Genomic DNA, 545,425 nt, shown 5'->3' on the forward strand with positions numbered 1-545,425 from the left:
ATTTTTAGCTCAACATATATCAAAATGATATTCAACTCTTGTAAAGAGTTACCAGTATATGAGGCGTTATTAACGAAAATATTTCAAAGATATGCTGTTTCAAATCTTCCACTGTTTTCTGAATCTCGTTAGCAGAGAGTAACCCTAATCCCGTTTGAGTGTTGTAGAATCAGGAAACATTGTTTGCAGAGCTTCGATAGGCAAAGGTTGTTTTTCTTGGTCGTCAAATCACAAGTCCTTGTCTGCAGAGCTTTGATAAAGAGGAAACTTGCAAACCAGCTTCACGTCTCTCAACTTGTTGCCAAGTAGAAAATTATAGGAATAAAAAACAATTTATTCAATGAAAGTTCTTAGCAGATCGCAAATGTAACTTAGCACAACATGTAACACGAGTCGAATGTCTAGAAGACTGACTTTCCAGTTAAGACGCAGATTCAGATACAACAAAGTACAAATGAAATCTGTAGCTAGAAAGATGGTGTTTGGGAAGTCTTCACAAAGTATTCTCTTTTTTCCCATGAAACTACTGCACAATTTCTCCATTAGTCATCATCTTCATTGTCGTGAGCATCGCCATCGCCACCGTCACCACTATCCATGGTGTGCCATGGACAATATGTATGATGGTGAAGTAGTCTATAGTTTTGGTGAGCTCGTAGAGGGGGATGATTGGATCTTTGATGAATATGAAAGAGGGAAGGAAAAAAAATGTGTAGAATCAGGAAAAAGTACCTAGTACATCAATTTTCAAATTCAATATTTTAACTTCATTGCAATCAAAGAAATAGCCTATAATATGTAACTCAGTTTCACATATTGTCATTGATCTTATGAAATCTCCTATGTGACTTTACAGAAAATAATTTTTCAGGAAAAAGAAAAAAATTAATTAAAAATCAATATGCCTATATAAGAATATGAAGTAATTGGGTAGAAAATGTTGGTGAATATGATGAACATAAATGACATCACCAAGGAACAGGGTAGGCCTATTGATTTTTAATTAATTTTTCTTCATCTTGAAAAATTATTTTCTGTAAAGTCACAAAGGAGGTTACATGAAATCAACGATGATATGCTGTTGATTTTTTTAAATATGTACATCCAGAAAAAAATGATGACTACAGGTTTTCATGCAAGGAAGTTAGTATGTTGTGTACAAAATAACTTGACCTTCAATATTTAAACAATTTTATATCATTATGGTATGAAAAGATTATGGCTATCTCTGTACAGTATATTGAACAAGAATTACAGTCACTACATTAACATAAAATGTATAATATGTCAGCTTGTAATAGGACTTCGTATCAACACAGTAAATTGCTCAACATTTTTAACGTATTTATGTAAAAATCTAATCATTTTGCCCTTTTGTTTGAATAAAGTGTTTTCAAGATTAAAAATTATGATTATTCTTGCTATTAACATTAAACTTCTTAAAACTTTAACATCACTTCCTTACTAAAATTAGTCTTCTATTCTCATGTCAACAGTGCTTAAATATTTGCTCTGTATATGGAATATTCTGTATCAGGAACGTAACAGATACTCTGTGTACGCATAATCAATTTCTGTTACAGACTGTCTCATATTAATATATCTGTTCACTAATGAAAAAAAGGTGTACAAATAAAAAGCAGCAGTAGATACAATAATCAAAATAATTTTTATGCAATTTTTTTCTATATTATACACGAAATGAGTGTCAGAAACTGGAGGATAAAATATGGCTGTAATCCATTTGAACTGTTATATAAGAGAAATTACACATTTTGATTTCTATGCATGTTGGTTGTTACCAGAGATAATAGAAACCTCAAATATGGCACTAACTGCTTCAAGTAATTTTTCCTTCTTCCATCGGATTCATGATTACAATATGACATAATATTTGATTTTAATCTTGAATTATTGTTGCAATTGATCAGAAAAAAAACGCACGCATGCACACACACACACACACATCTACACAAAAGAGAAAGGAAGAAAAGTACATCAATTTCGCAGTTATTCTTCAAAATAAATTCAAATGATAATCTTTACTAAAGTACATTCATATTAATAAAACATTAACAAAAGACTGGTGAGATGTTTATTTAAAATTAAATTAACAGACATGTGTAACAATTTGGAAACTTGCAGCATTATATTTCTTTTCAATTCATTATTAATTTACCTATGTGTATGTATTGACATAATTGAAAAAAGAGGGGAATCTAATTATTCTTTTTAAGTAGTAATTAACTTATATTCTTACTTTTGTGTTCTTGAAAGCAGTCTACATAAATCTAATTAGAAATGATTAACCTATTACATTAGGGCTTGATTAAACAATAAAAATGAATGACACATTAATGCCATTTAAAAGTATTTATTTTTAGTCTCGTTTTTCTCATGTAACACAACAGTTACTATGATTGATCTCTTTTAAGTTAAAAAGTTTCACATTCATTTTTCGAGAAAATATACATGTCAGACTGGCAGTATAGCAAAAACCACTTAATATATGCTTAATATCTTAATAGTAATCTACTCTGTACACTACGTAAACTAAATCTGTTTATGTTCTAAATTAAACTCATATGACATGTAAACAAATTTAAGTGAAAAAATAAATTTTATTATAGTTTCATATAATTATGCGTCTGTAAATCACATCTGAAAAATATACAAGTATATTTTATTGACAAACTTCCGATCATAAAATACATTCAATAGGTATGTAAAAAAGGACACAGAATAATATATATTTTTCAACAAAGTTAAGAAATGTCAGAAGCTGGTATCTGACTCACATATAGGAACATAAGTAGGTAAAATTACTACATGAATTTCACGTCCTGGTGGACAAAGTCATCACACAATTTGTACTATGCATACTTGATATCACGCAGACTTTCCTCCTTCATATGCATGATGAGTCTGATGAGCTGAAATGAAAGAAGACATTGAGTGTAGTTAGAGAAAATTCTTAAATAATGTATTGTTAGCTGACCCGTGTCTAATCTGATATAGGCCTACAAAGAGATGGGCAAAGAGAAAATGCGGTATGGTACTGCACAGTTACCACATGACAAACAACCTCTCATTTCCATTGACAAGCCAGCTGTAATCGCTCAGTAGTCCTTGATTCTGTTGTGATAACATGTATTCTGTTGAACAGCATGTGTTAATATAATTTATTATAGTATATTTGTTAAACTTGAAAACTGGAGAAGATATTAAAGACACTTTTGTAGAAAATTTCCAAATTCTCTCATATGTAGTAGATCTATTATTTACAAATTAGTGACAAAACTTCATGCATTGGAATCATTACTGAATAGAAAGAAAACTAAACGTAGACATGTTCTTACTGAACACAAATTGGACGAGGTAAGTGCTGGCTTAGAAGCCAGTCTGAGAAAGTTCTTCGTAAATTAGCACTACAAAGAGGGGTATCAAGGGCTCCTACACATTTGGTAACGAAACTGTTAAAAGTGAGACTATACAAAACAACTGTGCTTCAGCATCTTCTGCCAGTAGATGTAGGAGCAACATTATATTATTGCACATGGCTCTAACAGCCTGTACATGGCGGGACTGTTTATCCAGAAATGGATTTTTACAGTCACAAAGCCTGATTTCATATTAGCAGGTATGTTAATAGCCAAAACAATAGATACTGGAATTCGAAAAATCCGCACATTCTGCATGAGGTTTCCTTACAAAACGTGAAAATCGGGATATGGTGTGCAATAAGTGTGTGTAGAATTATAGGAGCCAGTGTTTTTCGAGAATACCGTAAATTCTGAACGATATGTTAACATATCAATTCCATTCCTTCATGAATTGATAATAAACGAGAGAACTTATGCTTATTTTGTGCAGAATAATTCGACCAAGCATACTGATCTGAATGAATGAAATTAGGGCGATATTCAATGATCATGTTATTAGTCGAGGATTACGGCCAATCCATTCATCCAATTTAAATGCTTGTCATTTCTATTTATAGGGGACATCAAAAAAGAGTGTATGCCAACAAACCAGATGCTAAATTAATTGAAAGACAATATTCGTACAGAAATTACTACCATTACAGAACAAGAACTTCACTGTGTTTGCTACCACAACATTTTTAAATAATGTGAGGCATGCATCTCAGCAAAGGGATCCCATTTCGAGACTACATTAAATTAAGGCAAATGCAGATTTGTGTCCCCAAAAATGACAACTGCTTAACAGTGGAATGACACAATGTTTTCCATCAAAAAAACCGTAACAAAGTTAGCACTAAACCTCCTCGTAATTCAGATACCCATTATAATTTACACGAAACTTCTTAATGGTCTCATATGCTTGATTTACAATTTCAATACTCACTCGGAATTCAGAAATATTTAACATGGAATACCCAATAGATCAATTTTATATCTACTATTGTTTCTATTTATATTACTGATTTAGCCTCAACCCTAAATAATTCGTTTCAGGTAATCTTATTTGCAGGTGATATTATCTCGTAAACAACACGGCCATTTTATCAATATTTCTAAGACAGTTAAAATCTAATTAAATAATGCATGCATTGGAGAAATAAACTGGCAATTAATGATGGTAAAAGCATCAGTACACATAATTTTACTCAGTTTTTCTAAAATATGAGACTACATGGAACTGATCACAAAGAATCTATAAGCACAAAGTTCCCTGGTTTTAAATTGGTACTGGTAACCGAACGGCAATACATGTACAGAATATGCTGGGTGTCCGGACTAGAGGTATCCAAAAATATACACATGGCCTATATCTTAAAATTTCTAACATTTTTTAAATATCTTTTTTCTCTATTGTACACAGTAACTCAAAAATTTTTTATGTTCGTTAGTATACTTGAATGTGGGCATAAATTTTAGTCTAACAGATATCAAAATGATAAACACTTGCGAAGTGTTACCAGCATCTGAAGCATTATTAGCGAAAATACTTCAAAGATATGCTCTTTCAAATTGCGCAGTCTTTGCTGAACCTAATTAGCAGAGAGTAACCCTAACTCCCTGTGGGTGTCATCAGATCATGAGTCATTGCAGAGCTTCAATGAAGAGGACACTCCAAACCTGCTTCTCATCTCTCAATCTTTCTACTTGCTATCAAGTAAGCCTCATTTTGCTAGACTCATAATTCCCGTTTTCTCTCATTTTATTTTTCCTTCTATATATCTAACCCATTGATCTCCCTCCACCCCCCTCTAGCCCACCTCTACCTCCTTTATAGTTTTCCATCTCCCCACAGATACTCCCGTTTTCCCTTAATTCCTGTATCCCTAGTTCTGTCACAAATTACATCTTCACCTTAGTTCACATCGGAGTCACAGAACGAAAATTCAATATTAGAGTTTTTCACAATGACTCTTGTTTCTCCTGCTTGAGAAACAGAAGACAAAACTAATACATTTCTGTAAATCAATAGTTCTGTAACCATAGTCTTTCAATTTTACATTGGCACATTATCCCTCCACCTTTTTCAAAGTTTCGGCATAGATAAAGAAGTTTAAAATGATGCATCTCACTGAAGCTTTTCCCAGTCTGCATTTTCAAGCACTCTTTCTTCTTCCACAATGACACAGTAATATCTGACTCCTTCATACTGCCCCTTATTTTTTGCCATGAAATTTAATGAAGGGCACCTAACATATAGAACTACATATTTCTTCCATCTCTACCATACTCCTTGAGGGTTGAAAATTTTTCGAAAATTTGCCTTGAAGGGCTGAATAATACCAAAATCCAACAGCTGCAGTTTGCGTGTGCAGTGCTGGTAAAAATTCCATTAGCACATTCCTTAGACGCAAGGTCTGTGGATGAGCAGGACATTGGCCAACAATAAGAATAACCTTCACATTCTGTGGGAATCTGTACCTTACTGCTGCTCTCATACAGCAGTGTAAATGAAGAAAAACTTGAAATTACACTAACGTACATAAATGCACAGCATATATAATATTATGAACATATGAAAAATTGAAAAAAAAAAATAATAATAATAATAATAATAATAATGGAAATTGTGGGAAAACATAAATTACAGGGATGTAAAAGCATGGTTCTACTTTATACCTTATTCTGACTTGTAAACAATCTTATCCAATATTTCAGAAATGTTGGTTTTTTGGTCATTGAATCAGGAGTCATTGCTTGTAGAACTTCGATACCCTCAAACCCGCTTTCCATCTCTCAAATTTCCTACATGTTGCAATCACCCTCTGTCGAGCAAGCCACATTTCACTATTGTATAAGATTACCTGGGTTGAATTATTTACGGATGATTCTAATAAGCCAGAAACAATCTACAATAGATCCCTGGGACCCCATGTTTAATATTACAAAATTCTGAGTAACTATTTGACATATTTTATTTCTACATTTTTTTTTTTTTTTTTTTTTTTTGACAAGATGTAAATTAATCTAAGGTTTCACCTTTAATACCATAAAACTTCAATTTACCTACCAATATATTATAATTTACACAGCCAAATGTTTTTGTCAGATCACAAACTGTTTCTACAATATATAATTTCGAATTTAAGAACTTCTAACAGTACTTCGTTCATTAACCTAAATGCTGCATTCACTGTTTAAACAACAGTTTATATCATTGGAACATATGCTACTAATGAAAACGAAAAGAAAGGTTTTGTATTTACTAGAAAATAATATGTTTCTAACACTGACTTGCTACAAACCATTAATCAATATTTCACTATTACTTCATACTAATTTTCAATAGATAATCAAATTCTGATGAACACTAGAGTCCTGATATTTATGTGCTTAGATACACTTACCATAAAATAGTCCACTTCAAAAACACGTATCATTTTAAATTAAAGTTTTAATGGAATAATGTGTGTTTGTCATTTTGAATAATCAATGCTTCAGTTAGTAAACAGAATAGTTGTACTCGCCAAAAATTGCATATACTGACATGTTATTTGGATTATGTCTATAATTAAAGATGTTTTCTTTTCTCTTTAGTTGGTTATTTAACGACACTATATCAACTACTATGTAGGTTATTTAGCATCAATGGGATTGGTCATAGCGAGATCATACTTGGCAACATGAGGTCAAGGGTTCGACATAGATTACCTGATATTCGCCGTACAATTGGGGAAAACCTCGGAAAAACCCAACCAGGTAATCAGTCCAAGCAGGAATCGAACCCGCGCCCGAACGCAGCTCTGGATCGGCAGGCAAGTATCTTAACTGACAGAGCTACACTGGTAGCCCCAATTAAAGATGTTATTTGATGCCATTTTCACTGAAGTATACATTTAAATTACGGAAAATATGTGAATAAAAAAATTGGTATAGGATTTAATTACATTCACAACTGTGATTATAGGAAAATTTGACATGAGTAACAATTTAAAATCAAATGCGAAGTATGCTGAAGATGATACAAAGCATTGTGGAGCTTTAAGATTCCAGTGGAAAAATAATTTGAAAATCGGTCTTATCAATCACATCGCAGTTATGCGCAATATTGAAGATTTGAATGCATTATATCAGCTATTAAATATAACAATAGGAAATATAGTAAATTTTTCAGCTTAAGTTCACAATACCGCAGGGGGTGTATGGTAATTCCACAGAAGTCACCAGCTGTTCACATATTATGCTACTTTTGAACTATTCTTATATCTCGTAGGCATTACTATGAACCCTGATACTCGTATCTATGTTTGTTATGTATTATGTTGGCTTTTGACAGTTTAGGTGTAATAGAGAAGGGCTATAGCGAAGGTATATTGGGAGGAAGCAAGTGGTATGTCCACTGTTGTACCATATATGAAAGGGATATCATCTTTGCAAGTACAGGAAGCATTAACACACAAATATAAATATACACAATATCGTGACATTTTAGTACTCAACTTATATCTAATTCGTCTTCATTCATACTGTTGAATTGTCAATATGAAGTTTTGAAGTAATAAAACAGTAATAACATATACGGTTATCGTTCAAAAAATGTACATTGAAATCATTTCCGTATTACCGAAAGTTGAAATTGATCGAAATACATTATCGAAGGTATGCTTTGTAAAGAATTTTAACGTCCAATTTTTTAAAGATCTTGTCTAATGCAATGGTATTCAACCTCCTTTTCCCCGTAACCCCAGAGACACTTTTCCACTCAAACTTGTACACCCAAAGTTGTTATGCTTCATTCAAATTATACATAACTGGGCCTATACCCTATATATGAACTAAATTATACTCAACAGTTTATTAATTATTAAATCACTCAGTTTTAAACTATAAAAAAAATATACTATTAAATGAACAATGTTGCGGAAATCAGCATCATCATCAACAACACCTAATGAGCCTATCAGCCTATTCCGTCTCCAATTAGAACTGCTGCCTCCATTGAAGTCTCGGACGAATACATCTCTTCTTCTTTTTGGACAATTTTGGAAAGCTAACTTTGGGAAGCGCTCTTCCTCCATCCTATCTAGATTATGCATCCAATCCTTCACGAGTTGATTTAATTCTGCTATCTGAAGTTCATTTCTTATCTCTTCATTTCTCTCATTTCCAATAGTTTTGGCGTGTGCGCACGCACGCACGCACACACACACACACACAACCCCACGCATGCTGTCCATGGACAGGTCTTTCACTGCAAACCCAGCATTCTCCAATCTTTCCTATTTTCTGCCTTCCTCTTTGTCTCCGCATATGATCTACATATCTTAATGTCGTCCATTATCTGATATCTTCTTCTGCCCCACTGCATATGATCCACATATCTTAATGTCGTCTATCATCTGATATCTTCTTCTGCCCCAAACTTTTCTCCCGTTCACCATTCTTTCCAATGCATCTTTCAGTAGGCAGTTTCATCCCCTTTTTCTCTTTCTGATCAGTTTCAGCATCATTCTTTCTTAGCCCACTCTTTCCAACACAACTTCATTCCTTATTCTGTCTGTCCACTTCACACGTTCAGTCTTCACCATATCCACATTTCAAATGCTACTATTCGTTTCTCTTCACTTCGTTGCAATGTCCATGTTTCTGCCCCATACAATGCCACACTCCACACAAAGCCCTTCACATTGCCCAACACACTCCCTTCTTTATTTCACACTGAATAACTGTCTCACACTACATGCAAGTCAGCTGCCTGCCGGTCCAACCTCATGATAACATGGTGCTGATATACTGCTGTTTATTGTAGTTTTGATTACAGATTATGAAGGTTCAGTATGTTTACAATATTATGTTATCAACAAAATTCACTTTCATAAGGGTTACCAAAGTTAATTGTACCACTAGATTCGAGTTTCGGCCCATTGTGTATTGATTTAATTCCTAATACGCTCAGTCAATTTAAGAGAGCAGTGTATTATAGTGATATATTATTGAAAGAGTTTTAGTTTTGTCCTTTAAATATGCAGAAATGTGATCCAAACAAATGCAACATTGTAAAATTCCTTTGCAGAACAAAAAGTTACGTTGTTGTTGCACAATATTATATGCATATCTGTGTGTGTATGTTATGATAGAAGTGCAGTGAAGGTGGTAGAATGAGAGAAAAAAAGACAAAAATAAGAAAAAGATAAAGAGAAGAGTTTTTATTCCCCACCCCTCTATTCCAAAATTCCATAAGACACTTGCGAATTTAAAGTTTCCAAATCCTAATCGTGAACATAAAAATTTTCCGTTTTTTTATTGTATTACTTTTTCGAAATCATCTTAGAAACGATATGTTTGGTCGAAATAAATGTCACAAAATATATAACGTTATCACGAAATTGCAGTTATAACAAAATTATTACATTCTAAACTAGATCAGCGATGGCCAATTGGCAGTCCACGACCTAATTTATTTCAGGCGCGAGGAGTCTGAGGTTTTCTTTTCAAACTCACAAGTTTTACTACTGTACCGACATAAGGGTAGAATTCAGTTTTTATCTGGATGCTTCACAACTTTACAGTGTTTTTCAGTAGTCTGTATACATTCTCATAGTGTTAGATATTCTCTTTTAAAGCTTCAACTTGTTCTCTAATAATATTGGACTTGTCTTTGAAGTTTCAAGAAAGAGCAAAATAAGCCTTCTACAACTCTTTTATAAGGGTGATGAACTTATGAAACTAACACCATCAAAGTAAGCTGGCTTGCAGGTGATGGGTTTTTTTCCATTTCTTAACATCTTAACCTTTGTATAGGATTTTTTTGTTTTTAATAAAGACTACTAGATTAGATAGAGAAGCCCTAATTTGGAAACCAGAAGGAAGAGAGGTAGACCACAACCCACGGGCAGAGGAAATGAAGATTATGCAGAAAAGAAACCTGACAGATGAAAACTGGCTAGATCAAGAGAACTGGAGAAAGAAGATGTCTTTTGGTCGAGGAAGACCGTTTTATCACAGAATATATCTTCATATAAAAAATTAAAATAAAATAAAGACTACAAACCAGAGTGCTTAGTATGTCTTCAAATGCTAGCAGTTTTTTTAATTGTTTATTTAACGAGTGCTATTTAACATCAATGGAATTGGCAATAGCAACATTTTATTAGGCGAATTTTAAATTGAGAATTCGCCATAGATTACCTGACATTCACCATATTATCATGTATATTCGAGTGGCAAACTTCACAATTTGAAGTAGATTTTAAGTCATTAGTTTCCCATATTCAGAAACCTCATTAAACAGCTTGTGTTCAAAGATTTAGGTTCAGAAGTATTTCAAATGTTTAACGAAGGATCATAAAAACTATGTTCCATAATACTTTTGTGTCCATTTCTGCTCGAAGAGGAAGAATTTTTCTATAACTATCTTGTGGTGAGCAAAGACAAATTTCTAGGCTTCTGATTGTTGTTGATTAAAGTATGTGGGCTGGGCCACTGACTAAGAAGAAACTACCTACTGAAGGATGCACTGGAAGAAATGGTGAATGGAAGAAAATTTCGGGGCAGAAGAAGATATCAGACGATATACAACATTAAGATACATAGAGATTAAGAGGAAGGTGAAAAATAGGAAAAATTGGAGAATTCTGGGTTTGCAGTGAAAGACCTATCCTTAGCAGAATACTATGAATTAATTGATTGATTAATTAATTAATTATGACTTGTATTTTTCTTTCCGCATGGATAAAACTGAGCATAAGTCATAATCTGGCCCGAGATGAAGTTGCCCACATTAAATTTGGCCCCCAAGAGGTATTAAGTTGGCCAACCCTGTACTAGATATTTACTACATACTTCGAAGATTTTCACCTACATATTTTATAATGTAGCATTACATAAAAATTCGGGTTGTAATCGTCACAATCTGAATATATATTAAGACCTCGCAGTTATACTCTTTTGCGTGGACACAATATAGAAAATACCGGTACTCACGTTTATAAAATTCAGTGGGAAAATTAACATCTGGTAGCAGTCTGTGAATCTTGTGTAGGACTGTTGCTTCAGGTGCCAGTTCAGCAGACGTATTCCATACCTGCACCAGGTCATCTCGTTCCCGCACTGATACAGTCACTCCACACACTTCATCTCCTTCACAGATACTATCACTGAACTGCTCTCCAATTGCTGCCAGCAATAATTCCCTCCATACTCTCGTCTGTTCATCACCAAAGCAAAACAGTCATTAGAGGCAAGTTGTCGTAGAACATACATTACAATGTTAACATATCACAGTAAGCCTTAAATCTATCATGATTTTATTTAACATCAAGTCTTGGTTTTAGTACAGACTCAGAAACAAAACTTGGGCCACCTGAATTTTCCGAATTCCAGTTATAACATATGCGCATGCTCAGTATGTAGTAAATATCTAGTACAGTAAGCACTGAGCATGCACAGTATGTTATAACTGGAACTTGGAAAACTGAGGTGGTCCAAATTTTGTTTCTGGGTCTGTACAAGTATTCTAAATCAAATTCAATGAATGAATGAATGAATGAATGAAATGAATAAATTGAATAAAATGAATAAAATAAATAAATGAATTAAATGAATAAAATGAATTAAATGAATAAAATAAATAAATAAATGCAATTAAGAGCACCTGTTGAATATATATTAGCTCATGTCATTTTTAATTTTAACAAATTATTCCCTGTATGGAGCTTAAATCCATTGCAATCATAACTTTAACTTTAAAGCAGCACTTCACTGCCCACGGCTGTGTTACAAGTTTTCTATATGCGCCTTTCTTGTATATGTTGATTAAAACCAAGGTCTGAAATGACAATTAGATAAAACAGGACAAACACATGGCAACCAAACTCACCCACTCCATATGGAGGAAGTTAAGTCTTCTGCTGAATCTTGTAGTCTGTACAAACAAGCAGCCCCATATTTAGGTAGTGCTATGCCCATGGGCCCAAAAAAATTTTGCACCCCTCACTAAATTACGTATGCAAATTTTAGACATTTAGCAGTCAAACTGTAAAAAAAAAAGTAACATATAACAACAATCTAACACATATTACTGTCTAAAGCAGGCATCTGTGAAGTAGGAAAATATCGAAAAAATTGTTTCAGCTCGATTTTTCATTTTCTCAAATTTTGCTGCCCCTACAAATTTGTCGGCCTGTGCCTGGGCCCCTGTGGACCATGCGTAAATACAGGCCTGCAAACAAGAATTTCTCCTATGGTGATCATGCAATTGGAATGGATGATTCTCTGTTTACTGTATCATAAGCGATTATTTATGATTCTTATAGACTTTCGGGAATTCCATAATGTCCTAGAATTCACATTTTGACATTTCTTACTACAGATATATTATATCATCAGGACAAAAGGTATGACCAGAGAGGTCACCGAACCTATTGGACTTGTTATGTGTGACTACTCCAGGCTCTATCGCCAGTAGTCAGATGTAACAAGCCTAAGAGAGCAGACAACCCCTCTGGTCATACCTGTGTGTCCTAATGATGGAACCTTTATGTAGTTCCGAAATGTTACAAATGTTATGTTCCAGGACACAATGAATATCCAAAAGTCTGTTTCTGATCACTTTCTCCTTAAGCCTAAAACAGCATAGAAGTACAAAGAAAGTTTGCAAAGAATTTTTCATGTGTCAAAGTCCATAGTCATCCTACAATGCATGATCTTGTTAGAAAATTAAGGAAGACTGCAAGTGTACAAAGCAAAAATGTACGAGAAAACTTCATGTTTTGACCTAGAAAACTCTAGATGATTTATGTAACTTCATGTTAAATGTTTTTTATCCTATGTACAGTATTTTAATTTTATTTTTTATGTAATAATTCGTGGTAATGATAAGTGGTTGTCCAAAAGAATCTTTTCTGGCTATCTTGCGGGACGAATGACGAAAGTCAGTAGCACAACTGTGAGCAGTGAAGTGTCACTTGTAAGGTTCTAAATATGGTACACTATATATTTCAATTACCAACTTCCACCAATACTGGGATACAAAAATATTTACAGATATTATAATATCCTCCAATTAGCAGACATAATACCCCTGATAAGTTAAATTTTATCTCACAGACTCTATTGTACCACTGAGTAAAATTATTAATCATAACACACTGAGTAAAATTATTAATCATAACATCAGTAGTAAATGATGTTGTATCAACTACTGGGTTATTTAGCATCAATGTAATTGGTGACAGTGAGATGAGACTGAGAATTCGACATGTGTTACCAGGCAGCGCACTTGTGTTCCCAAAAGTACAGCAGATAGAGTAGTTTCTTCTGGTACATCTATTACATCACAGGGATGCATAAGCAGAGTAGAATTGTAAGCAGGTACGAACAGACTATGAATCATAATACAATACAGGTGCTTCATCGTCAATGTTGTTTATATAAAACACCAAGTTACGACTACATTGTGATCTGATTCTAATACTGAGTAAGTTGCATTTTCATTCAAACTTCTGTGTTAATATTATTTTAATTTAACAATCTATGTTATATTGTATTTCATTTTGATCTGTATTTTGTACTATATTGTATAATACGTAAATATTGTTAATTTGTCTATTGATTTTTTGTTACTGTAATTGTATCCCTGTAACGGCTTGGAACAAATGAACATTTTCTTAGATTAAACAAATTTTTACTGACAGTTATGAATTTCATAATCTCAAAATATATATTTTTGTTTACCGTAACAGAGCTGATTTCGTTAAATGAATTAATTGTATATATTGTATTTATAGAGAATATACAGTTAATGTGCATCAAGTTTACTATTATGTTCTATAATATATATTAGTTCAATATTATTCACTTTGATTACACAACTTTTAACACTGTATCACTTCGGAATGTGTATTTTATAACTTTCTCATGTTAAATTCTATCGTACCTAGTTAACATGTTTCGGCCTTGTATGGGCCTTCTTCAGAACTGGTTGTTGCTGGTCTTGGCGCCTTTTGTTTTGTTTCCTGTGAGGGTGTGTTTGTGTAGTGTAATGTGGAGTCAAAGCGTGTGTGTGTTCTGAAATTGAGTTGTGTGTTGGGAATTTCATTTGGATGTGTTTTTGTGTGTCTGTATATTTCGTATTTTTCTAGTGTGCTTAGTTTCTGGCTTTTTGGTTGAATGTGTAGAATTTCCACGTCTGTGTTGATGTCTTTGTAGGTGTGATTAGCATTTATGACGTGTTCTGGATGCGTTTTGTAATTTTGTTGTGGCTGTGATGTATTCCTTGTAACGTGTTTGAAATGATCTGCCTGTCTGTCCTTTGTAGAAGTTGTTTCCCTAATTTCAATTCTCCCTGGCATTTCATTCTTCTGTTTTCATTCTTTCGTAATCTCACTTACTTTAAACATCTTTAGTCACTAAAAATTAACCAAATTAAAACCTGAATTTGTACATTTTTTACGTAAAATTAAGTAAATGGTCCTGCACACTATTATCATACCGTATCCTTCTTAAAGCATTTGAGTCTCCAGGTGCCTCCTCTCTGATTGTAGGACTCCTCCCACAATGGTTTCCGCTCATCTCTCATCAAATGGTAACTATATCGAACTTGCAAATCTCCTGCGCTTGGGATATTGTTATACACACCCCAGAAACTTTGTACTGAGCTAACTGTATATATCTTCTTCAGTGTTGCTTGGTACTCGGCTGCTGTGGATCCAGGAATTGATCTGAAATATTAGGAACACAGAAACTTCTGCAAATTTACTTCCATATATATATATATATATATATTATACTAAATAAATTATTATAAGATTGTCAGATATGGTATCCTGGTTACAGTTTGGCCTAATTAAATTTATTAAGAGACCATAAAATTCATTACCTGAATCAAAATTACGAGATGTAAAATATGTTTAATAAAATAAAAATGAAATATCACTTATTATCTAAGTAACTAATTAAATCCTCGAAGGAAAAGATAAGAAAAGAAAATTTAAATTTTTCAAAGTTATTACTGTACACAAATGATAAATTTGAATTCTGGGTTTTGGAAGGTCGGGCTAAAAAGGAAAGGAATTCATGATTCTACACACAAAAAGAAACATAGATATTAGCATAAAGGAACATTTTAAAATCAAGAGACGAAAAAAATTCAAAATTTGGCAAGAGAAGCTAAATGAATTAGCTATGATCGTATTTAGATCCGCCCCCTTTATTTCGCATAAACAGGGTTCTACTGCATATATTTGATTTTTATTCTCTATGTATTAACCCATAGGTGTTGGCTATAAGTTGTTCCACATGTAGCAGACATGTAGCATGTATAAAAATTAGCGACATTTGAAAGAAGTTAAAATTCCCCACCTGATGGGGAATTGAACCCAGGCCCCCAAAGTCACAAGCTAGCATGTTAATGATTGCTCCACCAGGGTGAATGGTAGAGAGATGGCACGAAGAGAGGCTTACAGCCATCAGACTTGAACTCACAGGAGACAGCACACATACAAATTTACTGGTGTGAATCGCTCTTCAATACTTAAACTTTTTCACCATCAAGAGTCACGCCACAATTGTTTCTAAGACTGTACATGAGTATTTCAGCTTCCAACTGCTCAGCAGAAAGATAATTTTCTGTTCTATGGAGGATAAAGAACTATTTAAGAACATTACAATCGACAGATCACCTAAGTCACCTTGTTGTTCTTGCTGTTGAGTCTGACGTCACAGTGAAACTGGATTATAAAGAAATGATAAAGTTGCTTGCCAATGCAAGAGCAAAGAGAAAGCCACTTGTGATCTAAATTAGTATTCTGAGTTCTGAAGGAACCCATTTGTAAATTTAAGGGGTTAGAATATCAGTGAAGTAAGTAATGTTTTCTGAATAAATTTTGTTTTAACGGGACAACACCGCAATAAAACCAGGATTGTAATTGGTGTAGAGACTAAAAGAATTAAACAGAAATAATAAAGTACATTCAACTCATTTTTGTGAATAAGTGACTTAAGGCTCATTCAAAATTAAAATTAAACATAATGTAAGCGTTAACTTAAAAATATAAACGTTACGGTAAAATCAAGATCGTTCACGATGGGAACATAAACATAACAGCAAACATACTTGGTAACCATGGAAACATAACGACGCCATTTCCTCATATTCTGTCGTATACTTCAGCGCTCCACGATTGTGCTCTGTTTGCAAATCACGTAAGCATAAGCATGAAAGTTTGGAGTTTGCAAACTTTCATGTTAACGTCTTACGGTAATGTTTATGTCAATGTTTATGTGAATCATTGTGAATGATCCCATTTGGTAGCCTGGGAGCAAACGTCTGTGTTTATGTTACGGTTATGTTTAATTTTCATTGTGAATGGGCCTTTACTCCAGTGTCATTCTGACCTCTTCATCTGTGTTTATAATTTCAATTATGCAAAATATTACATTATTTTTAGGCAAGTTCAATAAGTCAAATTTGAAATAAATCCTTTCTATATTTTGTTTCGAGGGTGGCGACAACTATCTTTTTGCCCAGGGGCGTAAGAACTCTTAAATAGGTCCCTAATTTCTGCGAAAATAAAAGCGTCATGTTAAAATTAGTAACAGTGTCGATATGGCAAAATGTTTCACTTTATGTAGTACCGGTAATTTCGAAAATGCGTTAAGATTGAATGTTAACGTTAAAAAACCAGAATCTGTCCTAACAGAGTAACGCCCAAATCCACGCTACCGGTATCACATGATCAAGTTCAGATTTAAATATTTGTAATATTTTATACATTCATTCCATGTTGATAGGCCTGCTGCCCTCCTTTGTGTTTCATATTCCCAGTAAAATCGATGAAGCATGAGAAAATTTAGAGACAGATTAGAGGGAAAAAAATTGCAAATAAATGAATCTGCTTTGTTCTAACGAAGATATCGGGAATTCGGAAGGTCGAGCAAGTTATGCATGCAATTTAAACACGATTGTTTTGTATTACGTGTTACACGTAGTTATTCGTGTGCACTGACAAGGTCATGAATATTTGTAATTCCTACGGCTAATAAAATGTCTGATCTAAATTTTATTTCTGATATTTCTAAAAAAAAAAAAAAAAAAAAAGAAGAAGAAAAAGAAAAGGGTTCCTCGTGAAAAATATCTCACTGCCATGCGTACACAGCAAGGCAAATATACGGTAAGAACTTAATCAAGTCCTATTGATATGGTATGAATCTAAAACATAAATCAGTGTTCGAAGTGATGTAATACATAGAAATGACAATGGATTATTATGGAAGTGGAAAATGTAGGTATCGTCACTGGTGGGAAGGAGAGAATATTTTTTTAATTTGGTTATTTAACTACGCTGTAACAACTACGAGGTTATTTAGAGTCGATGGGATTGGTGATAACGAGCGAGATGAGGCCGAGGATTCGCCATAGAATACTTGACATTAGTCTTGACATTACGGTTGGAGAAAACCTAGAACAAAAAAAAAAACAACAACCAGGTAATCAACCCAAACGGGAATCGAACCCGCGCCCGAGCGCAATTCCAATCGATAAGCATGCGCCTTAGCCATCTGAGCTACGTCGGTGGCAGAAAGAATATTAAGTTATAAAAACTATGGTATCGGTATGGACATACGCCTATAAGAGAACATACAGAAACCGTTCCTAATGTGTTTTTACGCTAGTGTTTTGCAATGAAAGAGGCAACTAAGACAAAAATCTTCGTCTTATTTCATATGAAAAACTAATCGCAAGATATGTGTTAAAATTCTTAAGCGATTGAAACATGAGTGAAGGAAGACAGAGAAAATTAAAAAAACAAGGTGGAACATAAGCCTCCTCTGCAGAGTGAACATAGGCGAATATCGAACTTCGCCTGTAATGCACAATGCTAATTTACACAGTTTCATGGATACGGGAACGTTTAACGTTTTGGAGGCGATATGTTGTTCCGAAACGTTGGCTGTCTCTATACCTATGGCATTGTGCAAATACCATACCCAGAAACCTCGCATCACGTTAATCACCGTGAAAATATCAAATCATGTACAATTCTTACTGATTTCGAATTTATTCTAACTCGCATAAATTACAGATATCTTTTTTTTCTCTCTCTGAACTGTATCAATGTACATGAAATTAAGATTATGGTTAACACAAATAATTTCCGAAAAAAGGTGATACCAATTTAATATTTTTGTTTGTATGGAGATAAACATGCATGTACAGCCTTCAAATTCAAATTAATTGCATTCAATGTTGTTTAGATCATGATTTACAGTTACCACACGCGTTAATTTGAAAGGACAGCCAACATACCAACTGGCAAGGGTATTCGAACTTGACCTTCGTACCGTCATTGGGCGACAATATAAATGTTATCCAACAGAAGATACATCTCATTGCAAATAAATTTTCTTATAATAAAATATTCATACTTGTCCAACCAAAAAGTCCATGGAGTTTGAAGTGGCACACCTTTTGTTTCTTGACTACGAAGATTGTCAATTGCAGTATCAGAAAATACCGGCGATTTTGATAAATCGCAAGAACAATCACCTGACTCTGAACCAGAAGAAGCCATTTTCCTAACCAAATCAGCTGACATGCAAATGACATTTGACTCTCATTTGTTTACTTCTGTACCCAAGGTGTTTGTTAAATGAACATGTAAAAGAAGCATGACGTCATTTGATATATGCTGTATTTCAATTTTTCAAGAAAGTATATACAGGCCCAAACTTTTTCGCCAACAATTCACTTAAAAAAATATATTTATTTTATAAAATGTTTGCCCTTTTCGAACAAAGTTTCACGTTTTTCAAATTATTATTCACAATTTTCACATTCGTCACTAGATAAAAAACAGTGTTGTCGGGTGTATCAGTAGTACTATGTGTTATACTAATTGCTAAATATACTGCTTGTTATCACGCTATTTAATGATTTTAATGGATATTTCCAAAACAGTTATTTAAGACTTCATTATCTTTCTTGCATTTATTTTTTTTTTGTAAACGTGACAACACTGCAATCATATGACTGCAATGTTAATCATTTACGTCCATTCCAAGAGGTTTTGCTTGGCTGCTAAAATTCATTTTGCCAATTGTTTACAAATTAAGTTATACATGTGTTGACTTTAAATGACGACAATGTGGAGATATATCACAATATTTGTGTTTCTAATTTTCTGTCAGTCTGTCTACGCTTCACATGGTTTTGATTTTGGTGATGCTTTAGCACTAATGATTGGCATGGCAATTGGAATCGTTGGTATTTGTGCCTGCTTGGGTTGTTACGCAAGGAAAAGAGCTGGAGGACTAGATGCGTTATAGCACCTAAAAAATCGAAGAGAGAATACGTGTACGTTTTCGGAAAGATGCGCATTTAATGGATCAAGGTAAATTCTGTATTTAAGTTCAAAATAGAAACAGTTATATTATGTTGACATAACCTATAGGCTACTGTCATTAATATCAGTAATGTTTCCGCATCAAAATTCAAAGAATTGGAAGCAACCAGGACTTCACGATAAATCCCATTTTATGACAAATGGATACATTTTCGATGTATGACAACAGTCCTTTACTTTTATTACTAAGACAGAAATAGGCCTATATGATCAAGTTTTAACGAAACACACAATCTGTTCATATTCTGAGTGAGCATTCTACCTTTATGGTAGATATACCATTGTGCATAATTCTAAAATACAAACAAAAGGATAATAAGTCTGACATTTATTTGCACCGTTCTTACCGGAAAAAGTTGTGCTTCCTTCATTCCCTCCCTCCCACCTCCACCATACTGATAGTCACAAGTATCCTCACTGTCTGTGAAAAGGTTAGGTAGGGTTTGATGAGGAGATGGATTATGAAACAGTGTTATAAGTGTTCATTGGGATTTCTTGTTCCTCCACCTTCTGTTTTGCACATGCATTTTTTTAGTGCTCTGTTCTTTGCATTGTAAGAACTATTCTAATAGTGACCATCTCATCTTTCTTTATATTCTTTCCTTTTTTTTTTTTCAAGTAGAAGTAGATGATAGAATCAACGGGTAATTTTCATTTATATTGTCTTCATTAGTCGTTCCTTTTTTTCAGTCCCCTTTCTCATTTCCATGTTTTCAGTCTCCTGTTTTTCAAGTCTCCCATGTTTCCAGTCTCTGTTCCTTGCAAAGATTCTTGTGACTCATCATACTAAGGCTCAAATAAAACCCAGCAGCATCACAAAGTTGATTACCCACTCCTATGTCCTGGGTTGATTTCCAATTTATGGGGTGCCCAAATGCTTTAGTAGTAGTCTACATCCTTACATAGGAAGAAGAATAAGGCTCTTGTAAATTGTTCCGAGCTTTGAAATTGCCTTTACATGGCCATTTGTCATGTAGGGAATTAAAAATTGCATCTTCTGAAACTTTAATTATTTATATATAAAAAAAAGTAGGCTAATATGCCCCCCACCCCCCACACCCAGATATTTGGCATCAGGAGAGAGGTATGAAAACATCACTTATAGTTATAGGATGGGATCAAACTGTGTCAAATAGTGCAAATAAAGAATCCACTGCTATATGGCACAATATGCAACCATCTTATTTTACACAACTTACTACAGAAAAAAGGGAATCTATTGTGCTTCGCTCGTATGAACAAAAGTGGCAATTCTCACATTGTGTTGGAGCCCTTAGTGGCAAACACAGTGATTAAATGCCGAAAAGTGGATCTTCTATTTTAATTATAAGCTGAATTGCTCGGTGGTTTTAATGATGGTTGTTTATGCATAATACAAATGTATTACAGCTGGCATTAAGATCAATGGGAAGATTTAATAATGATAATTTTTTTTCCACTCGAATGCTGGCTGTGAAAATAAATAGTAGTAATAGAAGTAGCCTAACCACTAGGATCGCTACTCTCGCCCCATTACAGAAAATGCGAAATCGTACCGGCACAGTCTATTGTTCCTAGTACCCTCAACAACTCAAGCGTCGTGACTGTATATACTAGACCGTTGCTTACGAGATTATACAAGCTGGCGCATAGCGCTTGAAATGTGGGTCTGAAGTGGTTCCCTCGTAATGCCAATTCCGCCGTTCAGAGCACTGTTCTAGACTAAATATTCATAGCAGAACACTTAAATGACATTGACATTGGGACATTTAAAGGACTCACCATTGCTCATTAAATGCTTCGTACAATATTTTATGGACAATAGACGTAATTTCCAAACTTCTACGTCTCAATTATATTACAATAAAAGGCTGTCATTCTTGATATTAAAAGATATTACATATTATAAACTAAGGTACTACCTTTCTGTTGTTCAATTAATACACCGAAACTTTTCGGAAATAATGAAAGAAACTTAATATATTTTACATGAACACTCTAGTCTACCCTTTTCACGTATTCATTTATTATTATTATTATTATTATTATTATTATTATTATCATCATCATCATCATCATCATTATTCCAATGAATTAAGGTACTGTATTATCTTCCATTTCCCTGACTTCATAATTTAATCATTTGTAAGTAGGCCTAACTTATCCCTTTTTTTTTTTAAATGTATTGACGTTGAAGTGTTATGATTTTTACTAAAGCAGACAGCAGTCACAATACATGATTAGTACAAATGTGCGATTTTTCTTGCACACCTTGCAGTGGTGAAGTAAATATCTAATAGGCCTGCTGATTAACCTGTTACTTACAAATGGCTTTTAAGGACCCCGCAGGTTCATTGCCGCCCTCACATAAGCCCACCATCGGTCCCTATCCTGTGCAAGATTAGTCCAGTAGTGGGTAGTAATAGCAAATGCTATGATATTTTAGTGTGTGTAAACAGTTTTTAAATTAGGAGTTAGAATTAAATTAATTAGGAAATTAGACTGCAATATATGTGATTAGAAATGGTTTTCGAATTTGACCATTTCCCAAAACATAAACAAATATCTCAGGAATCTCAGGGACAATATTTTTTAGAATTTGCCGCCCATAGGCACTTGCGCATCTGCTCTTCCCGATCCCCATTTCATTTTTAGTAATATCTGAATCTCGCTTCCCTGAGCTGTATTCTCTCGTCACTCATGACATGTCAATTTAATGAAAACATAAAGAAAAATCTTCGGTACACCATATGGTGATAGTTGTACCTTATCACAACGAATAATTGTAGTAATTGTTATTTTTTGTTACTCGTAATATCGTAATAATATTTGATTTGGCTTGGAGGTTGAGGGGAGTATGTTACATTAAACTCGGCATGCTCAACGTTAAAATCTCATTGCTGTATGTTGTATCCTAAATAATGCAAATCGTATATGTGTCAATATTCAGCAGTAATAATTAACCATTGTCGTGGAATATTTCGCCACTATAAATGATGGTAAATCATACTATTTTCCTCGAATAACACTACTGATTTCTTAAGGCAAGACAAGCTAAGAACTATATTAGTTTGATTTTGATGATGATGATAATAATAATAATAATAATAATAATAATAATAATGTCTGAAAGTAGCAGAAACCAGTAGTTCACTTTCAGCAATTATAACAAATTAGAGGGAACGAAATCTGAAGGAAAAACACGGAACTGAAAACAATCAACTTTGCCAAAGTAAATGAACCATATGAACAATGTAGTTTGGAAGCAAAATTTTAATTCAACAAATTCAGACTTTCGGGAAACAAAATTGTGAATTTCATTAAATGACGCTGAAAATCTGCGTACTGATATTTAACAAGTCATCAATAAATCTCAAATAAGACTGTAATATGCTTGGCATATTTATAATTTTCGTACTCGATCAATAATGCACAATTAATCAAACTATTTTCACTATACACAATGCTTAGTAATGGAACTATTCATCATTTCTTAGTGCAGCGAGGCGAACCTAGCGGCAGAAATTGTCATAACTCTCAGAGACTTACTCTCGATCGTGCTATGCGCCAGCTTGTATAATCTCGTAAGCAACGTACTAGACTGTGGTATATACTATGATCTAACTATCATATACCACACGACTCCATCTTTCGATCATATTATCGATCACAATACCACATCTTATAACATAATAAATTGTCAGTAATGACGTCATAATTTCCATTGTATTTTTAAATTCGCCATTACTTCATATTATAGTACCTTGGACTGTTTTAGCATAGCTTAATATTAAAATTAGTAATAATGTGCAACATGTTGTGTTAGTCACATAAAAATAATGTATTTTTTTTTAATGTACAAGGTTAAAATTAGAAATACAACAACATATTTTTCCGGTGGAAATTAAACGCAGAATAAATATGGGAAATGCCTATTATTATTTGGTTGATAAGCTTTTGTCATGTAGTCTGCTGTCAAAAAGTCTGAAAGTTGGAATTTATAAAACAGTTATATTACCGGTTGTTCTGGATGGTTGCGAAATTTAGACACTTAATTTGAGAGAGGAACAGAGATTAAGGTTCTTAGGAAAATATTTAGGGCTAAGAGGGATGAAGTTACAGGAGAATGGACAGAGTTACACAACGCAGAATTGCACGCATTTTATTCTTCACCTGACATAATTAGTAAAATTAAATCCAGACGTTTGAGATAGGCAGGGCATATAGCACGTATGGATGAAACCAGAAATGTATAGAGAGTGTTAGTTGGGAGGCTGGAGGGGAAAAAGACCTTTGGGGAGCCCGAGACATAGATGGGAGAATAATGTAAAATGGATTTGAGGGAGGTGGGATATGATGATAGAGACTGGATTAATTTTGCACAGGATAGGGATCGATGGCAGGCTAATGTGAGAGTGGCAATGAACCTCCGGGTTCCTTAAAAGCTATAAGTAAGTATAACATATTTTTCTCCTATTATGCACTGGGCATAATTGTTGAACATAATCACTTTCATTTAATTTTGTCACTGAGAAAATTTGTATTATTAACTATTTTTGTAGTGAGTCACACTGCTGTAGCATGTCACACTCAGGAGTTTGAAAGGATTATATTTCATTTAAGAAAGAGGTATGATGTGAAAGATACTGTTTGTAGGGTATTTTTATGCAGTTCCACTTGTAGTTAATACACATAAACGTTTACAAAATTAATCAATAATGTTGTCAATAAAAATATCAATATTGATATACATGTAGATACATGAGTTTGTCATAAAACATATACATTTTACACATCATTAGTAGTTAATATTGGTCCTCTCACGTTTCTGTTTTTCATGTACTGGCCTTACAATTTCTTCACTATTAACATACATTATTCATCTCAACTAGTCCTTATGAGTTAAGTTTAAAAATTACACCTTTTAACTTACGTACAAAACTAATCATTTTCATGAATATGCTTACGACTAAGCTTTCTCCTCCCAATTCTTTTTTACTATATACAAAAATTTTCCTAATTTTGTCCACTTTCCTCCTTTTAGTGATATACATTATTTTTCTATAAGCTTATCTTAAATTTAATTTTAGTTTTATCTTCATTTCCTCTTTCCATATCATTCCCTTAATACCATTGATTTTTAATACTGATCTGTTATCCCCTACTATCTTCTACTAATTTAAATCCTAAGGGCCGTATTCATAGACATTTTTAGCACGGGCTTCCAGTGGATGATCAGCGTTTTTCGTATTCATAAACCAGTGTTAGAGATAGGATATGAGTTGAATTCTGTACTAGTAACCAGTGGATAGCTGGGACTAGCTTAGTACGCCTGTAGCGCGTGCTGCGAATTGTCTATGAATAGCACCCTAAATGTCTTAAGTCTAAATCAATCTTTAAATCCATATGATTACTGTCTTCATTTCTAAAATTGAAAATGTGATACCTTAAGTTGGGAGTAATTAGCATATTGTAGTCAATCACACTTTGACCAATTAGATTGGCAAAGGTAAATTATTGTTCTTCAGTATCTCCCCATACTTATTCTTAATCTGCATTTTTTGTTTATTTTCTTGGTGTAGTTCTATATGCTTTGTGTTGCATTCTATGCTCGTTTTCATGCCTACTATAGTTTGGTTGACATTTTGCAAATTTTCTTTAATTTCTTGCCTAATTATTCTGAAACTTTCCCTCATTTCTTCTCTAATTATTTTTTTTGGAGAGTTAGACCTGACTCATTTGCGGGTCCTGGATTCATTTCAATCATACCTATTACTAGTAATATTACTATAACTGCTCCTACTGCCCATCTTAACTCCTCAACACTGCAATCTTGTCTTCTTTCCATCTTTCATAAGTTTAATCCTCAGATTCTCGCTCTCTGAACATTAATATTATCACCTGTCTTACATTACTGTCACTCACTTCTTACTTTAGTATCTTCAATGCTTTTAACTTACACATAGAGCATTAACCTTTTATATTGTGCTTACTGCTTTTAGGGAACTGAGCAATAACACGTCTGTTCACCTTCGCTTGTGTTTGATAACGAAAATATCAATATATGATTTGGGTTATTAAGCTTCACTTTCTAAACAGAACTATGAATAATTTCTTTCAGTAATGGCAAAAACAACTTCCCAGTGTAAAAGAGAACAGAGGGCAAGAATGAAGGCACTAGGGAAGTATGACGAATTTCGAAAAAAGAAACAAAAAAACAAACTTAGTACTAAAAAGGAAGAAGGAAGCCATGAAAATTGAGCAAAAAGAAGATCTGTGATGAAAGAGGAGAGAAGAAATGAGGAGACGTCGAGAGAAAAATAAGCAAGTGCAAGTAAATACAGTCCCAAAATATCACTTTTTTGAAGTTTTCAAGTCACAAGTTCATATGGCAAAGCAATTACCAAAGTCAAGAAAATCTTCTTAAGAGCACTAACAAACGTAAAGCAGTTGTCTGCAAACTTCTTCATGAGTATGCATCATGTACAGAACTCAGTCCTCAGAAATTTGCTTCAAAGACCATATCAGCAATAGCACGAGTTACAATTTTATTATTGTGACCCGACATATTTGTCATTCAGAATGAAATGTAGTTTACAAATAATAAACAAGAATATGAAAGATTTTGTTCAATTTTATTCTTTGTCAAATCTAAGATATATTACTGTAAAGCCACCGGCGTGGCTCAGTTGGTTAAGGCGCTTGCCTGCCGGGAAGTTGCGTTCGGGCACGGGTTCAATCTCAGTTTGGGCTGATTACCTGGTTGGGTTTTTTCCGAGGTTTTCCCCACCGTAATGTGAATGCAACGTAATCTATACGAATCCTCGGCCTCATCTTGCCAAATATCATCTCGCTATCACCAATCTCATCAATGTTAAATAACCTAGTAGTTGATGCAGTGTCAAATAACCAACTAAAATAAAAATATTATTGTAATGAAAAAAAAATAAGATTAGAAAATATGTCCGAAAAAAATGTTTCTTTTCCCATGAAATGGAACTAAAATCCATTCACCAGTATATTGTGTGTTAGAGAGAGGGGGGAGGGGGAGAGAGGTTTTTTGTTTAATTTTATTCTTTGTCAAATCTAAGATATCTTACTGTAATGAAAGAACAAGAAGATTAAACAACATGTCCGAAAAAATGGGGAGAGGGAGGGGGAGGGGAGATCTAGTTGGAAGAAATACTAAGTTTTAAAAACCTCTTAAAATTCACCTCCTTTTGTGTAGAGTGAGCCACGTCTAAGTTTTAAGATACGTACTGCTAACATGGGAAAAAAAAATCACACGAGAATATAAAAAAATATCATGTAGTCATATGCAATCATCATATTGTTAACTTATTCCTACACTATTAAAATTACCTACACAAATGAAATAGTCTCGAAAGTAGTGAGAATCTTGCATGGAATTAACCACAAATAAAATTACTGATGAAATGCTTGCAAATCAGTTGGTCTCATTACAACGTAATAATAATAATAATAATAATAATAATAATAATAATAATAATAATAATACATGTGCATTGAGCAGGGTTTTGGTGCGAAAATTTTCACTTTTGTGTGTGTGTGTGTGTGTTTTTTTTAATACACAATTGTCTGGTTTGTAACAGCCTCAGTAAGTTCTTTCCTCTTTCATTGTAAAACAGTAAGGAAGCTGTATGCGAGCCAGTTCTGTCTTGTTGAGCTCTACAGTTCAACTAATGCGTGTATATTATAAATTACTGAACACAGAATCTGTGCTGCTCTATTCTACACTGTCTGTGTTGGCTTCATCTCAGTGTGTGCCTGGGCTGTTTTAATTTGTTGTAATTGCTAGGAGAAGAATATTTTCCTGCATTTTTCACAAACAGTACATTAAAGTATCTGTCATCTAGTGATTTTCTGAATTGTCTGACAAAAAAATTAATAAACAAGTATAATTATCTTCTACTTCACTCTTCTTCTGCCACTTGTTTGTACCCATCTATTCTTGAAATTTTTCTCTATTCATTGATCTTCATCATGTTAAGTCAAAAATTCTCTTTTCTACTGAAAAATGGAAGTAAACAGTTGCCAGTTCCCTGTTCTTGATGGTATAAATATTTTAACCAGAAGAAAATGACGGAGAAAGTGTTTTTTTTATGGTTGTTTCCTTTTGTAAAGCGGAAATTACATTTTCTTGGGAGCCACTGTAACAGCCATGTATGTGTTGAATTTGGCAATTTCTAAACTTTAGATAATTTTGTTCGTTTCTTTCTTTTCAGATGCACGATTTTCCAGCTGCCTTCTTTATAGTCCATTTGATCTGACATTCTGCATCTGACACCATTCTTACAACTTGATTCACATCAATAGAAATGAGATCTATTTTTTAAGCATTATGTGAATTGTTGTTAATGTAAAGACATGAAAAAAGATTGTAATTGTTGTCAATATCCTTGTGCCTAATATTTAAGCATGCAAGTGTTGTGAGACTTTATAAGTTATGTATCAGTAAATATGTGTGTTTTGTTACATGAATTTGTCTTTTGCTTTTGATCTCAGACAGTACATGATATACAGGGTAAAAGGGGTATAATTGCATTAATTTTGAGAAAAGAATCTTTGTTCTAAATAACTAAAAAGTCAAATATCATTTTGGTATTTGAATAATGCAGGGCTGGGTACAGGGAGTGAATCCAAACTCTAAATGGGGACACTCAATATGCATCTTTCACGGCATCAGCGTTGCACAGTGTTCAGCAGGGAAGAAAGGGGTTGAAGAGAAGTCATATGGCTCCCTGTGAGAGAGAGTAGAATTTGCTCTTGGTGTCCAGCCCCGGAATAATGGCTAGCCAAAAAAAAAAAATAAATAAATAACTTGTATGAGGTGTGAATCTCACTTATTCTAAAATTATTTTATATTGAGATGTATGAGTAGTAAGATATCAACGCGAAAATCAAGCTGAAAAAGACGGAACCTTCGGGAAATCTGGCATCACTGCACTCAAGGGTTTTGTGTTCTTATGTTATACCTCAGCAGTAGCAAGTCTTATGCCTGTCTGTTCATAGAATTCTGAAAGTGAAGGACAGTGCCAAAATTATCCTGAGTACCTAGATATGCTTTTAATTTATGGGGAATCAAGCATTATGCTGTTGCAATGTATCCACTTTCAATCTCTCAATATAAACTCGATTTTTTCATAACCATTAAAGACAGAGAAACAGTTATTCGAACTTGTCTGCTAGTTTTATTAATATCTCTTACTAGTTCAAATTAATGGAGTTATACCCCTTTGACCCCGTATACCATTTATCCATGACCAGCAGTTATTGTAAATTATATTGAAAAAGAAATTGAATAATTGCTCTACAAGTACCAAATAATAAAATTGACAGCAGATAATTATAATTTTCACTGTAACTACAGCTGTTTCTTTATTTATTTTCTTTTCATGTGACATTTGTTCAGGAACATTATGCAATGGAGATTCCGTTATTTGAGATTTAGTCATGGTAAATGTCGTATAGTTCGCATATATACAGAAGTATATGCTGGATGTTTCAGTGACCATCTTACAAACTTTAAAGTTTGGTAGAATTCATAAGTAATTTGGGGATAGGAAACTTCAAATGCGTGCATATATATTGAGATGTGTATCATAGGAAAACTTCCGGTAAAAACTTGCTGTGAGCTTGCTGTGCATCCCTCTGACATAGTCAAGGTGGTGAAGGGAAAATGGAATTGATCACGCACAAGAAGGCTTGGGATTTTGGTGTCGAGGAGGGGGAAGATTTGCATAGCCTTTCTTGATTTTAAATGGGGTTTATTGATACTTGGAAGGAGCTGTGAAGCAAACAGAGAACAGGGGCTACTTACTTTGTATGATACTACGTGGTTTGTTATAATAAATAACAGTTATCACTATTAACTTCATTCTGCGCTGTTTTCATCATCACAATCATCGTCTTCACTATCACTTCCATACACAATCATGTTCTGTTTCATCCAGCTCAATGGAGAGGCTACACTCATAGATGGGGATAGAACGATTTCCTTGGAGGGGCACAATAGGACGATAAAATAGGCTAATTCATAGATAGTTGCACATCATGGCCATACAAAAACGTGTCCACATGCATAAAAAAGTCAAATATTTCTTTTTTTACAGAAGAGCAATTCGAAAGCATGCAACGTAGCCTGAGACTTATTGTGCTTATAGCGCCTGTTTTGTGAATATTTATCACCAAATGGTCGCGCTCTTGTATAAAAACAGCACTTAATGAACTTAACCCAGGCTGTGGTAATGATAACAATGGCATTTGAATAAATGAGTTCGAGGTCCAATTCCGAAAGTTACTTAGCAATCCTACTTCAATTAGTTGAGGGAAAATCTCGGAAAAAAACCCAAATCAGGTAACTTGTTCCAACAGATATTTGAATCTGGGCCCTCTCATTTCACAGTGAAACATGCTATTACTCCACAGCAGTGGACAATACATACCTACACATACACAATGAAAAAATAAACATTATGTCGTCTATAACCTATACATTGCTTAGTAAAGTACAGCAACATGTCAAATCAAATAAATATTGTAGGTTTTCGTTAATAAGATCCTAAGATTCTTGTGTGAACTAAATAGCTGTGCCAGGACATTCTGTAGGATGTTTCATGTTTATCCACTTTGCAATTTGTTATCACTTGTATGGTCAATAATTGTAGGTTGAATGCTATTGCAAATACATAAACACTTATACTATTAGGCCTATCCAGAGTATTATCAGGTTCTTCATTATTAGGTCTATTAAGGTAGATTCACATTATACGTAACATCAGTATCATGTCACAGACCAGTAGCGTTACATCGGAATAATTTACAACGCATTTTGTATGGTAACGTTCACATATACAGACGTCACGGACCATCTGGGATTCTCAAAGAGAATGTTTTGACGTGACGTGGATGGTTTGTTCTACTTGCGTGAACTCCACAGCAGCATCACAGTCAGTCACATTCTTTTTATTTGCAACAACAATGGATGATGAAATGCTAATCGAAAAGGTGAGTGAGCATGAAGAACTCTATGACCTGGAGAACAGGAAATATAATGGTTATATTCACAAAGATGCAATATGGCAAACCATTTGGAAAGACTTACATAAAAGAGGTAAGAACATTTAATTATTACAATTTATTTACCCCTTTGTATTAGAGTATTAGGCCTACAATGTATATGCAGTAACAATGTTAACATACAGTTTCCAAAACAATCAAACTAGCTACTCCTGCGACCTAAAACTATGTGACAATTTCTTTTCAATATCCTCACTTAGAAAAAATATGTACGGTGAATTTTAAACTTAAAATCTAAGAAATCAAGAAAAATTAACAGCGGTAGATTAGTTATAAATTATTTCAAGTGTAATTACTTATTTCATCATACATAATTTCTAATTTATATTATATTGTTTCAATTATATTTATTGTTTTTTTTTCTTCTTTCTCCTATCAATATTTCAATATTGAACCTCCAAACACAAGTGTTACTTTTATGGAGGTGAATTTATTTAACTTCATTTTATGTCTTAATATTTACTATGTCCAGTATGTTTAATTTATATAAAAGTTTTATGGCCGGTTTGTCCAAGTATTGTTAGAACACTTAACGACAGTTAAACCTTCAACAGTTTGTTAAATACAGTTTTTCCATTTGTTCAACACCAGTTTGGCTTAACAGATTCTTAACCGTTTGTTAACTTTAAATGTAGGATTTCAGGCCATTAACTCATTTAACAAACAGTTAAACATGGCGGATAACACCACAGCTGTTCAGACAAAAGTTGTGAAAATAACATGTAATGTTTCTCTTTGAGGAATATTTAGAGTAAGGGCTGGTTTCACCAAGCTTCAGTAAATCAGTCCAAATGAAACATTAACTAGTACTGAACATTAAACATATTTTATTTACACGAGTACGTTTACATGTGCGCTGTCTCCGTAGACTTCAAGCCGTACAGCTATATGTGCCTTGTCGCGCTGGTTACGTCATGACTCCCCAATGGAGCAGTCAGTAGCGAGTTGGCTTGCCATCCCAGGGGCCCGTGTTCGATTCTCGGCGATAACTTTTTTTTTATTAACGTAACTAATTTTTATACGTGTTACCTTCATTTTTTAAATTTTGTGTAGTGGAACGAATTATTTCGCAACTCTGGCTCCACTAGGAGAATTTAAAAAAAAACTCTTGGGAGATCAATTTTCTTCCCGAAATAAAACAAAGACAAACAAATTAAAGAAAAATAATAAAAGAAATACACATGTGGATCTAATACATTGTCCACATGCCACCGGCGTCTTATCATTGCCTGGCATTTTCGGGGCATTTAGTCCACCAGATCGCGGAAATAGTTCTGGTCCTTAGCGAAATCTTCCCAGGTAGCCAGAACTGATCTGGATTTTGAGGTGGGATGTTTCGATAATTATCAATCCTCCTCTTTTTCATGCTTTTCCGTGAACCGTCTTTGAATGTTTATGGCGGTGTAAGCGGGGTGATTATCCTGCTGGAAAATTAAATTTCCATCGGAAAGAAAACGATTATAAATTCCAAGAATCCAGCTCTTTCGCTTCTGTTTTAAAGCCAGAGCAAACATATCTTATCGCTAGCTATAATATAATTCCAATAAATGAAAGTTAATATACCAATTAAGTTTCGTTATGTTTGAATGCACATTATGTATTAATTTACTAATATTTCTTAGGTACCGGTATGTAGTTATAATAATCACTTTCATGTCTTAAAATAAAACTCAGTTGTATGTTACCTACTTCGACTAGTTTCAGCTTTGCCTCAGCCGTTTTTATGATATTCTAACCTATGATCAGTTTCTTCTAAAATTTTGAGTACCGGTACCACGATCTTCGTGACGCGGTATCTTTTGTGAATTTTTGTGTCATTCAAATTTTCAAAATGATCGGTTTTTAAATGGTTAACATTATCTCCATTTGACTCTTAATTTTCGAGCAGTTCCAGATAGAACAATTCTGCATCGAAACGTTCTGCCATTTTATATTGCAACTAATGAATAATTAAAAATTTCTTTCTTTCTCTCAGTTTAACCTCTCCCTTCTAGGTACATTTACACGACCCACGCCACCCGGGCCTTATAGGGCCGCGACCTGTCGGGAGAGGAATTACTATGGATCACATACATACTTTTTTGACCACACAAGGACATGGAGGGCCTCCCCGGATGAGGGATCAGCTCAATGCCGGGGCCACCTCCAATACAACACAAACATTTAAGACATTACACATTATTCACTCACACATATGAAAGGATTAAGGGAAGGTTCGCCGTACATGGCCGGACTTTCAAGAGGTACAGTCCCAGCATTTGCCTGGAAATAACTGAGGAAACCATGGAAAACCTCAGTTAAGATTGCCTGGGTAATTAAAAATTTAAAGACGGATATTTCTATCACTAAATTTAATGATAGTTTTACTGGTTCGTTAGGCTAAAGATGCTTGGTGAGATAAAAAAAATGATTTTAATGAACCAGTAAATACATTAATGAATCATTAAAACCTTAATGAAGCTTTGTGAAACCGGCCATAAGACTGGTAATATATAATTTAAAAGATATTTTGGAATATTAATATAGGGAAGATAATCTTTATAAGTCAACTGATTATCATACTGACGCTTATTTCGATGCTGAGCTATTATCCATTTAATATTGAGGAAATGTGTGATCTCAACGTGGCAAGAAATTGAAGTCAGATTTGAATAGCCTACAAACAGAAATAGGCCACTTGTTCCAATTCACCAGCTACTATTATCTCTAGATTCTATGTTACTGGCTCTTTAACTATAGCCGATGTCAATAGTGCTTCAAAATATGCAGTGAGTAAATAATAAATTGTTTCAGCAGCAATTGCTTCTTTAGGACGAAATTACATATAATTTATACATGGACCTGAATTAGAGAATGTTATATGATACGGAATTCTCCTTGGGGTTTTGTGTACAGTTTACTACACACACATTCGTGTAATTATTGTCACCTGGTGATCATAATGCTGAGATTTTTCTAAATAGAAATTCATATTTAGCATTATAAAATATAACCAAACTTATAATAATTACTATTATTCAATAGTAGTCAATGCAACTTTCATTTATCAACTCTCTGTACTATATGAATCATGGCTACTGTAACAGGTTACGATTTTACACATGTTTCATGACTTACTCTACAGTACAGAATTTAAATAATATCAGCAAATAAGAAGTTGTCTTATATATGCATAATCATTACCAACTGCTGTTGAGTAGTTAGAATAGTATTAACGACAGTTAAAGTTAAGTGTTGGTTATTTTAAACAAAATTATGTTGAAAAAATAGAAAACATCTTAACAAAACGTTAAAAATAAACCAGCTGTTAATTTAACATTTGTTAAGCCAAATTAAACATTACTTGGAAAAACTGGCCATTAGCATACTGTAATATTCTTTTGCTTTTATGTACTACAAGGCAGAAAGTAGGAAAGATTGGAGAAAGCTGGGTTTGCAGTGAAAGGCCTGTCCTTGGGCAGAACACTAAATGAATGAATTTCAATCGTAAATTGTTCATACTTTTGTTATATGTTATAACTAGGCTTGGGATGTTTATGACAAAAAAAAAAAAAGCGAGAAATATGCATGCAAACATGAATTTCAAAAATAGCAAAATATGACCTCAAAATAAAATATGATCAAACATGAATATGCTGGCATTAAAAATGCTTAATTAAACATAGTTACTATATTCATTGTACTGGATTTCATTATTATTATTATTATTATTGATGATGATGATGATGATGATGATGTTTGTGTGTGTGTATTTCTGAATAGGAATGCTGCTGTATAAAATAACTTGAAATAAACATTCGAACCCTAGTTATAAAAATATCTGATTTACAAAATATAATGTAGCCAAAATTGGCAAAATATGTAGATGAATATGTTAGTAAATCTAACAAACAATACAAATTTTACATTACTGCCGAGGAAGAGATTCAGTTTGAGAAGAAAAGAACTGTATGCCAGCAAACTGACGGTCACTTGCCATTAAATGTGAATGTGTAGCCATTGGGTGTGACTGAGATGGTATTGGTCCGTGACATTGATATTCCGTATAATGTGAATCGACCTTTAATAGGTTTACTTCCATTCTGTTCTATATCTGTAATTTTAAGAAAGGAACCTGTATCTCGCGAACTTACTGTCACATGAAGTGAACTGAATAAACTCCCTCTAGAAAAATGTTTCAGACTTGTCCCAGTTCTTTCTTATGCATTCTATAAAAAGACAAGTAGCATAATGAATGCCTACAGGCAGTGCTTTTTTTTTTCTGGTTGAACAGGCAAAAACAACATTGTTCCGGCATCTTTTTGTTGTATTTTTCATGATGAGACCACAGAAATGTGTTAATAATTAATTTTACTTTGAACTCCGCTTAGACCTAGAAAGTCTTAAGTTGGACGAAAAGAAGATTAAAAACGACACTAGATATGAATCATCTCCCAGTCTGTTATAATATATCCTACACACAGTTCCACCACCTTCACCTTTTTCTCTAGAAGAAAAGCACTGCCTGTAGATCCATTTTTGAAACATAACTTTTACATAAACGTTGATTTGATTATTAATTTGCAGACTTATGCTTCCTTCATAAGTAATACTAGAGAAAGAAGTAGCCCATATCACTTTGCCTACACCTCCTCCTGTATCTCCGACTATAGCTAAATATCCGAATATTAATTGGGAAATTGTCTTTTCATAATGAGAATGCATTCTGTTATCTATAACCAATTATCTGCTCCAATATAGTCCCATGCAGCAAAATACATAGTAATCATATGGATGAGCTCTGACTGGTGACTTAAAAAATATCATTCTGGTTTCATTTCATATTCTAGTCATGAAATGTGACTGAAAGTTGTTCGAATTTCGTTTTTGTGATTTGTGCTTATTGTTCCATTCCATATTGTTTCAGTCATTTTGTAAAGAACTTTCAAATACACTTTAGATGAGGAAACAAAACCCAACCTCACATAGTCGAAAACCTTTACTGGCTTTCTAAGCATTAGGACAATGATCTAGATACAAATTTTGGATAAAAAAAACTCATGTGAGATCCTATACAAATGTGGGGATCTCCATTATTCTGATAGCCACTTTGCTAAGTGTGCCTTAACACGTTTGCTGCCGACTGTATTGTTGCAAAATCTATCCCCAGGAGCCGATTATTTTTTTTATGTTTATTTATCATGTAATAGTGTCTATGAATAATTTTTAGCCTCATATACAATTTTCGAGTGCAGACAGTATTTGAAATCTTGATGATGCGTCACCGGCACTGCATTAAGAATTCCATCACCAGTGCCATTTGACGCGTTTACGCATCACACACATTTTGTTTGTTTGTTACGTGACCGTATATTTAAATATTGTTAGGGAAAAACAAATTACGCCTACCTTACTTCATTTGTGATAGATTCTGAAGCAGGAATTGACACACAATCTAGGTTGACCAGGGCAATCATGACAGTAGAATGTTGATTCTTTTCTTCGTAACACACTTTGCAGCATTTCCTAATTATTTTGCCTTTCTCATTAGCGCGTTGTTTTGCAGGCAAGTGTTTCACAGCTGGTGGTATCCGTTTGGTTGTTGGTCTGCTGAATGTTGCATACAAGAGCAAATATCGTGTTACTGAATGTCTGAAATCATATAACGAAATTCTACTCCTTGTGGTGTACCGAGAATGCAAATTATGTGTGTTCAGTAACATTATTTGGAAGAGGTGAATGCCAATTTTTTATACCACTGAACTGTTTTTCTTTCACATGCGTAATACCAAAGCATTTGATCTTGCCGATCGACGCCTGACATGTGGTTATTAAACTTTTCAATTGCATGTGGCTTTTGTACTTTTTACCCTCTTTTATTCACTGTTTCAATAATATTGTCTTCAAATTCAGTCGAGATAAATAAGACGTCCCTCTTGTCTCTCCACTTCGTTACAGCTACACCATTAGCACACTGACACCTATGTTCTCCCTTCTGTAACTTATATTTCGTCACTTCATTTGGGTTATTCTTACGATTGGAGCGTAATGTTCCTGTACAGTACGTGTCAGCTTGGAGTAGCTGCAAAGCTAGGGCATAACCATTGTGAAAATTGTCCATGTATAGAGCATGACCCACATTCAGCTTGCCGTCCATCAGTTTTAGTACAACATTCGAGGCATGTCCTTTGCCACCCAAATTATCAATTAGTCCTGTGTATACTAAATAAAATTCGTAATACCATACCATTGTCTTCTGTGAGTATGTACAATTTTATTCCGTATTTGTGTCTTTTCGTAGAAATCGTCACATGCAAATAAATTTAAAAAATTCACTGGGTCATCTCAGCAAGTTCGACTTTTAGCCCAGGAACACCACTAAAGTTTATATTTTTCAAATTAGGTGGCCCATCTGACCAAAAAGAGTTCCAAATAACCACATTATGAACTGGAGTGGCAACTGGAATAGTACTTGAATTATTAGATGTATCAAAATCAGTTTCACTATCACTTTCACTTTCACTTTGGCTTTTATTTGGATTGAAATCACTGTCACTGTCCGAATCAGACATTGAAGTATTCAATAGACGTGCAATTTCGTCATCCTTGCAAGTTTCAACTGACGCCCTTGCACGATTTTTGCATTTGAAGAACCTGGAGGCATCTGAGAATTATCATCTAATTTATCATCCATGATTCATGTTCTTAAATGAGCGGGAGGTAATAACCAAGAATGATAATAAGTAACAGCACCCTTCCAGTAAGTAATACTACATAACCAGGGGCGGACGCAAGGGGGGGGGATTAAGGGGATATATCCCCTCCCGAAATTTTGAGAAAAATACGAAACAAGAAACAAAAATAATATTGATTTTAATTCGTGAATGTACATAGGAATTAGAGGGTTTTCCACGTAAATTCCCTTTGCTAAAATGTTAAATATATGTGTCTCTGCTTTGAAAGAAATCCCTATATCTGGGATTTTTCTTGCCTCTGCTTCGCGACTCTGATCCACTGCCCACTGGAGAGTAGAGTAGCACTGTCCTCTGGCACTTACTACAAGAGATCCAACGCAAGAGGACTAATAATATAACTCGTTATGAGTGACTAAGTGGCCAGGATCCGATGGAATAAGCACCATCTTAAGTCACAAAGTGATTATTTTTCGCATATCATGATATGCACCTCTGCACATGTATGGAATTGTGCCATTGTCATACATCTCTATGATGCAGTGCATGAGGGTAGGCCACTAGAGGGAAGCCAAGAAGTGGAACTTAAACTGAGATCCCGGCCAACTAGTCACTCATAACGAGTGCATCTCAGCACATGTGTGGACTTAAGTCCTACGTTCATAGACATCTATGATGTAGTGCAAAGGGCGGCCACTAGAGGGAACCCAAGAGTTGGAACTTAAACTGAGACGATTCTGTCCGACACCGGGATGGGTATCCAGTGTGGCTTAGTGGATAAAGCATGAGCAACTAGAGCTGAAAACCCATGTTCAAATCCTGGTGCCGGAGAGAATTTTTCTCCGTTCCATTACTCTTTCATTGTATGATGACGCAGAATATCTGCATGGAAATGTCATATGTACTTCGGTACATTAAAATAATATATATGATATGGTTTAAGACGACGCTTATTCTGTCGGATCCCGGCCAACTAGTCACTCATAATGAGTGCACCTCAGCACATGTGTGGACTTCAGTCCTACGTTCATAGACATCTATGACGTAGTGCAGAGGGCGGCCACTAGAGGGAACCCAAGAGTTGGAACTTAAACTGAGACGATTCTGTCCGACACCGGGATGGGTATCCGATGTGCCTTAGTGAATAAAGCATCAGCACGTAGAGCTGAAAACCTGGGTTCAAATCCCGGTGCCAGAGAGAATTTTTCTCCATTCCATTACTCTTTCATCGTTAAACTGAGACGATTCTGTCCGACACCGGGATGGGAATCCGGTGTGGCTTAGTGGATAAAGCATCAGCACATAGAGCTGGAAACCCAGGTTCAAATCCCGGTGCCGGAGAGAATTTTTCTCTGTTCCACTCTTCCATCATCATATAATGACGCAGAATTTCTGCACTGAAATATTATCATATGTACTTCGGTACATCGTAATATAAGCCATACAGAAACCAACATTTTTGGTGTCTATGATTGTAGCTAGCCATGTTTTTAGCCTGTCACATGGTTTAGCCAGTCTACTACAGTCAGAACAGATGGACCTTAAGACATGCATTGAACTATGTGAGAATCTAGGAAGAGAACTGGAAGATTTTCGTTTAAATTTTCAGCCAGTGAACCTAGAGGCAAAAAGTGTTGCTGAAGTTACTGGAATTACACTGGAAATTCCAAGAACTGCAGGGAGACAAACACAGCATTCTAACTTCAAGACAGAGAGTCCTGAAGAGTATTTTAGGCTTTCAATTCTCCTTCCCTTCTTAGATTATTTTATTAGTCAGCTCAAGGACAGGTTTTTAAATTATAAGGGAATCCTAAAGTCCATACAAACTTTGCTGCCTAAAAACATAGTGCGAGCATCAGATGAAGATTTAGAAACTGCTGTTGAGGCTATAGTGATCAGTGGCCCAATGATGTTGATGCATCACCAGAGTCTTTCTGCAATGAATTGAAGATGTGGAGAAGAAATTTCCTTGATCAGAAAAATCTTCACCTAATGCCTATATTTCTTACTGATTTTACATGATCTTAGAACAGGTGCAATGAAATTATTTTTCCCTGCACTCACAAGGCGCTAAAACTTTTCTGCACATTGCCTGTAACTACAGCAACACCAGAACGGTCGTTCTCAACATTGCGGTATTTGAAGACTTACCTGAGGAGCAGACAGATTAAATGGACTGGTCTTGATGATGATACATAAAAATGTAGAAATAATAGCTTATGAAGTACTGGATGAAATGTCTAAGAAGCCTCGTCACCTTCTTCTTTAAATATCACTGTCATTGTTTTTGTATTGCAGTCATTGTAAATACTAAAATTAAAAAATTGTGGTTTATTTAACAACGCTCGCAATTGCTGAGGTTACTGGTGTGCCAGAATTTTTTCCCGCAGGACTTCTTTTACATGCCAATAAATTTACCAATATAAGGCCTGTCACATTTAAGCACACTTAAATGCCATCGAACTGTGCTGGGATAGAACCCGCAACTTTGAGCAAAGAAGGCTATACCGACTATGCTACTCAGGCCAACTTGTAAATGTTTGTGACTCGGAAACAAATTGTGAGTATATAAAATTATTTCTCATTATTCCATTTTTACTATCTCCTCAAATCCCTCCCCGAAAAAAAATCCTGTGTCCGCCCCTGTACATAACAATACAGGATAACAAAATACTGAAGGAATAATGCGCAAGAAAACAACTATGAAGTGCATACGCGTCATTGGCATATGGGGCAAGGACCGTGTGAAGTCTATATGCATCAAGTGGCATTCAAAGTGTTAAATTAATTTAGGATCACCTCCAGTTTGGTTGATGAGTATAAGAGTATACTAACTGGAAAAGAATAAGATCATTTTTCATGGGTTCCTGGAGATGCTGGTGTTAATGCTAATGAAGAGGCTGATTTATTTATCATAATGGAAGCTTCATTTACTTTGTTATACCAGAATCCTTTATAGGTCTTCCTCATTGTTTGAATCCAGAGCACTGAAATAATATTTTAAGATATTCAGAGTGACTTGAAGTGAAGAATCATCTACATAAAGAGCTTAATTCCTCATTCAGAATTCATTTCCTGCATTTCTAAGTAAAAGGAATTTAAACACGCTGATAGTTACACAAACAAGTCACCACCTCTAAAGAGAGACCTACAAGGCATGGAAATTACAGACGATCACATGTGTAGGTTACATGGGTAGGAAAAATGAAAATTCCTTAATATGCCCTTCCTGCGACCTTCATTGGATCAGTCATCCTTAAATATATTGGAATTGTTATTTGGATCCTGAGCATTTAAGTGGAATTAAACCAATGTCAATTTTTACAGTTTTATACTGGTACTTGCTTCTGGCTTAACTTAATTAATCTCTGATCAACTAATTTTTAAGGTTATTTTAAGTTGTTCTAAACAAGAAGAAGAAAGCAGGACGAAATGAGGATAACATTCATATCCTTTGCAAAGTTACATAGTATGTCAATGGGAATTTTTTTTTTACAATGTCTCATGTTCATTAATTCATTTAACATCTCTTTGAAACTACAGACACTTTTCATAGTTGATGAGATGATCAAACAGTTGGACTGAATTCATAGTGGAATGAGAATGAAGCGAAAATAGAGGTTTTTGGAGAAAACCTGTTCCGCATCTCCTTTGTTCAAAAGAAGTTCACAATATCTCTCTGTCGATTTTTTTTTTATTTTATTGGGTTATTTTACGACGCTGTATCAACATCTAGGTTATTTAGCGTCTGAATGAGATGAAGGTGATAATGCCGGTGAAATGAGTCCGGGGTCCAGCACCGAAAGTTACCCAGCATTTGCTTGTATTGGGTTGAGGGAAAACCCCGGAAAAAAACCTCAACCAGGTAACTTGCCCCAACCGGGATTCGAATCCGGGCCACCTGGTTTCGCAGCCAGACGTGCTGACCGTTACTCCACAGGTGTGGACTCTCTATGTCTAACTTGACCAGTTGGTGGAAAAAGTGAACTGACTGACAGAATTACAGAAGCTGCAGCAGCAGCAGGTTTTTAACAGTGCTTTCAAATGCAAACATTATTCAGTGTCAACATTGAATATGGAGGAAAACTGGCGAAGGAATTTTCTCTGGTACCCTCTAACAGGAACAGGGTTCTTTTACATGCCATAAATCTACGAAATGGGAGCCACAACTTTATTCACTCTCGGACAGAACTAGGTCTGAGCTGATATTTCCTATGTACGTGTTTAATGACTTATCATTTTTTTTTCGTGAATGAAGATTTTTCTTAGTTAATGGTATCTCTTGAATTCATTCGTAGGTACCTACTTTATTATCCTGTATCTGATTGTCATTTCTGCAATAAGGATTCCAAGAACTGAAAATATGCGTATTTGAGGTCGTATCGCATATCATACCAATAATTAACTGCAATACAGGCATGTGACTGCTGAACATGATGGAACCACAATGATGGTAAGTACAGTGCATCTCCTGCTTCTACTCTCACTCTCACTGGCGTGGCATTTTTATACAGTGGATAAGAGATGAGATCTGGTGACAAGGGATCAATACAGATCCAGGGGACAATATTTTCACTATAACAGCTAGATGAAAGTTCACTAACACTGTCAACATCATCTTCGTCAGAATTTACTGGATTATGTCCTTCAAAATATTTGCTACAGATACAAAATTCCTCTTCACCACTTAGTCTTCGAGCATTATAATTTTTAATATATGCATCGTAAATATCATTCGCCTGAATTTTCAAATTATCATCCATTTTCAACTTGTTGAGGTAACTTAAAAATTGCCTATAGTTATTACAATTTATATCGTGATTCCTTTTTACTAACTTTGACTGTCTCTTTGATTTATTATCTGATGGGTCATAAAGACTGTCATTTTTTGTATTTATTCTCTCACTGCACCCTTCTAGTAAGGCTATACTAGAATGAGAGTGTTGATCAATTGCCTCTTCCTTGTTACTGTTATTGTTGTGTTTATAATTGCATATAGGTATAATTTCAAAAATGCCAGGAGAAGTTTCTAAGTATCTTGCTAATGGATACTTCTTGTAAGGAATCCAAGGTCTATCTGTAGGAGGATGAAGAGTGAAGTCCTTGTAACCAGAGACCACACAGTAGATATTTTCAAAAGGGTCTTTATGCACTGAAAAAAAAAAAAAAAAAAAAAAAAAAAAGGAGACATTTCATAAATATTTTCTCTTCATAATATAGAGATAATAATAAGAGTGGAATATTACTAACCTAATATTACACAATATTCTAAATCAGCTAAGACATACTGTATAAAAAAAAAGGCTATGGATCAGTGAAAAAAAGGAAAAAAATCATAAAAAAATGAAAAGTTTTTTTTTTTAACTCTAAAAATTAAAATAATGTTTCAGTTTTCTAAATATGTGTTTATTTTGACCCTATGATAATTTAAAGCCACTCAGGACGAATTTAAAGGGACCAGCACGTGCTAACATTCAGCTGTCATTCTGACAGATTTTGTTCTCCATTCTAACTAATTTTACTTTTCATTCAGTTCTCATTTCGCGCTGTTATGTAGAAAAAAATGTGTGTGATAGACGTGTATAGGAAGGAAGGATACCAATAGTATATATCATATACATGCTGTACTTTGATATTCGTTTTTCGATTTTCCAATTTTCAACATTTTGTAACATTCAAAAAGCTCTAATGAATGCAGTTTTCTCCAACCTCAGTGAAATTTTGCACACAAGTCCACAAAAGCATGTGAAGTAAACTGACACATATGTTTTCTTCTACTATTGAAAGTATTCAAATGACCATGTGTTGAGACTGTGATAAGTTTTAAAAAATTGAAAAATTGAGGATGTAAGTTTTAAAAAATTGAAAAAGTAACAACTAAAAGGGTAAATATTTTTTCCTCAAAAAGTAATTGAACAAATATGAAAATCATATGTCATAGTTTACATAGGTCTATCAGGAATAAATTAAATATAAATTTAAAGAAAAAATTATGTTAACTTTGAAAATTGGGGCAATTATAATTCAGTATTAAAAAAACAACAAAAACTAATTGGAATATCAAAGTGGAAATTTGTGTATTGCATGTCCACATAGTAAGAAATATGTGGTAAAAGTTTCAGATTAATTGGTGGAAAAATGTATAAGTTACAAATTTCACAGATCTATACCCTTAAACTAAAAACAGTAGACATACCATTAGCTCATATGAATATTTTTGTTTTCTTAGTTTAGCTCAGATATGATACAAAATTAAGTCAACTCTTGTGGCAATGGTTTGCAATGAAATTCTATTTTGTTAATAACATAGTGACGGAATTGCACTTCAAACAGATTTGCAAGCTTTAGAAAAAATGTAAATTTGTACCTAAAACTGATAGGTACCTTATTTCCGAAAAGTTCTTAAACCTGAAATTTCATGTACGAGAGCATTAACGCAGATGTAAAAAAATGCCATGTCAATTCACCCATTTCTGATTTTTTTTTGACACTAGGGGTGCTATGCATAGACATTTCGCTAGGCCCCGCTACGAGCGTGCTAAACTAGCCCTGGCTATCGACTGATTACTTGTACGGGATTTATATCATATCATATCGCTAACACTGGTTTATGAATACGAAAAACATTAGTTCGCTGATCATCCACCGGAAGCCCGTGCTAAAAATGTCTATGAATATGGCCCTAATATTCCAGGTTTCCTTAATTTTTTGGTATTTGGATGTACCCAGGGTGTTAACATATATTACAAATTTTAGAATTTTTTGACTGTATATATATTTTGTCACGAATCATCAAAGAATGAAAAATTACTGGATTTTCCCCACATCTGTAACTCCAAAACTATTACAGCTATAAAACTAATTCTGGTGTCATTTGAAATTGTAAAATGCTGATTGTAGATCTTCAAACTGAAGCTGTACCTGTTAAAGACATAACCTTAATCTCCTTTCAAGATGGCAGCAGGACTGATGAGGAAAATAGCGAATAGGCAGGACTAAACCTGAACCTCTCCTCTGCACACATGCTTATTACAATGGTGGAAGTAAATGTGACATCCTCAGTGGATCAAGACATTAGAATAAAATTCACTCAGAACTTCTAGCCAAGGCAAGAAAAGAAGAGAAATGACCACAAGTGCATCGCAGATAACATTTTCATTGCAGAAGATGAGGAAAATAGTGAAACAAATACCGGGAGTTACAAAGAGGAAATGGGCAGATGATGAACCCGTATTTACTCAACTCAGGAAGAAATGATGAAGTCTTCACCCAGTAATGAGTCTGATCCAGCTGCTCTTACAAAGTAATATGTATACTCTTGAGCAAAAAGAACAATGCAAACATTGTGATGATCTGATCCCGCAATGAAGAGTTCTCTTGCACAAAGAGCACGAGTTGATCACCACTGGTCTAATCTATCTCTTGTTCAATGCTTCAACTCTTATTCACAGATGATATTTTCGACATGATTGACGAGATGCCAAGTAATTTGTACTTCTTAGAACAAGATCACACATTGAACATGACTGCACAAGTGTTAAAAGTTTATTTAGTACTGATTGGTTAAAAAAAAAAAAACACACGCACACGCACACGCGCGCACACACACACACACACACACACACACACACACACACACACACACACACACAGAGTTGGTCACTAATACAAAAATAGTGGCTTCAAAACAGGCATCAGAATAATCAAAACCGATGTTATTAGACTGTTGACAAAGGCAGACACTATGCCGAAATGGGACGTACATGATTTGAAAATTAATAACCGAATCATCATTAGCACAACTGAATGAATCCAATCAGTTCATGTACAATGTATGTACTAAGACACATTAAGACATCTTAAATACTCACTAGATGTTACAGCACGTTTGTCTCCTATCCAAATATTAGCTGCTTCAGGTTCAGAACCAAATGCTTCAGTAGCCCATGGAATATCTCTTTCTACGTCATCAATCAACTCTGGATAATCTTCTGTAAGATTTGAGTTTTGGCGCTGGATATAAAATACTCCAGGATAATCATCACAATTTTCAAGGGCATTAAAAAACTCCGTCAGTGGCATAATCCTCTCTTCTGGAGTCACAAAATAGTCTTCCAAATGTTCTTCATTCTCTGGTCCCAACACAGTTCTTGTGGCAATAGCATCAGCATAACCATTTGGGGTTACAGCAACAGTAACCAATTTCTCACCGAGAGTATTCCTAATAAAAATAAATAATGTATTAATAATTTATAAGAGCAAAATAAGGCCCTGTCTGTGACACATCATTATACGAAACAGAGAAGGACTAAAAACACTTAGTGGCCCACAGTGAAAATGATACACTACGCATTTTAGTGCAAATATAACAAAATATCTCACATAAATAAATGTTTATCTAATTGTATGTTCTTTATGAATTCCATCCCATCATTCGTGTATATTATATACGAATCAGAAGTAAATGTTATACACAACATACTGTAAGTAATCCTGTTGCTCTCATAGAAACTCTGTATGGGAAAACTCATGCGACCATGCACGATTCTCAGTACTTGGGTGAATGGACTGACACTGTATTTAACACAGTCGAGGTATACTTTGAAAATATATGTATAGTGGGAAAGAGCCAGCAAGCTGTGTGCTGACATCTGCTCTTTATATACCTTTTTTTAGTTGGTTATTTAACGACGCTGTATCCACTACTAGGTTATTTAGCATCGATTGTATTAATGTTAGCAAGATGGTATTTGGTGAGATGAGGCCAAGGATTCGCCACAGATTTCCTGACATTTGCCTTATGGTTGGGGATATCGAGGGGAAAAAGAAAAACAACCACGTAACCAACTAAAGCGGGAATCGAACTCACTCCAAGTGTAACTCCACATAGGCAGGCCTTAGTCGACTGAGATATGCTGGTAGCTTTTTATGTATTTCTATGGTCAGTTTAACGAGTTTAAAATGTGATTCTCAGGGGGAATCTGGTGACTCATTTTCTAAAATGTTCCTATAGTTGTAGAAAGATTGTAGAAGTGTTCAACTGTTTGATCACATTGTTTTTCACACGATGTACGTGAGACCCTTGGGTGGTAATATGCCATTGTTCTCTATCAACATCTGTATAATCGCTCGTTCACTTAAGCGGCATATTTCTATAATTTTAGATGATGGTATGATAAGACTCCTATTATTCTCCCACTGAAAAAAAAAAAAAAAAAAAAGAGATTTTGTTCACTACTGGAGCCATAAGATGAGTCTTTAGATTTATTACACCATATTTTCTTAATGAATTAACAACAAAGTCAGCAATGCATACAATCACATTTTCAGAATATTCTGTCATTGAAAATGATGTAAGAATGAAGGGGCTGTAATGATTGTCTACAGTCGAAAGTTCTAGAGTCATATTGCCTCTGATTCTCAAAACACTGAGGATTATTATTACAGTGCATCAGGAGTTTGGAAAATACCATTGGGTATATAGGCATCTCCTTAGCAGACGTCCCTCTCTTTGTAATATAACTTAAATAAGTTATGTATTTTCCAACATAGATAAAATAACATAAGTAAAAATATTTCATGTATTCGGTCATTGGAAATAGAAATAAACTAATACATAGCCTAAGTCTGTTTATGAGCAATATAAAGCTTTTATATTTAAAGCAATGCTTAGTTACAGTATTTAGATTTACCTACTTCTGCTATTTTATATTGGGCCTATACGTTAGAAGATACATAAATAAGTTTAGTTATATAACAGTGAAGGGGGATGTCTGTTAAGGAGACGCCTATGTACCCAATGGTATTTTCTAAACTCCGAATGCTTCACAGAAACAATCATTTGTGCTCCCCAAACATGATGTCATGCGAACCTGCGCGAGAGTGTTCAAATTTGTACAGCACACCAGCGCCAATTGTGTGTCTAGATATATAGCTACAACGTTTTTGGTCCCGATCGCGATCAGGAGCTTAATTCTGTTTCCAGAACTAGATAATCACGCTGAGGCATGGCGCAGTGAACGAAAGTAATACTTTAGTAATCTTTGGTTTCGAATCACCTTGATTTATATTATTTAGGAAGTCGTGATAGCTTCTGCTGTGGAATTTTGTTACCTCTTCTATAGATAAACGCAAATAAATGGCTAGAAAATGACATTTGGCGACTATTAGACGTATTGGAGAAATTTAATGCAGATGTGAGAAAAATAAAAAGAAATATATTAACAAATGGCAGACGAATTATTCATATATAGAGGGCAATAGAAGGCTGCTGAAAGATGTTTCATTTAAATAAATAATGGATTACAAACTGGAACTAATTTCTTCTTTTAGATTTTTAATTTCATATATGAGAAAAAATTATGTTACAATTTCAGTCAACAACTTATCAGATTGGTACAAAAACAAGTTTTGTTACAATGATCACATTATAATTCTTGGTAGTATCCACGAATATTTTCGATTTTACAAGAAATCATCATCAGGTGAAAGCAATATGTTAGACAAGTTGAACACAAGTGAAACACAAAATATAAAATATGAAATGCATACATAATGAATAAAACAATATAGGAAACATTATCATTATTATTATTATTATGTCAAAACATTAAAAACAGCATATAAAAATTCAATAATGACATGTATTCAAGAAGTAAAGCATATGCATGTATGTCCTTCGGATTGTTAATCATAGGCGGAGTTATGGGGGGGGGGCTGCCCCCCAAACTTGTCTGAACTCTTTTTTTTTTTTTTTCTATTAACATTAGAAAATATTGAATGCAAAAGACTTTTCTTGCTTTTGCTTATGATTAAGTTTCTGTGCTTAAATTGACGAATTAATGTCTTCAGATCATGTGTCTAGACTATAATATTTATTTTAAATTTCTGAATGTATAAGAATTTCTATACCTCGTTTGAGGAATGGAAGCACTGTAATGTTTCTTTTGCAACAGCCTGTACTTCTGTGTTAGAAGTCTGCAGCGGCCATCTACGTAATTAGGTGTTAGTGAAAAAAAAACACTATAGTCCCATGTTAAAGGAGTGGAAATTTTCAGTAGTTTTCATAAAACAACCATAGTCCAAAGATTTTTTTGTGAAAACAGCCATTTTCCAGGAAGACGGTATGGTAGTAGCATTTACAAATAATATCCCATTCATAAACAAAAGCAAGAAAAGTCTTTTGAATTCAATATTTTGTAATGTTAATAGAAAAAAGCCCCCACCATAAGAGCAACACACTCCCACCCCTAAAATTGACAAATGCACATCGCAGAATTCAAGATCACCAGTAGTTCAGGAGACACTGATGAAGACATAACATCGCATCGAAACGGGCCGTCTGTCCAAGGTATATACCTTTTTCAAAAATTTTAACACTTTTTAACGTGTGACTAAACAATTTTATGTTTTTTTAGAAAAAAAAAAGAGTTCAGACAAATTGGGGGAGGGGGGTAGCGCTCCCACATACTCTTCCATAACTCTGCCTATGGTTATGCCCTACAGTAGTAGTAGACCTACAGTTGAAGCTCTATACAACTCGGTTCAAAACATCATTGTTATGGATGTAACACTGTAAGAAACATGTATACCTCAAAAATACTTTTATTAAATGATCATATTTCGATATACTGTACCACAGTCAAGCTATAATGGGGGAGGAAGTAAATGATATCCCCCGTAACCTCGTTATATCGGGAGTCTTTGGTTTTGCTTTGCATCCCCCAAGGAAATAGTTCTCTCTCTGTCTATGTTGTTAATAATTACTGGAGTGTAAACATAAAATATGTGTATGCTAGAAGTTAAAATTTGATGATGCCATATTTTATAGTAGCTGGTTACTGAAGTTCTATGAAATATTTTGTCACTCGAGTCAATGAGGTGATTAAGATATCTGAAATTAATGAAAAAGGGATTTTACGAACAATAGTTAGAAAAGAGAATTAATTGGGAAGCAACAATAGTCCTTTTCTGATAAGCTGTTGATTGAAATTGTAACATAATGTTTTCTTATTATACATTATTCAACTTATCTGAACTCTAACCTCAACATGACTTTTAAATTTTTAAATTTCAATCACCATTATGATGATATCATTGAGATTAGGGGGTTCATTTTAAAAATATGTTTTATTACAAAATAATATAAATCTTAGGCTTAATGATATAAATTATATAGGTAATAAAATCTCTTTCCAAAATAATATAAATATGACCCATTGTACAAAAAGGGACCTAAAGTCGTAAAAGGAAATTTTACAGGAGAACAAAATAATCAATAACATGTACTTAGAAATTATGCTATTAATTGTAGATTAATATTAAAATTCATTTTAAACTTTTATAAATACCTAAGTTCCCAAACCGTAATATATTCAGCCTAACTGCCAAATACTTATCTGCAAAAAAATTATGATATTACTCAGCTTCCGTTTTTCTTACACAATCATGGCAAATGCAGATGGAATATTTGCGACATACAAGCTTTTCTTTAAGTGTTACAAAATTTGTTAGTTTTATATTTTTCTGTAAAGACAGACTGTACAAAATGAAGGTGGCATGTCCTCATGATCTCTTCCTCGGTTCAATTTCTGTTACTCTCGACATGACATTACATGAAGACTGTGACAAGTTTGTACTGAGTTACTAAGACATGTAATTTTATTAGATTCAAGGCCAGTTCCTTCAAAGCACTTGCCTTGTCATGTTTTTTTTTTTAATTATTTGGCTACTGACTCTATCAATATTAAGTAGTAAACAAAATACTGTCATAATTCATATGCTATATGCAATGTAACCTTGACTTGTTTTTACAGTTAGTCCACATCTACTCCTCCATTAGTCAGTTGTAAACTGTTTCCTCCTGATTCTTTGATCGCTGATTAGCTAAGTGCTTATAAATAATAATCCAAAATTCTCCTGGTTGTGGAAATAGGTAAAATCTGAGAAAAGTTTGACTGATAAAGATGCATTACCAGAACTCAAATTAAGTCCTTTCCAAGCAGTCAATTTAACATCATTATATAGTTAAGACATACTATAATGATTGTGTCTCACATGTATGTTACTATGAATTATCAGAACTAATCTTAAAATATGTCAGAAATATTCAATGATAAAGTCTGGCAAAACAGCAGCCCGACATTCTATGTAAGTTTCTATGGCATATAAGCACTAAATATCACATTGTATTCTAATGATATTTCGAATTTTACTAATATAAATGTATTCTTTTTTTCAGATCATTCAGAATTAAATTATTTTTACTCTTGTGTTATCTTCCAGAAACTTAGAAGAAATGGAGAAATTCATACATTGATATTAATAATGATAAAGATGAGGATGATGATAATGACAACAAAGTCACAAACAAAAACAGCAATACAATGAAATATGGCAATGGTCATCTGAAGTGAAAAAACACCTTACTATATGGCTCTATGTACCTCTGATAGAGGTTCTGGCTGATATGTACATTTCTTATCAGGCAGTACATCTCACTTGACGATATGTCAGAGGAAGAACAATTGTTTGTACACATCTGAAGTCTATAGTGTAATATGTAGCTAATCGGTGATGTATGCAATGGAGAGGAAAAGGAACTGGCTACCCTACCCCATTATCTCCTGGCCTAGTTGCCTCGTAAGTGGTGTCATGTAGGTATCACTTGTGAGGTTCAAACCTGTCTTCGGACAGTTGACTAAACAACATGGTTATATGGCTCGCTAATGTCACTGAACATTTACCTATATTCAAAACAAATATCATTCGACATTTTTAATCACACCAACTTAAAAGTCTCTAACAAACGTACCTAAAATATTGAGTACTCCACTTCCCAATTGCTGGCCAGTGTTTCACAGCACCCTTCATCAGAACAGGAAGATTTGGTGCAACCCAATTACGGTAAAATTCCAATGGCGATAAGGGAGCATCTAATGTTGGAACATCTTGCGTGAGGTATAAATCTGGATGGAGAAAACAAATGTTTCACAATTATGCTTTACATTGATAACTGCAGGACTTCATACAAATATATCACATCTGAAGCATGTGAAATGACAGATTGATGACGCTTTCTAGAGTATGAAACAGAACACGAATATCATACTTATAAAGGACTGTCTCTTGCTATATTTTCATAATGGCTAGGGTTATAGTTACCATTACACACCAACTATTTTACATGGGCCCTCCCTATCCTTTACCACCATTTCAATTGATTGCATTGGTTAGAACATGAACCTGCAACCTTAGGCACGATATGCTAGACAGACATACCTTGTGTGCCTTAAACCACTCAGCTAACAAACCCAACACGATTTTACCCGCTAATGCAGGTATACAAACTCCTAGTTAACAGCTAAAAGATTTGCATGTAATAGTGGTGTAATTCTTCCAGCAATTAAAACAGTGATGTCAACAAAATAGCGAAGCAGTGACTTTCCATGCCCCCAAGCAGATCTGTCCTGGAGTAAGACTCTGTAAGACCAGGTCGTAACTCATAACTGGGATGATTTTTTTTATTGGGTTATTTTACGACGCTGTATCAACATCTAGGTTATTTAGCGTCTGAATGATATGAAGGTGATAATGCCGGTAAAATGAGTCCAGGGTCCAGCACCGAAAGCTACCCAGCATTTGCTCGTATTGAGTTGAGGGAAAACCCCGGAAAAAACCTCAACCACGTAACTTTCCTCGACCGGGATAACTGGGATGAACAGAATACAACCACATTTTCCATGTAATCCTTTCTTTTTTTGTTTTGTTCTGATATTTTCATCAAATAATAATGTGATACACATGTTTTAACACACATTTACATTATTTCATTTGTAGTAAACAATAGTCTCTATTTTACATTACAATACAAAGAACATAACAAAAACACACCAGTAATATGTCTTCTTATATTTTAATTTGGTATTTAAATGTATTAATTTCATATTAATTTATATTATAAAAGTAAATTATTTAACTGAACAGTTCCCATTTTGTATTACAATATGAAGAACATAACTAACATACACTTATTGTACATATCACCTCACACTGCAGCAGTAATATGTCACTTAAATGAAAATTCTATTTCTTCTATGTTAAACAATCTAGATCGCTGAATTTTCCCTGATTGTAATGTATTTTTGCAATTGATTTTTGACATCAACTTTGGCATGTTTGGTGATAAGGCATATACAACAGCAAATCTAAGCATAGCCTGCTAGTTATTGTCAGACAATCTGGATCTTAACCTAAGCTTGGTCAACTTCATTAGACAGAAAAATTGTTCACATAAGTATGTGCTGACGAAGACTGACATAATTTGTGCAACAAATTTACGAAACTATGAGCATTGAGCAGGATTTAAGACTTTGTAAGAGATAATGGTGTCCTCATCATTATACAGTATTTTCATTTTACAGCATTTATTAAATCAATTAGTTCTAACTGTAAGTCTGAAGGCAACTTCACCCGACTGTCCCTCTTAACATCTCTATACTTCCCCTTTTTGTGGTATCCCTCTTTCTAGCCTCCATTACGTCTCAATGTATGTAAGATACTACACATCCCTTGTTGACTGCCATCTCTGCTATAGAATGGAAGCTATGCTTTTCGTGTGCACAAATATGCCTGCACATCAATTGACATTACTGGTTTAAAGGTTAATTTTTATGAAAGAACTGTGAAATGCATTAAGTGACAGGTATGATTTTGCCAAAGACAGTTTTCACAACAAAATTTCTAAGTTGGACCTCACAAGAGCCATCACTTTTGAAGATTTCTGTGATGCTGTCAAGGCTTGTAACCTCCAAGATATTGATATGGATTAATTATATTAGGAATATTGAGTTGTGAAGACTATTATCAATGGGCCGGAGATGGTAGATATCTGTAGTGAAGACTACTACCTCAAGCTCTTCAATAATCCTGAGATCTCTTTCACTAGCCTCAAGAAAATTATTGCTTATATCTTCTCCAATCCATGCAGCAACGCATACACAAATTCCTTGATGATGATCTCAGCATGGAAAATTAAAGGAACCCTCTGTAAGTAGACACACTCAAAGCAGAGCTCCAAATCTCTATCAACATTTTTGGAATGCAAGTCCATGACAAAGACTTCCTGGCACAACAGAAAACTCCAGAAGTTGGGGGGGGGAGGGGGAAGGACTATGTCATGTGGTAAATAGATTACACACAAAATCAGTAAGAAATAATTGAATTTCATACATCATCTCTTTTTCAATGTAAGCCTAGTTTTAAAAGAATTTTATTTCCAATGTAGGTTCAAATTTTAAAATACTTTCTTAAGGTTTTAAAATTATAATAAATAAAATACTTAAAGCAGATGAACTACTATACATAAAGTGACATGGAATTCCTAAATTATTTCTACTGCACTAGTGATGAATTCAGATCAGTGTTCTCCTTCTTAGAATTTTGTAAATTGTCGCCCTAAACACAAGGTCACCAAGAAGACATCTTTAAGTCGGTTATTTTTATTTCCACAAGTGTACCCTGACATAAGTTGCAGATTTCTTATTAATATTCCATAAATTTACAGAATTAATCTTTTATTAATAAATACAGCTTAATAGAATTGAGTTCCAATGTATTTAATATCAAAATATTTCAAGGAAAAATATAAGACATAAACAGCGTGAAAAAAAAAGTTTTTAACTCTCCATTTACTATGTGTAACATTAAAAAATGTTCAACAAAAAAGTTTCCATTTATGGGGATGCAGACCAGAGTAGTGATAATTCTGTTAGAATATTTCACAACATGGCAGTGTTCATTCTTAAGTAAACACTGTGACTTATATGACACACAAAGTGGTTAAGAGTTAAGCTTTCTCTAAGTATTTTAGTTCAAGTACCATACCAGTACCATTATTCCATGAGTTATGTAAAAGAAAGTGATTTTTTTTTTTTTAATTTTCATAAACTATTAATTAAAAACCTACACTCAAAGCAAATGTGAACATATGAGTGTTTAGTAAATTCTCAAAGCCTCATATTACAGATAGTGTGATTACACTCATGTATCGTAGTACTCTGTTAATAATTATGTAAATATGGACAGAGAATTTCATATGTGTTTCAGTACAATAGGGAAACATATTATACAATCCAATTTAATTTACCTTTCGCATCTGTGGATAAACGCTTGAATGACTTCAAAACACTTCCTACTACTGCCATTCCTGCAGCTGAAAACAAATAAAAAGTAATGTTTAATGGTTCTGTATCAACTAAGTGGATATTTAGCTTTGGTAGAATTGGTCATAGCAAAATGGTTTTTGGCGAGTTGAGTTTGATGGAACACAATGGAATTATTTAACATTGGTGTTAAAATTGGGGGGAAAACCTTGAAAAAAAATCTAAGCAGGATTCGAAACCATGCTTAAGCATAGCCACAAAGCATTAACACCTAATACATGGCAATGTTCTCAATATATAATATAGTGGTATGAAATTGCAAAAATGCCATGACATGCTGCATTAACAATAACACTTCAATTGATGATTCTCTGAACTGCAGATGTCTCTAAGAATTTACACACATTTTGATTACACAACTTTTAATACTATATCACTTCGGAATATATAGGTTTATTGCATTAGCGTATTAAATATTGGGTTACAGTACCTTGTTGACTAGTTTCAGCCTGTTGTGGGCTATTTGTAGAAGATATTCCTATATATACACCTATATATTCCGAAAAGAATTTACAGTTCTGTATGAATTCATGTCAGATTTCTAATTTATTTTTAAATACCTATTTAAGAAAAACTTCAAATATAGCATTAATTACATAAGACACAATATAATTGAAAAGAGACTAACCTCACATTACCTAAACTCTATTATCAGAGGAGTCATTCACATGTTCGGTATCAATACTACTGTATTAAAAAATTTTGTCACATTGTCTTTTAGGGTTTTGGCAGAGTTACAGATTACCTTATTGTGGCATTTCTTTCTCTATCACCCAGTCACGCTTCCAACCTGTTCTGTTTCTTTTGAAAAAAAAATATTCCCTGGGGTATAGGCCTACACTAAAGACAGTTTTAACCATTGTGCTGTGAATAATCCACTGGTGTGCCATGAGAAAATGACAAAAGCAAGAAATAATAATGCAGACATATATTGCTAAAGAAAACACGTTGTATATCTTCGTCGTCATATTAGTCTCTGTTCCTCCATACAAAAAATATCCATGTGTTCTCTTTCAAATAGCCAATGTTGAATATGTTGATGTTTTGTCGTAGAACTGGCCTTTTTCCTCATTAGATATAGAGAAATAACTTGGGAATTGTCACATATAAAAGCAAACCTCCCTTTGTTTTCCTCGTATTCTCCTTGTTCTTGTATTTCCCACCTTCTCCTTATTTTCCCTTTGTTCTCCTTGCATTACCCTTGTTCTCCTTATATTCCCCTTCTTTTATCGTATTCCCGTTATGCTCTTAGTATTCCCTTGTTCTCCTTGTATTCTCCTATTGACTTAGAATTACGTCTTTCTCCTCACTTTGTCTGGGGGAAGGGTAACTTTGGAACTGTCATATAAAATGCAACACCACCTCCTCTTTTTCTTTGTCTTCTTTGTATTCCTCTTGCTATTGTCTTCCATTTGTTCTCCTTGATTTCTTCTTGTATTCTCCCTTTCTTTTAGTATTTCTACTGTTCTCATTGTATTGCCCTTCTTCTTTCTTTTATTATCCCTTCATTCCCCTTGTTCTCTTTGTCTTTCTTTCGTTTCTCTTTTATTCGCCTTCCCATGTTTTTTCTTTTATTATTCTTGCACTTCCCCTTTTCTCGTTGTCTTTCTTCCATTCTCTTTCTCTTCCATTCAACTTGTTCTCCATGCATTCCCTTATATTCCCCTTGTTCCTTTCATACTTGTCTTAGGTGTATGTTCTAATGCACTCCTGTAGTCCCCACAAATTGTTACTAATTACTAACATAACATGAGGGAGGTCCAGGATGAATTAATAGGGAAATAGTCAGTTTCACAATATTGCGTCCTGGACCTCTCGAGTACTATATTTGTAACACGTGGAAGGGACTACAACAGTGCATTAGAATATACAGGTAAAAAACGATTACCGGAATGTTGAAAGTGTTTGTGGCTGCAGATTAAAATCACATGTTTATCACTAAACATACTTCACAAAAGCTAATGAAGGAAAAGATGATTCTACCCTTTTCCGTGTAGCTTTTCTGGAGAATTAGCATAATTACGATAATTTTATGATCGTATGTTATAATTCGTGTTCAGGGTTATGGTAATATGGAAAGACCTGGAACAACTCCACTTTAACGTACGTAATCTAATTTTCTACTGTGGGACGTAAAAACACTCACTGTAATTTTAAATGGACAAATTGAGAAATAACGTTAATATTTCGCGAATAGTGACCATGAGTACTTTTTAATAGAAGAACATAGGAACGTGAATCGCTGCAGAAAATACCGGTAGTACGTTCTTTTATGCGTTTCGCTTTTGTTTAACGCACGGATTTAAAGTAGTTGCACCGAATGTAACCATGCGTTTTTTAAAGCGAAACGTTAAGCGTTTTTTAAGCGAAAAGTGAAGCGCTGCTGCAAATTCGTTTTTATATGTCTCGCTTTATTTAGCTTTACAAAACCGCTTTAAAAATGACACACACACAGCCAGTGTTGCCAACAGTTCGTATAATTCCGCTGGATGACTTTCGAAAAACCCGCGATTTTCTAGCAAATATCTCTAGATTTTAATGCATATTTATTAAATAATAATAATAATAATAATAATAATAATAATAATAATAATAATAATAATGAAGATTAGGGCATCCACCCGTCAATGTGACGACATCCGTCCGCCAATGTAACGAATATTCCATACTTTTTTCGTTCCCAATGTGGCGCTGTAAAGGAATTTTGAACACTTTTATCACAGACACAACATATTTAAATTCTTATTGCACTATATATGCTACCGTTAAAACCCAAAATTCGACAAAACCATTTTCAACCAGTAAAAAGTAATTTTAAAATGTAGATAGATAGAAAGCGAATTTTCGTAAGATCTAGAATCAATGACAGGTTAGGTTTGGTTTGTATAGGTTTTTTTTAGACTTTTACCAAACAAAAACCTAAACAAACCAAACCTAACCTGACATTGATTCTAGATTATACGAAAACTCACTTTCTATCTTTATTTGCTTAAACTAGTTTTTACTAGCTCAAGCTGGTTTTGACGGATTTCGGGTTTTAACGGTAACATATATAATATATATAATACGGAATTATCACTACATTAACACATCCATTATTTCACAGAACACACACTGAACGAATTAAACGTAATTATGAAAGCCGCTTATAAACCTAATATGAATTTCATTTCAGAAATTTTAAAGAATTAAACGTAATTATGAAAGCCGCTTATAAACCTAATATGAATTTCATTTCAGAAATTTTAAAGATTAAAAACCGCTAGTATTCCCGCTTAGCGGGATAATATAATTTTACCGGCAAGATGGTTATCCAAAAAAGCTAGATTTAGCGGGAAACCCACTGAATTGGCAACACTGTATACAGCATTAAAAAAGCACGGTTACAAACTACAGTCGCTAATCGCGATTATCTCCGACCGCAAAATGTGGTCCTGTCTGGTCAACAGCTGAATTATCATATAGGAAACAATTTTCTATATGTACAAACATCAAAGTCTAGTACACAGTCTACTATATATACAGTCGCGAAGCTCAATACGTAGTAGATATGCAAACATTAGATAGTTGCTCACCACTAGGATCGCTAATATCGCCTCATTACCGGACTCTGCTCATTACAGGCAATGCAAAATAGTACCGTCACAGTCTCTTGTGTCTAGCACCCTCAAAACTCAAGCTTCGTGACTGTATATAGTAGACTGTGGTCTAGTATATACAGTCACGAAGCTCAATACGTAGTAAATATGCATCTATAGATAGTTGCTAACCATTAGGATCGCTACTATTGCCTCATTAGACAATGCGAAATAGTACCTGCACAGTCTATTGTTCCTAGTACCCTCATGAACCCAAGCTTCGTGAGTGTATATACTCGACTGCTTACATGTTTGTTTCCCTCCTGGACCACAGGTTAAATTACTGTATTTAGCTTGCTGTATCCTGTAGTTGTTCAAGTGGAGCTTCTGTCACAGCTAAACAGCAAACAATTCCAACAAAATAGTCTGTTACACTTAACACTTTCAGTAAAGCAATCGCATCTTTCGTAATTGGTATTGTGAAAATGGCGAGTAATATTCTTTTGTTGCTGAATTAAATAATTATCACCAGACATAATCAAAGCTTTTTATTACACTTATATACACGTACACAATGTAACTACAAAGTACCGGTACAAACATACGCGAGAGAAGCAGTACGTTTTACAATCATTCGACTTCGCGCACACAGCCAGCCCAGACAGGTTACCGGCTGCTTGGGGTACATGCAACTACCACAGTTTCGTGAGGCGACCCTCATTGGTTAGAAGTTATGATGACGTGCTGACCTGCATTTTGCACCTCTGACAGCTCGGGACCGCAGTATGTGCATTGTATATGCCCCATCACGCGACTTACAATTAACAAAACGTATTCAGAAACGTTTCAGGACTTTATGATTAAATAAACAAAAAGCTTAATCATGGATTTACGTAGATATCGTGATTCTTATAATCAAGCAGTGCTGCCCAAGCCGTACTTGGGTTGCTTGGGTGGACTGCACGTCACTGCTTCTTATGTAGTAGCTCGGTAGCATAGTGAAATTGATAAAAATTTTTGCCGTGGAAGCCTATAAGATTGAACAAACTGTTATATGTGATCTGGGATTACATGTAGATCTAGGTTTCGTTCACTATTGCATGCATTGCTTGACTGCTGAAAAGTGAAAGAAAAGTTGAAACGTGTAGATACACCGATACACCTTAATATATACAGTCGCGCAACTCCAACACTTTTTTTTTTCGGAATATAATGTATATACATGATTTCATGTGTTAATTAACTACGTTACCTTGTTGATTAGTTTCAGCCTATGGGCTATCCTCAGAACTGGATGGTCTTCACGCTTTCTAATTGCGTTTCCTGCGTGTTTAAGATGTCAAAAATATTGTTTCGCTTTTATATATTCTTGGTTAAGTTGCCCCATGTTTTAACTCCTTTCAGAATTTATCTTTTTAAAGTATATATTTTCTTTCTTTTAATTTCGACCTATGGTTTCCTTTTAAGAATGGAATGTATAAAAAAAAGCGTTATAATAAACCTTTCAACAATTAATTTGGTAAGAATATATAATTTTTTATACGACAGACCTCTCACATCTAGGGTTACCAGACGTCCGGAAAATTCCTGACATGCTCTACATTTCAGCCTTCTGTTCGAGGTCCGGAGGGAAAGTCATTGGCATTCAAAGTTCTGGCGTTGGCGTTCTGATCATCAGCGAACTACCTATTCACGGGAAGTCATAACCAAAGATATATCAAATTGACAAACTTTGAAATAAATCCGCTAGTTCTCAATAGGTGGGCCCAAGGAGCACAGTACTTTTTTGGTGTGCCAAATACGCAAAAGTTTACCATTACAACATTATGTAGGATGTAACTACATTTAACACATAAAATCCATAAAAGATGACAAAATTCCAACAGAAACACATGTTTCTACAGTAGCGTGCAAATTAATCCGAACACGACATATTTTTACATTTTCTGTCATTGTTGGCCTCACAGCTGCTCATACCGCTTTAATTGACATCTGTAGTACGTGTAATTCCATTGTTGAAGATCTGTCGTTATTATTTTTTTTTTATAATATGTGACATTTTGCCTGTCGTTTTGTACTTATAAGCATTTCAGTTGTGTTGAAGACTTAATACTGCAATCCTGTGTACATTCTGTCGTCTTCACAAATGGATACAACTCCACGAAAACGGTCTAAAATTATAACATTAGCAGAGCATTCTTCTATGACACAGAGGCAAATTGCTGCAGAATGTCACATCGGTTTGGCTACTGTTAATTCGATCATAAAACGATACAGGGAGACTGGATCCATCACACCCCAGAAAAAAGGAAACTGTGGCCGGAAAAGGAAGACTTCACCTGCAGATGATCATTTAATTGTCAGGAAAAGTAAATTAAATCCTACACTAACTGCCGTAAAGTGGGGTGACTTTGAACGCTGAGGTGACTTTGAACAGTAATTTAGCGCCTTTCTAAATTAAATGCTGTACCCTATTGCGAAAGAACTGAACTAGTTTATTGACAACTTAAACAGTTATATCGCAATTGGGTACAGCATTTAATTTAGAAAGGTGCTAAATTACTGTTCAAAGTCACCCCGGCGTTCAAAGTCACCCCTCTTTACGGTGCTGTCGACTTAACCCGCGAGTTAATGGCTACCACTGGGGCGAATATTCACGTCACAACAGTGCGGCATAGGCTTTTGGAAGCTGGACGAAGGGCTCGTAAGCCTATTAAGAAGCAACTGCTAACCCCTGTTATCTGCAAAAAAACTCTTAATGTGGGCAAAATTACATCAACACTGGACAGTGAATGACTGGAAGAATGTACTTTTTTCTGATGAGTCTCATTTCGAGGTCCACGGCCACCGTGTTTCTTACGTACGGAAAGGATCCGAAAAAGTAACAGCAGCTCATCTCCAACAAGCACCCAAATACCCCCCTAAAGTAATGTTTTGGGGTTGTTTTACACATGAAGGGCCTGGAGCATTAATACCTATCAAGGGAATGATGAATTCTGACAAATATATTCACTTATTGGAAACCAGAATCGTACCCCAGCTGCAAAAATCATTTCCGGATGGCAGAGGTGTGTTCCAACAAGACCTGACACCATGCCATACGTCTCGAAAAACTACAGAATTCTTCAACAAAAAGAATATTCAGGTACTCCCCTGGCCAGGCAACTCACCCGACATCAACCCCATTGAGAACTTGTGGTCAATTTGCAAAAGAAGAATGCAAAAAATGGATTGTTCTACAAAGGAAAAGACGATTTCTGCCCTCATTGGTGTATGGTTTCGCGATGAAGAAATGAAGAATATTTGTGGGAAATTAGTGGAATCCATGCCAAATCGTCTCAGAGCTGTTATTAGGAACAAGGGAGGCCACATAGATTACTGAGGTATGTCTTAGATCCTTTTTTTTTTATCCCGTTTGAGTGTTTTTGCATAAGTAATTACGTTGTTCGGATTAATTTGCACGCTACTGTATTAGGATTAGAAACAATCTGTAATGGGATAAGATGGCGCGGAGTCACAGCAGCAAGCTTCAGTCATACCAGTAGGAAGATGGGAATAATGTCAATCTGTGATGTGATCGAGGCAAACACGAAAAAAAGCAAGAAACGTAATCTGAAGAAAAAAAAACAACTCACCGTGGGAGCCAGGTTTTAGTTGTATTCCACTTATGATTTAATTTCTTCTTAAAAATGTTGGCAACACGAGCACATATGGGGGCTTGAAGGCTTCTGCAATATAACATAATTAAATTTACGATTGGTTTTCATACTGTACCAAATTACTCGAGTTGAAGCGATAGTAGGCCTATAGTACGCTCGGTTATCGTTATATGCACCGTCTGAACCAGGCTTAACTCTTGATTGTTATAATTTTCGTATTTTATCCAACGAGTTAGTATCTAACTCGTTGATTTTATCACATCGCGAACCCATTCAACAATTTTCCCCATGTTGTACGTTTGGCGGTATATTTTAGTGCTGCATGGTGGGTAAAATCTGACGAACGTAAACGTCACATGACCTCGACATAAGGTTTCCGGTGTCAGTGATGAATTTAAGGATTTTATGTTCGATGATTTCTGTGATAGCATAATTTGGTACAAGATTAATATAGGCATGTAATCGCTGTTAATGAATTATTTAATATCATTTAACATACTGTACATAAGTTATTAAATACATACATTATTGCTAATGTGGACCCTGTCATGGCACTTAGAAAAGTCAAAGGAAACTTTGAACGTATGTTTGATAAAAATTTAACGGATTTAGTTCGTGGAATACGAAATAACAAAGACAATGAGGTTAGTATGCATTGATTTAAGTGGTGTTTAAATCTTACAGATTTAAGCTGTTGTTTTGAGATTGTAAGGAAAACTAAAACAGGTTAGGTTTTAAGATGGCATCATACTACTGAAGAACTTATATTTCAGGCAAAATACATTGCCCAGTGTATTGAAGAAATTAAGCAAGAATTGCGGCAGGACAACATTGCTGTTAAGGCAAATGCTGTCGCCAAACTCACATACGTAAGTATTAAGTTTGTTATACGGATGAAAATGAAATGTTGAAAATTAGCTCAACTTTGAAAACTTAGGAGAATGAAAGAAGTTCCGCGAGAAACAAAAGATTTATGATTATGAGAATTTGAGGTTGTTGTAAAAGAGTGTTAAATTGGTAGAAAAGGTAATTCGATGTAATGTCATTTTTCCTCTCTCTCTCTCTCTCTCTCTCTCTCTCTCTCTCTCTCTCTCTCTCTCTCTCTCTCTCTCTCTCTCTCTTAAAACTATATATTTTTATTATTTGCACTTTATTTCTCTCTCCCTTTTCTACTTCTATAATTTTTTTTTTTCGTATTGTCTTATCTATTTTGTTTTACTCCTTACTGTTTTTAAATCTTATTTAATCCAAGTAGATATCACTTTAAATTATCATATGTACAGCCACTAGAATTCGGTCCAACAACTTTTCGATTTGTAGTCAGACGCTTATCACTGAGTTATGAAACGATTTAGCAGACTCACTTCAAAATATTTCACTTAATATTAATTCTTGTTTATAAGTGTACATATCGACAGATGGCGCCAAACTATAAAATATGTACTTTATGGAAATTGTTCCTTGTGTCCTGCAATATTTGATTGAAATTGTATAGACGAGCCAAGTACAGCCATTCCACAGTAAAGGAAGTTACAGTTAAAGAGTTCTTTTCAATACAAAGTAGAAATTTTTGATATGTATTTAAAAACAAAATTGTTATAACTGTATACAATCTATTAGAAAGCCTGTTGCTTCAATCCTTTGAAAGTGGAAGTGGTACATATTATAGAACAAGGTGTAAATGGAGTATTTCATTCATGTAACATACGGACACAATGTAGATATCCACCTCATTATTACATATTTAAGATTAAATTTCTGTGATTTTATTTGAAGTTCGTCAATACAGTGTGAAGTATCTTGTTCTTTAGTCTTTTATGTAAATATACCTGAAACGTTAAATTAAAATAATATATATATATTTTTTTCAGAATTTATTACTCATGCATAAGTGAGAGAGAATGGAAAGGACATAACGGACAGGACAGTTTGGTTGCTGAAGGTCATGAATTAGAGAATACCAGATTGCTTAAACATTTATTATATATTTTCTGTATTGGAACTGTTTTCTTCAGCAGTATAACTTCTACTTAAAACCTTGTATTTTATTTATTAGGCCTAACGTTACAAATTTTATTATTCTCTAAATTGTATTACTGTTCCCACATTTTGTTGAAGGAAATTTAGGCCTATAAAAAATCCTTCTCACAAACTGAATAAGTTGAGGTTGAGGAAGACACGTTTACTAGAAAATATGATATGGAACTTTACGTTTTTTGGTAGATTGAGGGTTTTCGTAAGGTCGAGAATTAGTGACAGGTTAGGTTAGGTTTGTTGAGGCTTTTGGTATGCCGAGCATATACAGTTATCGTTGCCATCTTTAGGGCTGTATCATAGTCTTCAGTAATCCCTGGAAGGCTACCTAGAATGTGATTAAAATATACAAAAACACATAGTGCTTATTGATTTTGAACACTTTTCCACCAGAACTGTTAGCAGTAAACATAAGCATTAATTTCACATCTTTATCCTCTAAACTTTCTTGAGATATTCCAACATTTTGATCCTTTCTCTCGGTCTTTCTTCGACAAACTGGACCAATAAGTGTATTTTTCTTCTTTTATTTCACTTTTCTTATCTTTAATGGCATTTCCATTTCAGCATCACAATCACTGTTCACTACAGAATACTGAATATTTATCATCGGATAAATCATCGTTTACCATTGCATAGGCTATAGGCTAGTTACATCTTTTAGCCAAGCAACACACATGAAAATAGTCACTTTCTCATGGCTCCAGTGAGTGCTCTGAATTTCGTCGTGACTCACCGCAGAATAGTTTTCTGCATAGCCGAATTGAAGGAATAAAGGTTAATGCTCACTAGCACTGGAATGGAACAAAGAGGAAATATTCTGTGAGAGATGTATGCTTGTTTTTTAAATGGTACACGCTCACTTGTCCAAACGGAATCAATCGACTGCCAGTCCTGATGGACAGGAGTCTCGCGATGGAAATGGGGCAGATGCTGCTTAGTTTCCTTGGGATGAGTGCCCACCATTACCATCATATAAGGCAACAGAATATGACCACTTGGAACTGGGCTGGGACAAATGGTGCTTAGGATGGGCACTCCCCATTACCTTCATATAAGCCAACAGAACATGACTAACTGGAAAAGGGGAAGATGCTGCTTGGTTTCCTTAGGATGGGCACTCCCCATTACCATCGTATAAGCCAACAGAATATGACTACCTGGAATCGGGGCAAATTCTGCTTAGTTTCTTTGGAGTGGACACTCCCACTACCATCATGTTAGCCAGCCATGGGCATTATTTTCTGTTATATTAGGCACTGGATTTGAAATACTTGGTTTACTAGGTGGACAGAGTAGGATGGGAAATATAAACAGTGGCCTGTGTCACCTTATCATAATCGTTAATGCAGTTGCTGATGAATTATTAGGAACCATGGAAAACACAATGACAAAATGCACATGATGAAAATCGTCAACAGCTTTGATGACTAGTACAAATTAAATTATGGTTTATTTAACGATGCTCGCAACTGCAGAGGTTATATCAGCATCGCCGGTGTGCAGGAATTTTGTCCTGGAGGAGTTCTTTTACATGCCAGTAAATCTACTGACATGAGTCTTTCGCATTTAAATATACTTAAATGCCATCGACCTCAGCTGAGATCGGACCCACAACCTCGAGCACAGAAGGCCAGCACTATACCAACTATGCTACCGAGGGTGACTGATCAGTACAAGTAAACTCTTGGATCTGTATCAGCTTGACAAGTAATTAAGCAACACATGGAAACACTGAGCAGTGTTAGCATATCATTTCAAAGGATAGAAGAATTCATAGGTGATTATCATTCAGTTCTTGACCTGAACCTGGATCCTCTGAATCACTAATTACCTTGGAAACATAATTCTTCGCTACAACAATTTCTTCTTTTTGTAATATGTTTATATTAAGTTTTTTGAAGTAATTGCAATAAATTATTAAGGTCAGTGCTTAACATTTCTGCTGTTACATAAGGGCTGTTCTCTTGAAACCTGCTCAGTTCTTGCAATATGTTATTGATGGTTTCAACAAACATGCTCTTTATGTTTTGACTTTCGAGTACTGATGGCTCATTAATTCTTTCATAAGTGATGTAATATTCTAGTTTTTTTTTTTTTTTTGCTTACTTTCCAAATTCGTTTGTTCTGAGTTCTTTCTTGGTCTTCACTGAGCAAATGGAGGTTTTCTTCCATGCGCTTATGAACTTTTTCTTCTAGTATCTTTTAGTCTCATTATTTTATACACATTTGTCAGCAGGGTACAAAATTTCAAGCACCTCTTCATAAAAGTCAAAAGAAAACGGTGTTTTTTTGTTTACTGTTTCCAGATAACAAGGACATCATAATGACTGGGCCATCTTTGGCGTAAAACTGTACCAATGCCTTTCTTTCATACATCTCTCTCACTTTTCCTTTTTTCGAGAAATTTTAGAGCATTGCATATTGTTCAAAGAAATTGTGAATTTCTTTGGTATCAACAGCTGTTTCAACAAGAAGTAATCGATTATTAAAGCAATGAACATATGGAATTCTTTTGTTGAGATTTCCTTGTATGATGCTGTGCTTTCCACCTCTTTACCAGACATTACATTAACCTCAACATAACATTGACTAAGAATGTATTTTGAATTGGTTCCATATTTTTGTAATGTTCTGTGCACTAGCTAAGCTAAGGTCTGAGCATCAACTGTTTTGGTTATCTGTACAGATAATATTTTTTCATCGAAGCTTTAACATATTACACTCCAATAGCAATAATTTAGATTTTATGTGACAATATTATTATTTTTTTATGAAAATTTGTTTTAGTTTTGAAACTCTCTTCAATGTATAATTATAGAAATCTGTCAAGATTCCATATTCTATTTCATTTTTACTACTGTATGTTTCCTCAATGATACCAGTAGTTCATGTGTTACAGTTCAAATAAAGGTGACAGACAATGCCCATTTTCCATTAGTACTTTTTCATTCAGTAATGTTGAAACTGACAGTTCCTTCTGTTTTCGCATTATTTCCAATTACACATAGCCAATTGCGCTTTTGATTTTTCATGACCATAGAATCCCTTTCCCTTGTCCATTGCTCTCTCCAGTTATTGAAGCCCTTGATTGTAAGGTTAAATTTTGGTCTCATTTTGACCGAATGATTTACAAATATTGAAAAATGCATTGTCTAAGTGAAAGCTCAAACTTTAACCTCTTTTGTATCAATACCTGTTAAGGAATCTTATATAAAGTGAGTAACTGATCCACTGCTGTCTGCTGTGATGCACAAGATGTGACATTACTATCTACAGCACTTGGTGATTCATTTTCAAGTTTGTCCTCAGCCCCATCCACGTCAATGGTTTTGTTATTTGTTATGTTTTATAATATCTTAGTCCATTTTCACAGATAGAGTGGGACAACATTCTGACACACTGGCGACACTGATATAGCCTCTGCAGTTGCGAGCATCATTAAATAAACAATCATTTTCTTTTCTTTCACAGATAGACTGTATTGTAATGGTGGAAATTGTAGTGGTGGGGTGTGAAGTTGAAAACCTATGATTTTGTTGCTGTGATAGGTTTGTCACGGGTTCCGCGCACGCCTGGAGGGGGGGGGGTGTGCGTGCGTTATGATAAATCCATGATTTGAGTCATTTATACGAATATCTTTGTGTATGAGAATGAAATCTTATATTGACATTGGTTATTTTTGTGATTTTAGCTGCAAATGCTGGGATACGACATCAGTTGGGCGGGCTTCAATATCATTGAGGTCATGAGCTCAGCGAAATTTACATACAAGAGAATAGGCTACCTTTCGTCATCTCAGAGTTTTCATTCAGATACAGAAGTGAGTTCAGTGCTACTGCATATCAATGTGTGTGTTGTGTGTGAATGTATATGCTTGTATGTATGCAATTGAAAATATTTTCTTTTCTTAAAATATGCAGGAGCTTATATTTACTGGTTTCTTTATTCTCAGTATAGAATTAATTTCTTGACAGAGTACTGCACCACTAAACTTATCTATATTACAAAAATATGAGGGTGATTCGGGAAGTTAGTTCTGGTATTTTTTTTTTTTCAGGAAGCATTTCATTGAGGGAACTTATATTACATGCAAGTGAAAGTGCATCTTTCAATTACTTTTCATTTATATTCAGACATTTGTTGTACTGCTTCACAAGCTTCGAAATTCCCTCCACATAAAAATCAACCTAGCGTCTTATATAGCTTCTCTCCACTAAACTCCTATCATCTGCCTGCTCATGGCGGAACTGCTTGTACTAAAGATGAAGATGTGAATGGTGAGTCTCCAGCACCATAAACCTGGAAGCTCGGGGAGGTAGCCTCGCCTTGGTTGGCAACTACCTAGGAGAAGGACACTCCAAAATCAAACCCGATCCCCCAGAGAGGGAGTTGTGCATTGGGCTGGTTACCCGTTCACGTAAAAAACTTCTTACTCATAAAACTCAGATGATCTGATGTTAGGAAAGTTGAAACAAGTGAAATGAAATTTCTAAGAAGAGTAGCAGGCCTTACCTTACGTGACCAAGTGAGCAACAATGAAATAAGACAAACATTAGGAATATATGATTTAAAGGAGAAAATATATACAAATAAAATTAATTGGTATAATCATATACAAAGAATGGACCATAATTCTGTAACAAAAGAGGTTTTAAATTGTAATCCAAAAGGTTATCGTGATGTAGGACGTCCGGTAACCAGATGGAGAGATTCTCTGAGTCAGAACAGGCCATGAGACAGCCTACCATGAAGATGATGATGATGATGATAAAAATAATCAACCTGCCTGTGATTGTGGCCACCCATTGATGCTCTCCTTGAGCTCCTCATTCATTTGAAATCGCTGGGATCCAATTCATTTCTTCATATTTGGGAACAGGTGGTAATTGCTCTGAGCCAAGTAAGAACTATATGGTGGATGATGAAACACCTGCCACTGGAACTGTTGTAGGATGCATGCAGCAATATGCATCCGAGCATTGTTGTGGAACAAAACAGCCTCAGAACTCAATATGCCACGTTTTTTGTTCCACATTGCTCTCCTCAGTTTGATTAGTGTCTGACAATAAACGCCAGAGCTTATTGTTGTGTCTCATTCCATAAAATCCACCAATATACCTTTCTTATCCCAAAAGACAGTTGTGAGCTTCTTGGTTGAAAATGTTTGGAGACATTTTTGTGGTTTCGTGAGGGAGTTGGTGTGACTCTACGTCATTGACTGTCATTTTGTTTCGACATTTACGTACCGTCTCATCTCCCGTGACAATCTGGTCGAAAAATCCGTCACCTTCACTCTCAAAGTACTGCAGGAATGCCAGTGCTGCTCTCATCCTTGTGTTTTTTGGCTTCAAACAGAGCTTTCGGTACCCACCAAGCACAAAACTGGCTATAGCTTAACCTTTTTATCAACACTTCGTACAGAACAGTCCGACTGATTTGTGGAAAATGCTCAGAGAGTTCCGAAATTGTGACACAATGAGTTTGTTTGACCACATCATCGAATTTTGCAACAAGTTCATCGTTCACAACAGACGGTCAGCCATTTCGTTCTTCATCATGGATATTAGTACATCCATCTTGGAATTCACGACACCAATACTGTCATTTGTAATGTCTGCACTCACTGCTATAATCTCATGATGAATTGCAGCTGCTATTAGTTTTGCCCACATCATATTACTGCATGTACACTTGGTGGGAGCTTCAGTACTGCACACATTTTAAATGCCTGTCTTGGTGAAGGAAACGGTGAAATGAAACTCACAAAGACACTGCTGGGAGCATACTGAACCAAGCTACATAGTGGAACAAAGATGATGCTGTTACCGCCACTCCTGCACATGACAGACGAGACCAGAACTAATTTTCCGAATCACCCTCATATACACAGTTCTTTACAGAATTACTGTCATTCTGTTCTTAAAATACGTTAAATTTGATGTTATAGTCACAATGCTTTTCGTCACTTATAGTTGTTAAAATTAAGAAATACCATATTTACTCGCGTAACTTCCTTCCCCCCCCCCCCTACTAAAAATTCGGAGGCGAAAAATAGAGGAGGTGAAATTACGCAAGGATTACAAAATATCGAGAATAATCTGGTCATGAATAACATCAAACAATTCATCTACTATTCAAATCAATGTTTAATAATAAATAGCTACAGTTTGGGTGATTGCAAACAATTTTGTGTCTTTTCTTTGTACTGCTGCATGTCAGTTCTAATATATGTAGCCTGCCTTGATTGATCTTAGATAATGGTGTTAAACTTCGCACATAAAATATTCGTATCAAAATTAATTAATTAATTAATTACGTAAAGAAAATAAACGTACAACTATTTTATAGTCCACTACTTTCAAGAATAAACAAATCCAGTTCTTCTTCCATGTAACGAAGGGAATCGTAGGTTCTTCATTATGGAAGATTTCTCGTACTTATTTTTTCGATGCTTTGAAACTTCACGAAAGACACCCTTGATGAGAAAAGGAGTGTCCAGTTTTTTTCAATAAAATGGTAGGGGAAATTACGCGAGGAAAATAAATTTTGAAAAACGTGTCCTAAATCTTAGGAGAGTAAATTACTCCAGGAGGGAATTATGCCAGTAAATGCGGTATTCTGTATACTTGCATGAAAAGCCATGAACTGATAATCACTAGTCGACAAATTTCAACTTTTGTCTGTAACATGGACAAAATCAGGTTATCTGTACTGAATCGACCCTTTTGAACACGAAAATGATAGTAAAAATGTCGTAAGATGTAACGTTTTTGTGTTCAGAGGTGCAGTAGGTTTGACCCAAAAGAACACAATTTTGTTTTATTTTACACGTAATACTGATATTAGGATTATTGTAATTGTTTTATTAAGATAGAAGTAAGAGAATACGGTACATGAATTCTACACAAAACATAACAAAGAGCTTTAAATGTATACTGATATCGAAAAATTGGCCATGAATTTCCGTTTTATATAATAAAAATCGCTACTATTTACATAATTTATTAAACCTTAATTGAATTCTATAAATTATTTTAAATTACGATTAAAAAGAAGGGTCTCCTCTAAAGAAACACCTTTGTAAGCTCGTTTGCTAGTAAATAGAAGTATGCAACCTGTATTATTTTTTATCTTTTATAAATTGGAACACTTATTTACTTAGTGTTGAATTGTCATTGAAACTTCATAATGCTTGTGTCTGTTTCATTTTTAACAGCCGTCATGTCTCCGAATATTTCTTGTAATTTTCTTGGTTTCATTTATGAGAGAGATGTTCAGTACATTCACTCTCTTTGCTGTATCAGATTCTAAATAATTCCATTCCTATTTACCTAGTTCCTCGTTTCACACTTTTAGCATTCCACCACAACCATGATACACGTTCACAGCATAACCTTATTCTATCAATACCATATCATCGAACATCTCTCTACTCTGCTTCCTTCACAATACACACAGCCCATTCCTGGAATTCCTTGTCACAGGAAATCAGAAGTAGTCTGAGTCTAAATCTTTCAAGTACAATCTACTTACAAATATGTTAATTGAACAGAACTAAACTCTTGCGGAAGTTTCTAAATGATTTGCTTTACATGACCAAGTGCTTTTTTTTTTTCTTCTTCTTTTTTTATTATCTTGATATTTTACTTAATCCTTTATATCTTTTTGATATATAGTATGTTTTCGCTATTCAACTTTTTATTCCTTGTAATTAGCTTATATTCTCGTATTAGTATATAGCTGTATATTCTATGTCAAGTGATTTCGTCATTATCTAATTTTTTTCTATTATGTATTCCATGCGTCTCGTATTGCTATAATATATGTAATCGTCGAGTTTATCTTGAGCAGTGTATATCTTATAAATTGTATAAGTTATATTTCCTTTATATTATGTAACTGAACTTGATTATATGTAATTTTCTACTTCATTTTATGTAATCTCTAAGGTATCTTCTTTTGTTGTTTTGTATTCTGGTTATGTATTTCATGTATATTATTATAACCTGGTTGAGTGGCAGAGAAGGTCTTATGGCCTTAACTCTACCAGGCAAAATAAAACTACTACTGGTACTACAGATGTGACTTAAAAATTATTAATTCCATTGTATTTCCAGTTGCTTATGCTCACCACCAATATGATACGAAAGGACCTGAACAGTCAGAACCAGTATGATGCTGGACTTGCTTTATCTGGGCTTTCATGTTTCATCAGTCCTGATCTTGCTAGAGATCTTGCCAATGACATCATGACTTTGGTGAGTAAATTTCTGTTATCTTTTCTTCATTGGTCAAGTAATATCTGAGTATGGCACACACAACCACTTGCACCCATATTGTACTCTGTCCTTTGTGTTATCTTAAAATTCTAACAAAATTAGTTGAATCACTGAAGGAGAGGTAAGTTACCTCACTCATATTGTAAGCTAAATATTTCCCATTAGCTGGTAAGAAAAATGTATGGAACCAGCAGGGATTGTAAGAACCACAAGTAGAGCGCTCTCATGGACTACTTGTACATCTTACATTTAGCTTCTTCATAAAGGGAACATCATCTAACATTTCGAACTACGTTAGTTACTCTATTCTACTGTCATTATGTCTGTATTTTCTCTTCAAATCTGCATTCCCTTGTATTGCCATACAAGTTCTGTCATTTGAATTTATGTGAGATCTCTAATGCTCGATGATATGTTTAATCTGAGATTTCTACGTGAAATTTCTGAAACGAGAATTTTTTAAGTTCTTTCTGGATTATTTATGTTATTTTGTGTTTAGAAGACGGTTTAAAGTCTAGTAAGAATTGTCATACATTAGCTACGAGAAGTAGATTTTGTCTCTCTTTTATGTATTTGTTTTCAACGGTAATGTATCTTTTCAGTTTTTCTCGATGTTTTGTGAGTGATTAATACAGACTTGAATTTCAATCCAAAGAATAAAACACCTCTGCTAGTTGTAAAAAAACATATTAATAGACATGAGTTAAATTCTACATTACTTTATTAATATGCTGAAGGAAAAATTTTACTGCTGTAAGTGCCTAACCATAATACTAATATCATTCAACAAGCTCCCTTATTTAATTGTAATGCATATAATATTAGTTTTCTTTACAAGTATGTGCTAAAATTGTAAATGTGTTTGCTTTATTGTTTTCTTTTGTGATCTCAGAAATGTTTATATTTTCGGCGTTTAGTTCACTATTAGAATTAATTTGCTCTTGACATGATAACGGTACAGCTGTTTGTCAGCTTCAAAGAGTTCACGTTATTAGAAGAGAAAAATTCTATCAAACTCATGTGTTTTCATTTTAAGAAATTCTCTGTTTTTGTTTGCACGAATGAAAAGAGTGGTCACATTGTCTTAACAAATTTATATCTTGATACACTCAGGTATAAACCAGGACAGGAACTTACATTTAATTTTTGGTTTACTAAACAATACTTTTATGAACTGCTTTAGACAGTTTATGCTTTTAAAATGACATTGTATTAAGTTAAAATAAGATACTATGTAATAATTATTGAGAGGGAGGAAGGAAGAAATATTCTGTAACAAAATACTGTACTGATATCTAGGAAATTCGTGCAAGCACAGTGATTGATGATAAGATGTCTCTTTCCCTTCTTTGCAGTCAGGTATTGTTAATATATGGCAACTGAAATGCTGAAAGTTTATCTTGTGGACTTGAGAGGTAAATAATATCAATTGCTCAGAAAATAAGTCTGTGGCAAATGGAGTAGAGCAGCATGTAATTTTGTGGTAGTTCCATTTTATTTATTTTTGTCTGTTATTTAATGATGCTGTAACAACTGCTAGGTTATTTAGCATTAGTGGAATTGGTGGTAGAGAAATGGTATTTTAGGAGTAAAGACTGAGAATTTGCAGTGGGATTACCTGACGTTCACCGTACAATTAGGGAAAATCTTTGAAAAAAAAATCAAGTAATCAGCCCAAGCGGGAAATAAACCCACACTTCAGTGCATATCTGTATCAGTATTCAAATGCACATAGTGTCTGAGCTACATCAGTGGCTTTGAGAGCTTTATGCACATAACACAGTAAACATACATAATTTGTTAATCACATCAAAATGGTTTGATAAATACAAGAATGGAAGGCAGAAGACTGTTCATTATGGGAATGGGAGGTAGTCTAAGGCAAGGAGAGAAGTGAGTAAAACTACAAAAATGTGTAAGACAGCTTTATGTCTAATACACAGCAGACATGAGGCTGTTTTGAGGTAAAAATATTCCGGAATATATACTGTATTTCTTTCACGCGTTAAAATTAGGTACCTTGTTGTAGGTTATCTTCAGAATTGGGTGCTCCTGCAACATTTTAAAGATGATGGGAGACAGATGTTTGTAATGGAAATACGAGGAAGTCTGTTAAAAAAAAAAAAAAAGAAAATAGTGAAAGAGCATGTAGAATATGCGAGATCTTTCTAAGAAACATGCAACAGATGTAATACTATTTATCCAATTGAAGAAGTTACCACAGGACAGACAGACAGAACCTTTAGTGTACATGTTTGTGTCAGGACATATGCATATATAACTTTCCTTTGCATATATAACTTTCCTTCCTCTCCTTATAAAGCCTGATGACGTAACTGCTCACAATGAACATTGTTCTGTACTAGTAGAATGAACATTCTGAAAATTTCCCGCCTCCTTTCCACTGACAAAAATGTATGCAGCATGATTGACCTTTGTATAAACTCTCTTAACTTCCTTACCCCAGTTTATAATAGAGAATTCGGAAAAATGCTAATTAAAATTGTTCTGGCAGATTGTCTTGTATGTACTTTTAATGCATGTAAATGGTTGATTTTTTTAAAAAAGGATTGTTGTTCTCTTTCGTGACTTTAGTCCACATCTTGACGTTTCACTTTCAGAAATTTAGGGCATTAAAATTGGCTGAAATTTAACCAGAGAGTAAGAGAGGAATGGGAAAAAAAGAGATGGAGGGATAGCATTTACCAAGACATTAAACTGCTTGTAGAGAGGACCTGGGAGGGTCGAGTTCTGAACACAGAAGAATGGGGAGCTTTTGAAGAAAACCAGGACCCATACTAGGGTGTGGGGCCGATGGTGATGATGATGGTTATGACAGCCGGGACTCATACTAGGGTGTGGGGCCGATGGTGATGACGATGATGATTATGATTATTATTATTATTATTATTATTATTATTATTATTATTATTATTATTTAACTGGCTGTTGCCTTTATGAGTACCCATTTGATTTTGTGTTCTCAATTATATTTATATATTTTTTTGAAATTAAATGGTGTAGATTTTGCTTAAAAATTTTACGTTCTAGAATACAGTTATAGCAATTGTAATGAATTTAATATATGGGAAGGGATTGTTGTTTTAGAAAATTGAGTGGTTTCTAGTTAGATATATTCTTGGTGGTTCTGTAAAGCTGGTACAAGAATCAGATTTGGAACTAGCAAGGACTACAAATAATGAGTAGAAGAATAATATTTGGACTGCTCATGTTCAGGATGTAACTAGGTAGTTGTAAACACAGCTCCTTGCCAGAAGTAGTGAACAGAAACCAATGGGAATTCAGCATAAACCTTAATTTTAGTAATTGCGTTGAAATTCGTGAATTGTTACTGTATTTATTAGCATTGTGTATTATCATAACTAGAGCTAATAATTTTAGTCGGTATAGTTTATAAACATGCAAGCCATGCCCCTTCCCCCACTCCTTATACTTGCCATTCTTGTCATTCAGTACTTCCATTAGTTAGTGGTAAGGGTCTTTAATCCGCTTAACCACCACTTACAAAACAGCGGGGGGTTTAAAAGCTGCATTGTCTAGTCCTTGTGACTTTTCTTGCATTTCGAGTCTTGTCAACCAGGCTTGAAACCTTCTTAACCGGCATCACATCGACTCAACTATACTCGGCGTCATTCTTAACTCTTACTACATATAAATCCTAGCTCTAATCATAACTTATTATAGGCAGTTGTTAAGATAAAGGCATTTCAACTGCATCATTGAACACTGACATTTAAAGTTGGAAATGTGGCACCTTGTAATTTAATTTGATATCCTCTTTATTGTTGTTATTTTTCAAGATACTTGAAGCTAATGTATCGTAGTGTTAACATTCAGAAACATCAGGGATTGAGAATATTATTTTATTTGAAGACATTTCAACTACAGAGGTTAAATTAGCATCAAAATTCGTTGTAGGTGAGAAATAGCCAACATTTTGACTGGAGCCCTTTGTCAGGATATGGTTCTCGAAGTGCTGTAAATCTATGAAACAGGTTTTCCAGCTTTACTTTTCTCCCAGAAGTAAGCCGTACTAAGATTTAATCCTTCGAAATCCATCACCGTTGGCTAGGTTTGTACTTGTGAACCTAAGATCCAGCAGCTAGTATAGTATATACTAGACCACCTAGGATACCTACAGAAATACTGTCTGCAGAGTTATGCGGTTCTACATCGTATATGTATGGTCTCTGAACTCATTCTTTCTTTCTTTTTTTTTTTTTTTTTTTTTTTTACATTCTTTTGTTGAAATGTCAGTGGTTAATGATGAGTCATAGTTCGTTTGATTTAATTTTAAGACATGAATCAACATTATCATAACTTATGCATTTATTTTATAGAAAGTATGAAATTATGTAAATCCTGCTGAAAGAATGTGTCATTTCCATCTTCGTGTGCTCTTTATAAGAAGGGTGTCAAATCAGATTCACATACATTACAGTAAAACACCGATTTTATGTAAGCTTGAATTAATGTAAATTTGGGTTTAATGTAAGAAATTTCATGTTAGAATAAAACCCGCATTTAATGTAAAAAGAAATTAGGAATTCCAAAATTTGTATTCCTCAGTTTATTATTTCCGAAGCATAAGAAATTATTAAAGATTGCTGTCATTTGATACCCGGAAGTTTCAGAACAGACAAACATGATTAGACCCAAAGTAAGATGATGTTTCAAATAGAATAATTCTTCTTGGGTTATCAACCAGGTGAGTTGGATAGTTGCTTCCAAGCTTTTGACGATTAGCGCTGCCATCTTCTTTCTTGAATCTCAGAAGAAGTTGACAGAGCTAGTCATCAAAACCTTTGAAACAACTATCCAACTCACCTGGTTGAGAACCGGAGAAGAATTATTCCATATCCAATGCCGGGAAAGCATCAAGTCCCACGATGTTCCAAATTGTTTGAATCTGAAGGACTTAGCCTTCCTGACTTTGTGACTGTGGCAGTTTCAAGTTTGTCTTTGCTTGTTTCGGCAAGATGATGCTTTATATGGCTGGTTATAGTAAGGAAGTAAATGAAGAGAAGGACTATTAATGAGTAGACTCCCGAGATTGGGTACATGTGATGTACCCATTGCATTTTATAAGTTTGTGGCTTGTGATGATAATGTAATCACTTTTTTTGTACGTAGTTATTTAACAATGCTGCATACTTGGTTATTTAGCATCGATGGAATTAGTGATAGCTAGATGGTGTTTGGCAAAATGTTGCCGAGGATTTGCCATAGGTCACCTGGCATTCACCTCACGTTGGGAAAAACCTCGGAAATATACCTCAAACCGGTAATCAGCCCAAGCAGGAATCGAACGCACACCCGAATGCAACTCTGGAACAGTAGAAAAATGCACTACCATCTGAACCATACCGGTGGCTTAATGTAATGACAATAGGTATCTGAACCACTGGCATAGCTCAGTCGGCTAAGGCTCTTGCCTGGTGATCAGGAGTTGTGCTTGGGTATGGGTTTGATTCCCGCTTGGACTGATTACCTGATTCGGTTTTTTCCGAGGTTTTCCCCAACTGTATAGGAAATGTCAGGTGATATATGGCGAGTCCTCGGCCTCATCTCACAAATGTCATCTTGCTATCACCAATTTCATCGACGCTAAATAACCTCGTAGTTGATACAGCATCATTAAATAATCAAGAAAAAGAGAACAGGTATTGTGATGTTCAGAAAATCTGTGAGGACCGAAGTGGGAAGAATGGTGATAATGATAAAGATGAAGAAGAGGATGCAGTTATTTCTACTCCAACATTCAGTGAAGCTGTTTCCAGTTTTGGCATTGTCAGAAACAGTGTAACATAATTTAAAATGGATGACTGTTGTAGCCAGGGTAAATCAATTGGAAAGAGACATTTTGAACTTGAAGCACAGTTGTGCTAAAAATTAAACAACACTTTTGGACTGTTTGAAAAATTGAGGTCTTTTAAGTACATATCTTCCATTGATTATCGAAATTAGCTAGGTGAGTACATTTTTGGGGCTGGTATATTGCAATTTTTCCAAATATTGAAGAGCTTAGCACAAGAAGGGCCTGTAGCACTTTTTTATATTTCTGAGAAAAAAGAGCCTTCTACCAAGAAGGGAAGCTCCTCTTCTTGACTAACAAGAATAATAATAGACATATTCCACAACAATAAACTCATGAACGTGTACACTAGATGGTGCCTACTATCATATTTTACAAGGAAAAACTAATTTTGATGAAAGAGTGGGATAAACCCTTTTTCCACCAAACCTTTCTATTGTCTGTGTTATATGGAGGGATTTATAGAAAATTTGTGTATTTTATTGACTCAAAATAACGAAATCTTAGTTTAGTGTTAACCTCATTTAAGGAAAAAAATATATTTTTGCCCTTAAAAACGTTAAATAGGAATAGGTGTTTTATTGTAATTGTTTCTTGAAAGAAAAAACAGCTCTTTCCCCAATCGTGGCCAGGGTTGTGCAATTACGCGTAAAAATTGTTTTCTGCATGAGAAGTAAATTATATGTAAAATGCGTGAAGTACCAAATGTAAAAAACTAGAAAAGTAAAAACGTTAAAAGAAAACATTTTTGCGATGGTTATTGTTATGTATGACAGAAAACATACTTGGAAACCGAGAACCTCGTGTTTTGTGGTGTCAGCAACATGGTGATCTTCTTTTATGCAATGTGTTCCTAACAGTCTGGGTTGATACAATCACATTTTCAATGTTCTGCAATTCATTTCTTAACATGTTAGCAGTTGAAGTCCTTTCTCTCAAGGCTCCAGTATTCGGAGCCCTCGATGCTTCAGCATGTTTTCCACCATTTTTCAGTTATACCAACCACCCTAAACATGTTATCGCGGCTTAAATGACGACATTGAGCATTCATTTTCACTATTTTTACATTTCTTTAATATTCTACACTGTTAAAGTTTCCAAACTCCTCCATTACCAATAAACTGATTATCCTCTCTGAGTCACTAAAATAAGAAATTCCAATGTAGTAATGTCATTAAACTAAAACACTGGTTACCATTGTCTGAAGTGGATAGACAAATGAATAACTCACTTATGTATACCCTATGATTGTTTTTTATTTGGGTAGGTATACAAAGAATTTTCTATAAAATTTTATCTGTTCCTTTGACAATTTTGTTTGATGTGTGTATTAATTTATGGGTTGTTTCATGAGCTGGACTTTCACATCATGAAATCATTCTGCAGATAGTCTTCGAACTTGGTAAGAGAGATAGAGTGTGTGCATATGTGCGTGCATGAGTGATTGTAAGAACTATATATGAGCAACCATTGTTCTACAGAAAACCTAAACTCGACTGTATTACACAAATTTTAAGAAATACTGCTGCACTCTTAATACACGCATGCTTTATTAGAAAGGTTAGACGACTCCGACTGACTGAGAACACGCCATTACATGCGTAATGTAGTCTGACCTCCACTTCTTAGGAACCCACCGGTTTTGAGAAGTTCTGTGAGCAGCCCATGTTAGTCTAGAAATCCAGTTTTAAGTTGTATTGCTTAATTGAGATTCCAATGTGTAATTTGTTTTTAAAGGCATAAATCTCTGTCTATGTGTGAAAAGGGGAAATTGATGTGAAAGTCAGACTTATAGTTATCTATAGGGATCAGAACTATAGAACACTGAAAATTTGAGCCATTATCCTGCTTGATTTTAATATCAGTTACCATAAGGACTGCCTCTTATAAATATGCAATACCATGGTAGAATTTGCTGCTACGTTATTTTAAGTGTTTTCGTTTTGTTGGATTAATTTCTTCTGTCACCTGACAGGTGTTGGATATCATATTCTTGGAGATAGTTGTTTTTTCCTCACTTTTTAGACATAAAATGTCATCTCACACTAAATGCAGAGAGAGATGGTGTATGATGCTTCATCTGAAGCCACTGAATCTGAGGTTCGTGGGTTCAAACTTAGCTAAGGGCAATGGATTTTGAAAGACGATGAAATCCTCAGCATAGTTTTTCTGAGCTGGAACTGAAACTGGGAAATTCGTGTCTTAAATGTGCTACATTGTAAAGAACCCTTTACCCTGATAGAGGGTGCCAGGCAAAATTTATTAATTTACAAAACATATTGGTCCGACAACTCAATACTAACAAATAAATGATGATAAAAAGAATCTTCATTTGACTGTCTATTTAATATGAATCATTCAGTAAGTGAATAACATATAAAAACAACAAAAACATTCATTATGTTTCACATGAACAGTGACTTACATTCTAATATTTAATGGTTTTGTATTCCTAATTAATTTTAACTTGTCTCACCTGTTATATCACGTTGTAAGTATACAGTTTTGTGTTTCATCATTTTTGCACACATTTATTAACACAGTGTTATTTATGCTCTTTTAATATGTTTTTATGATACTTCAAGATGATTATTTGGTGCACTTTCTATTTTTACGTTCATGTATATTAATTTCTTATGCTACCTGATGTTGCCGGATAAGATGAAAGTACTTGTAGCCACTACTTGTTTTTACATGTTATTCACTTATTGAATGACTTATAATAAATAGAAAGTCAAATGAAGGCTCTTTTTATCATCATTTATTTGAAAATTTGTAAAGTCATTTCTCACTAAGAGAATTTTGAAGTTGATTAAGCTGTGCAGTTCAAAGCATCATTAAATGACATACTACTTATTCTCTGGGCAGTGGGAATGTCAAATCATTGGGACGGTGTTTGTGTTTGTTATTAGAATGGTCATATTTGTAGGAAAACTAATCATTAGTTGTCATTCTTTATGCTAACACAAAACGAAACTGAATTCAAAATTAAAACTTCTGTCATGCAAAATCTTTTTCTGTATCTAGTGTAGTACTATTACTTTCTGAAATTGTAATATTTAAAAATATTAATGGAATATGCATTAATTGGAACTTACAGTTGACGTCTACTAAACCCTATCTTAGAAAGAAGGCTGTCTTGATGATGTACAAGGTATTCCTGAGGTTTCCTGAGGCTCTTCGACCAGCATTTCCGCGTCTCAAAGAGAAGCTGGAAGATCCTGATTCAGGTGAATATTGTTGCACATTTATTGTTAAATCTCTTTAAAGGGAGAAACTAGGCATCGAGGATTATGTGTAAAAAAACTACTAAAATCTTCTTCTTCTTCTCAAATGCATACAATACATACCGGTACATAATTAAATTATTTTTTAAATTAAAATTAATAGTTTTTCTTCTTAACGTAAGCAACTATAACATCAGCATGATTACCTTCAAGGATGAGTTAATTTTCAGAGATAAAACAAAAAGAATTAACACATTTTACTGTATATTCAATGTAAAACTGAAATGTGTTAAGTGGCATTCAATTTTCTTTTCGAGAAAAATTTTTATATGCTGTTTATACCGGGTGAATATTTTCATTCTACGGATTGAGAAGTTATGCAGTATCGGCATTTTACAGACTATACCGTAAACACAGCCCCATCCATCGTATAACTTTCGACCAAATTGACTGCTACATACTGCTCGGCATGATATGTCCTGGTGTTCCACTAGTGCAGGTATGTACGCTCTGGCCTTTAACAGTGAAGGTCTGACGTTCAATACTGACACCTGAAGGTAGTTTTTATTTATGGTAATTTAACGGATAATTTGGCATGGAATAGATTAATAATAGTTCTTATGTCATATGTTTTAACGTAATTAGTTTAACACAGGCCAACATCATAGTCTTATCAGACGGGCTGGTGAATGCGATGTGAGCACTTGCATTTCACATCGTCTATAAAATGCAGGTTTGCCTAGTTACCAATCCGCAGGATGAGAAGATTCACTCTGTATATGAATGCTCTTGTTTTATAAAAGTCTGACTCTTCATGCAGCGTTAAGGTACCAGTATGATCACACGCCACTTCTTTCACTACACAACTTTTCTACTGCAGCTTCAAAAGTTCTGTGTCTTGTTCACATGTAATCCTAAAGTAGCATGCTGCACGCTACTTTTTGTAGTGTGCAACCCTAGCACTGCAAAAATTGCAACTGGAGGTTCATATACAAAGTGCTATTTTGCAATCGCAGTATAGCTGTAGCTTTGCATCTCTGTGTTGATTCTTCAATGAGTTTTGTGGTTAATATTCGTGTTAGTGTTTCAAATTATTAAACTCAAGGTACACCTTACTTGTTGCTTGTTTTAAATATAAAATGGACAATAAAATATTAAACTACAATTTAAGTGGAAGGTGCTGGATCATTAAAGGAATAAGAATACAGAAAAATTTGAAGTTACTATCTCCGAGAATTATGATGGAATGGATGAATAATGTTACAAATATTTTTGTGAGTGCTAGAAAGATTATTTTTTAACTGTTCTTTGTTGTGTTGATCCCAAAGAGTGTGCAATTTATTTTGAATATCTTCTTCTAGCATTTGCATTGCACTAGCAATTTCTGTTAAAGCCGAATTCCTTTTATTTTTTGTTATGGAATTTTGCATTTGCAAAGTCCACAATCACTTTCTTGGTTCAAGTAGGTTTATTATCTATTTTTCTGCCCTAAATAGTTTTAAAAAATTGACATTACTTCTAATATAAAAAAAAGCTTGTATGTTTCAGTGATAAACAATAGCATTATCCTGGTAAAAATATTGGCAACCATCTTGTTTGAAACTATGCTAAGGATAATTAAAGAAATTAATTGTATCATCAGCACACATACTCCCTGCTTTGTGCACTTAGCACCTGTTAAAAATAATTAATTTTCATTTCATCACACACTAAAATATATGCAAACAATATAAAGTATTATTAACATATTTGGGTGACAACACTGTTTGCAACCCTGAGAAGCCTGTACGCACGTTGCTACTTTTAAGCTGCGTGCAAAATGAGAGAGTAGTGAGTAGCTGGTTCAGCAGCCACTACTTTCTGGGTTGCACTCTATTGTTCCAAATATGAAAGTATGAGAGTTGCACAGTAATTTATACTGCAGCACTCCAAAAGCAGTGATATGTGATTGTACCTTTGATGTTAAGAATTTGTATTTTTTGTCGAAAATCTGAATTTAAGATTGATACATCTTTTATCCTTGTTCAATAGAAGTTAGTAGGCTGTAGTAGTATAAAATATTCATATTTTGCTCTCCTTAAAATTCTGTTATTCACATATGTTGCAAATGATATTTACATATTGGTGATGAATTTTGTGCACCAGCATCACAAGTAGAGGGGACAGAATTTCTTCAGCAAGCACACAATGTATTTTTTTTAATTGTATGCACGTGTGTTATATTAGTATATTTTAAATATGGGGTGAAGAGTTAAGTGAATTTTTCCTTTCGTCTTCAGCAATATGCATGGTATTTGATTAAAGATAAGCATTTTAAAACTCGCCAAAATAAACTAATTGACAACTTAAATTTTCCAAATATTTTTGAAGCTATCAGTTGGAGTTCCCTTCAGTAACGGGGGTTCATGGATACATTTTTGGAAGCTATTTAATAAGCTAATGCTTGTTGCAGTGCCCTTTCCAGAACTGGAGTTCAGGGTTACTATTTTTCATTTGTTTCAGTGTTCGAGGATTTGATTTGTACTCTCTGTCTTTTATATTCTATAAAATTTGGAGATTTAGGAGGTCAAACAGTTGCAAATAATTATTATTGAGCACTTCACAAATTGCTTGCTTCAAAACATCGACCTCATGTGCTTGCGTGTACAAAATCATAAGAAATTCCCATTTCCCGCAAAATATACTGAAAAAAGTTCTAGATGTAGAGAATCTATCTAGGTCATGAATGGGCATTTACTGTTTTGCGAACAGGAAGTGCTTCGAAAATTCCCTCCAATTCTGAGAGATGGGGACTGTGATTTACATTGCCAGTCTCTTCCTATCACTCTCATTCTGTACCGTAAAAAAACAAAACAATTTAGGGAGTCAGAAGCAAAGGGGTATAAGAGCACTTTAGTTAATTTTGAGAGATTGTAATTGAAAATATTTAAGCTTTCGTAAATTCCGTGAAATTTTAATTTTAATTAAAAAAAAATATATTTTTTTTTGCACTGATATTAATTAATTCGAGCTGAAAACTAAGAACGAAATCACTTTCCAAGTTTTTTAAATAGATTCGGTCTGAAAGCTTGACACATCTGATAATACTATTCCTGGACTGTTTAATTCTTTTAAAATTATGTAGATAATCCGAACATTTTTCCAACTACTTTGACCACAGAAGATTCAATGAATTATTTTAGACATGGCCATGCATGCCATAACAAGAGGCTGAGCTATCTCAAAAGATAAAATGTACCGGTAACTTGTAAGGACTATTTACCGATATTTTGCTCTATCAGATTCTGTAGACGTTGTTTCTTCCAACTTACTTTTCAAATACATTAACTTTTCCGCGTTAACGACCACAGATAACACTAAAATAATTCAGAATTCTGTTTCTCATTGGGCTGGGTAGTGTAGTCTGTATAGCACTGGCCTTCTGTGCTCGAGGTTGCGGGTTTGATCTCTGCCTAGGTCGATGGAATTTAAGTGTGTTTAAATGCGACAGGCTCATGTCAGTAGATTTACTGGCATTTAAAATAACTCCTGCTGGACAAAATCCCGACACACCAGCAACGCTGATATAACCTCTGCACTTGTGAGTGTCATTAAATAAACCATTTTTTTTTTTCCAGTTTCTCCAATTCAAAAGAATGATATATAATTTCTTATAGGTTTTCACGAGCGACCATTTAAAGTTTGAACAACCCTGTAAAATCATAGTAATCACGTTTCATAACAGTGAGTTAAAGAGAAAAATAATAGAGACATACAGGCCACTTTTTTTTGTCACAATAAAGATACCATCAGAATGCATAACATATCGCAAAATCTCATTTTCGCCAACAATTTACATATCCTCTTTTGTCTTGGAACCACAGAATATTTTGCTTTAAAATTTATTTAAAGGACTCAAAATACTTATTCCACTCCTAATGTACCTGAAGATTAGCGAACTCATCTTCGAATTGCTTTGTGTACACTGATTAATATTTTTGAGCATAAAAGGCAAAGACCATTTTCTCCTTTGGAAACATAGAAAAACAGCTGTTCATCACAGTCATCATGAAATTTGCGTGTAAATGATTGTTTCATTGTCTTTGAAAGCGCCATGACAATAATTCAACTCGAATTGAGGGGGTCAGGTGCAAAGGGGCATAAGTAAAGTTGCTAAACAAAATAGGTAAATGCATCCAGAGTATGCTAAAGCATAAGCAGTTTAAGTGGCAAAGGGTCATATTTTTAAGGTATATCACACATTAAAATTAAAATAAAAACTTGACGGAATTTACGAAAGCTTAAACATTTTCAATCATATTTTCTCAAAACTAAAATGCTCTTATACCTTTTTGCTTCTGACCCTTTAAATTGTTTTGATTTGTAGAGTAAAGAATGAGGGATACGAAAAGACCGGCACTGTAAATCACAGCCCCATCTCTCAGCGATGGAGGAATGTTTCAAAGTATTTCAAGTTCGCAAATCAGTAAATGCCCATCCTTGCTCTAGGTAATAAGCAATATCATTGAAATACTTTAGTGAGGATTCTACAATGCCGTCTAGACTTCTTGTCTTCAACATTCTGTCTTACAAAATTTATTCATCAGTTTTATGAATAGCTATGTATGTTGAAACTTTATCATTGGGAACTCTTTCTTAAAATCATCATCAAACTTACAAGACGTACTTATTAGCAATATATAAATTATATGAGAAACTTTTTTTATGGAATGGAATACACTTAGATGTCCTGATCACCATTTGTTGTTACTGCAATAGCACAACACACAAAGAAGAACAGATGAGACATGGCCGTAGGTCAGTCACTTTGGTTCTAATACAGCAGTAGTTGCAAGAATTTACATAGAAGAAACAAATGCCACGTGGCAGAAGTCACCCAACTGTTCACTCTATATCCGGGAATTATTTTCATTTGTGCTTGCAGTGAGTTTTATAAACAGAAAAATAATGAATCTTTGTAATCTTGGAAGAAGCGAGATTCCAGTTTTTACTTTGAAGTTCTGCGTTTAAACACACAAAATCATGCATTTGAAAGTAAATTGATTTTATTAGAATATAACACAAAATTGTGTATTTTTAGTAATTGTTCCAAGGTCAGTTTCTGTAAAGTTTGTTACTGATTTTTAGTTCACTTTATTTCATGTAATGTAAAAATTTACTGTTAATATTTCAAATAACTTGTAATTGATTTATTCTAGACAGATTTTTAATATACGGTTGGAATTAGATTTTTAATTTTTAAGCCCAGGCTACACTGCAAATTGTCATCGGCATAACTCAGTTTGCTAAAGCACTTGCCTGCTGATCCAGAGTTGTGCTCGGGTGCAGGTTCAAATTCCCGCTTGGGCTGATTACCTGGTTGGGTTTTTTCCGATGTTTTCTCCAAACTGTAAGACGAATGTCTGTAATCTCTGGCGAATCCTTGGCCTCATCTTGCCAAATACATTTTGCTATCACCAGTCCATTAATGTTAAACAAACGAGTAGTTGATACAGCATTGTTAAATAACCAACTGAAAAAAATACACTGGAAATTAGGCATAGGCACTGTGCACAATTCAAAAATGTTTTGAGGACTAGACACACTATAAATCAACAAAACCTTTGTTTTATTGTGTAATTTCTAATTTTGCTGGTATGTTATGTCGTAATATTTACTTTACTTAAAATAGGTGTCCAGTCTGCAGCTGTGAATGTTGTGTGTGAACTAGCACGCAAGAATCCTAAAAACTACTTGAGCCTAGCACCTGTTTTCTTTAAGCTGATGACCACTTCTACTAATAATTGGATGCTCATCAAGATCATTAAGCTGGTGAGTAATATATTTTTAAATTATAACGATTTAGTAGTGAATTTGTAAAATATGTTACGCATATTAAAATACGGAGCTGTAGTTGCCGAAGGTCCAAAGTTCTCCCCTAGCTGATGACGGGATTTTTCTCGTCGTCATAACTTCCAGGATGGCTACAGGGTGCACTCAACCTGCTATAAAATTGAACACGGTTCTTCTGGGGTGAAAGACAGCTGGAGTGTGGTGCTGACTTCATTACCTCCTCGTGCCGAGGTCAAAAAACCATGTGAGCTCTATGTCCATGCCTCATACACTGTACTGTGTCATGGGATACCTGTACTTATATTAAAAAACAAGGTCATTGGGACTTTCTGTATATTGTGTTGAGTGGCTTTTCTTCAATAAGTGTGCATGATTGAGTTTATGGCTGTTTAAAATATATATGGAAAGAAATTGTTCAGAAACCAATGTTCCATTTACATACAAAATCAGTTTTATTCACTATTAGTATGCTTCAACAGTTTCCCACATATATATTTTTTTTATTTTAAATTTGTGTAATAAAACAATTTGTTGTAGATATCTTGCAGTGCTATAATATAAGTATTCAGTTAACTATAATTATTAAAAACTGTACATGGAGATATGGAAAGAAATGCAATGAAAATTGAGCTATACATGGTATATCACTACACATGATGATTCAGAAGAAAAGGGCTATGTTTTGAAGGGTGATAGTATGGGCGATTCTAAAGAAAAAACATTGTACAAACAAATGTCTCATTCTAAACAGTTTTGGAAAAAACCAAATGAAAGCACGAGGAACAGGAACAATGCAGGTGATTAAGAATTAAGAAACTATTATCTGTATGTTTTGTTTATTTATTATTATTTTCTTATATAACATGTTCAGAAATGTCACCTCAACCTTGATGCACTTTGTAGCTTGTGTAGCCAGAAGTCGTGTTGGTAATTTGAGCTGGTCCAGACATTTCTAAATGTGATCACAAGCATTTAAAACATGGCAAGCAGTTGCTCTCTTCTCGTTTTCACTTTGCACTTGTAGACTTCTTCGAAAGGAAGATATTGCGAAGGATTTTTGGACCTGTAAGGGATGGTGAAACTTGGAGAATAAGATATAATAACGAATTATACTAGCTTTATGAGTCTCCCGATATAATAACATCCATTAAGATTGCTCGTCTGAGATGGGCAGGGCTTGTTAAGAGAATGGATGAATGTGAAATACCTAGGAAGATTATGGAATATGGGATTGTTGGAGGAAGAAGAGTTGGAAGGTCAAAGCTACGATGGATGGACTGTGTTATGGACGACATTAAGAGGCTTGGAGTGAAGAACTGGTGGATGGTGGCTAAAGATTGAGACCGATGGAGAAGAATTCTTAAGGAAGCCGAGGCCCGATCTGGGCTGTAGCGCTATGGATGATGATGATGATGATGATGATGATGATGATGATGACTTGTAGACTTCACTCTCTAGCCAACTCCACAAACAGTAATTGAATGGTGTAAAGATGGATGACCTCTGTGGCCAAGAAATCACACCACTGCGACTGGTCCAATGCCCAGGATAAATTTCATTGAGGTATTGGATCACTGATCGGTTGGAATGTGCAGGTACCCATCTTGTTGAAAGTACATATCAGCCCATGTTGCCGAAAGAACATTCTCCAAGTATTCTGATGACACATTTTGCAGGAACTCAAGGTACCGTGCTCCATTAGGATGGTTGTCTAAAGTAAGTGGACCAATGAGATTGCCATCAGTAATACCACACCACACCACACATTTACCTTCAAAATGATGCTGAAAATTACTGTCCACAATAACGTAAGGATTTTCATCTGCCCAAAGGTGATAGTTGTGCATGTTGTTGTTTCCATTGTGGATAAATATTGATTCATTCATAAACAGAATGTGTGAAATCCATCAGTCATTAGCAGTGATCCATTGGCAGAATTCTAGCTGCTTGACATCATCATTTTCATGAAAGTGTTGCACATGTTCGTGAAATGATATGGATGTAGGCCTTGCTTGTGTATTGTGCACCACACTCGTGATTGTGGACTATCAAGTTGTGCAGCAATTCTTCTTGACCTAGTAGATGAGCTGTGTTCAGTTATTTGAAGAATGTTCTCCACTTCATTTATATCTTATTGGCCCTCTCGTCAGAGTAGAGTATCACTTGCACGCAATATGTCAAACACTCTCAGGTACCCTGTGGTCAGAAACTGTTTTGGTATTCTCGAACAGTAACTGTATGATTACCATTGCAAGAACCATAGACCTAGACCATATCGGCATGCTCTGCATTTGTAAAATCTCGTGGCATTTTAACTTCACTACACAGAATGTGCTCATATTTAGTAAATGGCTACAACTTTTCTGACACAGACTCAAAGTTGGCAAGCCAGAATTGTAAGATTCATATCTCCACCATTCCATGCACATGTAACATGCACATCGGGAAGTGTCCAACACGACAGAGGCAATAGTACAATCTAATGTCATTTTAGTTTAGTCTGCATAAATGTGAGCAATTATGCTGAGGAAAAAAGGGGGGGGACTCATGCTCGCTAGTTTCAAATAACTGTTTCACAGAAACCATTGAGAATAAGGAATATGTTAATTTTTTTTAATTTAGAATCGCCCATATTATCACCCTTTCCTTCTGAATCACCATGTATAATCATTTTAAAATCATCAAATATTAAAAATGAAAATAATTGTCGATTAGAATAGTCCATGGAATCGTTTTTAAAAGGCAGTTTTAGTAAAGACTGCATCAGTGAAATGAAATATGTTTGACTTTTATGTGAGGATATCACCCAATAATAAATACTTTTAAATTTACTTCAGTTTAAGAATCGTTCATGAGAACTGTTCATTGAAAGCTGTTAGGTAATTTACTGCAATGAATAGGGTTGAGTAATACCGTAGTAAATTGAGAACATTATAGTTTAATTGTTTGTTCATAAGTTGGTGTATCTTCTGTAAAACTTTACAATTTTGTTACAGTTTGGTGTTATGACACATTTAGAGCCAAAAATTGGACGTAAACTTACTCAACCACTAATAGATCTAATCTCAAGGTAATTTTGTGTATCCAAAAATTCGAAATGCTTCTACCAGAAAGCTGTAGATAAAGGCTATATAAACATAAATCAGCTTCATATAGCAGTGATTGGGACCTTTATTGAATGAATGTGATGGTAATAATTATAAGATAAATTAAAGTCTGTAGTGTACTTAGATCTCATACAGTAAAAATGGTTATAGTTATGGTAAGCAGTCTGTAGAACAGAAGGGGTCATAACACATGTCGCTGAAAATACACTTGTCTTGTGTATAGCATCATCTCATATATCCATATAGCACATCTGTCTCATTCCTTATCCATGTCTCTGTTTTTAAAATATAAGGCAGTTAACAAATTATCAAGTTTGTAGAGAAATGGTGCTGTTTGTATGAATTTATATATATATATTTTTTTATGCCATAATTTCTAAATTTTAGAGATTAGAATGATATTTCGTTTTTGTCTGTTTTTTTTTTTTTTGCGTAGAATTTTGAAATATTTTGCAGGAGTATTCTGATCTCATATAATAGCAGACTTTATATGAAAGTTACTAATTTGATGTTAATTTTGTTTCATATTCAGCACTAGTTTTGAAACTGCTTCAAAGAGTTTTTTCGGTTCTTTTTGTTATTTTCAGTTTGGTGCCCTGACCCCTTTGGAACCTCGGCTTGGTAAAAAGCTAATAGAACCACTCACCAACCTCATTCACAGGTAAACAATTTACCATTGTTCATTACCTTTTCCTTGTGTCATACCTCGCAGACCTTTAATTTTATTTTGTTTTACTAATGATCATGTGACTGAGTGTTTATTACAGTGCACGTGTATATCATAAGTCCCTTTTCCGAAAGCATACATGCAGTTTCAATGATGGTATGTATCTGATTGACTAACAGAGTATAATATGGAAATTGTGACGTGCATTTTGCTGTACGTATCTTGAAAGAAGTGTGTTTAATACAAAAAATTAAGAAGTGTTAATACAGTGCATTTTCACTGTTACAGTGAGTGCTTAAGGCAAAGTACATTTTTCAGAAATTTTTGTACAAGACCTCTTAGAGAAAATTGAGAAAGTCTTAAATCCATTTTGTTGTCCTTTCACATTAAATAAAATAAATTAATTAAAATTTCTTTTCCCTCTTCCTTATCCTCCCCCCCCCCCCCAATGAAAGTAGTAACATTGCTAGAGAGCAAACCTTATGTCAAAACAACTGCCTTCTGTTTTGTCTTTAGATTCATGTAGAATATCCGTATTTCATCAGTAATGTTGATTCATTGCTAGAAATATATAATTGATTTTTAATCGGGTTAACCTTTCTTTTGGCATCAATCTGAAACCTTGCTGCTTTAGAGTAATGCAAATTCCAGATTTTCTCCTGATTTATAGTTACTGGTACCTTTCTGTTTTCATCTATCGAAGTGCAACTGGATTTCTGCTGTTATTGCTGCTGCCACTGTTACTACTGCTGTGTGATTATTTCCTCGATGTTCTATTGCTATCAGCTCCTGTGAGACAGTAGGCTAAACCACACTTTTGAGATCACTGACCACATTGGCCGGGGAAATAGATTGGTTACAGAGTGCAATATTGAGTCCTGCATATAAATATTGCTGGAAATTATTTATATTTGCATGTATACATTTTGAATTTCTTTGTAAATATGGTATTGATGTTTTTTTAGCACCTCCAGAATGTGTAGGGATTGTTTTAGTAAACTTTGTCTTTCACGTTTCCCCATAAATATAAATTACAAGGAGTCAGATTTGGGGAGCACTGTGACTATAGGGAACACTAATAATCATATGTTCAGTATTTTTACATCTACTTCATTGAAGCCACAGCAGAATGATCTCCCCGATTAGAAAAATAAATAACAAGCGCAACATAGATCCTATTCAAAATTTTATTTTACCATCGTGCAGAAGAATGTTTGCCATTTTGACATCACTTTGTTTTAAAGATAATATCGTCCAAATGCTTGCCCTCACGAGCTATACACTCCTTTAACAGTGACTGTGCGTCCTTCTTCCTCAAAAATGTATGGTTCTATTATTCCAAATTGTGCAACAGCACACCAAACAGTAACATGCTCACTGTGGAGAGATCACTGATCCATTTCTCGAGAGTTTTTAGGGACTAATATGGAATGCTTTGTTTGTTGACGCAGCCTGGCAAATGAAAATGAACTTAGTCATTACTGAGCACAACAGCATCACCTGGAACATTTTCAAATATAGTCTCGCATGTATCTTGGCACTTGAGCCAGTGATGTTGCCAAAGTTCCAGAACCACCATAACTTTGTAGGGATGGAACTTGAGATCTAGGTGTAGAATTTTTCTGACACTCCGATCAGATATTCACAATACAAAAGCATGTTTAATGGCTGAACGTCATGAAGATGTGGTAACAGCATGCCTCACTGTTGCGATATTCTTGGGAGCCCAAATGTTTCGATATCTACTTGACGACTACTGTGTGAAAGTTGAACCTTTTGTCTGACATTTCTCACCCATATCAGTAGGGTTTTCTTATCAGGAATTCTTTTGTGTCGACCTACTGTAAAATAGGTACGAAATTGCCACAGCGTTGCAATCACAGTCTCCATTTTTTAAAAATGTTCAACAACAAACTGCACGATGTTCACCTGTCCATACCATGATGGTAACTGAAATGGCATGGCTTGTGCTGCTCAAAGATATATGCCACTCAAGCAAAACTATCAAGATACCTGTATGGTGGCCAATTCAATTCGGGGAGATCATTCTGCCGAACCCTGTAAAATAATAAGAGTTCTATCCTCTGATTGAGGTTCTGGCTGATTTGTATATCTATTATCAGGCAGTACATCTCACTTGACGATGTGTCAGAGGAAGAAAAATTGTTTGTATGCATCAGAAGTCTAACTAATATAATATGTAGCTAATCGGCGATGTATACAATGGTGCCTCATAAGTGGTGTTATGTTGGTGTCACTTGTGAGGTTCAAACCTGTCTTCGGACAGTTGACTAAACAACAACAACAAACAATAAAATTTCTGAAGAAGAACATTCATAACACACACAAATATCACAATTTTTATGTATATAAATAACGTAGCTATATTTGATATTAGAACTATCATTAACAATACATATAACATCTAGTGTAAATGACCTTTCAGTACACAATGAAAAAACTATGTTAGTATGGTTTAGGAACTACTTAATTTGCGTTATAAACTTATCAGCCATGGCATGACTAATATTCACTGTGTTCTAATAGTTGCTTTTGCATGTCAGGAATATGGCTGTCTGCCTTGACAGTAGGATATTAAAGAAATAACACTACCAGTATAACCAATTACTATACCAGTTCTTTCTTAAACTGAGTAATTGAAATGTAAGATATGCATGAAATTAACTATTGCTGGTAGGAAAAATAATGTACTCTATATGGTACAGGTTTTAGCACACCACTATACAGTAGTTTAACTCGAATTCACTTATATATTGTAGTGACATATATATTGTATGGCTAGCCCTGAAAAGGAACAGTAATTTTGATTACCAGAGAAAGCCACCTAGTAGCAAGCATTTTTAGGACCTATGCATGTATGAGTTACATTATTTCTATTGCCAATATTTTAAACGGTTTATATAAATTCATTTTATTGCTATTTGACTAACAAGTACCTTCCATTGTCCTTAAAATACCAACATTTCAATTGACATTTACATTGAGAATTAAAAATTGCATAATGTTATTTTATTTCATTTTTCTTGGATATCTTATGAATGAAGTCCGATAGGAAAAATCCAAAGCATTTTCGTAATCAATGCATGGATTTCCATAAGAAACAGCTATTTTCCCTCTGGAGGTATGACAAAAACGTTTTATTGTACCTTAGTGTAACAATAAATGTTATATCACGATTTGTCTTTATATCTGGAACTGAAACAATCTCTATATTCCTTCTACCAGAGATACTGTCAATCGACATTTTCAACAGTTCTCCAACCTGTCAAGGACTAAAAATATCCATCACAAGAAGAACCTGAAATAGGGCACATTTATGTTACTTACTATACATACACAACAATGCTAATCTTGTCCATTGCATGTATATTATCTTTTGCTTTCTCTAGAAATTGATTAACGTGCTCTGTTGTTAAAATTTTGTATTTTTTTGCTTTGAAACCATCTCATTGTACTTTCAGAAATGCTTTCATCTTTGGAAAATTGCGACAGAACGGCTATAATGATTATCAACCTGACAGTAACTGAAATCGTAAAGAACTTTCATTCATATATTATAGTCATACTCTCCCTCCAATATTCACATTTTATTTACACACAGTTTTTAAGCATCGAATGATACAACCACAATGATGAAACTTTACTTATCTTTTACTTTTCTGAAAGGTAAGTAATTATAGTTTCTTCATTAACGCCTTTCACATGCCTTTTATTTCTTCATTCACAAAATAGACAATAATCCTTTTTACGTAATGAAGTAGACTTCTTCGGAATTAAACATACCAACTTTAGCATCACCCAAAACATCATCAGTAATAATTACTTATGATTTAACTATTTCTGACATGTCGGCTTCTAGTTCATACTTTTCTACACAGATTGAAATGTGTATATTTACTTATCTCTCCGTGACAACCAACATATTACCAAAAATAAAATTCACACATTCATTTATCACTCCTTCACAACCAGCATATTACCAAGATTAGGCCTACAATTTATAATTAAAATAAAATAAAATAATTTATTTAATGGTATATATATCTTTTTTTTTTTATATACTTGTTTAGATATCAGTATTGTATAAAATATTGTATGCAATGCGAGAGTAAATCGATTTTATTCTCTTATGAAAATGATCACCATTGGCTATTATGCCTTCTGGAACTAAACTTTCTGTTCTTGAATAAAATCCTACTTTACTCTCTTGTACCATAAATTACTATTATGAAACTAATGATATCAGTATGGCACAGAAACGATGTTGAAATATACATAATTCAGAGACAATTATTACATCTCTTCATATTTTGCATATGAATTTCAATGTAGTTGTTAATATATCATAGTTTTTAATGCACTAAACTTGGTAGATAACAGCTTATTTGTACATAAAAATTTGTTGTTTTTATGTACATTAATTTGCTAATGTGCAACATTTTCCAAACATTGAAGTTTTATTGTGTAATAATGCTTGTTATCAAATGTAAGCTTGCAGATTTCAAGTATATTTTGTATTTTTTTAATTATTTTACTTTGCAGTTGTACCTCAGTGGAACCAGAATTTGTGTTACGTTGTGTGTTTTGAAATGGTCATATATCTGTTATTGACTTCGTTTGATCCCGTCACATATAGAACAAAAGTGCTAGTCAGCTGACTAAACATGTGCTTTTCATTAAATTAATACAAGTTATGAAGTTAAATCTCAATTTCTAGTTATAATTATTTTTTACTCATTCAGTACCCTTACTTCAGCGTAAATAGGTGATCATTTGCCTTTATGCTGTCTAGCTTTGAAATTTTTTTAATGCTGTAACCTTTTCTTTCACTTTATTAGAAGTTGGTTGATTTTTGTTAAGATTCGCAGGGCCAATAAGCTTATGTTTTGCATGATATTACTAATATGGCTGTCTTTGCAGCACATCAGCGATGTCCCTTTTGTATGAATGCATCAATACTGTAATTGCAGGTAAGATTGAATTTCAAATTATTTTATTCCATTTCTTTATTTATTTCAGTTTTAAAATATGTGAGCTAATAACATTAATAAAATTGTATTTATAAAATTAAAATCTATATTCATTTGAGTTTTAAGTCAGTTCAGCTGTGAAACAGTGTGATTCTTTACCTACAATTTTGAGCTCAGTAACTTAGTAATTGAGCAATTATTTCGAAAAGTAAAGGCAACACATCTTCCTCTTCATTAATCACTTATACTGCTAAGTGTCAGGGTGGCTCGTTCTATCATCTCTTCCATTCCTCTTGAACCTGGCTCATCCTCTTGATCTCCTTTCTTGTCTTCCCTCATTTCACTCAATTTTTTTCTCTTCTGTCATCTCATGTATTTCTAAGTCAGCCTCTCCCTACTCTTCTCTCAACCCCCAATTTCCATCATTTGTTTAAATTTCCTGTCTTCACTCATTCTATTCACATGTCTAAACAATTTCAAATGACGCTTTTCTACCACCTCGTTCACAGCCTCTTCTTGACTTAACCTCCTCTCAAAGTTTCTCCTTGCATGTCCTTTAGTTTACCAAATATTCCTTTGAAATACTTCATCTCTATAGCTCGAAACTTACTAAGGTGTTTATTCTTAAGTAGTAAACTCTATGCCCTACATCAGCAGTCATCAGCACAGTGCACCCTCGGGCTAGCATCTCTTAACAGCACCAGCGTGCATCGGTGGCTGCTGGCTGGGTATGCTTTCTACCTGTCCCTTTTGCTCGAGGTTGCATATTTCGTTGCACCACTTACCTGTTACCTATTTCAGCATAATGGGAACAATAATTTAATTTTAAAGTTGGAGTTTAGTTATTACGATAATCTCCTTTTTGCCCACAAATGTGCTGTTATACGGGATCATCTCAATGGCCCTGTGAAGAATGCAAAATGAATGTCTCAACTCTTACTCACTCCAAAGCTACTTGAAACCACAACTCTTTTTGCCAGCTTCCGAACTGATAATATTCATACAAATATTGACACACCATTATACCTGTATTATGGCCAGACAGGTTGGACCCGCACATAGAATGAATTTGTATCACATTCAATTCACGAATGATAAAATTTCATTGTACATCATATATACAATTAACAAAATTCAAGCTACATTTGTAGCTCAGTGTTAACATCACTGGTTCGATTCCTAGCTATGTTGTGATGGAATTTGTGGTGAACAAAGCTGACAGAGAACTTTTATGTTAGAACTTTTATGCTGACCTCCAGATGTGCTCATTTCCTACCCACACCACGTGATCAGTTGACTACACTAATATTCACAGAGTCCAGGTTTCGAGCAGGCAGTCTCACTTGTCCCTAGACCAACTTGCATTCGGGGAATGATATGGACTGGAGATAAGGCAGGATGATATTGATGCCTAGTGTGGGGAAACTGGATAACCTAAGAAAATCCCAACAACGAACTTGTTCACAAGTGTCGCTATGGATTTTTATACTGAAAACAGCATACACAAATTACTTCTTCCATAACAGGAATGCTAGAAATATGTAATTCTATGAAAATCTTTAAATATATATTTTGCAGCATCACATTATTATGATTTGTATGAAGGAAAATTCAAAATATCACTTGAAACTTTATCATTATCAATATTAAAGTTATATTGTCTGTTATTTCATGTATTTATTTATCCATGCTTATAATTCTTTTATTTATTTATTCTTTTGTAATATTTCGCGTGTGTTCGTGTTTAGTTTTCACACCTTTCTAATATAATTGCTTGGTTTGTCAACAGTACTGATCTCAATATCATCAGGAATGCCAAATCATAGTGCATCTATTCAGGTGAGTTATGAGATGAAAATTGTGCAAATTATTAGTTATTTAAGTGCTTGGAATGCTTACACAGATTTTTTGGATTAATTGTCACTATTTTGCAAGCTTCAGGTCGACGACCTTTAAATCTTCCCTTGGTCGCTACATTATAATGATAAGAATTGGTCGCAATGTATCATATTGATACACTTACTTATTAATTTCAATTCAGGGATCTGCCCCTGAGCACGAGTTCTCTTTCAGGGGCGGGCTAATGTTTTTCTGTATATATTATATTTTATGTTACAATTATTAGCAAAATAAATAAATAAAAATAAATAAATAAATTTAGCTTTTGGCCTAAAGTAATGGCTATAGAATTTATGATGTATATTGACATTTATTTTTATTATACACTTGAATATGTTTATTTTCACTTGATAATAAATATATTTATTAATTTATGTATTGTTATCATTTATTTCATATCTGAAAAGTTCACATCAAAATACATGAACGTGAGTAACAACATCGGTCGCAATGTATCAAAATGATACACGGATTCTGAGAAAATGTGTCATATACATATTTTAATGATTGCAATGTTCTTTTCATCATTGATTTTTTGTTTCAAAATATCAAGTATAACTGTAAATAAATTACACAAAAGATACTCACCACATAACTATCATTACTGGTACCAATTTTATTGTAAAATTTGAGGAAAATGTTAAGAAATAATAAAAAGAATACAAACTACTAAATAAAGAATGAACACAGAAGTAAAGTATAGCCTACTCAGAGAAACAAGAAATATGTCAGTTTTATGCTGTCCATTACATTGTCATTCATCACTGAAGCAGTCTTCTTTTTCTTGAAGTCGAGGATAACTTGCTCTACAGACTGTGACTGCATGATCACTACAGATACATAGTTTACAATTCTTGCAAATGGTCTTGGTTAGCCTTGTCTTCCGAGATGTGTAACACAGGATGCAGTGACGAAGTTTTGCAGATGGAGTGGAATTATTTTCTCTCATAGCTGGTCCGTCTTCCTCATCCAATTACTGTTCACATCAGGTACTTCAATTCCACTCACCTCAATCAGAATTACCCATCCTTTCTTCTGGCTCACCTTCTGCACCTTCTCCATATTGAAAATCTTCTTTTAGTGCGTGATTTTCGTCCTCTACCTTGTTATCATAGATTAAATTTTGGAAAACTTTTAAATTGCCTGAATCTTCTAAATTACACACTTGCCTCTCATTCAATTACACTGCATATTGCAATGTATCAATTTGATACAAGACACTTGCAGTCTTACACAGCCTAACATCTAAAGCAGTTGAGCGACACTGGCTTTTAGTAAGTATGAAGATAGGAAGGTATTGTAACGGTAAAGCCACAACTATGGAAATTTAAAAGTTGGTGGTAGAAAAAATTACGCTTGTATCAATCTGATACAGATGCAACCGATGGAAGGTTAAAATAGTCTTGCTTTATTAAATATAAATATTTAATTGGCGCTATGTAACTAGTGTAATTGATAGATTTGTTAATGAACAGATGGAGGAAGAGATAATACTTATATATTCACATCTGTAATATAATTGTGACGTCTGTTACAGTGCTGTTTTCTTTTTACAGCTTTGTGTTCAGAAGCTGAGAATACTTATTGAAGACTCAGATCAAAATTGTAAGTAATATGCATTTAATTTTCACAGTATTATGGCAATTAATTGTTGGAATGTACGGGTTCATTTGCGATGTGACTCTATCATTTGAGGAGTCTGTTTATGGGACCAGAATACATGGCGCTGGTACGCACGCCACACACACACACACACACACACACACTCTCTCTCTCTCTCTCTCTCTCTCTCTCTCTCTCTCTCTCTCTCTCTCTCTCTCTGTGAGAAAAAGGGAGATTTTTTCCCAGGAGAGCAAAATGTTGTTGGGTAACTTTTATTTTGCATTTGTGCCATTTCTTGGAAATTAAAAATAATACTCCTTTTATTTTATCTCTCAATAATAACAAATTATGGCAGTCTGCATCAAGCAAAGACATGCAAACATGATTGTTAGAAAAAAAATATATATAATCGAAAAGAACCAATCTGCAGCTCGGTTAAGAGTGCTTCAGAATTTTTTGTGTGAAACTAGGCACCATTATGCAACCTTTGCAAACCCTTAAATTTTTTATTTTGGAGAAAAATTGTTTTCTGTCTTTTTCGATACGCCCTTCTGTACAGTTTAATTAACCACATTATAGATAATGTAAAATGTAATTTTAATTGTACATTATTATTATATATGTGTTGAGAATAATGGTGAACTGTTTGTTGGATATGAGCTCAAGCTTTGAAAAGTTTGGTCAATGAATGTGGTGTTTTATTAGGATTATAATGAACTGATATTATAAACTGAATAATAAATACACTTATGAAGATGGAAATCTGTTAAAATAAATATTTTAAACTGAGGTTATTTAATTTTTTTAATGCTGCAGTCTACATACCCAGATTTCTTACATTAGAGTGATTTTTGCTAATTCTTTATGGAAATGCATTTAAAGTTACGTGCTAAAGTAAAGTATTTGCAATGTGGTAGAACTTGCACTATCAATTGGAGGACAGATTCCTCTGACATGCAACTTCATTAAGCAGAATACGTAAGAAACACAATTGTGTGGTTCAAAAACCATTTACATCTGTAAACTTGTGTTTCTAATATTAATATTCCACTAGAATAACATGGCTGTTCAGAATTACAGTTAATGTTGATATGTTTTTTTTGCAGTGAAATACCTGGGTCTTCTGGCCATGTCGAAGATACTCAAAACACATCCTAAATCTGTACAGGCTCACAAAGATCTTATTATGCAGTGTTTAGATGATAAAGATGAGTCAATTCGCCTTCGTGCCCTGGATCTATTATATGGGATGGTGAGTAGAACAGAATATTGAGTCAAAGATTCATATCATGCGGGTGTGAAGTATTAAAGGATAAACAGCAATAAATGTAATATTTATCTCTATATTAGAGCTTCGATTATTGTCGTCAGTGTAATCCTCAGTGGCTTTAAGGATAAACAGAAATACATGCAACATTTATCACTACACTAGAGCTTCGATTATTATCGTCAATGTAATCCTAAGTGATCTAGTGGGAGTTCGATCCAAGTTTCGTGAATTCAAACCAAGCCGAAGGTGATAGATTTCAAAGGATAATACAGGGTGTATCGAAAAAAGTGGGCAAAACTATGTGTGTGTTTGTGTGTCTAATCCCTACCCACTTCACTTACGTCATCCGGGTTCTGCACATTGCGGACGATGGCAGGACTGGAACCATTTTCAAGTTGCACTCCACTTTGGCAGACCATGTTATGCATGATGTGTATCTGTGAAGAGTTATGTCGTGTACTAGGGTGAGTGTAAGTGTTCGTGTAAGTGTAGTGTAAAGAATGAGTGAGGATGATGATGGTGAGAAAGGGAGAAGGAGAAACCTGGTGCCAGCACGTGTGGTATGGATTCCTCATATGTATAGAAGAAAAAATTTTTGTAGCAACATGGGTCTGGAAATCCTTGCTTTTTGAGTAAGGCCTGCAAGTAGTGCACTCCAGTACGTTTCCGGGAATTATTACGATGCGTTGTTTGCATTTCCTTAGATGAAACATTCAAAATGTCCAACTCTTATATGAATACAGCCTGCAGCTCATTTCTAATCGAGATGCAAAGATGCTTGGCTTCCACACTCATCAGGTCTCAACCCATTGCAGTTGTTTCTGTGAAGGCACTTAAAGTTCTTGAGTCCTGTGGATAATGATGGAACTTCCATCAAGGGATTCTGCAAGGCTGTTAGAAAATGAGATCTATGCTAGGCATTTGAAAGCATAGTCAGATCTCAAAACGATGAGCTGCGGGCTGTATTCAGGGAGGCAGTGGATATTTTGAACAGTTCATTTACGGAAATATAATCAGAATGCATCATAATTCCAGCAAACAAATGTACTGGAGTGCGCTATGATCATACATACAAGCTCTACTCAGGAACCAAGCATTTCCATATTCATGTTGATATAACCATTTTTTCTTCTATACATATGAGAAATCCATATCTGAAGTTTTGCCACTTTTTTCGATACACTCTATATAATTCTTAGCATGGCTTCCTCCGGGAGGGAAGTAAAGCTTTAGGTTACGTATTGTTAATTTACTATACATAAAAGAACCATGTTCTGCTAGAGGATTTCAGGCAAAATTTGTTGGCCATTCTCACACACGAGTAGAATTTTGGCACTGAATAACTAATGCAGTTGAAAATGTCGTTAAATGAAAGAGAACCACTAATACTTATTAATTTGCTCCATAAGTTGCGACAGTTATCGAAAGGACAATAATCTAGTAATTTAAATCCATGTTAAAGCAATATTTAGTCCGAAAATTAAAACCAGCCATCATATAAACGTCATCTTTCAGGTTACTGATTCGAACATAATTAAGCATTGTAGGAAATATTAGTCCTTAAAAGTATCATGTAGGTGGATATTTATTTAATTAAAAAAAATAAAATGCATTATATTTCTATTTAACAGAGAAGCTTAATAAATGCTGTAAATCTCAACCATTGTGTTAAGAAATTTAAATTTTGTAAAGTATTCTTTGTTATGGCAGAAAAAAAAATGTTCAGTTAATTCTAAATTTGTTTCAGTGTAATTTCATGTTTTTTTACAGACTTTGACAGTGAGATTAACTCCTGACATGATCTTAGACGCTTACCTCACAAGGACAGTGGGTGTTCAAACGCTACAGAATGCCGTGATCATGTATCGCAACAAAAGTCTCCTTAAAATTAAAAACATTAAGGTGACTGCAAGTAAATAGAAGAAGCATGCAACAAATATGATTCAAAATTGTCACATACCTGAAGATACGTAGTCGTTCTATTTTTAGTTGAAAAATGAAAGACCGTCAAGTAAATTTTAACTTTTAATTATGATTCTCTCTAGGAATGTATGTGTGCGTGTATGCACTTGTGCGTTTGTGTGTTTGCGCGCGTGTGTGTGTGTGTGTGTGTGCGCGTGCGTGCGTGCGCAAGTAGGTTCTCTTCTCTTTATTCATACTCGTGTTAGGCTTTCGGCATATTTTATGTGTGTATACCGCAAGTAGGTTCTCTTCTCTTTATTCATACTCGTGTTAGACTTTCGCCATATTTTGTGTACGCGCGCAAGTAGGTTCTCTTCTCTTTATTCATACTCGTGTTAGGCTTTCGGCATATTTTACGTGTGTACGTGCGCAAGTAGGTTCTCTTCTCTTTATTCATACTCGTGTTAGTCTTTCGGCATATTTTATGTGTGTACGTGCGCAAGTAGGTTCTCTTCTCTTTATTCGTACTCGTGTTAGGCTTTTGACATATTTTATGTGTGTACACGCGCAATTAGCTTCTTTTCTATTTATTCATACTCGTGTTAGGCTGTTGACATATTTTGTGTGTGTACGTGCACACCAGTAGGTTCTCTTCTCTTTATTCATACTCGTGTTAAGCTTTTGACAAAATATATGTGTATATGCGCGGACTAGTAGGTTCTCTTTATTCATACTCACTTGTGTTAGGCTTTTGACATAGTTTACAGGCTTCTGGCTGTAGAATATTCATCCATTTGAAGTGTGCTGCCAGGCAGTCATGTCCAGTATTTAGTCGAAACTATGCTACTGAATCCTTCCATGTTTTTGCTCCTGTACTCCTTCCCTGTGTTTCCCCAGGTACATTTCCTGGATTGTTTATCATTATGAATTTGGGTTGACCTTTTTATAACAATAGCTGCATATTTACAACTTGGATATTAAATATTTCATTATTGAGGTTTTTCACTTGTATTGTAATTGGAAATATAGTTACCATGACAATTTTTTTAAGAAATTGTAGTTACTATGTAGTACTTATCTCCTGCTTTTTTCTATTTTTTTCCCTTTGTTTCTTTTTATTTTGTGTAAAAGTACTCATGTTAACTTTTGTTGTTGAAACGGTAGAGAAAACAAATAGCTTTGGTAATAAAAATATTGATGTTTTACAGGTATCCAAGAAGAATCTTATGGAGATAGTGAAAAAGTTGATGGTGCATATGGATAAAGCAGAGGGTACTACATACAGAGACGAACTCTTATCTAAAATTATTCAAATATGCTCGCAAAATAACTATCAATATATTACCAACTTTGAATGGTGAGAATACATTAAAATCTCGTATCATATTTACATAATTTGATGTAATTTTACATTTTCGTAATTTTGGAACATGAACCTCAACTTCATGAAAGCATTCGCATTTTATTTTGTACAGTGATTTTCAGAATTCTGTATTCAGTTTCCCATTACTCTCTTTGATATATTTTCATTATTGTTTCTGGTTAAGTGCTGATTATCTATAATTGTTGAATGTGTTGTCTTATGTCTGGAAAGGAAAAACTCGTGATTAATTTATGTCTAAATAATAAATTCAAAGTACTGAGTATTGTATAGGTGTCAGGAGATAGTTAATGGACATTGATAAAAGGATTAAGGAACAATGTTACTGGAGAAGATCTTATTTTTTAATTGTTTCATGTGTGAAATGGGACAGGAAACAAGAAGCAGAAAGACAGCAAGTGTAAAGCAGTGCAGAGTAATGTATGTACAGTGAGTTTTAGAGAGATTAAGAACAGAATTTTGGGTACATTAGAAAGAGGCTGGAAGAGAATAGGGAAGTGTTCAGTGGGGAAGTAGGGGCAGGGTAAATAAGTGAAGATCATGGCAGGGGAGATGAACAGATTTAATCGAATGCAGGTAAGAAGGATAAGTTTGATTAAATGAAGACAAACCATGGCAAGTTGCAATTATTATGTGAACACTGAATATTTGTAGAAACAGAACTAGAAGTGAGTGTAGTTAATAGTGAAAATAAGTGAGTCTGTTACAGATATGAAACAAAGTGAGTGTTAAGTATATGAAAAGGCAAGTACACCCTTCGACACAGAAATTGGTTGCTGTTCAGAGACTAAATCCCTCTCAGAATAGCTCGGGAATCATTGTGTACTTTTGTTTACATGCGTGCGTTTTACATAGATTCTAAGCCCAGTCTTTCTAACGAGGAAAAAGAGCTCTATCACTAAGCCATAAAGGCTTTGTAGGGAATATATCATTTCATGACATACACATAAGTTGCTGCTATGACTTGATTTCATCCTTACAACTCAATGCTTAATATTTCCCGATGTGAGTCTCGCGTCAACCCAAACGACACTTAGACAAATTCACGCCACAGCAGAGCGAACATTTTCCGTGTCAAAGTGTGCACAGTCATTCAGGAATTGAACTAGTTGGATCATGGTTAATAACAAAACTGAAGTGAGTCTGTTTCAGATGTGTAGCAGTTGTCTGTTGGTAAGTATTAACTGCAGGAAAATAAGGAATGTTAGAAGTAGAGCAGCATCGAAAGTTGTGTAGAGAATTAATGAAATGAATAAATTAGAATAAGATAAATTAAAGCTACAGGGCTAATATGAAGGATGGTAATAGGGGAAAGGTATGCGAGGGAAAAATTAGAATAGGTATTTAATAGATAAAGTAGGATAGAAAGGATTAGAAGAGGTATAAAAGAAATAAAGTTATGACTATTTATATTATATTGTGAGAAAGATGAATGTAACTGATGTAATGGTGGCAGGTATACAAAAAAATGTGAGGGCCACCATTATATGAATTTCCTTATGACAATATGCAGGATGAACCATAAGTAATGTCATTAAATTCAGGGGATTATTCTTTGAAATATTTCAAACAAATTTTAATTCAATTTTGTTCGCTTTTTTTTTTTATTTCTTTTGGAATTAAAAATTGTTGTATATGAAACATTTCATAGCGTGTTTTGGGAAATCCATTGATTTAATTCCGAATATGCTCATTCAATTTAAGAGAGCAGTGTATTATGATAATAAATGACTGAAAGGATTTTACTTTTGCCCATTAAATGTGTTGAAATTTGACCTGAAGAAATGTAACTTTTCTTTCTGTAAAGGAATTTTACTATGTAACATATTTCATATCATAGTATATCATATATCATATCGAACATGTGTTATGTTAAAGGTATGTCAGTGTTCTTGTGGAATTGACTCGTATGGAAGGAAGTCAACATGGATCTCTAGTGGCAGCTCAGATGCTGGATGTTGCAACACGAGTACAAGCCATAAGACAGTTTGCAGTTCAGCAAATGGCTCTGTTGATAGATAATGCACATTTATTAACAGCTCAGAGCTCGACAATGTCACAGGTCCTGTATGCAGCAGCCTGGATAACAGGAGAATTTTGCCAGTAAGTTGTCACATTCTTTCTTTTCTTTTCACTTTTCATCATAAACTCTTGGTTTATAGCGCCACATTGGCAGTGATAAAAGTGTGAAATATTCGTTCAGTGGCCTGTGAATATTCTACCTTGTCTTTTATTTATTTATCTACCCTTTTGCCTCTGGTAAAAAAAAATGCATTTTAATTATTTTTAATTTCCATAGTCTTTGTACATAAGTACTTACGCAGTATTCTGAAGTATAGCAAATAGTTTTTGTAAGAGATTACTTTCTTATTTTTACTTGATCTAAAACTCGTGTCCTACTAAATCACTTTCGCTGCAATAATGTAGCATATATGTTAACTAACATATCCTGCAACGAAAATACTCGTCTTTCAAGAAAACACTTCCGAATTTTTAGTGCAGGAAAATATTTTTTTTTTTACGAAAGTATTTACATATTACTTTGTCTAAAACTCGTCTTTTACGAAATCACTTTCTCTTTAGTAATGTTATGTATAGTGCAAAGAAAATACTCGTCTTTTAAGAAAGCAATTCCGTATTTTTTGTGTAGGAAAATTCTCTTTTTTGTTTATGAAAATACTTTGGTAGTTGGAAATTCGTCTTTTACGAAAGCACTTTTGTATTTTTAGTGCAAACGTATGCAGAGGATATGCTTTTAGGCATTAGACAACTGTAGTGGATTTATGCAACAATACCCCCATCCATATACACGGATTATTATAGTTATGAGCAGTTTCGCTCTTCAAGCCTTTCATATGTTGCCATCACTGGTATGGTATCCTAGTGTATAATTTTGGAACTTGTGTGAAGATGACAATCGCTTACAATATCGTTGTCTGCAAATCTGATCCAATTACTCAACATTTATGTCTAATATACAAAATTTTTTTTGTTATGATTATTAGTCACAAAATTCATAGACATAATGGAAAAAATGTCTTCAACAATATAAGAGGTGTTACAAGTGCTTTGTGTGCTGTGAAGGTAATGTATAATGGTAGTCCTGGTGAATTTTCGAAGCAATTCGAAATGGCATGCCCAAGCTTGATAATTAATGAGAACACTTTCCATTATTTCTTTTTCTGATTGGATTGTTTTCAAATTTCTTTGTATGAGATGATTATGAGTGTTCCAATGTCATAATAAATGCCTGTTTTTCATCTTGTAAGACATTGTGAATGTATGTTTTGTTTTCTGTAGCATTGTGTTATAGGAATTCCATTCCTTTCTCATGGTAATGTGTTAAATGGAAAAGTGATTCCCATTATTTATTTTATTTATTTATTCAGGTGTAGTTAGGGCCATCAGACCTTCTATTCCACACCTCTAGAAATACAAATGCAATAATATAGAGATATTGAGATTATCTGTGAGTTGCTTGAGTCCTCAGTGAATGCCCACTTTTCTGCACAGAGTTGTTTGTGAATCATACTTTGAATTGTTCGCAGCTCATTTACATTATCAGTAAGTCTGATGCATCTGTCTTTCTGATTAGGTCTTCATTGCACCAGACATTGTTACCCACAGTAAATATTCATGAATAATTAAGTCACTGCTCATATTGAATATCTGTCCTGCTGTTATTGAAGTTATTTGTGACATGACTGGATCCATACAGCAATATGAGTGGCAGTGAATTTCATCTGGTGTTGTGTAATTTATGGTCAGAAATCAGTTCATACTTCACATATCATGCCATGTTCTTTTTTCTTTTTGCTAATGGCGGGTAATTGATTGTTCATCATTCATCCATATGAAGCCAGTTATGTAGATCAATTTACCAACAGAGTCGTTGCCCAGGGTGTGCCATAGGAAGCACCCGCGATGAGATGATGGTGGAGATGTGTTGGGATGTTACAGGAGAACCAGAGCTCCTGGAGAAAACCTCTGTGTTACCTGGACCATGGGATTGCTGAACACAAGTTATAAATGAGGTGTACACCAGGAATTGAACCAGGATCCATAGGATTATATGTCCAATTTTCTAGCCACTAGACCACCGTGGTAGCACAGGCCATGTTAATGTGTAACAGATTTCCATCTCACGATTTTATTACATTTCGTTCGTTATCTAACAGTATTTTGAACTTTTATATAGGTACCTTACAGATCCTCAGGCAACACTTGAGGCAATGCTACGTGGACGTGTATTTGCTCTCCCTGGACACATTCAAGCTGTTTATGTACAAAATATTCTGAAGCTTTTTGCAAACATTCTCACGAAAGCTGAAGAAGAACAAGATATCGAAAGGATCAATAAGGTAAGTTTACATGTAGAGATTTTTCAGGTTTAATTTATTTAATATGTTAGGAAACTCTCCTCAGCAATAACTAGAAATATTTGCTTGTTAAGGATTTCAACAAGATTGAAGAGTAACTTAGCACACACTATTGGAAGACAGAAAATAATTTTATTCTTCTGTCCTAAGATAAAGTGATTTCTTAATACATTGCATACATTTTATCTTCCCTCACTCGTGCACTGCCATACCCTCTCTACATCCACATCAATGAAGATAAAATGTATGCACTTTAGCTGTTACTTTTTAAGTGAAGATATATGCTCCTGTTAATTAATGAGTCAAATGAATAATGATTGAAGCACTGGTAGAATAATTCAATCTTATGAAGTCTATTATATATGCTAAATGAAGATGCTGTTTTACAGTTGTGTGAGGTGATTGCGGATAATTTGCCGCAGTTTGTGTCAAGTGCAGATCTGGAAGTTCAGGAACGAGCAAGTTCTGCTCTTCAATTAGTACGTTATCTCCAGAAGCAAGTAAATAAAGGTGAACTAGGATTGGCAAATGAGATGGCTGCACTCTTCATTGGAGAACTAAATCCAGTAGCTCCTAAAGCTCAAAAGAAAGTTCAAGTTCCTGAAGGGTGAGTTTTATTCTGATATTTATATTAATCATATGCCTTGCCTGATTTTAGGCATTGGACCCTATTTCTAGAATTTGCACTGGTGTTTTAGTGGAACATATATTTTATCTCAAGAATTAACGTTAATTAGGTACTTCCCCTGCAGGTGATATTTTATTATGTACAAATATATTAGCAAATGTCTTTGAAGCATTCCTTATATGCATCATCATCATCCACTGTCAAGTATTAGACCCTTGTGGAACCGTTGTGGCTTAAATTCATAATTATGCTTCTTATTATTATACTCGAATATTTGGCACTTTTTCTGTTAGCCAGTTCACTATAAAGGTGTTATAAAATACACATTCAATAAGAAGCAAGATTTTGGGAATTTTTCTTCTCTGTTATGAAATATGTTTTGTCCAGATACATAAAATTTATTTACAGCACTATTCTTTGTGATATCTCTGCTGAAGCCTCTCTTTTCAACCAGTATTTGACTTTCACACATTATTACCACATATATAATTTAGAATGAGAAGTATATCTTGAACATGTCAGCTGGGTTGGCTTTTGTATGTCCTTGTATATGTAATATTGTTAATACAGATTCATTTTCTCTACAAGATTTATTGAAATTTCAGAATCTTCACAATAATCCTAGGAATCGACTTGTCTTTCGGAGTATCAGAAACTGCTACAGCCCCACTTGTCATTGCAAGACAACTTTTCAAGGGCAGAACTATGTCGTTGCAGAAATTTGTTAAAATTTTACACCTGATCACATCACTTTATATCATATAATTGTTCTTTCATAACTTTCTGGTTTTGCTGTGATCTAGAAATTGTTTATAATTATTAATATCTACAAAATCACAATACTTGAGTTCCTCTGTTCTTACTGTATACAGGTAAGTCAGAACCTGTGTGACAAATTCTAAGGAATGATAGATCTTACAGTGAGGATAATTTTTTGAGAAACAACACATGTTCTCTGACATTTCGTTTAGGTGCTATGTGACATCGAAGGAAAGACATGTTTTAGTGTCATTTAAAACTATAAAATTAATTATTCATTTATTTTTTTCAAGTACACAAGTTACATAAGGTGTTCAGAGTGTCTACCCTGAACCTGATTACATTCATTATACCATTGTAGCAGTGATTGTTAGACTCTGCTGAATAGTTTAATTCTGTGTCGAATTTGATCGAAAGCAGAGAATATTCGCGCATCAGTTCCTCTCTGGTGTCAACAGGTGGGGTACATGATACTATTCACATGCCCCCAAAGAAAAAAAAAAATATGGCTATTAAGTCAGGTGATCATACTGGCCACGCAACAGGTTCCACTCTCCCTAGCCTTTTCTCCCCGTAGGTGTTGTTTAGATGGGCCTATACAACCAGGCTGAAGTACAGCAGGGTGCCATCATGCTGGATTCACATGTCCCTGCACATTGCGGGAGATACATTCTCCATGAGCATTAGAACATGTTCTGAAGGACCTCAAGGTAAGTTGCTCCATTCAAATGGGGCAACAAAATGACATCTCCAAGCTGATGATCACCAATAATTCCAGCCCAGATATTTATATTAAATCTTTGCTGGAGACAGACCTGAAATGTTCGATAGTGTCCAACAATAACTGCTATGACGGTGTAATGAATGCAATTAGGTTCAAGGTAGACATTTTGAACACCTTTTGTAACCTGTCTGCAGCAGTATTTGAAGTAATAAATAAATAATTAATTTCAATATTGTAAATGTCACTAAATTCTTCTCTTTTCTTTGATGTCGCATAGCTTCAAAATTACATATCAGAGAAAAATAATCTTCACTGTGAGAACTGTCATTCCTTGGAGTTTGTCACAGAGGTTCTGACACATTCAGCATGTAGAAAAGTGGTTGTAGAGCTTCAATGCACTTATAAATAGAAAATATAATATCCCGTGTTAAAAATAACAATAATATATCAATCGTAGTACTAATAAGCTTGGTGCAGTGTTTCTATTCCCATCCACTCCTGCATCCTGTGGAGTGCCATTGCACTGTGGTGACATTTTTCATTCACTGTATTCAGTAACTGTATATAGTCTTTGATGGTAGCCACGTTGCCATTGTGAGCTGTGGCTAATTTCATTCTTTCCTGAATTGCTAATCCATTTTACAACTACTCTAGTGAATGATCGTTTCTCAAAATATAGGACATTGAAGATTCTTCAGAAATCCTCCCCCCCTCCCCCCAGATGCCAGACAGTTAATATGTAAAACATGTCCGGGATTTTCCAGACATCTGGTAACCCTACTTACATGAATGTATGCTATGCACCATGCGATATTTTTTGATAGATGCGATACCCTTTTTTTTTTTTTTTTTTTTAAGTTGTTTGTGGATGTGAGTTGGGTAATGAATTTCCTCCTTTATAAACTCTTACATTTAAAAAAAATGACCTTAGGTACTGAAGGTCTAGTTTAGTCAAGGAAGACCTCATTGACTATCTGGAAGCCGGTGTGAAAAAAAAAAAAAACACACACAACTATTTTGTAGAACAGTGGTTCTCAACCTTTTGGCCCAAACGTGTGGAGTAACGGTTAGGGCGTCTGGCTGCGAAACCAGGTGGCCCAGATTCGATTCCCAGTCGGGAAAGTTACCTGGCTGAGGTTTTTTCTGGGGTTTTCCCTCAACCCAATATGAGCAAATGCTGGGTAACTTTCGGTGCTGGACCCCGGACTCATTTCACCGGCATTATCACCTTCATCTCATTCAGACACTAAATAACCTGAGATGTTGATAAAGGTCGTAAAATAACCTAATAAAATAAAAAAAAAGTAAACTCTTTTAAGATTGTGGGCACCGCTCATACATAATACTAATTGAGTGAGCACCATGAAATAAAATATGTTTTGATTAGGCCTATATGAAGACATAAATTAAATAAATACAATTTTAAAAACATTCTTACAGGGTACCGGTAGTGATATCTGTGAACTTGAATGTTAATATATATATATATATATATATTTTATATACGTGTAATATATTTAATGGTACATTTCTATTACAGTCTGGATCTTGACATGTGGATCAATGATCCTCCATCAGAAAGTTCTGAGGAGGAAGACATGCCATTAATTGGTGTTGGTGCCACTGACATATTTGTCAAGACAGATAGATTGACTGATGGAATGTACAGTACCAATAATCAAAATAAGCAGCCTGAATTAACAGAAGAAGAATTAGAAAAGGTAAACTATTTTATGAATTCTGTAATATAGTGAAACCCCATTACCGTGCAACCATGTACAGAGTGGGCGGTAACTTCTGCACCAAAATTTAAGAGGTGATTCTACATGTTAAATATAAGAAAAACTTTTATTACACTTTTCCTTCAATGAATCACCATTAAGCAGGAAGGAAATAGTCTTTGCCCAATGTTTGCTGTGCTCTATTGCAGTGATGGCCTGAGAGAAATGGCTGATTGCTATACAAGCAGATAGGTAAAAATAATCTGAACATTTACTGTTTTGAATCTTTTTTTTTTTTTTTCAAATTAAACCGTTTGGCCATGAATTTAAATTTAATAATAGCGAAAATAGGTGAAATAAATCTTGCAATGCAGCACATATCGCATGTTACTTGAGTACAGCAGAGGGGGAGGGGAAGGTAAGTATTGCAGACCACGCATGCTTATAATTATTGCACCAGCCATGTTGTTGCCAAATGCTTCATAGAAACATAATGATTTTCTGTAAAATGGTGAATGTTAGAGAAAAATCTTATTCTGAGTTTTCAAATCTCTCCTCATGATCTATTACCAGTTTCGTTTTTGTGCAGAGGTTACCATCCACCCTTTATACTGTGGGTGCAGTCATGTTCCCCCAATATTTAAGGTATGTATGTGCATTGTAATATAGAATATCGATATTTTCCTGCATTCACTCAGTCTAGTTTCGTTTTCCTACCTACCTACATTCTTACTGGTTGTGCATTTCAATGGTTCAAATAGAATGTATAAATAATGAACAGTTTTATGTCTCTCCTGAAAATTTTGGAAAAATCACATATGTGGTATTAGATCTAGTCCATCGATATGTGTACCTCAGAGGTATGCTAAATCCATTTTATCAACTTTAGGATACAGGCAAAAAAAAAAATGCTTTTTTTATACTTGAAGTTACTAACCTACTTCTTTGGTATGGTGGAACCATAGTATACGTTGTAAATTAAGACACACAAAATGTAAACAGAGTTACTTGGGTCTTATCATAGTATATCCCTAATATATTTTCATCTTCTTTTGAAAAAATACGTTAAATCCTAAATCAGTTGTCCTAGGATTTAACAGATTTAATGTATGATATACCTTCAGATAGATCTCACCTTCAGGAATTCAGTAGTGCTAATCTCAAAATTGACAAATTTGGACTTATCATATATTACCTCTGAGGTACCTATATAATATTTAATTTTAATACAATATCAATTACGTAATTAATTGTAATTGATTATAATAATTACCATTTTAATTAACAGCAAAATAACAAGCTCCGCGAAAATTAAGTCAGATGCCATATAGTGATCATTATCCCTCCCTCGACATCCACCCTTCTAAACCAAAAATAAGAAACGCCTTTTAAAACTTTAGAAAAAAGATTATATCTTTTCATTAATTCCCAAAACTAATATTTTAAATAAACTACTTTCTGATATTAAAAAATATTCTAATTATAATATTAACTACAAGAATACTTTTTACACAACATTGCATCTCTTGCTACCAATGTTATGCAAAGTTATCAGATGCATAGGTACAATGACGTGGGTATAAGGGGTTTTAATTTTGCTGCACAGTATCAATTAGTGGTTGAGCACAAAACTGTAGAAAATGGTGTAAGTGAAGTGATGACATGGAAGGAACATCAGTCAGATTGTGAACAGGTGCATCTATTTCATGTAGCTGCCACTAAGCGGTATGCCTTAAAGAAACGTTCACAACAGGTTCGACAGAAGAAATTCCGTAATTTTTTGTAAAGAAGATGTAAAATATAAGTATTATACCAGAGGAAGACAGCATTATGCTCTGTCTTGTTGGAGTACCTTGCATTCCTCCACACTGTATGCTGCATGAACGAGTTAAGAGTGTTGTAGGGGTAGAGGTTGAGGGAGGTGAAAGATAATGCATGGATATAAAGACTCACAAATGTTATGATAATGAGAATACGACTTGAGAAAATGGTGTCCAGAAGATTAAAATAATTTTAATTATTATAATTGAAACTGAAAAATGCATGCATTCAAGTTAACCCAGACAGAGCACAAATTAACTGTAAAGAAACTGTTTGAACTTGTACAAATGTAACTAATAAGTAGGATTAAATTATAATAATGCTCTTTTTAGAAAGGAACTGAGACAGTATTTTATTACAGTGGGCTAAATCTAACCATCTATTCCATATGTATGGTGCATGTTGTTGAGCGATACAACTGGGACTTCTCAGTTTGTTTCTATTATAGTCAGTGTATGTCTCATTTTTTTATTGGTTGTTACAGCGTCGGCAAGCCCGTAAAATGGAGCAAGCTAATAATCCACACTACCTGAAGACATCTAATGGTCACAAAACAAACAACAGGTTCAGTAGCACAGTGATAGATGACTTTGCAGATGTTCCAATTGCAGAGATCGACTTACCCGTCCCACTTAAAATTCCAGGTTAGTCAAAGACTCAATGCAATTTGACTGATTAAACACTTCCATTGTCATATCAAGGCAAAGATATCCCACTACAGGCACTGGAATGCTCCACCTCACGAGACAATGGACACTAACTAGAGGAGTGCACAGTTTTCTGGACAAATGCAAATGCTGGGTAACTTTCGGTGCTGGACCCTGGACTCATTTTGCTGGCATGTCATTCAGGCGCTAGATAACCACAGCAGTTGATAAAGCTTTGTAAAATAACCCAATAAAAAATATCCAGAAGGAAATAGCTGAACATTTTTAAGCTGAAAGTACAAATAAATCATGGTCAGTTCTCCTAAATCAGTGGTTCCCTAACCTATCATCTACACGTTGCCTCTCAGCACACATAAACTGCAAGTGTTTTTTTTTTTAAGATCACCATTTTCATCTGGCTTCAAAATTTTACAACAATGAATGGCTTCAGCAACTTACATACTTAACAGACGTTTTTTTTTTCAGAAATTAATAAACTCAATTTAGGCTTTCAGAACAGCTCAGTAACAATATTTAAATTATCAGACAAAATTGGGTCCACGATAAAAAGGAATTTGACTTTTGGAAAACGTGCATTGAAAATAATCAAGCTGAAATTTTCGAAACACCACAGTTTGTCTGACAAAAGCCTGGACCTGTCTCAAGAGCTAGAGATAACATAGTAACACACTTGAAAGGGCTCATGTTTTCTTTTAGGCAGTATTTCCCTAAACGTGAAAATGGAGACAACTGGATTGAAATTTCTACAGATTCTTTGTTAAAGTCGTATTTAAAAAAGAAATGCCTTGGAAATTTCTGGGCATGCATCAGTGACGAATATGGATAATTAATTAAAAAGACACTTCAAATTTTAGTACCATTTACTAATACTAAACTAGCGTACAGAGCTTTTTCCATGTTAATGAAATAACTATCAGAGTTAATAGTTTCTATTATACAGTAATATTACTTTCAGATAATTGTAAAATAAATATTGGTTTTGTCGTGTTTGTTTATACTATTTTAAACTCAAAAAAGTTAACCTAGATATACAAAATAGTTTTGTTATATCGTAAGTGATGTAGGCGGCCGGGTAGCTCAGTTGGTAGAGCAGCTGGCTACGGACTGGAAGGTCCGGGGTTCGATCCCAGGTGGTGACAGGATTTTTTCTCGTTGCCGAACTTTCAGAACGGCCCCGAGGTTCACTCAGCCTCCTATAAAATTGAGTACCGGGTCTTTCCCGGGGGTAAAAGGCGGTCAGAGCGTGGTGCTGACCACACCACCTCATTCTAGTGCCGAGGTCATGGAAAGCATGGGGCTCTACCTCCATGCCCCCCAAGTGCCTTCATGGCATTGTACGGGGATACCTTTACCTTTTTTATATCGTAAGTGATGTAGTTAAAAAATAGTGTGGGGGAAGTTAGGGGTACAGTTTCATTAAAAGCCTAGTTAAGAGGTACGAAAGACAAAAAAGGTTGAGAACTGCTATCCTAAATAAATCTGTAATATCAGAATCACATAGGTAGATATTATTCAGTAGCAAAGTTTCAGTTAATAACTGGTCATGACTGCTTTGCAGCACATTTATGCAGGATCTCCATTTTTGAATCACCAAAATGTGTTGACTCAGTGATGGACATGGATCATCTTCACAAATGCCCAAATCTGAGGTCATCGCATTCGGACTCAACGCCAAAATTATTCTGGGAAACAAGAAGGCAAATGGAAGTCATCCGAGAGCCTGCACAATACATTTCCATTAATTTATATTACGAGTTCTTGAAAATAGACGCAAAACATTTAATTCCTTTCCAATTTATCATTACGTATATTATAAGTATTTACCTTACTGTGAACCACTCTGGTGCTGAATAGAACATCAAATTACAGCTCTGTGCCTGTTAAGGCTGGTTCACAATAAACCGGAAACGAGAATCGGAACGAAAACGAAAATGGTAAAATTGTTAAAATGTGTACATTTAAATGTGAGCCTTCACAATTAACGAAAAGCTTGCTGGAGCCCGGGATCGGGAACGGAGAGTTGGTCAAATTTCAACTTTGGCGTTCACGTTTCCGATCACAGCCTACTAGATTCATTCTATTGCCATCTAAAAGCTATTTTGTCGTATATTTTGTAGCAAGAAGACCGTGACATAACCTGTGTATTATTTTGTTCTGTGCTGTGCATCATGGAGCAAGTTTTATTTGATGAGATTCTAATATTGAGTGTTGAGGAAAATCCTTACGTTTACGATAAGCGGCGCGCCTCGTATAAAGATGAGAAAGTGAAGGAGAATACGTGGCTTTCAATAGCTGCATCTTTGAACACAATCGTGAATCATATTTTATTACTGTATTGGTTGTATTACACACTACATATTCATGCTTCAATTCAATAACTACTGTTGTGTTCATTTTTATTCTATTGCAAATGTTTCTTCTCTAATTATTTTACGTTATGGTAGACTTAAAATAGGTTGTGATAATATAGATGCATGGGCATATTTATAGTCCCGTACCTAATGAAATGTTTCAGTTGAAATTTCGAAATTGGTTAACCTGTGTTTATGTTGGCTGCCTTGTACTCATGAGAGAACACATTGGTCAATTATACACAAATAACATCAGAATGCGTAATATCGACTTTACATATCGTTATTGACATACATATCGATATGCATAGTCATCTACGTTCTCGATTTATTGTGAATAAAAAATTTTCATATTCACGTCCTCTGCTTCTCGTTTTCATTCTGGTTCTCGTTCCCAGTTTATTGTGAACCAACCTTTACTGTTGAGTAATGAACGACCCATCACTCATATTGTTATTCATACTATCCATTATTAAAGAGGTTTTTCTCTTCATAGGTCTGGCGTCTTCTGATAACTACCTCAGTTTGGATCGGTCTACTGAGAAAAGGCACAAGAAGAAAAAAAGGAGGAAGGGAAAGAAAGGTAATTCAATGAGGTACTAGCTGTTATATTAGACGAATAGTATCACTGCTTTATTTTCAGTGACTTTACATTTGTTTTTAATATTATACCTCACTTGGTCTGTGATGCAGTTTCTGTAGAGATGGCACACCATCAGACTTACATATAGAGCAACAGCTTTCCATGTCGGAGAAAAGACAAATCTAAGGGGAATTTGTAGTGGATGGATTTAGTTTTTGGGAGAGGTTTTCATACAATACTTCTGTTTCCATTGCCAGCATTTCATATATCTCTATTCATTGAAGATTATGATGACTGAAAGCAATTCATACAAATTAAATCGTTAAAGTTGTCTTGAATATTTGTTTTTAAGTGGTGTAGAATACATGCTTAACATTTATGATGATTGATAAAATAAAAGTTTCATTAAAAGAAACTGACAATGTAGAACCCTAGATCATATATACTAACAGATAGCTCTTTTATATAGGCTTTAGGGTTTGCAGTCGAGGCCGGCTTGATGTAGTTCAATAATCGTCAACAGATGGCACAATGACCATCACGAGACACGAACTCTGAACCGGTCTGGTCGGTCTAAATCGATTATTTCTTGCTTACGAGATATTCTCGTAAGCAACGGTATGTACTGTCGACAATTGATGACCATGGATAAATATTATTGGCCTATATGACCTAGGCAAGTTCGGAACGAGGGAGTTCTAATTATAGTTGTCACGTGGGCGAAGCGGAGAGTTAAGATAAAGTACGCCTTTGTATTGAATAGAATACAATGCAGAGTCTCGCGCAAAGCCAATCTACCTAGAATTTTCAGACCATGTTATAAAGTTATCGGTGGGCTAAATTATGATTCGTTATCTCTTCTGTTTTTATATATTTGTCGTGAATATTATTTATATTATCAACTGAGTGTATAACATAATTTATCCGTTAATTGATATTTCACTAATGATAAATCCAAAGAACAATGGGAAATAAGGGACTAAACACTGAAAAATAAATAAAATAAGAGAATTTGACGTTCATAATTATAATGTTGTCGGAGTTTTGTTATACTTTACTTTGAATTATTTTAATTTGCACCACAAAAACTTATGAAAATTAATGTTAACATTACCTATTTAGTTATGATAGTAGTATATTGGAAAATTTGTGCATATAGCCTGATTACAATATATAAGTAATCCTATCCTAATCTAACCAATGGTAGTCTTGTTTATTTCAGACATGTTCGTATAATTATACAAAAACAAGAATTATCTAGTTTGCAGCCTGTGATATTGTCTCGTTTACAGTATTATATAATATACATATTACGATATTTACTAGGTACTTTAACAATATATAGTTAATAATATTATAAAATATACAGGCCTAATCCATTACCAAGAAATAGCCCTTCCCTCACATGTTCAATACTGTTTACCTCAAAAGGCCTTCAAACCTTAAAAACTATTAGAAACTGGATTAAAATAGTCATGTTGATGTAGGCCTACAACATTACATTTTTTGTCACTACTCCTGATCCCATTCTAACAGTTTCAGGTTTTGTAATTTGTAACAATACTAACAATACTGATGGGTCATTCCATAGTCACACACGTAACATTTTCGAAGTAACTATGATCTTCACAGGATACTTAATCAAATACTTAGGAGTTCATGAAAGACACATCATTGTTTTTTAACGTAAGCATTCCAAAATATAAACAGAAAATCACAATGAAAAGGAATAATTAATAATGTAAAAAATATTAAATATTATATGGTGTGACACATGAACATTTTCTTGCCACTTAATTTATTACCAAAATGGAAAATGTTCATATTATTGTGCCAAATGTCATAAATGCATTTAATTGTTTTTGAAACAATTAAGACATTTGTGAAGTACATGTAACTGCTAAATCGCATACTTTAATAAAAATAACAGTGCCATTAACAAATAAAATATTACAAATTATATTGTGACACACGAACATTTCTGTCAAGTTGATTACTAATCTTTTCAAATGCATATAGAGATTTACCGTATACACTGTGTCTACAGTTCTTATTATACAAAGCAACACTTGAGTACACTAAAGTGTCCACACCTGTGGAGTAACGGTCAGCGCGTCTGACTGCGAAACCAGGTGGCCCGGGTTCGAATCCCGGTCGGGGCAAGTTACCTGGTTGAGGTTTTTTCCGGGGTTTTCCCTCAACCCAATACGAGCAAATGCCGGGTAACTTTCGGTGCTGGACCCCGGACTCATTTCACCAGCATTATCACCTTCATATCATTCAGACGCTAAATAATTTAGATGTTGATACAGCGTCGTAAAATAACCCAATAAAAAAAAATTACACTAACGTACACTTTCAGATTTAAAATATCCACGGTTGTTTACAACTATATGTGGTGATATCTCCTGTGTAATGTCACATAACAAATACACCAATATAAGCTATCCACTTTTTCTGCCATTTGTAGTACTTCCCTTTTTTTAACAACACAGACGCTTTAAATTCTTCGCCACTACAAGCTTTTGTAACTTCCTCTGCTTATCTGACGTCTTTTTTTAAATTGATTATTTAACGATGTTGTATCAACTACTAGGTTATTTAGCCTCGATGGAATTGATGATAGTGAAATGATATTTGGCGAGATGAGGTTGAGGATTCGCCATAGATTACATGACATTCGCCTTACAATTGGGGAAAACCTCGGAAAAAACCTCAACCAGGTAACTTGCCCCAATCAGGATTTGAACCCGGGCCCACTCATTTCACGGTCAGATGTGCCTACCATTACTCCACAGCAGTGGACCGAACATGGGTTATGTACATTAATTCTTTTGACTTTCGGTTAGCTTTCTTAAGAATACGCATAAAGAAATGTAGTGTTTTGCAGGCTATCCTTGTAATATTAGTGACTTATTTCAACCAGTTTGTTACTAAAATATATACAGTACCTAAGTGTTTACTTGTGACACTGGTGATCCATTTAATTGGTATATGAGACGAATTTAATTTTGTGTTTTACAGAAGGATACATATTGATTTACTTTTGCTCACATTGATTTAAATTTTATTTGTTGTAGTCCAGTTTTCAATAATGTCAAGCTAGTTTTGCAAGGCGGTGATGTAAGATTTATCACTAATTTTTTTCTGTATATTATACAGTCATCCACGAATAACCTTGCCTGAGAAGTGACATTTCTAGTCAAATCCTACAATAATTTTCAGTAAATATTTTGCACCGAGAAGCTATTATACATTTAATTTTACTTCTGAGACCAGTGAAATATATGCCAATTTTATTAGAAAGGTGCATGTATAATTATCCAGTAGCATGATATTATCTGCAACAAAAACTAAAGGGCATGAAAGAAAAGAAGAAAACATTAATGCTGTGGTTCTTAGAGTTCCATTAGAGTTACACGTTCATTGTCCACTGAAAGTTGTATTTCTCTATTGAAGTGTAAAAGAGAAACTCTCATAAATTATGTCAGAAACAAAGAAAGGCACCACCCAAATATGTGGGATAATTAATTTAATAATGTTATTACCGGGACTTGAAAAAAGCAATCATATGTAATGGGTGGGGAAAAAAATACTTTTTAATCGTGCTTCTATAGTTCGACAATGCTGACTATTCAGAGTTTTGCCTGACAGGTGAGCTACCATAAATTCCTTGAAGTCCTAGTTATTACTGAAGCCAAATGTGTGTCTCTTGTCAAGAGTCCATTTTATTTATACTTGTTAAGACATCATTCATAGACTAGTTACCGCTTTCAGTTTTGATACTACATACACTGAAATTAATCTATTATTATTCGTCCTATTTATACATTTATATTGAATGATTCGGTCTACCTTCATAACACATCTCATCAACAATACTCGATAAGAGTTGAATTAGCTTCCATGCTGCGTTGTATTTATTTTGTCATGTTCCTATAGCAGGAATATTAAATAGGAATTCCTTAAAACAGATTTATATTCACTCCTATGCCTTTATATAGAATACCAGTACATATACTGTATTTCTTAAGATTTGGTTACTTTATAAACAGTATGTTAGTGCAAGAATTCTTTTTTTCATATTTAATAATTCTGGCATGTGTCAATAAATATGCTTGAGACCTCTGTCTCTCTGAATTACTCTTTACTAACTGGAAACATATTCCAAATTTATATTTTAAAAAAGTATTAAAATATCCTCACAATTTAGAGCATAACAATTCCCGAAATAATCATCCTACATTAAATTATTAAGATAAAAATAATTCAATCTATCGCTTGTAACAATACCTTTATGGTCCTAATAAATTAAGAAATAATTTACATCCAACAGATTTATTTTAAAATGGCCTGCAGTTATTATTTTGAATTTTATTGTACCTTAATAAATTGAGTTAAGGTACAATAAAATTTCATCAAGTTTCAAATAAAGTAATTCCATCTTTCCAACAGGGGGACAATAAATACTTAAAGTAATGCTAAACTCGAAAAACTTATTGATGCAACTTAATTTCATATTCTATACCACTAACACCAAAAAAAAGTGTCCTATTGTTCATACTGATTCAAGATGAATAGTTTCTTAGTGTTTGTCCATTCCACTTTTTTTATTGTCCTTCCCATTTCTATTTCTCTCATTTTTAGTAGGTACTTCACATATAGTATATGTTTTATTTTAATACATATAATGACCATGAAGATATTTGGATATGTCTTACAAAATTCTTGCTGAAGGCCATTGTGGTAATATTCTGCCGCATCTGTAGTTTGTACATTTCGAAATTTTCGTGCTTCAGCCCAGAATTCAGGTGGGGGGAGGGGAGGTTGATGTGCCAATGTAGTTTTCCAGAATATAATAATATTCAAAACATTCTCTAATAGGAGGGGCCTCTGATATTAGCTCTGCAAAAAATCTGATATCGGTACTTCTGTTGCTGGTAAATAAGAAAGAACGAAATATAAAAATTTTTAACCACTTTCGAATTTCAGGTGCTTTGTGTCTCAGCTGCTGGTTTGATATACTGTTTGTTTCCTTTAATTTTCCAGAGCAAAAACTGTCCTAAGCGAAATTTACACTCTGTAATTTTAACACTGGGAACATTTATTTTGGCAACATTGTGTGATGCTATTTCATAATATAACAAGAGCTTTGAAATGATTAACTGCTAACTACTTACCTGGGTGAAGCGGTTCCTGTGATTTCTGAAGTGAAAACCATTCAATTTATAAGGAATTTTTTTGTGGAGATGCATTTGATTGTATATGCAAGGTGTAAAAGTGCCTAAACTAACTGACCCCAGTGCTGTCATGGAGGCCACATGAGGCCATATATCGTATGGAACCTACAATTTTTTTTAATTAATCGTATGGGGAAATGAAAATTTTGTCTGTAAGGAGCCATACGGCATATGGGTGCCTAAGTTTTGTACGTGGAGATCTGTACAGATCTTAGATCATCTCTTCCTGTTCCTACTGTACCTACCGCCTATTTTGTTTGATGTTCATAAACAAAAATTATCCACCTCTTCAGCACTGGAATCCAGAATTATATAAAATAATGGTTGAAAAACAAGAAGTGCTGCAAATATACACTCCAAGATTCATCGAGACAAGTGTGCATCTATGGTGGTGCTACATGGTGTATTCTTTAAATCAAACTTGTACAATTAAATTGTAAAGCAAAACAATTTCTTTACTTCTTCTTTAATATTAAAAAAAATAATTAAATGACAATTGGAGAAATAGAGAGAGGAGAGTAAAATATATTTCAAGGGAGAAAACAAGGGGTGGGGTGTATGGCCAAGAAAAAAATTACCATGACAGCACTGACCAAACCTAACCTGTTACAGACTCATGTATGTAAGGTGAATAAGCTGAGTATGAAGGAAACTACCTCAGCGCTAATTTAACTCTTATAGATGAACTATATAAAGAACTTCAAGTGTCAATATTGTCTCAAAGGTTTCTGTGTAACAAACTTCATTTAGAAATGCCCATCTGCGATTATGTTAACTATAGAAGAAGGAAGAAATATTGTTGTCATATGAAGTTACTCAAATTTCCAATTAAGGACAAGGAAAGGCTACAAAAGTTATTTTTGATTTCACCCTTATAAATTGAACGATTTTCACTTCAGAAATCACCGTAACTACCTCAGCACTAGTTTCAGTAATTTAAGGACCAGTATAAAGTAAATTTGATTAAAGTGAGAAAGAAATTCGTAAGGGAGGCGGTCAGGAGGGATTGAGGTTGTCTACTAATTCGTTGCAAACAACTATTATAGGCTATTTCATTTGACTAACGATGATTTGTAGAGAGCAAAATACCTACAGTAGGGTAAAGAATCTAAATCAGTACGTTTGAGAACGGATATAAAAGTGTCAGGAAAATAACAGAATTACCGTATATTGCAATTAACTCTGCATTGGCAGAGAAACCGCACAGGGTATCGTAAATCTGCTGAAAATTAGAAAATTGTGTAAAAAAATGCATTCAGAGCGAATTTTCCAGCTTGATAATATCTCGCCCACGTTATGGACATAATTCAATACCGTAAGACTGATATAAAACGAATACTAGAACAATTTGTTAACCAAAGACGATGTTCAGTAGTTATTTAACAACATACAGAGCAAATAAAAACACAAAAACATATTCTAGCAATAGTTCAGATGAAAAGAAAATGACCGCTTATTCGTAAAAAGAACACTGCCAGCTGTGTAGCCTACATGAAGCAATATATCAGGTCTACGTTATGAACACGTTGAATTTAATGTGAACGAGAAACCTACAGTTATTATTTATCTGCTTCCATATCGCATCATATAATACACCTGTAAAATGAAAACATATAGGCCTAGAAAAGAGGAAACAAGTTTGGGTGGAGGGAGTTGTAATTCTTATCCCTTTCGGATAAATTTCAGAAGAGGGATACCTGCTTTTCCTTCATATTCAAAAATTGTAATCTTGTTCACACAAAATAAATTAGTGCCTTTTCGTGAGCATCATGATGTGCATTCAACAAACACAGACAAATCTGATCTTTTTAGTATTTTGTGATAATTGTTGCTAGGGAGGTATTGTATACTGAAAATTAAAAACAATTAGATTTCGTACATCAAATGATGACAGATTATATATTGAACGCAAACAACATTATATCAGCCATGTACCAAAATGTCATCTATGTGTGTTGATGAATTTGGGTAAAACAAGCTTCTGTATACTACAATTTAGCGACACATCAAAGTCTTATTGTAACATAACCTCACATTACAATGAGAAAGAAATTTGGAGGTGGCATGACGTAAAAAAGTCATCCCACAGTCGTATTACTCTATGTACTGTTCAGGTACTCTGCCATCTAGTGTTTGTTATTGCAAGCTCATTTCTCGACACTAGCGACGCATAGCGTCCGTTATTTTCCAGTTGCGTCTAAATTTAATATAAGCTTGGTCAATCTGTTTTATATATGATCTAGGGTAGAACGAAATCTTTCGAGATGAACTGATACGCCACCGACATGTTTCTGCTTTAGCAGTGGGTAATTGTGATGATCTCCCTCAATGCGTCTCCTACATTGCATGGAAGTCAAATTATGCAAAATTGAGTACTAGAATCTGTGTTGCAAATAGGAGAAATTATATATTTTCTTCATGCAGGAAAGATAGCCACAAGTGAAGAGGAAGAAGATGATGTTCCCCTTCATGTGGTCAACACTGATATTGGAGAAATGCCTGAAGGAGCTCAGGTCTCTGATGGAGAGGAACCTGATTCTCGACCAAATGATGACCCTCATAAGGCCCTCGATATTAATTTGGATGAGTATGTTTCATAGTATTTATCATGAATCTCTTTACTCCTGATGTCAAATATAATAGATAGTACTATATTTCATAATATGTATTAAATACTGACTTCATTGACTGCATAGGTACATACATTCTGACCTTACATTATTGCTCCAGTGGGTACAATTTATTATCCAGACATGTCATAATCTACTTTTAATTTTTACGGTGGGTCTGCTGTGGATAGGTTTTAAAATGATACTTTTTGAAATTAAAAAAAAATAGTGTGCATTAAAATTTAAACATTTAATTTACATCCCTATTATCTGTGTATCAGAGCAGTATTTATTTCCATTACCAAATTGTTAGTTTATTCTCTATAATATGCAACAATGCAGTAAACATTAACATGAATGTTTCTCCTTTGGCTTCTGTTAGAACTTTGCACAATATAAATTCAGTATCTCAAAGTGACCTGCATTCTAAGTATTTCAGAACATTTTTCATCCACTCAGTCTGAAGTGTATCCAAAGTGAAATATAAATTATTCTAAATTAAAACTACGATAAATATATTTGTATGCATTAGTCTTGTAATAGTAGTGCATTTTTTTTATTTCTGTGATTTTATTTAAATTATGAAATGCAGGTAACGAATTATGGATACATTTTTATTCACAATCTGCTATTTCGTGAACTATCTTGTACCTTACAGTTTCAGATATCACATTATTTCCCCTCCATTTATTAAGTGCACATTTGTTCTAAAAAGCAAAACATTTTCTTTCATATATTTTTCATGAAAATGAAATTTCTATTGCTTTGTTAAGTTAGGAGCTAAGTAAATTAAAATAAATATTACAGTTTAGTTGTATCATTAATATTTACATAATATTCAACTTACAATTTTACACGAAGAATTTCAACATTAAAGATGTAAGTCTAATATCAGTATAATAATAAGCCATTTAAGTATTTTTCATATTGTTCCCACACATTTTCATATTGTGCAATATTTTCCTCTCCTCACTGAATGTTCCATGTCGAGAAGAGTGGTTTATGACATTCTTACAACTTTCCTCCTCCCAATATTCAACCAAGAATGTGCTCTGAAGCAAATGTTTTCCTTTCAGCAGTAAAGTTTAGGGCTTGTTTATGACTGCTTTGGTGGAACTGTCCATTTAAAACTGAGTTTGACACCTAACAAAGCCCAGAGGAAGCTGCTAGAATAACTTTTGGTGAAAATGTGAAAATTATGAGTTGTGTTGGTTCAGTATTAAGTTTTTTTTTCTGTCCGTAGAATATTTCAGAGGTGCTGAGAACTTAGCACTTTTTCTAAAGGGACTGAAATAGACATCAGAGAAGAAATATGTCAGGGAATCTGGGTGTCTGTGATTGAAAGTTCGACGAGGTCGACATATGACTACTGTAGAAGCACAAAATCACCTTGAGAAAGTTGTGTGGGATTTTTGTCAGTGAGAGAACAATAAGACTTGAGGTAATACACCTCATCTCTAGTAGTCCAGCCAAGAATCCATTGCTGACAGAGAAACGATGATGAATGAAGCGAAGTCATGCTGCCCAATATTGATGTGTTAGCAAGAGATTTTTGTCTGGTCTTGCAGAGTTGAGATCTCCTTCTTCTACTGATATTCTTTGTGTCTTTCTCAGATTTAAGGCTCTAAGAGAGCTTATGATGAAAGCCATGTGTGAAAAATTGCGTCAAAAGATGCCTTAGTCCACACCTGTGGAGTAACGGTCAGCGCGTCTGGCTGCGAAACCAGGTGGCCCGGGTTCGAATCCCGGTCGGGGCAAGTTACCTGGTTGAGGTTTTTTCTGGGGTTTTCCCTCAACCCAATACGAGCAAATGCTGGGTAACTTTCGGTGCTGGACCCCGGACTCATTTCACCGGCATTATCACCTTCATATCATTCAGACGCTAAATAACCTAGATGTTGATACAACGTCGTAAAATAACCCAATAAAATAAAATAAAAAAGATGCCTTAACTCATAGTCTGATTCCATCCATTCCATTGATAACATTGCAGACCTTCCATTACTTTTTTAAGATGAATTCGCGATTGTGCAGCAGTCATGACGTTACAATGAAAACTTTCAGTTCCAGATAGTGATTTTCTGATGGCTAATTCTCTGGACAGTAAAATATTAAAACCAGTCACCCAGTCCGCATAGTGGATACTTTACCCATATCTCATCAAATATATTTTTTAGAAGCTTCCTCTGGACCTCAAAGCATGTTACATGACAAAATTCAGTTCTAAACTGACTGTAAAGCCAAAACTATTGCAATTCAACCAGAAATGGAATATGGCCAAAGTTGAGAATGAAATAATTATCAAGCCATAAATTTGCCATAAACTTAATTTCTAAAACATTTATTGAACAGGGCATTCTGGGATGAATAGTGGAGGGTAGGGGAGTCATAAATTAACCTGTGAAATGGAAAATCCTGGTAGAGGGAGATGAAAGTCCTACTCTCAACAGGAAAATACTTGGGAATATTTGGGGAAAATATTTAAATGATGCATTATATTGGTTATATAAATTTTGACGTACAGTCACTTTTTCTTTCCTTACTATTTTTTTATTTTATGCCAGTCATTCTTCATTACCTCTCTCCTAATCATTTGAGTTTTTGTGTAGGCCATTGAGAGATGAGGAAAAGCTTCCAGTTCTGACTCATCGTATTGTGGAGTCACCACCTGTACCCATGGAACAGTCCACTGGGAAAACAAAGAAACATCGTCACAAAGAGAAGAGTCGAAGCAAAGATAAGGATAAGAAACATAAGAGCAAGTCAAGAGATCATCAGAGTAGTAAAAAGGTAAGCACAGATATGACTCTTAATGTTATGTCTATTACCCTCATATAATTCAATGTTTTCTCTCAATTCTTCTGATCAGATTTCGTATGAACATTAGTTTACTCAATTACATCTGGATCACAAGCTGTGTATAGATTTGGTTTTCTACTGTTTTCACATATACTTCAGAAAATAAAATATTTCCTGTGTGTGCGTGCATGCGATTGTGTGTTTTTTAAATTAATTTTAAATGTACATTTTCCATAATGGACAAAATTCAAATTCAAGATTTATATATTTTTTTAATTATGGTTTATTTAACGACGCTCGCAACTGCCAAAAATTATATCAGCATCACTGGTGTGCTAGAAGTTTGTCCCGCAGGAGTTCTTTTGAATGAGAGTAAATGCACACAAATGTGCATAAAGTGAGTTAATTAGTCTGAGCAAAACTTATTAAGCGATGAACGTCTTTCAGCGCACTTTTCGACGTGGTATCTTTCACATGGGTTTTTGCACAATTCGCACATGCATTCTTGGTTCGGCTCGTGGAAACTCTTCGTGCTGCACACTATGTGATGAAAACTATGGATTGCGTATCGTGTTAGGATGTGCCTCATCTCGTAGTTGGGTCGTGCCCACTCTCTCGTACACATAGCCTCTGTTGTGTAGAATTCGCTGCGGATGTCTTTCCTCTTCTCCTGTAATCCTTGGAGCATAGTCTCATATGCGCTGGTGTTCGCTAGTAATAGCTGTCGTCTAATGTCTTCGATGAAGAAAGTCTCTCTCATTACGACATACGTCATTCTTGATGGTGCCATTTTTCCACTCCTAGCACTCTTTTCATGAAGCGTGCTTTCACTGTTTCTATTTGTGCCATGTCTCTGCTTGTAAGTTTTTTCCAAATTATGTTCATTCCATATGTTGCTATGGGGGTTATGACTGTCTTGAAAAGCGTCATTGCTGTTTCTTTTACATGCCAGCAAATCTACTGACATGAGCCTTTCGCATTTAAGCACACTTAAATGACATCGACCTGGGCCGAGATCAAACCTGCAACCTCAAGCTCAGAAGGACAGTGCCATACCGACTGCACTACCAAGGTTGACTACAAGAATTATATTCATATTTGTTAGAGAGTGAAATTGAAATTGAGAAACCTGACGTAAAAAGTAGTTGAAATTTTGGTCACTTGATGTGAATTGATTCTTAACCCCTGATAGGGATGTCAACTACATGGTTCGTCAGTGATACAGAAACTGTAGTATCAAAAAGTTAACTTAGGCACCTTAAAGCACCATTCAAATACTACAGTAGAGGCATATGGTCTATTTTACAAGTGCACTTGTTCTTTCAGAATAAAGTGGGAAAATTATTGGACTCCTCATTTAACAATGAGTGATGTAACTGCTCTTATACATTTAACTACTCTGATACTTTCAAAAGTTTCAGAGAGAAGTTAAATGTAAATTTATCAGAACTTGCAACCAACAGTTCAGATACCTTCATGTTAACTATCTCTTCTCCACTAATATTTTGTTAGTGATTTTTATATATGTATAGTTACTTTTATTTGCAGAAGTTTTCTGCAGTAACATTTCTGATACGTGCAAAGTTACTTATTTAATCAAATATCCTTGTGGTTTTGTACATGTACGCAGCATCTCATTCGTAATACAGTTAAAAGCTGAACTATTGTTGGTATTTGGTGTGATCATCTAGGTAAATAATACTACTGAAGAGAGGTCTAGATGTAACATCAATCACGGAAACTATAACCAGAATCAACTGGACAGTTGTGGCAGTCATATTGCTAAACATGTACTTTATATTCATCCATGTGAATGATTTCATTTAAGTGTTCAAAGAGATTTTACAGAACCCGAAACACTATTGGCATTGGTAGAGCGCCCAAAAGAATAAAATATTTCTCATCTGACGACATAGAAACTGTTAAGAGGAAGAGAAAGATGAAGATGATGATTCCAAATTGTCTTTACAAGTATCCTACCATGTCATAGAAACGAAGATTATTTACTGTAAATTACATAAACAAAACGTTAAAATATTGAAACTATAATTGAGTAAGTGAATTGTTTCTTGGTGTAATATTTATTACAAATTTACAAAAAAAAAAAAATAAATAAATAAATAAATAAATAATGCAATGGCAGTGCATATTGATATTTGTTCGAATCACTACTAACAATCAGGTAACTAAAGATCCAGGCACATTTACCAGTTCAAGCACAGATAAAAACTATAAAGATGACAATAAATATTGTTTCAGAAACTCATTTTAAACACATTAACATGTTAAATCATAGGTAACTGAGTTTGCACAGATAACTGTTATTCTATAAACTGGGCATATGACTGTTAAATTTGACTTTCAATGACTAAGACTTCAATTCACATTGGAACTTTTCTCAAGATTTCAACAGTAAATAAGCCACTGGCATGGTTTGGAGGTAATGAGCAAAACTTGTGACCCTTTGTTCGAGCATGAGTTAGAATACTGCTTAGTTCAATTACATACTTGGGGTTTTTCCGAGGTTTTCCCTAAGAGTAAGACAATGTGAGGTAATCCTGTGACGAATCCTTGGATTCATCTTCTTAGATACTTTGTTATCATCAATTCTACAAATTCTAAAGACTGCTTAGTTGATAATACTTCACTGAACAACCAATTACGATTGTACTGTAACTTTTGATTTCTCGTAGAAGAAGAAATTAAGTAGAACAGTATTAATTTATTCAAAAAGATATTACATAGTGCAGTTTGCTTACCGAAAATAAATAAATTATACTTTGGTTTGTATACACCAAAAGGTAATCAATGACTCTTTCTTAAATTACATTCTTGCAAAGATCATTACAAGCACTTATCAGTTTTATTCTCTTGTTTATAAGAGAAAGGGTAAATAAAATATAAGAAAAAAATTAGTAATAACAGAAGATGTTTATATTTTAGGCAGTACACATTTGTGATATATGTATTTAATTTTGCAGGTCGCAGAAAGTGTAGATTTGTGGCTTGGTGAGGACACTCCTGATTACTCGATTTTGAATCCAGACCGAAAAAAGAAAGAGACGTCTACTGAAAAGTCTGTAGATCACAAGACTGTCAGAGAAAAAAAGAAGAAAACCAAAGATGGTAAATTTAATATTTCTTCTGTGTTCATTTAAGGTTTATGACTACCAATTTGCAAGAGTAGTCAACTGTAACTATTAAGTTTATTACATTGTGTAAAATTTTTCTTGTATCTTCTAAAAAATATTGAATAAGGTAGCACTTCACTAAAATTATGGCACTGTTAGTTAAATTGTTAGTTTTTCGAATTGTACACTCCACAACGTCGTTGAAATTCTTGTGATCCAGACGTGAATTTGAAAGACAGTAAAGATATTTGTGGATCATGTTATTATGGGAGACCCTCTCCTCTCTGCCAGCTTCCATCTTATACTAAACCTAATAAATTGGGAGATGCTAAATCAACTACACAGTGGCACATTGTTACATTGATACATTTGAATATTTAGTAGAAACTGTGTTTATTTTAATAGTGTTATAAATACCTTACATGTTTATTTATTAGGTATTGAAAACTTTTATTATGACAGTACCTGTTCATTATCACCAATGTGTAGATTCACAGCTTCTTCAAATTGCACATGCATATTTATGATTATTCAGCAACACAACTTAATCAAATTTGTTACCAAAGTGAACTAGCTTGGCTTTCATTTCACTGAGTGTTTGAGATCTCAGTGGAAAAAAACTTCCTAAAATGACACACGAAAAGAAATCACAGATATTCGAATCTGAATTTACTATTAGCCAAAATTTTCTGCAATTGTGATGTTTTGGATAACAGTGAGATATCACGCAAGGGCCAAAAATGGTGTGCAGGAAATCCAAAATTATATGCAGTTTGTTGGATGACAATGTTGTGCATGAACCATTGAGTAGGAAGTTTAATTGCTAACAGTAAGTGGTAAATTCTCTGTGTTCCAATTTGCATGTTGGAAGGATATTTTGTGATTTCGCTAAAGCATTTGACTGTATAGATCACAATATATTGATAAAAAATTAAAGTTTGATGATATCAAAGATGTAACTATAGGGTGGTTTACTACGTCTTATCAAATAAAAACAAAATTAGAAATAAATATACCATAGAATTAGAAAGTTATTCACTCAGTATATAGGAATATGAAACATGGAGTTCACCAGGAATCAATTTTAGGTACACTTAGCAGTAAAAAGAATGGGCCAGGAGACAATTTCTAAGTTCCAGAGACATAACATTGCGCATGCTCATCTCCTCAAAGCCATAGTTCACCAGATAACACATATTTAAATCATTTAAATTTGCTGTATTTTGTTTAAGAGTCTAAAATATGTAATAAAATCGAATGGCGGGTTGATTCTAGATACATCACGGCCCTTGAAGAGTGAAATAATAATAAAATTGATAAATACAAAATCAACCAGAGCGAATATGAGCAGGAAAACCATGTATTATGCCGAAGTGATATTAACAGTCGCAGTAGCGTAAGTCGTTACGGCGTTGGCCTATTGACCAAGTTGATAGTAGTAGATCAAAGTTCGAATCTCCCCCAATCTTCTTTTTTTTATTACAAATTTGCCATCATATGTGTCTCGCAAAGCTATAATTATATGGCGATATCTCTTAGAATATGCCCAAACTCTAATAAATAATAAACCTCCCTCTCTCTTTCAAGCAATACTGCTATCTGTTAATACAACGTTCTGTCTCGTCATTACGCTTGAAGATGGCACAGAAACAATAACTCATTGCCCTGGTTCGCATAGTTATTCTGCAAATGCTACTCTCTGACAGGACTTCGATTGAAGAAATGTCATTTTCTCCGACGAGGTAATTGTCTCCAATAGCAACGATAGTACTGCCCTAGTTTATTGTACAAATGGCCACCGATACGATGAACGCTTCGTGAGACGAATTATTAACAAGTCGGGTTTAATGAGGGTCGCGTGTTGGGGGTGGATGTCATACGATGGGGCAGGACTTCTGGAACGAATCCACGGGCGGTTTACGGCAGAAGTCTACAAACACATTTTGGCAAATGTAATGATCCCTTCCGCCTGAAAACAATATCCAGAAGGAACACTTTTCTTCCAGCAGGATAATCATCTGATACACACTGCCAACTGGATTCAAAGATGGTTTACGAGGAGACGTGATGTCGACCCTGTCGACTGGCCTCCAAATTCACCAGATATGAATCCGATTCAAAATTTGTGGGCTGCAGTCAAAAGGATCCTACGCTCTAATTGGGCAGAACAACCACCCGTTCGGACATCTGAGGAATTGTGGGACAGAGTTCTAGATGCGTGGGAGGAGACGGCCTAGAATTTTGACCTGTTCCATAATCTTGTGGAATCCATGCCGCGCAGAATGAGGGCAGTTGTTGACACAGGTGGTTTGTGGACGAGATACTAGTCTCCACCATAGGCCTTGTTTTGTTAATTTAATTATTTATTTGTGTTTGATATGCGTCCTGTTTTTTAGGATGTGAAACAAGTATTTTTGTTTATACAGGCCAAGTCTCACCTATTAATAGCCCACAGGTGACGGGCAATAATATTTTTACAAGGCAGGCATAACGAAGTTTGTTAACAAATGCCATTTTTTAAAATACAAAATAATAATTTTACCTTACCGGGAGGTGAACTCACAACCTCTGATACGGATGTCAGACTTCTTACCACTGGGCCACACACTGCTCGTAAGATTTACTCTATTATAGACGGACGACTTTCAATGAATGGACACCACAGCAATGTCTTGCAGTGGGTTACGTATACACGAGTGAATCGCGCGACAGAACTTAGCATTTCTATCGACCAAGAGTCGGCCCATTCTCTTTGCCGATAAGTGTACATTATTGTTTCTACTAGTTTTATTAATGATTTAGCCTCAACTGCAAATTATTTATCCCAAGTAATCTTACTTGCAGATGTTACTGTACAAGTGTGATTATCTCAAGCAAACAGTATGATCACTTTATAAACACAATAATTCTATGTCAAATCTAATCAATAAATGGTTCAGTACAAATAAACTAGAACTCAATGTTGATAAAACAGTGTAATCAAATTTAATACATTTAAATATGCCGAGTTTTCCTGTAAACGTTAGGTTAAATGAAATTGATCTCAAAGAACCTGTAAGCACAAAGTTCCTTGGTTTGGAATTGGATGATCACTTGAATTGCAAAATACACGCGGAATATATTACCCCTGCTTTATGCATTAAGATTCTTATTTTCTTTTGGCAACATAAATACCCCTAAAATGTCATGCTTTGCTTATTTTCATTATATAATGAAATATGGATTACTCTTCTTAGGCATATCGTCTGGAGATAACTTATTTTTGTTTAAAAAAAAAATAAAGTCATGACAGGTGTGCATAAAAGGGCATTATTAGTAATTTAGTAATATTGACCTTACTTCATGATTACATTCTTTCCCTAATGATGTTTTATGTTTAAATATTTGATACATTTAGTAGTAAACAAAACGTTCATAAAATTAATACAGGACACAACTCAAGTCTTCATCTACCCTCAGTTAGTCTGAGCTGTTATAAAAAGGATTTCACTATTCATGCGTTAAAGTCTTCAACACACTGTGTAATTTCCTTAAAACTCTGAAGGGTCAAGAGAAGAAGCTTAGAACAGAATTAACAAAATTTCTCCATGCTCGTGTCTTCTACTCAAGTGCTGAATTATGCTTGTAACTTGAAATAATGTGCTTATTATGTATTATATATTTTTGTGCAACATTTGACTTGTTCCACTTCTCAAAACCACAATGCTTGCTGGTATAAGGTCTATGGAATACAATAAATGAAATAAAAAATGAAACTGACATAAATAATAATAATAATAATAATAATAATAATAGTAGTAATAATAATAATCAGCCATACAGGTTATAGTCTCAGAAGGACTGTTCCGGTTCACAGAAGTTTTCAGCCCATCTCTTCATTGAATGTCCAGTTGTTCTCCTGCCTCTAGAGTCGTATTGAGAATCTGTCTGGCTATATTTTTTGTAGACTTGCAAGCATATTAGGAATTTCCCTCCAACTGGTTGCTAACAAGGAGGAAGTAAGTCCAGTGGTGGGATTGCCACCTCATAGCTTGTGGACAAGCTAGTGTATACTGCATTTCCTCAGTATAAGGTGAAATGGTTATACCGTCACGACTTGGTCCCTGGACATCGTTTGTTAAAACAGGTTGCACTAGGGGAAGGTGAGGTTGGGATTTAAGTAGGAGAGGTTATGGAATGCACTTCACTACTTCTTACAACCATAATAATAATAATAATAATAATAATAATAATTTGGGTCTATGACTAGCAGTATTTGATTTACTTCTCTTTTTGTGACAACTAGGATAGTAACTCTCATGAAATAGTAATAGAATTATGACAGCAGAAATGAAAGAGCTTGGGTGGGGATAAATGTCTACACTCCCTGATCAGCAAACAAAATATTTTTCTAGATTTGTGCATTAAATATCTAAAAGTCGTACTCTACGAGATATTACAGTCACTCTGCACGGTTTAAAGTATTTCATTTCTTGAGGAACTGTATGAATTAGTTTCGATTAAAATGCATAACAGTAGGATCTTTTTTAATGCCTCTTGAAATTGACTTTTTCCATGCACTGTTAGCAATACACTAGAGCGTTTGATCTTTCCTTAGGAAAAAAAGAAAAGAAGAAGGGGCAGACAAAATATAAGGAAGGATATGAAGAAGCTGCTGGAATATCTACACCCTCTAAGGAAGTAGTTGAAGAAAATCTTCCAGGCAGTGTTGTATCTGACATTAGTCAGCCTGTGACGATGGTGCAACAGCCTCCTTTGTCAGCCCATGTTTGGTTGGCAGGGGACAAGAATCTCCAGTTGGTATGTGTATATGTTTATTGCTTTGTGTGTTTAAAATATTGAATTTACGGGTTTCTACAAATAAAAATTTATTCCTCTACCTCTCTTGCAGATGTACGAGACAAGACTTCTACCTCATGAGAGCAATGAGATTGTAGTTTCCATCTTGCTAACAAATCTGAGTTCTTCTCTCATCAAGGAGCTGGATTTCAGCATGTGTGATACACCAGCTGTCAGTTTGCTTAGAGCTGTACGTAACTTTCCTTTTGTATGGGCAAAATGACAAAATATTAAAAAAAGTTGCGAAGCAGTGTGGCACTGGAGGATCAAGTACCCTGGGTGTTGCTGAAAGAGTGAAGCAACATACAGTGGCCTATTTGGGGTATGCAATCATTAGGGCAATGTGGGTGCCAAGCTGAGTGTTTGTCCTGGGTCAAAGAAAGCTTTGCTTCACTTCTGATTTAAGGAATTAGTCATTTAGCAACAAGTTAGTTGTTCTTTGCTCTAATGAATTAATTTTGCTCTCCAAATCCATTTTTCATGTAAGTTTCCACAAGATATTTTGTTTCAAATTCAACTTATGCTTTTCTTACTGCTGCTGAAGCAAATGTCCAGATTAAATGTTGAAGAAAATGCTTTCGGTTAGTTATTGAGTGTCATGAACAAGTAAATATAACAGACTTGTAATTAGTAAGAAGCACTTACTTGTAATGCTGAGTGTTGTGTATATTAAAAATTACATTTTGTTAAGTTAAACTTATATACCATACTTTATTTTGCTTCTAGAATAGAGACAATCAATTTGGGATCAAGTTACAATTCCAGCTTCCAGCGAAAGGTTCAAGTGAGGCCCAATTTGCCTTCCATGTGACTGATGTGACATTCCCGCACAAAGTGAGGGGTACTGTCACATACATGGTCCAGGTAATCAAATGAAACTTCAGTTTCTTGCACGTAATTTGGATTGAAATATGAATCCGTCTTTGGTTGAGTGAAGTGATATTAGCTATGCACTGGACATCTTTTTTTATTTACTTTTCCTGCCACTGTCCCCATAGAGATTTCTTCAGTAACCTTTATATATTGATTACTACTAAGGATAGGAAAATGACTGTCATAACTTCCGAGCAAAATTAACTGAATCCTATTGGAAGACTATCTGCTGATTCCAAGAATAGTAAAAAAAAAGATATTCGTTTTATTTCGTTTAAAATAATTTTAAAAATTATAATCCACATAAAAAGACACTTCGTATGTAACATATTACAAAGGAATCTCGTTAGTATACGTTTCTTATTACCACGTTTTATTGTATAGGAAGTGTATTTATGGAGATCATAGTCCCAGGTCCACAAACTACATGCTAAAACCTTACTATGTTTGAGATAATTATAACGTAATGCTTTTCAGAAACAGCAGAAACTTCATATCCTGTAACTTCTTATCGTGATGTATTAACTCTCCCGCTACCATGGGGGTTAATAGAATTACCCCACTGATGATTTTTTAGTAGTGTTTCTATTTTACTTCATATTTATTTTTGAAATTCCATGTATTTGTCCGTTATATGTCTACTAATATTTTGAAATGAGAACAACACAAATAATTCATCTACTTTATGAAGTAATCCGCATTATTGAAGTGGGGTGATCCTGTTACCCCCTTGGTAGTCTGTGTCATGAAAATTCCAGGATATGAAATTCAATCTGTATCTTAATTTTCTTCATTTATAAGTTTGTCTGGTTCCAAATTATTTTATTTCGTGTTATTTATATCATTCATATTGTTATTTATACCATCATGACATTCGGTTCCCAATTTTCTTTGTATTTTTTATTCTTGTGTGTGACGTATTGTTATTCTAAAAGCGATTTTTTAGAAATAATTTTATTAGTGAAGCCTTTTTCGAGATGTCCATTGTAGTAGCTATAGATGGCGTGTCGAATATTTGAATTTCAACAAAATTAAACTTTGTTTTATTGGATTTATACAGTATTTTTATTGATTTATTTTTAAAACTTTTTATTGATTTTTAGAATATTATTTTATTATAAACAAATGTTTTGAAGATGTTCATTGTTACATCAATTGTATTTCAATACTTATATTTCAACAAACAACTGAAATGATTTCCAATTTATGTTATAGTACTGTGACATTCATAGCTTGTAGTGGTTTTTTCCACCATGTCAAAACTATGTAGCATTGAGAAGTTTACCTTGAAAAACATGGGAGGCACATTTAAATTTACTGTATATTGGTATGTTATCTTATAGTGTCACCAGTAACATATATATAGTTCTTTAATTTTGGTGTACGTTTTCACCAATATGGAACGGGACTTTTGAACTACCCTGTATTTTAAAAAAATAGGACGATTATTTTATATTTTTACATTTTCTGGAGGTCTACAGTCAATAATATATAAATTGTTAAATATTCCAAATCCTTAACAAATATTGGTATATGATTTTGATTGGGGTAATTGTATTAGCCTCCCCCCCCCCCTTGTAATAGTAAGTTATAATAAACCTTGGTAGCAGGAGAGTTAAATCTCTGTACTTGTTTATAAAGAAAAGTTCAGTTGACTCTTGTTAGTAGAATGATAGACAATGGTCTGTAAACCTGTGTTCGAGCTCGTCTTAACTTCCAGAATTACTTTGGGATTTACTCAGCCTCTTATAAAAATTCATTACAAAGCCGATTTCCCTGAATCTTGTTTTCATTGGCAAGTGTGGAAGGTTTGCTTAGTAGACACACAGTGAAAAGTCTTCTTTATGTCATTGTTAGAGCAGTATAGTTTATTTCGATTACAAAGTTAATGTTCACGAATCTAGGTTTACAATTGTTATACAATTAATAAATTATTTTCAGACTGCTGATGGATCATCAACACATGAGAAATTAGACTTCTGGTTGAATCTGCTATGTTCAACATTCATGATTGGCAGATTATCACATCGTGATACTGTGACTGATCTGCTTTCTAGTGGCCAACTCACAAAACGTAGATCTATGGTCCTCTCAGAAGTAGCAGATGACTTCTCCCAGGTTAGTTACTTTGCATCACTTGTTTTCCTGCAGTTTTCTGTTTAGTGTAAAATGTTTTCCAGCCCTACAAACATGTCATTCGAAAATTTTATTGAAGTCCAAGCCTATCAAGTCAGAACGAGATTTTAAACATGTTCTTTGCATATTTATCTTACTGTCTGTATACTAGTAGCGTACTGGTACAAGAATCTCTCTACGTCAGATATTCTCAACTTCCATATAGACTGTTTATACAGGGTGAAAGTGAAATAGCCTTGCAGATTTCCAGAGCAAATAGCTCATGTTGTATGTAACAAAAAACTATAATATATTGGTGGAAAGTTCATAGTTTTTTTTTTTTTTTTTCAGAAAAAAGTTTTGTTTAACAATATCTTATTCGATAACTATTGCGAGTAGGATCGTGATTTTTGTTCATATCGATAGGAAATCTAATAAAGAATAATTTATCCCTCTGGCATGCATGCACAGTTATCATTTAAATTTAATTTTAAAAACCTCTGAATTCAAGCCATTGCACAATGCAAGCAAGTGGCAATGACTCAACAGACAGCAGCTCACCTAACAAGACACACCAAGTTCGTTGACCTCTTACATCTGTATCACAAATAGTGTGTGTTAGCGACGATGTTGTCAGACTGCCGAAACTTCAAATTTAATTTTCTAATTAATGTATTTAATCATAAAAGGTAATATAGGTTTTCAATTCATTTACATGTACCCTATCATCCCTTTCAATCTGCAATATTGTTTCACTTCCACTCTGATACTACAACTTTTAAAATGTTTTAAAGGCATAATTTTGTTCTGTCTTTCCAATGCAGTATAAGGAGCTTAACATCATCCTTGCACAAACATTTATTTATTTAACCTAATGCTCAGACACTTTGAACCATTGGTTTTTTTAATTGGGTTACTTTACGATGCTGTATCAACATCTAGGTTATTTAGCGTCTGAATGATATGAAGGTGATAATGCCGGTGAAATGAGTCCGGGATCCAACACCGAAAGTTACCCAGCATTTGCTCGTATTGGGTTGAGGGAAAACGCCGGAAAAAACCTCAACCAGGTACTTGCCCCGACCAGGATTCGAACCTGGGCCACCTGGTTTCGCAGCCAGACGTGCTGACCGTTACTCCACAGGTGTGGACGAACCATTGTTACCAGTCTTCTAGCTTCCCAATACACACAGAGGAAGCTGGTCTAAGAACGAGTGGGGTTGCCTGTTCGAAACCTGGATATGCAGGGAACCTTACTGTGTTGTTCTTTTGTTCCACCTCGGTGATTCTGAAGCGTCTTACATTTCATGAGTTGGTCCTAATTCATTGTAACATCCATATTGCATAGCATGCTGTTTCGAGGTGTTATCACAGTCTACTATATACAGTCACGAAGCTTGAGTTTTGAGGGTGCTAGAAACAATAGACTGTGACGGTACTATTTTGCATTGCCTGTGATGAGGCGATATTAGCGATCCTAGTGGTGAGCAACTATCTAATGTTTGCATATTTACTACGTATTGAGCTTCACGACTGTATATACTAGACTGTGGTGTTATAATGTTGATGTGATGTAGATGTTTTGCCAAACGTTCATGACGTATTATTGCGTAGAATCCCGCCACAGTTTCACTTTCTGAAGATTCTGCTATCATATCTCTTATTATTTAGAGATGCCAGCCCATGGTGTGTCTTTGTTTGTCTCATGAAGGATTTCACATCTTTCGGAATTGGAACTGGATTTAATAAGTGTAATTTTAGCTGAATGGAAGGTGTATGTGTAATCAAATTATCTTTGTACAGGACCCTTCATAACTAAGGCCCGGTTGCAGAAACGCAAATCAAATCAGTCCCTGATCGCCAATCAGTTGATGTCTGATTTATTTGATTGTTCATTGCGTTGCACAAACGTGAATCTCCAATCAACTTGTCTCAATTTACTAATTGCTGATTTGAGAAAGAAATACATTTGACAACAGCGCTATTTAGCAACCAGAGCCAATTTGATGCTCCTTAAAAGTCGCGAAACGAATGCATCAAGTGGGCGGTGACTAGGAAAACAAGTGAATGTTCAAGTGAATGTTTTGCTGTTTTGTTGCTTTTTGTAGAAAGGAAACAGGCGGATTCTATTTGTATAGAGACTACAATATAGTGAAACAAAAATAAACGTGAGGTGGCTTCTGTTGTGGGATTTGCTAGGGGAGTCGATAAGAAATTGGAATATGCATAGCCTCCATAACCTTTTCTATTTCGATAAAGTTCGGCATCATTTCAACCAGGTGATCAGATGGGGATGTGAGCAGTCTATACAACCAATATTAGGCTACTCTTGGAAATCCTGACATGACTGGATTTCAAATCATTCCCTGTTTGAAGTTTGGGGATTTATGAGACCCTGTCATAACAAAGCAATTTCATACGTAACATTCCTAACTACTCGGCAAATAGTTGATTTGTGGACCCTAACAAGATAACCCAAGACCGCCTGAAAAATTCCAACAGCATAAAATCTCAGCATTATTAGAACTTGGTTCATAGGAGAAAGTGAAAGGTTTCGATTTGTCTGTCTGCATATATTTGTTTCAATCTCTGAAAGTAACAAAACACACGAATCCTTACTTAACCTAAATCTTTGCTCAAATTTTCTGTCATTATACATAAAAACAATTCATGTCTGTCACGGAAACGCCTTCTTCTTAATAATATTTTTTTCATTCTAAAATTTCATCAGAAGAATCCATTATGTCGAAAACAATATTATTGCGCTATAACTATTTACTATATAATTACAGTAACTGCATTATAAACAGAACAACATAAATAGCCTACTTAATCGATGATCAGTGACTTAACCAGCAAAAATCTGTTGATCAAATCTGATGGAAGACTGATCTCCGATCAAACACTGATTGTTCTTTCTGCAACAGAAATAGAACTGATGGCCAATCAAACCCTCCTTGATTGCCAATCATATTTTGATCGGTGTTTCTGCAACCGGGCCTAAGAAGTCAGCTTCTACATTACTTTTAATCCCAACATGGGAGGGAATCCGTTGGAATGCGATTTATTTTCATATGCCATTTAATTATTTAAGCAGTGTTCTGATTTCTAGCAGTTCTGAAGTCAGGAGCTACTCTATTGTAACTACGGATTGAATGGTTAAAATGGAGTTACAATATGTAGGCCTAATTAATTTCTGAAATTAATAGTCTGATACATGTTCGGATAGGGTGATGTACAATACTTCTAATTCCCCAAAGTTTGTTTTAAATTTCCTAACAGAAGCATAAAATGTATATAGTTTACTATTTACTTCAGCAGCAACACTTCATCAATTAATATCAGTGAACCATTAATGAAGATGTAGCCACTCCTTTTATGGGTTTGTGTTGGTTATTACTTTCAATGCTACGAGTTTTAAGGTTTTGTTTTTAGTTTCTCCTTTCGTTACTTTTTCGTTCTTATCTAATTTGTAACATATGTGTGTCTCCTGCTGGTTATTCTGGGTTCAGTAACTCTTGTTTTAGCTTTTAGAATGTAATTTATTTATAATTTTTGTATGTATTGTATAAATTGCTTTTGAGTTTTCAATTTCCTACGTTTTCTCTTGTAATAAACCCAAAATATTTTTGAGCATAGCCTAATTAATTATATGAGCCAGTTTCTTTATAGGAGATTACGAGTGACTTCTAACACTGTGATGGGAATAGCTTTACTGCTGCTGTGAATACCCTCATCTTCTTGTTTTGAACTAAGTGCAGCTCCTTTGTATGAGCAGTTATCAAAGACTTACCAGTACATGCTTATAAAATTACTGGTTAAATGTACCATTTATATGTATTATTGGGGACAAAGTGTGAACTTTCCATTTCTTCCCAGTAAGTCTCTTAAGTCCTTGCTGAGATAAATTCATTATAAACATCACAATTGTTAAAATACCGTACATATTTTCGTACATTATACATAGTTCCAGCAGTCAAATGTGAAAGTGAGACTAATGATTCTGCAGTGATTTTTAATAAAAAACTGCAAGATTATTTGATAAAGGATCTATTAAAAGAAAAAGAAAATATGCACACATGTATTCCCACAAGAACTTTACGGATCAATGTTTTAACAAATCTGTGGGTTTGTGCAGCTTCTCTGTCGTATAGAGTATTTGAAAGATAACTTCATAAGACATATTGTATAATTTTGCAACAACTCCCAAAGTTGTGCTGTTCATTTTCACGTATTTGGGTGGATTTATGTTTTTAATTTTGAGTTTGACTTAGCTAAATAATTTTACTTTGTTTTGTTTCCTTTGTATTTATTAATGAATAATTTTTGGTGACTGGTTCTTCATTACATGTGCATACATAAGTATATAGTATTTATTTCATAATTTTTATAGCATAAAACATTTCTCAAAAGGAATAGTATCATTCCTTTACTTCCCATTTAGGCAATCATCTGGCCCAATTTTATTGAATTTGCTTCTTCCCTTTCTTACTTTGTTTTGTTTCCTTTGTATTTATTAATGAATAATTTTTGGTGACTGGTTCTTCATTACATGTGCATACATAAGTATATAGTATTTATTTCATAATTTTTATAGCATAAAACATTTCTCAAAAGGAATAGTATCATTCCTTTACTTCCCATTTAGGCAATCATCTGGCCCAATTTTATTGAATTTGCTTCTTCCCTGTGATTACTACTTCCAAATTATAAGTAGGAAAGAATCTATATAGAGATTTGGCAGCCCTGTAAAAGCAGATTTTGGCGTGCCTTCTGTCTATCTGCCTGCCCATCCATCATTTTTAATCAATTTGTGAAGGGAAAGATATCTGTTGAACTGATGGAAGTTAAACACGTTTACATAAAATAACAGCAATATTGATTTTTTTATCATTCCAATTTTAATATAAGTACCATCAAAGCGAGTATGATGTATTGATTTCTGTTGGATATACAAAATTACATGGAAAAAATATGTATCACTATCTTTTATATGAATGTATGGACAGAGTTGTGACTTAGGTTCCCATATATGAATGGGTTATTTATGAAAGGGCTTAAGTCTTGAATACTAAATTGTTAGCAGTTAAAGAAAAACTGCTTATAAGCCGAAATTTTGAAATTAAGGCTGAAATAAAAATTGTATCATAAATTCTACAAAGCATTTAGAATGTGAAATTTAGTCTCTTCATATCTAAATCGATCTACACCCAAAGAGCAGTTATTACATTACAAACTTATTTTCACAAAAAAATGACTTGGGCCCTTTCATAAATAACCCATTCATATTTTGTGTTGTAGATCGTTATTAATTTGTTTCCTTTTTATTTCTTTCTAAGATACTGGCAAAAGTCTGTTTTCGCTGTCACTTTATGCTCGTGGAGCAAATTGACAAGACTGCATCCCTCTACAGTCGCTCTATTCAGGATCATCATGTATGTCTTCTGATTAAGGTAAGGTATAGTTAGTAGAGTTGAAATTTTCATGAAATATTTTGGAAAAATGGTGATATATTTGTATCTACTACATTTTGCTCAACATATGTCATGTAGCTTATGGGTCATTCTGTGTAAAAATATAGGTTTGAAAACCATGCCATCTCAAAATTATAAGATATTTTATTGCTATTTTCTATGTCCCCTCTATGAATCAGCCGCAATATTGAAGTGTCATTGACCATAGTTACATCATAAGGGATACCTAAAACATACACGTGCAGGGGGGGGGGGGTGGCGCGTTTTTTTTTTTTCCTCACCTATTATGTCCCTCATTTTACATTATGTGTTGCCATCCTTGATGATATAGCATTTGTGTTCACCATGATAGATATTTTCGTCCAAAAAATATGACTTCTTCAGGAGGGAAGTAAAGCTGAGATACATCGTCACGTTTGTGGTATATAAAAGCCTTATGACAATTGATTGCTTAATATTATATGCAAAATTATCATTGCTCTTTTTATTGTCAACGTACAGCTTTTGCATACAGGTGTGGATGGCTGTGTTGAGTAGACCTGGATTAACTTTTTGTTTAAGATTAGGAACTACATAAGTGCAAATTTTTGTTCTAGCCATCATCATCTATCGTCCTGTTATCAAGAGTAAGGAATATTTCGTCTTACAGATAGTCCCACTTAATGCTACTAGACTGTAGCAAATTCCAGGAAGGTCCACAACTGAAAAATTATCGAACCACATGTACAGCTTGTCCAAGTCAAGTCTGCGAGTGGGGATATCGGGATGGAATGTAGTGGCAAAACACAGTTGCCACATAGGTCACTTGATGCTCAGATTTCAACGTGTGCACATCGTTTAAAATACACTATGGAGCGCACGCATCTTTTGCCCTTGTCTTCAGATAAAGGCAACAGTTACGCTGTCTCCCAGCCTCCCCCCTCATGCAACTTTCTCTCCTATGCCCACGCTTGCCAATCAGAATGCCAAACCTCACTGTCAAGCAGAAGTAGAAGTGCAGTCTATTTCAAAGTGTCTTAAATTGTTATCGCTCTATGAACTGAAGTGCAGTAGGAAAACTTTGCTGTCATATGAGACTGTACTGGTCTCCTCTCGTTACCGCCTCCTTTCATTACAGAACTGCCTCCAACTTCCCCTCTTAGCTCACAGACTTAACTTGGTCGAGCTGTACAATGTTGTAATTGTATTTATTCTCACGCCCATTTATCACTTCCATTCTTACGTGTTTCTACCCATGATATCTGAAAAGAATACCCATAAAATGTTCTTTAACTGTGACTGTGTATTATTAAAATACATGTTAAAATTAAATACAGGTAAAGGCTTAGATGACATAAAGGTGCATGTGGGATTTGGAGGTACAGCTCTGTGCTTCGATGTCTTCCTCACTAGAATGAGATGGTGTTGACCACACGTACTGACTGCCTTTGTACCCCTGGGAAAGATGTGGTACTCTATTTGACAGTAGGCTTAGTGGACCTCAAAGCCATTCTGGGAGTTCAGCAAAGAGAAAAACTCTACCACCATCCAGATTTATTGAACCCAAGACCATCAGTCCATAGCTTTGATCCCTCAATTGAGCTACCTGGCCACCAGAATTAAATAAGAATTTATCTTGTAAAAAATATTTTTATTTGCTGTAACAGATCTATTTTATTACAGTCTGGAAATAATGGAAGTGATACCAAGATCTCCTTTGAGGGGAAGAGCAACTGCGAAGGACTTCTCACGAACATTCTCGTTGAAATTGAAACACTATTCCATCCCACAGAGCCACTAGATTCATCAACATAACTCCAAAGCATTGACCACATGCAAAACACCAACCCATTCCAGGATCAACTTTTTGAAAGTGGCTGCAGTCATTAAATGCTATTGTGTTTGTTAGATATCCACACATAGAAATTGTTTGTTTAATCTGTTCTTTTTGTGTTGCTAGTTTGAGTTGTATACAGTTGATTTGTAATTTATTTTTATGAATTTAAAGCAATGTATCTAAAATTGTGGCTGCTGTTTGAAGGATTACTGAGTGGGTTTGCATGGTCTGGATCTCGCATCATGCCCAAGACTGCATTGTTTCTAGTAACGTGGAAACTTACAAATATGCTTTATTGATGATCAAATAACATGACTGATAACTAAGTTACTGCCAGTGCGAAAATTTTCAGAATTATGTAACAAAGAAAATGGTGTTAGAAAATATCATTAAAACATTCCTATGTTAAAAAATAAAAAGGTATGAAACATACTGGAAATGTGATTGTATTTGCATTGTTGAATTTTTATTTTTACATTAAGGAAGTTTGGTTTTTATATTTATGGGTAAGTTAGAGAAGTGATAAAAGGGAATTTGTTCAAAGAATCTGAAAACAAAATGATTTGTATATTTACAAAAAAAAAAAAAAAGAAGAAGAATATTTTACAGAGAGGAAGTTTCTTGATACACAATATGAATAAGTTCAGTGAACTGCCTACCGCGTAAATGTAAATAAAAATTAATAATGAAAAATACTATTTGTTGTGAATAAAATTTCCTCTTTTTTTATTTATTTCATGAAAATTATTTATACGAGTTTTGTTACTGGTGAACAACTACTGCCCTGTGTGTGTCATATTCAAGTAGTTTTGCTCCTATTATATTGTAGGTGGACTAAGGTATGTATGCTACAGACTATAGTGTTGATTTTGTCTTGGAGTAATATAATGTGAAAGTCGTGCAACTAGTCACCCTTGTTGAACTTCTCGTTATTAATATTTTTAAATACCTTTAAAAATCTCATATTGACATGCAAATGCATAAATTCAAATTTACGTTGTTTATAAAAGAACAAAAAATGTATACTAGCATTTAGGAATACTAATTCGAAATGTTTCTGCTATCACTTAATGTGAAATATATTTGGTCATACAACCTGTTTCTCCTAAGAAACGAGTGTATTTTGTCCGTGTGCTATTCAGGAAATATTTTATTGTTTCTTAAAGGCAGTAGGTTTGTTATGTTAGAAAGAACTCGTAAGTAAATATAATTGATACATTGACAATTGACTAGTCGTAAGATAACATGCTGCTTTCTGTTCAAGTGTTCCACAGTTTGGTTTCTAATGTTGGTTACAGTTAAAAATATTTATTGATTTTCTCTATCATGCCAACTAGATTCCAGAACATTGCAGTAAATAGAGTACTCTTTTGTAAATTTCTTCCCATTTATCAGTCCGAAAATTTATGATTTGCAAGTGATAATTATCTGGTCAACAGCAAAATTGCGACATAAGTGGTATATACAATTTTTGATTAATTGGACCCCCTTATGACGAAACTGTTACTGAAAGTTGCCAGTTGCTTCGTATTTTTATAGTATGGCATATACTTATGACAGGAAGTTGTAACTAGATAACAATGTAGAGGAATATAGGGGATGAATAAACACACTTAGAAGGACGAGCTGGGTTTATCTTAGGTTTGTTATTGTGAGGAAGGGACTAAGATAAACATACAAAACAAGAATTCATTTACAGTAGATCTCCTCAGTGCCTGAGAAGTGTTTCGGTGTGCAGATGTGATTTACTAACAGATAAAACTCAAGTAAAAACTTCGTCTTAAAACGCTACAAAGAAATTTGTGACATAGTGTAAAATTAATTTATAATAGTAAATAATAAATAATAGTGATAAAATTTTACGTGTTGTTAACAATGCCATGTAAGTGCATAAATGATCCTAACAGTTTTTCTTACATTTGCGGGCGAAGTGGTGTTTGCTGTGCAGTGGAGAAATATCACTCCTGTTATAAAAACAGCTTACAATCTTTATATTGGTGAATTCTGCAAATTAGGAGACTAAAATAAGAGTTGGGCTCCACATATCTGTTGTAAGACTTGCTACACGAATCTTGGAGCCAAGAAATCACATTGACGACTGTCTATTTTGTATGGTACCACCACTCCGAGGAACGACGAATTATAAAAAGAAGACCATTATATACCCCAACATACATTCTGCTACTCGTCCTGTACCCCATAGTGATGAGCTACCTGTTCCTACACCCCCTGAATCATATTCCATAGATTCGGAAGAAGAGCCTTGTGATCCAGAACCATCCACATCTACAGATCCTGACTTTGCACCTGATGTTAAAGCTGAACATCACAAAATTAGCCAAAATGAACTAAACGATTTAGTGAGAGACCTGGAACTTTCTAAAGCCAAGGCAGAGCTGTTAGCCTCCAGATTCCAACAATGGAACTATCTTTCTGAAAATGTGAAAGTGACATTTTTTCGTGACCGTCGGAAACATCTTGAGAAATATTTTTTCTGTAGAAGGCGATTTAGTGTTTTGTAGTGATGTTAGTGACTTATTGAGTGCTCTGAACATTAATCACATTTCTGATCAGTGGCGGTTGTTTATAGATGCCTCAAAATTAAGTCTCAAAGCTGTATTACTCCATAATGGCAATCAGTTGCCGTCAATTCCTATTGGTTATTCAGTGCATATGAAGGAATCATATGACAGCCTGAAACTCCTTCTTGAATCAATTCATTATAACACTTATCAATGGAAAATATGTGCAGACTTCAGAGTAATTGCAATATTAACTGGACTCCAACTAGGCTACACTAAACACTGTTGTTTCATATGCGAATGGAACAGTAGAAATAGAGCTTCTCATTTCATTAAAAAGGAATGGCCTTTACGTCAAGCTATGGAAAATGGAAAAATGAATATTAAACATGAACCTCTGGTGGAATCTGAGAACAGTTTAATTCCTCCACTACATATAAAACTTGGTTTCATCAAAAACTTTGCTAAAAAGTTGGACCGAAATGGACCGGCATTCAAATACCTAGTTTCAAAATTTCCTAAAATGAGTGAGGCCAAGTTAAAGGAAGGAGTTTTTGTTGGCCCACAGATTCAACTTCACCAAGATGAGATATTTGAATACCTTTTAAATGATGTTGAGAAAGAGGCATGGATTTCTTTCAGAGAAGTCGTAAATAATTTTTTGGGAAACGAGCTGAAAACTATGAGGACCTTGTTACGAATTTGCTGTCTTCTTATCACAAAATGGGATGCAACATGTCCCTTAAATTACACTTTTTACACTCCCATCTGAATTGTTTTCCTGAAAGTTGTGGGGAAGTAAGCGATGAACATAGGGAATGTTTCCACCAACAAATATCATTAATGGAAAAACGTTACCAGGGAAAGTGGAGTGCAAGAATGCTTGCTGACTACTGCTGGACAGTCATCAGGGATGCTCCTCAACTCGACTACAAGAGGGAAACAAAGAGAAAGCACATTTAGAAAAGGTAAGCGATGTTTTACAAGACATCAGACAGATTTTCATAGAAGAAATGACTATCGAATTTTTCTTAATATTAATATGAAACCAGAACCAACCTAGCCTTTTTGTTGTCATATTCGTGTTCAGCATAATGTGATCCTTTAGAAAAGTGAGGTTTCATTCATGTCACAAACAAAAAGTCAAAATTTGTGCAACTATATTCGTGAAAAAAATATATAGGTATTTCAAATGTACTTTTATAACTTTTATTCTACAGGGCGAGTCAAAACTAAGGTATTGGCATTCCTTATTTCTCGTAGTGATACAGTCTGGCATTGAGATTGCCAGCTTTTGCAGATAACATTCTTGCTATTTCACAGCACTACAGTGTGGCAAGTGTTCTTTCACATAACTAGTGAATTATTTATTTTAAGAAAATGAATAGAATCTTACCTGAATTTCAGAGTAGTTGCTCAAAAGTCTTTCATTGTTTTGTACACTTGTTGCAGTGAGATATGAATATATGTGACAGTTGCTGGACCTCATCCACATTAATATTGCGTATTAGTCGTATTATTTCATCTTTGAGAGCCTCCAGAATGCGCTTTTTTAGGGTACTACTAGGTAAAAGACATATACCAAGAAGCCTGGAGACCAGGCAAGCCATAATCCACTGCTTATTATGCTGTCAAAATTTTACGAAGGGCTTTTATTGAATGTATTGTGTGTGCTGTTGCGACACCTTGCTGAAAACTGTGTAGTTCTCTTGTTACTCCATGGGAAGTGAAAACAGTCACAAATTATTTTTCGCATAATGCTCTGAACTGTTAGGTAAAAATATATGCACCCAACTATTCCTCACACATTAATCATATACCATAGTCTCAATTTTTTTAATCGTGGATTGAGGCTTCATAACAAAAATGGATTTCCAGTATCCCAATACTGAATATATAATTTCAGCATTCACATAGCCGTTCAGGTGAAATTAAGCTTTATAAGTGAAAAAAAATTAAGCATTGGGTCAATAATTCTGTCGTGGATTGATTCTAACATTCAAAGAGAGAATAATGGGCGTGCTATCAGATTATGTGTACTCAATTTATGAACAACTGATAACTTGTAGGGATGAAACTAAAGAAATTTCAAGCCTTCGACCACAGAACATTGCGATTTATTTAATTCTTGTGCTAGGTGATGGTACTTTAACCTAGGCTCAACTCCACACTGACATAACTTCGAGTGTTTGTTCTGTTAGAGCATGCTTTGAACGTTTCTTGTTGATAAAGGAACCTGTTTCTCGCTAATTACTAAGTAATTTAACGACACACTGTTTGAGTGATTGTGCAGCTCCTGAGGAACACTGCCAAAACGATCTGGAAAGATTTGTCTTTAGTACCGTGCATTTTACTGATGTAAATTTTATACCCATTACAATGACTTGAGGAAAGATATTGACTAGGCTTTGGATAGTGAAGAATATCACTTCGAAACTAGTCAGTCAGGTAATTTCCTCATATTAACACAGTAAAGATGATATAAAGTTAATTAGTAAAGATATTTGTTCTATTGGTATTAAAGTAGAATGAAGAGAAATTGCAAGGTGATGTTCGTTTTCTATATTGGAAGGTATAAATGCAGGGTATTAAAAGTAGGTACACAATTTTATGCCCAATTAATTTTTATTTTCAGTGATTCCTCCATGGTGAGCTGAACCAACTACAATTCGCGGATATAGTACTGTAACTATATAACTGCAAATCTAATGTTTTGAAATAATTAGGAAATAGTTTTTGTGCATCCAACCTATTGTCTCCATGTGTCGTAATGCTGTGTAGGATATTTTCTAAATAAATTATTAAGCTTAAAAAACTGTAATGAACCTCCAAGCTTACTAAAATAACCCACTGAAGTAGATAACTCTGAGCCAGGCACTACATCCCATAAGAAATATAATGGGATGCACGCACAATTTTCGTCTTCTCCCGTCCATTTCAGTATCTAAAAAGGTGCCAGGCACAGTTCACCACTTTCGTTTTTATATACAACCCCATTTACTATCTCATTTCCTTACCTCACACTCTTATCTGTTCTCCCGCTTTGTCAGAATAAGTTTCCTAGAGGGGAGGATGCAAAAATAAGATAAAATCTTTGCCAGTAATTTCTAACTGTAGTGCGAAACTGTAAACCTGTGAAATGTTATCGTGTTATGTAAGTTGTGAAGAAATTAATTCAGGTATCACTTTATTAAAATCTTTGCTTTCAATATTAATATATTATGAAAACTAAATTTCTGTTAAATAATTTATTTGCAAGGTGTTTAAATATTCACCAAAAACAGCAACGTGCTAAAGTTAACAGATCTGGAAAATTCAATTTGGATGTTTATTAGACCTAAAAAAATTGGTTGTGTGGATGAGATATGGAGAAGTGTTCTTCTGTTTCCCGTGTGTTCTTCTTCCTAGGTAAACATAACTAGTCAAAAGGGATAAACTAAGACACACAAAATCAAAGGTTCGTATGAATAACATCTTCAGTTTGTCTGTGCTGGTTAAAGAAAATATTGAAATTCACTTAAACTTACATTACAGACTCGTGATTGCAAAACATAACGAGCAACTAAGACACACAAAATCAAAGGTTCATATGAATAACGTCTTCAGTTTGTCTGTGCTGGTTAAAGAAAATATTGAAATTCAATTAAACTTACATTAGACTCGCGATTGCAAAACACAACGAGCAAGTTGAAAACAGATATGCCCTAAATTTAATAATAAATTGTATGAGATTTTAAACAGCGGTAGATTTAGTATTAACAAGGTATGATAAATCCGAGACTTAGAATACAGGGGCATGTTTCGTGAATTAGTTCACTTCAGTTCTGAGTTAGATAAAGACTTAAAAAGTTAAACGAGCACTTAACCAAGTCAACAGCATTTAAGGGTACGTCTAAAATCATTCAAAACGACTTGCTTGACTGCATGTTGAAAGTGTACCATGTTTCTATCATTGTTTATCATACGACTGATGTTTCAACTCCACCTACTATTACGTTATGAGTCACCGGCGTAGCTGTGTCGGCTAAGGCATTTGCCTGCCAATCCGGAGTTGCTTTCGGGCGCAGGTTCGATTCCCGCTTGGACTGAGAACCTGGTTGGGTTTATTCCGAGACTTTCTCCAATCATAAGGAAAATGTCAGGTAATCTATGGCGAATCCTCGGCCTCATCTCGCCAATTCCATCGACGCTAAATAACCTCGTAGTTGATACAGCGTCGTTAAATAACCAAGTAAATAAATTACGTTATATTATTGATGGAATGCCTGTCTGTTAACCGACAAGTGTGCGTTTTTCCTCTAATTTGTCTGGATTGTGTGTACAGTTGTATACATTTTAATGAGTTTAATAATAATAATAATAATAATAATAATAATAATAATGTCATTGTTACTGTTTATTTTTATTTTTCTCTCTGGCACTAGGCATTAAATGTTTATGAGCCGCCACTGATCTAAGCCATAAAAGTTTGCACGTTGGCTTTTTAGAAAGGTTCATTTTGCAAATCAGTCACTTCAACTTGTAAGTCCAGTTTGACATTCATAATACTTAAGAAGAAGAATTTTCAAAAAGCAGAAAATCATTTTTCTTAGCATGGAAGTTGGTAAATCTTACATCCTTAATTTAAAAATTTCTGTTTTCAAATATGATAGCATTATTATTATTATTATTATTATTATTATTATTATTATTATTATTTAACGATGCTGTATCAACTGTACCAAGTTATTTAACATTGATGGGATTGGTGATAGCGAGATGAGACCAAGGATTCGTCAAATTATTACCCGATATTTGCCTTATGGTTGGGGAAAACCTCAGAAAATACCCAACCAGGTAATAAAATTAATATTGGTTTTGTTTAAGCTCAACTATTCACAGGTCTAATTTTGGCATGAAAGATTTTAAATTGTCATACAGATGCATGTACAATGGTCTGGTATTTTCCTTGGAGATGAGTGTTAAGTTCATTAAGATGTCCTGTTAAATCTCAGAGGAAACCCTGTCTCGAACCCACATTGCATTCTGCAGCTTAGGTATTTTCAACCCTAAGAGAAATTAAAGACTAACTATAATACAAAATTGACGAAAGCAAAAATATTACAAGAAATAATATCGAGCCTAGCTGTTGTTTCATAAAGTCGTATACTCTGCTGCATAAGTCAGAAACCCTTTAAGAATTTTCCTCATCTCAGCCATCTGACGTCACAGTAATATGTGAAATTATCATTATCCTTATTTGAATCGTGCAAAAGCTGCCTGAATTGTATGTGACATAGGGATTTTAATTTAATATTGTTCATTGTTTGCACAACATGCATTAAATTGGTGTATGTGCATAATACCAGGTCTACCGGCAGCGACCTATACAGCTCTCCACTGTTGTGCGGGAATGTTATGCAGTAGGGTGTATTCTCTTGCCAGTGAAATTCATGATTGTTTCGCGTTATATTATCACTTACCTCAGTTTTCGAAATGCTGCCCTCCTGGCGCGAATTTTTGGTGGCAACTTCTCCAACACGAATATTTAACTAATGTATTGTTCATAAATACACTTTGTTCGATTATAAACAGCAGTTGAGGCAGATATTTATGGTCGGTGGTGGACAGGTGGTGAAAGAGAGCAATAAGACAGTGGATGAAGAAGATATTTATGGTCGGTGGTGGGCGGGCAGTAATTCACTGGCACGATATTTCCTTGACCCATACAGCTACGAAAAAGAACATGGTGTACAATGATATTCCTGATTGCTTTAGATGTGCTTTGAAACGCCTAACAAAATGTAGCTTCTCTCCACACATTGCTGGTGTACCATCAGTACAAACAGAAACCAGCTTTAGCAGTGACATTCCTTTGCTTTCCAGTATATTTAAAAATGCTTTGATATAAGCGGGACTAAATCCAACAAATATTCTTGAGGTGACAAACTATTATCCACACATTGAATGAATATTGCTAACTGGGATGTATTCGTTGTGTCAGTAGTTTCGTCCAAAGTCTGGTTGAAGTTTTTTTTTTTTTTCCTGGGTTTTCCTGGTAGCCCATTAAGAGCAAATGCTGAAAAACTTTCGACACTGGATCCTGGGATCATTTCAACGTCATTATCATCATCTATTCTGCCTACTTCATACTCATAATATGTCAGGCTATCATATGGGGCTAACAGAATCTGACCTAATAGACGCTCCAACCACAGAACAGGATTCTTCACATAATCGCTAAAAACGTTTGCAGAGGTGCAAATATCTGAACGTCAATATGTGTGGCATTAAAAAAATCTATTTACGATGGCTATTCATAAAGTAACTTCCGTTTTCATATAGCGTGCGTAACAACAGAGACAGTGGCGCTGCTCTTGCGGTGGAGTGTACCTTGAAGCAGTACGCGTCGAGCAGCGGTAAAGTCAAGGTCGTGTCTTTGTACCTCCCTGAGCCACATGCTGTCAAAATGTGTGCTGCAATCGCAAGTCCCGACAGGTGTGACGTACGTTCTATAATAAGATTTCTTGTGGTCAAAAACTGTAAAGCTAGTGAAATCCATAGCCAACTTTGTGAAGTTTATGGGCCAGTCGAAATGAGTGAAGGTGTAAGACAATGGTGCCTATGTTCAAAAATGGGCGAACCAATGTCCATGATGAAGAGAGAAGTGGTCGACCGAGTATTGTGATTGCAGATCTGATTCATTTGGTTGACAAAAGGGTTAGAGCAAACCGCAGGTTCACCATGTCGGAGCTTAGTGAGGATTTTCCACAGATTAGTCGTACTCTTCTGTACAAAGTGACTACCAGTACCGAAAATTTGGGCTACCGGAAACTTTCTGCCAGATGGGTGCCCAAACTCCTTTCTGAGGAACAAAAAGGCGCAGCGGATGGGAGCAGCTCTGTCTTTTCTTGAGCGTTACGAAAGAGAAGGTGATGCTTTTCTCGATCAGATTGTGACAGAAGATGAGACTTGGGTGCAGTATGTGAATGCAGAAACAAAGCTTCAATCAATGCAGTGGGGCCATACTCACTCCCTGAAAAAAACTCACAAAGCGTCGTCAAACACTTTCCACGAGGAAACTCATGGCAACTGTCTTCTGGGACAGAAAAGGAATTTTGCTAGTGGAGTTCTTGGAGAGGAATGCCACAATTAATGCTGAGCGTTACTGTAACACACTAGCAAACTTGAAAAGGGCCATTCAAAACAAACGTCGTGGAATGTTGAGCTCTGGGGTGATTTCCTGCATGACAACGCTTGGCCGCATACAGCACGTCGTACTGCGACCAAACTGCAAGTGTTCAACTGGGAAGTATTGGATCATCTTCCCTATAGCCCAGATTTGGCGCCTAGCGATTACCGTCTCTTCATGCACATGAAGACGTGGCTTGGCTCGAAGCACTTTAACAATGACGAAGAGTTGAAAACCAGCGTCGTAGGTTGACTTCAGTCACAAGCAGCCGAATTTTACAATTGCGAAATTTCAAAGCTCGTCAAATGCTACGACAAGTGCCTCAATGTGACTGGAAACTATGTGGAAAAATAAACTAGAGTGTATACTTTCAAACGTATTGTAACGCAATTCTGTAATGCCATTCACATTTTTGTAAAAAATAAACGGAAGTTACTTTATGAATAGCTCTCCTATTATAGCTTTGGTATATTCAGAAATTGTTTCAAAACACCTATCTATGGTATACCTAGACAGCTTAATATTCTCAAAATATTGTACTTTGGATATGTTATTCTAGCAACCACCACCAAATATGAATTCTCCGTCATTCAAGTGTAATGCCACTAGTTTTGCTCTGCACGTTGTATGCTTGAAATAAGACGAAAATTTCGCGTATGCAGCGGCATATCATGTCATAGCTCCTATGATAGTCAATCATTTGCACTCAATGTATGAGGAAAGCATAGAAAAAAGAACTCGAAATTAAAATAGTTTTTGAAGAGTGTGGGCAGGGGGAAATACTAATTTCGAAGTGATCTGTTCAAAATAGAGATTTATTCTTCAAAGGTGGTTAGTGGCAAACTTTTTATTTTTCACGTTAGATATGGGGAGGGTCAAAGTGAGAGAAATGTTGAGAAAGAATGAAAATTACTTTTTACTTTTAAAAGTTTCCACTATTCAAAATCTTTACAGGTTTTCCAGTTACGACGAGTTAAATGAGCGTTTTTGCTTGGTGGAGATCTCAAGACAAACATTTGTCCGTTAAAAGGGAAGAAAAGGTGGCTTCGTACAGAAATTTTTGTGCTGATTTCAAATCCGCTTACAAAATATTTACATCACATACATTTTTTTAGTTAATTATGAGTTTTGAGATGTAATAATACATTAAAATAAATGTAATCAAAATATTAAAATACATTTAATTAAATTATTAAAAGAAAGGAATCAAAATGGCAGACGATAATACCTAGTATTCTATACATTGTCAAAGAACTTATAGCTCTGGAGGAGAGGACAGGTAAAAAAAAAAAAGAAAAGTGTGAGTCAGAAAGTAGAGTCTGTGTAGAAAAAAAAAGTTAAAGGTATGTGCGAATTTACCTTTAAAACTAATATCCTGAAAATCTCTCATAATATGAATTACATCCCAGCATATAAATAATTGAAAATAGTGAAATGAAAATGAAAGATGATGATGATGATGATGATGATGATGATGATGATGATGATGATGATGATGATGATGGCGAAATGGGTCCAAGGTCCAACGCCGAAAGTTACCCGCAATTCTGCTTCATTTGGTTGAGGGAAAACCCCAACCAGGATTTGAACCCGGAGCCGCTCGTTTCACGGTCAGACGTGCTATTACTTCACAGAGGTGGATCCTTCGAGCATTAAAGTCTATTTTATGTTCGAAGGGTGGACCTATGTGATCAAGGGGTTACACGGTATCTCTCCCACGTGCCCACATACGTACGTAGTTGGTAAGTTGGTATTACTGATCACAACAGTAAAAATCTAAGTGTAAAATATGGAAATAGGGAACATGGCGGGAGGGCGGAAAGACGAAGTGGAACTAGGTTCAGTAATGTGAGATATTACACAATGTTATAAGTGAAAACGATATGTGATACTTCCCTTTGTTAAATGCATTTATCTGTGATACATAACACATTCAGTAATATATCTTTGAAGTAGTATTTTCGTAATTTTAAACCACCAGATACACAACACAAGAGACAATGAGGTTAGTTGTAAGTGTATCGGATTAATAGCATACCTTTGAACTTCATAACTTTCATATTATTAATATAAATATGCCTGATGATACAGTGGTGTTACAGAAATGAATACTAGAATATTTTGCTTATCTTCGTTACGGTAACAACAGTCTTGGCAGCTGCTTTAAGCGTGAATTACAAATGTACGAGATTATTTCTGTTTGAGATAACTTTGTGTTATTTTTGTGTTAATATGCGGCAAGAAATGTTATTTTGACTTTCTCCATACAACACTTCAGTTTCTTACCTCGGCATTATTAATTCATATTCACACGCTGCTGTGAAGTTAATGCCCAAGCTATGCTATTTGTGGATGGCAGGATGTAAGTTATTTCAGTTATGTGAGTTATTTGCACTTTTTCCTGTTGGAAGGACTAAACAATTCACAGAATTCAATGAGAGCATAGTTTTTATGACTAATGGTTGTAAAAATATTTGGAAATATTATGTAAATTATTTGGTAAAATATAAAGGTAATTATTGCTATTGGAGTGGTACTATGTCAGTGCTGTTTGTCTTAACTTGGTTATGAACAGATGTAATTTTATCGGAAATTGACATTTTTTAAACAATGATAACAGCTATTATAATGATGTTATTAGAAAAATAAGAACAGGAAGGAACTTGCTTGAGAAAGGTGGCCAAAATTCCTATCCTAGTTTCGCAAGGACATAGGCCTAACAGAAATAAAGACACTTATTAGGTTCACACGCAAGGTGCCATACAATGTTAACAGTGGTATGGAGAACATAATTTACCTCGGTTGTTTACTAGCGTTCCTTTATAACGTTTTTTTTTTATTTTCAGTCTATTCAGAATTTTTAATTTGTAATCACGGGGATGAAAACATGGTAATAGATAACATCTGGGATTAAGCATTACATTCCAATGATGTTAGCAGAACTATTCTAAAACACTTTCTGTTTGTTCAGTAGAAAATATCTATATTCCACAGAATTTGTGGAATTTCAGCTCTGATAGTAATAGCACAGTCTAGTACATACAGTCACGAAGCTTGAGGTGATTTTTTTCATTTCTCACGATACAGTGCTCCAAGCGGTTAGCAACTGAAAGTACTAGCCTAGATCATATATGTAACATAAATGATCTAGGGTACTAGAAACAATAGACTGTGCGATAGTAGCGATCCTAGTGGCTAGCAACTAAAGTTCAACCACAGTTTAGTATATACTAAACTGTGGTCATTGGATGCATATTCCCTACGTATTGAGCTCCGTGACTGTATGTAATAGACTGTGGTAATAGAAAACAAAATTGCAATTTGCACATTAACTTACCAGTATGACAGTCAACTGTTTTCTTATTTATTGTTAGGGAGTGGATGTTGATGAAAAGTCATCTTATTTTTCATATAATATAGAAATCTTTTCTACATTAATATCAACGAAAAAGTTAATTCCTTATATTGCATTTTTATTTTTTTTTGACGTTTTTGAACTAATAGGTCATTTTTACACTTTTTCGGCATTTTTTGGGTCATTTTTAATATTTTGAAGAACTTTTTGATCATTTTGAATGCATTTTACTTCCTTCTTTACATTAGGCCTGTTAAATCTTTTTCTAAGCAAACTGATCAGTAGTAGGCCCTACTAGTAATTACCTACTGTATAAGTGAATAACAGTGAAGTTTGAGTTTTATAGTTTGGAACAAACTCTAAAGTCCATCCCTCATTTCATTGAAGGCTTCATCTCGCACAACAGAAGTAATATAAAATGCTTGACAACAACTTAGTTTAAGTGAGGGCTTTGACCACTACTGTTCTTTTGTTGGTATGAGGGTGTTTTTAGAATTCGTGTGGGGAAGGGGGGGAAACTTTCACAGTTTCCTGGACAACAGGACGTTGTGTTCCCAATATGATTCGGAAGGGATGTACTACAGTAGACAATATTTATAATACAAAGATTGCAATAATGCATGCTGCACCCACAATTTTTGTTATTTACGCTCCCCAACTGGAAGGTCTGGTAACAAAAGTGAAGAGCAGAAGGAGGAGGAGACGGAGAATGCACTGATATGGACCATCCCTGATTGAAACACATTGTAAACCCTCATTAAAATTTATAATTTTCCCTTAAAACTTTAATTTTGTTGCATGCTCTTTTCCTTCATATCTGTCAAATTCTAGAAAGTTGCCTCCTCTCTCCGACATTTGCAGGGCAGTCATTGAAACAAGGTGACTTATTTTTAAGAAGTTGTGGTGCGAGTACGGTGAATAGTATTTAAATGTCATTTTCTTTTAATTTTATGTCATTTTTCCATTATTTTAATGGCATTTTAATGATCATTTTAAGTAGATTTTTAGGTCATCAACATCCGCCCCCTACTTATTATGTTTTTGAAGTTAATTTCATGTGAAATGATAACATTTGGATCACATGCTTTTAAAATTAATTTATTCTATATTTTTGTAATTGCGTTATATTACGGTACAAATGCATTTACGTACTTGGCTTCTAATAGTTATGTAACTCATTAGCCATCAGCGTAAGGTGGATGGATGAACTGTGTCTAATAGCTTTCCTGCGCATGCACTACATCCCTCCATAGTCCATGGTTCTCATTGTAATTGGGTAGTTTGTGTCGTGTACCATTGCAGTGATGTTGTTGACAGCAATAAGCTCCAGCTCACTTTGATGCAAATGTGCGACACCACCTGGATGCCATGTATCCAAGTCATGGATTGGTAGTGAGGGTCCTGTTCCATGGCCATCACAGTCACCAGATCTTGTACCTCTTGACTATTTTCTGTGGGATACTATGATGAGTATGATGTATGCTACTTCTGTAATATCAAAGGAGGACCATATTGCACGAATCCATTCAGTGACTCAAATAGTGAGCACACATCTGCACTTATGTGGCCATGTGCGTGAATTTCTGCACTGCCATTTTAGGCTCTGTAGTCAAGCAGGAGGTGAAAATTTTGAAATGTTTTTTTGTAATTTACTGCATAATGTGATGCTCTTCTTGGATTTCTTGAGGAAATGTAGAACACACACTCATCAACATATCCGAACCATTCTCAAACTTTGATGCCACACAGTGCCCACACCATGCATTTCTGGACATTGGTTCCCTCTTGAAAAATGATCAGTTTGCCATCCCGCACAACGTACTATGCTTTGCCGATGTTGTTTTGAATCACCCTATGTAAGTGAAATAATCCTGCATGTTTACAGAGCGAATAGCTTATGTTGTAACAAACAAATGTAATACCGTATTGGTAAAAAGTTTAAACTTTTCTCAGAATTTTTTTTTTCCCAAAATGTTTAACATCCTCTTATTTTGTAACTATTTAGAATAGGACCGTGATTTTTGTCCATATCAATAGAAAATCTAATAAGGAATCATTTTTTCCTTTTGTGTATTTCAATACCATGTAGGGTTTTCGTGTAAATTTCATTTAAAAACCACTAATTTCAACCCATTGAACAATCCGACCAGATTGCAATGTTGTAGCCAGAGAGGGAAATTGAAACTTCCAACTTAATTTCCTAATTAACCGTCTATTTAATCACAAAACATAATATAGGTTTCCTATTCATTTAAATGTACACTAACGCCCCTTTCAATCTGCAGGGTTATGTCACTTCCATCCTGTGTATATACATAGAGTTGACTCCTTGATAATTCGCAGTAATTAATGCACAAACTTTCGCGAAGTATCGAAAATCGCGAATTATTCACACATTTTTTATTATTATTTAAAGTCCAGTAAATGTTACTCTGGCAGGTTTAATTACTAAAATACACTTCAAAATTAAGTACAATATGTTAACAGTGGAAAATATTTTGAAGCATAAAATATTATTCAGTATTGCAGTGGGGTAGAATCTTAAAAGAAGAAACACAAATTTTTCAAAATATAAGAAATCTTAGTTCAATAAAAATAATAATGTTAATGTCGTCTTTTTTTTTTTTTTTTGTTTCTTTGAGAATTGTTCATTTTTTTCTGATTTTTACATAGCAAATTTCTTAAAAGAGGAGAGAGAATAAATCGAGTAAAAACTGAAATGATGTTACTTCACTCCTAATGAAAAAAGATTGTGAATTACCCACAGAGTGAATTAACCACACACATATTATCAGGAGTCGACTGTGTGTGTGCGCACACAGGTAGCCCATATGATTTTGAATATGACTATTTCTTTGTTTCAGATTACGTGTTGTATAAGCAATATAAGCTTATGCTTTGAACTTCCAAGCATCTTGTGTGTCAATGTTAAATCCATATTATTGTGCCTTAACATAATGAGTATGAAGAAGATACGTCGTCGATTGTCTCAGACATTTCGCTTCAGTATTGAGGGATCTCTGTCTGAACTAGCAGAACATTTAACCATTGAAGATGGCGGTACTGTTAAAGAAAATGGTGAGATGAGTGTATAATTATGTTACTTGGTAGTTCAAATTTTTTTCTATGATCTGTAGATCATTTTGCGTCAGAGTGATTTCTTTCTTTTCCTTCACCCGAAGATTTCATCTTCAAAGCTAATGTGAACTCAAATTAAAAACCTTTCTAATAAGCAGCACTCCTACCAGTCTTTAAATGCGCTACTGGCCTCAGTTATGCAGGTCGTAATATAGTCGCAAAAGAATCTCATTTATCATTACCGTTATGAATTTGAATTGCATTTTGGAAGGGGGTACTATGATCCAGCACTGCGCCCTTAGAAGATATATATTGCGCTAAACTTCGAGCAAAGCACATTCCCAATCCACATCATCTGACTACACTAAGGTTTGTTTCATACTAAGGTTTCGAGCAGTCTGAGATGAGACACCTCTATGCATAGCCAGCGTTTACGGAATGCTGAGGAAAGATGATGGAATGGAGATTGAATTGAATGGTGATGTCTAATAGGAGAAATGGGAAAACCCTGAGAAAAACCCCAATTACGACTTTTCCATGAAAAATCCGAGGCCAGGTCAGGACTCGAACTCAGACTGTCTTCATAACAGGCCGAAGGTCTGACCACCCAGTCACTGGTGTGGTAATCGTTAACACTAATATTTGTTATTTATTTACTTATTTATTTAGTTATTTATTTACTTATTTAGTTACGTATTTATTTACTTTTTCACTTATTTACTTGGTTGCAGTGTGTTACAATTTTCAATGACAGCATTAACCTCTGGTCATATAGCTATCATTCACATATCAACATAAATTTTTATATTTACAAGGTAGGCCTATTTACATTATATGCACACATATACATATTTAAACATTTATTTTATATTTTTTAGCTTATTTATTTCCTTCGTTCGCTTTTCTCATACTTTCCAAAAATATGTTCGTAAGGATTTTATTATCTGTTCTTTTGTAATTCTTGATATTTTGGCTAGTACAATTTCATTACAGTACTGAAAAATACCCATTCCTTTTTCGTAAAACTGTCTGAACACATGTTAACAATATAATATAAGTTTTAAATCTTCTATTCCGCCACATAATGTACATTTGGCATTTTCTTTATTACCCCTAAAATCTCTCAATTGCCACATTGCTAACCTAATCCATGCCAACCAATTCCTTATGTATGGTTCTTTACTTCATACAGTTTTAACTTTCGTGTAATTTTGTAGTGACGTTTTGTTATCTATGTAACTATACTCCTGTTTCTTTTCTGTATTGTTATTCCTTTGTATTATAATATTCAAAATATTATTTTCACTTTCATGATTTTCTCTCCACAGTTGTCCCAGTCCAATTTTATCCACTTCACTTTTTAAAGTCGTAGCCCAATTTATTTTATTGCCATTTGTTACCAAATATCTATAACAAATCTTAACAATCTGGTTATCTTCCATTTTTTTAAATTTTAAACCAAGTTTTGCTATTCTTACTTTAATTTCTTCTCTTCTGTTACATCTACCACATTCCAGCATTTCTGTTCCCCTCTGTGCCGAATTGGGGAGTTGTAAGACTTGTTCACGATATTTATCTTGTATTATATCAATTTTCTCTCAACTATTATAATGCCTCCAAATGGGATTACATGAACTGCTAACACCACCACTATGTATGAGTGTGTGTTCAATGTGCCTCCATTGACAAAAGCAAACTCTGTCTGGGCTTCAAAGCTTATACTGCCTCATACTATGGCAGAGACACTTCCAAATGGCATTCTTTCGAAAAAGATGCAAGGTGAATATTGCTCCTCATGCTTTCTCTAGGCTCTATCCCTACCAGCATGTAACTGGAGGCAAAATCATGACTCAGCCATGAACAGCACCATTGACCACTGGTCCACACTCCACACTCACCCACTGTGATGTTCCTCACTGCTTTGTGATGATTTCTACCTCTACTGTGATCTTGTAATACATGGAAAACCAAACCCTGTCTTCCTTGGCAGATGTAGATCTTCCACCGCCTGATCCCACTTGTTTTAGTAGGTACCGAGTTCACGGAATTGCTGTAGGGCACATTGGATGCTTCCAAATGACACATTGATGGCATTAGCCATAAAAAGAATGCTTCATTCAGCCTCAACCAACGTGATAATTCTCACCAATTCTTCTCAACTAAGAGGCGTCTTAACTTACCAAATTCGAAAGAGAAACTGAAGAATATCGACTTTTGAGAGAAAATGTCACACATTGGTAATTCAACAATAGTATGCACCGCACATTAGTAAAACTTAATAGGTTTTACTGCCTGTCGGTGTTTAAAGCCATAAAGTACACCACCTGGCACATAGGGATTGAAAATGGCTTATGCTGTAGCATTTTATGACCTCTTAATATCATATTCATTTTCTGTAGTCATGAAACCTCCATAATTGAATAATTCTCTCTCTAAATTTGTGGTTTATTGATGGTGATTAGCTATTTATGAAGTGATCTACTTTTTGCCAGTCAATGAGTTTCCCATTGTTGCCATACATTTTTCTGTCGAGAACAATATTTTTTTCTGAAAGAGTGGTTTGAGACCCTGTTACTTCCTTCCCCCCAGTGTGCATCTTGGACTGTTGTGTGAAATTTATGTTTTCCTTGCAGAAATAAAGCTTTCTGGTCAGTTAATGATTTCTTTGTTAACCCTATCCATACCTCGTGCACGATATTGTTTTATGGATCTGTATTTATATAAATTTTACTTAGTTTTAAAAACTGAAGTATGGTGTATAACATGTTTTTTTAAGTGCATAAGGCACTTAATTTGCTGAAATATGAGCGAAGTATGTGCTATGTTGGTTAAGTGCTTGGTATTATTTTAGTGTCTAGAGAATATTCTATAATGGAGGCAATGACGGAAGGGAGAAGAGGGAAAGGAAGACCAAGGACCATGTATATGGATAATATTGAGATGATGACAAGGAAAAGAGGAAAAAAAATTGGGGAATTGAGAAGATTGAGGAGATGGATCGAGGTAATCCCGATGCCGTGATGCAAAATGAAAAGATGAAGAAGAAGAATACTCTAAATGTACAGAAAACTTGATACTTCCTCTAGTAGGCTTGGAATAGGCATCAGAAGAGAAATATTCATTGCAGATGATCAGTGTGTGTGAATTCGACAGGATTGACATAAGACTGATGTAGAACGAAATCAATTCGAAAAGGTAATGAGCTACTGTGTCAGTGGGGGGCGAGAAATGGAGGAGGCAAATGTCAGCTCTGTAAGAACAGATAAGAATATCTTATTGAAGCGTCACAATTGAGCAGTGTGTCTTACATTTGTTTGTAAGCATCAGGTTAGAACAGAGTAGCATTGGTGCACTGTTAACTTACTACCCGAAATTGTCTAATATCGCCAGATAGAAATGAAAGAGTATAAATAAGAAATGGAGACAGGGATCCCCTTGTTTCAAGCAAACAGGTCACCAAAATTCCTCTGTTCAAACATGATAATAATGAGCGAGAATGAGTTGCCAATGTTGATTTGTTACCAGGAATCTTTCCCAGTTGTCTAGAGTTGAAGTCTGCCTCCTACAGCAGTTCCATTGCAATCAGTTCGACATTTCAGTCGCAGATAGTGATCTTCTGTGATGGATTTAACTCTTCTGATATCTGTTTCAAGGCTTCTGGGGAAATTAAGTACTCTGCACCTTTAGAATTTTTTACTGAACAGTTTATTATTGTTATCAAGCAGTTAGTCAGCATGGCATGTACTTTGCCAATATTTTATAAAAGAAAAAAATTGTCTTGCAATTATCTCTAGAGTTAAAATCATGATGTGGCAAAATAAAGTTTTAAACTGACTGCAAAGAGCCTAAGCAATTGCTATTCTCCATATACAATCTCAACATGAAGTGTGACAAGTGTTAACAGAGAAATTTTTAGCAAGCCACAAATATTACTGTTGGAAGGACGACGTTTATTACACAAAACAGTTTGGGATCTATACTAAGCTTAAGAGGAGATCATAAACCACCTCTTCGACATAAAATTTACTTAGTCATATGTTAAAAAGTGTTAAAATTGTTAAAAAAGGTATATACCTTCGACAGATGGCCCATTTCGACGCTATGTCACGTCATCCTAAGTGTCTCTTGAACCACTGGTGATCTTGACATAGGAAATTTTTCATGAAATAGAAAAAAAGACGGGTTTCTATTGATTTGTTATCATCATCATCATCATCAACATCAGGACTTAAGTCTATTGTTGGACTGTTTCTTCTTCAAGTGTTGCCTTAGTCTCTCCTTCTAGTCAATGGTCTGCCCTACATCGAAATCCTGTTGTTGGTTTGTAGTTGTAGAGTGTTTTAGGCATCCATTTATCTGGCATTCTTTTTAAGTGCTCGTGCCAATTTTCTTTCATTTTGTCTATCATTCCTATTAAAGTAAATATTTACAATTCATCTCTGATGGATGTGTTTCTTTTTCTGTCCAAAATTGTATAGCCAGCCAATGTTCTCAGAAATTTCGTCTCAGCAGCCTCTATTTTCCTCCTGTCTACTCCATTCAAGGTCAAATTTTCTCAACAGTAGGTAACCATAGGTACTGCCATGGCTTTATAAAATTTAAGTTGTGTATCTTGTCTTGTTTTCTGTCTTAAAATTCTTATTATAGTGCCATATCTCTTGCAATTTTAGGATCTTCGTGTTATTATCATTTTTCTGACAGTATGAAAGATTGAAGCTTAGATAATTAAAGCTGCTTACTTGTTCTATAATTTACTTATTTATGACTGTTTTACGCATGAGGTGATTTTTTCCCCGGAAAGTTAATGTTTTTTGTTTCTGAAGTTGAGACTATAAGTTATATTCTCGTCCAATTCTTGCAAGTTGGTGAGCAGCTATCTGGAGTTATCCTGAGGTGTTAGGTCTACCTGTTTGTCTTCAATAAAATGGTGTTTAAAAGCAGATCATCAATTATAAAATGCCCTGTTAGATTATCCTGTCTTTCTCTAATGGCATGGTCAATATAAATGTTAAAATGAGTAGGAGACTATGGGAATCCCTATTTCACCCCCTTGATTTGTATATTACAAATTTTATTTTCCGTTGTTTATTTGTCAATGCTCATATGAGTATTAAAATACAGGCTGTCAATAATTTTTATATGATCTGTATACTCTTTCACTTGCATTGTAATCCATAACTTATTTCACCAGATTTGGTCGAATTCTTTTACAAAGTTCACAAATATATATGTAGAGAGGTTTATTCACGCCTTTTTTTTCGATTAGTTGTTGAGTTATGAATGTGCAATCTGTACACGGACGAGCTCTTCTGAATTCATTTTCTATCATCAGAGAAGATTGTTACTTATGTTATTTAGTGATCATTTTTGCAAAAATCTTATAGGCTGTGTTTCGAAGACTGATTCCTCTATAGCTATTACAATCATGTCAATCTCTCTTCTTAAGAATTGCATGTATTAATGCTTTTCGTCATTCTTCTGGTATTCAGTGTGTATCGAGATGTCTTTCTTTAAATTCGATGTCTTAGTCTTCTTTTACTTCTGAACACACATGCATTTCGATTTAATACATCAAAAGTTATAAGCAGTACCTTATTCTTTTCTCACAGATCATGGGAACATCCAAATTGGATATATTACAACTAATGTATTGATTTATGAATCTGTAGATTTAAGGATGTGAAGAAGTAAATATTTAATGTAAAGCATTGTTCCTGATCCAGTCTCAGAAAGTGAAAAATTGATACCACAAATCCATAGGTAAAACCAAAAAAAGGGTAGAAGAATAAAATATGGGAATCAACTATTCACATGACGAAAAAGGTTCAAAGAAAGCAAAAAGACTCACTGCACAATTTAATTCAAGCAAAAAAAATTGACTGATTGTACATGCACCTACATAAAAAGTGCCATGAAAAGGTTCCTTCTTTCTCCAGAGAAGCAGTATTTTAAAAGTTTTAGGAGATTGGTTCATATGGTAGCCAGACACTTTTATTAGTGCTCATGATGAAGAGGTCATTATCAGTCGAAAGAGGAATAAAAATTCAGAGAAACGAATTTACTCAAGAACATACAATTTGGGAAAACAAGTGTGCTGGTTATGTTCGTTAAAACCTTAGGCATATCCACTAAATGAGTGAATACTGCTCTCAGTGAAGCACAATCAGTGTAATAAAATTGACAGCAGAGCTAGACATAGAAAAAGGGTGCCTTGTGTTGCAGATGGGGTTATTGAAAAGGTGAAGGACCACATTAAAAAATTTCCTTGCTACAAATCCCACTCTAGCCAAAATGAAAGTGGCAACGTGGAATTTCTTGCCACTCGAATGACAGAAAGGAAAATATATGAACTATATAGAGAGGAAAATAATAAAATGGATGGACAGGTGATAAATTTTATAAGCTATAGAGGTATCCTTCATAATTATTTTGACATTAGAAGAAAGAAAATTAAGAAGAATACACCAACTTCATGTTGGTTCCACTGAAGTATGTGAAGAATATAGAAAAGGCAGAAGGTTTATGTTTTGACTTTTAGCAGAATATACCAATCCATATCTAACTGTATGTGATGTTTTATACAAATGGCAGCTATGATTATACAACTTTGTTAACAAGTCTGAGGACTTAAAAAAATACAATGTTCATCTGGCCACAAACAGGCCAAGAAAACAGTTAACGAGGTTCTTTCAGCATTTACATTTCTAAATATCTTAGTAATGATGTAGAAGAGTTATTTGTTCTTTCTGATGGCTGTATAGGACAAAATGACAATTATGACTATGATGCAGTGTTTATTTACTCAAGTCAACATAGATATATATTGAAGAAAGTGGAGCAAATGTTCTCAGTTCAGCATTTTGCAGTCGTTAAAAAAATGAAAAGAAATGTTGAGTCCATATAAATGTATGTAAGGATGGATTCAGTTAGTTAAAAAGAAATTCCCTGTTTATACTGTAAATAGTTCTTGTTTAGTCAACTCTCCGAAGACAGGTCTGAACCTCACAAGTGATATCAAGAAGGCACCACTTATGAGGCAACTAGGCCAGGAGATAATGAGGTAGTGGCCAGTTCCTTTCCACCTTCATTGCATACATCGCTGACTAGCTACATATTACACTAGTGAGACTTCGGATGCATACAAACAATTGTTCTTTCTCTGACACATATTGTCAAGTGAGATGTACTGTCTGATAATAGATGGTAATGAAATAATTAACTTTAAGAATGGATTTAAAATATTTTTTAAGGTCAGTGTCATTAAAAATAAGAAAACGTTTAGTGTAACAAAATACAAGGGATTCAGGTTCAGTAGGGAACATTTTGATAAAGTTTATGTTGACATCACAGTGAGTAGTATCATGCCACAGTATTTCAGGGTATTGAAACCTAATGCAAAACCAGTCATTCCCTCCAAGAAAGCTTACAATGGACAGATTCCAGTAAACAGGAGAAAAAAAAAGGAAAAAATATATTAATGATGTGAAAACCTTGATGAAATTTTTACATAATGATGCCGTGAATTACATTGAGTCACTTGTTGGCAGTAGTGATAATTTCAGAAACATGTTTTCCGATAAGTCAAGTATATTATATTAATGGATAAAGGTAATCAGTCATGAACTTATCTTTTACTAATGAATGAGATATTATTATAAATGTAATGTAATTCAACTAATGCTTTCAACCACTAATGTCATCTTCAGGTGGTTGAAAATGTTACTTGAATTACATTAAATAATATCATAATATCTCATTCATTAATAAAAGATAAGGGGTGATGTGTGTAAATGTGAGATGCAATGAGTGAGATTGAAGTTCTGAGCTAGCAGAGATTCAAGTTGATTTCGAGACGCAACTTACAATGTACTTGTATAAAACAGCAATTCCGCGAATGAGATGCATCTTTATAGCTAGAGATGTAACTAAATCCAGCTCAGTCGAAACAACACGTGTTTTTAATACAACTCCATTGTTGTGTTGCATGACTGCCTGATCTGAAATAAAAGTAACTTCAACTCTGATGAAAATTCATTGTTGTATAAATTGTTCATTCTAGTTTAAAGATTAATTTTCTTGCATTTGTAAGACTACCATTATGGACGAAGACAGCACAGAATTAACTCTACCTTAATTGAAATGATTAAAGAAAAGTTATATTTTCAAAATCTCAGTTATCAGAGGTCAGGAAAAAGAAGGCTGCAACAATTTTGGAAATAAGGAATAACTCAAATGTAGGGATTGAATTGTTGGAAACATAAGTAACCATAAAAATCATACACATGAAAAGTGGAGTGAGCCACCGACGTAGCTCAGTCAGCTAAGGTGTTTGCCCGCCAGTCCAGAGTTACACTCGGGCGTGGGTTCGATTCCCATTTGGACTGATTACCTGGTTGGGTTTTATCCGAGGTTTTCTCCAACCATAAAGCAAATGTTGGCCTGGGTTCGATTCCCGGTTGGGGCAAGTTACCTGGTTGAGGTTTTTTCCTAGGTTTTCCCTCAACCCAATATGAGCAAATGCTGGGTAACTTTCGGTGCTGGACCCCGGAAGCATTTCACCGGCATTATCACCTTCATCTCATTCAGACGCTAAATAACCTAAGCTGTTGATAAAGCGTCGTAAAGTAACCTAGTAAAAAAAAATAAAGCAAATGTCAGGTAATCTATGGTGAATCCTTGGCCTCATCTGGCCAAGTACCGTCTTGCTATCATCAAACCCATTGACGCTAAATAATCTTGTAGTTGATACAGCATCCTTAAATAACCAGGTAAAAAAAAGCAAAGTGAAAAAATCAGATGTGACAAAATCGGGCTATAAGCCCATAAATCTTAGTTACTGAACATGATGGGTGCAGAATCAAATCCATCAGTAATCAGGATTACAGGTGAGATTAAATTATTAGATTCTTATAATCAGGCTTAGCATATTTGTCACAAGAGCTACATTGAATGGAGTAGTTTCTCCTGGTACATTAATGACGTCAGTCAAAGGCACAAGCAGGTTACTAGACCTCTGTGAGTTCTGACTTGTGTTATGTAGAAGCACACATTGTTACATATGTTTTCATGTCAATTCATTGTGATGCCATTCAGTCATAGAAGAGGTGCACCAGGAGACAAATGCTGCCACCAATAACTACACTGCAGTTGTTTATTTCGGAATTTGGAAAAGATTATTTTTGTGTAAGGAATGGTAACATTCTTAGAATGTATATTTTTTGTCATTTAATAGTAGTTATTTCAACAAACAGCTGTAAATTATTGTTTGTATATATGTATAAAACTTCTGTTGTATGTTCATTATCAGATTATTAATTTTGAAATTCAATTGTACTCAGTGGTGTGGCAAACATATTTGTTCAAAATGTTTCAATTGTGCAAACCATTAAAATTAAGTTTCAGTGTTGTCATAATATGCTCCATTATATTTTACATTCACCGTAGGCCTATTGTACCACCACTTATGCAGTGAGTGCCAGATATTTGAACTCCCTCCAAACAAGGCTATATTCCTCGTTAAATTCAGCATGACAAAAATGCGAAGCCTGCTTATATTTATATTTTAATTATTTAGAATGAAATTTTAGGATAGTTGAATAATAAATTGAATCGTGAATTGCAGAAACTGCACATGCCCATTTGAATAAATATTTCAGGAGAGACAAAAAACTGATTATTTTCAAAGTCATTAGGATTTAAGTGACTATTTTTTTTAATTAAATCATCTATCTCCTGGCTTAGTTGCCTCATGAGTGATGACCTGTTGGTGTCATTTATGAGGTTCCAACCTGTCTTCAGACAGTTGACTAATCAACAATAATAAATTCTAGTGTTTGACATACATGAACATTAATTTTTTCTGTACTGCTGTTGCCACTCTAACTTTGCATTTTCTAGTGCCTCGGTTGTAGATGGAAACTTAATCCAGTTTTCTGACTCCCTTGCAATACACTGGGCAACTTCCCAAAATGTATCAGACACCATACTCTGGTCCACACCAATATCTTCTGCCACGCCATGTGATAACCTGGGTCCCACGCATACCGTAAGAAAATGTTCATTTTTTGTTCTGCACTGAGAGCACCACCTCTCTTCTCATGAACTGCACCTAAAAAGTGTTCCAAGAGCCACTGCATGTTTTTCAAATCGATACAATTTTTTATAATTTTGAACATGAAAATCCATCCAAATTTGTACATTTTTCTTTTCCTCTCAACAAACATCACGAACTCTGCCATCCTACTTCCCAACCTCACTGTCAACTGTTGAGACACCTACTCAGGTAACTCAGAAATTTTTAGGATCAATCTCAATTATACTTCTCGATTGAGATTCATCTCATTAGCAGAATTCTATTGGACTTCCATCTCAATCACCACAGACAACAATTGAGACACATGATTTTTATCCACCTGACGGTGAGATTAATCTTGAAATTCTGAGATGCATCTTAAATCTCTTTTCCATTAATGTAATATAACCAGTGATAATGTTAATGAGAATGGGGATTATAATCATGAATAGGTCAGTTTATAAGTTTAATGTTTCTGTGTAATTTTCCGTCTTTAATATATAATTAACCTGTGTTCAATGTGTTCCCTTAATCATAAAAGTGAGTGATTTCAAATGTATCTCAAGTCCAGAACTTTCAAATATTGTTTAATAAGGCCTTAATGCACAAATTGATACAAAACTTATTTAGCAATTGATATATCATTCTAAAACATGGGAATCGAAAAATTAAGTTTGTTTTAAAAAACACAGATATATATAGTTTTTTCATCTCCTGAAAATTTTGCTTCTCTGGACTTGAGGAGGTTTTGAACTCTCTGTTTCAGTTATAGCTTTGGATTTTATTTCCCAATTCTGCTTTAACCTTAATGTTACTCCAGCAGCTGCTCTTTTTGTTTGTTGAAACTCGCTATAAAATAGTAAATAATTTCCTAAAGCAGGTGAACCTTTCAGTTTTTTCTTGGTTTCTCCAACTAGAGTGTATATGCATTAAATTTTTTCATTTAATTTGTTAATAATTGTGTTTTGTTAGATTATATTTCAGGTAGTAATCTTTATCTCTTCGTGACACCAAGTCTTTTTCCTTACTCATTGCATTTGTCATCTTAAATTGTTAGACCTTCACTTACCCTTCATAAGTCAGAAATTGTAATATTTAACCACAAATGTGTAATAACATTTCCTTAAATGGTCAATAATTATTCCTAATAGAGTGTAATAAAATTATTTTATAATTTTTGGAATCTAATTGTAATGAAAAAATATAATTTGCTCAGCTAAGATTTTGCACTTAGTGTTGGGTTTAGATGATGTAAAGTATTTGTAAAAATAAATTAATTTTGTGAGTTACTTTCAGGTGTTCATGTTATCCCAGGCTTCTCAGATATAACTCGGAAACTTTCATTATCACACTCACGCATCATGGGCTCAAGTCCAAGAGATGGTAAGTCAAAAATCATCAACCAGTATCATAGTATTATGACACAGTTTTAGCATCAAGAAATACATTATCTGAACAAAACTTCTTTAAAATTCTCTTAAGACTAGATTTCAGAATTTTCTTTCCAGTGTTCTTGGATAACTTGAACAGGTCAAATATAATGAATTCAGCTTTTTACAGTCAACAGAAGATTACATCACATCCTTTAAGAATTACTCTATTGTAAGAATACTGTCGTCCATGCAGAGTTGTGTTTAGTAATAGAGTTACACATTATTTTATAGCACTAAAGTTACATCACATTTTATAATCTCAACATAATATTCATATAAAATTCGAGTTTTGGCATTAATTAATTGAATAAGAAGGCTTCAAATAAGATGATTGCCTTAAAAAAAATTTAAGCCATAACATACTGTGTGCGTGTACAATCACAAACTATGATACCAGTAAATTAAATGCTTGTAATATTTCATATATAGGCCTAACTAGAGTTTTGTAACATTTCAACAGTGCTTCCAAAAATAAATTTTTGGTATATGATTCTGATGAATAAATCTTTAGTCTGTTATTCTGAAAAGTATGATATATTTTACAACATGATCACATTGCTTATATATTTTGAGCAAATAGAACATGTTCTTTTCTTGAATATTCATCATATCTTAAGAAAATAATAATTATATTCATAGTGCATGGAACTTCCATTACAGTAACTCTGTTCTGTCTAAACTGAACTGCATTTATGGAATGAATATGTACAAGAATCTACGTCCTATTTCACTCTTTAATGTTAATTAGAATGATTGATTGGTGGATTATAAATGTAAGCTATAAGAAATTAAGTCTTACACAAACTTTGCATTGAGATACGAGCACATCAATTTTTCTGTGTGAGCGGTTCGTGCATTTTTTGACCATACAAAAGCTCCAAAATGTAACCATTTCACTACATGCCATTATAGTACACACCAAGTGCTTATTCTTCCTGTAGAAATAGCGGAGAAAATTATCGCCACTTTGCAGATGTATATAATTATTTACTGGCTATCGAACACTTAACCAGTTTTGTTAAGAGACATCAGTCAATTGGAGAACAGAAATTCTAACTAGGAGCCTACTCCTCACATTAGTATATCCTTCAGTTTGTTTACCCACTTCGATTTGTTTCCCTTGGTAAATGTCTTGTGATGGTAGATAACACTACTGGGCATATTGCTTTCCAAACTGACAAACCTTAAGGATGCGCCGCAGACTCCTATCGTGTAATCCCTTCTATATTTCAGGGATCAAGAACTACCATACATGCTGCTTATATTAACACTATTTCAGACATTGCAATTTTTTCAGCATCAGACATGCAGCCATACAAATTAACAACATTAAATTACTGTATACTGCTTATAGGAATTGTTGTCATTTTATATTTTGTGCAGTACAATAAAAATCTGACATCAATTCTTTATCCTTTGTGCAATTGCAAATACAATTGGGCCAACAGCATTCATTGTAAGCTTCTTTCTCCCAACACTTTTAGAGTTGACAAAATAAAATGTGAAATATATTTATTTAATACATTAAATGAAGTTGTAATATATTATTTAATGATTTGTTCTATGAAAATGTGAAAATTAAGGAAGATTTTATTTATTTACTTCATTCATTCATTTACATGTTCTCATTCTGATACTTCATAAATTAAAATATTAAAGATTTGTAGAAGGTTAACATTATCACTGAATTTTCAGAGAATTTCTAAATATGAAGCCATATTATAAGCACTTCAGTCCTTAAAACTTCAGTTAAAATTCGGTAGTAATATCTAAAAGTAATTTAGGATGAAATTATGTGAGATTTCTGTCAATGCTACATGTGAATGCTGTGTGATTTCTATATGTGTTTTATATACAGCATGAGTATCATGTGTTCTGTTGTAGAACGTGATTAGTATTCCATAAGAACGTGGTGCATTGTTAAAAGGTTTAGTTGTGTAAAAGTACAGTTTTGTAAGTTTCATTATGGAGAATAGTTGTTAACCTAGAATATGTGCTGTGTGACGCATTGTGATTATTGTTATAGGTCGCATGAAAACTAGTGTTTTTTTTATATAGTGTATTTCTGTACAATTGCTCTGTGGAATTAGTGAGATGACTTGATTAATTGGCAACTAATAATATAAAGAAAAGTTTATTTTTCTTATTCTGTTTCCACATATAGTCCTTTATTTGGGGCTGGTTTCACGAACAGATGTTAAAACTTCACAAAACTTATACTGGTTTAACAATAAATTTAACACAAGAACTGTTTTATGAACAGTTGTTAATTTGTTAACTATTTGTTAAACTGTTTAAGTTAACATTAGAATGTCCTATGTAAAACCTTAACAAAATCGTTTTTTGTTTTTTTTTTAACTTGATTATTTAACGACATTGTATCAACTACGAGGTTATTTAGCGTCGATGAAATTGGTGGTAATGAGATGATATTTGGCGAGATGAGGCCGAGGATCCGCTATAGATTACCTTACATTTGCCTTACAGTTGGGGAAAGCCTCGGAAAAAACCCAACCAGGTAATCAGCCCAAGCGGGAATAGAACCCACACACGAGCGTAACTCGGCATTGGCAGGGAAGCACCTTAGCTGAATGAGCTATGCCAGTGGCTAACAAAATTGTTAAATTCTGAGTTATGGCTGGTGTAAATTATGTTGTAGATGCAGAATTGTTGTATTTAGAACTTTTATATGTACGTCGTCGAGAGAAAGGTGTAAGGATTAATGATTTCGAAAATCTAAATGAAGGTGAATTTTTACTGATATACAGGCTCTCTGAAACAGTTGTCAGCAAGGTGGTAGACGAAATTCCAGAAAGGTTAGCATGCATAGCAGAAAGCAGAGAGAAATACGCTATTCTCTCCCATGCTCCACCAATATGGTATTATAGCCAACTTTTTGTTAAATACAACTTGAGCTATTTGCTCTGAAATTCTGCAGGATTGTTTCACTTCCACCGTGCGAGCGTGCGCGGGGGGGGGGGGATATATATATATATATACACACACACGCAACTAACTTACCCAATCGGTACAGTAATAAATAATTACACTGATCAACATTCATTTTGCGTCAAGCCATAAAACTAACAAATTCTTACTAATTTCGACCTCCTGTATTAAAAAATAACATGCAAAATATTCCATCGGTTCGGATTTTCGAGATGCACAATATAATTAATTTTCTTTGCATTTTATTAAAAAATTACCGCATTTCCTGTGTAACTATTTTGTTATACAAATGTGACGATCAATTATGTGAAAACAATATTAGTATAAGTAGGCCATCATATTAGAACCACTTGTAGAAACTGAAATTCTTTTATTGCCCTTTTACAAGTCTATTTGGAGGTAGTGAAACAGATTCACGGTATGAATTCGCTTGAGTATGGCTGATTTTACTTGATGTATATATTTTTTTCACTGTGAGCTTTAATTACATTACTGTAATTTATATTTTGCAATAGACCACCCTGTTGAAACCAGTTCTAAAAGTGGAAATTGTTTTATTGCCATTTTCAGTTCCATTTGTAGAGGGAGAAACAGGTTTGCCATATGAAATCGCTTCAATTTACCAAGGGATTTCTGTGGTGTTATTATTCTGTGTAAGACGTGTATTTCTTTAAAGTGTGCTTTAATGATAATATTCAAAGTACGAATGGTTTATATGTGCGGATTTGAAGGTTGTAGCATTGCTTTTTGGAATGCAATTAGGCTACACAAAATTTTGTTGCTTTCTGTGTGAATGGGACAGTCGCGCTCGAGATAGGCACTGTAAACTAAATGACAATCACTAGAGCCAGGGAAGAAAAATATTATACATCAACCCCTTGTGCTGTTTACTTGGTGTATAAGAAGAAACTTCGTGGAATATTTCACTATCTATTAAAGTATTTGGAAAAAAAGAATTTCAATTGTTTTTTGATAATTGGTATGATATTTATCTATATTCAAACGAATAATGGAGAACGAAAAAATATGAATTGATATTGAAGAATACCATGTGTATATAATAAAAGCTTGGCATTATGCAAAGATGTAATTATGTTCAGAAAAAGCTTGAATTTATAAAATAAGTCAAAACAGGTAAATATCTTGCATAAAGGCATGAAATGTACTACATAATTCCTTGGTCAACCTAAAAAAAATTAAGTAAGTGTGAAAAGTCCAGAAACGTCTGGTGGTTTTTCAGTACAGTATTATTGACAAAAGTGGAGAATAATTTACTCACCATTTATCTGTAATTTTATTTCAGTTATAATGATATAGTTTGGTCTCCTGATCCAAGGTTTCTCTCGGGCATGAGTTCTAATGCTGTTTGGACTGATTTGAGTTATTTTCATGACATTTTCCCCAACTGTGCACCTAATATCAGGTAATCCACGACAAAGCCTTGGTCTCAACTCACTATCATCAATTCCACTGCAGTAAGATAATCTTACAGCTGATACAGCATCGTTAAGTAACTGATTCGGTTTTAGGAAATATAAATGAGTAACTTTATGTGGGGAAAAATTGTGAAAGAGAGAAAGTTTCACTAAATTATCAGGAACTGAATGGATGTTGTTTTTTTATCTGATACTTTGCGAGACTAATTGAAAATCTTCTTCTTCTTCTTCTTCTGACTTTCCGTTTTAGACACTTTTGTCTATTTCCGTTCACTATTCTAACCATCTTGTTTGTGGTCTTCCCTGATATCTTCATCCTAGTGATCTGTATGATAGACCTGCCTTTGAAAATATTAAGAGGCATAAATAGCCAGAACCTGTCAAATGAAAGTTAGGGATGTAGAAGTTAAGTTCTTTTTCGTCGTATGTTGTCATCAACTCAGCCTTTGCTTTCTCACAATCACCAAGCTATTTTGCCGAGATGCTGCCACCATAATTACAAGAGAAACGAATGTTTATTATCAAGAAAAATGCAATGCATATTTACCAACTTAAAGCTAAACATAACAGATAGGCTACCTTTTAAACTTATTTATTAAATTCATAAATTACTGTCATTGATACACTTAATTATCACATCGTTCCAATAAGAGGTTTGATCAAGGACATTACAGAGAAACTGAAATTACTGTGTTGAACTATATATAAATTACTGCTTTTCTAAACAGTTTCTGCGAATGTTCATGTATTTTTCTCAGATAGCATTTTGTGCCATTACATCTTTCGGAAACTGTCATACCCCAGGGAGTTTCTTCATTTGTTAAAAATCAGAAGGTGCAAACTTAAAGTCTGCAAAGTAGGGAAAGGTTCCACAATGCTGCATTCAAAAACTTACAGGAATTCCTGTGTTTGTCACGCAATGTGTGCTGTTACATAATTGTGAAGAAAACTCATACCTGTGGGGAGAGAAGACCAGACCCATGTTTTTCGACTTGCCTTCTTTGTTAGATCGCACAATAACTGTTTGCAGGTCTTATTCCATACTCCATAAATTCAGTGATGCTACAATAGACCGACCATAGGAGAGGAGAATAACTTCTACTGTTGACTCTCAGATATGAAGGGTACACGGAACTATGAATAATAATATGAATATCACAATTCTGATGAGGGTGATGTCATTATCTAATTCCATATATTACTACAAACTTTAGTGTTATTCTTATCAGAATTGATAAAGGAGAATTATCACCACGGATGCATTCATCCTTTCCTTCATTTTCAGTAGGAACAGCAATAAATTTTGCAAGAATATGATGAATTAGGTCATTATCTCACCCTGAACAGAAATGTGACATTGATAATTTTTCCCTTGTACCCTTCATATAGGCTTAGCCTGAGATAAACCAACTACCGGAGAGGTGGAATAATTTCTAACATTGATTCAAATGTAGAGGTTCAGCCTGAGATAGACTGATCACAGGAGAAGTGGAATAGCTTCTACTGTCAACAGAAAGGTTAGATGCTTAGTTTCAGATAGAATGATCACAGAAGAGGTGGAATAACTTATAAAACCCATTTAAAAGTAGAGGCTTAGCCTGAGATATACTGACCATAGGGAAATTGGAATAACCTCTGCTATTGACTGTAGAGCTGAGACTGTTCCTTCAGAAACTAAGAACCAAAGGAAATCCAGGATGAGTGTAGAGGAATTGAAGTAAGGAAGGTAGAGGTGATGTGTCGGAGCTAGAGAGCTTGTTGAGATTTCTGGTCTGAAGAATATCTACTAACAGTCTTGCAGCCTTCGGTTTTATATTGAGGGGGAAGTGACTGGAAAGGAAAAGGAGAGAAATACATTTTCTTTCTTTCTTGGCACGTGATACTTGTGTCGCAACCCAAACTCAAAGGAGGAGGCAACTTGTTCCTTTGGCAAAAGTAAGAGAGAGCGAGAGAGAGTTGCTAAGCTCTTCTGCTGCAGTTTCCCTGTAGCAAAAAATGTAGTTGGAGTTTAGTAATGTCCTGTGGCATCTAGGATGCTTATGCTACACGGAGGGATTTTTATCACCAGTTGACTACAAAACAATGATACAACAGGCACAAATACTGAGATTAGATCAATTTCTTCAATGACTTTTTTTGTTCATGACATTTGATATAGTTACGTGTCTGCTTCTATAGTGCTCATCACTAATAGCTTTTGTTCTTTCAGAAAACTACTTGCACTATTCACTCATAATTATGTTGCACACTTACTGCAATTTCACTGTACACTTCTAACAGTTGCCTAAGAACAAGTGTTTTGCCCATAAAAAGCACATCACAATTCGAATTTTTACATGGGAACACAAGTTCAATTTGCATTGGCATTAAACATTGACAAGCAACCACGTGTATCAGCAAATTTGCTTGTACTATCAGAATTCAATAAGTCATCAGCTGGGTATAGACATAGAAAAGTTTACTTTCACTAAACATGTGAGGAATTGTTTCACAGGGAACCTAAATTTTTTTAACAATCCTTGTTTATTCCACACTTGTATGTGTGTATATGTCTGCATGCTGATTTTATAACTGTATTTTTTTTTTCTTGTGAAATGTTAAGGAGTTTGTAAATATCATCCATCATGGTCCTACTTATGAGGGCGGTAGGCCTGCACTTTTCAGTTGTATGAATTAAGTGTACTTAAAGCATTCATAACTCAGTCAGTATATTTAATTCCTAGTGAAATTAAATCTGGCAAACTTGCCTTACATTCCTTCTGCTGTGGAAGGCTTCATTTCCTTATATTTTCTCAGCGTACATGATGGAAACATCATAAAGTGTGCTCGAAAAATGCTGGCCAAGAAGAGTACTGCAGAGTAGAGGAAATAATGTAATTACTTCAATTTAAGTATATACTCTATTCCAGATGTGTTGGGATGCGAGTAAACAAAGGCAGACAGAGACAAAAAATGCGGTTCACAAGTTGCCAAACTGACTTTGAGAAATTATTAATGAACATTGTCTGGAATTTTAATAGAGAGGCCAAGGTTCGAAACTCAACTGCAGTGCCATTAGATCGATGGAAAATAATATAATGTAATATTACAAGTACCTTTGTTATCGTTTCATGTTTATTCGCTCTCTGCAGTGCTGTCTTCTCTGATGTTGATGACCATTTCTTCAACCTCCTCCGCTATATTGTCCATGTCCCATAATCGAGGTTCTTCTGTCACTATCACATGGCGAACACAGTCTGCCCATTTTTCAGCTGTTACATGTTCGAAACTTTCATTAAGTAGCCTTCTTACGTTTTGTAATTTAAATGTTTTATTGCGCTCCACCACATAACCTTTCACTTGAGCCCATATTAACTCAATTGGATTGAGTTCACAGTGCTAGTCGTAATACTGTCATATTATGGTTTCTTGCCAGTTTGTCCACTACGTTTTTGTCATATGTACTTCTATACTGTGAGACAAGGAACAACAACTCTTTTTTAAACAACTGTTCACTGTCCAGCAGAATCTGTTTAGACTTAATATCCCTTCTCCAGGCTGTTGTGGGTAACTTCTCCTTCTTCACTGCATGGTATGGGGCGTTATCAAGTACAATAACACTTCCCGGTTCTAGTTTAGGCAGTATTTTCCCAAACCACTCATGGAATGCCTCCCCTGTCATTTCTCGTGGTACTCTTTCGTAGAATGCAACTCAAACACCCATAACGCATTATCTACGAACCCATTTTCATTTCCAATATGCACTATAATTAGCTGCTTTCCTTTTCCTGTTGGATTTCTCAAACCAACACTTAAACCTTTTGAAAAAGGATCTTTAGGACTACCGGTAACTATTTTCTTATTTTGCCACACCTTAGCCCTGGTAATTTCTTCATTGGGCCAAGTCTCATTCATATAATAAATAGTTTTGCCCTGTGCTCTATATCATCTAATATCTCTAAGATACCTTCAATGCCACATGACAATATTATTCTGGTCCAGTAAATACTGTTTCTCTTTCTTTTTTTGAATTTGAAACCTATATGCAAAAGGAGTCTGTAAAAAGTAGTTCTACTAAAATTATTTATGTCATTATCTTTGTTAACAGTTGAAAGAATTGTGTCCAGTGTTAGAATTTTATTGTGTAAGTAAAATGAATGTACTTTACTCCTTATCGCAGCATTTGTAAAATCATCAGTTGTATTTTATATATATATATATATATATTTTTGACTTGGCTCGTAGATCGATATTCATTTAATTTTCTTTACACACTGCTCTTCCTTACTCCCAAAGTTGAACACACTTTTGAATCTATGTCTGTAAGAGATATTTCAGGGTTATCTTTCATAAGTCATTGCATCCATATTCTTTATTTGTTATTGTACCCTTCTATAAACAGTGGGCTCTCTTTAATTCGAACTCTAAGAGAAATTTGAAACAATTCGAAATATCTAAAATTCGAATGAAAATCAATAAAAAAAAAAATTACACACTCGTATACAGTAATGATGAGTAAAAAATATGCACTGTACTTTAGTTTAATTGCTAACACGTTTTAACTATATTCACACATAAAATTAGTTTACCGATTGAAGAAAACAGTTAAACTTTCTTTGCTAACAGCTTGTGTATGCACGCTTAAACATTGTGAGTGCAAAAGAGTCATTAGCACACTAAATTTTGTTTCATGTCATTGACTAGTGGGTAAAGTGACACATACACCTATAAACAACAGTTTTTATCATCCCAACCATTTTTTTTACCTGCAGTCAGTCATTGCAGAATGTTAAGAAATTGGTTAACAGTAGCAATGACTTATTTCATTTCCACTACCTGTTGATCGCTATGAAGTTTGAAAATAGAATTTGAATTCTTGGAATCATTAATAACCGAGATTTCCACGAAAAGCTTTCACACTTTCTCTAGAATTCCAGATTGGACATGATTTGCGTTGGAATCAATGGAGTCCAGGCTTCGAAATATCCAGATGTAAGCATCGACTATTTGAATGAAATGTGAATTTTTAACATTGGTTTAAATAGGAATTTCGAGAGGAATAAGCATTTATTCGAATTTCCCAATAATTCGAATTATCAAAAGTCGAATTAACCAATTTTAGTATTTTTATTTTGACAACATTATATCGAGTATGCAGTTGTCTAGAATCAGTAACATTTTTTATAACGAAATGGTATTTTGGTGAGATGAGCCCTAGGATTTGCCATTGACTCTCTGATATTTATCTTATATTTGGAGAAAATCTCGGAAATCCCAAGAAAGTAATCAATCCTAAGTAGGGTTTCAGCACTGAGTCCATACTGATTGGCCATACTCTAGTGAAAAATGTACTATTTCCTTCGGCTGTGCTTGTTCTTACATTGTATTGCTGTGGCCATCAGATGCCTCCTTCATTTATGTAACTTCTGAATAATGACTTTCAACATCATAGATGTGATTACAGAATCATAGGGGATTTCGTTTGGAATTTTTAATGTAATATTTAGACCATAGTTTGATTAAGACCGCTAACCTGCAGTAATATAGTGTGCCACATACGCATTTGGAATAAAATTACAAAATAGGGAGTAACTTCCTATCCTCATTTTACATGTCTCCTTCTCCTTTATTATGCCTTGTGATTTTAGGACGGCATTTTCCCTTACATATTGTATATCACATATATATATATATATATATACTTGTTTAGGAAAAATATTTACTATGATTTTCTTTAATCATGAAACTTGATTTTATTTTTCTTGTAATGAATTCTAAAATTCTATATTCACTGTCTATTAAATTAAGGAATCTACGTTTTCACGAATGTTGGGAAATTATACAGTATGTAATTTGTATATCAATTGTGGAAGTGAAATAAATGCTCTAGCAGTATCTAAAATTGTTGCTCTTATTCATCTGTAGGTTGGCTGGGGGGCGCAGTTGGTAGAGTGCTGGCCTTCTGTGCCTGAGGTTGTGGGTTCGATCCCAGCCCAGGTCGATGGCATTGTCGGCCTTGGTAGCGCAGGTGGTATAGCTCTGGCCTTCTGTGCTCGAGGTTGTGGGTTCGATCCCGGCCCAGGTCGATGGCATTTAAGTGTGCTTGAATGCGATAGGCTCATGTCAGTAGATTTACTGGCATGTAAAAGAACTCCTGCGGAACAAAATTCTGGCACACTGGCGATGCTGATATAACCTCTGCAGTTGCGAGCGTTGTTAAATAAACTATAATTAATTAAAATCGATGGCTCATATCAGTAGATTTACTGGCATGTAAAAGAATTCCTGCGGGACAAAATTCCGGCACACCGGCAATGCTGATATGACCTCGGCAGTTGCAAGCGTCATTAAATAAAACATAATTTAATTTAATTTCATCCACGGGAAGTACACAAACAGGAACAATTTTATTTACTGTCAGTTTCGAGTCAGTCAGTCTTGGTGTTTCTAAGACTGAAAATGCTTTCCTTTTATTCTAGTCTTGTCTTGGTATATTGTTGCATTGCTTGCTTACTGGGTTACTTTGTGCTAACTTTAATTAATAAAAGTTTCTGAAACAAATATGTCTTCACAATTTAAGTAAGTTTAATGTGTAGTTATGAATATATAATATGTTTATTTCCGTCATTTTTATACATATATAATATATTTATTTGTGTGTGTTTTCTGTGCATGCATACATCTTTAATGGAAACAAACATATATTTTAATTACTTATTTATGTGGTTAATATCGGAGAATTGAGGTAAATGAACATATTTGAAGCTGATGAGTAACTATCGGATTATACAGTTGAAAAAGGTAAAACTCTTATTGAGGTTTATGTAGTATATCACAAAGTTTGTAAGTTTATAATTCCTCCTGTGAAAGATGAATCTTGAAAATAGAAGCGCTGGTTATATAGCCATTAATTAATTCTTTTTATGGATGTATTCATGTTATATTTGTTGTGTGTAGTTTTAGTTAATCATCATGTGTTAATATTGATGTTTTACTAATTGCAGTGTCCTGTGCAGTTCTGTGGGAACTTTGAATTAATATAATTATGAATATTTTGTAATTTAACAGGATTGTTCTCTATTAGCATTGTTTTCTTTTAAATAGTGATTTAGGTTTGTTCAGATTAAGATAATTATTTATTTTCATGAAATTACATTCACACTATATTTTGCTTAACATTTTATTTAAATAAATATACTGTGCAATGCACATGCAATGCAAGTTCTTGAAGTAGATATTCTTCATATATAAAGGAGAGAGGTTAACGTGATTTTCTGGATATAAAGTCTGTAGTAACATCTGTTCTTTTATTGAGAATGACAAAAGTAATTATAGATAGTTTATTGGAATTTGAGACTATCACTGTAGTTAGTTAGTGATTGAGATTTTTTCAGTATCGGTTGTGCTATAGAAGACACTGTCTCAGACATATTGGAACTATTATTGGATTCTGGATTTCATATTCAGTGATAGTTGGATGTGGTCTTTAAATTTAATCCTGAATAAACTATTTCCCTGACTTTCAAGTATCTGTGGTGTGACGCATTGCATGGTCATTAATCAGATATATTTAGTATTTCTCATAAATATCTCATAAAGAAGCTCAGGAAAAAATGACAATTTTTATTTATTTGGAATATGTATTATATGTCTTTCTCGTGTTAAATTTTACTGTACCTGGTTAACATATTTCAGCCTGTTATGGGTCATCTTCAGAACTGGTTGGTGTTGGTCTTGGCGCCATTTGTTTGTTTTTCCTGTTGGGGTGTGTTTGTGTAGTGTAATGTGGAGTCAAAGAGTGTGTGTGTTCTGAAACTGAGTTGTGTGTTGAGAATTTCATTTGGATGTGTTTTCAATTTCAGAACACACACAATCTTTGACTCCACATTACACTACACAAACACACTCTCACAGGAAACAAACAAAAGGCACCAAGACCAGCATAAACCAGTTCTGAAGAGGCCCATAACAGGCTGAATCATGTTAACCAGGTATGGTAAAATTTAACACGAGAAAGGCATATAATATACATATTCCATGTGATACAGTGTTAAAAGTTGTATAATTAAGATGTATATTTGATTTATTATTATTATTATTATTATTATTATTATTATTATTATTATTATTATTATTATTACTACTACTACTACTACTACTACTACTTTATTTTTATTTTATTTTATTTTATTTTTTTTTGCATTTGACACACATTTGTGAAAATGTATGCATCATGTCAATGTGATAGAATGTGTAGTTAATATAAAAATCGACTGCTAGTAATGTCCATGGAAGTTTTGCAAATATAAAATGTTAAAATGTTAGGAGATGTGGATATGAATTACATTTGTGTAAAACACTCTCTACTCTCCTTTTACCATGAACTAATAAAGTAACATCAGAGTGTCTCTCTAGTAAAGAATAAGTTTACATCTCGATTAAGTCAGTGATATTAACCACGTGTTAGGCCCCTGATGAAACATCAAGAATAGTGCCGAGTCTACTAAAATTTTAATGCTTGCTTAAGAGAAATGAAGCTCTTTTAAAATAATCTAAATACTGTTGAATGTCTAACATTAAAAGTTCAAGGGGGAGCTAAGCTCGAAGCTTGAAAGTAAAGGCCCTCTTTGTTTATGTATGGAATACAACTGCATGAGAAGAATCTGTGAAGTGAATATGAAAAAATGAAAACTTGCTCTGAACTTAGTGACATAAATCGTACATGAATTTTTAAATATTAAAAGTAAGAAAATTTACAGAGAGTTCCTTATATATATATATATATATATATATATATATATATATATACATACATACATACAGTGCGTCTGTAGCTCGGCCGGACCATTCCGCGGTGGCCTTGGACTGGGTGAAGATTGGCGCACCTGCCACCAGAGTAGCGCTGTAGCTATCGCTGACGTGCCAGTCAGTCGAGTTGAATCTGTCGTGAGGGAAAGACATTTGTGTGCGTGTTGTGAGTAAAATTGTGTTGTCTTGTGGTGATAAAGTGTGTACTAATAATGGTTGAGTACGCTTTAGTACAACATATTTTTCTCTATGATGCGTATGTTAAATACTCTTCTGCAAGAAGGTGTCGAAGAGAATTTGATCATCGGTTTGCAGGTGTTCGAATTCCTAGCAGGTCAACTATTTATGACCTTGTCAATAAGGTCAAATGTACAGGATCTTATTTGAACAAGAAACGTATTCAACAACGCCGTGTACTGACAGAAGAGAAGCTTGATGAAGTAGGGGCCCGGTTAGAGCACTCACCCCGCAAATCACTGTGATGTTTATCACAAGAGGTTAACATTTCCAAGATGTTAGCTTTTGTGGCAACGAAACTTCTGAAACTTAAGCCGTACAGGGTAACTGTAGTTCATGCTTTACAACCACAAGATCCTGTAATTATTGCAATTGGTTTGTGCAGTCCATTCATAATGGCGATGTGGACCCACTTTTAACATTCTTCACTTTCTACTGAGAACAATAGATACTGGGCTACCGAAAATCTCCATATTATTCATGAAGTTCCTCACCATGCTGTAAAGGTTGGGGTTTGGTGTGCAGTGAGTGCGAGTAGAATTATCGGTCCCATATTTTTCGACACAACAGTTGATTCGCACGTTTATGTAACTTCAATTTTGAATAATTTTTTTCCGCAACGAACAAGAAATGAAGGATTGAGTGGCTGGTTTCAGCAGGAATCAGCTACAGCACACACCGCTGCGAATTCTATGCATGAATTGCGAAGTGTGTTTGGTGACAGAATAATTAGTCCAGGATTGTGGCCACATTGTTCCCCTGATCTATCTCCATGCGATTTTTATTTATGGGGAACATTAAAGAATAAAGTGTACACATCAAATCCACACACATTACAAGAATTGAAGGACAACATTACGAGAGAAATGCAGGCAATCAGTCAACATGAACTTTTGCGAGTGAACCAGAATTGTTTTCGGAGATATAGGGAATGTGTTGGAGTTGAAGGTCATCACTTTCAACATCTGTTATGATGAAGGTAAGCCTAATGTTAGTAGAGTAGTTAGTGTTCCACACCCATGACTTGCTGTAACTCTGGCGGCAGGTGTGCCAATCTTCACCCAGTCTAAGGCTGCTTCGGAATGGTCCGGCCGAGCTACGAAAGCACTGTGTGTATATATATATATATATATATATATATATATAAACACACACACATGATTATAAAGATTTGTGACTGTTAATTTTGTAAAGTTACGTGTATTACACTCCTGGACAAAATTTTGCTAGTCTAAACAAGTACCATAAGTAAAGTTCATCACTGTTATTGTTCACAAAACCTTGTGTTTTGATTAAAATGTGTGTTAATTTAATCGTAAAATATAAGAAGTGTAAATATGTGTTCATATTTAAAGTATTCTATATGCTGTTTCATTTAATTTATTCTTAAAATTCACAGTTTTTTTTTTTTTTTACGGAATTCAAGACAGTGGTATAGAAAAAAAGTATCAGGGTTATTTAACAGAGTTGATTGTTTGGGTTGGTAGTACCAAGAAAACAGGTACATGAGCGAGAAAGTGGTGAAAAATATTGTATGTATGAAAATGTAATTGATTTAGCCAGCGAGAAAATTAATGCAATGAGTCTGTTACAGAGGAGAGTAGTGAAAGACCGAGAGTAAAATATGGTACTAACAGAAATTTCGAAAATGCATGTGTTTCCCTACTCCGGTTTTGAATATTCATTTTATTCAATTCATCTGTTACACCATCTAACCACCTCAATTTTGGTCGCCCAGGTTTTCTTTTGTTCCCTGTCTCACTGAACAAGAGTCACTTGTGAATATCTCTTTTGTTCATGGATGTTATAATATGGCAAATTTTTGTCCAGGTTGTACATATCCAACTTTTTTATCACGAAAAATTTTTTTAGATTTGCAATGTTGAGTACATTCTGATGTTACAGCCAGACAAGCTGTAATTGTAGCTGCTTTTCACTGATAAATGAAGCTGGAATTATATACTGTGTTAGTTGAAATTCAAGCGGCCAGACAGAGCAGTAAATGTGGCTTGTGAGGCACATTCCAATGTTGTGTCACAACTCGAATGCACCAGGGTTCATTTCTACTGCTACAAATACTACTGCTGGGTGGCTGAACATGACTACATTTGTAGCTTAGCTGAGAAAGAAACTTCATGTGTCAAGGTGTTATAATTATTTTCTCTGATTATGAGTGGTATGGAGGGTATTTTTGTTGACAGAAAACACTTCATTCTGGAGATGGATAAATTCTCTTGTTCATGCGATACAAAGACTGAAGGACTATAAAAATAAAAATTTAAAACTTGAAACTTTGATGGGGGTAATGTTTTTCAGCCTAACGCTTTCTAATTATAAATACACCATTTGGGAGCTCTTGTAGATTGAAAAGTATTATTATTATCATTATTATTATTATTATTATTATTATTATTATTATTATTATTATTATTCACATAACTTTTGCCATTATTGCATATGATGACATATAAATGTAGGTCTAATTAACATCTTGTTGATGCCAGCAATTTTATTATTTATCTTTGTTAAAAGGGTGAGAATTACACTAAATTATATAGCCAAATTCATAACATATGTTTAATTATATTCATACAATATTTAATTCAGTAAAAAATTAATTGGCATAATTGTTGAATTTAATGACAAGTGCACTATATTTCTATTTGTACTTCTTACTAATTTATGTTGTGCTTTTGGTTTGTTCCGTTAGCTTTGTTACTGAAAATGCAACTTTCTTGTCATTCACCTTTTGTAAATATATATATTTTTTTAATTTACTATATAGTTTATATTGTAATAAACTTACTTACAATACAACGGAATAAACTTCCTTCAATATACTCTCACATTGAAGTATCTTCATTCATCAGATTATCACTCACAACAGACAACAGATAGTTGAATGACTTCAAAGATATTCTACAGTGCATGGCATGTAGGCTTACCGGCATTATAACTGGTCGCAGCATGAGTGTTTAGTGGGGAGATCTGACTACTCTTTTCCATGGGAGGAAAACGAATCTGCAGTGAATGGCAGTGATTTGGCTTGTAGTCCCATATAAATAATGCACTGGTAAGAGGCAATAAGAAAACATGTTGAGCTTACGTTTTACCAAAGCATATGTTGAAAATGATGTCAGCCACTGGTGTAGTTCAGGCAGTAACACGTTTGCCTGCTGATCCAGAGTTGCGCTCGAGCATGGGTTCGATTCCCACTTGGACTCAATACCTGGTTGGGTTCTTTCCGAAGTTTTCCCCAACCATAAGACGAATGTTAGGTAATCTATGGCGAATCCTCGGCCTCATCTCGCCAAATACTATCTCACTATCACCAATTCCATCAATGCTAAATAACGCAGTAGTTGATACAGCGTCATTAAATAACGAAGTAAAAGAAATTATGTCCATCTTTCTAGATGCAAGAATCACATCGCAAAATCTTCCAGATATTTAGGCAAGACTGTAGCTAAGTCTAGGAAATTATCTTGCCAAATAGCACAAGAATGCAACATGTCACAAAGGTCAGCATTAATAGGATTGAAAATGCTGCACTTTCATTCTTTTAGAGTGACAGTAATTCATGATTGCACAAGGGGATCCAGCCACTCGCGTGAATTTTTGTGATGGCACTGTTGATCATCTCAATTCATAATGACGAACAAAAGTTGGTTCCATTTAAGCGAGTATATCGACTCTCAAAATACAAGACACTGGGACACTGAAAATCCTCATTCAGTACATGAAATTACTCTTCACGATCAGAAACTGGGTGTTTGGTGTGGCATTACTGCGAGCAGGGTAATTGGCCCCATTTTGTTATGCAGTGCAGTTAACTCACAGCATTATGTGCAAGACATAATGCAGCTTTTTTTTTTGCGGTATTGACTGAGGATGAAAAACACTATGCCTACTTCTAGCAGAATAACTCAGTGGCACATATGGCCACTATACCCACATCATTAGAAGCACTAGAAAAGCATTTGATGATCGCGTAATTAGTCACAGATGTTCGCCAGCTCATACCCCAAATTTAAATGTTTGCGTTTTTTTCTCTGGGGGAATTTAAAACAGTGAAATTTCAAATAGAGAGTTGCAGAAGGTGTTTTTATGAAGAATATTCTACACCAATTTTATTCTTGCTTCCAGAAATGTAGACATCATTTTCAACATAATGTTTTGATAAAAAGTAAGATCAATGTAACCTTTTCTTATTACCTCTTACCAGCATATTATTTATATTATTTGTACAGAACTATAGGCCTAAATTACCGCCATTCATGGTCAATTTGTTTTCCTCTCATGAGAGAGAGTGGTCGGATCTCTGCACTAAATGTGCGTTACAACCGGTTATAATGCCGGTAAGTTGTGTATGCCACACACTGTATAATATTTAAAGAATTTGTCTGAATAAAGTTTCAGTTGCTCATGAATAAGTACAAATTCTCTATGAACTGATTTTCACTAATGATAGTCTCAATCTACCATTATCTTTGTCTAAGGCTCCTACATCAAACTAGCAACAAATATAAGGCGACTTCAGCTTGATAATTCATATGATCCATCACGGAAGAAGATAATAAAAGAACTAGACTACATCTATCACTAGTGTTGCCCTGCGTAGCGCAGTCAGTATAGTGCTGGCCTTCTATACTCGAGGTTGCAGGTTCGATTCCGGCTCATGTCAGTTGATTTACTGGCATGTAAAAGAACTCCTTCAGGACAAAAATTCCTGCACACTGGCGATGCTGACATAACCTCAGCAGTTGCAAGCGTCGTTAAATAAACCATAACTTTTTAATTTCTATCGCTAGTGTGACACATCTTGTTTTCACATTTACCTACTTTTAACGCACAAACAGCAGTATCTATGGCCTGGTTTGGCCACGAATTTTGCAGCTTCATTTGTCGCTGAGAACCAGCTACAATTACAGCTTGTCTGGCCATAGTCTGCTACATAAATATTCTATCACTTTTTTTTTTTAAACCATGACCACTACATTTTATTGACACTTGTTCTAATATCTTTCGTCATTATCCTGAGCTTGGCCAATTAGTACTTCAGAATAATTATTCCTCACTTTCAGGCATCGAGTTTGGTGGTAGAGGGTAGCATGTGGTATAGAGTTTTTAATAATTGTCCATATCTGCAGTAATTAATTCTATGACATTAGACTTGAATAAAACAAATAAAATACCGTAGTGTGAAGCATGTTATATGTTATACTTAAAAAAATGTAACATAGATTTGTATTTTAATTTTTCATATTGTAACCTCCTTGTATCCCCAGGTCTTGCAATGGGTGTGCTGTTCACTTATGAAATGCTGACCTATAGTAAACTAAAAGAAAATGTAATAATTCATTAGTGCATTGGATACAGTAGAATTGAATCTCTATTGCACGTGACTTGAAGAGCAATATTGCTTGTGCTTTAATGTTGATATTAGTGGTTTAATGTTAACCTCACTTTTAGAAATAAAACATAATGCCTACTATTTGGATGTTTCTAATTTCTTCTGAAGAACACTACCATCTTACTGTAGACTGTGGAGCTTCGAAAGGTAAATAGACTTGAGTTCTTCCTTTTTTTTTTTTTTCCATTATTATTATTTCTATTCACTTCCATTTACCTTACTTTATTACGTAAAAAGTTGCATTGTCTTGTATCTTACGTATTACTAAATAACCTCCTTCATAATAGACATACTTTATAATATGTAATGAACGAATAAATTCATTACACCTATAGTTATTAACTTCGTTGTATCTTAGGGATGTATGTTCAAAGCCTTCATTTTAACTATTATAAAGTAAATTTAGTTCATTTGAAAATTGAAGATTCCTCATAGCCTAAAATATATACACTAACTTATTTCACTTGCAAATCTGTGACTTTTTTATGTAATGAAATTAATGTGATTCACGTTATTAGTACAGCAGTTTTCTTTGTGACAAGCTATCATAATATAATAGTGTACTGCCATGAGACATAACTCAATTGGTGCGGTTTTGAAGGCACACCTTTCACAACCAAGGCCTAAGCAGTAGTTGAATGTAGTGATCAAACACACAGTTCTACACTTACTATGTTCATGTGTTCATACTTACTCACTAAGCTTAAAATGGTATTCTGTTCTGTAAGAAATGCTTATGTGTTTCATATGATATGAGGGCCAGTGAATTTTGGGAAAAATTCCCTGATTTTGATGTACCAGGTTACAAAGTGATATATAATTGCTCAATAAATACAGGGTGGATGGTAACCTCTGAACCAAAATTTAAGAGGTGATTCTAAATTATTACACTTTTCCTTCAGTGACGCACCATTAAGCAGGAACAAAATAGTCTTTGCTCAATTTTTGCAATGCTCTATTGCGGTAATGGCCTGAGAGAAATGGCTTATTGCTATACAAGCAGATAGATAAAAATAATCTAAACAGTTAATGTCTTAATTTTTTTTTTTTTTTTTTGGCAAATTAAACCATGTAGCTATGTATTTAAATTGAATGATAACAAAAATTGTTGAAATAAATCTTGCAATGCAGCACACATCACATGTTACCAACTGAGTATGGCAGAGGAGGAGGGGAAGGTAAGGAATGCAGGCTGTGCTTGTTTGCAGTTATTGTAGCAGCCGTGATGTTGCCAAATGCTTCATAGAAACATAAGAGTTTCCTCTAAAATGGTGAATGTTAGAGCAAAAACTTATTTATATTTTTCAAATCACTCCTCATGATCTATTACCAGTTTCATTTTGGTGCAGATGTTACCATCCACCCTGTGTAATAAAATGAGAGATGTGGAATTTGCGAAGCATCAACAACAGCATGTGACACTATGGATAAAATTTGAATGATATTGCATATTGCTTGGAAAAATGCTCACAAAGATTGATTCACGATTTATTTTGCAGGAAATAATGTATGTCAAAGTTTTGCGTCAAATTTTCCAAAGCTATCGAAGTCAAAACCATATAAAATTACTGTTGTGCAAGAAGTATGACATAGCTAATGATCCTATATCAAGGTGGAATTTTGTGAGTGGGTTTTAAGCGAAATGCTTGGAGAAATTTTACATAATTTTCTGTTTTGACAAAGCTCGATTCCTTCCATGAATGTGTAAATCATCAAAATTAAAAATATTGGTGCCCTGAAAAATCTGATCTTCGTCAAGTGTTCCTTCAATAATGTGAGTGTAGGAGTATGGTGCTCCATTAGTGCATACAGCAAAATAGGACTAATTTCTTTCTATGAAGAATCCTGACAATTACATGACAGTAATTTTGCGAGCCTTTTAGGTAAGTTAACATGGAGGGAACATAATTTTGCCTTCTTGCAGTAATGTTCTATCATAGCACATACAGCCAACATATATATGCGAGAAATTTATTAAGTGCTTCAGGGTATAGAAGTATAGAACAGTTATTAGTAATACTCTATGATCTTGATCCCTTGTGACATCCCTTGGGAACTTTAAAAAGATAGTTTGCACAGAACAAATCCACATGCCTGGAAGAAATGAAAAATAACATCCATCAAAATATTACTTCCACTTCCGAAAAAGAATTACACCAGATTAGGTCTAATTTTGTAAGCAGATAAAAACGAAGTAAATTAATATAAGTAAAATTATCCCCATTACAGGCCATGGAGGCCCACAGGGTAGTGAGAGATTAGGCTCCACCTTTGCAGACAATAAGTAGTAGCAGCAGTAGGAATGTCAGTCCTGTGTGCTTGCTGTTTTTGCTCCCAGGGAAAACTCCCTGGTATGTAGTTGTGTTAGAGGCTGAGTCCACTTCAGGTCCATAATGCTGCCACAATGATTAGATAACATCGAAAAATCCATGATGCCGTCAAGATTCGAATCTATGACCTTCAGCTTTGTGAAAACAAAGGCAGGCAATTTAACACCTTGATACATAATTTGGATGACTAAATTTAACAATTGAAGAGTGTGATCCCAAGATGGGTTAAGTCCATTTTTATGAAAAGAACTGAGCTATTTTTTTTTATCCACCAGTCTATGGACTCAGCGAGTTTTGAAGTGACATGCAAAATAATACGAACTCTTAGACAAGGATTGGCGTTGTTTTGGAAGAAAACAAGTTTAAAATATAATGATAGAGATCTCAAACATAATCATATTTGTGTAAATCATAAAAATGGCCAGATGTACTGAGCGGGTGGTGGTGGTGGTGTTGGTGTTGTTGTTTATCTTTTGTCAGTTAATATATATCGTAATTTTTTTCGTAATAGGCATTCGATTTGCTCTCTAAATAGTTAAAAAATAATAGTAACTGAGAACTATCCCTTGTATTTAAGAATTATACAATCTTACTTTTAATTATCTATATATTAATCGTCATTGTATCACATTCTTCAGCACAATATTTTATAATATATCAAGTGTAAAATTGTTAATTTGTGTTTGGCTTTTAATACAGAAGTCCAACAGCTTTATTGAATCACACTTGGCTGAGATTACCTTGTTTAATGTTAATGAGATTACATTTCTGGAGGTTAATATACAAAACAATTTTTGATAAATTTTGAATCATCAAATCCATTAATATAGAAACTAAATCAAGATCCTTACTAATGAGGGTAAAATCATCTGCGAAGGCAAGAATTGAGACAGATCTAACAATAGGAGATATCTGGTAACCGTATTCTTGGGCTATTTCAGATTCAGTTAATTCTTTAAGAATATTATCAATAGCCAAATTAAACAGAACTGGGGATAAAAGAGAACCCTGAGCTACTCCTTTATAAAGGTATATTTCACCACTTTTATTTAACTACTATCTATGGCTCTTCAGCCCGTTTTCGGGCCATGGCCTCCCCAATTCTTCCTCTCCATTCTTCTCTATCCCTTGCTGCCACCTTCCAGTTCTGCAATCACAGCAAATATCTTCGTGAACCATATCCTCCTATCTATTCCGTGGTCTTCCAACAGGTCTTTTTCCTTCATATTCACTTTTATTTAAGTCTTTCTATTTTTGATAATATTATCTTCCATAAAACTATCAATTAAGTCTCAAAGATTGTTTGGCATATCTGTATGGTAGAGAGACCGTTTTAAATGCTGATGTCCTATATTATTGTAGGTTTACTTATATTGAGGCACTATCTAATTAATTTCTATATAATAATGAATATCAAAATAATTATAGGTTACAAACAATTCAGCAAACCTTTTTTTAACAATACAAGGCAAGTGGAAGGCTTTTTAATATTAGATAGTGGATTTTTTTTTTTGTACAAAGGTAGAGTACATCAACTCATCTTCTATGGGAAATTGAAAAAATGGACAAGTAATTTTTGAAAATAAATTTACCTCTTCCTCTCTCATCTCCATTCTTCTTTAATGCCACTTACAATTGTCCTAAAGTAATTAAGCACATTTTCCCCGTTGTTTTTTTCTTCTGTATATCCACACACTGCAAAGTCCAGAGGCAAGTATTAACTTGCATGGATTGATTGGTTTAATGTCCTTCAAATTCTCAAGAGGTCGAACATCTCTCAAGATAATTGCACAAAACCACCGCCGTGGCTCAGTCGGTTAAGGCACTTGCCTGCCTGTCTGAAGTTGCGCTTGGGCGTGGGTTCGATCCCCGCTTGTGCTGATTACCTGGTTGGGTTTTTTCCGAGGTTTTCCCCAACCGTAAGGTGAATGCCAGGTAATCTGTGGCGAATCCTCGGCCTCATCTCGCCAAATACCATTTCGCTATCACCAATCTCATCGACGCTAAATAACCTCGTAGTTATACAGTGTCGTTAAATAATCAACTAAAAAAAAATAATTGCACAAGGTACCATTGGAGCATGATACGTGAAGGAGTTCCTTTACTGTGTTGCCAAACCATGGGATCATTAGTGATAGACATGACATTTAATTGTATTGTAGAGATAGAGACCTCCTCACCATATTTGTACTGGTACCCCTATAGTTACTCGTAATAATGGAAGGAATTGACTGAAATCTGAATGTGGGTCAGAAATAACGAATTTGACTAGTCTCTTAGCTAATGCTACTTCTCAGACCCTTCAGAATTCCTTTTATTACTTCTGATTACAGAGTTTGAGAAAATTCCTGTGAAGTGCTCTTGTTGAACAAGGGAAATTGAAGCCCCCTTATAACAAAAACATCAAGCAATTCTACGTTCGTGAACTGACACAAGATGAATTGGACATTCCATTACTTTAAGATCGTTGAGTTTGTATTGGAAATGTTTTCGAATTTACTGGGTACTTTTAGAATATAAAATTTCCCCAACCCTAAAAAAAAAAAATATATTGTCATTGGTTACTGCTGATTTTTATGTTCAGGTTTCTTTTTACCTAACATTTCTTTCCCAATCATATAGCTGCCTACTTGTGGTGTTCTCTTTCCATAACAGATTAATATTTCTTCACTCTTTAAACTATTTTTTTACAGTTCAACTGTCTTGTGCGTTAACATTGCATGGAGGTCATGTAAATAGATTTGAACAGTGCTAGAGTACTTGACCTTTATTGATGTAATGACATGTGTTATCTTGGGTGGAGGTCTGGTGTGCTAACCACACTTCATGGGAGTCCCGCCATGTGTCCGTCAGGTTTAGACAGTTCTAAAAAGTGAGCTGAGTGTAAAATCCCAATAGTGTATGAAAGACTCTCCATGTATGTAAGCTTGTATAAACGCACACATAAACGTACGTACAGACATACAGAAATTCAGCTATCATCATCTCTCTAACTCCACATATGTTCTGGACCATTTCTTTTCTTGACCCAATTTTAGTTTTTTATTTCAGTCACTGACAAATTCTTATCATTTTGTCATCTTGCTGGTGCTTACAAAATCTTAAGTGGCAAGTTTCTTTTGTGAAGACAGTTGCATATCACAAACTGAATTACAGGTGATTTGGTTGCATGTATGGGTAGTTTTGTAGGGCAGAGTCTCTGAAGACTGACACAGAATTAATATTTGGTGATGAGCTTATAGTGTCTTCTTCTCAAATTAATTTTTTCCAAATTAAAAACATGTCTAAGGTCAAAGACCATGTGTGTCATCACACATTAAATATGGAAGAGGCCTGTTATTCACTTAAAAACTTCATAAAATAAACACTGTCAGCAGAATTGTAACAGCCTTGTAGAACCCACTTTGTGAAGAGGACCTAAACCAAAAGAATGGTGGTGGGGTGGTAGCAGTGGGAATAATGGTTGTGGTGGTGGTTGTGGTTGTAGTGGTGGCAGTGGTGGCGGCAGTGAGGGTGGCAGCAGTGGGAGTAGTAGTAGTAGTAGTAGTCGTAGTAATATTTAATGTTTAATGCTTCCAACCGCAGAAACATAATGTGGCTGAGAAATGGCGACAAATTTTGCCTGATATCCGCTATCAGTGACAAGGTTCTTCCGTGTGCTGAAACTCTACGACACAGAACCCACAGGTTTATATCCCTCCTTGAAGAGGGCATACAAATAATTTTTATCGCCATTTAAAATCCACCACTCTTGGCTGGGTTTGGACTCACGAACATTGGATTCAACAGCCAGCATGTAACCAAGGGACTGCTGAGAATGATCTGAAAGAAAGGACAAAATTTGAGAGGAAGATATAGAGTCAAGGTCCCCTCAAATTTTTACGTAGTCGGACTATCACTGCATTAATTCTGTCAGTGATTAATATGATCAAGAGACATTTCAGTCAAGTATGAACATTCTAAACATAATCCATATTATTGTTCTACCATATTCTATATAACTTCTATTATCCTGTTTCATTGTCAGGTCCACACCTGTGGAGTAACAGTTAGCGCGTCTAGCCGTGAAACCAGGTGGCCCGGATTCGATTCCCGGTTGGGGCAAGTTACCTGGTTGAGGTTTTTTTCGGTGTTTTCCCTCAACCCACTATGAGCAAATGCTAGGTAACTTTCGGTGTTGGACCCCAGACTCATTTCACTGGCATTATCACCTTCATCTCATTCAGACGTTAAATAACCTAAGCTGTTGATAAAGCATCGTAAAATAACCTACTAAAATAAATAAAAATAAATTCATTGTCAGTAACATGAGATGCTGGACTTTTAATTAATTTCACTCTTAGTCATCCATGGACAGTTCAAAAGGAAGTCAAACAACTCACACTTATTGATTAGGAAATGTTACATGAATAAAACCATTGAAAGCTGTCATGGTGCACTTAGTGTCAGGAAACTTCATATTGTGTATAGAATTATAAGAAATAGACTACACTCTTAATGGTAAATTTTAGCAACTGAATCTAGGTACAATAGATAATCCCACAGCCGGTTGCCTTTCTTTAGCACAAGTTGAATACAATTCCAGATACAAAATAGTCTTGGAAATATTATGCATGGAACTGCATGCAAGGGGGTTTGTTTGACCTTTTTGAGGGCGGCACTCTGTATGATGATTTTTCCGAGCCCAATAGTAGCTTGGGTAGCATTTGTGAATCCGATGCTGACAAGCAGACCATCCTGTCACCCCTGACAGTACCAGGTTCCATACCTGATAATCCTTAGGGCTGGAGCTCCAAATCCTTAATTCCTATATAATCATCAGATACTTGTACTATCCCTAAGACTTCATCCCAAACTATTTCTAATTATTGTATATCAAAAATGAAATGAAGGGAGATGGAGAGTGTTGGTGGAATGAAAGAGGGCAGTGGGTGTACTCCAAGAAAAAGCCTTTTGCAACGTCTGATTTATGCACCACAAATTTCATCACAACCAGGCTGGGGATCAAACCCGGCCACCTAGATGGAAGACTGGGGCACTAGCTGTGTCATAGATGCGGCACAGCAAGTTAGGCAAATTACAGAGAAAATTAAGGTACTCTTGTTATGTCTCACGAAAAATACAAGCCAGATCCCACTCATTAGTAAAATGAAAGGTAGTTTTCAATGTCCAACTCAAAAATCTTTATAGAGCTATGCAAACAAAACTACAAGTATGTTTAGATCTGCATTACAATTGAGAAGTCTTTTCAAAATGTAGGAAGTGATAGTATTTGTCTTAGTAAAATTACATAAGAGGTAACGTTGACATGACAGCCTGAGAAATAAATGTACTCATTTCAGCAATAGAAGAGAAATATGCAACTTGGAAATTTCATGGGTATGGAATAGCCATAAATAGAGTTACCGACCTACTATTACTTGGTACTAAATGCCTTTAATGAAAATAATATTGGTAAAACCACAGAGGAATTATTAATACTATATCACCTCTATCATTCCTACCATTCTTACTAACACCCTCACTCCTCTCTGCCAACACAACCACTATCACCTCCATTACTGCTACTGATACTACAACATAGTGTTCCTTTTATGGCATTTCATGAACTATCGTTTGCTACAGACATAATATATAAAGCAGACAACAATTGTGGCAGTACGTACCTTGAAACATGTCCAACATATCCCATCACAGCTTATGCTGGAAGTGGTTGCTTCCTTTCAATAGGCACAAAGCAACCCAGCATCCTATGTAAATTGGTGTAGCATGTTCAGTGTCGTCAATTGCAGCAATGATATTCTCATTAAATTCCAGGATTCTGCGTAGGTTATTGATATAGACCTTTCCTTTCAACATGCACCATAAGAAATCTGGCGGACTTTTGTCTGGAGACCTTGGTCGCCATTTGTTCACTGTTTTTTTCATAAAAAATGAGCTCTATGTTGCACGCGCATGACAAGGTTCCCCATACTCCAGTCCGGTTGCAGTATCTGATCCTTTTTGCAAAATCAAGTTCTAGCATTTCCTGCAGACGAACTTTTAGTGCTATTGTTGCAACAGCCATGTTCCATTTAAATCCTGTAGTTTTAATGGACTAATTTGTTTATATTATATTGTTTCGTGTGTCTCTAATGATTAACAGCTTTGGAGGTACTACGAGTGAAACACTGTACTACTACGACTACTACAATACTGCTGCAGCTACTACTATACTACTACTACAACTACTATGACTGTGACTGCTGCTACTACAATGAATGTAGTAGTAGAAATCTTTGATGTACAGGAACTTGAATGTATTGTTGCTTACTCTTACCACATTTTACGATTGTTTTCATTGTTAAAATTATCAATAACTTGACAGGAAAAGATATTGGATATGAAAGGGATTTTTATTATATGAATGAACTACCGCCAATTCATCTCTTGTCAGCATTAGTGATAAAGCAGAAGTCAAAGTGCACACGAGCAGTCTTATCACTTACTGTCTCCTCTTAGTCATGGTCTGACAGAACTATGGAAAATTTGTTAAGATTCGGTGTTTAGTGTCCTTATAGCACGCAATTTCAGACATTAGGAAGCCACAAGCTAGTGATCTTTCGTGTTGTTCTCGTTTTTTCTATGTGTATTTCCTTTGAAGGATCAGAAGGAAAATGATTCTCTTTCCCTTCGTAAATTCTGTCCTGTTACTAATTAGAAAAATACTGTCTTCATTGCTCAGAAACATAAAATCGTTTTCTAATGCTTATTCTCCTCATATGCCAAACTTAACGAGAATTCCTGCATGTAAGTTTACAAATTTTGTCCTCTCTACTTTGCATGTTTTTCTTGTTGGTTATTTAACGACATTGTATCAACTACTATGTCATTTAACATTGATGACATTGGTAATAGCGAGATGGTATTTGCCAAGATGAGGCCGAGGATTCGCCATAGATTACCTGACATTCGCCTTACAGTTGGGAAAGCCTCGGAAAAAGCCCAACCAGATAATCAACCCAAGCGGGAATCGAACCCACATCTGAGCACAACCCCGGACTGGCAGGCAAGCATCTTAGCCGACTGAACTATGCTGGTGACTTTGAACATATTGCTGGATTCATTTAAACGTGATAAATTTATACCTTAATTCATATCCAAAGTTTTGTCTCACATCTTCGTGTGTATAAACAGTAATCTTCAGGATATTGTTTTTCAATTTATAGTTATACACCACAAGATAAACGTGACAGTACCTTGCATTGGTTTGGAGGTGAATTCTTACAAAAAAAAAGTGAAATATCGTCAAAACATTACAGTATTACTTATGTGTACTGAGCTCATTTTCTAAATGAGTCTCTTGTATATTTAAATTAATCATATTTTCTTCAAGATGACATTTCTTTCAAACAGACAAGTGCTTCTGCGCCACGTGGTTTCAAGTTATTATGAAATTAAATCCATAGTGCATTGGCCCATGGAGGCCAAGGCTGATCAGCTCACTGTTGGCCTCACATTCACATACCTCAGCACAAGATCCTCTCAGCCATTATAGCTGGCTTATGAATCCGAATTTTGCCACTCACCATAGGCACCCAAATTCATCACAATGCTGGCTGAGCATTGGTCTCATACACTGGCTGAAATTTCATGAGAAAATTTCTGGGGCTGTGATTATTATATAGAACTTTATTTCTTTATTTAGCATAATACTGTGTATGGGTTCATATGTGTGTCCATTATTTTTTTAATATAGGTAGGTACTCTTTGGAACATTTTCACATGAGTAAGAATTTGGTCAGTTTGTCCTATATCCATCATTTTATGCATTTTAAATATATGGATCAAATCCTATGTTGTACAGGAAAGACCATTTCATTTACACAGGCTCTGTAATCCGAGAGAATAATGAAGGGTGAATGTACTTTTGGAGGTAAAGTGCAGCTATCACACAAATGGGATATGAGCAATAACTGAAAAAGCACGGGAATAGTTAGATAAACAGTTGCAAACTAGTAACTATACTTTTTCTAGTTATTGTGTAATGAGTGGATACTCTGTGAGAAATTATGTGGCATTTTTCAATGATCTTCTTTCTAACGAACTGACATTATTTCCTTTCCAATTCCACTGTTGTATTTTAAATTACTACCATTTGATTACAATTACATTCAGTAATAAACTAAACACATTTTTTTAGAAGTACTCTGTTGCAGCTCAATGGACAGCATTTTTTGCTGTTAGTGTAATGGATATAGGTTTAATCATGACAGAAATTTATATTTATCCTTCCTAGGACTAGATACACTTTTCTTGTCTTGTGTTTGTTCTTTGTTATCTTGATTGACAGCTAATTTTTGATAATTGGCATAGTCAGGTAGTTCTAATTATAATGTCTGCTGTAGATACACAAGTTGAACTCAAATCAGTATTGAATGTGAATGGTTCTGGTGGGCTTTATAGTATTGTACGAAATAGTCTTTGAGTTATACTTGGTGAATAGGTAGTAGAGATACTGTAATGCAGCAACTTGGCTTTCCAGTAATCCACTCACAGATGTGGTGATGCAAACAGATTGATACCAGTGATCTGCCATGCAGTATCAATAATTAAACACGTCACAAATTTTTAATGTAAAATATTACTAAATACAAGCAGGCAAAACATGATTTGCTCACTCAAATGAAGAAAGAGGGTCCTGAAACTGTCTGAATTCTTATTTCAAACATTTGTCGAATTTGCCCAAGAAGATAACACATCAGTCTCTGTAGTTCCCATTGAAAATGGAGGCAACGTTTCCCTGCATAGTAAGTGGACTAATTTTTACACTTTCTGTTTAGAGTTCCCTAGAGATAAAAGTCACAAGTTCAGTCAGGGAATCTTGGGGGTCATAATTTCCTACTGATAATTGTACCCTCAAATACACTAAGAAGTTAATTCTTAGTATAATGGGCTACATGTGCTGTCTCAGAATTTTGTGCGAAAAACACGATATCACGCTCCTACCTCAGTAGTCAGTGAAACCGGTTTAGTTGTTTTTAACACCAAAGTGTAGAATATCTTTCTCGTCCCAGTTCTCACCTCAAGACTAAGAGAGACAGTCTTCGAAAGGCTGTAAATTCCTTACTCGTTAACAGCAATGGAAAAAGTCCAATCTATAGGCTACTTCTTCTTAACCATGCAGCATTCTATTCGCACTCATTTTTTTTTTCATTTCTTTTCTTAATTTGTATGAGTAAATGATGTTTTCACGGCTTACGTTTATTAATAATAGTTTGTGGTTTGTCGTATGAAGTCTGTAACTGCTCACCTACTATATAGAGTGGCAACTTTTATTGTGATTATTTTAACAATATATCATAGCAAAGAAATATGATTTCATGACAGGGCTCATCAAATTAATTGAAAATATGCATAATTTTTTCTTCATATTTTAGTAATAGTGTTACATCAGTACTTCTTTAATATAATCTTCAGTATCTTTCATATTGTTATAGAAATCTCTGTTCAAAATAATTCATATATAATCAATCAGAAAAAAAAAATAGAAGTGAAATAGAGAAAAGATATAGAAAGATAAATGTGTCATGTCCACGCCAATGAAGTGCGCATTACGCAAAGATGTAGAACTCCCCTCCCTTCTTGAACTTGGTGGAAGGAGGAGGTGTTGTGGGAGAAAAAGTATTTGTATAAAATATAATCCATGCCTTTTGTCTGTGAATTGTGTTGAACATGTGTGAAACTTGGAATATGAATTGTGGACTATGATAGTACCAGTAGTTCTTGCATAATTATAGCAGCAGTCTAATTAAACATGGATATTTACCAGAAACAGCCCATTCAATAATCATTATATGAAATGAGTCAAAGTTAGGATAGGAGGAGAAATATCAGAGGAAATTGGAATAAGGAGAGGGGTACGACAGAAATACTCTTTATCACCTAACCTGTTCAACATCTACTTCGAGAATTTAGTGAAGAACTGTTTTCGGATCTTGAGAGGGTGATAGTAGGAGAAAGAAGAATAAAGTATAAGTCTCTCAAATCTTTTTGGCACGTGTGAGGAAAGAGAAAGTTAGCAAGCAAACCTTTATGATGGCGGTCGTGTGCAGGGTTGGCATAAGCAAAGGGACTGAGGTAGACAAGGGAGGAGCAATGACACTAAGGTAAAGTATGCTCAGTTGCTTAGAAGAAGTCGATCTGTAGGCGAGATGCCATGATACTTTTTAAAGTAAAATATAGCAGGCCCACTAAAAGGGAATGTACAAGAGAGCTAATTCTCACTGTATGCAATTTTATGACGAAATAAGCAGAGTAGTAAAACATCAGGTACAGAGATTAGCAGAGGTAAACAAAGTATCTCTTACAACTGTGAAAAGGATTTTGCCTGAACAAAAATAACATGGAGCTGAAGGAACATCAGTGAGTGCACCAGGGAAGAAACATCAATGGCAAAAGACCTATTGTACGCGAAATCATCCATCATTCAGTGGGGAGCACTAATTTGAGGTGTATTTTAAGAGGGTTAGGGTGCAAGTGTAAGAACACAGGTAAAAATAGAAATGTTCTGATCGAGAGGCAAAAAATATCATCTCTATTAGTCACAAAGTTCAGAGAAGAAGGCCAACCCATCATCTTCTAGTGGAAGATAACTGTATACATAGAAGCCACAATGATAGAGGATAGGATGGAGATCATAATAACAACAAATTACAATGAAAGCAGTAGTGAGAGAGTAGTGGCAACAATTTCTAACCATAATGATAAACACACAATCTGTAATGTTTTATTAGTTTTGGTGTTCGTGACTTATTGGCATTATAGGTCTATTTTCACAAGTTCTGAGTGTACTTCTACTGTCATGGCGATTGGCAGGCATGTATCATTTGGGGGCTGCAGCTGGTCGGGAGAAACATACAAGTTGGATAGTGACTCACTTCTTTGCTTAACATTTAAAATTTCAGACGCCAAAAAGATCTGCAATACTTATACATAAGATTTGCTGCTGATATGGTGTTAGCAGAAGAGATGATGCTAAAGAATATGCTACTGGAGCTAAATGATAGCTGTGAGCAGTATGGGATGAAGATAAATGCAAACAAGACGACAATAGCAAATGAAGTTTTTAATAGAAAAAGGAACATTTTCTATGAACCTCTGGAAAAAGAACTAAGGAAGAGACTAGTGAAGTGCTTTGTGTGGAATGTGGTACTGTATGGAGCAGAAACATGGACATTACGACAAAGTGAAGAAAAATTATTAGAAGAATTTGATATGGAGATGAATGGAGTGTGTGAAATGGACAGACAATAAAAAATGAAGCTGTGCTAGAAAGAGTGGGTGAAGAAAGCATAATGCTGAAACTGATCAGGAAGAGAAAAAGAAATTGGATGGATCATTGACTAAGAAGAAACAGACTACTGAAGAATGCACTGGAAGGAATGATCAACGGGTGGGAAAGTTCAGGGTAGAAGATGATGTCAGATGATGGACAGTATTAAGATATATTGATCGCATGTAGAGACTAAGAAGAAGGTGGAAAATAAGAAAGATTAGAGAATGCAGGGTTTTCAGTGAAAGACCTGCCCTTGAATTCCAGATCCCGTTATTCTACTTTAACACATTTGTTCCTATGACGAAATAATTCACTCGTTTCATCTTAGGTAGTATAACGGGAACTATAAATCAAAAGATATTACAAAAATAATAAATTATTTTAATGCTGGTTTAGTTGGGATCAAATTTGCACATACATTAAATTAGTAAGTTACAGAAGAGTTAATGTTGGAATAACTTTTTGTACCTTCATTTAATTGGTTCAGAGTGTTTGCATGTAGTTGATTTGCTGTTGCAGAAACACTACAGAACAAAGAATTAAATTTGTCAAGAGGAATATTGCATCAGTTCATGTCACTGTGAACCATGCAAATGTAAGAGCAGTTGGGTAGCATAGATCTTTAGTTAAATAATTATTGCATCAGCACATCAAAGACTTATTTCAGTTTATAGGAAAGAACTATTACCTTCTCATATGGGCATTCTGCCAACATTAGCATTACATGTTTATTGCAGTCGTAACTGTTTTGTCACGTGCCTAGAGGTGACATGAGAAATGTGCCTCGCCCATTGCATTATTTTTATAGTTGTTTGACTTCTTCATTTATTTTTGATTGGCTGAAATGGGAGGTCAGTATTTCTTATAACCCAATAGCGAGTTTGCATAATACAAAAACCAAGTGCTGCGCTATTTCACTGTAAATAATTTTAAATGTCTGTCATTTTCAACTTGTTCTGATAACCTTTGCTTCTGAGATAGGTACTTTCAGTGATAGCCTTTAGGTTCATTGATATAAGGGTATGGTTACATGCTATCTCATTTATCAGTGATACTTTTCCGTAATTGTTCAGGGCCAGACTATAAGAAAATTCAAGTTTCCAGTTTGTTTGTTTAATTTATTTTGAAACATTTTAGACCATGTGAAGGATTTATAATTTGGGATATATTTTAATACAAATAGTGATTTTTTCTCAATCACGTAATATGCTGATTGTGATACAAAGTGCTTGAAATTCTTTCTTTTTAGCTGTCGCCCTGCTGCTGATTTTATATATATATATATATATATATATATATATATATATATATATATAGGAAAATTGAAAGAGAAGAACAAAATAGTAGCAAATATGTCACACTTTACCTCTGACTGGCTGATACATGTGAATGGTGAATTTGCAAAACGACTTAAGTCCCTTGGAGTAGTTTTGAGAAAATTAAAGAAAACTGTTTTTAGCCTCACTGAATCATATATTGTTACAATGTAATTTTTTATATGTAAGAGAAATAGTTTTATTACAAAAATTCATACTTTTGTATTATTCTTCAGGTCGTAAAAAATTTAATTATCTTCAGGACTTAAGTTGTTCTGGAAATTAACTTCAATCCTACATCATAATTATTAGGTTACTGACACGTAAACATGTTTCACTAAATGTGTTTATACCAAAATCATAAAATAACCTTATTGCAATTGTTGAACAACATTATTTTGAACAATTTGTTAATCACAAGAACACAGACAACTCTTAGGAGTGTTATAACGAGACCACAGCTTACTTTCATCTTTCAATTCTTTGTTGTCTATCATGCTATAATGTTTTCGTAAAATGTAAGCATATCTTCATCACAAATGTACTTAAGGATTTTACGAATATCTTGAGTTTTGGTTTCATTGGTCGGGGATAAACCATTTTGTTGGAAAGTGTGGAGAAAGAATGATGCTGAAAGTGATCAAGAAGTAGAAAGGGAATTGGTTGTGTCACTGGCTGAATAGAACTGCCTACTGGAGAATGCACTGGAAGGAATGGTAAATGTAAGATAAGTTCGGAAAGAATTACCAATGACAACAGAAAAAAAAACAATTTGTCAGCTGAGTGTATGATTAAAATTAGATATTATGTAAGTTTCTTCAGCACTTGACAGGAAGAACGACTTAAGTCCAGGACTAAAGTCGTTTTACCCCTTAACCAAATATTCTGCTGCTAATAAAAACTATACAAAAGTCGTGGATTAAAGTCATTCTGCTATTAGACGATGCCCCTTGCTCACAGTAACATAACCATGCTTTCAACTCAAAACCCCCAAAATGTGGACTTAAGTCATTTTGCAAATTCACCATTCATGTATTATCAGGTAGGACATCTCACTTGACGATATGTGTCAGAGGAAGCACAATTGTGTCCACCGCTGTGGAGAAGTGGTTAGCATGCCTGACCGTGAAATGAGTGGGCCTGGGTTCAAATTCTGGTAAGGACAAGTTACCTGGTTGAAGTTTATCCAGGGTTTTCTCTCAACCCAAAAAGAACAAATGCTGGGTAACTTTCGATGTTGGACACTGGACTCATTTCACTGGCATTATCACCTTCATCTCATTCAGACGCTATATAACCATAGCAGTTGAAAAACCGCTGTAAAATAACCAATAAAATAAATAAAAAGAACAGTTGTATACATTTCAAGTCTGTTTAGAGAACTGTGTTATTAATTAGGGATGTATGCAATGAAGGGGTATTGGAACTGGGCACCTTATCCATTATCTTCTGGTTTAATTGCCTCATGACATCACTGGCGTAGCTCAGTCTGCTGAAGTGCTTGCCTGTTGATCTGGAGTTGTGCTAGGGTGTGGGTCTGATTCCCGCTTGGGCTAATTACCTGGTTGGAATTTTTGTGATGTTTTTTTTTAAATCATGTTTTATTTAATGCTTGCAACTGCCGAGGTTATATCAGAATCGCCAGTGTGCCGGAATTTTGTCCTGCAGGAGTTCTTTTACATGCCAGTAAATCTACTGACATGAGTCTATCGCATTTAATCACACTTAAATGCCATTGATCTGGGCTGGGATCGAATCCTCAACCTCGGGCACAGAAGGCCAGCACTATACCGACTGCGCCACCGAGGCCGACTCCGATGTTTTCTCCAACTGTAAGGCATATGTCAGGTAATCTATGGCGAATCCTCGGCCTCATCTCGTCAAATACCATCTCGCTCTATCACCAATTCTATCACCGCTAAATAACCTCGTAGTGATACAGAGTTATTAAATAACCAAGTAAAAAAAAATACCTCATGAGTGATGCCTTATTGGTTTCACTTATGAAGTTCCAACCAGTCTTCGAACTGCTAAGTAAACATACATGCCACACATCTGGTCTGCATAAGACTCCATGACAAGAAGAGTAATGCTAATCAGAACATTGAATGAATGAATGAATGAATGAATGAATGAATGAATGAATGAATTGAAATGAGTCAGGCCCTTTTGTTCCTGTGCACGTAGGCCACCTAAGTGAGCCCATTGTGCCCCAGATAACCGGATAGTTTACTCGAGTCCCAAAGCCTCCTTGAAGGCCAGAATTGCTCTCGTGTTTGCTTTCCTTATATCATCTGGTCCCAGCCTATCTGAGCCCAAGAGAGCATGTAAATCAGAACATTATCATCCCGAGGATATCCAGCTCACAATTAAACCACTTAAATTCGGATAGATCAATCCTAGAGTTGTATGAGAATATTTTCATTCTCATAAGTATAGCAAAACGAAGTACAGTGTGTCCCACCCGAAGGTAGCCCCATTAGTTTAAAGAAAGTACAAGTATAAAAATACCGTGAGATTGTCACAGTACGTGCTGAAAATTTCATCCCTGAGCATTAATACACAACTGAACACGACGTCGCATGTTTCTGAGCGTTGAAATCTTTGAAATATTTGTAACAGGAAATTAACGTTATCGGGGCTATCTTCAGGTGAGACACCAGTATGTAGTATAAGGTTTTTTGGGTCCCCAGTTATAAGGGCATTAAAGATAATGATGTTGAAAAATTGGTACAGTAGAGGAGGCAAGACCTGTCCTGTGACCTTATCATGTGCCATGGCTATATCACCAATGGGTATGAAGGGGGAAGATAGGTTTTAGTCTGAGATGAACTGCTGTGTCCGTAGATTCATATAATATTAACAGTCATGAAACAAACTCTCTTTCTGATAGCTCATTCTTTCCCGTCTCACACAGTTCACATGCCAGGTCTCATCTCCTCATCTATGGAAAAGAAGCTTACAGTCCTCATATACGATCAGAACGTGTCTGTGGTACTAACAAAAGTACTGCTAGAATTGCAATAAATGAATGGACTGGAAAGTAACACTTAAACTTCCCTGGGCAACAATCAGGCAAGTTTCTAATTAAAGAACTAAGCCTTTCTTTCACTAAACTCCTGGGTCTATTCAGATAGCAGGCAGATTTGAAAGGTTAGTGAAATAAATATTGAATAAAGATGATCCATATCTCGAAAGTATTGAGACTGCTAAATATTTGCTCATCACTCAGGAAATAAATGTTCTGATTTTGTAAGGGAAATTACGAACTGACAAGCTCTTGAAACTGGACTTAAATTTGAGCATATGCGTCTTTAAATAAATAATCAAATGAAATTACTTGGTACATTGCCATTTTGAACAAAATTGACATCGGTGAATGAATAAAAGAATTATTACTTCAATTCACAAAGTTAGGAAGAGTGGAACAACTTCATAAATGCTATATAAATAATTATGTAAATTATGTATATTGTATTATGTAAATTTATACTCTCGAATCATCAGCAGGGAAGTAGACATATTTTTATGTGTTTTCACAATAGTCTAAAGCATAATGCCTAGAACTCGGGTTATACAATGCATGCTGGTTCGAGTCCTCATGAGGGAAGAAATTTCTCATGAAATTTCGGTCAACGTATGCGACTGGTGTCCACCCAACATTGTTTAAATTTAAATTATGTTTAATTTAACGACACTCGCAACTGCAGAGGTTATATCAGCATTGCTGGTGTGCCAGAACTTCTTCTCGCGGAGTGCTTTTACATCCAGTAAATCTACTGACATAATGCCATCGATCTGGGCCGAGATCGAACCCGCAACCTCGGACACAGAAGACCAGCACTCTGCTGACCACCACCCAGGCCGACCCCACCATTGTAATGCATTTGGGGAGCTTTGATAGATAGCGAAATCTAGTTATGACAACCACCCAAAATGGCTGGGGATCATTATGTTAATCACATGATACTTCCATTTTGGTTGGATGATCGTTCACCTCCGCGAAAGCATGTGAACGTGAGTTCAACTGTTGGCTGGTCGGCCCTAGCTCTCAATGGGCTTATGTGCCACGAATTTGATTTGTTTTCACAATAGTTGTACAGGAGACCTGCAATCCTTATCTTGTGTAGAAGTACAAGACATTTAAATTGTAATTACTATGGCTTCATTCGGGCCACAGATAGAACACACTGTTGCTACTATTATTATTCATCACTGGTAGAGTATGTGTATCCAAATGTAACAGATTAAAATTTAATTCTTTTGCAATGGAAGTGAAAACGTATTTTTTCTGCATCAGACACTGTCTCATGTGTCTCATTTTACTTCTGTTGTCTGAACCAATGTCCTTGCACGTGACTAAGGTGTCTTGTTGTATGTGCTTGTAGTGTTTGTGAATAACATCTAAAAGAGCGGAAATGGAACGAACCTAAATATTCACAATCCTTAAAGAAAGATGATACATGAAAAATCAGTTACAGTTAGGGTTCCCAACTGTTCAGTATTCGGTAAGACTGACCAGGAATTTTTTACTTCACCAGGATGACAAAAATACCGGAATTAGAATAATGTGCAATTAGTAACATTATTTTAGCATTAGTGATGTGGAGAGAAAGAAGTCTGTGTCATCCAAGTGCATCTCTTCTTTTAGTGAAGCTTTACAATAGGCCTGTCTTTCAAACTGGTATAATTTTAATCGTCAGGTTTCTTTTTTTAAGCGTTTATTTTGTTTTTGAAAACTCTAACCACATGGAGTGCCTAGAAGTCTTGGTTAAAATTGTCTCCAGCTCACTAGATACTCTCAGTGGAGGTGATGCAGAAAAAAATGATTTATTATAACTTCATTATATAGCTGTTGTAATGAACATTTTAAACTAGTTTCTTTAGTTTTATGAGTGCCTGTTTTCAATGTTTAGGCTAATGTGATAGAGTTATTAGTTTTAGTTCACAGACACTATAAACAGAGTAGTGTTAAATAATGAGTTGAGGGCAGAAATCGAGGTGAAACTAAATTTCAACCTATGACGGAGTTCTATGACCATGTTAAGAATAGGCCAGATCTGTTAAAGGAAGCCAAATCTTAAGATAAATACATGTTTAAAAATTCAACTAAGGTATCTGCCAGCATTAGTGTCACTATTATCTAAAGGTTTTCAAAACAAAATGTTGATATTTATGTGTCAGTACCGATTCATCAACTCTTAATTTGATGTTTACTGTGATAAATAAGTGGATGAATTAGTTTGACTAAAAATAGGAAATATGGTTAGTAGCTACGTATGCTAAGATAACATTAAATTAAAATGGTCATATCAACTAATTGTGATGGGCTGAAGTCTACTGTATTAAAATAGATTATTGCCTCCGAAAGCTGTACAAATTGCTCTAAAATTGTTTTTTTTGGTGCAAGAACATCTTTTCCGTGTGCCTCGTATAAATTGCCCTGAAATGCACAGACCCGAAGTTGAGGATAGCTAGTTACAGTGAAGTAGTGTGATTATAAACGTTGCATTCATATGTGGAAGGAATTTTGTTCAGTATTTTGAAGCGTAATTAGCGAATATGTTTTATATATTCAAGTTAGTAGATATTAATACCGGTAATTCATGGCAGTATTAATATACATTTAAAGTAGAATTCTGTGGTGTTCGGGTAAAGGGGTATAAGTCATTTTTTGTCCAGGTGGAATTTTGTTCCCCAGATGAACACACAAGTTAAATTATACAAGTGGGTGTGCAAAAATCAAAGAATACAAGCAGTTGGTGTGTTTTATTTGTGTAGAAATGTATTTGTAATAAGGGTTCCAAGTTTAATTTTCATTTATCTCCGAACTCATTTTTATGACTTATCTCCCTTTACCCACACACCACAGAATTATGATCATACATTCCGCATTGAACATTGTACATCGTTATATTTCTTATGACTTTTGTTGCAAATACTGGAGTATGCACATAATTTCTGAGACTTCCACATTATTAAGTGTAAATGGCGTTAATGTCGATGAGAAAAGAGCAGAACCTAACCTTGGCCCAAGGAGCGGAGGATGTTAAAGGCCGAGCTACCGTGTTTGGTTATTTCGGATCTTCAGAAAGCAATGTATGAAGGTCAGCACGTTTACACGTGATATGAAACCGACCTAATGCCAAAATGAATTTGATGCCTCTTATGTTATTTTTTTTTTATTTATTTATGTATATATTTTTTTGGAAGGTGTCGATCAAGATTTTCAAACGCATCCAAATGCATGTAGCAGCGTTTTTGGTTTATGAACGTAACGCTGAGAAGCAAAGATTGGGGGAGGGGGAGGGAGAAAAAAAAAGACTGTTGTATACCGCAGCCATAAGAATTTGTTGTTGGTATTGAAGAATATTCACTTGCTTAATTATACATTTTGTGCTACTGTTTTGTAACACAAAGCAATGACGCAAGAAGACAGAGATATATTTTTCAAATGTCTAGTAGTAAGAGTTTTAAAAGTATTGTGTCAAGAGATGGCAGCATTCCAAATACAGCCTCATCTCTGCTAGAACAAGCTGCTGTAGATTATAGTGTCCGCTAAAGTCACTGAAATAAATACAGTGTGAAGTGCGTGTGTAAACAAGAAATTTGTTAAAACCAAGATTCCGTCAAAAAGTGAAGTATATTTGAGGTTATCAAGATGGATCTACCGTACGAAAATAAATTCCATTTCGTATCTGTGACTCAATAAGTTTAGGGAAAAGAGATATGAATGATTAACTCATTTCAAGTCTTTACTTTAAAAAGACATAGTAACATGGATATCAAAGTTTTACATAAAAGCAGTACATTTAGTTCTTTTACTAGTAGTGGCCACAAAATCGGCAATTGGTTTGCGACGTTCGGTGATCGGCGGAGAAAGAATTCCATGAAAGCATCAAAAAGCCTTACATTAGGTAAGGAAATGACAAGTTAGTTACTTTTGATAAGTTTCGCAAAATATATGTTTATATTGTGATGTTACGGGTTCCTAGTGTGTAACTGACATGTGAAAATGTAACTCGGTGTATACAAAAGTTTTTCTCACATGTCATATTTGTGAAACTAGTGCTGAGATAGTCCCGGTGATTTTGGAAGTGAAAATCGTTCAATTAATAAGGGATTTTCTTTTTGTGGAGATGCAGTTTATCATATATTACAAGACATAACAAAAGGCTAAACTAACCAAACCTAACCTGCTACAGATTCGGGTATATGCAAGGTGTATAAGCGAAATACGAAGGGAACTACCTCATCACTAGTTTAGCTGAAATGGTAGGCCAAATAGTATGGTTAAGTTATGTTATGTTAGGGTATTTTTTTTTTTTTGTAGCCTTCATGCCCCAGGTTCGCATGAGTGGCTTTAATCAATAGTAAGTGTGTAAAATAAGAGATGGATTTGTGTCAGGATCTATATAGTGAACTATGAATGTGAAATAACTTCGCAGCATGATAGGTCTAATATTATATAAATCAGTAAATACAGCCAAGAATTCTAGGCCCTTTTGTTTTCTTCTCTATGCTTGATCGTGGATATAATATTAAGTTGAATTGCTACTCTCTGACCTAAATACAAACTGCCAGTGTATAGCTCTGAACCTGTAAGAATGTTAGCTACTAGCTCTGATTTGATCCCCGCATTATAGACTAGATAAATGACTTAATAATTATGTTAACCATATTTCTAATAATTCCTGAACTATGGTAATGTTGGTGCATAAACTTCCTTTCGTTGGAAAGGAATTACCTCAAAATTCCAACTTTTTGCACACAAAATAAATTATTGGCACTGAAAAGTGTCATTTCGTAAGCATGGTGATGCACATTCGACAAACACACACAGATCTCTTCTTTTTAATATTTTAAGATAATTGTTGGCAGTGAGGTAACCGTATACTGAAGTTTATAATACAAAATCGAGAAATTTTTGCGATCCAGGAGAAAATTATATCATTTAATTTAGGAAGAAGGTATGTAGGCCTACTTAATCGGAAAATACTAACAACAGTGCTGAACTGATCAATGATGCCATTATTGTGTTGCCTTGTCGATGATGATGATGATGATGATGATGATGTACATACGTACGCGTTATACTGAAGATGAGATAGAAAATAGTGGAAAATATGAAACGGTAATCATATTTTTGTCTGCAGAAGCAGATATACTGGTAAGCCTCTCTAGCTAATATATCATAAAATATAGTTAACTTCCGAAGCTTTATGAAATTTCGTTATTGATGTCATGACTACAGTTCCTAGCTTTTTGTGCAAGATAGGTTAATAGTTATGCCTAATTCTTTAGAAAAGAGGAGAGAGAGAGATATGCTTATGTTCGGTGGGGTTTTATGTTGATATTTAAAGATAATATTGCAAAACAATCTCATGTACATTTTGGGCAGGAATTTTTCAGCATCGATTTAGCCCTGTCCAGTGGTTTTTTTTTTCTGGCTTAACGTGCAGGAATGACGTTCCGGAATCTTTGGCTGTATTTTTTCATCATGGAAGAGAGAAATGTGTTAATAATTATATTTTTAACATAATTTTTTCTTTGAATTTTGCTTAGGCCTTGAAAGTTTTATAGTTGAACGAAATAGGTGGTAACAACGACAAAATTCCCGTGCCCTGGACAGTAATAATCTCCTTGTCTGCTATGATATATTCTACACAGAATTTAACCACTTTTTTCTCCAGATGAAAAGCACTGAGCCTATCTAATTTCATGTTTTGTATGAAGCAACGGATCTAGAAAACTAGTTTTTGCACGTCATTTTAATATAAATGGGTTGGATTTGTGTGATTCAGCAAAAATATCTCATAGGCATTGGAAAAGGTAATAAATTTAATATGATTTAAGTTTGTTTTCTTTTCTTATATACATATTGTGGTGTTTTGTGTCGAGTTCAGACATTAAAGTCAGATCCTTTTACATGTGTAAGTGAAAGTGATGACCATTGGCATAAGGTCCTATGTATCTATGTATACAGTATGTGCAACATTTCTCCAGATAAATTAATTTCATCTTCATGAATATACAAAGCGTTCGAGCAAAGATATCCACTCACTACCGGTGGTCACACGACCTTTGCATGCTATATGTGTCGACCATCTCCCACGAAATGTTGACCATAATTTGCAGCAAAATAAAACTCATAATACTGAAATAAAAGGCTTATTGCTGGAAATGGTGACCTTCGGCATTTAAGCATGCTTCACATTGCTTCAGCACATTCCTGGACACTTTATGTAGTTCATTTTCACTTGTGATGCACTACACAAGTTTTGTACGATTTTAACTTCAACAATTTAGTAGTGTGTTAAACTGAGGTTTTTGACACCCTTACTTCCTGGGCTAATCTGCGTAAAGTTTTCTGAGGGCTTAGTTCTAATGAAAAACCTATTTCATCTAATGTTTTCTCAGTTAAGACCCATTTATTCATTCAACACTTCTTATTTTGAACCAAGCCTGTCTCAAATTTATTTATGATTCTGTATATTTTCTTATTTGGCGCAGGACCATTGCGAAACGACGTCTAAATTTACGGCAACTTATTCTCCACTTATATTTTACGAAAGTCTTGCATATAAAAATGCGTTGTTCTATACTGTATATCAGAACACAAATGCGCACAATAGAGACACATTGAATACTGACTTGAATCTATCATGCTAGTGGGCGGCTTAACGCCAGGACTCACATCATTTCTGGCTGCCAACCAGTTTTCATGGTAGTGGTGGATTTCTTGTCTCGAGATCTCTGTATTAGATTTCAGTGTGTAATGGGATAATTTATCACTTAGTGGAATTACCACTTAAAATTTTCCTGTAGTTTCATGTCTTTAAAGGATGCTGGTTAGGTATTTTGTTGTGACCATAAGCACATAGCAACTATGTGGCTTATTTCACATGAACTTCTATTTACAGGCTTCTTGACTGATTAATTGAAAGAAGATATCGTGTCATTTGAACAATATTGTGTAGTAGAGGCAGAAGGAGTAACCGTTTAATGCTACCCCACCTCTTAACACATCCTTTTTTTTCTCTCCTCAAAACCAGCATTTTGAACGAGCGAGATGGCTCTGTGGTAACACATTGGACTCGCATTTGGGATATTCTGGGTTCGATCCCAAGTAGCAACCAATCTAATAGAGATTTTTTGTAGCTTTTCTCGACAGAATACAACTAATTTCCAGGTAAATAAAGGTGAATGTTAGATTGGACCCCAATTACCACAAAATAATAGACACAGTACAACAGTAACAAGCATTCCCAACAATATACTACAGACAGTCGTGATATGACCTAGGAGTTAAAGGAACTATAAATAAATATAGCTTATATCATGGCGGAAACATAGTAAAGGTGTGGGATTGCGCATGCTGAGGCGTGTGACGTCATCTTCACTGCAGACAGCGATCACAGCTCATTGCGTTATGTACATTTTCTTTAATATAGGCTACCTAGCTAGACATTAATTACAATACATAATGAGTCATTGAGCAGTGTATGGTTGCAGTAATCATTATAGAAAAACCAGAGGCAGTAATATTAAATATTTTTCATTCCCTAAAGATAAACATCTTCGTGAATAATGGGAGAAATGTTGCAAACGCCAAGACCCTCTACCAAAATCAGATGCTGCACATTTATTGAAACTGCACAGGAATCACTTTCTAGATCATGGTTTCAACTTGAATGGATTGAACATTTCATCAGAACCCATTCATGAACTTTTACGTGCATCCTCGTCCTCTCATACAAAATTAGCTTACAAGTTGACTCCTTTACACTTAAGTGTCCATGGTACCCAAAGACAAAAAGTTCGTTTGGCAGCACAACTATTTTCGAACAGTGTAGCAAAGTCTTTGAAATGGTGTGGTGAAAGCGAGCTCTTGAAATTAAATGAATGGAAAGAAACTTCAAAGGCAATAAAATTAACTAATGATTGATTTGAATTATTTAATACCCTTTCTAAATTCGGTACCCACTGTGGGCTGCATAGTTACGGAATAAACCTTCAAGATCAGAATATTATACTCTCAGAAATGAATGACTCCATGACCACAGTTAAAGTAGGAGAAGCAAACAGGAAATTACCTTATCAGGAGGGGATTCTAATAAATAATAAATCATTAACACGGTTGTATGAGGCAATGAAGTGCAAGTACAAAATTGAATACATCATCACAAGAAAACTTAACCAAGATCTGGTAGAAAACTTTTTTTCGGAAATTAGAAGCATGGATAGAACAACAATCATCCCTCTGCTTTAGATTTTAAACACAGACTGAAGTGGTACATACTAAGTCGAAATCCATTATCTCAGGTTTGTGAGAACAAAAACACCTCCGATTTGCTTTCGGAAGAAGAGGCATTAATAGTGGGTCCTAGTACAAGCCAATCAGAAGTCAATGATAATCTGCAGAAAGAACTGTGTGCAATGGCAGAATTTCTTAAAGACATTCTGAAACAGGTTAAATTTACCAACGATGGAGATCCTGAAGAAAATATAGCCCTCCCACTAAAAAAAAATATGAAATCTCTGGAAGACAGCGGATATCCCAGGAAGGATTAAAATATATTGCAGGATATAATATCCAAATCTTGGAATTCCCACAAAATTGTCAAATTCTGCTAATCAAAAAGACTTAATTACTACAGTGTCGCGTGGAAACTTAATTCTCCCTTCTAAGGATCTACAATTGGTTGCCATGCTTGTTGACAGTATATTCTCAGATGTGCACAGAGATTCCATTTCTCATGAGAAATTTGTAATAAAAAAAAGACTGTAAATTTGGTTAATTCTGCCATGAAAAACGAAGCAGAAATCAGTTCTCCTCTTTCGCCAGAAGTAATTACGATATTGGTTAGAATAAGAACATTTTATTAGAATTAAAGAAATTAATAAAACAATAAAAATGTCTGGAATTTCAAAGAGAAATATTATAAAAAAAAATGAAAAAGATTGCATAAGAATAAGTATTTACTTAACAGAGTGGGATTTAGAATAGTGAAATTATATTATGTCGTGAGTGGGATAGTAAGGTAAATAATGTAGTTGACTATAATATATTATGTCTCCAATAGCCTAAATATATAAAAATATTTGTTTACTATATAATGACAAATTATTCCAAGAAATGCATATACATATACGTTAATGAAGGTTCAAAAGTATTTGAATTCATGTATAAAATAATGTATGTTATAAATAACTGTATAGATCTAAGTATGTATATATTTATTGCACAGTATATTGTAATTATTATAAAAGCATGCATATATTACAGAAGGCAATTATTAATGACACACTGCCATATCACATTGTTTCTTGAAACTTTGTTTAATACGTTATCGTTTCAAGGTAGTCCCTATTGTACTTGAATTCATGTGTAATATAATGTGTGTGTTATATGGGCCTAATTTTGTGCATATTTGTAGCATAATGTATTATAATTATTATAAAAGTACGTGTTTATTACAGAAGGCAATTATTAATGTTGCACTACCATATTACATTATTTCTTGACTCTTGAATTTAATTTATTGTTCACTATTTTATAATGTTATCACTTCAAGGTAGACCTATTATATATACTGTAAATATTTACTGAATACATAACCAATTATTTTTATTTATTCATGTAAATCTATGGACGCAGATCTAACCATGAACAATCTGTTTACTGTGTCATTCGAGTGCGGCCTGCAGTGAAGGTGACGTCATGCACAGACTGAACGAAAATGAGCACAGCTTGTCCCACACCTCTACTATGTTTCCACCATGGTTTAAATTCTCCACTTTGAAAACGCAGTGTGTCCACTCCTACAACCATTGTGGAGTCCATCCACATCCTGAAATGCGTCTTAATGAAGTGGAGTTGCAATATACAGACACTGCGAGATTTTTGGGCCTTATCTTTGATTATAAATCCACGTGGGAGGCTCATATACGTGATTTGAAAAGGCATTGTGAAAAGTTCTTAAATATTTTACGCCTTTTGTCAGGGGTTCGCTGGGGTGCAGACCACATAGTGCTTTTACGTCCTTATCGTGCTCTTATCTGATCAAAGCTGCATTATGATTTTTATGGCTCAGCAAATAAATCGAAATTACGTCTGTTAGATACCATCCATCATCACGGGATGCGACTCGCTACAGGGGCCTCCGAACGAGTCGGATAGTGAGCCTGTATTGTGAAGCGGGAGAACCATTCCTGTATCGGCGATGTAATGTCTTGTTGTGCTCATATGCTGCTAAGCTCCACTCGCATCCTGAGCACAATTCTTAATATTACCTTCACCATTCGTCTCTTTATGGTTTCGTGAACTGCTCTCTGAACTTGACATCCGTCAACAATCAGTTCGCACACTGGAGTATACCACCACTCCACTGTGGATTATGCGACGTCCCATGTTTGATGTAAATCTGAGTCAGAGTTTTAAGAATTTTACACCAGCTCTTGTTTATAGACTTCGTTTTAGTGAACTTTTATCACGAGTTTCAAATTATTCTTTAGTTTTTACTGACGGATCCAAGTAAATGATTGTTTCGGTTGTTCCTGTGTTGCTAATGGACAGATATTTAAATATAAATTGAGCCAATGTACCAGTGTTTTTACTTCAGAACTCTACACGTTTTACAGAGCTTTATTGTTTTTAATTAGACAACCCCGAGGCAGATTCCTTATCTGCTTCGACTCGTTAAGCTCCATTCAGTCCCTCCAGCCTTTGAATATTGACGATCCACTTGTGTTGAGAACCAGAAACTTTTTCACATATTCCTAAGCTCTAGTTCTGAAATCAGAGGTGTATTGGTGCGAGAGGTGGCAAGATATTCAAAGTCACTTCAGATATAGAATATGGTGGCAGTGGGAATGAGAATGGTCTGCACAAGAGGGAAACAAATTACGAAGTATAAAGAATACTGTTTGAGTTTGGGATTCGTCCACAAAAGCGTCACGACACGAAATTTTACTCACCTGGATTAGGATTGGCCACAGTCGTCTGACACATGGCTATCTCCTACATGGCGAGCCTCAGTCGGAATTTTATTGCATTGTAGGAAATATTACCATGTCTGTTGACAATATGCAATTCGGCCGACTCTACGTGATGCCCTTGGTAATGATTTTAATTGTGCGAATGCAGTTCTGAGATTTTTATCCAATATAGAACTTGATAGGGTGATTTGGTTTTTATTGACCCGTTTTACTTACCACCCAGACCCTTTACATCTGGAGGTTACATTATTTTGTTTTATATTTGATTTTATATAATTGAAATTTCGGACCTTCTACATCCGAATATTTTATAAAATTGTACTATTTTGAAATGCGCCGTATAATTTGTCTTTAGTGGTGTTCGTTTTATTAGTTTATCATCTCTTTTTAGACACTACCTAGGGTCTGAGAATTGCTCATTTTTATGATTTTTTTACGAATCACCTTGTTAATACTGCATTTGTGTACTTCATTTTTAATGTGACAGCGGTTTTTTTATTTCGTGTTAGCATTCAGCTTGTTGTATTGTTTGTTTTTTTTGAAGAATTTTAGATAAGGGCGCATATAGCCATAATAGCTGACGGGCCCTTTTTAAACCTCACTAACTAACTATTGAGAGATGATATGATTCCCTTGATATCCTATGAATACGTCCTTGCTCAAACAACACTAAATTCATCTTTGTTTTTAAACACTGTCTTAAAAAAATTGGAATATAGTATAGAATTAGCCAATCGTGTCACAGATAGGTACTTCACCAGTCTTGCCTACAATTTCACCAACTTTCACTTTCCTTTTTATCAGTATCTCTGCATTTTTTCGAACTCATATCGTACAGGGCAGGATGATTGGAAATACTATCACCATCATCGTCCTCCTCCTTCCAGGCTTGGTGACCTGTTACGGTCTAATGCCATCTTGAAGCACGGAAGGAGGATGACGATGATGATGTATCCAATCATCCTGCCCTGATTGGAAACATGATTAATTAAAGTTTCATAATTTATTTGTGAAAAATTGCTAAATACATAATGTTTTGCAACCAACTTGTGTTATCATTTGTTTGTTTTCTAAATGAACGGCGATCATCGCTTGCAATTTGAAACTAAGTCAATCCAGAGCGATGAACGTCAACGCAGATCGCTGCAATCCGCGCTGAATGTTGTAAAGGAACCAACTCTATGTACTTACACCTAGAGCTAATCGAGCAGCGTTGTTTGCTCAGCGATCACCATAGCGGAAACATAGCTTAATGCCACACTTCTTAAATAATTAATTTAACCACTATCTTTGTTTTCACGGCATTCCATGAAACTTTGACCCATTCATAAACGCAATATCTACGGACAGTGTGAGATACACCTTGTTTTTCAGACCTATTTTCAAAGAAAAAAAACTGCATCTTATATGTCCGAAAATATTTGTAATAGTGGTATAGACTAGTTCCTTATTTATAGCATTCAATATACACTTCCATTAACTGTTATTTCACTTTGAAATACTTATGAAATTGATCCATGTTGTCATGTATTTACAGAATTTTGAGAAACTACACTTAAGTTGCTCTACACGATTCAATTTTACTCTTTCTGTATCCGCAGTATGCGGAACCCGAATCACAGAAAGTGAAGTAGGTAGATATTAGACACACACACTTTACGCTTTCAAGCATTGCATGCAAGATTTGTATTTATTATTAATTAATACCTATAATATAATATACGTAGTGAAGTTGACGTTCAAAACGGCGCACCATGTAGAGACAAATGTTCATGCATCTTAATTGAATGCGCGTTTTGATCACGATTCTTTCAATATTCTTCTCAGATTGCACCTTAAAGCTACATCTACACGGTTTAAATTTTATTTAAACTTTTACGCATTCAAGCAATGCATGCAATAGTGAACGAAACGCATTCAATTGTGTGCTCTTTTCCACAAAAAATAGAGGGCATGCGGGAATTGAGACAATTCTCATCAAAATATGTGATTGGTTCTCAGCCAATAAATTGTTATTAAATTGTAACAAAACTAGCATAATCCAATTTAAATCCTTTTAAAATTCATCCTCGCAAATATCAAACCCAATAATTAATAACAGGTCCCTAATAGAAACAACAACCAAATTGTTTGACTTACAAATCGACAATGTGTTAAATTGGAAAAATCATACGATGAAAGAGTAATGGAACGGAGAAAAATTGTCTCCGGCGCAGGGATTTGAACCCGGGTTTTCAGCTCTACGTGCTGACACTTTATCCACTAAGCCACACCGGATTCCACCCCGGCGTCGGAAGAATCGTCTCAGTTTTAAGTTCCAACTCTTGGGGTCCCTCTAGTGGCCGCCCTCTGCACTACGTCATAGATATCTATGAACCTAGGACCGAAGTCCACACATGTGCTGAGGTGCACTCGTAATGAGTGACTAGTTGGCCGGGATCCGACGGAATAAGCGCCGTCTTAAATCACGAAGTGATTTACGCATATCATATATATTATTATAATGTACCGAAGTACATATGATATGACGTAGTGCAGAGGGCGGCCACTAGAGGGAACCCAAGAGTTGGAACTTAAAACTGAGACGATTCTTCCGACGCCGGTGTGGAATCCGGTGTGGCTTAGTGGATAAAGCGTCAGCACGTAGAGCTGAAAACCCGGGTTCAAATCCCTGCGCCGGAGACAATTTTTCTCCGTTCCATTACTCTTTCATCGTATGATGACGCAGAATATCTGCGTGGAAATATCATATGTACTTCGGTACATTATAATAATATATATGATATGCGTAAATCACTTCGTGATTTAAGACGGCGCTTATTCCGTCGGATCCCGGCCAACTGGTCACTCATTACGAGTGCACCTCAGCACATGTGTGGACTTCGGTCCTAGGTTCATAGATATCTATGATATGATATACATATGATATTTCCACGCAGATATTCTGCGTCATCATACGATGAAAGAGTAATGGAACGGAGAAAAATTGTCTCCGGCGCAGGGATTTGAACCCGGGTTTTCAGCTCTACGTGCTGACGCTTTATCCACTAAGCCACACCGGATTCCACACCGGCGTCGGAAGAATCGTCTCAGTTTTAAGTTCCAACTCTTGGGTTCCCTCTAGTGGCCGCCCTCTGCACTACGTCATATCATATGTACTTCGGTACATTATAATAATATATATGATATGCGTAAATCATTTCGTGATTTAAGACGGCGCTTATTCCGTCGGATCCCGGCCAACTAGTCACTCATTACGAGTGCACCTCAGCACATGTGTGGACTTCGGTCCTAGGTTCATAGATATCTATGACGTAGTGCAGAGGGCGGCCACTAGAGGGAACCCAAGAGTTGGAACTTAAAACTGAGACGATTCTTCCGACGCCGGGGTGGAATCCGGTGTGGCTTAGTGGATAAAGCGTCAGCACGTAGAGCTGAAAACCCGGGTTCAAATCCCGGCGCCGGAGACAATTTTTCTCTGTTCCATTACTCTTTCATCGTATGATGACGCAGAATATCTGCATGGAAATATCATATGTACTTCGGTACATTATAATAATATATATGGAAAAATCATGTTAAAGAAATTACCCCCAAACTAAATTCAGCATGTTTTGCTATTAGATCTATGCAAGAGATGGTAAATATCAATACATTAAAAATAAAATAAGCTTACTTTGCATAATTCCACTCGGCAATGAGTTTCGGAATATTCTGCGGAAATTCCACAGATAATAACAGTATATTCCTACTACAAAAAAGAGTAATTAGAATAATAGTAGGTGCCAAATCTAGAGAATCGTGTAGGACTATTTTCAAAAACCTACAAATAATGCCTATGGCTTGTCAGTATATTTTTTTCACTAATAATCTTCCTCGTATGTACTAATCGTGAAAACTTCGTAACTAATTCAACAGTTCATAGCATAAATACGTGTAAAAATGACTTTCATACTCCATCGGCAAGTCTATCGTGCTATCAAAAAGGAGTGCGTTATATGCCAGTAAAATTTTTAATAGCCTCCCTATGGATATAAAAAAATGAAGCTCAAAACATATTATTCAGGGCGAAGTTAAAGAAGAACCTAATTTCTCACGCCTTCTATTCTGTAGATGAATACATGACATTTAACAACGCTTCATGAATATTTCTGTGTTGTATTAAGTGTTGATAGTCGACTATATTGTAAAACTCTAATGTATATATATTTCAACTAGACTGTGACTATAATTAAGACTTTATATTACTATTAAGATTTTTTTTTTTCGTTGATATGTTCCATATTCTAGATGTGAAGCGATGTACGAATACCGTGGGATGTAAATAAATACAATACAATACCCATAGCTGGGTATCTTGTGCGTATTTCGTTCAACAGTAGCATGTAGCGAGCAGCTGATTGTTTTAGGTGGCCGTGAATAAACTGAAAATTCTTTTGTTTGGTAATTGTGAACTTTTTAATCTGAGAATGGCGGCAAGTACGATGAGCTTTATTGTAGATTATAGCAAATACGAGTGCCTATGGAGTGTTCACCCACAATTTTGCGAATCAAGTAGGCCTAAGTATTGGAGTGACATATATATATATATACACACACACACATAAATGCATAGTGAAGACGTTCAACACAGCGCACAGTGTAGACACAAAATCTGCATGCATCGTAATTGAACGTTCGTTTTCAACGTGATTCAGTCATTATTTTCCCCAGATTGCATACGTAAAGACATGGAAAATTGAACCGTGTAGATGCACCTTTACATGTTTTGGGGGTTTTACGTGATTATTTTACTTTTTAAATCATATTCTAACATTGCATCTCAATGTCAACTCAGAATGAATAAGTGTCCGATATTAACACATATAATATATTTTAATGTTCGTATCTTACATGTACACAGGTATGAAAGTACATTCCTCCCCTCTCCATTGTTTTCAGTCTACTGAAGTAATTCAATTATTGGGGTGACATGTCTAGCTTGAGAATTGGCTTTATTTCTGAGGCTTCTCTCTCTTGTCTTTGTGTATTACAGAGGAAGAGTTGAAATTTCGCCATGCAAACAGGTAAATTTGTTAATCTCAACTCGTCTGGTGTTCTTTAATTCATCTGTTAGCTTTAGGAGGAAGGCGGCCCTATTTAAAGAATGTCATTTGTCTAGAGATTGTCTCTAACCTATAAACTCAGTTGATTATCATTGAGAAGGTTTAATGTACTTGTGCATTATGCATGTTGTTCTCTTTTTACCAGTGTTATAATATTTACAAACAAATTTACGCGTCAGATAAGAACCATATGTTGTGAAAATTTACAAAACATAGAAATACTGTTTTTCGTTTCTCACGACTTTTTGCACAGGTTGAAACCCCTTCTTGGATTTGATTTTCGTTGTGAATGGGATAGCAGGATGTTTTAGAGATTGATTTTTAGGGGGTAAAGAAATTCTGAGTACAGTTTTAATGGGGTTATGACCCTATATACAGTGGAATCTCGTTGATACATTCCCGATTACCACGTTTTCCTGCACAGGATATTTGCTTATGAAAGTCGCAGTTTCAGTTCCACTAAATACATGCTAAAACTTCAGTACGTTTTCCTGTTTATGAAGTTTGAAGTTCTTTGGTGCCTAGAAATATATGTTAATGAAATTCCACTACAGTAGATTTACTGCACCTAAAATACACATTTGTTTATGAATAAAAATTAATAAAAACTTCAGAAACCAACAATTTTGTGTTTGTCATAAAACTGCTTGGTTTTCAGTGTTGGACACTTGACAGCAAAGTTAATGGCTCCTTTCAAATTGTCTTGCCTAATTTATATAAAGTTTCATTTTGTGCCCTCGTGCATTCATATTGGTCTGTGCAATTATACTTAGATTTCTATGGAACATGTTTCATTTTGAAGTCTGTTACCAAGAGTTGAAATGACAGTAATGATGAAGTGGAATGTAGAATTTCCCTCCATTGGTTTTCATCTGCAATAATTATACTAAATGATGCTGTCAGCTTTATTCTTCATAAATATTTCTCTGCCATGTTTGGAATCATGATACTTGGGTGATATTGGGTTCACACTCGAGAATAGTAGCCTAACCATTACACCACTGAGTGAAGTATTTTAGTCATAAGTTTGCATTAGACAATCAATTACTTGGTTAAAGACATTTACACTTTCGATGATAGGATATGACCAGTTTCTATTTTATAAATACAATAGAAACTCGTTAATCCCGGCCATTTTAGATGGTAAGTTGATGGAATTAACGAAAGTCCGGATTGACTGATATAACCTAAAAGAACGCTAGAAAGTGCATTAGAACTCCGTTTACAAAAACAAAATAAATCTATTATAAATTTAAAGGGCATAGAAATAATATACGTACTTGGACTCTCACTTTGAGGAACAGAGATTAAGGGTGTTCGAGAATAAGGTTCTTAGGAAAATATTTGGGGCTAAGAGGGATGAAGTTACAGGAGAATGGAGAAAGTTACACAACACAGAGCTACACGCATTGTATTCTTCACCTGACATAATTAGGAACATTAAATCCAGACGTTTGAGATGGGCAGGGCATGTAGCACGTATGGGCGAATCCAGAAATGCATATAGAGTGTTAGTTGGGAGGCTGGCGGGAAAAAGACCTTTGGGGAGGCCGAGACGTAGATGGGAAGATAATATTAAAATGGATTTGAGGGAGGTAGGATATGATGGTAGAGACTGGATTAATCTTGCTCAGGATAGGGATCAATGGCGGGCTTATGTGAGGGCGGCAATGAACCTCCGGGTTCCTTAAAAGCCAGTAAGTAAGTAAGAAATAGTATAAGTAAAATGTAAAGCATTGCAGAACAGTACATTTGTAGTAATTATGGTAATGTGGCTGATGGACCAGGCTCTTCATTACACAAGACACTTTCTGCAGAAATTCTGTGGTCTAATAGCAAGCATAGCCCGCAAAGTAATTAGGCAGCTTAGAACTATTCCAATTACCATATGATTGTGTTAATACCAGCCCCTATTGAAACATCGCATTCCTCATTTTTGGCTGTCTGTGTTATCGAGGTCTGAATTAATGAGGTTTTACTGTACCAGTATATTATGCAGAAATATGGTAACATCCAGCAATTGCATATTCTTTTGAATTACGAAAGAACAGTTAATTATTACAGCCTATATCTCTCTCAAACTGGAAATTCAAGGGAATGTTGGAGATTAAATTTATCTCTGCAATGCCGAATTTGCCTTTCAAATAGTATGTGTGAAATGACTTCATTTTTCTTACATTTTAACAATATGAAATTTAAAGTAAACAAAGATTGTAGTGATTATTATATTTCACCTTTTAAAATACAGTTGTAAAGTGATGTTAATAGGCATAAATTTCATTTCTAGTTAATCACATTTCATTAAAATGAATTAGAATCTGAATTGTAACAGTGCACTTCTGTAATTCACAAGGCTTTGGTGTACAAACAAACTGAACTATGCACGAATGTTTTGGGCAATTGAGTTTTTGATCACTGGTCGAATAATATGAATTAAATATAAACGTTGTTTGCATTGCCTTTCAGTTATTTTGAACTACAACTTTTTGTTTAGAAATATTTGTTCAAAAAGCCTTAGATTCAAAATTCTAATGCTTAATTTTTTGCTCAGACTTCATGACTCGAGATTGTGGCTAATTTAGAAAGGATGCACAGAATTTTCGAACTTAAATTCTCCAATTGAAAGGTTTTATATTATTAATATGAATTTTCAGGCGTGGTTCATGAAAACCCGAGAATTGGATCAGATGGAGAATCAGAGGAGGCATCTGGAGCATCTGATGAGGTAACGTCACCTGTTAAACTCCGGCCAAAGAATAGGAGACTGAGCGAGGTGAGATTTATCTGAATAATTGTTAAGCCAGATTGTAAATGTTACAGTTGGTGTCATGAAGTGAAGTTGTATTTTTGTATGATATTTAAAAAAATTTTATATATGTTTGTAGCAAGACATCAACAAACGCTTGTCACTGCCTGCTGATCTCCATCTTCCTGAATCATTTGTTGCAAAGCAGAATGCAAGTCCTACCATTGAGGGACCTTTGAGTCGATCCTCACGTCGTCAGTCACTATCAGAAATAGGATTTGGTCGCATGGAGACTTACACAAAGTTGGACAAACTTGGACAGGTATATAGACTTCGCTTCATTGTATAAATTGAACAGTGTGCATTGTATCCATTCTTTATAATGAAACATTTATATTACATTCTTATTATATGAAGTATTGTGATACTGTATAAAATCAGTATTAAAATTTTCTTGGAAACAAACCACATTTCCATCTCTGGTAACAGGAAGTGATTTTTGACAAGTTATCTACAGTATATTGATCTTTATTATATTTGTTCACATACACTAATTATTTTTTTCATTCGCAGTAAGTCAATTCATCCATGAAGTTTAGTTGAAGTCCTTTTTAAAAAAAATTACAGAATGGTAATTTGATTAACATCAAAGCTCATAATGTTCATTTTACTTAATTTAGAATAGTGTCACAAAATCACATAGTTCTTTGTCTTCAAGAATGTTTGGTTCAGAATTATAACTGCTGTCTAAACATTATGCAGTGGCTACTTGCTGGTTAGTGGACATGTACTTGGTGGGGCATAAAGTAGTTAGTTTCTGTTTTCAACATAATTTATTGGTAGAACAACATTTGTGAGAACATACCATTTCAATTATGAGCGGAAAATTACATCTGGCATGTGATGTTCGTCTCCATTGATGCATTGTTGAAGGCGCTGACGAAAATTGACCTCTACTCTTTCCGGAGATCTCTGTTGATTTGGGTGATGTGTTGACGTATCGCGTCATTTAATTCATCTGATGTTTAGAACTCACCCTATAGAAAAAAAATCACTTGTGGACAGGTCAGGGAACCGAGGGGGCCATAAAACATTACCAAATCTCGGAATGAGACGATTGGGAAACAGGGGACGAAGAACTGCCATTGATGTTCTAACAGTGTGCACTGTGGCCCCATCTTGCTGAAACCACAAATGTTGACGATGAATACCTCTTCTTTGTAACTCAGGGATGTGAAAGGTGTTAATAATCTCAATATAATACACAGAGTTTACACTAATGGTAACTCAATTTTCTTGAAAGAAGTAGGTGCCGATGACGCCAAACTGTCCCACCACACACCAAACTGTTACTTTAAGGCTATGCAGAGTTTTTTCGTGTAAGTGTCGCGAATTTTCAGCAGCCCAATACTGAAAATGTTGTCTGTTAACAGTCCCATTAAGGTGAAAATGGGCTTCATCACTCATTGCAACCATCATGTTTTCATTCTGCTCATAGAGTGCAAGCATTCCTGTGCAAAATTCAATCATTGGGGGTAATCCCTTACATCCAATTTCTGCACAATCACCATCTCGTATGGGTGTAAATGTAAACCATCATGCAAAATCCGTCTTATCATATGAGTGCTGATTCCAAGTGGAGTTGAGTGTCTTCGAGCATATTGGCCTGGCTGGACAATATCACTTGTCTGACCTTTCAACATTTTCTGGGGACCGGGCGGTTTATTTTTCAGCATTGTGCCTTTTGTTCGAAGATTGTGTCACGCATGGGAACAGAGTCATTGCGATTAATATTGAATCTGCGGCAAAACTCACGCCGTACCACAGTCACCGACTCACCATTCCTAACAAGACAATCATATGCAAATATGCGTCCATTGCTCCATGATGCTGACTGCAGGTTAAATGCTATGAGCCACGGAATAGAATATCACGTGTCGCACGCCCCTCCCTTTCATAACAACAGAATACAAGCCATTCCAAAAACACTTGGTTCCCATGTCCTACCTTGCATATTCAGATTTCTTGCTTTGTACGTGGTGGAGAGCTGCTATATTGATGTCTACTGTTGCATTCTTTTCTACTGCACATTTTCATCAAGTGCTGGAAACTAAACAGTGAGATTAGCATTATTCTTTCCTCTCTTTCGTATTTGCTCATTTAAAGACTTCAGATTCATTTTGATAAATGTTATCACTATGTAAGTAATACATGTAATTAAAGTAGGATCTTCCCCCTTCCCCTCTTCAAAGGAAAAACCATCTGTGGAACTACTTAGAGATTCCTTCATCAAGATCATGTCACGGAATACCTGAATGGTCGGGCACATACTGTGTGGTTCCATTACATCTGGCCAGCCAAAGTAACTAGCCAGACATAAAGGATCCAACAGATTAAGTGACTCTGAAATTTTGTTGGTAAAGTAATTAATCTCTGTTCATAGGGTACATATGCAACTGTGTTCAAAGGAAAATCACGCCTCACAGACAATTTGGTAGCTTTGAAAGAGATCCGATTGGAGCATGAGGAGGGAGCTCCTTGTACAGCTATTCGTGAGGTATCCTTGTTGAAAGAACTCAGGCATGCTAATATTGGTGAGTATAGCTTAACGTTATAATATCATCATAGATCTGCCATGCTTTTCATTGAATTGTTTCTTTTATACACTTCATACGAGTCATAGTCATCTGCCTATGAAGTAGGGCCACTTCCTACAGATAGATGTAACAGTGATGTGTCAGACTTGCTAGAAGAAATACATTTCCTAATTGGAACAAATAAAGGTGTATAATTTCATAATCACTAACTTTAATAGTAATGTTGATGTTAAGTTCAAATTTTATGAATTGTATCAGCTGGACAGACACACACACACACACACACACACACACACACACACACACACACACACACTTGGATGCACGAGCGGAAAAGGTCCAAATATTTTTTTTTTATATATTTAGCTTGTTTTTTTTTTTTTAACACATTTGTAGTGAAATGAAAATTACTACTGGAAATTTTTCTGTGTCATAATGTTTGATGCAAGGAAGGAAACTGGCACTTGATGTATATTTGTTATATGATCTTTTTAAAAGAATGGATTCTATCCAGATATTGAGATATAATTATAGGTGATAATTCGGTGATATTCTTCCCCTCGCTAACATTGTTCACCACAAATCTAGTAGAATTTGCTGGAAGTCAAACCATGGTCTCTGTGGTGAGGGATAACATGAGGTCTTTTTAGCGGACATGTCCTCTTTAAAATAATAGCTTTTGATTTCATGCTCTTCAGCTGCTTTTTTCGTTTGAAGGATGAAGGGAAATTATTAAGATGCTGCAAAAATTCGGTTTCATGGTTCTCCTGAAATGCATTTTTCAGCATTCATTTTTCTCATCTTCTGAAAAGTAGATTTTCCCATACCAACATTTCTCGGTCTGGATGTGTATGTACAAGGAAAACTAATATTTGACTGTAATTATCTCTGGAAGCGGAGGGGAATTATTTTTATTGGTGGTGGGTGGAGAAGAATTCGACCATGATCATGCTTGTTATCTTTGCTCATACTCAGGACATTTGTAACAACACTTTCGAATATTGATTTTTTCCTCTCTATAGGAAAGATTCTTCTGATGAGCAAAATTATACAGAAAAAATTTCATTGTTACATTACTGCTGTAATGGAATTCCTCTTTAAAACCCATTTAGGCTCGAATGTATAAACATTTGGTTATAGGTCAGAGATGAAATTTGTCTCCATTCAAGCTGAACTTCGAAATTTTTGTTGTATAAGAGCATTTTTTTCTTTCTTTCTTTTTTTCTTTCTTTCGGAAGAGGGCTCGTAGGCAAGCACAGCCTTAGGCTTATTGTGCATCCTCCTTGTATTGGAATGATTATTAAAGTCCTTAGGATTGCTCTTCAGGCATGTGATTCACTGCTTGGTGACATCTTATTGATTCGGCTGTGGCATCCAGTTCTGACAAGGTTTGCACACACATAGAAATGCCACTCTATCTCTCTGTTAATATGCTGCTTCCTCAAATCAATTGCATCTGTTTGCAGTTCATGTGCTTGCATTCTCCTGCGTCCTTTGATCCAAATATTGGAGCACCACAGATTTCGTGACTCACCAAGATAACATCTAACCGAGGGAGCTACACTCCCTGGTCTGCTGTAGTCCACTGTAGAATTCCCTATGGTTTCCTGGGATTTGTGCAGCTCCCCCAGACAGATGATACCTGTAGGTGAACCCCAGAACCACGTCTGTCACGATCTCCTGGTCGACCTGAAACTATTAAAGTTGATATATGTAGTTGAAGTTAATGAAGGTGTAATGAGTCCGAGGTCTAATGTTGAAGTTACTCAAATTTTGCTTCAAGTGGTTGAGGGAAAACCTCGGAAAAACCCTAACCAAGATTTGAACCCAGGCCCGCTTATTTCATGGTCAGGTAAGCTAGTCATTATTCCACAGCGATGGACTGTATAAGCATTAATCAAGGATCAGTTCACCTTGAACTGGGGTCAGCTTTGATGAAATTTCTCCAATCAATTTCTTTGGTTAGAGTCAACAATTAGTATTCTGTTTCAGACATAGGAACAGCAGGCTTAAATTTATATTTAAAAAAATCCTTCTCTTGAAGAAAAATGGTAAGTGAATAAATATTTAATTGTTAAAGTTCGAGATATTTATTACATAGGTTATTATAGTGCCTGATACAATTTCAGTGTAGTCCTGAGCTTAACATAACGTACCAATCTGTGAATTGTTTAAGCACGTATGGAATATTATAGACCTATTGTTCCTCTGTGTTAATTTTTTAAATTAAAGCCACACACAGTGACATGTAGTCATTTGCGCCTCTGCCTACTTTTTGACGATTATGATGAGGAATTCTGTTCTGTGTTTGGGGCACCCATTAAGTCGGATTCTGTTTGCCCGATGTGGTAGGATGACATATGAGTGTGAAAGTAAGCAGGACAGATGAAGATAAAGGTGATAATGACAACAAAATGAACCCAGGTCTGGTGCCGAAAGTTACCCAACATCTGCTTTTTAATGGGTTGAGGCAAAATACCAGGAAAAAACCTGTCAGCAACTTGTCTCAAACAGGATTCGATTTAGGACCCTCTAGATCTGCAGTCAGACACATTGACCAATATTCAAAATGGTGGACTGTGATAATTTTGTAGATGTGTTAATACTCTGTTGTATATACTGCCGATGAGAAAAATTAATTTCATCAGGCTCCCTTCATGTCCCATGGAAAAGTAAACCCTTTCAGAGAAATATCTGATAAACAGTTTAAATTAAGGTTTCGTTTAGAATAAAATACAGTACAACATACATAGATGTAACAATGGGCTACAGAGCTATTCAGAAAGTATTGAGTCGAATTAATATATTGAGACCTAAATTTATTAAAATGCTCAGCAAAAAAATTGAGGAAATCCATGCGAGACTTCTCTGATGTAATGCCACTTTCATCCAAGGTTGACACTACGAATTTTTCATTTCCTGTTTAATGCAATTCCACCTGACATATTGGACATTATTATTCTTTGCGATTAATACTTATAATTATGGAGTGATATCTTACCTAGCTGCTTCTGTGTTTCGAGATGTCACCACATTTGTTTTCTTGCTTTTTATTTATTTTTTTTTATATTTCCCCAAAAACGATTTCAATAAGTGCATCCTTTTCCTGTTTTGAAAAATTCAAGGTATTCTTTTTTTTATTTTGATCCATTTATAATGAATGAAACGCCAGTGTGACCATGAAACTGTAATTTCAACTAATTGGCGATGTTTCCAAATGAATTTCTTGTGAACTTACGTCATTGATCGAAAGTTAGCAAGTTGATCTCTAGTCAGCGAGTTTTATACAATCGAGCCTTCAACTTTATTATTTGGAAAACAGATTTATGGAAAGATCTTTTAAGCATTAACAGCTGGAGTACGGGATAGTTGTATTACTTTCCATGTATTTGTCCAATAGTGTTTCATTGCAGTTCTCTTTTTTAGAGTACTTCTCATCTTACTTTTCTTTTTTAATTATTTTAACTTTTAATTTATTGAAAAAGGTCATTAGAGGAAAACGATTAATTATTGTTAACGTATCTCGTCACTAGAACAGAGTGGCAAGCAGTGACCATTTATCTGAACGGTCTCAGAATTTGTGAGCATCTTGTATTGATTCTTAATGACTGAAAAATGGATTCTAAATATTTTAAAATGAGTTAATCCTTAAAAGAAGATAGCTGTTACCTATACATATATGAACCTAATAATACAGCTAGAAGGCAAATAAATAAATGAAGCCGAAATAGCCACCATTTATAATATATTGTTTACTAGAACTGGAATGAAATGCAGTATATATTCATAATCTGTGCTAGATGAAGACTTACAGTTTTGTGTTGTGCTTAGAACATCATATTAAATTGCATGATATTATGATTTAATAATAATTTAATTGCTTTGTTATTATAATTTTTGGAAAATAGACAGTAGCACGGGTTTTATTTTGATTGATTGATAACTGACTATGCTATTGTGAATTTTATATGTAATCTTTTTTAGTTTAATGTTTAACATTAATATTTGACTTTACAGTGACACTGCATGATATTGTTCACACCGAGAAATCCCTCACCCTCGTTTTCGAATACCTGGAAAAGGATTTAAAGCAATATATGGATGATTGTGGTGCCATTCTTAGCATGAACAATGTTAAGGTATGTTGACGAATTTCTGTATTATGTTTTGGTGTGTATCTTAACATCGAAAATTTAGACAATTATGAAATAAATAGTATGTGAAATGAAGAGAAGAATCATATTATGGATTGCAGCAATGTTAATAACATATAAAGTCTTTCAAATTAAAGTAACTTTATGTCATACAAATTTTCATTTTGTAGTCTTGTTATCAAGTATTCCATTGACAAGTATGATTTGAGAATTTAATTATATTCATTGGGTCCAGGAGAGTATAGAATCCAACAGGTTCTCCTTTTCCTAGCTTACCTAATGATGAAGCTGATACATAGATCTGAAACGTTGGGTGTTTTTGCATTTATGGTACCGTGCAAAAACTTTGAGATTTTAAAAGTTATAAAGACTGATTTTTTTTTTTGTTCAATCCAGAAAACAAACTTTCATCTTATTTAGATGCATGTCAAATAATTTCATTTATATCCTTTAAATAATAGTACTGTTGGTAGTATTATCATTCACAGTATAATAAAGGAACTGAATTGTTTTGAAATGCATCAGACATAGTATATAGTGAGGAAATATGTTTCATCTTCGTGAACATTATTTTTTAAGCTAGTTGAGAACTAGCAACTCCAGTGTATGTACAGCCGTTAAAATGAAATTGCATGTAATAATTTCCCTCCCAGTGAAAGAGTTGAGAATTATTTTAGTATCCATGTGCTCTGCAGGCAAGTATCGACAATGCTGCATCTCCCTAGCAGAAATATAATTCACAAACTAATTTTAATTGGACTGTATATAGTATTATAAAAGTGCAATTATTTCCTTCCCTTTATAGTCTTGGATGTCATTCACAAAAAAATATTATCTTCTGTAATTTTCAGAATTGTGCGTTTCTTCCAAACGTTTCATTTACTTTTTATTTCAGTTGTCACAAAATCACATTCCAATGTAATTGATAAAGTGATTGGTTTGATTACTGAATTGCAGTTGTTCCTGTTCCAACTGCTGCGAGGCCTTGCCTACTGCCATCGACGCAGAATATTACACAGGGATTTAAAGCCTCAAAATCTATTGATTAATGACAAAGGGGAATTAAAGGTTAGTGTGATATCAGGCTCAGGAAGAGAGTATTTATGGAAGTTTGGTAGTATATTTTATAATATAGATTTTCGGTTGTTCTTTACTATTCTTAATTTCGTAAATGTGATTAAATTACATTGGAATTTATTACATGAGCTTACAGAAATTAAAATTTATTTGTTTGAAAAATAACTGGGTGTATTTTACTTGATTCTGATAATCAGTAACCTCAACATTTTGAATTTTTCTTCACTAAAATGTTATCTAATTATTCCTAAGGAAAATAGTTTTTTTTTCATGTTAATATTTATTAAATTGGGGTTTAAGATCAATAATTGAATTTAACATTACTCATGTAGCTTGCAGATTTTGGACTTGCAAGAGCAAAGTCTGTTCCCACCAAAACGTATTCGAATGAAGTAGTAACACTTTGGTACCGGCCACCTGATGTTCTGTTGGGGTCAACAGAATATTCAACACAAATCGACATGTGGTGAGTTGAATGTGGTAAACAGCAACATTTTAAAAATCTTTGTAGTGTACTATTATGACTGAATCCAATTCAGAATTAACTTTATACTCATAATACCACAGTCTAGTATATACAGTCACGAAGCTCAATACGTAGGGAATATGCATGCAATGACAGTTGAACTTTAGTTGCTAGCCACTAGGATCGCTACTATCGCCTCATCACAGACAATGCAAAATAGTACTGGCACAGTCTATTGTTCCTAGTACTCTCACTTGCTAACCGCTTGGAGCATTATATTGTGAGAATCGCAAAAAAATCACCTCAAGCTTCGTGACTGTATATATTAGACTGTTTAGACTGTGATAATACTATGAGAATGTATGCAGGGTGATTCTGGTACCATAGACAAACTCTGTTTTGTGCAGCTAGCGAAAAATGGATGGAGGGGAAAGTTGTTGGAAATATGTAGTTTTCAATCAAATGTGCTTGAATTTTCAATGTAGAATGCACTTTTGAAACTTTACACTGATGTGAGCCGCAATGAGAATGGAAAATGTCCTGTTGCCTCATGCTGCTTCTTTCTAAAAATAGGCATTTACGTTATTGCAGTCACCGAAGTTACGAAATGATGATAATTAGCAGTGTTGTCAATATAAGTTCAGATAAAATCGCCAGGTAAGAATGAAATTACTTTAAATTTTTGTCCTATCCTGAAGAAATGTTTCTTTGTCACTGTTAGAAGTTCGAAAAACTGATAAACCCTGTATAATAAAAATACAAAATCTATCATTTTTCTCTGCCGAAGAATATGTAACTAAAATCTGCTAGATTCTAATGGAAAACCCACTTAATTGGAAACACTGAATTAACTAGACTCCTGGGATGGATGATGCATGCATGTGTGTGTCTGATTCAGTACCACATGGTGAAGAGCAGTTACTGTGGTATGTATTTCAGTTTGTCATTGTACATTTGGCAACAGGATATCTTCCATTCTCATTGAGGCTCATACCTGTGTGTAGTCTCAATTGTGCATTCTACATTGAAAATTCAAACAGATTAGATGGAAAACTACATATATCCAACAACTTTCCCCTCTTTCCACTTTGTGCTACATGCACTAATAAGACTTGTCTATGGCACCGTACTTTTGATTCTCTCTGTATGTTTATTTTTGTGCGTGCGTGTGCGCGTTTTTTTTTTTTTTTTGTTATATTTACTTTTCAAGTGTTTCCTAATCACTGATTAATAGCATACTTAACTTCATAAGATACATATTCACTTTTTTTGTTTTTCCAGGGGTGTAGGTTGCATATTTTACGAAATGGCTTGTGGACGTCCATTGTTTCCTGGGTCAACAGTAGAGGAGGAGCTACGGCTCATCTTCAGAGCACTCGGTTCACCACCAGAGGATGCATGGGGTGGATTAGCAGCACCATACTCATCTCCACGTTGCTCTCCAGAGCCTCTCCTAGCACGAGCACCTCGTCTGGATGCTGAAGCCATTGAATTGTTGTCAAAGTTCCTTTGTGTAAGTAAATTTAATTGAAATTCTATAGTGAGAATGGGATAGGGAAACACTATGCACATTGATTGTTGCTGTTATGTAGGTTCAAACACAGTGTGAAGTGCACATCTGTTGACTTCTTATTAAAAATGCTTGAAACACATTTTCTCGCACATTTTTTAAATGTGTGATGGAGAAAACAGTTTCAGAACATGTTTATTTGGAATGTTTCCTAGACCTGATTTCACTTTTTTATTTTCATATCCCACTGCTACTGAATAATGTTAGTATTTCAAGAATATTATTTAAAAGAGTAGTAAGTAAATGAACCGAGTATGGTGATGTCGTGTTTAGCGTCCTTGCCTTGTATATAGAAGGTTCGGGTTTGGTCCCAAGGACCAGCAATCCTGACTTGGATTTTTCATGATTTCTTAAGTCTCCTCAGAGCCATGACCCAATTCGTCCCCCATCTTATAACCCTTAGACCGTTCTCCCACTAGAGTTATGCTACTACAATGCTATCACTACACTATGTTGCTTTGAAGTTGCTGCAAGTGGTGTTAGGCATGTTACACACCGGATGACACAGATACATGAAGCAGTATGCATGAAATATGATGCATCCATCAAAGGCGAATAAACGAACACCTTTAGGTGCTGCTATTCAGACCAGATAATGCAAGACACAATCACCATCACACATAGCTAAGATAAAACATGCAGATTCTTTGTGTCGTGTTTCAACCTGGTCATTACAATCCACAATTCAGTTCAGTGTACACTTTCCGATTATGAGAGACGACCAGAAATTTAATGTTGAGTTTCTGGATGTGGTGGAGAAGTATTCAGTTATTTTGAAGGCTGTTTAAAGAAGAATGTCATAGATAAAGTTTGGCCAGAGATACACAGCTGCAGAAGAAAAAGAAAACATTCGGATAAGTACCTATTTAATTCTCGTATTTTATATTTATTTACTTAAAAATAAGACTACATGCTTAAATATTAATTTTCTAATCCATAACAGGTCTTATTATGTCACTGGGAATTGACACTCAAAACTAATACTTATTCTGAAAAGAAAGAGCTACACTGGACTTCAAGAAATAAGAAACTAGCCTATCCATCATAATACACCTTCATCTGTAGGTCGGCCATGATATGGAGTGCAGAAATGATTTCGAACTATTGTGGTATCAGCATCTGGAATATTTTCCATTGTAGATTGACATATTTTTCCTTCTTTTGTTTTCACAAAGTTGTGCAGAATACATACACAATTGATAATGTTATCTACAGTTTCCATTTTACGGTTAATTGCTGTGTCCAGTGCTTTGAATTTAGAACATAACATCCCAAATGTACAGTCTACGCTCTTTCTAGCTCTGGATTGTCTATAGTTAAAAACATGGCGCTCCTTTGTCAATATTCTCATGGGAAATGGCCGCATCATATGATTTGACAAGAGAAATGCCTCATCTGCAACGAAATAGAATGGAAAGTTCGGTTTATCTTCTTCTGTTGGTAATGGGCAAGGATGTGGGAAATTTGTCCCGTCGTTAACAACCTCTTACATGTCAGAATTTTTGAGCACAGCACTATCACTATTTCTACCCAAGTCTCCAACAGATATCCTGTAAAAAGCTGATCAACATATGCACATGCTAAAAAAACCATGCAGTTAGGAATATTCCACAGTTCTTCCCATATCTTAGAAATTTTCAGCCATTTATACTCCTTAGAGAATTTCATGTACTTATCTTTGAAGTGAATCCCAAATAGCATAGCCTTAATATTTTCTGAGACAGTTTCACTGAGAAACTGATACTGCAGTACAGTGAAAGAATGACCAGGTCCCAAATATCTGAGACCAGATGATGGTTCTCAACTATTGCATTTTATTACGTCGCTATTTACATAAATATCAATTTTTTTATTCTAGGAGATGACTGCAAAAACCGATGGAGAATGCTTAGGTCCTCTTGTGTATGGTCGAAAAACAGGAAAGTAAAGAGTGGCGGAGGAGTGAATGATCACAAAGAGTATTACCTCGGTCAGTGTATGCAATTTTTGTTGCCATTCACGAAGTCCAGGATGAGTAAATTATTGTACCACATCGTTTGACTTTGTCTCCATACGTGAATTGTTATATTTTTGTTTATTATTAATTTCGAATTCTAGCGACGTAAAAATTTTCGCCTTTGCATTGATTTTTGTGTACTATATTGAATAACGTTATCTTTCCTTAGGCAAAGTGGAAACATTCCACATGTCAACAATCCCGAACATACAGAAGATACTGTGATAATGACAGGTGAGGTCGAAGATGAAGATAGTAACCCAATTGCTTGAGCATAAATGAAATCAGATGACCATCCTGGCTGCTCACCCCCAACTCAGAAGATAGTCTGAACAAAAATGAAACACCAGGGAAGATAAATGGACGAGTTCAAAAGGAGTCGAAAGGAGAACTCTTGAATATTACGAAATCAAAAAAAGCAAATCAACCGAATCCCCTGATATGAATTTCTTCAGAGGTTTGCTTTCTTATACTGAAGAATTTACATCACAAGAAAAGCTTAAATTTAAAAAAAGTGTACTGGTTGCGATGTCCAATATTTTTGATCAGCGGTTACAACAATCATTTGATTAGGGAGTTGGCCTACAGAGATCAATCCATTGACCACAATAGAAATAATTCTCCAGCAGTCCATCAAACACAATTTAGTGGCTCTACTGAACAAAGTTCCTATTAAAGTTTATAATAATATACAGGGTGGGAGTGATATAACTGTGCTCATTGAAGGGTACAATAGAATACATTGAAATAAATATAAAATCTATTATGCATTTTGTAATTAAGTGAAAATTAGGCCAAAAATCTACGTAGTTTGGCAGCACTGCATCACTGGCTCACCTACGAGTACACAAACAAATTCAAGTCTGAATAGCAAAATTCCATCCCTTAGTCACTGCAGTTGGGTTGCCTGACTTCCTAAATGGCAGGAAATATCAATATATGTTAATCGTTTTATTTAATTTACAGGAAAACCGTCCATTTTATTGAAAAACTGCAAAGGCATCAATCATTCCTTATCCGTTTCTCTAATGATAAGAGTAAAAATCAGAATCATGCCGATAGCACTTATTGAATAAAAAATGTTAACATTTAGGGGAAATTATTTTTTTCCTGAGAAAAGTATTCACCTGGGACTACAATAATATATTATAACGTTTATTGTACAGTATGCAAAGAATGAGCTGTTAAAATCTGCCAAGTTATATTACTTGCACTCTGTATAGCCTAATTCAATGTACTTACTGTATAATAGATCAGTTCAAATATATGTTATAGTGAGGATCACGTAAGAGCAGTTCCTAAAAGGAATGTTGCCAACTAATACCAGATACCACCAAAGAGGGTAAAATCACAATGCCATGTACAATATTAATAATAATAATAATAATAATAATATACTATTAACAATAACGTGTCTTGCTTATTTAGTTATTTACTACATCTCAGCTTTATGTTGGGAGGTGTTTTCTAAATGGTTAAATAATTTGTGTGAGAGTAGGCCTATATTTTCCTCCTGGACTTCTCGCACATTATGTTGGAAGTTAGTAGATTAATATTATCTAATATTAAAATGTGTTTTGTCTGACAGCATGAAATTCATTGCTTTAACTTTCACGAGACCTAACATAAAAATGTATTTTGATCACGTGAAATGATTAGTACAAACCCTGAAAACCGAATGCCACTTTGAAATGTATGCTTAAGAATACTTAAGCATACTTACTCCTAATAATTTTGCTATTCTAGTTGCAATTGCTGTCTCCGTGTGCATTTTCTATCGATCACCCAAGTGCATGTATCACACCATATGTTATATTTATTTACACTTATCTGGCTATAATCTTGAATTGTATCCATTACGCAATGCAACACACAAAATAACTGTTATGTATTAATGTAATACTGATATTAATTAATTATTAGTATGTTCGAATTTCATTAGCTTCCAGTAAACAGCTCAGAAATCTAGAACAGTTTGAATTTTCAGAATTTGCACTACTGACAACAGCTGTTCCTGCTGCCAACATAACAGTTAAAAAATCATTACCAGTTGGAATATTTCACATTATCGAAATTCGAAACGAAGTTTGCAAAATAAAATTCAACCTTCAAACTAGAAAATCACCATAATCCACTAGCATATTTAGTAATGGGGCAAAAATAGTTAGGTTTCACCCTTACGGTATTAAGTAAGCTGATCCTGACTATACTACTTTCACACTAATCTAGGTATTTTATTGAATGGATATTTATGTTAACTAATGCTGTCCAAACATCTTATATATTGGGGCACATCTAATTGATGATTTTGGATGCATGAGCACTATGTGAAGATTGGAAAATAAATTAACAGTGATTATTATTATTATTATTATTATTATTATTATTATTATTATTATTATATTAAGGCATTACAATTCATAGTAAAAAATGTTAAAAAGTATACTGTATAATGATATTGTATCAGCAACACAGTTATCCAGCATCAGTGGAATTGGTGATAGTGAGATGGGATTTTGTAAATATGAGTCCAAGAATTCTCCATGGGCTGTTCTGATATTTGCCTGTCATTTTGGGAAAACCTGAGAGTAATTTCAGCCAGGCAATGAGCCCAAGCAGTGTTTGAACCCAACGTGAACACACATGAAGATCACTAGTCCTGTTCACTATCACTAGACTATGCAAGTGACTTAGTAAATATTCAGTTGCGTAGGAACTTCATTCCAAAAACATTTGAATATTATAACTTCTGTTGTCTTTATGACTGTGACTGCCACTATTATTGGTAAAAATAGCTGTTATACCCTTTTCTACAGGTCTCCATACATGTTTGCACGAGTAAATTCTCCAGTTTTGCCTCTTATGAATTACTTAGTAACATCTATTGTTAATTTTACTGTAGACAGGCCTTGTTGTTTCTAGTCTACTGGCCCTAAACTAAGTACGAACACATACGAATTCAGTGGGATTAAAGTGGTAATGTTACATCAATTATCTGATGAGCTTGTGTCTGTGTTTCTTTGCAGGTAATTTACAACAAAACTATCTTGATTGTCAGTATTTTTCGCCAAAAGTTCTGCTTTCATTTCATTACCTCTTGGTATCTGTTCATTTTTGTACCTTATCCATTGTCATTTCTTTCATGTCCGACCATTATAGAGATACTTCGTGAGATCTTGAAGTGGTGCATATTAATAGAGTGGTGCATATTATCTCCCATTAATTACTGATGATTTTGTCAACGTGGGGAGTATTGACTTCAGAAAGTACTTAAAGAATATTGCTAGTCTTGAGTCATCATGCATCTCAAGTTCTCAGAATATTGGGAACAAAACCTTGTGCAGTATCTGCATGAACAACATTGATCCTTCCTCGCCTGTGTTTCTCCTTAACTGAATCAATCAGCTATAAGAGCTGCAATTAATAATTTCATATATTGAGACATCAGCCTCACAATTTCTTTCAAGCTTTTGAGATTAGGCAGAAACTTCACAGTCATTTCATAATTTGTTTCCATTCCATCTAAAACTGTAACTCAGTTTTGCATACTCGAAGTCCCATGTATTTCGTACTGTCAGCAACTAAGATGGACTGTGATTAAAGATTTCTGTTTTTCATAGTGAAATATAGATCTCTTTTCCAGCTGTGTGCTTTTTTCTGTGGTAATATAAATGATTTTACTGAATTGTTAGTATACAAAACAAAATTCACTCAACTATGGACATACAGATTCGAAAGTTGGCCTGTAACCTCTAAGCCTTTTTACAAATTACAGGCAAAAAGATAAGATTTAAGAAAAACAGAAGGGGGAAAAGTAAAAGGGATAGGGTTGGAAACAAATCCATTAAGATGGTTTAGTCGTCATGAAGGAATGGGAAATGACAGATACTGGTATCTGAAAATGGCTGTCATGCAAAAATTCTGGGAAAGAAGGAGAAGGCCAAGATTAACATGAGAAGATAACATAAGAAATGTATTAAAAGATAGGGTAATTGAATAGGATGGGGTAAAGGAAATAAAAAAATGCGAAATTTATCGAGTTAAATAACTCATTTCTGTCTCCTCTTACAGCAATTCTTCTTCTTTAGGACTGACAAGGATTGAGCCCTCAAGGTCCATTCTGAGCCTCAAGAAAATTGATTGAACCATCTTCCCTGTGGTCTTCTTAAATCCTTTTGTCCAACTGGCCTATAACATAGTACAGTATGCTCTCATATTCCTCAGCTGTCATTTGACATATGTGCTTCTTGCAGTGTTCTTTATAGATATTTTATCTTACACTGGCTGGCTGTATTGCTGGCTCCTAAGAGTCTGGGATTTGATCTCGTCTTAGTAAAATTAGCCAATTGTCTAACAAATGTCGTCTCTTGATCTTTCAATCTCCTTCCATAATTCTTTTTGAGAGTCCAGGGTTCTGATTCAGACATCATTGTTATTTTTTTGGTTTTTTATGTAATAACATCTTGACTCGTTATATTTTTTCTTCTTCTGATTATTCCTTTTATTAATTATATTTTGAAATTTTATAGTAGAGATCCTCATTGCCATTATGTAATATTAGATATTTTCCAGTCTTTACATATTTGTTGATTGGACCATCGGTCACTGTTTTAACCCGTTGCAATTCCTTTCCTTGCATGGTCTTTTGTTAACTTTTGTCATGTCATACATTGAACATTTTTAAAAAGGCTGTGAGCCCCTTGTATTTTCTTTCTTGAAATCACTTACAATCACTTGGTTATCAGCATTAGTAGTGTTGATATTATAGTCCTCTGATTAAGAGACATTCTAGTTGGTTGTTTTCTTCTACTCAGCTATTTTATTGATGTATAGATTGAACAGTATAGGGGAAACTCGAAATCCTTGTTTCAGTTCTTCAGCACCTTTTAAATAATTTGTATTGCTATTCACTTCTAATGCATGTTACAGCCTCGTGTTTTAGTGATCAGCATTCATTCATTCATTGTTTTCTGCCCAAGAACAGGTCTTTCACTGCAAACCCGACATTCTCCAATCTTTCCTATTGTGATCAGCATCTTGCTTCTGAATTTGATCTTACTGAACATGAGAGCATGTACATCATGGAAGCTGTAGTGCAAATGAAGAGTGATTTCTTTGGTATGTATTTAATTAATTTTTTATCCTTACTGAAGCTCCATCTTTATTTCAGTATGAAGCCAAAAAGCGTGTTTCAGCAGCAGATGCTATGAAGCACCCGTATTTCCGATCACTTGGCCCTGCTGTCCATAAACTTCCTGATGGTAAGGGTCTTTGGACATCTGTGTATGAAGTTAATAAATACGTGAAACCAAAAGAACACTGATACTAATTTATTCTGTTGCAGTAATGTCAATATTCTCAATCCCTGGGATTCAACTGAGTAAGGATCCTGGTTACCGGTCCTCTAACTTTCCAAAATCCAGTGTAACAGGGCGTTCACGGCGCCAGAGTATGCTGTTATGAAACATGGAGTGGCCGAGCATTCAGCTCACCTCAATGGAGGTGGCTGTGGCTCGGTGAGATGACTCAGATTTCTGCTCCATCCAGCCCCACCACTGATTCCGCCCGCCAGCCATGTTTTCACATCATGCCACGAAAGATGGGCTGCTTATTTAAATATATAAAAATAGTTCAATGAAACAGAGGTGCTCTGTAGAAGAAAATGGAGATAGTCCAAACAAGAACTTTTATGGAAGTGTAATCATTATATTTTGAACGTGGGCTACCGCTGTAATTTGAGAGAGCTGTACCATCATCGCACTCTTAACATAGTGGAAATAATTGTACTATGGTTAATATGAATGTGTTAACATGATATAATCAGATTTAGAATATCATTTGTCTTCGAGATGACCACTAAACAGCTTTCTTAAATGCTAGCAAAATGGTTTATGAACATGCACTCTAAAAATGGTTGTTGCTAACATACCACGTTTCTTAGTTTAATTAAGATTAATTTTCCACTGAATAGTTAAGTTGTGTATTACTTACATCAGACAAATGATCTCTTCGTCAACTCTTTGTTAACGTCTAGTCAATAGACGAACTGGTAGCTTTATGCATTAAGCTGATTGTGGATGGCGGGCGGGTAACAGAACAAGACAAAATGATAGCGTTGAAGATTATGTGGAAACAAAACTTCATTAATAATGATATAGGGCTGTGCAAATATATATATATTATATATATTATTATTATTAATTATTATTATAATTTTTTTAATCTGAAAATGACTGTGATGCATCCAATAGGTTCTTGACATTTTGAGCTGACCTGATATCATAGCAGTTGGATTCAAATTCGAATTTAACGATTTGCAATTGTAGCATTATAACCCTTCTTGTGTACACACGAGTTACAATCGACTTCTGGTGATGTAAAGATGTCTCCTATAAGTGAATCGTTTTGAAATATTATCTGACCAGTCCTTATTTTTGAGGAGTGTCTTACAGGATTTCTTTATAAACATCTATAAACCCTTGAGTTTTAATTTAGACGCGAAACTGTCTTTCAGATTTGAAAGGATACCAGCATGCATGTACATTCCAATGCAGTTAGAAATTGCACTGTGTCATGCGTTTATAACATGGGTGCTAGAGCTTTATAGTTTCCATAGACTTACCACTGTATGAGATGGTGCCGAGAATGTGAATAGGCTTTAAATTCTCGCCACCAAATGTATGAGTGCAACATAACCTTTATTTATGTTTCGCCATTAAAGGAGAGCTAATAGCCGAAAGTTATGTGAGAGTTAAATGTGTATATGGTTTTATGTGTTCATACTGTTCTTATTTACCCAGTGCTTAATGAATTTGTTATGTAGTATATACAAGAGAGGAAACCCATCTTCATTATGCATATGTTTTATTTATAGATTCTATTACATTGTTTGCAGTTAGTTTATATTAACTGCAGTACTTTCAAATAAATTCTTACAGATTATATATGCACAAGAAATTTGAGGTAATTATGAGGCTTAGTACACAATTGATGGGAAATACTGTGTACAAATTGTAGACTAAAAAAATACATTAATCACAACATAGATTTCAATAACAGCCAGAAAACTTACCTGTTTATTGCAAATTATATTATGCAAACACATTTTGAAATATATGAACGTTTTCGCCCTTGTTACAGCATCTTCAGATAAACTTACTTAATAAAAATAATAATACAAGCAATATCCATTACATTTACAATTACACAATAAAAGGAGTTCTAATATTACACTAAATAATTCTCAAGTTAATTAAATTGAAATAAATTGTGACCATGAACAATCATTAGTTTCATTCATGCTTTTGAGTGTGATAAAATTACAAATAGATATACCTAGATGTTAAAATGTTAAAACATGAGTGAAACTATGTTACAATGTTGTATTATATATGTTGTTTGTACAATGAGTTTTGAACATAGTGTTATTGTATTTGGATCCCAAAAGAGGGTGAGATTAAATAGATACGTACTTATCTGCGTAATGGATGCAACCAAATTTTTTGCATTAAAATTTAAAAAAAAATCCCCATGTAATAAACGCATTTCATTTTAAACAAAGATTATTTTAATAATATCGAAAGTCGTAAGATTGGAGGTACTGCTTACATTTAAATTTAAGTTTTTAAACAACAATGCATGGTACCACTGCAATCGTGATTGGTTCTTTTTTTTTGTGAATGCAATATATATGTACTCTCCAATTAATAAAGCAGTATTCTTAGGACATCTGCAGTGATTCTGAATCTGATAGTGAATGAGGTAAGGCTAGTGTTAATAATAACAATAAAGTGTCTTGTCTTATTGTCACTGTATTCATTGTTACAAGTTATCATCTGTTTATACAGCTGCTGCTAAATATGGATTGTCTTAAGTGCGACTCAGTTGATATATAAATTAGTCGCGGTCCATATATCATTACATATTCCATCAATTATTTCAGCATTCGAGCTGGCACTCCTTCAATATTGTTCTTTTTTTTTCTTTTTTTTCATTAAGATCTTTTCCTCGCACAAAGGATGCATCCGAGTTTTTTTGTTATAAAAGTCTAAAAAAAGTGTGTGCCTATTAGCAGGTAAATATGATAATATGATTTATGTACTAGATCTAAGGTTAATTATATTAATACCATAGTGTCTTGTAATTTTTCGTTGATTGGAAGTACACTTTATGAGATGTTTGTGGACTGAGAATTATAGCATAGCACAGCTTACATCTATAATTGAATAGTTACCCTGAAAAGAGATCTAACCCACAAATGACAAATTATTGAGTACATGAAAAAAAACATTTTATTCTTATTTGGGGGTTAATATCTTAAGCAAAGCATACATACTTATAATAATAATAATAATAATAATAATAATAATAATAATAATAATAATGGCTTTATTTAACCTGGCAGAGTTAAGGCCGTAAGGCCTTCTCTTACACTCAACCAGGATTAAAACTTGCTTATACAGTTGAACATAAAACTAGATCAGAATTAAGTAATTACATACTGATACATAATGAGATCAAAAGAGGTAGTTACATAAAATTTACCTCATAAAATAAAAATAAACATAGTGAAATACATATTAATTTGTTAGAATCAAATACGAATCACATAAAAACAAAAGCCGATAATTCAATAAAAAAGAAAAATGAACACAGTAAAAATAAAAATAAACACATTAGTATACATATTAGTATTGGATTACAATTAAATAGGATTTACATAATTAAACCAGAAACCGACAATTGAATAAAATGTACACAAAAAATAGATTAATAATAAAGAACAACACAGTGGAATACATATTGGCATTAAGTGATAAATAAACATGATTTAGATAATAAAAATAAGAAACAAAAAATAAATACAGTGGAACACATTTGCAACACGTTAGGTCTGGCAACTCATCATAAGATATTTTTCTAATTTACATTTAAAGGAAATTAAAGTTCGGCAGCCCTTGACTTCAGGCGGCAGAGAATTCCAGTGACGAGAAGTAGCAACAGTGAAAGACTAAGAATAAAGAGATGGTGTGCAGTGGTATTTCTAGCGTGTTATCATATTGTGACCGAGTATTTAAGTTATGATACCGAGAAAGACTGTGGATTCGGACAGATAAGTAAGAGGGAGTAGAGGTATGCAAAATTCGGTATAAGAGAGAAAGGGAATGTAACTTTCTCCTCTCATTTAACCTGAGCCACAATAATTTATCGAAAAAAGGCGAAATGTGGTCGTAGTAGCGGACATTACAAATGAAACGAACACACACATTATGAACACGTTGCAGTTTCTGGGATAAATCCACCCTGAGATCACTGAATAAAGCGTTACAATAATCAAAATGAGGCATAATAAGAGTCTGTACAAGCGTCTGCTTTAATTTAGCTGGATAGTGGTACAATCTTTTTAATGAGTGAAGAGTGGAAAATACTTTCTTGCATGTGTGTTTGATATGCGTGTCCCAGGTAAGGTTAGATTCAAAATGAACTCCCAGGTTTTTTACAGTTGAACTGAATGGAATGATCTCTTCATTCAGAGTCACAGGAGGAATAATTACCTAGTGTACAAAAATCAACATATTGTACTGAATACAGCTTACATTTCAAATAAGTGTGAAAGCAAGGTGTTTTTGTGAAATTAATACTATTTTCTCCCTCCTAGTTTTGAATAACTTTACATATTGAAAATAATGTGTATGTTACGATGTTGCCTAAATATTTAATGAAATATTACCAATAAATCGGACTACAGATCTGAAAACTAAGAAAAAACAGCTTATAATAAAAATTGCAGTCACGTCAGTATTCCACTCACTGTTTCAGATACACATTTTCCCCTGCACAAAATGCCCTTTCCTACTCATATATGACTTCCCAGCACTCCTTAAGAATGTATTCTTATTATCTTTTCACTCATGTATGTTTACTTTGCATTTCTGGCCTTTATTTAATTGTTTTTCTGCACTATACTCACAGCTTGTTTCACTACTTCCGCCATTTTAGAACAGATAGATCACTATTCGCTTGAATGCCAATATTAAAACAAAAACCTTTGAAAGAGAAATTATGTTACTTTACGTCCACTAGGTGGTGACATTTCCACTGAAAACTCAAATTTCGATTTTTTTTTGGTTAGATCTCTTTTCAGAGTAACTATTCAATTCTCAATCCATAAACATATCATAAAGTGACAATAAACGAAAAATTACAAAACATTACTAATATTAATATAATATAATTAGCTCTAGTACACAAATTATATTATCAGTGGCGCAGTCAGAATTTGGTTCTGGGGGGGGGGGGTTGAATTAAAAAAATAACTATAATATATACGGTAACAAACTTTTAACATGCTATTACTTTATAATTACAGTTTCAATGAAACTGAAATTCTCATTGGACTAAATAGGACCCCAGCTAAAGCAAACAAATCCATTTGCTGCTGAGTTCACATGGCCACAAATGCAGCATATTATATGCTTACTCAGCAACAATGCAACTACACACATGCGGAATGTGTTATGATTTGCCAGTACCGTCAAAAAATATTTTTTGAATTTTCCTTTCACATCAAGTATCGCTGAGTGTGCTGATGTGTAAACAAATGTAAATTTTTCTTGCTGTAAATTTCGTGGCATTTTACCCTTAGGACATAGGTTTTATTTCATCATACTTCTTTTAATGTAGGCACATTCACAATTCAACATGCTCGGTGTGGCAGTGTGTACATTACTTTAGCCTATCCTCTAGGACAGGCAAAGAGTGCCTTTGCTTAGTCTTACTGTTAGTGGTAGTGTATTTGATTTTTTTATACAGTCATTAGGGAATTAACATGGCTTCAATATAGGCCCAAAGCATTTTAACGAATTTATTTTAAGCAAGTGCTTTCAGAAATTTAAATAAGTGTGTATTTTAACGTGTTCATGTTTTATAAACAAATGTCCTTTTAGAGTTTTACATAAGTGTGTGTATTTTAACATGTTAAGATTTTATAAACACGGACTTTGAAATGATCAAAAGTAACAGAGGACAAGGCATGAAAGTTTACAGTGAAAGAGATCATGAAAAATAGAAGCTTCTAAATGCTAATGGAACCATTTCATCATATCTAATTAAAAACCGAAAAAAATTCGTACAGCATTGAAAAGAAAGGCAACAGGTGATTTATATGTAAAACTCTTAAAGTTGATTAGGGACGAAATTGAAGAAAATAATCATTTTTAGATTTTTTTCCATTGAAATTGACCCATCCAAGCAGACAGTGACAGCACATTTGTTTTTACTCCCAACCATTTTTATCAAATGTACACAATACATTCGTGTGATAATACTTTCAATATTCCTGTGGTTATTTTTTCATTCTTTTTTGTCAAATACTAATGTCCAAATGTATAGCAACATGCGGTGCTTCCTGAAGAAAATTTGTCTCCAAATATTGGAAAGCAGTTAGGCCATAATCATTTCAGAGCTTTTGTTAAGATTATGAAATATCATCACACAATACTAACAAAATTAATTCTCCCAGTGTTAAAATTACAGATTGTAAATTTCACTTAGGACAGAGTTGGCTTCGAAAAATGAAAGGAAACGGTATATCAAACCAGGAGCTCTGAAGTAAAACATCTGAAATTTGAAAGTGGTTAAAAGTGTTTATTTTTTGGTCTTTCCTATTTACCAGCATCAGAAGTATCAGATGTTTTTGCAGAGCTATGTGAGAGGTCCCTCCTGTTAGTGACTGTTTTGAATTTGCTCATTATATTCTGGAAAACTATATTTAAACATCAACCTTCCCCCTCCGCCCTTGAATTATGAGCTGAAGCATCACAATTTAGAACTATACGAACTACAATCTTGGCAGAATGTTACCACAATGGACTGCAGTATGAATTTTGTAAGACATGAGCCCACCCAATAATTTATCGTGTTATCGTTATTATTATTATTTGTGAGATTTATTTATTTATGAGCCCAACTATTGCTTTTCAAAAGTTGTCGCCACTTGTCAGAAATATATTAAAATAAAAGCACAGACTACATATGAGGTACTAAAATGCGAGAAATAGAAATAAGGACAGTAAAAAAGAAAGGTAAATGGACAAGCAAGTAATGACCTATTCATATACAGTACTTTAGGACCAGGTGAACACAGATTTAAATTTTCATTACAGTGGTTGCCATGCAACAAAATGAAAAATATTTTTGCTGAAATAAAAAGAATTAAAGTGCAACAAAATGACTGACGGCCATTTTTCTTTTATTATACTTTTAAGCCAGATAAAATGTATTTCAACCTTCTGCATTTCTTAGCTAGTTCCTTGAGCACATCATTTTAATTCACAGAAACTTTCTCATGTCTGTATGTACAGTACATGACAGCCAGTCCATTAAGGCGCTCCTCCCCGGTGCAGTTCCTAAGGTGCCTATGATTTCTTAGTGATGAAAATGATATTTTAGGAGTATGAGTAGTTACAGGGAGAGTTGCCATTATTGTCAACTGGAACTACTGTAAGTGATTGTTATAATGTTGTAGAGCTTCAACAGTGTTTCGTTTTTCTTCTTGGGGCTTCTGGAAGAGTTTACCCCAACCCCCCTTGCTGTGTCAGTGATATTATCTGTTGAACCTCATCCTCTTTTGGGATCCACATAGAATACATGATGTTCAAAAAGCATTGTACAAACAACATGTATAATATAACATTGTAACATAGCTTCACTCATGTTTTAACATTTTAACTATTTTAACGTTTAGATATATCTAATTGTAATTTTATCAAACTCAAAAATATGAATGAAACCTTCTTACTCACAATTTTAATTCAGGTTAATTAACTTGAGGATTATTTAGTGTAATATTAGTACTCTTGTTATTTTTTTCTTATTTGGTTATTTTATGACTGTATCAACATCTCAGGAGTCCTGTTATTTTATAATTGTAAATGTAATGGCTATTGCTTGTATTATTATTTTTATTAAGTAAGTTTATCTGAAGATGCCGGAACAAGGTCAAAAACGTTAATATATATCAAAATATGTTTGCATAAAATACAGTAATTTGCAATAAATAGATAAGTTTTCTGACTGTTATTGAAATCTATGTTGTGATTAATCCTATAAAGCATATCGGTATTTCCAAATATGAATTTTAAAATAAAAAAAAATACAGTTTGTAAAAAAATTGAGAAATAATTCATATTTTGCTATATTCTTTGTTATTCATTGTTTATGAAAGATTGAGTATTGTTTCATTTAATTTATTGTGAAATTTTCACTATTCGTTGAATGAGATTCATTGGACATATAATAACATTCCTTATTAGTTGCGATAATTTTTTATGTTTGTCTTCAGTTATTCAGTAATTTTTCGACAACCATTACTATATTGAAAGTAATAAATATTCTACTTAAAATACATTCTTTTTTGTTATAGTCCACATCTATCATTTTGATTCAGTACAAAACTTTGATAATTGGTGGACCCAACCCAGTTTTATTTGTTCCTAATGTCAACCAATACATCTACAAGTGTCTAGTCTAGAGTTTTTTTTTTTATTTATTGGGGCAAAGGCTAATTGGGATTTCCTGGTTTCTGGTGGGGTCGAAAACCCTGATAGAACTGATATTTAATTCTTTTGGTGAAGTCCAGAGGGTCCAGTTAGTCAAATCCACTCTCCTCCCTCCTTGTTGGGGCCCCCTGGAATCTTTTAAGATGTGACAGAGAGAGTGGTGTGCAGAAGGCAATGGGAAGCTACCGCATTTATCCTTCCCAAGAAAAGCTGCAAACATGGATGTGGATCATTTGCGGAGACTAAAAGGAAGGCAGAAAATAGGAAAGATTGAAGAATGCTGGATTTGCAGTGAATGACCTGCACATGGGCAGAATACTTATGTATGTACATGTTTATAAGAATTCACTGCTCATTACCTTTGTTTCATATTAATATAATGCAAGCCAAAGATATTTGAAATTAAAAGTAATAAAAAGAGGACACTCTTTGGTTTTAATCATTGTTATAAAACTCATAAATGATTTTTGTCTGATCAGTAATACATACTGCTAACATTAACTCATTCATGCATTTATTTAATATTTTCCTTTGATTCGGTGCTTACAGTATTTTAATTTTAATGACTCGTAAGTCAATTGGAGGTTATGTACTGTATGCTGCTCTGGTGAATTTGAAATTACAAAAAGCTTGTCAGGGAATTAGACAGGATGAGTCATAAGTATGTTTGGAAAACGCATGAGTGTGCTCCTGGTTAAAACTCAAGAACAATTCCTTGTGAGGAAATTTTAATGGAAAATGCTTACAAGCAAACATTCTCATGTCCACACCTGTGGAGTAACGGTCAGCGCGTCTGGCCGCGAAACCAGGTGGCCCGGGTTCGATTCCCGGTCGGGGCAAGTTACCTGGTTGAGGTTTTTTCCGGGGTTTTCCCTCAACCCAGTATGAGCAAATGCTGGGTAACTTTCGGTGCTGGACCCCGGACTCATTTCACTGGCATTATCACTGTCATCTCATTCAGACGCTAAATAACCTTAGATGTTGATAAAGCGTCGTAAAATAACCTACTAAAAAAACATTCTCATGGAGGCAGATAAAAAAATAATTTTTTTTTCTTCCACCATATCCATAATGTCAAAAAAAAAAGTACTTATACAAATTTTGGCCACTCGAGCGCAATTACAAGGGCTGTAAAAAAATAAGATTCCCTGGGGTCGTTTACAGAAAGAAAACACAATTTAATGGAAAAATTTATTGCAACAGATACAGTAATTGTCGAGCTATTTTTCAACATATTTCCCACTGGAATTCAAACATTTGTCATACCGTAGAATCAATTTTGTATCCCTGTGTCGAAGTCTGGCACCTGGATTCGGAACCAGTGTGTGACAACCATCTGCACCTCTCTGTCAATCCCATGGTATAGCAAATGTCTCAGTTTCAGTGGGGAATATGTTGAAAAATAGCTCAATTGCTGAAACTGTTCCAATAAATTTTTCTAATGAAATTGTTTTTTCTTTCTGTAAATGGCCCCAAACGAACTTATTCTTTTACGGCTTTTGTAATTGCGCTCAAATGGTCAAAATTTGTATAAACACTTGTTTTGACATTATTAACATGGTGGAAGAAAAAAATTAACTTTTATCTGGCTCCTTGAGAATGTTTGCTTGTTAGTTTCTGGGCAAATGGACAAAATAGTTTTACATTCTGACTTTATTTCATAAATACCTGAACAGGGTGTTTCTGTTCTTTTTGTTTTGGTTCTGTCAAATGTACACATTTGGAAACTTGGTGAGTGTGTTCCTGTATCAAATAAAAATAATTAACACAAAACTCTGATTGAAAGGTATATGGCATCATCATTTAATGTTTACAAAAGATGTTCAATATGCCCCCCCCCCCCCAATGTTTACACATGCCTGAGCAAGATGTACACACGACTGGTGAATTCACTCAAATACCACGTCATCACGGATCAACTATCATGCATTTTGAACAGGTTGCAATAGCTCCTCTGCATGACAACAGTCTTCAAATTATTCCAAAGGTAAAAATGAGTGGGGTGAGGTCAGGTGATCTGGGTAGCCAAGGCACTGGGCCACCATGTCCAATCCATTTCTTTTGGAATTGTTCGTTGAGATGCTCAAGGACAACATGGGAGAGGTGCACTGGGGCGCCATTGTACCTAAGCCACATTTCCCTTCTTACATTTAGGGGTACGTCCTCGAGCAAAACTGGCAAGTCTGTTCTTAAAAATTGATGATAAGACAAGACGTACCCATAAGGCGATTTGGTAGCATATGCGGGCCAATATTCCTGTCGCCAACAATTCTGGCCCAGACATTAATGGAAAATCTATGATGAAAGTGAGATTCTCGAATAGCTTGAGGATTAATGGTAGCCCAGACATGCTTGTTATGAATATTAAATACACCTTCCCTTGTGAATCCTACCTCATCTGTAAATAACACTTTTGTAATAAATGCAGGATCAACGTCCAGTTGTTGTAAAAACCATCGACAGTTCCGTAAATGACCAGGACAGTCAAGTGGAATGAGTGATTGCACTGGCTAGAAAATAATTTTCGTGTCATAGAATTCGACTGACAGAACTCTGAGATGTGTTCACTGTAGCAGTAATGCTCCTGATGCTCTTACGTGAATTTTCTTCCATAGCTTCAAGGACTCCTTCCACATGTTGTAGTTTCCTTGGTCGACCAGCCACATATTGACGTCTGGACAGGAATCCTGTCTCGCAGAAACTTCGATCCACAGTGATCAGTGTAGGTGCAGATGGCAAATGTCTACTCGGAAACTTCTCCACATATCTACGATATGCAGCATTCACATTGCATAGCATTTCACCAAATGTTAGGTGAATCACTCAGTTCTTCTAAAGTAAACACCATTGTACACTAAACTGTACTGGCCAGTATTTGATAGAACTGCCTTCCTGAACTACTGCTATCGTACTTCTTAAACCTCTACTGGATTCAGAACTACAAGTTGTTTAACATCACAAAAGAAACTAGGCACATGTACAGTCTGCCATCAAAATAAACCTAGGAGTATGTTTACATACTCGAGAAGAGGTTCTATCTTGTCGCTGGGTTGTATGTTTGTAACCAAACACTGCTACAAAATCAAAACTAAAAAACAAAAATACTCTGTTCAGATACTTATGAAATAAAGTCAGTATTTAAAACTATTTGGTCCATTTTTCCAGAAACTAAGCATTTTCTGAAAAAAATTTTCATATAAGGAATTGTTCTTGTGCTTATCCAGGAGCATGTGCATGCATCTTCAAAACATTCTTATGACACTCTGTATACTGACCGGGGAAAACATAGTGGATCACTTTAATTTTTTTTTTTTTTTTTTGAGAAATACAGTATTTTTATAGCTCACAATTCATTTTGTCTATATTCTCGCAGGATACGCGTTGCCTCTATTCTACAATAAACCTTCATTCCCATCATCAAAGTACTTTTTGTTTGCAGTATATTTTCTTAGTTCTAAAATGTTGTAATTTAAGCAAAATTTCAAATGAAACATTTTATGGAGTTGTTGAGACAGTGGATTATGTTAACACAAGATTATCCCACTGTGTGCTTATCTTCTTCTAATATTGGCTGTTACCACCCCTGGGGTCAATGATGGCCTCCATTTTTGTTGTGGCATGCAGACCATCAGGTCCTGTAACATTTTCTGAGGGTTGAGGTTCCTCCTACAGTGCCTCCTGCATTTTGTTCAGGGTGTCACAGTTGCAACCAACGAGCACAGAATGCATAGAGTAGACATGAATAGCTTGGAGGTGAAGCCGCTTTTGTAGACCGTCGCCATTATGATGCTACCAAAACATTGGGCTCCCGGTTAGCACATGGGCAGTTGATTGTGATGTTGCATCGTTGTTTTAATTAATAAATGAAGTAATTTCAATATGCCTACATGTACTGCGTATGGCTGCACAAACAGGTTTTCAAAAAAATTCCTGGAATAACTTTTCACAGGTAAATATGCATGTGTGAAATGTACTTATTACCGGTAGATAAAGAATGATTTAGCCTAGGTTAGTTGGTTAGATTCGTATTGTTCACGTATTTGTTTGATTAAGAGAAAGGATTAGTGTATTGATATTATTGTAATTAATTTTTATAATCACTAAATCAGACACGCTTTGTAAACTTAGCATTTACGAGCGAAGCTAACCTAACAACCCATGTTGGAAGTTTGTGTTGAGTGCTATAGAAAACGGGCGTACCGAGGTTTCTCTTAAACCGAATGCACGTATTCGTTTGATGAAGGAAAAGAAATAGTGTATTAATATTATTGTAATTAATTTTTATAATCACGAAATCAGACTTATGCTTTGCAGACTTAGTAGCTTCATTAACTCGGTCGTGAACTGACTTGACCCACTTGGTAATAAAACTTCACTTTTGTTCGCCGTTATAATCTAATTATATACTATAAACGAAGAGCCTATCAAATATTATATGGTTAAGAGCATTCTATTTTTCTCTAAACAAAATCGGGACATCTATACGAAATACTGGCAAAAGGAAGAGAATGATAATTTGCGTTAAGAAGTTTCATTATTAAATCGAAGCAAATGGATCAACCTATAAAAGTAATTGTTATAGGGTAGCATTTTTATTGGACTAGTAGCAAAATAAGGTCAAACTGTTATCTTCCTTTTTATCATTATTGTTTGTTTAACCTCCCAGATTATCTATTAAATACCATACTGCAATTTGAAGAGCTGCCAATTTAAATAACCTGTATATATGTGATTTATCGATGACAGTTGCGTAATTTTTGCTAAAAAAATACGTGCATAGCGATTCTGTATTACGAAACAAACAAGAAAGTGTGAGTCCTACAAGAAATTAGGGACATATGGAATTCTTATTATCATAAGATCTTCTATAACGTAATAGCTATTTTGCAATGTTTTGGTAGCAACAAGATGGCGTCAGGTCCATAAAATCGGCTTCACTCCGTCCAATGGTATTAAGATGCTAGTGTCTACTCTATTGTATTCTGTGCTCGTTGGTTGCAACATCGTACACTTCGGTCGAGCTTACCTCACATATGTTCTATAGGATTTAAGCCTGGGCTGTATGCTGGCCAGTCCAGGGTTTACATCCAAATGTTGCAAAGCAACATGGGGTTGTGCGTTGTCTAGAGATGGGGTGTGACAGTGTTTTGCCATCACAACTCCAAACTGTGACATCTTTAGAAAAATCTCTGTGACAGATAATAACAATTTTGTCAGACTGTGCTTTTTGCCTTTGTATGATTCTTGGCAATTGTGATGTTTCTCATCACAAGCCGACTGATGTTTATGTTTCTTGGTCTTCTACGAATTGATATACAGGTGCAATGTCGTATCAAGAATACTAACTAGCGCAGTGAGTATAAACATACACGCTCTGCACTGTTTTATTGCATATACAGGGTCATTCATGCAGTTTTGCTCCCACTTAGGGAAGGCCTTCCTGAGTTCAAATGGGTCAAAAAATGTAAATAAAAAAATAGGGTGTGACTTATAGTTAAGTTGCTACAAGTTATTGAAAATTTGAAATTACAGGCAAAATTTAATAATATCACTACATAAAAATGGATACAGTTCCCACTGTTGTAACTACTTACTTGTTGTAGACTTCATTCTGCTCATCGACTCTCAATTTTACAATTTTTCAAACGAGTCTCCTCCTTCCTTCACACATTTGATCGTATGCTTTATGAATTATGTGTGTCACATTCCTTAACATAACAGGGCTGTTCCTGATGATTGCTGTGGCTTTCATAATGTTCACAATTAATTCTTTACATGTGTTTACCTTAATCTGGTATACAAGATCCTTTATCCACCCCATAAGAAATAATAATCAAGGAATGTCAAATGTGGGGACCTGGCTGGCCGGGAATGAGGACCTCTGTGACCAATCCAACAATGTGGGAAATACTGGTTTAGATGATCTCTCACGACAAGAGTAAAATGAGTAGGTGGACACCTACTCTCGTTTCGTTGCAAGAGGAACATTATCTAATAATTGCGGCAATTTGTTTTGTAGTAAGTGTAGGTATGTGTCACCATTTAAGTTTCTGAATGAAATGAATGGTCCTATGAGCTGATCATACAGAACACCATACCACACATTTACACTGAATCGATGTTGAAAATTGGTTTTTTTCTGATTCAGGTTTGCTCTTGGACTGATTACCTGGTTGGGTTTTTCCTAGGTTTGCCCAACTGTAAGGCGAATGTCAGGTAATATGTGGCGAATCCTTGGCTTCATCTCACTATCACCAAATCCATTGATGCTAAATCTAGTAGTTGATACAGTGTCATTAAATATAAATTAAAAGAAATTGGTTTTCTCAGTGGCTTTAGAGTTAATATCTGCCCATTCATATAAGTTATTAATGCCATCCCATATGAATTGTGACTCATCATTGAATATAGTACAGTGTTAGAATTCTCTACCATTTCTGTTTAACCAGGTGCAGAACTCGACATGGTGGACATTATCTTATGGCTTTAAATGTTGCACTTCTTGAAGATGGAGTGTGCTCCTTACCTTTGACTGAGTAACACAGAGTTACCGAGCTACTTGTCTTATTGAAGTTCGAGGACTGTGTTGTACAGCGTTGAGAATGTTTTCATCTTCTGCCACATCATGTTATTGACATCTTTCATACTGGCTGCTAATACTGGGGAGTGAACCAGTTTGCCTTAGTGTGCTAAATGTTTCACTAATAGTGATAGGACTTGGAATCCTACAATTAGAATAACAGTAGTGATATTCCACTGCAGCAGCTGTTGCATTTCCATCACACACACCATAAATAAATACCATATCGACATATTCCTTATTTGTAAATTAATACGTTATCTTGAGACAACTAACAAGCTGCTAACTCCACAATATACTGACCATCAACTGAACATGCGACAAATGACTCTAGATGCATTGCAAAGTAAGCACATGCACTGACATTTGAGAGTTTTAGTCACACCAACAAGTTAAAAAAATCAGTGATTATTCCTGAATTATGTGAGATAGGAAAAAAACTTTATTAGGAAAATATGTTCCAAACCACTTCAGGAAAGCCCTCCATTAGTGGTGGTAAAACTTCGTAAATCACCCTGTATTCACCCAAGATTGTTTACAAGTGATTGAGTGAATCATTCGTGAAAGAATATAGAGAGTATTAAAGTGTTGCACACATTAACCTTTGAGTGGGACGAAACTTTATTAGATTCCAGTTATGTTGTCCTTCAAGCTTAACTTCTGTCTTGCAGTTGTCTGGACCCTGGAGCTGTTGCATATATGTACATCAGGTGTCATCACTATGAATCACATATTGGTCAGAGATGGCGATTCCTTGGAGCTGTGATTTTGTGAGATAATCACAGTCAGAACTAGTGACAAAATCACAGGTCTTTAAATCACATCCCACTATCAGTGTTGTCATGTACAAGGTTGAAATTTTGGCTGATGAGAGGGGTGAAAGAGATTACATATTTTGCTAATAATTCCACTGTATATTGGTGTTCATTCAGAGCTCCTCCACCGATGAAAATAAGTTTCATCTGTGCCCCATACCATGACAGAGCCACCTCCAAATGGCATCTTCTCAGAGAAATTGAGGGTGAATATCTCCCCATGCCTTCTTCATACTCTCTACCATCAAATGACCTTAAGCAAACTTGTGACTCATACATGAACAGCACCATTGATGAGTGGTCCACAGTCTAATTCTGGTGCCTGGTGCTGGGTTATGATATGTTGAGCAATTGCAGGTCTTCTTGAGGTCAAATTGGGTTCTTGGAGTCTTTGTGTAACAGTTCTGTCATTCACAGTGACGTTTCTTACTGCTTCGAGATGATTTCTGGTCTGGACTGCGGTCATATGGCAATCTTGTGAGACGTGGGAGAACCAGAAACCTGTCTTCCTGGCAGATGTAGATCTCCTGTGGCCTGATCCCAGCTGTCTGTGATAGGCACAGAGTTCACAGAATCACTGTATTTGTGTTGGATGCTTCCAAATGATGCACTGATGACATTAGCTGCAAAACATGTTTCCTCCATTTTAACCAACATGGCAGCTCTTGCATGTCTTCTCAACTAAGAGGCCTCTCAGCTTATCAAATTGGAAAGAGAAACAGAAGAAAAATATTGGCTTGTAACAGAAGATACGCCACACATTGAATATTCATCAGTGTCAAAATTAGCCACAATAATTAATAAAGAAAACTTATCACAGTATCAATTTGTTTTAAATTTATTTTTTCCTAAATACAGAACATTATGGAAGTTTGTTTCATTGGACCTTTGTATTTCAAAAAAAGAAGTGCACTGTGTGTGTATATATATATATATTTCTTGACAGTGTTTGCATAGGAAGAGATTTTCTTTTCTCAAACAGCATAAGGTTCTTCAAAGTGTTCTGGGCAAGGATATTAACAGAGTCTTCACTGCTACAAATCAGGTCCCTTATTGTTCATTTTGCACATCATCAGGTGGCGAAAAAACTCCTATGTTACCTGCACCAGGGGCTTTTCCAGCACTGGTTATAAATTGGAGGTACTCCAGAGATCGAACCTGGGGCCACAGGATTATAAGTGCAGCACTGTAGGAACTAGACTACTATGGTGACTCTGCTACAAAATCTTGTCATCCGGAAACTAGTCTTGTTACAAACAAAAATTTGCTTTTTCTGTGGAAATTCTGTAGCACATATCTGAACTAGAATAACGTGACTTGTTATACCGTTGCCAACAACTGAATACTACACCATCTCCATGTCACATAATCTCTCACTTCTCTTCATGACTAAAAACATTAGTCTTCCGCATTTTCCTCTCTCAAAATTATTCTTTGGGAAATACTTCGTTACCAGTACATTAAGAATTCTGAAAATGATTGATGCAGTGAAATGGTATGAGGAACAATTACTGGAGAATAATTTAACATTGCGTATTTGGATCTCCTCCAAGACTACAAATTCAATCATATATTCCAGTAAGTGTAAAAAAAAAGAAACAATTCTTAAAGGTTTCATTATGTTACGATATAGTTCAGTCATATATTACAGTACTGTAAATAGTACAAATAGTATTGTCCACCACTGTGAAATAATGGTTAGCATGCCTGAACGTGAAACAAGCGGGCCTGGATTCAAATTCTGGTTGGGACAAGTTACCTGGTTGAGGATTTTTCCACGGTTTTCCCCTCAACCCATTAAGAGCAAATGCTAGGTAACTTTCGACTCCAGACCCTGGACTCATAGCAGCTGATAAAGCATCGTAAAATAACCAATTTTAAAATATTATTTCTTATATACTTGAGATTGAAAGTACCCTTTCTTTGTAGTCAAATTCATTTTATGACTTATTATAATAGTTTTAAGGGAGCTAATTTAAACTCATACAAATTGTATGTAAATTTATTCATTTGTGAGATGTATTGGTTGAATGTTCACTTAAAGTATTTAATATTTCTTGTCCTTAAGACCTATTGTGTCAGCCAAGACAGTGTTATTGCATCCTGCAACGATATTGACTAAACAAGGAGAGAAATTTGAGCACGTGTCAGCCAGAAAATCTATAAAATGTATCATAAAATACCTGTTGCCAGATAGATGTTAATATTTTGAACAACTACTTTTTTGAATAAGTTACGTTAAAGCTCAAATCTGTTATCAAATGCCGAATTGTATGTTTATAGTTAAACATTGGATTTGATGTTTTTAAAACTGATTTCTAATGCACTCTGCATTCCATCTATGGTAACTTCAAAGTTACGATTTTTTTTTTTTTTCACTTGTGTAGTGTTTAGAATCATTGTATTCTGGGATCTGTTTCTTTATAAGATTTGAATGTAATACAGTGTCCTGTAATTACCTTAATTTCTTTGCATACTAGATGAGCTCATTTCATTTGACCAATATGATGTGGTTCATTGAAATACTTATATTGGATAACAGTTAAGGATGTATAACTGTTCCATAGGGAATTGGAGATAAGGTATTCGTCATGATGCCTAGTTACCTTTTCATGAAATACAAGCCAGTTTATAATAAGGACTATGTATTTCAGTGTATAATATGTGATTATTGACTATTGTGGAAGTAAAATAGAATTGCATCCTATGATACAAAGCCATTATGCGACATGACTGTCTCCTGTTATCATTGGTCATGTTGTCATAAAAACAGCAGCAGTGCTCATTCCCACACCCCAAATATTTGTAGTTAGTTCAAATTTTGTGTCTTAGTATAAACTAGTCGAAAATATTTTCAGAAGTGAAAATACAGTAAAAATTTTGCTCAACTTTGCCACAAATTAAAATTATTAATGTTCAGTTATAACTAAAAATTTCCATCCGTATGAAATTGTAATATGGAAAATAAGTATTGCTTTAAAATGTTAATCTTCTTATTCTCCTGGATTATTTAGTGTCAAGTTTTTGAAATTAGACGTTATTGTGTTTCAGTTTGTTATTCTACGTATTTAAGTAATTTAATCATTTACCATATCTGAAATTTATGGAAACCACGTAGGTAAATATTGGTTTTATAATGGTCTAAACCAGGGGGATGCCTTAACTTTTCAGTTTTAAACCATCTCTTAGAGCATATTACCAGTAGGCATGACATGAAAATTAATTTAAATGTTTGTATAAATGCAGGAAAAGACTCACTGTATTATTAGCACGTAGCAGTACAAAAGTGGCTTTTTATAAATTTCGGTTTCTACTTAAAAATAAACAGTATAGTTCAGTTACTAGTTCTCATTAATAACATATACATTTATATTATATAATTAATTTATATATGAATAAACACAGAAATTTTGCTGTGATGTTCTTTTCAGAAGCATATGTATTACATTGCAAATTTATACCAAGTCGTCCTTAGGTTGGTTAAAAACTTAAGTTCATATAGAACCACTGCTTACATCCTAGGATGTCTCTGTTTAGTCCTTATTCTTGTAGAATAAAGCTTTTATGTTATCTTCCTTACAGAAATGTAATTATTACAATACATGCAGTAAATTAATTACAGTATATATTGTTTTGTATCAGTGTGAAATTTGATATTCCAACCTGAGTAATAATTTTAAAATGAGGAGCTACTTAATGCAAAGGCAGATACCAGAACATGAAAATATTAAACATATGTATATGATATTAATGGTTTATTCTTTTCAGCATCTGTTAAACCAGTTTTGTTACAGCAGTTTTCATTGATTAGGAGTGAGAAAGAATGTGGGGCTTTTCACTCATGTGTTGACATTACGATTCCATCTTGAGAGTCGTATCACTCAAGATCTGATCCTGAAACCTGAAAATGTATAACTAGCACTGAAATGTCAAAAGTATTAATTATGAACATGGTTGAAAAACTCAAATTTTTCTTGAGGCATATGGTTCAAATATTGACATGTTTTGCGATATTGGTATTAATCTGTCTAATGACAGTATTGTAATATAACAATAGTGATTGAACTTTAGGTTCAGTAAGAGCAGAAATTTCTTGATCTCATGAATGTTGCCTGTGTTCATGCATTCTATTTAATAATACAAATAAGCAATGGATAATGATAATGAAATATATGCTGGTGGATGAGTCTTACAGAATACAACTAGCACTGTCCGAGAGAATTTCTGTGAAAATCAGTACTGGGAATGGTATTTACAATTGATATATGTATACAGTCGATAGTCAGTGGTATAAATACCAGGAACATTGAAAATGCATTGGTACTCATAATTTGCCTTCTCTTATCTTTTTCTTACATTTCTCTCTCTCTCTTTTTGTAATCATTTGTGATTTTGATCTTCAGTTTCTTCTCACTGGTGTTACTTTTGTGCATGTAATTACAAGGATGTTTAAGTTTACATCTTAAAAGAACTGAACCTGACCTCCAAAGAGAATTTGTATATAACTAATTTGTGAGCATTAGAAAATTTACAAAATATTTAGTTTGGAATTTTTTCTTTTGTTTATAAGTTCTTCTTTCGCTGCATTACTTGTTATACCTGTTCCTCAGTGTATAGAAGATGTAAATGTGATTTATTACATTTTTTTATGTAAGTTGTGATGAACAAATAATGTCTTCATTTTCTAATGAAATATAGTTTTAGTGTTCTATAAGTCAAATTACTAGTATTTTATAATTCATATTTCCGAGAAGGTTGCATTTCACTGTAAAATGAGATTACACTTTTCTTTTTTTATTTGTCTGATGAAGTGATGGCTACATACAAAGTATAGAACTTTAGAGTTCGATATCATTATTGAATTTTGTTAAGTTCTGGTGTCATCCCACTTAATATAAATCTGTACATATTCAATCAATTTGAACAAGTCTGTATAGGTAAAGAAAACCATGAAATTGCTAGTGAGGAGAAAAGGAACCAGACATCAAAATGTATTACCTTATCTCAGTGTTTTCAGTTCATGTGTGTGACATCCACAACTAGAAGGAAATGCAGTCATTGCCTATTTCATTGTGTCGTATTTTCCTACACAGTTAAGTGCATTTTGAGTTTGTTCAGAAATGTAGAAATGTATTCTGCACTGCTGATTGAATTACATTGTACCCCAAAAATTACACTAAGGAACAAAAAAGAAACATAAATGATCATACTTCCTGAAAATTTGCTGATATCGATGGAAATGAACTTTATTTCAAATATGACAGAACTTTTATGTTGGGTCTAGTTCAAAAGATATTAAAAAATGAATATGTATAGAAAGTACTTTGGTACATCAAAATATATAGAAAGTCGGTTCTGCATGCAAAATTATATAAAACAGTAGCATAACAATATTTTAGTGAGAATAAAACATTACTGTAAATTTTTTTAAACACCACCAAAGTTAATACCTGTGACTCTCCACAGATACCTGCACTCAGGCGTGGGTTCGAATCCTGCTTGAGATAATTATCTCTTAATTCTTTCCGATGTTTTCCCAACTGTAAAGTGAATGTCTGGTAATTCTGTGGCAAAAAGTCGGCCGCATTTGGATAGTCAAAATACTACCTTCCTGTCACCAATACTATCGGTGCTAGTTAACTGCAAATTTGATATAGCGTTGTTAAATAACTGATTTCAAAATTTCACTCATATCACTTTGACATTGAATGACTTTGGAGAAACTGGTACACACAAGATTTCAGAATGACGAAATTTTTTTTCACTATTGGTTTTATGTTTGTTATTTAGCGACACTTTATCAACTGTGGGTTTTATATTCGTTATTTAGAGAGAGAGTCTATCAACTGTGAGGTTATCTACTGTCAGTGAAATTGGTGAGAGTGAGATGAGATCATTGCTTTGCTACGAGATTACTTCACAATTGGGGAAACACTCTGGAAAAGACTAAGCCACATAATCAGCACAAGCAGGATTCAAATCCACTTCCAAGTGTAGCTTTGTATGAAGAGTCCTGCTCGTTATCTCTGAGCTATGCCAGTGGCATTCACTGATTGCATACCAGGATATTTTTCACTGAGTTTAGTTTTGCTATTAAAAATGGGAGCCATTTACATAATTTGATGATCGTCAAACCTTGCTATACAAAAATTGGAGCCATTTACGTAATTTGATTATTGTCAAACCAGACAGATATAGCTTCCCATAAAATGATGTCTTCAGATAATCTGATTGTCAGGATTCATCTACGTGATTTGATGATCCTTGTCAGATTAGATAAATTTCCCACAGAAACTCATACTAATATTATTTGAATATGTTGTGTAACATATTTAGAGCCCATTTGCACTGTATATTGCTAATTATGCAGTTGAAACACAGAATATAAGCCATTATGTTAGCCCTGTGTATTTTTTTACTTTGGAGTTTAGTGTAATCAATCAAGATATGTATCAAATCATCTAAGAGATTGAAACACCATCACTGTCTATGATCGCCTTTGCTCATTAGGAGTCTATGATCATCTTTGCTCATTAAGAGTCTGAATCAGTATTTAACAAAATCCAGAACTTCCGAACACCACTGATTTAACACTGAGCAGTAACACTAAAAAATTTGCATTTCAATTCAGAGGACCATCAATAACTCTCCCTACCACAAAAAAAATTCTTAAAACACTCCAAGAATTTTCTATATATATATATATATATATATATATATATATATATATATATATATATATATATATATATATATATATTTTTTTTTTGTCACAATACGTATGTTATTTCTACTATGCTAATCCCAAATAGAGGCAGTATATTTTATTTGCATTTCTCGACCATACCATTCACCACGTAGTTCACTCACTCACTCAAAGTTTACTGCCCAATGGCAAGTGTTTTGCTGCAACTCCAGCAATTTCCAATCTTCTCTATTTTCTGCCTTCCTCTTAGTGTCTTCTATCATCTGATAACTTCTTCCACCCCAACATTATTTCCGTTCACCATTCCTTCCAATGCATCCTTTAGTAGGCAGTTTCTTGGCCAGGGACCCATCCAATTTCTTTTTTCTTCTTGATCAGTTTCAGTATTATTCTTTCTTCACCCACTCTATTTCTTATTCTCTCTGTCCATTTCAAATGCTTCACTCTTAACATTTCAAATACTTCTAATCGTTTTCTTCACTTCGTCGTAATGTCCATGTTTCTGCCACACTCCACACAAAGCACTGCTCCTTTTTCTATTAAAAGCTTCCTTTTCACTACCAAGTATGAAATTATATTTACAAAAATGTAAATAAACTATCTACCAAAAAGTAATTGGGCACTACCATAATTTGCCCCCTTTAGAACCTCGTGGTACCACCTTAGTTTGTGTAGGATATCCACTGGAATGCGTTGCCATTCCTCTTGCAACATGGCACTCAGTTGGACAATGGAAGTTGGCCCCATGTTTCGGCGGCTACTATGCAGTGGTATGCAGACAATAATGTTCACCGATTGGACTGGTCTGCACAGAGTCCTGATCTCAATCCCATTGAGCACCTTTGAGACAAATTGGACCGGCAATTGAGATCTCAGGAGATGCGGCCAACTTCCATTGTCCAACTGAGTGTCATGTTGCAAAGGAATGGCGACGCATTCCAGTTGATATCCTACACAAACTAGTGGAGACCATGCCTGACAGGATGGCTACTATTATAGCAACAAGAGGTGGTACCACTAGATTCTGAAGGGGCAAAAACAGTGCCTAATTACTTTTTAGTAGATAATGTATAAATATACTATCACATTACATTTAATAAATGTATGTATTTATTTACACTGCAAGTGGGCAAACACCCAGTGGCACTGGTAACTTAATTACACACAATAAGAATAATACACAATAATTATATTAATAATTTTACATAAAATAACCTAATTAATAAGTGAACCTAATTTTCTATTACAATCCATATATGTATAGGCCCTACATAAGTTTCACATCAATACTGATAACCTCTCATCTCACTCACTGCACTGGCACTATGACACATTTCACTGACACTATAGAACACACCATAAATTATCACTGATCAAAACTATTCACTGCCATTTTAAGCCATAACTTCACTGACTCATCACGCTACACTGATACAACAGTTCAAATAAGACAATTACACCCTTATTCATACTTATAAACAGAACTACATTAAACTGACCATTTGTAGTCTAAGACCCTCTTACAACTGTTTTAAAATAAGTTTCAATTCAAACCAAGGGAATAACTCGTCAGACTAAGTAAATACATGTCACCTTAAGTAATGTAACATCTCTTTTTTTTTTTTAAACTCATGACTGTTGCTACCATAGTATGTTGGCTTCTCTAACCAAGCCGTTATGTCTACCCATGCTTTTTGACATAGGTGTGCTCTGTACAATGATATTACTCTAGTTTTTCTACGTCTGTTTTCCAGTGATTCCATTTAATTTCTTTTATCATATTCCCGTCTCTTTTTTTACCTTTAACAAATTTAGCTACCCTATACTGGATTCTTTTTAAGGAATTTATCTGATATATTTTATAGAGATCCCAACATGTAGTTCCGTATACCATTAACGGTTGCACTAACGTTAGATATGCTATTTCCCTCGATTTGGGGCTAACCTTTTTCAAGATTCTCATAATAAATTGAAGTGTCCTCCATGCTTTACCCATAACATTATCAACCTGTTCTCCCCAAGAAAGTTTGGAGTTTAAATACACTCCTAGGTATTTACAACATTGTTCTTGCGGAATTACACCATCATTGAATTCGTAGTTTAAACTAGTTTCCTCTTGGATTTTACAAAATGCTATAGATTTACTTTTAGAACAATTTATTTTCACCCTGTGCATTAACACTCAGTTATAAATTTTATTCAAGTCCGTTTGAATACCATTCACATCTGAACTATTTCCAATATTTCTGTAGACAATGCAGTCGTCTGCAAATAGCCTCATATTTGATGTAATATTTTGGCATAAGTCATTTACGTATATTATAAAGAGTAATGGCCCCAGAACAATACCCTGTAGCACCCCTGAACTTACATTCCCAATTTCTGATATTTCGTGATCTACTCTAAGTCTATGAGTTCTACCTTTTAAGAATTCTTGGATCCATAGCACCACTCCTTTATCTATTCCTAGCCTACTTAACTTATCTATTAATATGTCATGTGGCACCAGATCAAATGCTTTCGAAAAATCTATTACAACTGCATCGATTCTTCTGCCTCTATCTATCTCTTCAGCTAGATCCTGAACCAGCAACATCATTTGACTATCACATGAGAAGCTTTCTCTAAAACCATGCTAGTGGTTGTAAAACCAGTCTTTCTAACTTAGAACACGACGAATATAATCCGACATCAAATGCTCCATGACTTTACATATCGATGGCCCAGAACCAGACTGTTCCAAGTCTTTTTTTTTTTTCTCTCTCTCTCTCCCAGGTAAGCTATTTTAAGCTCCTGACATTCAAAGCTTCATGAAACAATTTGGAATAGTTTTATAGCAACCTTATGGAGAGGAATATTTATAATTTTGTTCGATTCATATATGCAGACAAGAACTGGAACACAATGAAAGATAAATTTCTTTCTTATAAGAAATTGGACTTAGAATAGTCTGGTTCTCAGCCATCGATATGACAGATGTAAGGCTAATCAGTCTGTAGTTTGACATTACTTTATTTCCACCTTTATGTATGGGTACCGGGTACTACTATAGCTGATCTCCAGTCACATGGAATAGCTGCATTGTTAATGGAAACGTGAAATATACGCATTAAGTATTTAATTATGTCGTCGGAACCTAATTTAAGAATCTCTGTTGCAATACTATCTGGTACCTGAGACTTCCGATTTTTTAATTTTGTTATTTTCTCTTTGGAAGTTATTGTAAAAGTCAATTTTGCTTCATATTCACATGCTGTGACACAACCACCCCTACCACCGGCATTATTATTATTGGAAATTGAAATGAAATACAAATTTAATAAGTCTGCTTTTTCTTTGTCATCAGTTATACTTTCTCCATTTTGATTTTGTAAAAGCACTACCCCTTCATTTTTTTCCTTTTCTTGTGCATACATAATTATAAAACTACCCGTTGTTACTTTCATCTTCTTTTAAAACAATTTTTAGAAAATTTTCCTGAGCTATCGTTTCTTCACATTCAAGTTTCTTAATTAATTCGACATATTTACCCCAATGCTCATGGCTTCGCTTACATTTACTAAATGTGGGTCTTGCCTTTTTCTTTAGGTAGCGAATGTAATTAGTGTAATATTCTGGATCCGGATTTTTCTTCATTATTTTACATGGTACATATTTTACTAATGCCTCGAAAATTATACTCTTAAATGTATGCCACACATTCTGCATATTTCCTTCAGTTCTTAGAAAATCATCATGCTTCTGTCGTAGAAACGTTTGTAATTCATGGAAATCTGTTTTGTTGAAGTTCCAGACAGACACGACTTGACGTCAGATTTACTTGTTTTCCCAGAAGATTTCTAATAAGACGCTATTGTGACCACTTATTTTATGAAGACTTTAAGAGTTGGCAAAGAGAGAGACAGGTCTTAGTAGGTAAACATCTAAGAGAGCATTGTCACGCATCGGGCCATTTACTACCTGCGTGAAACCATTATGCCAGTTCAATTCATTAACAAGGGTCTGTGCATCTGAATTTGTACCTGAAACCCCTTTCCATTTAATTTGTGGAAGATTTACATCCCCAGCAATTACTACGTTTTGATCTTCTGATACTGTACTAAGGAATTCATTAAGTTTGTGCAAAGTTAAATTATTTAATTCACTGGGTGGTCTGTAACATGCTAATACAGCTGAAGTTTCCCGCCCATTTCTTACCTGAACATTTATTATTTCAACTTTCTCATGCATCCACAGAACATTGCTACTTATTTCTATCTTAGTACAAATGAAATCTCCTCCTCCCCTCTCACTTCTATCCTTTCTGAAGACCCTATAATCCGACCTAAAAATTTTCGAGTCATTTATTCTTCCCTAAGCCATGATTCCATCCCAGTTATTACATTTGGATTATAAACATCGACTAAGTTCCAAAACGGAATAAGTTTATTCCTAATACTCTGGCATTTAACCTGCAGTAGTATTAATAGGCCTGTCCTTACTTGAACAATCTGCATCGCAATGATACCTCGTCATCACTGCTGGTCTCTGCCACCCGCTGAATGGCATACAATGAAATGTTGTAACTTTAAGGCATCATTATATGTTGTTCCCCTTCCTGCGCAACTTCTTTACTTAGCTGTAAAATTTGCAAGTCGTGTTCACACACTAGTCAGAAGTAGCATGTAGTAATCTACTCTTCATGCTGCACAACCCAAGAGCTGCAAAAGTTTCAGGAGGAGGTTGTGTGTTCACGCACAAGGTACTAATTTTGGAGCCCCAGTTTAGCTGCAGCTTTGAATCTCTTTGTTGATTCTTCATTGTAAGCAATTGCTTGCTTATCAACTGCTTTATTTATAGGTACTGAGAACAAAACTTCGAACTACAAAAAGATAAAGGAAGTGAAAGAGTGAATAAAAATATAAAACGGTGTGAAGTTGCAATCTCTTTTGAGAACAATGACTATTGGGATGAATAAGTTTATAAGAACCTTAGGGCATTAGCAAGATTTTTAAAATTTTGAATGGCTCTTTTAGTGGACCGAGAGAGTACAACATTGTCTTCTGACATTTTCATTGCACTAGCAATATCAATTGTTTGTTGTGGAAATCAGCATTTAGAAATTCTGTAAGCACTCTCTTGATTCAAGTAGGTCTATCATTTATTTTTAAAGCCATCAGAAAAACGTCAATATACAGTAAAATTTCTTTTATACAGTTCTCACGCATTTTTCACACATATTGGTTTCTCCCCCCCCCCGCCCAAGGTTCTGTAGGAATTCCTATACTTTCCATGTTAATTTATTTCGGCTATACGTCTTTTCTTTTGTGCTTTTTACACTCATACGATTGTATTTTAAAGCCCAGGAGGTACAAAACGTCATTTATACGTTATAAATCAATTTTGCTGTGAAAATGTAAGAACGCGAAAATGCTTTGTAGTGGGGAGCATTTGCTGCTTCCCATGCAGTTGGTCGCATGTTCCATCTTGCTGCCATGCATTCCTTGGAATTGTTTTTCTCTTTCGTTTTGTTTCATTTAGTCTTTATCACACTACTTATTTACACTAAATTCTTTTCCTGCCACTTGTTCTACGGATGACATACAACGAAACAACGAATGTTATTACCTCAAATAGTGTTTCACTTGTGAACCTGGTCACTTGTCCTCTGGTCATGAGGCTCCTTTCTGGGACTTAGAAAATATCTGTGCGCCATCATTTGTTTCTAAGATTGTACATGTCTATTATCACTTTAATATTATTAAACTTAAGATTAGAAATCAAATGAGTGGCAAGAGAGGCCACCTGGAGCAAATAATTTTATACGACCTCCTGCGACCTCATGTCCATAGTGAGGGGTGGTAGCGTCATTTAGTACAATCACGTAAGTTACATTGGCTCACGGCCTAACTACTGATAACATTAGTTTTCGACTGTGGCTCATCCTTATTACAGTAAGCATTTGAAATTCTGTCAATTTTTGTTTCACCACAGATCCCAGAATGGGTGCCCATACTCAATGCGTGGAAATATATATTCTATATCAAAACAGCTGTCATTTTCCCAAAGGTAAAAATCTTGTTCCTTAGTGTTGTTATAATATCCTTAAAAATAACCCTAGCAACTGTTACAGCTTTCATTGAGCAAAATGTTTATATAAATTGAAATTGAATTAATTGTACGCTATTTGTCAGTACAGAATATGCAGTAGAGTACTATATTAATATGAGGCAATACTTCAAATTTCATAGAATGGCTTGTATTTTGGAAACAATTTTCGTAATATTAAATGCGGGTACATAGCTATTTGTTGATTGTTCTAGCTCTTCGCATGATGATAAAGATGTGAAATTATTCAGGGTTTACACCTCTTGTGAATATATTCTTGTGTACTGCATTCATGATAGATTGAAGATGACCTTCGTGGATTAAGCAGAGACCAGAACATAGATCTTTAATTGAGGTGGGGGTTTATTCTTGATTATGGTTATGTGGCTGTTAACTTCAGTGTGGAGTCACATATATTAAAATATAAACTTGAAATGGTTTAGTCCTTCAAATAAATTACTGTTAACTGTTAATATTCAATTAATTTACAAGTCTAAAATATTTATCTATCAAAGTTGTTCTGCCTATATAGCAGAAGGTAGGCGAGAATAACTATAAATTTCCTCTCATTTTATAGAATTGAGCAATATAATTTTACTAAGTATGGATGAATCAACTTTTATACCGTATATATCAATTTCATAACTTATTTCATTTGAGACTTGTGTTTCACTTGATGAAGACTTGACTGTACCACAGTTTGAAACTGTGTGGGCAAAGCACATTACGCTAATGCCTAATTTCGTTCTAAACTTTAGTTGAATAATGTTTTCTCTTAGACCACATATATTTGTAGGTATTCAGTCACTTCTCTTTCTTGCTCTCATGCTAGCAGTGTACATTACGTAGACTTGCCATTACGTGAATATAAATATGCAAAATTTCGACCACCTTCTAGTGAGAAGGAAACACCAAGTTTACACAATCAGCAAATTCTCTGATTTATTAGTGCTTACCCTTATTAATTGTGCTGGAATGTTTAGTATATGTACTGTATGTCTTAGACTTCATTACATTTTGCCTAGCATATGTAATTTGTGCATTCCTTTAACCCTGCAGGCAGTAGGCAAACAAACTAATTGAAAATTGAGAAACTAATGAATTGTTGCACATTTCAGAAGAATAATGCAGTTCAGTTATCCTAGTCATTTAGAAAAATTTTATACTACACATTAGAACAGATATTAAAGGGGCTTTGGAAGCCAATTGGTTTAGCATTTAAATATAATTGTAATGTTTTAAGTGATATTGTGGGCTCCATGTAAAACATTTCCAAAATAATATTTATACTATTACTAAGAATGATGATGTTTCCTCCTGATCTTCACATGTATGGAAATGTCCTATGTTCATTTCCATTGTAGTCGAGAATTGATGTTTGATCTATGCCATTTCTGCATAGACCGAACTTTTGAATCACAACTAATTATGGAGATGTAAAAGCCTCAACTTACATGCTCACTGCATTTATATTAGCAACCAGACCAACAGAACAATAATTAAGAGAACTGATACTGGATTGTCTATAGAGCTCTCATTTGAAATGTATCTTACCATTTTTAGTGATTAAATTGTGTAAATGATTTTAAACTTGTCACATACAATAAGATAAGTTGTAAGAGACCCGTTACCTCAAATTCCACTGCTGGTACAAAGCAAAGATGACTTGGGTTAAAATAAATGTTAACAGTACTAGTTTTAAAAACATGTTGTTATTTCCATAAAATAGTATACAATATAAAAAAAATTAGCATTGTCTCAAATCTATTAGTTTTGTAAGTTAATTCAATAAACTCTCAACTATCCAGGCTATTATGAAATAGGATTTTTTTAAAAAAAAAAGAGATTCAAATCTTCTACCATTATTTCCGAGTCTTATGAAATGACTTCTTATAAAATATTGTTAACTTCATTTTTTTTTCATCCCCTCTCCCCATTTAGACCTTTCAGCTGCAGAATTCTACAAGTATAGTTACATTTTCTTATACTGGCATCGTGCGCAAATATAATAAAATAGGATATTTTATACCAGAATAGGAGGCACTGATGCAGAAATTCAAAATATAAAATACATATCATGTTTGTTGCTATGCACTAATGGAAATTGCAGAGTATTTCACATCTAAATCCAATCTGTGGTGTGAACAGCCAGCTGCTGGTCTCACATCCACATGCCTCAGCATGATCATCCTCCCAGTCATTACAGCTGGTTTCTGAAACCAGAATTTTCTACATATTGTAGTTCCCCAAATTCATCACAATGCTGGGTGGGTACCAGTCCCATACTGTGGCTGAAATTTCATGTAAGAAATTTCCATCCCCATGAGGACTCGAACCAGCAAGCATTCTGTAACACGAGCCCTAGGTATGATTTTCATTTCGTAGTTTTCTGTCCAATCTTCCTTATTTTCCACCTTTTGTCTCTGCATACAACCCATATATCTTAATGTTGTTTAACATGATATCTTCTTCTGCCGCCAACTTTCTTCACATTCACCATTCCTTCCAGTGCATCCTTCACCAGGCAGTTTCTTCTTAGCCAGTGACCCAGCAATTTCTCTTCCTGATCAACTTCAGCATTATTCTTTCTTCACCCACTCTTTCTAGCTAAGTTCAATTTTTTTATTCTGTCTATTTCACACACTCCATTTTTCTCCATATCCACATTTCAAATTCTTCTAGTCATTTTATCGTCCATGTCTCTGCTCCAAAAATGCCACACTCCACACAAAGCACTTCACTAGTCTCTTCCTCAGGTCTATTAAAAGCTTCCTTTGCCATTGCTATCCATTTCACTTCCTTGCAGCAGCTCATGTCACTACTTATAGTACACCCAAAGTATTTGAAGCTATTCTACTGCCCCATTTCTAATTAGCACCTTTACCTTCTTTATTTCTGTCTTGTATACATTTATCATCCCATACTGCTCACATACTTAGTTCCAGTAGCATATCCCTTAGTATGATCTCTTTTGCTAACAATGCCATATCAGCAGCAAGTTTTACGCATTTTATTTTTCTTCTTTCTACTATCACCCCTCCCATGTTCTGAAAAAATCTTCATTATATCCGCCAAGTAGATGTTGAACAGGGTACGTAATAAGGGGCATACTTGTACACCTATCCCTATTCTATTCTGACCGACTCATTTTATATGAAGATTATTCAATAGCCTCCTAGCCACTGGCATAGCTTGCCTTCCGATCTTTTTTCCAACTGTAGGGCAAATTTCAGGTAATCTATGGCGAATCCTCGACCTCATCTCGCCAAGAACCATCTTATCACCACTAAATAACTTAGTAGTTGTAATAGAGCGTCATTAAATAACCAAGTTAAAAAGAATAGCATCCTCTCTTTCAAACCCACACAGACTTTCTTCAGGATCCCTCCAAGTAGATGTTGAACAGGGTACGTAATAAGGGGCATACTTGTACACCTATCCCTATTCTACTTCTGACCGACTCATTTTATATGAAGATTATTCAATAGCTTCCTAGCCACTGGCATAGCTTGCCTCCTGAGCTTTTTCCCAACTGTAGGGCAAATTTCAGGTAATCTATGGCGAATCCTTGACCTCATCTCACCAAGTACTATCTTATCACCACTAAATAACCTAGTAGTTGATGTGATACAGCGTCATTAAATAACCAAGTTAAAAAAAATAGCATCCTCTCTTTCAAACCCACACAGACTTTCTTCAGGATCCCTCCAAGTAGATGTTGAACAGGATACTTGTACACCTATCCCTATTCTACTTCTGACCAACTCATTTTATATGAAGATTATTCAATAGCTTCCTAGCCACTGGCATAGCTTGCCTCCCGATCTTTTTTCCAACTGTAGGGCAAATGTCAGGTAATCTATGGCGAATCCTCGACCTCATCTCGCCAAGTACCATCTTATCACCACTAAATAACTTAGTAGTTGTAATAGAGCGTCATTAAATAACCAAGTTAAAAAGAATAGCATCCTCTCTTTCAAACCCACACAGACTTTCTTCAGGATCCCTCAGGATCTTCAGGATCAGGATCCTTCAGGATGTTGAACAGGGTACGTAATAAGGGGCATACTTGTACACCTATCCCTATTCTACTTCTGACTGACTCATTTTATATGAAGATTATTCAATAGCCTCTTAGCCACTGGCATAGCTTGCCTCCCGATCTTTTTTCCAACTGTAGGGCAAATGTCAGGTAATCTATGGCGAATCCTCGACCTCATCTCACCAAGTACCATCTTATCACCACTAAATAACTTAGTAGTTGTAATAGAGCGTCATTAAATAACCAAGTTAAAAAGAATAGCATCCTCTTTTTCAAACCCACACAGACTTTCTTCAGGATCCCTCCAAGTAGATGTTGAACAGGGTACGTAATAAGGGGCATACTTGTACACCTATCCCTATTCTATTTCTGACTGACTCATTTTATATGAAGATTATTCAATAGCCTCCTAGCCACTGGCATAGCTTGCCTCCCGATCGTTTTCCAACTGTAGGGCAAATTTCAGGTAATCTATGGTGAATCCTCGACCTCATCTCGCCAAGTACTATCTTATCACCACTAAATAACCTAGTAGTTGATGTGATACAGCGTCATTAAATAACCAAGTTAAAAAAAAATAGCATCCTCTCTTTCAAAACCACACAGACTTTCTTCAGGATCCCTCCAAGTAGATGTTGAACAGGGTACGTAATAAGGGGCATACTTGTACACCTATCCCTATTCTATTCTGACCGACTCATTTTATATGAAGATTATTCAATAGCTTCCTAGCCACTGGCATAGCTTGCCTCCCGATCTTTTTTCCAACTGTAGGGCAAATGTCAGGTAATCTATGGCGAATCCTCGACCTCATCTCGCCAAGTACCATCTTATCACCACTAAATAACTTAGTAGTTGTAATAGAGCGTCATTAAATAACCAAGTTAAAAAGAATAGCATCCTCTCTTTCAAACCCACACAGACTTTCTTCAGGATCCCTAGAAGTTTATTCCAGGTATTATGTATGATGAATTAGACAAAGACTCACTGCTAAAGATAATATCATAAATGTAAATTTTTACTGCGTTTTCGATCATAGGTGATCACTTAGAATGATTACTCTTTTTTCCCCACTCTCATTTAAGCTTGTTTTGTTTTAGAACTTCCATATCAATGTTTGTAAGGGAGAGGACGATTCTATAGAAAAAAAAAAAACACACACACACGCGCGCGCGCGCGCGTGTGAAACTGACACGACACATATTTGAGCCTGGCCTCTGAAGAAACACACACAGGACAAAACATTAACTAAGGACCATCCATTCATGCCCAAGGCAGGATTCGAACCCACGAACCTTCAAACCATGCTGCCTAAGTGGAACATGTCTTGGACTGCGTAGCCACCCTACCTGGCCACTTGGAATTATATAAAATAATGAAATTTCTGTTGGTTCCATTCTCATTAAACTTCAATCCCGGTACTGTCTGCTTTATGCAGAATACTTCTTGGATATATTTCCATATTTCCACTAGAAATGTCTGCAGCTTATTTTGAAGGAATACCATTATATAATACTCATGTATTTATATTATATTTTATCAAACATAAATCACAGTAACTAAAAATTACAATTTGATCGCCTAAGAATGTCCACTGCTGTGGAATAATGATTAGGATGTCTCACTGTGAAATGAGCAAGCCCGGGTTCAAATTTTGGGTTGGGACAAGTTATCTGGTTGAGGTTCATCTGGGGTTTTCCCTCAACCCATTAAAAGCAAATGCTGGGCAACTTTTGGCTCTGGACTCATTTTGCTGGCATTATCAATTCATTTCATTCACACTAAATAACCATTGCAGTTGATAAAGCGTCTTAAAAGAAATCAATTAAAGTCACTTAAGATAAAGTTAAAAAGGGAACATATTCCATGCAATGTTTAGTTATGGTAAGTCAGCCATACTCTGTATGGATAAAACATCAAGATAGAGAGTGTAAAACTGCAGAAGTAGTTCAGTCCATTTTGAAAGATTCCAGTCCATGTTCACAAGTAAATTGATCACTGTGCGTCACTATATATTACTTCTGCTCAGATGTTGAAATATGGAAGTAAAATGCCAGATGGCATATCCTAATATATCCAGTTCACATTCAACATAAAAATTGGATAAATACGAGATTGTGGTCACTTCGTTGACACTACTATTTAGCTGCAATTCCCTCTGGGTATTTGAATTGAGATACAAACGTAATATTCTTTCCTATATACTCTGAATTATTTCTTGCTTTTCCCATATACCAAATCATGTGAACATTGAGATTTAAAAATCTTCACTGGACAGAAAATGCGATAATTTCTTATACTCCTTTCACAGTATTCCCTTCTGTCCATTATAAACTTTGTCAGACATGCAAACATAGTGGAAATCCCCTACTATGTGTTTGACAAAATGCCAGATCTACATATGGCATCACAACTGACAATGGGAAGCACTCGAACTCATTACTGTGTACACATCAGTTGTCAATTGACCAATGTTTATGTTTAGCTCGTGGTAGTGCTTCCACATATATAAACTTCTCAAATATATTAAATTTATTTATGTCTTCTTTAGCTAAGCTTTTCTCAGAAACTATTTCCTTCTTACCCTCCAAAGAACATTTTTAACGTGGTAAAGATGGACGGAATTCAATACACAACACGAACAGATCATCAGATCTCAACCATTGTGGCCATAGACTTTCTTCAAGAAGCCGTGTCACAAATTTTAAGCTATTTGCGTCTTACATTACGTGAACTTAAGTACCGGCTGCATGCAGTGTCCTTTAGAGATAATGTTGAACTACACCTTCAGCGATTTCAAACTTCTAATTCTAAAATAATAATGGAAAGTTTTGTTCTCAAAATATAGAATCAGAGTTTTAAAATTAATACTGCTTGTATTGACTTCGGAATTCGTAAATGGATAATTGAGAGTTTAGAATTCATACTGAAAAGCAGTCTATTCTTCCCTCAGAGATCATGGGAAGTTATTTACAAATGCAAGCACAGTTTAAAGCTGGCATCAGAAATAATGCTGTTTCTTAAACACAGAAGCAGCTGGCTGTGATGGCAATTGTTGGCTTGTAAAACCTGGAACAAAAGTACAACACTCAGTGAGTTTTGCATCAGTGCTCTCTGCATGTAGAACAATTTACACAATGTCAACACTGCATGTTTGAAAATACCACCAAGAATGTAGGAAGTGAGCAAAAAGGGGGTGTGGGGGGGGGGGGAAACATGTCGCACCAAGTCTTTTCAGATGATATGACTGCATCATCTGCAGTATCTCTAAAGGTGAACTTGGTAAGACTTCCTTTTTCCTTTTATTCAATAAGTCGGACAATCGGCAAAAGATACCTAGAGAAGAATAAATAAGTGTAAATAGTATTTGTGGATTTAGAAAAGGTGTTTGACAGAGTGGATTGGAACAAACTGATGGACATCCTGAAGAAAATAAGTGTGGACTGGAAAGACAGGAGGTTGTTCAGTAACCTATATATCAAACGAGTCAAAGTTAGGATAGGAGAAGAAATATCTGAAGGAAGTGAAATAGGGAGATGAAACAAGGATGCCCTTTAGCATCTACCCTAGTGTTCCACAAACAGTGAGTCTTCACAAGGTGAAAGGTGTGTCGCGAACTTTTACTTGTTATTTTAAGAAATTAATAAAATCAATTACAATTAATTAGAACTAAAATAAAATTGTTTTCATAAATATATTTTTGCATATATGCTATTCCGTATCTCATGAAAACTACCGGCATGTGAGATGGAAAAAGTGAATTGAGAATCTTCCCTCCCTAGTTAACACTTCGACTTGCAAGCTAGGTAGCTCACTTACTCCCACCATAAGGTTCTTACTATGAATTATGGCGCACGAATGCATTTGGTTTCACAAGATAACGACTGACCTTCCGTAAATGGAATTTTAAAAACACTGGAAAATAATTGTCGATTTTAAGTAAGATAGTACTTGTTTATTCATTATTATAAGGTAGCTGAAATTATTGAAAAGGCCAAAAAAAAATACATACAATAGCTGAAACGTTGTTAATGCATGCCTGTAAAGAAATGGTGAAAATAATCCTGGATCCAAAGGTGCTGATGAAATTTTAAAAATTCCTCTCTCTGCTGACACAATCAGCCACTGAGTTAGTGACATATCCAGTAACATCGAAGACATTATGAAGGAGAAAATAAAATGTAGTCAAAAGTTCTCACTTCAGATCGACGAGTCCACCGATATAAGTGGTCATTAGGGTGTATCAAAAAAATTTTTTTTTTTTTTTGAAAAATGAAGGTGGCTAGTGCGGAAAAGTTGCGACTTGTGGCAGAAAGACTGCAGGAAAAAGAAAATTAAATTTAATAAAATATCTTGTGTCTCTGCATTAATATTGAAGATTCGAATTTATAACACATTCTTATAAAAATTATTATAACGACAGTCTGCATACTTATACAGCTACCCCCCCCCCCCCCCCGTCAACCATATCTTTTAAAAGTTAGCAAAGATAGTACTAGAAGAGAAGTATCTGCCACCAGTATCTTCTTGTGGATTGAAAGAAGAGAGGGATGCTGGCAGTCAGAGGAGCATCTGCCCATCAGTCGTATTTGGTAGGCTATGCTGGCCAGGTTTGTATCGCTGTTGTTCCTGTGAAATCGTGTATCATATCAGTGGTTTAGTAGTACATGCAATAGTTCTTATGCATCGTGTTGTCATGAGTGGAAAAAATAATTCCGTACTCGCTGTACTGCTGAGTCCTTTGTTTGATATACCAGGACCTATAAGAGAGTTGCAACTTGCAACCTATAAAGATGTGATAACACATTTTTTTTTGGATCAGAAAGTTAAAGACAAACGAACTAGGTGAAAAACTACTTTCAGTAATAGACATCGCTCATGTTACTGCCGACAAACTTATCGAGGTTTGAAAAACAGCAAGCCTTTCTACCATCAGCAATCGTAGAGTAGTGGAAAAGATGAAATTGTATCATAGTAAATTTCAGAATATTCTGAAATCGCACTAACGAAGTGGGCTAACCTCAAGGTGCCTAAGTAGGTTTTTATTAATAAAGGTCGAAAATTGTTTGATATATGCACTTGTAAGTGCCCGGACCCGGAAAGTTTCTGTGAATGTGAGTTAAGTAGGAAAGTTCCATTGCTAGGAGTATCCTTTCAAATGGATCAGAAAAATTAACGAAATATTATTATTGATAATATCGACATTGTGACGACGAAGTCAATATTTAAGAGTGAAGAGAGAAAAGCAAAGAGGCCCACTCACCATCGATCTGAGAAAGTGCGACTTGAATTCCAGGAAGAGAAAAATACACATCAGTTACAAGCTCTGAGTCTTCGCCTTCGCACCACTAGGAACAGCAGTGAAGCAGTGAGGATTCTGACTTCGAATCGAAGCCTTCTGCTGCTCAGGCTTGCTTGCCTCTACCAAAATTATCTTCAGCAGCCTTCAGATAGGCACCTCGAGGAAAAATGTGGCTCTAATTGCGACAGCTATGCTACAAGCACGAGAATAATATCTACTAGGAATAAGGGTCTTATAATAGATGGTGACGAGAGAATTGAAGATTGTAGGTAAAATTCAGAAAGAAGAAACAATAATAAATTCGTTCGAACAGTATATTTTGATGGTCGAAAGGACAAGGCACTAACACAGGAGAAAAAGGACAACCGATTATATCGCTGAGAAAAAGAAGAGGGGCATAATTATAACTTTATTAGAAGAACCACATTCAAAGTATATTCGACATGTCTCCCCTTCCTCTGGACATGGACATCAGATTGGAAGAGCCGTGCTTCAATTTTTAAAGGCAAGTAAATTAGTGTATCGCCCCTAGCAGCACTTGGTTCTGATAGAGCCCCTACAAATACAGGAAGAAAGAATGGATCGATGATGTGCATCGGAAAGGAAGTCTGTAGGCCACTCCAACGAACAATTTGTCTTCTCAATGCAAATGAACTTCGAATCCGCTATCTCATGAAACATATTGCTGGTATCACTACAGGTCCAGAAACACGTTCTGGACATATCAGAGAAGAGTTCCTCCATTGTGAGACAAAATTATGGCGAATTTGAAAGTCATTGAAATACTCTAGATCAACAAAATTAACGTGGAATGGAACTCCGATCTCAGTAGGCCAACTGACCAGGAGTATCTTCTGGGGACCTACCAAGCCATTCATTCTGGCCATCGTCCGATAAAGCTTGAAAGAAAGAAACCAGGGCCAGTTGTTCAATCTCGATTACTTACAACTGCTTATAGGATTCTCCGCTTATATGTGAGCTATGGTAATCCTTCACATAATGTAGTGTGCATAGCTGAGAAATGCCATGCTTCGAAACGAAGTCTGAGTATGCAGCGTAAATCAACATTTGACACCGGAGTATACTACTAAGGGTGGGTGGAGGGATGGGGCTGGAAGTGCAACCACCTCCTTGTAGTGAGCCCTGGGTTAGTTTTGAGTGTAAATTTAAAGAAATAGGCGAAGAGTTGCACTAGGAACCAAAATTTTAACAGACGTAGGGCATTAAGCTCGCAAAACTTTAGCGCTGATGCGGAGACACAGGATATTGTCGAATTACAATTTTCTTTTTTTCTACGTTCTTTCTGCCACAAATAGCAACTTTTCCGCACTAGCCACCTTCATTTTTCAAGAAAAGTTTTTTTTTTATACACCCTAGTGGTCATGCACAGCTTCTTTCCTACATTCGTACATTGATGGGAATGTAATTGCAAGTAATTTATTTATTATTATTATTTTTTTTTTTGCTAAGAACTGTGCAAGCGAGCAACCGGTGAAGAAATATTTCGTACAACTAATGAATATGTGGTCCATAATGAATTAACACGGGAGGATTGCATTAGTGTTTGTACAGATGGGGCTGCTTCTATGACAGACCGAGTGAATGGATTTGTGGCTAAAGTATGTGAAGTTAATCCTAACTTATGGAGTGACCATTGTCTCACTGTGAAGCCATTGTTGCTAAGTCATTGCCATCTCCTCTGAAAATTGTGATGGATGAAGTACTAAAAGTCGTGAACTTCATCAAATTGCAGCCCCTAAACACATGGCTTTTTCCGTTTCATGTCAAGAAATGGGATCAGAGCACACTACACTCCTACTACAGATTATTGAAAATGGATCGTTTGAAATGTTCCCAACTGTATGGCCCCTTGCTGACAGTAATAAAAGTGTTGATGGACTTAATTAAAGAACATTTAGTAATCTTGCAGCAGAAGTTAAAGAATTATTTTGGAGAGAGTGCTCAAGATTTCGATTGAGTTCATTCATTCATTGTGGATTCAAAACACCTTCTGAATAATATACTAGTATAAGAGTAACTGGCAGATTTAAAAATCAGACAACACTGAAATTAAAACTTCTCGAAGTGCCTTTGGAAACATTTTTATTGTCAATAAGGAGTGAATACCCGGCTATCTCTGAGATGGCAGTTAATATGTTATTGCCATTTTCAACTAACTACGTAATGTGTGTGAACTGCGATTTCCGACATTAACTGAAATTAAAACATCAAAAAGGGAGAGACTCAAATCCATCGAAGTCCACTGAAGTCTACCCAAGAATACATACTTTAAGTCATAAGCACTAACTAGATAGAATGAAAATTATTGCTTTCCACTCAATTTTAGTAGTTTCTATGTATTCTCTGAGTCAAATCAAGTAGTTCTGAAAAAATTTTGACGAGAAAACTCGCTATCATGTTATGCAAGAAGAGTACATACAAAATGAGCGACAGCTGCCACTACAATTCAGGACTCAAAAACTCCATGCTTTTCATTCCCTCAAGATACGGAACAAAAGTTCATTCTGAGTTGTTTTCTTTGCCCCATATCAACTAGCTATCCAGTCACCCCTCATGGAGAGATGTTAGAATTTGGTGAACTGAATGGTTATATGATTTCTATATATAATGGCTAGGAACACCCGATTTTCGTGAATGGTTTTTTTACAAATTTCTAATTGAGTCAGAGAGTTAAAATTTTTATAGGTATTAACGAGACTTTTCTGTATACATACAGGTCAGTGGATTCCCAGCTTGCATTGTGATTAAGTAGGTAACTCTGTTAATTTTCAAGTGTATGGTTTCATTAATATGCCACCCCACAAGTTCAAACTAGCACACAGGATTTTTATGTATGACACTTATGTGAAAACAGTTGTGCAGATAAGTGTGCAGGCAGTTTTTTTAAATTCTCTCACATTCCAGTTTCAAATAAAGAAACAGTAAGACAACTTGTTCTATGAATGAGAGAAGTGGGATCATCAAACAGTAGAACTTGTGAGTGAAAACGAAGTGTTCTAACTGAAGAAAAACTCGATGAAATTAGAGCAATATTAAAACGTTTGCCAAAGAAACCTCTAGATCATATTTCACAGCAAACAGGTGTTTAAAAAATTCGTGCCCGTAAAGCTACAGAACTTTTAAAATTGAAACCTTACAAAGTGACAATACAGTCCATGAATTATGGCCAAGCCAAGTGAATTTCTGTAAAATTGTTTATTAGTAATTACATAATTACATTGTTCCATATCGTATCATACTTTAAATCCATATATTGAACAACAATGCCATTCTTATTTACTGTACATGGGTGCATTTGCAGGGTTGATGGCATCAAATCGTGTCTGATGGCAAACATTCACAGCTTCCACATGGAGTGACAGGATATGAATTAATATTTGCAGCACCTTCACTTCATAAACTTTTTTCTGACGGCATTTCACCTTGGAAAAATTGTTAAATTCAGAATGTTTGAAATGGCATTCTTTATGGCTTTCCTAAAATATGATCCTCTTTAATTGTGTGGTTTGAGATGGTAATCCTCATGAAATTGCTTTGCATGAATCAGAATCAATTATTATAAAAACTAGCAATCTGTAAAGACAATATTATTGTAAGTAGAACAGTCTTGCTAATTTATTGTAACTGACAGGAACCACAATAATGATCTGGTCACTGATGGTTTTCAGCTATACATGCTGTAAACAAATTGAAGCTTTACACTAACAAGGGAACCTTCTATCATGGTGAATTGAAAAGGCGGTAATGCCGTATATTTTTGGAAAGAGGAAGCAAAAGTAAGTCAGCAGGTGAAATTTTTCCACCTGAGCTCCATAGGGACAAACGTTATGGGACTTCAAATTTAACATGAGAGTCTGTGGGGAGTGACTCAATGTGCATACTTAAAGGTTAAAATAAAGTTGTTTTCGAAGTCACTGCATTGCAAACGAGATATTCAGCTGTTGTGCATCTTAATTGCAAACATTATGGATATCGATCTTCATACTGCCCCTGAGCACGAGTTCTCCTCTTTCAGGGGCGAGCTAAAGTTTTTTCTGCATATATTATATGTTATGTAATAATTATTAGCAAAATAATAAATAAATACAATGAAGAAAATTTGGGCGAAAATACTTGTGAAAGCATATCCATCACATCTGCCTTCCGCATACTCAATGAATCAGAAGCATATGATTTGATGTTATATGGGTCAGCAGGTTTATTTTTAGGGAAAAATTCTGTGAATCGGCTGACAGAAGATACATTGGGGAGGAGATTTGTCCATCCATGGAAATGACTGGTATAATCATGTAGGAATGCATCGTGGCAGCCTCTGATCCTACTGTGGCATAAAATTTCTTCCCTCCTTTGAAAAGCAGGGTTCGTCCAGAGTGAATATCTTTTTTCAAATCGACTTTGAACAGTGTTGAGGATCTAGCGAGAAGTGAAGCCACGATCGATGAAAAACTGCTTGATCTTCGACACGAAGCTGTCTGATTTCTGCTTCAGCTCTGTGTCTCTGATGCGAAGTTTCTACTCACTTTATGCGCCACAGAACGAGAAACGGTACGATTCCACTCCTTGAATCTCCATACCCAAGAGTCAGAAGCTCTGAAGTTAAGATGGTTATCAGGATCAATTTGAGCCTTCACCTGTATGCCCCAAAGCCTGATAGTTCTGTCATGAATGACAGCGTTCATATTTGACATTTCTTTGAAATATTGCAGAACCATGGCATTAATGTCAGCCATTCCAGGTTTCTTCTTCTTCTTGTTCTTCTTCATTTTTGCATCATAATCGTAAAGCATCTTCCATGTGATGAGAAGGAATCGATTTTTTTTACAGAAGTGAAGGATCCTCTCTTTCTGCTGACTGTATCGTTCGTGTAGTCGATTTCTGCTCGTAATCGTCATCGACTACGTTTTAATTCTTTTAGGAGAGGGACGTAAGAAGACGTGCTGATGTGCGATGACGTCTCCGTCTCCGTCTCTTCAGCGTCCTCCACTTTCTGGCCACCTTTTTGCGTCTTGTCATTAGTTCGTCTTCTATGTCACCATAAACTTGCTGCCCATCTTCCACGTCCAAATCTGTTGTTTCATCAATAAGAGCGATGTGTACGTTTCCACAGCCTCCTGTTCGTCCTTTATCTCATTCTTCAACCGATGAAACATCAGGATGAATACGACTGACGTTTTAGCATCACTGGTGCCAAGCTTGTGCACCAGCATCTGAACCACAACTTTCGGATCCATTTCGTATATGGCACAAATGAAACGTAAGAGTAGCTGTAACACTAGAATTAGCTCGAGAAAGACTTACCTTTCCGTAATAAAAGTAGGTGATCGCCTCCTAGCGATAATACGCAGTATTATTTAAAATGCACAATAGCTACAAATTCTCGTTTGCAATGCAGTGACTTAAAAAACAACTTCATTTAACCTTTAAGTGTGCAGATTGTGTCACTTCCCACAGACTCCTCATGTTAAATTTAAAGTCCCATAACTTTTGTCCCTTTGGAGCTCAGGTGGAAAAATTTCACCTGCTGACTTACTTTTGCCTCCTCTTTCCAAAAATATACGGCATTACTGCCTTTTCAATTCACCATGATAGAAGGTTCCCTTGTAAGTACAGTGCTATACTCCAACAATTCAGCTTATACAAATTAAGCTACAATAAGTATATGAATATTATAATTAAAATTAGTCTTAAGAAAAAAGTATTAACTATCTCACTGTATAGACTTCAATATGGCCGTACTAAGCTGTGCATACACAAGGTTTCTGAAGAAACCACATTCTCTTATATACTGTCCAAATTTCACGAGAGGATCTCTGTGAGAGGAGTATGGTCCTTGCAGGATAAGAGGAGAGGGTAAGCTAGTAACTCAACGTGTTTGAAGGAGTAGGTGGATGGGGATGGTGTTATTGGAACAAACAATGGTCAGTCAGTTCCGTGTCAGGGGTAGGTTATAAGAGTGGGGGAAAAACTCACATTCCTTGCTCAGATCTTCTCCAAAAATGTGAACAGCATTTACATACGTACGTGTGTGTATGTGTATGTATGTATGTATATATATATATATATATATATATATATATATATATATATATTAGTCCACACCTGTGGAGTAATGGTTAGCGCATCTAGCTGCAATACCAGGTGGCCCGGGTTCGATTCCCGGCCAGGGCAAGTTCCCTGATTGAGGTTTTTTCTGGGGGTTTCCCTCAACCCAATATGAGCAAATGCTGGGTAACTTTCAGTGTTGGACCTCAGACTCATTTCACCGGCATTATCGCCTTCATCTCATTCAGACACTAAATAATAATATATTTATTATTCTCTGGACAGATACCATTGCAATAGGAGAATGAACATACGAGTACTGACTGGTACATGAATAAAAACTAGAGTAGTGTTGGTGACGATCCACATTAGTAGTTTTGGGTTTGGAAGATATAGGTTAGATTTAGTTTGTTTAGGTTTCTTTAGTTTACTGTTGTGTAGATTTATTTATGTAAGAGTGGGTAGCTTAGTACCAGAGAATAGGTAGAGTAGCATAGGTTGATATCGTAACTTTGGTACTGCTATATTTGTGTCTCAAGACCAGCATGCTGGTCTTTCATACAGGCAGCCTGGGTCCAATGCCTGGCCCAGTCGTGATATTCTTTGTGGTGGACAAAGCAGAATTAGAAGTTTTCTCGGAGCACTCCTATTACCCTCTATTATTCCATCAACTCTTTCCATCTCTCCTCATTTCACCTATCTGCAATAGTTAAAATTGGCTGGCGTGAATTTTTGGATGTAGTATTGGTTTCCAATGCTGATACAAAAAGGGATATGGTCTGTGGGCTCTAGGACTTATCAGATACTCTCCTTAGGATGGGTGTTGGCTGTGTCAGGACCAAGGCAGAATGACCCACCTGTCAGCATCGCATTCACGAATGCCACCCAGGCCACCTGTCGGAGTTGGACAATCATCGCATATATATATGCATGGCAAAAAATGGGTCAAAGCAAGCTTAAGTGTAAGGAGCCGTCCTGGGTTCTGCCCTTGAAAAGTCAAGTAGCTTTGGTAGGTAACTTAGATTAGATAGGGTAGCGTAGGCAGTGCAGAATTTTTTAGTTCTGTATAGATAGAGAGCATAGATTGTTACCTAGGCCAACTTAGCATTGTTGTGCAGCGTAGATATGTATGGTTGCTTTTAAGTTATGTTGAAAATGTCTATGACTAAGCAGAATAATGTAATATGTCGCTGAGCATAGCTTACTACTGCTAATAAGAAACTGCATTCCCAAGGAAAGGTGGGTGAGATCATTGCTAGCAAGTGGGCAGCATCTCTCCAATACTTGAGCTTTTGTGTTGCCTTATTGGAGTCCATACAACTGTACAATTACCAAATTAACGGAAAAGAAAGCACTACAGGATTGCTTTGTGTACTCTCAATGAGGTAGATAATGCACATTGATATGTTCTATAGCATTGCGACAATGCAGAGGAGTAGAGGGGTAAAGGTTGTCAGTCACATGAACAAAACTCAGTAACAAGGTAGGAAGTCAATTTCTGGAAGCTTCTCTCCTGTACCTTTACAGGAGCTGTCAGAGCTGACCTAAGCATATGTTAGATTTAGTAATAAACCATAATACCAAGAGACATCATTGTCAAGACAATGTGTAGAAATGTACTGATTATTACTGAAAGTTAATGCAATCATTTGCATCTAAAGTTTTGGGAGACTATGACTTGATTAATCTCACCATTTGTCAAAGGAGATGAAGAGAATGATGAAGAAGATGACGATGATGACGATGTTCCAGCACTTTGCAAGTGAGATATTGGCTTTCGGATATGAAGACTTTCTATTGCTCTGGTGAATTTAGAATTCGTCTGCTGCTCTCCTGCAACAAATAAAAGACAGTTTTCAATATCCACACTAAAATTACTGATTACTTTTTTTCCGAAGATAATCTGGTATTATCATCGACCCAACTGCCCTCCTCTAGTACCGTAGTCATGCACTGAAGTTGTAGAACACTTTGCAATCTTAGACATGTCTATGGTGTGCAACATTTAAGGCGCATCATTGCATCAAGAATGAAGAAATACTGGAATGACAGGGAAACTGGGAGTACCCCAACACCATCTTCATCCATCACACATAACATTTGAACTTAATGTGAATTGAATCAGTCTCCAATGTGGAAAATCCACGCTCTTCTCATTCAAATAAAGGGGAATTAATGCAATTGGTTTTCACTGGCGAAATCTTCTCTTATCTGTTAGCAACATCAGCTAACAAGAATAATAAAGCAATTGGTACTCAATCTGAGCCTAGAACTACTTGGTTTTATTTGATGTTTATTTTCAGGCATATAAGCTGAATAAGTCTATCAAAATAGAGTTATATTAGCTGCTATTAATGTAAAGTGTTATAGTGTAACAAAGACATACCCAGAAAACCACAGGTATTTCAAGCAGTCGGAATGGCTATGCAAGTGACCATAGAGAGATGTAATCTACATGTGACTTTGTATCATGTATGTGCTTCCTGCAGCTCGTGAAGCACAGTTCAGTAGTTTCTATTCAGCAAGCCTTCACGCGACAATCTGGAAGCAATCACTCATTCAAACACAGCATTCAGAAGGGACGTAAGTTCCAGATGATGGGGTGCTCCATAAAGGAAAGAGTCGGGAATGTCTCCATGTGTCAGATGAGAGATTTGAGAGTACCAGAACATCTGTGCAATGTGCTACTCGTGAACTGGGAATACGGCAGATGAGAGATTGGAAGATGCTATGAAAGCAACTGCAAATGCAGTCATACCGTCTGCAACCATGTGACATGCACCAACTTCAGCACTGAAATGTGACAAGCAATGATGGATTACTTCCTTAGTCATTTTGTTCAGTTGCAAAGTGAACAGATACGATCAGGTATGCATACCACAGTTAGCTTCCAACATACCTGAATTGAGATAAGGGATTGTTGCAGCTGTTGAGTACATCACACCAAATATGCCCAGAAGAATGTGACAAGAAGATGCTCACATTCAGCACTTTTAATGTATTCTGTAGATACTCACAGACTTACTCTTTCGTCTCATGTATAGTGTTCTCTTCCATACTGCAGTTATGAGAAATTGAGCAACTCTCAAACCCCAACAATCTTCTGATTAAGTCCTGTGTACTGGTGACTGTTATATTAAAAAAAGAATTTTCTTGTGAATATATATATATATATATATATATATATATATATATATATCTGTCTCTCACTAATATCTTAAAAGATATCTTCAATAGGTGGATATTTAATAATGTTCTGTTTCTTTCATGAGGTTAAGCAGGAAAGTTCATCACTACATATCAACACTACCACATGTAATGCAGCTTTCTGAAATATGACAGATGTAACATACCTATATGATTTGTTAAACTGCAGAAAGAAGGTGATGCCACTGATTACAACCTAAATTTATTTTCCTTATTTAAATATCCTAAAGGAGAAACTGCTGATGTTTTTCATAAGATTAACTTTTTATCCTAAATTAGTATTGCATGTATTTTCTAAGAAATGCCTATTTTTTTTAGGAGGAACCTTGCTAATATTTCAAATAATTTTATTATCCCACTTCCCCCCAGTTGTTAGTAAATAATTTCGATAGTGATGGCGCCTTATGAATCCAGTCAAAATAATTAGGTAATCCGAATTCAATTTTCAAGACTCCATCATTTTGCCCACGAGGACTAAACACAAATTTTCCTCAACAGGCATTTACTTTTTCAAAACTTTCATAATTTTATCGCGATTCCTTCTTTGAATTCTTATACATTTGACCCTCACATAAAGTAACATTTTTTCATATGATACAACTTATTAACTTAGTTGAGTACCAATAGTGACATTTTGAAATGAACTATTAATTGCTGAAAACTGGTAAATATAGATTTTATTTTTAAACAAATGTACTGTATCATAATTAATCTACTTAAATAATTCCAGTATAGGCTAATTAAAATGTCTTCTGAAATGATGCAGCATTTGTGGCAATATAAATTTGTACTTCTGCACTAATATTCACAATTAATAATAAAGCTTTTAATTCTATTGCAAGTTTACTACGCCATATGAGCAGATAGAAGAACTGAAATTAATCTACAGGATGGTCCATTTTGGAAGATATAAAATAAAAACACACTAACATAAGAATGATTATTATTTATTTTTCAGTAAATACATTCCAGAAGGATGGAAGTTTTGACCACGTTAGACTTCAACGTGCTCACGATTTTGTACACAATAGAATTATCATGAGACTATAATCCCTAACATGTGTGAGCTTATATCTCAGATAATTTTTCGAAAGCTGAGAGAATTTTTGTTTGAGATCACTGATAATCTTGAATTGCTGTGCACAGACACCTTCTTTACAAAATATCAAACAAAGAAATCGGGTAGTGTCAGGTCTGAAGAATTTGGAGACCAAGTAATTGAAGGGTGGAAATGTCAAACAAAATTTTATATGACAGACATAAAACATTTCTGGATTGAAAGTTTTATAAGTATATTTTTGTCTGGAAAAAACTATTATCTGCTACACTGTGTCATACAATTAATGCAAAAGACAAAATAATTATTAATTACTTCATCGAAATTAAATAATGAAATATAATAGCAAAAACGTTCTAAGTGTCATTTATATTTTCTGCGAGTTCTAAGTGCTTATGAGTTACCATCTGTTACAAATGTCTTTGGAAAGATTTTAATGTAAAACCAAATAATCATACACAAATAAAAACTTAAAATAATTTCAATTTTACAAAAAGGAGTTGGAACACTTATTGTTTGAATAAAGATTGTCCACATAGAATTGACGGTAATCTGCAGGAAAAAAAGGCACCATCGCAAGGAAGCCTCTTTTCTATTAGCTAAGAGAAGAGGTCTATTTATTGGAAGTATTTCAGCATGTCTTAAATCTAATTGGGTCACATTGGTTTTCGTAACTTTACATGCTTTCGAGTCCTAAAATTCAGAAATGTATTCTTATAGAAAAGTTTCATGGGTGACTAAGAAATAACCTTTATCACGGAACATGTAGAAATTGGTAATTTTGTGGTGTTAAGCATATGATAAACCATTTTGAAACAATAGAAGTAATCTTCTTTCATAGGAATGGCATAGAAGTGGTTAATGAGCTTTGTCTCCTTTACTATTTGCTGTAGATGTGAGAGGACAAATTTTTTTATACTTTTCACCACTTCTATTATCATATGATAGTAAAGAATGGCCACTTACTAAGAATTTTTGTGTAACTTCTTTCAACCCCACTGCATAGGCGAGAAAAACAGGAAAAAACACGGTTTTGTTTCAATTCGGACCGATAGAGTTATCTGAACAGATAATCAGCATTTTGCTGATGACAGATATAAGGATACGAGGTCATTTTCGAACTTCCCCGGAGGGCGATAGTCTCATCCCATTACACATGTAGGCAGTATTATTGTTACTGAGATGCAGCCCGAAGTTGTAGCAACTGAGTTGTCTACTATACAACATGTTGGAATGCATTCGGTTTGATACAGGTGGCAATTGTATATTCATCGATATCACAGAAAAATCACTAGTCGGCAGTTTGAAATCTGCCATATCTGTAGCAATAATGTTCATTGTGCATTGACAGATTTCTTTTCTTTTTGTGATGAAGAACTAGGTCCACTCATGTTACTTCACTAGGCCCATCAATGCTGATATTTTTGGAACGAGTCCATCACACTTGTGGCAAGTGTCCACTCTAGGCCTATGTAAAGTTAGACAAAGTAAATCCTTTTGAAAAACAGACTTATAATATTTGCATGAAACTTCAGTTGATGGATGCAACTATTTGAACATATTGAATAACTTCCTATAATTCAGATCAAGACTGGGGTACTGTTTACATAAACATCCACGGTCATGGTGGCTTACATCTCTGGAAATAATGTTAGTACAGTCTATCACTAGTTAATGTTCATTAACAGAAATTTCCATATGTTGGACATTTCTGTGTCGACGACCCTTGTACACTGATGGTCCTTTCATTTTTGTAATGTTATAGAATCTGCAAAAATCTATGTTTAAGGCCAAAAATGTCTTAGAAAGTTGCTTTGCATACCTGCTTTACTTGGCTTGAATTACCCGAAACATTGTAGCAGATAATGCATTGTCAATGGCTCTGGACAGTATTATCATATGTACCATGATGCCGAAGATTTACTTTTGTAACCTGAATTATTCCCAAAATGTATATTTCTTGTTGATCATCACTTGGCAGATCATGATAATGGTTGGAAAGTTTCATTTTCCATTCCAGTAATATAGTTCAACACTCAAACTTACATTTGCAAGTAGCCTAACAAACAAAAAATATTACCCCCTGCTTAACATATTATGCAAAGACAGTATTATTGGAAAACATTAATAATGATTGAGATGTACGGATTGTATTTTTTTACAAACAAAGTTTCAATTGAATATCGTACTAAGTATTTGTGGGTGAGCTACTGCAGAAACTTTAATTTTGCTGCCCTTTCTCTGGTAAGATTCTCAACATAATATCACAGTCTAGTATATACAGTTGCGAAGCTCAATACGTAGTAAATATGCAAACATTAGATAGTTGCTCACCACTAGGATCGCTAATATCGTCTCATTACAGGCAATGCAAAATAGTACCGTCACAGTCTATTGTTTCTAGCACCCTCAAAACTCAAGCTTCGAGACTGTATATAGTAGACTGTGATAATATCTTCTCCTTTTGCTCATCTCTGACATTAATTTCCTTTCTTCCTCATTCCCACAGCTTCACTTTCCATATTGTGCACAAATCTGATTGACGCTTTATGCACAAAATACACCCTACATGCTTGCAGATGAGATGTGCAGCAATATAAAAATAATATACCATGCGTGCAAAACAAGGCACTCGAAAAATGTTGCAGGCAGAGGGAGTGGCACATAGAACTAGCAATGTTTATTATTAATAAGAAGCACTTCAGCAACCCACTAGCACAAACGTAAACTATGGGCAATAGCACATAGAACATGACACTATCAAAAAAACAAATTTCCCAAAAAATGGCACTTAGAACGTTGACATTTTCACCCTTCAATTGGCCCGCCACAATCGCACCAGATGATCACAAACGTTATTCAGAAAATCACGAACTTTTTTCCTCAATGTGATGGTGTGCCATCCTGCTGAAACACCATTCATGTGGTTTTCAGTGGTATGAAGTGTAAACGTAATCCATTTTTGCAGACTGCATAGTACCTAAACACATTTCATGTGGTACGGGTGAAATTTTCGATAAAGTTGGTAAGTTGTGTATGACACAGCCATCTTTGCAAACAGTTGTCTTAAGTTAGAGTGTAGGCTTTCACGGCCGGCGTCAATAGGAGAAAAGTTTTCCGGGCTATGAGGCCGTGGTCCGTTGGTTGTGTGACCAAACGTTTCGTTCACTGCTGCGGTGAACATCTTCAGTGGTGTATATTGCTGGTGCGGCTGGTTCTACGGCACATGCCGATTACAGTCTGCGCTGGCTGCATCGTTGTATATATAGTGTGTGGGGGGCGGGGCTTGCTGTTGTCGCCTCGGTCCGCACTCGAATGTGCTTCGCGGGCGGGTTTGTTGTTGCCTACGCGATCCGCGTCCGAGGTCGTGTTGTTTAATTGTGCTACGCAGGCGGGTTTGATGTTGGTTTTTCTTAATGCCGGATACCATGCCTTATTAACCTTGAGCCCTTCCTCTTTGTGATTGCAATTGTTCTGATGTTTATATATTTCAATCGCCTCTCGTTGTAGTCTCGCGTAGAAATGTGGTGTGTCGCTGAGTGTATCGGTGTCTTCGAACATAATTTTATGTTCCCCTTCCAGATAAGCATGTTTAGCTACAGCCACAGAAGGAACTGCAGCCTTGGCCATGTAGATAAGTCGGCCGTAGCTGAACATGCTTATCTGGAAGGGGAACATAAAATTATGTTCGAAGACACCGATACACTCAGCGACACACCACATTTCTACGCGAGACTACGAGAGGCGATTGAAATATACAAACATAAGAACAATTTCAATCGCAAAGAGGAAGGCCTCAAGGTTAATAAGGCCTGGTATCCGGCATTAAGAAAAACCAACATCAAACCCGCCCGTGTAGCACAATTAAACAACACAACCCCGGACGCGCATCGCGTAGGGAACAGCAAACCAGCCTACGAAGCACATTCGAGAGCGGACCGAGGTGACAACAGCAAGCCGCCCCCCCCCCCCCCCACACATTATATATACAACAATGCAGCCAGCGCGGACTGTAATCGGCACGCGCAGTAGAACCAGCCGCACCAGCAATATACACCACTGAAGATGTTCACCGCAGTAGTGAATGAAATGTTTGGTCACACAAACAACGGACCATGGGCTCATAGCCCGCAAAACTTTTCTCCAGTTGTCTTAAGACTCTTCTTGGGTCTTGCTGTCATAGCAGCACTCATAACAGCTTCAGTTTTGATGACATGCCTACATCCACCAATGTGTGGCATGTTAACAAACCCACTTTCTTTAAACGTGTGATACCGTAACACTTATCAACATGTAATTCAGAGCTCTCCGAACACCATACTCAAAGCGAAAACGAAGCTGAACTGATGTTACACTTTCAATTTCCATAAAATACAGCACGAATTTAGCCCAATGACTTATGGTAAACGGCATTTTGTTTAGTCAGTCATTCCAAAGAGATAATCCTATTTCTTTTCTTCATAAAAAAAAATGACACAAACTCCGGTATTTTAACATCATGTTGAAACTGAAATATCTTTAGTATCACTCCTGTTATAATTTTTATAGAGATGTTATGTCTTCTAAAACATCAGGCTATTGTGAAAATTTTCAGACTGAATTCTACTGGATAACAGTTTCCAATTACAAATTACTCTAATGTGTTTTTTGGAGTATCTTCAGTACAGTGAAAAATCACCCCAATGTGTGTATTTAAATAGCAGCTCGATATACTTACCATGATGTGGATTAATGCTGGCTGCAACAGTATCAACATCGACACCGGGTGCCTGCATCCAAGACCCACAAGATGATTCTGTTCCCTAAAGAAATGAAGGAAGCACTGTATTGCAACAGTAAATACTCTGCCAATCTGTCTCATTCAGTATGTTGCCATTAATTCTTACCTCTAGGTCATGATGATGCACATTAAGTGAATGTTCTCCATTGCCTGAAACAAAAGAATGACCTTCCAAGTGAAAACAGAAATTATTTTACTGCAGCCTATCCTCACACGCACATTTCTATAATTAATGTCTTATTTAAAAACGGAAGAGCACAGACACTAACAGGGATGGCAAACCTACATAAATCTAGAAAGTAGCAGTTGCAGCATTCAAATAAGAAATGAGATATATTGTTGCTGAAAGTAATTGACATGAAATTCTGAATTCAGCTAAATATACTGCCTATAAATAAACAAACAACTGTGGACAAAAATTACCTAACATCATGCAGAACTTTAACCAGAAATGGAAAAGATCAGAGATTTTCAGATCGAAATGTTGTAATGCATTTAGTTTAAAACCACAAGCCTGATACAAACAGAAAATAAACTATTTATTTTCAATTTTACTTAATGCCACTTCCGAAATGATGAGATTATTTAGTCACATCATATAAATTGCTCAGATCTAATTTAACCCATCCCCAAGCTATTGAACTACTCTAATGAAACAGCATCACAGTGGCTGTGAAACATATAGAACTCAGTCCAGGAAGAGAGGATAACAAAATCATAGCTCATATTAATCAACTTTGTCCAAAATGGCTGATTATATATATATATAATCTCATCATGTCAAGGGTATGCTTAGAACAAGGTTTCCTCGAGCAATCTTGAACTACAGACCAACAGGGAAAAGATCACTGGGTCGCCCTGTGAAGAAATGGCGGGAAAACTTTTGTAGACCAGAACAGTCCTCCTAGGACCATCACCTGTTAAGAAGAAGAAGAAAAGAAAAAGAAAAGAAGAAGAAGAAAAGGAGAAGAGAAGAAGAAGAAGATTTATTGCGCACCACATTTTGGGCTTTGTATGGAACAAATACTATCATCATACAAAAAGTGAATTTCTAGTAATATGAGATTCTGGAAAGATCTCTTGCACCTAAAATCAAACCAGACTGAATGGCTAAAATTCTCATAATGTCTGCACAGTTTGTAAGCTTTGCTTGTCAAGACCACAGTGGCAATGTGGCCATAGTCAACAAATTGTGTATCACTGTGGCCACTGAAAAAGGTGCAACTAGTTCATTGTATTCAATAAGCGACATTATGTGGCTATGGTATAATAATGAATTTTTTTTTTCCTTATGGAAATTTAAGTTTAGAAGAAAACTTGTGTTTAAAATTTCACAGTTCAAAATATATTGAGAAATTCGAAATACACATAATATGATGGTAAATAATCATTTGAATCCTATGGCTATTTGCCTCTCTTGTTCTCTGAATATTCAACCAGTAACTTTCACTGAAGTAATTCAAAATCTCAAGTGTGTAAACATAATGGTGAATTGTAGATTAACTTGAAAAGATAAAATAGACTGTGGAGTGAAGCCAAAAATGTGTATTTCAGTAGAAGTAAACAGTTTTCTTGTATGAGTGTCCCCCCCCCCCCCCACTGTCCTATTTCTGAGATAATTTTAACTGTTAGTAAGTTTTAGTTAATGAAAAGGTCAAATGGGATAACACTTAAAATAATTACCATATGCATTCTGACATTTGGCTATTTCATTCATTTTCATAATATTCAGTTAAAGAAGAAAGAAATAGAAAGAAAGACAGAGATAGAAATAAAGCAGAGATGAACAGTAAAGAAAGGTCAGAACCTGCGACAGCTGAGGATATAGCAATGGTATTAGATATGATTAAAAAATGTGGGGATGTGATCAAAAAGTGCTAGTAAAGGGAAATTGTAATTGTAAATGATAGAGAAGTATAGGGGAGAGAGAAAGTGTATAAGCTGATGTGTAGAGAGAAATATAAATATTTATAAGAAGTGAGAGTAGTGTGAAAGGATTAGGTGTAAGTGGAATAGTGAGAAAGTGAAAGTGAGCGCAAATAGGAATGAGTGAAAATAGTGAAAAAGGGTTAAGAGAAATGAACAAGTGACAGCATAAAATTAGTACTAACATTTGAACGTTGGAACAGTAAATGAATATAAGAGAAATATAGGAGAAGCGGTCAAAGAACAAATAAGGCAAATAATTCAATATGATAATTTGTAGAGAAGAAGTGAAATTGAAATCTTACTGAATAGTAGTTAGAGGAAAAAGGGGGGTTTGAAAGGCATATATAATTTTAGATATATTACGATTAATGATCAAATAGAGAATAGGAAACGAAATGTAGGAGAAATACTGAAAGGGAGATTGAACAAGTAATAAAAAAAGGTACATAGTTTAATTGGGAGAATTTGTGTAGAAGTGTACTGCAAATAATGTGTTACTGTAAGTGTTAATGGTGGCACTGGATACAGAAATGTGAGGTACACCATTATATGTAAAGAAGTGCTGTGACCAAATATATCATATCATAATATTCAGTAATGACAATTATACACAATAAGCAAAATAAGTTATATGAATTGTAACTTGCAAAATGGGGAAATAATACCTTGCTGGGGAGAGTTCCAGATTGTAAGCGACGGTTGGGCAATATTCGAATTCATTTGACCAACACCTCTTGCTGTTTCTGCAAGACTCCGGCGAAGAAGCACAACACTAGCATGACGACGAACACGAGAAGGAGCTGTTGGTCCCCCACCAGTGCCTCCAGATGGACTGGGACACAAGGCTAGATCATCCCGAGAGCCTCGACGTAGTTGTACACCTGCTACCAAACCTGATTAACATCAACGTCATTAACAGTGTTAAACTAAAAAAGTTTCCATTTTCTTTTTTCTTCCCCTCCCAATATGCACTTAGATTAAATACATAGATGTGATGGCTGCAAGAAAGTACTTTCTCATCAGAGTAGTATAATGAAATATCTACCTTAACATTATTTCAGTTCATAAATTACGACTTGGATTTCTTGGGAATTCAACCAAGATATCTGATGTACTACTCATTTGACTAAACTAAGACTGCACTTGCCCACCACTGTGGAGTAGCAGTTAGCATGTCTGGCCATAAAACGAGTGGACCTAGGTTCAAATCCTTGTTGGGACAAATTGCTTAGTTGGAGTTTTTCCGAGATTTTCCCCCTCAGCCAATTGAAGCAGAATTGCTGTGTAACTTTTGGCATTGGTCCTCAGACTCATTTCACCTTCACTATTCAATTTCATTTATCTTCTTTCAATAGTTTCAGGTCCATCTGAGGATGCAGCAGATGTAGTACTGTGATTTGCATACAGATGGCATCTATGTGATGAAGCTGCAGAACTCCCTGAGGGATGAAAAGGTCTTTGTAAGCAGACTTTGACTTGGGTGATGTGCAGATGAATTGATAAATTGCACGAATTAATGAATCACGATACCTAGAGTAATGTGATCTTCGGGTCAATACAGGATACAGCAGGAAGTAGTAATGTGATTTGCATGAAGATGACATCGATCTAAGGCTGCAGAACTTTCACGGGGACAGAGGAGCTTACATCATGGAATCAGTCATACCTGTGTATTGTGTAGCTTAATTGATAATCACGATATAGGAATGCTCTCCTGTGAAGGTAAGGTCAGAACAATAAGCCAGGCTGCATTGCAAGCCTTCGGGCCCACCTCAGTAAGAGAAGAAAAAAAATAACACTGTACTTAGCTCAAGAATATGACATTTCTACATGTATTGAAAAATATAAATTTAATTTCTCTGTATAAGAGAAAAATTACTGATGTATACTAGGAAATAAAATCTTCATTTCAAGTTTCTCACAAATTACATCTGTCATGTATACACAAACATATTTCCTGGTCACAAGGCCCAATGAAAACGAAGTTTCTGTATATATTAAATGTAGCTGTATGATTACCAGGAGAAAAATATATTCCAAATTACAGAAAGACATAAATAACGTGTTTGTAAAACTTGTATGGAACATATTTAAACAATACAAGGTGCAGCTGGGGCTAGTGTGAAAAAATTGGGTTATTTTCAAGATCTTACAAATTAACTCACATCCTCTTCAATGTATTCTCCTCCCTTATCTATAAACCGTTGTATACGAATTTTCAATTGTTCAAAGCAGTGCTACAGTTCATCAGCTAATACCTACTTCAGCAGGTCCGCCATTTTTTATTTCACCTCATTAACAGACTGAGAATGGGTTCTTTTCGAAGCACTTTTCACTTTGTGGAGCAGGTAAAAATAGTAGGGGCCAATCTGATGAATAGGAGGTGGGATGTTCAACCAGTGGACTGCATTGCTTCATGGTGAGGGAGTTATCTTGATGCAGAATCCATGATTTCTTCATTCCTCACTCATTCTCAGAGCTTGGTCGGAACCTCCAAGTAATACTTTCGATTAACAGTTCACCCTCAGGGATATACATTAAACTATGATTATGCCTCTATTGTTGAAAAAGAAAATCATCATTTCCCTTAACTTACGATTTCCTCACTCTTGTTTTTATTCATTCTCAGTAAAGAGTGGATATCTTTCAGTATATAGACTGCTTCATTCCCAGATTGTATTGAAAAATTCGATTTGTCACATGTGATGTCATTTTCAGGCACATCAGGGTGTTCTGTAATTCAATCCATGATGTCAGAGGAAATGTTTTTCTGCCTCTTTATTTTTTTTTCTGAGGGTTTTTTCAGGACCATCCTTGCACATACTTTTCTCATGTTTAATTGATGATGCAAGATTTGTCTTACTGTATCATTGTCTATACCAACCATCTCAGCAATAATTCGAATGCTCAAACGTCTTTTTTTTTTCAAACAATTTAATAGATGTTTTCAATGTTTTCTTGCATTTTTTATGTTAAAGTGCATCCTGGACACTTGTATTCACTTCCATACTTCCATGAAATGTTTGTGTCATTCAGAGAACTCACATGCATGACAAAACATCACCGTACACCTCCTCTAAAATTTGGAAAGATCCACAGTTTTTTTTTTATTTCAGATTGAGAGATTGCTCGATTTTCATCATAGTCACAAATCCAAACAACACGAGACATGATCACATTCAAACAATGCTCAGAGGCAAACCAACTGTCATGTAGAGATAAGTACGGCCTTACTCGGTAAGAAAAGCTTCAAGGTTGAGTACTGTCAACTCAATCCCTGCTCCAAACAGTTTCCCTAATAGTGTGTACAAAGTCCTGTTATTTATTAGCCGCACCTCATAAGTTTTATTACTTTGGCCATTTCGTAACACAGAATGAAATTTCACATCTCAGAAATGATTAAACATCATGACCAACAATGGCTTCATTCTGATATTACAGTTTCTCAAATTATCTTTTTTTTTATTAAGCCATATCCAAAATTATATGATTAAGCCACAGGAGGTTCACAAGAATTTTAGCTGTTCATTTGATGGTTTCTGGGGCTCGAATTTTCTAGAATACGAAATAGCAGTTGAGTATTTTTCTCCAAGTATTTTAGTTGCTCTTGCCAAGTGCATTGCACCATTATTGCTCCATCATACTACCTCACTATTGCTGAATCAGCTCTGCAGTTAAAAATCGTCCTTAACTGACCTTGTATCTACTTAGAAGTTCTGAGCTCCTTAACTGTTTTGGAAAATGATAACACATTAACATATTTGCAATTCAATGCCTATAGAAAAAGGTTATAGGAACAAATACCAAATAATTTTATTATTACCAGAAAAATAAAATAATATTTATCAAGAAAATATACGTACCATAACTGACTTCCTGTGCCCCATAATTTGTCTTGAGTTGGGAGAAGGGTGCAGACGTATGGTTGCTGTTGCTGGCATTGGCAAGTCTTGCAACAGGCTCACAAGTTGTTCGAGCTGGGATGGACTTGTATTGACTATGCGAAGCACTACATATTCTCGAATTTGACCCGTGCCCCAAGACAGATTCTGCAACATTCCTATGGCATGGAGTAAGTGGACTGCACTTATAGGGAACTTCTTTCATCACAGGTTTTCCTGGAACTACAGCCTTCCCAAACCAAGGACACGTCCGGGTTCCATGTTGGTCATTTACAGTATACAAACCACTCTCTTGTCTCTGAGGAGTCTTAGGATCTACACTTCTAAAATTTTGACTACTTTTTGGTTTCCTTGGCCACAGCACAGCAGAATTTGGCCCCTGGACTGATACTTCACACTTTGGTGATGAGTTAGAGAAATTAATATCACTTGACAAATTAAATGTAGCTGTAGTTGACTTTTTTGGAATAAATGCTGTCTCTGTTACCACTTGGTTGTGATGGACGCCTCTCCAATCTGGTGTCATTTTACTTGCAGCTATATGTTTTGGTTGGACACCTAATTTTCCCAGTCTCACATTCGAATTATCAACTTTAACATATGTATTCATACTATGCTCCAGTTCTTTTCCTTCTCTAGACAACCCTGAACCCTGACTTGATGTATTTTTCATTGCTCCACTGGAGGTGGAAAGTGGTTTTCTCTCTTCTAATCGTGACTGCGCTTCTTCTCTGGCATTCTGTTGATGTGTCTCAAACCAATTACTAGGCTTTAATTTTGTTTGTTGCATTACATTTGAAGCTGTAGAGGGACTGCTCTGCATACTGTCATCTACGTATGATCCTGAAGGTAAACTTTCTTTTCCTGGCACATCACTTCCATTTACAGAAACTGTGATGCTACCACTGGGCCAAATGGCTTCGTAGTCTCTAAATTTTCTACCGGATTTCACTTCTCCCTCTCGGCTAGTACCTACTGCCTGTCGAAAACTGTTTCTCCTTTCACGTACCCCCAATCCTGCTACAATAGTGTTCACTTTTCTTTGAGCTTCCAAAGCCAAATTATCAGTTGTCTCACTAGTCTGTGGTTTCTTTGCTACCTGGTCATGTGTTCTGTCATTCAGATTGCCCACAAGGTAATCCTTGCAGTCTTGGAACACTTTACGAGCATCCTCGTCCAGGAAATGCAACTCTTGCGATGCTCGAGAAACAAAATCACGACACTCAAGTCCACTCCCAGTAGGAACTGCATCTTCAAAGTTGACAGACTCCAAACTCCGTCGTCTTCTAGGAACCATATCACTGCTGTCATAATTCATCCAACTGAATGGCTTATGAGGCACAAATTTTTTAACTTCCTGCTTGGAGGACCTACAACTATCATTATCAGGTTCTTTAATATTCACTTCTCTACTTCTTGCTGCTACATACTTCTTTGGAGGGACAAATGGTTTTGCATGTGAAACACTTTCACTTCTAGGTGACTGACTGATATCTGCTGAGCTCAAGGAAATGGCACTTGCCTCTGAATGATCCACATCATCCGAGGTCTTCAGGGGCATAACAGGATTCACAGTAGCTGCTAACGAAAGTTTACAACGCTGATTGCTACCTAACACTTTCAATGACTTACTCCGTTTCACTGGAAGAGATGGTCTAACTGTCAGAGCAGAGCTCTGGGCTGTGGAGATCTGAGATATACGAAGAATTCCATGAGAAAGAACAGGACTCTTTATGCATCCTTCTCGTTGTACTTCTGGTTTAATGGGAGCTTGTTCTTCTCTATTCTCAGCCTTAACACGCATAGCACCAAGGGAGTGGCTTCGTGCAACTAACTGATAGCTACGCTGTTTTGACTGTGAACTCCTGCTTTCCCTTATTGCTGGACTACGTTCAAACAAAGCCTTCAGTTTGGCAATTCGAGGCTTATGAGGCATGCTGGCACCTGAATGTTCCACAATGGATCGTTGCTTTTCTGTCAAGTTTTCCACTTCTTTCTCCTGTTTCGAAGATGCGATATGACCTCTTCTCTTCTGAGGCAGTGGAGGAATATTTACTTCAATCTCTTTCTCTTTTCCATCTTGTTTTTCTGAAGGAGAAAAATATGAGGATTGTAATTAATTAAATGTGTCCAAATGTGAGCCTGGTCAAAGAACTGAATTAATTAGGTTACACAACAATCAGTATGGTAAAGTGATTATTTTGTGGTTTCCATATCTTACTCTAGTTAATGTTTTTAATGTGAAAAATTTTGTGATGTTAATTATGCTATGATGTCATCTAAAGTAGTACGTCAAAATTAGGAAAATAAGGTTAGAAATGGAATAAAATATAAACATTATATTATCGATTGTGGAAAAAAATTAAAGACTATGATTTTATACTAATGAGTAATGTATGACAATGATCAGCTAGATAAGTAACAACTACAATTGATGTGAAACAGTGAAATATGAACTTCTTACGTGTTCTTTAAATTAAAAATGACTTACTTTGAATAAATAGTTTTAAGATGATTTTAATTTGTCAGACTACACTACATATATAAAAATTAACATAAAAACTATATTTTCGCAAATCGTTAAGAGTACTAGGTTCTGCAAAGGTACGAGTTCAAAGATAACCTAACCTACATGCTCATCAATGTTACATTTCACTATGAGCGATCTTTTAGATAAGTGTTATATCTATATGTAATTGTGCCAGAAAATGTAAGATCACAAATTGCATAAGAAATATTAGTGAAATTAGGAACATGAAGAATTTTATATTCAAAACCACACAAAATAATCGTCATTAGCCACCAAATTAAAGTAATACATTCATATATTATCTAAGTAAACCGAAATAGAAATTGTAACAAACCTTCACAAGAATTTTCTACAGGAACAGTGACTGTTGCCGAGGCATACATAGGTTCTTGGTCCTCCTTCACTAGTGGCATTCCATTAGCATCAATGTTCTCATATGGATGTGAATCAATCATGCGTAACTGTTCATGGAACAGTTCCCTCACAGCTTGGTGAACCAGAACATACTGTTCTTTCGTTTGCACCATTGCAATTCGCTGCTTTCGCATATCCTGAACCAGTTTGTACAAGCTGAAATCCTTGCTGAGTTTCTACAAACAAAAATGTACATACATGTTAAATTATAAACTCAAATTATTTCAGACTTTCCAGTTTATACTGCGTGTTCACTATGTTACTCACTGTTATGAAGAGGCAGTGATATAAATTTTCTGTATGAAATGGTCTCAAAATGAAGAACAGAGAAATCGTGTATTTATATTCTAAAATATAACACTTTTGGAATCGTATTTACAGACTTCAATATATATAAAGTTTCATAAAACTGACTGAGACTGAGGTTCTGGCTGAGATGTACGTCTATTATCAGGCAATACATCTCACTTGATGATATATGTCAGAGGAAGAACAATTGTTTGTATACATCTGAAGTCTGATTAGTGTAATATATAGTTAATCAGCGATGTAAGCAATGGAGGGGAAAAGGGACTGACCAGTCTACCCCATATCTCCTAGTTGCCTCATAAGTGGTGCCTTCTTGGTATCACTTGTGAGGTTCAGACCTGTCTTCAGATAGCTGACTAAACAACATAACAATACAGAAAGAAATGCGGTAAAGTGAAACTATGAGAAAAAGTATATACAATGGAAGTAAAAATTAAACAATTACAGTATGCAAGTACCACTAAAATTCATTAAGCAATATAGATCTATGAATCTTGAATTCTAATGCAGAATTAAAACATGTTTGCCTGGAAAGCATAAATTACTTAAGAAGTAGGACACTATGACAGGATGTTATGCTTATTTCTCAACAGGGTGATGGGACAGATGATCGTATCAGGGAGAACTAGTTATAGCCAAGGTCCGAATTTTTATGAAAAATCAACTCCAGGAGAAAAGTAAAGCTGAGAATCTTATTTTGTATATTTATGGCATATTTTTGTATATTTTGCATTCCAGGCAAAATCTGCCGACCATTTCACGCCCATGTTATATTTCAATGTTCAATAACCTCTGTAGTTGAAAATGTTTTTAAATATAATACTACTACTGTTATTACTACTGAATCTGTTTTATACACTAGTTTCAGTGAGAAAAGTATAACACAGGATCACAAAAATAACTTCATTGAATAATTTGCTATGTGGAATTTGTTAAAATACTTCGATGGTAGCCTGAATTTCCTGACTGGATATAAATATGGTTGAGCACTTAACTTACAAATCATGCAATTGTAAAATGGTTAAATTACTCACTCCTGCTCTAAGAAGACCCCAGACATAATCAATTGCACAGATAGTACCAGTTCTGCCACAGCCAGCTGAACAATGTACGAGAACAGGTAGAGTCTCAGATGCTTGGGTGTCACGAACCAACCTCACCATGTCCAAAAGCGGTCGCACTAATGGTGGAACACCATGATCTGGCCATGCGGAGTAGTGAAATTGGCATACTGTTCGTTCTTCTGAAACTAAATGTTTTCATACATCATTAGCAGGCTCAAGTCATTACCAAAAAAGTTAATATAAATTAGATGCATCGAAAAGCAAGATTGTCTGTGATTATGATGTGATGTGATATTGATGGCTAAGACGTGATACATCGTATCTGTTAATTTTCAGGTGATTCAGAAAACTATTTTAAAAATTAAAATTTCTCAAAATAGACAAACTTTTTATACACGTTTCTGCTCTGCAAGAACTTCTACTAGAGAACAAAATATTAGCCAACTGTCCAATTTTGTGAACTTAATAATAACGTAGTTGATCTAAACTAAACTAGTTAAACTAAATGACTATTTTGTAGAAACGAAGCATCACTATTTAGCCATCGATATGTACTGTCTTCAGCTTCCAATGGTAGTGGTGGCCCTTCATAATTTGTATATGGTGCCACCACTCCCTTTGTTCACATTTACATCATCAAAGTTTCTTTGCCATAAGAGTTAAAAACAAACATGTTATGTTATACACCTCATGCCTTTTTTCTACTCTATCTTATTCCTCACCTACTCTCTTCCATTCCTTATTCACTCTTTCTGTTTCCTATCCTTCTTACTCCTATAATTTTGTGTAGTTACCTTTTCCTTTCCTACTCTTAGGTCTCCCATTATTTACTTCCTACCCTCGCCCTATCAACTAACCTTGCTAACTCCTACACCCTCCATCTATCCATTTCTCTAATAATTCTCCTCCTATTATATAAACCATATTAGATACTACAACTGAATTGGTATTTGTTAAAACAACGTCAGTCACCATTTTTGTGATGTTCAAGTTTGTCGTTATTTCGCAATGTTTATTGTTCAACATTTTATTTTGTGTTAAAATTACGTGATTTATGATTCATAATGAATTTACAGAGAACTAAAATACTTTTAATTTCTTTAAACAGTTTTTTTTTACGTTTCCTACAAGTCTGGATTTCATGACTAATGCTGTTTTAACAAATACCGATTCAATTCCATCTCTCTCTTATTCTTCACATTTCTAACCTTTAACAACTATTGCACCTCTATACATTCACCTTTTTCTTTAATATACTGGTCCACTTTCGTGACCAATTCATATTAAAAATTAATTCACTATTGTTCCCACAAAGTCTCCTTCCCTATTTCTCTCCTCTACATATGACACCTCATTCGGTACATTCAACTACGCACACTTTAACTTATTTTGTACCTCTAGGACACATTTCAACAGCAATAAAAAACACACACAAGCGTGCGCGCGATTTGGAAGCCAATAAATGAAGGAATGCTGCTGTGTGTAGTGGCCTCACTTTCGAATGGAACTTGAGACAAGATATTCATCAGAAACGTGCTCAATCATTTGTTGAGTAAGTTTACATTTCCAAGCATATGCACCAGTCTCCTGTGTCAACAGATCTCCTGTATCACAAAGACTTTTTGTTTGGTGCCGGTAACAAAGTGTTGAGAATTAATTCCTCTAATTCTTCATTGCTTGTAAGTTGTTCCGAAATATTCGAGATATGAAATCTCAGCAATATCACTGTGAAGCCTGAAATGTCAAATACCTTATACATACACTTTTACTTACTGTGTGGTGACTGACTGTTGGTATACTTCAGACGCATTGTGCGCACAAGGAAGTCAGGACATACAGTGCTGGCCTTCACCAAACGTATAGCAACCATTCCAAACTGCTTCTCTTCACCTTCCTTTTCCACCCAGTAGTTCTCACACTTATGCTAGAATCAGAAAGTAATATACATAGTACATTTCAATAAAACACACAAAAAATATCTGTGTAATACGTATATTGTTAATTATTAACGAGAATTTCCCGCCAATAGTATGACTTTCATAAAGAGAACCTAACTCGTTTCAAAAGAGTGGGAGAGTTATTGCCACCTGAATCCAAGGAGAAAGAGAGTATTTTGATAAAACTAAGTATAAAGTTTTGCATTATTCAAAATTAATATAATAACAATAAAATTACAATGTTAAGAGACCAGTGAAGCCATCTTATAGGAAATCTTCTGATCAATCTTGTATGTCCATCAGAATTGCTTTTACGTTTTAGGCAGTAAATGAATAACTATTGGAATGTTATAATAAAAATGCCATCGGACATAATACTATTCAATATTAATTTCGTAAAATATACCTACAGTCGACTCCCGATAATCAGTGTGTGGTTAAGTTTGCTTTGTGAGTAATTTGTAATACCTTCTTTTCCAGGGGGGAAAGGGCGAATTAATGTTATTTTCGTTTTTACTCGATTTATCCTCTCTCCCTCTCCACTGCAACATTTTCGACCAGCGTTGTCAACCGTAGCATAATTATGCTAAGCATATCAGAATTCAAGTCTCGTAGGATGTAGCATAACATCCATATTACTTTGCTAATATATAGCATCATTTCATTGCAGAATGTTAAACATACTAGAGTCAGTAACGTAGGAAATTTCGTCAATGTTTCAAAATGTTTTGCACTATTTCACATTTTGCACTTGATTTTGAAACACATTTTTGTAATTAAACCTGTCAGACTAACTTAAATAATAATACAAATTTTTACGGATAATTCGCGATTTTCGATATTTCGCGGAAGTTCGTGCATTAATTATCGGAAGTCGACTGTGTTATATTTCTCTAGTAGAAATTCTCTTAGGCCTACTGAAATGAAAGTCAAATGTGTTAAGAAATTATAATCATGGAAATCTGCATTTGGATTTATAATTACAGCAACACTGTAAATTCAGTTTTTGGCAGTTGAACTTCGACTTTTTCGTTATAAAGGTGTGGGGTGACACTGGTCTTCTTTATCATATTCAGCCACTTCCTGAGGAGCTGGACACGTGCTTTGTCCCACAGTGTGTGTACTGTGAGTGACAAAACATTATTTCATTTCAGAATTATTATATATTACAATAATTATGAACTAATGAATGTACATTATCATATTCAGTACTAAAAATAAACATTGTACATATTTCAAAACTTTATTTTTAAATATCTATATGAAAATTACTAAATTTCAACATGGAAAAAAATGTTTGTCCAGTACTTACAGTATGTCTGTACATAACTTATAAACGTATTTTCCAATTATCCGGCAAAATCAGTTATCTGACAAAACCAATTATATCAGAGGAATTGTATTATACCACCTAAATCTTATGCCAGGGAAAAAGAACACTATATATATATATATATATATATATATATATATATATATAAAAATTCTTTACATCTTCTTTTTAAGTGTGTGCGTGCTCGCGTTTTTTTTTAAGTCAGCACAACACAGACCAAAACTTATATTCAAATTTGTATAAGTTTTAATATGCAATTAAATATTTACTGCATAACAACCTTTCCAGCTTCCTCTTCATTGCAAGCCATGACAATGACTTGCACTTCACATTCCACCACCATTCTCCAGAAGTCATTGACTGTGTGGGGCAGTGGGCCCTGACATGCGATATATGCAGGAGACCCACTGGCTCCTTTAATGTAGTTTGCATTGATGTAGTCACTTCCTGGCACACCTGCATATTCACTCAAAATGACACGGCTATTGTCAACTGGAACAATGCACGAAAATGATTTCAGTATCTCAGAACACTTTCAGTACACTACTGACACAGTTTATGACACTATTATTTATCTCTTTATATCAGGTAAAAATTTTGGAATGAATGCACACTTACACTCTTTGTACTGTTATTGCAAGTTATCTTGAACTTCCTGAGCGGGGACAGAGGGAAGGAAGCGTGTAATGTGGGTGGAGCCAACCAAGTTGTTTGCACATGCTCCGCATCATAATCTCTTTTCAAGAAACATAGAACTATTTCTTTCACTGCTTACCAGTAGTGTTGTTAACATGCAGCAGCAACCACAGTGTAGTAATTATGGTGAAATCACACCACCTCGGAGAAAAAGTAACACTGTTATCCACAGCGGAGAAAGAGAAATTATCGCAAATATAATTAAGTGCGAGGAGGAAAAGTTAAACAAATGTTTGTTGGAACCTCTTGCTAAGGCATATGAGAGAGCGGCTAAATACTCTGGCAAAAGTATTAGTTCCATGACGAGAATTAAGAATATTCAATTACAACTGAATGAACCTCACACTACTCCGGGAAAAAATAGGTATGTAATGTTTAGAAATTATTGCTATAATAGTTATGTACAATAGTGTGTGTACTGTGAGTGACATAATGAATTACTGTTGTAAGTTATTATTTTGTTATAGTTCTGCAAAACATTATTTCATTTCAGAATTAGGACTTGTGGTAAAGTTGAAGTGGACTTCGATCAACATGTCATTCAGGATACAATCTAAGAATTCTATCTCGTTCAGAAAGTAGTGCCTACGATTAAGAAGATAATTCCGGTTTCGGAACAGGAAATTGGATGGCGGTGGAGTTATTCTTCACTCCGTAATGTCTTAAAAACAATGGGGTTTGTGTGGAATAAGTGCCAGAGCAAGAGAAAGTTCCTAATTGAAAGAGCAGACATTGTGGACCGGCACACAAGATACATTGTTGTCATGAAGCAATTTAGGCAGGAGAAGAAAATAATTTTACATGGACGAAACATGGATTGACAACAATATCACGTTTCGTAAATACTGGCAGATGAAAGATGAAATAGAAGGTGTAACAGTGTGGGAAAGTGCGTCGAAGAGACTCATTGTTGTACATATGCAGTCAGAAAATGATTTATACCAGGAGTCCAGTCAGTTTATAGAGCTGGCACATCAACAGGAGACTACCATGGGCAGATGAATTCGATTAATTTCGAAAAATGGATTCAGAATCAAGTTCTTCCCAATTTGCCTGAAGGATCTGTCATTGTAATGGACAACCCCCCATACCACTGCAAACAGATAGACAAACCACCCACCAACTATGCCATTAGGAGAGACATGCTTGTTTGGTTGCAAAGAAGAAGGGTGGATTGTAATGTCACTATGTGCAGGGCTGCCCTTCGGGAGTTCCTTCATAAACCCAAGATAAAAGAATACCGGGTAGACAAGCTTTTCGAAGCACATAGCCATAGATTCCTTTATTTACCTCCTTACAACTGCGACCTTAATGCGATTGAGTTTGCTTGGAGTAAGGTGAAACACTTCATTAGAGCACACAATATGAAAAGAGATATTAGCTTGTCTAATTTAGAAATACTGACAATGAAAGGACTTTCTGATGTGACAGCATAGGATTGCAGTGGATACTGCAGACACGTCACTGCACTAGAGAAACAATACCTACAGAAAGACCGGACGAATGGATGATGTCTTTGACGAAATAATAATTAATTTTTGACCAAGAGGTAAGACGATGATGATGATGAAGATGATGATGGCAGCAATGATAGCGATATGGATTGTATATAATTGTACATCAATGTAAATTCAAATAATAAGCCTGTAAAATATTGTTATAAGAATATGTACATATTAAGCAATAGGTGTAAGTCATGTAGGCCTATATAACGTATAGAAATAGCTGTAGTAACTCTGCCATTGCCAGTCCCCAGCCTGGATGAGAGAGAAGGAGGGTACACACTATTATATTTAAATACTTACTCGTTACAGATTAATTAAGACCTGCTACGAAACCATGTTCTCCTCTCAAAATCGGAGTGTCATGAGATGATGTTATCTGTATTGAACCAAGTTCTTTTACAGTAGAGAGCCGTAAAGTGAAAGAACCAACGTTTTCTGAAGAGAGTCACATTGCCGTGCCATTACGTTGATGAGTACATGCCCCACCAAGCAGTTCGAAAGACAGACTTAGGGGATGTAAGATTCAAGATAACTTGCAATAACAGTAGTACATATAAAAATTCTATAGTACCTTTGATGAATTAAAGTAAAATGCTTCTGGTTCCACAGTAGGTTTCTGCACTACTGGACCAAAATTCAATGTTTTATTGTAAAAAAAAAATGCAATTTTTCCTTGTAAAGATACATACATGGCAGGATATCTTTATAACGATTTTTCTTCCTATTTACTTCTTTTTCACCTTCCGAACAGGAATATTGTTTTGAGGTCTTCAAAATTTCACTGAAGAACTTTAATTCCTGTTGAAAATAAAAATGTATTATTAAAGTATCTTTTAAGATGCAAATTTGTATATTGAACAGTAAACATAAATTTATAATAATAATAATGTTTTTTTTACCACAAATATTGTTGTAATTTTCTGGAAAAAAAAAATTATTGCACAGTACACTGATATATTTATAACTTTCCATAGTATTTTTCATCAATCGTGTGATAATAAAATTAACACTAATCTAAGATGTATCATGGAAAAATACAGTGGAGGCGCAATGATGTTTGTACATTCATCAAACATAATTATTTTGTCATCAATTATTAAGCAATTAAGCATGTTTCTAACTTTCTTGGACCTTCAGTAGTTCTGTCAGCAGAGATGTGATTTTTAAATAATTTATGCAGTGTAATAATCACTCTCATTCTGAATTATACTGGTACATGAAATGAAGTTTAAAGAATCTAAGTAAAATTCTGAATTTTTCAAGCTTAGCACGGTGCATTCAGTGTATGCGTGTGTGTTTTTTTCTTGGGAAACGTAAATGCCTGCTGTGCCAGAATTAGTGAATATTTCTAGCCAATAGTTAAAGCTGAAATGAATCCATAATTGTGGTAATGATACAAAATGTTTCTTCTATTGGCTGTAATGAGTAAATATATCCTCTTACAAGGAAACCTTCCCAATTGGACCACAGCTATTTCAATGAAAAAATTATACAAGCTAATTTTTATATGATAAACAACGTGGTAATAGTCGCTTATGTTGCTTTTTTGTTATTAACGATATAAACAGTATAATCCTCTGATTGAGGTTCTGGCTGATATGTACATCTATTATCAGGCAGTACAATATGTGTCAGAGGAAGAACAATTGTTTGTATTGATCTGAAGTCTGAATAGTGTAACATTTAGCTAGTCGGCAATGTATCCAATGGAGGGGGAAAGGAACTAGCCATCCTACCCCTGGCCTAGCTGCCTCATAAGTGGTGCCTTCTTGGTATCACTTGTGAGATTCAGACCTGTCTTCGGACAGTTGGCTAAACAACAACATATAAAAACTTTAAACAAGGATGCAGATATGCTACTCTCTTGCTAAATGCAAGCAAAACAACAAGCGGCAAGTTCTAAATCTATACTCTTCATCCTTATTTCATTCAATATCTTCATACAAATGTAACATATGCAGAAATGCATATAGAGTGTTAGTTGGAAGGCCGGAGGGGAAAAGACCTTTGGGAAGACCTAGACGTAGACGGGAGGATAATATTAAAATGGATTTGAGGGAGGTGGGATATGATTGTAGAGACTGGATTAATCTTGCTCAGGATAGGGACTGATGGCGGGCTTATGTGAGGGTGGCAATGAACCTCCAGATTCCTTAAATGCCATAAGTAAGTAGGCCTATACAAATGTAACATATTACATTCTAAATATATCAATTTAAATTTTAAACTACTCTTACTTTATCAATGGTAGTGTGGATTCAAAATGAAGTGGTTCAGACAAAAGGCCATGGATTAGTACAGACATTTAACAAATACTGCTTCTTCACAACCTTCCATTTCACATTTGCTACTGTTAACTTGAAGTAGATTTTGAAGAATATTTCGAAAACCATTGTCCAGTTTGTTACATATCCCGATTTCTGCCATGCATATACCAGCATGTCTTGCAAGACAGGGGAACTGAACTGATGATAGATAACGGAATATAATTTTATTATAAAGAGTATCATGCAAATTTTCTGCTCTATTTTCACTCATAATTTTGTGTCTGAAATAGTCTTCTATTCTGCGAATTAAAATTTTATACTGCCAAAAAACCGTAAATGTCAAGTGGCTCACAAACCTTGTGATCTTGGGGGGAAGTATTTGCGTCTGAATTGTTCTATGATTAAAAGCATCTTTATTTCAGTGTCATTAATTTTTTTTTACCAGTTTGTCCACTCCATGAATCTAGTAGCTGTAATATATCATCCTTAACATTAGGAATGAACACACACATCAGCCATATTCATGGTTTTTCGTGAGTTTCCCTAAATAGCTAGCATCAACCACAATATTAAATGAAGTTTCCCTTTCAATAGTTTGTTTAACTTTGGGCCCAAACTCTCCTTTCAGTTCTTCGAAACAAAGGTAAAATCGAGTTCCTTAGGTGCCAGCCGATGAAATATGGACCTGTATAATGTAGGAATGTGTTATAGAAGATAACGATTGCACAACTGCATGGGTGTACTTTTTACCTGTCTGTGATAAAGTCCTACCAGGTATCATCTTATATTCAAATCGAGACTGGTTGGAACTGAATACACAGTCAGCATTGTATGGAGTCTCTGAAATAGTTTTGTTTATATCTGTCATGAAAAATTTTGCTGTTTCAATTAGTTTAGACTCATCCTGTACATCTTTTCTAGAAAATAATTGTTTTTCTTTTCTTTTTGATGACAATATAGCCCTATTTTTTTAAATTAAAATCGTGGACAGTTAGGTTCTGTTAGTGGGATACCTTGAACACCTGTAGCATTTCTTTTTTTGTAGTGTCCAGTATGCTTGACTTGGAAGATTTTTTTAAATAATCTATAGCCTCTTTTACATATTTCACTGAGCACTTAAATTTTTTGCTGTAGATATAATCAGATTCTAGTTGTTTCTATGGGCTTTTAGGCTCTCATAATGTTCCGTAATCTTTTTGTATCTGTCATGAACATTTACATTTTTTCGAATGTGGACCACTCGTTTTTTAGGACTTGAAGTTTTGTATTCACTAGTGGGAGATACTGGATCAGAAAATAAGTCATATATATGAACAATATATTCTTTTGCCCATTTACCAGTTTTTATATTTATAGAACATTATTTTTAATTTCGTTTGCATAATACACAGTATACATGCGGATTTAAATACATTCAATTTTTTTTAACTTTACAGACAAAATTCAAATGTGATGAAAAGAAGTTGCTACATGATAGTACTTTATGAAAGTGTACAATCTAATTCAATGTTTTCGAAATAAAGGACTTTACATGGTTTTAAATGTAATGCACTATTTCTGAGTTTCAGCATTACCATCTTAACCAAGTATTGTCTATGTTTGAGTTTCATTGTATTACTGTTGCTATAATTGAATAGTTATATCAACTTATAAAGTACCGGTAGGGCCAGTATTTTTTATCGCTAATTCAGCAAAACGAGAAATATCTCTGGTATAATATAGAAAATTCCAGGACCAGTCGTAACCCAATGCAACCCCTAATAAAATCAGAATGAATTTAATTTACATAAACAATTGCACCTGCTTCAATGGCGGTATCCATTTGTTTGCTAGCATTAAAAAAGTCTGTATGTTTAAAATGATGGTAATCTCATACTTTACAGATGTTTGTTATTGCTTCTACATAATTAGCTAAAGCGGGTAGCCTACCATGTAAATGAAGTACTGTAATATATCCAGAATTAATATTGTCATAATAAGCGCCCATACAGTATGGGATTGCCAAAATACTTAAAATCATTCTGAAACCAAAAGTCAAAGCTTAGTTATCTGGTCATTGCAGCAAAACTTAGTTGATTGGGCCTGCACATTTAGAATCAATTTTCTATACCCTTCAGTTTCATTCTCTAGAATTTATCCCTAGTTTTATCAGTTTCCCCCCCCCACTCCACACAGAAATTTGTACTATTGCATTGCATTAGTTTTAAAAAATGGTTATATATATATATATATATATATATATATATATAGTTAGGAATATATAAATACACCTTCTCCTTACGAACATTTTCCTTAATCAACACACTACAGAAAATTTATATTAGTACCACACAAACACTATACAATTTTCATTTTGTGTTTGCAAATATATCCGATTTATGTTTCAGAAAAAAATTACAGAGCGGTCTATGACATTCTCTATGGCACTCAGCAGAAAGCTGGCCCAGCATCAACACTTGTCATTCCTGGTGAATGGGGTCCGCTAGAGTTGGCTATTAAAATTACAGTATTCACATTGTTTACTAACCTTGACTACAGGTGTTGAAAATGATGTCCCTCTGCTACAACACATTCCTGACATCTCCGAAGGAAATTGGCATTTACACGTGCAAGTTCGTCTTCTGTAATTCTCCCGATTTCTCATACAATACTGTCTTTTAATTCACAGATTCTCTTTGTATACATTATTTTTTACATTTCCCCATACATAAAAATCGCAGACTGACAAATCGGGAGACCTAGATGGCCATAATCCTCTATTAATAATCCTGTTCTCGAATATTTTGCTTATCAAATTCAATGTTTCGGCTGCAGTATGGGCAGGTGCTGAATCCTGCTCGAAATAAGCATTCTGACACTCAATGTCGGTTAACTGTTCAAAAAATGGGTTGAGTATTTGTGTTCTGTATCTGTCACCATTGAGTGTATTGTCAAAAAGTATAGGGCCTATAATTCTATATGCAGTTATAGCACATCATATGCCAACTTTCTCATCATGTAAAGGAGTTTCATGAATGAGATTGTTTTGCGTTATAACATGGCCTTGTAAGTGAAACCATGCTTTTTTTTTTTTCTTTTCTAGTTGGCTATTTAACGACACTGTATCAACTACTAGGTTATTTAGCGTCGATGAGATTGGTGATAGCAAGATGGTATTTAGCAAGATGAGGCCGAGGATTCGCCATAGATTACCTGGCATTCACCTTACGGTTGGAAAAAACCTCGGAAAAAACAGGTAATCAGCCCAAGTGGGGATCGAACCAGCGCCCAAGCGCAACTTCAGACCAGCAGGCAAGCGCCTTAACCAACTGAGTCACGCCGTGGCTGAAACCATGCTTCATCTGTGAAAATAATTACTGCGAAAACAAGACGAAAATTTCGAATAAAGTTTCCAAACAGGCCTGTACCTTCTGCCAAAACAATTAGACGACTCGCTAAAAGATTTAACGAAACAGGCTCAGTGCAGAATCGAAAATGAAGCAGAAAATGTAGTGTGTAGTGTTCTTACCGAAGAAAATTTATATGAGATGGTGAAAGATTAGAACATATCCCTCAAAAATCTCTAAAATGTTTAGCACAGGAAACTGAAATATCTCAGTCCTCTGCAAGAAATGCAATAAAATTATTGAAACTGGGCTCCACGAAGCCCAGATCTAACACCCTGTGATTTTTATTTATGGGAAACACTAAAATGTAGGATTTATAGGAAAAATCCTTATTCTATAGATGAACTAAAAGGCCTATGTACGAGAAGAAATCGAGGCTATCAATGATGTGGAACTTCAGAATGTTGTTCACTCATTCATCAGAAGATGTCAGTTGTGTGTGGCAGCAAATGGGAGCCATTTTCAGCAAAGACTGTGAGCATGGTAATTCCAAATTATTGAACATTTATTGTTAGTACTGTTATATATTGGAGAAGCGCCGGAAAAATGGTTACACACTCAGCGGAAACCACGCAGGGAGTGGCTGACCGACTGGCCACTATTAATAATGGCTCTGTATATATCTCTACCTACCTACCTACCTACCTACCTACCTATCAAAAAGCGTATATGCAAGGCATAACAAAAGCCTGAACAAACCAAACCTAACCTGCCACTGATCGCTTATTTATCTTTCCAGATATTGGCAGTACTGCGACATCCATTTCAAAACCCCTCTGTTAAACAAACACTCACAATATATAACGGATTAACATAATGTATGTGCGAACTGTTTATTGAATGGAATTGTGTAAATTTAATGTATTAAACATGATATATTTATTTCATTTGTGTCTTGTGTATATTTGTGAAGTTATGTCAGTTTAATTTGAGGAGATATATATATATATATATAGATAGATATGGCGTGTAGTGAGATCGAAGAATCAATTTCATTTCTTTATTTACATTCAGTCACAGCCATCACCATTAACACATAACAGAAAATTAAATGTTGCTGGCAACAATGACAAAAACCTACGTCATGATGATTACTGATTTAATATTAGCGTATAATTCATATAATTTTAGTTATATTTCAATTCAAAAGTGCAATTTCATCCTTTTCAAATGTCGGGAATAATTTACAAACATTGAGGTCAAAATAATTTTATATTTTCCTTCAGTGTTCTGTAATCAAGAGAGACTAACCGAAAGCTAAGTTAGCCATGTGCTGGCATAGCTCAGATGATTGAGGTGCTGTAGCAATAAACCTAGCTTTGATGGTTCGAATTGCATTTCCAAAAAATGTTAAGTTATAAAATTAAATAAAATCAGATATAAATATAGTGTAGAAATTAGAACATAGTGGTGATTTTTTACTTGGATATTTAACGACGCTCTATCAACTACTACGTTACTTTGTTCGATGGAATTGGTGATAGCGAGGTGAGACCGAGGATTCGCCATATATTACCTGACATTCGACTTACAATTGAGGAAAATCTCGAAAAAAATCCAACCAGGTAATCAGTCCAAGCGGGAATCGAACCCGCGCCCGAGCGCAACTCCGGATCGGCAGATACGCACCTTATCCGACTGAGCTACGCTGGTGGTAGTGGTAGTAGCAGTGGTAGTAGTAGTAGTAGTAGTAGTAGTAGTAGTAGTAGTAGTAGTAGTAGTAGTAGTAGTAGTAGTAGTAAAGGATAGAAATATAGGATTGTAAAAATAGAAAGTAAGGTAAGAATAGTAATATTTTCTTGCTATAAGTTTAATGGAATAGTGGCATATGTGCGGTCCCTACACTTCAATTTCATTACCGTCGCGAGGGGTGACTCTGTGCCATTAGCGCATTTCATAAGAAAAACGTAAGGAAGTAGTCTTTAACACCTTGTGACGGTTTTAAATACTACTACTACTTTCTTACATTTTTCTTATGAAATGCGCGAATGGGACAGTCACCCCCTCGCGACGGTACTAATAATTATATTCCCAGTACCGACTACAAATTTAATTCATTTCACTTTAAGTTTTTCTTTCTAGATCAATTTAACAAGAAACTAGTGCACGGGAAATTCAGGTAATTTTGGAAATGAAAATAGTATTTTTGGTCCGAAGAAACGTTCGTCTTTAACGAAAATACTACGGTATGTCACTGCAGTATTATATCTTAACATTAAACTCCATAGTCACAAAAAAAAAATATATATATATATATATATATAATAGACAAATTTTCACTTCCAAAATCACCTGAACTTCCCGTGCGCTAGTTTTGTCAAATGGAAATTCACACTTTACAAAATAAATATATCTCTTCCTTACACATCTTCCAAGCTCACCACATATTCCATGGTATTAAGACTTGCGCCGTTGAATGACTGATTTTAAATAAACAAACTCGTATACATTTCATTTTGAAAAGTGTGTACAGAATTGTAGCACAGTGACTTAATTATCTACATACTCATATTCCGATAAATAAAAATAAAATCTGCTTCTTCATGTAAATATTATCCACACCTGAAATTCTTTCTCGTAACTATCTTCAATCCTCTGAATTTCTAAACTCTCAATATGGTTTAGAAAGTTTTGTAAAATCGTTCGCAATGGAGTTCTTTCCTGTTCTTCTTTCATTGCAACCCATGCCTCTATGTTCTAAATGCAGAACAAACTCCTGAGACGTGATGTTCTTTAAATACTATTTGATAAGATACACACTTCACTCCAAAAATCACTAGCTTCCCCTCAACCCAACCTTCGCTGCCTTGACCGCTTTCTCCCACCTTCAGCTACCACGGCCATCAGCTATCTCATGCACATTACATGCAGCCAGATTGCTCTGTACCTGTATAATATTACAGCGAGATAGTAGACACAGTCTAGTATATACAGTCACGAAGTTTGAGTTTATGAGGGTACTAGGAACAATAGACTGTGCATGTAGTATTTTGCACTGTCTGTAATGAGGCGATAGTAGCGATCCTAGTGGTTAGCAACTATCTATGGATGCATATTTACTACGTATTGAGCTTCGTGACTGTATATACTAGGCTGTGTTACACCCACAGTCTAGTATATACAGTCACGAAGCGCAATACGTAGTAAATATGCAAACATTAGATAGTTGCTCACCACTAGGATCGCTAACATCGTCTCATTACAGGCAATGCAAAATAGTACCGGCACAGTCTATTGTTTCTAGCCAAGCCCCTACAGTCTCGGCTGCGCGAAACTAGGAAACCGGGGCAAATTGAACGCTGCGCTTGCCGCCATATTGTTGGAGAGCAGAGAAATAATAGCAGTGCGTAAATCACGCAATTTAACGCTGTGATGATCTAAAATTGACATATTATGGCCATTTTCGACGTTTAACGTAAAATTAGGACGAAATAAATATATTCAAAGTTTCATTGATATGTGTTAGAACATTAAAGAAAAGAAAATACGTATGCAGCAATTTATAGAAAACATACTGATACATCTATAAATAGGCCTACACAATACACATTATAGATTGTATAATTTTACGATAATCAGCAAATTGTTAGGTTTCAGAGAATCTAAAATTATATTAACATATTAACTCTTAGATCACAAGACATAAATATATGCACCTTGATTACACAAGTTCTTGTTATAATCAAATTCCTAAGTGAAATAAATATGCGATAATCAGTATAGACTTGTTGTTAAGTTTTAGAGAATCAAAAATAAATTATATTACCGGTACTTTTAGACCACAGGACATAGGTAATCTTGCAAAATATAATATGCGAAGGTAGCCAAATTACATTGAATTCATTCTTCAATTAATAAAGGGAATGCTATCAATTATAAAAAGTATCGGTACCTAATACATTGCAAACAATAGGTAACGTGAAGACCTAAAAACTAAACAATCACTTTATGCAAGATAAAAAAAACCACATACTTTTTATGTGTGGATTTTTTACATATTATATTTTTATTTTAAATAAATAAAACAGATATATTATCATTGTTTGCGGAGTGATGGTACATAATTTTTATGCACATGTGCAATATCAATAAGATGCCATTTCTTGCTTTTGTTAATAAAATATATCCGGCAAAATGTAAAAGAGTTATTTATAGGTGAACTCTGAATCATAAATTCACAAAGGAGGCTTAGCTATTATAGCTATTTATTTATTTATTATCTGTATATTTATTTATCCATATATGGATCTTGAATGAAAGTTTATTATCTTGCAGATAAATTCATTTACATAATAAAAACAAAAAGTGATCTTTCCACTAATGTTTTAACATCTGATGTGTAAGTCTAAATAATTCACTCAGTGGGATTTCTCTACAGTCTGATATACCTGTACTAACAATTAAGTATTCTTTATTGTCGTAAACTACTGATTGATTTTTAATGATATTGATATTGTAACAACAGAGATAATATTATATCGTACCTTTTGCAAATAGCTTGGAAAATTAAACAGGGATGGTATTATCGCCGCGCTCTCATGGTTAACATTCGGCAGGTCTTTGAGCGGCCTCATGCGTTCGGCAGGTCTTTGAAATTTAATTGTATTATTGTTTTCAATTTCTTGTGTCGCCGCTCCAATCACTCGCCTCAATTTCAATAATGCAACCAATAAGCTGCTTCAATTATTATTAAATGACACTTACTTGTCTAATCCACGTAGACTAAACCCGAGGTTGCAATGTCTTGTGCTGAAGACGAACATTAAGGTATGTGATTATAAATTATTATTAAGAGTTAAGAAAGCCAACGTACTCGTATATGAAATAATAATAATAAATAATAATAATAATAATAATAATAATAATAATAATAGCCATTTAACAATATAACAAACTAGTGCTTATTCTTATCGAGAAAGTAGACGTGACAACGTGACGCTTAGAGTGAAACCTACAGAGCAACAATCGGTCGGCAAAATTATTTTTTTAAACCACACCGCACGTTATTGTATGATGCCGACATGTTAAGCATGATTCCGCGGCGATAATATATCATCTTTCAAAATTATATTGCCATTACTTTCACACTATTCACTAAAAACACCCGAGACAAAACAAAGGACAAGTATGACAATCGTGTTTACCGCTCTATTTCTACCAGTAGCATGGCGGCGTAAACATGCGCAGACTGGTTTCAATTTTGGACAGCACACCAGCGCTCTGTGTGAGTCTAGTATACTATTATAACGTCTTTGTTTCTAGCACCCTCAAAACTCAAGCTTCGTGACTGTATATAGTAGACTATGGTACACCTTTCTACCCGTGCCAAATGTCACCACATAACCCCAGTCTAGTATATTTATACAGTCACGAAGCTCAATGCGTAGTAAATATGCATCCATAGATAGTTGCTAACCACTAGGATCGCTAATAACGCCTCATTACAGACAATGCGAAATAATACCGGCACAGCCTATTGTTCCTAGCACCCTCACAACTCAAGCTTCGTGACAGTATATACTAGACTGTGACATAACCTCATACACGAACATAGCTTTTTCTTAGATATTAAATTGCTTCAAAGAATTTGTTTTGGATCGGCATACTCTTGATAGAGCTAACGAATACCAGATATCGTGTTTTCTTTGGAATAGGAAATTGTGTGCGATTTTCTCGCGGCTTACCCGTCAAATTGTAACGGACGTAATTACATAAGCATAGAATACTACACGCACTATTCGTGATTCCCTCGTCGGTTTTCCTTGCGTTATGAGCGAAATATTTACTTTCTACAGTGTAGAGTTGGATACAAGCCTCATATAGGTATATATTTTTATTTTATTCATTCAACGAACTACTCAACAATGGTACTATTAGTACAGCATTAAAATTACATGTTTGCGTTAAAATCATAGCATGCAATATAATACCAATTCAATAACCAAAGAACATTTTACACTAAATTATCAATACCGGTATTTGTAGGAAAACGTAAAACCCAGTTGGCGAAACTAGCGCACGGAAAGTTCAGGTGATAATGGAAGTAAATGTCTGTCGAATTTATGGGGCTGAAATTCAATATTTAATGCGTTATACTTCAATGATCTATGGTAGTTGTTTCATAAAATAAGAGTATTTCCCCTGGACCAAAAATAAGATTTTTGCTTCCAAAATCACCAGAACTTTCCGTGCGCTAGTTTCCCCGTCCAGTCTACTGTTCCGGGTATTTTTTAAATGACGGTGTATCAAGCTTCTTTGTCATACAACTATTAAAAAATTAGCTATAATTGTTTAGATAATGATTGGTATACGGTGCTCCTGTGTGAAATAGAGAGAGTCGTTATTATTTTAAGGATATGTTGACGTAACATATACTGACGTATACTTTCTAACAAAATTTCCCACAGCGGTAGGGGAAAGGGAAATAGACCTATCGAGATTCGAGCAAGAAAATGGAGACCTTCTCGAACGAACATTACCAAACTTCACACTAAATGTGTCCGAAATCTTCTAAAGACCTTAGTTCAACCAATCACAAATGGCGGTGTTGCGTGATCACAGCTTGGTAAAATATGGCGTCAGTGAAAGAGGGTTGTAATATCCATGCAAATATTACGGCAGCATTCTCGTCTCATAAAGGAAACCATCTATTTGCAGTATACAAGGTAAACAGAAATAAAATTGCCAATAATATATTGTCCCATTACTGATATTAAAGATTCTGTACGGTGCTTGAAATTTTCTTGTTAGAACAGTGTCTATCCGCCATGTTATATAGTATTTGACGGGTCGTATATATCAATTGTGTCCTGGTTTGATAGATGTCAGATGTGAATAGTTCATTATTTGTGAACACAAAATACTGAGAGTGTGATTATTACATTTAATAACTTCTCAGTAACGCAGGTACACCATTTTGCCAAAGTTTATGATGGTTACAACAATGCGAACAGTAGGCGTAACTGACGTAACCGATTAGTTGAAGATTCTGTTTTCTTCTCATTTTCTGCTCATTGTAAAGGTTAAAGCAATCATATTAAACGCTGCATCACTAGTAAGTAAAGCTACACCTATCATTTAACATGTTTACTTTCTAAGAATAATCACGATCAATTTACCTAATAGCGTGTTCATGATTTGTTTTCACTGTACTTATTTTAGTTAAAGATTTTGTAAATTATGTAGCTGTCAGTGAAAATTACTTCTTACGACAAATCGGCTACATTATTGATGAAATTATGTTTTCGTAGCTTATGTTGAAACGTTTACCTAAAAACTTGTATATTTACAAATGCGTTAATGGGTGGTTTGTATGAAACATTTACATTTTTTTAACTTCAATACATTTTATAATTCAGTAAAAGGAGGGATGCATGTTAAGTTACAAATTTACGTTTACACAATTAAAATTCTATACAATATAAAATATGGCCAAATTTGGCATTGACTTTATTTGGAATTTCTGACACAATGTGTTGTGGCAGCGATATGCCAGTTTCACAGTTCATGACACAGAAGTGTAGATTGTGATAGTATCATACGCCATTTCACGATAATTAGTTTATGGTTTAATTTATCTACATTGCATTTTTTTATTGCGACTATTTCCGTTTATTTCGTTTGTTCTAAAGTGGAGGCGTATCCTACTGGTATTTAATGTTGAGCCAGTTAGTAAACAAGATATTATAAAATTTTAAGTGAATACGAACATTCGCTAATGGCATTACGTACCGAAAAATTTGGATACATTTTCGCTTTATGGTAGTCTATCCCGTTTATTTTTGTTTTTCTCTCATTAATTAGTTACCTGGCGCATTGCTTACACAGTCCTATAAATATGTGCTAATGCATTATGCACGGTCTGTGCCTTCTGTTAATATATACGCGTTCATGGTTAAGGTGTAGCCCAAACAAAATTGTAACACACATGAGCATTTCATCTAAGCATTAATGTTTTGTTGTAATAACTAAATTCAAATTATACTGTCTGTAATATTAATTATTTTTGTCTTCGAAGTTATAAATACTAGAAATATCTTTGAAAGTTCAGTAGTTGTTGACAAGTTTAACATCCTACAAGGATTTGAAATTGTTTAAAAATAAAAACTCATATTGTATTAGTTGTTTAAGAAGATGGGGTTTGTTCCACTTTAGTGTGATACCCTTCGCTGTTTCTATTCGTTTATCAGTCTATTTTAAGGTCATACTTTTTGTTGTTGTAAGATTAAAATGGGAGAGTTGGAATTTCTGTTATTCGTGACTTTTCAAGTTCAGGTTTAGGATTATTTGTTAAGCTCACATTGATACTGCAACAGTGACATGATTCTAATTGATTTTCCATCCCACATCAGTGTGGACCAGCTTTGCCATATGTACGAGAATTCTCGTATGCATACAACATTTCTTACTTTTTGTGCGATGTACGAGGGAAACCCCTTCTCCCACGCAATAAAATCTACAGAGTTGTAATAGATCTATCCCTCTTTTTGATGTGTAAGATATAATATTTAAAAATATTGGTAGAAGTAATGCCAGAACTTCAATAATGGTTGCAAGATGTTTGTAAGATTCTGTAAACCATGATATTAAACGAAACTATTTACACAAAATTTAAAATATACTCGACAAGAACAATAGGTATTTATTTCAAATCACAGCAGTTTGATTTGTGACTGAATTTAAATTTACAATTAACCAATGAAAGCAAAATCTAAGTCGTAATCAACGAACACAGTTGCAGGTAAACAATTCGTTGTGCCAGTTGATGGAAGTGAAGACTGAGGTGTTAAATATTGATAGTTCACAAATGCTGTTTTTTTTAATTGAAGTTATACATAGACAGCAATAATTGTTGCTGACTTAATTTTACATAAACATGAGTGACAATGACAAGGAAAATGATTCTATTCCTAATTCTTCTACCTCTGAAAAAATACTAAAAAGAGGGAAATTCCAAAATAAAACAGGCGCATGCACAGATCCCTAATATTCAGAGATGGAGTTCAATGTCGCAATTTAGAAATTAGTTGATTCCTGATAAAAAAAAATCCTTACAAAGCCTGGTATAGACATAGCAATATTTCAGTAGTTGCAGAAAGATAAGATGGAGCTTCAATTATGCTGTTGAAATTTTGTGAGCCTAGTTTGAGCAAAGACTTTTGGTTTGAAGTTGGAGTACAAAACATAATTTAGTCATTAGCGGTAAAAGATACGATTATTAATTTTATGTTGTCAGTGCTTGTATACTAAGTTTTGCTAATTTCACCTACGATATTTTTTTTAAACTTGAATAGTGTTTTTAAGTACTGCACATACGAGAATTTTGCCTATATAGTACGAGAAGTCATGTTTCAAAATGCTGTAACACTGGTATGGATCCTTATAACGTAATAGAAGTCTGTTAAATCTTAGGAATATTACTTTTAGTTTAGTTTGAAGGAATTTATTATTTTCATTATTACTGCACAAAAAAGTTATAAAATACGCATTTCTAAAGGCATTACCATATTATAATTACTTTTCTTAATTTATTATACTATTCTGGGTTGGAGCATGGAGGAGATAAATTTAACATTAACAATTTTACTTACTGCCCTATTATTTTTAATGTGCTATATTATTTTTATGTTATTTACATACAGTTAGAGGCCTATTTCTCAATTTGTATCTGACTTAGAATGTTTAAGAAATATCACTAGAAGAAGTAAATCTTAGACGAACATAACTGCGAAGCTAGGATTAAACCTTTTTTCTTTAGCATTATTTAGTAGTCCATTTCGTTGTTTTCCAAATTTAGAAATTCGTTGTTTGTGAAATGACTATAAATAGTTTACATATTTTAAAACGAGGAAACAGGAAGTAGTACTATAGGTGAGGGGTAAGTGCGGGCTAGAGGGCTAGCTTGAACAACGTTGTCACATTTAGTGAGAACATAACTTTTCACTGGAGTTTACAATAGAAAAATTCGTCTGCTAGGGACAAACTGGCAATACAATGGCACCCGAGCGCAGTGCGATATTCTATTGTTCTCAGGGTCAATGTTGCCAAACTTATGGCACCAGGCCACGTGTTTTCGTGTAGTTTATTTCTTGTGCTGTATCATTGCTGCTGTTGTGAGTGCAAAAGTGATTTGAATTAAAATAAGCATGGAATCTCCTGAGTGCTACAACATGAAAAGGAATCAAAGAATATAAGACGGGAAAATAGAAATGATCTATGTAGTAACCGAACCTCTACTGACAGCTTGTTATACTAGTGACAGACTGATCGCGATTACCGTAAATGCGTGGACACTTTAGGCCCCATTTGGTCAACAGCTGAATTGCTATAGAGGAAACAATTTTCTCTATGTACATACCGTACTTTTATGTTTATTTCCGTTCTGGACATCTGAAGTTAATACTTTCTTTGGATGTTTGTTCATTGTTTTTCCTTTTCTTTATTGTTGTTTCTTGCAGCGTGATATGGGAATTTATTTGTTAAAATTTTTAGAGATTTTATAATCTAGACTGATAACCTACAATTTATAGCCTATCATTACTATTTATATTATTTTGGAAAGGGATTTTATAACCTATATAATTTATATCATTAGCCCTGCTATTTACATTATTTTGTAATAAAACATTTTTAAAATGAACCCTAACCTCAACGACATCGTCGTAATGAAGACTCAAATTAAAGATCTGCAAAAGAAATCAGTTAATCCCAAGATTTATTGAAATGAAAAATCTTTCAGTAGATTTCTGTTGCCCTCCATATATGAATAATTCGTCTGCCATTTGTTAATATGTTTATTTCTACTTTCCTCACATCTGCATTAAATTTCTCCAATACATTCGTTTTCTTTTCTTTTCCATATAATACAATGGAAGGGGTAACAAAATTCCACAGCAGCAGCTATCACGACTTCCTGAATAACAGAAAACTTCAAAATATCAAGGTGATTCGAAACCAACTCGTTGTTCTAAACCAATTACTACTGTAAAATGTTACTTTCGTTCACTGGGCCGTGCTTCAGCGCTATTATCTAGTTCTGATCGCGATTTGGACATTGACACATTACAACTACAGACCAATTATTTAATCCTGACAGTTCAGCGACGCGAAAGAGGGGAAGTAATAGGAGTAGTGGGGAGAGCTCTGGAGTAGAGGTAAGGGCGAGCGGTCGGTAAAGGAATGCAGTACAGCTTAATTGTACTAGAAGCTGTACCGCACGCATGATATCCGAGCACTCTGAAGGTAAGCGAGAGACTAACCCAAACACCCCTTGGCGAAACTAAATTGACTCGCCTGACAGTCCACGGAGATGTGCGCCTGGGTCAGGCAAGTCCATTTAGTTTCGCCAAGGGGTGTTTGGGTTAGTTCCTAGTAGTCCTGCCCGCGAGGGAACAAACATGATGTTTTCCCTTATGGGTAAAACGCTCATATGGGAAGCCAATTGCCAGCTTTGTTCTAGAGAAAAGACTGTAAATGTAGGTTTAACTGTTCCGGTAAATTCAAAGAGGAGCATTTCACAAGATACTAACACGATAATGGTTTAGAAGAACGGATATGCAAGATGTGTATTTACAAACAATTATTCAAACAAGGGATATAGTTCTTAGAAGAAAATCGAATGCAGATAGTGAAAATAAAATACTTTTGCAGAAACCAAACACCAATCTTACATTTACAATGTAAAAATGGAGAATGCAGATTATTTGTCTGCAAATGGCCTCTGTGACTTTGCATGGAATCTCTCGTAAAAGGATTGACAGACTTTGGAGTCTATGCTCTCAAGGTAAATCATCAAGAGACCTCTGAGGAAAGAAACGTAGTGCAAAGGTGATTCTAGGACCTGCATGTAAAAAAAAAAAAAAAAAAAAACACGATTTCTTGTTTGGCTTGAATGTTAAGGAGCCACATTATTATGCAGAACCTAAAACTTAGGCCAGTTGATGCTGTCAGAATTAGCTTTGATGCTAGGCTAAGCATAAAAATTCTGTACACAACATTTTTGTCTCAGAATTCAAGCATGGAAGTGTCCAATGATTTTTTTGAGTTAGGCTACATTACAACGATAATTTTGGTTATGTCTTTGGTGGATATGTAACTTGTGAAGGACTTGAACAGAAGCTAAGACTGGCAGCGTACTTCATTGGACATTCTGTTACGAATCATTTGATGTGACAGTTATTACAAGCATTCTTATGAGGCATGAATGCCCAATGCAGTGTGCTCCAGTCTCATAAGATTGCATGCGTTCACCATCACTTTTTATACAGTCCAAAATAAAACTGTTCTGTCTGAGACAGAATGTCTGATGCAATGTGCTGCTGGTCTAAGTAATTTCTTGAGTGACACAAGTGAATGAGGAGTTGCAGATGGGCTAATGGTACACAAGCAGTGAGTCAAAACAAAATTTATAACAAAATTAAAGAACTACAGGGAAAGTTGCATGGCAAGGATTCAAATTTTGCAGGTGAAAATATGGTATTGTCGGTAGATCACATGTAAAACTTGCTTTTACCAAACATTCCTGTGCAAGATGTATTCCTTGCACCAGCTCCGGGTTTATACATTTTGTGTTCAAAATTTGAACTTAGGTAAGGCAGAGTTGTACATTTACTATGTAGATGTTTGTAAGAAAATGCCAAACGATGTATGTATGTTTCTTTACATTATACTGAATAGCACAAAATGGATGTGATGAATTGAGTAATATTTAGTGACGGATGTGTGGATCAAAATAAAAACCATATATTGTTACGATTCCTAATGACCCTTACTGATCAAGATATATTAAAAACCATCACACACTATTTTCCTGTTTGTGAGCATTCATTTTTACCCTGCGATAGGGACTTTGGCCAAATAAAATGCCTTCTTAGTTGGTTATATGGTCGAACAATATGGAGAATTAATGCTAAAGCAATCAAATTCTGGCAGATTTGCTGTAACATGCGTGAAATCTGAAATGATCGTAACTTTAAGTGTTGGTGGAGAGCATACTGCAGAAGGAAATGTATTTCAGATGAGTCCTGTGAAAGATATGTTGCAAAAAGTGAAGACGTATCATTTCAAATAATAAATTTAAACATAGCTCTTTTGAAAACAATGCAAAGGGAAAGGTATCAGCAAAGCCTTTTATTGATGGACTGAAACAGCATACATTCATGCTCATAAGTACAGTTCTCAAGTCATCAGTCTTCCAACTGAACATGTGATAGAACGGGAAAATTCCTATTGATGAAAAAAAAAAAGTGATATGAATGTGTTAAAATATGTTCCTGATGGGTATGAACTTCACAGTTAGCTTTTGCAGTGGCTTGTAACATAGAGAGAGAGGGAGAGGAAGATTCTGACATAAGCAGCAATGAGTGAAAAGGAAGAAAGCACCACAAACATAGTAAGCAAATGTAAAGGGAAAACATAACTATACTGTATTGTGATTATGCAGTTAATAGAGAAATGGTACTCAATTATTTATAACAAAGATGTCTAACCAATCATCAGGAAGGTCACAATTTGCAAAAATGTGACATGTGAATCATAAACCTTATTTTTTATTTTCCAGTCCAAGAACACACAGATTTCAGATTTTGTAGAATAAGAATATGTAGACTGGCACATGCAACATAATTTATACAGCATCGTTTTGGAGGAATTACACAATTTTTGTCTCTTGTAAAATTTGCTTTTTGTCACGTCACCATTTTGAATCTTCCATTTCAATTATGGATTTATTGTTGCTACATTGTTTGAAATTTATTGTTCTGTTTGTTTGTGATTGAGATTTGTCTCGTAAAACATGATAAAATGCAAAATGGATGTACTGTGAAACTATCAAATTTCAGCAGAGGTTTAATTCAATAAATGTTTTTCTTACATAGATAAAAATGGAAATGTAATAGTTGTAAGAACTTAATTGAAAAGAATGGCTAATTGAGTACTTCCAAAGTGATGTAAAACTTGTTAGATGTTCGCAATATAATTTGAATTTCATTAAAATAATTCTTTATTATGTAGAAAATAGCATCAGCTACAGCCAAGAGCCTTATTCAGTGTTTATTTCTATGCTATTAACAGTTGTCCATAGGTGCAGTTGAACTATCTTTGCACAGTTTCATATTGATGTATAACACAGCTTTAATAAAATTTGAGGAATAAGTTACTCAGTACCACCCCTATTACGAAGTCTTTGTGGCAAAATAAAATTTACTTTGGTTCTGTTTCACATAAAGCATTTAGAATTATTTGTGTCCTGTAATAGGATTAACCAGGGGTGTATTTTGCGGGCTACCGGGGCTACCGGCGGTAGCCCAAGGAAATTACAAAAGAAAAAGTTTATAATATAACATAATGTAATAATTTTGTATTATTAGTTTTACCATAGTAATTAAAATTAAAGTAATTGTTAGATATATTTTGTGTAATAATAGGGTCAGCGGTAGCCCAAACCCTTTAACCAGTATACGCCACTGGGATTAACAACCTGCCTTTGTGCAAATTGTATATTTTTATGTATTTAAAAATCAATTATACGTTGATGTTTTAGTAATTAATACATTTGGGAAAGTGAATTGCATTTACACTTAGGTCACTCACAGTCTGTAGTATATTGGACAGTTATATTTTTATTATGCATTTAATGAAAGTTGGTTTACTTGAAACTGTGTTCCTTAACACGGAAAAAAAAAAAATAATAAAATTTCATTGATATTTTAAATTAATTAGTTTGTATGTATAAGTGAACTGTTGCAGTGAGTCTCTTAAGTTCGTGCAGTGACTTACACATGCTGCCTCGACCAAAGGAGGTGCTCTCCCTAGTACAATCAATCCTATAACCACAGTAAGAAGAAAGCACATTTACCTTATTTACTGGTTTTCGTTCATAAGATGCTGGAAATGTCCTCCATCTTGCGTCATGTACAATTAAGGACCTAACATTCTAAATGTGCTAAGTGCCAAAAACAACTTTCTCAGATATTGATGAAATACAACACCGTCTTTTGGTGCACAAATGAGTCACAGTTGAGCTATAACAAAGGCAATTTAATATGATATTCTCATATGGTTGTTCCTCCCTTAGATTTCATGAATTGAAATTTGAAAAATTGACACTTAGCACATTTAGAATGTTAGATATTCAATTGCAATTTCTGGAACAAATTTCCACTTATGTTTTGAAGATAGCTGTAATATTTCTAATTACTCTTCTTATGTTTTCTTGCAGATCAAATAATGTTCGTGGATTATCTGTATGGGTGTGATTTTATGATTATTAATTTAGCCTGATTTTGGTGATTAAAATGGTTTAATTTCGCATCCTAAAGAAACTTAAAAAAATAATGAAATAGAATTGTTTTAAACTGTAATTGAAACAGTCACTTTGAAACTAACAGAAAATTGTTTGGATCGTTAATTAAATTCTTATATAATTAAATTTCATTCGACTGTGAGAGGGTGACAGCAGTGCCTTCTTGATCTCATGAAGACAGATGTTGTGGGAAAGAGAAATAACCATTGTCTGCTTGCACTACTCCCAGGAAGTAAGATTGCTAAGATTTTATTTTAAACAATAAGTAGAGCCTCACCTTGTGTGTTTCTCCTTTCGTTGGATTCCTCCTTCCTTGATCTTGTAATTTATGAGACACTTTGTCCACGCAAGTAATATGTTCACAATTCACACTATCTACATTACATTACACTAACAATTTATTTGTACAAGAAATCCACTCGTCTTGTTTTCAGTTGCGCAAATCTATCAGAAGTTTTCTTGTTGAAATCTGGAAAAGACCGTATGAACACTGCTAGTGCATTTAGTCTTGCCTCACCCATGGTAAGCTTAGTACGCAAGAAGGATTTAATCTTAGACAATGTAGAGAAACACCTCTGGCTCAGCAGTTGTCATTGAAACAGTTGTCAGAATTTTCAGTAATTTCACTGTTTCTGAATAAATTACGGACAGATTTTTTTTTAGGAAAAATCGCAAAAGAATGTGCCTGTTTTTATCTAGCCCTACTTCTTGATTGTGAAGTGTTACAGATTGCTGATACACAGTGTCAAGTTAAATATCTATGTTGACGTTGCCAATAAGTGCCAAGTCAGTAGCATTATTTATATGCGGTTTTGAAGCCTCATGCTTAGATATCCTTTCTGATAAATGTTTCATGTCGGTTACTGTCACCTTTGTCCAACTACTTTTGCCTCCGAACAAGATGCATGGAAAACAAAATAATGCATCTTTTACTGGACATCCACATAACCAGGAACATTTGGTGTACCATTCCTTATTGAAATGCCAATTAGTGAGTTTACCCAATCCTTTATTCACTAACTGAGTTATATTTAAGTCTGGCATATCGGGTCCCAAACGTTTTATTTCTAATTTTTCTTCATACCGCTTTGAAGGAAATGGGACGTTCGTCAACTGATTTACACTGTTCATTGTTCACATTTGTAGCCTATTAAAATTACGCTCCGCACACTTTTATACACACACAAATCTTTCGTTCGCACTACAAGCACTAAAACCCGTGTGATTCGCTTGTCAGTTTAGCTAAACACACAATGAAACTGGAAATAGTTTGCGCTGCTGCAAGACAAGGCATCTGGATGTCGTTAAAGTACTGCTACATTGGGTGGACGGTCAGAAAATTGTCCCTTTTTCAAAATGACAGAGATGAAGAATAGGTTTCTTTCTCTGTTTAGACAGACTCGCATAATATAGTGGGGTCCTGTAGACAGTGCCCCAAAAACGTGTTATTTTAGCATATATCCTTTCACCCTGCCATCCACCTCTTCCATAACTGAGATCCCAATGCAGGACGCTTTCATCAAGACAGGTCAGCCTACATTCCAAGATGAACACAGGCTCCTCAACTTCTTGGAGTGCTGCTTAACTTCCAGGAATGAAGCAAAATATCCAATTATTCATATCACAATAGAAATGGGGAATAAATCAAAATAATATATCTTAATATTCTCTGATATTCAAATACAGAAATAATGTTAACATTAAATGCTTGATGGGGTACAAATATTAGGTGGGGCACTGCCCCAAGTGCCCTTATGGGCAGACCACCACTGGTAGTTCCTGAAACTTTGTGTACATCATTACCAGATGTCACATGTATGTAATGCTGAGCGATCAAATATGCAGAAATACTCATGTATATTTTATAACGAAAATTTTCATGTTTTATTTGGAAGAAAGGGTCATTTTTCATGCGAATTCTCCATAAAACCTGTTTTTTTTTAATATGATTATGAAGTAATTTCGTGGATTTCTATCAATTTCGCGAAAATTCGCGGATATATTGCACTTAATTTGGACTTTTATTAAGTGCATTTATTGTTAATATCAAAAGATCACACCCCTAATTATCTGTATACATTTTAGATTTAATGGATCTCCAAAGAAAATTATAGTAAGTAGGTGGTGAAATATAGTAAATTATCTAACCATTCATTGTTACTGATAATTATCTCCGTAATGACCCTTTACAATTCTGTTGGGGCAGTATGAGTAGATGCTGAGTTCTGCTGAAACCATGTAAACTTTTACCAATGATGTCTACATAAATCAAATTTTGTCTGAATTCATTCCACAACTGATGGAGGAAGAAGAGTCATAGTCTAAAGTGCATACAAATAATCCACGAATATTACTTTGATCTGCAGGAAAAAATTTGAATATAAATTAGGAATTTTACAGCTGATGTTTTTCAACATGTGAATGGAAATTTGTTCCGGAAATTATACTAACTATGCATTACATACGACAGAAGAAATTTCCAGCAACTTATGAATGAAAACCTGTAGACCTAAATAAGGTAAGTCTATTTTTCTTCTTGCTACTGTTAGGGGACCGATTTAACTGGGGAAAACACTCAATTTGGCCAAGGAAGTGTGCATTTTCTAGTCACTGTACGAGCTTAGAGAAACTGTGCAATTGTGGTAATATACATATTGCAGGTGTACTATTTTTATACAAGAAGTACTGATAAAATAGTCTTCAATGGTTTGTAAAAAGGGTTGTATGAATAGAAATGGACAATTGCAAATGAAGTTATTAAATTTACTTCTTATTGAACTGCTTATTTGAATAGTATTTGCTACTCAGTCATTTTTCTCAGCATTTTCATTAATATCTTTCAACAGATATTCAAAAGCTCCAGTTAATGACATATTGTAACATATCCTGTTTTGTTTTGTTGAACGATAACTATAAATTTAGTACTAGGTGCAATGAATTGGAAAGGTTACTTTGTTATTTCTCTTAAAATTGTTAGTAAGTCTATTTAATTTGCTTCATTGTTGAAAATGACCAAACTTACAGACTATTATTGTTACTGTAAATTAGAGCTTAAAATTTTTACATTGCAACAACAGAAAACAATTTATTTCATAATTCATATTTATATATGTAGAAAATGATTATATCATATTCATGTATAGAATAAAATAGTCAAGACATTTGAGAGCTTGTAGCCTACACTTTTGTACGCATGTATAGGATAATTGGAGATTTGGAAGTTTTCGTTATAACAAGCAAACTGAAATGTGTCTTGAAACTTTACATTTCATCAGTGAAGAAAAGTGATCTGGATTACATTTTGGTAGACACACTAGTAACTGTATTACAAAAAAGTATCCCCTGTGCACCATGTTCAAATTTAAATATCAGCTTACTTCACTAGTGTTAGATGTAAGATTTTATTCAGAATAGACTCGTGTATAACAATGTTAAAAAAGATGCTTAAAGGTTACAACCTTCCATTATCGCAAGATTATTGGAGAGCCTGGAAAACACTGTTCATGGAATTACTCGTACTCTTATTCTGATGTGAGTTGTTGAAAGGAAAAATCCATTCTAAAATGAGTGCTTTTGATTGTGATTTTGTTGTACTTTTGGTGTATCTTGGCTCTTGTTTTTTTATGAGAAAGAAGCTAATATTTTTCACTGTGTTCTGTAATAGGGCCTACAGAGCTATCATTTTACCCAGACTTTTTTTCAGTGGTGCTGTCGCCATAGGCACACACAGCTCACCTGCTGACACTCCATTTCCTGCTCAGTTGGTGGACTGACGTGCACACATTCTTATGCATAAGGATAAAATGGATGAACAGACAAGGCTAGCGTAGCATCAATTATTTTGCAAATTAAAATTGTGAACATGCCTAACATTACTTAACTTTTCAAAGAAGCTGTTGAAATTGTTCTCTTTGTGTTTCGAGACGGATGTTGTGTCATAACAAATCTTCATTCTCTGTCTTTGTCCCACAAACAAGGAAAAATCGCAGGGTGTTGGATCTGGGGATCAAGTGGGCCACAACTCTGCACTAACTACTCTTATCACTAAAGACATCAGCAACCAAAACCCGAGCTGTATGAACTGTTACCCCATGAATGTTTTAATGGAACACCAATGTCATCAAGCCTTTCCTTTGTTAAAACGTGATGTCTTTGATTTTTTTTCTTACCCAGTATCGTTCCTACATTTTTTAATTTGTTGACTAGTTTATGAACTGAATGTCTTAAGCAGATCGAGTCCAGGAAATCATTTCCGAAGTACTCAGACGGTGAGCAGGTGATTCGTTTTCTGTAAAGTTGCAATAAATGAAAACACTTTGTTCTGTACTAAATTTCTGTACCATGGTCATGCACACTTCTCGACTGCCACGTCTTGTATGTAGCTGACCTTGCATACTTTACTTAATCACTACTCATTTGTGGGTGGGTGCGTTCTGGTTGGTCACGGAACTGTGTTGCTGAAAGCGAGCCCAGATAAAATGATAGTTCTGTATTTGTAGGTGAATGATGGCATGTCTGCTTGCAAATAAGGCATTATTTTCTACCTTCTGTATCATTGCTGTACATGTTTATGGTTCACAGCACTTATTAACTAAAGTTGTATTGTTACAAAAGCTTGGCTTCAGTTTCTAGTTGTAGACATTAAATATATTTTCTTTTTTTTCATGTCTGCTAGATTTTATTACCTACAGTATTGCATGTTGACATATGTGTTCTCATTTTCCTTGGTACACTGTAACAACTTACGATAACACTGGTCAACAAATTTTCATTGAAAATGTGTAAATGGCACCAAATTAGGTTTTTCAGATTCATCTGAGCATAAGATGATAAAATGTCACGATCCACAAAAATACTTAGCTCTAGTTTTTTAGGCAAGTCATCTGCATCTTAGTATCAAAGTATTCACAAAATAAATATACTCTTATTCCAGAAACAAGTCAAACCAATAATTTTTAAGTAAATAATTACTTGAATGGTGTGATATGATAGGCATTGATAAATTTCAGTGCCATTCACAAATAAAAACTTAAAACATTAAGAGTAATATCAAAATAATACAACATAACATATATGAAGACACTATTGCCTTTGTTGAGATGAGCATGGAAGAAGGGAAATATACAACGACATATTGCAACTAAGTTTTTCATAGCACGACAACATTTCATCCATAGTCTCCTTGTAATTTATTGCTCTATTGGTGCCTAAGAACTGTGGACATGTGTGCTCCTTCTCTGGTAAATTGAAATATTTACATTTTATTACAATAATTTCCACTGATGTAATAGTGATGCTAAAATCTCAGCATTACTGTCAGAGAGACCCAAACATCTTGTGAGAACACTTAACTCATTTTGAGTAGGTCTCAGTGACTCATTAGACAGTATATTTGCAAGAAAATCGAGATCCTTGGATGTATGAAATTCAGGAGACCCAGTACCATTTATTTCATCCTCATCAGAAATAATGTTCAGAACATTATACCATACCATTAAACATGCATGATGGATTTAATAAGAAAGGTTGCAACTGTTCTCGCATCAAATTATATAAATTATTTTGTTGCATTTTATAAAAATTAAGCACAGATATGTATATATTTAAAATCTGAATAATAATAACAATAATAATAATAATAATAATAATATCTGACTTTGTTAGGCTTTCTCGCTTAGAAACCATAAACATTACCAGTACAAGTAAGAAATTAAATCAGTGTACCTCATTTCAGTTAGTTGTATGTAAATATCGTCTTTAATATTAGAGCAATGGAGGTTAATTAAATTTTAGCTTGATGTGATAAGTATTCAACCCAATACAGTGGACTTCAAGAAATTACAGTTGCTTCTGTAATCTCTATAGCCTAATTGGGTTAAATATTCTCCATGCCAGGATTAAAAACCCCTTGTTTAAAATCAACAAATCTAATTTTGTAACAATATCGTGTTTATTTATTATCAGCAAGAGTAGGATAGACACAAGGAGAGATTTTAACGCACCTCATGATGATGTTGCCACTCTGCCCTATGTGGCAGACATGCTTTAAAGAAGAAAAGAAAGCAGTTGAAAGAAATAATACTATGTGCAACAGTAATGGAAGTGGGCATATTTATTGTTAAAGTTCAACATTTCTTGCATTTTTTGAAGAGGTAAAAAAATGCTTCTTTATCTTAAGAATAAATTATTGAAGGCTACAGATTGTTACTGTACACAGGAGTTCTTTAAATGTGGTACAGAAAATTTTATTGTAATTCCTCGTAACCTCACTTCTAATTCACCATGATTTTTTATTTGAAAATTTTTATTTATTTATTTTTTTTTAATTTGCCGTTAGTCTTTCAACTTTAATCTCTAATCTAGGAATCTTATTTTACTGGGCAGAATTGCATTTACACTTACAGAGACTTAACTGCAGGTCAGTCAGATGATAGCTTCTATGTAGAGGGACAGGATCCAATCTGCTTTTGATCTTGAGTAAAATGGCAAGGGCACGTTCCCCCTCCCATTTATTGCTATACAGTAGAGTGCAAATTAATCCGAACACGACATATTTTTACATTTTCTGTCATTGTTGCCCTCACAGCTGCTCATACCGCTTTAATTGACATCTGTAGTACGTGTAATTCCATTGTTGAAGGTCTGTCATTATTTTTTTTATAATATGTGACATTTTGCCTGTCGTTTTGTACTTATAAGCATTTCAGTTGTGTTGAAGACTTAATACTGCAATCCTGTGTACATTCTGTCGTCTTCACAAATGGATACAACTCCACGAAAACGGTCTAAAATTGTAACATTAGCAGAGCATTCTTCTATGACACAGAGGCAAATTGCTGCAGAATGTCACATCGATTTGGCTACTGTTAATTCGATCATAAAATGATACAGGGAGACTGGATCCATCACACCCCAGAAAAAAGGAAACTGTGACTGGAAAAGGAAGACTTCACCTGCAGATGATCGTTTAATTGTCAGGAAAAGTAAATTAAATCCTAGACTAACCGCTGTCGACTTAACCCGCGAGTTAATGGCTACCACTGGGGTGAATATTCACGTCACAACAGTGCGGCGTAGGCTTTTGGAAGCTGGACGAAGGGTTCATAAGCCTATTAAGAAGCAACTGCTAACCTCTGTTATGTGCAAAAAACGCTTAATGTGGGCAAAATTACATCAACACTGGACAGTGAATGACTGGAAGAATGTACTTTTTTCCGACGAGTCTCATTTCTAGGTCCACGGCCACCGTGTTTCTTACGTACGGAAAGGATCCGAAAAAGTAACAGCAGCTCATCTCTAACAAGCACCCAAATACCCCCCTAAAGCAATGTTTTGGGGTTGTTTTACACATGAAGGGCCTGGAGCATTAATACCGCTCAAGGGAATGATGAATTCTCACAAATATATTGGAAACCAGAATCGTACCCCAGCTGCAAAAATCATTTCCGCATGGCAGAGGTGTGTTCCAACAAGACCTGGCACCATGCCATACGTCTCGAAAAACTACAGAATTCTTCAACAAGAAGAATATTCAGGTACTCCCCTGGCCAGGCAATTCACCCGACATCAACCCCATTGAGAACTTGTGGTCAATTTGCAATGTTCTACAAAGGAGAAGATGATTTCTGCCCTCATTGGTGTATGGTTTCGCGATGAAGAAATGAAAAATATTTGTGGGAAATTAGTGGAATCCATGCCAAATCGTCTCAGAGCTGTTATTAGGAACAAGGGAGGCCACATAGATTACTGAGGTATGTCTTAGATCCTTTTTTTAATCCCGTTTGAGTGTTTTTGCATAAGTAATTACGTTGTTCAGATTAATTTGCACGCTACTGTATCTCATCGTCCAAGTAGACTATAATATTAGTACAGGAAGATTACTGTACTGCAGGACTCCACTCCACGGCTCGTGCAGCATTCGCTGGTAGCTTATCAGCATCTGCCTTGCATTTCATACGTGCTCCGTTCCACAGTGTGATAACCTCCTGTTACTTAAGTCTGAATCATTTTGCTAATTTGAGTTGAAGATGCAGTTGCACCAGATACATACTTTTTTATTACCATGTGTCATTTTTGTGCATGCATGTCTGCACGGACCGCAGTTTAGAATGGATTCAATTTTTATTTATCATAACGGCCATTGGCGATATTGCAATGGAATTATAATTGGTACTGTAAAATAGAGTTACGCCTTTATATGTAGACACTATTGACTAGTTCTGCTCAAAACGAGGTTGCAAATATGCATTTACTGCATTTTGATACTGTACACAATTCTCGTTCAAAAGTACGTTTTCAAAATGTATTGTTGTTAGAATAACAGTTATTACATACAATATATAAACAAGTATGCTGCAAATGAGCTGAAACAAACACTTCACCTAGAATGCTCCAAATTACAACAGTTCACTAGAATAATATTTTCTGCATTGATGGTATGCTATTCTTCTCTTGTTGGATCTATGTCACAGTTATAACAGGTAATACCATATGAAGCTTTCAATTTATCCAAAGGAAATTAAGGCCTTGCATCATATTTAATAAGGTTATTTCGCAAATAGTATAATAATTAAATCAAGATAACACATGTCATTTACTTATATTGTATCATAATTGATTCTGATTCATCAAAGAATGAAACAATTTTTTACAAATACGATTTGAGCCATCTAGTGTTAACTACTCTAACCACAACAGAATAGTGGAAATATTTTTTGTTATAAACAAAATGCAATTTAAAAATATGGAGATGTAATTAAATGTACAATTATGGAAGTGACGTAAGTATAGGCTAAACTAATGCTGAGGTAGTCCCTTCGTACTCAATTATATACTTTGCATATACGATCAACTGCATCTCCGCAAAAACTCCCTTATAAATTCAGATGATTTTCATTTCCAAAACCGGAACTACCTCAGCGCTAGTTTCATCTAAGTATATTGTTTGGGTTCATTTAATGTTGATTTGACATCCATTGATTATTTCTGATTATGTTGATAATTAGGGTATGGTTTTCCTTATTGATTTGTGGACATGATTGCAAATCATCAGTGACAAGACAAAAGTTCCTTTATGAAATACGCATTTTTGCAATAAAGGTACATCTACACGGTTCAACTGTCTGTGAGTGTACGCTTGCAATCTGGAGAGGATATTGAAAATCGCAAGTTGAAAATGCATGCTCAGTGAAGACATGCAGATTTTATCTCTACATGGTGCACAGTGTTGAACGTCATCTTTAATACCTGTATATGTATATATATATATATATATATATATATATATATATATATATATAAATTAATAAATATTAAATATTAATCCAATACTGAGGCCTATTTGATTCCCAAAATTGTGGTTGAACATTTCATAGGCACTCATATTTGCGATAATCTTCAATAAAGCTAATTGTATTTGCCACCATTTTCAGCTTAATAAGTCCAACATGACCAAACAAAACAATTTTCAGTTCACTCATGGCCACCTAGAATAATCAACTGCTCGCTACATGCTACTGTTGAACTAAATATCACACAGGCGATGAGTAGTTTCAGTTGCTGCATGCACTATCATTTCTAGTGGAAAAGGCTTGCATAATTGAATGCGTTTTGTCCACTTTTGCATGAATTTCTTGAATTGTAAAATTGAAAGAAAAGTTGAAACGTGTAGATGCACCTTAATAGATGGCTCTGAATGATTGAAATTCATTGATTCTTACATTCAATTGGTATATGAGCGAAATAATCATAGGTAATATCACAAGAGGTTTTATTTTTAGCACTTGTGAAATCCTGCAAAGTAAATGAAAACTTCGTGTGGTAATACATAAACTTCCTCGAATAAATGAATGGCTAATAAAATGAAGATAACATGTAATATTTATTAGTCAGCAGAACTTCAAATAGGACAGACAAGCGGTGCTGTTGTACCAACCAAGACTAAACTACAATTAAAGAGTAATGGAACGGAGAAAAATTCTCTCCGGCGCCGGGATTTCAACCCGGGTTTTCAGCTCTACGTGCTGATGCTTTATCCACTAAGCCACACCGGATACCCACCCCGGCATCGGACAGAATCGTCTCAGTTTTAAGTTCCAACTCTTGGCTTCCCTCTGCACTACGTCATAGATGTCTATGAACGTAGGACTGAAGTCCACACATGTGCTGAGGGAACCCAAGAGGTGGAACTTAAAACAGAGACGATTCTGTCCGATGCCGGGGTGGGTATCCGATGTGGCTTAGTGGATAAAGCATCAGCACGTAGAGCTGAAAACCCGGGTTCAAATCCCGGCACCAGAGAGAATTTTTCTCCATTCCATTACTCTTTCATCGTGTGATGACGCAGAATATCTGCATGGAAATATCATATGTACTTCAGTATATGATATGCGTAAATCATTTCGTGATTTAAGACTGCGCTTATTCCATCGGATCCCAGCCAACTAGTCACTCATAACGAGTGCACCTCAGCACATGTGTGAACTTCAGTCCTATGTTCATAGACATCTATGACCTAGTGCAGAGGGCGGCCACTAGAGGGAACCCAAGAGTTAGAACTTAAAACTGAGACGATTCTGTCTGACGCCGGGGTGGTTATCCGGTGTGGCTTAGTGGATAAAGCATCAGCACATAGAGCTGAAAACCCGGGTTCAAATCCCGGCGCCAGAGAGAATTTTTCTCTGTTTCATTAATCTTTCATCGTATGACGCAGAATATCTGCATGGAAATATCATATGTACTTCGGTACATTAAGTGATATATAAGACTAAACTATGTTAGAAGTGTGTACTATTGGGTGACACATGAAAAAGTAGCCTGGGTCGGTAAAGCGTACATATACCTATTTTTTGTCATGTAGTGGCTGCTGATGCACAATGTTATGGTTCTCAGTTGCCCAGTGTTGACTTTTTCGAATTCTGAAATCCTATGGTGAATATCATCAATAACTTACAGCATGCAAACTGTAGAAGCTGTTTGTTTTTTGGCATTCTGCACAGATCTCGCAGTGTGCTACTTATTAACCGAAGTCTGTATAGCTGTCTTTGCTGGTTGGTTTCTACCGGGAAACTTGTCCCTGAAAATTTCACAGGTTTCCCTGAACAATTCCTTTCTCACATATGCTTCCAGAATTTGCACTCTTTCTTCTATCGAGTAAGTTACCTTGCAGAATGCTAACAGAAATGTGTGATTCGAGCAAGGTAATGAAGTAAACGGCTGATAGAAGACTGCCAACTATTGATTATTTCACAAAACTGACCATTGTTGCAGCTGTTTACACAGTACGATACGATAATGGCATTTTCGGCTGTCATTCAAACAAGAGGCGGGCTAGTAATAGGGCATGGAATGCCATGAATGGACGTCACACTGAGCACCTCTTATGAACAAGTGTTCAGATCTTAGAAAGTATGTGTTGTAGGACCTATGTTTATTAGACATTATTTTCTTGTTTTGATGCATACTAGCACCTCCTAAAATATTGAGTACTTTTTTTAACACAATGTATAAACAGCGGTTTATATGCTTTTGTTTCTTTCAAGTAATTTAGTTTCATTAGAGATAGCGGTTTTCTTGAATAGTTTAGGCTACCAGGTATCGAAATTTAATATTTCACCTTGGTTCACAACATGAACTTCAACTTACTCCTTGCTATTTGCTACAAGTTCTACATATTCTTGGGGTTTGTGCGCTCTGTCAAACTTGTTAAATTTTTTTTTTTTTTTAATCTCCGAAATTTCTGTCACATGTCAGTTAAGAATGCCCGTGTTCAGGAAATCTGTGTGTTATTGTATTAAATCTTCCTTTGACTGTTAAAGATATGCACATTCTTATCATGGTTCTTTTCCTTTATGGAGACATTTTTCACAAAATCAACACACAATATAACTAACAGAATAAGTATTGAAAATTAAAAAGAGTATGTTCATTGTTGAGTGAGATAATAAATTTATACGTGAAATCATAACAAGCACGAGTCATATTACCTCGGTGCTGCCACACATGTCCGGCACTGAATGGCATGTTGTCAGTGACATAACGTTTTTCTCCTTCGTATGCCCTGGTATGAATAGTGATTTCTAGCATAAGGAGAAGTCTGACAAAATTCTTTTCTCCACCATTTGATGCAGCTTACTTTTAAACCTCTAATTACATAAAACATAAACATGGGATTTTTTGACATTATGCCTTTTAGCTCTGACCAATTCAATTGTTGGTTCAATTCTTGACTAGCGCACTTAATTCCTTCTTACACATAAGGCCTAACATTTTTCTTCAACCATTTTCTTTGGTATAAAATTTGTTGATATAAAATGGCTGGCTTAATGCTATTGATGTGCTGTCTTGTTCTAATCAGGAAATGTTTTGAACTAACAAGAGCAATTGTTACATTATTTATGAGCAAATACTACTTATCACAGATATTCATGATCCATTGTTTATGATTACAAATTGGTACTTAAGTTTGGTTTGGTCAATTAGGGTGGAAACAGTTGCTGTTTAAAAAACTTGCACAGTCATATTATTTCCGTTCCAGACACAGGCTAATTCTATGCATGTATTTGAGCATGTTATACAAATTTTTAGGATCCTACATTGAATGGTGCTAGTGTTGCTTCTCCCCAAAAATGCTCATGGCCGTCATGTTGGAATCATCAAAGGTAGAGGTTAAGGAATAAATTATGCGTTGGGGGTACAATTATTCATGTCACTGATGCTTTATTTGTTCAATTCGGAGTATTTCGTTGGAAAGGAATATAGAAAATTTAACTAAAAATAAATCGCATATATTTCATTCTTAAAGTACTTCAGTAGAGCTTAACATTTTTCCATTACTTGAACTCGCTGTCAATGTGTGTAAATGTAAATAAATCTAAAATTGAAGTCTCTGAGGTATGTCAAAATTGATAATCAGGAAGCGTTAAAATATTTTGTAGCAAATTTCTAATTGCACTGTTAATTTAAAAGTAGCAGTACCTTTATTATCTTTGGTATTGTTACTTTCTTCACTCTTATAAGCCAAATTTTTGCAGCAAATTATATTGTGGACATTATAAATAATTTAACGCAATATAAGTATGTAAAGTACATGGCTAGGGTATAATAAACAGTTTAAACATAATGAAATGCGTATTGCAGCTGGATTGTGTATTCATGCCAAAATATTACCTTTTTGAGTAAAAATATTCCCATTAAATATGAAACGTTTATTTTGCAGAAAAATAATTTGTGCTTTTATTTGGATTGTTGATTATGCATATACTAATTTAATTTAACTTTCAAGCACAAGAAGTTCTGACTGATTCAGATTCGAGAACACACAACCTACGTGATTCTTGCAAGTTAGACGACTTCCAAAACTAATGTACCCGAATGGAAATATTCTTCAAACGCCTTATTATATTACTCTTGAACGATGAAAATTGTAGTTTTCAGTAATGGGACAAATAATTGTTTGGAAGAATATTACTTGTACTGAGCAGCATTAAAACTATTAAAATTGAACTAATGCTTTAGTGACCACTAGAGTTGTCTTTCATTTATTAAGATGTTTTAAACATTGCTGGTTCTATTAAAATGAAGGTAACAACATCTAAGAAATGTTGAGCACGAACATAAAAGTGTCTAGTTCATTTTTAAAATATGTTTTCTGTAATGTGTTGATATTAATTGTAAGATACTCCTCAAATTCCTAGTCCCACACCATGTCTGGTTTGAAGGCTATGTGAGAGATATCTGGTTTAGCATCTGTTCTAATGTGTGTTTGGCTAGTTCACCATTTTCATTTATTTCAGATAAGTAGTGGGATTTCATTTAAGTAGAACTTCACTCAATTTTTTTGTCATATACTGTCATGAGAATGTGCATTAGTACATATTTACTGGTCCAATGTGCAGTTACGGTCATAAAGAAATTCTTCAGGAAAGTTCTGTAAATAAATTTTGTGAATAATTTGTAAATATAAAATTGCCATCTTTCAAGGATTGGAACCTTTTCTCTATTATGCTCTTGTTAGGTTATTTAACAAGTACTATTCAGTCATTCATTCATTCATAGTGTTCTACTCAAGGGCAGGTTATACACTGCAAACCCAGCTTTCTTCAATTTTTCCTATTTACTGCCTTCTTCTGCTCCAAACTCTTCTCCCATTCACCATTCCTTCCAATGCATCCTTCACTAGGCAGTTTCTTCTCAGCCAGTGACCCAACTAATTCCTTTTTGTTCTTTCTGATCAGTTTCAGCATCATTCTTTCTTCACCCCCTCTTTCCAACACAACTTCATTTCTTATTCTGTCTGTGCAATTCACACATTCCATTCTTCTCCATATCCACATTTAAAATGCTTCTATCACTTCTGTTCACTTCATTATAATGCTCATGTTTCTGCCCCATATAATGCCACACTCCACACAAAGCACTTCATTAGTCTTTTCCAGAGGTCCGCAGAGGATGCTTGTTCTTCTTCTTTTTCTTCTTCTTCTATTATTAAAAGCTTTCTTTGCCATTTCTATCCTCCTCTTGATTTCCTGGCAGCAGCTCATATTACTAACCACTACTAGATGTATACAAATAGCGAGATTCCTTGATCATGTTGTAAGGCCACTGCTTAAAACAATAGTAGATGAACTCTAAACAAGGGACAAATGCCCATTACTTACAGCTGGGAGATAATCATCCACTTTAGTATATGCAGCCAAATCCAATACCTCTGAATCTGTAGCCATAAATACTACCAATATGTAAATTTGAAGACTTCGAAATAAAGATGTAGATGGTCTCAACTGTAACTTCAAAATATTACAAAGAACCCGTGTTTCCCTCTTCAAGCACACAATTTCAATGGACTTAATATTGCGTTTATCCTTTGTTTTTGAACAAACTGTGTCAATTGTGTTAACTGTTATCACAGTTCAAAATGGAACAAACAGCTGACATGAAGTTCTGTGTAAAAATCTGTAAAAGTGCGTGCGAGATATGGTATTTATGCAACAGCTCATGAGGATACATTTATGCCGTGTACAATTTCTCTTTATTGCTAATTTGCTTGTTGCAAGGAAGAACAAGAAGATCTGAAAGATTCAATATCATTGTCCAATTTGTCTGAAATGGAGAAAAGTGAGTTAAAGGGAGCCAAATGATGCATGAATTCAGAATGTTGGCAGAATTCAATGTGGATAAGAAAAAGACAGACAAGATTTAGTCCATGATTCAAGTTAAGGGAAAGTCTCTGCATGGTTTGTTCCTCACCACTTCATGGAAGATCAACAGCTAAACTGGAAAACATTAAAGAAAAACGTTAATGAAACTACTGAAAGGAAAGTAAATATGGAACCAATCATGACAGGCAGCTGTAACATGGTGCTGCTAGTTTGATCCTGAAATCAAGCTAATCTGTTGCTACATTAGTAGAAGTCCTGTCCATGAATTTTTCACATCTGTGTACTATGACGTACTATAGATTATTATCTGAGTGTTTTTCGAATTACTTTGGAAGTGAACTTGTAGTACTTTTAGTTTTTATCTACTCTTCATTTATTTATTTATTTGTTTAATCTGGTGGAGTTGAAGCTAGCAGCCTTTTTGTGTAAGACTTGAGTATTGCAAACCAAGCACATTGTTATTGGATTATTGCTTTACGTGAATGTGTTAGTTCACAAGGTACTTGCCCTACAGGATCTTCTGGCCTGGACAAAAATCTTGGGACTTAATTACTCACCATGTTCTCCACATTTACATCCTGCAGCTATTTCCTATTCTGGAATATAAATTTGCCACTGAAATGAAGATATTTTGATGACGTCATATCCATCCATTATACTGTAATATGTTTCCAGCAAGATCTTCCAAAACACGGCCTATGCAGTCTTTCCGGACCTTGAACAAAAAAGATTGTTATGAATAACTTACATTTAATTTTAACTTCATCTTTGACTGTAATTAATGTATTTATTTAAAAAGGATAAATTCTGAATATATTACAATATTTGCATGTAACTTTTTTTTTACCCTAATTCATTAATAAGTAAATGAATAAATACATTTTATAAATTTCTCTAAAATTTAGCCTACCATTAGAGAAATTAAGCTCACTGGCTATTTTGTTCTATATCTCTTCTTTCAGCCTATATCTCTTTTTTTAGCTTCAATCTCATATAATCTTCATGGGCGGTGTCATATAACACTGGGTTTTTCCTTACAACTTCTACTAATTGCTTCATACTTGTTTTCACACCAACTCTGCAGAGGAAACTGTGTCCCTAGCACAACTAGACTGAGGCCTCTGTCTGTCTCCCCCTCTTCTATACCTGCACTGGGTCCAACCTGTGGTGCCTCATTTTATCCTATTGTTCACAAATTTCTTGGTTAGACTACTCCCCTGCTGCACTGCACTGGACTGCCTTCAATATGCAGTCAGCATAACTTCTGAACATTTTTTTTTCTGAAAATTAGCATGCCGCCACTCCATGGGCCATCGTTTTGACTTTAGTTTATAGGGGAGAGGCATCACATCTCATCACTGGTAACGATAAAGCAAAGGAAACTGTTTACAGTCATCATTGTAATGGTTCAGCAGATTTTCACAAGCTTGCATTCAGTGGCCATTGTGTGAGCATTTATGGGACCCACAAATTTTGTGATCTCAGTGTTGCCAGTGTTGTTTCAAATATAATGAAGTCGACATTAAGCTCCATACACGGTTCCCATGTTGTAATCCGCGTATTTAGTGGGTGAGATGATCAAGGCACTCTCGATTTGTGCAGGGCTGTCTGGAAAATGGCTTTTCTCTCAAATCACTGCTGCCACATGCCACCCACCAACTTACTATACACACATTTACTGTTGGATCGTTCTAAATGTTCAGAAACATTTCTTGGAAACTAGAACATAATTAGTAAAATTTCGAAATAAATGGACAATGCAAATTATGCTTGTAAATTCTCTTTTATACTCTGGTTGAGGATTTTTTCTGGGGTTTGCCTGGAACCCATTAAGAGCAAATGCTGAGTAACTTTCTGCACTGGACCCTGGACTCATTTCGCTGGCATTATCACCATCTCATTCAGATGCTAGATAACCATAGCAACTGATAAAGCATGGTAAAGTAGCTAGTTAAAAAAATATATATTTTATTTAATTACTGCTAGACATGAAATTTTTCTTCTTGTTCGCTTCCCTAATAAAATTGTACATTACATTTCATGAATGACTCATATTCTTTATAGAACAAAATTATGTGGAATAGTTGTGTATACATAATTGTGTTATCTATGACCACTTTGAAAATATGATATTGATGACTTTGACGACAATGGAGAAATTATGGTTATGGAAACAAGCATACCTTTAGAAATCGTCACTGCTCATCTCAAGTTCTGTTTGAATGTGCTGAGGTTTGAAATTTGATTATTATAATCAGAAATGAAAATTAATTTCACACTATTACATAATGATCACTGTGTGCAATGTGTGTAGTTGCATAAAGTCTTCAATTTCATTATGACTACTTGTGTCACATTGGTTTTTATCACTCTTTTCATTGCTTGAAATAATGTTTCAGAATAGTCTTAACAAACTGATATACAATTTAGTGAAGAAGCTTAATTATTAAAAATTCTTCTGCTGATAGAATGTATCTTCGTTTTTTTTTTTTATTCGTGAATTCTGAAGTGGATGATTTACTCTCATCACAATTTTTACCGAGCTTTTCATTCAAGCATTATTTTCCTAGAAAGAAATTAATTCGAAATTTATGTTATTACTTCGTTATTTTACCCTTATAATGCATCATAGTCTTCATTTCGTGATTCTCTAATTTTTTTATTTTTTGGTACTTGCGAATAATATTATGATGAATTACATATTTTTGTTAATTGTTCTTTGAGCAGTAGTAAACCAAAACAAACCCTGTACTGGGTCAGACTACATATATCGTTATGTCTGCCTTCAATGTCATAGAATCGAAGCATACTGCACTCAAGTGATAGAAGAGTGAACTTTGTGAAGTTTGTTTACTTCCACCCATAATGTAACATACAGGTTACTTTGTCCTAAATTGATGTTTCAGCAGTTTGCAATACATAATTTTTTGAGGTGCTGTATGTACTATTGAATCAGGCCCAAGGTTTCTTTTTATAATAACTGATTGTATATTTTATATAGAGATGTTCTGAATTTGTGAAGGTAGTAACAAAGTGATGGATAAGAATCAGCTGTTGAAATATTGTTTTCCGAATTTTAATAACATAATTTGCAGCATTTTGTTTGGTAGAGTGCAGGAGGTATAACTGTCCAGTCAGATGTTACTCTAATCTGGATACAGTGTAGCAAACTAGAAGTGACGTAGAAATTATGTATAAATGTAGAGGTAATTAAAAAAATTGTCATAATTTAAAATACATTGCATCAGTACATGCTTGCTGCTACCAATGTAGCAATGTTAGTTGCACTTAGATTGTGCTTGTGGAAGCAAGATCTAAGAGATGATTTAATGAAGGTGGAGCTCTTGTTTCCTAACACCTGAGGAACAATGCAAGCAATGGAAAGAAAACAGACTTGGACGACTTTGGTTTGTTATTCCATATAGTTTGCACTAAGCTTACATTACTTTAGATTTATTAGAAATACTGGGAGTCAATTATGTAGATAATTTAATTCTTTAACACGAACTACTTGTGAGGCAAACAGCTATTTCATAAGTTTTCTGCTAGTGTTAAAGCTTGAAACTGCAATCTGTGGTGTAAACATGGCGATTAAGACTCAAGCACCAAGACTGCTTAGACACAGATTTGAATTTCACTCGAACTGGTTTTCTTTTTGTCCTCTCCCATATATACCATCTCGCTATCAACTAGATAACCACGCAGTTGATACAGTGTTGTTAATAACAGTGCACAGGAGTCCAGATGTTCATATGTGTAATTTTTTAATTCCCTTCAATTTTACATTTTATTGGATAGTTCGTGTCTTTTAGCATAGCTGTGTGTAAGCGGGAATGTTACATATCCCTATGTAATTCATAATTTAATAGAACCAGCAATAGTTGAACAACACTGATTTCGGTCTTCTCTGTATATTTTCGAAAGGACTATTAAATGATTACTTAAAACTCAAATATTCTGTTTGGAAATAATGGTCACTTCATAGATATGAGTATACTAGTTGAATTTTGATGATACATGTAATGCCGGTACTTGTTTATTCTGAACATTTTATGTTACGAATAACTTACTGGTGATTTTACAGTATAAATTCAATGTTTTCCGTACGTTTGAAACTGTTATGACCAAGTGTATTCACTATAGTATTATAGTATATATTATTAATATTGCTTTGCATGAATTTGTAACGTTATAAAACAGTATTGGGTCACCAAGTACAGTGTATGTAATTGTAAATATACAATAGTTTATGACAAATATTGAGAATTGTTTGTAAAAAATTAAATAGGTTCAGGTATGCAATTGAAAAATAATGAATTCGATAAAAGTTCGCTATTTGCTGCCTTAAATACTGGAACATAATACAAATGCAATATGTCCTATAATGCTTGGGAAACTGTTTTTTTTTTTGTCTTCAGATACTTAACTTTTCTTCATCTCTTCTTGCAAAAGAATTGAATGTAATTGATAGAACTCATATCAATCTATAACAATTTAAATATATACAGTAAACTTTGTTATTCAGCAAATATGTGGAATGACACATTCTTTATTTGAAACTTTAAATTGTCGTACAACAACAAATTTTAATGCGTCATTGTTACTCTTTCAGTATTCTACACAATATTGGGGATCTCTAGCTAAAGGCACGTAGAATGGCTTTATCACCTTTTATATCAGTTATACTTTAAATGATACTGTATGTTAATACAGTGAGTCCTAGCACTGGTCAGCTGACCAGTGGCAGGTTCCTCCCTCTATCTCTACTGCTTGCTTCTGTGAACTCACGGCACTGTGCTGGATTAAAACTTGCATACTATATTATATCGATAACATTCGTGTATTTAGCCATATAATTATTAGCAGGGTGTTATGGCCCTCTTGTTCCCCAGATCTAACACAATGTGACATTTATTTCTGGGTAACACTGTAAAATAAGTGTACACAACTAATCTTCATACTCTGGAGGTACTTAAAACATTGAAACAGAAATTCGTTCTCTTAGCACATAGAAATTGATGTATGTGATGAATAGTTCTTTTACGACAATGTGAATTACATATCATACAATTGGTAGCACTTTCAGCAGCTACTGTGAAGGGGGTACCTTGGTTGGCCTTTTGGGGGCTGGATAAGAGACAGGTTGGTGCACTTGGGCATGCTTTTACCCTTTGTGTACCCTATATGTGATGATTACTCAAGTCCAACAGATAGGCTATCCTGATAGAGCCAGGTTCTATCCACAGATGACTAGTCTGATAAACCCCAATTGAGATTGGTGAGTACCAAATGTTACTAGTACAATACATACAATAAGTAAGTTTTAATCTGGCAAAGCACAGAGTTTTGGATGCAAGCAGTGGCAGAATTGAGGATTACTTGCCACTGGTTGACTGACAGAAATATTAGGAATGCGTCCGCATCTGTGGAGTAACAGCTTGTCTGACCCGTTGGGGCAAGTTATCTGGTTGACGTTTTTTCCGATCATTTTCCTCAACCCAATATGAGTAACTATTGGTGCTGGACCCCAAACTCATTTCACCGGCATTTCATTCAGATACTAAATAACCTGAGATGTTGATACAGCGCCGTAAAAACACTAGGAATGATCTCTGGGACTCGCTCTATTTTAATATGGTAAAACACTGTACAATGTCAGTACAGCACAGCTTGAGTCTGAAATTTCCTAAAATCATTTTGTGTGTGGGAAGGTAGTTCTTAGTTCTTGCCTTCTGTGACTTGAGTAACAAATTTTTGGGTTCTGTTATCACTACTGAGTGGATTCTGACATTCTATGGAGTCAATAATGGGTGGCAGGCACTCAGTGTTAATCTTGTGTGAGATCTGTAACAAATTTTTCATGTGTCATTACCACACAGTTTCATTATACAGTATGCGCCAAAATATACAGTACTGGAACAATATGTTACTGTTATTTGTTGTTGTTAGTTATCGGGATGATAATATAAATGTTCAAAATGTGCTCCATTGCGCTGTAGACAGTGTTCATAACGATCACGCAGATTTTGAAACATATTCTGGAACATAGGTTGCTGCAGAGTCCTGGAAAAGGAGACAATCTTCTGACGTAATACAGGCACAGTTGTGGGTGGATCATTACAGTTGAAAATGTTCTCCTTTGTTTGGCGATTGATAAAATCGTCCAAGTGAATGTGACTTTCGTTGGAGAACCACACGTTGAGCAAGAAATCTGGATTCTCGTACACCATGGCCAAAAATCTTGCACAATATTCAATCCTGACACGACTATCTTTCTCCGTCAATCATTGTCCAACCTGTATTCGGTACAGAAATCCACCTAAGTCTTTAAACAATCGTCGAAGTGATGTATTGCTGATGTTTAATTTCAGGGATGTTCGTCGAAGACTTCGCTTTGGTGACTGCAACACCTGATTGAGGACACGTCCATGATTTATATTTGTGGACACAGTTACTGGCCTACCAGACCTTCCCTTCCGTTGACACAATACACTACGCGTACAACGAAATTTTGTAACGATAGCATAACTGTGTTGCTTGGTGCCGGCTGATTAAAGTGTTCATGATATTGTTGCGCCACTAACTTTAAACTTGGCCCACCTTGATAACCATTTCCGTACGAGCGAAAATAATACTCCACTATGAACACTTTTTCCTCTGTCGCGAGACCCATTGTCAGTTCCAACCACACAGCACAACGTTCGTTACACAACTAGCAATACATAATGGTGATGCAACAACACGCAGATGCACAGGCATGTGCATGCGGGCTGCGCGAAATCCAGTACTGTATATGTTGGCGCATACCGTATTTGGTGTGCATTCAGTGCATGTAGATTAATTGGGCAAATGTTTGATAGTGACTTCTAAAATATAGTTATAGGAGACATTTGTTACATGAATTAGCAGAGAGTACTAGAGTTGAAATACTGGTTGTTTCCATGGTAATGTTGCAAACTTTCAGCGATAATGGAGAGGCCAAAAGCATCAATCTGGGATGAGGAACCACCTGTTCAGAAACAAATAGACCAAAACCTTTGTTCGTAGGTTGCAGGTGGTGTAACGGAAGTAGAAAGGTTGGCAAATCTGGCAACATGTACAGTAGATATATGTCACAATGGGTTGAGAAAAGTAAACTCCATTAATGCACTGTAGATGGTGTGACTTGTGTTTCAACGTGGTTAGTCCTCAGGTATAAGTGTTTAGAATGCAGCTTGTGTTTACATGTTGAAGAATGCACTTATCTGAGTGTAATGGAGTATAGGGCTGCGGAACTTCAAGATATGGAGATATGTTTATGGAGAAGCAAATGAAAAGAGTAAGGAAGCAGAAAGGTTGTGTCGGGCCACATATCCACATAGGTGACATCCAGCTGCATTGAATTGAAAGAGAGGGGAAATGGAGGAGAAATTTTAGAAGGAACGCGAAAAGCGTCCTTGCAAAGGGATTTCGAGGCTGAAAGAAACTGAACATGTGAGCTCCAAGCCTGTTGACCAATTGTCTCACTCCAAGTTATGCTGCTCTAGAAAATTTTGAAAGGGAAAGCTGAAAGTGGGCGTAACCTCTTAGGTACCACATATGGAGGGAAGAGAGATGTGCTAAAAAGCACGACTGCAGGATGGAGAAAGAAATGGCAGTAGGTGTAGTCCTGCACATTGAAAGGAACTTTGTCCTTTCGCAGTGCAAGTGGAGTCGAGAAAACTCGCTTGTGTAACAGGTGTGATGTTCGAAGGCTAAGGCAAGGCCGCCGGAAGAAACTCCGTGAGTTCTGAGTCTGCATATTGAAAGGTACTCTGTCCTTTCGCAATGCGAGCAGAGACTAGTAACCTCGCTCATGTAATGGGTAGTAAGGGAAGTTGAGCCAGGGCATTTATGTCGAAAATTTAATTCACATTTGGGAACTTTATAAGGAAGGGCATGTAGGCACGTGGCCCATTTCTTTTAGGACTCATCCTGATATTTGTCTTAGGCCATAGGAAAACCATGGAAATACTTTAGACAGGATGAGTTGTCTCAATTTAAGAGATAACCATGTTTCCAATACTTATTGAACATTTAAGGGAAGTGAGGCAACTTCCACCACAATTCCATGACTGAGGAGAGAGATGAACTGCATGGAGTTCCAACTTTGAAGAAGCAGTGCTTGATTGCATGGCTGAGGAGAGTTCAGTAAGCAGTCAGCAGTAGCACGTGAAATGGGTATCACACACAATACTGTTTGGAAAGTATTGCAGGATCAGAAGCTGTACCTCTACCATCCACAGAAAGTTCGTGTCTTGACTCCTGATGACTTTGCACCTCGCATCATGTTCGGTCAATGTTTACTGCAATGCTGTGTGGTTACCATCACTTTTCTGTACATGTGCATTTCGCCAATGAAGCGTATTTCGTTACAGACTCTTTTAAATACATGTTATACAATTTTAGTGTCTCTGATATTTAAGAGGCCGGTCCCATTAAATTGATATTTTATGTGATTATAGACATGGATTTAGAAGAGGGAAGTAAACTCTTGTAATCTCTTCATATTGAGATAATCGATTGAGAGTATTTGCATAGATTATTTACAGATTATAAACAGGCATATGGTTCGGTAGGACATGTCTATTGCAAATCTTAAAAATTTGGAATCCCAGCCAAATGAATTTAGTTGAAATGACTCTTCATAACTCTAACTGCAAAGTTAAAATAAAATGAAATATATCTTATAATTTTGTTAGGTTGGAACTTAGACAAGGAAATGCCTTATCTATTTTATTTAGTTCATTTCTGAAAAGCAATAAGAAATATTGAGATAAACCCAAATGGAACCATTTTTAACAGAACAGTACAATATTTAGCGTTGAAAGGTGATGTTACACTTAGAACAATGAGTGAGAGAAGTGAAAAAGCATTAAGATATATTAATAAAACTGTTAGATAGTGAGTGATTTATATTGGCCTGTGAGTGATTAGTCAGCATTTAATATGAATAAATATTTTCTCCTCCTGGACATAAATCACTCCGTGACTCTTGAATACTTACATTCTATCACTTTGATATCAGTTGTGTAAGTTATGATTTAGTCCAGACTACCTTTTAAAGGGAAGGTCCTCACCATAGATTCGGTTTGTAAATGAACTTTTGTTTGGTTCATAGAGGAGGAAAGTGTGGAGTTTTGTTATTGAGAGCTCCTCCTCTTTTCTCATTTGAATCTTGTAAGAAATGCTGGCCTAGCCACTGTAAGTTTTCATACTTAAATCTGTACAAATCTCTATAATTATTTTCACAAGCCACTCTGCGAGGTTTAAACTTTTTTCTTCTGCATTGTACAACAGTCGCATACTCCACTGAATTTCACTGGTCCACTTTGAATCACCTACTGAGGTATAGCTAAGAAAGTGGGCAGTATAAATTCAATTATATGAGTGAGTGGTAACATTTATTAATATCAAATCGTGACCTGTTATCTGTTACGTGTTGTAGGGTAGTTACTCAAGGATCAAAGTTTGCTGCCAGACTGAGTGAGAGCTAAATATGTTTATTAATACTTATGAAACTTAGAACTAGGAATTCTCGAATGAAGAGTAGGAATTCAAATTATCACCACCCATTAACATAATTAAAACTTGGATCTCAGAAGACATGATTAGTTATAAATGAAAATAAAACAAAATTTATGAGAATTTCAAGATCCAAAACAAACATATTATCAAATACTTTCAGATGGACAAAGGTTTGAAGACGTTAAGAATTTTAAATAGGTTCTTTAATTACCTAAAATATTGACTTAAGTGAAGAGAGGACAAGAATTGTTATGGCAAATGTTTTTGTTCATAGAAACTTTTTATTTCTAGAACCATGAGTAGGATAGTTAAATTAACATACAAAAACAATATTGAAACCAATAATTATGTTCAGGAGTTAATTATGAACGTTGTAGGAGAGGAAAAAATGTGTTTTGAATGCTTGGCAGAGAAATATACTAAATATAAGGATTGGTAGAACAACAAGAAATATGGAAAATTAGAATTAGTAAGGAATTAACGATATTTTATAAGAATCCAGTCTTAGTATTGGGTGTCAGAAGAAAAAGAAGAAGATAGGAATGGGCAGGACATGCGTTAAGAATGACTCAGCAAACAATGGCACAAAACTTTTTGGAAGGGAAACCTGAAGGAAGGAGAAAGTTTGGAAGACAAAAATTAAAATGGTTATAGACAAGGTCGAAGAATATCTAAGACCAATGAATATTAAAAGATGACACAAGGCTTTGGATAGAACAGAATGGACAGTTGTATTAGAAGAGGTCTAAGTTCTTATAGGACCATAGAGCCAGTGAAGAAGGAAGGAAGGAAGGAAGCCTGTTTCACTAGAGTTGGAATGCTTGATAGTCAAAATAGTCATGAATGGGCCAATGTAAATCCCTGTGCTACAGTCGTGAGGAGCCATCAAGTGAGATTTGCAGTGTGTATGTGTGCGAACATACTCAGTGATCACATAATAGGCCCGTGTCTTCGATACTTGGATACACTTTTCTCGATTATATGGCTTTTATCATCCTTACGCACTTCATCCAGCACTGAGGAAAACGATAAGGAATGGCAGATTCCTGATGAGTTTGCTGTGCAACCATATGACTTCAGGAGATGAATGGGACATTGATGTTTGGATTCAAGAGAGAGAGAGAGAGAGAGAGAGACACACACACACACACACACACACACACACACCACGCACGCACGCACGCACGCACCCCCCCGCGCGTTAAACATTTCAACTGATCACAACTAACCACACACACGGACTGAGGCACTGGCATGTGCAAAATAACGATTGCAGGGATGCGACGGCTATAATTGAAAACGGAACTTACTTTAAGAACACGCCTCATACTTGAAATTGTTGTGCAGCAATTGTTAGATATAGTTATACTTAACATTATTGAAGGAATGTGTACACTCATTAATTTCTTCTGTACTGACGACGTAACCAGTTTTGCCCACTCGATTCTTAAAAACCCGATATGGTACTGTGCAGAAACCGCTAAATTGCTATACTGTCAATGTAAAGTGAAATTATTTCCCGTTGTGAGTGCTAAAAAAACCGCTAAATTCTTATATCAGCAATACAAATTTCATAAATTTTACCCGCTAAACTAACACAGAAAAACGCCAGAACTAGCGGAAAAACCGCTGAATTGGCAACACAGCACGTAACGAATGGATGCGATAAAACCCAACTCGAACTAGTGGAGGATATTTGAATCTTTACACGAATTGATGTGAACAACGAACAAATTTAAAATCAGCCAATCAGTAAGGCTTTATTGCCACTGGATTATAATGGGTTAAGACCAGATGCGTTAGAGCTTATTGCGACGTCATGCCTGCTGGATGTCAATTTGAACATCTGTTGTAAATGTAGTTTTTGTAGCTTGAAGGTAATGTAATTGTTAAATCAAAAAACGTCTTTAAGTTTTCTTATTCCACTTTAATAGAGATCCCAAAACTGTTTTGGTTTATAACTGTAGACTTCCTCGTTTTTTGACTAGGGTTCCTCATGTCAAATTGATGCTTTTGCTCCTTTCCATGATCCCTGAAAAATTTGGTACGTCATAGAAACATTCTGTATATCATGAAAAATAATTTCGTCATGTTATAGGGTACATCTTTAGAAGATGTGAGGCATGTATCCAAGAAGAGAGTTGCTACTGCCGAGATTCTACTGTAAACAAAATAAAGAGCGAGTTAAGGTACAATTTTTGCGTATTTTCTGCGAAGAATCGTCAATAATTGACTGAGTAATGAGGTCACTGTTACTTAGGTATTACCACAGTCTAGTATATACAGTCACGAAGCCTGGGATGATTTTTTGCATTTCTCGCGATAGTTGCTAGCTGCTTGGAGCGCTGTGAGTACTAGGAACAATAGACTATGCCACTGTTATCGTGATCTAATAGAGGCCGTAAGGCACAAGGTTTTTTAACTTTAATTTTCAGTTGCACCGTACGGATATTTAGATATGTTGAAATTATAGGTTATGTTTACTGTACCAGTTGCCCCTTTCTGTCTAATTTTAGTGGTCTCAAATGTCCTCTCATTCATATATAAATTATAGGTTATGTTTACTGTACCAGTACTTCAATATTCGCATTTATGCATTATAATTAAGCATAATGTCATGTATGATACCCCGCACATTCAATTTGTCTGTATTTGAATACTACAATTGAGTATTGAATTACTGTATTTATCTACTACCTAAGAGACTAAGTAACATAATCGTACGTACAGTAATTTCATAGGAGTGGTATGGTACATTTTATGTCTACAATTGAGGAAGGTACATATGCTAAATTAAAATGACAATATAAATTCTTTTTTATTAAACCTCAAAATAGCTTCCATTCTTAACTTAAAATATTGATGTGAACAGATTATGTTAACATGTAAAATTCTCTTCACATTAAAATAACACAGTTTTTTAATTATTTCTGCAACATATTATGCAACAAAAAGTAAACGGAACTTATGGACACACTACACTAAATAAAACTTAGCAATAATACGCAATAAAGTTATAATATTTCACTGAGCTCCATAGACTGAAATAGAGAACCCGAACATACATTACGATCTAGTCTAGATCGAAAAGGCATTGACTGCCGTATTTCGCATTTTTATGAAAAGTTGTGTAAACTGTGAAATGTTCGTTATCGGTTGTAATAACTGTAAATGGCTAAAATACAATAACCTGAATAATAATATGGGACAAGGAGACGTTTGTAGTACTATAAATTGTAAGAAAAAGAGGTCAGAGTTACAGTATCCTTCCGAAAGATCCAGGAGGATGAGTTTATAAAATATAATATAGGTTATACTTTATGAAAATAATAAATAAAACTTATGCAGTTCATGTTTCAATAGTGGAAGGAAGATGTTAATTTTTTCAAAAGAACACGATATCGTCTGCAAGGGAAAGGTTCTATGATGAGGCGATAGTAGCGATCCTGGTGGTTAGCAACTATCTATGGATGCATATTTATTAAGTATTGAGCTTCGTGACTATATACTAGACTGTGGTATTACTTAAAAATGTTGTAAAGTCAGGAAATAGTTTTGATGTTATCTGGATTTTCTGTATAATACTGTATACCGTAACACTTTCTAGAGTGTATTGGTTTAGGTGAGAGTGATTAATCTCCCATTGCTCATATACAGATTAACCCAGCTAGGACTATTATTTCCCAGCCCCTTGACCTTCGATTTTAGAAATCAATTTGTCAATGTGTATTATGTCTGTCTGATTTTATTGTTTTATCTCATTCTTTAGTTAATTTGTTAAGACTACATATTCTAAATCTTTGCACACCTGTTACGCATTTCTACAGTATAGCAAGAGCAATATTGTGTTTAAAGAGGATTCCTGTATTTTGAACTATATTTGAAATAAAAATTCGTGTATGTAGCATCTCCTATTTTTTCTCTTTTGTATAATACAGTATTATAATAAACTCCTGGGGAAATAATATGTCTTAAGCTGATACTATATATTACGTTACACAGTGCTGTAGTTGGGGAAAAAAAACTTTTAAGTGGAACTCACTTTTCAGTCTATTTCAGAGACCCCAGATTGCCTCATATACGTAACTTCTTTCAGTGGCTTTCGTTTTCTACATAATGTTTCATCTGCTATCTCGAAACCACGATTTTACACCGTTTGACACGAAAAATGATCGCTTTCTTGTAGTGTGAATTTGTCCTAGTGTCATTCGGGTTTACGCGCGATTCACATGGTCAAATATTACACATCGAAGATGAAGTCAAATCGTAGCAGTGACGTATGTGTATGTCACGAAATAACATATTCCCTACGAAGCCTTTATGGCTTAGAGATAGAGCTATTTCTTCTCGTTCCAAAGTCCGAGCTTCGAATCTCTCTATGTAAAACGCACGCGTGTAAACACGGCGTACACGATTATTCCTGAGCTACTCCGAGGTGGGACGTATCTCTGAATAGTGACCAATGTCAGTGTCAAAGTATGCACAGGCTTAGAAAAACGTTTTATCGCAGATACTTCATAAGTCCCAGAAAGGAGACAGTGCGCATGATCAGAGGACGTGCAACCTGGTTCACAAGAGAAGGCGTAGTTGATGTAATAAATTAGTTTTGTTTCGTTGTATATCTGATCATGCACACTGCCTCCTTTCGGGGACTTACAAAGTATCTGTGCAACGAAACTTTTTCTAAGACTCTACTCTACATACATAAGGGTGTGGATTGAACTCTTGAAGTGGAGGGCCAACACTGCTTATGAATATCAACCCATTTGTCCAGGAGAACATTTATATTCTTTGGTATTAACTTACTTCATTCATTGCGCTGAATGATCTTTTACACTCTGATGTTGAAATTGGCAGTGTGTCCGTTGTTTTAAAATTTTCAGTTACTATTAATGTGTTTCAGTTTGAGTCAATAACTCACAGAAAGCAGTTATGAGGAGTCGCTTTTCTAGCAAGCGAAAAATATCACAGTCTTCTCACACTTTTATCAAAACCAGTGATATCAATCTTAGGAGGCCAGTTCTTTGTGTTAACCAAATTCAGGTCATTTAAAAGTAAATTCATTTGTTCATCACTTAGCGAGAAAAAATTTCTATTGGTGACATTGAAAATAATTGATATTGCGTTTCTTGAGACTAACTTCAACTTGATACAACAGAGTGCATTCTCTCTCGCCTACATAGCATTATACTGCATAGAGAAAAAGAAGATGCACTGCTCACATCTCACTTCATCTTTTTGTAACATACTGTGTTTCTGTTCAATGGAAGCCTACAGTAAATTGAAATTTGCTCGAATACTGAACCCGATAAAAAAAGAACAATTGTTTTACTGATAAATATTAGCTAGAATTTAAATTGATGGTAGTCTGAAAAACTGACAGAACTAAAAAATCTTCGTTCTTCAAGCGAGCAAAAAGATTTTTTTTTTCTGTGTAAAAGTCTATTACAAGTTTTACTTTCAGTTTTCAATTATTGATTCTGGAAAATACATTGGACATTAAAGATCAGTAGGCCTATAACATTGTTTGTGTTTTTATTGTGTGCTATCAGTCACGTCTTCAGAGGGGTAGTTCTTGCCCTACTTTGACTTGACACTTTTCTTGAAAAAAATATAATAGTATTTAATTGTTGTGTAATATCTTCAAATATTTTAAATGCGTTGTGAGAGGTGTACAAAAGACGTAGTTACTGCTGCAAATGATACTTTATTTACTTATCCATAATTTGAATAACTGGTATGCAGAATGTCTTTAGTAGTGCATAATGCCACTGCAAGTTATTGTAAAAATAGCATTAAGATTCAGCAATTATGTTTTTAACTAATTTTTACCAAACTCGCCTTTTTACTGTATTCTTCAGTCTAGTAGAGTGCAAATGCTTCAACGTAACAATTTCGTACCAGAAGATCGACTTCCTCAGTACAATATACCTATTGGAATTCTTGTAGAAAATCCTGTAAATACTTTCTTTTCAAAATGTTGCATAGCTACTTCACTTAGCTTGACGTTATCATTATCAGAGTTTTTTAACATTATCTCTGTTTTAGTGGCCAGATCTTTCAAGTCGTGAAACATTCCATAGTTCATTTCCGTGACATTGTATGGTTTCCCTTTTTTCTTTGATGTATGTATTAATGTCACATACACGGAATGAAAATTTGACCAGACTTTAAGAATCTAGTTATTTTACATTCACTGGAACAAGAATTAAAATATGTTTTTATCGACAGTGTTTGCAACTCGATAATCAGCTGATGATTACCCATGAGCATTTGTAATATTGTGGAAATATAAACTTCTATTTTTACACTAGCATTACTTATTTCCGGATAAAATTATCTTCTTTTAGTTTGCATCGCAATAATATCAGTCTTGAAGATGGACATGCTCTGTTGAAGTTTCGATTCAAGCTCGTCTCTTATCAGCTGTGGACTGTACAATGACATCTGTTTTTCTGAAGCTCCATTGGAAATGTGACCATAACAAACACATAATAAATATAATATGACATCATTAAGTAATAAAATACGGTATTAGGGGAAGATTATTAAAAATGTATATACAAGACTTATGGTTGAATAGGAATTGATCTTACTGAAGTATTAATATGCGTATTTTATAATAGTCTAAGGTAAACTTTCAACATTTGATCTCAGCTGCTCCTTACTGACAATCTCTTTGGCATTTTCGAATGAACCTTTTATAAGTTTCATAATTAACCTGGAATGCGTCGTTATTTTCGGTTCCATTGTCGAGTTCTTAAGTCACCTAAAATAGAAAGATAAACTCAAGCGAAGATTTAAATCTAAAATGTGTTTAGAAATTATGAAAAAAAATAATCGCAACTAAGAAAAGTACCCAATGAAACTCATTACAACAATTCACCTTTTTGGCAATAACGACACAAATTAAAAATAGACACACTGCATGTCAGTATTAGCCTACACAAAAAAAAAAAAAATAAAAGTAACTTAAACCATTCATAATAATAAGAAAATACTAAAAATATTAATCTTGCCTGATAAACTATAATAGCACAACATTAAAAACAGCCATCGGTAAATTTGTACTCATGATGGCATCACTGGATGCAAGCTGCAATACATATGACATAATATCTGCAGTGCTCGGGAAAAGTGACATAAGTCAGTTTCCACAAACCTTTTTTGATAATTTATCGACAACTTAAGGAACATCTGCTCGCTTGGAAAAAAATACATAAGTATTTCTCCCATTACAATAATTCATACAGAAAAAAATCAAATCGACATAAACCAGTGTAAGTTGTCAATGAATTATCAAAAAAGGTTTTATGGAAACTGACATATCACTTTTCCCAAACACTGCAGATATCATTCAAGGTATATAGAGCACTCCATTTGGATCCCAGTGGTGGACTCTCAATGTGAACATCTGGCATAGACTACAGGTTAATGATTTATAGATGGACAATTTAAATTTTATTTGAACCTAATTTTTACTGTGCCACAACTAAGAAAATACGTAAAAAATTGTCATTCTTAATACAACTCGTAAATTTTCGTCTGTTAGTCACGATCTTTGTTTCGATTTTGCAAGTTTTCGTTCAGAAAGCAATTGTTCGGAAATATACTGAATGTAGAGCCAAACATGGCAGTTATGTATTTATTTATTTTTATTTATATATGGTATTTATGTATGGTAGTGGCAGGCAGTCTATGATAAAACTGTAGGTATTTTTCTATGGAGAGTATTTTAAATAAATCTAAGCCAGTCTGTTGTGTTATACAAAGAAAACATATTTTTATGTCATTTATTTTCAGCTCTCTTAACTATCACGTTAGTCCATCTAGTAGAATTTCCTTAAACCAGTCATATTTCGAGCCCCATCTGTTACTACAGATACAATTGCTTTATATTCAAATTCTGAATAACTCTTATCCAGTTGTATTTCCTTTAAGTGGAATGACATCGAGCAAATATTCTTCTTATATGGGGAGATCCTTCATAACTCTGCAGTTGAAAATTGCCAATTCTATTGTAGCAATATCTGTGTTTTCACCTAGTCCTAAAGCAAGAGAATAGATCACATGTTGATGCATTTTTTATTTTATTTATTCGTTCAGCTGGTGTTTCAGTGTGCATTACCCTCCTGTGTATTGTGTGTGTGGATTTCATACTATTAAACACACCAAATCATTCAGGACAAATAATGTCAGAAACTTTATTTAGACATGTTTTAATGAACTCTACTTCATTATTACACTTCAGTGATTTTGCTATTTCCAAACATAACTGGCATGGAGTTTTCTTTCACGCATATATTGTTTCATCATATTTTAGAACCGAAACTATTATTTGAATTTCGTTTTTTAAATGTTGTAATTGCTTTGCCTTGTCCAGCCCTACGAAAATAAAATTATTTTTATCCTTATTTTCTATTACACACATTTATGTTTAAAATTAGATTAGATATGTTCATGCTTAAGTTACACAACGCAGAGCTGCATGCATTGCATACTTCACTTGACATACTTAGGAACATAAAATCCAGACGTTTGAGATGGGCAGGAAATGTAGCATGTATGGACGAATCCAGAAATGCATATAGTTTGTTAGTTGGGAGGCCGGAGGGAAAAAGACCTTTGGGGAGGCCGAGACGTAGATGGGAAGATAATATTAAAATGGATTTGAGGGAGGTGGGCTATAATAATAATAATAATAATAATAATAATAATAATAATTTATTTATTTAATCTGGCAGAGCTAAGGCCAGTAGACCTTCTCTTCCGCCCAGCCAGACTCTAATTCTAATTAAATACATTTGCTTACATAGTTATTACATTAATATCTAGATCATGAAACAACATGAAAGTAAATAATGAAAATTGGATAACTATTGTTAGTGTGACAATAATAAACACTGGTAAGAAATAGTTATAATAATAATGATAATAATAATAATAATAATAATAATAGGGTAATAATAATAATAATAGTAATAATAAAAATAAGATAATTTAGATATTTATCTGTGATATATATAACTATTAAACATTGAGAAACCTGAAACAGCTATTATTGTTGACAATAATTGTTAGATAAATATCTCGTTAGCCTATTCTCAAATTGATTTGATGTCTGACAGTCCCTGACATTACTCGGTAGGGAATTCCAAAGCCGAGGAACAGCCACAGTGAAAGAAGATGAATATGAGGATGTTCGGTGGGAGGGAATGGATAATATTGAGGAGTGTTGTGATCGTGTGTCTAGGTTATGATGGGTGGATAAATTTTGAAAACGAGGAGCAAGATAGACAGGAGTGGAGAAATGCAATATGTGAAAGAGAAGGGAAAGACAGTGGATTTTCCTACGATCTTCTAGACAGAGCAAAGACAACATTTCGAGGGATGGTGTTACATGATCAGCCCGGCGAATGTTGCAGACGAAATGGACGCACATATTATGAACACGTTGTAGTCTCTGCGCCGAAGTAACGCTTAGGTCAGTAAGCAGAATATCACAGTAATCGAAGTGGGGCATTACGAGTGTTTGTACTAACATTTTTTTCATGGAAAAGGGTAGAAAATTCTTCAATCGTCTAAATGAGTGGATTAATGAGAATACCTTTTTGCAGGTTTCTGCAACTTGAATGTTCCAATTTAAACTTTTATCCATATAAATACCTAGATTCTTTACTGATTCACTGAACGGAATTTCGGTGCCGTGTATTTTAATCGGGGATAAATTTGGTATGGTAATAGTGCTTAACAAACGGATATGATGGTAGAGACTGGATTAATCTTGCTCAGGATAGGCGGGCTTATGTGAGGACGGCAGTGAACCTCCGGGTTCTTTAAAAGCCAGTAAGTAAGTATGTTCATGCTTACCTATGATTTCGTGATAATCATTATGCCATGTGTCATAATGTCGTCCAATGTTTGATAAGTGCTTATTAGAATTTTAGAACACACGAGGCATCTACATTATCACTATGTGCACAACAAATACTGTTCCTCCCATTCTTCCTCAAACACACATTTCTGAGAAAACGTAGGTTTTGAGAAAGAAGCATGTAAATCTAAGGAGGTAACCCGTCACCGACAGATGCTTGTGTACTGGAGTTGTTGGAAGGGTGTGGGTGAAACAAAGACAATTTACTGCGCTGTCCCTGAAATGTCACTGTTGCTAGTGATCACAATTACATTTTTGCCGATCCCTAATTAAAAGTGTCGTTTTTCTGTACACAGTTGTTTCAGCTGACCCGTCACTTCTTGAATTGTGACTATTTTGATGATAAACTGATTAAATATGCGGATCAACAAACAAGACGCAGCTAAATTGTGACATTTTTCCAGATGCATTGGATTAGTAAGGAGATTCACTTGGCGGTAAATCGACACAGCTACTCTCTCTCTTGGCTGTTTTTGTAAATCAAGTTATGGCTCTTTGCTAGATGAAAGATTCCATTGTTTTCTATTTAATTCCAGTAAAAATGAAAAAATGAAGATTTTTGAGTTGTGCCACTGTTCCAGAGTACCATCGAAACGTTATTGCACTGGAATGGTGAAGTCATATTACTTTTTAACTGGAACAATAAATTCCAACTAAAATTTTTACCAGAACTGCGTTCCAATCTGTTCCTGCCCAACTACAGCACTGATGTTATGTATAAAGTGTGTCTCATTCTAATGTGGCCCACCAACATGGCAACTTCTGTTTGTGTAGCAATGGCTCACCAGTTGGCCACGTGGCACATTGAGTTGATGCTAGTATTGTGTTATGTACTCATTCAATTTAACCCAGAACATGCTGAAACTGACCATTTTTTTTTTTTGGGCACCTGCTTAACATTTTCCATTACTCAAATTCCTGTTGAGAAACGAAACACTCTCCTGATGGATATGCTTGAGATCTTGTAAGATTTGTAGATGTGTGTTGTACACTTCAATCTTTCATTGAATCCCAAAGATAAAATCACAGGTGGGTCAGATATGGATGATTGTGTAGGCCACAGATTAACAATGATGAATATCTCCTGGAACAGTTGAGCTTTTTGGGGGAGGAAAAAATTCGTTGTAGGGGCAGTTGTGAAATCCTGTTGAAAAAATGCGTAATTTCGTTCCATCTTGAAAAAGGGGGTACAAAATCAGATTGACATACTTAATGACATTGGGCTAATTGTTCCTTGGGATAAAAAAGAATTGATTCAACCGTTTTTTTTTTTTTTTTCCCCCCACTCAGGGCAACACCATACACCTGTCTTTTCATGATGTAGGGCAGCATGATCGAACCCACTCCCCTCATACTGATTTTGCTGGCCCTCGACCCTTGTATACATTTTTAAATATATTATCATAATGTATAAACCAATAAGGGAAATTGTAAGTTAGATTTCAATGTGAAATTTTACATCCAAGTTTTGTAGTTTCTGTTTGATGGCATTTCATTCAATTTGAGTTTTACTGTACTGTACTGTACTGTAAGTACCAGGTCTATTTGGACCCTTGCCTTTTACAAAATCAGATTATACAAATTGAAATACAAGTAGACAATATTTAAACAAAATTGATTAATAAGATCGACAAAGACGGAGGTTTTTGCTTAAAGTTATGTTATTTCTAACATTCATTACTGGTATAGTTCAAAATGGTGGAACCAGAAAAACGTGTTGTAGAAGAAAAAGGACAATTTAAATCCAAGTGGCAAGATAGTCATTTATAATTGAATATGACGGTAAACACAATGTGTTGTCTGTTCCAAAGTCTTAAGTGTTACAAAGGAATGTGCTGTGAGCGAACACTATGCTAGCTTGCATAAAACAAAATACGACAAATTCCAAGGAACTGCAAGGAGTTGTGTTTAATTTTTTGAGCCAGAAGCTGACTAAACAGAAGAATATTTTTCTTCAACTTGCAGAGCAGACACCTCAGGAAGTGAATTGTATTTGCATATAATTCTAATGTATTTTTAACAATTTGTAAGATGTACAAATTTAGTATATTGAAGTTTCCAGGAATTACATTTTAGTGTAAATATAAAGTAAATGATAGGCACGTAAAACTTGAAATGTCTCCTGTAAAGTTACACTTACGTGACATACCTCTTTTTCCTTCCTGTATTAAATTGAAATGATGGCCCTCACCCGCCCATAAAATGTTTCAATTGGCCCAAAAGTAATGAAAAGTTGGACCACCCTGATGTAGGGGAACCTTATGCATTGTGGTTTTTCAGTGGACGAGTAATAATTTTGTGGATTTACGTAGCATTGAAGATGGAACCAAGCTTTATTGGAGCAGGAAAAAAAGATATGGTTACATTTTCCCATTATACATAACCCATTCACAAAATGTACGCCCTTTTCCTGGATCACACAATTGTAGCTCATGTTACATGCTAATTTTATATGGTTTGATTTTCAGTAACTTTGTATCTTTAGAGTTGGAATGGATTTTTTAGAGGAATTTTCCAAGTGGTGGACATTTTCATCCATTGTTTCTTCCATCAGAGCCCTTTCTCCCATCCCCCATTCTGCGCTTCTTTTCTGTACTAATTTAAGTTTTCCGAATAATTTACGAACCATTTCACAATCTGCAATCTTCATACCAGGAAGTTTTTTCTGCGAATAGGCCCTTATCTTCAGATTTGACGAACAGACTGTGTTCATATACGAATTTTGTAAGTTATGTGAACACACGATATTTTAAAGAAACCTAAACTTAGACATGTAACATACTTTTTAAAGAAACTGTCAACTGAACTGTGAATGCAAACATGCTTTGTTACAATGGTTGGCTGGCTGAGAGAGAACATATAATGCACATGTGTTACGTTTAATCTTCACGTGCTAAGAACTGACCCGTACTGAGGAATTTCATATGTGGTTCATCTTAGACTGAGACACCCAGTATTGCTTTATATTATATCACAATTTTTCAATTGTTTTATTTTTCGTGCAAGATTTCTTTGAAGAATTTCTTTCCTTCAATAATTCTGGTTTACCTTGGAATGCAAAAATTTATTTCGTTGATAGAGGTGGTATGTTGCATGCTATATATACTGGTTTAATTGGCGAAATATTTATACATACATTTAATCACGAAGTAATGTAGTATTTATGGTAATGGCACATGCACGAGGGAAGAGGACTTTTTTTTTTTCATAGTTTATTTATTTATTTATTTATTTATTTATTTATTTAGAAGCTGCTAAGACTATGGGTGAAATTAAGTGTGTTGTAATTTTAAATTTTGAAGTTATTTTTATTGGATTCATTACAGTGTTGGATAGCTGTAAGTTTACTGTATTGTATTTATGATTAAAAGTGCTGAATTCAAAATTAAGTAATATTTTTGCACATGTGTTTAAAATGAGTACCATCGGCATGGGTGGTGCAGTCAGTAGAGTGCTGGCCTTCTGTGCGGGTTCGATCCCAGCCCAGGTCGATGACATTTAAGTGTGCTTAATTGCGACATACTCATGTTAGTAGATTTACTGGCATGTGAAAAACTCTTGCGAGACAAAATTCCGACACATCAGTGATGCTGATATAACCTCAGCAGTTGCGAGCGTAGTTAAATAAACATAGTAATAATAAAATGAGTACCACATTATATTTTACTGATCTTAACATAAAGATTTAGCTGTTGGTTATGCTTTTTGAAAGAATTTCTAGTGCATGAATCATTCATCGCTCTGCTCAGTATTTGAAGAATTATTTAGAAAACAATATGATAAATAATGATGTTACGTGCCTTGTATGGTATGATAGGAGAACACGCATTGAATGTACCCTTATTTTATGCCACAAGACACTAAAATCCCATTCACAGTTTGAATATAACACAATGCTAAGGATGTATTGGTCCAGAGTTTGTACACAATTTCTGTTCCTGCAGTTAATGAACATGCTCTGTCAGTTGTTGCTTGATACTGGTATACCTCTGTTTCATTTATAGCCATCAGGTCTTGATTGCACTGTTGGAATGCTGCAAGGTGGATTAACCCAGGAGGGTTCCAGGTTCTTAAATGTGAGCCAAATCATTATCAGTTATGCATGGACAAATTTCCATAAAACTGATTATTTTCACCAACATACTATAGGGGCAGACATCAGTGCTCAATAATTAAAATTCAAAGCTTCCTTTCGAATACATAATACTCATAAGAGAGAATTTGATTTGGCATCAAAATATATTTGTGTATTTGGTGCAAGATTTTTGGATTTTTACATTGTGATATAGATGCTGAAACTTCCCAGTGTTTTGGGGAAGATTGGTTTGTAACTGATTTCAGTGGGAAGATTCCTCTTTTCTTGATTTCCTTGATGATGGTGCCAGTAACACAGCTTAAAGTATTTGGATGTTTCTGCATTTATGATGTGTAAACACCCAAAAATCTCGCACCATGCCTAACACCATGATAGTCTTAAAACTTTTGTGTATATGTCATCATTTTCATCGAACTTAAGTGGTTTGTATGGTTAATGTTACTCATAGTTATGGCGCGATAATCATGCTAAATTTGATAATTACCGAAAGGATAAATTAATTACTTTCCGTGTTAATATTATTTTTCTCCTGTTGTTAACCCAAATATAAATAAACAATTGTTTCCTTTTGGTATGGTTTATGAAATCAATTTATTGCTTATGCAGACTGCACTTAGTATTAGTGACAATGTGAACAATTTACTTCAGGAGGAATAAATTATCCTGTGTGTCCTTTGAGCGTATTTGGTATATGAATGTCTAATTTATTGCAATCATGAACATAGTGCAGAATATATCTTTATCATTGCATACTGCTGACTGAAACCAAATCCTAGGTCAGAGGAAACTTCCAAGGACTGGTTCTCTAGCACCAAAAACAGTAGTTATGTCCATACGCAAGAAATTCCTTTACTGAACTGTGTGTGGCCATTTGAAACATAAAAATTCTTGAGCACTATTGTTCTGCCACTAATGCATGAGGTACTGTCACTAGTTTCTGGCTGGAAGTTATCTCTGTCTGTGAAATCTTAATGGTTTCCAGAACTGTGGTAGTGAACACTACTTAAATTAGGGTAGTGGACACTACTTAGATTACTATATTGATGTGTACATGCATGCATTTGTTAAATTTGTATGTTATCGTGTATTTAAGTCTAAAATTTCGTAGTAATATTCTTCAAATGTTGAGCAGTATATATGTGTACTCTTGAATTATATGTAATAAAAATTGAACTAACATTACTTTTTTTTTAATATTTCTCATGTTATTAATGTATATTGTGACTTAATTTTCTTGTGCTTGCCCTCCAAATTGTCACAATTTCTCTTCTGGAATTCAGGAGCATGGGTCTAAGACCACAGATTGGTGTGACTTGTCAAGGAATTCATTAGTATCTGAATGAAAAGTGATCCGTACCTAACAAAGGGTTATTGACATTGCATTGCCTTAATGTCTAAGTCATGCATGCAGACTATATGAAGAAGGTAAGCATTTGTACATTATGTTGTGAATTATTTGTATGTCGTTATCAATGGTGTGAAAAATTGAAGTGATAAAATTTAATTATGTCGCATTGATTGCATCTTGAAATTTACTAGTGTGTACTTAAAATGTACAGTAATTTACTTCAATAAATTATTTATTATAATGCTTCTTTTAATAGAGACTGATCTGTTCACTATTTAAAAGTGTTGAACAAGAAAGCATGTATCTACTATTTGGGGTAATATGCACAACTCCAATTCTTTTTCTTTTTTCAGATTTCCTGTTACAGTTTAATTTTAATTTCATTCTTGTAAGGTATCTCAAAGTTATGTAAGCAGATAAAATCATTTTTCTTCTTTGTAGAGATTTGCTCCGATGTGCTTGGAATCAAGAATTTTGAATACATTTAAATAAAATTATATTCGACTTTCCTATTCATAATTAAAATGGGGAAAATAAGAGAGGAATTTAGTAAACCTTTCAAATATTCGTAATGCCGTTGAGTTTTCAAACAAACGGTGAGAATTTTGATTGAGAAATACAGACACAATGTCACCACTACATGTTCAAGATTACGACTACTTCCTCTGTTAGAGTTCTGTAATTTTATTTAACACTAAGGATCAGCAATTAAGACTTAATTATCAAACTCTGATTTAATTTTAATACTCAGTAAACTTATATGTATGAAATATATTGCTTATAATTGTATTTCTAAATGGATTTAATCAGGTAAGTTCTGCAGAAATGAATATTTGTAGGAAATCATATTCAAAGTCTTATTCTTCTTAGGCATTTTCCATTTACTAACACGCCCTTAAACATTTTCTAGCCTGAAATAGATTATCAGATCATTATTTTATATTAAGTGCAAAAACACTGGTCTACTGGTCTGTCCTTTGGCAAAGTTATTGCATAAATATTACATTTCACTTAGTTAAGTTCATTGAAATGTTAGGCAATTTAGTATGGCATTTTTATTTTAAGGTATAAAATGAAATGGAATGCAAATATTACGTCACTCTATAAGAGACCAAGATATAGTTGTTTTTTCTGTAATTGTAAGTGAAAATCCAGTGCAGTATTTTAAATTGAAAATAGGCTGCCGTTTCCCATGGAAACAATTGGCTTTTTCACTCAATGCTTGGTTTTACAGTACGTGATTTTAAAGTTTACCTTTTTATTTTCTCTGAAGTATTATCTAATTATATAAGGAAACTTGTAATGAATAGTTCTTATTGTTAAATGGCTACCATGCTTGCCATTATATCCAAGAGTTACTGTTTAAATACTCCCAATTGTAAAAATTATAATGTAATTTTTTCTGAACAGAAGTGAAGGTGGTCAAGTTCAGTAACTTATTTGAAATATATCTGCTTCTAAATAAATTATACACTTTCGAAATTATTGTTCATGCTTATGCTAGTCATCATCTTCATTCTGTTGCTGAACTGAATTGCATGCTGTGGGTGCAGCCACCAGAAAAATTAATCTTTTCTTACACTGTCAGACTAGCAGAGGCTAGAAGATCTTGTTGATCATATTTGGAGGTGTTAGAAACCAGCATTTTGTGATGGAGGTGCTCGATTACAAACAGTAATTATTGTATATTAATAATCCAGTTTAATATTAGCCCTCTTTTCAGCAAATAAAATTTAAGCTTATTGAAGCTTTCGCATAGAACATTAACTTCAGATACTTCAGCAAGTTGACCTGGTTGGCGAGTTGGTATAGCGCTGGTCTTCTATGCCCAAGGTTGCGGGTTCGATCCCGGACCAGGTTGATGGCATTTAAGTGTGCTTAAATGCGACAGGCTCATGTCAGTAGATTTACTGGCATGTGAAAGAACTCCTGCGGGACAAAATTCTGGCACATCCGGCGACGCTGATATAACCTCTGCAGTTGCGAGCGTCGTTAAATAAAACATGACATAACATACTTCAGCAAAGATATTTCAGTCATATTTTCTTACATATTAAAATACTGGTTTGTAATTGCCATTATTAATTTATTTTCATTCAGAGGAAAATGTGTAAAGTAATTTGTGAAAACTAATTCGATTTGTATCTACGAAACCAGCATATGTTACTATTAGATGACAATTTATTATGTGCATTTCATTAATTGCAGACTCTGAGTGATGGGGAAACTGTAATGGGAAGGGCATGTTAATAAATGTGCACTTGCGGGAACCGTACCTCAGAATATGATTGAAGTTAGGATCAGGAATGCTGAACTGGAGAAAAATTTAAGAGAAAATTATTCCATTTTTGCTGCTAAGCTCTGCTTACTCGAAAATAAGCTGAGCTAATAAGTAGGCACCAAGTAGTATAAAAATATCAAATTTCTCGCTTGTGACCAGCATCATATTATAGGTGCACAAAAAAACATTAAAGTTCAGTTCCACATATTTGAGCATTAGACAGAAAATATTAAAACATACTCTTGTTCTCTCACCTTTAATTATAAACAAGGATAAATTTTATAATTTTAACTTGTAAGAACAGGTACACCTAAATGTGAATTAGTAAAACCAATATTAACAGATATAATGTAGATAAGAAGTAATGAATGACAGTATGACAAAAATTGCTAATGAAGAAAGGTGGTGGTGATGGTGGTTGTGTTTAATTGTTTAATGATAGCTATGGTGGTGGTAAAACTACATATACAAGGTTATTCCGAAAGAAGTTCCCATTTTGAAATGGCCATATCATGTACTGTATACATATATTAACAGTTTGTTTCCATATAAATACTATTTTTTTTTTTCGATATATAATTTTTGTTACTATGGCAACTGCCCTCCTTGTATAAACTATTGTGGTTAAGAATACACACAGCAATAATTTGTACAATGATTTTACCTTTAAGAGTTCATATTGGCCTCATTGAGTGCTATTACAAATGCAAATAGACAATATCCTAATGCATTCAGAAGATTTCGAACGTTACATGGATTGAAAGATGGACCCTGCTCTGTAAAATAATTTTGTAAGCTGGTGAACAAATTTGAGGAAACTGATGCAGTTACCGAAAATTGATTGATTGGTTGGCCGTATGTAACTTTCCTTTTTTTTTTTTTTTTTTCTTTTCCTATTTCTTGTTATAATATCTTACCCCTATTGTCGTAAATCCCAAAAATTGAATTTTGAGTTACTGGCAGATTTGTAACCCTTATTTAATCCTCTATCAAACAGTAGAATTGTCATATCTCTAAGTTCAAAGGCAAAGTCTGCAGGATTCATACTGATAATTGATAATCCTGATTTTTCATACAAATTTTAAATGTTTATCTTGCATTTATTCAAAACTAACTTTTGTTAGTACCACAGTATTATTTTAAGGGTGCGATATACTCGCATTTCCTTACGAAATCTAGAATCTAAAAATTTACCAAAATTATGGCCATTTGAAGCTGGGAACTTTCTTTAGCAGAACCTACATTTAAAGGGATTGGTGACATGGTGGTGGTAAAACTACACTTACATTCAAAGGATATCTTTGTCACAAATACAGCCAGTCAAAATTTTCGGACACCATTGACAATTTTAATCAAAATAAAGTTTTACTTGTAATTATGATTTTTGCACACATTTTATTAAGTGAATACTTTGCGGGCGGAAAGGTTGTAATAAGCTTTTTTTTTAAGTAATTCTTCCTTTCAGAACAATTATGTGAGCAATGGAAGATGTTCTATTTTATTAATATTGGCAAACCTGATATTTCGTTGGTCACATTTCAGTTAATAGTTGTGCAGGAACAGAAAGTTTGTAATCAGGCTGTAGCTGAAAGTTTGTAACTTGCAATGTAAGCCACTGTTACAATCTTTTTGCATGGAAAAAGTTGTAATTTTGTTCATTTTAGAAAATTAAATTTTTCACTTTTTTTAGTTCAACATATTCTTACACATGCACTATGGAATGCAAAGTTAAAATACAAAACTTTTTCAAATAAAATTCTAGCAGGAATTTAATTTTTTCCTCTCCTGCTGTAAAATTTATAATTAGCATATTAAATCCTTTTGCTCTGTTTGTATGTCGGCTTACCTAACATTATTCTTAAGTTTATTTAGGTGGTTTTCATGCTTTCCCCTATCATCATCTAGAGATTTATCATATTTAATCTTTTCTTGGAGATTTTGCAGACGTGTGGGAATAAATTTATATAATTTGAAGTGACAGGCAGATTATATTTCGTTCAAAATGTCCTTGGATTTGCCTATATTTCTACAGTGTGGAAACTGTCAAAATGACTTACGGCCATGGCAGTCGGCAAATAAGGCCAAACTTACCCAAGGGAGATCGCACATGAAGTTTTATGAAAGCTTAAAAAGACATTAGGCACACAATAATAAAAGAAATGATTCATTTTTAGTTTTCACACGTAATTAATTTTGGTAATCGTAATATTTTGTATTGGTATTTTTGGATCACTATGCAGAAAGAGAAACTTCATGAAACAGTTGAAAGGTTTTAACTTACAATGAAAACAACTATTACAACATTTTTTTTGCATTGGAAAACACTTCTTTTTCTTGATCATTTTAGAAAATACACTTTTTTATGTGTTTTTTTTCAGTTCAACTTATTATACATGTACCATGAAATACAAAGAAGAAAATAGGAACATTTTCAAATAAAATTCTAGCAGAAAATCAATTTTTTCCTTCCTGTGAAATTTAATATTTGCGTGTTAAAACTTTTTTGCCCTCTGTTATTCAATTGATAGTGATTCCTATACATTATTTGTGAGATTTTGTATGAAACAAGTAATTTATTTCATGCAAGAAACTATTCCAGTACTTTTTTTATGGTATATAAGAATTTTTAAATATTGGAATTTTTATTCTTGCTAATTACCTGTAGATATATTCTCACATATGGTTAAATGAGTGAAAGAAGTAAAGTTTTGTATTTTTTCTGGGCTTCTGTATGTTGGTTGATAAAGTGATTTTAAAATGTGCAATGGAGAGTGACATATATTGGTTAAGAACAATATTTTCAGCAGTGACTGTTCACTAGCTTGTGCCAAGTAGAAGCAAATGCCACCATCATATCTGAAAGCTGAGTAACGAGTTGGAGCTAATGTCTTGCACTGTGCAGGCTTTTAAATTTGTTAAATTGCTCAGAAACTTAAATTGAAGTGCTCTACAGTTGATGAGAGCATAAAGAAACAGGATATAATATGGGCCGAAAGCTCAATGGAATGCTCACATCAACGTCATATAGTTAAGGACAGTCCCTAATATTGACCAGTAAATGCAATAGGAAACTATAAGCACCAGAGATACAATCGGAATTCAACAAATATGAACACTCACTCTCCATTAGTACAGTTTAATGAAATTTCAGGTCAGCAGGGATGTGGGAAAATTGCGAAAATTTCAGAAGAACTAATGCGTGTTAATGCGAATTTTCTTAAAAGTTATGAGAGATATTTGGCGGCACAAGAACATAATTTTCAACATCATCTATGACAAAGATAGATGGTTTTTGTAATATGCTTGAGCAGTCTTATGTGGCTAACTTAAGGGGCTGTGAATATTCGACTCTGCAGGCAAACACTGTGCTTCCAGCCACTATATGAGGCTGGACACTTATGGATGAACGTCTATTTGAAGGTTCTGTGTATCCATACAAGATGGAATTAGTATAACTATGCAGATTATAACAGCTTATTCCTTAGATAGAATGCAACAAAAAAGTGTTCAAATGCCATATTAGTCCCTAATGAATACTTTTCTCACAATCCGAAAAAAAAAATTTCCCCTAAAATGTCAACACTGTTTTACTCAATAAGTACTATCCATACAATTCTGATGTTTACTCATACCATTAGAGAAAATGATAAGGAGTGATTTTTCCCTTTACAATTAAAAAGATTGACGGTTTTCTTGCAAATTAAATGCAAAGATTAACACTTACCATTTCCTCCCATTTGAAGTCTGGCTACCCTACTGCAGTGAAGGGACGTAATGTGCTACTATTCAGATTGAGTACGTGTATGTATTCGTAGGTGAGGTGGCATTGCGCTGTTGCCAAACTATGCAGATTTTCAGCTTAATTTTCAATTAATCACATAAAAAAGGTAAAGGTATCCCCGTAACATGGCATGAAGGCACTTGGGGGGCATGGAGGTAGAGCCCCATGCTTTCCATGACCTCGGCACTAGAATGAGGTGGTGTGGTCGGCACCACGCTCTGACTGCCTTTTACCCCCGGGAAAGACCCGGTACTCAATTTTATAGAAGGCTGAGTGAACCTTGGGGCCGTTCTGAAAGTTTGGCAATCACATACTTAATCAAAAAGCGCAAAATAGTTTATTTTAATGTGTTCTGTTGTCTCTTCAACCTGCAGTTACAGTATATCACTTCCATCCGTTGTACACATATTTTCATATTGCTATCAAAAAACTCAGAACTTGACGAAAATGCTGAAGAAAAGTGTAACATGCATTTCTGTGAGAAAATGCGTATTATCAGAAGTTTTACGGGTGAGGAATGCCCTTTGCAGTGGGAATTGTTGAAACAGTCAATATTCAAAAGTGTAGAATAGCAGTAAGAGATAGTGCAGAACAATTCGCCATCATTACAAGATGGAATAGAATAATTGCAAATAAATATGCTAAGGATATTGTGATAATCCAAAATGTCTATAATCCTGTATGATGGTACAGCAGCTTACATCATCACCTTTGATGACTCGTCTTTATATTTACATTCATTTGGCATTACTTTGCGATTAGTGAATCTACCTGATACTTGGTGATTTAAAACAGCTTCTTTGGATTCATTTATCTCGAATTGAATGTAAAACTTTAGATTACCAAGCAGGGTAAGAAGACTGCAGAGCAATTTTTTTTTTATTATTTTCATGTGAAAACTGTTTCTTTGCATATTGATACTTCTTGTTATTGCCAGATTTGTTTATCATGTCATGTCTGTCGTGTTGGTTACCTAAGTGTTCCATCTCTGAGAGAATAATATTTATTTTTATTCAGTTGGGTCTCTGTTGCCCCTCTTGGTAATTGTACAAAACTTTTGTCACCAGTTTATTTTCTTTGCCCATTATTGTTGTTGGTAAGCCTTTCATGCATCTCAAATTGTTTGATCATTGTTGGGAATTTTTCTTTAATTTTAGTTCAGTAGATTATTGGTTCAGATTGAGTTGTACATGATTACTCTTCTTGATACATCAAAATGTCACAAAGGAAAATATATTGACATGCATAGTCAGGAACATGTTGAAGTGATTCTTATGATAGTGAGAGTGAAACTGAAGAAGTGGCTGATCTGTCAGAATTAGAAGAGGAAGAGGAGACTGTAATAGAAGAGACTGAAGAAGCAGATGAAATAGAAAATAGTGATACTGTTGGAGATGAAAATGATATGCAGATTAATGAAAATTATAAAAGTAAAAATGGAATGTCTTGGTCTAAAAATCTACAAAAGACATGCAACAAACAATTCACAATATTGTTGGAGTGTCTCTGGGGCTTACATGTACACTTAGCGGCAAAAAGAATGGGCCGACTCTTGGTCGATAGAAATGCTAAGTTCTCTCGTGTGGTTCACTCATGTAAACGTAACCCACTGCAAGGCATTGCTGTGGTGTGTCTTCATTAAAAGTCGTCCATCTATGTAGTAAACCTTATGGGCAGTGTGTGGTCTAGTGGTAAGAAGTCTGACATCCGTACCAGAGGTTGTGAGTTCGCCTCCCGGTACGGAAAAATTATTATTTTTTTATTTTCACTTTTACTTAATTTATTAGTTTAAACGCATATCAAACACAAATAAATAATTAAATTAACAAAAACAAACAATTTTTAATATATTAACAAAAGGCCTGTGGTGGGGACTAGTATCTCGTCCACAAACCACCTGCGTCAACAACGGTCCTCATTCTGCATGGCATGGAGTCCACAAGATTATGGAACAGGTCTAAATTCTTAGCCATCTCCTCCCACACATCTAGAACCCTGTCCTACAATTCCTCAGGTGTCTGAACGGGTGGTTGTTCTGCTCAATTAGAGAGCCCACAAATTTTTAATCGGATTCATATCTGGTGAATTTGGAGCCCAGTCGACTGGGTCGACATCATGCCTCCTCGTAAACCATCTGGTTGGCGGTGTGTCGGATGATTATCCTGCTGGAAGAAAAGTGTTCCTTTCTGATATCGTTTTCGGGCGGAAGGGATCATTACATTTGCCAAAATGTGTTCGTAGACTTCTGTCGTAAACTGCCCGTGGATGCGTTCCAGAAGTCCTGCCCCATCGTATGACATCCACCCCCGACACTCGACCCTCACACAACCCGACTTGTTAATAATTCGTCTCACGAAGCGTTCATCGTATCGGTGGCCATTCATACAATAAACTAGGGCAGTACTATCGTTGCTATTGGAGACAATTCCTCGTCGGAGAAAATGACATTTATTTTCTCCAATCAAAGTCCTGTCGGAGAGTAGCATACACAGAATAACCTATGCGAACCAGGGCAATGAGTTATTGTTTCTATGCCATCTTCAAGCGTAATGATGAGACAGAATGTTGTATTAACAGATAGCCATATTGCTTGAAAGAGAGAGGGAGATGTATTATTTGAGTTTGGGCATATTCTAATTATCGCCACATAATTATAGCTTTGCGAGACACATATGGTGGCAAATTTGTAATTAAAAAAAAAATATTGAGGGAGATTCGAACCTTGAGTTACTACTATCAACATGTTCAATAGACCAATGCTGTAACGACTTAATCTACTGTGACCGTTAATATCAGTTTGGCACAATACATGGTTTTCCTGTTCATATTCGCTCTGGTTGATTTTGTATTAATCAATTTTATTATTATTTCACTCTTCAAGGGCCCTGATGTATCTAGAATCAACCTGCCATTCGATTTTATTACATATTTTAGACTCTTAAACAAAATACAGCAAATTTAAATGGTTTAATTATGTGTTACCTAGTGAACTACGGCTTTGACGAGACGAGCATGCGCAATGTTATGTCTCTGGAACTTAGAAATTGTTGGCCGGCCCATTCTTTTTGCCACTAAGTGTACACCTCAGAGAATTCAGACAATAAATGATGGTTTCGAAGATATTTTTTGTGAATAATTTTGTTGTTATTGTCAAAAGTATATCTGGCCTAAAATAGTTTGAATTTCCAATTTGAACTCACGGAAGAAATTGTGGAAAACTGGAATACATGTATTCGAAATGTGAAAAAGTGTAATAGAGAAGGAAATTTCAATTAGGTTAGGGTAAAATTGGACTTGTATTGTTTCCGAACTCATAGATTAATTATGCTGTATTTTCAAAATGCAATATATGTATAATTTTCTTTATGTATTTTGTTACATATTGTTTTCATTGTTCTTTATGAACCAATAATTTCTCCTCGGGTTCTTGGTTGACTCCGCTTCGTAGTTGGTGTAGGTCTTAGAGTTTGGTAGTCTGAAGGTTAATTGTTTTGAGTTCGAAATTCTATATTTCTCTTCAAACTGTTTCGTAACAGAAGATTTCGAAGTTTGAACATGATACTGATAACAATGTATGCTACTAGGTGCTTCAGTTGCAATCTTGAGGTAGAAATAATCAATATTTGCCAATTTATTCCTTTCTGAACACCAAACTCCCTACTTCATGCGAGAATAATATATTGAGACTAATTGATGGCTATTTAGTTCTTCATAATCTTTGTGAGAGCGGATGCAACCTTAACAAGGCATCAAATAACATTTCTTTAATATTCTGTTACCCTGAACTGACGAATGTAAAGAAAATGATGCAGTTAACGATCTCTTAAATCATTGGCCCTCATGTTCGTGAAATTTAAGATACGGAGAGCATAAATATTTAAACCCAACGTATTGTTAGTTTTAATTTTAAATATTCAGCATCGTAACAATATTAATAATAATATAAAGTTACGTACACACACGTTAATTATCTGAGTGCTTTTCATCTGAGAGATTTCCTTTCCAATTCCATCAATATTATATGATAAAAATATTTCAGAATTGACTTATAGATTTAAGGGTGTAGCAGAAACTGACCCACGAGGTTCAGCGTAAATCACACACTTTAAGTCGGATATCTGAGTATCATCTTGCCAAGAAAACATTCTGCAATCCATTAAGTAATGAATTATACAACTCCATCTTGAAATCCAGGTCCAGGGAAATCTGAACCAATATTCGATGAAAGAGTAATGGAACAGAGAAAAATTCTCTCCGGCGCCGGGATTTGAACCCGGGTTTTCAGCTCTACGTGCTGATGCTTTATCCACTAAGCCACACCGGATACCACCCTGGCGTCGGACAGAATTGTCTCTGATTGAGTTCCAACTCTTGGGTTCCCTCTAGTGGCCGCCCTCTGCACTACGTCATAGATGTCTATGAACATAGGACCGAAGTCCACACATGTGCTGAGGTGCATTCGTTATGAGTGACTAGTTGGCCGGGATCCGACGGAATGAGTGCTGTCTTGAATCACGGAGTGATTTACGCATATCATATATATTATTTTAATGTACCGAAGTACATATGATATTTCCATGCAGATATTCTGCGTCATCATACGATGAAAGAGTAATGGAACGGAGAAAAATTCTCTCCGGCGTTGGGATTTGAACCCGGGTTTTCAGCTCTACGTGCTGATGCTTTATCCACTAAGCCACACTGGATACCACCCCGGTGTCGGACAGAATTGTCTCTGATTGAGTTCCAACTCTTGGGTTCCCTCTAGTGGCTGCCCTCTGCACTACGTCATAGATGTCTATGAATATAGGACTGAAATCCACACATGTGCTGAGGTGCACTCGTTATGAGTGACTAGTTGGCCGGGATCTGACGGAATGAGCGCCGTTTTGAATCACAGAGTGATTTACGCATATCATATATATTATACATATGTACTTCGGTACATTAAAATAATATATATGAACCAATATTACTTAATTTTTATTTGTCTAATGGTAAGAATTATTTTGTGTGGCAGCTGTGTCCCAACCATAGCCATAGCAAGAACATAATAAATTCAGCAGTGTTGTTTTGATGATGGAGGTATGTGTGTCTTTTCCCTCTGCAAGAATAGTCAATCCTGAAGCACTTTTAATCATACAGTAGATATTAATGACATTTGGTTGGCTATCAATAATTAATATTAATTCATATTAATAACTTTTTATTCTCAGGCAGCCACTGACGTAGCTCAGGTGGTAGGCGCGGTTGCCTGCTGATCCGGAGCTGTACTCGGGCATGGGTTCGATACCCGCTTGGACATTACCTGGTTGTGTTTTTCCTGGGTTTTCCCCAACTGTAATGTCAGGTAATCACATGGCGAATCCTTTGTCTCATCTCGTTGTCACCAATTCCAATGACGCAAAAGTATCTAGTAGGTGATAAAGTGTCGTTAAATAAACGAATAAAATATTTTTATGGAAACAAGTAAACACTTTTGATACATTATTTTCTAAAACGGTACTTTTCCAATAAAACTCGAAGTACATATATTTTCTTGGAGTTTTATTAGATATCCTCAGAGATCCTTCTCTCTAATTAAAAAAAAAATCTCATTTCCTCTCCTAGGGTTACTTCTTTAATGAAGAATACTTTTTTTTTTGTAGTGTCAAATTTGTAATGAGAATACAATTACATACATACATACATACATACATATGTACGTGTTCTGCCCATGGAAAGTTCTTTCACTGCAAACCCAGCATTCTCCAATCTTTCCTACTTTCTGCCTTTCTCTTAGTCTCCACATATGATCCACATATCTTAATGTCGTCTATCATCTGATTTCTTCTGCCCCGAATTCTTGTCCCTTTCACCATTTCTTCCAGTGTATTCTTTATTAGGCAGTTTCTTCTCAGTCAGTGACCTAACCAATTCCTTGTTCTCTTTCTGATTAGTTCCGGCATCATTTTTTCTTCACCCACTCTTTCCAACACAACTTCATTTCTTATTCTGTCTGTCCACTTCACATGCTCCATTCTTCTCCATATCTACATTTCAAATGCTTCTAAACATAAAATACAACAATAAATCTTCTTAATATGCGTATTGAAAGTAAAACTTCTTTATGAGTATATAGAAGAAGATACTTACCTGCATTATATTTGTGAAATCTACTGAAATGTAAGACTAACGAGACTGATACTTCGTAATAAGTTATACTACATACATTCACCTATAAATATCTAGTTTAATGTGCAATTTTTTTTATCTATAATACTCCAATAACTGGCATGAAACATAATCTTGACAAAGATCGGAATCATTCATGGAAAGTGACCACCCCACCATTCTTGTTAGCTCCAAGCTTTGAGTCTAAAGAATAGTTCACGCAATCGCAAGACAGAATTGGCGCAGTAATGAAAGATGGAGACTCGAATTGAACAAAATAAATCTATCAAGAATTTAACAGCAGTGCAAAACTGCTTTATATCATCTTAATTAAAGCCAAAACCCAATGCCTATGTAAACAAATCTTATTTCCTTGGCAATAACACACTCAAATTCATTCTGCAATCAATTTCCATTTTCTGGTGTTACTACTCGATAACCAATGGAATGGGCTACTTATGTATTATGCATTTCTGAATGCTCAGAATTTATATATTGGTTCAGTTTGTCAGAGTGCATACGTTTGCGTTTTAAAATCTTCATTGTGAATTCAGTTTAGAACCCTCGTCCTGTTGTACAGTAGCGTTAAAAGTATATTGTAGAAAGCATATGTCACAATTACATAAAGATAAGTATTGAACAGAAAAAAAATTCCAGTGGATAATTGAAAAGTATGTATTTCTAATCCATTTAGTACGAAAATACATTTAGTTTAAACAGAGTTGTCTTGTGTAAAAAAATAATTGAAAATTCTTCTGGATCGAAAGTAATTTGTAACTCTAAGTATGTAAAATGAAACAAAAATATTCTAGACTCAGAGAAAAAAAAATCAATATTTCGTTGCATACCCCCGAACTTTGATCACAGCAGCACGTCTGTTTGGCATTGAATCCACAAGATTTTGCAATCACTTGTGTGTAAGTTGTGACCATTCTTCCAATAAGGCAGTAAAGAACTGATCCTTTTTGAGTAACTTATATGACGAACACGTCGATCCAATTTATCCCAGAGATGTTCAATAAGATTAAGATCCAGACTCTGGCTTGACCAATCCAAAAGTTTCATTTTTTTAATCTGCAAAGAATTTTTTTAAATGGCTGGAAGTGTGTTTTGGATCATTGTCTTGATGAAAAATCCATTTATATGGCATATTCTTCCTCCCACGTGAACCATATTCTTTTCTAAAATGTCACTGTACAAGAAACGATCCATATTTCCTTCTATTTGGACTAGAGGACCAACTCCACTTATAGAAAAACATCCCCACACCATGATGCTACCACCACTGTGCTTAATAGTCTGTACCTGGTAATTTTTTTTTTGTTGTCTCTTTGGTTTTTTTTTGTCGATGTACATACTACACACCAACAGAAGAAAATAAATAATTAAATTTACTCTCATCACTCCATAACACCTTATACCAATCTGTAGTGTTCCATGTCTGATACATTTTTGCAAACTCTAACATGGCCTCCCTATTTTTTTTATGAGTGGTTTTCGTGATGGTTGTCTACCACTTAAATGACCAGCTAGTAGGCGACATTTCACAGTAGAGACATGTAGGTTCAGTCCATGGTGCTGCTCTAGATCATCCCTAATTTGTCGAGCAGATTTTCGTGAATCAACAACCGACTGCTTACAAATGATTTTGTCCTCCCTCACTGTGTTTTTCGAGGACGAAAGAAGATGGCTTATTATCTACTGACCCTTCTTGTTTTTGCCGTTGACTCCACACTCTTATGAGTTGTTTTCATATACCAAAATATTTAGCAATGCTAGACTGCAGTTTTCCCTTCTTCAAACCATTTAAAACAGCTTGTCTCACATCCACAGAGTATTCCTTTTGTTTTGGCATGTTTGCAATGGTCTGTACAAATACAAAAGCATTGTCTAAGTACCTAAACATCAATATTTAATATATACCATGCCACCAAATCAAACCACAAAATACGAGCTAATGGAATATACATTTATATTGTTATTTTATGAACTTGCCAGTTTCCTAGATACGTAACCACAGCAACATGACGCCACTCATAGAATGACACAGCTGTGTGTTTTGCGTTGTTGTAACTGCATGCAAACAGTACTGACAACATAAAACCTTAACTACGAAATACTTTTGAGCGCTACTGTATGTCTCCAACAATCTTATCCCTGATGTAAACAAGGGGGTGATGAAATTATCTAAAAATGCACCACACGATTGTTGGAATACTTAGTGTTATGTAAATCTGTTAAAATTGTGCTGACCTAGTAAGCATTACTATTTAAAAGAAAATACATATCGACATAATCACTGGACTACATATTTTTTACTGTATTCAAATTTGTGTAGTTTGATAACTAGTGAGGAATCTTCTTCGTCCTCTTCATCATTATTAGTTCCACTTTCACTATTTCAGCACTGTTCGCATGCATGTTCTTGAAATCACTTATAATAATTTCATATTTTCCGCATCACATATTCGAAATACGTTCTACTTTGACACTGCATTAACTAACATTATTAATTACGATTACACTGTTGGAGTTCAATTTGAAGAGGGTAGAAAAAACTTCGCCAGTCATTTCTTCTTTTTATTCAAACACTTGGCACACCATCATCCACAAAACTGACTTCATTCTCAGTATGTGCATTAATAAGCCTGTATCCAGTGAGCTAGAATAGAGTCTACAGGACAGCTCTTGCACCACCAAATTTGAAGCAAATTGAAAGTGCATCCACCATATTTTAAGGGACCAAAACAAAGCAGGCGTGGTAATGAGTGAAAGTCGTGGAGTAATTTGACTATAAAGTGCACATAAATCAGTTCAGATAAACTGGAAAAAACTTGATTCGTCTCTACAACCTTACAGGGAGGGGGGGGGGGAACTGTGCACTTAACGCAATGAAATTTACTTGGAATATGAAGAGTCCACTCCAAGAATGATGGATGTCACTTTCTTGTCGAAAATGAACCAAGACTGTCAATGCATAGCTTAAGACATATAGAATATACATAGAGAGTTATATGGCATTAACACTGATAGTCATTGTCCGGTAATGATCGGAAAATCACAGTTAAGCTTTGAGCACTAAGCATTTCAAACTTTCAATTGCTTCTCCTGCAAAATGTATTCCAAATGACATCCATCATTCTTGCAGTGGACTCTTCATATGATACATCCTTTGTGTTTGTTTTTTTTTCTGTTTGTACTGTTATATGCATAACATATAGGAGGTATATTTTATACCATTTATTCACTCTCTTACGTTCGCAAGTAACATACAGAAAGCAGACAAAATAATATATAAGATCTCTTAAAATATGGCTGCTGCTATTTCATCCTGACACCACCCAAAGTGCTGTGGAAACCAATCTAGTCTCCCTGTAGACTATTCTCGCTCGTCTGCAACCTTTCCAGTGGTTTCTTTAGGTATATGGAAAGACCTGAAGAAAGCATGCTTTTTAGTTATGATAGACTTATTACTCAAGCTGTTGAAGTAGCAGAACATTCTGCCATCTTCAGGGAACGAAGTGTCATGGGACCATATCTAGCTGGTATACATACGTCAGTAGGGCTTCCCGCTACTGGCCAATCAGGACCTAGTTTCTAGTCCCAACCACCTGCAGCATTCTGGTTGGTCGAAGTGGACAATCGGGAACTAGTTCCTGGTCCTGACTGCCTGCAGTGTGCTGGTGGTCGAAGCATGTTGATGGCAAATTTCCATGCTGTTTTCAGCTGTAGGCCCCTGGCTCTGTTGAAATTATTGCCATCTAGCTGGTTTCGAAGGCTTCCTTGATGACCAGGTCTCAATAACCTGATACCTTGTCCTAGATGGTGGTGGCTCCGAAATCTATCTTGTGGCCCATTTCTAGGCTGTGTTGCGCTACTGCAGACTTATCGGAGTAATAGTCTTATGCTGCATTGATGTTCCTTGCAGTGTTCCATAATGGTGCGTCCCATCTGCCTGATGTAGCATTTCCCACACTCACAAGTATTTTGTAGACACCAGGTGTCCTAAGACCAAGGTCGTCCTTAACTGGTTTCAGCAAGTTCTGAAACTTTATGAGTGGCTTATGATGGTCTTAATCCCGTGTTTTCTTAGCAGTCTGCTAATCTTTCCCGAGATGGGGCCATAGAACGGGATGTATGCCATGCCCTTCATCTCCTCTTGTTCCTCAGTGGGTGGTTTTTCCGAGAAGGCCCTTCCGAGGGCCAAACTGATTTTCCTGTTGCAGGAGTTCTGTTGGAACATCTTGCGTAGGCGACAGATCTCAGGAGGGAGACTCTCTTGGTCCGAAATCCCCCTCGCCCTGTGCAGAAGAGTCTACAGGACCGTTCATTTCTGTCCCAGGTGGTGGTGGCTGCGTCCATTAAGGTATAGGTCAGTATGTGTAGGTTTCCTATATACACTGTGACCCAGTGTGCTATCGAACTTCCTGAAGATGAGAGTGTTTAAGAAGAGGACACATCCGTCTTTTCCTACTTTCTTGAACTGGATGTTCGAGTGGATATTGTTCACATGTTCTTGGAATTCCTGAAGTTTTGCTTCTCCATGAGACCATGTGACCGAAGTGTCATCTACATAGTGGTAGAAGTGAGCTAGTTGAACAACGCGTTCTCCAGGCCTCTGTAGTCGAAGTCCTATGATTGGTGACAGGCGAGCCCATGGCTACGCCGTCAGATTGCTCATAGTACTGCCCTTTGTACATGAAGGAAGTGGAGCTGAGTGTATGGTTAAAAAGTCCAATGACAGGTGGAAAGTGAGGTCTCAATAACTCCGTTTCCTAGAGTGGGACCCTGGTGAAGAGTGATACAACATCAAAACTCACCAGAATATCGGATGGATTTGTTCTGATGCTCTGTAAAGTTTTGATGAACTCTGCTGAATTCTTGACACTGCTGCATTTTCTCACAAGAGGATTCAGAAGACTGGTAAAGTGTTTGGCCAGCCGGTAGATGGGAGAACCTATGGCGCTGACAATAGGCCTCAGTGGAACTTGTGGATTTTCGGCAACCCATAGAGTCTAGGTGGTCTCGTGGAATGTGACGTCAAGGACTTTGTCACTTCATTTGGCAGATTGGGCTTCTTTACTAAGGCTGTTGTGCGCCTTTCTATGTAGCTTACAAGCTAAGGTAGTGTCGACTCTTCTACACAGGGCAAGGGGGATTTCGGACCAAGAGAGTCTCCCTCCTGAGATCCGTCACCTATGCAAGACGTTCCAACAGAACAACTCCGGCAAAAAGGAAATAAATTTGGCCCTCGGAAGGTCCTTCTCGGACAAACCACTCACCGAGAAACAAGAGGCATGGCATACGTCCTGTTCTATGTATGGCCCCATCTCGAGCAAAGTTAGCAGACTTCTAAGAAAACATCCATAAGCCGCCCACAAAGAACTTGCTGAGACCAGTTAAGGACGACCGTGGTCTTAGGACACCTGGTGTCTACAAAATACCTTGTGAGTGTGGGAGATGCTACATTGGGCAGATGGGACTTACCATTATGGAACACTGCAAGGAACATCAATGCAGCATAAGACTATATTACCCCGATAAGTCTGCAGTAGCGCAACACAGCCTAGAAATGGGCCATAAGATAGATTTCGGCGCAACCACCATCTAGGACAAGATATCAGTTTGAGACCTGGTCATCAAGGAAGCCATCAAAATCCAGCTAGATGGCAATAATTTCAACAGAGACGGGGGGGGGGGCTACAACTGAGTACAACATGGACACGCTTCGACCACCAGCACATTGCAGGCAGTCGGGATCAGGAACTAGCTCCTGATTGTCCACTTCGAGCAACCAGAATGTGGCAGGCGGTCGGGACTAGGAATTAGGTCCTGATTGGCCCATAGCGGGAAGCCCTACTGACGTATGTATACCTGCTAGACATGGTCCCACGACACTTCATTCCCTGAAGAAGATGGCGGAGCTAGCCATGGAAAGCTTAGAAACAAATATCCAACTCACCTGGCTGAGAACCCGAGAAGAGTTATTCAAATCATAGCCATGTTGCTAGCAATCTCTAAAATTGTTACTGAGGTCGTATATGTGTAACTTAACTCAAAGAATCACGGCATAGTACAGGGTGACCATTGACTGCAGTAACTAAAAATCGTATTTGAGTACAGTGAGATGAAAAAAAAAAACAATTATTTTGGGTTCATAAAGTTTCACTTTAATCCTTTCAGGTGACGTTTAAAATATTTAGTGCTTCATGTTTCATTATTGTTGTATTGATGATAATTAGTAGGTAATATTAAATGAATAATTTTATACCTAATGTTTATTGAATTGTGTCAAATGTCAAAAAAAAAAAAAGTGAGTTAAAGACCTAGATCAGTTGCAATCCCTAGGGAGATTAGAGCAACCTCGAGTGCTCTCTGCTGGTTACGGCCTTTCTCTGTCTTGTGTCTTATATTAATTAGTCTTTGTAATGTCGATCTTTAATTTGACAATTCAGAATTGGAGTTTAATGGTATAGAACTTCATTGTAAATAGATATTTAGGAACACTCTAATGCTATTTTTTTAAATATATTTCCAAAGTTTTTTGGCATGTTATTTCTTACTCAGTGTTAATTACGACACCACGTTTTTCGACCTCCATGTTTACTACTACCACAGTCTACTATATACAGTCGCGAAGCTCAATATGTAGTAAAAATGCAAACATCGGTAGTTGCCCACCACTAGGATCGCTACTATCGCCTCATCATCGCAGATCTCTCTCCTAGCAGACGACAAAATATATTACACTTTCGTTGTGTTCTTTTGGAAAAATTAACACCTTCCTTCCATTATTGAAATATTAAATGCATAAAGTTAATTTATTATTTTAATGAAGTATATTAAATTCCACCATAAACTCGAAGATACCTGCAAGAAATAAATAATATAATTTTTGTTTGTTCAAAACGAACTGAAATTTACTATAATAGCTTCACTCATTCAAGATTATAGCGATAATTAACTATGAAACCAATAAATATTAATCTGCATTTCCCTTTACAACAATAATAATGGAAATATGAATTAATGGAGTAACTTACGCGTACCGGTACTTGTAGTGTAGGCTTACGTAGATAACAAAGTGGGATGAGGTTAAGCAATAATAATCACACCAAAATTGGAAATAAAACGTGATCAATAAATTTTATTGTAACAGACTTTTTCTACGTCACTAGTAAAGCAACAAATAAAAATAACAACAAAATTAACAGCTATAATTAAAAACATATCCTTTGAAAAAAATAAGCCCAAGCAATAATAATCCCACCAGAAATGAAAATAAAACGTGATCAATAAATTTCATTAAAACAAACTTAATTTTTCTACGTCTTTAGTAAAATAACACATAAAAATAATAACAAAATTAATAGCTACAATTAAAAATATATCCTCTGAAAAAAAAAAGTAGACCTAACCTTTATTTCTCTGGAAATTTAGCAGCCTAAGTGACAGAACTTTAACCGGTATCTAATGTCCTTTCGGTTAGACTGAAACATTTCATTGTGAAATTTAAGGATATAATGTATTCTAACAGTCACAAAGAATTTCAAAATTAAGAGTTTTGTTTCTGCACAGCATTCTTGTGGAAACCCAGGAACCTTTCTGAATCTTTCGGAAATCGGACAAAGAATAACTCTGGCCTCTTTCTCTTACTGTTGCTACAATTTATAGCACTACAAACGTCTCCTCCTTGTCCCATATTATTATTCCAATTATTATATTTTAGCCATTAACATTTTCATTACAACCAATAACTAACAATTCACAAGCATCATTGTGAAATACGCAACGAGCTAGCACTCGATAGAAATACGACACAGTCCAAAGTCGACCATGGACAACTATTGTTTCTAGTTGCTAACCGCTTGGAGCGCTTTATCACGAGATTTGCAAAAAACACCTCAAGCTTCGCGACTGTATATAGTAGACTGTGCTACTACTATAATATGCGGGCCACACCTAAGAGAACATACATGTTTCTTTCTCGAAGTCTTATATAGGCAACTCTGTAATCCTGTCACTTCTTGTCCGAGAACAGTGTAAGATAACTCATTTTTTCTCTACTTTTCAAAGGATTACTTCCATGCTTTGCCACATTAGAAGATGGTCTAGCTTTTCGTTCTATGGTGCAAAGCCAGAACACTGATTAAAATATACAAGGGAGAGTCATATTTAGAAACAAACTAATTGTATACTCATGGAAAGAAATAATGGTCGGCTTAGAAACGTCTTTATGACGGTCATGCAGCAAAGCTGTACCGAAATTATGCATCACACTATCCTGATTCCACTGTTTCCACTCCCATGCCTCAAGAATGAACCTGAGCCTGGTCTGCCTTTATTTGCTTCTAATTTCGATAATGGTACAACGCACGAAGCTTCCAAATGCACTAATTTAACAACGAAAAAAATTCCACGTATGTACATATCATTTTTTCACCTCGCATACATGTGGAAAGGACATTTGCAAAAGCTTGTTGTCGAAGTGTGTCCTAGATCACTGGTATAATGTTGGACTACCTACGAAACAGTTTACCGTGTTGAATTTCCGCTCATTGGGTTTTTTGAATAAGTTTATATTTTCACGTGATGTTAATTTTATTCCACAATTGCTGTCGTAATATTTCACCCATATTGTGTCTTATGAACATGGCAATTTACTAACATAACCAAAACAAAAACACAACTGGTGTGTTATAAAAATCTCGCATTTGTCCAACACTGCGTCATTGTGGTTCTGAGTGATCTGGTTTTTATGATGTATTTGTTATTAGCAATCAGTAGTTTCTTTTATTACCCGACCATTCTGTTTGTGGAACGGCAGTCGCATGTACTACACAGCGCGCCGCTGTTACGTCCCCTGTGCAGTACGATCGCGCTCGTATTCTAGTCATATGTGGAAAGAGAATGTCATACTGTACTAAAGAGCGCGTCATTGTTACGTCACCTGTTCAGTACGATCATTATCTTAAGCCCAGTTCCCACGATGCTTATTTTCTTGAGTGTTTCCTTGCTGGCTAGTAAGCTGGGTGCCGTGGTTGGTACGATGCTGGCTCCCGTGTTGGCTACGGTGATGGTGGTTGTTCTCACGGAGCTGGCTCTTTTCACAGTTCAAATTGGAAAATAATCTGTTGTTTTATCTGTTGCCAGCACTCATGGTCAAAAAGAAACTAAACCGTGAGTGGAAAACAACTAAAGTCCTACATTAACAATAGTACATGTCGTAATAATGTAATTAAGCCATAAGTGCAAAACAGCCAAAGTCCGATATTTAATTGTTTCTTAGAAACTAAAGAATATAGAAAAAAAACAGGGTTAGTTGGAAAACAACGAACATGGCGACATGGTTTCAGTGGTGATACTATATCATCGTTGGTTCCAGCCTGCAAACAAACACGAAACATAGCAATGAACCTACCTCCGAAATTCAGCAAGCTAGCCACCAAGGCAGCCACCAGAGCATATTATTTCCAGCAAGTGAGCACGCAGGATAGCCATCAGCGCATCCACCTTGGAATCCATCACAGAAACAAGCATCGTCTAAACCGGGCTTTATTCTAGCCATAGACAACGTCTTTCTCTCTCGCGCACAGTAACACCACAGTCTAGTACATAAGTTACGAAGCTGGAGGTGATTTTTCGCATTTCTCGCGATACAGTGCTCCAAGCGGTTAGCAACTGAGAGTACTATACCTGCTTTTTTTTTATTTTTTATTTTTTTATTGGGACATGACATAAGCGCTGCGATCGGAAAAACAACTGAATGTCGTATAGCGTGGTAGGCCTTTTGCCATGGTAACAATGGTTAAATTGCCAAAGTTAGTTACCACGTGGTGATTGTTCAATAGCTCTCTTGACGCCATTTATTGTGCACACAATGTTAAGCATTGATACATTTCGTCTTTCGTCTTTTGCCAATTTTTGTATTTTTTTTACTTTCGCGTAAATTATCAACGAATGTTTTAACCTCAGCCATCTAACGTTAATCCCATCAGCTAACAGCGTGGTAGTACATATTGGTAACATAGGGCTGTAGTTCCAAGCTCGGCCGCTTAACTGTTACGCCTCGTTAAAAAAAAAAGTATAGGAACAATAGACTGTGCGATAGTTGCGATTCTAGTGGCTAGCAACTAAAGTTCAACTGTCATTGAATGCGTATTCTCTACGTAATGAGGTTCGTGACTATATGTACCAGACTGTGGTGATACCATAAGATCGCAGCCCAGCTGTTTACGTTTCACATACAATATGGTCACCTAGTACTTTCGACTGGACAAGATTTTATCTGTGATAAAACGATTTGTGCTATGAAATTCCATCGTTGTAGAACAATACATCTTGATTACACAATTTTATCGCTTAAGATTTGTTATAGAAACAATTTCCCTGTGTTAACGGCAACAAAAATTTGTATCTGTAACAAATCGTAAATAATATCTACTTAAGTGATAATGATCAAATAAAGACGATACATTACTTTGAAGTGACAACACCAATTTTACTTCAGTAGTTTCGACAGGGGTTTCTTTATCGAATAATTCTGTCTTCCCATCTTGATGTATTGGCTAAGATACGAGTTTTAGAGATTCTTCCTTCGTGCATTTTCGATGTTCAAACCTCATGAGTAGACTCCGGATGTCTGTAGTGATTTCAGTGTAGTTGGCTTACCTTTGACTAGTGTGAATGAGTGTGGTTGAAGAGAAGACATCGGAAGAGGTAAACATTGGACTCAATGCTAGTCAAACATGTACAGTTCTGTAAAAAGGATGCGAACGCTGAATTCGGAAGTAGAATTCCCACTCTTACATTACTTCAAACCTCCCAGTTGCATCTGTTGCTTCGTCAATACTAACAAATATTTTGTTCTCACCCACATTTCCCTAATTTTGTTTAGGACGACTACATACAAAACAGGGAAGTAGTTTTTGCGAAGCGGTGCGTCGCTACTAATGTCTTTCCTAGTGTATTTTCGTATAAATTCCCGAAGATGTACAGTTGTCAAAAGAAAAAGTGGCCGCTCTTTAGAAGCAAAGTTCTCTACGGGTATCTTCCCTACAATTCGGAAGACAGGCGATGTTACATGTTGTTGGACCACGTTGCCTGATATCTGCAGTTATAATTAAAGTATTCTGTGTGTTACTTTATAGCGTAATGGTAGCGTTCCGCTCTGGTATTCGTGAGGTCCTGCGTTCGAACACAACCTAGTGCTTTTTATGTTCGTTTTTGTATTTTTTAAGAGAGAGAGGGAGGGAAAATATACACAATTGCTCCTGTTTCTTTTATGATTCTTTTAGTAATTAGCATCAGGTTCATGAATGTATTATGCCATGACTTTATCATTATTTATTATGACTGCAAATGGAAAGAAAAAAAGATTTCATTCTCGACAAAAATATCTCGTGGCATAAACAAAACAAACTTACTGGAGTCTGCCTTAGAACATTCAAACAATTAAGCTTTCAAAAAACAAAACAAAAAGCCACGATTCAATATTTAGTCTATCTTCCCCACATCTCGATCACATCTTGCAATCGAGTGGGCATGTAAACGACTATTTTTTTTTTCAAATGACGACTGTTCTCAGCCACGACATTCCAGGCGTCCTGGACATACATAAGTGTTCTGCCCATGGGCAGGTCTTTAACTGCAATCCCAACATTCTCCAATCGTTCCTATTTTCTGCCTTCCTCTTAGTCTCCGCATATGATCCACATATTTTAATGTCGTCTATTATTTGCTATCTTCTCCCCCGAACTCTTCCGTTCACCATTCCTTCCAGTGCATCCCTCAGTAGGCAGTTTCTTCAAAACCAGTGACCCAACCAATGCCTTTTCTCTTTCTAATCAGTTTCAGCATCATTCTTTTTTCACTCACTTTTTCCAACACAACTTCATTTCTTATTCTGCCTGTCCACTTCACACATCCACATTTAAAAAGCGCCTGTTCGTTTCTCTTCATTTCGTCGTAATGTCCATGTTGCTTCCCTATACAATGCCACACTCCACACAAAGCACTTCACTAGTCTCTTCCTTAGTTATTTTTCCAGAGGTCCGCAGAAGATGCTCCTTTTTGTATTAAAAGCTTCCTTTGCTCATGTTTGCAGTTTTTCTTGGGAAGGATAAATGCGGTAACTTCCTGTTGCTTTCCGAACACCACTGTCTCTTTCGCACCTTGCCACCGGCGTGGCTCAGTCGGTTAAGGCGCTTGTCTGCCGTTCTGAAGTTGCGCTCAGGCGCGGGTTCGATCCCCGCTTGGACTAATTACCTGGTTTGGTTTTTTCCGAGGTTTTCCCAACCGTAAGGTGAATGCCAGGTAATCTATGGCGATTCCTCGGCCTTATCTCGCCAAATACCACGTCGCTATCACCAATCTCATCGACCCTAAATAACCTCATAGTTCATACAGCGTCGATAAATAACCAACTAAAAAAAACTTTAGCATCTTAATAGATTCCAGGGACCCAAGCGTGGAGGTGAGGAGAGTGGATTTGACTAATTAGGCCCTCCGGACTTAGCGAAATTCACCGCAAGTATTAAATATTAGTTCTATCAGGATGTTTGACCCGATCAGACACTGGGAAATCCCAATTAGCCTTTGGCCCCCCGCATCCTGGACGAGCTTCTACAAATCAGAAAATCCTGGAGGGGGATTGAGCCAATTTTTCCACAATGTTTATATACTTGTGCCCTCGTAGCTCAGTCGGAAGAACGTCGTAATTTAGATGTAATCGTCTCAGGTTCAATTCCTCGTCACTCCTTTAATTTTATTGCGTTTCAAGATAGTATAATATAATATAAGAAGAAAAAACTAACACCAGTACTATGCAACTGTATTGTTTTATCCTTAATCATCTTCCAAAATGGCCATTCCTGAGTGCGGATTTCAGGAAAGGTATTAAAATCCTTCTTCTGCTTTTCACTTCGTAGCTCCAGTCGTCAACTCTAGTCATTGTGTTCCCTAACATTCTTCTATTCCTCGAGATCTTCTCTTTCGTAATCTTGCACTTGAATTTAATTAATAATGGCCAAACATGTTCAGAATTTTGGCTTTGCTTCTTTCCTTCTCTAAAACCTTCCAGTATTTGCCCGTCACTCATGTTCATACCAAAACACTCCCAAAATACTCCCATTATCTTCTCATATGTATTTATATTCTGCTCCCTCTCTTCTTCTCTTATCCCGAAAAATAACAGGTTTTGTCTCTTTTCCTTATCAAAATGTTCCCATTTACTTCTTAAAATTTCATTTTCGTGCTGTAATTCTTTCATCTTTGCCATACCCTCCTTCATCGCCATTATGTCTTGTCTCACTGTACTTTCTTCCATTTTACTATTACGAACTCTTATTCCCCAACTTAATCACAGGTCAATCAATGCCTCTGCTACACGTTACTTTGCCTGACTTGCACAAAACGAACCATCCTCCTCCGAGTCGACCTGGTTGGCAAGTTGGTATAGCACTGGCCTTCTATGCCCACGGTTGCGGGTTCGATCCCGGGCCAGGTCGATGGCATTTAAGTGTGCTTAAATGCGACAGGCTCATGTCAGTAGATTTACTGGCATGTAAAAGAACTCCTGCGGAACAAAATTCCGGCACATCCGGCGATGCTGATATAACCTCTGCAGTTGCGAGCGTCGTTAAATAAAACATAACATAACATTTAACATCCTCCTCCGCTACTTAAGACTGACTTATCCAATATGTTTAATATCTGTAAGTAATATCTATAGCTTCTCAAGTGTGATTTTTTTTTTTTTCCATTTTATCGTCATTCAGTGCTATCATATCATTACATAAGATAAAGGGAGGTATTTCTGTGATATACATAGTTAAGTTGGTGATATTTTTTTCAAACTGTTATAACCAGTGAGCTCTATACTAAACTGGAGGCACCACTGCAATGCTCTTTTCTGTCTGGTAAGGGTATTGATCTCTCTTTCTAACTAATGTGTTTGATTGAGTCTTTCGTGAAGTTGATGTTGTACATGCGCAGTAAGCAATAAAAATATACCGTTAGTGTAAGATAGCATTCACTGCAAGAGAGACAAGGACAACACTATGTTAGAAAGAGATAACAATACGCTCAGGCGCTCAGCATTCGCGTCACGCTTTTAAAGCATTGAGTTGTGCCTCCAGTTTAGTATAGAGCTCACTAGTTATAACGAACATAACAGTTGGTAGAGAATCTTTCACTTGTGCTAATAGTTTCCATGATTCTCGGTAGATGTCACAATCAACCATATTTTTCCACGAGATGGCGAAAGTTTTCTTTGAAGTGAAGTAATTTCTCATTGTGTTAAGAGATTTTTTATGGTGCGAGTGGTTTTTTGTCATTGATTTACTACATTTTCATGGGGTATTCAGATCGATTTGAATTCGTTTACCGTTCAAAACGATTTGAGTCTCAAGGTCGATACATCGAAAAAGTGGAATCGGATCGTATTCAATACGGATTGAATGCTATGAAAACGGGTATAATATTCAAAATTATCTCAATACCTGAGAAGATAAAAGGAGAGAAAGGAGCCTTCTAGGCAAATGTGCTTAAACTCTTAAAATCGGTGCGACGGATATGATGTCAAACTACACTTTCTATGCCCTATAATCCTCCGTGAAATACCGCCAATCCCCAAATATTCAATTGCTACTATCGGTTTCGGCCATACGTAAACGGCTTAGAATGGATCTGGAGGTAACAGGAGTATTAGCAGATTATTATATCAATGTACAGTTTCCCTGGAAAAGGATGAGACGATTGAATATTCCTAAGTCTCAGATGTAAGACACTGCGCATGATCGGAGACCAGAGCACTGATACACAAGATAACGAATATTGAGTTACTTAAATTCAGGCTATCTGGATTGTTACTAGCATCGTTCCGAAATTCACTTCAAAAACTGCAAAAATATAATAATATTACGTAAATAAAAGATAAATATATACATAAATCGTGTAGTTAAATCGACAATGGACCTTCATGACTAGATCGACACTCCGCACAGAAAGGAAAGCTTTCGTGTCGTCTCAATAGCTCAGATGGTAAGACTTCTGCATGTTGTGTAGAAGAGTGCGAGTTCGATTCTTAGTCTACACAACGATTTTTTTTTCCAAATAACGTTGAAATAGCTAAGTAACGTTGAAATTAAGTGAAATTGAAATTAAGTGTTAATGATCGCAGACCATACAAAATTACAAGTTATAATATTATAAACGTTAATCTAATGAATGCAATTATACACACATATATATAATGTAAATGTATATATATATAAAAAACTAACAATTAAAATGAAATTAAAAATATATATATAATAATAGACAAACTTTTACAAAGGTTTAGAATCCTTAGGCTATGTCATTTGTTGAGTAATTATTACAATATTTTATTAATAGCTTTCCCATATGTGTAAGAAATGCACTCGCACAAAATAATTTTTGTTAAAAGTATGGCTTTGGATTATTTCATTCTCACCCCTTCAGTTAATTTTAACTATTTTATCTACGTGTTTGCAATAGTGTTTAATTTAATGTGAATCAATTTTATTCATGTTATGATTGAATGAAAAAGCACTGTTGCAGTTATTGACTAATTACATTAATACTAATTATTAAATGCATCTGTTAAGTAACCAGTTGCAGTATCTTTTGCAAAATCTTGAATGTTTAAGTTGTCAATAATATTTATGTACTATATACTATAATACGTTAAAAGAATTTGCAATAGATTTGGGATCCTCTACTTTATAATCATTGGTTTTAATGAAAAAAATATTTTCTTTCTTAGGATATCTACAAGTTTAAATTTAATAGTATTCCGAATAGGTTTAATTGCATTATCTGAATTTTGTATTTTTCTATTCAAATGTATTCTATTTCCCTCTTTCATAATTTTTGATAAATTACACTGTACTTCTTGCAGTATTTAAGAACATGAGGATCATTACATTGCAACTCATTACATATAGATTCTTCATTTAATACATGAGATTTTGAAGTCCCTGCGTTATCTACATGTTTTTACTTTTGAATTTTTTCACAACATTGAGTGGAGAACATCAACTGAAGTGATTATGAAATTAAGTGAAAAATTCAATACATTTACTCTTAATATCACTAGTACAAGTATCATATATGTTTTTCCAAGATTCATTTTGTAGACATAAATGTAAAGAATCACTAGATACAGCATTTACGACCCTTTTTAGTTTTTAAATTAATATTTTGAAATTGTTCAGTGACATTGGAAACACTTAGGATTTGTTTATCATGTTCAGACAAGCCATTGATGATAGGTTCTGTCGACTAGGAATTCAGTCTAATTCTGTGTAGAAAACATTTATCAATGGCTGTGCTTCTTCAGCTTATATGCTGTGGGAAAATGACTCTGCGACTAAGGTTTCCAGTTTCAAGGAGTGAATTTAATTTACTTTTACGGAAAAGTTCCGAGAGATAATCTATGTTTATGTCACTACAGATCACAAATTCCATATGAGATTTCTAAAGTCTTTTCTTTACAAAGTCAATGTTGGCTATAAACATTAATAAATAATGTAAGAAATATGAATGATTGTAGCTATAAGTCTGATTTACATTATAAAAAGCAAGAAGTTGCATTCCTCGGCAAGATTCGAACTTTCGATTATGGTTTTGTCGTCCAACGCAAACTACGGACCTATTCAATGCTTATGTTAATAACCTACAATTTAGCTGTAGCAATGTGGTGTCATAACTTGGGGTTTGTTTACTTAATGTAATTAGATTTAATTTGATTAGTTTCACAACAATTGGACTTCCTGTTATTTAGATATTTAATTTAGGGTTGATTTATTAACTCTTACTATGCAAGATGCCTCTTATTTCAATAATTCTATATCACGTTAAATAGTCATTGTCTACACTAAAGCATTATCGTCATCCCTCATTTCTCATCGTAATGGCGAACCGACGTGACATAGGACAGCGAGTTATACAGTAGCTCTAGTTGAGGCTGGATATGGGGCTAGATCTGCTGGCCGTTTGGACGGTGTTCCTGGAAGTACAGCTGCGAGGTGGGTTCATCGTTACCAAAATTTAAAGGTCGAAAATCGCCCTATTCCTGGGCGTCCGCGGATTTCTTCATTGGAAGAGGATACTCTCTTATTCGAGACAGTTCGACAGGACCCCTTTCTGACTGCTAACGAAATAAGAGCAGCATCTAACTTTCCCGGCTCTTCACAGATTGTGATCAGCAGGTTAGAAACCGTGGTATTAGGAGCCGGAGGGCTGCGCAAATGGAAATATTGGGGGAAGCACAAGCTGTCGACCGTCTTGCCTTCACTACCAATGGAGTGGATTTCGATTGGAGAAATGTAATTTTCTCCGACGAAACAACCATTTCGAGTGATTACGAAGGTCCTGTCCGTGTCTATCGTGAGGATGGTCTCCGACAAGACCAGCGCTATGTGCACCGACGAGAAAGATGGGGGCGCTTTAGCATATCGTGTTGGGGGTGGATGTCTTACGATGGACCTGGCGTTATAGAACGCATCGATGGCCGGTTTAATGCGGGAACTTACGAGCACATTCTGGAAAATATATTCCTCCCCTCCGCCCGAGAACGTTTTCCCGAAGGAACATTGCTGTTCCGGCAGGATAACAATCCCGTGCACTATGCTGCAAGCATTCAAAGATGGTTTCAAAGGAGACCCGAGATCGAAATCATTAATTGGCCTCCGAAGTCACCTGATTTGAATGTCATCGAAAATTTATGGGCGGAATTGAAAAAGAGAAGGATAGTCACCTATGCCCACCGACACCCTCGAAATCGAGACGAATTGTGGGGTCAAGTTGTTGACACCTGGAAAGATCTCGCCGGGGATCAGAACTTATTCCACAATTTCGTGACATCCATGCCGGATCGACTTAGAGCTGTAATAGAAGCTGATGGGATGTGGACAAGATTTTAAGTTAGCAGGTCTCTTTTTGGTTCTTATGATTTTTGTTTGAGGAAGAATACTTTTAACTTCCAAGTAAGATTTATTTTTTTTTGACGAGGATCAGCCCACTTGTAAGACCCAGAAATTGGGCATAAATTATTCCATATTTTTCGACAAATTAGACAGTCGAGGAACTCTGAACAAATTAATTACACCTCAATAAAAAAAAGTTTTACCCGGGATCGAACACGAGACGTTTCGGTTATACAGTAGAACCGACACGCTACTATATGAGCTACTGAGACAAGACAGTGACAGCAGCAGTCCAGAATGTAGATCCCTTAGCAGGCATTTGCCATTCGGTACAGTGAAGCAATGATATTGTGTGATTCGAGCTATGTTGTGAAATCCTGGCCTTAAATAGCAGTCTTCTCCGTGATCCTTATTCTGGTCCTTGTCCTTGTTGTGGTCCTTGTAACAATTCTTGTACTATCTGTTATGGTATGTATTGTTACGTCGATATCGAGTGAACCGCGCTGTAGAACTTTAACTTCCGACTACCAAGAATCGTCTCATTCTTTTTCAGGGTAACTGTACATTTCACTGTATATTTATTAAAAGTGGAAGTGTTACGGTTGTGGCATGGATTGAACATTTCATTTCCACATTCTTTGTTTTATTAAGAAGGAGGTTGGCACTCCTTCGTATGTTAAAGCATTGGGGGTCATAACAACAGATATATTCTACAGTTGAGCCGAACAGAATATTAGCTTATTTATGAAAATAATATCTGCTGAACTTGATTACACTTTTGAAATATTCACAATGACACGAAACAATTTGTAATCGTAAGAATATGAACAAAACAGATAATAAACACACCGGAAAACGAGATGAACTATGGGTAATTTGACTTCCATACTAGTACACCTTTTTGGTTCCACCGTTTCAAGGTTATGGCCCAGGGTTGCTCAGTACGCTAAGCGCGTGAACGATCGTCATTTGTTTGATGTGTTTGCTGTTTTACCAAGAGCAAGCACAATTAATTATGTACGTTGGAAAGACTTATTATAATACGGTACGTAATTTTTCTATTTTCCTAAAAGTCATTATTACCATTTATTAACAGCAAGAATATCAAGTTTTCATGCGCCTCATTAAGAATATTCAACACTGTGCATCGCTAAGGCCTATAGAGTGACCAACATGCTAACCAACATAATTTCGAAACTTCAGATTTCGTATTCACATCGCTTTCAATACATATCGAAACTTGCATGAAAATAGGGATCAGAAGGATCGTATTCAGTTACGGTAAATGTATTCAGATCGATTTGAATACTCCATGAAATCGTAGTAATAGAACCAAGGATTTTTAAGGTAAGCATATCTTATGTATATATTAGATTGTAGCTATGATTCTACTTCATATATATGTATTATATTTAATAACGACTATACAGACGATGATCGTCATTTTAAACAAAAGTGTTGTTATAAAATTTACTACTGTATTCTGCTTTTGTATCACGAATTAACCTTACCCGAATTCTCTTATTTTTTTCAGTTGTAGATGGGAAAGAGACGGAAAAATATCGACAGTATGGTGTAAATCAAGTTTTGCCACTGCAAGAATGGTCATAGAACAAAATATTTCCATGTATCAAGTACCAAAGCAGCCAGTGTCTCTTGGAACACTTATAAAGGTTTTTTGAGCAGAAATTCGAACCGGCTACCCAAGTTGGGGAGACCTTTTGCTCTTACGGCATATCTTGAAGTTAAGTTACTTGATTACATGATAAGGATGCAAGAACTTGAATTTGGCCTTCGTGTTTCTGTGATCCGAAAAGTTGCTCATCAATTAGCAAAATGTTGATGTAGAGAAAACTTCATGAATTGAGAGTGCCAGTAAATGATGGAAAACTTATAAAGAAAGATATATTTTAACCTTAAGGATTCCGGAAACTCTAGCTTATGGGGCCAATCCAGAGATAATGAATGACTTCTTCAATAAGCTTGAAAACTTAAACTGGAAATTAAGGATCTGCCAGATCGTATATGGATCTGTGACAAGACAGGCATATCATACGTTGTTTGGTCTGGAAAATTAGTTACTGGCGTCGGGAAGAGGCATGTCTACAAGCAAACATAAGCAGAAAGATGAGAGACACATTATTGGGTTGTGTGTATGTGCAAATGACACATGGATATCACCCATGATCACATTCAAGTGTGTCGGGTGGAATGATTAATTGAAACGGGACTGCCTTCCAAACTTCCTGGTTAAGGGGGAATGGAATACCCTATCTCGATAATGTTAAACTAAAGGAAATATATGGTACATTTACTCATGAACTATTCGGAATAGGATTGTGAAATTTTTACAGCTAATACCTATATGCCATGGCTTACTGCTAAATTAATTGTTTTTAAAATAATCAGTTAATTGTATTAGATATATTTTTTGTAATGTTAAATTTTTTTTCTATATTTTACAGCACACACTTCTCAGTAACATGCTTAAAATTCTCACCAAATTAAGAAACAAGAGTTCTGGCATATTTAGAACACATGCATGAATGAATCCTAAAAATTTCAGCTCCCTACAATGAGTAGAAGCTGAGAAAATGTTCCCTTTGTAAAAAAAATTTCAACTTACGGAAAACGAGCTCTAAAGTTTTGTCATCAAAACAAGCCTACACCATAGCTAGGATCATCTTCATCCTCTTCATTTTCCATTGCTATCTTTCTTTTAGTACCTCTGTGCTGTTGGGCCTTTCTGAAGAAGTGAGACATCTTGGTTTCTGCATTTTGGATCCTTTTCTTGTCGATTTGCCACATTTCCGCGACAGTGTTTTCACCAACATCCAAACCTAATGACTGTAGCACTCGACACTTTGTATCATTTCCTGGTTGAATGTGGCTACAGCATCAAAGACTCCGAAATGGAGTGTGTTTATTCCTACAAAATCAGTTTTGGGGATGCGACTATTTACACATTCATTGGGATTCTGTGTCCGGCCATGCAGACATTTTTTCAGAAGATCAGGATGAGCTAAATCTCTGAAAATTGGCTTTATTTCGTCCATAATGGCACGAGGCAAACTGTGTGGATGATTGTAATTAACACAGTTCATGACTTGGTTCTTCATTTGTTGACATTGTATGAAAATATACTGCCCAAACAGCTTTTTTCATGTTTTCTACACTGTCAACATTCTGCCTTATTGCAAGGCCATAATAATTTTGTAGTCTGTCAGTTGCAGAATCTGTGAGTCTATTCTTGCCACTTATAGACTTACCGTTGCTCAAATTACTCCCCTTCAATGACGTCTTCAATCTTCTCAAACGGGACCCTATTCGCTTCTGCACGTGCCCCACACACTCTAATTTTGCAATGTTTACATTATTTCCATAAGGTTTCATTTTATTAACTTCATTGTATGCTTTGGAGTCACCATCCCCTAAGTCATTTGTGTACTGCACTTTGTACCACTCCTCGGAATGTTGAAAAATTTTTCTCACTCCGGCTACTTCCATTCCACCACTTGTTCCACTATAGTTTGCAGTGCACTTCTCTTCATGTATCATTTTCAATCTTTCTGGACACCTACAGAATTTTGACATGATTGCCACATCAACTACTTTCCCACTGTCCACACTAGTAGCTGTCACTACATCGTTGTTGGACGTATGGCCTCGCTTCTGCCATGTGCCATCCAAGGCTATACTAATGTCTCTAATATTATTATTTTCTGAAACTGCCTCCTTTACAGCTTCTCTCATACATTCAAGAGCTATATTTTGAGCTGCAGACCCCAATATATAATTATACTCGTCAAATTTTGAAGGCGGAGCAGGCAAATCATGATTCTACACGTCTCCACTCGCCTTTTCTCTGCCAATGGAACGCAGACCATAAACTAGCCTTATATTTGAACTGTACATCTTGTGAATTACTCATAGTTGAAGAAGAAAAACATACACTATGATTACAAGACTTACAGACTAATTTTAATTCTGCTGCAACACCCACATGTTTATTTACAATTAGTTCCATGCCACTTACTGCACAGCCTTTACACAACACATTATTTGAAAAAACCTCACACAGAATTGATAAATCTATCATTTCAAACTGTTCAGTACCCTTAGTAACTTCATCATACTTCTCCTTCACTGGGTTCAGTTTTTTCTGAGAAGAGGTTGGAGTTGCAGGAATGGTCTTTAGGTTAGATGGCCCAGGAGTCACAATAAGAGATAATACATCACTACTGGCTTCACTGCCATTCAGTTTAGACCTTTTCTTCCAAAAGACTCGCTTTTTATACACTCTGTTACTTGGTCGAGGCATTTTCACAGGAAATTATAACAATTATTTATGAAAAATACTTCAAACAAAACTCGTGTGTGCACAAACTAGAAAACAACACATAAACAAAGACAAAGCCACTGATATGATCGAGAAAATAGTGACCAAGCAAAGACTTGTTAGCCAACAGACAAAATACCCTCTCAAAACATAAAATATCTTGCCAGTGGGGGCACATTTGAAACAACATTGAAAGAGAGTCACTTATGTCAGCGTTTGATAGCTGGCACCGCAGCCATATTCACTGATAGCGGACGAATTTGTGTGCAAGCATTTATTTAAAACATAAAATAAAATAGATGCAGTAAAGATATCAACATAATTCAAACACCATTTTAAGCAGAAAATGCTGGAGATTCAAAAACAAATTAAAACAAAAAAATGAATTTTTGACCCCAAAATCCATTCCATTCCCCCTTAAGCTGTTTCTTAAGGGATGGATTAGTTCCGACTTGTTCCTTGTTCTTCATTCAGTCCATTCCTCCATCTCTGCTTGTGGTTCTTACGATGGACTCACATGCTTCACACGTAAATTCGGACGTCATGTCTTTGGCGAAAGAAAGTGGAATATATCTTATGACATTTCCTTCTTAGGGCACATTTTATAGCCCTTCAATGTGGACGCATACAAATCACTCAAAGCTAACTAGGAGAGTAATCTTAATGACTTCATGAAGAATAATCCTTCTGAAAAAGTCTAAGAGAACAAATTTTAACTTCTTTCTAAATCCTGTTTTCATCGAATCCTTTTATGTGGATATCACAAATCTTTCCGAAAATGTGGAATATGCCTCTTAGCGAAGCTCTTGCACCTTGCAAACTAAGTAACAGGCCTCCTCCTGATGTTCAGGATTCAAAGTCAAGTATCTCCAGTTGACACTATCCTATTGATATCCAAAGTATCAAACACGCCGAAGAGTCCCAGAAGGAAACCATGACACTCCACTCCAATTGATGTTACGACGTCTGAACCAAGTGCATCAATGAAAAGTAATCGTGAGGAAGAATCGCAAGAATAGCAGCAATGGTAATGACGATGATTGGAACTGTGGATTATATGGAAGAATATATTCAATATGCGAAAAATGAATGGTGGGAAATGGGTACAGTGTTCATTCTGTTTTGTGCCATACCATAATTCCTGTCAATCCAAAGATCCTGATGAAGTAGTAGTCAGGTATGATAGCTGTCAAGTGACGACAGTGATTCTGAACGAGTGTAATTTCTTCATCTGCAAGTAATTTTATAACCAAGAACATTCACAAAAATAGTTTCTTTTTTGCTTAACTTTATTATGTTTTGTAAGTAAAGTTATTGTTAAAAAATTGTCAACTTTTATTATTCACGAACTTACCTTCCCAGTTACACGAAATTACATACCCCTATTACGAAATTATCAAAATATTAATTTACTACTGATTAACGTTGTTCACTAGAAACTGTTATTAGAACTATTCATTAGAGAAAACAGGAGGTTTATTTTATCTTTTCAGTTTTTAGTATTATTTATGTGATTTGATTTTTTTTCCTTGATCATTTAACGAGTCTGTAACAACTGTTGGCTTATTTAGCATCTTTGGAATTGGTGATAGCGAGGTGGTATATGGCGAGATGAGGCAGAGGATTCGCCATACATTACCTGATATTCGTTTTACAGTTGGGGAAAACCTCGGAAAAAACCAACCAGGTAATTAGCTTAAGCGGGAATTAAACTCACACCTTAGCGCAACTCTGGATCTGAAAGCAAACGTGCTACCGTCTGAGCTACGCCAGTGGCCAGATTTACTTATTAATACGTTATTGCAGGTCATAATTAATTCTAGCCAATCAGTAGGTTCAAATATAGGGAAAAGTCACGATGAAATATAAACTACAAGAAATAATCCAATGTTTATTGAACATATTAGTATTTCTGAGAAAAAGGGAAAATGAACAAGATAGCTGATTCAAATATTATAGGCAACAAAAAATGCTACAGGATATAGCCTACACAAGAAATGAGGTGACAAATGAAGTTGACAAGACTGCAGCGAGGTTAGCCACGGAAAATCACTGTTTTAGTTATTGTCAGAAACGCCACTAGGATGCAGGAATTTTTTGTTTTACTTACTAGAATAGCTCAGAAAATAGGAACAAGTGTCGATGCAGTATAACCTGCCGTATTTTTCGGATCATAACATTCACGTTTTTCTCTGAAAATGATTACCTAAAATTTGACTGCGTCATATTGTCCGAAGATCGGTTATTAAGTCTGCTACCGATATCCGTTTGTTACACCCGCGTCATTATTTGACAATTACGGTACCTTAAATCTATAGTCCTTGACTTCTGAAACAATGCCCGGTAGGGTACTTACTATATAATGGTGAAATTTCAAAACCGTCCGGGTTAACTACGAGGGCTATTCATAAAGTAACTTCCGTTTATTTTTCACAAACCTGTGAATGACGTTACAGGATTGGGTTACAATACGTTTGAAAGTATACACTCTAATTTATTTTTTCACGTAGTTTCCAGTCACATTGAGACACTTGTCGTAGCGTTTGACGAGCTTTGAAATTTCGCAATCGTAGAATTCGGCCACCTGCGACTGAAGCCAACTTACGACGCTGGTTATCAACTCTTCGTCATCGTCAAAGCGCTTCGAGCCAAGCCACGTCTTCATGTGCATGAAGACATGGTAATAGCTAGGCGCAAAATCTGGGCTACAGGGAGGATGATCCAATACTTTCCAGTTGAACTCTTGCAGTTTGGTCGCAGTACGACGCGCTGTATGCGGCCGGGCGTTGTCATGCAGGAAAATCACCCCAGGGTTCAACATGTCACGACGTTTGTTTTGAATGGCCCTTTTTAAGTTTGTTAATATGTTACAGTAACGCTCAGCGTTAATTGTGGCATTCCTTTCCAAGAACTCCACTAGAAAAATTCCTTTTGTGTCCCAGAAGACAGTTGCCATGAGTTTCGTTGTGGAAAGTGTTTGGCGACACTTTGTGGTTTTTTTTCGGCGAGTGAGTATGGCCCCACTGCATTGATTGAAGCTTTGTTTCTGCATTCACATACCGCACCCAAGTCTCATCTCCTGTCACAATCTGATCGAGAAAAGCATCATATTTTGCGCCTAGCGATTACCATCTCTTCATGCACATGAAGACGTGGCTTGACTCGAAGCGCTTTGACGATGACGAAGAGTTGAAAACCAGAGTCGTAGGTTGGCTTCAGTCGCAGGCGGCCGAATTCTACGATTGCGGAATTTCAAAGCTCGTCAAACGCTACGACAAGTGTCTCAATGTGACTGGAAACTATGTGGAAAAATAAATTAAAGTGTATACTTTCAAACGTATTGTAACCCAATTCTGTAACGTCATTCACAAGTTTGTAAAAAATAAACGGAAGTTACTTTGTGAATAGCCCTCGTATAAACGGCTTTTAAGAAGTGAAGATAAGGTAAACTGCTCTTCCATTAGTTTTGTGAGGTTGTGAATAAGTTGTGAGCAGTCAGAATATTTAAAGTGCGGAACAGTCAATTCATAAGCAATGGCACCTATGCAGAAGATTTTTCCGTATCTTGCAGGCGCGTTTAAATTAAAAGTGTGCAGTATACGAAATAGCATGACAACAGGTCAGCAGAAAGACGTATTTTTAAACAACACCAACCGAGAAAATAATACGTTAATGTCAAAAACAAGGGGAACAGTTGCCCACACTAGACGAAGAGAGATATTTTTTCTATACAGTATACACATCCACCGGCGTAGCTCAGTCGGCAGAATCGCTTTCCTGCTGATCGAGCTGTGTTTGGTCGTGCGTTTGATTGCCGCTTGGGCTGGTAACCTGGTTGTTTCTTTCCGAGGTTTTACCCAACCTTACTGCGAAATTCGGGCAATCAATGACGAATTCTCGACCTCATTTTGTCAAATACCATCTTACTATCATCAATTCCACGGACGCTAAATAACCTAGTAGTTGACACAGAGTCGCTAAATTGCAAACTAAAAAAAAAAAATGCTACAAAATGACATCAGCTAGAATCAGAAGCGAAGAATAGGGTAGCAGATCACAGAAATGATATATTTTTGAACACCAAGATGAACATTTGTGAAGCAAGAAGATGGGTATTTGCACACAACATTCCAGATATTGCAGAACACCTGCGTGGTGTTCTGTTTCATGAAGGGCTTGGACTGATCATATGCAGTCGAACCAAGATTGCACAGAAGATTCCAACCGAATACGAGTCGAAAGAAATGTATTTTACAGGTTTATTATAAGAGTATGATACAGTACTGAGTTCGAACTCGGGTAAATTGGTAATATGGACGAAGTTCCTCTTTCATTGTGTTATCAAATAGAAAATGTCGCTAAGATGATAATCATTGACACATTCAAAATTAGAGAGACACACTACTAGGGGTTTTTAACCTATGGGTCGCTACCTAAACAAGAGTCGCTGTGGCTTTCGGGATGGGTTGCCGTAGCTTCCCGAAAAAATAAAATTAAACAAATGTTAATTGAAGTACTTGGGATTGTGATTATATTTTATAATTATTGCTTATTATGAAATATTACAACTCTGTATTAATAAATAATTGCTACACTTATTTACTTGTTTTTTATTTCAATAGCACTGTTTAACTTCAAAATAGGCCCATGGGTCGCGCAAGTTTATCGTCCAGTTAAATTTGGGTATTGCCCACAAAAGGTTAAGAACCCCTGCACTTCACTGTCGTTTCATCATGTTGCACAGATGTTACAGAACTACCTCCAACTGTTATATTCAAAATAAAAGCAACGTCTAATTACGCACAGTTGACTGTAATTACAGGAGGCCTCACAAGTCAGCTGCCGGCAATGCACAGTGAGACAGAATCAATATCTAGGTGGTAAAAAATATAGCATAGAAGAAGATATCAAATGATAGACGACATTAATATGTATGGATCTTTTGTGGAGACAAGGAGGAAGACGGAAAATAGGAAAGATTGGAGGATGTTGGATTTGCAGTGAAAGACCTGTTCTTGGGCAGAAAACTACGAATGAATTTTTCAGTGTCACTGAGGTTGACGTTTCTACTCTGTGAACATTAACCAGATGTCTGCACTTCAGAAATCCGGAACACAGAAAGGAATTTGGAAGAATAAGAACAGTATAAATACACAGCGGAAGTTGATAGTTTTATTGTTAAACACTCTGGCGGTCCGCACCGCAGTTGGTACTTGGAGTGGTGCAAGTGAAAATTGTTGTGGTTAAAGAAAATATTTTTTTAAATTTCACATGAAAATTCTGCCCAAAGGTATGTACTTCTGCTTTATGTAAAGTTTAACTAATTTATTCCATGTTAGCACTGTAGTAACGATGTTCGAAATTACTGAACTGAAAATTAAATTTTCGGCCATGAAATTAATTTTTATACTGAGGTTATAAAAAATCGGAATTTTTGTGACCAATACAAAACAATAATTGGGCTTTAGGTCTTTACTGCGGTGTAACTGCAGAGAGACGCGGTTTCTTTAATACAAGTTGGACCAAAAAACGGGCGACTTTAAACCTCTATTTCCGTTAAGCTGAGTTAGGTTAGGCTGCGAACATGTTTGTTGAGTTTAGGAATGTATACCATTTAATCCTTAACAAAGAATGTGGTCTGATTTAATGTTGACATAGCAACAATGTAACATAAAGAAACTTGCAGTAATTTAACATTTTTCAACCCTTTTTTAATCTGAATAAAGCAGAATGGAAAATTGGGACTGGTATGCAACGTGCGTTTGTCATAAAAGCTTATTACAAAAGTGGTAATAGTTCCGTTTCGACAGTATTACAATATCGGTCTTAATGATACAATACCACCTGCACATGCAATCAAAATTTGGCAGAAAAATTTCGAAGAGATGGGTTCTGCTCTAAAGAAGAAGGTTACAAGTTGAGTAAGACATGTGCGAACACCAGAGAACATCGCCACTGTAAGAATCGCATTTGAGCGAAGCTCTAAACGTTCTTCTCGACGTCACACTGTTTCTCTTCGGATTTCGCATTCTAATCTGTTCCGAATATTGCATAAAGATTTAAAGTTTCATCCATACAAAACAGTGGCGACTCGTGATATTTTTTGTATGTAGGATATGAGATTGATGATTGATGACCAAGACAGAAACTAATATTAATAAGAATATAATATTAGTACTAATAATAATAATAATAATAATAATAATAAGAATAGGCCTAATATAATAATAGAGCATGCAAAATCAATACAAGTAGGCCTAGGTTAGTCTTTGACTTCAGATATTCTTTCGGCTGCCCTGTCATCTGAAAGTCCTGTTAATTCTTGTATTTATTATAGCTTATTTTATTTATTTTTATGTAATTTTGTTTTTTATTCATTTTATTTTTTATATTACATCATTTTAAATTGTATATAGAGTGTTAGTTGGGAGGCCGGAGGGAAAAAGACCTTTGGGGAGGCCGAGACGTAGATGGGAGGATAATATTAAAATGGATTTGAGGGAGATGGAATATGATGATAGAGAGTGGATTAATCTTGCACAGGATAGGGACCGATGGCGGGCTTATGTGAGGGCGGCAATGAACCTTCGGGTTCCTTAAAAACCATTTGTAGGTAAGTAAGTATCATTTTTAATTATTTATTATTTCGTTTATTCTATTCTTTTAAAATGACCAATGAACTGCATTTAAGGAGACTATAAGCACAATCTACTATATACAGTCGCGAAGCTCAATATGTAGTAAAAATGCGAACATGGGTAGTTGCCCACCACTAGGATCGCTACTATCGCCTCATCATCACAGATCTCTCCTAGCAGATGACAAAATATGTTACACTTTCGTTGTCGGGTTCTTTTGGAAAAATTAACACCTTCCTTCCATTATTGAAATATTAAATGGATAAAGTTCATTTATTATTTTAATTAAGTATATTAAATTCCGCCATAAACTCGAAGATACCTGCAAGAAATAGGTTAATATTATTTTTGTTTGTGCAAAACGAACTGAAATTTACTATATTCGCTTCACTCATTCAAGATTATGGCTATAATGAACTATGAAACCAATAAATATTAATTTGCATTTCCCTTTACAATAATAATATAATAACAATAATAATGGAAATATGAATTAATGGGAGTAACTTACGTGTACCGGTACTTGTAGTATAGGCTTACGTAGTTAACAAAGTGGGATGAGGTTAAGCAATAATAATCACACCAGAATTGGAAATAAAACGTGATCAATAAATTTTATTGTAACAAACTTACTTTTTCTACGTCTCTAGTAAAGTAACAAATAAAAATAACAAAATTAACAGCTATAATTAAAAACATATCCTTTGAAAAAAAAAGTAAGCCTAAGTTGTCTGAAAATGTACAATTATTCAAGGAATCAGCTGATACAGACGTAGAATTAATGCAAAGCTTTTGTTTCTCAGCTGCAGGTAATAACAGAACAGGTTTATTTGAAACATCAAATAAAGTTGGAACAGCATTCCAGATTAATTTATTTTTGTTTTCATTCATAAATTGTGTGCTTTCGAAATGAAGAGAGCAAAACTTTATATTATTATAAAGATATGCTTCATTCTTTGTCATTAGATCTTTCCTCCTGCTGTTTATTTACCACTTTTTGCATCTAGAAGTAAAATAAGAAATAGATGTTAGGATTTTTCTTCACAAGCATCAATGCGAAATACGCAACGACCTAGCACTCGATGGAAATACGACACAGTCGACTCTAAATCCAAAGTCGACAGCACAGTCTAATTCTTACAGTCACGCAACTCATACGTATAAAATATGCCAACATTTGACAGCTGGCGCGACAGTAGCCCTCTAGCGGCAGGCAAGTTAACAGTGTGCACACGACATATGATAACACGTCAGAAAACGGGGTTTGCGTAATTTATTTTATATTTTTATGCTACACAGTAAGTGTATATGTTCTTATTAATTTTACTTTAGAATCCTAGAAGAATTTCACACGCAGTTAATCTACAAGTTTCAGAAGCTGGGAATAAACGTAATTCTTTCTGCTCCTTACAACTGAATCGTGGCCCTGATCACGTATCATGCTTTGAAATAATATAATTGTTCGTACGTGGACGGTTAATTCAATTCATTCCTAAATATATTTATGAATCATTGGAACTCTATATTTACTGTGAGAAGAGTCAAAATTAGTAGCTTCAAAATTGTAGGCCATATCTCGAGGGTACATCGCGTGGTGAACTCCTCTCCCTATTTCCTGAGAAATTAACTATTTTCCATACCACAAATTGGGGTAAACTCGGCCGCTGAGGTAAACTTGAAAATAAAAAAGGGGAAGATTTAAACCTTAATATGACATTGATTTATGAAGTTCGTTATTTTTCCATTTCTTAAGAACCGGTATTTCCTTTATTATTTTGAGTCACAAATAGTGCTGATATTATGGTGTAAATTTTTATGGCAAGTTTACCGCATTTTACATTACATTTCCAGTTTTCACACATAAGCTTAATTTTAACGTATCCTACCTATATAATACGTAATTTACATGCACTTACTGTTAATATGACGTAGGTGAGAACAAATAAATGAACACACAATTTTGTTGAAAGAATTGTAACTTCAATATTAACTCCGAAAATGTAGGCCTAATTTTATTTTCAGAGCAGAAATGGTGTAAGTAAAAAATGAGTAATGAGGGTTAAAGTAAACATTCTGTAAAATACAGCGCAAAGTAGCAGTTAATATTGAATTTATTTAAACTATTAGTAGTTAGTTAATAGCACGAAGGATATATTAATTGCTACTTTGCGCTGTATTTTACAGAATTTTTACTTTAACCCTCATTACCTAATTTTGACTTACACCACTTCTGCTCTGAACGGCTCAAATAATCACTGGGAATGTAAAATCAACACCAATAACAGTTAACAGTCATGCAAATTATTACAGAAAAGATTGCTTTTTATATTAAATTTAAAAAGGCTCTTTTATTTCTTGAGAACTTAATACGTCTGCCACATGAATCTACACCAACACATCAGAAATTTTATCGACACAGTCCGGATTTATTCAAGAAATGAATATTTCGCAAAAGGATTACAATATTCCATGAATTCTTGAAAAATTAACACCATGGTCCCTACTTGAATGCAATATAACATTCAACTTCTGAAAAATATAAAGAAATAAACACGAATACAAAAATTATGGAATTACTTGCATTAAAAGCTCTAGATACATTATCCAAAATCGGAATGGTTACACATTTACACATATGATCTCTGCAAAAAAATAATATACTGTAACAGGTATCTACTTTGACATAGAAATACGTAACTGATAACTAATAAATGTTTTATAGAACACAGTACGTAGGCTACCTACAACGTGGATTATTAGTTATGACTGATTTATGATTTTCTCTTGGTCTTTAGGGAATCTGAAGAACGACATATTCGGAGATTTAAACTTGTTGTTACTGCAATTTTCGTCATTGCACACATTGCCTTTGTTCCGACGCATGATTAAAACGTTTATAACATCTAGCATTCCTCTAAAGCACGTGCTGGCTGAACGAGATTGTATCAACCCTATTACCAGTGCCTTGCCTGCCGCTTGGGCGCTAGTGTCGCGAATGTTGGCAAATTAAAGTGTTGAAGTTGCGCGACTGTAAGTATTAGACTGTGGTCGACAGTGGACAGTCTATTGTTTCTAGTTGCTAACCGCTTGGAGCGCTTTATCGCGAGGTTTGCAAAAAATCACCTCAAGCTTCGCGACTGTATATAGTAGATTGTGCTATAAGGGTACTTGAAAATTCTTATTGTAGTCTCTGACAGGGTCTCCATCACCCAGAAAGAAGGGTCGTAGTATTAGGTAGGATACGTGGTCATATCCTCAGACGCAGTTAATTTCAATCCATACCCTGCCCTCCATACCCTCCCCTGTCCACTATATTCACTGTTAGAAATACCGTTTGCTGTAAGATATATGGGTTGTTCCTCGAAAATTATTTCTGAGCTGTGCAGTGGCGACAGCTCACGACGGAAAGTGGAAGCTTAAAGGAAATTAATATGTCGGGACGCATTGAAAATCAAAATCTGCAATTAAAATGTTTTCGCAGGAGTTAACATATATTTTCTATCCTCTGAAGCACGAAATTAAACTGTAGGATCATCCTCATATCCTTCATGGAGGAATCGCCACTATACAAAATCCAAATGTTCCAAGCATTACAAGAAGGTGACATAGTACGTCGTATGGACTTTTCTAGCGATTGCTCGCGTTATAAATGATAATGGGAACATCGTCCATAACCTGATAAAGAGCGATGAAGCAAGTTATTCAAATATCGGGATATGTTAACAAACAAAATTTTCGATACTGGGTTGGAAATAACCTCTGTGAATTATACCAGGTACTATTACACAGTGCCAAGGTCAAACTATGGTGCACCATGTCGTCGTTTGGAATTATTGGGCCTATCTTTCATGAGGATGACAATGGCAATTTTGTTACAGTAACTGCACAGTGTTATGCCGCAGTGATCGACAGCGTTATAACTCAAAGTCCACACCTGTGGAGTAACGGTGAGCGCGTCTGGCCGCGAAACCAGGTGGCCCGGGTTCGAATCCCGGTCGGGGCAAGTTACCTGGTTGAGGTTTTTTCCGGGGTTTTCCCTCAACCCAATACGAGCAAATCCTGGGTAACTTTCGGTGCTGGACCCTGGACTCATTTCACCGGCATTATCACCTTCATATCATTCAGACGCTAAATAACCTAGATGTTGATACAGCGTCGTAAAATAACCTAATAAAATAAAAAAAAAAAGATAACTCAAATTTCCGAACACCCAGAGATCAACAGGAACATATGGTTCCAGCAAGATGGAGCGACCAGCCATACCACTGGAGAATCAATGAGACGCCTCAGACACTTTTTTTCGAATCGCGTCATTTCAAGATACAGAGATATCCCATGGCCGGCAAGATCGCCAGGCCGTTGCAATTTCTTGTCGGGACATTTGAAAATGAAAGTATTCAGTCGCCCTCCACCACAAGATACTGAACAACTGAAAGAAAAAATTCCAAAGGAGTTTTCATTCATTTGCAGGCAATTTCTTCAGAACGAATATATTTTTAAAAAATAAATTTTAACAAAAATGCAATTTTTTTTCTTGTTTTTTTTATCGTGAAAATGAAGATTTTCGCAGAAAGTCAATTTTCGCGAAAATTAGCGACAAAATTACAGCCATAAATCAGTCACATTTGTAATAAATCGTGTATATACTTCGTGCTGCATCTCTCGTCTCTCGTTACACATCTCGTTTACAGCTAATAATAATAAAAAAAAAAAAAGATCCTGGGTATTAGTCTCACAAATCCTTTTGGCACTTGTGAGGAAAGGGAAAGTTAGGAAGCGAGCCTTTACGATTGTGGTCTTGTGCAGGAGTGGGTCATGCAAAGAGACTGTGGTAGAAAAGGGAGGAATAATGACACTAAAGAAAAGTATGCTCAGTTGCTTAGAAGAAGTCGATCTGTAGGAGAGGTGTCGCCAAAACATTTTAGACTAAAATATGTCAGGCCTACTAAAAGAGGATGAAGAAGAGAGATCATTCTGAATTTATTCAATTTTATGATGAAATGAGCAGAGTAATGAAATAAAGGTACAGAGATTAGCAGAGGCAAACAAGGTGTCTCGAACAATAGTGAAGAGGATTTTGCGTGAACAAAAATAACATGGAGCTGAAGAAACATCAATGAGTGCACCAGGGAAGAAACGTCAATGACAAAAAATTCTATTATGTGCGAAATCACCCATAATTCAGTGGGGAGCACTAGTTTAAGAAGTACTTTAAGAAAGTTAGAGTGCAAATATAAGATGAGGAAAAGTAGAAGTGTTCTGATCGACAGGCAAAGAATATCTCTACAGTCATAAAGTTCAGAGAGAAGACTGATTCACAGTGTTACTAGTGGGAAGATAACTATGTACAGTTCCCAAAAAAAGGAATGAAACGACTCTTGGTTTTGCAAACGTCTACGTTGTATAGCACTGTTCACTCGCTGTCCATGTAACTTTACAGGAAGACATCTGGCAGTGCGTGCGTATTTTCACCCTATTCTAAAGTACACACCAGTCAAAATATTATCATTTATCTGTCAATTTCTGGTACAGGTCTCTGATTACGTCCCCATGAAATTTGATCTTTTATTAAAGTATGGAAGGAACCGTGTGGCAAAAAGTCACTTAGCGTAAGAAAAAAAGAATATTATGAAGTGATAAATATAGAACAATGGCAAAGACCACAAGGACCACGATAGAGATCACGAAAAGAACCAGGACCTTGATATAGACTCTGAGAAAGACAAAGACCACGGCAAAGACAACAGCAACTATTTTAAGAACTATGACAAGAAGAAAGACGAAGGCATGGACCACGACAAGCATCACAATAAGAACCACGATAAGAAACAACATGAACTACAAGCATCACAATAAGGACCATGATATGGATCACAAGGGCCACAAAAGGGCCAAGATAAGAACCAAGACCACAATAAGGTCCGAGATCACGATAAGGATCATGATAAAGACAACAAATACCACGAAAAGGACCATTACAAAGACAAATACCATGATAAGGACCATAACAAACAGAAAACAAGGAACACTAAGAGAATAAGTGCCACGGAAAGGAGAAAGACAAGGACCACGATATGGACAATGACAAGCACCACGACAAGAATCACGATAATGACCACGTGGGCTACGATAAGAACCACAAAAGCACCATGATAAGGACCATAACAAAGACGAGGACACAAAACGGACCACAATATGCGCCAGATCACAGATATCACGATAAAGACCACAAGGACAATTGCATTGACCACGATAAGGATCACAGCAAGGACCACTACAAGGATAATGAAAATTACCACGAAATGTTCACGATAAGGAACATTGGAAGGACACTGACAGTGACCACGATAAGGATCACGAGAAGAACCCTACGAGGACAATGATGAACACGAAATGATCATGATAAGAATCACTACAAGGACAATGACGACCCCAATAAGGACCACTATAAGGGAAATGCCTGACCACGATAAGGATCATGATAAGGGCCACTACGAGGTCAATAATTAACCACGATAAGTATCGCAATAAGGAAAACTAACTACAAGGACAATGACCACGATAAGGGGCACTGCAAGGACACTGCCAATGACCACGAAAAGTATCACATGGACCACTACAATGACAGTGACCACAATAAGGATCACAATAAGGACCAATACAAGGACAGTGACAGTGACCACGATAAGGACCACTACAAGGACAATGACAATGACCACGATAAATATCACGACATGAACCACTACAAGGACAATGACAATGACCACAAGAAGGATCAAGATAAGAACCAGGACTACGATAAAGACTATGAGAAAGACAACAAGGACCAATATGATCACGGCAAAGACAACAACGACAATTATAAGGACCACGACAAGAGCGTCGTTAAATAAACCATAATTTAAAAATGTTTCATAAAGAAACTCGTGGGAATGGGGCTTGAACTTGCTCTCTTCCACATAACACGAAGGAGCTTTAGCCGACTGAGCTATTGAGTTCGAGATGGAAGACCCCTCTTCTGCGGAGCACATCGATCTCGCCATGAAGGCCCAAATTTTGTTGTTACTGCATGATTTTTATATATACTGTATTTATCTATTTTTACAACACATTTACAATTTTTTTTGCAGTTTTTCATTTAAGTTTCGGAAGTAGTTTCAACAACAAACCAAATAGTATTTAAATAATTGAATTATGTGTTATCTTGTGTATCTAGGTTCCGAGCTTCCGATCATGCACAGTGTCTTGTGTCTGGGACTTAGAATATTCCGTCGTCTCATTCCTGAGAAGCTATACATAATGATAAGAGGATAGGATAATAACAAATTACAATGAAAGCGTTAGTCATAATATAGTGGCAACAATTTCTGACAATAAGAATAAAGGCATAGTCTGTAACATTTTATTAGCTTCGGTGTTTGTGACTTATTGGCATTATAGGTTTATTTACACTATTTCTGAGTGAATTTTCAAGTCTTGAACTTGGCAGACAGGTATTGGTTATGCTGTAATACCGGTACTTAAAATCTATGACGAATTCTCTGTCTCATCTTGCCAAATACCATCTTGCTATCCCAATCCCATCGACGCTAAATACTCTAGTAGTTAATACAGCGTCGTTAAAAAAGTTCAGGTAAACTGGAAAAAAACTGGTGATTCGTCAAAAAGTGGACTTACGTGCTAGTAACAATAAAAAGTACAGAACTTATGTACTAGATTTAATCTAAGGCTAACACTAAATGTAAGCACTTGAGCTATTCCTAAAAGGAAAGCTTAAAAGAATTATCTAATACAGTGGTTCCCAAAGTGTGCTCCATGGATCCCTGGGGATCCGCCAACACATATAAGGGGATTCGCGGTTGATAATATGTATTTTGAAATAACATGCAAAATTACCGTTTTTCTCGATGCGATTGCACAGTAATGTATGCAACTGTACTTGTGAAAGTTAGTATGTGGGCAAGGGTAGATGACCATATCTCACCCTTGTGTGAACTGGCCTTGGAGCTGTTGTAAAAACACTACTTCCTTTTTTCAGTTAAGATAATCAATTCTATTGAACATTTCTGTCTGCTTGGCGAGGGTGGTGAGTTATTAGTTAGTTCTTATCTGCTTGGTGTGTGTGAATGTTTGCAGTTTTTTCTCTCGAGACCAACAGAGTAAAAATAAGTTTAAATGTGTTCGGAGACTTAATGTCTTAATTGTAAAATAAATTTGATTGTCAATGTTATGTAGTCAGCAGTAAATTTTGACACGTATTTTTAAAAAGAAACTAATTTCGTCCATTTTTGTGCATGCATTCTGCTTCTGTTACTTTAATTGTGAAGTCAGTTTTTATTCATTCAATACGGGCAGGCTTATGTGAGGTATTCATGTTAAACTGTGTTAATAACCACGTGTATTTGATTCTGAACATAATATTAATTTAATATTACGAATAATTTTAATTTTCTTATTATACAGTGTCATCTCATTGGATCAATGGCTAATAAAATACAATAAAAATTACAGTTCTACAAATTCAGAAACCAGTCGATCACCTTGTCATGTATCACACCCTAGTACTGGTAATTTAAAAACGGATGAATCAACCAAAAAATGAAAATATGATGACTCATATTTGGCTCTTGGATTTATGTATACAGGCAGTGAAATTGCTCCAGATGCCCTTTGTGTGCTATGTAACAAAGTCTTAAGTAACATATAAAAATTCCGTCATTGCCTGCTTGCCACATCAGATATGAGAATTCATCTTTCTTCAATTTCCCCTAACTTGAAAGAAATTTGTGAGACGAGGAAACAACACCATTCTTCATATTACCAATTTGAAATAATTTATTATAATTATGCATGCAATTACTGAAAAAAATACATTCAGTTTATAAATACTCCTGCATGTCATGATTATGCATGGTAATTAATGCAGTTGTAGACATATTGTCGATGTTAAATACGTACAGAGTATAAATATGAAGGCATATTAACTTTATGTCTATATTAATCTAGCGACTAAATTAAATCAATTTAATTTAATTTGAAGATCCTTGAATCTTTTTTCGAGTCGAAAGGGATCCGCAATAAGAAAAGTTTGGGAACCACTGATCTAATAAATAGTAAGTGAGATACATAGTTAACAGAAAACAAAGTTTAATTTTTTTAATGATGGTAGGTACTTTATTTTCGTCATTCACCCATGTGAAGACAGTTGTGTAGACTAATTTACAGACAGTGTATATATTATCCATGTGAAGTCAGTTGTGTAGACTAATTTACAGTGTATATATTAAAATTTTCATTTTCAGGATATTCATTCACCGAGTAGTATGCTTTATCCAACAGCCAATATTTTTAACATTTGATTTAAATTGTTTGTTGTTTAACTGTTTTGTTTCATCAGATAATTTACTGTATGTTTTTATTTTCATGTATTGTAGACACTTCCAGTAGAGCTACCTTGTGAAAGGATAATTTTAACATTTTTTAATGCTTAGTATTATAATTATGCGGCTGCTGGTTATTGTACTACGCGAAATTATTATGTAGAGTTCCAGAAAAAAGAAATTAATCTCCTAATTTTCTATGATCTATATATAACTTATTGCGCATGTGCAGTGGTCAAGAGCATTTGTATATATGCTACTTGTGGACAGTCTTGCGAAACTGTTGGCTACAAACAGGAGGACTGCTTCATTGCTCGTGTAAGATCTATGGAAAATAATAAATGAATGAGGACTCGGCCCATTACTTTTTTCTGGTACTATACATGCAACAAGAGCTCCTGCAAGTATACAGAGTGGGAGGCGTATACGTGCAAATATTTTGATATTTGTATAAGAAAAATGGATGTAAAAAAACGTCCTAGTTATTTTTCCATGCTCTAATATTTTTTTCTATATATCACATATTTTATGGTCTTTTGTTTTATGAATGATCGTATCATGAAACACCTGTCAGTTTAGACTATACGTAAATTTTTCGATCACATGTACTACAGAATAAACACACTTTCTAAGTCAGTTAAGGGTTATTAACCTTGCAGGAACCTCACTTAACTTAATGAAAGGATTTAATGATGGTGAATTATCCTATATTTATTTCACAGCAAGAGAATCCACAGTCATTGCAAGGAGATCTATTGGCTACGATTTCCAAATCTTGGGATTCCAAATACTGACTGATGTTCGTTGCTGTGTATCAAAGACTTGATCTCTTCGTCCTCAGATGGAGGATTGTGGACTACAATGTGGTGTTTCCTTCGTAATGTGACACAACATTTCTAAAAATATTTCTACATTAGTTTAGAATATATTAACGTCTGTTAACAATTGAGAGATCATTATTTTTTTTTAATTCTTTGGTGATAGTTTAGAAGTGAATGCCATATCATTTATCTTGATAATTTAGATAACATTAGTTTAAATTATTTTGTTTGATTGCAGTCTACCATACTTTGTGAGGAGAAAAATGTAGGCTGTGTTCGAAATTCAAACATATTACAGCACAAAATAAATAAATAATTTAATCACATCTTTTAATGTATAAAGGTGATTGTGTTTGGATACACAATAAATTATTTCATTACCTGTTAACACCATAAAGACCTTCATGGTAAACCTGCATGATAGACAACCCCTACAAGCTTAGACCTCCACGTAAATAGCTAGGTGTTTGTAGAGGAAACAAATCGCCTGGAGGTATTAACTAATCTAAAAACATGATGATTTTTAATGTTTAGAAATAACTTCGAAGATTGAGAAATTTTTTACTATGCCTGATTATCTCTAAAAATATTTGAACGTATGCCCCTCCCATCATGTATTGATGAAAATTGCAATATTCTTAAGTTTTTTAAATGCGACCTGCAAGACTGCCTGCAACATGAACGAGTGTGATTCAGATGATTTTTAAAATTGTTTATCAGTCTCTATAGTTCGCCGAACTATTATACTATAAGATATTATAGAATGGAACTAACTTATGTAATAAACAGTCTTTCTTATCTGTATGCTGTTAATTTGAGCAAGATATAACATATGAGGACCATTGTTTCAAAGTAAGTTTTCTCCATCTTAGTACTTGTTTCATGGAGTGAAAATGATGCTGTCTGCTCCGGCCAATGCTTTCTTTTTTAATATCATATTATTAAGATGGCAGAAAACTCATTTTGTTACGTTATCATTGCAAATTTGAATTCTGCTTTCATAGAATGTTGAAAAAGATGCTACACATTCAACTTTAAAAACAAAATGGAGAAAACATTATTATGATGCTCCTCATATTAAAACACGCTTTATCTATTTTTTTTTTCAGAATATACTATATAATATTTTTTTCCAGTTCAGAGTACTGTCAGCAACAATACCCAAGAGTTCTGCAGAATTTTGGATGCTGATGTTGAAATGTCATCCTAATGCATTACTGTCAGATATTAACTAAGTTTAAATGGGAATATAGGGTTTTTATCCCCATTTAGTTTTAAGTGAATTTCTGTGAACAATATATTTAGTTTACCGTTGCCTCCGAAATACTTTTTATAGGATATAGCTCATTCTCTTCTCTAAGCAGTAAGGACACAAGGAGCAGAAATAAAGAATATTACAGAATTTTGTTCATTAAAAAAGCACTCAGTAGTGAATATCTTTTTCAGAACTTACATAATATATTAAATATTATGGTTGGTTAGTTTCCAGTGGCCATATCTGGGCTCATCAAATGCCATAATCTCAAGAAGCTGTGCTCTGTAGGATACCATTTATCTTCTTTCATATTTATTACCCATTTTTTCACCAGTTCCATATTTTTCAAAGGAAACCTACAAGAAAGAAAAATACTACCGTACATCCTGTAGGCTATGTTGGTTTTTGTTGCAAGTTTACGCATCCAACAAATGCTTCTAATCAACAAAATTATGCACTTAACAAAATTTACCTGAAATATAATTACATTCTTTGTGTTCTTTATTCACTTTGTGCAGTTATATGCAGAACATCAGGAGACATTTTTATACCATTTATTCACTCTATTATGTTCGTAACACGTAGAATCAAATGGCATGATATACTAGAGATCCCTTAAAATATGGCTGCCTCTGTTTTGTCTTGACACCACCCAAAGTGCTGTACAAGCCACGCTAGCTACTCTATGGACTCTAGTCTAGTTCGTTAATTACTGCTGATCATTTGGTGCTATAGACATTATGCAAAGCTCTTTCATCTTGTGGACTGCCTTGGTGTTCGGTTTAATGAACATTCGATTTGTTTCATTCTCTTTGTGGGTGGACAGCTCTGGAGTGTAAAAGGCAGACCACATTGAGCCATCCATGTATTGCAGTTGTATATCATCAAGAGCAACATAATTCAGAGCAAAACTACATCCATCAGATACCTTAAAATACTTTTTAATTAAAAAATTGCATTATTTGTTAAAATTAACATTCTGTCTTCTCAAAAATGATTTCTTAATGAAATAATAATGCATTTACTTACAGTATTTAAAATTCATTATACATGATACTAAATTTTTTAGCTATACATTTTGGGTTTAAAGTACAATGGAATAAATAGAATGTGTATTCTTATTTGCTTTTTTTTTTATTGCAATTCAATTTTTGCCTTTCATTTCACATACATTATGCTCATTTCCTTTGCTATTACCTGTGTCCATTTGTTTATTTGTGTTATAGTTATGAAATTACGGCAAGCTCAAAATAATAAAAAGATAAATGTATTAAAATGCCCAACTATAGGCCCATTTCAAGTAAACATTTTTCTTTTATTAGACGAAGTAATTAATTTCCTTCAATTGTTTACTCTGAAAATGTCAGTGTTCATGTCTAATGAATTGCATTTGGTCTGCAAAACATTAGGGGTAACAGCTTGAAGGTGAAACATTCGACCTTGACGGATGTTCTCTTTCCTGTTGAATATAAACAGGTTCTAATCCTCATTCTGCAGCTCTCTCATCCAAACCCTCTCTCCACCCATCCACTTCTCTGCCCATTCGACCATTCCCATTCTTTCAACCATCCGACTCTATCTCTATCTCGCGCTCTCTCTCTCTCTACATCAGTACTTCCCTACATGCACCCATTTACCTCTACCTCCAAGCACCCATTCAATTTTCCCTCCTTGCATCCATCCACTCATATTTCCGTTCATCCACCAGTCTTTCCACCTATCTGTTCACATGCCCACCTACCTGCCCCGACGCACATCTGTTCATTAATCCTTCTTTTCAATCGCCCGCACGTCTATCAGTTCATTCCCCATCTCTCTTTCTTTTTCTCTCTCCCTCCCCTCCTTAAGTCTGTAATGCCCCTTCTTACCTACATTAGTTCCTGTCATAATGTAGGATGCATACATACAGTTGTACACAAATCTTAACATCCTCTTTTCGAAGATCAGACAAAACAGCACCTCACTTCCAACCATAAGGACAGTAATACTGACCCTTGCACGGACAATGGAAAAGTAGCGACTGAAGCCTCTATTGCAGAAAAGTGCAAATGTTTTGAAGTTTCTTAACTTGTGATTATGTCAGTACATGCTACACTTGAGAAGTGCAGTGAGCTTTGAAACTGTATAGTATTTATTTCGATCATTGTTAAGTGGTAAGAAAGTTCGCAAGTCAAGTGAGGAAGAGACGATTCGAATTCATATCCTTCGTCTTAAATGACCTCTATAAATAAAAGGGCCTTGTTATTGGAAGAAGACGAAATTGCAGAACCAGATAGTGAAGTTTGTGCAGAATGTTAAAATTTTTGTGCCTTGTGCTTGATAAAGGGAGATTTCTAACTACTAAAATATTATAAACAAAACTGAGAATTCTACAAATATAGGAATTACCAGGGTGAAAACAATTTTGTCCATTAATATCGACAGTTATCACATTCCGACCAAAGATATAGACAAAGTCACATTTTCTCTTAACTAAATTGACAAGTGTTTTCGTGTGCTATTGCATAGAGAAAATTACAAGTGTTACATAAAATGGCACATCACCCACAGCCATGAATTCACTTTTTTTCTGTTTCTTTACACTCATTCTTCTTAAGTTTTTTGTAAACACTTTTCTTATTTTATTTTACATTTTATTTTTTTTTTTATTTTATACCTCCTCATTGTGGGCGGCCGAGTAGCTCAGTTGGTAGAGCAGCTGGCTACGGACTGGAAGGTCCGGGGTTCGATCCCAGGTGGTGACAGGATTTTTTCTCGTTGCCAAACTTCAGAACGGCCCCGAGGTTCACTCAGCCTCCTATAAAATTGAGTACCGGGTCTTTCCCGGGGGTAAAAGGCGGTCAGAGCGTGGTGCCGACCACACCACCTCATTCTAGTGCCGAGGTCATGGAAAGCATGGGGCTCTACCTCTATGCCCCCCAAGTGCCTTCATGGCATGTTACGGGGATACCTTTACCTTTTTTTACCTCCTCATTGTGGTTCTAAACAACATGACTTAACAAGAAACATATTTTTGATTTTGAGACTGCCTTAAAGTGTTTTTCTTTAAGTTGTCAGAGACTGGAAGATGTTACTTTACAACTAATTGCAAATTTGTCATTTATATTCAACATATGAAATGAAATAATTTAACCTCATTTCCTTTGAATCAATGGAAGGTTTTGAGTGCTTCATACAAATGAGTCACAACTTAGGAACTCCAATGCACCTAGGTCATAAAATGAATCCATTGTGCCTCTTAATATAATTTTGAACATAGTGATGATGACAAAATGCATCTGAGAACAATTTCCAAGAAGGTTTCCAGCATTTTTATTTTGAATCAATTAAGGATAAATTCTGATATGAATCTCAACCAGGTAACATGTCCTAATTAATTATTGGCTGCTTGTTTCATGGTATGTGGACTACTGCACTGTAGCTGTGGAGCCCCCTTGCTTTTAAAACACAGTCTTTTTGTCTTGTGTAGGCACACTTCAATCTTAATTACTTTGAATGTTAGCTAGTATAGGAATCCCTTTTCGCATCTGATTTCTGAATAAGATTTACCATAGAGAGACAGAAGAAAGTTTTGAGGGAAGGAAATGAACGTGTTACAGAATTAGGAAGCAGTTAAATTAGGATTTCATTATGCTTTCAATTACTCTCACTATATTCCTATATTTCATCTGATTAATGTTTTAGTATTAACTGATATTAGCATTTCAGTCCAGGATTAATGTGATGAATTTTTTATTACGTTTCTCCTAATGAAAATCATGACACATTAAATTCAATGTGTTTTCATGCGAGATTTTTGTAAAAAGGTAGATATTTTGTGAAATCACACTTAGAGCTGTGTGATGGAACCTTTCACACATGAGCTAAGTATAGTAGTTTAAAAAATAAGTGAAGTTATAATAAAATTTAGAAGTAAAAAAATCTTAGATGAGAAATGTATGTTTTGAAAGCACAATAAAGAAATTTAAATCCTTCGTTATCCTCATTCATTCATAGCGTTCTGCCCAAGGGCACATCTTTCACTGCAAACCCAGCATTCTCAAGTTTTTCCTATTTTCTTTCTTTCTCTTTGTCTCATATGATCCATATATCTTAATGTCGTCTATCATCTGATATCTTCTTCTGCCCTGAACTCTTCTCCTGTTTATCATTTCCTTACAGTGCATCCTTCAGAAGGAGTTTCTTCTCAACCATGACCTAGCCAATTCCAGTTCCTCCTCCTGATCGGTTTCAGCATCAATTTTTCTTCATCCACTCTCTCCAACATAGCTTCGTTTCATATTCTGTCTGTCCACTTCATCGCCATTCTTCTCCATATACACATTTCAAATGCTTCTAGTCGCTTCTCTTCACTTCATCGTAATGTCCGTGTTTCTGCCCCATACAATGCCACACTCCACACAAAGTACTTCACTGGTCTATTTCTTAGTTTTTTTTTTTTTTTTTTTTTTTTTTCCAGAGGTCCGCAGAAGATGCTGCTTTTTCTATTAAAAGCTTCCTTTGCCATTGCTATACTCCTTTTGACTTCTTGGCAGTAGTTCATGTTACTGCTTATAGTACAGTCCAAGTATTTGAAGCTGTCCACTTGCTCTACTGCCTAATTTAGAATTCGCAAGTTTACCTTTACTTTCCATCCTATGACCATGGTCTTCGTCTTGTTTGCATTTATCTTCATTCCATACTGCTCACAGCTATCATTTAGTTCCAGTAGCATATCCCTTATCATCATCTCCTCTTCTGCTAACAATGCCATATCAGCAAATCTTATACACTTTATTCTTCTTCCTCCTACTATCACTCCTCCCATGTTCTGAAAACAGTTCTTCACTGAATTCTCCAAGTAGATGTTGAACAGGGTAGGTGATAAAGGGCATCCTTGTCATACTCCTCTATTTCACTTCCTTCTGACGTTTCTTCTCCTATCCTGACTTTGTCTCATTGTTTCACATAAAGGTTACTGAACAGCCTCCTCTCTTTCCGATCCACGCCAATTTTCTTTAGGATCCCCATCAGGTTATTCCAATCCACTCTATCAAATGCCTTTTCTAGGTCCACAGATTAATTAATACTCCTAATTAAATAGTATTACATTTTGTAATAGCAGCAATTGGGATTGCCAGATTCTCTCATCAGGAATCCAGGACAGGGGATGATACTGCATGCCTTAATGTGACTACACATTTGCATTAATTCAGTTTGCAGTACATCTGATTTTATCCATTTTATCTATTTCAGCTAATTATATAGAGTTTGAACTATTAATTTTGTTACATGTTTGCTAAATTATGAAATTTAATTTAAATTATTGATATGAAGTCTGGAAAAATAATATAATGTCATACTACAGCCTGATTTATACAGAGAAAACGATTCAGTGTTTAAATCCTATCAATGATAAATCAACTTTCAAAGAGAGTAAAGAATTAAGATACTGTATCATACCTAATACATACTATAATATTATTATTATTTTTATTCCAATATACAACCTGATAGGTCCACAGTTGTGGAGTAATGTTTAGCATGCCTGACCCTGAAACAAGCGGGCTTGGTTTAAATCCTGGTTGAGACAAATTGCCTGGTTGAGGTATTTTCCGAAGTTCTCCCTCAATCCATTAAGAGCAAATGCTGGGTAACATTTGGCCCTGGATCTTGGACTCACTTTGCTGACATTATCACTTTCACATCATTCAGATGCTAGATAACCATTGAAGTTGATAAAGCGTCGTAAAATAAACCACAACCTGATAGGAGGTGCCAGGCAGCATTAATGACGATGTTGAATATAGGTTGGACAGGGTCTTGTGAAAATGAATAAGGATTTTTAAAAATAATTTTGTAGAAATGAGCAAAAAACTGTATTTTTCCTATTTTTTTACATTCCCCGGACAAATATAACTCAATCCAGGACACAGGACACATTAGTAAAATCCAGAACAATCCTGGGGAATCCAGGATGTCTCGCAACCCTGGCAGCAATAATAGTAAGACTGATTATGATGATTATAACAACGACAGTTTCATCATGGAATAAATACAGGCCTAATAGAAATGTGAATTATTTTAGTAATTATCTGTAACTCTAAAGTGCTCTTTGATATGTTAGTAATTAGAAATAAATTATGAAATATATTTCGCATTTCCCCAGTTTTTACCTTACTGTCTGTCGTCATACAAAAAAGAAATGCATAAACCAAATATAATCAGATTCTTAAAACAACCTTCTTTGTTGTAGAATGCTACTCTCATTGCTGGTCACATTAGAAACTTAATTGTGGATGTGACATTTTATTTTTGATCTAATTTTCGTATTGTGAAAGTATTTTGCATGTATTTTAAAATTAGTTACTTTCTCCAGTTTATAGCTTCCTTCATGAACATTTTTTTCTTTTATTCTGGTTCATTCAGTAATGTGTATTTTTGAGGTGAGTGGTTTACTGCTCTCACAAGTGATTTTTTTTTTCTTTTTGTTGAAATTCTGTATGCAAAAATTTATGCTGCTGTTATGTCAATGAAAAATTTTTCTCTTGAAATGCCCAAACCAGTGAGGTGTACAGTCTATCCATTGAAGATGAAGTATGTAACACAATGTTTTGACAAGAAATGCAGATTACGTTATGCATTTCCTAACTGTGGTGTATCATAAATGACTGAGAACTTTATTTTATTAAATCCTTTAAAAAATTAGAACAATTACAAAAGGTTTCATATTTACAATTTTATGTTGCAGTAAATAAAATAGTAAAAGTAAGAAAGCAGTAGTAATAATGCTGAAGAACTAAGCAGTTGCTATGTGTTTCAAAACTGTGTCATTGGGTAAACTATTTGTTTTACGTGTTATAATAATCTTTGGTGGCCAGGTAGGTCAGTTGGTAGAGCAACTGGCCACGAACTGGAAGATTCCATGTGGTGACGATATTTTTCCTGTTGTCAAAAGTTCTGGAATAACCTCTGGGTCTGCTCAGCCTTCTGCAAAATTAAGTATTGGGTCCTTCCCAGAGTTAAAGGTGACCAAAACATATTGCTGACCACACCATCTCATTTTTGCCAAGGTCACAGAAGCATGGAGCTCTACCTCCATGCCCCCATGCACCTTCATGGCACGTAAAGTGGATACTTTTACCTTTCTAATACAATAATCTGGTATCGATTTCATATTTATGTATAATGTGTGCAAAATTTAAAGAAATATTTTGTTACAAAGGCATTTTGAACACTGCAAACTTCAAACGGACTTTAATTGTGGTATGTTTGATTGTATCTGAGAATAGGCTATATGTCAAAATGAGACTAATTTTTATTAATAAGAAAGTTTATATGTATTTTTTCATAAACATGTCAGCTTGTGAAATGTTAATGAAGAGGAAAGGTCGTGGATTTAGCTTCTTCCACCAGCAAGGTTTTTTTTTATCCACCACTTTCAATTTTTTCACCTGAATTATCAAATAAGTAAGAGAAGTTTCTCTAAATATGAAAAGATTAAAGTGTGATTTGAATTTTCAGTATAATGTTAAGACTGTAATGCGTGGAGCTTTACCTCTGCATCTCACTAATGTGATGCCTGATGATCATGAGAACAATGTCTCATTATAATTAATGATTTTATTATCAAAGGAAAAGGAGACATGTTTTCCGGAATTAAGACAGCTTGATTATCTAGCAAAGTGCTTTTTATTATTATTTCATTTTCTTACTTTTTAAATGTTGGATTGCTTCCATTGTGCCGTGTATGTGTCTTGTGCTATGTTGCATAATTGTCATTAACATTTCTTTTGTATTCTTTCAAAGGCTAAAGCACTTCCGAGTAAATTGAACATAGAAATGTTAGTGTGATTCCATGGAGTATGAATTTTAAAGTGCTCTGCAGCCCAATCGACTTAAGTTTTACAGATCTCACCTTCAGAACTTCTTGTGACGTGGATAATGTAGGAATTCCAAAACCTTCAATGTACTTGTAAATTGTAGGGCGAGGGCTACTTTGAAAGTCTGTTTCATTGCTATATTGTTTTAGGTTGTTTTTGTTGTGCTAATTGTATGATGAAAGTAGTTTTCAGTTGATTATGTATTATTTTTCCAGGGTCTTGAAGCTACATTAAATGACCCTAAAAAGAAATATCCAGATAAAGTAAATGCACTACTATCAGCATGGGAACATGTAACTGCATTCATAGCAACATCTGCTCATGAGGCTTCAGAAACTTTGATTGATTGGGTCCACCGGTGCGTATGCTATATTATGTACTTCTTTCCCCAAAGTGTAGGCCCTTGTCTTAGAATTGACATTTCTATGGCAGTTATTGCAAAGGTGTTGGAACAAGTAATTTGTGACACAATATTTCTTCTTTATGTTTGGTAATATGCTGTCTTTCAAATACTTAAATTCCAGTAATGGAAATAATATTTTGTGCTTGAGTAATGATAATAATATACTGTATGTTCTGAAATTTTTTATTGTGCTTGTAATTTCGTATATAAAATGGAAAGCACGTTATTATTAGTATATAATTTTGTTGAATATTTTGTATTTTTTCTGGTGTGAGTGAGCATTTCAAAACTGCAGAACTGATGAGGAGCACATTATAACATAAAATGAGTTCTCTAAATAGTGACAGTCCCAGATGTCATATTAATTGGTTGGGTGTATAATTTTTAGCATCAGTTATTTTGATTAAAGTAAGTAAAGTGTGTTAATTGTATTTGAATTAAACTAAATTAAAAATTTGGTTAGAGACTATGGTTGCCAGCATACTGCATCAGACATCCTGTCTTGGACCAAACAGTTTTGTCTCAGACTGTCTGATACCCGACAAGACTTTGTCTGTCTAGGACTGTCTCAGGGTATTGAACAGAATTTCACCATGTTGTATGTTGTTGGTTTTCCCATGCACTGCTACTCTCATTTTCAATGTGATGGAAACCGATGATGAAATCGTAGCAATGATCTATTTTTATGTGCTTAGAAGAAGAAACTCGCATAAATAGAAGTCCGATTCATCCTCTGAACCAAAAGTTAATGTACATGGTTTTATGAATGCATTAATTTCTTTCGCAACTTTCTCACACTCTTCTTCAATGTATAATCGAGAAGGGGGCCTTGTGTACATACAAATAACAAGTCTGTTTGCATGTACATCCATTTTAATTTCAGTAGGAAAATACTCGTAAATGCAATTAAGAATAAAATTATACCACTGAATATAACCCATACTGGACATAGAGCAAATCAGGTGAGTGAATGAGTGAGTGAGCAGGTAGCAGACTTCATACATTCACAGAATGAAGTGTCCAATCTTGTCCTCCAGCAGACGAAGTCTCAGGTGACATTACCATTTTGTTCCAGACTATCTGGAATGGTCCGTGGTTGACTGGGACGAATGCCCACTGCAGTATGCTGCAGCCTCATAACAGTGTGTATAATCACTGTCACATTAGATGGTCCGAGACAAAACCATTCTGTCTGAGACAGAATGTCCAATGTAGTATGCTGCCTGCATAAGAGGATTTCATTGTTAAGGCTAGAGAAAAGGGGAGAGGAAAAGAGTTGTAGTGTCCAAATTGTGTTACAGAAAGTGTCTCATATTGAAATTCTAAAATTATATGCTGTAAACAATTTATTTCTAAACAGAAATTGTCACTGCTTTAATGAACCTGAGACAAAAATATCCGTTTTCATATTACAGTACTGACATTTTTTTAACAAGAACAATTTATTTATTTACATAAAAAGATATATTAAGAAACTATTATATACATAAAACAGAAATAGAAATTAAGGAATACATTAGATAGTAACACATTGGAATCTGACATTCAGTCTAGTAATATAAAATCCATTATGTAGTGCAACCACATTTATGCTCTATTTTACTGAAAGTTATGCTTTTATGCTTTAATAATTATGCTTCATTATACTGTTAATTTTGTATTAAATTTATTTATTTATTATTTTATGATGTTTTGTATTACTTGTTTCGTGCATTACCACATAGTATACATCTTTGCCTTCTAAATTTGACGGAATATAATTTAAATTGTCTTCTTCACAAGTGACCAGATATTTTTTATAGTTGTTTTACATGGAGCAGATGTAACCGTAGTTTGCTATCCATTTTCGAAACATTTCGTTCCGAAAAACACTGCAAACCTGCAAACACTTCTATCATTGCCTTCATTCTTTTCTGAGAAGTCATGTCTTTTGGTGTTCGTGGGAGGATACTTCCTGATTTTCTTTCTTCAATAGTTCCTGGTATATTCTGGTTAGTTTTGTTGTATTCGTGTTTTCTGTGTAATGTAACTTTGAACATGTCTCTGCACTATAGACGAGTGAAAATTATCAGACTGTAGGCAGCAAAATAATTTTCCATTTTCGACTTTGAAGTGGCTGGGAGGAAACTCCCTAATTCTTTGGTTTGCGTGAACAGTTAATTTTGGCATGTTCAAATTAGAGGAGACAGGAGATGACCAAATAAACTGAGCATTACGAAGGATAACAGCAAATTGAGGTACACATTGTAGTCGGCAAAAGTTTCAATTATGCTACATAGTTGACATCACCCGGCTATTCTTTTAAAAATGTTTAATGTAATGACTCTGCAAACCTAAATTTAAATAGTAGCCAGCAACTGTTCATTTTATTCAGTTCTCAACTAAGTGCAAGAATGACTTTTTTAAGATTATGCTTTATGCTTACTTTCTGAAATTACGCATTATTACACTTTCAAATAAGCATTTTCAGGTCTGTGTTAGTCCACAATATTTTTAAGGATACCAACCATAGATCTAATATGACATTTTTTATACTTGATGGTTGCTCTAGCTATTAGCCTGAACAACATAGTTAAAGAAGGGAAATATCATGCCTCATTTTGTTCAAAAAGAGTTCTTAATTGATTATTTCACATCCAGAATGTTAAATATGTTTTGTCATAATTTTAGTTTTGATAGTTTTCTATCTAAAAACTATGATAACACACACAGTGTCGAAGTAAAAAAATGTTCTAATTTGAAGGGATTAATATATGAATATATCAATATAGGCTAGGCTGCTAGAGCTCATTTTATGTTGTTCTAAATGTATAAGAATTTCCATATTCAAAGAAATGAATTCTGCTTACTGTGATTGATTTACCACGAAACATGTTGTTCTCATCACATGTAGTACCTAGAAACATATGCATTGGTTTTGATGGTGTTTCATTCGTGTTAAGTAACCTTCTGAATTGCAGTAACGAAGTTGATAATGTAAGTCACTATGTTTAAAAGTTACAGCATTCTAAAGTATTTAACATAGTCACTGTTGAGATGAAGTATTTTCCAAATTGGGTCACTAGAATCATGTGATATATGTGTGTTTATATGAAAAATGTAGTTTGTAATATATGTATACTAATTACAAATAGAATGAGAGAGATGAAACGAAATGAATCTTACATAAAAATTTGTTCGTTAATAGACCTAAATATTGTATGCTGTGCCATTTTCTTTTAGCAGATAATGATCATATGCATATCATCATCATCATCATCATCATCATCATCATCATCATTATTATTAGTTAATCTTACACATAGAAATGAAGACTATTTTCCATTCCATACAAATTGCCCATAATTAGTCTTGTCTAATCACTTGGAATGGAAATTACGGAGGGGGATACTATGGCCCAGCACTGCAACCTGTTGAGATCTATTGCTCTAACTCTCTAGTGGCACATTCCCAAATCCACACCGACTGACCACACTAAGGTTCTCTGTGTACCCAGCTTTCGAGCAGGCAACCTCACTTGTCCCTAGGCCAGCACCCTCCATGCATCGCCAGCTGGCTTTCGGGGAATGCTTATTTGATCACTTTATTTTAGTGTCATTAAATGCCTAAAAATTATCTCATTTCTGTATTACAGGTTATTACATTTTTTCCCCAAATTTTTATTTTATTAGTGCTATAAAACCTAAAAGACTATGTGAATAGTCATATGTTGTTTACCATGGTTGTATGCCATGTAAGATTTGATTTTCATCAATCCATTAATTTTGTAGAACTTGTAAATGAAAGGAAATTATTTTCTTTTTACCTTGCAGTAATATCCTTTCACTGAAGTCAGATTTATTTTAAAATAATCACGATTTGTTTAAATGGTGGACATTTTCTGTCCGTTCCACATGAAAATTTTACTTTATACATTTTTGTAGTTATTTATTGCACTTGAAGTTTGGGAGATGTTCCATTTCATTTTTATTTTTTATTTATAATTTTTTGTCGGTAAATTCAAATCCGTATTACAGTACAGTTTAGACAGTGGTGTAAAGTCAGGGGATCCTCAGCCACTTCTTGCTCCTAAGAACAAGATAAAATCTAGAGATGATACAGTGCAATGTCTTCTTGTTGTTAACTGTAGGCTACAATGTAATATGTAGCGACTTATGAATAAATTATAAAATGATAAAGAATATCAAAGTATCCAGAAGAAAATCTGTCCTGACACTTTCTCCAAATGCAGTAGAACTTCCTCTATATGCTTCACAATTATGTGTTTTTCACACTTACTCGTTTTTTTTTCTGAAGTCCTGGCAAAATTTCTATATTTCCATGTTAATTTATTTCAGATATACCTTTTCGTTTATTGGTTGTTGACACTTGCTCAATCTTATTTTAGTTTAAACCTTGGGAGATATGAAATGTCAATTACCGTGTATGTTCTAAATCAATTTTCTCAAAATTTGTTTTGGCTCAGGTCATTAGTGGATTTTTTTCCGGTATCGTGAAGTTAGAGAATGTACACAAAATGAGTGGAAGATAGGGAAAGAATGTTAAAAGTTTTGCCGAGAAAATAAAAATGTTGAAGGTTTTAAAAGAAAGTGGCAATAAGAAACGAGTCACTGTTGCCAAAGAATTAGTGATAGATCCATTCACTTTAAATTCTATTGTGGTGTATGCACCAGAAATAGTAGAAGTGCAGATACATTTTAAAGATCCAGCAGCAAGTGAACACAAATTCAAACCTCATTATGCACTGAAATTGGACGCCCAGACCTTGCTTCATCTTCTATTGTTTTTACACCACTTTTAAATCGCTTATATCACCTGAATATTTGTGTACGAGATAAACAATATCCTCATACACTTGTCATATAAATTGCAAAGTCTCAGACGCACTTTTGCCGAGCATAAAACAGAATTTAATATTCGCTTCATGTTGCTAACATGACAACGGTCTCCTGATACCGACAAAAATGGCACCCTAGTTCCCGTCATGCTTAGTGTGAAGGAATACAATTTTGCCAGATTGTATACAAAGGTTGGATATTTCGATGGCATGCAATGTATTGTTGACGGCATTTCTCTTTTCCTTACAATAAAATCAGTCTCATTATTTAATTGCCAGATTGTATGTTATTGTTTAAATTTAAAATATTGAGTTTTTCTCTTATATTCTCACTTCTAATGTGATTTTTGAGTGTGGAACCAGCTACATACCATTAAAATGTCATTTTAGCTGTTTCAATTATTCTTTTGTCACTCCAATTCATTGCCCAGTTCTCTGATCCATACATTAAAATTGACACTGTCAGTCTTATAAAATTTTAAAATTGTGTCTTTTCTTGTTCTGTTCTTCAATGTATTTTTATGGTGCCATAAATATTCTGGAATTTATGGACTTTATGTTTCAAGTCATTATCTTATTCATAAATACATCACATCCTAGATAATAAAATGTCTAGTCTGTTCTATTACACTACTATTAATTAGAATTTTTTATTTATTATAATATTTTCTCAGAAATGCCATGAATTGATTTTTCAGTTGATATTTTTAAATTATAAGGAGCCATTATTTTATTAAACTGAAATGAGGCTAATTGAAGTCTATCTTCATTATCTGCAAATATCAGTTGATCGTCTGCAAATAGTATTGTTTTTAAAATGGTAGACCCAATTCTGAAGTCATTATTCAGCTGTTCCTGTTCTTGTCATTTGGCTACTGCTGCATCTAAATATATATTAACCGTTAACCCGAAAAACACACTAAAATCACACTTAACAGAAAGATCGGTCTAAGAGACTGGGCATATTTCTTTATTGTTCCCTTGAGGAATTTGTACATGTTTAATTCAAAATAATATATTTTTACAAATAAACACACATTTAGAATAAATGTAATTAAAAATACTTAATTCAAGATAATTTATTTTTACCAATTAACCGGAAGTAGGTTGCAGATGTCTATAGGAGCAGCTGTACTACTGAATTCTTTAGCAGGTGTGGTAATACCAGGTAAACCTCTAATAATATTTTGTGAAGGCTTTTTTTTTCTTCTGGTTTTTCGTTGGTGTTGGCTGTACCATACAAACTTGTCTTCTTCAAGATATACAGTAAAACCTCGATAAGACGCTTATTACGCTATCCTGTGTAATATGCTTTTTTGTCCGGTCCCTGCACATTTCATATATAACACCTTTATAAAATACCCCATTTGTTGCGCTCAAGCCCTGCATAATATGCCATTTTTGTGAAATATTTTCGATGTAATATGGGAAATGTGTCTTATTATTTGGTTGAGAAGCTTTTATCATCCAGTCTGCTCTCAAAAAAGCTGAATATTAGAATTTATAAAAGAGTTATATTACTGGTTCTTCTGTATGGTTGTGAAACTTGGACTCTCAAGTTAACAGAGGTTAAGGGTATTTGAGAATAAGGTGCTTAGGAAAATATTTGGGGCTAAGAGGGATGAAGTTCCAGGAGAATGGAGGAAGTTACATAATGCAGAACTGCATGCATTTTATTCTTCACCTGACATAATTAGGAACATTAAATACAGACGTTCGAGATGGGCAGGATATGTAGCATGTAGCAAATCCAGAAACGCATATAGAGTGTTAGTTGGGAGGCCGGAGGGAATAAGACCTTTGGTGAGGCGAAGACGTAGATGGGAGGATAATATTACAATGGATTTGAGGGAGGTGGGATATGATGGTAAAGACTGGATAAATCTTGCACAGGAGAGGGACCAATGCCAGGCTTATGTGAGGGCGGCAATGAACCTCCGGGTTCCTTAAAAGCCACAAGTAAGTATTTTCGATGTAATTTTCAGCAATGTAACAATAATGAAACATTGTTCATTGAACTCACTGGTGCCATTAACCTGAAATGTAATGGTATTCAACCCTTTACCAGCGCATTTAAACTGTCATAATATACAGTACTCCACCCTCTTATTACGCTCTCTTATTCGACTCTTTACCTGCGTGCTTAAAGCCTACATATAGTTACAATACCCCCACCCTCTTGCTAATCCTCTCTCTCAAACAACATTCCTCACTCGGCTGTAATAAAATTCTGGAAATTTTTGCTGGTCAGTTTGTTGTCCTTAGTGTATTGATGTGTCTGTGAGTGTGATTACAATGAGTGTTAAACGAAAAGCGCTTTCTGTGTCGAAAAAATTGGAAATCTTACGAAAGTACGATGAAAACAGTACTCTTAATCAGAAACAACTCTCTGATTGATTAGGAATCCCATCATCGACATTAAGGACGTTAATAAAAGAAAACCGCGACTCAATGACTGCAGCTGCAACGACAGGGGGATGTGAGCACAGGAAAGTGAAGTGTGGTAAACATGAGGACTTGGAGAACATTTTGGTCGACTGGTTTCATCAGTCTCGAAGTGCAACCATACCCATAAGTGGTCCTATCATTCAAGAGAAGGCGCGCGAAATCACATGCAAATTAAACTTTGACTTTTCTGCTTCCAATTGTTGGCTTGACAGAGAAGTGACGTTAGTGAGTGGAAAGGCAGAGTGCTGCCTAATCTGATTTCAAGATACGAACCCTGTGATGTTTTCAATGTGGGCAAATGTGGTTTATTCTTTAAGCTCATGCTCGACAAATCATAAGTTTTCAAAGGAGAAAAGTGTCATGGGGGGGAAAATTAAGTAAGGAGAGGGTAATAGTGCTCGTTGCTGCTAATTCTGATGGCTCTGAAAAGCTGCCTCTGGTCGTGGTGGGAAAATAAGCAAAACCGTGATACTTCAAATATGTTAAGAATCTGGCATGTATTTATAAGAACTAGACTCTGCATTGATGACCAGCGATTTGTTTGTCATGTGGTTAAAGGATTTTGACAACAAAATGGTGAAAGCAGGATGCAAAATTCTGTTGTTCATAGACAACTGCCCTGCCCATCCTAAAAATGTGGAAATGAAAAATGTGGAGCTTGCCTTTTTTGCCTCCAAGTACAAAAAGCATGCTTCCACCCATGGACCAAGGGATCATAAAAGTTCTCAAGCATTCTTATCACAAGAGAATCATCCTACGGTACCTATAAGACATTGACAGTGGGGAATCGAAACCTGTTACACTTCTGGATCCTGCTGTCAATTATATCAGCGCTGCACAGGAGGGAATCCAGTCCTGTACCATCACTGATTGCTTCAGAAAAGCTGGATTTAACAAGGTACGAAAATAATTTAATTACTGTAAATTTGTATTATAAGTTATACATTTCTGTTATCGCAGTTACTTACTGTACTGTTTTTTTTTAATTCATAGGGTTCCGATAATTCGTTGCCTAAAAGTAGTCCCCCATCTGATGTAACTTATGATGAAGATGACGATGAGGATTGGGTTGCTGTGCACGAAAAGCTAACTGATGTTCACATGGAGGATTTCATATAAGTAGATGATGATGTTGTGACCTCAGATATTCTTGATTTAAATGACAGAAAATCTTGCCACAGTTGAGGAAGAAGGGGTGAAGAAGAGGAATCAGTTCAATCTATTTCCACTCATCAGGAAGCCCTTGCAGCAATGATAGTGAAAAGACAATTTATCAGTGTTTGTTCTGATGATATCGACTGCTTAGAACCACGTTGTTCTAACTCCATTTTTTGTGAAAATTGAGATTTTTTTATCAGATAGTGTTCTAGAAGCTTATAGCTACAAGTAAAAGTATTGAAATTATTAATTTTGTCGCTAAAAAGTGCCTAAATCAACAATTTCATATTATTCTAACTCCATTACAGATAATTAATTTAGTTTCATACTGTTCAATCTCCTCACATCCAATAAGAACAGTTCCCACAACAGAACTGTGAGGCTGATCAATCACAGTCTCTCGCGCACTATGATGTTTGGTGCTTACATGAGCTGTTGATGTTGTCTGAAGAGAGTGTTGATATTGCCAAGGGACAAGGACATTGTATTCTTTGACATGGAGGCTTAAGTGGAAGACCTGGAAATTATAGGCTATCTCTTGTGCTGTCCTTATATTACTTAATTCGGTCGTAAAAGAAAATCCACAATTGCAGGAAATTATTCTTTGGTTCGATTCATGTGTACCACAAAACAAAAACTCAGTTATGTCCTCTGCACTTATGCACTTTTTGGAACAAGATGATCATAATGTTAAGATAGTTGAACATAAATACCAGGAACCAGTAAATAGTGTGATTCAGGAAGTGTTATTGATAGAAATATAAAAAATCTTGAATTACACAGTCCTTTGGCAATGTATGGTGCTATTATCAATGTGAGATCACAAAGTCCAGGAGATGATTAAAAATGATTTCCCTGACTACAAAACTGTTACAAAACTAACGAACTTAGGATCAATTCCTTATTATTCAGTAAAACAAAATGTGCATACAAGAGGAAGTGATCTCATCACATACAAGCATTTGATTGGTGATGAAGAATTTAAGACAACTCCATTCATAAAGACACTGTCAATCAGATCGAAGAAAACAATCAGCTACCAGAGCCCCAGGTTGTCAGTACTATACTTTGTTTCAGAATGTCTGACAGGGGAAGTAGACATTACCGGCAGAAAGAGTGAGAATGCTAATCAAAGCAGGAGTTCTCATTCCACACTTATCTTCAAGTTGAGTGTTCTACATCACCCAACTTCAAGACAAGCGTGGAACGAAATGTCTGCCATTGGTTGAATAGCAATTATACTTCTCACCTTCTCTGCCAGCAATATTTACATTGCCTGTCAGACATTATGGAATGAAGTATAGACCGACAATTGATAATGCTGAATATCACATGAAATCATTGTACAAATTTTTTCAGGCAGTAATAAGATTTTTAGGAATAATGTACTGAAGACTTAGATTTCAAAGTACATTATATAAAAGTTCACCAATAAAGAAAGATATCAATTTTGCAACCAAATGTCAAAATATTTGTACGAACTGAATGTTTTAATATTTTATAATTTCTATCTGTTCTCTTGTGATTTTCGTTACTATTCTATCTTTAGTTAATGCAGTACGTCATTTTAAGAAATACTACCAAAACATCTATACTCTGCGTTTACTTCCAAAGATGTATTTCTGCTTCTTGAAAAACATGACATTGGAAAATTAAACTACTAAGTATATACACTTTCTCTCTTCAAAGAAACATGTTAGCGACTTCTTTGGAGTTGGCTTTATCATAAAGACGAAAGTGGATGTACCATTATCTTCATAATAGTGATAACTAGAGACGAGCTTAAACGATATTTTCAAATATCTGCGACAACTGTGACTGTGACATTAAAATATGTGACTTTTATTGGTGATTTTGTCATACCGATACATATTATCATGAAATATTAACGAACAGTGAAATATAAATACAATTTCTATATACTGTACAAACCACAGATCGGTGATTTATATGGGAAAATCCATATGCACTATTAACAAATAAATGAAGGGTTCAGAGCCATAGTGGGCCAAGCGCCATTTATTAAAAACTGAGAAAGCAAGGGTTAAAGTTAAGTGAATACCATAGTTTAATGAAGAATGACATATCATTTAGTTTTAATTTGTATACTTTATATTACTTGCTATATGTTTCTATTGAATTATGGTAATAACTTCATTTTAACCCTTGTTTTCTATGGTTACAGTAAATGGCACTTGGCCCACTATGGTTCTGAATCCTTCAAATACCAATTGAACAATAAGGTGCCAAAAGTTAAGCTCGTGTACCAAGAGGTAATGTGGGGCACTGAATCAATTTATAAATGGAACACAGTTTAGCGAATGATTCCAATTTTAGAAGAATCTAAATTGCTACTAATACTGAAAAAGGGAGAGAATTTACAAACTCACTGAAAGAGGGTGCTTTTGACCTAAATTATTTGTCTGCAATTTCCTTGAACCCTTTATATTTCCTCTCTACTATTTTCAAAAATATCCAACATAATAAATCCATTTATGACATGCAGTGTATAGAGGGTTCTGGGTGAAGTGTTGTAAAAGTGAACTTTCGTCCAGGAAAAGGTCCTCTAACATCTTATTGTGAAAATCTTAACATTTTATTTCATTTTTCTGTTATTTAGTTTTTTTCTTTTTCTTCTTCAATCTTGATTCCTAAAGCTAAAATAAGGGACATAAAAATCGAGAAACTGAGGTGTCCAATCAAAGTCATTAAAACATGCGTTTAAAATGAATATAAAGTATATTATATGCATTATTAAGCTAAAAATTGCTTGAATATGCATTATACATGCTTTTATCCCCAAAAAAAAGGCGAAAACATGCAAATATGCACGCAAAAAGTACACATACTTGGAACCGGAAAGTAATGAAATGGATAAGTACTAAGTTTGACCTATGTCCTATGTTCCTATAAAAACATGCATTTGCATGGAATTCTCGTCTCTACTTATTAGTATTACCAACATGACATGCGAGAGATCCAGGATGAATTACTAGGGAAATGATCAGTTTTCCTGGTATTGCTCCCGGACCTCTTGAGTGTTATATTTGTAACAAGTAGGGGTAAGGGGGCTACAACAATCCACTAGAATATGCAGTTCAGTATCACACGATTTTTATGTTGAAAGTAATTGTGACTGCAAAGTAATACCAATGTGTGTAATAATGTGTACTCCATGTGTAAATTTACACATTCAGATAAGTTTATTTTTATACTCAATAAAAAATAAAGGCACCTAATTACTGTTGTCCTGATTAACCCATACCGGTATACGTTAATTAATCCTTAAGATCTCACGTAGAGTGTACAAAAACCCCACCTTTATTTAGAACACTACACGTCGGAAATTGTTTCGTTTAAAATGCTGTGATTTTCATTACCTTTCAGGAATGTCAGTCTAGGCTTTGTCTAGACAGAAATAGCCAGTTTTGTCCTATTCGGTTTTAATAAAATAGGTACTGTTGTCAGCTTCGAAAATTTGGAAGGTCATAACAGTGGCATAGAGTGAATTAACATGATTTATTTTTGATACCCCTTATTCTCATATGTAATTAATTATCCTGTTTAAGTGTAAGTGTAGGCCTATTTTAAAAGTGTGCAAGGGCAATGAGGACGATTTGATGAAGCAGTGTCTGGTAGATGTCAGATTTTTTGGGATTTATAAAATTGCCAATTTTAGCTAACTAATCCCATAACATATTTAAAACTTGGAAATTACTTGTAAGTTGATGTTTTTAACAATATCTAGACAAACAACACTAATTAATATTAAGTCTAAAACATTGATCAGGGCCCTGTTTCATAAAGTTGACAAGTCCTACAATCATGACAATTTTACAAATACTGTATGTCAGAATATTGTAGCATTTATTTTCTGCAATTCTTACCTGCTTTCACAAATACAATTGTGAATTGGCAAGAGCGTTTCATAAACATGATGACAGATAAAGTATCTGTAAACATGTAAGATCGATAGCAAATTATTTCGTCTTATTCATTTCATATTTGTATAAAAGTATTCGATATGAGACGAGTTGATCAGATGATCCATAATGCATGTCATTATTGAATTTGTTAGAATTAGTAACCACCATTAGAAAATCAATTATGAACAGCGAGAAAATTAAAATTCTAAATTTGATTATAGAAAGCAATGACATTCCTGTCAACAAATGCAGTCTCATTTTCAAAGGAAGCATCATTTTTTTTTTTTTATCAAGGGCCCATCGATAATTCCATCAACTCTTGGCAAATTGGCTGCTCTAATGAAGAGCTGTGGAATGATTTCAGTAAGCTATATGCATCAGCAGTTAAGTGATACTGAACTCCATTTCCCATCCAGTGTAAGAACACATAATTATTTTGAATCAAGTGTTTTATTTGTTATTGTTTGTACAGCAGACCTTCTGTATTGCTCATTATATTATCAGCGGGTGTTTTGCTAATACGAAATTTTTCCATGAACACAAACTCACTGAAAATGTAATTTAGATTTATCCTTTCTTTGAAACCCTTTGTAATACTTGATTTTTCCCCTAAAATCAACATCATTATTCAATAGCCCCAATTACATTATGGTCCAAACAGCAGGGGCCTATTTCTTAAAACTTGACAATTGTAAATATATGATGAAGGATGGATAGAACAGAGAAAAATTCTCTCTGGGACCATCCTTCATCATATGATATTGCAGAATTCTTGCACGGAAATATCATATGTACTTCAGTACATCATAATAATAATTGTAAATATGTCATTCTGACAAGTAACACATGACAACTCTACAAATAGTCAAATTTCTGCTTCATAAAACATTCTGCCTGTCAGGAAAAATCGTGACAATTCTACTTGTCACAACAATTTGTCAGATTCCTGTTTCATAAAAGTTTTACCATGACAGGCAAAATTTTACAATTTGTTAAGACTTTTCTGACATATTTCATTTTATGAAACAGAAAAGTGTCAATTCATTTGTTGACAATCCTACATATTTGTAGAATTGTCATGAAATTCTGACACCTCATGTTTCGTACGTCATAGGAACTTGACAATTTATTTTTGCAGTAATTGAGACTGTTGAATATTGGTTTGGATTTTAGGGAAAATAGTTTACTTTAAGTAAATCATGTTCAATACTAGCAGCAGTAGAGAAAGTAATGATTATAGGGAGAACCACACACGACAAAGGTTTTCAAAAAGAGGATAAATCTAAATTTTACATTTTCAGTGAGTTTGTATTCATGAATAAATTTCGTATTAGCAAAACGTCAGACGAAAATATAATGAGCAAAATATGAGAATTGCTGCACACAAAAAAATAAATAAAACACTTCTTCCAAAATAATTATTATGTGTTCTTACACTGGATGGGAAATGGAGCTCAGTATCACTTAACTGGTGATGCATATAGCTTATCGTCGAAATCATTCCATTTCTTCATGAGAGCAGCCGGTTTCCAAGAGTTGATGAAATTATCGACGGGATGCTTCCTTTGAAAATGAGCCTACATTTGTTGATAGAAATGTCTTCCTTTCTTAATCAAATTTGGAATTAATTGTAATTTTCTCACTGTTCATAATTGAATTTCCAACTGTGGTTACTAATTTCAACAAATTCAATAATAGCGTGCATTATAGATCATTCAATCAGCTTCTCTCATATCGATTACCTTTATAAAAAGTATGAAATTAATAAGAAATAATTTGCTATCGATCTTGCATGTTTACACATACTTCATCTGTCATTGTCATGTTTATGAAACACTGTTGACAATTCACAAATTGTATTTGTCAAAGAAGGTAAGAATTGTCAGGAAACAAATGCTACAATATTCTGACATATTTGTAGAATTGTCATGATTGTGGGACTTGTCAGCTTTATGAAACAGGACCCAGCAATAAATTGTCAACTTCGTATGACATACTTAACATGAGATGTCAGAATTTCATGACTATTGTACAAATATATAGAATTGTCATCAAATGAATCGACATGTTTCTGTTTCATAAAATGAAATATTTCAGAAAAGTCTTGACAAATTGTAAAATTTTGCCTGTCATGGTAAAACTTTTATGAAGCAGAAATCTGACGAATTATCATGACAATTCTACAAATTGTCACGATTTTTTCTGACAGGCGGAATATTTTATCAAACAGAAATTTGACAATTCGTAGAGTCGTCATTTGTTATTTGTCAAATGACATATTTACAATTGTCAAGTTTTATGAAATAGGCCCCAGGTGTACTAATTGGGGTGGAGTAACACCCCACATGTATACTAATGTTAGGAAGCACTGCGTGACTTCCCAAGGGTTAATAACCCACATAAACATAATGAACTTGCTACAAATAATTTTATTTAAAGTTTAATTATTTAAATTAATACTACTATGCATTGATATATTCGTGTTAATATTATACGAACTGGATCATACATAAATGAGAGAAGTAGATGTAATGAAGTTATTACAGATAATGTTGTAAACGCCTTATTTAATTAGTCAGTTTGCAATTAAAAATAAAACAGGACAAATATTGTTACTACGTAAAAATTAAGTGAAAAGTACATATAAGTTAATATAAATCCACAGTTATATGAAAATGTAAAGATCTCAGGGAATACATAAAGTATTTAGAAAAACATATATATAGACTGTAACTACAAAAACGAAATATCAGATTCATGATTATATTATTATAATGCAGTTAATAGCTTTGCAACAAATCATCACTGGCAGATTGCTGTTGCATATGTGCATGAGCAAACCCACTGCATAGAGGAGGAAGTTGTGAGAAGGCAGAGTCACTATCCTGAGAGATGAGAATACTGAATAATACTCTTCGATCACTAGTGATAGAAATATCAGTCGCAGATTACTGAATATTCAATACTCTTTCTATTACTGAGCAGATTTCGATAGCAATATTTTGTCACAAATATTTTACGTCATCAGTCAAGGTTTATAAATGACAACCACATATCTATGACAAAATATCGGTTTGTGAAATATCGGCCATCTCTAGTGACGACTGCTTATAGTACATTGGGAAAAGGAAAGACCAACCAGACTGCTCTTGAACTCGGGACTTGTCTATTAACAATCTAGCATTTAATCTCGCCTACAGGAGTTTCCATGTGTAAGTGGGAAGAGGCAGGTATAATTCAGCCGGTATGATGATTGACTAGCAGATGGCTTTGAGTTTATTGCAAAGAATGCTTTTAAGTTCTCCCATGCCAATCACATTGATTTCCAACAGTCAGAGTATAATGTATATTGTTGCTTTTCCCTCACGTTAATTTTAATTTATTTATACAGTACATTATACTGGTATCATGAAAGGAACTGGCTAACCTACCCCATTATCTCCTGGCCTAGTTGCCTCATAAATGGTGCTTTTTGGTATCACTTGTGAGGTTCAGACCTCTCTTCGGACAGTTTACTAAACAATATGGTATTTCTTGTATAGAGCAAATGCTGCAGCCACACTATTTCTATTTCATGCCAGCCATGCGGAAACAATGCTACAATTTCTTTTCATTTCAACTGTCGTCCGTCATACCGGCCCAATTATATATTAACTGGGATGGAGACAGACTACACTTTTGCTCCCCATAACTCGGCAGCCATTGAGTTTTGCATAATTTGACTTTGGTACATATAATTCTATATTATTTTAATCTAAACAGGATTAATAAAATTTCTAATTCAAAAAACTTGACCTGACCTTGTAAACAGTTTAGTACATTATTTTGACAATATATTCGTGGCCATATGAAGTGTAATTCTAGAATTCGAAAGCATAAGCATGACATTTTATTGTCAGATTCGCGTGTTCTAGCCACTGTGTATCCTGTGGCTGACTCATTTTCTTCACCTATTCCCTTAAATTGTCCGCACCATAGTTTTGTGGTCTAAAGCATCATGCCTAGGCCTTGCATTACGGAATGGACACTGGTTTAAGTTCAGATGAGGAAGGAATTTTCTCATGAAATTTCGGTCAGTGTATGGGACTGGTGCCTACCCAGCATCGTTTGGTGAGCTATGATAGGTAGTGGAATTCGGTTTTGTAATTCAGTTGTAATGGCTGGCGGAGATCACGGTGCTGACCACATGTTACCCCTGTTCTGGTTGGATGAGCGTTCACCTCTACTGAGGCATGTGAACGTAGGCCAGCAGTCATCTGGTCAGCCTGCTTATTATTATTATTATTATTATTATTATTATTATTATTATTATTATTATTATCATTATAATCATCATCTTAAATTTCTTGTCATCCTTCTGAAGAAAGTGTAACCAATATACATAATTTAGATGTGAATACAGAAGAGAATAAGAATGGTGCTTGTTACTGAAATCTTCCCCTCCCCATTCCCATTTTCTTGAAAATCTCACACACAAAGTCACATACAGAAGCAGAATTTCACAAACTTGTTTAAAAGCATCAACAGTACTTATTATAACTAATCCAAAGGAGACCACCAGCTCTTTTGTGTGTGTATCAAGTTGGACTTGTGCTCTAAGGCTGCAGTGGAGAATTGATTCGAATCCCACTTCAGCTGACTACCTTGTAGGCTTTTGTTCGACGTTTTCTCAAACTATAAGGTGATACCTGGAATAATCTTCATGATGAATCCTTAGATTCACTTCTCCAAAATACCACTTTTTACCAATTCTATAAATGCAAGATAACTGCATCATTAAATAACTGTGTAAAATAAAATCCACAGAAAATATATTCCTACTTTACCTAATTAGAGTTTGCTGTTGCCATTACTAGAATATTTTTTTTTATTCGAGTGATCATTCCATGTGACCAAATTTCACTTAGTTCAATTAACCTGATATTAAAAGCACATTCTTTGTCATCATAATTTTTAACATGAACTCTCCAAAGTTGGGGTGACAGTAGCAGAGATACATGCAGAGGAAGTTTTCTACCAAGCAACATTAGGCAGTTGCAGATTATACAGTCATCACTTTACCCAGCCTTGTTTCAGTGGTGCCATGGTCGCAGTCAAACACTGCTTACCTGCCAACACTTGAGTCCCCTCATGGTTGGCAGACCAACATAATGTACATACATTCTTCTTCTCTTCTCTTTCTTCTTCCTAAATAAGAGTGTAGACTGGTACCAAAGCATTTAGGCACAAATAGCCCAGTTTGCACCCCATAAACTGGAAATCAACTCAGAACACCACAGTGACACATGCTTATGCACCAAGATAAATTGGATGAACAGATAAGGCTAACTTAGTACCATTATTTTGCAAATTAAATTTGAACGTGCCAAACATTGCTTACATTTTCAAAGAAGCTGTTGAAATTGTTTTCCTTTTGCTTTGATACAGACATTGTAGCATTATGACAAATTTTGATTCACACATTGCAACTCCACTTTCAAAATGTTGGCTGTTTATTCTCGTATGTTATTTTGCAGTTCGTCTAATGTTCACTGATCTGAGTTATACACTCTCTTTTAAAGTGCCCATAAATAAAAACCGCAGGGCATTAGTTATGGGGATGAAGCGTGTCTTAATCTTACATTAATTACTTTGTCAACAAAGATGTCAGCAATCGCATGCAATAAAGTCGGAGCTGTATGAGCTGTAGTCCTGTCTTGCTGAAATGTACCATGGATTCATTCTTCAGTCAAATGAGGAAAAAACTGTTCCAAAATTACGGATATATAGCTACCGGGCAACATTAATTATTTTGTAAAAAAAATGTAGGATAAAGTCGAATAGTCAAAATGGTAGGTATACTGGTCAACATAATATTAAAGATTCATACACCAAAGTCCACTACATGATGGTAAAGTTGGAGGTGTGATATGCCATTAGTGTGACTAGAATATTTGGCCCCCTCACTTGATTGAAGAAGAACGAATGCATGGTTTGTTTCAGCATGATGGGGCTACAGCTCATATAGCTCGGAATTCATTGCATACTATTGCTGACGTCTTTGGTGCAATTAGTGCAGGATTGTGACCTGCTGGATCACCAGACCTAATGTCCTGAGAATTTTATTTGTGGGGCACTTTAGAAAACAGTTTATAAATAAAATCTGTGAAAATTAGATGAACTGCAAAATAACATAGGAGAAGAAATGGCCAACATCTCACAAGCAGAGCAACAACGTGTAACACTGTCAAAACACAAGGAGAACATTTTCAGCAGCTTCTTTGAAAAGGTAAACAATGTTATGCACATTCACAATTTTAATTTTCAAAATAATGGTACAAAGTTAGCCGTGTCTGTTCATTCAACTTATTTTGATGCAAAATAGGGGGGGGGGGGTGTTTGTACATGTGCATGTGTGCGCATGCATAAAATAACTCTGTAGGAATCGAAGTTTAATTTTGACCATTTTTAATCATGTGTCACCCTTACATCAGTCACTATTCTTACTTGTCAGCTAAGTTGTTTTTTAAGTGTGTACATTTCAATTAATAAAGCCTTGTTTCTATCTCAATTATGTAATGTTTCGAAATGGTTGATAAGTCATTTCAGTTTCTCAATCCTCGTCACCGAAACTGCACTGCAACTGTGCGTCTGTTGGGTTCCCCCCCCCCCCTTTTCTTTTTTCAAGACTAGCAGCAACTGATGTCCCTGAATTATCTTTTGCCATAATTTTACTGTTATTCCCGTTTTAAATGTACTATATTAGAGTCGTCTGTTCCATCACACATTGGCCATTATAATCAAAGCATATATCTTGCATAATCGTCATGCAAGACATTTACATATTAAAACAAGTCCATTTTAAGGTGTACATTTTATTGTTGATTCTACTTTCCACCAAATTTAATAAACATGTTGCTGAAACTTTCTGCAGCAAAAAAAAAAAATTGTATTTTTAATGCAATTCTTAGATACTATTCTCTAAACTGCTGTTCTGCATATTTCATCTTGTTAGTGTCACAAAATAGTTATTTTTCGCATCTTGTGTGAGGCATTGACTTTTTGCACTCGTGTAATTTCCGCACTAGCCAAAAGTTTCAATTTTTGCACATGTTACATATATAATTATTAGAGAGCAGCACAAGCGTGTTGCTACAATATGGCCTATTGTTCATTTGTAAGATATTCGTAAGTAAACAAAAAACCTTTTCGTTGTCAGTCTTCTGATATTTCTTGAAGAAATACGTCTTCTAAAAGTCACCATGTACACAAAAAGAAACATCAAAAATTTATGAAAGGTATTTTTATCAGTGAGTAAAGGTAGTATAATGCATAAGAAAATTTTCAATATGAGATCATTCTTCATTCAATCGTGTATAGGCCTAGCTAATCGTACATAAATATCATTTTGAAGTGGAAGAAATGCTTCCTTATGTGGGATTGTGTCATTAATGAACTTCTAAATAATGAAGTAGACTCTAATTTCAATTTGTGTGTGAGCAGATGAATTTAAAACATTTTGTGTGCTGAAATTTAACATTTATGTTATCAAAATAAAAGTTCCATCATTAGTAATACATGAAGACGTGAAGGGTCACCTACTTTATTGTGTGTTTTGCTACTCTGAAGAACTGTTCCAGAGGGGGATGTTATGTCTCAGCACACAGTGGAATACCTAAAAGTGTTTTTCTGAATATAATCACTGGTGAATGCCTAATTTCTCGAAATATAATTTTTATTTATCTTTTTATTTAATATGACAGCAAACATTTAAAATAGTTGAACAAAGCAGATTTTATTTAGGAAGTGGAGGGAGATAAATGAATCCTATCCAAAAATTTCTACTTAACTTGGAGAATTTTGACAGCAATCTTGAAAGTATGTTAACTATGTAGTGCTAATCTTAGAGACTGTTTATTGCATAATGTCTTTGGAAACTTTTCAGTATACTTTTTTAGATGATATGTTTGCTACCACAGACTATCTAGCTAATAAAGGAACTCTTTGAATTTCATTTTATTTGTAGTGTTATATTTATTTTAAGAACTGGTGGTACTCTGATTTACACTGTTTTAAATTCTTGAGCATAAATTCCTCTCTGTAGTCATTCTTACAATAATTAAATAGTTACAAGCTTGGAAATTTTTTGTGTGTGTGTGGGTGTGCGTGTGCATGTGCAATTAACATTTAAATTTGTAGTAAGACGTGTAATATAATTGGAGGGTATCCAGTCTTTGAGCTTGTTTTTGTGTGTTAAACAATTTTGGAAAAGGAGAGTTTCTTATTAAAGTTTTGATTATGATTCACATTCCTGCACATATACACTAGAAAAGTAGGAGTTGTTTGGTGTGAAAATAAATTGATAATTTTTTTGGTTTTGTTAGGCACACACTGTACCTAGTATTGCAAGGAGAATGGCCAAAGTTGTCACCAGCTACTAAGACGCATCTAAGTGTTACTCTTCAGCGTTGTGCTACATTGCTCTCCAACCACAGTGCAGCTCCAAGGTGCAGGACACTTATTGGGCTCGTTAAAGATCCTTGGGGACATCCAATTTTACGTCGAATTTTGAACGGTGCATCAGATGTTGAAGATTCTGAAGGTATGATATGTAGTGCCACACTGATTTTAGCAGTAGTTATATCTTGTTTGCCATATTGTAATATATTAAAAGTCATTTTCATGAACATTTGCCAGCAATATTAGAGTAATGGGCCATTTCAATAAATATCAGGTTAATGTAATCAGAAATGTTACAGAAATTTTATGTAATTGTAGATGTAGAACATGCTGTGGTTTCATTGAAATGTAATTTTTCAAGTTTGTTAGTTTTAGTCAGAGTTACGTAATGTAAGATGTACAGGAAAGTTCCTATGCAGACCTATTCCACTTCAACCTCTACCTAACAAAATCTGTTGTTGGTAGGCAGTGGGTGGTCTTAAACTGCCATATGGACAAGTCTGTACATGCTTCCTCATGACAGGTACTCTGCACTACTATCATTTATCCGACAGAACATTACACCCTGGGACCAATCTGCATAGAAACTCTCTGTATAATATAACTACAAAATGTTACAACCATTAGCTGCAGTTTTCGTTAATTTTTATTAATTTGATGATTACTACTATTGCTGCCACTGTCACTGCTCCTGCTGCTGGACTTTAAGCAATCTGGTGGTTCATTACCACCCTCACATAAGCTTGGCATTGGTCCCTATCCTAAGCAAGATTAATCCAGTCTCTACAATCATATCCCACTTCTCTCAAATCCATTTTAATATTATCCTCCCATCTATGTCTGGGCCTCCCCATAGGTCTTTTTCTTTCCGACCTCCTAACTAATACACTATATGCATTTCCAGTGGTGTAGTCCTAAAAAAAAAGTGCCAGGGCTATACCTGAACAAAAAAATTCACAACACGACATAAGACATTTTATTCGTATATTATTATTATTATTATTATTATTATTATTATTATTATTATTATTATTATTATTATTATTATTATTAAATATTACAGCATGATATTACTTAACTTTTTCACTGTATTTTCTCCCTTGCAGCCTGCACACATGGTCATTTAGGTGCTACAGCCTACATGTTAATTAACCCATGTCTAAAATTTATAAACGACAAACAATATATTAATATTATTAATATTTACTATTTACCTTGTCAAAATAACTTTTAAATTTCCCTACTCTCAGTGTCTTTGTTCTCTGATACATGTCGCCATTGTTCATCTTCAGCTGAGCGGTGGTGCACTAATCAGGACTTGACATAAGGTAGAGCATTCCATGTAGAAAGTGGTAGTCCATTAAGTTTGATGAACATTGCTGAAAAAAAAATATTTATTAAAAGTTTTGTACGTAACTTCATGGTTATAAGTTTGCACTGTAGCGGGAATGAAGAATTACTCTAACATTGAGTCCAATTTTCTTTTGCAGTTGAATTAAATGTTCATGGTCAGAGAATGGTCGATCTTTTTTAACTAAGTAATAAGCAGTGTTAAAATTTTTTTCTGTCTCATTAATATAATGCTCTTTTTGCTGCAATGTTAACCATTATCATCATTCCATATACAATTTTGCAAGCCCTGCTGTGAAGTTCAGTATTTCTGCCAGTAGCATTCAATGCAAGTCCGTTGATTTTGTTGCCAAGATTCCACTTCTTTTCTGTATCAATTCATGCTTTCGTCTGAGATTTTCCTGTACCTCTATCGGTCCTGGGAATTCCAGGCAGCTTTTCTTGTCCATTATCAATAATATTTGCAATATGTTCGACTTTTTCCATGGAGCTATCGATACTTGGTAACAATTTTCCATCCCAATGTAATGAAATCTCTTGCTTCTCCATCTCTGCAGTTTCCTTTCTTAATACTTCCCTGAAATGTCTCACTGAACCCATAGAGAGAGTCATTTCTGATATGTCTAAGGCTTTAGCAACTGATCCAGCAACAAACACAGCTGCACAATCTGGTAGACTGATTAGACCTAAAGCAGAAAACACTCGAGTTTTGAATGTATACTTAAGTGCCTTCATAGTTGCTGTAGATGTTGGTGAGTCAAGGTTGGTATTTCGATTTGCTTTCACTCTCTGTAGATGTTAACGATAAAGGGATAGGGGTTTCTTTAATATCGACGTATTTAGACAATCTTAGTTTATATATAGGTTTAACCTTCTTGCAATTTCTTTTTCCGCACATTATGTTTTTCTGTTCTTTTGTGCAGTTAGTTTTAAATCCACTTCGCCCATACTGAAAGAAAACATCTTGTTTTCTATGAATTCGCGGTCGTCATGATTCTTCATTAGAATCAATGCATCCTTTGTGGTTATTTCGAATAACTTATCTAAGTCACTTTTGAATATTTCTTCATTGTCCCTGTCAGATTTTCTTTCTCTGGTTCAGTGCTTTTTCAGAACTATATACTATTTGTACAGCTCCAAAAATTTTCTTACACATGAATCTACATTTAAGTAGGAACCCTAGCATGACTCCACAACGGTTTTCCTTCCAAATGGTGAAACTTGACAAGCTGGAATACATCCAGTCTGTGGTAGACTTGCTGTAGATAAATGTAATGTTGGTTTTCCTAGCAGCCAGGAAGAAGATGCAGACCTCACTGTAGAAAACATTTTGCTTGTAATGGATGAATAACTCTGTGCTTGCTATTGTTCACTACGGAGAAGTGATAAAACTACCGAAAGAAAATCACATGTTCCAGCCATAAACAGCACTCTAATGAGTAATTTTAAAATAAATTCTGCCCTCTGGGGCGACTTCTAAATATTATTATTATTATTTTTGTTTCTAAAATTGTGTATGTGCCCATTGTAGATATAAATAAATAAATAAAATTAGCTCTGTGGAGATATACATACATTTGCAACCTTCATTTTTTTTTTTTATCACACCATAGTGGATGTCTAGGTAATCTAGTCGGAATAAATTAATAATTGCTCTCCTATCTAACAGCTTTTCACAAAATGTTGTATGTTAGTTGCAGGTGCTATACTTGTTTTTTGTACGAAGTCTCAGTGCATTTGGATGAGACAAACTACACCTTTACAGGGGGTGAATGTATACAAAAATAATAACTTCTCTCATATCTAGCAGATTTTCACAAAATATAGTGTATTAATTATAAGTATCATACTTGTTCTGTGTACGAAGTCTGGTTACGTTTTGATAAGGGAAACTATTATTTTATAGGGGTGAATAATTGGTATGCTTTCTTTACTTTCGTTGCTCTTTGAGGAGTTGTGGCAGCCACCACTTTGAATATTCGAGCAACATCGTGCCTTTCCGAAGATCATGACCACTGTACTGTAAAAACTAATTTTTCTTCAGACATTTCGCCTACATTTTTTGCTCAATCTACGAAAAGTTTACAGTGTCTCCCACTGTAGATACCGGTATTTTAGCTGTTAACAGTACCGAAACTAAAGATGAAATATTATTATTTTCATGTAGCCACTCACCATATGGAATGGAATTTAACTGAGGGGGGGGGGCACAGACGGCCCAGCACTGCGACCTATTGAGATCTATTGCGCTAACCCTTGATACAGAATGAGTTGCATGCCACAGATCCCCTATGCGCACCGCCCTAACCACATGACTCCATTAATGACCGATCCCTACAGCCGACAGAATCCATATACCATTCCTGCTTTGGCAAATTCCCCAAGGTCCCCCTGTCGGTCCAAGGCAAAACTCCTGCCCCGAGTAGGTCTGCCTCGGGTGCCAATTGCAGAAGCCATCCAATATCGCTGAACTACATTCCACGGAGACCGGTCGAATCAGTCAGCAGCTTTGGGAGGCTGCCGGTAGAGTGATCTGAAAAACCAGAAATGCGATTATGAGGAAAGGAAGTGGGGAAGATAAGTGAAGTTCCAATCACCTGATAAAGTTACCTGATATTCATCCATAGGAGTGAGGGGAAAACCCCGAAAAAACCTCGCCCAGGCAGCTCATCCTGACCGGGAATCGAACCCGGGACCGCTGGGTTCGGAGTTAGACTCGCTAACCCCTCAGACACAACGGTGGACAGCCACTCACCATATACTTTGTACAAGAAAATCTATATTCCTCTTACTTTTTTTTCCAGAGCTTATGAAATTCGCGAATTAAATTTCCTACAATTATAGAGAGAGATCCTTCCACCTTGAGAACAAATTCTCCAAATTAAATTTTATAATAACAAAAGATAATAATGAGTCATTTGTTTTAATGTTACCACTTTACACTTCAAAGAGTTCTCGTAGCGTCAGAGAGTGGGTCTGGCAGGACACTGTAAAAATTAACTGAATTCTTCATTAGCACCTAATAACATGAACTAAATTTAAAGCCTAAACTTTTAATATATCCTTAAAATGTTGTCCTAAAAATTAGTACCCACTGAGGCTCCTCATTTTTAAAAGTTTAAACAAACATTTATTAAGTTCAAAATTTTAACAAAATGAATGTCTATAGATGTGACACAAATAAAAGGTTTGATCGCAATATATTTTTCAGTACTTGTACATGCGAAAGATAGTACACACCTTCAGCTTCAGTTTCCATTTCACAAGTCTACCTTCTCACAAACTAACAGTGTACAACCACATACTATTTCATTCTATCAACGACTGGACGAGATCTGTCACAGCCCTTTGGAGCTAGACTAAACATAAACAAGACCTTTCCAGAGGTATCAAACATACTGTGAGGTAACATAGGTATTCCTTAAGAGCTCTGATATCTGACATTTTTTAAATACTTGAAAAATATTAGACTAGAATTTTTAAATTTTTTTTCCAGCTAGATTTGCCATCCATCCCACTGTGCACCCTAACGGATGTACATGTTCAAAATATTGCTTTGAATGCTTTTCTTGTGCTGAGAGACATACTGTGTGCATCTTTGTGTGGGAATAAATGTTATGTTAGACCATTTCACCTTCTTGACTTTGTGAGCTATAACATATTTGTGATTGTGTTTACCAAATGTGTATTTACTATGTATCTAGATCGTCATACCAAATTTGCATATAACATTAAAATTGGCTACAGGAACATATTGAATTTCGAACCTTATCCCACATTTATATAATAACAGCTCTTAATATAGAATAACTCTTCTCGGGTTCTCAGCCAGGTGAGTTTGAGATTAGATTCCAAGCTTTCGACGGCTAGCTCTGCCATCTTCTTCAGGGATGAAGTGGCAGAGCTAGCCGTCGAAAGCTTGGAATCTAATCTCCAACTCACCTGGCTGAGAACCCGAGAAGAGGTATTCTATATCAAACGCCGGGAAAGCCTCAAGTCATACATAGCTCTTAATATTATTATTTTATTATATTATTATTTTATTATTATTATTATTATATTAAGGGAAAACTGAGAGGTAGAACTTAAACTGAGGGGATTCGATCCAGCATCGGAACTGGAATCCAGTGTGGCTTAGTGGATAAAGCATCAGCATGTAGAGCTGAAAACCCGTGTTCCAGTTCCAGTGCCAGAGAGAATTTTTCTCTGTTCTATCCATCCTTCATCACAGCTCTTAATGTTTTCTTTACTTCACAACATTCAAATATAGACTGTAATTCTATCAATGACACTGCATAACGTACATTGTGGACTCATTGACTCTACTTACAGTAGACAGCAGTACTGCAAGAATTTTAGTAATATAGTTAACAAAGCCGAACTTCGAGAATTTTTTCTAATAGCAAATTAAAGCTTTGGTAACAACTTGAATTTTAATTGCTTTTGTAAAGTCATTATGTACAATAATTATTTGATTATATTTTTCTGTTCTAGTTTTAGAATTGTGTCGAACTGAGAAAGGAATTCTGCTTTCAATGAGACTGGAAATGTTGTGTGAATCCAAGTGTGAGGATTTAGCACTGAAGCTAGCAGAAGCAATCCACAGATGTCTTCGGTCCAGAGATTCTTGTTTCCGGGAAGAGAATGCAGAGGAACAATTCTTTTATACAATTGACATGTACATTGCACTACTGTACAAATTCAAAAGGATACATGATATCATAAAAGAGGTGATGATCTGAAATTTTTAATCCTTGGGAAAAAAAAAAAGTTTTCTTTACTATGTTTAAATGCAACTACTGAAGATAGCATCAAGCATTTGTTGGGAAACTTCTAAGAGTTACATGGACCAGATGTATAGTAGCTCAATATGTTGAAACGTTCCTTCAGAGGAATAATGGTTCATAGCCCACCAACTCTTGTTAATTGTATACTGACATTGTAGCTGTGAATTTTTTGCTTACAATTTGTCTTTTCTTGCCACGGTGATAACCATTCATATTTTACTAGAACCACATCATCAGTGTTATTCAATATTACAGCGAAGTTAATTCTTCCAGGTCATTCATCTGAGTATAACGGAAAAGGATCTCATGTAGTGGGGAAATAGCCTCCCAAGTACAAGTTAGGCAGCATTAGAAACAAACATTCTCGAAAATATTTGTTCACAGTTAAGTACTGCGTCTATACCAGTGCTAGGTACTTTGGAATGAATAATCTTTACCTGTTAGTGAGATGACTCCCAGTTCAGAAGACGACCTAATACTACTCTTGAAACTTGCATGCTCTTATTGCTCACTTACGTTAAACATTTCTTTGTTATGAAATGAAGGGTTAATGCTGGTCCACAATAAACTGGGAATGGAAACGACGAGAATAGAAATTTTGTTAAAATAAATGTATTTAAATGTGAGCATTCACAATTAACAAGAAGCTTTCCGGGAACAGGAACATGAAGGTTGGCCAATTTGCTGTTCTCGATTCCGATCACAGCTTACTAGATTCATTCTGTTGCTATCAAAAAGCTATTTGGTCGTCATATATTTTGTAGCAAGGAGGTCGTGACATAGTTTCTTCAACCATCGTTTCTAACTAATCCAGAAATTCAACAGAATCACTTTCAATATGTGCTACATGTATATGTGACCAGACTACCACGTGAACTGAATTTTTAAATATTCCGTGCCATAAATTTTGAAGTTTGTTAACCTATGTTCATGTTGGCTGGCTTGTATTCATGAGAGAACTCTATTGGTAAATGATACACAAATAACATCTGAATGTGTAATGTCGACTTTACATATCGTTATTGACATACATATCAAATTGCGTAGCTGTTTCCATTCTTGGTTAATTGTGAATAAAGAAATCTTCACGTTCACGTCCTCCGCTTCCCATTCTCGTTCTGGTTCTTGTTTCCGGTTTATTGTGGACCAGTCTTATTAATGGGAACATTTTCAGCAGTCTGAGTAGTCCTATGTAACTTGTCTACATTGGAATGGTCGGTAAATTCACAAATGAGATAAAACGTGTTTCATAACATCAGCTCATTAAAATATTAAGTTGGCATGATTCTTTTTTTTGGACAAGTATGATCTTAAACAGCCCTGAAACGACTTACTATTTCACATTCAGTCTGTTGTCTTGCCACGAGATGGTAGAGAAATGTTCAAGGAAGGACAAGGTAGGAAGCCATGGCGCATGCACATAGTATTGTTCATAGAAGTATTCCAAGGCTTCCCCAGCCCCACTTAGAATATTTCTCTGCCACCTCGTGGCACAACAACAGTAGTTTCTCCACTTTTGCATTAACCTCCCCTCCGTCACACTTCATTGTGTAGCCTGAAATATTAAGTGTTATGCATAAAAAATACGATACATCTGAGATTGAAATTCTAATTGTTCCCAGTTCATTATGATAGTTTAAAAAAAGCCATTCTTTTGGTCAAGACATTCAAAAATTATATTTAGAAAGCTATATTTATGTAGTTGATATATACACTCTAGAATTGTTTTTCAAAACAGCAAGACAGGAAGAATGTCAGAATCATTTTGGACCACTCTTTCGTAAATTATAGCTATCTCTAGTAAACGATTCTAACAATTCGAAATTTCGGCTTTTGTAAAAAGGAAAATTACATTACTGTGTACAAATAACTATTTTATGTGAATTTTTGCAAAATTAATTACATTCATTAACTTTAACTATACAACTCATAATTCAAGTTAGATATTATAGGGCCACCTTTTGTAATTCTTAACAAAAAAAAAAAAAAAAAAAAAAAAAAAAACCTTTCGTGTAAAGTCTAGGAAGAAGCAAACGAAATTAGAAGTTTATGTGTGTAGTAAATGTTACATTAATGAATGTCGTTTGAGTAATAATTCAAGAGAGTGAACTATAAAAGAGAATGTCTTTGAAAACGTGATAAAATAACTTAATTGTTTTGAAGTTCTTCAAAGGTGTTGGGATAAAAAATGTATAATCTTCGTGACATAGCAGTTTCTTTATGCATGTGTTTGTGCATATACTTGTAAAGGAGAGAGAGAGGGAATAATAATAATTTAGATCTTGTGCTGAACACTGCCGTGCATGTACTTTCGCGAATATACGAGAGAAAGCTTCCTGTGCATTGCATCCACATTACTGGCAAAGTTATACGCACGCGTACACCCCCCCTTCCATACACACACACACACACACACACACACACACACACACACACACACACACACACACACAGATACTCTATTTACATGTTTCAATTTTTTCTGCTTTCAATACCTATGTTAACATACAATTTCAAACTGAAGAATATTACTACAATCTGAGGTAGTAAATAGAATTTCAAGAACAGATATTTGGAGTAACGAATGGAAGAAATTGCATGGATGTTTGATGAAACGGAGCAAAGTTCAATTTGGATGAATAAAATAATTTTGTTATTCAGAAATAAAAGTGAAAGAAAGAACTTGGAAGATGAAAGTCTGAGAACTGCTGAAGTGATGTTGACCAGAGAGTCATTTGGAACCCATCACTTTCTGTCTCAAGCTCAACAGTAATGATCCTGTATCTACAGCGAATAGGGATTATAAAGAATGGACACTTCGCGTCGGTACCTTTGATGTAGCCGGACCGATTTCAATGACCTTCAAGCCAGCTAGAGCGTCAGATTCTGCTTTCTCCCTAGAGTTGGCGCTGACATCACACCAGCTAGCAGTCGACACAGCGGAAATATAACACATACAATTAATACATCTAGGTACATTATGTACTCAAATAAAATAAATTGGATCCATAAAATAATAAATCCTTCATTAACTGTAATGTCTAGACTCTAGAGTTCCATTATAATGAGAGTTCAGACGTTGACCCCAACAACAATTAAAATATGTAATGATTTGATAGCGCTGAAAATGGAAAAACAAAACTCTTACGTGAAGTAAAACCATATACCTATATTATATTATATACAAATATTAAACGAATTCGATACTTAATTTTATAATGTATTATATTATTTTATAATATAATTTATGATATCTGAAATATAAAATATTATTATTACAACTAGTTTGTCACTGAGAAATAAGGAAAAGCTGTTAACTTGAATTTATTTGAAGCAAAGCGTTACTGGATTATGCAATAAGGTAGGCGATGTTTGGATCCTGTGCCATAATTCTATTCTCAATCATTATCTTAGTGTATGCTCGATTACACTACCTCTAGCGCTTGAAAGTGGAACTAGCCGCTGGCGCACAGAGAAACAAAACACAGGAAAATTCGCTCAGTGTCCATTCTTTATAATCCCTATTCGCTGGTATCTATAGGAAATTTAGTGTATAAATATAAAAAATAAGTTACATACCGTCTCCACAAATATTTTCATGATTATAAACAGGCATGGCATCACTGTCTGTGGTCACATGCTAATGAAATTGGTGTCACCAGAAAGAGCAACTAAAATGCATTTCATGCTTACCTCACACACACAAATGCGATAACTCCCATACACCCACTCACGCGACATGTGCTCCAGCATGTCTACTGGGATGGACTTGATTGCAGCAGCGATGCATAGTCGTAACTGTTACAATATCTGAGGCAGTGATTGTACAAAGATGGCATCTTTGATGTAAGCTTGTAAAATGAAGTAAAAAAACTGTCAGGTTGGATGACCTCTGTGGTCATATGCAAGACTTTGTCATTACCTCTTGTGCACCAGTCCACCTCCATGACAGTTGTGCAAACAGTCCATGTCCTGAATTTTGTGTGTAGATAACTCATTCTTTGGCTATGCCTTTAAAAATTGAGATCATTTGACTTTGTGGTGTAATGAAATAAATGACAATGCTTTTCAGAATCTGTTTCTGAGAGAGAGAGAGAGAGAGAGAGAGAGAGAGAGAGAGAGAGAGAGAGTACATAGTATGGGAGAGGATGTTAGGATTTTGTTAATGTGCTGCGTCTCCTTTTGCACGAACTTTAAATTTCTTCACAGTTGGCAAACGAAATAAGATTTTCTTCTAAATTTCCCACTGAAGTGTATAATTTCACCTCCCGCCAAATATCTGTTCAATTTTTTCCATTCTTTATTCAAAATACAAGATTAAAACTTATTGCTGACGATAGAGTAGCACAATTACTCATAGTATGTCTAACCAATAAATACAGTAATGTTGTCAGTTATATGCATTTGAGAGCTGAAGATCAAGGTTGACACACAAAAAATAATGAAGATATAGAAGGCATACGCAGTTTCATTTTATTTTAAATGGGATTTATTGCCCTATGTTACTTCACAATTTATTTAAATTGTATGTTACTCTTTCTGCTTTTAAAAATGGCTAATTTTGTATTCTTCTTTCTAGTTAAAACATTTTGACCTGAAAGATGGACTGCTCTTGGTACGAAGATATGCTTTAAAGGATGGCAAGCGTGCACGTGTGTGGAAATACAGTGCTAAAGTGGCAGAATTAGCAGCACAGTACTTCTTAACAGTGGCCATGGTGAAGCCAGTTAGTGAGACAGGAACACTGTTACAAGATCTCATGACAGAATGGGCCCTTCTTCACAGTGATTTGCCTTCTGTGTCACAAACTCTGCCAAATATGATCCGAAAATTAATTCAACCAGCTGAAAGTGCTGTACATATTTACCTTTTCTGTCAAGTGCTAGTAAATCAGGTGAGGTGCAATTATTATACAGGAGTGTTATTAAAGCCGTTTCTCTTTGAAGAAAAATCCTGAAATATATGTAGACGTAAGAAATAACTTAGTTTCAGCATTTAATTTCATCATTCATGGTTCTGTTAATGTCTAGACTTCCATTCATTTTCATCTATATTAAAAGTATCTATTTCAGAAGGTAATTGATATGATCTAATTTAATTTGAATAAAAAATAAAATGCTTTATTTCATATGAGGCATTCCATAAGAGAAGGGCGAGCCCACCAAGGGTCGAATTTTGTGTTTTTTACTCCTCCGAATATTTAAGACATATCTGTAACTTAAGCCTGGCAGACGTTGGTGGGCTCTCCCATACTACATCGAAGTTATCATTGTTTGTAAGGTTGGAGAAACTGCGTATTCTGTGACAGGTTCATAATATTCATATTACTCTGTATGAGAAGGGCGAATATGCCACTCCGCCTGAAGGCACATGCCATTCATTGTCTCAGTGTTGTTGTAACCACACGGACAAGTACAACTGTAGTGAGGAATTATGTGTATTTATGGACATTGTAATAGCTTAGTATGAGTAATAGTGACAGTGATATTCAACCAGGCATATCTGGTTATTGTAGGAAACGTCAGACACATATCGAAAAATGGATAAATGCACAAGCAAAGATTAAAAGGAACAAAGGTAAATCCTACATTAGTACGAAAACATCTCGACATGTGCAAGCTTGCGGTATAGGCCCACCATATACTTGCGGATGCTTCAACACATTAGGTATGGAGAAAATACAACCTGTATTTCGTAATTTATGGGAGCTGGGTGATTATGACCTCCAGAATGTGTATATTTCTAAGCTCATAACCAGTGTTGATATGAACAGATGTCGCATTAAGAACAGGCCGACCTCTCTCAGCTGGTTTTGCCAAAGAGGTATGTCACTCCAGTAAAGCTCACCTTTGATAAAGTAAAGGATCTGAAAGCTCTCCTTATCTATGTGCCACAGAACGTTTCTGGATGACGTGATCAGCAAACAAAACATGCAATTAGCAGTGACCGACTCAGAGGAAGAACATCTTCATGAAGATGATGTAATGGATTATTAGAACCTTTGTTCCCAGAACAAGTGAGACCACTTTTGATAGCAAGGGTAATAACATGACAGGAATCTACTTATTTTTGTTTATTAATAATTTCAGATACTTTGTAAATGTCACATCACAGTGCCATTAAGTATTTTTATTTATTATTATTATTATTATTATTATTATTATTATTATTATTATTATTATATTGTTATTAATGTCTCCCACTATTGAGTTCATTTTACGCCCTTTGCTTTTTCTAATACACTGTTTTCAAATTATTCCCATAATATTGATGAATTCATAATGTCATCTATGATCACTATTAAGTTGGAATATTAAATTGGACATTTAATTGCAATTTTCAATAAAGGTATTCGTTTTTCATTGTACAAAGTAATTATCATTATTTACAGATGTGTTCTTGGCGGCTTTGCCCTTGTCTCATTTACAGGTAAAATACTTTGAACATCTATTATCTCTACAGGTACATTTGGCGAGTTCGCCCTTCTCTTATGGAATGCCTCATATAGAGATGTTTTGTAATTTTCAAAGTGTAACTCTTCCTCTTCAGATTGCTCAGGAAGAAGCCCCTGAAGCAGTTTGAGTTTTTGAGATTCGAAATATAAATTTATTTGTTTACATGTTGGTGACACTAATACTAAACCCGAGAATGTTCATAACATCAACTTATTTTAAGGCAGATAAATTTTGACACAGTGATTTATTAATGGTCAATACTATACCAGTTTGATTCTTCACATAAATTTAACTAATATTAATTTTCTCATCTTCGGTGTTAGAGTAGTTACCATGCTTGTCATTAGATCTAGATCCAGTCCATTTGGTCACATCCAACCAAGAAAGATGTGTTTTTTAATTCTTATCATGACTTTCTTCATAGGGGTAGTAAAGCTACAGTCACATGTCATAAATTTACATTACATAAGAAAAATTTTCTTGAATGATATTGCTTCAAGCAAAAGACAACATCTGTTCCCTGCTTAGGTCAAAATTCAACTCTGCTAATGGTCACACTTATTTGTTTACCTCTCTTTGGGAATAATGAATTCTCACTTTAAGAAATGGAATTTTTAATTCTTCCATATTAACAATCTCAGGAGGTATTAGTTCACCGTATCTAGAGACATACAAAGCCATTCAGTTACTAATTGGCATGAAATATATTGACTACGTAGTTTTCCTTAGTTCGTTGTTAAGTCTTATGTATAACATTTGTCATACAACTTATATTCATTAGAAATACCTTGAATTGCTTCCATTTTTCCAGTTTTTGTCACAAATGAAAAATTAATTCTCTATCTTTTTCATATTCAGTACATTCATTGTAATCTTACTAGCCACCATTACACAATTACATATCCGTATTTTTAAGTTCGGGAAGAAGAAGAAGCTGACTGATATTGAATATTAACATGGGAAGTGTTTATCTTAATAATACAGTATTTTTACGCCAGAAAAATTATTTTTCGAAATTGAAATTTTGAGAGAAATTGGTTTGAACTTAGCTCTAAAATAATGTACAGTTCTCTCCTGAATCAATAGTTACATGTTTTGTGTTCGTAGATTTTTCAGAACTAACAAGTACTTCACAAGTTTACGAAGACAGTAAATTGACTTTATTTGAAAGTGGGTTAAATTCTAATTTTTTATGATTCTGGTAATATAATGGAAGTATTTAAGTAATAACTTTTAAGAGTGTGTGTGTATTCATTTAAATGAATTGCGAGCAAGTGAAATATTTTTTCCTTTCAGTTTGGTGATAAACTGAAGTCTCTGTGCATAGAATTGTATATAAGAGGACTTACCACAGACATGAATGAACTGGAGCAACAGAAAGTCAAGAACGATAAGGAAAAGGTTCGGGAGGCAGAAGTAAGATTATCTGATGGTTTCCTGAAGCTTGCTGACTTGGTGAAAGATAATGTAGGTGTTTGTCGCGAGTGTGTTCTTACTGCGTTTTCTTTGAACCCAACTCGAGTTTGTTATGAGCGAATAAAAGAAATGGCAGTAGCAAGTGGGAAGTGCATTTGTCTTCCTGCTGTGGACATTGGGGATAAAAGAAGGGGTAGTGATAGTAAATTCGAAAGTACTGTAACAGAAGATACGGACTTAAATTATAACAATAATTGTGTTGGTGTTGAGGGACAGAGTGATAAAATCAAGGTGGACACTGGACAAGTGTTGACAGTGCCAAGTGTACGATACAATCATCCAGTTCAGGATTTATCATCCCGTTGTATTGAAAATAAACAAAATATTGCCGATTTCAATATTCAGAGGAATAGATGTAATCTTCATCCTCCGTTTGACCCCAGCAGTGGTGGTGCTCTTGGTGAACTTTGTCCTGAGTGCGGAGAATTCACAGGTATAGAATCCCCTGCTTCAGATGCGACTAGTGTAGAGAAAAAGGAACGGACACTTGACGCATTAATCTCAATTAAAGGAAATACAGTTACAGAATCTCTTAACTATGATGTACTATCTGCACCAAACCAAGTTCTGGATGCTGAAACACTTGGGTTAACTCCACAACTTTGCGACGATTTGGCAGTTGTCCTTAGCAGTCCCCGGTACCAAATGCTGAGTTGGGTCTTGGATTGGGCTGAACTCAGTATCATGTGTGAAAAATATTTAGAAAATGGAGAAGAGATGAGAAATACCACCAAAGAGTTGAAATTCTTGAATATCGATTACAATCAGTTCAAGGATTGGCCAAGTGGTGATGATGAGAAAGATGAATATTATGGTATTGAGAAGGGGTATGAACGTTGGGTAGACATAAGTAGTGATACATCAGAAGAGTATTTCACACGTTCATACAAACGACGTGCAAGACGGATGCAGGTTGATTCTGATTCTGACTCCTCTCTTGCTCCTAGATCACGTACCAGAGGAAGGAAAGTTCACAGGTTGGATTCTTCTGATTCTGAATATGACTCAAGTCAAAGGAAAGAGAAGATAAAGCACAAGACCTATAGAGCACCATCTCTGTCAGTATCTGATTCTGATACAGGTACACAAGATAGTAGAACTGACAGTCTTGGAAGTGATGGCTTCAGGATTGAAAAACCAAGCAAGAAGGAAAAAAATGGCAGAAATGAAAAGGCATCTTCTGGAAAGAGAAATGAACAAAAGAAATTAAAAGATATTTCTCATTTCCGAATGGTTATGAATGATGATCTAAATCAGGGTGACTTGACAAGTGATCTCTCCAGTAGTGATGTGATGAATATATTTGCCCAAATTGGTGAGAATGGAAAGGAAGTTACAAATACTCAGTTTTCAACAATTCCGGAAATTAATTCCGTGTTAAATCCAGATAAACGTTCAAGTGATCCTTCTGTACTCAAAACTTTAAGAATGTTTCGACCCCATAATACAAAGAACAACTCACGTGACCATTTGTCACAGATTTTGCACAGTAGAAATAAAGATGCCCCTTCTTCAAGGAATGAAGATGTTACGTATGCTAAGTTTGCACCCATGTTAAGTACACTGAATTTGAATCCACGAATAGTTCTAACTAGGGCGGATGTTTCACACCAAGATCTCAAGTCAAGTAGAGTGTTAGCAGAGTCACATAATAGACCAGGAAACCCTCTTTCCCAAATTAGACCTGATATCCTTTCCAAGAAGTCGAATCAGAACAAAACTCTACCTTATGATGTAGATGGAAAAAATCAAATCCCAATTTCACATTCTTTAGTTGGAGATGTGAATAGACATGAATATATGAAAAGTGATCTTCTTGTGAAAAATGTCCCAGGATTGAATTCATTAGACATGATAGTGCCACCGCTTTCTGAAGCCACAGTACAGGTGGTACAGTTGCCTAGAAATACGCCCTCTACAAGCAACAATGGCCGAGGTAATTCTCATCATCCTCCAAAAGCAACACATTCACAGAATCTTCAGTCTTCGGGAAACTCGTCAGGTGGGACTTCGAGCCAGAATTTAGAGTCTAATTCTAATGTGAGTACCATATCAAATCAATCTCAGCCTTCACAATCAAGTTCAACCCCATTGGAAAATCTTCACAGTCCTATGCCTATAGCAACAACATCAGCACAAAGCTCCAGTAATAACATGTTGGGGCAAACAAAGTCAACGAAACTGAATGCTCAGTCAGAAGTAAAATATTTGACGACAACCAGTGAAGTGAATGAGATACTGAGGAGTACACTTGGAGAGGGCAGTATTCAAGTACATGCTTCACCACAACTATCGTCCAATTCTAACCTAACTAAACAGAAACTGACTTCAAGGCAAGATATGAAATATCTTACTTCATCAAGTGATGTTACAGATATTCTTAGAAACAATGTTGGAGAAAGTGCACAGCAAGTTCAAGCAGTCTCATCAGCTTCTTCTTCACACACTTCATCAGTAGATTTCGCTGCACAGAGTAAAGCAAAGTTAAACTCACGATCTGATGTTCGATACCTGACTTCAACCACTGAAGTAAACGAAATTTTAAGAAGTACTCCAGTTGTTCAGAAATCCGTACAGTCAGGCATTTCATTGGACTCAAATCTTTCTGCAGGTACTTCATTATCGAATACTTCTCATCAGCCTAATAACTCTCATCAGATCAATCCTGTGAGTCCATATCCAGTTGTGAAAGGAGTAGATTTAAACAATGTAATAGCAAGTATTATATCTTCCAAAAATTGTGCTAATTCAATTTCTACGTCACCAGATAATGCAGGAGCAGCAGAATCTCAGATGTTGCAATTAGTATGTAAAGGTCGTAAGTTACAATTGAAACCAATAATCTGTCAGGCAAGTACAAGAAATATTCTGACTGAGCACACTGACGCATCCACAAATGTTTCATCGTCATCTCTCTGCACTGATCCACATCAACAAAATCAGCAAATTTCACATCATACACCACAAACTAACCAGCAACAACCGCACCACAACAGTCAGCAGCAGCAACAGCAGCATGTGTCAACACATTCCATATATGAAGAGGACTTTTCAGGATTCTCTGCACCTGTAGGCTCACCTGGAAAAGACAAAAATTTGGCAAACAAGGGACAGAAACAAAATTTATCTCAGGTAGCTTCATTGCCCAAGTTCCAGCAAGCATTTGGAAAGACGATTTACAATAATCAGAGCAGTTCCAGTATGGATGGAGGATCTCGCAGTAGCACTGTTAGAACAAATGAAGAAGAGCCTGATTCTCCACATCCAACAGTTGCAACAGAAAGTGCTGAAGCAGCATCACAAGCATCAACTGCTTCGAGCACAGTATTGTCGAAAGCAGTTCAGACAACAAGCATGGGTAACATAACTTCACATCCTCCTCCCCCTCCTCCTCCTCCACCACCACCACCACCACCACCGCCACCACCACCACCACCACCTCCTCCACCTCCACCTCCTTCCACTGCCACAGGAAACCCTCAACCTGAACCTCCAAACAATGTGGATATTGGAATCCCTTCTCCATTACATCTCACCAACCCTGGATCTGTATTCAGCATTCTACAAGGTTCCCCTAGGATCTCGGTATCAGCAGCCCTTCGAGCTGTACAAGCTATACAGACTTCATCAGGAGTTATATACATGCATCCCGAAGCAACCACTCTTGTTAATTCTAGTGCTGGAGCTAGGAGAACTACTGGTGTCAAGACATCTCAGTCATCAGATGTCTCACAACAGACACAATTATCTGATGGGCTACAAAGTTCTGTTGCTGTTGCGATAACGACACCCCCTCTTCCTGTGTTGTCAAGAGATGCTGTAAAGAGAAATAGAATGCTGGCAGCAGCACTGCAGAGTCCTCATCGCTCTGCAGCATTGAGTGGAACAACAAATCAGGCAACAAATACGTCACAGTTACAGGAGCCAGAAGTATGTGTGGTGGAAAGTTCATCAGACGAGGAGGTGAATAGTTCAGCAACACAACCACAGACTCTTGTCGCTGCAGCTGCTGTACATAGGATAATGCCTGTTCAGAAAACAGTGGCCAGGCAAATTGTTCCAGCATCAAGAAATGTTCGTCCTGTGTTGCATATTCCTGGAGGAGGAAACCTTATCACAAGATCAGCTGCAACAAATGTCACTGCACCTTTGAGACAACAGACTGTACAGTCAGTTTTAGTGTCTCCAGTCTCATCTACATCCAGTTCTAACGTGAATGCACGCATGTCTCAAAATGTGGGAGCGTCAGAAACTCTTATATCACACGGTTCAATTGAGCCTACAGTTAGCTCCACAACATTAGAACAGTTGAGAGAATTTGAATCAGTTCTAGAACAAGTGACCAACACCTCACAGATGAAGGAAAGAAGCACAGTTCAGTCTCAGCCCCAACATACTATACTAACTCAACAACTTCTGTTGACACAAGCAGCAACTTCTACAACAAACACCAGTATGGAGTTCACATCTTGCACTGGAAGTCAGTCAACACCAAATTCTTACTCACAAGATCTCTTTCCTATAGCTTCAACAACAGTAGTAACATCTAGAGTTAATGTTACATACGTGACACAAGCTTCCACTGTACGTACCACAAGCATAGGTCCTGTATCCAGTGTTGGAGGAGGTAGTAATGTAACTGGCAACAAAATGACGTCACCAGTTGTTGTAGTGACAAGCTATTGTCAACCTGTAGCCTCTCCCGCACTGAGTGTGACTTCCCAAAGTTCTTCTAGTCCTTGTGTAACTCCAGCACCATCAGCAACTTCCACTTCTTCTGGGAAGTCACCTCCAAAGTCATCAAAGTCTTCGAAGTCCAAATCTGTGAAGTCTGGCACTGCAACAACTACGTCCAAAGCATCACCTGTACCAAAACCGCAGCAGAAACCACAAGAAGATGAACAGACAGCTCAGCGAATTTATGCTATTTTGGATGAATATGCTGAACAGTTGCGTAACTCCCCAGACCTTAATAACAAACCTGCTCCCCGACGGCGTTCTAACCCACCTACAAATGCAAATCAGTCTTCAAAACGGAAAAAGTCTGCACAAACAAAGGTAAAACTGTTAGGACAGCAGTCTTCCTCTACAACCCAAGAAATGAGCCCTGGAGCAGATGATCCGAGAACTATGGGCAGTGAAGACAGTTCAAGTGGAATTACTCAGCTTTCTCATATTCAAGACTCCCCCGCACCTTCTTCACAAAACCCAGATGAACCTCTCAGTTTGAGAGCTACTCCATCCATGGAAATAAGTACAGAGGCTGGTAATCTGAGAAGTGTGGTTTCAGATTCAGGTGATCTGCAGGACGTGACAAAGCAACAAGAGCAACAGTCACAGGAACAGAATTCGCATTCTCATGAACAAGAACAATCTGAGGGACAACAATCACCAATGCAGCTACACCAAACAACACAGCATGGACTTCTGTTCACAGATAGCAGCGGAATTCCAGGCAGCATTCAGGGAAGGGCAGTAATCGTACAAGACAGTGTACCAAGTTCAGTTGATGCATCTGTGTCTGGAAATGCAACAGTGGTTACAGGAAAACCTGTTATGGTGGGAAACTCCACTCTGTTTGCAGGTCTCCGTCAAGTGATTGCTGTGGCTCCTGGTTTAACTGCATCTGTTCAGGCACGACCTGTTGTAGTGTCATCGAAAGGTTCGAAAGTAATACGTGTGACAGTACCTGCTGCAGGGTCTTTAATGGCACCTGGAATGAGTGCCATGCCAGGGACTGCTCTAGTAGTGCGACAGATAAATAAACCTGCAATTGCAGCTCCTGTTTCAGTTCTAGGACAAACTACAACCGTGAAACAAGTTAAATTACCTGTTGGCAGTATATCTTCACAAGCATTAACTGGTGTCACTGCTCAGCCTCCAGTAGTACTGCCTCCAGGAAGTCATCACCTGGCTGGTCAGGTTGGTAGCGTAGTTACCTCAACAATAGCTCAAGCACTTTCCTTCCCAGAGTCAAGTATAGAGAATGTTCTACAAGAAGGTACAATAAGATCAGACTCTTCAAACATCATTAGCTCTGGTGATACATTACTTTTGAATGCTGGTGCTGGTTCACAGGCAATTGGCTTAATTCGAAGAGGAATACCTGCATCATTTCATGATAGAATTGCCACTTCCATTGGTAGTGTTATTTCAACCAATACACCAGTTACAGTTCCAACATCTGTGACAGTAGATAGGCTAACATATCCGAGTGTGAGACAGATCTCTTCAGTTAGTCTCGATTCAGACATTGTTGCCTTGAACTCTCCAAGTTCTAGCAACATCACACCTAATGTGTCAGAACATATAAACAGTAACAACGAATCCTCCCCAGGACGTGATCGTGAATTACCAGTGGGAACAGTAGGCGAGTGTAGGACAGATTCCAGTTCCACAACTCAGTCTCGTGCTACAAATATGCAGTGTCTTGGTGTCGATTTTACATTACAGAATCCACTAGGAAATGCGTTCCATAACAGACTGTTGAAAGATGCAGGAAATGATGTAACTTCCTCAGCGAAGTCTGGAGCAGATAATTGTACACGGCCCACAGATAGTTTAGACCGTAGAGAGGATCATTTGTCAGTTACGACTTGTGCCAAGACAGAATCCAGGGAAGCAGCTGGGAGTTCGGGAGGAAGATTGGAGATAGCACCAAAGAAAGGAGAATCATTGAAAACTTCTGATTCTGGCACAAGTTCTGCTGATCAACTTGCATGTTCCCAGCATTCAAATTCATCTTGCCAAACATCTCAGCCTCAGCAACTTAAAACAGCGAGTTCAACTAGCCAACAAGAAGAGGCAGCTTTATATCAAACTACAGGCACCAATACTGGATGTACAAGTAAGTACTACCTGACAAAATCCTGTAAATTTATAAAATATGATTGTTAGTTGCGTCCATAGTGTCAGTGCAATTGTTGTTCAGTCACATTGACTATGTTATTTATAACCTGTTTACTGTAGCCTTTTGTTTGATACTTATTTTCATGTTCGTGTAAATTTGATTATGTAGTTGAATATAATTGAATTCTGATGGCTTGTTAATCAAGAAATCAAATTTCATCCTTTTTAATTGATTCATACAACTGAAATTTTAACGACTTTAGTAAAAATATCTATTTCTGAGTCTTGCATCAAATTCTTGCATGTGGTTTAAAATGAGTATAAAAATACTGTTTTCACATTGGGGACAAGTCAATTTTATGTATTTTATTTAAAATTTTTTTTAATCGTATGATTCTTACAAGGAGGAAAGGAGAGTTAGCAAAGTTAAAGAGTACAACATTCAAAGGTTGCAAGTTTTTGACAGCATAAGTTGTGTGCAGCTTTTTTCAATTGACGTAACCACCTTTGTCCACTCTTCATCAGGTAGTTGTGGCAGCACAGTGTTCGAGTTTCACTGGTAATGGAGAGGAGAAGTTCTGAGTGGGAAACAATTTTCTTTTTGCCGTGTTTTCTGCATTTGTAATTATCACTGTAGTTTAATTTGGACATGCATCTCAAATGTTAAAATAATGTAAACTTTCTCTCTCAGTGCATTGATCTTTTCTCTTCCCTCTATTCTGAATGAACTACAACCTGAAATGTTATTATACTTGTCAGTGGAATTAGTGATAGTGACATGGTATTTCAAAGGACGAAGCTGATGATATGCTATGAGATTACCTGACATTCGTCTTACAGTGGAGAAAAGCTCGAAAATAAAAACCAAGTAATTATCCAAAGTCTGTTTCGAACCCACACCTGAGTGAAAACATTGATATCGAGTCCAGCTTGCAGCATCTGAGGGTACGCTGGTGGGTGAATGTAGTGTCTTACTGTGAGCATTACTACGGGTCCAGCAAAAGGATCTGATGTTCTTAAGTTGGCTAAAATTTTGGGTAGGAGAGTCATGTGCTGATGGATGGGGAGAGGATGAAATCAACTCTTGATGCCATTTTAGTTGTGATGGAGCCATGGAACACTTAGCACTGGGCATTTGCCTTGGAGATGTTTTTAAAATAGGTGAATCTGTAGTTATTATGGAGTGAAGGCTCAAACAAAATTTCAGTGTGGGTTGGCATGACAGAGTTTCCAAGCTGGAACATGATTTTATTGTGGGTGAAGAATTTTAGAACGATATTAGCATCAAAGCTTAAATCAGCAGGAAGGACAAGAACTTCCTTTATGCCAAAGAATATCGAGACAGTGAGGCATGCAATTCAGAACAGCCCTCAATGTTTAGCACTCCACACACCTCTGCTCTGTTTTTCTGATTTGTCAGTAAGGAGAATTTTGCATTGGGATTTAAATCTCCACCCCTACAAATTATGACTGTGCAGAAGTTGAATTGAAGACCTCCCTCGAAAAAGGATGTAACATCAAATTAATAAAATGTGTGGCTTCGGTGGAAAAAGTAATTTTGAAGCATTCATTTATACCAATAAATGAATGCATCCAATAGCTGAATAAACTTGTGTCCTTCATTAATCAAATGGTTCTGCTAGTAAGTAGCCTATAGGGCTAACGAAATATGTCCCTGAAATTATTTTTTTCTCCTGAAATGTGTATTTTATAACAATAAATGAATGCATCCAATAGCTGAATAAACTTGTATCCTTGATTAATCAAATGGTTCTGCTAGTAAATAGCCTATAGGGCTAACGAAACATGCCCCTAAAATTATTTTCTTTTCTCCTGAAACGTGTATTATAGATTTGTTGGTTACATCCTTATTCGAGGGAGCTCTTCATTTGTCGTTACTGGGTAAACTGAAGAGATTTCTCAGAAACCATGCTTGAAATCCTGAACGATTACATGATTATGATGAATGATGACTGATGAAGCACACATTCACCTCTCTGGTTATGTCAACAAACAAAACTTTCAACATTGGTCAGAGAGAAATCCATACATCCTGCATGAGTATTCCCTCCAAAGTGAATATGTAATGGTGTGGTGTGTGGTGGGTAGATTTGAGGTAATTGGCCTGTATTTTTTCAGGGAAAATATTTGTACATTTATGATTAATTCAGATCACAACATTTCGACGTTGTGCAACTTGTTACCAGAACTTTTCAGACAACTCATTGCTACTTGTCAACTTTGGTTCCAACAAGATGGTGCAACTGCACATTTATCTAGGTCTTCAATAGCAGTTGTAAACCAAATTTTACCTGGATATGTCATTTTCTGCCATGGAAATATAACTATGGCCTGCTCGTTCACATTGATCTCAGTGTTTGTAATTATTTTCTTTGGGATTACCTGAAAGGGAAAGTGTACATTGACAAACCCCACACAATTGAGGATCTAACATTTTAAATATGCTAAGTGCCAAAAACAAATTTCTGAGATAATGATGAAAAAACATTGCGCAATGCATGTTGAGATATCTACAATGCTATTTTTTGGCGCATAAATGAATCACTTACAGTTGAGCTATGGCAAAGACAATTTAATATGGTATTCTCATATGAATGTTCCTCCCTTAGGTTGAATAAAATTAAATTTGAAAAATTGGCACTTAGCACATTTAGAATGTTAGATATTCAATTAATGACCTGAAGGAAGCACTTTCTCGAGAGATTATGGTGATAATGCAAAATATGGTACAGTGTGCTATGCTGAATTTCAGAGTCAGTCTGCAGGAGTGCGTGAAATAAAATGGACACCATTTGGACGGTTTTATCTTCAGACTAATTTTTATTCAATTACATTTGTTCTTTTACATTATTAAGTGGCAACAACACCATTTTTCGTTGAACAAATAGAAAACAACTTACAAATAATGTCGATTATCTGAACATCAATTATCCAAAACATTAAATATCTGAACCCACATTTCCCTCATTTGAATTTTTAATTCATTATTTTCTAAATGTACAGTACAATATTTATTTTTCTCTAACTCTATACCAAATTGAGAAAGAACCTACCTGCTGTAGCTCCACCTCAGAAATTCTTAGTTCAGGTTGCTTGTTTTTTGCTGATATTCTGTAGTCTACAGCATTCTCTTGTGTTTATGGCGTGTGAATTAATTTATAATTGTTTGTATGGTTGCTTTGCAATTTGTAAGAATGACAGCTTTATTGAACTTGTTGGTTCTGAAAGTTTGTCAATGATCCATCTGTACAAATATGTAGCCATGATTCAGATGTGGATAATTAGTGCGTGTGGTTTCTACGCTCAGTTGTTTGAGAAAGATATTATTGTTTTCTGACTTTACTGCTGACTGTCGACCTGGTTGGCGAGTTGGTATAGCGCTGGCCTCCTATGCCGAAGGTTGCGGGTTCGATCCTGGGCCAGGTCAATGGCATTTAAGTGTGTTTAAATGCGACAGGCTCATGTCAGTAGATTTACTGGCATGTAAAAGAACTCCTGCAGGACAAAATTCCGACACATCCGGCGACGCTGATATAACCTCAGCAGTTGCGAGCATCGTTAAATAAAACATAACATTTAACATTTACTGCTGACTTGAATAAGTTATAATTCGAAATTTATGATATCTTCATGCAGAAGATTTTCTTCTAAAAGTATATATTCTCTTTTGTTTGGGGCTTCATAAATTTGTTGTAAATTTATCACACTTTCTGCAAATGTTTTTTGTGTAATTAATTTCCTTACTGAGATGGTTTTCAATTCCCATTTATTTACTGGAAGTCGCATGAGTGTGTCATATTGGATCAAAACTTGTTCCTGTAGTTTGAGTTATTGAACAATTTTGGTAAACATGCGCATTGCTTCTAATGGAGTTGATTTATCACCATCTATGATAATTTTCATTGCATTGTTTTGAATTTTGTCTCACTTTTCTAGATTTTGAAATGATGTAATGAGAACTGTGCCACAATATTGATGTACATGTGGTATGTAGTATTGAGGGGTGTTGAGCAACCCCATTTGGTACTACATAGTCATGTTTGTCTCAACATAACTTCGAAGCTGCTAACAACTCCATACATTTTTTTTACAAATATCTCAACAGATAAATGTATATACTTGTAATATAAAATATACATTTTTCTACTAGAAATTTTTCCCACAAAAAAAAAGCTATAAAATAGAGTTCACATATTAGTTTTCTTTTTTTGAAAATGGCAGTCAAAGTAAGAGGTGTTCATAATGTTGATATTGTGATGTCCCACAAACAATAGTTTAGTATTCTATTTCATTGCTCTATTATTTCGTTTGCTTCAAAAATGTAAACATAAACCATTTTAGTTTTATTAAAAATTTGGATTACAAGACAAAACACTCAGGTTTCATCCAATGCCATTGTTGTTACAAACTGTCATTAGAATCGTGCAGAGTTTAAAAGTAATCCATGCACAAAGAAATAAAAAAGACTGTCTTTCAGGTATTTAAAGTTACAGTACTGGGTAAAATAAAAGTCTTATTTTTATTTATTTACTAATAAAATTATTTATTCATTTACTTTACTTGTACAGTTTTTTTCATTGTATTGTCCATAATCAGAAGATAGTGCCAAATAATTTAAGATTTCTGGATGAAAAGTATCAAAAACATTTTATTCAAGATTTGAAATATGGGAATATAGAAGCCACTGGCGTAGCTGATTGGGATAGTGAACTGTAGTCATGCTCAGAGGCTGAGTTTGGGTGTAAGTTCGAATTTCTCTTGGGCTGATTAACTATTTTTTAAGAGACTTCTCCTCCCAAATTCTGAAGTGAATAACAAGTAATCCTATGGTAAATCCTTGGATTCATCTCTCGCAAAATGTCATTTTGCTATCATCAATTCCACTAAAAAAAAAAGTGCAGTTTACAAGGAGTTACTAAATAACCGATTAGAAATATTAATGTTGAAAACAAATTAAAAAAAGAAAAACATAAAATTTAAGGCTACTATTATTGTATTGAAATATATCTCGAAACTTGGTAATGAAATTCAGTGAAATAAACGCTAAAATGTTGGCACACTGTTAGCTGAATGGCTAGTGTTAAATTTCCATGTTGGTGAGTGGGCCAGCTTCGAATCCAAGCAGATCAAATTGGAATTTGTGGTGGACAAAGATGGTGGTAGGTTTTCGTGGGGTACTCTCATTTTGTCTAATTTTAACACATTATTATTAGTTGCTTTATATGAAGGAATGTAAATATAATTGTCAAAAACATAACTTCACGTTTTGTAATTAAATTTTAACTAATTACAGCAAAAAGAAGTCGCATGTAAAAAATGAGGGTTATGCCCTTTCACCTAAACACTGTTGATATGTAGTTCGCCTCCCATGATACACTGAGGGAGATGTCTATGGCAGCAAAGGAACTACAGCTTTAGTGCATCACTTGGATAAATTACGTAATTATTGGATAAATAAGTTGTATAATGTTGCTAGCTATGTTACATTACGTCTTCCAAGTCCAAAAACAAACGTCTAGATTCAATCATATCACAAAGCATCATTTATAATGTCAAAAGAAGAGGGTTTGAACATATTTTTTCCATATTAATACACCATTAATTTCTTATTGCCATTTGTGTGAGAGATACTAACCACACTATGCTGTCATATTCAGATATCCATTCTAATAGTAATAATAATATTGCCTCCTGACATAAAAAATTGAGGAGATTTATGGTTATATTAATAAAAAATTTACCCTGCTTAATTTCTTATTAATATACAAGGAAGTTATTTACAAATTTACATAAGAGTATGTATGTCGGGATACATTTTCACTGTGCTGAAATTGCATTAATATGAACACCAGTATGACTCCAAGTTATGTAGATGCTCGCATTAATCAAGATTACGTTATAAAAGTGAAATTTTGTTTTCAGAATTAATTTTAATTTGTAAGACATTCATCAAGTGGATAAAATGTTGGCTATTAAGTGCCGAAATGTCATGAGAACTCAGAGTGTGTAATATTTAATAAATTCTAATCATTCGCACTGTGATAATGGCATACAAACATGTTTAGTACATTAACTAATCATCTGAGTTGGTACAAAATGCATATAGAGAGCATTATATATTATGTAATTGAATTAAATTGCATTATTGTTGGTGTCTAATGGCAGGCTGCTTGGTTTATAACTTTGGTTTTCAGTACTTTATTCCATCCTCCATTTTTGTATAGAGAAGTAAATGCCTGCTTTGTTGCCAGTGACTCTAAACATACCGCATCATTATTTTTGCCATCTTATTTCTATTAATTTGCACTTCTATTTTGTGCTACATAGTTAATAGTTAAGTTATATAATGTTTTAATGTAATTGTATAATTTTCGAGAAGAGTTCCATTTCGTCATACTATTGTATAGTTATATTTTCTTAATTACCGGTATAGTTGCACTGTAAGTGAATGAATGCCAGTCAGATCTAGAACTTGTAGGGAGAGAAATAACAGGCACTATAATATTCTTAACTGTAAACTCTCTGCAGGTATTAAATAAGACTTCTAACGAATTTTTATATTTGCTTATACATTGTTGCCTTACAGATCTTTATCCACTTGCATTTCACTTGTTTCACAATTATTGTCTGTTACAGTGTCTTTTGTCTGTTTCAGCCTGCTTATTTAGACCTTCCAAAACATCATAGTGTGAAAGACTGTCTCTCGGTTCAAAATAAAATTTTGCTATAATTTAATCTTGCATAGGTATACTATAAAGGTTTGCGTATTAAGAACGATTTTAATAATGAAATCTTTCTTGTATATTTAAAAATTATGAAGTACTTGAATTTATTATAATGTTATTTCGTATATCACATGTAATATAAGTTTTGAATAATTCGCTTAGTTTAAGTACCGGTATTGTTTTCCCACTTACATGAGTAATATTTATTTGAATGCACATTCACACCATATTTGCTACAACTAGGAACAGTACTAAATGACATATTTAATTGAAAAGTGTATGTTGCTGAAAATTTATTTTGAAGTCATTAATTTCGTAAACTATACTTGTAATAATATGTTTTTATTTATTTTTATTTTTATTTTATTTTATTTTATTTTTTTTTAATTTTTATTATTCTTTCATATGTTGGAATTGTACGTAATATATTTTCTGATACCTTTCCTGTGGAGACATTTCATATTGGAAGCACAACGATTTCAGTGAGCAAAGCTGGCTCATGTTCCCTCACTTTATCGCCCATTTGTATTCAGATAGATGTAGGGACAGAATCTTGAAATAGTTTGGGTGCTCTCCCATTGAGATTTATTTCTGTTGTTATATGTTGAAATTTTTGTTAAAACGAAAATTAAAGAAGGACCTTGGGTTAATTTTACTTGTGAATTGTCTTTTCTACTTCAGCTTACAGACGCACTTTCACAGTCGCAAATTGCGTTAAAATTATGACTGCATGGTACACACATGAAGTTTTTATTATGGCTATGTATATCCTTAAAAATAAAAGTATTGATATCTTGCATATCTGTATAAAAAAATTTTGTGTTGAGTTTTACCTGTAATTGCAGGTAAAATGTGTCCCCTCCATTAAACATTGAGAAGAAAGCACTGACAATAATATTTGAAGAATATAGAAGATTGTATAAACAGCTGGTATAATTTACTTTTTTTCTTTTTACTGTTGAGAAATATTAAATTAAGAATTTAAAATGTAATGAAGTAGTTAAAAAAAATGAAACAAGTTCTGAATTTCATAAACAGGAATAGAATACGATAATGATTAGGAAATATTAAATTGTGTTTATGTATTACAGTTGTTAATGGTATGTACTGAAAATGCTAGTTACCAATTCAGAATAGGCTAATGATTAAATGGAGGGGACGTGATTTTATAAGTTAGTAGAATCTTATTTGTAGGAAGAAGGTTACATTTACTTGTAAGATTTCTTGTTCTATTATTTAAAAGTGAAAGTATATGTATCTGTTGGATTTATTTTGATTTTCTTCCGTTTTGATACCATAAGTTCACGAAGTACATACATTTTGACAAACCTTGTAGAAGTTGTCCAGTGTTCTTCAGGTTCATCTTTGAAACCGAATTGTAACAAAACTTATTTTGAAATTTTGAAGAAAATGCTATCTTTCATTTTGCTTCATACCGCAAAGATGTTACAAGTAAGCTTGCAAGGATCTGTGTTCATATTCCTATTTGGTTTCGAGATACGAGAGAAAATTTATTTTTAATGTAAATGATAAGTAAAAAAATACACTTATAATATTTTGTGTGACACGTTTATAGCGAGTTGTATTTCTTATAATAGTACAGTACATAAATTCTATGCCTGGATTATGTAACCAAAAATTAAGTTTGAGTGTTCATTTGTGATGCTCTGTGACTTTGCAAATACATACAGTTCATTGGGATAGTCATTCATCAAGATATGTCATCATTTACTTTAGGAGTTGTTAATGAAATTCCTTTACATTTCAAGTACTTCTGCTTTAACTGTACAATTCTTAATGATACATAAGTAATAGTAGTGTTGGATGCTTCAGATGCATTGAATGAAGGACTGTTTCTGCAAGATGGGACACCAGGATCTTCACGTGACATCGCAATGTGTATGGGACCGAGCAGTCAGGAAGGTGCTCCCCATCTGCACTTGGTGGAGAATGGTCTGCAGAAAGGAAAGCAGGGAGAGATACAGGAGAACACCGACAGCAGTAGCAGCAGCAGCAGTAGCAGCAGTAGTAGTGGTGGTGGCAGTTCCAGCAGCAGTAGTAGCAGCAGCAGTACCACCTCCAGTGGAAACAGTTGCAACAAGGTACCTGGCAACTGCAAGCGACAGGAGAGCAATCCAGTTTGTCAGACTTCCAGTGTTGAGGGTGCAGGTCAGATAATGTCAAAGGCAGGGTTAATATGCAGGACGAACACAACACAAACATCGGAATTTGCTACTGGAGCTGGGAGTGGATCAGAAGTGGGGACATACCATGTTCCATCTAAATCCTCCAATCGCTTGGATTACATTAATGATATGCAGTATTGTTTATCAGCAAAGATGAATTCAGAGACACAGGATTCACCTTGGCGTTATGTTGTGCCAGTGGTGAAGCGAGTTCGGGTTGCCATTCAACCGGCAATGGTGCAGAAAGTTGAGTCAGACATGGCTACTGAACAGGTAGGAAGTAGTCTACATCTGACAGACAGGGACGGCAATTCTGAAGTGGAGGAAGTTGCACAAGATAGGCGTTCCTTCTTATCAGATGCCAAGTTTGTCGCTGTAGGCAGGAAAACAGGAATAACTTCAAATTCTCTTCATGTTCATCCTAATACAATTCACACATATCGAAAATTGGAAAGTGATACAGAAGAAAAGCGCCGAATAGAGAAATTAGGACGAATAGAAATGCAACAAAAACTGGCAAGACAAGATAGAGAACTGAGGTTGCAGAAAAGCTTGTCTGAAGAATGTGAAGATTTGGGTGTGGATGAACCCAGTACAAGCGAACTTTTTCCTGAAGCTGATCTCTTACTTGACCCAAATTCATCTCCTAGCTTTGAACAGACGATGCAGGATGCCTCCTGTAGTCAAACTGCGGAAACTGGGGAATCCTACTCTGGTTCCAACTTTCGGCATGAATATTCCTCCAGCAGTCAAGAGGGATCCCATCATGGAAACCCATCTGTAGATAATCAGGCTAGCGAGGACTCTGAAAGGCGAGAAACTAGATCTTTCGGTTCAAAGAAGTCTTACAGTGATTGGAAGTATCGTTTGACAAGTAAAGAACGAAATAAATATAACACACCCATGAACCTTTTGCGAGGTGGAAAGTTAAGTTCCCAATCTGACGTGAAAATTAATTCTTCAGGCCAAGGTTGTTTACTAAATAGTGGATCCAAAAATGCATCGTCTCGGAGCTGCTCTTCTGTGGAAGAGTCTCTGAATGGAAGTTCTAAGTCCGATCCCAATGATGGTGTTTCTGCTAGTCTAGTCCTCGACTCGTCCAATGAACATGCTGTAGAGTCTGCATCTAATAAATCCGGTAGGAATGAAGGTTCATTAAATGGTGATCCAAAGACTACATTGCCAGAGAAAAGTATTTTAGCAAAATCCTTAAGTGTTACTTCAAGAACTGTGCTGTCACACTTAGATACAGTAATAGAAGAATCGCAGGATAGTGGCCCAAAACAAGTTCTACCTGCATCTGCATCGGTTCCAAGTGAATCAAACATTGGAACAAAAGTAGACTTGCCTGTTACCAGTTCATCAAGTGAAGATAGTGTGACGTTGGATTCCTTTGCAACCAGTGTAGTAGCTTCCACATTGGATGTAACAATTCCTTCTCCTGTCCCAACAACATTGTCATCCACAGCATCTACACATCTTCTTGAAACTTCCAACACAAGAGATCCGTTACCTTCACTGACTGCTGCCCAGAAGTTCACCTATACTTACGGGAAGAAAATATCTTCTAGTCGGCAGGACGTGGGCAGAGCTATTAAGAGAGCACGACAAAATAGGCCCAATCAGTATTTCAACGCCCATGTGGATTCTCAAGAAACGTGGGATTCTTCGAGTTCCCAGGATAAGACTGGTGCAGATGATGAAGATTCTGAGGAAATGAGTCCATCATCTCAGATGTCTTCACAGTTAGATGATGGAGCTAACACTGATGTGGATGTGGTGGAGATAAGTAATGATGAGTCGTCTTCTTCACTTGCACCTGTTCAGCCAACTTTTCCTTTGCTTCCCATCATTGGTAACAAAGTTGCAATTACTAATCCACAGAGTCATGATGGAACCTTAAAATTGTCTAGTACAAATGGCATGGATTCTCTTGATGGGAAGAGCTCAACAAATTCGGGAAAAAGACTTCCAAGTAAAAAGAACCGTCTTGGCAAGAGATTTTCCACTGATGATCTGATGGAAAAAGATTTTATGGGAACAAATGCAAAAAGTGGGAGGGTTAGAGATGAACACATGTATGATCAGGGTGGTTTGTTACGTGACAAAAGGTTTAAGAGTATCCATTCCCTCTCAAAAATTGTGCCAACCACAGAATCCTCAACAGTAATATCCCATCCCCATTCCATTGACAGTACATACAAAAAACAACAAGGGTTACGTGCAAAGCAACGTGTTGGAAGAGAGAGTTGTGACGATATCAGTGTGGATTCATTACCTCTACTGCTAATATCGGCTTCCATGACAGAAACAGACACATTACCTAGCCCAGATGGGGAAGAACTAATTTCAAAATCGCGTTTGGACGGTAAAGATGAGTGTTCCATTAGCGGTACTTGTGAAACACATGTGAAACCCATGAGGTCTTCTAGGAGAAGAGGTCATATCAAGAAGTGTCAGTGTTGCAATGGTTCACCAGAGAGACCAAAAAAGAAGAAACATATTGCTACAAAGGTAGAGAAACCCATCAAGAAAGGACAACCCCTTACGCAAATCAGAAAAACAAATGTAACGAAGAAAAGGTAGTGGTTTTCCATTTTTCTGTTTAAATATTAGATGCCAATGCATAAATTTCGTGTAAGGCTAAATGCACACGGTGCAGCAAGTGCTGCTTGAAAATTGCCAAAGTTATGACAGGTTCTTCAGGGTGGACAGGTAGTCTACCGTATGATTTTTGTGGTAATACCTCAGTCAGATCTAGTCAAAACAGTCAATTTCGACTGAGGTATATTTTCACTGCACTTTAGTACAAAATACCGGTATATATATGTATGGATATATATATATGTGTGTGTGTGTTTGTATATATGTATGTGTGTACATTCGTATATACACACATACATACATGTACATATACATGTGTATATAAATGTATACATATATGTATATATATGTATATAAAAATGAAATATAGTGTGGATCAGTCCCTGTAATAAAATTATTTCAGTCTTTCATAATGCATTTAACTGTGTAAAATAAATATTGGAACTGATTACTAGTCCAGTGGCTTAGTAAAAATTTTAAGAATTCATGTGGTAGTATGAAATCTGAAGAGCAGTGTCACTTCAAAGTAGCTTCCTCCTAATCTAAACATAAATAAAAATTCCAGAACTTGGCACCCAAGCTTTTTCAACAACACGAAAATGAAATATCACATGGCCTTCTTCGAAAATGAATAAATTAAAATACACCAATATTTTAGTCTTTGGTCTAGAAATATATAGTCGAACAGTTCGTTCTGGGTGCAGAAAAAAAAAATGTTGACCTCTGCCTCAAAGACAACAATGTGTATACAAACTGAGATAATACAAAACAAAATAACTAAGATAAATACGTACATTTGCAATATCAGACAGAAGTAAGCAGTCATAAAAATCTTCATATAAATATACAGTATCAGTACTGATGTAACTCATCAGGGAAAAAGGCATTAATTATTTGTTACACACTATAAATACTGCAGGTGAATTAATCCATACTATTTAATATTGATGGGATGTACTAAGGGGTTGAAGTACAAAGCATAAAATTTAAGTTTCCTGTCACTTCATAAACATGATATCCTTGAAATGGCAAAATGATACGTGTATTAAACAAATGCTTCAGTATTACGTTGCATGAGTAGACATTCAGTGATATTATTCAGGAAACATTTTGATCAACAATGGATTGTGAAAGGCCTGCAGATTTTTAAAACTTCTGTCAAGCAAGAGAAATAGTTATGACAAGGAAAAGAAATAGTTGTTACATTAAGAGTAATCTCTAAACATATAAGCTACTGGTCTGATCTGTCCGCACTGTGAAACAGGTGATGTTAAATTTGGAAAACTGATACTTATAAATGTTAGGAACCTTTCTAAACTATATTTCCAAATATAATAAAGTGATGATACTGAAGTTCTATTTTACTTTAGAGACAAATGCAAGTCAAGTTAAGACAGTCTAGGCATTTGACGTGTAAATATATAAATAGTCACATGCGTGTATATAAAATCAACTGTAAGAAAGGATATGAAGAGAAAAAAATTATTCAGTTACTTCTTTTATAATGTTAATATATGTGCATTGAAATGCAACCTGTCTTATCTTGATATTGTGTCTGCATAGGTTTGAGCTCTAGACCAACTTTACATCAGAAGTGGATATTTCCTTACAATGCCGTTGCCTGATCGCACAAAATTTGATACGTATTTTTTTTATTAATTTTATTTTATTTTTTGTAGTATATAATGAAATATTTCATTTTATGAATTTTACATTAATTGCATTTCCCATAAATGGAAATTTGTTCACTTTTGTGTAATTTTAATGACAGATACTAATGAATTTTAAAGTAAAAGTGCTGTATGATAGGAAAATTCGGATGTATAAAGTAGATTTTATTTGTGACAATTGTTTTATTCAGTTACATTATACCTATGAACTTATTGACACCTCTTTATCATAGATCAGTTGTGAGTGAGAAACTTGGGGTACTTAATGAGCATTTAATGTTGTGATGAACTTCTTGAAAAGCATAGAAATAGGTTTGTTTCACTTCATCTTACTCTGGGATGATCTACAATTTCATTTCCACACAGGATATCAGGTAGTTAATCTACAACTATCAATCAACACAATGTGCATTTGATTTCAATGTACTGTATTCAGTTGTAAGTAATGATATGGTAGATCTACAGTATGAGGAGGGATATTCTGTCATGCTTTTGGGAAGTATGCTGATTTTCGAGTGTTGATGTGATAGCAAATAAGTAAGTTTCTAATGGTGTTCAGTTTGATTTGTGATTTTAAAATGGTGATGCCGGTCTTTGTGCCAAAGGTATGTTCACTGTGAATAAGATGGCAGTATGCTTTTTATTAAGACACTCTATTGAGATTGAAAGCGAGTTATTATATCCAGATTAATTTATTTTTAAACATTTCAGTTACTAAAATTCATACATTCCCAATTACAGTTAAACAATATCGAAAGTTTGCCTTTACCCGTGAGAAAAATGATTGGTATATGCAAACAGCATGATTTATTATAATTTATCATTTCATATAATAATTTTGAACTTATTTAGTACTAAACATCAGTAATTCCCTATACTTTTATCTCCGATTGTCATTTATATTTGACACCATTCTCCCATTTAAATATTATGTATAAAAATCAACATATTTTCTTTGTTCTGTAAGTATTTGACTCTGAGGTCCTGGAATATTACATACATATTGTTGGCTTCTGTACTTCTTCTGTAGAAAAAGGTGAAAATTTTCAGTTTGTGTTACTGTAGTAATAAATATTTCACAAAATTTGGTTACAGAAAATTACATGTAATCATAAAATCCAGACAATAAATATCTAAATTATTAGTATTATAAGGCTTTTTAATTATAATTCTGACAGTGAGGTATTCATTGAGAAGAGAATAATGCTTCGAGATAAGTGAAATTGTCAGGATTTTCACTTGAAATAATACATGAACATTTGTCACTGGGGCCAAATCCACAAATTGGGAATTCTGACGTCACTATTATGTGCCCTATGCAATAATCAAGCAGATGAATGAAGACCACTTGAAGACCTGTGGTACTCTGCATGCAGAAAAAACTGTAACATAGAAGTATTGGAGAGCAAGAATGCTAGTGGCTTCATTGTCAGATGCAATGCATTAACCCTAGGCAGATAGTGGTCAATTGCATGTACACAAAAGGTAAACGGTCGTAATTTTTGCTACCATAAAATGGAGTGAATAAGGACGAATTTTTACTGTTTTTTATTTGTTTGTGTCAGAGAATAAATGTAATGATAAAGAGTGTTTATTTCTTCACACGTTATGAATAAAAACATAAACACTCTTATTATTATATTTAATCTTTGACACAAAGAAATAAAAAATAGTAAAAATTCGTTACTATTCACCCATGCATCCCTATTTATCCCATTTTACGGTATCTGTTTTCACATCCTAAACACTAGTCAATTCTGTTCACTGAACATTTATTTTATACTGAATTTGATGTTACATGGGTATACTACCAATATTGTCATATTTTGTCCTCCTTACAGTTGAGATGCAGTAAAGTCCTATGTTCTTTACAAAATGGTTTTCTGCAGTATTTGCAATAGGACTGAGTTGTTCTATTTTTCTTTGCAGGGCATATTATGCACAAAATACGTTTTTCGTATTTCTAATGTACTGGACACTGCTCCTCCTCCTCCAGTTCCAAAAATGTTCTTAAATTTTTTTTTTTTTTTTTTTTTTTTAATTAACGATTTAACCCTGGTAGTTTCTAACTTAATTCCAACCACGGTTTTACGAATTCCTCACATAGTTGGAAAAAAAAACAATTTTCTCGACAATACATTTTCATTTTTCATTGGGTTCTCAGCCAGGTGAGTTGGACTGTTGCTGCCAAGCTTTCGATGACTAGCTCTGAAATCTTCTTCAGGAATGGAATAATAATAATAATAATAATAATAATAATTCATGGCACGAACAGCCCATTAAGGGCCAAGGCCCACCAGCCGGCTGCATCAGGTCCACATGACTCAGTAGAGGTGAACAATCATCCAACCAGAACAGAGGTATGTGATCAGCATGATGATCATTCAAGACGTTATAGCTGATTTTCGCAACCGGATTTTGCTGTCTATCATAGCTCCCTAAATTTATCTCAATGCTGGATGGATGCCAGTCCCGTAAATTGGCCGAAATTTCATGAGAAAATACTTCCCTGTGAGAACTCGAACCAGCGCATACTCTGCAATGTGAGTCCTAGTTATGATGCCTTGGCTTGACTTTACGAGGGCTGTACCTGGTCCAGGTCCATACACTTAGGCACGCCTTTGCTCTTTGTGCACTTTATATATGCAATGATTTTCCAAATCTGACATGTGGCCTGGTATCATTCCTGAATCTGACGCTGACAGGTGGATCATCCTGCCTCAAACCCCCTGATAGAGCTAGGTCCCGTTTTGCAGATGAGTTGTCTGATAAATCCCAGGGGTCCAGAGCCCCAACTTCTTCCTGTCATCGTTAGCTGAAGATTGGCAATTCTGCTTCGGCCCCCGATAGAGCCATGCCCCATCTGCATATGGCTGACCTGATAAGCCTCAATCCTTTCCTGTATCATCATCGAAAACCCTCTGGAACGTCTCCTTTGTCCATCACAAATTCCATCACGATCTGGACGGGGATCGAACCCGGGTCACCTGGATGAAAGACCACTGCCCTAAAATTTGAACCACAGTCGTAGCTAGATATGATGTATTAGATCTTAGACCATGACTACAGTGCGGGACGAAATAAAGGCAAACCATGCCTTATTATAAAGTGCTGGTTTTCTCAACTAGAGTCTTACGAAAAGTAAACAATTGTAATTATTATGATGGGACCTCTGAGATTACAAGACGTGTAAGCTGAAAGCACATTATCACAACAAAAACATTTGTGATTGAACTCTTTATCATAGTACTTGTTACATTTATGTTCATTGATGTATGGAGGTGTTAAAATTCACAGACACGTACATGTTAATATTGTAAGTAACTGGAAAAGCAGGGGCGTATTTTGCGGACTACCGGTGCTACCTGCGGTAGCCCAAGGAAATTACAAAAGAAAAAGTTTATAATATAACATAATGTAATAATTTTGTATTACCGTATTAGTTTTACCACAGTAATTAAAATTAAAGTAATTGTTAGATTTACATGCGCTCTCTGCTCTCGAAAAGAAACAAGTTGTCAAGGCGGCATCACTGGAGAAACCGCTGCTACGAGGGGTAGCCTGTGACCGTTCCGCTCACGCTGTCCTGTCGCACAACTGCCCATCCCCCGCTCCCTTCTGTTTCCATCGTGCAGTGTAGGCCGGGTGAGTTGCCGCTCTCATGATCGGTTTCTTCGCAGGCGCGAAGCAACAATACGCTTAGTACGCTATCTCATGAATGTGATTGTGTTCTTGCAGTGCAGTATTTTAAATTTGTGATTTGTTCGAGTGTCTAAGAGTTATATTAATTGTGAATTATTAAGTTTTTAATTTCCCAATTAAGTGATATTGTGAAAAATATGGCAGAACAAGTTTCTGGAGGGGTTTGTGTTGAAAATGACTGTGTAATAGAAGGTTTATTAAAAGTGCCTTTTAACCGTCGTACATACAACGAGAAAGTTGAAATTGTGAAAATGGAAAGACCAACTCCTGAGTTAAATTTGTCCATGGACGTAAAAGAAAAACAGCGTGAGTACACACGCCATTTCACTTCAACATCATATGGTAAGTGGAATTGGTTGTGTGGTAGTTCTAAACTGTCTAAACTATTTTGCTGGCCATGTTTGTTATTTAGCCGCGAAACTAATGTGTGGTCAAAAGAGGGGTTTTCTAATATGAACTCCCTTCGAACGGCAGTCCTAAAACATGACAAATCAAAAGCTCATATTTATAGTAGCATGAACTTTGCAAACTTTGGAAAGACAAGAATTGATTTACAGCTAGATAAGCAAAAGCTCTACACATCAACCAACACAATGCTCTTGTGAAAAAAAAATCGGGAGATTTTACTGCGTCTTATTAACGCAGTCTGCTGTCTAGGAAAATAAGAATTGGCTTTTCGGGGTCATAATGAGAGTGTGGAATCAGACAATAGAGGAAATTATATTGAATATTTAAGTTCCTTAAGTGAATTTGACCATTTACTGGCCAATCATCTTGAGAGTTCAACAGTATTCCGTGGTACTTCTCCCGCAATTCAGAATGACAATATTTGCTATAAGTGGGGTTATGATAAAGAACATAAAATCTGAAATAGAAGAAGCATCTTTTGTGGCCATTGTTGTTGATGAAACAAATGACTGCTCTAATCAGAGTCAACTGTCCACTGTTTTAAGATACGTCAACAATACTGCCAATGTTCAAGAATGGTTTATAGGATTCACAAATGTCAGTTCGGGCAAAACTGCTGCTGCTTTGTTTCAGCATGTGGAAGGTGTTATAACAGTATATAATGTCGGCAATAAGTTAATTGCACAGACATACGATGGTGCTTCAGTTATGGCGGGAAATATTAATGGCTTAAAAACAAAAGTTCAAGAAAAGTATCCTCAAGCACTATTTGTCCATTGTTACAGCCATGTTCTCAATTTAGTTTTGCAATAAACTACTTCATCCATTCCAGAATGCCGCATTTTTTTAAAAACACTGTCGGGTTTAGCTGCATTTTTCTCATCATCTCCTAAAAGATCAGAAAAACTCAAGGAATTTATGAACAAGAAACTCCCAAAAGTAGCACCAACTAGATGGAATTTTACATCTCGGCTTGTAAATACAGTAAAGTAATACAGAGAACAACTGACTGCTTTCTTTGAAAATATCATTTGTAATGACTCTGAAGAAAACTGGGATGATGATGTAATTGTGCAGGCTCAAGGATATTTGTATTTTTTTCACACAGTTTCAGAATATATTTCTTCTTGAAGTCTATGCTAGAGTGTTCGCACATACAGATGTGCTCTACAATATTCTTCAGACAAAAAGTCTAGACATAGCATACTGCTTGCAAGAGGTATCAAAGTTTAAAAATACTATATCCGAGTTCAGACGTAGTGGGTTTCCGTCCATATGGAGTAATATGGAAAATGAAAATTCTTCAGACAATACAATGGAACCACCATTAAAGAGAAGAAAAGGAGATGATGAATTGAAATACAGGCAGCTGTACTACAGCATACTAGATCGTATGCACATGGAAATTACTGACAGATATTCTGATTATGGAAAGCTTCAGTTCACACATCTTCTAGATTCTCAAAAATTTTCTGCTTATAGAGAAAACTTCCCGAATGAGGCACTAAACAAATTATTTCAGTCCTATAACAGTCACTTTGATCAAGTGCGTTTGAAAAATGAATTAAGTGTAATATATTCAGCAGAAGTCTTTGATTTTTCGAACAAACCTATCCATGAAATATTATCTGCCATATATGAAAACCAGCTGAACCAAGTTATTCCTGAAGTCCTTAAATTGGCAACATTAATTGTGACAATACCAGCTACGTCAGCATCAGTAGAAAGAACATTTTCTGTGTTGAAGAGAATAAAATCCTACTGTAGTTCAACTCATACACAAGAACGTTTATCCGGCTTGGCACTGATGTCCATTGAAAAGTCATTTCTACAGAAACTTCGCAAGCGGCCCAACTGTAATTTCAATGACGAAGTCATCAAAGTATTTTCGTCCCAATCAAGACGTCTGGAATTCACATATAAATAGGTAAGGAATTTTATTATAGAGATTTTAAAATATATTTTGTGTAATAATAGGGTCAGTGGTAGCCCAGACCCTTAAACCAGTATACGCCACTGTGGAAAAGTAAATAATTATGATTTCTTTTAAGGATAAGAAAAATACGAGTATATACGGGTAGAGTTATAAATCACAATGGTGGCTCATACAGTGATGTGAGAGAGAAGAAAAAAGGATTGTTATGCTTTTGGCCTGCTGAAACCAATCTGGAAGAGAAAAATATCTGCTATTAATACAGAAACGAGGATTTTTAACACTAATGTTAAGTTTATGTTACTCTATGGTTGTGAAACTTGGAAAGTAACAAAAACCATTAAAAGTCAGTTGAAGTCTTTATTAACAGATATTGGCGTTATGAATATTCTGGCCAGACCAGATTATAAATGAAAATCTGTTGAGAGAAACTAAACAAAGACAAATAGAACTGGAAATTCGACAGAGAAAGTGGGGATGGCTGAGATATACACTTCGCCAACCTCCAAATGATATAGCTAGGAGAGCACTTGATTGGAACCCATAAGGAAGTCGAGGAATAGGTAGACCTGAGATAAGATGGAAATATACAATAGTAGCAGAAGTCAAAATCAGAGGCAAAACATGGGGAGAGATTAAGGAACTCACCAAAAATAGATTCAGATCGAGGAGTTTCTGAGAGCCCTATGTTCCACACATGATGGGAGTTTTGATTCTTTGGTTGATTGAAGTTATATAAGGAAAATTTCTGAAAATGTTGCCTTAACATTGAGAAGCTATAGATTTCGTTCATTTCACACTAAAGTTTTATTGCTTATGTGACGCATTGTTTGAACTTTATTTACTGAAATTTGTTACTTGGTTGGGCAGGATCGAGTTTTAAATTAACTTCCATAAATTTTGAAGATGGTATACGTGTTTTGTTGGTTTTACTAATTTTAAGGAAGTTAAATTATAATATAATAATAATAATAATAATAATAATAATAATAATCATAATAATAATCCGTGGCGCTACTGCCCGTGAAGGGCCTAGACCGACCAACTGGCTGCTGGCCTCATGCCCACATGCCGAAGCAGAGGTGGACGATCATCCAACCAGAATGGAGGTATCGTGTGGCTAGTCCCCAATGAGGACTTAAACCAGCACGCATTCCGTAATGCAAGTCCTAGGCAGGATGCCTTTGACCACAACGCCACGGCACGGGACAATAATAATAATAGTAATAGTCCACCGCTGTGGAGTAATGGTTAACATGTTTGGCACCCCAAATATAATGCGTTCTTATGGGCATATTTTTTTAAATGAACAATTAAAATATCGCTTTTTTTTATACAACTATATCAAATACTTTAATACCTATAACAGTGTTATAATTATTGTACAGTAATGGTAATATTTCAATATTGATCTATTCACGCCTAATCATAATTTGCTTAACATCCATTGTTATTATTTGTTACACAAATATGATCAGTTAGTGACTGTCACTACAATAAGAGTGTGGGGTGTTTGCGTCACCCCACACTACTTAAACTGTTATTATCTCAAGTATGTGAATTTCGATTTCAAATATGTTTATGGTTGTTGTTGCCTTACCAATTCTAAGAAAGGTACTGAAAGTTTCAGAAGTACAGGCTATTTTTTAATCATTCTTTTATATGGTACTGGATTCGATCAATGTAGAGGTGGATCATTTATGTTTGTGAACATCAAGAGATGATCTAAGATCAATAGAGATCTCCATGTACAAAATATAGATTTCCGTGTATGAAACTTAGACACCCATACATCATATGGCTCTGTATGGGCAAAATTTTAGATTCCCACATGCCATATGGCTCCCATGGTAGCACTGTCTATAAGCCATCTATGCATTTTTTCTTAAACTAGTTAAGAGGTAAATCAATTACAGTAGCAGTAAGTTTATTATATAGCTGTATACCTAGAAACCAGTAATGATTAATTGTTTCCTTAAGTCTGCATACTGGATTATCAGTGTGATAATTATTATGATTAAAATGTTGCATATATAATACAGTGCAACACAAGGCTCATTTTTTAATTACTGTTTCACAGTTCATACACACTGTTGGAAATATCTTTCTGCGTATTCTTTTCAACCTGGATTTTAATTATGTTGCTCCATTTTGCATTCAATATCAGTTAAGTAGAGCTTGTTTCTTTGAGGATTCTACTTTGTCTTGTAATGGACGCTTAAAATAGTTCGTGATCATGTGGCGAATTTTGAACATTATGCAACAATTCACAATGAAATGAGGAAAATATTGAAACTTCTTCCTCTTATGAAATCTCTTCCCTATCCCCCCCCCCTCAGAAAAAAACCGATAAATTATAAAAGGTACTTCTTTCCAGATAGTTATCCACTGTCATATCACATGAGCAGAAAAGAGGTGATACCTCTTGTTTCTATATGTGATCAGTAAACATACTGCTAACAAAATGCCCTGCAAAGAAAAAGGAAAGTTATAACTCATAATTACCATACTGAGAATTGAAACGTTTTTCAAATGTGGAATTAAACTGAACAGTAAATGTGGTTAATCCTACAGTATAACTTCATAGTAAATTTCGAAATATTCACGTCCATCAATGCAGCAATGGTTCATTTTGCCATGTTTGATGCAAGTACAGGTATATATAGAATTTTATTTTTCTTCAGTTTGTATTTATTATTTTGTACACACTTCTTCTCAAATAGTTCCGTAGATAAAAGTCTGGGGTTCATGCCATTTAAGAAATAGCACATTTAATGACATATTCACACAACATTAGTAATGTTGAATCTGCAGTGTCAGATGTAGCCTCATTCTCTTGCAGTCGTCAGTCCTGTTCATTAACTTTGGAAGATACAAATAGCAGAATAGTCTCGATTATGTTATGCAGTCACTACTTCCGTGCAAAATATTAGTTCTATGAAAGGAAGTCTCATAGTCCATTCCTATTTTCAAAGAATGTAAAGGCTCTTTGAGGAAAATCTGGAGGATTCGGGATTTTATACTCTATTACTTTGGCTGTCAACGTATCCAGTAGGATGGAACCAATGTTTCGTCTGTGGAAAGGGGGAGGGACATTTGCCATCTTGGTCTGTCGGTCTGCTGAAAAAGTATTCCTGTCCACATCTGTGGAGTAACGGTCAGTGCGTCTGGCCGCGAAACCAGGTGGCCCGGGTTCGAATCCCGATCGGGGCAAGTTACCTGGTTGAGGTTTTTTCCGGGGTTTTCCCTCAACCCAATACGAGCAAATGCTGGGTAACTTTCGGTGCTGGACCCCGGACTCATTTCACTGGCATTATCACCTTAATTCCATTCAGACGCTAAATAACCTAGATGTTGATACAGCGTCATAAAATAATCCAATTAAAAAAAAAAGTATTCCTAGAGACTTGCATGGAGAATGTAGTATGAGACGGATGTTGTTGAGATTGCCATTATTTAAAACTGGCTACCAACCAGAACATTTATAATTAGCTACAGTTCCTGCTTCACAAAAATGGTTAATGAAACAACAAATTGTTGACGGGCATTGCAAAACTAGTAAACCATTAAAAATTTCATCCTGATATTTTGCAAAGATTGAGCTATTAGTTAAAATTCTCCACAGTGAATACATATTTATGTTGTAAAAATAACAGATTTGTTCCAATAATGCACAGTAATCACAGAAGGCAAACTATTGACGCGATTTTAGTGGGCTGACTATCTGGACAGCTGTTGTAAAATATTCTTTGTCTGGTGTACTCCATAGAAAAATACATTACAGCTCCTAATAAATCTTAAATATGGTTTGCGCGAGTTACTGAACACACTAATACAGTCATGTTAGAAGTAGGAATAGTGTATGCCATCTCTATCGTTGTTGAGTTCGTTGCTTTATAAACTTATTCTGGCCAACTTGTATGATGTCTTGAAATTTCAGATGTTCTTCTTTCAACCTTCACAGAACAAAATTGAAAAAATTGTACCCATATCTCTTAGATGTATTTTATTTCATTAAATTACTTCATTAAAATGTTCTTAAATTTTATTCGTTAGTATGCATACAGTTATGTACAGTGTTGATAAATATGCTTCAGCACTCATTAAATGTATCAGGTAATTATTATGGCACTAGATTAATTTTGGGTACTTAAGAAGCATTTTATTTGTCCATTTCGTGTTCACTGAGCAATACTGCTCAGTATTTATTACCTACTCATGCTTTGAGACTAGCACCAAGTAACAAACTCAAGACTGATCTATGACTTGCAATAAGAAAAATAATTACCCAAATCGAAACCATTACAAGCGCTGTTATATATGTATATATATGTAAAATGATGCCTTTAATGTGAATGTGTTTTTTTTTTTCAACAAATTCAGTGATGGTATAATTACATTGTTTCTTAATTTATGTCCATATTCGGAATACTATACTCCTTCAATCAGAAGTGAAAGGTTTTTGTTTTGATTCTATTTATTTATTTATTTATTTTATTATTTGACATAATTGCACATTTTATACTATTGCATTCTGTTGGACCCTAAACACCTGCTGTACACTTATTACCAATTATTAGTTGAAAAATTTTAAAACAGAGGTGTTTATATTACCTTCTTTGAAGAGACATTCACAATGTTTGAATATTTTCACATCGTACCAAAGGTGAGTGAAGATTGACCTGTTCATTATTGGCAAGCATGAGAATGGATGGTGAAGCATGTTGCTTGTGTTATAGACTCAAATATTTTATAAAAGTTTATAATGCATCTTTTGTATTCACACAATACTTGAACTGACTTCTGTGGGTACAAAATACGTAAATAGGGTTTCGACAAATAGTAGTTACAAAAATATGTCAACTGATTTTGTTAAATATTTAACTAAACTAGATTTACTTCCTAAAATATACTCAGTACAGTAAATATATTTGCAAATAAAAGCAATTATTGTATTTGTTACTTATTTTGTTGTTGTTATTATTTTTATTATTTTTGTTACACTTTTTTTCTCTCTAGAATCATTGCTGGAATGCTTTAAGCACATGAAATGTAGTAATTTGTTTTACAGTGTAGTTTATTTATTCTTTGCTTCATGATTTGATACTGTAGTGGTGTACTGATATAAAATCTTTGTGGTTACAGATATACATTGCAAACAGTTGAGGTGGTTTCACGACACTGAGTTTTTGCTCTCAGTGTGCATGCTATCATCTTCCAAATATTGAGAGATATGTGATATAACATTGAGACTCTGAGAAATAGCTATGTACGGCAAATAACAGTTAACTTTTTGTTTGACTCACACCAATCATCTTTTTTTTTTAATTGGTTATTTTACGATGCTTTATCAACTCATATGGCTATCTAGAATCTGAGTGAGATAAGGTGGTAATGCCAGCAAAATGAGTCCAGGGCCCAACGCCGAAAGTTACCCAACATTTGCTCTTAATGGGTTGAGGGAAAACCCTGAAAAAAACCTCAGCTAACTTGTCCCAACTAGGATTTGAACCCAGGGCCACTCATTTCACGGTCAGACGTGCCAACTGTTACTCCACAGCGGTGAACCCAATCATCTTTCATCTTTCTGCCTAACATACAGAATTTAAGTCTTTGTCAAAAATGTATAGAAAAGGAAAGACAATTACAACACTTTAAGAGATTAAAACACTTTGTAACACTTTATTGCCATGACAGATGCCTAATGGTGTGCGGATAAAACAAGCTGATGTGCTGCTGCAGACCCAGACTACTGATCACATGGTATAAACAATTTCCTCAGCAAAACTGAGCTAGATGATTGCATGAACTAATAGTGTGTTGAACAATTTCAAGGGAAAAATTGTTCCTGGGCCGGGTATCGATCCCGGGACCTCTGGTTGAATGTATCAGCGCTCTCCCAACTGAGCTACCCGGGAACTCCACCCGACACCATCTCAACTTTTCCCCTTATATCCACACAACTCGCGTGGGCTGACGAAATGCCAGAGACCCACATCGAGTGCACACAAACTCTGTGTGACGTGGAATTGTGGTTTCCTGTTAACGTACACAGTGACGCTGGTACATTCAACCAGAGATCCTGGGATCGATACCCGGCCCCGGAACAATTTTTCCCTTGAAATTGTTCAAATCTGCTTTACAGGGAGCTTCACCTGAAAGAATAGATTTGCATAATATATACGTCACTGTGTATGTTAACAGAAAACCACAATTCCAAGTCACACAGAGTTTGTGTGCACTCGATGTGGGTCTCTGGCATTTCGTCAGCCCACTCAAGTTGTGTGGATATAAAGGGAAAAGTTGAGATGGTGTCGGGTGGAGTTCCCGGGTAGCTCAGTTGGGAGAGCGCTGGTGCGTTCAACCAGAGGTCCCGGGATCGATACCCAGCCCTGGAACAATTTTTCCCTTGAAATTGTTCAAATCTGCTTTACAGGGAGCTTCACTTGCAAGACTAGATTTGCATGATATATACGTCACTGTGTACGTTAACAGAAAATCACAATTCCAAGTCACACAGAGTTTGTGTGCACTCGATGTGGGTCTCTGGCATTTCGTCAGCCCACGCGAGTTGTGTGGATATAAAGGGAAAAGTTGAGGCGGTGTCGGGTGGAGTTCCCGTGTAGCTCAGTTGGGAGAGCACTGGTACGTTCAACCAGAGGTCCCGAGATCGATACCCGGCTCTGGAACAATTTTTCCCTTGAAATTGTTCAAATCTGCTTTACAGGGAGCTTCACCTGAAAGACTAGATTTGCATAATAGTGTGTTGGTGTGAGGGATACATCTATAAAGTTTTTTTAGCATGCACATAACTACATATTTGTAAGTTTCCCAATTTTAGTAGTGACAGGTTATTACATGTTTAAACAAATTATGAAGGCAGTTTCTGTGTGTTAAAAATTTTCATTAACAAGGGCGGTATTGTGATCATAATGCCAAATTTCTTTACTTGTTTTGCAAATGTAAGTTTCATTGAACTTTAAGTTCAGGCTGCTGTGTATGGACTAGAAGAATAGTCTTAGAAATGTACATCTTCCTCCAAAATAAGTGTAGGGAGTAAAGTCCTTTTTTATTTCTGTAAATGCTTGCCATATAAACTGTGAATTAAATTTCTGGCTCAGCAGTTACTGATGGTGAGTAAATACTCCAATATTCTTGAGCTTGCTCCACAGATATATTTTCATGTACCCAAATAATGCCAATGTAAAACAGATTGTGCATTACATAAAGAACCCCTGTAATTGTTCAAATTTCTGACCTCAGTTCTCATCTACTTTAGTTGCTCCTTCCTTTGAGTTTTAAAGTGCATTTTTTTTCTTGAATACACAATCATTTTGAATGGAAAAATGCGTACCAACAAGTTTATTTAATCAGGATATATGTGTTTCAGTTGAGCCTTTTATATATACAGGATGAACCATAAGTAATGTCATTAATTTTAAGGGGTTATTCTTTGAGATATTTCAAACAAAAAAGTTTAACACAATTTTACTTGTTTCCGCTTTCTTTCTGAGATGATAATTGTTTTATGTGAAACATTTTGTTTTGGGAAAACCATTGATTTAATTCCAATCATGCTCACTCAATTTAAGAGGGCAGTGTAGTATAATAATAAATGATTGGAAGAATTTTAGTTTTGTCCTTTAAATGTGCAGAAATTTGAAGGACAAGACTGAAATTCTTTCAATGATTTATTATTGTAATACACTGATCCATTAAATTGACTTAGCATATTGGGAATTAAATCAGTGGCTTTCCCAAAACATGCCATGAAATGTTTCATATAAACCATTTTTTATCTCGAAAGGAAGCAAAACAGATCAAATTTGTATTAAATTTTTTTGTTTGAAATATCTCAAAGAGTAACCCCTGAAATTAATTACATTACTTACAGATCACTCTGTATGTGTGTATGTATACATATACCCATTTTGAAACACTATTTCTCAGCAACGAGATGAGACAGAAATACGATTTTTGCTGTTTTGTATTCCTTAAGCCTGTACGTGTTCAAAATGGCCCTCTTCCCCCACAGTACACTCCCAACAACAATGTACAACAGAGCGACATATCAACTGAATTGTTGCTAATGGAATATCATTGCAGGCATGTTCAATCTGAACTCTCAGTTTCTCCAGTGTTTATGGTTTTGTGGCGTACACTGTGTTCTTTAGAGCTCCCCATAAGTAGAAGTCTGGAGGGGTTAAATCCGGAGATCAAGGTGGGAACTCCGCAGCACTTCCTCTTCGTCCTATCCATCTCTGATTGAATGTGCAATTGAGAAAATTCCTCACATTGACATGAAAGTGAGCTGGAGCCCAATCTTGTTGAAAGTAAAACTCATTTTCATTTTCAAAGCGGTCATTAAGACGTGGAATCGTGGTTTCCAACATTTGCAGGTATTTTTCAACTGTGACAGTCCCTTTGAAGAAGTACGACCCAATTATTCCTCTGGAAGACAGACCACACCACACCATACTGTTACTCCTGGAAGATTGACGGCCTTTTCTTGAAAGATGTATGGGTTTTTGTTAGCCCAGTACACACAATTGTGCTGGTTAATTGTGCCATTAAGTTTAAATGTGAGTTCATCTGACCAAACAATTAAGTCTTGAAAATCTTCCCTTTCATCATACATGTTCAAGAACCACTCACAAAATTCCAGTTGCCTATCTGGGTCATCATCATTTAGTGTGTCTAGTCTCTGAATGTAATGCTTCCATTTTTGAGCTCGCAAAATTCGATGAACACTGGATTTGCTGATACCAATCTCATGAGAACGTTGCCTCATTGACTTCTTTGGATATTGTGCAAAAGCCTGCATGACTGCATGAACACTCTCGTTATCGGTGGAACTTTTCTTTCTTCTGCACCACCCTTTCAACGCATCTTGCACCATTCCGTCGACTTCAAACTTGTCTCGGATTCTTGTGATAGTTAACCTTGTTGGTGGCTGTGTTCCAAATTCAACCCTCCAACATTGTTGAACCTCAACAACATTCTCCACTTTCCAATAACATTTCAGTATCCACTTACGTTCATCGAACGATAATTGCACCACCATGTTTGTTTATAAACAGATGAACATGTTTCCATGCTTTCCACTGCCTTCTGGATCATAAACCGCAAAAATCGTATTTCTATCATTTCTTTGCTGTGAAATAGTATTCCAAAGAGTGTATACATCAATTTGGGACACTCTGTGTATGTATATAATATAATATGGTGGAAGGGAACCTATTACATTAATTCACAGTGGTAAGTCAATGCAAACAAATTTTGTCAAATAAGTTTTTTGATACTTCAAATAGTTTTGAGAATACGAAATGTAACATGTTGCAATGCTCCTTGAGGTTATTGCTTCGCAGTGGGGGTGAACTGCAGTCATCCATTCTGCAATACCTGCGAGAGGAGAATGTAAATAAAAACGTCTCATCAGATATATTTCAATCACATTACTGTAGATGAAAATGATGAAATAATTATGCAAAGCGTTTGATTTTTTATTTTTAACATTATTATGCTATAACTTCTTTAACTCTAAATTTAATACCATGAAACTTATTTAAAATTCACAGTATCTGTTGATTTCTTTGCTTTTTACGTAATTATAGCATAGTAAAGAATGTACATTTCTATAAAACAAAACTATTTCCATTAAAGATTCCTTTACATTTTATGTAAACTCAAAATAACATTATTACGAATACACATTCTGTAACTCAGTCTCTGTTTAAATTATTATGTTTGAAGAAATTAAAAATAAATTAGTTTAGAAAAGAAATTAAGTTTGCAATAATATTAAGTAATGAATTAAGAGTTACGAATGTATAGTAATTTGATCGAAGCATATCTGAGTAGACATTTTTGTTTATATTCTCCTCTCACAAGTCTTGCGGAGTGGATGATTGTAGTTACACTCTCTCCCACTGTGGTAGTGACTTCAAGGAGCATTGCAACACGTTACATTTCGTATTCTCAAAACTATTGCAAGTATGAAAAAACTTACTACTTGACAAAACTTGTTCGCATTACCACTGTGAATTAATGTAATATGTTCCCTTCCATCTCTGTATATATTAAGGTTTGTCACCACTACCTTGCATGAAGTGATAGTGATGTTCTCTTAACATACAAATGATCACATCATACAAACTAGAATAATTACTCAAACATTTCATATCATTTTCCGACTGACAGTGAATGTCATTCTTTCCCTGATGTGATACACAGTTTCGAGCTCAGTAAATATTGGACAATGATACTAATTTCAGTTCGTGAATGTTATCTTTACATCAGCAAATGCATTTAGCATTTCTTTTTGTGTTAAAATAATAGCACATTTCTGTCCTGGAATAGTAACCTTCACCTCCCCTTTGCTCAACTGTTTTGTCACCTCCATACAATACTGTTGAACTGAATACATAAATATGCGCCATAACTGATGTGTGTTATATCTATGCTGGTACCTTGGTTAGTACTTTCTACAAAATATTCGTTGTGCATATATCTATGCCTGGTAACCTGTGTTGCGTATAATGAAGCAAATATATACAGTCTGCATTGTTTGCTTCCTAGTATTTTGAATCAGTTATATTATTTTTTCTTTAATGTTTGTTTGAGTACTTTGTGTCAAGTTTGGTTAAAACGTACTGGTATTTATCATTTTAATATTTTGTTGTATTAGATTATTTATATGAACTCATTAAATACCGGTATTTCAAACTGAGCATGTGCAAAATGCCTGTCTAAATACTAGCACATAACAAAATAGTAAAAGCAAAAATTCCTTAAATAACGTGTTACGAGTATGTGTGCCACTTCTCTGATTTTGTTTCAAGTCCTTCAGTACTATTTAGTAATTGTTAGTTACGTTCCATTATCTAGCATTATTCAGTCATACAGTAACTGAATTTCAGCGAGCAATGCAAATCATATATGTCATTTCAACCTTGCAACAAAGTTGGATTAAAGCAATCTTTTGCTACATTGCATGTAGTAATTAGTACTTTTATGGTACATTTACACCTTCCTTCTGATTATTCTCTAATTCATGATTTTGTATAATCTCGTTTTTTTCTATGTTTGTTCATAATGCATTCATTTGTTCGTGGCTTCAGCTTTCTTTTTTTATACCATTAAATATCTCGTAATACAAAATGGACAGGATTCTATTTTCGTAGTAGTTGATAAAGAAATATGAAAAATTTTCTTAAGCAACTGAAGAAATTGACCAGAACTACCACCTTTCCTTCTTTACATTCCAAATAGGTGTAAGGGATACTATATTTACTGAAATGTAGTAATTTCAACTTTTGGTTAGTGGCTGGTGTATTAGCTACCGGTACAACATTGTCAGATGTAAGAGAGAGTTGCTGAAGAGACAAATATAACCCTGAAATGTATCTGTGAGTGTGCAGCCTCGCATTGTCGCTGGAAGCATGCTATTTGCTAGCAGAGTCGGATATTCATAGCCCCTTAACTCAAGCACATAGATTGTTCATGAAAATTACAAACAACCTACCTTAGTGATGGAAAATTGGAAATATGCTCTTGTGCTGCCACATATCTCTAATCCATTTTAAGAAAATTTTCATTAACACATTAGCTCTTCTGAAATTGCTGCAGTTTCACGTCTCCATAAATAGAAATCGCATATGGTATTAAAAGAATATCCTCTGTAAGATCTCGAAATTAATATCTAATAAAAATAGTCATGTACCACTTTATTTGTTCTGGAATTGGTGTATGGTGTGCAGTTAATGCTTACAGAATTGCTTGTTATTTAGTCAACTGTTCGAAGACCAGTTTGAAGCTCATAACTGATACCAATAAGGCATCACTCATGAGGCAACTAAGCCAGAAGGTAATGGGATAGGGTAGCCAATTCCTTCCCCCCTCCATTGCCTGTATCACTGACTAGTTACATACACTAATCAGACTTCAGATGTAAACAAACATTTGTTCTTCCTCTGACCATACCATCAAGTGAAATGTACTGCCTGATAATAGATGTACATATCAGCCAGAACCTCAATCAGAGGCGTACAGAATTATAGGGCCTATATGCCTATATTTTTTTAATGCCATGAATGTGCAGAGGTACAGAGATAACATAATTACACCATTCCTAGATAAATTATCTGACAATGAATGTAAACTGACACTTTTTTTCAACAAGACTCCACTATAGTGCATAAAGCTGACCTCTCATTAGCATTAACTGCGAAAATGTTTTAAGATAGGGTCATTAGTAAGGGAATATGGCCAGCACAGTTCCGAGATCTTATTATATGCGATTTCTATTTATGGAGGAACCTAAAAACAAAGTGTATCAGAATAACCTGCATATGTTGGGAGAACTGAAAGATGATATGAGGTGCTCTGTGCACAAATGGCCCAACCCACAAAATTATATTTGCACTATACTTCTTTGTAACAGTGAGCGAAATGTGATACACAAACGAAACTTGTGTTGAAATCTCATGGAAAAACTGGGAATAATGATTAGGCCGATTTACACTTTGAAGAGAATAATGTCAGGGGCTCTTTAAAGCAATAAACTCAATATGCAAATTTCGTGGGTTGAGCTATTTGTATGCTGAGCATCTCATATAAGAAGAGATTGCAGTAATTTCAGAAGAACTAATATGTGTTAATGCAAATTTTCTTAAAAATGTGAGAAATGTGTGGCAGCATGACATCATTTCCAACATCATCTATGACTAAGATAGGTGGTTATTGTAATTGTAATTTTGATAAGCAATCTATACACTTGACTTAAGAGGCTCGGAATATCCGACTCTGCCAGCAAACAGCGTGCTTTCAGCTGCCATACACGGCTGCACACTCCTGGATGAATGTCTATTGAAGGTACTGTATATAGTATGGAATCAAAGCTAGAATTTCAAAGGATAATTTAATGTCTGTACAGACTATTATATTCGACATACTTTAGCATTTATATAATATACAGCAGTGTATTTCAAGTATCTGTGAATACAAAATATGCATACCAAACTCAAATGTCTGGAATTGAGTCTGTAAATACAAGTAGCAATATTGCAACCATACTCTTCATCTCATCAGATTTGTCTTTACATGATTATAATTGTAGAATACAATTGACTCTTTTATTATTTCTAATTAATATAATTTTGAGTATTTATTAGTGTTGTATATACATTTCTTTAAATTAATTAAACAACCACGTTATTTTTGGATTTGAAATTTTTTATAGAACTGTTAAAATTGGAATGTGAAAATACCACCCAGAAAAAAAAGTTGAAGTAATGTTGATACATGGAGTTGACACGTGCATTTCACGTCTTGTATAGAAACCGCAACACAAGTATTACTCGTCATCTTCTTTTCTTCTTGGCATATGTCTGATATTATCCAGAAAGGTCTTGTAAGTGATTAAGATAGGATTTCTTTACTCCCACTTCCTTTTATGATTCATACATCCATACTCTCATTTTCACTGTGGGATTAATGAATTTAATGGAACATTACTTTGTTGAAGAGAATGGGGATGATTGAATGTTATGTGCTGATAAATAAAGTGATACTTTTCTAGTATACATTTTCGTGATGTGTCACAATTGACAATAGGATATAATTTTAGTACCAGATATAATTGGTTTGTGCATATACTATATTTAGACACAAAAACTATATATTGCAAGTCAGACCTGAGGGACTGGCACTTTTGTGTCTGTTGGCACTACAGTCTGGCAAGTAAGCTCTCACACAGCCAAGAATTATTTATTTAAGGCGATGAGGAGAATGTTACGTGAATTTCAGAGCATTTGTTCAAATTATCCTCCAGCACATTCTATAAAAATGTTGTAGCAACATACAAAGTTTTGAAACACTCATTGGAACTGATCCGCACTAATATTGTGTATTAGTCCTGTTTCATTTGTGATAGCTTCCTAAGTACATGGGTTGTTTTTGTATGACCGACAAATCAGAAGACCAGGAATGCCATAGTCCGTTACATATTGTAGTGTCAAAAATTTAAGGGCTTGCATTGAATGCACTAATGTGTGGCTCTTGCAGAAAAATGCGTAATTATTTCCTTCTTCTTTGTAAAGTTGTGAAAATGATGGAAAACTGTTCACACAACACTCTGAATTAATTTTTTTTTTATGTATGGAACCAACTATTCGTGTACTAACTGCACACCATACACTGACTTTTTCTCATGTAATGGGACTTGATGAGAATAAGGTGGTTAGGAAAATATTTGAGACTAAGTGGGATGAGGTTACAGGAGAATGGAGAAAGTTACACAACATAGAACTGCACACTTTGTATTCTTCATTTGAATATTAAATACAGACATTTAAGATGGGCAGGGCATGTAACATGTATGGGCGAATCCAGAAATGCATATAGAGTGTTAGTTGGGAGACCAAAGGGAAAAAGACCTTTGGGGAAGCTGAGATGTAGATGGGAGGATAACATTAAAATGGATTTGAGGGAGTGGAATATGATGGTGGAGACTGGATTAATCTTGCTCAAGATAGAACCAATGGCGGGATAATGTGAGGGTGGCAATGAACCTCTGGGTTCCTTAAAAGCCATTTGTAAGTAAGTAAATGGGGCTTCATGAGAAAAATGTGTATATCAGTATTCCAATGCCGAGTATTCTGGATGTTTACTTAGCCACTCAGCTGAAAACTAGCTTTGGCACTAAAAAGAAGCCGTATTGGATCAACAATTTTTCCATTGTGAATTGATTCTAATATTCAATGAGAAAATAATGTACGTTCTACTGGATGACCTGGATCGAATTTCTGAATAACCCTACACCTTATAGGGAAGAAACTTAAATTTCAAACCTCTTACTTTCGAATGTTGTGATATGTTCATTTCTTGCAGTAGGTGATGGGTGCTTTGATGAAGATGAAATTTAAAAATGGTCTCTAAAAATTAATTTTCATATTTACATATTTCCAATTGATAAATGCAAAAGTAGAGTAATAAAAATATTCCCATGTATTACTGCTTGATGTATTTCTGACACCAACTGCATTTTTAAAATTATAAATATGTATATTCTCTGAATTTCTGATCATATGATGTCCAAAAACTTTATCATGGTAAATGCCTTTCGATAACATTGGGCAAAAAATTTTAACTTCTTTTTTGTGCCGGACAAGTGATACATGTTTTCTGTATAATTCAAACTTCTTGAACACGAATATGACTTCAAAAAATTAGTTACAGATTTCGAGAAAATTAAAGTTTTATGTTAATAAGTTGTACTACCCTACGTAATGGTAATAAATATAAATTACTCACCATTTAAAAGGTCAAATCTTTCGTCTTTTACTATTATTTTCGGAGAAAAATTCGTTGTGGCACTGGGGATCGAACCCAGGACCTCTCAGTTTGGCGCACTGAGTGCTCTTTACTGACTGAGTTATGCCAGGATCCGATCCACAGCATTGACCCAAACTCCCCTCCTTTAGTACCTCCTATGGTCTACTTCTGTGTTTAGACAGTATGTTATATTTACAGGAGTGCATATTTAAATGACTTTGTGGCCATTTCAACAAAGTTTGTTATACTGTTAACACACATGTGTATTCTTGTAATTGAATATTGTGTTTTACATGACTTTTATAATCGTCACATAATTATACAGGGTGATTTAAAAGGTAAGGTCAACCAGTGAGGAGATGATTCAGGGCGACATTTATAGCACGAAAGTCCTTTGTCAGTTTTTTTTTATTTGCAACAGTTTCAGAGTTACAACAGGTCAAACAGTTAATTCATATCTCATGGTACAATAAATACTAATTTACCATCAGTTGTTTTGAGCTAGGTCTGTTTACAAAGCATGATTTCCACCATTGATGGAATGACAATGGAACACGCCGTGAAATGTGATTATGTAATGGAAGAAAGAGGAGGCAACATTACCACCCCTAACATCTTAGAGTAGGACCTGTAGTTCAGTACCAACAGAGAAGCTACAGAGAATGCATGAAAATGTTTAGTAATGTGGAATATCGAGACATGCTTTATGTTTATTGGTTCTATGATGGTAATGCTGCAGATGCTACAAGGGAATACGCTATGCAATTTTCACAGCTATGACATCCTACACGACGTTTATTTGAAGCCGTACATCCAAGCTTGGGGGAGACTGGTGTACTACAACCGAGACATCCTGTTGGTTGTTCTAGGGGTAATGTGCTGTGGGAGAACGAACTTCTTGATATTTTACATGCAGAGCTTTCTGTTAGTACTCGATGACTTGCACATCGCACAGGGATGTCACAATCATCAGTGTGGCATACACTACGTGATCAAGACCTACATCCTTTCCACTTGCATCCTGTGCAAGAACTCAAACCAATGGACCTTGGACATCATTGGGTGTATTGTCGATGTCTCTTACAGACAGCTGATAGTGACCCAGACTTCCATAACCACATTTTATGAACTGATGAGGCAGGATTCACCCAAGATGGTGTTCTCAACTTACACAATTTGCGCAGATGAAAACTCTCAGGGTTACATGCTCTGCCTCATTTCAGCACCATTTTAGTGTAAACGTATGGGTTGGAATAGTTGGTGGTAGTTTGATTGGTCCATACCTGCTGCCAGTCAGAATGAGAGACGAAATTATCTCCATTTCCTTTGGGAAACACTGCACACATTGTTGGATGATGTGCCTTTCAATACGTGCCAGCACATGTATCAGCTCAATGGCGCCCCTTCACATTTCACACACCCTGTGAGTCAGTGGTTGGATGCAAATTATCCAGGTCGATAGATAGGGATGGGAGGTCCTGTTGCTTGGCCAGCACAGTCCCCTAACTTAACGCCTCTGGACTTTGTATGGGATTTTATGAAAGAAAAGGTATACACTATAGAGATTACAGACAGAGATCATCTGCTCCAGCGAATTAATGCAGCTGCAATAGACATCAGACTATGAAACGGGCTGTTAGATCTTGTGCACGGTGCAATAAGAGAACATGCCCAGGCATGTTTGCGTGCATATGGAGGACATTTTGAGCAGCTGCTCCAATGAAGTACTGTAAATTAGTAATTATTGTAAGTTAAATCACCTTAGTTGTGAAAGTCGTATAATACACAATATTCACTTATAAGAATACCTATATTTCGTTTTCTACTTTTTCTTTTGTATCCAGTGTCATGCACATCATAAGATATAGTCCAGTAGTAATCTGCTAACATATTGATACTGTGCTGTCCTTGGTACAGTATCTCTTTTCCATCACCGAAGTTTCTTGATGAAAGCGATAACCATGCTTGTCACTAACATCACAATTCTCGGGGAAAAAGTCAAGATGGGAATGAAGGAAGTGAATTTTCAGGGACATGTTACAACATTTTTATGTGCCCCCAGTAAATTTTGAACTGGTTCTTTATAATTCTCACTTCTGCCATTGTCAAGAAAATATAATACAACTTCCTTAAAAGCCAACCAGGTGACTCTGTCTTTTCCTTTTAACAAAGATGCGAAATGTTGGACCTTCATAATTTATCTAATTTGAGGTTCATTGAAAACTCCTTTTATTTTCACTGATATTTGGAAAATGTTTCCTGATATACTGAAATGCCTCACGTTTCATTTCATAGCTTTAACGAAATTTTCCAATAATCCCAACTTAATGTGCAAAGGGGGTAAAATTACTTTATTTTGAGGTACAATGGCTTTAGTGATTGTCATGTTGACCATATTTTTATTTTATAATGCTTATCTCTGGTACAACTGTCCAACTCGCAAAGAAAACAGCAATGTTTTGTGAAGCCCAATTCCATTCTAAGAGCAAAGATATTTGCTTTGCCTTTCTATTTAAATATTACATATCTATGCTGAGGAGAAATTAAAACTGCAACCTGTACTAACCACATAACAGATCTCGAAATATTTTCGCCCATTTATAAATAATGTCCTCCACTGTATATATTTTCTCTTGGAGTCTTGAATTTCCTTTCTGTTTCCTCAAAATACAGGTTGTTCTGCATAACATTAAATCATTAAGTGTACGGATCCATAGAAAAACTATTTTGTGGTCAGATTTCTATTATAGGTTGTGTTTCAGTTAGATTCCACTCTAATATAGAATAAGGGGGCTATGTTTCATTTGAACACTAAAGTATTAAAAGCCACTGAAACTGATGAAGTAACAATACAACAAAGTGTGACAAAGATTCAAGTTTGCATTGGGAAAGTTTGATATTTTAAAAGGATAGTGAAGTAAAGTTAGTGTCTGAATAGGAATGGTTCATTAGCAATGGGTATGTGAAGTATATGAGTATATTTCTGTAAATAACAGAAACTGTCTATAACAAAATAATTTATGATCCGACAGGATTCCATTACATACAGTTTTATAGTAATTCATATCCCAAAAATGCAAGTGATAGTTCCTGGTCACTGGAATCTTTAAAGACTGCCTCAAAAAATACTGTTTAGATAATTAATTTAGAAATATTTTGTCTAATATGTATTCTTTATGATGAATTGTAGACTTTAAAAGATGAAATCTATTTTTCTTTTATGAGAATTTAGGTACATTTTCGACCTTCATACACTCAAAAATATATTTGATGGTCTTAAATTACCAGTAGGCCTACTGTCTTTTCCTAGTGGCATTATGAAAAAGACATAGGTTTACACTACACGTACTAGTACTTATGTGTGTGCCCATTGATATTGAAAACAAATAATAATGCAAGATTATCATTAGGTTTCGTTGTTGTAGGGCCTATTTACTAGAAATGAGATAGGTTTGAATAAAAGAATACTATACTGTTTTACAAGCATGTATTAGAAAATGTTTGACTCATATGAAAAAAACATTACAAAGTAATCCTATTCGAAGATACATTATAGGACATTCGTTATCTTGTGAACCCAAATGAAAGTGTGTGCTGTAGTTTATAGTAAGAAACTTATGGTAGAGGTAGGAGTTAAGTGTAGTGAGGGAGAGAAGCGTCTCAGTTTACTTTCTGCTTCCCCTCAAGCGCAGGTAGATTTCACGAGATAACAAATGGCCTATATTACTATTACAACAACAATTGCAGCTACTGCTTCTGCTATGTACTGTATTTGAGATCCCTTTTCTGCTGCATTTATACCTAAAAATTTTGAATTGCTGTCAAATTATCTGTGGAAGAATAATGATCTAACATGATATTGAGATCCTGAACTTAGAGGAGTTCCATTCACAAAAAATATTACATTAACATATCGTAACAGCAGTCTCTCTATTGCTTGTTATAATGATGCGAGACTTAAACTGCGCAAAAAAAAAATCCATGTATAAAATATTAAATGTCAGCAGTAAGCAATGTATATTTCTTGCAGAATTCTTAATGTTGTGGGGTTTGCAATAATGAATTTATACACGTTTATTGACCTTATTTTAAAAATGAAGATAGATGGAAATACATTATCGTCATCTTTTGTGATTGTTGCTGAAGTAGAAAAACATAGACGGCACCTACTTTACATTTCTTTTTTTTTTATGTGATAGGGAAAAATGCTAAGGAGATATCACTTGTAAGATGTGAAGACATAGAGATTTAAATTTGTTTTAATATGTGTTATTTATATGATACACTCTCTTATTGAGCAGATCAAAATTTCAAATGAAATAAAATTTCGTTTAAGTACAGTTCATATTTTATCTGCGTTTTTAAATGACATTTACTTTCATTTATCCAAGAAGGAAAGAAGTTGGTATTGTAGTATAATCTGTTATTTATTAACATTTTTATTTATAAAATGTTGAAGTAGAAATTTGAAAAATGAGGTGCTTCCATATCTGATTAAAATGAGAAGATATAAAGGAAAAGAGAATACTCTGTTGGAGAAGTTACTGTATTTTTTTAGACTTTTTTAAAGTGTATTGTACGAAGGAATGACTTTATGTTCAAACTGTTGTAAACAGTTTTTTTTTACTTATTCTCAGCTTCTAAACATGTCCTTTGTAATCTTCTCTACATTCTTATGAAGATGATACTTAGAGAAATTATGGTTATTGCACAAAAAGTCAGATTTTTTTGTGGAGGTACATGTATTGAATATTCCTCATGCAACAAAATTTTCCTTGGCATGTACTGTTGTCCTAAATTATTAAATTTCGTTCGTATTAATTACTTATGTGTAAATTCATCCGAAGTATATATGTACATAAACTATCATCATTTTTATAACAAAGTAATGGTTCTTTAGTTGAAGTATCTCGGCAGGTGTAACAAAAAATTTTTAAGAGAACAATGCAAGCAGTATGTTTCTACACATTTTTAATTTAGAGTTTCAGTCACTTAAAATTTGGAAATATTGAGCATGTCATCAATATGAAAGAGTGTGACTATACAGGGTGAGTCAGGTCCTCAGTAACAAACTATGAGGAGGGATAGATTTCTCAATAACGATCATTTTTCCTGAAACAACCAATGTTCTCTGACACATTGTTTAGGAGCTATGCGACATCGAAGAAAATACAGGTTTTAGTGACATTTACAATTATAAAATTAATCGTTCATGTATTTCTTCAAGTACTGTTGTGAACAGGTTACAGAAGATATTCAAAGTGTCTACCCTGAACTTGATTACATTCAGTACTCCATCCTAGCAGTGATTGATCTGAGTGACAGGGAGAGAAATGGTGGATTGATATTTGGTGATGGAGTTGAGTGGAGATTTTTCATTGCTAGTGCTAATTAGGATACAGAATAAAGTGGGATAACATCTCAGTTCTACAAATTGAATGTTCTCTAGTTAACATGAAATATAAAGAACCTGCACACATGAGGTTTGTGGAAGAACTGAGTCTTGGTCTCTCTCATATTTGGCTACCCATAGTTGAACAAGAAATCTCTACCATTCGAGCAAAGAAAAATCGACTGATATTGAACTCTTCGGATTAGTCAGTTCACCATTAGATGGCAGCAATTGTCAATTGGGTTTAGTCACTGGTTGAGTTCAGTTTTCTCTTTTACTACTTTGATTCCATTGTGTGTACAGTAGTTTTAATAGGTTGTTTTGGTGTATATACAATTCTTCTGTGCCGCAAGTGATATAAGTTGTCTTCTGTTTTTATACTCTTTTTCCTGACAATCATTGATCAGTCATACGGACACCTGCATGTAACGATCCCGACGAGTAGGCTTCCTTCTCACCTGGTGATGAAGATAGAACCAATCTTCAAAACATCGTGAAATTGTTATCACTAGCAATGGAAAAAGTACACTCGACTCCATCATCAAATATCAATCCACCATTGCTCTTCCCATTATTCAGATCTATATCAGACAACTGGTATGGACCTGGCATATATGTAATGTTTCGAAAATTGGAAAAGTACACATTCTTCTAGCCAAAGTTTCGCGTCATAACCAATTTCTCATATAGTGCAGATCCAACAACTTCGTTCCTAAATTTCATCATCATCAGCTGTTCAAGTAGTAGGCCTAGTGGCCTGTTACGGTCTCCTAAAGGTTTACGAGTTAAAAATTCCTTACAGGTCACCACACATTGAATTATTCTAACCTGGCTCTTCTGAGGGACAGACACAATCTGCACAGATCTAAGAAAGCCTATTTCGTTTCGGAAAACATATGTCTGAGAAATTATTTTATTATCCACATCTCAGATGAATCTTCACGACAGTTAATAGTTCTTACCAGAAGATTCACAAGAAACGAGTACATTATCATTCTAATGAACTCAACAACTATTCCTTCCAAAATAACAAGAAACCAGAGCCGACCAATTATTCTTTGGTTAACCTCTCTGACCACACGCTATCAGAAGCAGAATCTGGTACTTTGAATAAAGGGCTGAACTTCGCATTATTCAAACTTGTCACCAACCTTAACTTTGCTTGTGCAAACGAGGCAGCTACTTGTAAACTTTCAAGTCCACTGGCTGCCGAGTGTAGATGGAAGATAAGATCGATGCTCGAGAAGTCTAAACCTCCAATTTGTCCTCTCCAGAACACAGAGCCCTACACATCTTGAAAATTAATCCTAATATCAAGTTCCTACCTGTGGACAAAGGGAACTGCACCATAGTTATTAATACTGCCAACTCTCAGAAGAAAGTTTTCAATTTCCTTCAGAGCAAGATTTACACAGTGGTACACAAAGATTCTACCATTGACGTGGAAAACAAAATCAGAAAGATCCTAAGCAAACGCATATCAGCTCTTCCTCCTAATATTCGCAAGAAGATAACCCCATCACAGCAAACTGCCACATCCATATGGTTTCTCTAAGGTCCATAAGAAGAATTGCCACTCAGGCTTATTAGTGAATTCCATAGGCTCTCCCTGCCATGTTCTAGCGATGTTTCTATGCAAGTCTTTAGTACTCTATCCTGGAACACCTCATTCTTTGTAAAAAAAAAAAAAAACTGCAAACACTTTGTTGAGACAATGAGGGATATTAATATAGGCAATCATGTCATCATAGTGAGTTTTGATGTAGTGACTTTATTCACAAATGTTCCAGTAGAAAAAGCACTTTCCATTTTAAGAAAGAAACTAGAATCAGACAATGGATTCACCACTACCTCCACAAAACTCTCCACAGAATCTATATTAGAACTGCTGGATATCTGCCTTAAGACAACCTATTTTCTCTTCAACAACAGTTTTTTCCAACAGAACTAGAGTATGGCCATGGGATCACTCCTTTCTCCCCTCGTCAGTAATATCTATCTCTATGAAACATTTCGAAGAAATGGCTTTATGAGCTGCTAGCCAGAAACATTCTCTGTGGCGTCAATATGTGGATGACACTTTCTTAATCTGGCTGCATAGTCCCCATCATATTCATGGATTCTTCAACCATCTAAACTCACTCTGGCCTTCTATACAAGTAGAACAGAACAACTGCATTTCGTTTCTAGACATGCTGGTTAACGAAAGTCCGAGGAAAACTGATTACCAAAGTTTATTGGAAATCCACACACACGGGAAGGTATCTCCATTTTGAGTCCAACCATTCTTCACATATAAAAACAAGAATCATATCCACTCTCTACAACAGAGGTTTCCATCTGCAGTAACAAGCCTTAATCTTCATGAGGAAATACAGTCCATCACTAATACATTCATATCCAATGGTTTCCCCTACAGGTTTATTGACAGGGCCATCAAAAGTGTCAAAAAAAAAAAAAAAAAACCAAGATTAATCCTCCTCCTCCCACTGAACCATTGAGTACCATTGTAATACCCTATGTCAAGGGCACATCAGGAAAATTAAAAAAGATTTCTAAGAAATACAATATCAGAGCAGTCTTCAAAACAAATAATACTCTTCACCAGATTCTTTCTATAACAAACTGAAGTCGAACCTCATGGACAACAGGGACTGTATTTATAACATTCCTTATGAATGTGGATGGTTATATATAGGAGAGACCAGCAGACCCCTATCAGTAAGAATTAAAGTACACAAATACAAATTCAAACATTACATTTTTTATAAATTCAGTATAGTGCAACTTAGTTTTGAGTCAAAACACAGAATAAACTGGGATAACACCTCAGTCCTACAAATTGAACGTTATCTAGTTCACAGGAAATACAAAGCTACACACATGAGGTTTGTGGAAGAACCCATCAGTCAACCCAGTCTTGTACTCTCTGATATTTGGCTACCCATAGTTGAACAAGAAATCTCAACCATTCGTGCAAAGAAAACTCAACTGATATCGAACTCTTCAGATTCGTCAGTTCATCACTAGATGGCAACAATTGTCTATTGGCTTTAGTCACTGATTGAGTCCAGTTTTTCTCTTTTACTAATTTGTTTCCATTGCGCATAGACTTTTTTTGGTTGGTTATTAAACGACGTTATATCAAATACTAGGTTATTTAGCGTCGATGAGATTGATGATTATGAGATGAGGTCGAGGATTCATCATTGGTTACATGACATTCGCCTTACAGTTGGGGAAAACCTCGGAAAAAACCAACCAGGTAATCAGCCCAAGTGGGAATTGAACCCACGCCCGAGCGCAATTACAGGTTGGCAGGCAAGTGCTTTAGCTGACTGAGATACACCAGTGGCTACAGTGTTTTCACTGGCTGTTTTTTAATGCTATGGTTTTTTACATATAATTATTTTAGGTTTTTGTTGTGGTATTAATTGTTCTGTACCACAAGTGATATAAGTTGTCTTCTGTTTCTGCAGTCTTCTTCTTCCTGACAATCGTTCACCAACCTGTAGTAGCAAGATATATTAATGCTAACTACCAAATCCTGCATGACAGTAACAGAAACCCCAAGGGAATCACCCTTCTCACTCTCTCGTACACACATGTCCTGCTCCCAGCACCACTGAGAACTCTGTATGGAAATCAAAACTTCTCAGCACCAGACTAGATTCTTCGTTTCCCCCTGCCTCCATAACCGCATTACTTAAGTACAAGTCCTGCCACCACTAAACACTGATCATTGAAACTTGCTTGACCTTCATTTCACCCCACCCAAACAAATGAAATCATATGTATAAGAGACTTAAAAAACGCAGACTGGACCAAATTCAAAACACATATGGCAACCACTCTCCATCACATCGAAATTAGAAATACAGACGATATCAATGATGCAGAAAACAAATTCGTATAGGTGTTGAATGATGCACTAGCAAATGCTGTACCAACGAAAGAATGACGAACAGACGCACACAGATGACTCCCACCTGATACAGTAGCCCACCAACTCTACATGGGAACACACAATGACATGATTATGCCACTCCCTACAAGAGAATATCCAAAATGCAATCAAATGATACAAAGTGCAATGATGGAAAAGACTAATAGACAAACTTGACAACAACAGAACATCAAACCCAAAGAGCTTCTGGGATACCATATCAATACTAACACAAACATAAAGAACCACATGTTGGTTCCACTCTGTATCGCTGACCCCGCCCATAAGAACGGAGGGAGAAGATGGTGACCTAGCTTCCTTACCAATACCGAAATCATAAATCAGCAGACAATTCACGGCACAAACACACCACCTAACCCCAGCACAGTACGAGCATCGTACAAGCATCTACCATTTCCAAAAAAATAAATGATTACAACACAACCTAATCTCAGCACTACAAATGGCAATTGGCAACACAAAAAAAAAGCCAGGTTAGCATTTCCTGCTAGTCATTTTCTGTCTTACATGTATGTAACTATGTACACATGACGGTTGAAGAGGGCAAACAGATAAGACCCTACAACAGTTGCTGGTTATATACTTTTTGTATTTACTACAGAAATAAAACTTTTGAATCCGAATTGAATCCTAACAATCGTTGATCAGTCATACAGACAGCTGTATGTAACGATTTCGATGAGTAGGCTTCCTTCTCACCTGTTGGCAGAGATAGAACCAATCTTCGAAAAATTGTGAAATTTTACTATATACTGTATTTTATCACTAGCAATGGAAAAAGTCCACTAAACTCCATCACCAACTAGCAGTGAATGTCGGACTCTCGTATATTTTAGATCTGTGTCGAATGTAATCAAAGGCAACGAATAATCGCACAATCAGTTTCTCTCTGGTGTCAATTGGTGTGGCATACACAATGCTCTTCACACATCTCAAAGAAAAAATTCTTAGGGGCATTAAGTTGGGTGAACATGCAGGCCATGCAACAGGTCTCGCTCTCCCTAGCCATTGCTTCCCATAGGTGTTGTCCACATGTGCTCATACAACCATGCTGAAGTACAGAAGGGCACCTTCAACCTGGAATCACATGCTGCAAGTGGTACATCCTCCACAAGCAGCAGAACACAGAAGTGTATTTCGAAGGACCCCAAATAAGTTACTCCATTCAAATGGAGTGGAAAAATGACAGATCCTAGCAAATGTTCACCTTCAATTCCAGCCTAGTTGTTTACATCAAACCTTTACTGGAGACAGTCTGACATCACTGCTACAATGGTGTAATGAATATAATCAGGTTGGGGATAGACACTCTGAACACATTCTGTAACCTGTCCACAAGGGCATTTGAAGAAATAAATTAATAATTCATTTCGTAATTGTAAATGTTACTTAAACGTGTCTTTTCTTTGATGATGTGTAACTCCTAAACACTCAGAGTTCGCCGCAGACAACCTGTCTCACACTGTTTTGAAGACAGCAGGTTGGGGAGGTGCCTGTGCTCCAAGAAATATGATGAAGTAACAGAGTATCTTCTGTGCTTTGAATTCTTTCAACTGCAGTGATTTATATACACTTAAAAGTGCACGTGGATTTGCAAACAAAAAGAGATGCATTAGAACGTGATTGCAGGGAATCAGGTACTATATTTGTAGAATTTATGTAAAATAGCAGTTTTTAATATTTACTATATGTAATGTTTGAGGAGTATGTTTCATTTACAAGATACCATTTATTTTACATTAAACTTTCATTTTATAGTACAGAGCAACTCAAACCTAAGGGATCAGCACTCCTGCCATTTATCGGCACTGAAATCTGGCAACCAGATCTCTGGCTTTCATGGCTAATGTTCTTGCCGTCTCATGGCACTACAGTCTAACAAGTAATCTTTTGTATAACTTGTGGTGTTTATTTAAGAAAATGGAGAGAATCTTATCTGAATTTCGGAACAATTGCTCAAAGTGCCCTCTGCATACAAGGTCGTGAAAACTCAGTGCACTAATTCCACACAGCAGTCTCGCAGCTCTGTAATAATGCCAGCAACATAGGTTTGCTCTAAAGTCTCCCAAGAACACAGTACGTGGTTTTCCTTATCAGTTGTTGCACCACACATGTGACATAATTCATGCTGCACCATGTATAAGGAATGTAATACTGTAGAGGACATTTTATGCAGCTGTTCTGAAATTCATGTAAGATTTTCTCCTCCATTTTATTAAATAAATAATAAACAGTAGTTACACGAGAGAACACTTGGCAAACTATGAAGACAGAAAGATGTTTTCTGTGAGAGCTGGTATCTCATTCAGCTGACTGAACTTATTGAAAAATACGTATTTTTAAACATGGTTAGGTATGCAGTACTGTTAACACATTTTCCTCGAAACAGCTACTGAAGATGGTCGTACACAAATTTCAGTGCTGCTTTTCAGAGACTATGTGACCATCGAAACGGTGTTTTGTTAAATTATTTTATAAGTGGTGAGAAAAACAGGTACCTTTCTCAATAAGAGAAATGTAATACACGACTAATACGCAATATTAGTGAGATTGAGCTCCAGCAATTTTCCTAGATTTGATACATTGCTGCACCATGTGTATGGAATGTAATACTGTAGAGGACATTTTATGCAGCTGTTCTGAAATTCATGTAAGATTTTCTCCTCCAGTTTCTTAAATAAATGATCAGTAGTTACACGAAAGACCACTTGGCAGACTATGAAGACAGAAAGATGTTTTCTGTAAGAGCTGGTATCTCCTTACTTCTATGTGATATATGATATTTTTATTTTTACAGAATTACCTGTTACTATTTTTTATTTTAGTTGGTTATGTAACGACGCTGTATCAACTACTAGGTTATTTAGCGTCGGTGAGATTTGTGATAGCGAGATGATATTTGGCAAGATGAGGCCGAGGATTCGCCATAGATTACCTTGCATTCACATTACGGTTGGGGAAAACCTCGGAAAAAACCCAACCAGGTAATCAGCCCAAGCGGGGATCGAACCCGTGCCCGAACGCAACTTCAGACCGGCAGGCAAGCGCCTTAACTGACTGAGCCACGCCGGTGGCTACCTGTTAAAATATCATACATTAGTTTAGGAGGAAAATTCGCTCTGGAATAAAAGTATCATATATCATATAGAAGTATTCAATTTTACAGCAGTATAAAGTGCTGACGGGACATAAATTTTGGAATATCCCAGCTGAAAAAGTAATTTAGAATATATAAGTGCTCCTGTGTGCTCATATCTAAAACGTATTAAGACAATGTCATAATATGGAATAAGGCCGGCCAAAGGGGGACAAAAGGAGGAGAGTTAGAGCCAGTGTTGTGGATAGATCCTGGCATAACTCAGTTGTTAATAGCATTCAGCATGTAGAGTTGAAGGTCCTGGGTTCGATACCCTGTGCCAGAGCGAATTTTTCTCCTAAAGTAACATATGCTATCTACTTGCCAGATTGTAGTGCTGAGAGAGAGAGAGAGTGAGTGTAGGAGTGCCAGACATTTAGGTTTAACTCTAACTGTATGAGATTGGGACAATACGTAAACATCTTACGGAATAAATTTCAAGTATGGCGAAAAAAGTTTTTGTTTTGGGAATATCTTGAATATTATTTCATCCAATTGATTCTTTGAAATTTCTTGCAACCATTCTAATTCTTGTGTATTAAATGATACAACAATCGTTCATGAAATAGTGATATTTATGTTTTCGGGTTTATTGATTGAATTAAACATCGCTTATACTTCAAAATAAGTCTAAAAATATGACCTGATTTAAAATTTTGACAAAATAATGTAGAATATAATAAATTCGAAATTCAAATCTAGTAAGTGTTACTTCAATTATTATAAAATGTATATTAAGAAACATTTTTGTTCATCTTCTGTGGAAGGAATTACATTACTGTATTACTGTCACAATACACACAATGCTCAAAAATCCTTAACTATGCCTGCTTCTGAAAAATGTTAAGTCTATAGTTTGAACGCTAATATATATGAGATGCCACTTATCCCTTTGTGTGTCACATAATTCTATTTTTTTTTGTCTCCCCTCTTTTTGCATTTTTGTTTTTTGTATTTTTAATTTTATTTCTATTTCTTATTTAATCCTCCTCTCTGCATTTATTTTTTGTCTATGCCTATTTGTATTCTGGTGATGTGGTAGAGAAGGCCTGATGGCCTTAACTCCACCAGATAAAATAAATAAATAATAATAATAATAATAATAATAATAATAATAATACAGACCACATATGTGGAGTAATGGTTAGCGCATCTGACCATGAAACCAGGTGGCCTGGGTTCGAATCCCAGTCGGGGCAAGTTACCTAGTTATGTTTTTTTCCGGGGTTATCCCTCACCCCATTACGAGCAAATGCTGGGTAACTTTCGGTGCTGGACCCCGGACTCATCTCATCAGCATTATCAACTTCATTTCATTCAGTTGCTAAATAACCTGAGATGTTGATACAACATCGTAAAATAACCCAATAAAAAATAATAATAATGAGTGTCCACAGGAAGCCTCCATGATTATAAATTCGGATATCATCTCTGTCGGTTGTATGTACACGAAAATGGTAACACTATAAAGAGCAACTCAAAAATTTTGTAGTGCGTAACTCTCAAATATTCAATGTGCACCCAGCATGTCACACAGTAGACATGAAGGCTATATTCATTCATGCCACATGTGCTCCAAAATATCTACTGAAATGAACTCAATCGCAGATATGATGTCGCAGCTCTTGCTGATTCTGAGGAGGTACAAGTACATAGATGGTGTAACCCCATAAGAAGAAGTTATGGACATTCAATTTGGGGACTTTCAACAAAAGACAATGTCTTGCTTTCCAGCATGCCAAATCTATCTTCCTGCCAGTTGTTTAAGATGGTTACGAACATTTGCTATAATGCAATAATGCAAAAATAACAAAAGACTGGCAAACCCGAATGAACGAAACCCATATTAACAGTTTCTATTCACTTCAGCTGCCATCTGTAGCTTTTGCCTACAATTAGACATACCGTAATATTCAAAACAGGAATTCTTTGAATCATCCTTTCTTATAATACTAGTATAAAGTTCGTAATGTACACTGTTATGAAGTTATACTCATTTGTAATCACTGAGGTGTTTCTGTGGACATATTGTACCTATATCACTATATTAACCTAGGTGGAATACGACTTCTGTGTTAAATGATATTTATTATACAATTATTAAATTAAATAATACATTATTAAACTGGTAGCCCTTCACGAAACATAATGAATTTCGAGACTCGAAATTTGTTTCACTAATCACAAATAGATTTTAGTCCTATTGAAAAAACTTAAAGAAATACAACTTATTATCAGGAAGGTTTCTTGAACTTCACTTAAATGTATAATTGACACTTTTTTAATGATAAAATACAGTATAATCAAGTTTTAATTTAATTTAATTTTTAAGATACATTGTTTTCATACATCATCAGTACCACCAGTTGACTTAAATTTCAGATTGTATTTCATGTAGTAGAAATGTGCATTGATTGTGCTCAGTGCTTACTTACTTTCAACTTAATGCAATTGTTAAAAAAAAATTGTGAAACCAGATTTTGTTTTTAAATTGTGTTGCGTTTAAAAAACAGTACGAATCTTCATGATTCATCTGCCTCTCACGAAATCCATTTAGGTAATGTGCTTTATTCAAATTATGTTAATACACTGACTTATCAAAAATACTCGTTGAAATTTCTCATTTTTGTTCTGATTTCACCCATATATTTCTTACAAACGTTTGGGAAGACGAAGTTAAATGATTAATAAGGAATTAATGAGTTCTATACCGAGAATGTATATATGTATATTTTGCAGGCTGATGATCGTCTCAGCTACCAAAATGGTGTGAGGCCTACTCACATAAAATGTTCAGTAATTTGACCTTGTGAAAGAAATATTAGAAAATCTGAACATTATTATTATTAGCAAATTGTTTAAGTTTCAAGCACAAACCTTAATAAAAATTTGGCTGACAAATAATTAACATAAAATAAAATAGTGGTATCTAAACACAAAGAAAATATAGTTTTGTCAATGTAACTGAAAGTAATGGGTTTTTGTAATAAAATGAAAATAATAAAAATTGTTAAATTTAAAAAATGGTACCTATGCAAAGAGAGAGTGAAAAATAGACTAACTCTGACAGAGTTTTAAATTGATTTGGAAACATCAAAATAGCAACTGACATAGAATTTTCTCCATTGATAACATAATAATTTAGCGACATTTTACTGCTGCTTAACGAATTTTCACAAACTTGGTTGGTAATGCAGCTGACGAGAAAATTCTAGAAGGTTTCACTCTCCAGATCACTATTTCAATTTTCTGGAATGATCTCAGGCTCGGGCGTTTTTATCTCTTTTACAAAATAACTGCTAATTAAAAGAATGATGATTGAAAGTTTTGAATAGTAATGTATAGGCAAATTCAACATAATTTAATATTTTACATAAATAAATCAACCGAAAAAGTAAATAGTCTAGAGATTGGGACTCAGGCACCCTTCTCCCTTCCCAATGGGCGCACATGTGAATTTGGATTATAAAGTATCTTTTCTTAGAGCTGTGTGTACTTCATAACCTTACAGACAGTATGGAATATATTATTCTGATATTTATTTTTCTTCTCTTGGCTTGGCTATTCTCATGCTCGATTTCATAAAATGCACTCAAAATATTTTCGCTTTACTCTAACAAGGGAATGTTTTGGACCTTCCGACGAGAATCATTACTACACCTTCTGGGGTGGACAAGCATGAGATCAAAGTAACTGGTGCGAAGCGTGGCATTTTGCAATCGCCAGTAACCCCTCTAAAATGGTTTATGAAAGTGGAACATACTCCTGTAAAGTTTGCAACATAGATTGTCAAACACACTGTACCTCAGGATCCTAGTGTCATTACGTGATACGACACAAGCCTAGCAAGTGTCCATTGTGTACATCAGTGACATGTAATTAAGTAGTATGATTGAGATCTGAGTGACCGGGACAGCAATTGTGGATTGATATTTGGTGATAGAGAAGAATGAACTTTTTCCATTGCTGGTGATAAAATATGAAATATAATTTTTCATTCATTCACTAGTATCTGTACTACAGAATGAGGGTTACAAGCCATTTTGCAAAGCACAGTATAGTCTACACATAGTCTGCATACAGTATTTGTTAGCGTAGGAACAGGCCTGTGCCGTGAATTATACTATTTGGTGGTGGAATGGAGTGGACTTTTTCCATTGTTTGTGATAAAATATAATTTTTCACGATGTTTCGAAGATAAGTTCTATCTCTGTCATCAGGTGAGAAAGAAGTCTACTCATCGGGATCATTACATACAGCTGTCTGTATGACTGATCCCGAAAATTCAAGATATCACAGGAAAAAGTGCGACAAATAATGATCACTCTAGAGAGAGGTGGTACAATAGAACACAGAACTACTGATCCCAGGAATGTAAATTTGCAGACAAAGATCAAACTACCATAAACCACGAAGTACTGCTATCTCTTGACTTCTGTTTCTTTCGCCAGTATAGACTTTTTGCACGACACATGGAAGAGTACATACGTTATGACGAGAATAATGCCGAAAACCTTCATGACAGAATCTTAAATTTAAAGTTGCATTCTCTTATATACAATCAGTTGAGTGCATCACAGTACCAACTTATGCTTCGCTATGCATGGAAGGTGTCTGGATATGTGTCGTGAGAAACACCTCCTATGTTCTGTAATGTGTTGGACATAAATTTATTTTTTTTATTTTAGTAGGTTATTTTACGACACTTTATCAACATCTCAGGTTATTTAGCGTCTGAATGAGATGAAGGTGATAATGCTGGTGAAATGAGTTCAGGGTCCAGCGCCGAAAGTTACCCACATTGGGTTGAGGGAAAACCCCTGATAAAACCTCAACCAGGTAACTTGCCCCAACCGGGAATCGAACCCAGGCCACCTGGTTTCGCGGCCAGACGCGCTAACCGTTACTCCACAGGTTTGGACTGTTGGACATAAATTTTGCTGTTTTTGACACATACATTACTCCTGACTCTTATTCCAGTTCCGCCAATAATTGTTCGTGGTGAGGGATTCAGCTTTGCTTAAAACACTGCCTTTTCAACCACATTACCATGATGTGGCATTAGTTATGTACGTGAAATTTGCAGTTTTATGAAATTGTACATAATCTCTCTCATCATTTAAGTCTCTTATCTCTCAAGTAAACTGTGTTAGACACTTTAAGGCAGCAAACATTTCAGGCATTCGCTCCACTTTCATAAGCCATGTTATAGGAGTTACTGGTGATTGCAAAATGCTGCACTTCACGCCAGTTACTTTGGTCTCATATTTGTCCAATCCAGAAAGTTTCGTGACAACTCTCGTCGGGAGGTCTAAAACTTTTCCTTGTAAGAGTAAATTTCTCCAGACCATGTACAGAAGATTGAAGTGAAATGTGCAGCATCTTATGTAGGATGCAAGATGAATTTTGATCACTTTCCATTGAGGTCTGAAAGGAAATAATTTTATTCACACACACACAGATATATATGGTGAACTCCGTAAGTAATGTCATTAATTTCAGGGGGTCATTCTTTGAAATATTCCAAAACTAAAAGGTTTTATACAATTTTGCTTGTTTTTTTGCTTCCCCCCCCCCCCCGAGATAAAAATTGTTTTATGAAACATTTCATAGTGTGTTTTGGGAAAGCCATTGATTTAATTTCCAATATGCTCAGTCAATTTAAGAAAGCAGTGTAGTATGATAATAAATGATTGGAAGAATTTTAGTTCTGTCTTTTAATGTGCAGAAATTCGATCCAAACAAATGTAATTTTCGTTCAGAAAAGGAATTTTAAAATCTCTCTCTCTCTCTCTCTCTCTGCGTGTGCGTGCATTAAACAATTTTAAGCATTATATATATTTTAGAACTGCACGCATTGTATTCTTCACCTAACATAATGAGGAACATCAAATCCAGACGTTTGAGATGGGCAGGGCGTGTAGCACATATGGGTTAATGTAGAAATGCATATAGTGTGTTAGTTGGAAGACATGAGGGGAAAAGACATTTGGGGAGACCAAGGTGTAGATGGAAGGATAATATTAAAATATTAAAATGGATTTGAGGGAGGTGGGATATGATAGTAGGGACTGGATTAATCTTGCTCAGGATAGGAACCGATGGCGGGCTTATGTGAGGGTGGCAATGAACCTCCGGGTTCTTTAAAAGCCATTTGTAATTTGTAAGTATATATTTTAGAATTTATATTGTAGAAGGTGTAAAAACTTATTTTTCCCAGAATTTATATACTGTGCGTTAGATTGCAATTTTAATTATATTTCTACATGTAATTTTGTAATTTTTGTTTGTGTTATTTTATATATCTACAATATTTATATTTTACATTATTCGTTACAATTAGTGGGTATCAATGTTTTAATTGTACTAGGAAATGTTTATTTGTATTATTTAATTACTTTTTGTTGCTAGTTTAAAGAATCACATATTGGTAGACATCAGGGTTACCAACATTTTATGGAGGAAATACGAGAGACTAAGTAATCGACAAAATTTCATATAGAAAATTGGCAAATTGGTCAGTTCAGTTACTAAAAAACGACTTTATTCTACACTTCGGCAGCTAGGGTTAAATTATGAGTATTTTGAAACAGATTTTGTCCTGGGTAATAGTTGAAGTCGACTGCACTTTGCAGCTCTGATTTCAGTAGAAGTGTCATACTCCTCTTTCGAACATCTGTCCAATTATTGTTCATGAGATAAATCACCCTCTTTGTATGAGCATTACTACTTGGTATGCTTAGAACAAACGGAAATTTTTCCAAATTTATAATATTGATATTGTTTGATTTTAAACAGATGAGCATTAAAACCTATTTCTGGCAAGTATTACCTTCTACAAAGACTGCATATTTTAATAAATCTCTTCAACAACAAAATTCATCATATAAACAATCATAATTCACGGCAAAATTAAATGTTTAGAATAGCGATTTTCACCTTATGCAAAAATAAGGGAGAAAAATGCTCGAAGAGAAGAAAAATACAGGAGCCGGGAGAATGTTAAAAATTAGGGGAAAATACGGGAGATCCCGAGAAATACGGGAGGGTTGGCAACCCTAGTAGACATGTGCGTTATTTTCATTTCAATTTCCATTTCAATTTCCATTATAAGCTTCGATTTACTTGATTTTGTCAACCTTGAGAGACCTAGTTCTGTACATGTAATTGGTAGCCTACATTGTTGTTTAGACAACTGTCCGAAGACAGGTCTGAACCTCACAAGTGATACCAAGAAGGCACCATTTATGAGGCATCTAGGCCAGGAGATAATGGAGTAGGGTGACCAGTTCCTTTCCCGATTCATTGCATACATTGCCGACTAGCTACATATTACACTAATCATATTTCAGATGCTTTCAAACAATGGTAAACTTATGTGAAAGTATTGTATTTATTTTGCTTGCTTTCTTTCTTGTAGTACATTTCTTAAAGATAAAATTCATGGACATGAATGTACACAGTACATGTGATGCCATAATACACAAAAAGAACACACATTAATTTATTGTGGTGTATATTCACATTTCTGACATATTTGCTGTTATCATAAGGCAACCAACTGGATTTAAAATATCTAAACACTTTCCTCTTCTACACTCCAGTCTCTCTCATGTGGAAATATGGAACATTTCATATCATTATATTTTGTTTCAAGTAATTCTTAAATTTTAAACTATGCATAAGTCATATTTCTTATTTTATTCATAAATCTTCCCTTTTTATTTAATAACATTTTTGAAAGTATAAAGGTAGTTCAGCAGAATAGTATTAAAATACAGTATATAAATATTCACATAAATTAATACTTTATGCTTAACATTCACTAAGGAGAGTTTCTCAATTTGCAGGGGAAAAATGTATTATAGCTACAATGCTACTGACAGTGAACGAACTGATAACTGTGTTGTTCACAATGCAGATCACTTTAATGGGAAAGATTTGTGAGAATAATACTGATGAAAATGTAAGCATACAAAATTCGCTTTACTGATAGTATATGCTAATGATTTCGTGGATACTTTCAGATGCTTAGGTAAACACAATGAACATGGATTTTAAACAGTACGAAATAATTATAAAAAGAAACTATAAGAATCCTTTACTTAGCTGAAGTGAAGGAGAATGATTTAATTTTATTGTCAAATTTATAAATTTATTCTGCAATGTGGTTCCGAAATATGGTATTATTCAAAAGTCAGATCACCTGAAACTGCTTAAAATGTAATTAAAATTAATGTTTACATGGCAATAAAAGCTTCATTTTATTTTTCAGCTATTAATACTTACTTGAATGAAGAATACAGGGTCCACACTTAAAAAATTTAAGATTGTACATCTTCTCAGAACTTTCATAAATTCTATATTACATTGTAATAATGTTGAATAAAACCATTTCGCGCCTGCAGAGACATCCATTTTTTTTTTTTTCGAGAAATAAATTTGCAGGAGGAAAATTCGAAACCACCTTACAGGAGAATAGACTGGAAAGCTTGACTTGTTATACATATTTCTAAAGTCAAAAGAAATGTTGCCAAAGCAAGCAAAATGAAACAATTCAAACCAATACCATGAGATAAAAACCACATTATTTTTTTTATTAAATAATATGTGTATTAAAATGAAAACATTTGAAATATGCGTCACAAAAATCATTTGTATATCTTCTCAGGACTTGGTAAATTCTCTGTTACATTGTAATAATGTTGATACTGTTAATTATGTGCCCGTATTCAGTGTTTATTTAAGCTAAGTGCTAAGATATTTTAAGGCATTGGAGGCTATAAGGTGTGTTTATGAACTGCATAATTACGGGTGTGATGAATTTTATCATGTGTAGTTAATCAACAATAACGTAGCAAAATTCCATGAGATTGTGCTCATTATATCTGTCGAAGCCCTAAAATAACTCGCAACAAAAGCAGATCAGACCAGTACATTTTTAAATTTATTTTACTTTATTGCGATTATGAGATAAATTAAAAGTAGAGGTGATGAGCATGGCCAGATCGACTGATTTCACATCACCTGTCTATTATGCTTTATCAGGATGATTGTATATGTAGCAGTAAGGAAAAGAATGTCACTATTTTAAATGTGCACAGGCTTGCTTCAGTTACAAGTAATTTATGACCATGTTGAAGAATAAATGTTACACTTTACACTTATATATTCTGTTGCAGTAACAAAGTGACAGACTAATTCAGCATATTAATATTCAGAAAGCTTCATGATTGTATACTTCGCTGCAAAAAGAATGGGCCGACTCTTGGTCATTAGAAATGCAAAGTTCTGCGATGCAGTTCGTACGTATAAATGAACTGCACTTCAGGGCATTTCTATGATGATTGTTCATTGAAAGTTGTCTGTCTACAGTGTAGTCAACCTTACGAGTTGTGTGTGTTGGCATAATGGTAACATGTCTTCTTTACGTATCATAGGTTGTGAGTTCGCCTTCTGGTAGAGTAAAATGATTTTTTAATTTTAGTTTTAAATTGTTTTGTTTTAAATATTAAATAACATTTTTAATAAACTTCATTATGCCTGCCTCATAAAAATATTATTGCCCATTACCTGTGAGCCATTAATACACAAGACTTGGCCTGTGTAAACATAAATAATAGTTGTTTCACTTACTAAAAAATTAGGAAGCACATTAAATCTACAGCATTTAGGAAAAATCGGGTAAGTACGTAAATTAAAATTTTACAAGAGAACTAAATAAAGTTCAAAGTCAACTCTAAAATCGGGATATTGATTCACAAAAATAGAATTTTGGGAAAATGATTATCTTATTGCCTTCTTTCAATGGGATACAATTATAATACAATATTCTGTACTATTAGGCCGCAAACTGACTTACACGGGTTTCCCCAATTTTTTATTGGCATGAATGAGACTTGCTCAGTTTTCAGTGTGAATTTTTTTTAGTTTATCACTAAGTAATTTATTAAAAAAAAAAAATAAAAACGCACAAAATGATAATTTTACAATGTTACGTGTGAAAAAAGTAAATAATTGGAATTCTACAAGTTCTTTCAAGGATCAGTATCGTCTTCTTTGAGATCAGAATCACTTGTAGGAATGTCGTCAATAGGAAGATTCTTATAAAAATGATGAAATACGCTATCAATGACAGGAAGGAGGTCCAGAAGGTCTTTCTTCCTTTCTATGCTTACAGGTACTGGACCCTCAGTAGAGAAGTTGGGAAATAGTTTCTCCCACATCTTCGAAGACCCATTTCTCGGAAATTTGTGTTTTCATTTAAGCTGTCTGAAGATAATGCTACTCATTGGGTCTTTAAAATACTTCAGCCAATGTGTTGTATGCCAAAGAAATTTATTCTCTTCTGTATCCATCTTCTTAATTTGAAATGGGCCTGTTGTCTTTTCAAGGGAAAAAAGTCCAGAAAATGTCTTCTTTCCATAACGAATACTTCGAAGGGATTTTTCTGTCTGCATGACTTCACTAACTGGTACCAATCGATGGGATGGTTAATCTTCATCCCGGTTTTCTTATTTTCCTTTGCAATCAATGCATGATCTGTATCACATTCCATGTGGGTATGTCCATTTATCAGGAAGTTAGAAATTTGTGGTGTATTTTTTGTATGTGGTCATTAGTCTGGATAACATATGTGAACATGGAAGCTACAATGCTGTTCCTGTTTTGCTCCCCACAGCAGTGTGAATAAAATACCACAGATTCATTATTTTTTTACAATTTTGAAATGAATTGGCATGTACAAGAAGTAATTTGATTTCCATCCCTATCAGAAACACTTTCGTCCCTACCAGAAATGCTTTCGTTCCACATGAAGCACTTAGCTTTGTTGATTTTCAAGCCTTGAATGATTAGGTGAAAGTCCAAAGCTGTTGTTTGTTGAATGTGAAATAGTCAGAAAAGGTGCAAGAAAATATTGTTGAAAGTCAAAGCCATAGATTCCTTTCCTTTCGTCAAAATGAGCTTCCTCTGTAGCCTTATGGTGAACATCACATTCTTTGATGACTTCTTCCAGACAATGTACTGATTTTCATATTAATTAAACCACACTTGTGACATGTGTCTTGTTTAGACTTATTAAAAGTCAGTGAAAGCATTTTGTATAAATTGGTAAGGACACAGAGAGTTGAACAATGTTTATACAAATCGTACATCTTACTGATTCTCTAGTCTCAAGATAGAAATGTTTTCGTTGTGAATTTCACAGCTTAGAAAAGACAGGATATCATCTTTTCATACTTTTTATTTAGGGAGCTGCCTTTCCTCTCCCGTCTCCAGGAAGCATTCTTGTTGATGAGATTCTGTTTTTCTTTTGCTACTCTTTCTATAAAACCCGTAGTCTCTCCTAATGTCCGGCAAAAGCATTCTCTGCACAATGGATGACTTTTGTCTTCCAAGATGAGATTGTACTTACAACCACACTCTCTTAATTTCCTTTGGCCCTCTCCCTGAACTCTGTGTGTCTTCAGTTTATTAATTGGCGCTCATGTTTTCCTTTCCTATTGACTTCATGAGACGAACACAAATTTTCATTAAATTTTTGTTTTGCCAAGTATGAACTAAACGTTGCCCATGACTAAGCATGTTTGACATCATTCACCTTTCATTTTAACATGGAAAATGCAAAGAGCTGCAGATAAACTCGTTCCAGCTTGAAAATGCAAAGCCAATCAACAATACTTGTTAATAAAATTAGTTCAACAATGAAACTCTGAAGAATAAAATTACGAAGATTTATAATTAACTCAGTGAATGATTTTAATAATACATCGTGTATTCTTATTCTTATTCTCTCACATAAGGTTGTTATGATAATATTACACTTTAATTTTCATGTAATTCAATACGTAATATTTGGTTTATTGCTTAATAAACCATGCAAGTAGACTTACCCGCTTTTATCAACTAGAACAAATATGTATCACAGAGGGTCGAAACAGTTTAATAGAGTTACCTGTTTCTTAATTTTTCCCGTTTCCTTTGATCAAAATCACTTAAGTCGACGTACACGTACCAGTGCATACAAAGTAAGTTACCTCAAAGATTCAGTGCTTAATAACTCGTGCATTTTTTGCATGATCACTTACTCGTTTTTACACAACATGGATCTGATCATAAGGGAAGGGTCGGTGCATTTAACTCGTTTTCGATAGAAAGTGGACTTCACCGGTTTTCCTAAATGCTGTAGAAATATAAATAAAAGAACAAATATGTAAACAAAAAAGGCCCATGGTAGGAATTAGTATCTCGTACACAAAACATCTGCGTCAACAAATGCCCTCATTTTGCACTGCATGTAGTCTCCAAAATTATGGAACAGGTCTACATTTGTCACCACTTCCTCCCATGCATCTAGAACTTTGTACCACAATTCGTCAGCTGTCGGAATGGGTGATTGTCCTGTCCAATTAGAGCGTAAGTTCTCTTTGACTCTAGCCCACAAATTTTCAGTCGGTTTCATAACATGTGAATTTGGAGGCCAGTCGACCAAGTCGATATTAGGCATCGCAAACATCCTTGAATTCGGTTGACAGTGTGTAACAGGTGATTATCCTGCTGGAATAAAAGTGTTCCTTCTGGATGTCATTCTCGGGCAGAAGGGATGATTAAATTTTTTTTTGCCAAAATGTGTTCATAGACTTTGCCATAAACTAATCATGGATGCATTCCAGAAGTCCTGCCCCATTGTATGACATCCACCCCCAACATGCGACCCAACCTGTTAAGTCATCTCATGAAACATCATATTTGTGGCCATCCATACAATAAACTAGGGCAGGACCATTGTTGCTACTGGAGACAATTACCTCGTCAGAGAAAATGACATTTTTCCAATCGAAGTCCTGTTGGAGAGTAGCATACACTACATTGTCCACAATATGTTCCATCTTCAAATGTTCCTTTCTCACAGCTCGACGACACCTTATACCATGCTCTCTAAAAGTCTTCTCACCATATGTGATGAACCGGGAAAGTTGGATGCCATCTTCAGTTGAGAAGCACTTCTAAATGGGTGGTTTTCAACTTCTCTCAATAAAACAGTGTCCTCTTCCCTTGTAGAGGTGCATGGCCGACCGGAAATTGGACGATTCGCAACTTCACCATTCTTGAGCAATATTTAGTCCACCTCTTAGCAATTGACAAAGGGACTCCAATCACTCTGACTGTCCCTGGTGCAAAATAACCTACGCGAACCAGGATAATGATTCATTGACAGTTTTTTCTGTCTGCCATCTTCAAGAGTAATGACCAGACCATTTTATTTGCAGATAGTATTGCTTGGGAGGGGGAGAGAGAGAGAGAGAGATTTACTGCAGTACGGGGATATGTTGTAAAAGATGTCGTGACATAACTCTAGCTTTGCAAGAGATATGATGGGAAATTTGTAGTTTAAAAAAATGAATTTTGTTAGACACTCAAACTTTGAATTAGTATTATTCACTCGCTTTGTAGACCTGTGTCAACAATCCATGCTACTGAAACTGATACTACCAGATCAGCATAATACTTGGTTTTCCTGTTCATATTTGCTTTGATTGATTTTGTATTTATCAATTTTATTATAATTTCACTTTTTAGAGAACATGATGTTTCTAAATTCAACTCTCCATTCGATTTTATAACATATTTCATACTCTTAAACAAAATGCAGCAAATTTAAAATTGTTCGTGTGTTGCCTGGTGAACTACGAGACAAACATGCGCAGTGTTAATTATCTGAAACTTATAAATTGTTGGCGGCCCGTTCTTTTTGATGCGAAGTGTAGAGTACCAGAAAAAAGTAATGGGCAGCTTGAATTTTGTAAGTCCCAGATCAAAGACAGTGCGCATTGGTCAGAGACCTAGAGCACAGATACACAAGCTATCAGTAATGGAGTTACTAAAATTCATTCTATTTTGAGTGTTGTCATAACCCGTTCTGAAATGCATTTGAAAACTTGCGAAAAAAACTGGATTTGCTGGATATTTTACATATATAAATCGTGTAGTAAAATCAAAATTCGACCATCATGATGATATTGACATGCAGCGCAGAAGTGAAGCATTCCGTCTCATCTCTGTAGCTTATACATTTGTGTATCATGCAGAGAGGGGTGGTTTCGATCCTCATCGCAGTGAATTTTTTTATTTCCTTAATAGCATTAAAATGGAGTTTTATAGTCTTAGGAACAGTGACTCAGTTTGTTTAACAAAAAATGGAATAATTATTGCCCGACTCCTATTGTTAGGCTTGACCTGGCCCAAAAAAACAGTAGTGTGGATGATAGTTTGTCTTTCTATAAAAAAAATAAAGATAAACACAATTATGAAAGAATATCTGTAAAACTCCATTTTAACGTTATTCCAATCTTAAAGTAATCTGTCCAGTGTAAGTTAATGTTTACTCGTACTTGCTAATAATGCCTCCAATTTTCATCTCTTAAAACAGTTTTCTAGGACGTTCTTCTGCTGGGCCAGATGTCAATTCAGACAAGATACTGGTGTTTTGCAAGGTCTAATTCCATTCAACACATTTTCCGGGAAGGTTACAGTACAATTCAACCACCCACTGTTCTTAGCTGAAACTTTGCTAAGAGTTCAATACTTTCAGTCCATTTTTTAAACACTATATGAATTTACCTCCTTTCGGAAAAAAAAACACTTTGTCCTCGTCAAACATATAATAGTTCCCTCTGTGTAATCTGCGCCCCTAAACCTGAAAGTAATATATACCCAAAAGTGGTGAAAAGATGCAACTGAATTTTCTGCTGCTAATTCTTGTACCATTATTTCAAGGTCGAGCCTAATAACTGATAGGAGTTGGGCAATAATTATTTCACTTTTTGTCAAACAAACTAAAACATTGGTCCAAGCTACTGGTGTAGCTCAGCTCAGGTGGTAGCGTGTTTACCTGCTGATCTGGAGTTGCGCTTGGGCGTGGATTTGATTCCCACTTGGGCTGATTACCTGGTTGGATTTTTTCTGAGGTTTTCCCCAACTGTAAGACGAATGTCAGGCAGTCTAAGATAAATCCTCATCCTGATCTCACTATCACCAATTCCATCAACGCTAAATAATCCAGTAGTTGACACAGCACCGTTAAATATCAAGTTAAAAAAAATCGGCCCCAGGAAAAGCCTGTTCCCTTCTGCATGACGGGCACAGGCAGATAGCGAGCCTTCTGAGCTGCTGAGAGCAGACAAATAGCCATGCTTCTAACCAGCATGTTGTTCTTACGAATGCTATCATTTGAATCGCTCAAGAATCGATCTTCAAGAGTTGGCCCATTACTTTTTTCTGATACTGTACATAGAACATGAACTTCCCTTTCCCCCCCAACTCCCAAGAGCTAGTCTTGATGTTAGTATTCAAAATTTGTGACAAAAGTGATTTCACAGGAATGACTCTTGTGATGACTGCGCATTGTAATTGGTTTTATTTTGTAGCTGCATAATAATTTTTACATAGTTAAATATAAAACATTAATGAAATCATAAATGTTAGAAATCTAGATTTGTTACTTATATTTTATTTTGGATATAATTACTTGAAACATAGTTGTTCTTAAATTATGTCAAATGACATAGAATTTAAATATTGTTCTCACAATTTAAATAAACAGTATGAAATTTATTCAGGTAGGTGTCAAATTAAATTTGAGAATAGACTAAATTCTAGTCCCAAATGTAGAAAATTAAGCACAGAAAAGAAATATGGGTATGTATATATACACAACATAAACTGTGATTCTTATTGTTGTAAACATGGTTTCCACACCGTGGGTCTAGGCAAGTGACAGTGTGAAAACCAGAACTGTGTCATGTACTCGCATAGAGAAGGGGGCCCTTACTATACAGCACACACAAACAGAACAAAAGAAGAGCTACTATTAATTAATAGAATTAAACAAAATAAATCTTACCTACTGCATTACAGCAGGCACTCAAAATGTTCTCTAATAGGATGGACAGAAGCATTTCAGCATGAGGTGATGTTCATATTCATCCCTGGGAATTCTCGCAGTTTCTCTGCTAATTGAAAACTTAATGCGTTAACACTAAGGGATTGCTTGGTGTGCGAAGATAGGTTCCACTAACTTATAAAAATAATAAACACTCTCTTGCAATAATAAACCATCAGTAACCTGGTGTTATCACAGCAGTCATCTCGCGAGAGAGCTGCACTCAAAAGAACCACGTTTTGCTTGGACTTGTAGCTCCACGTATGTGCTTGCACATTGTGGAGTTGGGGCTTTTTTCCTCTGTTGGAGTACATGGTATGGTCTCAGCTCTTGCGCTGTCACTTGCCAGGAGTCAGTGTGCAGGAACTGCATGTACAACAGTAACAATTGTATTTTGTGTGTGTGTGTGCACATGCGTGTGAAAAAGAGAAAATAATTTTTAAATGCCTGGCTATTAAAGAAGTAACATTAAAATAATAATCGAAAGTTTAAATTTCAGAAAAAAAACTTCCAATAAATTCAGTAGTTGATAACAATTTGACCAGTTATATTCAGTTTTAACGGATGGGACCTGATACCATTCCGAATTCAAAGAGAGGTGTTATGTAGAAACTTCTCCTTTGTGATTTACAAAATGATTTGGTAGGTCTAATACAAAATCTGAAGAAATGTACCTTTGTGTAGTTGTTTTCTGTGTTTACGTTATCGTGCAATTTCCAAAATGGATCAGCAGACATTACTACTGTTGCATACATGCCATTCGAGTTGGTAATGTGCATAGATCTTGTTCAGTTGATTGCTACAAGATGGTGCAGTGTAAACATATTTTGGAGGTTTGGTTGAAAAATTCTATATATAACGAAACTTGTTGAGAAAGCTTAGGACAAGGTTTTGTCACTATGTAGGAAATGTCATAGCATCTCTATATGCATAGAGATGCCTACTTTAAATTTTGTGACACTTGTTGCACAAGAAGGTGTGGCGAGCTTTGTGGTAGATAGAGATGTAGCATATGCTTGGAGAATGTGTGGTGGGTGCCTGCTGTATATTCCATAGATTTAACTATGTTAATAGCAAATTGGAATCCTGAAAAGGAAGATAATTCAACTGAATTTATCAGGATGTTACAGTGTATAATTTTATCACTTTTTTAATATATGAAAGTCTGTAATAGAAAATGGTTCTTTTCTTCATAGCTATGATAACTCACTGATAGTTGACATGTAATGTATGCAAATTTCTTATATGTAATACAAGAAAACGATTATTATAAAAAATACGAAAAAAGAAAAAGGAACAAAAAAAAAAAACAAACAATATTTGGGTACATGGAAATGTATTGGAGTTGAAATATGGAAGATATGGTACATGAACATGGTAAACGAGATGAGTACTTGTTTTAGTGGATGTGGTGGAGGAAATGAACTTGATGGTGGTAGTGGTAGTGGCTATGGTGGTGGTGTTAGTGATGGTGACAATTCTATTGGTTACGTAGTTCGTTGATATGGGAATGAAAGCCCCTTGCCTTGACCCAAGTTGGTATATTGTGCATTGTACTCTGGATGTCTATCATTCATAATTAACATTGTTAATTTGTTATGGTAGTTCTCATGAACACTTGTGCAACATTCTGATATTAGTGATGATGCCATGTCCCAGATATTTGAAAAACCTATACAAAGCTATGGCCTGCATTGTGTGTAGGGCCTGCCAACTGTACAGAATTGGAGACATTGTGACTTACTGTAAAGTAGCCAGAGGAAAAGTGATTGAGCATTTTCACCATAGCTCCTATTTCTTTGGGTCTTTATTGAAAGTCACCCTACTAGTACTTAATTTATGTACGAATTGAGGACTGTCAGTAATTCATGACCATTCAGTAGAACGAAAAAAAGAATAACTACTTATGAAGGATGAGCAGGGGACACTTTTTACAAAACAAATTCGTTTCTGGTTTTCTTTTGATTATTAAATTGAAACATTGCCAGGAATAAAACAGTAGTAGCATGCATACTGCATCTGTAGTTGTAATTAATTTATATACAGTACAGTACGTGGATGTCCCCTTGTCTCCATGTTTTATGAGCTGTGGAATATTGTATGAGGCATTTCCAACATACAACAGTAATCTCTGGAGATATATATCACAGGTTGAATAATAAAGGTTTTACTGTAATGACGGGGAAGCATCTGGACTAGTTTGGAGTATACATAAAGTGAGAACTTTCTGTAGTCTATTGATTGAACAAAAAATGGAACATGGTGTATTCATCCTGTAGTCAAATACTTGAAATTTTCTTGAATACAGAAATACCATAACTTCATAGCTACAGTGTTATCTGTAAATTCATTCCGAATACTTGTGAGCTGTTTAATTTCAGACCAATCAGTATATGGTATACATAAGCTATATACTATATATATGATTTTTTTAATAAAAGTTTTTTTTTTTCTTTTTTTTTTTTTTTAAGAGACAATATTTTCCAGTATATAAAAACCGCTCTGCTGGCATTCTGTTTTCAATATTTTGTATGAGTAAAATGTAATTTTGAAACTCATTCTGGCTAAGATGTGCAAATTGACGAAGGTTTGAATGTTAGTAATTACATTTAATAAATGAAATATTCCAAGCATAGGCTTCTTCCTCTCTTCTCAGAACAATATCTGTCCAAAATTGAAATTTTATATTGAGTGTTTCAGACGTTCAGTTGGCAGCCTGTAACGTATCTTGAGGTAAAGCGGTTGTGTGTTTGAAATAGCTACCCTCCTTGGTGACAATGAATTGTGCTATTTGTTATAGTCGTGTGTAAAATAATTTAAAATTGGAGTGCCTTCCATACACGTAACACGTAGGAAGGATGAGTTAGGATACCAAAGTGGGTAGCAAACTGTTGGTGTGGATGAAAGGGAATAAATAATGGCACACTAAGGAAAAATTATTCCTTTTCTTTAAATTCGTGGTAGTTTTCAAGAAATTTTCAATCTCCAAAAAAGAATTTGAGCTCCTCTTCAATGAAGAAATAATTTCAATATTAATATGTGGTAATAATATAGTACTTAAATCACAAAATGAAAAGGAAGACTGTGAAGTGGTGAATCTTTGTTTTTAGATAGAAAGTTTCCTGGGCCAGTATTAGATTTTTAGTTTTGGAAGCTTAATCTCGTTTATTTCTAGCCAGCTGTTTCATATATGACTAAGTTCCAGGCATGTTCATATTCCCATCTTTTTGTATGTCTGCTG

The 545,425-nt window shown here is 35.1% G+C and overlaps 6 protein-coding genes and 1 long non-coding RNA gene across 24 annotated transcripts; 4 read left to right on the forward strand and 3 right to left on the reverse strand.

Moving 5' to 3' along the window:
• Positions 1 to 1,174: 1,174 nt before the first annotated feature.
• Positions 1,175 to 19,061, reverse strand: LOC138707643 (eukaryotic translation initiation factor 4E type 3-like). Its single transcript, XM_069837336.1, has 4 exons — positions 18,849 to 19,061; positions 14,914 to 15,142; positions 11,406 to 11,628; positions 1,175 to 2,933 (listed from the first exon to the last, which is right to left on the reverse strand). Exons 1-4 carry the CDS (start codon positions 19,016 to 19,018, stop codon positions 2,890 to 2,892), a joined length of 666 nt encoding a protein of 221 aa, XP_069693437.1. The 5' UTR covers positions 19,019 to 19,061; the 3' UTR covers positions 1,175 to 2,889.
• A 105-nt stretch (positions 19,062 to 19,166) lies between these two features.
• On the forward strand, positions 19,167 to 28,306 carry LOC138707644 (uncharacterized). The gene is made up of 2 exons (XR_011334304.1): positions 19,167 to 19,813; positions 28,051 to 28,306. It is a non-coding gene; the product is annotated as an uncharacterized lncRNA (long non-coding RNA).
• LOC138707642 (bifunctional peptidase and (3S)-lysyl hydroxylase Jmjd7-like) lies at positions 25,512 to 62,259 on the reverse strand. 9 transcript variants are annotated; one of them, XM_069837333.1, is made up of 6 exons: positions 56,746 to 57,245; positions 56,157 to 56,507; positions 54,722 to 54,787; positions 51,389 to 51,542; positions 45,447 to 45,796; positions 25,512 to 42,727 (listed from the first exon to the last, which is right to left on the reverse strand). In XM_069837333.1, exons 3-6 carry the CDS (start codon positions 54,777 to 54,779, stop codon positions 41,904 to 41,906), a joined length of 1,386 nt encoding a protein of 461 aa, XP_069693434.1. In that variant the 5' UTR covers positions 54,780 to 54,787; positions 56,157 to 56,507; positions 56,746 to 57,245; the 3' UTR covers positions 25,512 to 41,903. The 9 variants fall into 9 exon arrangements, with proteins under 9 accessions (XP_069693434.1, XP_069693430.1, XP_069693429.1 ...); XM_069837329.1 differs by having other exon boundaries at positions 55,543 to 56,507; XM_069837328.1 differs by having other exon boundaries at positions 55,426 to 56,507.
• Positions 62,260 to 62,289: 30 nt separating this feature from the next.
• LOC138707640 (AP-3 complex subunit delta-1-like) lies at positions 62,290 to 147,193 on the forward strand. Its single transcript, XM_069837325.1, has 27 exons — positions 62,290 to 62,678; positions 62,808 to 62,903; positions 67,763 to 67,891; positions 72,189 to 72,329; positions 81,287 to 81,416; positions 87,085 to 87,224; positions 90,940 to 91,013; positions 95,961 to 96,010; positions 97,800 to 97,849; positions 99,466 to 99,514; positions 100,618 to 100,763; positions 103,892 to 104,040; positions 105,943 to 106,167; positions 108,263 to 108,425; positions 108,833 to 109,050; positions 112,095 to 112,275; positions 114,581 to 114,740; positions 117,612 to 117,698; positions 125,363 to 125,525; positions 128,157 to 128,337; positions 131,328 to 131,472; positions 136,075 to 136,277; positions 136,369 to 136,506; positions 137,043 to 137,180; positions 139,131 to 139,307; positions 144,644 to 144,757; positions 146,441 to 147,193. Exons 1-27 carry the CDS (start codon positions 62,583 to 62,585, stop codon positions 146,570 to 146,572), a joined length of 3,675 nt encoding a protein of 1,224 aa, XP_069693426.1. The 5' UTR covers positions 62,290 to 62,582; the 3' UTR covers positions 146,573 to 147,193.
• A 10,862-nt stretch (positions 147,194 to 158,055) lies between these two features.
• Positions 158,056 to 268,108, forward strand: LOC138707645 (cyclin-dependent kinase 17-like). Of its 4 annotated transcripts, XM_069837340.1 has the most exons (13): positions 158,087 to 158,292; positions 162,507 to 162,720; positions 172,618 to 172,765; positions 174,089 to 174,175; positions 229,771 to 229,889; positions 230,002 to 230,184; positions 232,306 to 232,456; positions 236,477 to 236,598; positions 237,571 to 237,681; positions 238,023 to 238,156; positions 239,438 to 239,669; positions 246,893 to 246,983; positions 247,067 to 268,108. In XM_069837340.1, exons 4-13 carry the CDS (start codon positions 174,154 to 174,156, stop codon positions 247,183 to 247,185), a joined length of 1,284 nt encoding a protein of 427 aa, XP_069693441.1. In that variant the 5' UTR covers positions 158,087 to 158,292; positions 162,507 to 162,720; positions 172,618 to 172,765; positions 174,089 to 174,153; the 3' UTR covers positions 247,186 to 268,108. The 4 variants fall into 4 exon arrangements, with proteins under 4 accessions (XP_069693439.1, XP_069693441.1, XP_069693438.1 ...); XM_069837338.1 differs by lacking the exon at positions 172,618 to 172,765 and having other exon boundaries at positions 158,056 to 158,135; XM_069837337.1 differs by lacking the exon at positions 172,618 to 172,765.
• A 12,587-nt stretch (positions 268,109 to 280,695) lies between these two features.
• Positions 280,696 to 324,018, reverse strand: LOC138707647 (uncharacterized). 2 transcript variants are annotated; one of them, XM_069837341.1, is made up of 12 exons: positions 323,755 to 324,018; positions 316,229 to 316,337; positions 313,619 to 313,830; positions 311,842 to 311,992; positions 310,039 to 310,253; positions 308,616 to 308,871; positions 305,713 to 307,839; positions 302,515 to 302,742; positions 300,027 to 300,070; positions 299,858 to 299,942; positions 292,569 to 292,709; positions 280,696 to 282,580 (listed from the first exon to the last, which is right to left on the reverse strand). In XM_069837341.1, the coding sequence occupies exons 1-12, from the start codon at positions 323,866 to 323,868 to the stop codon at positions 282,513 to 282,515; spliced, it is 3,750 nt and encodes a 1,249-aa protein (XP_069693442.1). In that variant the 5' UTR covers positions 323,869 to 324,018; the 3' UTR covers positions 280,696 to 282,512. The 2 variants fall into 2 exon arrangements, with proteins under 2 accessions (XP_069693442.1, XP_069693443.1); XM_069837342.1 differs by lacking the exon at positions 292,569 to 292,709 and having other exon boundaries at positions 282,365 to 282,580.
• Positions 324,019 to 327,658: 3,640 nt separating this feature from the next.
• On the forward strand, positions 327,659 to 492,548 carry LOC138707648 (serine-rich adhesin for platelets-like). 6 transcript variants are annotated; one of them, XM_069837348.1, is made up of 9 exons: positions 327,732 to 327,857; positions 363,296 to 363,386; positions 376,508 to 376,652; positions 437,252 to 437,394; positions 458,172 to 458,389; positions 464,092 to 464,327; positions 468,964 to 469,278; positions 472,136 to 479,162; positions 487,744 to 492,548. In XM_069837348.1, the coding sequence occupies exons 3-9, from the start codon at positions 376,629 to 376,631 to the stop codon at positions 490,680 to 490,682; spliced, it is 10,902 nt and encodes a 3,633-aa protein (XP_069693449.1). In that variant the 5' UTR covers positions 327,732 to 327,857; positions 363,296 to 363,386; positions 376,508 to 376,628; the 3' UTR covers positions 490,683 to 492,548. The 6 variants fall into 6 exon arrangements, with proteins under 6 accessions (XP_069693444.1, XP_069693447.1, XP_069693450.1 ...); XM_069837343.1 differs by lacking the exons at positions 363,296 to 363,386; positions 376,508 to 376,652 and adding an exon at positions 375,136 to 375,207 and having other exon boundaries at positions 327,659 to 327,857; XM_069837347.1 differs by lacking the exon at positions 363,296 to 363,386 and having other exon boundaries at positions 327,719 to 327,857.
• Positions 492,549 to 545,425: the final 52,877 nt, after the last annotated feature.

The sequence above is a fragment of the Periplaneta americana genome, chromosome 10 (assembly GCF_040183065.1).
Source record: "Periplaneta americana isolate PAMFEO1 chromosome 10, P.americana_PAMFEO1_priV1, whole genome shotgun sequence".
Taxonomy (NCBI): Eukaryota; Metazoa; Arthropoda; class Insecta; order Blattodea; family Blattidae; genus Periplaneta; species Periplaneta americana.

Excerpts from the sequence above, each read along its gene's own strand:
- LOC138707643 (XM_069837336.1), bottom strand. The coding sequence starts at position 19,018 with ATGTCAGCTGATTTGGTTAGGAAAATGGCTTCTTCTGGTTCAGAGTCA. Across the intron at positions 15,143-18,848 it reads TGGACTTTTTGGTTGGACAA|ATCAATTCCTGGATCCACAG; the intron begins GTATGAATATTT and ends CTAATATTTCAG. Across the intron at positions 11,629-14,913 it reads AATGCTTTAAGAAGGATACG|ACGAGAGTATGGAGGGAATT; the intron begins GTATGATAATAG and ends GGTGATGAACAG.
- LOC138707642 (XM_069837326.1), bottom strand. The coding sequence starts at position 57,464 with ATGGAATATTCGTTACATTGGCGGACGGATGTCGTCACATTGACGG. Across the intron at positions 51,543-54,721 it reads TTTATCCACAGATGCGAAAG|ATTTATACCTCACGCAAGAT; the intron begins GTAAATTAAATT and ends TTCTCCATCCAG. Across the intron at positions 45,797-51,388 it reads TGGAGTACTCAATATTTTAG|GAATACTCTCGGTGAGAAAT; the intron begins GTACGTTTGTTA and ends TATTTTTATTAG.
- LOC138707640 (XM_069837325.1), top strand. The coding sequence starts at position 62,583 with ATGGCACTTAGAAAAGTCAAAGGAAACTTTGAACGTATGTTTGATAAA. Across the intron at positions 62,904-67,762 it reads CTGTCGCCAAACTCACATAC|CTGCAAATGCTGGGATACGA; the intron begins GTAAGTATTAAG and ends TTGTGATTTTAG. Across the intron at positions 67,892-72,188 it reads GTTTTCATTCAGATACAGAA|TTGCTTATGCTCACCACCAA; the intron begins GTGAGTTCAGTG and ends TTGTATTTCCAG.
- LOC138707645 (XM_069837338.1), top strand. The coding sequence starts at position 162,600 with ATGAGTATGAAGAAGATACGTCGTCGATTGTCTCAGACATTTCGCTTC. Across the intron at positions 230,185-232,305 it reads AGTTGGACAAACTTGGACAG|GGTACATATGCAACTGTGTT; the intron begins GTATATAGACTT and ends CTCTGTTCATAG. Across the intron at positions 232,457-236,476 it reads ACTCAGGCATGCTAATATTG|TGACACTGCATGATATTGTT; the intron begins GTGAGTATAGCT and ends TTGACTTTACAG.
- LOC138707647 (XM_069837341.1), bottom strand. The coding sequence starts at position 323,868 with ATGAAAGAAGAACAGGAAAGAACTCCATTGCGAACGATTTTACAAAAC. Across the intron at positions 299,943-300,026 it reads TGCATCATCATGACCTAGAG|GGAACAGAATCATCTTGTGG; the intron begins GTAAGAATTAAT and ends TCATTTCTTTAG. Across the intron at positions 292,710-299,857 it reads CAGCATTAATCCACATCATG|GAGAGCAGCAGACGAATTCT; the intron begins GTAAGTATATCG and ends TATTTGTTGCAG.
- LOC138707648 (XM_069837343.1), top strand. The coding sequence starts at position 327,765 with ATGGCGTCAGTGAAAGAGGGTTGTAATATCCATGCAAATATTACGGCA. Across the intron at positions 327,858-375,135 it reads ATCTATTTGCAGTATACAAG|CCATCAGGTCTTGATTGCAC; the intron begins GTAAACAGAAAT and ends TTTCATTTATAG. Across the intron at positions 469,279-472,135 it reads GTCAAGTGCTAGTAAATCAG|TTTGGTGATAAACTGAAGTC; the intron begins GTGAGGTGCAAT and ends TTTTCCTTTCAG.